This window comes from Strix uralensis, chromosome 14, assembly GCF_047716275.1.
Source record: "Strix uralensis isolate ZFMK-TIS-50842 chromosome 14, bStrUra1, whole genome shotgun sequence".
Lineage (NCBI taxonomy): Eukaryota > Metazoa > Chordata > Aves > Strigiformes > Strigidae > Strix > Strix uralensis.
Window position 1 is genome coordinate 19,309,771 of NC_133985.1, and position 573,292 is coordinate 19,883,062.

The window sequence follows — 573,292 nt, forward strand, 5'->3', positions numbered from 1 at the left end:
CCTGTGGTTAGCGGCATCGATGGCAGAAGTCAGAAAATTTTAGTGAATGCGATTGGGAAGAGAGAAAACACAAAAAAGCCAATTTACCCCCCTGGGCTCAATATTTCTTAATAACACCATAAAGTAACACATTTCCTACACCGTTGGAAAGAGCAACACTTTAACAAGTAGCACAACTTCTTTTGTCTTATGCTTACGATACATCCCACCGAGCTCTCTAGTTTTCCAGAAATGCTCCTCGTGCCTTGTCTGTTAATAGCAATGTATGATGTCAAATTTACCGTGTGAGATCCTGAAATTTAATTACCTGATGAACAGGTAAATGACATGTTGTGGGTTGCTCTATGCAGCTGGGGGACTTGGCAATGATTCCTTATTGTATTTCAAAATTACTTATCTCCTGTACAGTTGGCCCCTTTTTATTCATGTTTAAATTGATAAATCTATGAAGCTGCAGCTAAAGAAAATCCTTTGCAATACAGGAAGAAATCTCACTACCTTGATTTTACTGCCTGAATTTTTTCTATTATTATTGTTCCATCCTACATTTTAATCTTTTGGCATGTGTTGCAGCCCAGATTTCACTCTTGGCAGGGCAAGAACCACATAGCAGTAGCTCCCACCTTTCCTCATCCACCTCAGAAGGGCAAGTACTTTTGCAGTGAGGAAAGGAAAAGGAAATACGGGGGAAGCTCACCCAGTGGGGTTGTACAGCAGAGCGGCTCTGATCCCTGACTGAATTGGGCATTTCCCCACGCTGCTGCCCTGCGTGAGATCAGCGTGTTCAGGTCCTGCCCCGGCTCTGCCGGCACACTATGAAGCTCTCTGGCGTGCAGGGGGACTGTTTCTGGGGAGTATCACTGATGTTGTGATGTCGAGACTTTTACCTGCTGAAAGGCAGTTGCTCTGTTCCCCCATAAATGCTCTCTAAAAGCTGATCACCTGCACTTCCCCTTACAGGTGATGCTCCCTCCTGTTGTTCTCCTGCAGACTCTCTTGCACCCATGTGTTTCTCAGGCCAGGTACCCCAGCCTGGGTTGCTGATGCCAAGCTCAGAAAACCAGCTCCCCTTTTTATTGCTGGGTAGCAGGCATTTTGAAATAACCCAGGATGAGATAAGCCTCTTCTGCCAAAGCCGTACTGTACAATTTGGTACATGAGTCATGTGGAAACAGAATCAAAGATAGGGCAGAAAACAACCTCAGCTATGGAAATTGCAAACATCTGAGAAAAGATGAACCTATTTCATTGTAGGCCCAAATGAATAAATATGGCCAAAGAGGGATTCCCTGCATCCCCATGCTCTGAACTGCAGCGGGGATTTTGCATAGGACCTCCTTTTTCCAAGCAATGATGGTCTGGCCTGAAGATGGGACATGGATGTGATAGCTTCAGAAGGCAAAATTGCTTCTCCCCTGGCTGGTGGCTTGTTCTTTGGCTGTGCTGAGGGTGCTGTGTGATGGCAAAGAGTAATTGCAATTTAAAAAAATAAAATCTTTTGGATACTTCTGTAAAAAGGTAGCCTGTAGGAGGCGCAGGACCACTACAGAAACATTGCCACAAACGACACAGCGGTTCCTGGAGCATCCTGCAGTTGCTCAGTGATTAATGATACTGCTTCATATAATGTTATTCTGCACTGTAAACAACCACAAAATCACTTAACTACTTAGTGACACGAAATATTCTAAGAAATTTGCCAAAGTGATTAATGCTAATGTTCTTGTTCAGCAAATTGAATGAGATTTAATTGGCACAGCTGCTGACACTCAATGCATTTGATTTGCCCCCAATTTACAAACTATATGATCATGAGTCTTCTCCTTCTCTTTCTTTCATTGTGAACCTCTACAGCTTCTGCTAAGCATATTGCTCAGTAAATTACAAGTCTTAAAATGTTAGAGTCTCTTTTTTCAATCAGTAAAACTTCTAAAGTGGCCCTTTAAAAGATGTACAATGCCTGTCCCAAAGATTCTGTGCTTCTTCTCTAAAGCATAAGAGATTTAAGTGTTATTTTTGAATGTCCTTCTCATACTTCTGTACATTATACTCCTCCTACAATGTTATCTCACCCAATGGTGAGTTTGTTCCACTGAACAAATGCTGAAGTATAATTTAAATCATGTGCTTGAAGTCAGAGTTGTGTTGGAACAGAAATGAACCCTAAGACTTTATTTGCTATTTATTAAGGATTTTTAAGCACAAGCCATTTCTCCTGATGAGTCCCAGCTGCCAGACCTGTGCAGGCAACATCAGAAAAACTGCACTTGCTCATAGGACATTTTAAATTGCATTACAGCTGTCTGCTTCTTTCCTGTTCTAACCTGAGAAGGGGCATCTCTTTCTGCCCTGCAGTTTGTTCCACATAGCTCAGCTTTCCTGAATCTACCTAAAGAAATTACTGGGCTCTGCTTTTCTGCTAGAGGAGCAAGGGAAAGTCACACGGATCTGGAACACAAACAGAAAGTTTTGTTTTACTTTATGCTCCACTCACAACCGAATCTCTTCCTGGTGCCCCATTCCACCTCCCTGCAACTTTCCTACCTGGCACATTTTGCCTACTCTATGTATTCTAAACACCACGCAGCTCCCATGCAAACGGCATGAAGCTTCCAGCTTTGCAGGGCTCCTGTACTTGCAAAGTCACCTTGTGGACGTGTTGGGGGAGCTCAGCCAGCCGCCCTTCCAGCTGGAGCTACAGGCACCTGAGCCAAATCAGAGCTCAGGTCTTAATGACTGGGAAACGTTGGATGCAGCCCCTCCTCCTCCTAGGCTGGAACCCTTGCCAAGTTACTCTGGGTTTTGGTTTTGTTTTTTTCCATGACAGAATTTTCTCTTATGGAAACTACAGTATTTATAGAGCTACAGTCTTCAGACAACCCTAATTTAATTGAGAATTGGATAATATCTCATACCAGTGTAAAGAAAGTTTCATGAACTATCCATTTGCATGTTATCAGTTTAGTTTTAAATGCAATAATATATATGAAGTATGTAATCACACGTGCTTTAATGCATTGCTGCAGCATCCCGGGGCACACATCATGTGCCAGAGTGTTGGAGCTTTGTCCCAGTGCCCAGAAATCCCTGAGGCAGCTGCACAGACCTGAAGTGATAACACACCTCAGTTAGTTAGTGGAAAAAATGCTGTAGGTAAGTTGCAGCTAATTTGTGGACTAATGGAAAACAGCCTGGGACACTTAATTTGTGATTACCTGGGAAGGTGAACATGATGAAATCATCCCAGGAGTGTTAGATTTTGTCTAAATTGACCTACCAAGATCAAACCAGGTTTGAAGGTTTAATCGGCTGGAGGGTCTTATGCTAAATGAGTTGCTAAGATTTTAGGACCTATCTCTACCACTCAATGTGATCTTAGGAAACCAATTGCTGGCTGTGACTGCCAGAGCTGCTTTTCCCTTTATCCTCTAGTCTGACTACATCCTGCTAAACCACCTGTCAGCTGACAGGATCCTATGAGATAGGTGGTCTGTGACTCACTTGCTTTGTCTTCTCCTCCATGGTTCTTAAAACCCCCCTTTAGCTCAGGCTTGGCAAAGAACAAAGGCTACAGGCTATGCCTTAGCCTGTATCTGCCCTGGTGCACCATGGTCCAGGCTTAAGCCAATGGATGAAGCAAAAGGAGGTTTGAAAGGTCTGTGGCTTACAAGGGCCTGGGGTGGGAGTGGACTTGTGAACTACCTGTCTTAAAGAAGTGGTACATCTCAAAAATCAATCTGGTTACTAGTTACAGATGTTTTTAATAGCTATGTCTTGAAGGTGGAACATGCTGCTTTTTTGAAAGAATGAGATATAGGAAATAATTTGGCTTATCTAATAAATTAAACTGTTATTTTTATATTCTTAGTTAAATCCAATGTCTATTCATATAGAGATGGACACGTATTCCAAGAGCAAAAGATCTCATCATCACTGTGAAATGAGTCATTCAGCGTGATGTGAAGACTGAGGCTTGGAACATTGGTAATGTACCTGTTAAAATGGCTATAACTGATCCTGGTGGTTATTGGGAACAAGCAGTAACTGCCTTTGCTTAGTCATGGAGCTACCTTAAAAAAAGTGGGAAACCAGGTGGAATCAATTACTTAAATCAGGAACACCTGCTTGATGACTTAGACCTTAATTGTGATAATTGGTTCAAGCTGCAGGTGTTGGCCACTTCACTTGCATGAATCTCTCCACGCTTTCTCTGGCCACTTTGCACAGGGGAAGTTGAATCACTTTTCTGGATTTCCTTCTGCTTTTTCTTTGCAAGAAATGCCTTTCACTCCTCTTCAGTCCCAACCAACTTGTCCCACCAGGTGAAGATAGGGGATTAGTTTCTGTGAAAGCTGCTGCAGTGGAAGCCATGGAAATTGGTGCTGACCGTGAAGGGGATGTATTGGAGCAGGTTCCAGGGGATGTTGTACAGCCTGTGGCCGGAGGAGAGGGCATGTTAAGTGACAACAAAGCTGTGGGAGAAATGGTAAGTACAAAAGGAGTGGAAACTCTTAGCGCTGCATGTTGTACGAGTGGCTTGTTGCTTGGCTAGAGATGAATGCAAGCTCCTCTTGCTGTAAATGAGTCTAGTGTCAGGGGTGGGAGTGGTATTTGTGCAAGGTCACAGTGAAGTCTTAGGTTTTCTTTGTTGTGCCTTCTCTCTACATCCCTAATAACTTATGTTGGAAGAAGAAAAAGTGCAGGGATCTCTCCCTGAAGTGTAGAGGCTGTTTTGCTACGAGGAGATGATGCATTGTGAATACAGCATTGCAGACTTTCTCTTGGCTTAACCTGTCCTTGGAGCTGGATATTTTCCTGAATACTTATTTTACATTTAACTAGTTTCAGTGTTTAACACGTTTGTTTATGGCAAAATATTGTAGCCTCTGGTGTGGAGTGAAGGAGTGTAGGGCTCAGTGCTGTAATCTTGCTGGCGGTGGGATGCACTGAGGCACTGGCTGCAGCCAAGATGCTGCTGCTGAGGGTCTCCAGCTTGTTTGCAGGTGGGTGCCCTGGTTCTGGCTCCCATGGGGCTGTCCCAGCATGGGTGATGTATCGGTGCTATAGCAGCCTGTTTGCTGAGACAGGGTTTCTGACTAGTACGTGGTCCTGAATGATACATCAAGCAATACCATTCTTCTGGTTCATTTCCAGGATGCTATTTATTATTCCTTTTTTTTCCTTTATCTTTTTTCCTGCTTCAGCACTTTCCCTTTGTCCCCTGTGTGCACGTGGTGTCAATGAAAACCAGCCCTGCAGCTGGGGAGCGCACTGTGGCTCCAACCAGGTGTCCAGCACGCTGGTGACAGGGGGGGATTCGGGGGTGATGTCCTTGTTCACCGACCCCTGAGCTTGATGGCTTCATCAAGCAGTGGCTGAGGAGACAAGTGTCAGTCTAAAGGGTGATGCAGAAAAAGGTGGAGGTTGGGAAGCACAGTCAAGAACGAAGATCCTATCTTCACAGGAGGATATGTAGAGGTTATAAGAGATTTATCAGGTTGCCACTTGTGCTGGGAGGAGAGGGAAGATAATTCCCATCTGGGTTGTGAAAAATGTCTCTTACCTGAAGACAAACTTCAATATTTTTTCTTTTTTTAGGCTGAAGGTGGCATTGAGCTTTAAAAGTTAAAAAAGTATATAGGTATATTAAACTTGCGCAGAAAACAAGCCTTAAACCCTCATCCATGGGGGCACCTATATTTGGGTAAGAGAAAAACTGTATCATCTTCTTGGTGCTGTGTGCAAGAGAAGGACACTTCAGTTAGTTCCTAGATCAAAGAAGGCACAAGGCACGAATCTGAGGCTAACAAATGACAAAATATTGTTTCCCCCCTTAAGAAGTTCAGAGTCAAACCAGTACTTTAAAATTTCCAGTCTGGCAGGTTTTTCTGTTGTTATTCACCTACGTGTATCCATAGTTTTCAGTATAAGTGCTGTGAACCAAACTCACACCATTAGTAAGTGTTTGCAGAAAATATGTATTGCAGTGAAGATGCCTGCACCTGTGATGATGTACCCTCCCAGACTGATCTATAGGGAATGCATAGCAAATGGTGGCTGCAAGGCATGCATCTGGTTAGTATGTGTGGGGAGCACTGATAGGAAATCGTCCTGGCACCTAGTAGTCTGCCTTTGTTTTCTTGCTTTCCTGAATTTAATGCTTAGTTCCTTGTAAATTTTGAGTAAAAAGATCATGTGATTGATGTCTAAATACAATAAGGGCCCAGCATCAAGGGTGAGAGAAGGCTTGGTGAAGCGCTAGAGCTAAGGCAGTGTTTTTCATGGAGCCCAGCTGTTCCCACATAATTTTGTTTTGCTTCAAGCATCTTGACTGATTTGAAGATTTTTTTTTTTTCATCCCTTCTCTTTTCTTTCTCTCCTCCCTGCTCCCCAGAGAATGAACATTACTGACTAATGGCTCGTTTGATTTTTAGTAAATAATGTACTTTATGAAATATCAATTTTTACTCCATTCCCAAAGACTGAGAGGCGTAATTGCCCATTCACAGCTCAGCTGCACTCTGGAATGCCATCTATCATTCATTGCCAATTTATTATGATTGCACCTTACATTCATGATGAAGTTTATGTAAATATAGGTAGAAGGTCTTGTGATGCATGAATCTGTGCATGAAGTAGATCCATGTATCTTCAATTACAAAGCAGCCCAGGCATTGTGCAGTAAGATGGGAGAGAGACAGAAATGTTAATTATGGTAATAACTTTGCAGGGGAGAAAAGCAGGGCGTTTTGCCCATAGTCTCGAGGTTTTAAGGAGTGTGCAGTACCATGGAGGCACGGAGTCCCAGTCGTAAGGGATGTTGAAGTCCTCAGAATAAAAGTAGCCTAAAATGAATGCTGGTCGAAGAAAGCTCTTATCAGTGAGGTCTTGACATAATTCCTTTGCTCTTCCCAAGTTTCAGGCTTGTCCTAAGACAACCAAGGAGGGGGCGTGGGGGTAGTGAATTAAAACAAAACAAAAATCCCAAGCAAAAATTGCAAATGTGTTAGTCTGACAATTCTTTTCATTTAGAGGAATGATTGATTCACAAACTCTTTATTTGGAGCTTTAGGTTTTTTGGTTTTTGTTTGGTACTTTACAAAGTGGATCCAAAATCAGCATTTCTTTCCTGAACAATACAAAGAGCTAGACCTGTCAAAGATTAAAAAATGCAGAGGGAGTAGATCACTTTAGTTTTCCCCTTCTCTACAAAATAAAGTGACAGCCTCTGCAAACTTGCCAGGAGTCAGAATGAACACAGGTTCCCACCCCCAGACATCTAGCCCCCCTTCTCTTGTCACTGCTTAGCAGCTGGATCTTGTATTTCTTCATGGCTGGCATGAATTGGGTAGATGAAGCCTGGCAGGGACACCAGCAAGTGGGAGTCCTGGTAGATGAGCAGGGAGCTCCACGCTGCCAGCTGGAGTTTGCTGTATCTCTGCAGCATGTTGTTCCAGGCAGCCCGGAAAGGGCTCAGCAATGGGAATCAAGGTGAATCCTTGCTGGAAAGGACGTGTTGGGAGAAGGCAGTGCTGTGGGATGTGGAGGTCACTGTCTTGCAGATACATATGGAGCTCCTTGGGGTGTCCCGTGCTGGCACAGCCAGTCGGTGCTGCAGGGGGGTGTGCTGCCTTGGTGGCATTCACGTGGGAACTGCACTGAGTGCGTCCTTTTCTCTGCCCTTGTCCTTCGTGCAAATCTTGTAATCATCGCTGCTTTTTGGGGCTTTTGAGCTTTAATGTATGTGCTTTATTATCTTGAGTTCTGAAATTGAGAAATTCTTTTTTTTCTCAATGAAAAAAAAAAGTCACTTGGCTTCCAGTGTCCTCCTGTGCTGGAGCAGTTTTGGTCTCCATCACAGTGGTTTTAACATTGCAACTGTCATCTAAACAATAATTTCTCTTATGCAGGAACCACCTAAGAATAATTCACCGAAATTATCCATCTCTGTTTTCTGGTGTTTAATAATGGTTGATTGGCATGTTTGATAATTGTTAATATGGTAAACAATTATTTCAGAAAAATGGTAAGTCCTAAAAATGTGTGATATAAAATGGAAAATACTATCAGCTTCCTCCTGACTCCAGTTGCAGAAATAAAGGATTCCCTTCTGCCACAGCTGGTGCTTATCTAGGGTAATTTGGGTTTTGCCAGGTGTGTGGTTGGAGATGTTATGCCTCCCCATGAGTTTCTCTACATGCTCTTATTGTAATGCCTGTTTTTGGTTTTTTCCTTATCTAGTTAATTCTGCAGTTTCTTCTGCATGCAGCAATTTGAGTCGACACGGGGTAAATGTCTGTTTTCTCTCACGCTGTCAGGGCGTGATCATGCCCAGCCTGTGGGAGCAATCACTTCAGCAAAACCTCTCTGAAGCAGAGGCAGCGGGTGGAAAGCGTGTCAGCAACCCGATGGGTTTCGGCGTTCGGATGTGCCGTACAGAGTGCTGGACTCTGGGGGTCAGCACAGCCAAATAAATAAGCACAAGCCTGGTTAGCAAGAGCCATTTGCAATGCAGGGTGTCTTTCTGCAAATAGTATTTGGGGAAAAAAAATAATTCTCAAGCAGTGCAACTTCATAGTACAGGCATCTGTGCTATATTTTTGCATATAGATTGGGATCAAAAGTATTTAATACAAATCTTTGCTAGTCTGTTTGCCAGCTTCACCGTATCTGAGTCCCTTGTTTGATAACACACGTTAAAAATAACCTGCAGGCACGAAGCTGGAGTTTTTAAGGGGTATTTTTTAAGTCATGTAGTTTGTCATCTCTCTTAATGTGGAGGTTTCCGAAGGGGCAGTGAGCTGAGCCAGAGCTGATGGGAGGGGGGAGCCTTTAAACTGATCTTAGGGGCAAAACCTGTGCACTGTGGGGCTGTAGACTTAATTAAACTAATACTGAGTAACTATGAAGTCTTATGGGTGTCATTCACCCTGCCTCACAGTTTGATTCTCTGCTAATTGTTACCCTCCCCAAAACCCACCAAAGCTATCCCTCACTGATGGAAAATAAAGGGGAGGTTGAGTCTGTTTCTCCAGCTGGGGCATTCCAAGGATGTCTGGGACACATCTGGCCTTTTGCCTCTTGTATACAGGACTGAATCCTGCCAAAGCTTGTGCTGTTCCTTGGGTGTGGGTGACACGGACCTGGACACCCAGAGGCAGTGGGTGATCCATGACCCAGAGCACTGGAACAGCACATCTTTGCCTGTGCAGCAAAATGTGTGTGAGCCTGTCTGGAAAGGAGCTTAGAAAAAAAGCACCATGAGATAAAAGTGATCAGATCTCACCCCGGCCACATTGCTGTGTGAAAGCTGTGCTGGGGCAAGGGTGCTAAATGAGAAGTTGGGAGTGAGGACTGGACTGCTGCTTTTGGGAGTGATGCAGGTTTAGGTTGGCTTCGATGTTGTGTGGTCTAAGATCTTAGTTCTGTGGTTTGTAGCAACCGAAGCCAAAGTAATAGCTGGTCTCAGCCTCTTCTTGTCCTCAACTCCCTCTACCCAAAAAAGAGATTAAATTTCTGCTGATTTGTCTCTCTGAAAGGCCTCTGAGGTGCAATGTGTGCACAGGGAGGGAAGGAGAACCAGAGGAGCTGGACCAGCATGGGATGCTGCACAGCCTATTTTATGGGTCTTCTTTCACCCCTTTTGCTTTTTGATTCTTCAAATAGTTAAAAATTTGGTCTTCTGCACACCAACTGTGATCTGCTGCTTGTGTATGTGGATGGATGAATAAATGAAGGAATTATTTTGATTACATTCACTTTCTTAAGTCCTAGAGGCATGCTGGGCATGCAATAGGTGCCAGGCAGTCACATGGGACTCCTGCTCATGGGGAAAAAAGTGCAGGCACCGAGAAACCTTGGTCACAGGGACCCACAAGGAACCTGCAGATCTGAACAGATTTTGGGGGGCGATCTCCTCCTGTCATGTATTTTATCTGCATGAAGTTGTACCATGCATATAGCTGGTGCGTATATATAAAAATATATATTAAATTTATGTATATATAAAATATTTTTTGCTTTTCTAGAAAGAACTTTGTCAAAACGCATTGGGAAAGCTGAGAAAAGGGATCATGAAGCACAGTAATTAGTGAAACTGGGATTTTCCCCAGGGCACAATGACTACCTACCTGCTGGGCTATGGTGACTTTCCAAATTCTTGTTTTTGGCTGATTGCTGCCCCACAGAGCTGTATTAGTTCAGTGTTCAGAGCATTAGGTCTTCATTCTCATGGGAATGTCTGGCTACTGTACTGCTACAAGACCTTCTTGCAGTTCTCTTTTACTCCAATAGAAACTGAAGTTTGCCCCACCAGCACTGCAAAAGTCTTGTTAGCTGTAAGACACTATGTGCTTGAAGTGCTTCATTCAAAATTTAAACTGAAGGAAACTGCCTTTTGGAAAAAGTGAGCGATTTGGAGATCCTCTTAGAGGAAGAGTGGGATGGATTCTCTCCAGCTGCTGAGTTCTGGAATTCAGATCTAATGGAAACATGATTTAAAAGTCTCAGTGACATTGCCTAAAATCTGCTCAGCTCTGTAACTAACATTTAGAAATTTCTGAAGGTCAAAGAGTATCATTTTGTTGAGTGTGTACAGGTGGTTGCAGGGCAAATAATTACTCTTGGTTGAAATTAGAGCCCCTTATTTGTTTCAATTTGCCTCCTGCCTTGACAGCTTTTTTTTTTTTTTTTTTGAAACTCAAGAAATAAGGCCCAAAAGGTTATTAACCATCTCACTTTTCTATCATAACAGAGAAGCAGGCATTGCCTGTGCTGTCACTGGCTTGTTGATGAACCAGAAAAGCTTCTATTAGTTTATGGAGATGAGATTTAGACTTACACAAAAGCTTGACACCATGCCATGTTTTTAATTAGTTTTTTTGAAAAGATATGTGAGATGAGACATGCATACACCACTGGTTCTTAATGTGGCTGTTAAGGAGAAGGTCTTTGGTTCTGAAATCCGTATCTTTTTGCAGTTAGCTCATTTTATAATTGCTGTTTAAACAAATTGGGGACAGGTTCCTCTAATTTTGCTTTCACTAAGAAAATATCTGTCGTCTTCAGTTTGCCTGTTGCTTTTAATGACAGAGAATCTGGATTTGATCCCAAGCAAATGTAAAAGCAACAGGTAAAATCAGGATCAGATAATTGATAAATTTTACTGTTACATAGTTTTAGAACTAATTGAGCCCTTTCAATTAAATATTTTTCCTTGACATTTTTAATCTTATGAAGCTACAACTGATTCCCCAAATCTCATGATTTATGGATGGGATTATTAGTGGAACCTGATCTCATTGTGGTTTCTTGAGGGAATGACTAACTTTTTGAAGCCCTTTTTCTTCTGTGAAAGGCAAGCAGCTTTACATATGCAAGTCATTGTGGAAGAAAAGGTAACTTGCTCTGTTGTCTGATCACATTAAAAATCCCCTAAACTGTTCAGGGCATTTCAGTTTCAGATTTTGACAGATTAACAGATGACAATTTGTCTCATAACCTTTGGTAAATCCAGCTTTAATTAACTGGCATTTTAATGGTCCCTAAGTGGTCACCGGCTTCAATTTAATTTAATTTGTTGGGCATGATTCTGCACACATGAAGTCTGTAGCCAAACTGGTGTTCTCATCCCTGCTGTAGCAGTGCCAGTCTGTCATCAGCCACTCACAAGTGTCATTAAGAGCTGGTCCGAAGCCCAGATAAAAGCAGTGTAAAGATAGCAGGAGGCTTCTCAAGCTCTCCATGTGACTGCAAATTTGTGAATAACTGAGAAGTTAGGATTATTATTAATTTATTTAAAATAAAAGAGATATTCCCTGGAGGAGTCACACCTGGTATAGGATGGTGCCTGGAGGGGTGTCGTGCTGAGGACTCATGCACATCAGCACAGCTTACTCCTCCCTAACTCAGTTTAATATCATCACCAACGAGCTGTGAGAAACCTCCAAAGAAACTGAGGAAGTACTGGTTTGTTACCCTGCAAATGTCTGAAGTTGGCTTTCTAAAGGGATACAGAGGAAAAACACCATAGCCCCAGTGCTGAGCCATCTTTGAATTGTTGAATCCTTGCTATGCTGAAGGGATCTGTGTTCTGCAGAAATAAATATTACTTGAATAATATTTCTTCTCTAAAACAGGTATTATAAACTTAAAATAGTAACTATAAATCTCCCTTTCATTAAATATAATTTTGGTTCCACTTTCCATCCTGTATCCGGTCTCCAACCCTGGAAGGTAGGCCAGAGAAACAACTCCACCTGCTCTTCTAATGCAAGTCATATTTGTCCTGTTGAATGAAGTTGTCTGTATCTTAAAAGTACACAAGAGATGTGCAGAGCATAAGCTGTACAAATGTTAGCACTTGAGTTTGAAGGCCTATATTAACTTGGCCTACATATATTTGCATGTGTATTTACTTAATTCCTTCCTTTTACCAAATATATTCAGTATGTCAGGGGAATGTTTCTCTCGTTTACTTGCTGGCAGGTCAGCTGTATCACTTCTCACCTATAAGTGGTGCTGCATCGATCTCTATGTGTTGCCGAAGATGTGGATTTACTAAGATGCTAAAATACTGTGTTTATAACATAAAAATTAATTTGGTGATCTAGAAAAAAATCTCTGTGCTTGAGACCTTAGCAGTCCTGGACACTGTGCCTCTATCTGGAACAGATACAGCTGTTTTAATAAACTGTATCTTCGTTCCTCTTAATGGTCAAAGAGTACAGAAATGTTCTATAATGCCGTGAACTGGTTTGATAGTAAGTTATGTTTGTATAGTACCTTTTTGTTCTGATGGTGCTGTTTGAAAGTTTTTATAAGATGATACAGAAGTAGGTTTAGACTGTTCATTTTTACATAGCTACCCCTTAATTCTTGAAGGGCAAATTTAGCACCTGGAAGGGATTTACCCTTGTTACAGGAGGGTGGGGGAATCTTGTGAAAACCACACTCTGTGAGCAGGTACTACTTGACGTTTTAAAGATCAATGGTGTGACACCCATTTTACTCTAGCATAGCTGTAATGAACAATAATTTAATGAGCTTGCCCTGGGAGGCTTGGAAAGTCTATGCCAACCTTGATGTGGTAACTCTGCTGTGTCTGGATTCATCACCTGTGTCGCTTAGAGACTGTTTCTCTCGAGCTTGTAACCTGGTTGGCTTCCCTGCTGTGTGACTGACCCATCTCTCAGTCCCCTTCCCAAGGGGTTTATTTAAAATAGTAATAATGGAATTGGTGGAATATAGAGGAATTGTGTATAACCTGGCACCTTAAGGCACTGCCAAGAACAACTGTGGAATAAAAAAGACAAGTCTGCTTACAAAGCCCTAGCTAATAGGAGGATTAGCAAACTCAGCTGCTGATAGGCAGGGACTCAGTGACTTACCCCAGGGGCCAAGTGCCCTCTCCGTGGCAGATTCCAGCTTCTCCGGCCATGCAGGCAGGGGAGGATGCTCACCCAGCCATGCCCTGGCAAAGGCCCTTCAAGAGTCCACCTCAAGGCCATTCCCCATGCTCAGTGTGCACTGAAATGACAATAATTAAGTGCTAATATTTTTGAATTTAACTATTGGCTCAATGCATCAAGGATTTAAAGGAAAAATCAACTTCTTGATCCTCATTGTGTAATATTGCTTCCACAAACTCTTCAGCAGAGAATGGGAAACCTTGCCAATATTCTGAATATTGCTAAATGTTGCCTTTAACCATGCAATGTTTTAGCACACAGAGGATGAAATTAATGAATCTGATGATAATGAAGGTATAACTGAATGAGATGAGCGTTATGCCTAGAGGCTAATCATCAGGTAATTTGAGTGAGACTGCAATTATAAGATTAAGATTTGTGTGATAACATTGCTTACCTTTATATAAACCAAAATCCAATACTTAATAAAGCAACAACAAATTAAGTTAGAGGAAAAGAAAATATAAAGAGATATTTCCCCCCCCCACTCCTTATCTGTCACAAAACAGGAGATTTAGTTAGCTGTATTTGTTGTTCAGAAAAGCCTGGCATTTCTGCAACCTGAAACACAGAAGAAAATTTGCCTGAGGCCCTCGGGGAAGGAGGGATCTCACCAAGGCAGACAAATGCATCGTCTTTACTGTTTGTATCATCCCTTGTGCAGGGTACAGCAGGCAGCCGTGGCGATAGCCCGGGTGGGAGCCATGGGCTCTCAGTCAGTAGTTACGTGTGAATTTTAGTAAAGCCAGAAAGGTTTCTAGTGATGGTGACTCAACTCCAGTGCTCTGGAGTGAAGCACTGCAAATGCTGTCCTGCTTTTTCTGCCTGTATCCAGGAGCTTCATTAAAAAGCAGGACTTGGAAATGAAATTTTCTCTCTGTCATTGTCATTCATCTGACACGCTCACTCACATGCATGAGGAGGTTTTTATTCCCGGTGTTACCCAGCTTTTGCTGGTTGATAGGCAAATGGCTCATCTGGCCTGTACTGGGACAGTAAAATGCATCTCATAGCAGGTCAGAGGTAAATCCAGAGGCTTTTTGAAGACTGGAAGAGATCTTTGAGGACAGCAGATCCCACATTCTCAAGCTCTTCCTTGGCAGCTGCCCTGTTAGGCAGAGTTAAAGAAGCAAATTCCCAGCTGTGCCCCAGCTCCTGCTCCCTTCTCTCTGTGCCAGCACTGCTCCCAGCTGTGCTCAGCACCGTTGCCCTCCCCAGCCCCACTACCTGAGGTGTCAGGAATGCCCTCGCTACCTGGAGGGGGTCAGGGCAGCCTGGGGACCCCTGACCGTGGGCCTCAGGGTGAGGGGTGGGTGCCCCCCTACTCGTGGCTGTGCTGCAAGCATCAAAGCCCAGCTTGCTGTGGTGATGCTCCTAACTCATGTACCTGCTGCTACATGGGCTGGAGCTGTAGAGGAGGAGGGCATGGGCAGGAGGGATGCAAGTTACCCCCTGTGGGGGTTGAGGAGAAGTAAGTCTGAGTTAAAAAGGTCCACGGAGGCTTTAGGGTGGATAGTGAGCATGGCCATCTTACTAGGTAGAGGTCTGATATACCTAAAGAACAAGAGTTTTGTGGGTTGGGGCGTGTAACTAATGATTGATGAAGCAATAGATAATTACATACAACAGAGGAAAGAGTTTGAGCAAAGGAGCTGGATCTGTGTGTGCTTCTGGTCATTCTGTCCGTCAGCAGATCATCCAAAATATGCTGGGTGATCTTACATTTCACAGCACCAGTCACCCTGGCAAAGGGGACAGGGAGGGTGGGGTGGGAGGCAGAGGATCCAGCTCCTTTTGCCTGGAGGAAGGATATGCTCACATATCGAAGGGAAGGAGGGAAGACCAGACTTGTATGAAAGAGATGAAGTCAGTACACAGAAACCTAGCTGGAAAGAAGAGTGTGAATAGAACATCTAGGAGTATGTGAAACTCCTCCAGGTGATAAAAAGAGGGAAAGAGAGAGATGCACAGAATGGTGCAAGCAATATACTGGCTTTCTTTGAAAGAAACCAAAAGTAGAGCGAGAGTGGAGATGTCTGAAAGTAACGAGTTTGTGAGAGAAAGACTCAGCAAAAGAGAAGAAATTGATGTGTTTAACAAAAAATGGTGGTTCTGGAAGTAGGTGCCTCGGTGTGGGCTGTCCCTGGAAACACCGTGCAGGTTCGGTACCTCAGCTATGAATAAGGAGGAAATCTGCATGCAGTTTCAATTTCTAAAAGCTCATACTTCAGCTAATTTCACAGTGTTGGAATAATCGTTTTGAGTTTAATAGAAATACAGTTCTGAAGGCTGGGAGTCTGGAGGAGGGACGTAGGTTTGGAGTATAGTCACCGTTCGTGTGACACTGAGTTAGTCAAGGATTATTTTGGCTATTAAAGGAAACTGAAACCATCAGGAGACAGGATTTTTTTTTTTTTTCCACCACAAGATGGCATCAATTATGCAGTGAAGGAAGGAAAGCTTTCAAAAGGACCCCAGACTGGCGACAGGAGTGGATTTAAAATAAAACCAACATTTTAGAATTAAGAGCAGACTGGTACGAAACAAGCATTTGTCACACAAGTGTCTCTTAGAAAATTGTATTATCTAAGAGCTTATTTTGGATGCATAAAATGAAATTACCACTCATCAGATTAGCCAGTGCAGCTGCTGATTGTGGTACTACTGGCATGAACAAAATTTTGCTTGCAAATGCTTTTCTGCTGTTTGTGCATACCAGATCTAAGTGGGTTTATGTTCCCTCGTAGGCCTCCTAAAGCCTATCAGTTGTTCGCTGTAAGCTAAAAACAATATTTACCCTTGTCTAATACTCATCTAATGTGTTCTAAAGGTCTTTATTGCAGTTTGTTTATGGAAGTAATCATTTGGATGCTTGATGCTTCATGTATACATTTTTTTCCAATCCTTTTTCAGGGCTCCCTTTTGACTCTGTGTGGTCTCATAAAGTTTGTTTAAAGTAAAAATCCACCTAAATACTCATGTTGCCTCATAAATCTCTGTGAACAATCACCAGGTGACCTGACATTTATATTAATTCAGATCATTTTGTAGTTAATTTCACAAAATTAGTAGTGATCTATTAGCAATCTCAGAATACCTTAGGAACTCTTGGTCTTCTCCTTTTGTCAGAGTTGTGGGTTTTTTGGTGTTTTTTTTTTTTTTTCTTTTTTGTTAAGAAAGTTTTCTAAAATCCTGGTTTGTACCCTATGTATGTGGTATTTTCGAAGAAGAGGAAGATGCTCTTTACTGTCTTCCAGTATGGCCACACTCCTATTCAAAGAGCTGAAAAGTCTCATTCCTCCTTCTCTTAATGATTTATATCTCCCCTTTTTGCTGATTTGGTTTTAAAAGCAACAGTTATCTAAATGTCATGTTAGAGACTGTAACTCACGGTGTCACAAGATTATGGCAAGGCATTTGGAGATTTATCAAGTGCTAACCATAGGTTCTCCTTTGTCGTGTTTTACAACTTGGAGCTGCCGAAGGCTTATTTCTTTCAACTGTTGTGTGTGTTGCTTCGGTTTTCATAGGACTCTCAGAATTCATGTTTTGTTTTCTTGTTTTTGGAAAAAGTCACAGGCTTTAATATATTGACTGTGTTCTTATGGTAGAATAGAACCATAAGATAGTGAATTGTCTTAGTAGTCCTTCCAGTCTAATCAGCCAACGCGCGTATGGCCCAAATAATGTATAAAGCAACGCTGAGCCTTCATTCAGTTGCACAAAAATGTGCACGCTCTTTTGTTCCTCTTGCAGCTATCAATTTGTTTCTGAAGCATAAAGTGCTTTTGTAAGTGGTTCTGTAACAATGACGGTTGTGCTTGATCTTGCATGTACTTCACACATGGAAACTCCACTGAAGTCAATGGGTATTTGAGCTAGTGGGCTTCCAAGCCTGGTCTGTGATTGCTATTTATGATAATATTCAGTCCCTTAAGAAACAAACCCCAAAGATATTGCTTGACTTGATATATCTTTTCAGCATGGCTGATACTGGAGAGTTAAACAAGATTAGACTGACACAGAGATGAAGAAGGGCTTTTTCAAAACATAGCCACTCTCTGGAACAGTTTGTCCTGGCTTTGGCTGGGATAGAGTTAATTTTCTTCCCAGTAGCTGTTACAGCGCTGTGTGTTGGATTTAGGATGAGAATAATATTGACAACACACTGATGTTTTAGTTGCTGCGAAGCAGTGATCAAGGACTCTTCAACTTCTTACACCACCCCACCAGCGAGGAGGCTGGGGAGCACAAGAAGTTGGGAGGGGACACAGCCAGGACAGCTGACCCAGACTGGCCAAAGGGACATTCCAGACCATACGTCATGCTCAGTATATAAACTGGGGGGAAAGCGGGCCAGGGGCCACTGCTCGGGAACTGGCTGGGCATTGGTGGGTGGGTGGTGAGCAATTGCATTGTGCATCATTTGTTTTGTATATTCTAATTCTTCTATCTTTTCTGTTCTATTCAACTGCCTTTATTTCAACCCACGAATTTTACTCTTTTTCCCCGATTCTCTCCCCCATCCCACTGGGCCAGGGAGGAGAAAGTAAATGGCTGTGTGATGTTTAGCTGCCTGCCGGGTTAAACCACAACACAGTTATACCCTTACTCCTCAATTTTATCTAGATGGTCTCTGTCAAAATTGCCAGATTAGCACTTCAAAATAACTAGGAGGTGGTTGCTTCCACAGAGCAGCCCTGATGGCCTGCTAATGGAGGAGGTAATTACGTTTGCACTGTGAGCAGCACACCAGTGCTGAGGCATTGGGCAGGATTTCATGCTGTTCTCACAATATTTTAACTCTTCACCGCTTCGCACCAAAAGTCGAGGGAACATCAAAGTAGTGACCATTGAAAAACTGCCTCCAGTAACCCTTGCCCTTCTCCCACCAGGATTTGCTTAGCTGTCCCACAACAGACATCACAGAGCAAGGGTATCATCCACATTTCCCTGCAGTGAGCTGTGTACATCACTTATTCCTGGTCATCCTAGGTTGTTCCCAAATAGTATTGGCTTTGCCTCTTAAACTGGCAGGGCAGGACTGTGCCATGATAAGGAAAACCAGGTTTTTCTAACCCAGACTTGCCTCTCTCACCACAATGTGGTTGGGGTGTTATTGTCTGTTTTTTCTTTTTTCTGCAGAATTTGAGGGGGGATTACAGCTGTCGTGGCTTTCTGTTAATCTGCAGTTGTGAATCCCCCATGGTCTCTTCTGGGTATGCTGGCCAGTAGCATTTTCTTGAGAGAAAAAAGTGTTCACTTCTGGTGTCTGTTTCCCTCCTTCCTGCAAGTAGAAATGTTTCTCTTACCTGCTGGGGCATTTAAAAAAAAAAGTAAGTTTTTGTCTTTTGATCTCAGAAATGTTTGACAACTCCTCTTACCAGACTTTTTTTTTTTTTTTTTTTTTTTTAAATGTGCTGGAAATAGTCCTATTATTTTGCCTTCAATACTACTTTTCATAGTGCATTTTAACTTCTTAATCATGTAGGTGTAGCGTATCATTATACAATTTTCCCTCTACATGTCCACTTAATGGCTTTTTACCCTTCTTAATTCAAGGCGCAATCCTTCATCAATTTATTTTGAACATTTCTTTCCTCTACTCTTTTAGAAAAGGAGATAAGAAAATAAAAAGGTAAATGATACAACTTCAGATTTGGTTCTTTTGGCATGAAAGCTCTTGCACCTTTGACAGAAAACCTGCAGGACTCCAGAGCCTAGTGTATGACAGCAATGCCTCCAGCAGCTTTGCACATGTTTTAGACACAGTCTGGGGGAGATTTTACTTTATTTCTGCAGGAGTACTGCCCTGCCTCTTGGATAGCTATCGCACAACCTTGTGTTTCATGGCATGACAGCTCATTTTGGTTTTAGTGTAACTCTTTATTAGTGACTGTAGTGGAGGCAGAATGCAAAAGGCTCGTGCTCCTGACCCTGTGTACGGCTGTACGTGTCCCTCCTGGTTAAGAAGCACCTGATGGAGAATGTCTTTCAAAATGTACCACTTGTTTTCTGACAGTATAGAGCATATATTAACACCTGCCAATCCCCTATGCCATGAAATACATGTTCATATTATCTTCATAAAATTCCTGCATTGGGACTGAGCATGGTGTGAAGTAGGGCAGGTAATTTGGCTCTTCCCTCTTTCAACATTCAGCTTTTATTTTTCTTTAACTCCACTTGTATAACTATACCCTCATACATAATGTATTCCTAAAAATGTATTCAGGTTCGAGCTGGCTGAACATGGTCCCCTGAGTTAGAATCAATGCTACTTACAACCTAATAATCTAATGGGTTAGTCCCCCTGCGTGGAAGATGCTGGGGGTATGGGAGTGAATGCCCCAATGGCTTGGGGAAGTGAATCAGCACTTTCAAAGTAGTGGGAGGACTCCTGGAAGTGTTTCTGGGCTTCAGAGAAGGAAGAGAAGAGCATTGTCAAGCTTGGATGATGCACTTGCAGCACTGCCATGGGCAGAGAAAGGAAAGAGGCATCTGGATGCTGAGGGAGAGAATCCAGGTGCAAGAGTCCAAATGGGGTAGAAGTTCAGGTTTGAAACCAGAGGAACTGCTTGGAGCTACTTCTCTAGAAATGAAAGTAACACTAAATTAGCTGGAATTCTAAGGATTTGAACTCAAATGTAATTAAAGTTCAGTTGGATTTGGATAGAAGTTTCTGGGCTGACACATTACTGCTAAGAGTGCTGTTTGCATTACAATCCTGTATTCAGTGTCCATCATCTGCAGTCATTAGGATACGTGCAGTTCTTAGATATGTGTTAATAATCAAAAAAAGCCATAGTCCTCCTTTAAAGCCTCCACAGCCAGAGGTTTTGCGTTACGCAGCTTTGTACCCTGCTGCTGCTCCTGGGGAAGCAACGTGCCGGGTGTGATGAGGGTAGCACGGATGGTGCTGGCACCATGGTCACCAAGAATGTCACCCAGAGCCTCCTCCAGAAACTGGAGGAAAAGGATGGAGATCCCTCTCTGCTAACCCTTCGCTAACACCCCGTTTTGCTGAAGACAGTGTTGCTCTGTTAGAATTGCTGTGATGTTTTGCTCTGTTACTGGATGGGGAAGCAAAGCTTTTTCATCTAACAAGCGGATGTTTCCTTGCTAATCAGCAAGGGACTCAGTCTCTAAATTCTTGGAACTGACTTTAAAGCAAGAGATAGGCATATGTTTGTGATTATTTTATGCCAGCATTATTTTGTAAAGGAATTGTTGGCAGTAGCTGTTTTTGGGAATTTTCCCTGTATTAATTTAAACTGAGACTCGTCAAATTAAATTCAACTAAAGGATGAGGCACTCTGCGTTCAATAAGCTGTTTCTCCTCCTTCCTCTGCCTCTGCTCCCAGTCCCACACCTAATGTGAGTCTCTGAGGCCCTTGGCCAGCAGCCCTGCTCCAGGCTCGGCAAAGTTTTCTCTATTTGTGAGAACAAGAGCTGTAGTGAGCCCGGAGCAGTCCCCTCAGACTGGCATCGTGCACAGAACAGGCAACAGATGCTGGTATTTTTTTGTAAACCCAAAACCTAATTATGCTTGGAGCAGTCCCACAGGTCTGGGAAAAAAAACCCCAATCTGATTTATGGATTCCAGTCATCACTGCTGGGTTTTAAAGCAGCAGAATATGTTTTTCAGTGATGCTCCCTCTCCTCAACCTCAGGAAAGCAGGCAGGAGCATTACCTGAGCAGGAGTGATGGTGCGTTTGGTGCCTTCCCACTGCAGGGCTGCACAGTGGGGCTCTCCACGTCACCAGTGGGAAGCTGAATTCTCACTGGGGCATGAAACAGGGAACCTGGCGTTTAGCAGACATGCAGGTGTGGATCAAACAGCTTCATTTAGTAAGTGTTTAGGGCTGATAAAGCTGCTTCTGAAGAGCTTTTAAGGGTATCTGTCATATTACGATGTCAAAATCCAGTATAAATCTGCACAGCTTAGTATTTTTGCTGCTTCTTAGCTGGTATGTCTTGGTTTTGTTTATATTGAACAGACACTTTATTCTTATCACAGTATCTGCCCTGCAAGACTGGACAGCTGCAGAGCCTTGACCCTTTCTGATCCGGACCTCCAGAGACTCAGAAAAAGCCAAAAATATAAGAACTGCCTTTCAAGAAAACATAAATTATAAAGTGAATAACATATTTTCCCCATCAGGATACAATTTGTGTACACCAGAAGCAGGAGAAAAACTACATAGAGGAGAGGCAAGACATTTCCCAGTGCCTTGAGAGGTCTCGCTGGCTCTGATGAGCTCTTCCAGTTCAACTTTTGGACAACTTTTGTGTCTCTGCAGATCTCATTTTAGGTGCAAAAGACTACTAACAGATTTTGTTTTGCACATGGAGTGTAAAAGATTTATATTCTGTGTGCTCTGCTTGTGGATGATGGAGAGATGTTACAGCCTGTAGAAAAGCTCATTTGGATTGTACTTGCAAAGCACATTAGCAATAAGTAGAAAGTAAAATAGTCCCTTCTGGGTGGAGATGAGGTAAAGGAGTGTGGAAATAGGGCTCTGTGGGATAGCTGGGAGGTGTTCCTGTGTGCTGGGCAGGTCTGCAGGCCACCAGGATGGTGTGGGCAACTCCTCCAGCACAGGGTGGACCTGGAGGCCTGACAACAGCTTTTGACATGAGGTCTTTTGGCAGAAGCATCACCTCTTCCTTTGGAGGGGTTCGGGCCCTTGAGAGTTAAAGTCTTGCTAGCAGATGTACTTGAGGCAGGGACTTGGATTTCAGAGGGTAATGGCAGTTTGTAGAGGAGTGAGCTCTGAGTAGACTTAATGGACACTCCATGCTGATTGCAAATCTGCTCGTTCGGTGCTTGTTTGCCCAGGAAAGCTGTGTGCATGAGGTTATGTCTTTGGTAGTACTGTGGTTTGGATGAGAGCATGCTTTTGAAGTGAATCCTCTGATTGTTTCTGTTTCTCATGTCTTGGTTTGCATCGCAAAGACATCTCTGAGTGCACAGAGCAGATTCCCTTCAAATGAACCCAACTGGCACGTGTAGCTGGAATATGCTCCAACACTAACATGCATTCAGACAAGAGCTGGGCTGAAGCAAACCCCTGTAACATCTGTAGTGTGGCTGTTGGCCCCCAGCACTAGCTGCCCCATGCTGCGCACCCCATCGTAGAGCGCTGCATTAGGTATAACCTTGGCATGCCTGCAGGAAAGCTAATGCTGAGACAACAGTTGGACAAAGCAGGATCAGTCTTTTTAGTACCCTGGCATGATTTGTTACAGCTGAGTCCTTCCAGCAAATCCTTAAGATTTTCAGCAGCTATAAGCTTTTTATACCAAATCAGATTTTTGCACCCATCTGGTTGACTGGTTATAAGCATACATCTCTCAAGTTGGCTTCTTATGTTTTGTCAGTATTAAAAAGGAAACCCACAATGTGCAGCGGAGTATTCATCTGTATCTGCTTTTGATGACTTATGCCTCTTGCAAATGAACACAAATAACCAAGAAAATCAGTTTGCGTGTGAAATCCCAAAGACAAAAGGCTCAAGCACAACAAAGCAACAGGTTGGCATATTGGAAACATCAAAGCATGCTGACCATGATTGCTGCTCTGAGTCAGGCATTCTGGTACAATAAAGAGCTTATGGGAAATTGATAGTGAGCTGTCTGGTTTTCAGGGGTGCCAGGCATCCACTGGTCTTGTCAGGGTGATGTGCCTGACTCTTGGCATCTGTATTCAAAAGTATTGGTCTGGGCCTTCAGCGTAAGCCTTCACTGAGGGATAAGCAACACTAATTAATTTTCTTCCTTCCCTCTGAATCTAGCTAATTTAAGAATGTTTTATTGATTGTGATTTTTTTGGCAAGTTAAATTTGTGTTTTGTGCACTGTAAACATAAGGAAAACGGTTTGCCATTAAGGGCTGCAGTCAGTGGTGGCGTGTTGCTACTTGCTCAGCATGGGAAAAGAGGAGTGCTCTACTTACTGCTCCCTCTTACTCGGTTGCTGACGTTTTTATTGCTTTGGCGTCTTGTTGTAGGTATTTTGGGTGGATTCAGTGATCACATCTACAAAGGGTCTGAAGCATTTTTGCCATTGAAATTTAGCAGCATAGCTGCAGTACAGCCACAGTAGATTTAGGAGATCTCAACACTGGTCCAAGATACAGCCACAAACATATGACATAGACATACCCCAAAACAGATTTACAGCTAAGTCCCACTGTGTTCCATAAAACTACAAATTTCTCCAGTTTAAGGTGTGGAAAGGATACATCTGCCTTTCTGATTGGTGCAGTGCAAATGGGGAAGAGCCTGGGTTTGGTTTGCTGTGGCTAAGCTTTGGGTCATGGATATTAACCTCTCCTCCAGCATGTGTATGATTTTGGCACATTTGAAGTAGAGAACCTCTGATGCCCCAATACAATTTATTGAAAGAACATTATTTCCACGAGGCGATGAAATCAATTGAATGAATGATTCATGTTTAAACGTGATCTCTGTCCTCCCCACCCCCACTCCACCCACCTCTGTGTAAGAGGGTAATCTGGAGGAATTCAAGCAGAATGTGGTCTGGAAGTGTACGGCTTCTGGCCAGATGCCAGCAGCTGTACTTTAAGACTCATCACCTGTAGGATGTAAACTACCAAAGAGAGAGACTGCCACATACGATGTGAAATCTTTGAAGGGGGAATATGCTTTGCAGTATAGACGACTCTTTCCACGGAGCCTTTCAGACTGCTTGGCAGTTACGAGCTTTTTATAGCAAGTCAAATTTCTTCACCCATCTGCTTGTCTGCTTATGAAAATGTATCCCTCTGGTGCACTTGTTACATTTCATTACCGTTAAATAAAATAAAAAGTCAACATACCTTGCCCATTGGTTTAGTCATCTGTATCTGCTTTTGATGAACTGCATCTCCTATCAAATGAACACAGATGCTCTGGACGTAAATATCACCCCCTGTTACAGCTTCCAGGCCTCTAATAACAAAATCAACTTCATTAATGATGAGTACAAAGGTAACGCACACCAAACAGAACAGCTGCAGTGGGAAGATTTCCAAGTGGAAATATGATGGATATGTGATGCAGATGTTGTCTTTCATGAACAATTAAATTTCCCTTGATTACACCCTCTTGAGAAGGAAAAATAGGAAAGGAAGCAGTATTATTAATAGTCAGATTTATTTCTGATTGCTTAAGTGCCTTTAAGATAAGAATCAGTAAAAAATGTTGGTAAAAACGTTAGAACAGAAATATTACAAATTTGCTTAGGCCTCAGATATTCTGTATATCAAATAAATCTCCTGCCAGAGCAATCATCGGCACTCCCTCTGCAACACTGTTGGGTTGGTTCTCTCCTCACGGGTGAAAGAAGAGCACAACAGCCCTGATGTCCAGGGGCAGACTCAATAGCTTGCTCTAATTTTGTCTCGTTGTCTTTAAGGTCTTAAAAATTAAGAACGCATTTTATCACACTGCGTATAAACAGCCAACCCCCAGTGGGAAAGTTAATTAAAATGGCCAATGCATCATATTACCAATCATCTGAGTAGTGCTCAGTGCTCTCTGATCTCTAATCTATGGCCTCCTGAACATAATTCAGGTTGTACAGATGCAGGCACATACAGACGATGAGATTTGTAAGATGCTCTTAGTTCATCCTGTCTTAAAATACAAATATTATTTGTTGTAAAGACAAAAATGTCTGGGGTCTAGTCCGATACTATGCCAAAGAATAAGGTACAGCTAATGAAACTGTGCCTTAGATTAAATACTAGTCCTTTCCCCTTTTCTTTTCCCTTTCTCTTGCCATGTATCTAACTGTTTTCAAGTTTCCAGGCCCTCTTGCTTGAGGTTAAAAGGGCTCAATTTCATTCTGTTTTTCTTTCTGTACTTTTCCATCATCTTAATGCTTTTTATTTTTCTTTTCTTTCCTTTGCTGGCATTTCCTTAGTTGGGTGGTGGCTAAAGTGGATTGTTAAGAACAGATTTAACAGCTTATATGTAGGCACTACTATCCACGCACACTGGCTTCAAATCCCACTTTAGGTGAGTGTGTTCTGTCTCCCTACACTTCCTCATCATCTTATTTGGGAACAGTGTCCTCTCCATCCCAAGCTGGTTTGCAGCTAATCAGCTGCTGCATTTCTGTGGCTGGTAAAGTGATTCCTATGGGTATTTAATTTGAAAAGCATAGTGGTTTTCCTTCAGTATCACACGCAAGTAGAGGTGATACTGTGTGAATGCAAGATGGTACTGAATATTCCTCATCTTCTAAGGAAAGTGTGATCCAGTCATTTAGGTGCTGTTCATGGGACACTGAGTTTTATTTAGCTGGTTTTATTATAAAGTTCTTACCCAAGGCTGTGGGCAGCAGCTCACACCTTAAAACCAGAGAGTACTGAAAGTCAGTACTACAGTACATAAACTTACCCACCTTCCCCCCACAGACACCCCCTTTTTCCTTTAAATAACCCTCCCATTATAAAGCAGTAATCAAAGCCATGGTCTCTTCATAAGCAGCCGATGCCCCAGTCCTGCTCTGTGATGTATTCTGGTACAGTAACTCTCTTTCTGCAGGGCGTATCTTAGAAAGCTGTGACTGTGCTCTATCTGTTTATTTATAGGATCAAGATTAATGTAGTGTGGATGAAAAACATGTTTATTTATAGGTTTGTGACTAATGTAGTGTGTGCACTCTACATCAGTAAACATTAATGAATATTCCTCTGCATGAGGCAGAATAAGCGACTTGACTGTTGTATTGTTCCCACATGAGAAAGCTGGGCGCTGCAGCAGTGGCGTGAGGTAATTCTGGCTCTGTCACAGGACCTCATGTACCGTACCCATTACGGAGGCCAGAAGCCAGTGTTTCCATAGTGAATAATGATTTGGGGTACTGAAATGTTTATTGAGATTAGCCAGGGGTGACGTTAAGCTTGTGGGATTGCACTGATAGCATAGAATCCATTTCCTCGTGTAGTACCCTTCAGATTTAAGACATTTCTAAGTGCTTCACAAATAATTGAAATCGTGAGTGTTTGTGGACTATGATAGCAATTATCCCAGTCATTATGAAATGAGATGGAAAGCAGTGAAAGATCTGAAAGAAACCCCATAAACAATGATGACATAGCACCACGACCAAGATGTAACCCAGTTACTCTACCCCAACCCAGTCCTTGCTGTATTTTCCCGTATGCAGCAGATGACCAGGGTCCTCAGTGCTGTGTGTGCAGAGCCCAAAGGGACAGCTGAGGCCAAGAATTCACTGCGTTGTTTAGGCACGAAGATCCTACTGGTGGCTGCTCTCCACTGAGCACCTTGAAGTACTGGCCTAAGAGTGAGTGTAACCTCTTTGGCAGAGTAAGGAAATGAAATATGAATTGCAAGAACCAAGTCAGGATCATGGTATTCTTGTTTTTAACTATCTGCTGCTTTTATTGTAACCTACCTGCTTTGCCTTTTATGTGATTACTTTTCCTCTGCTAGTGACTGCAGTGTATCTAAAACTTGATGTGCTAGGATGTGTTTCCATAGGATGACTGGCATGTGCAGAGGCTGCAGGCCAAGAGTAACTGCCCCTCTACCCTGGGAATTGCTTGGGAGAAGTAAAGAGACTAGTCACCTCCTTCTTTGGAGATTTGTAAAATTTTCTCTCCAATCCTTCTTGCAATTCCTCTCTAGGTATATCTTACTCCATATGCAATCCCAAAGCTCTTGTTCTTTGGCACATTCAGGATGACCTATCCATGAAAGACTCTCAAAAAACAACACAAAAATTTGTTCAAAAAAATCAAAACAAGTGCTCAAAGATATGCAAAAAATAATCACAATATAATAGGTAAAGAAAACACATCATGATATATATTCAGGCAATAGACTTTTCCTACAGGTTCTTCTCAGTCTGTTGGAAGAGCAAGTAGAAGTGAGTTACCTCTTTGGATCTGAATCCTGCGTGGAGAGGTTATATTTGTTGGTGCAAGAACCCAAAACAGAGCAAAGTGGCAATGTTTGTCCTTTACAGTCTTTATGATGCACTGAACTTTTCAATCTTTCTTGAGAAGGGTGGCCAGCACCACCAGATTTTGGGGCATTTTTATTTGAGTGCAGACGAGCAGGACATGACTTGCCACAGCTCTGTGTAATGCCACTGTTAGCTGAGCTAGATTGTGCCTGCGGAGCTGGTTGTGCCAAGCTTTATGGCATCTTTGTTTTACACAAAAGTCTTGGCAATGTAGGAAAAATAAAATTATAGAAAATTCAGAGGGCTGATTGGGAATTTGAATAAAACACCGTAGAGCACAGTCACATTCTTCTACGTGCATCAGAGCTGGACAGCCACGATAAGGCACGAAGATTTTATCCGAAACGACTTCCCTCTCTGCTCAGCACCCCCCTGTTATTGCTGTGCAATGCAAATGCCTGGGCAGGATTGGCACCAGAGGGCTTCCAGCCCCCAGGCAAGAACTGCTGTCAGAGCTCTTCTGCGGCTTTCTCTTACCCTGACAACTCCCCTTACAGCTTTCCAGCCACCCTACATGTTTAAATTCCTCAAGTAGTTTTGTGCGCAGTTCCTGCAAATTCATCTAAATGCAGGAGCACCTCTGCACACCTTCCCTGTCTGCTTCGAGCTGTCACGCACAGGCTCTGTGCCAGTACAAAGTGCAGGAATAGCATAAAATATGCTGACAATCCTGCCTCCGAACCACGTCAGCACAGGTGATTAACAAGCTTTCCCGGTCAGGCTTTACTGTGCTTGCTGGTCTGTCTGCACAGATAGAGGGGGGGAAAGAGAGGGCAATACGGACTGATCTTGAAAATACAGGGCAGGGACATGTGCTATATTTGACATACTAAACTGACATATTTGTGCATCAGATATTGGCTGAGGGAACCCATCAGGTCCTTTCTGGCTGAAAGGGAGAAACCTCTTTGGCTGTAGCTTGTAGGTGGCCTTGGGGTATTGTCTGCAAAGGTGTCTGGCTGGCAGATGCAGCCTGGAATGGTGGATGCATCCTTTGCATACTGTTTTGAGGAGGATTTAGGCCATACCTTGCTCTGGCCTGTTCCTGCTTCTTCCTTGCTCCCTCCCAACTTGTCGCATCATTGCTAAACCCGCCCAAGCGTGAAATGGTGAAGGAGCCCGCTCTGCAGCTGGTTCTCCTGGCATAACCTTGCTTGGGAGCTTTGGGGTTGTAAAGGGAACAGATTGTCCTGGGAAATGAGTTCTCATCCCTGGCCACGTTTTGGGAAATAAGACAGAGAGCTTCCTCCAGGCAGCTTTATTAGATAACCTGGCAAGAACAAAAGCTACCAGCCAGGGAGCGTGCTGCTTTGGAGCCCCAAAAGATCTCCTTCCTGGGGTTCTACATAATGTTGCCACATTTCGTTATTCCCTGTTAATATTTTATCAAGCAGAAGAAGAAAGTTTCCCTTTGAAGTTATACAGTAGTAAATCAGCTTCTTATTATAGCATTAAAATAGTGGCAGTTTTGCTTGGGGGAAAGGGAGTCATGCAGTCCAGCTATAAATACTGTATTGGAGCAGTTAATAAGTTTAGGAATAAGCAAGTGCTACAAACCAGAAATTTACTTTCTGTAACCCCTAAAGCTGAACCTGCAACAGCTCTGATCTTGTTAGTTCCTTCGTTTATCCTTTCTGAGCCTAATGCAAACCCTTGAGGGAGCACTTCAGGCCTAGATGGTACCAAGTACTAAGGTACCATAAAAAAGGACATTTTCAGGATGATGTGCTGGGCTAGCTGGGAACAGAGACAGAAAAATACTGGGCTGAAATTGAACTTTTTCTATCAATTAGTGTAATATGGGAAAATGTATATAGATCTTTATTATGTAGTTACAGCTGGCCAGGCTAAAAGCTTGTCTGGGATAAAAATCTCTTTCCTAGTGGACACTAAGGAAAGCACTTTGTCTGGTAAGTATAATAAAAACTGACCATCACACAGTGTTGTAAAGATGAAAAGTGCAGTAAATGTGTCACCACCTGTTATGTGGTTTATATGAGAGATTTGTAGCCATCGATAAAAGCTGCCCACAGGGAGTACACTGGGAATTTGGGAACGGGGATTGTACTTACAAGAGGATTGGACATACAGATCCCGGCGTAATCGTTCCCATGAAGCACTTTTTTGAAATCTCTGTGATCAGTGGCAAGATGGTACAATTTAAATACAGACCTATTTGATCTGCAGGGTTATCTCTATTTCCAGGATCAAAATAAGCCTCAGCAGGACACTTCAGCTGTAATCACAAAGAGGGGGTTGCGAATCCCCTTCTCTGTGGATCGGTGCAAACGCCGTTACCGAGCAAAAGTTTGACTTATTTGCTTGAGTAGGCAGGAAAGAAACTTAGAAGCCTCTAATAAAAACTAGTTGTCCAAGCAGTGTTTTGCAATGAAATCTCTTTTGATGGGTTTTGCTGAAAAGAAAACTTCATGCTGATCAGCTGATGGCAAGTTTAATTTAATCTTGTTTTCCCTCGGGAGGCCTTGTCTGCACCGTTTCATTATTGCTTTGCAATTTATTCATTTGAGAAGGACTTTTTTGTCGCTGCTTTTTTAACTACATGTTTGCATAGCTACTGGCGTAACCTCAAGTGGATCTGTCAGTAATGACTATCTCATAAACTGCTAACACAGACGTGTCCTGCGCAGGCATGGGAAAGTGCTTGGGTGTCTCAGACCTGATGCTGTTCCCTGTCAAAACTTCTGCCCCTTTTCAGCCCAGCTGAGACCCTTGCTCTTTCCTGACTGTGTCCCCAGCATCGTTCTGGGGATAAAAAACCAATATCGTTATGCAGATTTCATGTGTATTGTCAAAAGCCTCTAATGTTTAGAGACAACAGCTTGGCATGTCTTATCCCTTGTTATATCTATCTAAAGTTTTATCCTTAACAAAAATGCAGAGAACAAGGTTATCCTTTAAATTAATAACTTAAGGAGTCAATAATTATTCTAGATGCCATGATTTGCTTTCTGCTTTCAAATTTGGCTTAGCAAACTCTGTACCTTCAGCTCCTCTGCTAGAAAATGGCCAGAAGATCCCCTTTGAAGCGACAGGCTCCTTTATGGCTTTTTATCTGTTAATAGTATTTATAATCTAATGGAGAACAACTTTCCAAATCTGTTTGAAATATTTCCAAGCTGCTTATCATGATGTAGCATTATAATCCAGCACTAATTCACATTAGCCAAGGGTTGGATTTCAATTAATAGTCGTAATACTTAAGTTTATTTAGCTAAACCATTGGCAGTGGTGTGGCTTTCATAAAATCAGCATGCAGTTGCGTAGTTTTCTTCCACATTCCCCTTGTAACTTTGGACAAATTTTTAAAATTATGTACAAAAATGTGAATTTTTAGTGGGGTTTTTTTTGGTTTTTTTTTTTAAAGTTTTTAAGTCCAGGGGACTCTGAAGAAAAATGAGGCACATATTTCCTTGGTACCAAATCTTCCTCTATTGCCTTTTCAAACCCTGACAGAAAGAAATAACATGAAACCCCTGTCCCAGTACTGACTTGAGTATTTATGGCCAGATTTGCCCTGGTGGTAACAAACCCAAGCTAGGGAAAAGTGACAATGTGCAGATCAGAAACTGAATTTCACAATGTGCCATCGGGCTGAGTTCAAAGAGGTTCCTTTACCATTTCATCCTCTAAATTACTTGAACAGGATTCACTCATTCTCCTGGCGTTTCTGTCCATATTGCACAAGTGCCCTGCAGTACAAAACACAAATAAACATCAAAGCAAGGAAAATAATTTGACTTCCTCATCTTTTTGGATGTGTCATTTTTATATATATATATATATATATAATTCCTGAAGTAGCCTGTGGCTTATATTAAAGTGCAAGCATTTGAAATAAAGTGACAGGGGTTTATCTTCCTGGGAAAAAAGGTAACTTTTAAAGTGATGTGATGAGATCCTGAAGTCTGAAAAAAAAATATAATAAGAGATGGGAGGCTTGCCTTCCACAGAACAACCCTGAGCTAAAAATGGAAATTTTCCTGATTTTTACTATTTTTCTTCAGCTCTCTGCTATGGGGCAGGACCTTAACAGTTTCCCCTGGGAGCAGATGGATGAGAGGGAGACCAGAAGCACCTGGAGCTCTTCTGCAGTTCTTGACCTCTTCATATCTCTGTCCTTTCCTTGTCTCACACACTCTAATTTTAGGTGGTATCTCTATGTCCCGCCAGTAGCTGCTGCAGGACCTGAGCAATCTTCATTATTTCAGGGTGTTCATGGTTTGGCGACTGGCAGCAATGGAATAACAGGAAACATTTTATTTGAAGCAGGTATCAGCAAGCAGTATTTTTATGGAAACTGCTTCACATAGACTCATATTCATATGGTGCTTTTAAAAGAAATCATAAAGGAAAAATGGAAAAAAAAATGTGTTCTCCTGTGGGCGTGAGGGTTTGGAGCAGGGGTGAGCACCACAGGGGTTGTTCCAGCCTTCCCTCTTGCTGCGCTCACTACTGATTATCCCTCCTGCTCTTGCTCCTGGCATCACTATACAGAAGGGTCAAGATCCACAGGGGTGGTTATTGTGCATTTACGCGCTGCAGGAGAAGTGGAGACCATTAGGTACTGTGCTGCACACTGGGGTGCCCAAACCAGATATTGGGGAATTGCTGAGAAAAAGGGACTTTTTGGAAATTTTGTCCTGGGTAGAGGAGCAGTGGAGATATATTTTGGACCCCTGTGAAACTGTCAATCAGCTGCTGAGGTTTTTTCTCATCTTCAGGCACATTTGGTTTGTGTTTACATTTCCCTGCCAGCATTTAAGTCCGTGTATTTCACTGCATGTGCTTTGTCTTTTAGGGCTGTGAGTGTGCAAGAAAGCCCAAGTGTCCAGGAAACCTTTGTGCCCGTTTACCTGGTGCCTGCCAAGCTCTCTTGTTCACTGGCAGCGTGCACATCTTGCCTCTCGCTACTCCCTGTGTGTCCCTACAGCCTGTTTTGAAACCTTTTAATGCAGAGGGATGAGCCTGGGACCCACCCCGAGGTACGTTAGCACTTGAGTGGAGATGGGATGTGGCACCCTGTCAGTCCCTTGCCTACCCTGGGATGATCCAGGCTGGCTGCAGCAGGGTGCAAAGCCTCCTGCTCGCCCGCAGAGAGGCGATGGTGTCGGCACGAACGCTGCTGCTTCAGCACCCGCTCAGATCCAGCCTCTTCATGGCTATCGCGTTTGTCTCATGCCATTCAGGGGTGCGTGTCTGCTTGCTTATCACTTTCGATCATCAGCAAAATAACACCTCGAAAGCATGCAGCTCTCCCACAAGGGCACCTTGAGAAGCTGAGCGCCCTTGGGCTCTCAGTGAGCCATCGTGTTCCGCACAATCCCATTTTCACTTGCTTATCTGCTGCAGTGGTTTGGGTTATGTCCTGTTGCAGAACACAGACCTGGCCCCAGGCTTTGCATGTCTGCTGGTTCACACGTATCACCCCCTGCAATACACGGACAGTTCCCGAGTAGCAACAGCGTTGATATTTTCTGGCTAGAGTAGCACAGAGTCATCTAACTCTAGGTGTTTCATTACTCGAATTGCACTGGGGAAATACATTGCTTAATGGCTTTGTGTCACTTGATCCAACGGCCTCCTCCTGGGCCATGTAACATGACCTATAGAAATGGTGTTGAATTTGCAGCCTACAAAAATTTTTCCTTGTCCTGTTGGGACTTGCTCTCTCCCATTGCTCACCAGTTTGCCGGAGGTGGCACGTTGCTGCGCCAGTGAGGAGGACAGAGCCATTCTGTTAATATGAGTTACTGACTCTGTCGTCCTCCTTCCTGTTGACCATCCTACAAGATAGAGTAGAAAATTACGTGGCTGTTTTCCACAAGCAACTACAAGCCATTGAAATGTAACAACTCCAGTAAAGAACAGCTTGTGATACTCTGCTTTTCAGCTTGGCTTATTTGTTTGTTTACTCTCTAATTTTTTTAGCTTCAGCAACTTGCAATGAAATCTTGGTTATTAGCAGGAATCAGCAGGATTTGGTTGCTTGGCTTTCCAGAGCAAACTCGTTTGCTTTTGTATAGGTCATGTGCAAATATATATGAAATCTGAATTTCAAGAACCAAAAGTTCATAACAAATATGGGCAGCATAATGTATGCTGTATTGTCAGTCTAAAATCAGCATATGTTTCCATGCAAACTCAAGCAGAACAGGCCCCACTTTGAGCAGCGGGTTGGGCTCCAGAGGTCACTTCCAGCCTAAGTCATTAGATTATGAGGGACCCCTTCCCATCAGCATTTCTACTCCTTTCCTCTCCAAGGAACAGAAGGATCATCATCTTTCTCCTCCAGCACTCCCATGAACCCCAATGTCCTTTTTTTTTTTTTTTTTTTTCTTCATCTGCTGCCTCATCTTCAAATCCTGGAAGTTTTTTACTGTTTTCTACTGTTTTGCAGGTTGAAGCTTCCCTCTATCCTCCATGAGGACCATTTTGCTTGTTCTTTCCCTATACCACCAGGTGCTCTGGGACTACTCCTCATTCCAAACACCCTTGATTTAATTTACCGTTCTTGCTCTAGAGGTCCTTTGCTCCCTGTAATTAGTAGATGCCTTCAGCTCCTAATGTTTGCAGGGGAAATTGTCAGAAGGATCATGTGTGGCATGTGCTGACTGACGTGTCCCAAATGCTCAGTTTATTCTCGCTGCCCTCGGAGTCCATTACACCAGTAAAAGGCACTAATTATAACTCGAGACCAACTTCTGTTGGCACGAGCAGAGCTGAGAAGGGAGATTCATCTGGAGTGCGTAAGGATGGAGCAGTTCATACTCCCCTTTACCTGGGTGCTGCTAAAGGCTGATGGCTCCTCTGTGATAGTGGTTAGTGCCTAGCTGGGAAAGCTGCTCTTTGCAGAGCAGTGCTGATGGCCATCTTCCCCCTTTCTGCCCTTAGCCCTGTAGCATCCTCCTTTTCTCTCCATAAATATGTCCTCTCATGTACCCTGTGTACACAATGTGTGGGATTACTGGTGCTCGCCAGTACAGGACTATGGGTTCTGCTTCCATCCACAGCCCACTACAGCATGGTCACCTTTCCATACGGTGTAGTTTTCATTTTATACTACCAGGAACACGCCTTTTATGTGAACTTATTTTCCAAATACACTCCAGAAACAATGATCTCTGGGAATCCAGAAAGCGTCATGGGTTTGTTAATCCTCATGCAATGCAGAATGCTGGAGGCAGTTAGGAAAATTGTGAAAACTGCAAAGAATGGTTCAGATAAAATAAAGGAGTTCTCTTGGTAGCATTATATGTTCCTCACAGCTTTGTATGCTATTTATAACAATGTATTTGGCAGTGCAGATTAAATACATTCTCCTTGCAAGATTCATATTTGGAGACAGAAAAACCAGGGTATCTGGTGTCCATGTGCAGCTGCACGTTGAATGCTGAGATTGCATTTGTGTGTGGGTTTCTCCAATTTTTTTAGGGGGGAAAAAACATTTTATGCTCAAGTTGGCTCTACGTATTTCAAAGATCCCATTTCTCTCTGACTTTGCAATTTGACAACAGAGGCTTTCAACTCTCATTGGATTGCTTCTGTAGCGGCTTTGAGACCACGTCTTGTTCTTTCCCCAGCTCAGCTCACCAGCTGGGTACGGCAGCTCCACTCCCGGAGGTGTTTTTAGCTGAGCTGTGGGCGAGCAAAGGCAGTTTGCCTCTGACTGAGGCTAATGCGGCTCTGGGAGCGAGGGAGTCCCTTTGCATCCAGCGTTGCTATGATATTTTCCAAGTACTACAGCCACGCTCCTTCTGCCGCCTCTAATTCTGGCAGACAGGGAGGGGGACGGAGGTATGGGCGGGGGCGTGAGTTGTAAATGAGTGGGACATCCTACAGACTATCACCTTGGGTTCACAGCATGTGTGAGGAGCGATAGGGATGTTCCTTACCCAGCCACACTTTCTTTTTACTTCGGGTTTGATTTAGCCTGAAAATCCGCAAAGAGATTTGCTGTCTTAAAGGGTGGGAGGGCAATGTTGGTCCACACTGCTGTTTTGTGCCAATCTGGGTGGTTTTAATAACCAGAACCCAAAGGCCTGACTCCAGATATCTGGGTTCTGGGGAGTTCACAAAAAGCAAAAATTGGAGATTTCATTCCTGCTTAGGAGCATCTTTGCCATCAAAAGCCAAAGGGACTCATGGTCCTAAGTCATTTGGAGGTATAGAAAAATTCTACCCTGAATCAGATCTAGATTTTTTTAAGGTTGTGACCATGCCATAAATAAATAAAAATGAAAACTTAGGGGAGATCAAAATGGAAAAACGTTGTCCCAGAACCTGCCAAACAGTCTTTTCTCTGTCTTACATCTCTTACATAAAATTCCTACACAATTTCTGCTTTAATAATAATAAATGTTTTTATCCAGAGATTTCTCAAGGCTCTGGTCTAGTTATCAGCTTCAGACTTTAGTGAGGTTCAAATCTGGTGCTGGGCTCCTCATCCTAAACAACCAGTCTGTTGTCAGCCATCACTCAAACCTCTGATTTCTCCCGTGACTTGAAAAATCCCATCCTCCCCCCTCCCCTCTCCCATTTCTTCTAGCACACTCTGCACTTTTCCTCTCATTTTCTGGCTCTCTTGAGCTTTAAGAGTATTCTGGGAAATAATAAGAGTAAAGATAAAGAGTTGATTTAGTGCTTAGCAAATATTGGAAGGAGATTTGTGCATGTGATTAGAATTTATTTGTTCTCTTCTTATGCAGCAGAGGAAGGTTTGATGTAATAGCCAAGAACATGCATGGTAGAAGTTGCCGAAGAAGGCTTTTCAGCGTTGACAGACTATGAATTTAAAGTTAGCAACTGCAAGTCATAGTTAAAGAATCTTTTATGGGGTGGAGAGGGATTTCTTATCAGTGTAGGTACGGCTACAGTCAATAGGCACAAATCCATGGCACGCGGTTGCAAGGAATTTGAAGTGTGCCAGAAACATCCCAAGAAATACAATGGGGAGAAGTGTTTGGAAAACCAAGAAGAGATTATTCAGCAATTTAAAAAGTTTCTCCCTTGTTTTGTTTGACATCAAGCTCTCATTCAAATTCCATTCTGCTTGGGCTGGGGAGCAGTGAGGGACTACAGCCCCATAAGCTGAGTTCTGGCTTGGGCCACTGGTGTCTGAAGCATCTTCTGGACTCAAGTGTGTGTGTGTGTGAGACAGGGAGGCTGGAAAAGCTGAGCTGCTTTGATGTCCAAACTGCAGTATGTGGGTGTTATTAGTATGTTGTGAAGGAAAGACCTCATTAGTCCATGATGAACAAAACGCAAAGGCACAGAAGAAAGGAAGTAAGTCAAGGCTGATGGGAACTGGAAAGAGAATAATAACCCCTGGGTATCTAGAAGAGGAAGGGATCCCTGTTTGAACAGATAGTCTTGTAAGAAAGTGATATAAAAATAAACTTAATTTGCTTCCTAACATGACATTGCAGCAACATAAGGTTGGAATAAATCTTGAAATGGCTTATTGGAGAGAATATAGATTAAAGCTTGTTCAAATTGTTTGTGTATAAAGAATGAAAGAGCATGCAGGAAAATGGAGTTGTATTGAAGAAAAAGTATGTTACAGAAGGAAAACAGACATGTGGTTCCAGTTCAGCAAAGCCTGTAAATGATGCTTTCATCTCTCACTGCTGAACACGAGGGGACTTTGTAATGAGCTAGCGGGAAAGAAGGTGCAGAGTCAGACCTCAGACCAGCTGGAAACTGAGGAATTGGATGGGTCAAAGGGGCTGGGGATGCCCAAGGGACACGGTCATTGCTCATTGGCTTCAGTGGGGACAAAGCAGCTGTGGCTCATGTGCCAGATCCAGCATCTCCTCGGGTTTGCTCCTGGGTGAGCACTTAGTGATTTCCAAAGGGAGATGAGAGCAAGTAACAAGTCACTGTCCTACTAGTTAAAATATTGAAAACCAGCTAAATTGGCTATTAAATGAGAACCTCAAAAACATTTAAAAATGTTTTGTTGATTCTTGGTTTTGATAGCAAAGAGAGCAACAGAATCTGAGCAATAGAATCTGAGAAATTAAAGAAACACATTTGAAGTGAGATATTGTTAGCAAAGTACAACGTTTTTTGTCAAGATTTATGTATGGTAGGGAAAAACCAAAAGAGAGAGAGAGTATAGCAAGCCAGATGAACTGTCAGACCTAAAAAGTGTCATCATTCTCGAGGCAACCGAAAAAAAGTCAATAGAAGACAATTGACTTTAGATAAATTGTCAAAAAAATGTCAGCATTTGAGGTTCAGAGAAAGACCTCTTGACGATGGAAACCTATGGTTTTCCTTGATAAAAGTCTGTTAAGATATTAGTAATGCATTGATAGAAAGTTTACACAGCAGCTTTGAAAATAAATGATGAAAGGAAAATTACAAAGAGCAGCTCTGCCAGAGGTAGGGGAGCTACTGTTCTGTAGCAAAATGACCTCTGATAGGGAGGGGAAAATGGAAAGCAAGTAAATCAAATACGTTTTTCTTGATTTCTACTTTTTTATGATCACAAAATGCTATGATATGGAACGCAATAGAAATTCCATATAAACGTATAATTCCTAAACCAGAGTAACCATTATGAAAGTTGAGGTATACAAATGACTACTCTGGTAACAATAGTGCTTGTGCCTCCCAAGACTCGTTTTGCGATCTTTGCTTATAATGGTGGCTGTTTATTCATGTGAATTGTCTATTTGCTATTTTTCATGTGCTATAAAAAGAGCGAGAAGGAAAACAGAGTTTCACAATATTTTCATTCAATAAGCCTGGGCTGCTGCAATACATTACTGAAATCCAGCAGCAGCATACCAAAATCCTGGGTGGCCCAGGTTTGTGAGGTCGTGAGGCGGGGTACACAGCAAATCAGAGCTCTCTTTAGCCCTTCAGAAATCAGTTTTTGGAAAATGCTCCTCATGGCATTCACTGCTCCTGCCAAGCAGTGCTGAAAGCAAGATGTTGGTGGTGTTAAAATGGTTTGGACGTTTCTGTGGATGCTGTGAATATGTTGGGCTGGGGAGGGAATGGTTGAAACAATTGGTCTGCCTTAAAAAGAAGGTCAAGAATTATGAAAGGAGTATAAATACTCTTATCCCAGTGCCTGAGCTTTAACAGCAGCAGGAAAGCTCCTTACAGACAGGTTCTTCTTATGGCTTCCTCTGAAATAGTAATACTCGCAGGGACCAGATGCTAACCTGAGTGGGCTGCCTGTGTCCAGCAACATGCTGATTCCTGGGATTCATGTCTACTTGGGTTCAAATTCCTTGAAGATAATAAAGTAGGATATGGGGTTTGCTCTGCATCCATTTGAAGGAGATCCGCATGCAGAGTAAAATATGATTGTTGAAGGACTCTATCTTGATATGATTTATTTAACTTATGAAAAATGTAAGAAGATTGAATTATATTGGCACCATATATCATATTGCTGGGTGAAAAATTAAGATATATTAGTGGAATTTAAGTGACTAGTTTCTCACTGAATTTGCATTATGATTAGCCCAGCTGTCTCTGCAGTGTGCTCTGCCATGAGCATGAACAAGAAAGCAGCAGACAGGTTGTCCAAGTGCTTTAGGAACTACGATAAAATGTGCAGAGGTGTGTGGCTAATATGGAGCCATGTCTTGTCTGCATTTTGATTGTATCAAACTTGATGGAGTGGCAGGAAAAAATTAAGAGGGAGGATTTGTAGTACAGAGGAGACCATGTGTGAAACTTGAAGGGTTTTCCTCAGGTTTGAGGAACAAAGGTGAAGCAAGTTGCAGGACAAAAGGAAATTTAAAGTGTGTTATTTGAAATACTGTAATTTGTCAGTAACAGCAGAAGGGGAGAGACAATTTCAGTAACCGGCAAGAGAGGAAGAATTCTTAAACCATCAATAGTCCTGTTCATGCAAAGTTTTTTGCTTATTAATAAAAATCAGAGAAGAAAAACAAAGTAATTAATAAACATTGTATTTACATTTATTTTCTAATTCTAATTTTCAATTATATGTTTTTATTCTTTTTCTAAATGCTTCCATGTCCCTCTCCTACAGGGTAATAATCTTGAATAAAAATAATTTTAATTGCTATTAATTACATTCTAGGATTTTTCAGCTAATATTTTTCTACTCAAATTTTCATGAAACATGTATTTTAATTCACATTTCAAGTCTTCAAAACCAAACCAAATTTGTAATTTAATGGTGCAGTTTATTAGCTTTACGCTCCCTGCTTTTGACCTCACCCCTTGTGCCAAGTTTGACTCGGTGGTTGCAGTTTCAGGTTTCTGTGCATGGTAAAATGGTGTCTAAGCAGTGTAGTTCCGTTAAAGCATGGCTGGATGGTGCTGTGCTTCCCTCTCCCTGGGTTTTTCACCTGGCACTTGCTGCATGCTTGCACTGCACAGCATCAAGGCCAGATTTTAAAGGAGTTCTTGAAAATGTCATGTAAGATGCAACTGCACAAATTACCAATTCAAAGGTTATAGATAGAAAAGAGCTGTCCAAGGAAAAACTACATCATGTTTGAAATCTAGACTGACTAAGTGGCTTAAGAGGGCAAAATTTAATTAAATGCCTGGAGCCAGCCTGAACTGTCGGGAATAAATCTAAATTAAATATGATTACAAAGTGATCTAATAGAATGAGATAAGTTATACATAAATTAGACATAGCTTGCGCGACAGAAACAAATCAACAGAAAGTCCTTGGGTGTATATCAGTCCTAGTACATTTTTATGACACAGATCAAAATAGGATGAGAATTCCTGACTGTACAGCAGAAAGGAGCCTATAAACATGATTGACAAATCTGCCAACAAAAGTTGAGTCTGTGCAGGGCGGAGATGGATCGTGCAGCCGTTTCTGTATAACATGCTCTTAGTTGCTGAGAGGTTATAAATTATTACAAAAAGGCTGAGCTGCTGCTCTGGTTCTTTTAATAGTAGAAATGGTGGTAGATTTAAATGGAGAACACTTGATACAGAAATTAGATGTCATTGCCAAAGCACTCTTAATGGTTTTACCTTACTTTCTGCCAGGGAAACATGGCTTGCGACTGCAAAGATAAGCCGGAGAAATTGTCTATGAAATTGGAATACTCTTCATGATTAAGCCAGATCACAATTAACAGAGTAATCCAAGGATCTGATCACTGATAAAAACATTTTACAGCATGTTTTTGTGTTACGAAAAGAAAACTGTAATTAACTTGTAGCCATTGCTTGAGTAGAGCCAATAAATAAATAAAGATGAGGTTGGCCACTTAGCAAATTGTATCAGCAGAAAGACAAACCAAATCAAAAGACACCTCTTCGATGACAAACATCAATGTTATTACAACTGGCAAGAGCCAGCTCTTCCCCATTAAAACAGCTTCAAAGAGAATTCCAAGACTTCTGAGAGAAATAACCTTAGAAAAAAGGAATGCGTACAAATACAGCAATTCTTGTTGTTCAGCGTATTGCCTTTTGAATACTTGCACATTAATTATTTTTCTTAGCACAGCAGGTTAGGGGGAGAGAGCATGTAAAGAGTAGACCCAAGGGAAAAAGGACCAGTGAAATCAAATGTTTGAAATTTGACTATAGAAATGTTTTCTTTAAAAGGAAAATGTGAACAGAGGAAATGGCAGGAGTGTCAGGAGGCAGGTGAGGCTGCCTGTGGAAGTGTGGTCTCGTAGGACAACGGTGGAAGACTGTCTGATTCTGGATGACAAAATAGCAGAGTTTGGTGGTATCAGTCCACTTGCTTCTGAACAGATGTCAGGATCAAAAAATATGCAGTGTTTTTGCGGAAATCCTCTTGGTAGGTTGGGAGGTTGCCCAGAGGCAGGGTCGCCTGGAGCGCTGTGTGCTTTGAAATGGTCCTTCGATGTCAGGAGCTGAGCGTGTTGCGGGGCTGCAGACGCTCTCCCTGGTGGTACCACATGCTGTGCGATGGAAGAGAGGATCTTGTTCGCTCTTCGCAAAGGGAAACTAAATGTCTTCCTGAGATAAAGTTGACATCTGCTTCAAAGCTAGAAGGAGAAAAAAAAAAAAATCCCTTTTTTTCTGGTCTGGAAGTGTCACATTGCTTGTGGGAATGTGTACCATGGTCCTTGGGACAGTGTAGAGGTGCTTGTCATGTTCTTACCACCCCAGATATCCACATTTTGGTGGTTTTCTTAGCCTGAGCAGCACAGCACAGATATTCAGCAATTCACTGCAATGAACTGGAACAGTGATGGGGAGAAATAGACCCCATGCTGAACTCTAAATCTCAGGGTAACAGAGATTACTCAGAGGAAAGCCAGGGTAAGTAATTGTTTCTTGTTGGCATCTTAATTTCTTGTGAAATCATGGCTCCTGCAGCCTGCATTTCATTAATTGGTTGCACAGCCTATTGCAGAAATTGATGATCAGCAAAATAAGACTGTCAAGTCCCCCCTAAGCTGTCTCTTTCTTTTGGGTAAAAGCATGATGTTGCCTTCTATTTTCTAGTCCGTATCTTGCTGCTTTAGTACGGTGTGAACCGATGCTGGTGTGGAAAAAAGCATGACAGTTCCCTGACTCAGCAGTCATAGGTTTAAGAATGAATAGGGCTTCTGTGGGAAATTTATTAGGCTTAGAAATAGAATTACAATGTTGGTGGATAAAATACAGAGGAACGTAACCTTGCACAGAGAAAATCAAGCAGTCCTCTTCCCACTCCTCCTCCTGCTTTTTGAAGTTGACTCGGTACAATCTTGAACATCTGTTTTCCAGCCATCCTTTTGATTATTATTACTCTTATTTAAGACCTTTCTCTATTTTGCTCTGCCTCTCCTGTGGCCTCAGCAACTGGTTGTTCTTGTGACAATGTTGCAGGAATAACATCCACAGCTGTCTTTAGTGGTAGAGGCGAGTGAGAGATGTACATTTTTAAATGAGGGTGGTAACTGGGTGTCCTCTGCAGGAGTGGAGGGGATCCAGGGGAGCTGGACAGTCAGCAATTGCCATATCATTTCCCTTCCCTGGCTAGTATGGGACTAGCTGATGCTTTGATTTGAGCAGGAAAAATGCCTTTTGGGAAAAGGCTTCACAAATCACACCCCTATAACATTAAATAGGTTGTAGCCTCAGGACCTGAATTTGTCCAGTAAGTGTGATGTAATTTGTTGTATTTTCCTTGCACAGCTCCTCTTATTCTTATTTTAAACACCAGGCTCAGTCCTGAGTAGCTTAGTGCTGCTTCGCTGGGAGGTTACGCTCAAGCCACGTGGCTGAGCACAACAGTGAGATGTTCCACAGGAGATGTGGATGGAGCCACCTCTCTGGACCCGTGGGACATGCAGGGCTGGCCCCAGGCAGTGCTCACCAACACCTATGCTGCATAGGTGCAACTGCTTCTTCAGATATAATCCTGTCCTCTCTCACCTGGAAATTACAGAGCCGAGCTGAGCAAATACTTTCTAATAGCTCATTTCTTTGACAAATGCGGCCCTTTTCTCTGTATGAATGTCCCCAAGTCAGCTGCAATTTGAATTTACGCTGTGGTTGGCCATTTGATGGGTAAAATTTGAAATTGGAGCTGTGGTTTGGTGATTGCTGGCAGAAACACAGCCTCTGCTGCTCAGCTGCACCAGTTCATTTCCTACCATGGGCCTGCTGATTTAGAGCTTGCTTTAGGAGCTGCGTTTTCAGGAATATTTGATTAAATCTCAGTTACATGAACACCTGAGGAGAGGAAGTACGGAACTGGCACAAATGCAGCCAATATGAATTCATTCAACAAACATTTGCCGAGCCACCACAGGGACCTTTTTTATTGTATTGGAATCCGTTTCCTGAGACAGCCTTATTTGTTAAAGATATCCATACATGAAAAAAGCAGTACAAATCCTTTGGGTCAGATTTACAGCTGACTTTGCTGCCCTCACTTCATCTGAGGGTTTGTCCTTCTGTACTAAGGTAGAGGGGAGTTGTTCCTGGTCAAGATGCAGCAAAACACATTCATAGATTAGATGTAAAATGAATTTACTTACAGAGCATTAGTCATTCTCACCATTTCTAGTAACTAATGTCATCAGTGAAGTTAACTGTCCTTAATTCAAACCCAGAAAAATCCAGGATAAGAAATTGTTTCTTGTCAGCATCTTAATTTTGGAGCTCAGCTCAATCTATTTGGTTGCTTGTCTCATGGATCTAATAATGAATTTATTTGATATCCTTACCCTAGTCTGTAATCATTCTGTAGTTTCATTAAAGAGTACAGGATATCAAGATAAATCAGTTCATCATGGGGCAAGCTCTTTCTCCTGCAGAGGAAGCAGCTCTTTGTTCCTTACACTTTGGCATCCTTTAACTGCTGGTTTCACTACATCTTGGGTTGCTGCTGAACTGTCATCCCATGAACTCTCTTGTGTTGGGTGCACATGTTGTCAGAAGAAACTGTAGCTGCTGCCCCCCCTCAAAAAAGAAATATTGCCCTCTGGTAGTGCCCCTGACCCTTCATAAATCAAAGGGGACTGCCGTTGGCCATCTCCAGCAGGCAGGCACGGGGCTCAGGCAGCAGTGGGCACTCTGCCCACGTGGGCTGTGGCTGCTGGTGTCGCCCAGCGCTGGCCAAGACTTGGCAGCAACTCTAGTTTTGGACTTGATTTCCATTTTTATTACTGCTGCACTTAAAAAAAAATGAAAAAGTTAGTTATATCTGTGTTCACATTCGCATCTCCATTGTTAGCCATGACCTAACATGCCATATTTTGCTGTTGCAGCACCCAAGTGAAATTACATTTCTTAATAAGGAAACTCAGCTACACAGAGTTTGGAAGGTGCTCTACAGAAATGTAATAACTGCTTGTTCACCTGTCAAAGTGGAAAGTAAGTTTGGTTGTTGCTTTGAGCACAATTTTTGCTGCTTCTGTGCCATATTAGACTTGGATTTAATATTAAATAAATCAGAATTCATGAAAAAGGCTGCTCCTTTTTATAGCATTAAATGGATTTTGAATACTGCACTGAACTGACAAAAATGGCACTGAAGGCAATGATTGCAGAGACTGCAGACCTTTAGACTGCATTTGAAAAGGATTTACATACATTCTAAAGTTGGCTTTCCAATATTTGTATATTTTCTTACCCCTTCCTACCCCACTCTCCCTCTTCCCCCAAAAATCATGAATATAATTTCAAATATCTTGGGAAAGTTTTGGCATAAATATATGTAAATTATAAATGTATTTAAAGGGATATTGTCAAATATTTTTCTTTAAATAACTTCCAACATCTTTGTTTGCTTCTCTTGCTTGCACGGTTTGCAGAAGTGCAAACATATAATCCTCCTTGACCCATTGAAGCCTTTCTCCATTTATCAAACACTGATTTTTGTGTGTTTCTACTAGAGCTTGAAATTAACAGAAGTGTACTGATAATTAAAATACAAATGATCATAGCAGTAGCCTTTTCATATGTAGATCACTTCATATAAACATCTAGATAGCTATCTGTGGCCATTACGTATCATTTGTATTTACACATAAAAATGGAAGGAAACTTGCTTAATTCAATTAAATGTTTTTGAGTGGTGAAAGAAAAAAATAAAACTACTAAAAAAATGTATTCATCAGTGGGATGAAATCCTTGGGTCATTTTTTCCACTGGAGTTGTTGCCCTGCTGCTGGTGACCCTCTTGGCAGGGCGTTTGGCCTTTTCAGTGAGGTGAGGATAGGCAGCACCTCCCTCCTGCCACCAGTGTTAAGTTGGGATAGTGAAGCAGAAATATGGGGAGTTGGCTGCTTCCAAAGGTGTCGGCTGCCATCGGCTCTGGCATCCCATGGAAAGGCTTCGTAGCAGCAGCGTTGGGGTGATGGAGACCAGGACCCAAGCCAAGAAACCTCTCCTGCTGAGTAGTGCAGGAAACTGAAGGAACCATATACTTTGCGAGAACAGATCCACTATTAGAAATGGAGGCATAAAGTACACCCTTTCCTTCTCTGCAAGCAACTACACTGACTCTGGAAGTGCGGAGATGCTACACTAACATACTGGTGAGAAGTGGTGCTGGTGGGCTGAACAAACGAGGGATGGAAGAGCTGGCAGGATGGCAGCAGTGTGGGGCAGGGCAGAATTTGTCCCATTGCTCCCATCTATGAAGCAGATGAGACATAGGAGCTGTGACCAGATCTGGGGGTTCATTTAGTGAAAACCCATCTCCCCTCTGCCTGGAGAGTCACAAAGTTCCTCCTGGGACGGTCGGACCCTGGTTGGCAGCAGTTCAGTGCTGCATCTCCTGGCCCTGGAGAGGGGCTGGTGATGCTGAACTCTGTTGGTGCTGTCACTTCATGGCATTCCTGCTTCATGCAGAGCAGAAAACCCTTTTACTTTTCCAGCATGAACATTCGTACCTGCCTTGCTGCCTTCCTGCTCTTGGCAGCACAAGAGACTCTGCCCCAGCTACGCAAAAAAACTTCTGCTGGTTTCTAAGGCAACCATCACCGGCACATCCATTTGGACACATTTTAGGAGGCAGAAAGAAATTGAACCCACACCCCAACTCCTCCTGCTTTTCCAAATCTGGGTAGTAGAAAATCATTCAGTGGTATGCATGCACACACACGTATCTGTCACCTGAGCATCTTCGGGAGACCGCTGCACATGTGTGCAACAGTCTGAAGATGCTCAGGGATAGAGGTGAAAGTAAGTATACTGAAAATAGGCATTATCTGATAAAAATCGAACCAAAATGAAGTTTTCAGGTGTGTGGACAGACAGATTGTCACCATCCACTGAGTCACTTGTAGCATGTGTCAGTATGAACAGAGCACCACCTTCTCTGTAAGGAGGAAAAATCCATGATGGACATGGGGGTCCAGAGATTAATTTTGCTGTTTGACTCTGCTTTTTACAGGAAGCTGCAAATCTGGGTGCTCATCACTGGCATTGGCTCAGGGTGTGTTTGGAGACGTGTGCTTGCACATAGCCTGGGTGGGGGTGTGCATGTTGTGTCTGAGTTACACCATCGAGGGTCGTATGAGATTATGAACTTTGTGAGATCATGAATTTTTAAATTATTAGGTTGAAATTTTAAGAGTAATGCTTAAACAACAATGGCTCTCACACTTGGACAGGAGTCAGTTTGACTTCAGGCCAAGGAGGGATGCTTCCTAGCTCAGTTACTTGAAACCTGATGTTAAAGGACTGAATAATTTCTTGGTATATGTGCTCTTATCCAGAGATGCAGCAGGGGCATGAACCACAGCAAGGTGCAGGTGGTATTGCTTTGCAGGATTCCTGCTGGAGAGTTTAGATGCGAGTCAGGTTGGGAGTGATGTTCACTCTGCTTTGGCAGTTGGCTGCAGTGAGAAGCATTTAAGTTTTGTACATAAAAGTTTAAATTACTTGATGACCCCAAAAAATAAAAGAAAAAAATTTTTGTTTAACAAAAACATCTTTATTAAAAATAGGTGAGCTAAAGTGACCTTCTCTCCTGTTATTTTGCTTCATTCTTTTAGGAAGAAAGTACTTGACTGCTTTTTACAGTGGGAGGTGATAATGCATAAAACTTCCTAATGACTCTTTAAAATAACGAATTTTGGGGGGAAAAAAAAAAGGAAAAAAAAAAATCTATTGGGTTGTGAGTTGTCTGTTGCTTTCTTAGGCAAGCAGTGAGTTTCTTGGGTGTCTGTAAACAATAAGCTTTTATCCTTTTTCACGGTCATCCTGTTGTTCGGTGTGCTGTACCCCGATGACAGGCGGAGTGCTGCAGGACAGGAGCCCAGCTGCTCACCCGTGGCCACTTCCCAAAGCCACCGGGCAGCTTCAGTGGAGCGTATGGGCAAGGGGCGAGGGTGTGACAGCCTGTGCTGGGCTGGAGGGAGAACTGCTGACCCTCCCAGGGTCGGCTTCGGTTCGGGGCTGGATCTGCAAAGGGCTGGTTGAGCTGGCTGCATGCTGGGCTCTGTGTGCCGCTGGGGAAGGTCACCGGCGCTGGAGCCCTGGATTGATTGTACTGTTGTACCTTGAATAAAGGTTAAAGGAAAAGTTTTGTACTATATGAAGTGACTATCGATTTCCTGAAGGCAACTGGGAATTGCACTATGGCTACGCTTTCCTTTACTGAGATAATGTCACTTCTTTTCCTTTTTTTTTTTTTTTTTCCTTTTTTTTGGTAAAGGGCCATGATGGTTTTTTTTAAGCCAGCTCCCTTGCAGTCTTTAGTGGTGAGGTGGTTAGCTTTCTGGTTTTGTAAGTGATTGAAACGAGAGTATGATTTTAATGCTCCCTGTTGTACCACCCACCAGTTCTATGTCTATAAGATTTGATTAACTTTAATGATACAATAAAAAAAAAAAAACCCTAAGTGTAGCAATGCAGTGATGATAGAAAGGGAGTAACTCAAAGCAACTCAGAGCACTCCTGTTGTTAATGCACTCCGTATGAGATCTTCTCTTTTAAGTAATTCAGAAAGCAAAGTTGCAAGGTTCATTTGATTCATTTTGGTCCCTCAAAGACCAGTCTCACAGGACTGTGCGTGCAAACCTCTTTGTATGGGGATAATTTTGGCTTCCACTTGCTACACTTGTATACACTGGCATAATAGATATGTATGTCAATAAGCAGGTATCTGGCTGAGAAGATCAAATGACTGTGATTGAGCTCTTACAGAAAATGTTAGCGTAAACAGCATGGCTGTGTGTCTTGAAAAAGACAGGAGAGGCACCAGAAGCGTGGACAACGGTGTAAATTAAGAGCTGTAGAGCCACAGCTTACCCCCTCCACCCTCAAACTTTTGACTAGCAGTGGTGCTTCTGATCCATAACCTCAACTTAGCAGGGTACAAATGCTGACTACTTCTTTTTTAATACATGGTTTATTCAGCAGTCCAAGGCAACTACAAAGTTATTGCACGCTCTCAAATACTTCTTGCAGATAAGGTTTTATCATTACTGAAATTTAACACCTAATACAGCCTTGACTTGAAATTGTCTGGCCCTGTCACAAAACCATCACAGGTGTTCTTTTACTGTGACCATTCAGTAGAGAAGATGATGACTTGTAATTTATTTTTGCAACAGAATTACTCACTTATTGTGAGTGGGGAGTACAATTTTGCAAGGCTGATTTAACTTGTTTTCTTGTTTCAAGGACAGATATAATCCTATATTTACAAAGTAATTATATGGTCCTTCATGTATAATACTTAGTCTGTTTGTGGAAGCTATTCATCATATAATTAAATGAATGATTACCCTTTACAACTTTTTGTAACAGGTAAAGAGTCCTCCAAATTTGTGCAATACTAAATGCAGCTTTACCCAAATTGCAGATTCTGGTTAAAGTGACCAACAGTTTTGCTACATTATAATTATGTATTCTTTCCATTGCTTTTCTTTGAAATTAATGCTGGTGCATGAGTATTTAACTAGACTTTGGGCTTTTTTTTTCATTAACTGGTGTGCTGAGGAGGTTCATATCTGAAACCAAGGATTACAAAATGATAATTTTGCAACCTCCTACGTGCCTACGTCACTTGTGTCTGTCCTGTAATGCTCAAAGCCTTTGCCAAATGTTTAGAGCATTCAAAACAATGATAACGATTTTTCATTCATTTAGTAGAAGAAAGGGAGAAAATGGAGGAGAGAAACTGAAGTGACCTTTTGTGGTAAGCAGAAATGTGCCAATATTGAAACACAATTATCTGAAGTGCCTGTGGGTACCAGCTTCCTGTTGATAACCTGTGGTGCTAATTACCTGCAAGAATTCAGGGCAGATATTTGTGTCTTGAATTAATTGGCTCTTGGGAAAGACAGCACTTGCAGAGGCAATCGAGAGAAAGTAATACAGAATAGCAAGATGGAAAAGATGCTTGTGATGATGGTGAGGCCTTTTGGTTCTGGTTTCTACCATTCCCCTCTACACGTGTGGTTGTGCTGCAGCCTGAGTGACTCAGCCGGTCTGTGAGATACCGTGTTTTATTGCCCTCCTTTAACCTTCCCAGTGATTAGAAATGTGATTTGGTGGCTTTTCCACCTCTTTGTCCCTCTATAGCCTTGCAGACCTGTGGGGCAGAAGCAAGGTGGCCAGTTAATCAAAATACAATATACTGAAAAGGTCAAAATAGTAGAGCAGACTCAATATATTTTTCTAGAATGGGAGGCATTAATATTCTGTGTCTTCATAGACCACAGCGTAATGTCAAGGACTGCAACATCTGAGCAGAAAATAGAAAAAAGGCAATAGATTCCCTCGACAAAGATTTTAATTAGAATGAATAATGATACAAAACTAACTGGTGAGTTTTTTGCATGTCTCGTTTTGGAAGATACATGGAGTTCTGTGAAGTGGCTCGGGGGATACTTAGTTTTTCAAAAACCCGAATGATTTGCACAGTGCATAAAATCAGCAACTTTGCTTTTGGAGAAAAAAGTGCCCAAATGCCCACTGATCCTAGTGGAGGTAGGATAGCATCACTTCTGTGGCATGAGGTGCCCATGGCAAGTCTGTGCCTAAGCCTTCCTTGCTCATCTTCTACAGCCGAGCTAATTTGCACATATCCTGGTGAAGAAGTAAACTGGCATTACATTTTAAAAGATTAGGTGGGATCAGGTTTTTCAAAGAGCTTGGTGCCTACCAGGGTGTTAAAAAGCCAGCAAACTTTTGTGGGGACTTGAATCCTGCTGCCTCTGAGCATCTGGCCACGGAGAGCCCCAGAAGATGCTGCATAATCCAGGGAAATTTTGCAAGCTAATCTTTACTACCATGCCAAAAAAGCAGCTTGATTGCTTCCGCATAGCTGCTGAGCCACTGAAGGCATGCTTTAAGCTTCAGAAATGCTCTACTACCCACAGCTCAGCCTCTATGAAGACAGATAATATCCATACACAGCGACAGCAAAATGAGGACACCTAATTACGTCCCTCCGTCTGCTTAGTTAATGCAACCTGGCTGTGTCCTAAGTGATATTCCCAAGGTCACAAAGCTAGTCAAAGCCAGGACCAGGCTGAGGGTGTGCTGACGCAGGCTTTCTGACCCGTGACTCCTCTAAAAAGGTGTATTTTGGCTCCTGGTCCCCTGGCGAGGCCCCTGTCCCCTCGCCGGGGCGCAGCTGGGCGAGCAGCACTCAGACAGGCAGACTGACCTTTTCTTCTGCCCTGCTGACAGATGTTCCTTGCAGACATGTCAAAATGTGTTCTTTCTACTCCCTCTCTCCTTTTCAGGGTGTCTTTTTATTGATTAGTCCAGGCAGGTAAATCTGAGCCTAAAGTAATTACTTTCTCTTTGTTTCATAAGGTCCCTGGGCCCAATATATTTTAATGACTTTCCTCCCCTTTAATGGATATCAAATGACTCCTCATGACGTCCATCATTTCTCCTCGGTGACACTGGTGGCTGGTTACAGCTGGTTCAGACAATTCTGGGCAAACAGGCCTTTTAAAGATAATTAACATTCAAAAAGGTCAGTTATCCTTGCAGGTCTGCATGCTGATGTTGAGCTGTAAGTAAGGGAGTTTAGCAACCCTTTATTATAAACACTGAATTGAAAACCCTAAGCACAGCCAAATCCATTTGTAATAATCCCACACAGGTATGGCTTTCGCTGCACAGTGTATAAATATTGAGCTTTTAATTTTTTTCTATTTCTTCAACCAGCAAACTGCTCAGCTATTTCCATGCCTGTAAAATGTTTACAAATATCAGTTTCTCCTGCTGCCTCCTGTCTGCCTACCCCAGCACTCACCTCCTCAGTGTAATATTTGCATTTCCTTGTCCCCTGACAGTATCAATGAACATTTAATTAGGGCTTTTGGAGCCCTAACATATGAATCTACTCCCTTGTTCTTCTTGGCCTACCTCTACGCTTCTTTCTTGATGAAGAGCATTTGCTCCAGCCCTGTACATTTATCAGCCTTGGCTTGGCTCCTTCCAGCTGTGATTTATGGGGAACGTGTACCCAAAGGAAATGTCTCTGAAGGTCAGATTGGAAGAGCTGTTGTTGCAACTTGTCAGGATAAGCAATAGTTAATGCAGTACTTTCACAGGCTTCCTTGTGTGTGTGCATGTATATATATATACACACACACACATATATATGTGCATATGAATATATAGGCATGAGAACAAGCATTAGTCCAGCAAGATATGTAAGATGCATGGGTGCTTTCCAGAACCGGAGCTGTTGCGAGGGGAGTTGTGTGTGTTCTTGTGATATAGTTTCTTTACCAGAATATATTTAAGGAATGGCAAGGCCTGAAGATGGTGATTATATGGTAGGGTAGTTTTGCAGATACCGTCTTTCTATTTTGGCGGAAGAAAATGGCTTGGTCTTTTTTATTGCGTTTTTAAATTGAGATTGAGACAGATAAAGATTTAACCCAAATTGCTGAGGTGAAAGAGTCCCAAGGCTGACTGTATGGACAAAGCAGCTTTCCCAGAGAATGACTGCTTACACAATTATGCACCTGACCCAAATAAAAGCGCCCATTAGAAACTGCAAATGGAAGCACTTTCTGAATGCATATCCTCCTACAAAATGAACCTGAATTGGGATTTTTGTTTCTTGAGAAAGCTGTGTCTGAAAACAAATGGTGTTTTTTTCTCTTGCTGCAAGGGTAGTTCATTAACTTTGAGTTTCTGTGCTTTATTATCCCAGCGTTACGTATTTATCTGCCAGGTATTTGTCAAAGCAGGCTTCTCTGTGGACAGAGAAAGCAAAGGGAAAATGTAATTGTCAGCAAGGGTCATGAGTTCTGGCCAGCAGTTAAGTATCACTGTGTCCTCTGTATCTTTAATTTTCTTTCCTTTCAGCCTGTGCTTCACTTTGCACAACACTCGTTAGTTCTCGTGATTCTGCATCCACAAACAGCATGGCATGCAGGCAACTGCGGTGGCTTCAGCAGAGGCGTCTTTGGAACAAGCAAACCTTGAGGAGGTAATGGGTATACAAGGCCTGAGCAATTTGATGAGAGTTCAGTGGCTACTATCAGGATGGTTCATATCTAAGTTTCTGAGTTTAATGGTTAATGTGTGAGCTTACAGATATATAAATAATAAAATGAGAGACAAAAAGGTTTTTGACCAAAACGTGCTATTTATCTCTTCTACTTCTATCACTTCTGAGAAGATGAAGCCCAGGTTCTGGTCCCACCATGGGCCCTGACACCCACAGCCCTGAGGTCGGCCCCCAGCCTGCTGCTCGGCATGGCTTTGGCAACTTTTTCTAGTGGGGTTGTAAAGAAAACGCAGCCTCTGCAGGAGCTACATGCCTTGCCAGATCACAGCGGAGGGCTCAAGGGGTTTCGATTCTTGGTCGTCCAGATGGTCCCAGCAATTGTGTGTCGCAGTGAGGGATGGTCATTTGAGAAACAGATGTGGAATTTGTTTTATTTCACAAGACTGAACAAATCCATGAAAACGTGCATCTCAGCCCATTTATACACGCTGTCTTTATTTAAACTACTGCTAGAGGTAATCATTCAAAGCTGCTCAAATTGCACTGGTGACTTTGGGAAAGTCACTGCCGGCAACAGCCTGGATGCTGTTGGACAATATGTTACAGCAGGAGTAGGTGTCCAGTTTCATTACTGCTGATGGCCATTACTGTCTTCTGGAAACCTCTCTCCCACTGATGGCTAATCAATGAGTTTGGCATTGCTCCGAAAGAAGTTGTAGGTCAGTAGTAAAACTGCAACAATTAGCAAGTTTGCCTTTTGCGCCAAATATTGCAGCATATTTCCCCACCTCCTCCCCAAATAGTCTGGTTATTGAATTGTTACTTTTTTGACACTAACAGATGGTTCCTAGTGGCTGGCATCTGCAAAATTTGGGAACAGATTGATGAAATTGATAATGACCGGTTTCTGCAACAGATGGCCTATAGACAGATTTCTGTGTAAACTGACAATGTTGCATTTAAAGAGAAGTTTCCAATGAACCCACACATTACGGCTATGATTACAACATTATTTAGACCCTGAAGAATGGGTCTAAGCTTACCATAAGCGCTATGTAGTGTCTAAGACAAAGGTTAAGAAAGATTGATTAGATAATTAGCATCGCTTTATTAGCCTTTCACCACATCTGCACAATGTTCTTACATAAACATTCCCTGCCTAAAATTGCAGTGATGATGTTTTAATATTTATTATGCAGATAGGAGAGAACTCAATTTATTTTATAAAATATAGTTGCCTCAGATTTCCAAACCCTGTCTAAGAGAAAATTATACACAGCAAAATCATAAAATAACAAGAGTGAGCCCCATGCCATGGTGGGATGGAAGCACGCTGACTTCAGCTGTGGCTTTTCAAGCCTGCTCTCACTCATGTGAGTGGAACACTCTCTTTGCAGTGCAGACAGGCCTGGAGTATTGCTGTGGTTGAAGAATTGCTCTTGTCTGTTGGTCCTCTGCTCACCAACAAGGTTCTCCACAGCCTTTCAGAACAGCTATGATGTGCCTCACTTTTTTGGGTAGCAAATGTAAGAACATCCTTGTGATGTGGTGGTGCTATCACTTTGACAAAAGATCTTGTATCTTCCATGGCATGAGAGGAGTCCAGGTTTGCAGCACTTTGGCAGCTGCAGGCATCTGAGATGTGGCTCCTAGTGCTTGCTGAGCCCTCTGACATCTCTGTGTGGTGCACTGTCAGGCTGGGGTTGCTCCTGGGTTTGATGGCATCATTGCATGTCCTGTGTCAGAGCAAATTCTCTTCTGCTTTGATCACCCCTGCCTTGGGTGAAGATTGAAAATTTACTTCATCTGTGCCCCTGTAACTGTCTTGTTGGTCTACTACCCATGTTTTTGTTGACCACAGAAAAGGGCTTTGGGCAGTTCCTTGACGAAGATAAGTGCCAAAGTCCCAAAGCAGGGTCACTGAGGCAGAGGGAGGGCTGCTGTGCTGTCGAGCAGTGCTCCACTGCTGCAGCGTTCAGGGTCTTGTCTGGCCACTTAATATGATCGAGTTCATAAAGGCAACATCTGCAGTGCTTGAAGGGAGACATGCAGGAGAATGGTAATGCCCAGCACACCTTTTCTTGTGTTGGATATCTTTTTCACTTCTGACACATTGCTTTATTCTCCCCCAAACTGCCTAGGCTTTTGCTATCCTGCCTGTGCCTTGTTGCCAATCATTACCACAGCTCATCGGCACGTCTCTGCTGGCACGCACCACCTCCTTGAGATATTTTCCAGTGAGAGAGGTGCCTCTGTTGTTTTTCTTCAGAGGCTCAGGCTGAAGCACTTTGTGCTGTGATCGAAGTGCTAACAGGCTATGGTAAAATGCAGGGCACGGGGCCAGTGCATCGGTGACCTTTGAGTTAACAGAGTATCTCTGGAGTAAAGGCTAAAAACTGCCATCGATAAAGAAGTGACTGCAGGTTCATCCATCACAGGCTCTCAAACCATCAGAAACCCCATGGCATAAAGAACGTTAAGTAGGAGTTGTGCAAGGACTTGGCCTCGCTTGGCACTGGTTTTTCCTACCTCGATCAAGGACTCTTGACACCGTGAAACAAATTATTCAAAACTTGCCTGGACACCTTAATTTGTGCTGAAGCTCTCAGAGGTCAACGGTGCTGGAGCTGTGAGGCCGGTCAATGAAGATGTATGCAGTGTGCACTCCTCATAAATTCACCTGCCTAAAAAAGTCCCATCAGGATTGCCTTAGGTAGACGGGGACAGGGATGACTCTCCAGAAGGACCTTATTTGCATCTTTACTGGTAAAGCTGTTGACTGCTACCCTGGTATTATTTTTCTAGCAATGAGAGAAGCAAGATACCATAGAGGCTACTGCCACATGAGGGATTCAGCTTTTTGTTGGTACAACTGGCATCATTGGATGGTTTTGTTTGTTTCCTGCAACTGTAATTTTAAATCCAAGCAGTCTTCCTGTAGGCAAAATTGAAATAGTTTAACTAAAATGAGTGTAAAAACAAATAAAGCTGGAGCAAAATCCCTTAGGGAATAGCAGTTTAACTGAAATCAGTTTCTCTGGTTGAATTGGACAAACAGACCTTAAAACCGAGCTGCATTAATTTAACTAGGTAGTCTTGGAAATACATGTTTTGTTTGTGTCTTACAGTGCAGAAGTGCAGTTAGTCAAAACCCTCTGAGCTATCTGCCCTGCAGAGCCGCACGTCTATACTGCTTCTCCAAAGATAATTTCTTTTTAATTTGTTCCTTCTTATTTTATTTCCTTTTCAATTTTTTTTTTTTTTTTAAAGGCTGCAGAGGTCTAGGTGGCTAGGGATGGTGCTAGGGTCTCACAGGAGTAACAGCTTCAAGACTACCTTTTTTCTGAGTGGCAATTTCTTAGAGATTTTTCTAAAATATTCACAGCTCTGGTTCTGATACAGACGTTGTGATTGATGTGCAATTTTCATCGGGTTTGAGTAAATCTGACGATTTGATATCAACCTGAAATTGCATTGGTAAACACAGAATTGAATTTGGCTGCAACTATTTGCATCTAGTATCAGATTGTGGAAAATAATTGTCCACCAAAGAAAGTGAAATATTAAAATTCTTGAAGCCATTTAATCCTTTTTGTTCTTATTTTCTTTCTCTTATGTGAGGTTCCTTCAGTGTAGAAAAACAAAACCCTGTGCAATACAAATGTATCAAAACGCTAAGGTTAGTTTATTTACATAAATGCCGCTTTCACTGTCTTCCCTAGATTATTTTCAGTGGAAATCACTGTTGCTTGAATGTGCAGTGCTTATAATGATTCAAAAGCTATTATGGCTTCTGCTCTGAGGGATGATCTACTTCTGTAGCAATGCCTAGAGAAATGCTCTGCTTCCTAATTGTTGCTCAAAGGCAGCTAATTTGCTCTTTTTCTGGTGTCAGGAAAAATGAGGCAAGCTTGCTTTATTTTTTACTTATCTGGATTACGTGGGCTAGGCAGAGTGAGGAGATGGGGATGGATGGTCTGAATGAAGGGATCTGCAGGCCCTTCGTAGCTGCACGCTTCTCCCCTGGCATCTCCACACTGCAGTCGGGGGGACATTTGTGTCTCTCCTCCACGGAAAGAAAGGCTGGGGCATTTCTGCCCTTGCTGTTTCAAGACTACTCAGACAGCAGCCTGGGTTTGGACTTGACTTACGTTCAGGTCTGAGTCCATCCTCATGAGCATGAGAAGGTCCCATCCTGGGACTGATTGAGTTTATTCCTGTTATTCTGCTTTCTCATGGATTCTGGCTTTCCACACACTCAGGAAGGTGTTTTCTGTACTCGTCTAGCTTTGGTGATGTTGGCTGGGATGTGTTCTTGGTGCTAAAGATAAATGTCTTCCCAGTCTATTACCTTTTTGATCAGGCTTTAAGGAAGCCTTGTTTTATCACAGCTACTATGCATCTCTGCGTCTCTCTGTTACTGATCAAACACGGCGGTTCTGGTGAGGGATCTGCACATAATCACCATGTAATGAGGAGACGCTTTCTGCCAGCGTGTGACGAGGCAGCTTATTCTCCACTTTGATGAAGGTAAATATTTCCATACAAGGATAAACTGGAAACCAACTAAGATACTAAGAGTATTTTTTTCACTTGTAAAAATGGGAGAAGATATGTGGGATTTTACATCATTTATGAGCCAATGATCTAATGTCATCTTTGCAGTACAGGATTAAACCCTCACTAAGGTGTTTCTTCTTCCCTTATTTTAAGTGCCTAATGCTTCCTTCTGTCCTTGTTAGCTGACAGGCTCCCAGGCTGGGAAACTCATGCCCAGAGGCAATTGGAAATGTGTTGATTTTTAGGAAGAATGAGGGAACTTATGTCAGTAATCACCTCCTGCTGTAGAAATAAAGCAAAAAAAGTCTTGCCTGGAGCATTAGTGATGGTTGTAATGGTTTTGCACACTTGGGCTTTTAAAGGAAAATATACAGAACAAAAAAAAAAAAGCACAGGTAGAACCATTTCAGGAACTTTTCGCAAATAGGATGTTGTCTGAAAACTCTGGCTTATGCACAGTGTTACTGGATACTCCTGGGTTGCCTGGTGACCACATAGCTACAGCTAGCGGCACGCAGTTATTGCACATGGATACATTCAAATGAAGTTTTGCATGGGTGCCCTCTCTCTCACATGCTCGCACTCATGTGTGTGCCCACACAGTCACTAATATGCAAAGGAGGTTTGAACCATGGTAAAACATCAACAAGAAAGTGCATAAACTCTACTGCATAAGAAATTTGGGCTTCAATAAAATCTCGAGGCATGCTGCTGTAATGAATATTGAACTGTAGCCTCAGCTCCTAATAGACACTTTAAAAGGGGGCATATTAAAAGGACAGCCAGTTCCTATTACTTTTAGCAGATTTCAAGGACTGCTTTCTGGCTATTGCAATGAATAACAAAAATAAAATATTCATTCTATTTTCCTATTTGCTTTTTCTAACCTACTGAGTCCCTAGAGCACTGTAGAATTGAAGTGCATCTCTGATTGATAGCAGCAAGAAAGCAACGGAAAGTCATTTTTAAATTGCTCTAAGTCTAAGATTTATAATGTAAAAAAAAAAAAAGTTAAGGAGCATTGTTTCTTGTTAGTGAAGGAATTTATGATTTTAATATGTAAATGGTAAGTAGCAGTGCAGCAAAATCAAGGAGGTCTCTGCAGGAGGCTTGCCTAGATTTGGCTGCAGGCTGAGGTCCCAGGCAGATCTTGTTCAGGCTTGGTAACACCACATTGGAAGACTCACATGACCAAGGGCTTTAGGGACAATCTCTTTTTGGGAAGAGCCAGCATTGTACAGTACATTTCACTGGAACAGCCATTCCAGCAAAAGTTCAAGAGATGTTGAATGGGAGCCAGCTTTTCAGTGTTTATTAGTATCGCACTGATTTCTTTCCGCCTCTGTAATAATGGTCTGGGCAGGTACCAGACATCTCCTGGGATGTTTATTCCTGTAGAAAATGTGTTCACATCCAGAGTCAAAAGGACTTAGATAATAAGAAATTATTCCGGTAATCGTGATTTCTGTTTTTCAGATACTGCTGGCATGTAGCTTCTGAAGGGGCAGGAAAAAAGGCACCTTTTCCTCTCCAGTGGCTGTGACATGCATAATCAATAAATGCTATTGGCTGCACTTCTAGTGCAGGGATTTGCTTTAGATCTGTAAGGGCAATGGTACTTAATTAACAATTGATTATTAAGGGAGTTTAGTGATGAGTAACAGCTATTTTATGTATATGTATAACTTTATGTATACAATGTAATTCACAAGCATTGACATCTTTTTTTAAAGCCCTCACTGGAATGTAACATGTTTTGCTTCAAGCAGCAGTCACAGCTTTCAGGGTTGTGCCAAGGCACCCAGCTGCCCTTACAGCGGTCCCTGGTTTCTGTTTGCCACTGGCTGATGGATGATCTCCTGTGAGGGTTAGAGGGACCCTCTAACTCTTCAGGGACAAGTCCTGGCTACAAGGGATGTAGCAGGGCTCTGCCCTTTTTCCAGTGACCAGTTCCTGTGTGGCACCTGCACACAGGGCTCTGGGAGAGTTAGCAAAGTGGAGCATAAAAACGGCCTTTCAGATTCGAAAAAATGCAAATGCTGAGTTTGGGACTTATAAATAAGTCTTCTCCGACTGCAGCCAAGCAATGGCTGCAGTGTGTTGTTGCTCCACAAAACCTAGTCTCCACCCAGACTCCTGCTATGGTGGCTGAAAGCATGGGCCAGCACCCCGGTGTTCAGCGCCCACCCCTTGTGAAGGTTACGTGGGCTCAGCAGCGTGTTGGCTTTTGTGCCCTTCACCCTCTGCTGCTCCCCATGGCCTATTGCTTCCTCCACAGAGAGCTGCTCTGCTCTGCCCTCCCCTGTCTCGCTCCACTTGCGTCATGGGTTTATTTGGTTTATGTATATATATATATTTTTTACTGTTTTGGCTCCATCATTTTGTCTCTCGGGACTGCATTTAGTACTGTCTTGCTTCTTTCCTTTTATGTTCCCTACGTCCTGAATTGCTCAGTATATCACCGAATATCATCCTGTCACTCTTTACCGTACCCATTTACTGCTGCCGCTGCTTCAGGCTGCGGCTCCACCTAAACAAGCAGGTGGATAAATTACCCGGAGGGCTTGTGTCGCACCTCCCATCATCCATGGGCAGCAAGTCACGTTTTCCCTGGACGTGAAACGATCTTTTTGCACTATGGGCTGTAGGATAATAAAGGAGGTGCTTACAATAGTGTGGGCTTAAGGTGACAGAAAAGGAGTGATTTACCCACTCTATCTACTTTTATTTATAACCTGTGGCTTCTCTCCTGGGGGGAAAGAAAAAAAAAAAAGGGTGTTTTGACTTTCCATTTCTGGGTTATGGAGTGGAGGGTCAAAACTTGGTTTTGACTTGATGATCCCATGACCTGAAATAGCATGACAAGAGGAGCAAAATGACAAATTACCCTTTAAAATATGTGCAGGTGTCACTGAGAGTAAATTGGGCACAGAAATTGATTTCGTGGTATTTGCCTCCTACATCGAGGTAATGGCCTGAGCAACTTATTCAGATTGTCAGTAATTTGGGGCACCTACGTCTCTCCCCAGACTGGCAAAGTACCAAGCGTATTTTGTACACAACAGCCTTCCATCCTCAGTTCTTGGGAGCTAACATGCTGTTGCTGCTCACAACCAGCAGCGTTATTAAAACAGGAGAAAAATGGGTATTTACCATTCACACATACGATTTGCATCACCGTGCCCATTTTAAAAAGAAACTGAAGACTTGTGAAAAAAATCAGTTTTAAAAATTTTTCAGCTGGAACTAGTAATTTTTAAACTGCAATACTCAGGGGTTCAGACCTGGCATCCAGGTGATGGGTTGCACCTCTCCAGGCCTGGGGCAGTTTCAGTATCCTTGCGTGTTCTCAGGAGAGCACCCAGCACCTCTGGCTGTCCTGGGGCAGAATTTGTCCCCTTGTTCCTGCTTGCGACTGAGCTGCAGGCACTACTTAATTCTCGCTGTCACTACTTGCTCTGGTTTTAATGGAAATATTTGGAAAATGGACGTGTTTAATCAACTTGCACTTTTGTACTGATGGAGGAGAAATCAGGTTTTACAGCTCTGAAATATTGTCTCCTAATTTCTTTGCTGTTGGGACTGTCTTTATCAGCAAGTTTTTCCCTATATGGATACTATTTCCCATATTACCATGCTAAATAATGCATAGAAGCCTTCTAAAGGAATTAATAACAAAAAGGAGGCAGATGGTATCAGCAAGCTCTCTGTTACGGGGTGATGGAGTTTCACCTTCCTGAGTGACATCTGTCATGGTGGGACCATCTCCTGCTCAGTAAAACCTCTTGCACTGGTTTTGGTGTGCCTGGAGCAGGAGCAGAGCTCCTGGGCATGGGCTTCTGGTTGTTCCTTGCTTTACTGGAGAGGGATTCTGAATTTCCATGTCCTGCGTGGGCAGAGCCAAGTGGTTTTCCCAGTGATGCTGGTGTTCCCGTGTTGAAAAGTTCACTGTGCTTCTACATCCAAAATAGCTACGTGTGGAGGGTGGGAAATAGCCTGGAGCAGTGTCCCAGCATGGACATGTGTGGTGGGGAGCAGGTTGAGGAGGGAGTGGAGACAAGGAAAACAGCTGCATTACCATGGGGGCTGCTAATCTCCATGAGTCTTAGATAAGCAACTTCTAATACCCTAATTTCCAAAAGTACGTATTTGTCCTCTCTTGATCTCAAAAACTTAAATAATTTAATTAGTTCTGAGATTCTGGGAAACAGAAATCATCATCGTCAATCATACACTTTCTCTGCCTGCCTACCCACTAGGTGATATTAAAGAAAAAACGACATTAGCACTTCTCTGTGTAGTTACCTTCAAGCGCAGAGGATGTTTGAGCTGGGGTGTTATGGCAATAGCAACTTTATTTGTCAGGCTATCTATGAAAGGTAGCATGACTTCCTTTGCAGAATTTGATACCGTGGCAAATGTATCTAGTGAATAGATTTTCTTAAGTAGATAAAATAGGTCATGTATTTTTAAATGGTAAAGGGTGTTTTCATTTGTTAAATAGTGTTTCCTATTTTGAATAATTTAAGAGGATTTTCATCATACAGACTGGATCCTAACACCCCCCCCTCCAATCCCCTTATGAATTTATCTCTGCAACTGTAATAAAATCTTAATTTTTGCCCAGTTCAACACAGCAGGTTTAAACAGCTATTTAGCATGACAAGGATAAATTTGTGTTCACTATTCACAAAATAGGTCAAATGGATTAAAAAAACCCTCCTCTAATGTGACTTAATCATCAGATACTAACTTTGCTGTATTAAATACCCAGACTTCTTGGGGAAAACAGCTTAAGAGTGAAAAGTTTTACAGAAGTGCTGCCTCACCTGTGATACTCAGTGTGATTAGCATTGCCAATTGCAGACACTTACATATTTGTCCTTCCTCTATGACCTACAAAAGCTCTCTTACCTTCCTGAAATAAAATATCTGGGGCACAAACAGATGTGGTGTCGCCTGGGATCAAAACTTGTGGCTCTCACCATAACCTGGAGGTTGCCCTGTTGCAGCCAAGAGTTGTCAGTGCCAGGGACCTGCAGCATTTTCCTGTGGCCACATCTAGGGATGCACTTAGGCAGGTGCTTAATTCAAAGCACACAAAACATCTCATTGACTTGATAGAGAGCTGAAAAACACTTGTGCAATAAAATACATTGCACTGTTGGCTCAAACAGCAAGAGCTCATGCCTGGCTCTGAGAGGCATGAAAATCACAATCAGATGAACTAAGCTGTATCGCAGCAGTTTCATCTGAATATGTATGATATTGTTATTTAAAAAGTAACTTTAGCTGTAGTGTGCTCATTTTTGGAAATGCAAGTGTACTAGGAGCAGCTATTTGACCTTCGCCTGAAATGCAGTGAAATACTGCAACTGTTTGCTGGATGGTTGTTACTTTTTTTTTTTTTTCTTTAAAGACTTGAGTTTTGTGAATGCACAAACCTCAACATCAACAGCACAGCCTCACCATCCCATCCCATAACCACAGCTCTAGGAACCTACAGGTACTTATAGCTATAAGTACTTGTTACCCTGGGAATTTGGGATTGCTCTGATCCCTGCCCAGGGATGTGGGCGGACGGCTCCAGGGTGTGCTATGGGGATGTTTCGCTGCAGTTAGAAACACGGGGTGTGTTGAATAAGAAAGTGTCTCTAAAAAAGAAAGCCCCTTTCTGTCTGCGATAACCTCATTCTGTGTGGAAGGCAGAGCGGCGAAAGGTCTTCGCTCCTCAACGTGAGAGCAGTTTGCAAGACAACTTACAGCAAAACCAAACCAAGCTCATGCTAACAGAAAATGGCATTTCTTCCGGAGCAAAATCCCATGGCAGAGTGCCTGGAGCAGCCATAGCTTTGCTCTATTCTATCCCTCTGCACCCAGGTGTGCTTGAACCTGCTTCAACCTTCTAACCTGCAGCCGTCCCTCCGTTAGCACCCAAACGATGTGTTGGACCAGCAGTGACTGGAAGGGCACAGACCAGTTCAGCTCTCGGTGTTTGCGGGTTGTGCTCAGGACGAGGTGCTGGGAAGTCACAGGGGTGTGCTGAGATAAATGAGTGTGAATTTGGCAATTAAATTTGCAGTTGCCTTCACAGTTGTGGACATGCACAAATGGAACTGATGGAGTTTCCTTTGCCTGCTAAAGGAAGCATGAAACAAATTATTTTATGCCCAAAGTTTGTAGCAGAGCCGTGAGGGACTTCTAATTAGAGAGCTAATGTGCACTTTCCTAGTGATTAGGTAAACATATTTTTTTGTTATTTATAATAGCTTCCATCACACAGATTCAACTAATTACAAAAACGTCCCTTGTAGAAACCATTTACAATTTTAATTCCAATTATTTTTTGATAATTCAGAAACATTTTTCCTACTCTTCATCAGAAAGCAGAAAGTTAATCCATTCATTACCACACTGAATGGCTGATTTGAAATCAACCATGGGTTACAAAGTCAGACTGAAGGTGAAAACCAGGACTGTGTGGTGCAGAAAGTTGGAGGGAGAAATAGCTGTAAAACCCCCCAACAACACATTGCTGACAAAAATGAATCGCTTGCAGAGCTGAAGAAGAAATGCAGCTTGAACACTCCCATGTTGAATGAGCCCTTTTGTAATGGCAGTAGCAGAAAGTCAGGGACAAGTGTTTCCTCAAAACATCCTCTCTGAAATTCTTGCATCTTAAGGAAGCTGTTCGTGGGCATGAATCAGCTCCTGGGAACAGCAGATCCCCATTGACTTGGGTGGGGGCTAAATGAATCTGGATATGAAGAAAAGCTGTGGCTTGCATTTGAAAACACCGGGTAGAAACTTTTGCCCACTGGTCTGTTTTGCTCTCTCCTTACTCAGCCACGTGCTGAGGCTGCTGTTTCCCAGCCTGCTATCAGCCTGGGGTGCCTTGAGCTCCTGCTAACTGCCAGCCTGGGACACGCAGGGCAGGAGATGGCCGTGGCTGTGTCCCTGCCAAAACAGAAATGCTTTTGATTTAGTTGGTTTTGCACCAATCTTAAGGAAAGCAGTCATGGTGGGAGATCCATAAAAGGATCAAAGGTTCAAAGTGCCTTCATAAGCCCTGCAGGATGACACTGAATCTCCTGTGATTCCTTCTGATCTAAAGATACGAGGTCCTCCCTCGTACGCATCTCCTTAACTTATGTGCTTTCAGTGGAGCTGCACTGATTTACAGCCCTGGCCAAGGAGTGAATACATTTCTTTTAACCTAAATAACCTTTTTTAAATGTACCCAATCTAGGAATTAAACATCCCATCTGATCTCCCATTTGTAGTTTTATTGTACAAAGCTGTAAGACGTTTACAGCTTTTTCATCTGAAAAGTGATTATGCTCTTTGTTACACAGTCTTATAAAAGCCTACAAAATTTGCTTCTGACTCCCAATTTTGTATACCAAACTCCAAATTTAGAGGCCTATAAAACTAGTTTATTGAATTCAGTGTGAAAAACTTTGATTTCTGAACATAAATACTCTAAGAAATGTATTCTTACTATCTCTTATCTTCTCCAACTATTTATTTAAATCTGTGTTTTGAAAGACGGTTTCAACCTTCAGAAATGAATTACTGCCTAAAATGGGTTTGACAAGCCATGTATACAGCATCTAGGTCAGAAAATACAAAATGTTTTAGTTTTGGAATACGTCTTGAAAGGCAGCTGCATATCTTTTGACGGTGCAAACTCGGGAAGCCCATCCCAGCCTGGGTTTCCTTGCTGGGCAAAGCTGACAAGTGATGTTTGGGAACCATCTGTCCTGATACCAGGGGACTGAGACACCTTGGAAAAGGCTTTGCAGGGAGCAAGGCAGAAGCAAGGAGAAAGATGAGGGACGTGAAGGGTGTCACACGAACACAGTGGGGGCAGATTTGGCCTTTCATTCTTTTAAAGACATACCCTTTACCCTGGCTGTGCTTTTATCACAACCGCTGTTACCAACACTACCGTTACGTGCTCCAAAAATATCAGCAGAAAGGAAAAACAAGAAGACAACAAAGCATGAGGTCTACGCCACTTCTCTGAGGGCACCAGACTCATCCAGCAGCCTTCACCTTTCCTGGACATAAAAAATGGTTAAATGAACATCTATTGTCTCACCTTCCCCAAACCCTTTCAAGTACCCCCATTCTTCTAGACAGCTTTATTTTTTAAATCAGTCTGGAGATAAGCGCCACATCTCCCTGTTACTGGTACAGCGCTGCCCAATTAGCTGGGGCTTTTGCTGAGACAGAGCCTGATTTGCTTTCAGCAACTAACAGTCAGACACAGTTTCTTTAGACCTTGTTAACATAAATCCTCCCTTGCAGCCTTGCTGGACAGAATAAATTGGATCGCGGGAGCAAAACGCTCTGAGGCCGTAGGGGGGTTCAGTGACAGAAATCATGGAGGAATACAGGTCTAGGGGCTGCAGCAGAGAAACCTCAGCTGAATTTCTGCTGAATATTGGGCCTCAGAACCCAAGGGTAAAAAGATTTCCTCTAGGCCCGAGTCACTGCTGAGCTGGCACTTCTGTATACACTGTGCCGTGTCCCAGCAGACTACTTGCTGCCTTCCCAATGTGTCATGCCTCTGAAAACGAGCCTTTGACCCAGAGCAGTCCTTTCTTCTTTTTTCACCCTGCTCTGGTGGTGGGATGAGACTAAAACTGGGAGGATGATTAGCTCTGTTGCAGCTTGGAGCTGCAGAGCAGTAAATTTCAGTTGAATATTGCTGGGTATTTCCTGGGGGATGTTGGAACCATAAGAGACTTTGTGCTAGAGAGCCAGAGCTCAGACTGTCTCATCCCTAGCAGCTAATGAGCATGGAGAGGAGGCAAAATGATGGATCAACACATTTGAAGTGTTTTCCAGCACACCTTCTGTATTCAGTTGTCTTACAGAGCTGTATAAAGCAATGGATGTGTTAAAAGTATTGTGATGGCTTACAAAGGCATGGGTGGCAGCTGGTCTGCACTTGCCAAGCTCTGGACCTGGGATAGAGACCACTAAGAGAGCAAATACGAGCAAATGTGTTTGTCATCTCCTCAGCTTTTTGGAGAGCCACCATCCGTAGGAAAGGCCAGACTGCCTCAGTAAATGAATAACAGGTAACGAGTCCTAGAGCAAAGCATGTTGGATGACCTTCCTGGGATGGTGGGAGGGTTTGTGCTTTTTGGCACTCATCTCTGAAGAGCTGATCCTCCTGCCTCGCCAGCCTGAGCACGACAGCCTGTAAAGCTCCAAAAGCAAAAGCCAGACAGCTGGGAAAAAAACCCCGCACTGCTTTTAATAAGCAAAGGGACCAACGAGGCTGGAGCTGAGGGAGTGCACTTAACAGCCCCACCTGAACAGGGATCCACTTCGTGACAGCATGTTTTGCTAAAAAGGATCCATTTGCTTCACAACCAAACCCAGCGATGGGCAGGGAGGGAGGGCTCTTTCATCCTTAGCGTTAAAGATGATTACTCTGAAGGGAACAAGGCTCAACGACCCCTTCAGCCCACTGAAGTTGCTTTATCAGCCTCCAAAGTGTCCCAGCAATACTGGCTGGTGGGAGGACTAGCACTGAGCGAGCACATATAATTTCTAAGACTTTCTAACACTCCTCTGGGAGGGAGGGAAACCACACCGAGAGCTGAACCGCTGTGGACTTGATGAGCAGGTCAGCAAATGCTGCCAATGCAACGTGCATATTGTGTATGTGAGAGTGCAAGTCTCCATTGGAAAAAGCTTCACAACTTTTTATTCTCTGCCCTAGAGTCACTGTCATTTTAAAATTCTCTGCAAACATGAAAACAAATCATGCTGTCAAAAAATCATGCATTAGAAACAAATTATGCTCTCTAAATGCATTTTGGCAATATAATTGATAAACTGCGAGTATGCGAAATAATTGAAAAAGTAGGGGGGGGACATGTAGGATAAATGACTAAAATAGGAAAGTAATGAACACATGTAAATAAGAGCCACAAACAATAAATATAAATTACGGTGTGACAAACTGTAAATAATCAGAGCATTTCAGGCCTGAAATGTGATCCCTCTTCAGGGAAAACTTGTGTTAGTAAATCTGCAAAAGCCTTAGAGAAGAAAACAAGAAGAGACGAGGTTATCAGGGCTCTTTGAAATGGCAGGCACGATGGATTAGTCCCTGGATTCATTACTCAAAAACTTCACCGGCAGTGCGGAAGTAAGACACGTTACCAGCCCACTTCCTACATCCACCCCAATGTACAAATGATCCTGGCAGGAGTGATGCCACCGGCCTTTCTCACACCGCTACAGATAGATTAAAAAAAAAACGGGATGGCATTTATCTTTCCTAATTTAGCCATTTAAAAGGGGCTTTTGATGGCTAACTCCTGTCTCTTCATTCATTCCACTTTCCCCCTCCCTCCCCGATGTCTCAGAAATCCTTGTGATATTCAGAAATAAATGGTCACTGCCCCTAGCTTCTGCAGATGCACGTATCAAGTCTTTTTTTTTGTCCACTGTGTAGGATTTTAACCCATCTCTTTGTTTCCAGGTCCTAAATCCATTCCAGATCCTCGGGATTAAATTCTCATCAAGACCAGCCCGTGCCAAGCCCCTTCAGTGCAAGTGGGACTGCAGCCTGAATTAGGGATGAGGCTTAGCCACTGCTGCAGAGGTTAGAAAGCAGCTGGAGATCAGTACTGAGGATAGACCAAGCGGTGCGGGAAGAGATTTGGGATGGATGAGGGCTGACAGATTTACACCCTGGTCTCCTGGGTGATTCTTGACTTCTGAAAATGAAGGTGAGGAATGACACTTAGACCTTCATTTGCTGTTTCAGAATATGGTTGCTTTGCCTTAGGATGCCTTTAACTCATTGCCCAAAGCACAGCAGGAAGGTCCCTGCTCACCTGCCCTCCACGGGTGGACTAAATCCCCGAGTGTTTGGTGAAGTTGCCGTGGGTCTATGTCTAGTTAGATGCAAGTGGGTAGGACTGAGAAAACATTTCATTAGTGGACAGATTTGAAGGAAAATATTTGCTGCTCGCTGACTGAAGCTCATTTGGAAAGCCCTCTCAGAAGGAGTGTTTAAGGCAAAGATTGCACCCCTCCACCTTGCTGGTGGCTTGCAGAGAATATCACGTGGTAGAAATACATCCTGCTCCATGTCTAGGCATAATAAGAAAAGAAATGACATTAAAATGCAAACTATTGTCGGTGGTTATTTCCATGGATAGTCCTCTTCCATTTAATAGCGCAGAATCCATCATGTTATGCCTTATTTCAGCTGTGATTGCTTCCAAGAAAAGATGTAGGTCACATCGTGCCGAACGCAGTGCCTTTGAGAAGAGCTCGCAGTGCAGTTTTGAGGTAGCAGGGGGGAGGGCTGCTTTGCCACTTTATTTTATAGCCGTGCTGGCATTCACACTTGGCCAAAAGTGCTAGAAAATGTCGCTAACTAAAACTGGCTGTGGGGCTGTACCACTCTGCACAATGTAAACGGTGGTTGGTTGGTGTAAAGCAAGAGAGAGGCAGCCCCGGAGTTCACAAACGCAAGAGCTGCTGCCAGGGGTGTAGAAGGAAAAAAGGGAGAGAAGTTTTGAAATTTTGTGGTATAGGTGAAAACAAGGTTCACCTACAAATCATGCATCTCTACAGCAGCCCAGGAGCTCCGTTAAGTTACTGCTGTGCCGTGACTTGCACCACAGAGCCTAGGGAAGATGGAGCAGCCAAAATGTCCCGATTTTAATGTAACCCTACAAACAATAGTTTGGGACATAGCCTTGCTCCAGTTTAACAGAGGATTTCATGATCCTCAATTAGCAAGGTTATTAATTAATCCATTATGTAAACCAGATGAGCAATCAGATATCCTGTCCTACAGTGATACAGCTCATTGTTAAAACTTAATTAACTCACAGGCTTGGGGACAAAATTAAAAAAAAAAAAAAAAAAGAAGAAAAAACCCCAAACCCTACAGAAGAATCGATTAGGAGAGAATGATTTCAACTGAGGGTGGAAACTGGGCTTGAGACCAGACGGGATGACAGCCCTGCTCTGAGAGGATATCAGAGTTATTCTGGGTAGTTTAACAACCAGCCTGATGTTTGTCTCTACCACTACAGCCAGCTAAGCCAAATTGTGCTCTCTTGCTTGCCAAAATAAATCTATGATAATTCCTTCTGGGTAACTGAATAGTGCCCACCTTTCAAAGCTGGCCAACGCGTACGTGACAAGGGAGGAGTTTAGCAGACACATTTATTTGCACCCTGACTTCTCTCACCACAGCAGCAGCTCTTGCAGTAGGAGTGGAAGTGAACTGCAGCATTAGTGTCACTAACACCCACCAAAGCTCATTGTAGGTGTCGGATTCTTACGTGACTTGTACCAAAAGCAACGGGAATATTGATCTTCTGTAATAGCCCCTTGTAACCCGAAGTATTTCAATAGCCTACATTAATCTGTGAAAACCTACATCTTGTTACAGTCTCAATTTTATTTAATTTTACTTTAGGCTAGTAGTTATTTAGGTCAATTCCTTGCCAGTTGTGATAAATTGATACATCATCTGTGATGGAGCAAAGCCGTGTCTATATGCTCCTACTTGTACAGACTCTTACCTGAATATATTTGCATTAACTGGATTTGTGATATTGAACATAGAAAAATCAGTGTCAAAACTTGCAAGTCTCTCAAAAACCTGCAAATAATTTCAGAGGTAATATGTTTTCAAAGCATAAACCAATGTGCTTCTGGACCTTTCCTCTAACAATATGCTCTGAGGGTCGATTTTCCCATGTTTAAGGGCCAGATTGCAAATGTATTGGCTGGGAATGGAAGTAGAGTCATGCTCCAGCAATGATTTTTATTGAGTAACTATAGATGAGAAAAGGCAGTTACTACCTGGCAAAGACCCTGCATTTTAAGTTTTCTTTACAAACTCTCTCTCTGCCCAACCCTTTAACATGGAATTGCAGGAATTTATAGCGATATGTGAAAGAAGTTGATACTCAAAGCCAGTAGCTGCCAGACACCGTATTTCTTTCTAAACCTGTTATCAGCAGAGGGGTTCCTAGCACAGCTACAGCTGGGAGGGTGGCTTCATAGTCATCGAATACACATATTAGAGCTTTTTACATATCTCTGCCTCATTACTGGGCTGATAAAGTGCTGGCAAAACCTGAATTTGCTTCTGGCCTTGCTCTTCCCTTCCTCCTGGAATGCCACTGTGTGGTTTGTGGGTTTTTAATCCTAGTTTTCAGGGATTCATTTCAAGCAGTTACTAGATATTGCACATCGGGGACAGGACCAACCCAGCTTGCAGCAGGAACCTGCCTCTGCAGTTTGTGGGTTGTGATGGGCTGATCCTCAACTGCTCAAGCCAGCGGGAATTTTCCACTGACGAAAAGTTGGCTCTGTCCTGAAAGCAGCGGGTAGGACTGCTCTGTCCATGCTCAGTGGGTCTGTCCCTCACATTCACACCTTACCTCAATCTATTTGTTTCAGCATTTTTTTTTCTTTTTTCGAAGACTGCATAAAACCTGCTCTTCACTTTGCCTCCCCCACCACCTCTGAGAAAGATGGTCTAGTTTCAAAGATGGGAGTGCTCAGAAAGTCAAAAGCTTATTAATAGCTCTCTGCCTCTTTTTAATCTATTCAAAAAGCTGTACAGTGTGCAAAGCTGTTGTGACATGAGTTTTCTTTTTAATATCTCACCCTTTGACTGTCAGTATTTAAGGAAAAATGAAACTAATCATCAGTGAAGGCTGTAATGCTCCTGTTTTATAGCTGGTGTGGATCTCAACAGAAAATTTTGTAAGAGAGAAAATAAAAGTGTGTGTGTGTAAGTGTATGTATGCATCTCACAGTGGAGGTTTCACAGAAAAAAACCAAGAACAGTATAGTCATTAGCAAAATAATATCAGTAAGGTAAGGAAAATATTTATGTACTGGGAAATGGGGGAAAAAAGGCTGTTACTCTGTAAATGGTTAATCTTGTAACTTTATGATGTGTGCCCCTTTCCATGCAGAGGTATCAGCACACCCCCAGTGCAGTACTGCCCGGTCTGGCAGATTTTGCTGAGGCTGCCAAGTACAATGTCTGGGTGTGGACGGATTACCCTGTCCCCCAGGTAAGAGCCATCCCTGCTGATCATTTTCCCTTAAGCCTAAGCTGACCTTTTGCCATTGCTGGAGCAACATTTCAGCCGCAGACACTCTTCAGTATGACTAGGGAAGCTAAGGCTGTATCCCTTGGCAGGGAGTTCATGAAAATTAGTCCAAGATCCTCATCCAGTCAGGAAAATCATGGAGAAGCTAAAAGTAAATCAATGCAGCTTATCAAGATGTGACAGGTGGGGCATAATAATCCACTATGAGTATTTTAATGTATGAAACCAAAGCACCAATTCACAGCATTTAGCCCAGTGCAAGTTGTTACAGACGAGATTAGCAAAGTATGGGTGATTAAACACCAGCTCAACCTTATATGAGGCATGGAAGGAATTCCCAGAAGTGTATATCCCAAAACCAGGAGAGTCTAAAGACAGCAGCGACAGAAGCAGAAAGGTGGTAACAGGAGGGACCTGCCAGTTTTCTGCACAGCAGCTCCTCAGAGATGGCAGCGATGCTGCTAACTGGGGGTTCAGTCCCCATGCACATTGTGACCTGTCCCTCACTCCCCCAGAATACTCTGGCACTTTCTGACCTTGATCAACACTTCTCATGGCAGGTGATCATAACACTATGTGTATATATACACAGAAATACTGTATGTATGTATATACACACGCACATATGATCATCTATCTATACACACATTTGTGTATAGAAAAGAGAGTGTGTGTGTGTACATAGCTATGCATGTGTAATACAAAACAAACTTGCAAGACTCCTGCAATTTTGAATCTAGAAGGGGTATTAACACCGCCCCCCCCCCCCTCAAAACTCAGATTATTAACCCTTCCCCACAACTAAAATCTCATTTGCAATTCACACACTCTTAAGCTTCGGATTTGGTTTGCTTGCCTTCCAGCTCTCAGTGCCACAGTATGACATCTGGCACAGCTGGAGCACTTCAACATGAAAGATCAAACACTTCAAAGAGTCTTGGAGTGGTTTTGGAAAGGGAAAACCCATTTGTTCTCACAGTCAGGTAAGGCAACATACTGGAAGTAATGTGTGGTACCCACAGTAAAAATAAACTAATGAATGCAAGTCAATTTAATGGAAATTTAAGGCAGGTTCTGACCCTCGATGACACAACTCAGTGAACGGTGTATGGACAGGCAAGTTATAAATGTATCACCTGATGTGATGATAATTGCACAAATGTTTGAAAATATGTTTCATGCTTTCATGTGGTACTTTAATAATTGCACATACAGAGGAAAGGTGATGGAATAACATTTTAAACTCCGTAATTAGCACTATAATAATGGTGGCTGTTTAAATTAGTTAATAATATTAAAGAGGAGTTCTGATATAATAACAGAGACACAAAACCAGGTAAGTGAGGGTGGCTTCCCCCAATTGTATTCAATATAATTTTGTCTGTGGTTATAGAATTGTCCTGGATACCTTCAGAACAGACAGAAAAACATCATTTGCAAACTGAGGAGGAAATAAAATGGAAAGCTCCCCCCCTCCCCTAGTTCCTTAAAGATCAATTTTAATGTAATTTGAAAAGTTCTGATTTTTGGTACAGTTAATACTTTCAGTTTGGTTTCATTTCTGCTTTTGAAATACAGCTTTCTGGAGACCTTACATTAACTTCACAGATTACAGCTGACATTGCACAGAGGTACAAGGTATAACCCAAATATAAAAAACCATCCATTTCCATGCATGATTAAATGCTGACTCAAGGTACTGAAGTATTTTTGATCCCCAAAGTTTAATAAAATTGAGGACAGGCAATAAGGAGTCGCAGACAAATTAAAATTTATTGAGACAGACAAAAATGCAACTATTTCAGACTACAGTTAAGCATTTACAGTTAACCAAAGATAGCAAAATGCTCACATTCCACTTAATTCCTTATGGAAAAAGCATTCAGAATTTACTATGCAATTCTACTTACTATGATAGTCTACATCCATCTACAGTAGGGACATCAAACTGAAACACGTAATATTTGGATCTCTCCTTACAGATCTACACGGTTAACAGTAACGGACATCAACAGCATTGAGAAAAGTATAAAAAGACCAAAACCCACCTACTGTAGAAAGGGCTTTTTGATGTATAGTAACTGTACAAAGCAGTCTATGTATTAAAGGAACTTGAATGGCATACAGAAGGGACTGCAATAAAAGCCAACAAATGTAGGAAGCTAAGCTTGAGCGATCTGGTGGTCTGTATCAAGTGGTGACCTTAGATCTATGTCATTTGCTGCTTGAGGGGAAAAATGCTACAAAACTTCTAATATCAAAATATTCCCATGCCAGAAATGTACACTGAGACTAACAGACTAGGCTGGAGAGGCAAAGAGAAGCATTCACTAACAAACAGTGTTGTTTTAAATATAAACTTTACATTTTTAATATAAACTGTAGAATAAATATTAAATAAACACTTCAAATGGTTTAAAATAATAGTACAGAATAGCTTAAAAAAAGGCAAAGAAAAGGAAAAGGATTCTTTGTGTTCACAGCAAAGGCCAGTAATGACCCAAAAAACCCAACTGTGCTGAAATCTGAACTCAAGGAGATTTTGATTTAACCACGGTAGTTAAAAGGACACCTTGAAACATAAAGCAATACCTAACAGTATTTCATCGTCCCTAATATGAAAAGAAAATGAGATTAAAAATTGGGTTGTGTCTCTGAAAGAATGGGACAACTCTGATTCTATTTTCACAATGAGAAAATGTTTGGAAGGTCAATGACTTGATGCAGATGGGAAGTCCTCCTTTGCAAAAAGAAAAAAAAAAAAGAAAAAAAGGAATTAAAAGCTGGAAGCAAATGAAATCCTTTACAAAGCATGAAGCTTGATCTGGAAGAGCACTGGTTCTTGGTAGAATCGCTGGTTTCTTTTAAAGAAATAAAACATTTTCTTAATGCATCTTCCCAAATTGGACACACACACACATCTGCACACACATGTATGTGTATAAATGTATATATACAGACACGCATATATATACATATGTATATATAGGCTGCAGATCCCCCAGCCCCTGGAGGATGCCAGTGGCTCACAAAAGGGCTTTGCTAACTAGCTTTGTAATGCTTGGGAACTTGCTCTCAAAGCAATCCATAGTCTGAGCTGCCCTTCCAAGCATGACAGCCCGTCTGCCCTGTTCCTGACTAGGCTGTGACACCTTGTGATTCGACACCACTCTCCTTAAACCCTCTTGTAGTCAAACCCAACTGAACTAGTCAATAAAACGGCATTTTTCCAACGCTGGCCCTGATTCAGAAGAACATTTGCACAACTGAAGCAGGTGACTGAATGACTGCCTGGCTGGGGTGTCTTCCTGAATCCAAGTCAGTGGGCTTAAGATGTGTGTACGTGTGTGTGTGTGTGTTTTGCTTTTTTTTTTGTTTCTGTGTGAAGGGAAATGTGCTACCAGGGTCATCCAAACAGCCAAGGCATCTGCCCTCTAGCCTGGCTGTGCTAGGCACAGAGTGCCATTCGACTGGGACCCACAGCATGTTTGAGTTCGTGAGTCTAAGAGACAGTAATTGTTTTATAGTCTAAGATAAAGACAGAAAACCTGCCAGTTCTCATTTGGAATAGTTGCATGTGAGAGATTACCTCTAGGAGAGGATCGATGGTATTGAGAAATGGATGGTGGTGGCGTGTCTGCTCACGTAAACTGAAGGATGTCCACGTTCACTTTTAAAGGCTTATTTAACAGCTTTTGTTTAACCATCTTGCATGTTTGCACGTGACACAGAAGGGCTGCAGCCTTGGACCCTGGAGCTGCCTGCAAGGGCTTGGTTAGACAGGCTTTACCCTGGTGAGGTGCTGGGCAGGAGAAGGGATTTATTATGTGGCCTTTGAAGTAAGGCATAGTTTCAGGATAAGCCAGTGCAAAGGGACACAGGACTGCAGAAAAAAAACATTTATGTGTAGAGAATGAGTCCAGTCAGGAGGATAAGCATAACTCTACTGATTGTGGCCCTCAGTTTTATGTCAGAGTGAAAGGGCAACTCTGTGCTTTAGGCAGGTTCTGCACAAGACAGCAGAGCTAGACCCAGAGAGTATGGGTTTAATTAATAAAATACCAGAAGGAAACAAGCCACAATGTTGGCGAAGCAAGCTATTGATGGTGTTCAGTTGCTTCCCACAAAATCATACTATTTAAGGAAACAGAAATGCTGGTTGTATCTGTTCCTCTTGCAAGTCAGCATCATTTTCTATGAAAGGCAAGTAGAAAAAGCATATGTGTGTGCTGTGCAGCTCATGGACAATGATTTTTAAATAAATTTTCAAAAGCTAAAGGGATTTGAGGCAGGGCAGATTGCAGGGTTTTTGCAAATGACTGTGATGGCAGATTTCTGGGAGGATGTGGGGGCGTGAAACAACACACAACAAATTCTTCACGATTTTACACATCCTTCTGCATCAATAACAATTATGCAGGCTTGCTCTTTGTTCTCAGGTCATTGATCTAGATAAATAGGAAATGAAAGAGGAGAAAACAACTGAGCCTCTGCAACACATGGTGTCTGAAAGGAGTTCCTCTTCTGTGTTGCTTTTCTGATCATGTCTGAAAGCAGAGATCCTACACAGAGGGGGAGAGGGGCTGCAGAGCCCTGCCAGGCTCTGCGGTGGGCACTGACTTTGGAGAGGACTGAGGACCACAGCCCTTGGGCCAGTGTCCTGAAAAAATTGACTTCTGCCACCTAGCATGGCATTTTCCTGCTTTCAAGCAAATATGTAACCAGCCATGTTTTGACTCCATGCTGTCTCCACCTCTATAGCCAACACTAACTCAGAGGAAAAAAATACAATCTAATTAGTTTTCTGTGTAATAAGCACATTTTTCATTCTGCAGAATAACTCACAGGCAAATCACAGGCACTGCTAAAATACTTTTAGCTCATCCTAATGCAAGAGTGGGGTTAAGGTACCTCTTACTTTTTCTAAAACCAGCAAAAATAATAAAAGGTCACCACAGTACATTACTGCATGAGAGAACTGCAATGGGAAAGGACAAAGCAAATAATTTAATGTCAATATGCTGTGATACAGTTGAAGAGCTATGAATATATGGGAGATGCTGAGGGAATCACAGATTGTATTTTAATACTATTCTTTTTTACGTGTACGTATTACAAGTGTGCAGCTTGTCACACTGAGCAAAGGGGTTATGCTTTTGAAACATGACCACCTAAAGTTGCGTTTTTAAACAGGCCAAATAAATATTAACTATTTAAATTAAAGAAACGACAGCTTATTAGTTTTGACGGTTAATGTCTTTGACAGCTTTATAACTTTGGAATGAGGGATTGCTAAGAGTGAGAACAGGCAGCTCCATCGTGTGTGAGCAAGAAGCAGAGCCTGCGCGATGTTAGTGCAAATGAGTTCTGACAGAAGCTGAGGAACAGCTATGGAGGTGGTTAGGATGCTACAAATTCACAAAACACTCTTTCCTTGAACACTTTGAAAGGCAGATGGACTCTGTTCCCTGCCTGTAGGGCTTGGTCCGTGATAGCTGCAGGTTCTCAGCATCTCTTAAGATCAAGGCCATGTTCCTCAACCAAATAAACAGTGTCAGTGAGCTGATCTACGCTCTGGTGGAGCTTTGCCTTCAGTGTGGGCTGGACTAAGCCTGTTGGACTCATTCTCAGAGAACATAAAGAAGAGAAAATCCTGCTAATGGGTTTCTTTCTTGATTAAACCCCTGGCACTGGGCAGCCAGAAGTCACTATCCAAAGGACTTACTCTTTACCGAAACGTAACAAATATGGACTAGAAAATGAGGCACCTACTTTTCCTTCTTCATGAAAGAAAAATTGCTGTTTCTGATGTGATCCAGGTAACAATTTATGACACAAATTCTCTAACATGAGAAGGGCTTCTAAGCCTTATTGGTTTGTCGAGCCCCTTCTGTGATTCTTCTTTCACAGGATATATATTTCATTAGCTGTGCAAGTGTGGATTAAGACATGAAATGTTTTTGAAATGAAATTCATTGCCCCTGTGGATAGAACAAAAATCCCCCAAACCAACCGAACAAAAGCTGTATTCCAAACAGTCCTTGCTGGAAAAAAAAGTTGTATTTCAAATTAAATAGACTATACAAAATTAAACTCAGTAGAGAGGGAATATTTGTGCCAGGTACTCTCAGATACAATTGCAGAGATATGATGTGACTTGCCATATTGTGCAAAACGTGAGTCCTCATTATGATGGGCACTACCATATATAACCAATTTCATCATCCTTATCATCATCTTCATCTTCATCATCTTCATTAGCTGCTCTTACATGAATCTTCAGTTTCCCTTCTTTGTCTTTTTTTGCTGCTTCAGGTTCCTCTTCCAAATCATCCAACAATACAACAGATCCACCACTGCCAAAATCCCCTGAGGTTTCTTGCTCTTCTTCTGAAACAGGTGAGCGGGAAAGGTCATTCCCCCACATGACACCAAACCCCTCATTCATCACTACCCTTGTCACTGAAGCCACTATCATTTACAATGTTACTTGTAAAATTTGTTGCTTCAGCTCTTCATGAAACAACCTCTAAATTTCAATTTTCATCCTGAACTGGGATAAATATATATCACTTTACTCTGAAAAATTTACTTGCATAAAAAGCTACGCATTGCCCTCCTCCTAGAGACTCGACTGGAGAGTCTCAGATCACATGCATGCAGGCCAGAAAATCATTACTCATTTGTAAATACATTCATCCCATCACTATTCTGTAAACCAGGCTAAAAATATTCCACAAATTGATTTTGAGTGCATAAACCATGCTCTGCAAACATAGCTATTCTGGGCATCTCAGACCTTCTAAGCCCCTGCTTCTTCTGTTCCTTCTCGAAGAAGAAAGCTGCATCCGCTACTACCCCTGAAGCCCTCTGAAGGAATATGGCTGAAACCTTGCTTGCCTAGGTACAGCAGCTAATTGGTGATTTCACATATCTACAGAATGCTGTCCTGTCAGCAATTTTATTGGGCTTGGTTGTTAATTTATAAAATTTTACACGTTTAAGCTTTCCTTTGTCTGGAAAGACATTACTCATGAAGTCCCAGTAAATGTGCATTCCAGAGTATACAGAACAATATACTTAATAACGATGCATAGGAATCCAATGGCCTTAATTTTAATATAAATTACTACATTTTCCAGGCTGGTAGCAAAAATATCTTAGGTTATTGCCTGTTAACTTCTGCTGCACCCCCCCCGTCCAAAGGACCAATACGTATATAAGGGCCCCATTTGTAGTCTGAATATGAAAATACAGGAGCACTTTGAACACTGGTAGTCATGTTTCCCTGTTGTCACTTTTGTTATCGTACTCCATCGTACAGCAGTGGCAGGGCTTACAACAGTGTTAATTCCTCTGTTGTCTGAGGAAAGCATATCATTACTCACCACAACTAACTGTCCCTTGCTTTCTTGAGCCAGCTATCTCATTCCCGTACTTATCAACACACCAGCACTGCCCTGTGCTGCCATGGCACTGCGTGGCTTTGTAATAACCTTCTTCATTGCACCGTGGGATGAAAGCACCTGAATAAAATATAAGGTACAATCAGTAATGCAAGCCTCTGTAGAAACAAGCAGGTATACTGAGTATTATGAACTTGTCACTTATTTACATGAAGTTCTTTACAACGTTGGCAAGAAAATAAATGTGATTATCTGGTGCCTAAAAGGGAGCAGAAATTGCATATGTTTAACTATTTTCAGCCACCCTGGTCACTGCACAGTGCATAAATGTTTGTGCATAGAGAGCACGTGAAGGGTGATGGCATACGGTACTAGAGAGAGGTTCAGTCTGTCCCTGAATGATTAATATTCCCACAGAGCCCCTTTCAGATTTAACTCCTCGTTTTAAACTTTTCTTCCCAACTGGATTATTACCCTGACTTCATTAATTCTGCATTTCCCTTCCATTTGCACTCCTTCAGTGTTTATCATATAAGTCTTTCCACAACACTGTAATTATCCCTGGAAGGTATCTGCCATCTGCTTGCTATTCATACTAATCTCAAGCACAACTTCTGACTTACTGAGAGTTCCTATGTATAAAAGGAGAAGTAATGCATAAGCGTTACAGAGAAGGACAACAAGAGTTGAAGTCAGTAAGTCTTTGGATTTGAAGCCCAAGATCTGTCTCAAAATAAAACCAATATAGTTCAGCCTTGTAGAGCGTGGTTCATCCTGGCTCCTGCAGGAAGGGAAGCTCTCAGGAGAAACCTGTTTTATTGTTCCCACCATCTCCAGCAGATACAGTAAATGTACTTCAATATGAAAAGCCCTCTTGTCCTTCGAGATGAGTTAGCTTTATTCCCAGGGCAGGTCAGTACAGTCATTTTCCCTTCTTTGCCAATTGCTTCAATTTGAAACATGGCAGAAATCCACCCTTGCCCCTGAATTTCTTGTCTCAAATGATTTTTGAGAAAGTATTTTTCTCCTTTGTCAAAGATATCAGTGATTTACTGGTCACGCAGTAAATTTTTTAACTAGTTCCATGTGTATAGCATCTCTTCAGACAGTTCATGTGTCAAAGGGGCTATTTCCAGTATATTTCTCACAGAAAAAATGAAAGAGAAGGTGATGCCCAAATGTCATGAGATTTCCTATATAAAAGACGTAAAAGTGGAAGTCAGTCAATCTCTCTCTCTCTCTCTCTCTCACACACACATCTATGTATAAAGTGAATCCTTGAATTTCCAAACTCATGGCATTGCAGATCTTGTCTAACGTTTGAGTGCTGCTAATGTAGGTCTGGAAGATGAGAACAGAAACCTTTGAACATCTGCACTCTTTGTATATCGGATCAGTTTTGGAGACCACTTCAACATCCATTAGTGAGAGTATTTTAAATAATTTCAAAGCATGATTTTACGGCAGGTTTGCTTATAGGTACCACCATTATGTTCATATACAAATGTAAGCATACTGATGACTACCCAAAGACTTACTTTCACTATTTATAAAAAAATGGTTCTAATAACCATGTATATGTATTCACTTTTGCAGGCTTTTGTAAGTTAATGCTCACTGTCCAATCCTTTATTTCAATATTAAGGTTTTTTTTCATATTTATGCTCATGTCTTCTCTCTGTTAAGCACGCCAGGCGTTTATCAGACTATAAACAACCTTGGGAAAAGTGCTCGGGTACTGATTTTGAGCTGGTGTAAATCAACATAGCTGTACCTGTGTCACTAGAGCTCCCCTCTTATATCAGATGAGCATCTGGCTCCAGGGAAGAATCAAAGGGGGAATCTCAGTGGCGTTACGGGGTGAGCGGAGAACGGCCTCTGCATTTTAAACTGTCTCATGCTTTCTCTCTTCCTCAGGCAATGCAACCTTTCCCTTCTTTGAAACAGGAATTTTTGCACAGTTTCACTGTGTTTCTTGTAAGGTATTAAAATGTTCCACACTGCCCGTAAAAGCCATAGATTTAAAAATAAATTATGGCCCAGGCTCACTGCCAACATAACTGTGTGTGGAAGGGATTCACACTTTGGGTCACAGCGAAGAGTAGAAGATACTTTTCCTTCTGCATGGGAAATCTGTGCCAATTTGCATGTAACACTGGAGCTTTAAATATTTAGCTATGCATACTAATGTCACAGTATTTTCCAACCATCAGAGGGAAGATTACAGCATGTCCTCTCCAATGTGTCAGATGCAGGTGATAATCTGGTGAGGATAGAGAGTCACTGGGAGCAAGTGTGGTACAGTGTGATGATCTGTCCCGTAAATCCTACACAAATCAGTCCCCATGTTCATTAGAAATAAGCTCTGGCTACAAGCTCTGCTATTCTGGAGCATGGCATCCAGACAGCCCATTTAGTGGGAACATTTCACTCCATAATTTGGTTTGGCATCAGAGAACACCTGCAGGTTTTGGAAGGAGAAATGAGTTCACATTTCCTCTCCAGAGGTTCTTGCACAAGTGTGGAGAGTACCGCTGGTGGACCAGCTTTACCACTGAACTGCCTCAGGCTAGTGAATCCTGCTTCCCCCATCTCTCTTCGTCCCACAGAGTATTTAATTATTCCATGCAAACTTGAGCAGTGGTGTTGTATCTATATCCTCTTTATGGATCCAGACCTATATCTTTTTTTTTTTGGCATTATTTCCTTATCTTTATAATACTCCCCTTCCTCAGAGGACATGGGGAGAATAATTATATGCTAAAGATAGTGAAGCACACAGGTAAAAGCCTACAGAATTAAGTGCTAGCTAGCACACAGCTCCTTGTATTAGCTATTATGTTAGCTGAATTCACAGAGCTGATACAGAAGAAAACAGTGACGGGAGCAGAAATTTATTACCTTAGTGATGTGGGAGAAGCATTATCAGGCTGCACAGTTGTATGCTCTAAAAGTACACTCTCTGCAGTTAATTGTACTCTAGATAAATCTGGTAGGAAAAGATGAATAGTGCTGTTTACTTTTTAATTCCATCCCCTGGGATGCTAGACTCTATTTGAAAGCCTCCAAATTCAACATATCTAATGGCAATGGCTTTGAAGTACTTTGTTGCAACTGTCATGTGTTTTGAAAAATATATAGAGAACAAAATATCAAAAGTCATCATTTTTTATCAATGGATACAAGTTAACAGAAATCTTCTTCATGCGTACTGCCCAGACTGTAAATGCTGTGCTCTATATGTCAGGGACAGAGAAGGAAAGAGAATAATTAAGGGCTAGTTTCTCTGAAAATATTCATCTCTCTTTTCAATCTTTATTGTTGCTACAAGTGTGTTTTTTGTCACGTGTATGTTTTGGTTTCCATTCGCATGATTTTTCAGTCAGTGAAGAGAAAAGACAATGTTTTCTGTTGTATAAATAGCTATGAGATCAGATTAAAATCTCACAGACCAGTGCCATTATGCAGGCAGACTTTCAAGGCAGGTGAAGCAAAGAGTTCCTCTCTATATTATAATTTTCTAGCTTGTGGAACAACCTGTACCTGACACTTCTTGATTTGTTGAGCTTAGCCACTTTCATCCTTCATTTTTTTTAATACAGTTGACTAGAAGTTATTTGTGGTAAGGGACCATTCTTTCTGCTTTTACTTTGTCATTTTACTCCTGCTATTGTGATCAGATCCCAGTGATGTGCTACAACTGCCTGCATGTCGTACTACCTGCAATATAGCCATCATTTTTCCCTGCACACCGGAACAAACCACTTATGTTTCAACCTAGATGACATTTATTGCATATAGCAAATAACAGCAAAGCATAAAATAAATATGGGATAGCCAAAGCTATCAGGAACCGGGCTTCTTATTCTTTTAGGTGGCTTTGAAAATCATGACACCCATGAGACAGAGAACACCGTGACTTCCTCTGCCACAACATGCATTCGAACACAAATGCAAAATATTTACTGAATGGAGCACACATACAACTGAGCAATCAATCCTCCTTTCGCTCCCACAGCTATGAACAGCAGGAGCTGTAACTCTGAAATATCTTAATCTTTATGTGAACTTGCTATGAAAGGATGATGGAAATAAACCATTGTCCCTGTGGCCTTTGGGAATGTTTATTCTTATTTTAAAGCAACGAATCCAGGTTGGGATTGTTCATAAGGTACCTGAACGTTGAGTCCAAATGGCAATGGCATCTGGGAATGGCAGGGTTTGGCTAAGATGAGCTTTGCAGAAGCTCTGTCTGCAAGGTCTGCTAGTGAGCATCTAGAAACTTTGGACTAAAATCTGAGAGCAACCTGAGAAGCAGGCTGCAATCTAAGAAGAAGCATTGCAGCAGAGCTGACAGGCATGCTCTGTGCTGCAGCAGTGACGCTGTAAGAACCTGACCTGGGTTCTTGCTGATGGGCCTGACAGCCTGGGTCTGAGGTAAGCCCGACTCTTCAAGGGTGAAATGCAGTGCTTTCTGTAAACGGAGACTTTAATCTGTACTGGTATGCCTTGTGTGATTTGGCTGTATGTACCTAAATGCACTAGGACAGAAGTTTCAATAAGATACCACCACATATACACTAGGCTACATAACACTGTGTGATTTTAGGGTATGGAATTAATTACCTTACATTTACTCAGTTCAATGACCTGATTTTTAAGCAATTAAATGGGAAAATGCCATATGGGGCACCTAATTTTAGATATTCATCAGAGTAGTGTAAGTTATGAATCAATTCAGGCTCCCAATAGTCAACAGAGAGAGGGGCAGGCATCATCACATCTTACAGCATACAGCATCCTGCAGGGCTGCCTAAAGTGTGATGATATAAATTCCTGTTTTCAGATACATGGAATATACTGAAATATTTTTAAGGGTGATTACACAAAACTGAACCCCAAAGACTGCATGCATTGCACCATAACTGGAAGAAGACATGAACCTGCACTGTGGCACCTTCAGTCACCCTTCAAAAATGGGAGGCTTGACTATCAAACAGCCTCCATACTTATTTTGACCTATGAGGTGATGAAGCTCTGTGCAGACGAGGCTTTGCTTTTCTGGAGAGCTGTAAATTAGTTCTGAACCCGTTGCCATGCTGACACCTGTTCTGTATGTTGCTATCTCATTATTTGTTTAATTTCATAGTGTCAGGCCTACACTCCGTGGTGCATATTCCTGACTCAAAACATTAGTCTCTAATTGAAAAACCATTACTGCATATAAAGTTACAATAATCACAGAAGCTTTAATTAGTTGAGTAAATGAATAACAAGTAATCGAACTTACCCAACAGACTCTTCCCTCTACTTAGCTTTTGAATTCTATTCATTTCATTCTGGCAAGGAAGACCTAAAATATAATGTATGAGAATCAGTTTCCAGATGGTACGGGACAGACTCTGTAATGACTGGCTTCACTACTGACATGAAATGTAGACTACTATACACCTGGGAACGAAAGAAGCCCATATGCTGGTACTGTACTGCAAAACAAATTTATGTCATTAGCTCCGCTAATTAAAGAAAAAAAAAAGCAACACACTGTAGTTGAGAACAGTGTTTGGGGGCCATTTTCATTGTTAAACCATTCTTCCTCTCTTTTCACCAAACTGACATAATGTCAGCTCTCTAATTTATGATTTGCTAATTGACTATTTTCTGCATTAATAAAAGAGTAAGTTCTTGAGCTTTCTATCAGCAATAGAGCTTATTTCTAGACTATGTGCACTGGCACTTACTGCTTCTTTGTTTTCACGATCAAGGTACATTAATGTAGTTCATCTGTGACATCAAACATTGTTACACAATGCCCTTTCACACCAGTGCTGCAGAAAAGAGCTTTTTAAAGCAGCTGACTCCCAATTACCAAACTATCTCTATACGCAGGTCAATCAAACCTGAAACAGAGGGAGACCCAAACAACTTTCTACTGCAAATCGCACAGCTCACCGCTCGGCTTCTGGAAGCAGTAGCACCACTCATTGTTTGAAAGCTTTCCGTCTTTGAAGGAGTCGCAAGAGTTGAAGAGAGGCTTGACGCATGGCTCATACTTATCCAGATAAATGGCACTGATCTCCGAGGGATCCAGCAGCAGGTCATAGTTCATGTCAAGTTTGTTGAACATCCAGCCTAAGGAATCCTTACAGATTGGTAGTATGCTGGTGTCAAATCCTGTAACAAGATAGACAAATATCCCCTAGTGAACCCCAGCACGCTCACTGTGCAGGAATTATTGCTAAACTGAAGCCTTTTTAATGTTTTTTGGCTGGACTCTGAACATTAACCTGACTTGCCCAAAGCAGAACAAAATTCTAAGACTGAACTGATTGTGTAAAGCTGAAAACCCAAGCATGGCTACAGATTAAAGCACACTCACACTCACTCACACTCTTTAGGAGTTGTGGGGTGGGGAGGGCTGAGATCCATAGCTGATTACTGTAATTCAAAGTTATTTCTACTCAAAAAATTATCACTTTTTTTTTTCTGTCCTCAGCCCAAGTGGGTTGGCCTTGTTCCAAGAAACTGAAATGTGATGAGAAAAGGCTGCATCCACTCTATTTTCAAACTAGACTGAGTCTGAATGTGATTTAAATCCTGTTTTCCCAGATCTGTTTCTACTTCCCTGATCAAATCCCTTCCTACTGTGCTCTCACCTTCCACCTCTCATCCTAGCTTTTCACTCTTCGAAGCCCTGCCCCCTGCAGCGGACAACAAAACCCTTTGATCTGGATTGCAAGCTGCCTGGGGGAGGCAGGGGGAGAGAAGGGATGAAGCATCTCTTTTGCTTGCACCACCGAAGAATGGCACTGCTTCACCTGGGAGCTCCAAGGAGCTGCACGTGCTCCTGTATGCCCTACCAGCACCACTCCTTCTTGTGGCCTCCAGGATTGTGCAGCAATAGTGGATTCTGCTCTTCCAGCACTTTGGAAGCCATTGTCGTCATTCATTTTAATAGCCCAGATCCTTAAAAGACTGCAGTAGCAGCAGTGGTTATCACAGAAAGACCAAGTCATGTGTATAGATACCCACAATGTATATGAGATACGTGCTCCAGTGTCCTGCAGTCTCCACAAAAACAGTGGCGTTGCCTTCTTTCACAAACAAGACACGACATTATAAATCCATACTGTCACTATTTTTCACTGCTTGGAATAAATATGGACTGATTTCCAAGTTATCTATGATGTAAAACAGTGTATTTGTCATGCAGAGCTAAGAAATCTGATAAGGGTATTGGTTTCAACAAGGACTCAGAAACACACACACGTTGGCTGGGATTTACAGGCACAGAGGGTACCTGAGCCACGCACCCTGGGCACCTCACGCTCATACTGTTTCAGCCATGTGTGGTGACAGGCTGAAACATTCTGCCACGGGCCACATGGAGAAGCCTGATGGGCTTTTTCCTTTTGCTGCACCTTTCATTGAAAGAGGTCAAGCTTAGCCTTATTTGCTGTACATGTCAAGTCTCATTTCAGGATGCTGCTTTATTAAAGTGCAACCTAAGGTGTTGCTGGAATCATGCTGACAGTTTGTCCAAGCTCTGCAGCCTACCTGCTATTTTAAGTATTAATCCAAAGGAGGGCAGTGCTTTATGCTGAAAGCTGTGCTTTTTGTATGCAACTGCAGCTGAAGGTTGTCAGTGACATGGAGGAACAACCAGAAGGGTTAACTAATAGGAAGGTTTATGTCATTCATAATACATGTTTCTCTAAGAAGGGAAGAAGGTAACACCATTTCCTCAGGGCTAGAGACAGCTCAGGCAGGGAAGAGAGAAATCATGCTGAACATTTCATCACATTTTTCTGCTGTTATCTCCTCAATTATCTAATTGAGTTTGAGCACAGTGAAAAGGAAAAAGGCCATGTGAATAGATGTAGGGAGGAAGCCTGCTTGCCTTGCTGAAGCAATTAAGACTATTGACTTCGATTATTTTATTCATCTGAAGAAGGCAAGATTTGGTCACTGTGCAGTCTCTTGTTGAGTGAAAGGATTAAGAATCCTTGACTTTGTCTTTACAAGGCACTGAGGAGCAGGGCACGCAGTCCTGCCTTGGGTGGGTGTATGCTGTTCCTGAGTCCCCACCACGGGGAAGCTTAAAAGTAGTCAAACAGGCAGGGGTGGATCATTCACTTGCCTGGCGGAGCTGGGATCAGCACATGCTCCAGCTATCCTAGTTTAACAGCTTCCAGTGGAAAAAAAGCCGGGTTCCGTTGGCCGCTCTTTTCCTGCACAGAGCCCCTCTCTGGTGATGATCTTTACGCCCTGTCGTGGCACTTACTGCTGCTAAGGTGAATAACTACAAAGTCTGTTGTACAACCAGTTGAGTCCGGTACCTGTTGATCAGCCCTGTGCGTCTCTGAACTGGCAAGAATCAGTGCAGGGAGGAGGAGATCCTGGCGTGAACTTGCCCCTGACAGTGTCTGTGGATTATTTCTGAGTCCTGTTTTCCTCCCTGCTGGGAAGTCTTTATCTGTGTGTACAACATGCACTGAGGGATACGACAGCAGTGTGCCCTCGGTGCTGATCTGTCTGAGCAGATCACAAGATAGTGACTGATGTGAATATGAGGTTGCTCTGTGACATACCACTGGGGCTTGGGTGTGAGATACAATCATGATAGGTTACTTACAAAGACAACTAATTACATTAGTTGAAGAGTTTTTGATTGTAATTTCTTATAAACAAGGGAGCTTTCTACTGTTGTGAGCAGAGTTCCAGATTAGATTTATTAAGAGGCTGTATTATTAAGCAGTGCTGGATTATTAGACAGTGTGGTCTGGAAGTCTTTAAACATTACAGTGGTAGGAGTGACAGAAAGCGCTCAGCTAGATGGTTATTATCAGTGAAAAGGTTATTCTTTAATTGTCCCTCAATATGTGGTTGAAGGTGAATAGTAGTATCTACCTCCACTTCAAATTGTCTCATGTAAAAGCTACTGCCTGTAAATCACCAGATGCAGCATTGCATCTGCAGTCCAAACCCAGCAATCCTGGATGCTCTCCGCACCCACGACAGGCATGCAAGCAAAGCGTGCCCTGAGTGTGCAACGCGGGCTCTGACTTACTGCGTAACCGGGGCAGCCGATGGAAAATGGTTCTTGGAGCTCACTTACCTTCACTGGGAGGTCACCGCGCTCCCATCAACTCGGTGAGGCCAAGTGATGCTGAATTAATTAACTCCTTTTTGGAGTCTTTTGATATACTTGCTTATAAATATGATGCAATATGCTGAATGAAATAAACCACATACTGTAATTACGTAATGAATTAAGTGCTTGGTTAATAGGCTGGACAACAGACCCAGAATAACAGTAACCTCAGTGAGAACTTCTCTGTGTCTTTCTGTGCATCAGCTCAGTGCTGCAGTGCCCATGGTGGGAAACAAGAGAACGGTGCAGGCTCCGTATCCCTCCTGCTCTTGGCTCCTTGGCAGAGGCTGCCAACGCAGGTGTCAATTAATGTCAGTTGTGGTGGTTGCTCTCATTTGGACACCTGCTCACAAGGACGATGACTGAGACCATCATGTTTCTCATTCTGACTAACAGCTGTTCAGCACCCTAACAACTTTCATTCACTACAGATCTGGAAGGAAATCAAACCGGTGACCTACATGTAAGTCTCATATCCCATTAATACATAAAATGCTTCACCTCCTCTGAATTAAAATGGAATTAAATTAAAAAAAGTCTTTAAGTGAAAATCCTAATTAAAAATAAACATACCTCCTGGCACATAAAATTATTTTCCCCTTTCAAGAGTTGACTTAAATGAGCCAGTTTTATTTTATTAAAGTACACTACAATTAAATTAACAGGGGAATAATTAACCTAATTTCCCCCATCACTTAAAATAAAGGAAGGAGGAGAAGAAGTGTTCCCCAGAAAAAATCCTTTATATTGCATAGATCTCTAGTAAAAGAAAAACAACTCCCACTCCAACCAAAGAGACTATTCTAGATACAATACGGGAATGTTATGAATTATCAACAGGCACAGGAGCAATTTGAATCTGATCTTACTACCTAATTAGTTTTATTATTTCCTTCTGTCAAAGCATGTCCCTGAGTTGCTTATATTATTTATTGAGGAGATTTCAATTGTACAAAGCCTGCAGAAGACGAAGTTTCTGGCCTGTGGTGCTTTGCTAGTATCTGGCAGATAGCTCACTGAATGAAGGTTTGAGATTTCAAACGCAATGAGTTGTCCTCATCCTTTTCCTTTCAAGAGAGTTAAAAAAAGCCAAAAAACAACGCACTTTTTCTTCACCTGGGGGTGAACTTAATACACTCAAAAAGCTTATTTACACTCACAATAACATCTTGAAAATTTAATGTAGCATAGAGAAATCTCTGCTGGAACACCTTCTCCAGACAGCTGATGTGTCCGAGGCATCGTAGTCATCGCATCCCACCATCTGTTCCTTTTACTGCCACAGGGGCATACCCAAATGGATTACTTTGAGGATGTGCATGTCTTTTAAGACTTTACAGGCATAACCAAACCAGTTCAGTTTAATGAAGTAATCAGCTTGGTGAGGAGGGCAACACATGCAGAGCAATAAAAAAAGGGAAATGTGTACATTGGAGTGTATTTCCAGAGCTGTGTGTGTCCTGTTTGCCAGGATTCACACAAATTCTTTTTTTCAGCTTGGGTACGTGAATTTTGCTTTGAATTCTGAACCCTGTTTAAGATGTTCCTCGTTTTTACAAATGTTCGATGTTGAAGTTAGAGGAAGCCAAATACTGCCGCCCTTACTCTGTGTGTATTTTCAGTGCTACCAGAGAGATTTGAAGCTGTAGAATTTGGCACATGCAGATTAATTCATGAATACTGTTGCAAACTCTTAAAAAGAAAAACAAGCCCAAGTTTTGTGGCATTCAAGAATGTTTTAGGCATCTTGACTCATAAAGTTTCTTTTTTTTTTTTAACTGACATATAAGAAAATAAGAAAATGTGCCAAACTAAGTCAACATTCTAAAAATGAACATTGTTGAGATCAAGTGTTTAAGATCATCAAGGCAGCCTTTCATATAGAAGCTGCCAAGAATCAAACTAAACTAAAAAGAGATAACAGCTCCTCTGTGAATCAGAGCAAACACTGCAGAATTACCAGGAATGTTTTTCTCACTGAAATTGCTTCAGGAAAAAAAAAGACCCAGCACCTTTAGGAATGAATTTGGTCTTTGGCCTTTGGTAAGGTCCTCATGAGCAGCTCAGAGGTCATCTGCATGAAAAACATCCTTTTGACATTCTGATAAAATGAGATTTCATGTGTTTCTGGGTCTAAAGGACTTCGGACGAAGTTTTAAGTCTCTGGCATTTTCTGTCATGGGGTCTGAAATGAATTCACATCTCAAAGCCATGATTAGCTGTAAATCCAGTTGTCTTTCTGCACTATGGTTCAGTTTCCTCTGCATGATAATATCCTTTTTTGGAGTACCGTTCAAGAGATAAGTAGCACGTACGGTTTTAAAAGTACTGACTTTGTTGTAAATACTATGGAAAGTAAGAGACATATGAAAAAGATAATTTACACAGAACATGGCTTGTTTCACCACATAGTTTTAAGATACAATTACTCGGCATTAATGAGGTCTGGATATACTTTTGAGCTTGGTGTATATTCTGTTGCTTTAGGAAGAGGCAATCTATTGCTACACAAGCTCAGAAGTAGCACAGAAGAAGAGTGGCTGTGGAGACACAGACCAACAGTAAATATCCATCCTTATGTGCTGGGTCTGCTCCACTGCACCTTTAGCCTCACACTATGGGGAAACTAGGCACTGAGGCCAAAAAAGCTGTAAAAGGGAGCACCTGACTGAACCCTTTAATTCTCTGTGTGTGGACACTGGCTTTAGAGAGCTTGTAACAAAGAATCAGGGCAGTGAAGTGAAGGTGAGTCACACACCTAGATAAAACTTGTGCATCCTACTTTGCAACCCAAGGGCCCGTGTGTTTTGGGACATACTATTTAAAAGGATTAATGAGTCCTTACAGAAAATGAATTCGCATCTGCTCTCTGATGAACATGACCTCTTTTGATGCTGTTATCTGAATCTTTCCCCTCCCTGGTGGGTAAATGACATCAAAATCAGTCATGTTGGCTTAACCCACAGAGACTAAATGTCCTCTAAACTGTTCATTTTCTTCCTTTCTTTTTTAAAAAAAAGCATCAAAGGAAGCAAAGATGGTGTTATTAAATACCTGGGACACAACAGATTCTAGCTTTCCACACCATTTAACTATTCCAGCTCTGTGGCTGCGATGTGGATATTTTAATTTTTTCTTTCTCTTATATAAGGTGAAATTGAAAATAAAATCAAAGTGAGTCTTTTCCAACATTGGCATAATTTTCCCTATGCTTGCATGCCACATTTTTGGCTCATGCCACTGCCACTAGGTCAGAAAATGCTTGGCCATAAACTGGGGGGTAAGCATACGCCACTGCCCATCCCCAAGAAGTGATTTGGATGCAGCCACACTGATTTGGAGGGTCATGGAGTTTAACTGTTGACACGAACTATGTCATGCTAGTTAACCTCAGGACTTGAGAAAAGTCCCTGAGCAGTTTTATTTACGAGTATAGATGTGACCTCCATGCCCTTCAGACACAGTTATTTGCCTGATTAACTTGTAAAGGTCTCTGTCTCTGACTGCCAGTTTTTAGAGCAGTTTGGGTGAGAAAGAGTACAGAGTGACTGCAGCTCCTTTAGAAAACTGTGCAGCTATTTATCTGGAGGATCTGATCTCCTGCGTACCTGCTTACTTGCTGGGACCTAGGCTTGACACGACACTGTAGCACTAACAGTTGTGCTCAGCCGAATGCTCCCTCAGGCTGGGAAGCTGCCTACAACACTCAAAGTTCAATGGAAAAGGTGTTTTCTTACTGCCTTGTGCCGTCTCCGAGCTTGTTGGTTTGATGACCCGATTCGCGTCCTCGTGAAGAGCACCAAACCAGTCTTTTAGTCGCGAAGCGAGATTCCTCAGTTCTTTGTCTGTGCAAGCTAGAAAAAGAACAAAGCACCAGGCTGAGTCAAGAGCACCAGTGAAAAACCCTTCTCGAGACAGTCTATTAGAAAAATATTGTTTATGGTTGTAAGGTCCTTCTCATTAAGAGCTCTGAAATAGAAGAGAAGGTTAGGGAAAAGGATGGAAGTTAAAAAGAAAATGTAAGTCATTATGAATTATAAGTTGTACTCAAGTACTTCCTTGGTAGCTGACATGATTTGTGATGGAAGAAATGACACACAGAGCTACCCGCAGGTTCTCAATTACAGCTATGTGACTATTTAACTTAAATGTTTTCACCTTTTAGGATTTCAGAGAAAAATATCAGCCAAACAGATGGGGAGGAGGGACATACTTGCCTCGACATACTACTCAAACAAGATGCTAGGAATAATATATAACCACATTTGGCTTAGTATAAGCCTATTATCACAGTAATAGGAAATATATATACTTACTTATATACATACAAAAGAAAATTGTTATGTTGCTCTAGTTCTACTGCAAATGAGACTTTGCCACCTCTGAAGGTTGTCAATTCCATTTTGTTAGCTAGGTAAAACATTTTCTTATAAATTTTTACTGAGAAATATCTAATTTTCCAGAAATTTCTTCCAAGAGATTAATGTCCAGCTGAAGCAAATATTGTTAAGGAAGAAAGCTGCATTAGTCACTAGTTTCTGTCAGAAAAAATACTCTTGTTTTTGTATCATGCTTAGTGCATAAAATTCACATGCTCAGACAATATTATTCCTGCTGTGCACTCATTCTACATTTTAAATGACATTTCTTGGAATACAGAGCAAGATTTTTATGCCATAGAGGCAGACATCCTTCACAGGGCAAGCCACAATATGTCTTCTCCAATTCACTGAACATTATAATATTCCTCCTTCCACCTTATTGAAGAACAATTGAGTCCTACGGCTTGTCTTCCCAAGTTAAACTCACTGCTCCAACGACTGCAGTGAACTTGCTGATATCTCATGGCTGTGGTGAGTATTCATTTGTTCTCACAGGGTTTTTCTGGGTCAGAAATAGCTCTGAAGTTAAAAATAGGACATTATAGCTTTTTCTAAGTGGAAAGTTTTTTAGCATTTGGGGATGAGGGGGAGCAAAAGAAAGATTTCCCCATTTTTCTGTAATGCTGAAAGAGTTTGATAGATTTTCCTATTAAGGATAAAAATATGAAGATCACTGGACAGGCTGAGTCCAGGTAAGGAAAAATCAGGTCTTAAAGAAAAAAACCAACAATTAATGTAAAATAAATGGAAAACAATGCAATATTAACTGCAAAGATACTGAAAGTTACTGAAAAAGCTAATAACTTTATTTTCTCACTTAAATGAACATTATGTTTTACTCATTGTAAACTATCTTATCTTTGCAAGTTAAGACAAAAATCACAGAGTGATAGGATTTTGGGCCCATCATGCCATCTTTTCTATAAGGAACATCTCACGCTGCTGTTGTTCCTTGGCTGTTACTCACAAACAAAGTCTTTTATCAGAGAAAAATCACAACAGAAGCAATAGCAGAACAAATTCCATCATCCTGCCTGTAACAAGTTTCCCATCAGGAGATGCTGCCAGAAAGAGTGAGGTGGTAGAAAGAAAACGAATTTTATAGGTAATAAATATTCAGGAACGAACTATCTCTACACAGGCACAAATTATTTCTTATTTTGTGAATTTAGATCCATAAAGATAGAGAGATTTCCATCATGAACTAATTTCAACAGGAGTTGGGCACCTAAATACATCTTGGAGATATTTCTTTTACACGGGAGGGGAGATGCTGTTCCTGCATCCCCTGTTGAACTGTCATCAGCTAATTTTCATCAGACAGAATTTTTGCCAAAATATTATTAGGCAACTACAGCAACATGAGAGACCGTAATAGCCTTCTTTTCAATAACCTGTCTTCACAAATGTTTTCTGAGAAGAAGTGTACCAATAATCGTATCATCTTTCAGAATTAAAAGCAGGCAGTATCTTTTCTTTCCTTCTGCCAAGTAGCCGTCTTGTCCTTTGAAAGTCAGTTTTGCAAAGGAAAAAAAGAGAAATACAGTGCATAACAAGTAAGTGTTGTTTAGCCAATACCTCATACATGACAGGTTATCCATATGTTCAGAGCATTTCACAAGTATATCTTCAGTCAAAACTGCACATATAAACACAGCTTTGACTACTGATTATATCAAATGGGTGAAAAAGAAAGGATTCAGTTGTCCAAGAAATGAGTAATGTAGTTTTATTGTGCAAACCTGATACTTATTAAATATTAACTGTGGCACACAACATCTTTAGGAAGCCAAGGCTGGAACTCTGGACTACAAACAGCCATTCCTGTGCCATCCTGACCCCCTCATCATGTCTTCTGTATAGGTATACCGAGCTTCACAGCCCTTATGTCAACAAGTCACAGGGGGGAAAAAAAAAAAAAAGGAAAATACCCTCTAGGACTGTTGTTCAAATCTGTGTACTTCCAAATACAAAGACAACTCTAGACTCCACAGAAACCTAAGGTAAGTCAGACTCTCTGAGGGATACAGTATTTGCTCTCAAACTCACAACGCCATCCTGCCAGTGCAGAGTGCCAGGCAGCAGTTTGGAGCACGCTCGCCTCCTCTCCTGGCCTCAGCACCATGCAGAATGGCCTTCCCAGTGAAAAAATAATGCCTCTAAAATAAATTTCATAAAGTGGTCATTTGCTTTAAACTGCATTGACTGAGGTAATTTGAATCCATGCTTTTAAATGGCAATAGAAAACAGGACTGAATGCACAGTGTAGGTGGAACATAATTATATTAATTAATAGTAAATCAGACTTGAAATCATTTCTCTGTACAGTCCAGCCAGTCAAACATGTCAGGATCTGCAAAATGTCATTCATAACAAAGTAGTTATATTTTATTTAGCTTGTCTGCATTGCTAACCATGACGAGAACCAGCTTTTACCATGTGCATGTGTAAAAGCTGCCATTACCCAAGTGCTGCAATCCATGACCTACATCCGCTCGGTTATACCCTACGGCTGCTCAGACAGACACAGGACCCCTGTATCCTCCTGTCATTCCCTAACAATATTTCTCTTGATTTTGATGGAGCGAGAACAAGCTTTCAGCCTCCTCCGTGCAGTAGTTTCCTCAAAAACTGCTCCACTCACTCACTCAGAGGGCAGCCTTTAACAGTGGACCCTGGATGATGCTTTCTCTTATTTTCACCAACAAGTCTGCAAAATGTTACAAATCCTGCAGATTTCCTTTGGAATTCAGTCTGAGGCATGACTTGACAGTAAGCCCAGAACTGGAGTTTTCAGCATTCTGGAGAGTTTTTTTGTGAATAACTGAGATATTCCCTAAGTATGTTGCTTAAGGATGATTCAAGGGTGGCTATTATTTTGAGGTTCTCTCTTAGAACTGCAGTCTTTCTTCACAAGGATAACTGCTGTTTCACAAGTAAAACTGGTACCAACCGTGCTGTTAATATGTATTGAATAATACATTTCTTCACGAGACTTCAAAAATATAATGCAAAGTTCAGTTAAATTTCTATTCAAGTATTTCATGCCCTCAATCTTACTTTCTCCTGCACATTAAAATAGAGGAAGTATTATTTTACATTTTTTGTATTAAATTTTATTTTAATGCTACCATGCATGGTTAAAAAGATTCTACCTCTCTACCTAATGAAACTGCATTCTATTTTATTTGAACATTTTCAGAAGTCTCTAATCATTCTGAATTTGTTTGTTTTGGGACCCATTATTTTAGACACTTCAAAGTGGATTGACATTCAGAGGGCATGAGTTCAATACACACAAAGTCAGGCCCAGCCTCCAGCTGGGTATCCAGGAACCAGAGCACTTAATGATTTATTTCTGGTAGTAGAGCCCATTAGTTACATATCAAACAATTAGGAAACATAGCTCTGAGGAGCCCCAGATCCAAGATCCTCATATATAAATTTGCATTAGTATAAGTTATAAAGCAGTTTTAAGAACCCTCTTCATAAAAAATACAGTGCAAATATACCTCTCTACTATTAATAGAAGTTTCAAGTAACATTTCTCAGATGAGAAGAATAGGGCTGTAGGAGGAATAGAAGTGATAATGGGTCTCTTGCTATTTGAAGATCTATAAGGAGAGAATATCTAGGTTGCAAACAATATGGATTTTGACATGACTTGAAGCACTGATTAAAAAATCTGGGATGAAGAGAAACACCAAGGGAGGAACCTCTCCATAGCCCCTCTCTAACAACTGAAATCTGTCCAGTCAACTGTCAACAGCCATTTAAAACTCTAGTGCTGTGGAGAAGACACAAGTGCAAACACATCCAACTATGCATTTTCACTTCTGTGTGTATTTTCTTCAAAACAAGAGAACCTGGCTTCAATTAATTTCCTACACCTTTTAAAAAGGGAAAAAACACAAACTTTATCCTTGTTATTTTACTGATGTCACCAAAAGTTCTGCCTTAGCAGCTCTTGGATACCAGGTCCCCACGTAACGTTAACTGCGGGATCCTCTGCTGCTGATGTGCTTCGATGACATCCCATCATAGCCCATGGCTTCCCTGCCAGCAGCAGGTTGGTATCGCTGCTGTTACCAATGGGGATGGTGAGGCAGGCTGGTTAACATCCAGCTCGCCAACTTGATCACAGTGCGCCGCGCCCTGCGTCTGACGGGGCAGTGGGACCACGAGCAGCAGTAGAATCTGTCACCTCTCTGAGTCACGGCAATGCGAATGCAGGAGCAGGATCTATTCACTGCTGGGTCCAACTGACATCCTCAGATCTGAATCTGCAGATGTTAAGAATCATCCTGCAGAAGTGATTTAATAGCAAGCACTGAAAGTGCAGATTTATTCCCAAAGGTGAAGCAATTGGTCCAGCAGTTATTTATTCCTAACAAACTGCAAGCACGGTTGTTAAATACCTATTTGCACCAAGCAGAAAACATTAATCTGACCTAATGGAAAGCCATTAGCATGCTGTAAAGGCTCAGGTTTTTATAGGCGTGCTTCCATTATGGACTTTTTCAGCTCTACAGATATTAATCTATATAATTTGGTGGTGAAAATTAACAGTATACGTGCTGGTTTTGGCTGGGATAGAGTTAATATTCTTCACAGCAGCTAGTATGGGGCTATGTTTTGGATTTGTGCTGAAAACAGTGTTGATAACACAGGGATGTTGTAGTTACTGCTGAGCAGGGCTGACACAGCATCAAGGTCTTTTCTGCTTCTCACCCCACCAGCGAGGAGGCTGGGGGGCACAAGGAGTTGGGAGGGGACACAGCCAGGACAGCTGACCCCAACTGACCCAAGGGATATCCCAGACCATATGGCGTCATGCTCAGCACATAGAGCTGGGGGAAGAAGGAAGAAGGGGGGGATGTGTGGAGTGACGGCGTTTGTCTTCCCAAGTCACTGTTCTGTGTGATGGAGCCCTGCTTTCCTGGGGATGGCTGAACACCTGCCTGCCCATGGGAAGTGCTGAATTAATTCCTTGTTTTGCTTTGCTTGTGTGTGTGGCTTTTGCTCTACCTATTAAACTGTCTTTATCTCAACCCACGAGTTTTCTCACTTTTACCCTTCTGATTCTCTCCCCATCCCACCAGGGGGGAGTGAGCGAGTGGCTGTGTGGGGCTTGGTTGCTGGCCAGGGTTAAACCATGACAGTGTAATATTTAATTTCACTCTTTCAGGGAAGGACTTTCAAAGTGCTCAGTACCAGAAATCAACATTAAAACTGAACTCACCTGTAGATGCATAAGATTAAATCAGTATTGAATGTTCTCTCACATCCCATTTTTACTCTAGTCTAGCAAAATAATATTGTAAAATCTCCAGCTGGTAATGAAACAAACCTTATAACTCATACTGCATTTAACTCTAAACCAAACTTAGTACTAAGGAAGTACATTGTTGCATTACTGCGTTGAACTGCTTATGTCTCACTGTCATAATGTGCTGGTAAAATGTGACAAGCAAGGAGTCCATATTGTCCAGAAGAAAGTTACAGCGATACATTACACTGTATTTCAAAATAAGTGAGCTCTGCAACCAGATTCACAGAATGTGTGGAACACGTTTTATGTCATTTGACTTCTCTGTCATCTATCTGGTGTGTATCTGTTGCCTTATCATTACTATTGTTGTTATTATAATAATAATTCTTACAAATAGTACTACATTACTACCAATTACATGTGGAGAGACTGGTTCTTTGGGTTCATATTATTGTTATACAATACTAAATAGTCTCCTAGGTAGAGATTGAGGAGCAAATTCTCTGTTCCCTGAATGCCAAAGTGGAGCACGTGAACATTCCCTGAGAGCTGGGCAAGTTTCCACTGTTTCAGTACCGTAGAGGAAAGGAAACTGCAAATGCAGAGAAATTTAAAAAATTAAATAAAGTAGAAGCTTTAAAAAAAATGCATATTTAGCTACCAAAGCTAGCTGGTGTCCTTTCCATGTGAAGTAAACCTGTCATGCAGAACTCAGCTTAGGAACATGACACTAATTTTGAGTCACCTGCTTAAAAAGATGCAAATGTCCTGCCATGGAGCAGAACCAATGTGTTGTGATTGAGGTGACCAGCCACAAAATGTCAATAAGATCTGGAAAGCATTGCAAGAGAGCCCATCTCAATCCACAGTCTGAAATTTCAGAACTTGGAGTTCCCTGAGCAGCAAGAGGGAGTGGGTGCATTAATGGAAACCTGCCCTGCTTGCTGCTTGGCTCACAAGCAGAAAACCAGCTGTATTTGTAAGACATAATAGTGGTAACAAGCAGTTCAGTCATTCGTCCTGTGAGCCTGGAGGACAAGTCCATTTAGTTTTGATTAAAATGTGATACACCACAAACCTACATGACATTGCCCAATAGTGATATTATATTCCTACAGTTAGAAATAGGACAGGCATAGTTTCAACAATTCAGAAGGAAAAAAAAGTCTCATTTTTGTATTTTTGAAGACTAACATGACAAGGTTATATGGTAAAACACATACTTAAAACCACTGTAATAACACTATTTAAAAAGGTCTGATATAAATGTATCATAGCATGGAAGTTGACAGGAGATAATGCTTATCTTTTGTGCTAAGTACTAATTTTTATATTATTCTTTGTATAACAAGAAAACGTAGCAATTTTAATCATGCTTTGTCTGAAAAATGTCACCACATTTTCTCTCTTGTAGGTAAGTCAACAACTTATTTCACCCCACTATAATTGTTTCTATATGTGTGTGGATTATCACAATAGGCTTTAAAACTAAAGTAAAAAAAAAAAAAGTATCAGCTTTCAGGCTTCAGGGAGTGGGTCTGCTCCCAGTCATGCGAAATACAAAGCTTGTTCTAAAAACTGCTGCTGTAGGAGCTGATTTGAAAGTAAACATCAGAGAAATTTAGTACTGTTCTAACCCTCCACTTCAAATGCAACTACACACAGAGGCATATAAACATACACACATATATGTGAGTTGTAGATGACCCCGAGGGTTTTATCTGTGATATTTTGGTGATGTGATTGCGGCCATAATTACCTTCACAAATATTTGACCGTTCTTGTTTGGAAGGGGCAATGCTCTAATTTGATCTTTTCATTGAGGCTACAGGCAACTTCTTATAACAATAAAAAATGAAGTGTTATGCCAATAATTTTATGAGTAGAAAGGAATGGACTACTTACTATTACTATGAGGAAAGGTATTGCATTCCAAACATGCTTTGCTGGTTTGATAATGAAGGTATTTAATTTAAAATCCCTCCTATCATCACCAACATTTTGTGACAAAGTTCTACATGGGTATTTTTGTTGTACTGCATTTTTGGCATTCACTGGCTATTCTTCCACAGGGTTGACACATATGCTGATAGCCACCTCTGATCCTTCTGTCACTTGTTTTGCCTTGTCTTATAAATACAGCAGCACATGCCAAGATCCTGCAGTTCAGACTTTGAGATGATTACAGGAGCAGCTGAGTTATTGGGAAGACGAAATACGCTTTGATCTGAAGCTTCCTTAAAATGGCACATTTAAAACACAAAGCTCAGCCAGAACTGTATAAACGAAGATTGAGAGCTACGAAGCTCACTCTCTAAAGCTGTAGGCAAAGCATACATCTGCTTTCATAGTACTTAACGCTAGTTCCTTTTGTGCTTGCATTAATTGTGAAAACCCTGGAAAGTTCATCTTTGCTAGGTGCTTAAGAAGCCTGGAGGCTTATTTTAAATACATATAAACTGTAATGATGCTGGGGGTCTGTTGGAACTGGGCAAGAAGGCTTGTGGCAGTAACGTCCTTTGTGACATTTTGGCCATGTCAGGTACTAATTAAAATGTTATCTCCTGCACGGTTCTTAGCCTCCCAAAATTCATTTGCCACCTCACCCTAATATTCTCATTCCAATTCTGTCCTATCACCTGAAGGAGGAATAGACAGATATACCCACTGAAACCTAAAACAGACCAAATAAAAACGTCTAACTGAATGGACTTTTCCAGAAGGTTCATGTTGTGCTCTGGATGAAAGAAGTCTTAGTTGAGTCATCATCTTCCTTCTTGCCTCCCCTCCTCCCTTCCTCTCTGTTTCTTACAGAGCCTACTCTGAACAGAAGTCCTTGACCCAGCAGACACAGGTATGCGCCCAGCGTCTTCTGTGTGGAGTCTTGGAGAAGGCTCTCCAGTTCACAGTTAGCTGTGGTCGTGGCTTGTCAAGCATTGGCCAGACTTTGCAAGAGGGCTGAGTTCTTAGAAAAACTGAACATCGGTTTGATTTTAAAGCAGTGTTTAAAGCAGACCCACAGTTCACAGTCCATGGGAGGTTTTCACAGATATCTGACTTTGCTGCTAACAGTTTAGCAGATATTGCACTCTTAAGTATTTGAAATAATAAATAAGCAAAGCTGGAAGAGTAATTTAGAAACAAAACTCACTGGGGCTAAAATGATGGAATTGCAGGATGGTTATTTTTAGGCAGATGCTATAGGCTACCATAGTGTGTACATTTGAGTTTTAGATGGAATTGTTTCCTGCAGGCCTTTCAAAGCCACAGCTGCAAATGTTAAGACAACCTTCTGAACTTTTCCACATCCAGGAGGCTGTTTTGCTCCACTTTCTAGAGCTGAACAGAGAGAAATTTTAGATTCTGATCTTCAGTAAAAATGTGCTGAATTACAATAGTTGGAAGTAACTTGAGCTGTTGATGATAAGGGCAGCTGCTAGCTTCCATAATAAAAATGGCCTTGAGCTTGAAAGAGCAAAACTCTGGTAGTAAAATTAGTAATTTGACAGTATTTGAGAAGAAATGAGCAGATCTATTTACGTTCAATCAGAGTGGGAAAGCAACAGCCAAGAATATAAATGAAAAGATTACATACAGAGAAAAAAGTAAAAACATAAAATGATTTCACAGAATACCTATGTTAAAGCATAAACACTTGCAATGCTTCTCAAAAAATAAGTTGAAAATATGGCCATATATGAAATGAAATGTAAGAGACTTCTAATTTTTACAGTTGCTTGTGCAATCACATATGGATCTAAACTGAATTAGAAAAAAACCCAATAGCAATAGATCATTTTTGTAAAGTGTCACAGTAAACAGGGATATTCATTATTATTTGATACCATTCTTTTAAAATGCATGAGTTTTTGAGTGGTTTATAGGATAAAACTGCTTCTTTTACACAGTTCTGTTCTTCTGACACTACTCCATCTCTGTAAGTTTGTTCAAATCTAAAATTCATGAGCTCTCAGATGGTTATTGCCAGATCTTTTTTGTTTGTTTTAATGAGAAAAGGTATTATTTTTATGGCTAGCAAGATCTAAATACCAGTGGTAGATGCCTATTCTGGAGGTAAAGTTTGGGTTATCCACCCTTATGATAATGATCACTGCTGCTCCCTGAAGAAACTAAGTGCAGAAGAACATTGTAGAGGAATGGAAAAGCAGCACTCTTATTATGCAGCCTGTGTCTACCTATCACAGGGCACTTCCAGAGGGCCAGTGAGCACCACGACTGGTCTGCTTTCCCATGGGAAAACCCCTACCCCACATCCTTCCCAGGGTCCCTGCTGTGATTTAGGATACTGCCTAAGAGCTGCAAGAGGGACCCAGGAATTTATTAGAAAGACTCCTTTTTGCCAGGAACTGGTACTCTATCATACAAAAAAAAGGGGGAAGCAATTGAGTACATTCACTTCATTTTTACTGGAGTCCGCTGTCTTTATTCACTTCCTCAGGGACCCCTGAAAAGTGATAGATAAATCCAATTTGCCCATGCTTGAGCAGGATGGAGAGATACTTGTGAGTCAGCATATACTAGCAGAAACTGTTTTTTTCCCCTCGTTAACTTTTTTGCACATCAGCTGATTTTTATTTTATACTGTGTATATCCCTGCACTTATTTTCTGTGTTCCCTACTGAATGTTATCACACCTGATACCATCAGGGCTTCATTAATGTAAAATGTTGTCATGTGATGAATTATTCCTAAATGAGAAAACACAGACAACCCTAGAAGAGAAAATGAGGAGTTGTTGGACACCATGGAGCTAAGAGCATTTGAAGATGTCCCACAGGAATTCTTCCAGCAAATTGTTGGGAAAACTGATTGAAATTCAATAAGAAAGTGCAAATGAGACAACATAGCTCCCCAGTGGATTGCAAAGATCTCCTGGAAGGAAATCAGAACTATCTCTGCACTACTGCACCTTGCAAAAGCAAGAAATGCATAAATCCTGCCAGGGAATACAGAATAGTAATGCAGCATTCAGAGCAACAGGAAACAATCAAGTGAAGGAGCAATTTTGGTAAGGAAATGCAACGTATTTTGAGAATCGAATTTGAATGGATTTAAGATCTGAACAGGATGTTATCGGAACCAGTGTTACACCAGTGAAGTGTCATTAACTTCACAGGGTGAACGGCAATCGGTACATTAGCAAACACACTTGTTGGGGTTGGTTCATAGACCCTCAAATGCATCACATTAACAGAGGCATTTAGAAATATACTTCTCACTGCAGGTGACTTCGAAGGCAAAGGAGGTGCATCACAAGCAGGGTGAGACAACTCTCCTGTGGTGTGAGCAACCACTGCGGAAACTCCCCAGATAATGGGACCTTCACTGGGTGTGAAATGAGGGAGAACCTCTTCCCTTACAAAAGCAGTACTCAGGAACTTGCTTGGGTTTACAGTGGCAAAGTGCTGGAGCTGCTTAATTTTTAACAAGCTTTGGGTTTTTTTGGCTGAGGTAGTCACCGATGCTTCAGCCGTTACGGCCTCTGTTTCTGGATTGAAGAGCTGGGGTGCTGCTAAAGCACAAAGCAAACTTCTTTGGGATTAAAAAGAGGATAGCTAAGCTGAGCTGAGCGTCAGGGAAGGCTGTAGATAAAGAAAGGCTCAAAAGACTCACTGTCTGTTGTTTACCTACTGTGAAATGTACCTCCTATAGCTACATAACTTCATCTAACAGTATAAAGAAAAGTATGAGATGAACATACTAATGAGCACCTGGCCACTTAGATGCTGTGGGAATCAATAACTTCAAAAAGTATGGAATGGAGTTGCAAAAGTCTCTTACTAACATGTATTTTGAGGAATCGTTTAAAGAAATGTCAATTTTTTTCTGAGCTCTTCATGCGTATTTGTGTATTTTTAAAGTCTTTTAGAGGGAGGATTGAGTTTTGTGTATTCATGGCTATGATTTATTGAAAACGACCTGATTTTTTTAAAAAATATTTGCACTATTAAAATATTTAACATCAAAAAAAAAAAAAAAGTGGCAAGTGAGATCAAAACCATCCTGTGGCATTATGAAAACCATAAGCTGAGCAATTCTGAAAAGGATAAAAATGGCTTGTGTGAAAGGAATTTGTTTTTTTTAAAAAAATGACAGATTTGGAACCGTGGCTGAGAAAGCTTTGAAAGCGGCCAGGCTGACAGGGTGTATTGTAGGGTAGTTGTAAGCCTTTGTAGAAGCAATTATTATCATCTTCCCAAAGCACAGACAAGTCTGTGAGCAAAAAAGCAAAGAAAAGGAGAAAAGGCTGGCTGGGAAGTAGACTTCCTTTCCCAGGCCTAGATGCTTACTTGCTGATGGCTTAAGCCAAAGTGAAAACAATCTGAATCGAATTTAAACTTTATTCATTTTGCAGAAAATTAAATAGCTGGAACTGTACCTGCGGAAAGAACAGGCGAGGAAAGAGCAATGCGCTGCCATGTGAATGTAGATCTAGTGCCGTTCTTTCAGAGCCGTTGCCTGTCAGCCCTCCTAGGTGTTCTTCAGAATAATTATTTAATCAGAGCAGCCATGGATCAATGCTCTCAAAGTGTTTGCAATTAACAAATTTTGTAAAAGGTCCAGCAAGGCACCCTGTAGAACTGAGGATTCGGAGCTCCAGACAAAATTTTACGTTGTGCAAACAACAGCAGCTTTTTAATTGGGAATGCCGAGGCCATGTTTCTGACGGGTTTCTCTTACACTGTACAGAGGTATCTACAGGAATTCATCCTTTAGTTAAACCAGTATTTTGCCTAGATTTTTTCATTTATCAGGCTGTTCAGTTCATCCCCACATTTCAGTACATTCAGACCATACTATTAAAATAAGACTATGGGCCTGATTCTGCTTTTCCAAGGTTCTGAATTTACTTGGGTGCAACTGAAAGTTGAATCTGATTTCCCCAGGTGCAGTACACTGAAAGACTTTTTGAATATATTATTTAGCCTCCCTCCAAAAAGTAGCCTTGATGCATTTTAGATTTCATTATTCCTTTGATGCTCCTTAAAGATGCAAGGATATCTTTTCACACTCTGGACCTTGTAATTTTTTGGGTTTTTTCAATTCACTACAGAGTGGGAACGTACTTTTCCCACTTTGCCACAAGTTCTTGGACATTAAAAGCAGGACATTAAAATATCTGTAGGCTTACAGGCCTTTAGTACAACATTTGCTATCCCTGTCATTTTCAGAAAAAGCAGTCATTCCTTTAAAAGGAACAAAATCCCATTATTTTATTGTAAGCTAATAACTGGCAGGCTGTTTTGCGTGTGTCTCATTGCAAAGGATTAAAAATAATTTCCCACTACGTGTGCTATGGTTGATCATAGCTGGTATCCACAAATCTACACACTTAGTCAGTATAATTCTACTTTTCTAATGGAAAGAGTCAAACACTACACCCACAATTATCCTTCAGGATGACAATCCTCTGCTAGCCAATGTGGTCATAGCATAGCCAATGGCACAACTGGGTGGTTTGATTTTTGTGTGGCTAGTAGGGGATCGCAGTTTGGTTGATAAATTTGGTCCCAAAAGGATTCAGTCACTTTGATAATCAACTCTTGGTCCCAATTTGCTCCCAAAAGGATGATAATCAACTCTTGTTTGAAAAGTAATCTGTGGAATGGTTTAAAGTATTGATGTTAAATTTGGATGAGTAAATCCAAATGACTAAAACTATGTATGAGTAATACTAATTAATGGTAAAACCTATATGTGAGGCTGGATAAAGTTACCTATTAGGCCAATTAAGACTATTCTGAGTAATTTGATTTGAGGAAGCTTTAATGTTTCCCTTGATTCTAGTGATAATCTTTCATCTGGAAAAGAAACACTTGAGCAGGTACAGAGCACTTGTAAGGGGCATTAACTGAACAGTGTTTTGCAGAGTAATCTGTGGGGGCTGGGGCCACTAACTGGAATAAACATTTTAACAGTGATGCCAAACTATCCATTTTGTTTTTAGAAAACTGCCTAAGCAAAACAAAACAATTATGTCCTGTACTAAATAACAAATATTGCTTTCATCTTTCTTCATTTATCATTTCCTTGCGGCTAACAGAGGCAGTGCTGCATGGCTGGTGCTGTCAAGTCCTTGTTTTCAGCATGTATTTACAAATGGCTTGGGCGCAAGGGGATAGTTTTTATCTAGGGAGGTAAAAATCATTTGATTCCTGGTTTCTCGGCAAGAGATGATGACCAATAACAAGATTTGTACAAATACATTTAGGAGTGTTAATATAAACATTTATAGTAATGGAGTTTGAGGGGGTACTTTTTGGCGTTGATTTAGAAAAGCAGTCATACTGAGAGACTAATGTACTAAATTTAAATTTTTCCCCGATAAACAGGTGTGAGAGTAAACTGGTTTGAAGGAGTTTGGGGAGAAGATGTCAGTGTCAGTGATGATGGAGTTTGGCTCATTCTGTGGGGAGGGAGGGAAGAAGTGAAAACCAAGGTAATATGTTGTAGACTTGCTAAGGAGGTTTCGGGGTGTCTCTCCTGTCTCAGGGCTGTAAACTACAGTCCAATCCATTAGACCAAAAATTACCTATGATCATACAGACTTGTATTAGGTATTCCCTTTTAGTGGAAATGCTGATGTGTATTTCAACAACCAAACACAACATAAGCCAACGAAAGATCTGAGAAAAAAATCTGCTGATATACCTCAATGGTTCAAACACAACTATTTAAATATCAACACTAATTGTAAGTGAAAGTATTTGCTTTAAACTTGTCTAAACCCGGTGGAAGAAAGCAGTCATGAATGATCTACTGGTACTTCATGCAGTTTGATAGTTTGATTACTGTTTTATCAGGACTGTTCTGCTAAACACAGTATTTCTTTTATTCCATGGTGAAGGTGGAATGCATAGAAAGGATTACATTATATATATATATGAAGTGGACTAGTCAAGATTTACACTGACATAAATTGGAATAGTGTACATTTCAGCTCACGGCATAGTATTTTCTTGGCTAATTGGTTGTAAAATGGGTTTGGACGTCAACTCAACATCTTCAAACTAAGCTACTGCAGTCAAAACAGTGCTGTGCTCTTGTAACAGGCATTTCTCTACCCTGTTCCCACGTAAGAACAGTATGAAGCCTTCCAGTATCAGAAATGAAAATTTACACTTTTTTCAAGTGTAAAGGTCTCAAATATTTTTACAAACATCAGTTTTTGAAAATGTTTTGTTCATTTGTGATAGCTCTAAGTAACTAAACACAAGAGAAATGCCTTACAATGTTAAGAAAATCTCAGAGAAGTCACTGGGAATTTTTATTCTTTTCTTCTTCCTGAAACCTTCACTGACAGCAACAGCAGATTGGATTTAAGTATCTATGTAACAACAGGTGAAGGACACACATATTCACTCTTTTGCCTAGCAGGCAGAAACACAGAACCACCTCATACAAGTAATAATGCTAGAGGAGCCTTCTTCAGTTGTCGTAAAGGCAGGCAGTAAAGAGAAAAAATCACCATTGGATTCATATCCACCTGTCTGTAAAAAGCACTGCTGAAAGCCCAATTATTTTGACTGATACCAAGAAGAGACAAAAAAAAAAGGACGTATGTAAATTACAATGAAAGAACTCAATGTATTTCTAAAAGTATCTCAGGAATTTACAGTAAATAATGCTTTCAAAGGAAATGGTAATCATTCTGCATTGAAAGCTTCTGATCTTACCATCTTTACTTCAGATCATATTAGTACTGTGCATCATTACAAGAATGTGTTCTTTGAAGCATGTGTACTCTATCTTCCTTCTATTCATCATAAATACCCTCTCTGTGAAAGTACACTTTGCCACTGTGCACACATTTTTCTTTCTAAGATTTAATTCATTTCCTAAAGAAATGTCACACAGAAATCAATCTTGCCAGTACAAGTTCACAAGGCCTGATTCATTTAACAAATGATTTATTGACAACGGTGAGATAGAAAATAAGGGAGTGTTGTTATTAAGAGCAACATTACACATTTCCAACAGTGTATCTAGAGAGGGTATATACAGAGGATGTGAATATTTTTTCATGAACAAGTGATACATTGCGAGAAGAAAGAAAAGAGCTTGCCATGGTTAATGGCTGGCTTCCAGCTTCTATTCCAGCTCCCTCTTTCTACTCACAGCTAACGTTATTGCATAAATCCTGACCTTGGCTGTTGTTGGTTTCATTGAAAAACAATAGCTTGTAGAAAAAGAGATAAGAAAACAAGTGTCCTGTTACAAAAAATGTAATTTTGATTGGTATCCAAACATAATCTGTTCTTCAGAGAAAATGTGAAAGTTCAACCAAAACTGCGTATGTAGCAGCAGACCACTGCTGAGTGTAGTAGTTAATGGTTTGACAGCTAATCTGGGAAGTATTTATCTAAGCAGTGTCACACATGGGGATTAAATACTTCTCTTCCGCCTTCTCTCTCTCCTTCCTGTCCCTTTTACACCTAGTGCCAAAGAAAGCAGGGTTTGCAGCTCTTCAGCCTGAATACACCTTGGATTTCTTCATACGGCGCAGAGAGAGATCCTTTTGTTTTCTACTAAACAAGACATGGAGAAAAAAACCAATACCCTGCACTACACATTTGTCTATATATTCCACAAGCATGGTGGGATCCTAGGGTGTCTCATAAAAATAAAGAAGATTTCCCCCGAGCTGCCTTCTGCTCTCATATCCATCATGACTACAGTGATCGAATGTGACCTTCAGCATGATAAGTACTTTGGTGTCCCCAAGTCTGGTGTTAAATCATCTGAATTTTAGTTCAGTGGCTCCTGGAAAAGAGGCCAAGACCTCACGTCAGATGCTCACACTCCTGACTCAAAAGTACCTGCACACACCCTGGGCAGAGAGTACATCATCCCAGTCAGAGGCACAGAAACAGGTTTGAAATATGGCTTGTCCCTGAGGACTGAGGAGCTGGGGCTGAGCTGGCAGGGAAATGCCCTGTGTGCTCCAGATCCGAAGCCCAGAAGCCTCGCGGGGAGCTCGGCACACAGGGACTCCTGCAAAAGACCATTTTAACTCCTAGAAAGCAGCAATGAAACGTCACCGTGCTGAATTAGAAAGCAAGTGGTTCTGAGTGCAGCCTGTCCCACCAGACTGGTCCCAGACTGGTCCCCTAGAGGCTTTGACCCTTTGCCAAATTTCTAAATCCCAGCACTGCACAGTTGAGAAGTTGGTACCTCTAACTAACCCATCATGCTAAATGCTATACAAACATAGGAAAAAACAATTCATGCATGAAAGAGTTCATGCTTGGTTTTCTTTTGGAAAAGTAAAACAAATCCTCACTCCTTCTCTGTACTCTTGAAGATATTATCTGACAATGAGCAGGAAAATAAGTTATTTCTCCAGATTTCTAAAGTACAAAAAGTGAGCAATAGCTGACAAGCTTCATTAAACACAGATGAAAATATAAACCATTTTGAAAACATATAGTTGAATAGTATATAATATTTCCACAGGACTCCATACAAAAAAAAAAAAAAAAAAAGGAAAATTAAAATCTGTTCCCAGCAAGATAATTTAAACCCAGAGTAATACATTCCCCCCCTAGTAATTAGTTTGCAAATAGGATGATTTAACTGAGACCCTCAAAATCTCTGTAACAGAGAAGCAGGAAAACCTGATGAATTCAATTGTACTATATTGCACTGTCAAAATTATGAAACGAAAATGTTAACTCAACCTACAAGGCCTTTTTACCATGTAACAGAATTTCAGAAATAATTAAAAAAAATCTCAAGCACCCATATTTCATGAAAACAAGTCTATAGATTTTCCTACGTCAGAGGTATGCTGACAGGAAACCCAGGAGATGTGAGCTCAGGCACTGGTGTATTTACAGCCAACAGTCACAAGGTAGCAGCACAAAGCATTAGTCTAAAGAATTTCTTAAAGATACTACAGAGGTGGAGGTGATGTGTCATCAGGACACAGCTGTAAGCGTGGAGGCAACATAACTTACCGCAATTAAGTACTTAGTGGGGAGTAAGTTCAGCACTGGGGTAGCCTGTGCTAACCCTTGTCAGCCAGCGAGCAGAAGCCCAATAAAAAGAACGGATTTTTTTTTTTTTTGGATTTACTGCAGACATGAGAGATGTGTTATATGAGCCAACATCAGGGCACAATAAGACCAGGGAACAAAGAACGTCTGGTAGGGTCATGGAGGGGAACCTTACGTGTGGCAGTGTCTCACAGCTTACAAATTGGTTGCTCAGTTCCTGAGCTGACCTGCTTTCGAACAAGAAATTATTGTTTTCCCCTTTCAGTACCCTCTTGCACTTGTTAAAAGAAGCAAAAGGAAAAAGGATATGTATCAGTTCTCTACACATTACATCGTATATACAGTATGATGGAATATGTACACATGTACAGTAGCTTGGAATTCTTGAAAGTAAGTAAATCCATATTCTAGGAAATAAATGTGAAGGTCAAAAGGTCAAGAAAGCTTGATAATGTCAAACAGGTCAAGAAAGATTAATACTGTCATTCTCGAGCTCCTATGAGGGGAAGAAGCACTCATAGAGACAAAGTGAAATCTGCAATATAGTTGTAGCTGAACATTCACAGATTTTTCAAGAGCCGGATTTTTTGGCTATTGATCTGCCAATCACTTTTTCTGTAAGAAGAAATTCAGTTATCCACATCCCAGTGAGCCTTTTTCACCTAGTTGCTTTTGTGGGAGTTATGTTTGTTGTACATCCGCATCTTTTATGGTATCTCAGAATAAAAAATTCAATAGCTGCTGTGTTGAATTCTAAAGATCATTATTCTACTTGTTTAGAAAATCAAAATGATACCCGCTTTTCTCTCCCCTTGCTCTCACCATCAGTTTACTTTCAAACAGTTTGGTGTATTTTACTCAATTAAAAAAAAGTCTGTCTTTTGTTAACTGATGTTGCCTTGGCAAATCTACAGATGTTCCCAATTATGTCATTGTCCCTGTCACCGGAATAAATTTGTAAAACTCTGTTGAATAAAAGCTCTCTAGTATAGGAATCACTATGACATCTCTCTTTTAAAATGTGAAATCATTTTTCATTACTTACTACAGTTCTACCATAACCCCCCGTGACCTCCCCATTTTCCGGAATCCCGTCTGCTGCCTTTGGTACCATCCCAAAGCACCATCAGGATTTCCTCTCCAGCTCAGCCTCTACTTTCTGCACATCATTAAAGCCAAATTCATTCATTTCAAATGACTCGTGTCTGGCTAATGTTGATGCCAACTACCCTTTCTCTTATTTCTTCAACTCTCAGATACCTTCAATGCAGTTTTCTCAAGAATCTTGTTCTCCCATGTTTTTCTGCCTGTCTTCTACATGTCCCATTTGTGCTCTCTGCAGCAGTCTGGGAGAGGCCCCTCTGTCTCCACCCTTCTTTTGGCCTCCACAAACACAGTTCAGTTTTTAACACATGCATGTGAAAGACTGATGGATTGACTCTTTCCCATCAAACTGAAATTTCTCTCTATGTTCCATACATCTCCTCACAAATGTCAGCTTAAGATCCCCACAGGCAGAACTGATCTCACCGTTCCTCTCTACTGTTCAAACCCCTTCATTGGTGATCTTCTCCCACACTCTTTCTCTTACCTTTAAATGTGGTAGTAGCCTTTCCTGGGACTATCTCAAACTTCAGTTCTGCTTAAATTTTTTGCAAAGTCAGAAAACGACAGTTTAAAACATGACTTTTCCAACACATTCTCACATGTAAGCACCTTTCATCAGCTTCCCTCCTGACTATTCTCACGCCCTTTCCACTGGCCTTACTGAGTCCCACCATCTCCTCTTCATGTCCTTTCAGAAACCTTTTGTGAAGATAATTTTGCAAAGATAACGTAGCCCAGCTCCTCATGATGACTCATCCTCTGCTGTCCGCATTTTTCCACCAGGCTCCCAGTTCCCACTACATCACACATAAGCTGTAAGTCCCTGTTTTAGGACCCTTTACAGTTTCTATTTTACTTCTAATCATATCTCTACTAAGCCACCACTGACTTCTCTCTGTTAATGATGTCAGACTTTATTACCCAGCTGCTAAATTTTGAAACAAGTATCTTCAGCTTTTCTTGTCATACCTGTCAGAAACTCTGTAAACACCTGCAAAGTCATGTTCAGTATACTTCTTAAAACTCAACTTTAACACAATGCCTACACAAACCCAGACAAATGCATAGTAATTAGGCTCTGAGGCACTGACTGTAAGACTGCCTATACTGCTGACCTGTATTGCCACATATTTAATTATCATTGCCAGCATTGTTTCTTCTCTTTCCTTTATGTAGGTTGTAAACTTTTTGCTTAGAAACCACATTTTTATTCTGCTTACATGAAATAGGCATAGCAAATATTTGACTCCCTTACTATCTTAAGCAAGTAACTTGTTAAAAGAGAGCTGTCTTAAAATAGAGAAACATATAATCCCTTCAAGATGTATAAAATATATTGTGCAAAGGATAAGAAAATGAATATAAGAATTTGGCACAGTATCAGGAAAAAAAACCCAACAACTAATTGGGATGAATGATGAGAAGGTAAAGAGAAAATCCAAAATTCACGGCATGATTTACTTCACTGTAAATCTGGAAAAAAACTAGTGGTATCAGTGAAATTATTCCATATTTGTTTAACTGAGAGGCTGTACAGGATGCAATTCAGCCATCTGTGCTTGGCCCATCTGTACTCAGAAAAGTACCGTACTAGTACACTGTACTACTTCTGCTGTCAAACTTTGGAGACGTTACAAGATATGCCAAGGAGTACAGAATGGTAGATGACAGCACATCGATTAAGATCTCTGTCTCAGATTGTCTTCTCTCCAGTCACTTATAGATGCACTTCAAATCAAAATCACTAACTGAATCTTCCTAAGAACTCCTTGAAATTACCTCCTTATTCCTGTATTTCTAGTCTTCTAATAGAAAGACAAACTACTCCCATCAGTTGTTATATATAAAAATGAGAAAATTAATAGTGCTCTAAGTAACAGAACTAACATAGCCTGCTTTGCTTCAGATTTGTTTCCCATGTCCCAACAGCTTAAGCCCATATAGCTCTCCAGCATCTCATGTGCCAAAGCCATCCCCAATCCCCCCCTGAAATACTTCCCTTCCCACAAAACTCTATCTCTAAGGATCAGCTGCGGGGACATCCCTGCTGTCTGCGTGACCAGTAACAGGCCAAGCAGCCCAGGGAACCGCTGAGCCTTTCCCTTGGGTCTTTCTTTTCAGCCCATCTCCCAGTTTTGTCCCCAAACCAGATAGGAATCACAATCTCTTGTACTCTGTTTGAGGTGACTAATATGCTCAACAGGTGTGAAAGGGAGTTTGGCAAACAGGTTGTCTAGCCTTTGTTAAAAACGCCTCTGACATATCTCAGTGCAATAAAGGAGAACAGTTCTCGATACAGGTAATTCCTCTCTGTGGCTTTGTTTATTCTGAAATTGAGAAAAACTGTGTTGAAGACACTAAAGTATAGAAGTTGAAGCTTCTTCCCCCCCTCTATGATTGCTGTGAGGAAACAGCACTTCTGTATTTAACAAGACACAGTGACAGCACGTGCAGAAGCACTTGCAGGTCTTTGCCAATGGACGTGACCTCCTTTCACTAGCTTCCTTGCCTCTTGGATACATCAATAAAGGCAGCTGCAACGAATTCATATCTATATATTCAGAAAACACTGCAGTTAAGTGTGAGTGGTCTGATACAAAGCCTTACTACTGAGAACTATATCTGCACTGCAAAGTAGTAAAACCCACTTAGCCATGAATTAATACATAATGAACAACTGACAATAATTATTTCAATATAGTGCTCCTGACCTGCTTCAACACTTCCTTCCTTTTTCTCTAATCATCTTTTTGAGAAGGTTTTGCACTTGATTTCTTAACCACAGAGGCACTTAGTAGTTTGTATTTTCCATTAATTCTCTATATAATAGTAAGCATCACTTCCCTCTGAGACACAAGTGTAAATGATTGGCTCTTTTTTTTTTAATGATGAGAATGCAAACCTTGTGACTTAGAGCTCAGCAGAGCTCAACACATCTCATGGACCTTTACTCTGATAAGACTTTGCTACAGAATGAGAGAATTCAGTGAAGTGTGGTAGGTGTAATTAAAATTGTGTTATGCTGCTGATCCACGGGCAGATAAATTCTGTAAGCATTAAATTGCATCGGTTTGTTAAAAAAAATTTGTCTGTTCATTTCCTTGTAAAAAACTACATCAATTTAAAGATGGTGAAACTATAAATCTGAAATGAATTACAGTAGTTCACAAGTTTCTCAGAATAAACAGAGGTCTATGTACTCCCCTACCAAGAGACTTAACACTTTATGCAGAGTGCAGTGAACCAGTTTAATAACAATTACAAGCTGAAGGGATCTACATGCACAGATTGCTGACTGGTGGCATATTAATCCACTTTCTTCCATCCAGAGTATAAACTTCTTAATGGAACATACAGAGATTTTCTGGGAACAAAGGTCACAGGTTTAAATCACAATGTTATGTTTGTAATTTTTTAATTTGCCATTCACTGAAACAAATTTGATTAGGTGAAAATAAGCCTGGCATCAAATGTCATGACATGGGCAGATCTTCTGTTTGCTGTGATTTGAAGTAAAATTTCTGGCTATTTTCCTTGTGTATTAATGGCAGTATATCATCATCATTAGAAGTCTAACCACAATATGTTCCACATGGAATATTATAAATCAAGAACCCTGTTTACTTGTCACATGGGCTTGCAAGTTCAAAGAGACTGGCCTTTTTGGAAAAGTTACCCTTCATCACGTTTATCAGTCTGTGAAAATCAGAGTAAAAAGTCATCTGTTACAATCTTGTCTAAGAAAATATTAACACATCCTCTAACACAGACAGCAGCAATTACTCACAGAAATGCAGAGATAATGGGGAGAAACTAATTGAAATGACTTTACACATGCAAGCAAATTCTTGAATGAAAATCAGATGAAAGTCAGATAAAATTGCACCAGGTTTCAAGCTGAAGCTAGGCAGTAAGTTTTTACTGAATGGACATGCCTTCCTCTGAAAAGAGCATTAGCTCATACTGTGGAGTATCCTTCACAGATTTACCTCTGAATGTTTATAATAAAGTGAGTAACATCTATTACGTGATCTCTTCTTCAAGTTATTTATGTAGTTAAGGAATAATATACAATAAAGATTATATAAATAGGATGAAAGATCAGGGCTGAAGATCTGGAGTAGCTCATACGTAGATGAAAAATGGACATTTTCTTGAATCTGTTTATGAAGTCTTGTGCTCATAAGAGGAGAGTCAGGATCAAACAAATGGATGTGGGGAGAGGAAAGAGCCAATCTGCATGTACTCAGGTGGTCTGATGGTTACGAATTGAAGTTTTTGGTGGTACATGACAGATTCTGAGTATGGGAAGAGAGTAATTTTTTCCCAGGAGACTAGGTGGCTCTACAGCTGTGACAGCAGCGTACGAGCCAGGGAGAGAGGACAGAGCAGGATGCTGGTACACAGAGGACGTGTAAGCCAGCTGAGGGGTGATAGAGAGGGAGAAGAAAGAGACTGAGGTGCATTGGAGGACAGAAGCACAGCTTAGGAAGGAGGACATAATAAGAGGGATGAGGAGACACAGACTTTCCTTCTGTTTCCATTTTCTTGCCATGCCACACACTGCCTCAAATCTTCTCATTTTTTCATTGATTTTCCAACTAACATAATCAGCTATATCTTTATGTATAATGTCAACAGTGCTTGAGAGAGTCAACTAAAGTCCTTTATTTCCTCTTTAATTTAGAGTCCCAAAGTTCCAGTAGCCAGCAGTAAGGCAAAAAATGGAAGATGGGACTTCTGATTTGGTAATATCAAACAATTACATTTTTCACTTTCAAAGCTATAACTCTGGCAACTTTTTTTTCCTTTCATGAAAATGAGAACATAAATGGGTACTTAATGCTGAAATCTGAATGCCTACCTTGCCATTTTTCATACTGTGAGTTTTTCACCTAAGTGGCAAATCTTGAAGCAAGCTTCCATTCACTGTTATCCATTCTTCCCATTTATTTTTCTTCTGGCAGATAACTGTCAGTTCCTTAAGTATGTCCTTTACTACTGGGCTTTTAAAAATCTTTTCTGCAAATCTATGTTTTTATTGTACTGTGCCTTCCCAGAATTCTTGTAGAGTGTCAGTAAGAGCTTGTTTACAGATGAAGTTATTTATGGAGAGGTGTCCTGGTTTCAGCTGGGATAGAGTTAATTTTCTTCCCAGTAGCTGTGTTTTGGATTTAGGATGAGAATAATGTTGATAACACACTAATGTTTTTAGTTGTTGCTAAGTAGTGTTTATACTAAGTCAAGGATTTTTCAGGTTCTCATGCCCTACCAGCAAGAAGGCTGAGGAGGCACAAGAAGTTGGGAGGGGACACAGGCAGGACAGCTGACCCAGACTGGCCAAAGGGAAATTCCAGACCATGTGACGACATGCCCAGTATATAAACCAGGAGGAGTTGGGTGGGGGGGTTGATTGCTGCTCAGGGACTGTCTGGGCATTGGTCAGCAGGTGGTGAGCAATTGCGTTGTGCATCACTTGTCTTTCTTGGGTTTTATTTCACTCTCTTTTTGTTATCTCTCTTTTCATTACTATTATTAATATTATTATAATATTTTGCATTTATTTCAATTATTAAACTGTTCTCGTCTCAACCCACAAGTTTTACTTGTTTTGGGTTCTCTGCCCCATCCCACTGGGCGGTGGGGAGAGTTGAGGAGTGAGCGAGCATCTGCACGGTGCTTAGTTGCTGGCTGGGGTTAAACCATGACAAGAGTTAAAAACACATCTGCTTCCTTCAAGAATGATTCCATGTGCAGATAAACCCAAGGGCAGACTATATTCTCAAGGAATTTGCAGAAAGTTAGCAGAATAAGTGGTTAGAAAGTGCTTTGGGGAAAAGCATCTTGATATCTTGTTTAGAATTAGGCTACAGTGATATTAATCTTCTTATCTACGTACCTATGAGACATCCAAAAACACTAGTAAGCCATTTCTGGAAAATATGTTTCAATATACTTCTGAGGAGAATATAAAAGGACAAAATTCAGATCACTAGCAGTTTTAAGAGAACAGGTAGTTGCTTTGAACTACACCCTACTTTACTAACCTGTTTTTCAAAACTGTTGACCGCTAGATATTACACAAACATCATAAGGCTACTCATGGAAGTGTTTCTGTGGTTATTCTGCTGAAGTTAATACCTTCCAGAGACAGAGGAAAACACAGCACTACCTCTGCAATAGCTACCTGACCTGTTCATTTGAAAGTCATTCAATTCTACCGGGTCAATGAGGTCCTTTCAGATAATCCACATTCCTGTGTACGTATTATTCTCATCCCCAGAATAATGTAAGGAGAGTGCCAGCATTCAGTCCCTCCTTCTCCCTGAAGTGAACAGAGTCCAGAATATGCAAAGCAGGTCATAAGTGCATGCAAATAACGCATGCCTGCACACAAACTGCACACATTTACATTTCATTCTAAAGCATGGTCTAAGCTAGACTCAAGGCTTTTATGTTTTCTCCAACTGTAAGACTGTATGGATACCAACATTCAGAGCCCAACAACAGAGGAAAGAAATGGAAATGAACATTCAAGTTGCCCAGGGAGCCCAACATGGAGGGAAACTTGGTTTTGCTTTGCTTGTTTTTCACCTCCAAGTCCAATCAGGAGAAGCTGTGCTGGTGACACTGATCAGGCTCAGAGTGATGAAGCTACTGGTTTGGCTTCCTTAAATTTACACGTTGAAGCTCTTTTGTTCCTTCCTGTAATCGCAGGTGTGCAAAACACAAGGTAAAGACGAGTGCCAGTTCCTGCATGGGGAGTGCTCAGTCTTCAGCCTGAGCATGAACACGCTGTGAATACTGAAAACACAAAGCAGCACAACACTGCAGTGTCGCAAGGGTAGGTTTAGTGGAAAAAGTAGTATTTGAATTTTTCTCATTCTTGCTACAATCATTAACATAAAATCAATTTATGTTGTGACATTTTCAGTTCTCGTTATGATTTCTGTCACAAGAGGGAGGTTTTTAATCCCCCATAAAGTCTTTAAGAGACAGCAGAATAATATGCACTAAATGCATTATACATTTTCTAATATGACCTTTTCATGGTTCTTCAGTTTGACTGCCTGGTCACTCCTGTTCTTTGGCTGCCTTAGTAATCTAGGAGGAACAGGTGGAATGGTAAATAATCAAAATACTGAATCTTTAAAAGGTTAACTTCATATGGCAAGTGACTCTTTTATAGGTTATATAAGTACTGTATATTCATATTTTGCAACCCAGAAAAAAGCTAGGAACAAAAGTAAATGGCAGACTCTGACTGTTCCCATGACAGTCATAAAAATTACTCAGGAAAGGAGTAAGATGGCTGTGTGATAGGTACTAATTTTATTCAGTCAACAGTTCACATCTATTTATGCTGTGTGAAACAATCTACTCTTTATGGAGATGTGGGGAGCTTTAGTCACCCTTCACCCTTAAAAGGTTTGAGAGCCTCAAATACAGAATGGTTTCAAAATGGAAAGTATATTACAACCCAATGCTAATTCCCTTCCTGCTGTTGTGGTGGGGTTTTTTTGGATTTTTTTTTGTATAATACTTAAAAAGTAATCAAAAGTGAACCTAATATTCAGTACTTTGTAAAATAAGTGGCAGATAATCCTCTTCTCCTGTTATTATTTTAAACCACTATTTTAACTGCAAAGGGACTGAAGGTCAAGCAAGAAATGGGGATTGCAAGTGCTGAGAGAAAACAGGGAGAAGCCAATATCAACTGAAGGAGAGCATGGAGCAAATGGGGAGGATATGACCCGTCATCTGAGTGCATCTGCATTAAAACTAGAGAATCTCCTTTTGACTCTTTGGTGCTGCCCTGCCATTACTTTCCCATAGCTAAGCACAAGAATTCTCCCAGGAAAAAGCATGGGGAGACAGGCCGAGGAAGAAGGTCAGTTCCTGGAACGATTTCTGTATCAGTAGCAGAAATTTCTTCCTAAGAAGGGCTGGACAAGATGTATAAAATATCACATGGAGTGATAATGTATTCCCACAATGCATTCATGGGTATACAGAAATAAGGGAATAGCACCATAGATGTCAAATGAATTAATAAAAAATACGTAGGCACCTACATCATAAAGATGTAAAACCTTACTACAGTGGGCCTTCCTTATGGGAAAATTCTTAGAAATGAACAAGAACAAAAAAAACCCAAAAGGGAGAAAACTCCTCTTTAATGGGATTTTAGAAAGAATCCTATTATACAGAGAGAAGTGCAGTCCTGCCTGGAAGGGGTCTTTGAAAACCAATATCCTATTCCCCAGTTTAAAGGCATTCAGGCCCTTACACAGGTATCTGCAGACCATTCAGTGGAGATAGGCTGGCTCCTTTTTTTCATTCATTCCTTTTCCTCCCTCTATCACAAAACTCCTGAGAGCTTAATAATGTATAGTCCAAGCAGAAATATCATGGGTGTGGGGGTTCAGCAGTTCAAACATGATGATTTGTCTCTCCTTTGTGTGGGCTGGAGAGAAGTCACCTAATGAGGCGCTGCTGAGTTTGTCAGAGAGCTTGGCTTCAAAGTTTCTATGAAGCTCTAACGCTATGTCCTAGTTATTCGTACTAAGAAAGGGGCAGAGGCGGGTAGGGTTTGCCAAGTAGCTGAAACTCATAAGCAAACTTTGTGCTCGTGTGTTTAGGAAGACTTTCATAAAGGGGAAAAAACACAACCAAGAAACCACACACTATTCCCTACTAAAATGACAATAATCTCTATTGCTTTGTAGACTACAAAGCAATAAAGAGCTGCTAAGACTAATTAAACTCTGAAGGGAGGCTGACGTGTTTAATCAATCACCAGTGCTGTTTGTTGCCACTACACCATTCATAGAGATTATTATATAGCAATTCGAATTACAAAGCAAGGCATTTGTAATATAAGAAGGGCATTGCTAGTCAATTTTTGGATATCTAGTTCCAGGTATTGAGGACTTGCTCTTTCACAGCATCTGAAAACTGTTAACAAGTTCACTTCACACTGACCATTCAGTTGCGGGTGCTCAGCACTTCTGCAACGAGGCCTCAGAGTTTCAAATCAGGAAACTGGAAAATTAGAAGACGCAGCTAGTGACCCTTCGTGAAAAATCTGGCTTAGCAAGATGGGCATCATTACAGTGGAAATCAGTGCCAGGAACTGCACAAGAATTAGTTTCTCCAGGGCAGCATACATCAACAGCTCTGCCTATGTGACTTTTTTTTTTTTTTTTCTTCTTTATTTTCTTCACCTTTTGCAATTTGCTGCCTCTTGTGCTCTGCAGCTTTGGAGAAATACAACGTACCTGTTGTCTCCTCTACTATGCAACCTGACATATGGCGAAAACAGGAACATTCTGTACTGAATGAGAAAGTGATGCTATGGACTAAATGGTAGACAAACATGTAACTAAAAACTATATCATATTGCGTACAGTAAAGGGGTTGAATTAATCCCATCTGAAAGATGGACTCAGCAACCTCTCTTCCTTTCAGGAGTACTTTGAAAACCAATTATCTGAGAATGATTTCAATTATCAAAGGGTTTAAAACCACATTCAGGAAGCTTCAAAAGATACTTTTCTTGAAAAAAGTGAAAACATGATCGTGCATAATTCCCAGGCTGGTGACATTCAGGTGTGAGATGAGTAGAGAAACATGGTAATAATCCTTTGAATTCATACACACACTCTACATTTGTTAATAGCATGTTTGCTCTTGCCTTCCATCCTAATAGTGGTTAACATGTATCTTTAGGGCAGCCAGGGGAATATACCTCCAAATTATACATAATTCTAACTTTCTAAGAAGGCCATTTATAGAATCCCAAATATATCTAATGGCATCCTGAAGGGTCACACTTCCTATGAATTGGTGTGAACTGAACTACTTTAAACTTGTGTTCTTTCAGAGTTGACTTTATTTCTGTTGAAAGCAGAAGGCCATCAAGCTGTGAATACTCCAGGACAGGTCCTCCACTGACATAAATCAGTACTGACTTTAATGGAGCTATGTGGATTTACAGCAAGGAGAAATCTTGGCTGACTGATTGTCCAGGGAGTGTTAAAGCAACTCTACCCTTTGGAGAACTCCACTGAAAATAGGTATTCCCTACAACTTCTGACTTTTGGCATCTGCCAGATCTATATGTATGGTACAAGTCACTAACACTGAGAGATTCAAAGTCTATCTGAAGTAAAACAATCATGAAAAGAAAAGACAGAAAAAAGTTTTTTATAGTGATTACACTTCCCGTATACCATATATGTTAAGTACTCAAAGCACTTTAGTAAAAAATCATTCATTTACTTTCATAATATGGTCAAGCATGATTTCTAGCACACAAAAGTGAGAATCGTTGCTGCAGATTTTTGGAACTGATTACCACGTACTTCAACAGAGAGCAGCAAATGCTATTTCAGGAGTAATTTGAATCACTGATGTGGTCGATGTGGGAGCTGGTTGTGTCTCCTTGATATGGAAGGATAATCTGTCACAACACTGACAATGCACAGAGCAACTGTCCTTAGATTACTCCAGTGCAGAAGAGGAGAAATGGAGGTTTGTTTTCATGTCCTTTGGCTGGGCGTGGCTCCATTATGGCCAGGTGTCAAGGACATTTGAACCTGCATGAGCAGGTTCACGTTGAGCAGAATGGAATGGAATAATGGGCATCTTCTGAGACCTAGGGAGACAAAAAATCGCTTGGGGGACAGGACACTAAAGAGTAAAAAAATCTGGGATGGTCATACCAGGTTCGTTTAGCCTAAATGCTCTGTGATGATGGCCAATGCCCAGTGACATTTAGGAGAACGTGCAGTCGTACCTCTCCAGAACGTTCTTCCTAATTCCCATGATTTTTTGCTATTTAGAGCAGAGACTGATTAAAAATGTGAACAGGAAGCTAGAATACAGATGCAATGACAAAGTGTCTTTGAAGTATGCCAAAACTGAAAAGCCTTCACAAGCACGTGGAGTTACACACAAGCAAAATCATTGCTAACAGAAAATACCTAATATCATGGGAATTTACTGCACTCCTGGGGAGAAAAGGATTACTACTATTATTATTGTTATTATTATTATTTGGCATACAGTTTCTGTGCTGGAAAATGGGAGTTTTGAGACAATCAAAATAATTTACAAATTGAGATCGACAAGCTGAAGCACTGAAATGCTGAAGTTAAGCACACGCATTTCAAAGTGATGTCTCTGCTTCAAAAACTGTCAGATTTCATTTTTAAAGAGTTTTTTAAAAGGTCTTTTACTTTCCCATGAAGAATTACCCCTTCAAATCCTGACTTTCCAGTCCAGTCAGTAATCTGAAAAATCAATTATTTGCACAGTACTGGTTTTAGGGTAAAAGGCCAGAAGAGAAGGCAAGAACATATGAAAGTCAGTGGGGAATCAAATGGAGAGTGAGAGACAATAAACACGGAATATATCCATAGGACTGACAGAGCCTTACAAAAAGCTGACTGCTATTCCTAATTTATATTTAGAAATGTATGGGGAAAGAGAGAAGAAACTTTGCTGAAAGTGGAGAAGCTGGCAAGCATCACAGCCACGTACAGAACCCAAGTACTCTGACTTGGCAAGAGGGCAGATGGTCTCTGCAAATGATATTAACACCTCTCGGCAGAAGACAGCCATTTAAAAAAAGTGAGGGAGAAGTTGGTCTCCAAAATCTGGAAAGAAATTAAAAGCATGTGCATGACACAACAGTCCCTGAAGCAAGGTAAGTGTCTACACAAAAAAGGCCTGAGCAGAAGTTGGAAAAGAGCCCTCTGGCAGTCCAGCTGAAATGTCTTTCTATGGAGGAGAGTAATTACTGTTTTGGAAGGAAGCCGAGTCCAGCAATTAAAGCAAAAGCTTTAAACCTTTGTTAGAGGTTTCCCGATGTATGTTATATGAATCATAGAAACTGTGTGTGCATTTGTTTACCTGTGCATAAAAACGAATCCCTATAGCAATGTGAGGTTGAATCCATTAACAAAGTGCCTAAAGAACTCGAATAAAGGGTTTCAATGGCACAAAGTGTTAAAATGCCCACAACAGACATGTTGGTTAGTATTTAATGGCAGCAAGAGGAACTGGATTAAGAACATATTCAAACTTATATTATATATGCTTACTTATACTAAGATTATACAGGTTATCAGAGAAGAGTAATGTAAGGGAGCAAGCACCGCACAATAAATGTAATTTGTTAAGGACTTTCTGTAGCTAGGCCACATGGCATCTTTCCAGCCCAATTTCTTTATGCAAAACAAATCATTTTGCATAGATTTGCATGTTACTAACATGGAAGAGACTTATTAACAACAGAAATTACATCTCGCTTAGATTTCATTTATTACCCTGAATTAGCTGGTGAGTGAGCATCCTCACGCCTTATCTCTGTGCAGGCATTTACAGAGCACTTATCATTGTGGCATCAATGCCACTCTTCATCCTTGCTATAATGCCTGGAATATGTATTCCAAACAGTCATCTGTGAAGTAAAGCAAGATAAGTTTAGCTTTGCATCTGGGTACTCTAAAGGCGGAAAAGAAGTCATTTTGCAGAAGCTCGGGGCGTTCTGTTCTGTTAAAAAAAATTCCTGAATGCATCTAATACTGTAACTGCTTTGCCCTACAGCATTAAGACTAGTATTTTCAATTGAATGTGTACACCCAACTCCTTTGTAAATGCCCATCTAAATTTGAAACCAGTCCTTTACAGCCAGTCTAGCAACCTACCCATAAACCTAGCCGGCTGGCAGGATCTCTCCTGGCTACCTTCTTCTCCTCTTACTCATTGTGACCTACAGCTAAGGACATTTTTCACACCGCAGACCCATGGAAAAGACTCTCATAATCTTGTTAAAGGCTGGCATACTTGACTTGCAATACAGAATCCTGCATTTGTCTCCTCGGGGAAATAAACACTTTTCAAGAGTCTTTGGACTTCTAAAATTACTTAAATACAATGGCCACACTAGTAATAAGTGGATCAGTTTTCTACTCCTCACAAAAATGTCTACAGTGAGGGATTTGGATTTTATGTGCCCTTATACAAACTCATCTGCAGCTTTATTTTTTTATTGCTCACATGTTCTCAAGGGAAGCCAATTTCTCTTTCAAGCAGCAGTGACTTTAGTAAGTCAAAGCATCCAATTGCTAGAGGAGGGTTTACTTTACCTCTCATCACTGAAACCCTGCTGTGGAATACGATCTGTTTCCAGAAGAGCAAAGAGGTGAAGGGCAAAAACAAATGGCAATTACTCTGAGACTGTGAAGAGCTTGGAGACTGGTATTCTCTTGCATTTGAATTAGGGTAAGAAAATACACTGGTCGAAATGTGGCCAAGGAAAATGCTCTATCACTGAGGATGCTGAAATCTGTCCTGCTGCCATCTAGAATGTGAAGCTGTAATATATTAGCATACAATATTTGCATTTATGGCTGCTTTTTAAGAAAGACTGCATCAACTTGTTAACTCTCCTTTAGGATAGACACGGTAATATATTCACAGTTTGCACTGATAACTATAATTCCATTATTTCATGACTAAAAACTTTCTTACTACTCTCAATCCCTTGCCATAACAGTGAAATAAGCTTCTGAACTTCCCCCTTGACTATCTACTTGAAAAATAACTGCTTTTCAATATAAATTCATGCAATACTTTTTTTAGGGATTCCACCAGTCCAGTAACACATTTAATGCATATTCATGTATTTGAAGCACCAGAAAAAATAAAACACAGTCTTTTTCACTATCAATGTTGCCAGAGAAGCACTGTCTTTACCGTTAGCAAAAGAGTTGGTCATGTATATACACATTATATACGCAGCAACTCTGCCACAACGAACTGGTGGTCGTTTACCCAGACATACTTTAGGTTTTCCAGTGGGCATGCTGTAATGCTTTCTGAGGTTACTACATAATCAGAGCTGGCTTGAAGACAAACCTTTAGATCATGCGTAGCAAAATCTTGTGCAAACTACAGAGGGAAGTAAAAACACACCAACGCTCAGTCACTTCCAATCACTTTGTAAACTATACATTATACTGTGCAACCTCAAACTCTTCATGGCTTTTTACAAAATTTCCAATTACAGAAATCAGAATTCCAATAATAAGTGGAATATTATCGGGGATTATTTAGAAACTTAAGGTGTAAATTTCTACAAATATAATCACTTCTTGTAATATTTGCTGATAAAAATTATCCCCAATCAACCAACCAAACATAAATGTAGAAACCTCTTTTTGCCATAAAATAAGAAAACAGTTTCTCTTTATAGTATGTTAAATGCAGGAGCTACTCTGTGGCCTTCACTAGTTCATAGAGTGTGACACACAAGCCCAGACTTGCTTAAAGCATAACCTGCTTTAATGTAATTCAGTTTCCCAAGGTCAGGAGGAGGAGTTTATTTCTGAACCCTTGTTCTTAACAGCGGTGTTGTGCAACATGAAATAGCACCACCGCATATCAGCAGGTTCTGAATTTCTTTTGAAATGCAAAGACCTGCCAATGAATCTGCTTCTCAGAAGCTTAATATATTGTTTTCACTTGCATCTTCTTTATTGTCACTCTTTTATACCTGTACCTCAATTGCACACAGCATCTTTCCTTTATTGCAGGCTGCAGTTAATCAGCTGGTTTCATAAAGCACCACATAAATTCTGTTTTATGAATTCTTTGTCACAAGAATGTAGCCAAACGCCTTGTGCCCCAAGACTCAGGAGTAACACATCACCTTTGTACAGCCTTGCAAAACTGTGATGGAAACTCCAGCAGCCCAAGAACAGAAACTCCTCAATCACCTTTACTATGGTAGTGTTGGTAATGAAAAAATAGAATCTAGCAATGTTTAACAGGCAGGTCTTAAAAAAGACAGCGAGAAAAAGAAAGAGAGAGAAAATCAGTCTGGGTACACGAGTGGATAGACGCTTGCAAGGTTGCCTTTGCAGCAGAAGAACCTTGACAGTGTGAAATGCTGCCATGAGCTCTCAACTTCCCAAATCTCTTACAAGTAGCAGATGTCTTTTTCCCCTTCCTCAAATTCCTCATTCATTTTACATGCTAATCTTTTAAATAACATTAAAATAGCCATACCAGGCTAATGTCTTCTCTAAAGTGGCTGTAATGCATCTTTTCAATAGTGCCGTAGAGCTAGCTTTTAGCAGACGGAACTTTTTACTTTGTTTTTGTACCAAGCACAAAGAAGTCGGTGACAAGAGTGGAGGGACAAGAGTCCTTAGCTCTGGACTGAGGCATCTCCTATTTCATCTTGAAATAATCTCTGATGAACATTGGTGATCCAAATTTACAAAAGACTCCAGACAAGATCTGACCACTGCCCTCTAAAGTATTACCAATATTTCTGGAAATGCCTCTCCTGACATACCGGAGGATTATTTAGGTAATTTTCATGCTCATAGTTGCTCACAGTTATTCTGTGATCAGCTAGCACACTAAGGTCATTCTCTCCTTTAGACATTCCTAACCAAAAAGCTCTTAGATTAAAGCAGATGTTCATATTACTAGACCCCAAGTGTATAATTAAGCACTTTGTGCTAATGAACTTCCGATTTCTATTGCTTCAGCTCTCAAGGACATCCAATTGAAAATACAAAAAGGAACTTTTTTTAAGAAATGTGAAATACTGTCCAGTGTTTTTGCAGCCAAGTTGACTTCTTTTCATAAAAATGTAAACTGAACAGATAACACTTCCTCCCACTTGCTTCTTTATTGAAAAATCTATTTTAATTATTCATTGCCTTCTGGGTAACAGCATTCTCAAATGCAGTTACTGTATACACTATATAGCAGTCACCATATGTCTTTCCTCCTCACACAGTCAGAAAAATCAAAACACTTAAAAATCATATTTGCTAATAAAAACAAACCATGCTTTAAAAATTCTGATCTGTTTTTTTGGTTGAGAATTTCTTGTTTGCTTATGGGATTTTACTAAATTGAGGAAAGTGATTCATATAGAAGCTTCATTTAACAATCTTAAATGTACCAGGTGAAGATTGGTATGAAAGATTTTTTATTTAAAATGTCCAGAATGACAGTGTTAATATACAAAATGAAAGAGAAGCATGATGCATACTTCATAACACTGTTTAGTTTTGTGGTTTTGGCAATTTCTCTCAAACTTAATTCTCCGCTGCCCACCAACACAACGCAATTTAGAGATAAGATGTTTCATCTGCGAGACTTCTGCCAATGCTTCTCCAGCTCATCAGGCTCAGAAGGAAGGACTGCAAACGAGCGAAGGCTTTGCAACGTTACACAGGCCAATCTCACTGCACTTTGGAACTGTAGAATCTCACTTTTTCTGGATGGGAGCAGCTAGAAACAAACACGGGGTTTGACGCAAGGAAAACTCAAGGTCTGAAAAGCTTCCCTGGGAGTTCAGTATGTTTCCCGCCCTTAAGCTCTCATCAGGAAAAGTGTTATACTGGTACCTCGGCACTGGGACTTCTGGAGACAAAGTTGTTTCTGGTGTTTTCCTGGGTTTCATTTCAACTGAACATACCTCAAGCAGAAGCTAATTAATCCCTTTGTGAAAACCACAAATCAGAACAAGGCACCTTCTACACATAACTATTTTCTTAACCACACCTGAATATTATGCCATAATGTTAACAAAAGGTGTATTATGCTTGACAAATACCTAGGCAGTCCTTTTTCACAGTGAGGTATTACGGAGATTAACAACCATGTACCATAATTGTTTGGAAAATCACGTTGCAGACAAAGAAATATATATGTTTTTTTCTCATTTTACAGTCCCAAATGAAGCCTAATTTTGGTTGTCTCAACTAAAATGTTCAGAGAACAGTGTTTTTCAAAATATCATATCCCTTCTACTTTTTTTTTTTGCATCTTAGACCCTCCAAGAATATTTGCAACCTCTTCAAGAACTGAAAGCCTAAACCTGAATTTCAATCATGAAGGATCAATGAGGCATTTGTAACATGCAATTCGCTGCCTGAAATGATTGTGACATGATTTTATTTTACCTAGTTTTCATTTTTCCTGCTGACAGGGATTGCCTGATAAGTGAGTACTTGCTGTTATAGACCATATTTACAATTTAGACAATAAGAGAATCTGCCTGTTGTCTGTGCCTGATAACTCCTAGGCCTTGACTATCATTGTAAACAAATTTAGAAATAGGACATGATGATACATACAATTACCTTCAGTCAAGCAAGATGTAACCAACGCCATAATTCATTAAATCCAAGAATATAGTGATATCATTGCATAAAGTATATTCTCATAGAAGAAACTAAACTGTTTTTCCAGAAACATACCCTTCTAAACAATTAAGTCATGAAATTGTGTCTCACTTAGTGGAACGCAATATTAGAAAACTGTAATTAAAACTAAGTTGGAAAACCATCATACAATAAACAGATTACTTGGACATAAGGTTAGCCACTTTCTACGTTACTGTTAATTAGAAATATTATAAAGGCATGTCTGAATGCTTATAGGGGACTAAGGCTTTGTAATTCAGCTCTAAATACAGATCTGACTGCCCAAGCTAGACCCAAAGAGATCTCCAGAGAGGCTGGACACCTGCAGGGAAGGTTGAACTCCAATTTTGAGTGGCCAATCCCAGTCTTCAGAGTTTGAGTCTGTATCTGAAAAAATAACTGAATAGATACATGTATGTTTTAACATTTGGGACATAAAGATCCCATGCTGGTTGCCTAGAAGCTTCTCTAATATTGACATTTATTTTTTGTGTTACAGGATATTTTAGTTAGTGTTTTCTCTGTGATGATGGACTCTTGTCTGACAGAGATGGACTAGAGCCAAATCGTTCAGATTTTAAAAACTCACAAATGCAGATCCTGATTCTCATTCTAGTCCATCTCGAAAGAGAGGTGTCTGCTGTACAAGAAGCAGATAACATTATTTTTTTGATTTACACACAGTCTGTTAAACTGAATTACAAAAAATTGCAATTCTTTAGAGGAAAGTGAATGTACAGATCTCCCTGTTGGGTTGGTGAAAGCTGTAAAATATGTAAGCCTATATATTTGGAATGAAGTGGTGATATCTCAAATACCATCCCCCTCCTTCTACACTAATAAAGAGGGAATTAGAAAAATTCAGAACTAATTGGCACAATGCTGAGAAGTGCACACAAAGTAACAAACTCTGGAACGACCAGTTAGTCTCTAGTCTATATTCATTTATATTTATAGGCTCAGAATAACTTTACCAAAGTCCACTGGCTCAACACTGTTGACGGAACTTTTACAGATTTATACTGCAATAACCAAAGATGGAATTTAGTTCTTGAGATACCAAAGGAAAAAGAAAAAAACAAACAACCAGAAAAACATGTATTTGAAATTTCAGAAGTCTTATTTTCCCCTGTATTTTATTGAACAGGTTTGGTTTTTTTTTCCTCACATTAGGAATTTTTTAGCTTAACACTGCAGTGATTAGCACTATAATTTATCTCACTGTCAGGTTTCTGGAGATTTTACAAACTTTTTCTTCTATTAAATGTTAGGTAAAAATTCCCCAAAATGCAGAAATTAATATCCATGAGAAAAAACTATATGAAACCAGTCTTATTTATTTGTTTTTGTTTATGATGAGAGAGATTTTAGTGCTCTAATTATCATTATCAGCACACAAACACCTGCTGTTCATAGACAGTGTTTCTATTAACACAGTGTGCCACTTCAATGGTTTCCTTTTGGCAATTCAAAATCAAATTACTTCTTGTCTGAAAAATATTGTTACTTGCTAGCACTAAGTGTTTACTATGTCTGTCATTTTCTAACCTTTTCTTTATGGTAAAAAAAAAATCAATAGCCATTTTAACATTTTAGTAAGTGTTTATGAAACTCTGATTACCATTGAGCTGTCTAAGTATGCTCTTATTGTGTTTTGTGGGTTTATACACCCTGTTTGTGTCCTTTTGGGAAGTTATTGGCAGGGTCAGTGACACAGGTTCTGCTGATTCTGCCCTCGGGACCTGCGCCCAGTTCAGATGTGGGTTTGCTGAGTTGGGTGCCTCAAACGGGGTTGTCCACGCTGGCAACATCAGCTCCTCTCTAGCTCACACCAGCTGCGTGACCGCTGAGCGTGGGGCTTGCCAGCTACCCCACAGCGCTGGGCGTGCCCATGCCCCGCGTGGGAACAGACCTTGCCTGCCACAACGCTGGACTCTCCGTGTTGAATTTAATGTGGAAGTAAGCAATCCACACCTACTGCTTACATGGATGGGACTCACCTACAAAAATCAATTTGTTTCTAGTATTTCCATTTTAGGTGGTGATCACTTCCGGGCAAGGGGTAAAACCCATATTTGATCAGCTATAAATGCTTATGAAAACATAAGGACTTGCCTCAGCCACAGAGAGCTGCCAGAGAAGTAGCACCACCTTAAAAGTTTTGTTTCTTAAGACTTCAGAAGGATTTTTAAAAATCCTACTGTTTTTAAAATAATTACACCACGGCACAGTTATTTTCATGCAGTTCCTGTCTCCCGCTGCTGTCTGGGATTAGTATTTATTTAGCGATGATGAAGAGTTACGTCTCATGTCCTGGTTCAACCTTAAAAAAATTATGACAGGAATTCTGGCTCAATGTTATTCCATCGGCATGTTACCTTGTTAAAGAGATGCATTTACTAAAAGTAAAAATACTGCTGACGGTCATGCTGCTACTACAGTCAGCATCGTTTCAGCAAGTACCCAGAAGAAACAAAGCGAACAGTATGCTGCTACTAGTACTATCTTCTCCTCCTTTCTGTCAACTTCTGCCTCTAAAGCAGAACTTGTCTGCTTTATTTTGGAGCCTGCTGTAATTTGATCAAATCCAAGGAAGATCATGCTGAAGAAGTGACAGCTAGTCAATGGATGGTACCGTCCCTACCGTGTTATCTGTTTGGGGTCTGCTGTGATCAATGCTTCTGTGCTGAGTTCCAAAACCTTAGAGCCAGACCAAAATGCAAAACAACTTCTACAGGGGACAATTTCTCCTTTTCAAGTTCATGCCAAAGCAGGCTTCACACATACACCCGAGCGCTTTCTGTGTATAATTGCTGAAAGTACAAAAACTATTTTAATTTATACTCTTTGGTGAAAAAGCATTGAGGTATCGGAGGTTCAAACCTGAATTCACTCTTCAAGCCTAACAAAGCTCTTTGGGCTGGCAATTCTCCTCTACAACACAGCTATGATAGAAAAATGCAGCAGTATGAAAATATGCATTTAATTTATGTTATATAAATACTTTGCACAAGTAATTCAAAACCTCAGTATATACAGAATGAATGGTGGTGAAAAATCCAATAGTATTTGCTCAAACTGAAAAGTGATTTTTGATATGATGTTTGCAATCTCTTTACGTTCTTTCTTTGTGAAGGTTTGAGCTCTTCAACTATACCATTATGACTGTTCATACCTACATCCTAAAATATGATGCTCACATATTGGTGAAAAAGAAATTTAGAATTGTTTTGTCAATTATAAACTTTACAATTCACATTGTGTTGGCTAATTATACAGTCACAGTTTTATTTGGGAACAGGAAAATACCACATGAATTCTATAAATAGCTAAAGACCCTGTATTACAAACATTGATAACCTTAAATGTAGCCAGATTACCTCATTCACCAAAACCAAAGGACCTACTTACTCAAGCAGTAACTGCTGAGTACAGATATTTGCAGTGATAAGACTCAACTCACAGCACAAGTTGTTTTTTTAATTGATAATTATGTCAATTATTTTTTTTGAAATTCAGACAATGAAAAAACCCAAGAAATGCATATTTTCAGCTATCACTACTGGAAATAGTGCAGCTTCTCAAAAAAGAGATTATTGAGAATTATTTGCTAGGACCTATAAAAATGCATAGGTCCAAAATGATAGTTTTGTGTCTACTTTAAATTTAACTATGTGTAGTACCTTTCTCCCATTTATCTTCCTGGCACAACTAATGTCTTTTGTTCACTGATGGCTACAGTCTGCATTCTTTACTTTCTTTTTTTCCAATAGTTTTTGGAATGTAGATGCCAAGCCTTAACTTTCCCTCAAAAAAAGCAATATTGAAAGCTGCATAAACTGCGAGGCAAGACCATTATGTGGGGTCTTCACAGTGAATCCTGATGATTGCAACCCCTATGGAAGCTGGCGATCCTTTCCACCTCAAAGTCAGTATATCAGCTGATTTTGGGACAGACTTAAACAATACTTTGCATACAAGGTTATACTGTGCCTTTTTCTTCTACATTCTTATTGCTTTCATGAAAATATTTAAAAGGAAGCCTTACAAGATTATCTGGCCTCTGCGCTGATCTACGTGATTCAAGATGCCTCCTTGTCTTCTTCAGGGAAGTACCATACTTCTAAGGTGTGATAGCTACTTACTGTAAGGCCTTACAAGGTCTGTCCTGATTTGCTAACAAAACCTAGAAAATTCTGCAAGTGACTTATCTGCAAGGGTTTTGCAGTACCTGAAACTGTTCTGCATGATGACTTGTTAATCGTATACCATGGAGATTCCTTCCACCTCACTTCTGCGCTACAGCAAAGTCATTACAAAAATTTTGGATGTTTTTGAGGTTAAATTACATCGATTAAAGATGTTTCACTGAATTTGAAGGGGAGCAGTAACTACTATTGATCATCTCATTATATGTAACTAGCCTAAAAATCAATGCAAAGAAGATGTATGATTTGATGGGAATGTAAGTGATACAATTTTGGAGTGATATAAATAGCAGTTTCAATGTTTCCAATTCGGCAACATCTATTGCTCAGCTATAAATGCTTCAGGATGATCAGATTTTCAAAATGGACCAGAAAGAGCCTTACATGTACTGAGCGTGTGGAGGAGTTCCTACCCAGGTAGGGAGTTACAAACATCAAGCTTTGCTGAGCAATCCTCTGTAGTTTCTGAACGTGGTTAAGTATTGAACATGCAGTCACACCAACATTTCCTTCAGCAAAGAGTTGGGCCCAGTGGCCTCTCAATCAAACCTCTTTTAAGGGCATCACCATCTTTCTGAGCTCCAGTAAAAGGACTTGCACCTAACGGGTCCTTCCTGAGCTATTCCAAGGCTAGCTCTGCATCTGAGTCTTGATAAGACACACCTCCTTCACAGACATAGCAAAAGATACCAGAGGAAAAACTAGCATTCGTGTATCAATTAACATGTTCTCATTCACATTATTTGCTTTTTTACTCTATTTCTTTTCAGGATGCGAACATTTTATTCATTTGGCTCTCAAATTACACATTCTATTTAACGCAACATTCCTACAAAAACACATCTTCCACGAAATATGTGTATGTAGAATGTGCAGCCATTCCCTCATAAGCTTCTGCTTCTGTCTGGTGCACAAAAGGAAGATGCATGTGAGGTCAAGCAGCAGAACAAAACATCCCCCACCACCATGACTTTTCTCTTTCTTCTGACCCTGGCAAGAACTTGATTTTGCTGCCTCAGTCTTGAAGCTATTTGCTGTGGCTTCTGATAGGAGTGGGTGATGATCATGGCCATACACAAAGAGCAAAGGTATCTGTTCTTGCCTGCTTCTCACTTTCTTTTAATCAAATATTAATTGGGTGCAGCCACTTCACTACTCACAAACAATATCTAGCAGAAATGAAAAAAGTTAATCTTTCATGCTTTCAGGAAAGGAATAATAAAGACTGATCTGCTTGTGTGAACGTTTGCAGGCAAAACAATAGTAATAACAGTAATAATAATTATTATAATTATTATTTACAGATACTACATAACTCAGATTTACTTGGGTGACGTCATTTCATCACGTAAAAAATTAAAACACTGAATTGCAGTATTTATACAGAAAACTTTGGAGCAAAAATATCAGTTTCTGCATACTTTAGAGCTAATAATCCTACTCTTTACTGATGCAGTCTAGAGAAGAATCATGTCAGTGTCTGGAACACACATCACCCTGTTCCATGTCTTTATATCTGCCCTGCACTGAAAGTTACAATTTGGTTTGAACAAACGTAATTTCTCCTCTGTAAAATAGGAAAAAAAACCCTTCCTAGTTTTAATAAGATATACTAAAGCTTTGAAACGCTCAATAATCTTAATTTTTGAATGTTTTTGTTTTACCATTCCCAGAGTTTGAGACTCAAATAGGTAATTTAAAAATCTACCTGGAAATTCAGTGTCAGAAGGAGTCTTTTTTTCAAAGCTAAAGCCACAAAAGGAAAAATTTCCTGGCAAATCAAACCCAGGAACCAATTTCAACTCAACCATGTTCATGACTCATTCTTCATCTTCATAAACTTTAAAATGTACTCTGCAGTCACGAAAACTTGTGAATAGCAATTTGAAACTGAAATATTTGCTGAAAGTGGATTTCAAAGAAAGACTTGGTTCCAAGACTTTAAATTCTTTTGGTTGTCAGTCATTCGGCAAAAGAAACGATACAACTCATTTGGGAAAAAAAGACTGTGATTTCTTTGAATGAACTTCATGCACTGAGTGCTCTTTTTATAAAGGAATGGAACATTAGACCTTCTCATCCATCACACCCAATAGGGCTGGTAGCTAAATGCCACCATTCATATACTAAATTATACCCTAAACAAGGTAGATTCTTGATTGACCTGCCAAGACCTATTCCTGCAACCTAAAAATGTTCTCTTGGTTCCTTTTAGAAATTTAAACAACACTCAGTATAATTGAACATATTTGCTTCTGCCTATTGACCTTACATTTCCCTTACCAAGATAATAGCATTTTCTTAGAAGTTGCCTCGGGCATTTCTGCAAGGTCAAAAAAGACACAATGTACAGACTGGCATAAACTTGCTTTGAATTACTGCATCCATTCATGCTCCAGTGGCTCTGCAACCCTGATGGTAAGAAATGAAGACTAGTACCTTGGGAGCATAGCACTCAACTTCTTAGAAAACACAAAAAGCGGCTATGGTCAGAAAGAGCCCTAACATGCTGTTAAACGTTTACCAGCTTGCCTGAGCTACTACGCCGCTAACACGTTACAAACAGGAGTCACACAGGTATGGGGGAAGCCAACAGAACCACATTATTGCAACTACGAATTCACATTTGCCAAGAGATGCCCAACCACTGCACAATGTTGTCTTTTTGACAGAATGAACTGCGCATTCAAGGGAAAAAGCTCTTCCCCTGCCAGTAGGTTTTGAAGAACTAAAACTGGGTGTTTCTTGTCTGAAGTCCTTTGTTTATGGAGGTGTTTTAGAAGCTTCCGCTAGTGTCCAAGTAAGTTAGGCTTGATGAGAACTCCAGTTAAGATTGCAGAGCTTCTGGAAAGAGGTACCTGAGAACCACCGGCAGGTCTCTGTGTCCTAAATAACTTCTGTCACTTAGGTGCCACTAAGAGTCAGTAGTTACCAGCCCTTTTCTTTTGTTGAAATTATAGCCTTATTCATTTTACAGTATTAGATAAAAGAGCACATACGTTCTGAAAGGGCAGCTAACCTCAGGGCAGATTACGGCTCAACCTTTGTCTCCGGGCAGCTGAGTTGAAAATCAGCAGCTATCATGGAAACATATTGTAAAGCTGGGATACTGCTGTGAATAACGAAGCATATCAACTGTTTTGATAAACTAAAGGAATCTAAACAGGCCTCGAAAAGAGAGAAAAAGCATTGGGGCTACTCTTTGTTTCCAAAATCTTTCATTAGTAATCTCACAGAGTCCTGTTTTCTACCTCTCAGACTCTGACTCAAAATTCCACTTCAAAAAATGAAGAACACGATCCTGCCATCTCTTCAAAGATTTAACTTTATGGTAGAAATAATATATTGTTGTTATTTGCCATTAAAGGTAGTAGTAATTCTGGTGTAGTTGTCTTTTGCTAGCATTTGTTATTTTATTAACATCTCCACAGTACCAGTTAGCACTATAAAAGGAATTGCAATTTTTAACACGATTATTACTCTTGATTTTCATCCTCAAAGCAGAGATGTTTTTGAAGGCGCCCAGGGAGGAGGAAGGAATAAGACTCAGGCACTGCAGTCAATTGTTACCTCCAAGCACATACATTTAGATTACTTTTCTTTGATGCTGCTGCCAATTTTACTCACAAGCATATAAAAAAAGGTCATGACATTTAGAATTACAGTACTCTGCAAATTAAATGTTCCTTTACATTTTTAATTTCTGAAAGTAATTTATTATGGAATAATATTTGAATATGATTGAAAGAATATGTAAAGATTAATGCAAACTGTCTTCAAATTGGAAGTTCACAATCACATACATTTAACCTTGTTGTATAATAGGCATAAAAAAGTTTATGCAGTAGCTCCAAGAGCTGCATTTCCATTTTGCTGGAAGCATTTGCACTGTAATTCTCCTTAGTATTTTTCCACTGACATGTCTGTATGAGGCATGAGGTTTAGCTCTCTATCATTTTCTACTTAAGATTACGCTGTATTTAAATAGATTTCACAAACCTGACAACTAAATACAGAGCAGAACCTGAGTCCCAACTGTCTACACAATTCTTTCATGTAATTTTTTTATATGAGAAATCAAACTACTGATTTTTATACCAATTCACCAATATTAACAATACTATTGTACCACATGAGGAAAATAAAATAATTTTGTGTGAAGACTAGAGAGAACACTAAGGTACTAAGTAACCAAAATGCTGGTCAGAAGCTCCAGAGTGAGAGGTCTGGAGACTCAAGTGCAGCCGTGACCAGGCTTTAGGGCACTGCCACGCTCTGCCACGGAACTGCCTTGTACATCTCACACGTCACCTCAGATACTAGTCAGGGCTTGTTTCTCCAAAGCTAGGTGACACTACTTGTTGAGCAAATAAAGGAATCTTACGAAAGGCCGTGCTATGGCAATTTTTTGTAGTCAGCAACTAGAATTCATTATTCTTTTATAAACCTAAGGAAAACTGGCTGGCTTCCAGGCTGTAAAGGGCAGACACACACAATACCAAATCCCTTTTCAGATGCTGCTAATTCTGCACCAGAGTAAAATTTCATAGAATCATAGAATGGTTTGGGTTGGAAGGGACCTTAAAGATCACCCAGTATATAGAATTTACTCGTGTTTTCTCATGAAAATTCCTGGGAGCTCTTCATTAAAAGACTGACAAACTGAAATACTCAGATTGAGACTCCGTTGTACTCAGTGGGTCAACTGAAGAGCCTGTCTGAAGAAAGGAGACTGAGGAAGTTAAAGGAAGTCTTTAACTGGCACGTTACTGGCACATTCAAAGATCCAGAAGAAAATTTAAAATAAAGCAAGTTAGAAAGCCGCTTTGATTATTTGATTCTCAATACCAAATCATTTTGTGGGCATTTCAGCACCTAACCCCAGAAAGAAACAGTGATAAAGCAAAATATTATACTGCTATTGTTTTTTTGCATATACATATATATGCACACAATCACTCCCATGTCTGTACAAGTATTTTGCTTAAAACACTATTATCAGGCTCATGAGCAGTTTCTTTGCATACGGTTGATGCAGGAGATGACTAGTGTCTTCAGTGTTTTGAATGTTTCCATACACACGTGGCAACAATTTCCCTTATTTCCCAGGTAAACGTGCACTTCCAAGGGGACAGAGCACTCTCTTCATGCCACACTGAAGATGGCAGAATCGAGGCATTTAACATCCTTGTCACCAGGGCAATGGCAGGAGTACTGTTAGCTCAAGTTTGGCCTGTTGAAAAAGCCTTCAGGAAAGTTGCTCTGCAGATCACCCAATCCATTAAATTAATGCTTTGTTGGCTGGAGTTAAAGTTTTGAGTCAAGCAAAACAAAAGCCTGGGTTTCAGAATACATATACCCTGTCAAATTGCATTTATCAAGATAAGGGTTATTAGAATCTTTTTTCTCTCGTGTGAATGAAACTGTAAGCTTAAAATGTCACTGAAGATTTATTAATCTGATACTCTTTCTGATAAGGGCAAAGAAATAGAAAGGGCAAAGAAAAAGAAATATTTCTTGTAGCCTGATAAGGGCTACAAGAAATAGAAAATATGAATAAGGCAATTTATCAGTGGGTATACTGTAACCAAAAGATTCAAGCCACATAAAGCAATACTACAGTTATATATTGATTTCAGAACCTTGCCATCTAAAATACTTCATCTAAGTTTGATAGCTATGCAGAAAAATGTCTGTGATTTGCAAAAAATGGAATAAACCTGAATTTTCAAAATCTACGCTGGAGAATCACTTCTTGTTCTAGAAAGCGGATGGAGACCTAATGTGAAAACTGATGCTGTGCTAGAGGACAGGGTGTGTGGAAGTAGGATCATCAGTGTTTTCAGCTGAAGCGACAGGGCCCGAACCAACCAGAGAAAGTGTTGCTTAAACTTGTTTTTCCTGTTTCTGTGCCTGCTACTGTCAGAATGTGTCCATAGAGGGGAGGAGTAAGAGTGGAGAGAGGTTCTCAAATATTTTGGGTCTGTACCGGGTCTGGCTGAGCCAGAATTGGTTTTCCCCTGTAGCAGCCCTCATGGTGCTGTGTTTTATGTTGGGAGCTGGCAGGGTGTTGATAGCACACTGGTGGTGTGGCTACTGCTGAGTGGTGCTTACACAGCACCAAGGCTCTTTCCAACATTTTCCCCCCACAGTGGGACGGGGTGGGCAAGATCTTGGGAGGGGACACAACCAGGACAGCTGACCCGAACTGACCAAAGGGATATTCCAGACCATATGACGTCTGCTCAGTATAAAGCTGGGAGAAAGGAGGAAGGGGTGGGGTCACCCTTGGTCCTCCGAGGCAACCACTACGCGTATGGGAGCCCTGCTTCCTGAGAAGGCCCGACATCGCCTGTTCATGGGAAGTAGAGAATAAACCTGTTTTCTTTTTTTTTTTGCTTCCGCGCGCAGACCTTTGCTTCGCTTTGCTTATATTAAAACTGCTGTTGTTTTACCCACAAGGGTTGTTTTTTTTTCCTATCTTATTTTCTTTCTCCTCTTTGCCCTGTTGAGAAAAAAAAGGGGAAGAGGGGGGAAGTGATAGAGCGACTTGGTGGGTACCTGGCATTTAGCCAAGGTCAAACCACCACAGGGTCAAAGAAACCATTGTTAAAGCTTCATCTTTTTTATACTCCATGTGGTGCACAAGGCAAATAGATGTATTTCACTGCATAAGTGAGGGTTTGTGAGCGACTAATACAGACCAGAGCCCAGCAGCTGTCGGTGAGTTAACCCTCTTAGCATTCCTAAGAGAGGACAGACAACCCTGTCCTTAAAACCAGACCAACTTTGCCACAAATGCTGTCACCAGCACATCTGCACTCATATCAAGAAACCACAGCCACGAGTAACAGCTCTTTTCCCTTCCAAAGGGCTTTCCCCATAGCAGGGTGGAAACTCTTAGACAGAATCTGGCTGTGGCACTTGCCCTGCTGCTAGACATCTGCTTTTAGTCAGTCTCTTTTGCAAGAACTAATTCCCTCTGGATGAGGTCACTCTGAGACAGCTTGTGTTTACTTCCTTGGAAAATACCTGGGGGAGTGAAGTAGCTCACCAGGCTTTTTGACCTAAATAGAGAACTCACCGGAGAGCTGGCAGGGAAAATGGCCATTTGTGCTGAGACTCCAAGCTTCAGTTTTACATAACATCATTTGCAATGAGTTTGTTGTTGAAACAATTTAATATATAAATACAGATACTTATACCTAATATATATGTGACTTCTAATGATAATGTTAGTAACAATTAAGATTAAAATGATAATTCAGAGCTCATGAAATATATATGTGACTTTAAATGACATTTTGGTTAACACACAGGCTGTTGATTATTTTTTTTAACTTACAAAGTAATGAACCATCAAGTAGTATTTTCTTCTTTTCTATCTTCTTTTATGATGATTCAATATTTTCAGTCAAAACATTTTCAGTCAAAAATTAGAATCATTAGCCAGAACTTAGTTTTCCTATCAAGTGGGTGTTAGTTTTGCAGTAGTTAAGATGTTTGAAAGCACTACATGTTTAGAAAAGGATTAGTTGTACCTTAGCTTTTTCTCAGAAAGCATTACATATAAAATCAAATAGTTAAGAAATGTCTGTCTTACATTTTTCTAAGACCATAGCAGGAACCAATTAATCTGCTATAATTCCATGAAGAACTCAACTCACCAGTCTTCTCCGTCTTGTGTTTTGAACTTTCAGGTCCTGGAAGGCAGGGGCAGGGCCCTTCGCATCGAGCTGTGATGGTTTTGCCAGAAGTACATGCATGAAACTCCAACTTGCACTAGAATCATAAAAAAAAAAAACACAAAACAAGAATACATTTTGAATTAGGATGAGATATAAAAGCAGCAGCTGTGGATTAAATGAGAAATTGCATTTAGCAGTAATGGCATTGGACAGATTGCAAAACTTCAGTCTCTATTGAAAATGCCATTGTTTTTATTATTACAGATAACAACAATAATAGCTACTTCCTATGCAGAGTTTTGCACGACACTTCTAAACGTGCCTCATAAAGTGTTGCTATCATTCCCTGCTTAAATATATGGAATCTGCTCCATAGAAAGTTAAAACAATTTCTTCCAGGTCACCTAAGAGATCAGTGGCAAAGCTGGGAAGAAAATACAACCCTCCAGAATCCCATGTGTTTCCTACCATGTTTCAGTGTGAAATCATGCCACCTATCACCTGTTTCCACTACTGATTTATTAGTCTGGTCTTTTGAGGAGCTGGGAGCTCTCAAGTTCCACTGCAAGCTATGGATTTGGTCTGAATAACGTGCATGAAAACACACCAATCCTCACAATAGTGAGAACTGAAAGAAATCAGCTCATCAGCTGATGAGACTGGTCCTTCAACATGTCAGCTTCTCTGAACAAGGAGGACATTTTAAATGACTCCTACCAATAACTACAAATTGCCTTAACAGTTAACAGCACCATTCCTAAAAGTAGCCATCCATCAAACAATCAACTCCAGAAATACAACAAAATCATAAAAGTGAAGAGTGAAGATTAAACCAAGAGCAGTACAGTATAGTTCCCTATATCTGCCTATTGTTACTTGTTCCTTTCCCTTCCCTAAAACCTCAGCAGATGGGATTTACAGCACCTCTTGACAGTCACCACGTTCAAACCATTTAGGACAGAGGACGTGCAGTATTGGATGAATGAGATAACTCAAGAGAATTAATATTGCAAAAGTCTGCTAGTTAAAAAGCCCTGATTTATAACATAGTGACTATTCATAGCCTTTGCTGTTTGCAGTACATATATTTCAGCGCTGACTTTCCTCTAAGAGCTTTGTGCCTGTGTAGTTGTCCTCTCTGCAGTTACTGCCCCAAGGACATTTTCCCCAGACTGTGCCCACAAGCACAGTTGCTGGAAAGTGAACTAATATACTAATAAAATGGAGTAAAAGAAAACAGCGCATAGAAGCGGGAAGAAAAATGTGCGAGGTGTTCTCTTTGGCTTGATACCTAACGAACTGAATTGAGTTCCATTTTTTGTCTGCTTCAAGCACTGATTTTACCAGATCAGAATCTGAGGGCTTTTAACGCAAGGAGGAGCTTTGCCTGCAGCGCTGAGGCTGGTGCTCCTCCCCGCGGAGACTGCCTCCTGCCAGGGGAAATGGGGAATGCGGGGCTGTAAAATCCCTTTGATATGTCAGAGTTTTATTATAGATTCATTCTTTTCCATTTAAAAGTAGGCCAGCGTGCTTACAGAGTGCGACACAACGCATTTGGAAATATGCGGCTCTTTTTGAAGGCAGAAGGACACCCACAATCAGACCATGGTGTTACCCAGTGAGGGTGCAGTGGGCAACTGGAGCTCATCTAGCAACAGCCACTGACGAAAATCACAGCATCATCTTCTGTTATTTTGGTGCAGTGGAAGGCAAGAGAACAGAACAGGATGTTGTTACAAGATAAATACCTCCTGCTTTGAAAGTACTGCAAATATCTTGGCTTTGCCTCTGTTTGTTTTTGTTAAAAGGGCTCATCTTTGCCCAGGCTTTAATCTAGCAGCAGGAGACCATTACCCTGTGCCTACATCCTCTTCTGCTGACATTATCTCCCGGCCATTCTGAACTTCAATGCACTGTGGTGGTTGCATGCTCTGCGTGATGTTCTACCCTTCTGATCTAGAAAATGCATGGCCACAACAAACGCATGCAAGCTTAGCTTGTACTTTATTCTAATTTCTTGCAAGACTGAAGGGAATGTAAGTACTTATTTTTCATCTGTTTGCTCCATAAATACAGTTGCTTAATCTATGCTGTTTGGACAGAACACAAACACAAAAGAAGGCACATCAGAAGGAAGGAGAACCGGAGAAAGGGGAGCACTCTCTGAGCACACAGTCCTGGAGGCTACGACTCTTTCTGTGGCGTGTTCTGACAGTCAATATGTTATTGAGAACACAGACATAAATCATCTTCCTGCAGCTGGAGCTGATCATTTAATCCCTTACAGAACATCAATTAGTTACATATTTTATTATGCATAATAAACATCAATTCTGTATCTAAGCATTAGCAATTATACTTCAAATACCACCTTTAAGATGGTAAGGCCTATTTCAAGCCCATTATTATATGAAGTTAAGAAAGAACAAGCTTTACACTTGGAAACAGCATGGCAAGTTTTTCCTCAGCTTTCCTTAAGATTGATAAAAATTACAACCAAAAAGCTCAAAGTAAATAAAAAAAAAAAGAAACTACTTGAAAAGGGCTGTCTCTGTGGTCTGAATGCACAGGGCAAGGAAACCTAAACTTCAAGATCACAATGGTGCAGTCACATGTGAATAAATTTACACCTCTGCCACTGAATCTACAGTCTAGAAGGAGCCTGTTGGTTTTCCCCAGACCATGGACACTGCATTTCTCTTTTTGTGGAGAAAAATCAAATACCCTCTTTCCTTTTGCCATCCTCACCTCCTTCTCACATGAAAATAAAAAGATACACAAGACAGATCCAATCTATCAGTCTTTAGCACCTAAAGGACATTGCAATTTTTGCAGACAGAAGCCAGGAAGCTCCTTGCAGTGATTCTACGCAGGACTCACTGGGAGCAGCCCCACAGTTTGGGGCTTGTCCCTTTGATTTTGGGGAACCCATCACACTGGTGGTATGACTGGATATGCCCTGACTCTGCTGAGCATTTTTCCTAGCAGTACTCCCTGGGTCCTGCCAAGCTTCATGTTTCTTTGCTACCTCTCTGGTGTTTGAACTGCATTTATTTACTACGAACCCCAAGGCCCACATAAACATCTCTAAACTATTTTACTGCAAATGGAAAAGCAGCTCTGTTATTTGTTGCTAAATGTATATGGAGATCAATAAAATATATGAGGGGAGAAACGGTTGAACATATTCATGGAAAATTCATAAATTAATTTATTCAACTAAGATGTGGGAAATTATTGCAGAGTGTGTTTTGGCTAAAGTGTTCCCTTGAGAATCCACTACTCGTATAATGATTCCCTCTTTATTGTCAGTGAATCTACAGCAATGTGTTTTGCATAAGCATTCACATTTGAGGGAGAAAGAAAATAGCTACATAAAATTTATTCCCAGCTATTTTATTCTTGTCTGTCAGTCTCCAGCCTGTAGTCCCTGCTAGAGTAGAAGCTAGATATTTCTTTAATGATGTAATAAAACAGCGTATCTCTGTCTTTATACTGGCTTTCAACTTCTGGCAGCCAGGTTTTGATCTAACCTGCACGTAGGTAATGTTGTTGAATAAGTTACTATGACCTTTTACACAAGGGTGTATATTTGACTAATGAATGTCTACGTGGACAGCTTAGTACAGCCTCCAGACCACATTAATGCCTTGAAGAGCTTTGCATCCTGATGCAAAGAACTCACGTATTTGCTTAAATAGGAGTGGGGTGGCAGAGGGGACAGCAGCGCTCAGGCACACAGGCGGCTGCTGGCCATGGGGTGCATCCGTACGGGGGGGCTGGATGAGCTGCCTCCCGGCTGGCATCGGTGATGGGCACCTCCCGGCTCTGCTGCAGAGCCGAAACCGCCTCCGGCAGCCAGTCCGCTCCAGGTGAGACAGCAGCTTGGGCAGCTACTCCTTCCACCAGCAGACGCCCAGCCAGTCCCTGCTGAGCTCAGCTAACGCTCCCCTGCCAGCGCAGGAGAGCGGAGGGGAACGCTGCAACAATAAATGTGCCCAACAGCAGAGACGGACAGCGCACACCGACGACATTCGATGCATTAACTACACGTGCTGGGATGAAGACTGGCAGCTCACTCCATAATGACATCGTGCATTTCTTCATTGTGATTCTGACTACAATCTATAGGGTGAATACTGTCAGATCCTAGCCCTGACAGCACCCTTCGCTGGGAACGCAGATGTAATTGAGAATCTGCTGCAGGTGCCCCAGATGGCCTGGCACAGAGCATGTGCCTAACGTTGCTCCTGCTCGTAGGGCCACAGAGAGGACAGAGCGTTTTGCACAGGCTGAGTATCCTGGTGATCTCACAGCCTCGATAACAAACGCCATGGAAGGGGATGAGAAGAGAGCACACTTTATCCAGGGTTCAGCAGAGGGGAGACTCTCCAAGACCCTGATTTGGTATAAAATCATAAAATGCATAGAATTCATAATACAAAATCTATAATTTCAAATTTCTTGTAGTTATGCTAATAAAAAAAGAAAATGTTAGCTTCCAAGCTTCCATTGCTTCTGTCATTAATTGAAAACGTGAAGGAAAAAGGAGAGCAGCTTATTTTTGATGGTGGGAGTATGTACAAATTAGCAGACAATATACATGATGAAGATAAACTACCATGAAGTCTCTTTCTCAAAAGACTGAAAATTGGAATAGGAGGTTAAATTTTATAGTACACTAATTAGAATGTATGTTAAATACCTGAAATATTACATCTTACTAATAGCAGTGTCTCTAAAACTCTATTGTTGAACAGTGCTTTTGCCTGGAAGATGTTGCATCTTCTTTAGCACCCTGCAGCTTTTTACATTTCCACCAAGAATTATTTCAGTGCAGTGTTTGTTTTATGGTGCATCTTTTGTTCACTCACAATATGTCTCTTCTAAACTTCAGGTACAAATAACAAAAGCTTATTATTTTCTACCTTATCTTTTACTCAGTACCTACCACCAGCAGAAGCTAAAACTTCCTGAAATTACAGCATATATATTTTTAAGTCCAGAGTTTCTTTATATCACTAGCTTTTTGCACCTATCTGTCTTAGCAGATAATTAGAATCCATTGGAATTCAGATACCCATTTGAGAGGGGTTGTTTGTTTACATCCTTTAGAGCAGTGCCTGCCATTGCTTCCTTAGCTAGGACTCTTATCAGTATTTTTTTTATAAGCCTCTGTTTCCAGTTTTCATCAGATGGAAGAAAAATTACTATATTTGGAATACACTCAGCCCAAAAGACTTTTTTTCTAAACTTGGAACAATAAAAAAAGGTTCAGTATCTTTTACTCAAATTCCAAAAGAAATGTCATATGGTGCACTCCCATTGCATCCTGCTGAACATGTACGTTTAAAAGTTTTAATGGGAATTCTGCAAATTTTTTAGGCTCTGTAAAACCTGAAATCCTGAAAACCACTGCCCAGTTGGGCAGCTGGGAGACAGCAAAGTCAACCATGTGAATTCACGTTTGTAAAAAGTCAGACACTAATGCGAAGTCCTGACACGAATCTCAAGTTTTGGGCTATGTGACAGGGTTGTGCGGTCCCTTAGCACTCCTCCTCCTTGCCGTGCAGTTCTGCCACCTCTTTGCTGCTCTGCAAACCAGAGCCTTGCCCAGGCCCCACGAGGAGGAAAGGGGCTGCACTGGGACTGGGCAACAGAGCTCCAAGCCTCAGAGTGGGCACTGAAAATATGGACCATGCTCTGACCCCAGGACTGACCACCTGGGTAGGCTTTATGTTGATGAAAGTGGTTATTCTATGGCCAGACTAGCATTTTTGCTAGATAGTATAGTCATCTCATTTCTCTGGGCACGCACTTGCTGTTCTTTCTGCTTGACGGGTAAGCTCCCTACAGCAGGGCTTCCTGCCCTGCATATGCTCTGCTCTGGGATGGGACTGGCTCATGTTATTGCAATAAAAATAAAGGGGAGGCTGGGGAAAAAAATCATTTGTTTTCTATTAGAATAGCTACCAGGCGAACATACGGCACTTTATCTTTGCAATAAAAGCTGTAGAAAGATATCTTAAAAACCTGGTGTTCTAATTAGGCGCTCTGTTCTCCTTATGAGAATACATAGATGCTGCTGATATTAACGGGAGTTATGCCTGCATACCAGTGGTGGAACCACTAATTAACACAAACAATCTATTGTGTAAATACGTGTTGAGCCACTTTAAAAATGTGTGCTAGTTGTAGCTTTGAAGCAGATGTTATAGCTGACTGGCTCAGAAATTGCCCTTTCTGCAAGAAATGACATGAAGGACCTCACTGTATCTCAGGTAAACAACAAATACTTGAGGAAGTCTCTCATTGCACACTTAGCTGACAGGCTAGTGGTTCATCATCTGCTAGAAAAAGAGAAAAGTTTCCAGGTGTGGGGTCAAGAAGAAAGAGACCCGGGTTCCAAGGCACTAATATTAAATAGGCTGAACAGATTTACACAGCTGAATGCAGTAACACCAAAAGGTCTCATGCAGCAAAGCTCTGAGGACCACAAATTGCTCTACACTCCACAGCTCTGCCCTCTGCAATCCTGCAGCTCTAATGAGGGAGAGCTGCAAGACTTTGCCCTCAGGGTAAAATTAACCACTGAGCAGAGGGAAAGCATGAGACCCAGGCAATCTCTCAATATCACTCTTTAAGTCAGGAGGTCACATCATTAATATTGCCAACTGCAAGTGCTCCAAGCACATGGCTCAGGTCCCTAAAATTAAGCTTGTCAATTTTAAGATTTTAAAAATGTAACAACACTTTTTTTTTTTTAAATTTTTCAGCTGCCTTTTTTTTTTTGTTAGGTCCCAGCCATATGCAATCAGTAAGTTACAAGTTTTTGACTCTTACAGGGTAAGTTTAACCAAGTGACTAGCAACTCCAGAGCAACTGTAAAGACAGAAGATTCATCTTCCAGGAAGAGACAATCAGTTCCTGGCCTGGCCTTCAGAAAAGAGTGAGCTGAGTTCCAAGAGGGAGCTATCATACAATTCAGGATGGCATAAATTACATATTTTGTGGCTCCACACTATAATCAGAACAGTGCACACCTCTCTAAAATAGGTTTCAACTTCTCAGCAGGAGGAGAGCAGAAGGGACTCCTTGTTTTCATCAGTTAAAGTGAAAAGAGTTGCTTTAGAAAACAGAGTCTGACTATTCAGCTCCTAAGAAGAGTTCATGTGTCTTTCTTGCCTTCAAATTAGTGCATGAGAGATCCTTAAAAGAGAGCTTGTGACCATGGGGTGCAGGCCAGGAGAAGAAGGGGGAGAAAAGGAGCGTGGCAGAGCTGCGGGGGCAGGTGTGGCAACGGTGAATTCTCGGGACAGCAGCCCATGGCGTGGCAACCCAGGGTAATGGCACAGCTAAGGCCAAGACTCCGGAGCAAAGTACACGACCACACTGCAGTCAGAACAGGGTTTCCTAAGTGTTCTGCCATTAATTTGTTTCTAAAGGACCACTTGGTTGATCTTTCATATCTGTAATTGGACTCCAAGTAGGCAAAAGTTTTGCATTAAACGTTATCCTGCCGGTTAAAACTACCCAAAGAAGAAAGAAATAGAGACTTAAAAAAAAAGATCCATTTCCCCTAACTAACCGATAGCAGAAGAGTTAGTAGGGCAACTGCTTGTAGCCATGTTGAACCCTGTCAGTGTTTGAATGGCAGGGCTGCAATCCAGGAAAATTATCGTGTACTCGTGCTACTGCAAACTGCCCTCACAGACAGAGCAAAATCAGCTAATTTAGGTACTTCTGGACAGATCACTGAAGGACAAAACTCTGGTTTAATACAAACAAATTGCCCTGAGAAATAGCTGGCAGTCAGCCAAATGTGAAGCAGGAATTTTTAAAAAATGCAGTTAATTGCATCAGCTAGATGATATGGCATATAAGGTCACAGCACTGGATACAGGAAGCAGAGGACATTCAAGGGACCATTTAATAATGCAGTGTAACAACGAAAACAAATGGTTGCCATTTTGTGAACAAAAAAAGAAATAGTTCTAGGCACCAAAATCTAACATGTCATATAGAAATTTAATTTGTTTTTACAAGTAATTTAGATGCCAGTTCTGGAAATACCTAGACCAAGGTGTGTAGGGGGACAGAACGGGACATATCTCAGTTGATTCATCATCTTGTAAGAAATTCAGGTGCTTATTGGAGCAGCAGGGGCCAAGCAAGGCCGGAACCTGGCACAGAAGAGTCAATTCATAAGTGGAAACATTTGTGCAATGCTGATATCGACTTCTCCTTCACCGGCTGAAGAGACTGAGACAAGTTAAAAGGCAATCGAAGACAAAGCACTTCTGTTACTACGAATGGTCGAGTCAAAGCCACCCATCCCCGCTCCTCCCTGAGATTTAACACAAAGTACCAGCCTGTGTTAAACCTGCAAACCACCCTGCTCTCCTCTGATCCTACCTCCTGTTAGTTATCATGCAATGGTTACTGCAAGGTAGGCACACACTTGTCCTCTCCCCAGCAGGATCACATTCTCAGACTGAAATCTGAGCTTTAAGACTGTGGTTTGATTTTGGTGACTCTACAGCTCATTTTCGAGCACCAATGCCATGCCCACCCCCTGGGCTGCATGAGCTGGTTCCTTGTACACGAACAGAGGAGCTGAGGTGCCGGGGAGATGATGCAGCTCTGCGCCCCAGCCGCCTCCTGCACGCAGGGACTCGCTGCCGCAGGTTGGCACTAATTTGGGGATCTCCGCAGGATGCTTCATTGCGTGGCATAATCATGCACTATGCCTGGTAATTACTGCTATGAACTGTCTTTGGAGATGCTAATTCTCTAGTCAGGGATATTCACAGGAGCAGAATCCAAATGCAAATGTACGCAGCAATGCTGGCTTAAAGAAATTAAAAATGTATCATATAGTCCATATTCTATATTCACATACAAAAGCATTTCCTGTTGCTAAATCTCTACTCCTTTTTCTTCCTGTGGGATTTGCATGATAGTCCACTAATGATGACCATTTTCTAGCTGCACATGAGAGTTTTTGCTTTTCAGTACACTAGTCTGCCACATTCTACAATGTGGTCTTTAAAAAATCACTTTCCTTCTGCATTTGTTTTCTTTCATTTATCTCTATATATTATATTGCTTTTGTCTCTGTGAAATCATTCCCTATTCTAACTCTTCATAATTATGAGCTGAGAGTTCATTGCTAATAGCGTTATTCAAAGTGGAAAGAAGCTACTTGATTTTTTTTTTAATAGACCAAAGTCATTTTACTTTAAAAGTAAAGAAAATCACAGGAAAACAATTGGAGATTTGGAACCATCAACGCTGCTTGAAATGTACTTGCCATGTAACAGAGATGCACTCTCGTTCTGTAGCCATTTACTGACCACATGAGAATGATGATTTGTCATTTTTACTTGCTTCAAATTACTAAAGGCTATTTAATTTCTCTCAAGGAGACGACACATCAGATAACGTGAACATAATCAAGAGGTAACGATCTGTGGCTCTAATGCACATACAGATAATCCAGTTACCAGCTAAACAACTGCCTGCATGTGGCAGAGGGAATGCAATGCAAGACATTCAGATCCCCAAGCACAGCGTTTCTGCCCAGGCAGTGACATTTTAAACTGTGCAATTTAACTATGCCATGCAACTGTTATCAGTCTCCTTGGTCATTCTCATGTCCATATCTGGGCAAAAAGCAGCATCTGGTGACCACCATAAAGAATCACAGAATCATCTAGGTTGGAAAAGACCTTGAAGATCATCCAGTCCAACCATTGACAGTTCTCAACTCCACCAGATCCCTCAGCGCTGGGTCAACCCGACTCTTCAACACCTCCAGGGATGGGGACTCCACCCCTGCCCTGGGCAGCCCATTCCAGTGTCTAGCAACCCCTTCTGGAAAGAAATGCTTCCTAATATCGAGTCTAAACCTTCCCTGGTGCAACTTGAGTCCATTACCTGAAGTTTACCTAAAGGCTAGGCATGATCCCTTCAGGCTTTTATGCAATTGGTATGACGGCAATACCTTAACCTCAGAAATCTCTCAACCGTCAGCAACTGCAAAGTCATATGTCTTCTGTAGGAGAACTACAGCACATAAGGAGCCTAAAGCAAAGAGTTGGCTATTGGCATTATGTGAGGGTCCTGTATTTGCAGTTACTTTAAGGTGTCTGATGCATCTGACAGCATGTTATTAGGGATGAGATTCTGACTGCTATGGCTGTACAGGCTGTGCACAGTTCAGAAGTACAGTTTAACCCTTTCCCTGATGTATTTTTACAAATGAAAGTTGAAGAAAAGTTGATACTATACCTGCTTCACCTCTTGAAACACTGGTGAATTAGTCCGTTGAATTTGTTCTCTCCTGCCTATGTCTTCTCTAGCAACCTTGCCACAAGTAACGAGTAACACTTAAACTAGCACGTCATGCTCAAAGTTTTGTGCTTCCCAGGGCCTGTGTTATCAAATTATTCGGGAGAAGGAGGAAGTATCTGGAAACATCTCATAGCCCACATGGACAAGGGTCTGGGGAGCTTCCAGGAGAGACTGAGAGAAGAGAACAAGGGTCCAGCTAGGTGCTGTACTCTGGGCTTCTGAGCTCATATATCCTTAGCTATCGATGACTTCTTAAAACTCACTGCATTTTTGTTTCTAGAATGAGTAAAAAAATGGTGGGGGGAAAAAAAGATACAGATACACTGAAGGCCCACCCTGGCTTGTTTGACAACTTGGTGGTGCAGTGAGTAGCTAAAGATGCCAAACTCAGTAGTTTACCTGTGCTATCAGTCATATGCTGAACATATGACCAAGTCCTGAAGTGCCTCTGTAAAAGTGGAAATGTGAGCTTTTACCACATGCGTGCTTGGTTTTCATAAGTTGTGTCATCTTATTCTAAGCAAACTTTGTCTTTCCATGCCAGAGGTGAAGGTCAGTGAGTTTTTCTGTTCCTTGATAATAAATGTCAGGAGGCCAATCCTCTTCTCCAGAACAGTAATCCCATTCCTTTCCCATCAAATCTATCAGATTAACTCGTTTACAATAGGTTTGCCCAGGTTTCACTGACCATGATGTGACCCTAGCAGCGCTCATTCCTTGTTACTGATGTATGAAATGCACAGTATCAAGTGAACTTTCAGATCTCGGAGAGAGTTTTTGCCTGTTGTTTACAGACAGAGCAAATCTGCAGTGTAAGTACTAATATAAAATAAACAGCATTCTGCAGTACCACTGCTCTAGTTGCTCTCGGAATAGCAATAAGATTTAAGTGCTAAGAATGCCAACCTATTTTTTAATTGACTTCTCGGAATTTTTATTTTGCAAAGAACAAATCACAACAAAAGCCAAACAGAAAGCCCCAATGCTAAGAGGCACTGAAACAAAACATTTGGCAGTGAACTAGCAAAGAAGCTTCAGGAATGTATTTTGGAGCATAGCAACCAATGAAGAGTAAGCTGGCTTAAGCTTTGAAGTTAAAGCTTTCAGCAATGCTTCTGATTTCTAAAGACGACAATAGAAACAACAAAAAATTAAAAAAAAGAAAACCACCAAACCTCAGGCCCAGTTCAATGCTCAGTGAATGGACTCACTGTGAAAGACACGCATATAAAGACAGCAGAATTAGTCTGTTTGCTCAGAAATCAAGTAACCACATCTAATCCTTTTGCAGTATTATCCAGTTTCGGCCTTTAATAAATCTGCTTCAAATTAAAGGTGTACCCAAGCCAAGAAACACCTCCTTTGATGTTTTAAATGGCTCAAATAAGCTGTTTGCTCGTAAAAGCTCAAAATATGAATTCTGAAACTGAAAAAAAAAAATAGTAATTTTTCCTGTGTAAGAGGTTGGCACCTCTCAGGAAGGTCAGAGCACTTAGGAACACAACTTTTAAGCACCTCAAGCATTAGTGCATCTTCTGCCTGTGCATAAACAGACAAGATCCTGGAGTACAAGTCTCTTACATGCCAGTTACCCAAAACCAGTTAATCCCCTTGGTTTATAACCCTTATACTGCATCTTCTGGATCCTGGAACAAGGAATTTTACATTTTAACTGAATGCAGGCATGGAGCTTGGAACAAGGTAACTAAATTAGTGCAAAATGACAATTTTATTTAAGCTTGTGTAATTACCTATGAGTTGGCATAATACACTAAGATTTTCTTGCTTCCTCTTCCTGTCAAGAACACAACTTTCAATGCTTGTACTCTGGCAGATGATTCATCATGTAAATTACAGAGTTTTCTCCTATTTTGACTTTGGCTACAGAAAGGAGGATTTTAAAAATAATGTTGGCTTTACATATAAAGTGTACAACTGGCAAGCTGAACTAAATCAGGTTGTCCTTAGTGCAAAGGTAACTGTAGGCAGAGGAGTGTATGGAATTGATAGGTTTTTAAGTTCCGACCATCACATGCCAATTTGTTTGATTTGGCAGTCACAACTGTGATTCTTTTCAAGTTAGAAAAGGAGCCTTGTGATTACCATCATCAAGATTGGTAGCTTTCCCAAAAGGAACAAATACTGTATTTGCAATCCTTACTTATTGCTGACTTCTCTTCAAAGGGTGTTTTCTTGCTCAATGCAAAAGCACTCATTGCATACTGCAAATCATCAACCAGCCACAGACAGCTCAAGAACAGAGAGCTACTCAAACTCAGTTGCTTTTTTGCTTTGATCATCTCCTTCAATGGAAATTGTTGCAGCTTTAGAGGGAGGCCTGGGAACCTCCTGGAATTTTCCACAAGCCATATAAATATGCAGATGTCTGCAGGTGTCATGGTTAAGTGCAAGGAAGCCACATGCCTCAGTGTCCTGTTGCCCCTTCTCAGTCCTCTGAGGAACTGGACTGCCTCAACAAGGGTAATGATGGGAGAAAGCCATGTAGCCATAAAACACAGCACCCACTCTCATCAGGATGTGACCATGACATTTGCCTTCATTTCCACATTTCCCTCCGCCTTTCTCAGCCGTGTGACCTTGATCCCACAGAGTCTGAACCAGGCAGATGCACAAATCCTTTTCCCTTCAAAGTACACAGGGCAGAAGAACGCTGTGTCAAACACATTTTTGGCAAAATAATTCAGCCCGGTGGGCACCCGCCTTCTAGGTCCCACTGTAGTATGAACTGACAGACAGTAGTGTATATTACTGGAGGGGGGAATTGCTTAAAACATTTTTAATTACATTCACTGTACAACAAATAAACACTGCCATTTAAGACAAGCTGAATTACAACTTATTCTCGTTCCTTGCAGTTTTTACCTGGAGCAGTACATATTATTTCCCTCCCTGCCACCTTCTGAATTCTTGTTAACCTTTCTGTCAAGACTGCATTAAACATGTCTTGTTAATACACCATGTTCTTTGAGAAATCTGACATGGAGATGACAAATGCTTATCTAAAAAAACCCTCTCTGGTTTAATGAAGTGCATAACAAGAAATACAAAATTCTAGTTTACAACACAGGTTTGATTTCAGCTTTGCTACTTCAGTGAGTTCAACAGCAAGACTATCTGAATAGCTTCAACATCTGTCCTTAAGGGAGCAGAAGAAAAGGTCATGGACATTGAAAAAAATCTAAAGGCTTCAGGAACCTCCTCTAAAGTCGAAGCATTTTTACTATTCTAATCTGATATTCTACACCATGCACACCTCCTAAATAAAAAAACCCTTTACAATTAATATACACTGCTCTTACTCTCACACTTACTACAGGTCAAGGCACTACATTTCTCAAGAAAGTTTATAACCTTGTGGGCATTTCTAGTGACAAGTTGTTGCAATCTTGGTGCAACACAGGGTAAGGCATGAGCACCTATGTTCAAGTAGGTTTTGTGAGAGAAATACTGTATGTTCTAAAAACACCAGGCAGCTCTCAGAGCATTTGTTAATCCTCAGAGAAGATCCCCAAGCAGTTTAATTGACTGGTATTGACGTACAACATCTACGCTATTAAATATTTTTTGAAAAATATTCAGTAAGACAATTATGCAATGAAATTACCATTTATACAGCTCCTTTCATCTACAAAGGAGTCGAAGTGCTGCGTATTTATAAGGGTATAAACACATACTACTGCCCAAGTGCAGCCAATTCTGCAGCAGGAAATATCAAATGCTCTGCACCAGCAAACAATCTAACGGGTTGGTAGGAAGGGAGAGATGATAATTAAATCCAGAGAGATGACAACACCCAATTAACCAGATTAGAGTACTAAACATACATTCTAACACAGGGGCTTTCAGACTTTTATTTACCTGCTCGTAGAAGTTCAGTCCACTAGAACATGACTTTAAGCCTCCTGAAAATAGCTTTGCTTTTCTTACATACCTATCTTGATTAAGCAAAGTAGTTCATGGACCCTATACCAAGTCAAATAATTCATGGACCCCACGTCAGATGCCCACAGACCACCTGTCAGAATCCACTGCTTACCCAAAAACATAAATCAACCAACACAGCAAACCTTCTACAGAAACTCATTGGTTCAGATTACAAAACTGACTCTTGGTAAATCTCATGATTGTACCTGGAGATGCAGTTTTCTTTCACCAACTTGCTTGGCATTGAGAGGCACTAGATCTGATAACAAAAATAGAACTGTTGTCTCTTAGCAAAAGGAATGGCTGGAAACAAATGATTTCAAGTTGGAAAAGCCCATGAGCAACAAATTCTGTAAGAAACTCCAACCCTTAGAGCTTAATGCTACAGGTTTTTCAGAGAAGTAAAATAATTTTTCCACTTATTTTTGCTAACAGTTGCACATAACGAGTCATAGAAACTAGTCAAAACTTCTCAGTTTTTCTCCAGTTAGCAGGCCAAATTAAAATCCAACAAGTTTACATTAAGAAAACCGTAAAACTGCAACAGGTGTCATAATCTGGACACTAGCAAAATTACTAATTCTTGGGATTAATATATTCCCACTCTCCAGCTGGTCACTGTGCAGATGTTAGTGGCATATATCTTATTGTTCTCTAATATAAATTCATCAAGAATGAATGAAATTTATTAGTAAAACTTAGATGTTATCTCCCAAAGAACTCTAAGGCTTCAGAAGTTCAATGTCCTGCAATGAGATGTACAATGACCTCATAAATATTAGTAGACCATTTGAACTGGAAAATGCCATCTATTCCAGCTTCTGCATAATATTATAGGACTGAGCAAAACAGAATACAAGAACATTGCTGCTGAAGTTTAACCCCATAGAAGCCTAAATAAAACTGCAGTTTGAACTCATTTTTGCGCGCTACAAAAGTCTATGAAAAACGTTTGGAGAATGCATTTACACTTTTGAAGGGGATTCAGCCCATTAGGCTAAGATTTTTTCCTAAAATATAAATAGCTCAAGAATCAAAAGATTTACCTAAATAATAAATCAGTATTTTTCACATAGTATCAAATAGCCAGTTATATACCATTGATATTTGGACTGTTTTACATCAGCAAGGGATGTATTCTTATTTTTTTTTTTTTGCAACTCCCTTTGAAAAAGCTACTTCATAGAATATCACAGCAAAGCTCTCATGTCTAATACTGTACATTTTGTTGACCAGTTAATTATCCATTTACTGGTACGTGCACCTATTCCCCATTTACGTGGAAGTTACGTTCGTCCCAAATGGCTGAGGCTCAATGCCGGTCGTGGCAGTTCACGCTGCTGCGATGCTCCAGACAAAACCTCCCTTTTCCCCCCCTCACAGGTCTGAGGCATTCCTGCATGTCCTCAGAAGAACTCAGAAATTAATTACCCTTCTAAATGGCAATACATCACTCTTCCTGCAGACTATAATAATAACATTGTAAATTACTGCTGAACCTTCACCAAATTAGACATCAAAGATGACTGCTTTTTTGGAACCAGTTTCTGGAATACTTCACTGTTAAGCCTTGAAACCGTTTCTTGCAGTTGAAAAAGAGCTGCACGTGGTTTCTGTCCAGAGGATATCAGTGAGTACTGGCCTCCATCCCTTGGGAAAGGCATTAGTCCCCTCTCATTCTGACCACAGCCTGACCACCCAGATGGATAAAACCTCACTGTCTTTAAGCGTTCTCCTGGTCTCTCGGTTGTCTCATCTCAGCAGGGAGGATTCCCCTCCTGAAGATGCGAGGAGGGGAGGTGATCTGGATCATTTAGTTTGAAAATGAGATGAGAACGGGTGAACTGTGCTGTTGGAGAGATGCTGAGGGACAACAGCAGTGGGCAGAAGTCAGCTGTAGCCCTGTGCACGGGATCACCACGGAAATCTATCCCCCAAGCAGGGCATAGGCTGATGGCTGGAAACAGAGGGAAAATGACTGATTTGTACAACTCCCTGGGTAGAAAAACATTTAATTTAAGAAAGATTAGATTGTCACAATTGCCTCTGACAAGAGTGCCTGTCTAGTGAGGCCCTGAGCCTATATTTTGGGCTAGCACTGTACTCTAGCCAAGACCTTAAAAATATTCACAATACAGGCTGTCACCAGTGCTACATTTCCTTGTCACTCTCTAAGTGTGACTGATTTGCCAAGATCAAGACTAAATTCATGATCAGCAGCAAGGGCACCTAACATGAATTATACAACTGGCTTTCCTTCCTAGCCTCCTGGATACACTAAGGAAAATGCTTTCCCTGCATACGTTGTTGCTTTTTATATCCACACCATATTCTCTGTGTAACGATGCATGACTGCTTGGCTCATCCCACTGCCTCCTCCCCGCTCCCAAAACAAGGAATGCTCAGTGACAAGGAAGCATTTGGCTATTAAATATCAAAGTCTGTATTAGAAAATGTATTGGTGTCATGGCAGAGTGTCTCGTGCCCTGGGATAAAATGGGGAAAAAAAAAAAGGGGGGGGGGGAGAAGTGGTGATGATTTTCTGAAGTGAATTTAGCACCGAGGAAAGTGCCCGTGTGCTTAGTGCAGCTCCTGAGAGGCAGGGGCAGCGCCTGTGCAGAGAGCTCTGTGGAGACAGAAGAGCTCTCCACTGAAGATAAGGGGGGAAAGAAAGCACAAAACCAAGGGGATCAGCTGATTAGAGGAAAGAAGGAACAGGAAAGGACCTTGCCTTTCTCTTCACCTTCCCAAAATCATGGATGCAGGGATGAAACTAAAGTCACTAAACAGACAAACAGTGAATCCAGGAAGAGCCTGTGAAGTCAAAGGATTGGCTTTTTAAATTTCTAACAGTGGCATCCTGGAGCTGACCAGAAGCAGGGAAACGACTGTTGGTACAGAGGAAACACAAGGCTTGGAGAATATCAGATTTTGGGAGGTGGCAAATGATTCTCCTCCCAAACCCAGGATACAGCCCAAAGCCAAAGCTGTAAAATGAGGGAGCCAGAGGTGAACAACGAACAGAAAAATCCAGACAGTGCTCTCAGCTCTCATAGTAGTGAAAGATGATGTCTTGAGCATATTAACAAAGCAATAGATCCCACAGAGTAATCTGACACCCTTAAAGCACAGTGTATGCTTAGTCTTGAGAGTTTTTGCCCAAGGAAAGAAGATACTGGAGTTTCTGTGTCAGCTCACATCTCAGATTCTCTTCTAAAGGCATCTTTAAGTGGGTCATTCAATTTACTGGTAAACTGAAAGATTTGATACTAAAGTTGCACAGTGTCCTCTCTGAAGAAGAATTAGATGATAAAGTTTTAGGCACTGCTGGACTGGGTTTCACTCACCATGTCAGTGTAGAGATAATCAGTGATAATGAAGAAAGCTTTTTTCTAAGCCATTTCTACAGAAGTTTATAAGCCTCACTGCAGACAGTTATTTGGGAATCACCAGGCTTATTCAAAGCTTTCACATTCTGTGCTGTGTGGGGTCTCATTCTCCCACTGACAACACTGAAACTTTATGATAGTACATCAAAAGAAAAACATTAATTAAAAAGGCTTCTGATTAATGAAAATGGAAATAATGACAAAACCTAGATTTTTAAATCAATTTTTAGATTAGATATAAGAAAAAAAGCAACTCTCCAGTAACTGTCTACTTATGGAAAAGAAATGCTGTAAGTCAAACTAATAGAAGACCAGAACGAATGAGAATATTTAAGGCTGAAATACCAGGAAGCTATAGCTGACTATCATTCAAATATTCTATTGCATCAACCCACGGGGTTGTTCCACAGGCAAATAAGTGAATAATTCTTCTCATTTGATTTTTCCAACCAATACAATTGCTGTTCTTTAGTCACAGATTAGCCTGGGTGTTGCTCAAAATGACCTACTACTATGCAGTTATGGTTTAGGTCTGAAAACTACTCTAATAAAAATACATGGAATCAACAGAAGGAGCTGCAATTGAGATAAGAATAATGCCAAATTTATCACCGCACTAGAGGTGCGATTCACTTTCCCCTGTAAACCTACAAGAGTTTTTCATCCCTTCATTCCTGAATTACAGCTATCACATAATCTAAAACCATGTATTATTCATACTTTATTGCAATAATCTGAGAAAGCTGACTAAAAAAAACTAACAAACTTCTAATCAGGCATTGGGCTATATTTCAACATCAGAGAGCAAATCTGTGGCAAACAACCCTGGGATCACAGCATTACCCTTGTAGGGGTGTATTAGGCACTTCTGAGGCCTCCATTTTCAGCCCTAACCAATAGCCTTTGTGCCCCCAAAATCCTGACTACCTTTCCTGCTAATTGCACAGAAGTAATCAAACAACAGCAAGGAACATCTCCTGTTATTATATTTTTTTTTGATGCTGTGAGTCTTTAGCACAGATGGAAGATGTTTGCTGCAGATTGAATTCACATATCTCTTCTGCTTAATCCTAACCTGTAGTCATCAATTTATATATTATTCATTTTATTAAACTAATATTTATCTAATATTTCACTGCATTTGACAGCAAAAGTTATCTCTGTGTACGACCATATGAGCTCATAACATTCTTGCTTCATAAATGCATTCTGAATTAATCTTTACATGAACTATTTCCTATTTCTATTTCCCAAGGAACAGATTCTTTTTCTTTTTATAGACTCTATATGGTCCTAAGAAATAGATAAGTGAACACTGTAACAGTTAACTACCCTCAACCTGAAGCCTGTATCTTCTGGCATCAGTAGGAACACTCAGAGCTGCAAGACTGGATTCAGTATCTGCCAGAAGTAAAACTACTCCTGAAAAGAAAGTAGACAAACATCTTCGAAGACTGAAGTGTCCCCATCTAACCCCTGTGTTAAGCACCAGCATCTGCAGGATAGCTTTATCAAAAGCACTGATATCCTATCAAAGCCAAACAAAATTTGTTTATGAAAACCCAAAAGGCAGATTGTGCCTTCCCTTGTGGGAGGGTGCAGAGTCTCACCCCACCTCTGGTGCCCAGATGAAATGGCAATCCCAGTGTCTGGCGAGAATACCTGGTTCAAATTGGGTGAATTAGTAATACTGGCATCTTAGAGCAGGTAAAACTCACTTCCCATTGAAAGTACTCTGCCTGCAGATACTGGTTTTGACATACCCCTTGCCACCCCACATAGCGAGTTGTGCACTTTATAGGAGCACAAACCTCCACCCTGTTTTCTGTTTAGCCCATATTCGTGTCAGGGCTGACCACATTCTTTGCCTCCCAGTGCCTTCTCCTGGGCAAGTCACCTTACGGGAGGCAAAAGGTGTGTCAGAGAGCCTGCAGGTGATGTAACTCACAGTCTGGAAATGAAGGATCAGGCATATTAGATAAGTGTTCAAACTAAATACAAGGAGATTTAGAACATGCTTTTAGATTTAAGGAAAAGTATAGTCTTTAAATTACTGCTCTGGAATTTACTGGCTTAAAATGAAAGACCTTATGGCATTCCATCAAAGAGTTCTATAACTCAGAAGGGTTTTCTTTGCTCAGTGTTGCCTGTGCAAGATATATATAAGTAATAAACCACACTTCTGGTACTAACCCTCCTATACAGGCTCCATGATGACAGATTTTAGTTTTGAAAACACAGAGAGGTGTCTGTACAGGCTAGCATTCCTCTTCCATTTTCCTTATACAGGCTTTTGCTGTTATTTTCTACTGTTTGTTTGTTTGAACTGAAAGGCTTTTGATACCAACTTCAGCAGAATTTGGTCATGACATGTATCCTGCAGTCCCAGGTTTGGCACCCAGCACAAACCAGACCACATTCCAGCCTAGTGCAGCACATCTAGGCTTTCATTTCAGTCTCCCTGCAATTTAAAGACTACATATGATCTGTACATGTCTTCAATCTTTAAGCTCCACAATGTATCTCAGAGCATTTAGCCCTCCCTGGGTGGCAGGTGCCTCTGTGACATACCTCTCTTGAGAATGTTAAACACGGAGACTTTAAAATTGGAATTTCTAGCAAGTAGCTTTCATTTGTGTGAAAGGCAAGATATTCCTGAAATAACTTGAAAATCTGAAGTTAAGAGGGAAAAAGTCCATTAACAAGTTGAAGCCTTGATCTACAGGAGGCTTTTAGCACTTTATCTAATCTAATTTGTATTTAATAAGACAGGTTTTTTCAAACAGTGCATCCACAATCCCCAGTAGGAACCCCTGTGAATGCGATTAATTATTTTGTAATTTCTGCCGAGTTCAGTTTTATATCTTTAGATATTCTGCTTAAAATTTATATAGTCCTGGTGTTGCTTTTGCCTCGTAATGATGTCATTTCCACAGATAATTAATCCCATTGATTAATTCTATTTGCTACTCTTAGAGAGGCAGCTAAGAGAAGTAATAACTATTTATGCCATTTTTTATTTGTGATCTTCCATTTACAACTCTGTTATAGTTAGGTCAAAATAAAAAAGTTGCTCACAAAAACAAGAACGGGCTGTTGATTGACCTGGGTCAAGAAGTTGTTATTTATGCACTGAATCTTAACCAAAGGGTGGAAATAAAGTGTACTTTAAGTCATATCCAAATATGGCTAAAGGCTTGATGATGCCATGGATCTGACAGCCAAAATAAGCGATTATACACTCATTTTAGGTTTAAAATATCTGGGGACACAGTTTTCAAATTTCCCTTTAATATCCTAGTTATTTCACCAGAGGTTCATCTCACTCCCATGTGCTATTACTGGCTAAAAATATGTAAAGATCACTCTATCCTCAGATTTACCCTCACCTTTTATCACAACTACACTCTGAATGACACTAAAAGACAAAATAATGTCACACAGTTGTGACAACAGATGTTATGAGTCTCTTCCTAGCCACTGGAGGAGCATGTAAAAGCCACGTGGTGGTCTGTGCTGATCCTCCTCTTTGCCTAGTAAGTACTGATGGAAGTAATGGAGCAAAAATAATGGAAATAGGAATTATGGGAGCCAGTCTTTCACATCCACAAAGGAATCAACTATACCATCACCTATAGTATTGACTTTTTTTTTTTCTTTTTTAAAATTTGATAAGCAGTACTGTGCATTTCTGGATATGCGCCCTTGCCAATGCCTCCATTCCAGAACAGTTCTCTTTTTCATTGTCTCTCTGAAAACACCATCAGTTCTACTTTTACCTTAAGTCAATATTAAAACAAAAGTATTACAGTAATTTCTGTTTGGCAGGGTCAATAGTATGGTCCGTGCAGAGATAAATCCTACAGGTTGAGGTAGTGCCATTTTGTTGATAACTTGAGTTTTAAATTTAGGGGTAGGACTAATTCCAGCCTCAAGACGTATTAGAAAGACAAAGGGGGAAGATTAAAAGCATCTAAATGACTACAATTTAGCTTTGGTAATAATCTCATCCTGTGAAACAATAATAGAAACATTCTCTGCCTTTTGTCTTTTGTTCACCTGCACCCAACATTTATATTAAATTGTCTTTCTTGCAAGCTGCGATTTTAAAGGAGAATCTTTTATTTGTTATTTATTCTGTCTTGTGAGCAATAGTGAAGCCAGGAAAAGTTGTGAACAAACAAAATACCTGATGTTATAATAACGCTTTGAACTAACCAACTTAGCTCAGATCACAGAGTTGAAAAATAACCACACAGAAATCTAAAAGCCAACTAAGTTTCCACTGCATTGCAGTGACGTGGGCTCCAACTGTAAGACAAAGTGTCCACAGATATCTTTTATTTGTCACGGGCCCTGTGTGCCAACTGTCCGAGTGCGAGCAAGCTCAGGTGCAGAGGCACTCCCCGCTCGTCCCCGGACACAGGCATTGCTAAGGGCACAGCGCTGCCACCTGTAAGCAGAATCACAGAATCATCTAGGTTGGAAAAGACCTTGAAGATCATCCAGTCCAATCATTAGCCTAACATTGACAGTTCTCAACTATACCATATCCCCAAGCGCTATGTCAACCCGACTCTTAAATACCTCCAGGGATGGGGACTCCACCACCTCCCTGGGCAGCCCATTCCAATGACTGACTACCCGTTCTGTAAAGAAATACCTTCTAATATCTAGTCTAAACCTTCCCTGGTGCAACTTGAGGCCATTCCATCTTGTCCTATCACTCGTTACTTGGTTAAAGAGACTCATCCCCAGTTTGACAGACTTGGCCTTCATCTGAGCAAATACTGTAGTACTTTATGCAAGTCTCAAGTTCACCCAGCAGTCTGCTTCAGAGCAAAACATCAGGTATCTGCATCTGCTCAAGTTTAAGGTGCTACATGTTCCCCCCAAGCTCTCAGGGAGCTGTACCACGAAGGGATGGCATCCTGCACTCCAACAGGGCACTGCTCTGAAGAGGTCATTTTTTTTGGAGCTGCAGTTGGAAATCCAACTATGGACTTCCAAGTCTTCAAATCTGTTCTACTTCAAGCATAATGGAAGAAGAGAGCTGCTTCAGAGGATTTACAGCCATAACAAGTTTTTACAGAAATTATGCTGTGTCATCCTAAACCAGGGAGGTGTGAGAAAGCTGTGGAAAAGATGCACTTTATCACATGTGAGAAAAGGACATAGTTACTGATGAACTAAAAAAAGCCAGATTCCATCTCTCCAGTTAGCTGGACCAATCTAACATTTCAGTTAGTCCCTAACTGGAACTGGAAACAGCCCAAATATAATACAGAAAATAAAAAAACAGATTCACCTAAAGCCAGAAGAGTGCATGGTGGCAGACAAAATGCATTACATGATGTGATTACATGTCTGTAAGAAAAGAAATTCTATGTCTCAACAGAAAATTTTAAGACTACAGGCCAATTTTCAAGAACCATGTGGTGTACAGCTGCAGACTAGGACAAAAATATTCCCCTGCTGATTGAGCCCCATCAGCAGTTTCAGTTTGCCACCCCAGAGCTCACGCCGGGGTGGATTGAATCTGCAGAAGACACATAATCAAACGGGGAGGATTTACGTGAGGCTGCCATGTATTGCCCCAGGACACGAGATCTATTTGCAGAGGTCCTGCAGCGTGAACTCTGCAAGGCTGGGCAAAACCCCAGATTAGAACTGCATCCTACAAGGTTTTCCTGTCTCTTCTGTCCTACATGGGAATTGGAAGAGACAGCTTGAATAACAGTGCCATCTCCCCTCTGAAAGCCTCTGCTTTTCTATTAATAGTTTATTGCATTTTTGAAGTCACTCTCACCATGAAATACAATATAGCACTATGTCTACACCACTGACTGAAGCAGCATGTGGAAGCCATCACTATCCCCAATGAACTGCTGAAGGTTCTAAAGGCTCTTTACCCTGTCCGTGCTACCTGAGAAAACTTTCCTTTAAAAGACATTTTGGTGCACTCTCCCCCTCACATCACTCATTGGGGGGGGGGGGGGGGGGGGGGGGGGGGGAAGAGTCTTTTTTGACCTGACAATGCAGGTTACTACAAGTCTTTCGAGATGTCTGCTCTATCAATCTGCAGAAATTCATACTGAGATCTCACAACCAGCATTACGGAAATCTAAACTAGGAAACTTCCCTTTCTCTTTTATTTCCCTACCTTTCCATCAAGATCTCCTGCAACAAAAAGTGAGTACAGCTGGCTAGACCTAAAATGACCCACTTCACATTCTTTTCTCAATTTGAACAGGTAACAACAATGGAAGATAAAAACTTGCATTAACAAGAAAATATCCTCTGCTGTCACACAGTGGAACAAAATATACACCATTTTCTTCTAGGAAAAAGAAGTATATATGCAGCAGAAGCTACTTTTACTAGGATTATATTACCACAAACTAGAAAAATGTGTTTTTGACTGTAATCCTTTCTTTCTACATATTTATTTCTGTATGTCACACAATAAAACAGTAAAAGTATACACCATTGGTGAATGGTTTGAAGCATATGGAAACAAATATTAAAGGTATAACTCTACGGATTTTTAACTCTCTTCTCTGCTTTCCTGTATTTACGATGAAAATATCACAGGTGAGGGGAACACAACCAGTTGAGCTCTCCATCTCAGTTCTGTGTAGTATTACCTCTGGGAAAAAAAACCCTCGGTGAATGCAAGAACTCCATTGTATCATCTAATTGCCAGTGACTGAACATAGGCCCAGTATGTGTCAGCTCTGCAAACAGTGAAACCAACTCCACTTTTTCTATGAATTTGCCTCCTACATCTTCCCATCCCCACTATAATATTCTGAGCATTCTTATTCCTCCTTCTGACAGACTCTATCACAAGACCATCAGTTCCAAACCACCTTCTACACCCTTTGCAGCTGATCACTACGATGCTCTCAGTTCCTCTCCACAACCCAAACTCCCTCCGGCCATTTCCTTTGGTTGAGATGGAGTAAAGGCCTTAGTGCAGAGTACCTGGAGGTACAGGGAGAGGGAAGTGGAGAAGAGGATATGAATGGCCCTTGAAGGGAAAAGACAAAGTCATCTAGAAGTGGCCCAATCCTTATAATACCATCAAAAGGTAATCTGGATGACTCCATGTTTTGAAGATTTGGAGGACTCTGTCCCACCTCCACCACTCCACCTTCCCCCCCCCCCCCCCCCCCCCTTTTTTTTTTTAAAACAAACAAACACTCCCTGTCTCCTCAGGAAGAACTACTAACCTGCAAGTTAGCACTGAGCAGGTTCTCAGCTGATTTGCAGCCCAGGGTACGGATATTTTGAGGGCCCAGACAGGTTCCTCTCTGAATTTTGCCTTAGTTTCAGTGAAAGTTCAGAGTAGTGATTTTGATGAAAACACTGTGAGCTCCGACTGACATTTTTCTATAAAATGCTTTCACTGGAAAATACTCGTATCATTCTACCTGCAACAACTATCACAGTATCTCCTCAATATTATGTGTATAATATCAATGTGATTTCTAACACCAACTAAACATCTTTAATATGATGCAATTGCTTTGTGCATGACTATTTAAAACCTGATTTAGTTGTGCATCTATACTGCACAGATTTTTTTCAAATATGATAAATGTGTTCACTTGTGCACTTCATGCCATACTGACAACTCACTGAGTAATGTCAACCCCAAGATGCGTTTTCTAGTCCAATTATACTATAGGGGCACATTCGAGCATGATGCATAATATAAAGAAGATACACACATAAATCCCATTATTGTTAATGGAAACTATGTGCATTGCACCTCCCACACACTGTTTAAAAACTATGCCCCACAGAATCATTTTAAATAGCTCACATTCTACACAGTACAAACCCGTTATCTAAAAACTATTCCTTTGCCTGCTCTATTATAAAGGGACAAGAGACAGTTTACAAAGAACAAGCCTTACGGCTCCAGTCCCTTTGAGTTTCTAGCCTTTTCTTCTGAATACTAAAAATGTAAAGCAGTCTGTATCATTCAAATAACCTAATTTTCCAATCCACCTTCATTAACATTGCTGGCTGAAGCCAATTACAAATGCCTTAAGGCTTATAGCCTCATAAGCATAGTGTGACAGGTCAAATTTTATTGTTTGCTCCATCCATCATTACTGACACAGTAATTCAAAGTATATAAGGCACAGTCTACTCACTGCTTCTTCTTTCTCCCTGTGCACCTGCTGTAATTTTAATGCAGAAGCTTATTAATAAAGTACATTGTCTTCTGTCATTCCACACTGGCTTCTTCCACACATGTGAAAGGAAAAAGCCCCAAGTTATGCTCTTCTTCTAGCAGAATCTAATGTTCTCTCCTTTGGGGTAACGTGCCCAAGCAAGTCATTGCTGGTGATTCATTTCACCAACAAATACTTTTCATAAGTCTAATGTAATGTGGTAATGAAAATTAAAAAAAAAAAAAAGAGAAAAAAAAGAATTCAGCCACAGAACAACCAGCACCAGGGAAAAAACCCCAACTTTTGGAGTAATCTAGAGAACTAACCAAGATGTTCATTTACTGTGTAAAACATGGCTGATAGGACTACAATTTCCATTCTGAAGATGGGCACATAACTTTATTTTTCAGGACGCTAATGAGATGCAGTCTCATGAGATGTGAATTCTGTAAGACTTCAGCATGTATTTAAAAACAGTCCCTAGAAAAAGGTTGTTTTTCTGAGTTTTTGGAATAATGAGCAGCCAACAGTGGGACTGTTACATATTCAGACTTCTAATTACTGGCAGTAGTTACCTGGGTGCCTAAATAAAAACACTGTAGAAGCTTGTAAACGGGAAGGAAAAAATCAGTGACATTCTAAACATTATTTCATCCCTCAAAGAGAAGCATATGTGGGCAAATCACAAAGGCATAGTGAGCAAAAGTTTCCTGCAATGAATTGCCCTTCTTCAGCATTGGAGTTTGCTATGTAAAGAAAGTCAGCCCTCCCCACTTTAAAAAAACAAAACCAAAACCCCCACAAAACACCAAAACCAGAATGAAATAAGAAACTAGATTAAAATTATTTTAGCATGCTACAAATTGCTGTAACAAAACCCCAAAATATTCGCTGTTGTTTGTCAATACCTCGGCAAAGAGTATTTTACACACATACGACTCGCCCACACACACCATCCTCCACTCCCCCTATATAGGGTTTTTTTGGGTAATCTGGTAACAACTAACATGTAAACATGAAAAGCTGCATTATCATACGGCAGGTCCGATTACTAAGAGTTCTAGAGACTCTTAGTGGGTAAACATCAAATGAATATATCCAATTTAAGGAAGATACATTTAAGTGAATCCTATCAATTGAATTCTAGTCCATTTAAATTAATGCAATTAATAAAAAGCTTAAAAGCCCCAAAATAGTGTACTACTTTTGAGTTATTCAGTTTATTATCCTGTGGGAGTACTGGTGAAACTCAAGACAACAACCACAAAATCCTGCACTTCTGCAGCACCAAAAAGATGAGCTCTTTCTTTACAGAGCTGTATGATTATTATCAGAACCATTTAGGAAAACTGGCTTGTAAAGAATGTGAGTTGGATGCGAGAGAAGCAACCTTATGCTGCCTGAAACTACTTCTCTTCTTGTCACTCAGCGATGGTGCACATTTGTTGGAAATCTGAAGGTTATTTTATTTTGCACAGGTTCTTATACTGCATTTCCCAGCATGGTATTTATATAGCACTGCTGCAGCTACATATTGAGTGGTTTTTTTAGGGAGTTTAGTATAGAAAAAAACACTGCTCTAAAGTTACCAAAACATGAAGAATGAATTACCACTTGCAGCAACATGCCTAATAGAGACATTTTACTGCAATTTCCCCCAGGTTCTGTGGGCTTAACTTGATAATTAAAACATTCAACCCTGACAAGCCTTAACTGTGGTAAAATAACAGATTCAGAAATTAAAGAAGAAAATATGGATTTAGAAACTGACAAAATATGTTAATCGCAAAGAACCCAGTCTGTGCAAAGACAAATTGTTTTGGACTGAGCAATGTTAGAATATGAAGAAACAAACTAAAAATATCCTTTCCCTGCTAGGCAAGGTTATGGAAAGGAGATAAACACTGCCATACCCCAATTAGACCAACTTGCTTAACCCATAGTTGTTAAAACTTGGAGATACAACTTCGGATAGATTTTGCTTTCTGTCAGGGCCTTTTGCTCACCGGCCCCAGTACAAATCAAAGTGGTAAGAATTTTTAACTAATCTCTCTTAAAAGAAGTTATACAAAGGAAGAACAAAACCAAGCTGTGATCCATCTAACTCTGTTCCCAAAACACCCCCAATATTTGTTTCTCCTGCCTTTATGCAGGATATGAGATCACCAGCCTCCAGGAGAACCAAAGCAACCCCCTTCCCTTTCCAGCACTGACCTGTGGATTTAACAGACTTTTCAGTAGCCAGTTTCCCACAAAACCAATCACTTTCCTCTGTATGAGAGAATTCTTCATGGGATTAAAGAGATTTATTGTCTTTTTTTTTTTTTTCCAATCTGTGTTTGCAGAACTGGAGAAGGAGTCTTCATTAACGCAAAGACTAAAGGGATAGCAACAGAAGGAGTCTTCGTTAATGCAAAGACTAAAGGGATAGCAACAAGCAGTCTCTGAAAGAACATCATGTCTTGGGCCACAGCAATTTCTCATTAATTCCTGGGATCTCAAACCTGGCAATACAAAAAAGCAGCCCTTACCCTGTACAAATTGTCCAGAGCTCTTTGTTTTTTCCTCTATCTGTTGATTCACTGCAGAAGCCTCTGTTTGGGCTGTTCTCACAATTTGTACTACACCAGGTGAAAAATCTTGCAAATATGTATATATTCATGGGGTTTAGCTGGGAAGCTGTCCCAGAAGTAGCCACAATGCACAGATCAATGGTTATGCAGGCCTGGTTTTTCCCAGTTAGGATATAAAATTGGTAGAGGATTGCTCAGAATTTTGAATTTACTATCTGACACCATTGAGAAGCAAAAGCTTCTCCACTTCAACATAAAACTAAATGGGATTTGAAAGGAAGCTCAGGAATTTACTGAACTGCATGGTTATTTGAGCAGAGTTCAAAAGTTGTACTTCTCAGCTCCCTCAGAGCTTAATAAAGGTTACCCTAACCAGGGCACAGCACAGATCTGTCCTGGATTGTTTATTTGTGGCCAAAACACCCCTACGAGGCAGCACTGGAGAGAACGTAGGAGACAGAAAGCCATTTTTTGAGTACATTGACCAAAAGATAAATGTTGGGTTTTGAGCATATTCAAAAATACCCCTTAGACAGAACTATCTTAAGACATTGGCATGGATTACAAGGTACGTAAGAATTGAGGTCTACCTTATTCCTGATTCTCTGCTCATTCCTTGAGACCATGCAGAGAAAAAAAAAAAAACAACACAACAGGATGTCTTTGGGATAAACAGCACTTCATCAAAATAACCGCTCACCTCATGCTTCAAGTCAAACTGCGGAGCTGTGGTAGGCACAGTACAGAGCTCTGTATTTTGCCTTCTGAGAGACAAAGCTTATTATTTATGACTTGATTATGCAATAACAGCCTCACATAGCTTTTGGATTATAGGACTCCAGTCTCACTGGCCCAGACTATGGGCTGAGGAAACATCTACCTTGTTGGGAATACAGTAGCGAGATGTGCCCAAGTCAAACGAGGGATCTACAAAGGTTCTTGGCATTAGGCAAATTCTAGTTCTCCCACAGACCTCTGGAGTTTCCCTGTTGCTGTTTGTGAAAATAGAGTCAGTAATGCTGAAAGCCTCACACCAGATGTATTACTACAGATAGTAAACCCCCTGCAACAAAATGAATCAAATAATGAAATAGGAATGAATGTTGAAAACCTACTACTGGCATAAAGAAGTAGTAATGATGCTGTAAAACATTCTTCCTGTAGAAAACTTCATCAGAACAGTCCCATCCCATGAAGCCTGTTGATTTCCACGAAAAGATATTGTAATACTCCATTAAAAATCTCAACCAGCTCGATCAGAAAACTCCAGGAAACTTAGGAATGGTGCTGTCACGTCTTATACAGACACATTTAACACAAACAAACATTGTCATCATATCCCCGCAACCCCTAAATCATGCAGGCTTCTTTCATCATGACTTCAAAGTAACTCTTCCAGTATTTTATTAAGGGAGAGAGTCCAGATCTTTCCAAACTATGAATGAGGAAAACACAAACTGGCCAGAATCACAACACGGGTCAGTGGAAGAACTGGGTAATCTACCAGACCTACCATATCCAGGTTTCAAGCCATGATAGACTACCCCAGGCCTAGACTCTGAACTCAGAGTCCATCAGTTAAAAATAAGAAAATTAAGAAAGAGAGGAGGGGGAGAGGAAAGAATAATTTATGTTTGTACCTCTCACCAGCAATCTTTAAACTTTGTACAGGGAGCAAATGCATAAGGATGACTGAATTTTCTTCTCCGTGGATTTAACCATACCCTACCTTGTCTTACTCTTCCTGTCTTTCCTTCCACCTCCCACCTCTTATTTCCTTAATTTTTCCTTACAAAACCAAACCAATGCTGAAAGTTAACACAGAATTTAATCCAATTCTTCATCTAACTGAGGACAAGACAGGTCTTAACGCTTGCTAAGCCTCTGCTGTGTATCTTGTTTTCCATCAGGAAAGGCTGAGTCATCCCTTGGACAAACCACAGACAGGGAAAGCTGTGCAAAACCACAGCTGGATCACAGCACCCCACACCTAGAGGACAGGGAATCCAGCCGACAGTTGGATTATGAAAAAACAAACCATGTTGCACTAAATACTCAACACTTGGACACTTTAACAAATACTTGTTAATTGTGCTTCTGAATACAGACTCCTCCTAATTAAACGTAGCAGTCCTCACATTGCACAGATTTAACTAATCGTGTCTTGTTATTTTGGTCATTATTTTTTCTCCCATTTCAAGACTGTTGGAAAATTATTTCTCTTGCACATCCCTTAGTATCAAATTTGTTACCTAATGTTATGACAACAGGAGGTGATTTTTCCATTTTCAAACAAAAAAAGAGACATGATCATGGACTTAATTAGTTTGCAATGACTTAATTAAAATTTGCAGAACAACAATGCACCTAATTAGAAACATAATAATTATACCAATGTACCTTTCCATCTTTGAAGGGACCATTAGTCATTGAGGTGGTATGTTTTGTAATTTAAGAACATCCTTGTTTTCATTTTTTGATTAGTTAAGTGCAGTCATTGTCATGTTCAGGTAATTGCTTTATTAACTAGCTTAATTAAACTTCCTGTAAAACTGACAGCTACAGAGTTATTCTTCTTAATGTGTTGCTGACAAAAACATTAACTAATTATATAAGCACTCTTTACAGGGCTTACTTACCTCTTAAGCTTAATTCATTAGTACTTTAAAGAGCTTTGAAAACTGTGACTGCAACATACTATGGAAGTACTTTGTATTGTCAGAGTATTAAATAGAGCCATTATGCCAAGGAAACAGTAATTTCTCTTTACAAAGTTTTGTATTATGGGACAGAGAGTACACATTTTAAAATATTTGCATTTCAAGCATTAACTAGAGACTCTCTAAAATTTCTGACAAACCTAAAGCCCATAGAGTCCAAAGTTAACAGGAAAGGGTGATAGAGAGTTTCTAAAGTTTCCAGAAATTATGCAAGTCCAAAAAAATGCTAGGAATAATTGCTGGAAGCAGGGTATGAGGACTGAGTACATACAGGCCACAGCTGTGTTCAAATTCTGTAATGCACAAGCATTGATGTGACTAAAGATTCCTATCGCTCAGAATTAGTTTGTCATCTGGAAAAAAAAAACAAGAACAAAAAAAAACTACCGCACGCCACAGCCAAACATCTTCACCCCCTTCAACTTTAGCACTTCTGTGAAGCAGATGAAATAACCCAGATCAACAAGTTTTGAAGACACTTCAAAAAAAAGAACCAGCAAGGTTTAATGCCTAACAGGTGGTGAGATTTTTCAAGCAGTACAACTCCCACATATGAAGCTAAATCAACTTAAGATCCATCAGAGTACTCAGCACCTTGTGTCTCCTATTGTGATAGTGTGACACTTAAATCCCTTTTAGCACAAGATCTGGCCATGGACTTCTCGTACTTTTTAACATTTTCCCATTTTCCTTTCCAGTGGAAACTAACACCTTTGCATATTTTCCAATGGAATGTGAAAAAGATAAAAAGATTCCTTTGACTAGCCCTCAATAAGTTACTTGAGAGGCTGAAGGCTTCCATGTATTTCATGGAACTGAGAGAACAAGTTAAAAATCCTGAGCCCCTATCTAAACCAGTAAGCTTACATGTGGTGGTTCATATTTTATATTTTTTTTCCTATGACCCTTGTATTATTGAGTGCTTTGGGTTGGATCACTTTCCCCAATTTTATCAAGGAATTCTTGCCTCTAGGCATGTCTTTCTTCATGAAGAAAATTTCACTAACTGAAAAATAAAGTTGCTTTTGAGGAAAAGCCATTCAGTTAGAAAACCTTAAGAAAGTCTGCTGCACTGACTTACTGAGGATGCTTGGACCTGCTGTTAACCCAACATGTTAACACGAGCAAGGATCCATGATTCTGTTTCACTGTTTTTTACTCACAGTATCAGTTACTGAGCACCTCTAGAGACATCCAGGAATAACACCACACTGCAGTAAGAGTCCTCAGGAATATGCCACATAGCCCATGTTTCTGCTGGGCCAATAACATTTCCTCTACTGCTCTGCAAATGGCTGCTTTCAGAGAATCCTAATCCCTTATAATTGAGGTGGATGGGCACAGTCAGTTCCCAGAATCACCAGCACTATAATTAACATAAGCAAAATGATTTCTTTCAAAATGTAGTCTCCACAGAAAGCATTAGAACAAAGAGTGTAACAGTCTGAGGATTATCAAGCAGTGCAAGCCAGCAAGATGATAATGCTTTTGTTATTTTGCCATATAGCTTTTAGGAGTGGAAGTTTTTATTATCCAGTCAGGAATGACTAAGGCGTCATTTAAAAGAACAACAACTAAAAATGCATTTTATGTTACTTTCCTAAAATTGAATCCTTAAAGATTTCTTGAAGTTTTCATAAAAAGAGAACAAATCAAAGTCCTCCACATTCCTCAAGCTCTGTTGAACATCCTTCCAGATCAAGTTCTGCAGTCTTAATTTTACTTTAAAGTCTGAAACTAAACTTTGAAGGGGTAGAAACTAAAAATGCCAAACAGTGATGTAAGGAATACTTAGGACCTGTTTAAAGAGAAATTTCAAATGAAGTCAAAGTTGAAATGGAAGAGGAATATGCTCCTTTCTTAAAGAGAATTACTTTTGATGTAGTATGCTAGCTCCATTATCAGCTTGCCTTATCTAAAGATATGGATGTCTCTACTTTTGCATAAGAATCCAAGAATCACATTAGTTCAGCCCTCTGATCCCTCAGCCTAGTATCCTGCCAAGTTGCAGACCCTTAGAAGTAAGAAAACTACAAAGGAGTAAAAGAAAGAGCAGATTAGAAACAGAACAAATCATCCCAGCTTCTGGTCATCACTGGATTAGGGATTTGGCACGCTGGAGGTTTACCAGCCCGCAGTGGATCCATTCCCCATGGATTTATACAAATCTCATTTATATCTTTGGCCTGCACAATACTGTGCTGCAGTGAATTTCACAATTTTATTTTGAGCTGAAAAAAACAACAATATTTCTGTGTTTTGAAACCTGATTTATAATTTCATTAGGTCTTGTATTATGAAGTACAACATTCCTCTTCCAATATTAGTCATGACTTCATGTATAATCATGCTGAAGCGTTCTAGCTAATTTTGTGCTTCCTTGAAGGTTCCACACCTCTGGCAGCCATTACTGCCCTTCTCTGAGCATTGTGTAGTTCTACCATGTCAACTTGGAGATGAAGTGATGATAAATGAAGGCAATGAGGAGTCCAGGCATTTACAGAGAAACATAATAATGGTTTGTGCTTGTTCTCAATTCCTTTTTTTAACACATTATTTGCATTTTTGCCTGGCGGTGATCATTACAATGTCTTCCGAGAAACAGCCAGAATTATTCTGAGATTAAGTGGCTAAATGAGAGCCTGTGATGTGTATATCTGGTTATTTTCTTTTAATGTGAATTACTGTGCATTTATTGACACCCAAGTTTGATCCGCATTTTATCAATCAGTCATACTTTTGTTGTATCCTTTCCTTTTCATTCATTTTTACCTCGGCTAACAGTTTAGAGTATGGAAAGAGCAATCCCAGTACAAACATTACTGACAGCGTTGAATGGTAACCCCCGTCATTAGTGAAAGTCTTTGATGCTGTTCTGCCAGGCCATGAAATCTAAGCACAAACCTTCTCTTCTGCCTAATCCCCTGCTGCGCTGTCAGGAAAAAGCAAAAATAAAACTGGGCCAAGAGGGATCAAACTGCTGGTGTGTATGTGTATACTGCCTGTCTGCCTGTGGGAGTAGATGGCCAATATACAACCTCAGAAGACTTCTTTCCCCTGAAATGGTTACTCTCCATCTTTGGTTGACAAGCTTAGCAAGAATCCTTTAATTTGTCCAGCGTATCATTACACATCCACCAAGCAGCAGATGCAGAACCAGATACGAAAACATAACATATGCAGAGTAGAGTGGTATTTGCCCACACTCAAATGTCCACCTTTTCGCATTTTCACAGTCAATACTAGAACATGCCAGCACTGCAGTGCCAAAAATAACACTTCCCAACAGCACTGCATGTGAAAGAAAATTGCCAAAGAAAAGCTGTGATTTTAGTGACCTAAGGGCGAGAAAGAAGGATCACATTATCTGGTGAAAACTAATGGTGAATTTGAGGGAAGCAGTTGTATTCTGTTCATAAAAGCACCAGAAATCCATGATCATTACTGACCATAACAAAAAGTTACTTGTTAGGAGATTAAAACATACCATTTAGTTTTAATGCTCTGCCTAAAGTATTTTCAGTTCACTTACCAAAATTTGTTCTTTTTTTTAAAAAAGAAAGAAAAAAATTAAAAACAACATCAATGTAGCAGAGCTTTTAGAAGAAATTGTAGAGAGACAATGATGTTCTAGAGGTTACTGTAATAACATACAGATTTACAACGTACTGTATACAGCAAAGAACAATAGTACTGCTATAAACATATCCTTGATGCTGCGTAAAGGTTAAGCAAATGTGTATCCTCTCACTAGGACTGGATATTACAGAAAGATTACCAATCAGCATGACACTGGAGGAGCCTTCAATCAAAAAAAAAAAAAACCACCTAGAAAAAGCAACTACTACTATGCAATGTGACAAGCAATCGCTCCTGTGGAACAGGACTCAAAAAGCACTGAAAGCCTACCTTCCCCAGGCAGTGGTAAAGAACACGGACAAAATTTGTGGAAAAGTTGCTGCACTTGAGAGACCAACAATATACTGTAATTTTCAATTGCTAGGACAGGAACAATTGATAGTTAAATGCACAATAAATGAAGATAAGACTAAGTTGCTTCAGAATAAATGTTTTAAAAGCCCTTTAAAAAAAATAATACCACTCAAAGAGAGGCAACTTCTAGGAGGTATGTCTGATAGTCAGGCACGTCAGCAACAGGAACTGTTTGATGCCTTCATTATAGCTATCAGGCTTATATCAGTGTCACAATAGTTTGGTGACTTTATAACATTGGCAGAATTTCTGATGAAAACCATTTGGATCTTATGGTAAGAAATATAGGTCAAAAAAAGACTCAGAGCTAACAGATGCAGGTAAGAAGCACAGAAATTAGTTCAATAGGATGACAGAATATGCAATGAAAGCTGTTTACTACAGAGTATCTTTTCAGACAGAAAAAGTTGTTTTCAAAATGAGCCCAGTTCTAATCCTAAATACCAATACTAAATTACCACATTACATACTCCTAGCAAGTATTAAAGAGTAGCTTGCTTAACAGGCAATTGGAGCCCTTTTTCTGCAGACTATCTGTGCAAAGATGAGAGAGTTTCTGCTGATTTTCTCCTTTGGCCATGCAAATCCTTCAGCCAGAATAGAAGAGAGACTTACATGAATTAGCCATGGCAGCATTTTAAGATTTGTGTTCATTAATGGATGAAAAATTCAAGTTGCCCAGCTGAGAAGATAATGTAGCTGCAGTATCATCATCACTGTTACATCACAGCAGAGAACTTTTTCCCCCAATCACTTTATTTTCCTGGATTTTTGGGGGGCTATTTTTGGATTTTAAAAGGTAGTTTTACTGGATGTCAAACCTTACCTTGCATGCAGGAAGAGAAGAAAACCTTAGGGATATTCCCTAAACACAACTTCCAGCGCCTGACGTGCTGTTTATGGAACATGTATCTGAGACACGGAAGGCTTTATTTGATAATGGGAGATCTGGACTGTTGAATGGCTGTGAAGCCAGTTTCTTTTATCAAGTCAAGCCCTAAGGTGATCACATTTTCAATATAACAATGAGCCAATTTAACCCCACTGCGTTATTGCGCTATGGGATTTTTTTTTTTTTTTTAAAGGTATCATATATGTTGCATCTCACAGACAAACCTATTAAAACTGTGGTTTAAATGAATTGTAATATGTCACCCACACAGCCTGGAAACAAAATAATTAATTAATTTTAAAAAGTCTTTCACAGAACAATGACACTGCCAAGTTATTTTACCATCTGGAGACCAAATCTTAAAAACAAGAACTATCTCAAAATCCTCTTGTCTGAACAAGCCAATCTGATCAAATGAATTTCTTCTGTTGCATCATCAATATTGAAAGTGTTCTACTTCATTAGCAAGAACGAGCTATTTAGAGAAACATGAATCATGAGAGTCATAAGATTCTGATTTGTCATTCTGACTTGCTGTTTGTCAAATATGTAAAAATCTACATTTATCATCATTTCTTACACAAAATACACAATATTCCAAAACTAAAGTAGACTGTAATTTAACACTGCCTATTAATGAAAGCTATTTCATCTTCATGCTACAGCCTGGATGACCACTGGTGACAGGATTTCAGGTGACAAGCAGAACTTACCTTGGTAGTATATGTATGTCCATCAGATCCACAGACAGCGTTGGCATGCGTCACTGGGCAAGGCTTGCACTTGGCAATGTTAGCTGGTCCAGCCCAGTGCTTCTGAGCCAAGTTTCCTTTCTTTTGTCGAAGGCTGTAAAATAAGAGATGTATTAAATTTAAATAAGTTGTACTAAGTTGTATTAAGTTGTAGTAAGGTGTAGCAGCCAAAATAATTCACACGTCACAGTGTTCTTTCTTTCTGCAGGGCAAGGGCTGTTTGTTTTCTTTAAATGTTTTTTTCTTCTTACATTAATACATACTCATACAATAACGCTTATACTCTCATTCAAGCTCTCACTTCATGATAAGCAAATCAGCAACTAGACAGTCATCAACCCTCTCTCCCACAAACAGTTCTATCCACCTTAGCACAGCCTGGCAGTTTCTTATCTCTCTTCCAAGGCCGGTTCCTCCTCCAAGCCTTGCTGCTTCTCTGGGCCTGTGCAGAGCAGAGCTGGTGCTTCTCCAAGCCAGCACAGGACTGACCAGCACTTCTCCAAGTCTGTGCAAAAACAGAGCTCACCAAGCAGAGCTGACCAGCTGATGTCTATTTGGCTCTTAAGTATTGAATCTCCCACAGCTGTGCAGGGCTGACAGGCCAATGCCAACTTGCCTCTTAATCATTTACCAGTAACACGTTGAATCTCCCACAGCTGTGCAGAGCTGACACCCCCACAAAGAGACACCAGGTTTTTTTGAATGTGCTTGTATAAAGCAGAAGAACGAAAGCTTCTCTGAATAAGGCAAAGCTGGATTTTCAACACAGTATTAATTTAAAGCAAGTAAATTAAATCTAGCTCCTAACAATGCTTCTATAATGTGGCACATCATATCAGGTGATCTAAAAAGTCATACATTGGTAGGCAGTCCTAGATTTATAATACTTGGCAGCTTCATTTTGATTTATAACTACAAATGACTTCACTTAAGAATAGAGCATTTTGTTGAACTACACAGCATTTCTGGTGAAGCAGGCAAATAACATGACATCAGGCTGTATTTAGAGACATTTTCACCAGGCCTTCTCTGAGTTGCCAAGTTTCTGTTAAGGTAGCGACAAGTTTAAAACAAAATCCTTTGAAAAACATTATATTATGTTTATAACAATGCATACAATCACCAAACAACTTTGCCGTTGTACATGCAGTAGCCCTCTCCACATGCCAGCTACTGAACAGCTGTTCTTCTCCGATCAATCACAGTCCCCCTAGGAATGCTATAAAGTGACAGAGAGCATCTCCAAATCTACAAATGCGTTTGTACCATGGGAGTGACTGCAGTTGTCCTCAAGTCATGGACTACTCAATTATTGCATTAAAAATGTCTATGAAAAAGACATCTGCTCCAAAAACTTATTGCAAAACATGTGCAATTGATTCTGATTAATAGCTCATTTTCCTGTCATAATGACCTACTTGACTGATACGACATTAAGTAATTATCACCAGCCTACTGTTATAAGCTGATTAAAAGTTTGCTTTAGAAACCACAAGTCAATGTTACAATGCAGATTCATTTTGGTCATGTGTACTTGTCTTTCACTTGAAAGCACTTACAAGGGAAGGCAAGGCATCGCATCAGCTTTGCTGGAGACTGTTAAGAAAAATAACTGCCATCTGTTCTCCTACCACAGTAAAAAAAGATATAACAGTTCAGCTAGAAATACATTTCAATGCGCCGCTGAATGACTTCATCACGGTTTTAGAAAAATATATACAGATATTTTTTAAAGCAATTTCACTACAGCTTGCAATTTGCTACACAATACTGACTCTGATGTAATGACACATTCAGCTGCTAAAATAATAAAAATTTATTCTTTCATTTCAGTTCTAGTTTTCTTCAAGTCTAACCTTTGTCACAGTGATGACTAGTACTACTGAGAAGCTTGTGTCCACAGAAGGAATCCAATCATATCATAACTATGAAAATAGAAGCCTAGTATTTAAGACTAAATTTTCTTATTTTGAAGAATGCATAGAGCAGCTTTCCCTCTTTCAGAAGGTTTCTGCCTTGCAGAGTTACCATTATACCAGATGCTAAATGTTGCAGATGGGCGGTTGCTTGGCTCGGAACCCCCAAATACAACTCTGCAGACGTGCTCTCTTATGCTGGGGCCGTAGAAACCATTTATTTAAGTTTTCCAGAGTAACTGACTTTTCTGCAGCCCCCTCGCCTCCAACAATGCTTTGTTACTAAAATGTAATGATTACCTTGTTTTCTTGAACTGTTTCAATTACAGGCATTTCTTTTGGCATTTCAGCTTGACAAGAAAATTTCCTTGTTCACTTTACTTGCAGCCCTGCACTTCTAGAAACGCACAAACTCAGGGTCAAAAATATCTTTGTAGTACTGTAGATACCAATGAGCAGAGACGGGAGACAGATGTGAAAGGTGTTGTGCTTCTCCTTTGGAGACCGCAGAAGGATGGATCATGGCACAAAGCAGACTTTTTACGTTTTCACAGACTGATTTCCACAATCTCAAAAGACAGACCCTTGTCTATATGTAAAATTGTTAAGAAGAAAGTTTTAGGATTAGTTATAGAAAAACAGCTAAGCAATGCTAAACTTGAAGTGCATAATTTAGTGTCATCGTCATCAAAGCCATTAGCCACAAAGCATGCAGGATGGAGATGAGTGACTGAACTAATGAGCACTTCATCAAAATCAAATGTAGATTGAAGTTTTTAGCTAGACTGATGCCTAACAAATCACAGGATCTTGAGGATCTGAGTGGCAAGTATAAAATACATTGTACAGCACTTGTGGACCAAACAACATTCAGACATTTTACATTATAACCTTAGAAGAACAGCCCACTCTGGACATGGCTACTCGTCCCTCTCTCAATAGCCTTACACCCTCCCTGCTCTTAATTTCTTTAATCCTGCCTTGGTTGCTTCAAGATTCATATTGCAAGATTCTTCTGGAGCTGATGATGTTTTCCACTCTCCCATCCTCACTTAAAAAAAAAAAAGAAAAAAAGAAGTAACTGATTTTGTCCATTTCAAGTTGTTTCAGCAGCTCATCAAGCCTGGTGGCCCCTTCCATCACTTTACTGAGAGTAAAAAGAACATGCACAGCCTTAGGCCTAAACTCTGTTCTCACTGCAGCTGCCTTGAAGCCAACCACAAGCCGTGTGTGTGAAAGCAGAGCCTCCCCCTCAGCCTGGGACTGGAACGGATTCACCTGAGCTTGATCTGCAGCAGTTCACTTACAGATACTGAAGGAAACATTATTCTCCCTCCCCCCGCCCGCCCCCCCTTCTTCTTCAGGATTGTCTTTTGATAATAAAAGGAAATTTATTCTCTCAGAGAGAGTGATATTTAATAACAAGAGTTCACAGTGGAGTACACCTCAGAGCATTTTATTCTTTTAAAAAGAAGAAGTTAGCAATTTTAGCTGCACTTCATATAACGTGCGTAACAAGGCAGGGGATTGCTGCAAGAAACCTGCTGCGATCCTAATTTCTGTGTGTGTGATGTAATTGGCAGCACCATACAGCAGCCATTTTGGTTGCAAGAAACAACCTGGGTTTCAAAAATTAATATATTCTTTTCAAGCTACAATTTTGTCAGAAACAATAGCGCAAAATGACACTGTATTTGAAGCACGTCAAAAATAATTTTTGTCAGCTTGGCCAAGTGAGCAATAGCTGAAAGTTTTTACTGGATACCCAGATTTCACACCCCCGCCAAAAATACAGATAAGCACCTATTTCCTAGGGAGAACATCTATTTTCCAAAAGTAAACATGTATTTTTCTGGAGTGATATTTTGAGAGGCTGGGTAAGACTTTTGGAAGCTTTTCAATCCTATAACCCCTAACAACACATCAAACATCCAAACAAACAAATTAAAACCTAGACAAGAATATTGGCTGCCACAAGCAGCCAGCCAGCAAATCCCTTCTCAATGGAAGTGCACATTCACATACTCTGGGAACATGTTTTGCTATGCTAATCATCTTGTTTTAGAATAAACATGTCAGGAGCAAGCCAGGCCAAAGCAAATTAGGCTTTTTTTTTTTTTCTGACAACTTAACCAACTTGCTTTAAGACTCAGAGTTGAAAGTATCTACTACAAATCATTAGAAAGTAACTGTGCAGAAAGAACAAACCAGAAACTCCCCACTGGGGTAAAAGTCTGCCACATTTGTAAGGACAAGCGGGCTGAGTATTTGCAATATTCCAGAAGCAAATAGACATGAATGACTTGTTCAAGTATTAAGACTGAGAGGCAAACTCTGTCTGCTTTTGCTTTTCAGACTGGTGAACCGATGCACTGCAAGGCATAAGATTTAAGGAGTAGTTAAGTTTTACAGAATTCAGCCTTTTAACATTTTAATGCATAAAGGAGTTTTAGTGCTTTAAAACATCCACACTTCACTGCAGGGAGAATGTACACTGACTCAACTTTGTTACTCATTACACAGACATACTACTTACCACATCCTGTGAAGATACAGGGAGAGTACATCTGTTCTGCTTGCAGAGGAACAGGGAGAATGCAGCAGGGTTGCCAGATGCCAGGACCACACAGGGTAGCCCTGGCCAGCCACGCTGCACAGCCTGCCCAAAGCCACAAACACCTGCACTTCCACACAGCTCGTCCAAGCACAAAGCTTTGGCTATGGAAAAGGGAGCTCAGAAGCTCTAGGAAAGCTGGCTCCACCCAAAATTTTAAGGCTTCCAGGTGTGCCTCAAGCTTAGCCTTTCCTGGCTCTTGGCACCGAGACAACCTGCTTAGGGGGTTTGAACGCTGCCTTTCATTCAGCAAAAGTTTATCAAACTCAATGCCTCAAAGAAAACATCTTACTTTGAGCCATATTTTTTCCAGAAATCCACAGCCTTAATTCCTGACCAACTCTGAGTGGACGATAGGGGCTGTGGTGTTTAGGGATCTCTGCATCTTTGTTTATAACAATTCTCTCCAGCAGGGCACAGAAGAGCATATATGGAAATAACTTCTGGCAAAGCCAGAGGCCAAAACAAAGTCACTCGCACAAAAATGATGTCTTGTCTATTTACATTTACAATTTATTTACATTTCATTTTAAATTTTATACAGGTCCTAGAACTATGAATAATTTCATTTTTATTTGCCCTGAAATACTCTTGGAAAACTGAAATTTTAAAATATTTTAAAGTAGCATTTTTCAAAGGGAATAATTTATCTTTTAGGGTGAAACCTGGAGAGCATCAACAAAGAGCATCACAACCACAACGTAGGAAGTGAGAGTCGATATGAAATGGATAGCTTAGTTTCACCCAATACTTACTTCCAAACCATTGCACAAAGTTCATTTTCTTACCATTTACTGAACTCATTGATATATTTTAGTTAATGTATTTATGAAGAAGACAATGATCTCTTAGTCTCTGCTCTGCAGCTGATTTCTCTTGTTGATGGAGCCTCTACGTGAAGCTGTGGTGACTATAGTACGATATGATTAGGTGGTCTATAAAGACGTGAAATTGAAAATGGGACCTTGTAAATTTGATTCAGAATGTGCAAATTGAGTGTATCAAGTGTTCAATTTTGAGACAACAACTTATCAGAAAACATGGACATATTATATTTTAATAAGATTTATAATATTGCTACATAAAATAATGACTATAAATGACTCAGAAAAACAATTGAGAAATTATAATTTAAACCAGAAAATTTTTGTTTCAATTAATATTTGTCTTATCACTGCCAGCTAGAAACAACCAAAATATCAACAGATTTTATAAGCAAGACCAATTCTGTGCTTTTATGTAGTTATATTTGATGATCCAAGTGCAAATTCAATTGAAGCTGTAAATTAACTTTAGTATTAGTAAAGATGTAAAATGAGCTACAATTCAGACTTTTCATCCAGAAGAAAATTTACAACATTAAGAGTATATTACTCCTCTTCAAGACTAGTTATTCCCAAATACACATACAGGAAATTAGCAGATTAAGCATTGATGGGTTTAGTACAATTATAAATCAGGCTCCTTTGAATTCAAGTTGGCAGGTTATTATTTTGAAAGTCCTGCCCAAGTTTTGGGAAGAAGGAGATGGTAAGTAGAAGTTACTCCTTAGGACTTTAGAAGCTATTTAGTAATTTTATCGGATGAGAAAAAGACAATTTTTTACCCAAAGGAGTTTTTGTTAGATGCCACTTTATCTCAGGCTACAAGTGACCTTGAGGTCCCGAGTTTGGGGCTTTGCAGGTACCTTGACATGTAAAGTGCTACAGGGACAAAACCTCTTGTTCCTATTCCCTCTGCTCTAAAGCCAGAAGTCCGAAAGGCCTCAGAGCTTTGGTCCTAGTTGGGCTGATTGCATGGAATACCACCTCTTCCCCGTGACCTCTTCCAGAGACTTCTTCCATGCAGCAGAAGCCATGTCACCATCCTCAGGGTTTGCAGGTTGGAGGTGGGCACCCACAGGTGGGCCCAGCTACTGCAAGGATTCTCCAGATGAACTTGTCTTCAGGTGACTGAGAGTTGTGTGCATCAGTTTTCAATTACAGCTCACATGGAGACATTCCTCAAGATTAGGATTAACCTCATCCATCTTTCTTTCTTTCCAGACCTTATATCAAACCAAAATGCCATGTCACATACAAGTACTTATCAATTAAGCCCTATTGAAATAAAATTGAAAAGTTCAGTGCACCGAAGCAGGTACCAAGTGTTTGTGCTTCCTGAGAAGCTGGAAGGAGTTCTGACAGAGCAAACTGAAATGGTTTCCTGAAGCTGGAACAATTCACTGTGGAAAGAGTTTAAAATGTACTGCCTGTACCTTCTCTGTGCCTTGTGCACAGTTTGTTCTTGTCTCCCTGAAGAAAGCTTATCACACTAAAGATAAACCCAGCAGTGCCTGGCTGTTTCTATCTTGCCTTTGCATAAGCTGTTTCTCTTGTTCTTGAGGAAAAGAACGACAGACCTGAAATTTGCCAGTATAAATGGCAAATGCTTTCTTCTCTCTTTGTATCCTTTTTGTATTCTGCTCATTAGAGCTGAGAGTTTGGCCTCATTTCTATAAGCTTTCATATTTTTCACAAGAGCTGTATATACCTTGAGCCGCTACCAGTCAAGCTATGTGAAGAAAACAGTCTACACATACTATCTTGGGAAAAAAAAAAGCTACTAATCCCTTGAATTAGACACAGACTCCTTATTTAATACAAACACTGTAAAATGAGAACAGACGTATGATTAGAGTAATTTTTCTACCTGGAATTTACACTTTCACATACAAAGAATAATAACATGCAGAGCTGCCTTGTATTTAGGCATCATCCCACTGGACTTACATACTACCACTTTCTTTGATTTCATTATTCAAAGAAATAATTTAAACTATCTGATTGTACTAAGGCTGTTGATTACTTTCTCTTGCTGCCTTCATATCTTCTCCCTAACAGATCTGGCTTAAAAGAGCCATAAGAAATAAAAGGCCTCTACTCGCTGTGCTTTGGTAGATGTGCAAAGATTCTTAATGGGGCAGGGTGGTGGTGACTGGGGACCTTTCTAGCAGAATGAGGCTTGTTCAAGACTTTCTACCACAGTAAATGGATACTCTACTTGCTTCCTGTTCTTTCAAACAATGACATCGATGAGATTATATTGGGAATTAAATCTGTCCATTGCTGGAGAGCACCAGTAGCCACAGGACTGTTCTCAGGAAGCAGGCTGTACTCAGAAGATATTAGAGTTTAAGATGAAAAATTTAGGGAAGAGTGAAAAGGAAAAGCTTGACTGTTGAGGTGAAAATGTATCAGGTGTCATTCCAATGAAATGAAAAATAGGTATTTCCAAGGGAAGAGGAAGAGTCAAGGAAGAGTCAAGCCTCTGTTTCTCACCAACAGTGAGAAGGCAGTATAAATATAAGCATGGAGGAAACAATGTACCAGGAGGAACCTGTCAGCTAGATATAGGGAAGATATATTTTGGGTTTTGGTATAGCAATATATTTTGCAAGAAAAAAATCCTGGCACATCTTTCAGGGAAAATGCCCTCAAGATTCTTGCACGGATCCTATCAGGTACAGCTAGCAACCAACTCTCAAAAGAGCATAAAGGGTCTTGGGGCCCAGGGTAGTCAAAATTACTGGTTCTGCAAGATGAAGGAATCTTCATCTTTTTTATTTTCTTGTGTGTTTTAAAGGAGCAGAGGATTTGAAAAAGCTGACATAGATTCTGATGACCTAGAGGGCCAGAAAAACTGTAGTCTGTTAGACTGACTGATTCCATACGACTGCTGCAGGTAATTTCTGAGATCCAACACCACTGGGTCAGAGAACCCCCGAACGCATCTACTTGAGCAGGGCTGTGCAAACAACAGCATGGTCTGTGTCTAAACAGCTCTAATATGGCGTTTAAATATGGATACTGTTAAACTGCCAAGACAACTCGTTCTGCACAGTATCAACATCTCTCAGTACACGTATCCTTCTGAGATGTTAGTACCTGGCCTTACTTATTCCTGGACTAAAAATGGTAAGATTATTTATTGAGGTCATTAGAGAAGCACATGAATTTCTGCCTTTGGGCACTTTAATACATAAAAATGGCGTTTGAAAGGTCCCCTTACATTCTTAGCTAACAGATTATTACGCTTACAGGCAATTTATTTTTGAATCTAAATTCTCAATGATTTGCAACTTTTAGACCTAATACATACGCTCCACAGCTGCATCGATATGAAAACTGGCAAGGTACAGAAAGGAAAAGAACCAAAACAAAAAATCCACATAGACATACAATCCTAGTGTTTTTTAAAAGTCATTATGCTCTCCTGAATAAATAACACAGCTTCTAAACTCTGCCTGTTCTCATGAATTTTCATAAGAGAATTATTTTCCTTTTCATCGTTATTTTTAAACTAACATAAAAAGGAATCTCAGACACCAAACTATGTAAAAATAAAATGAAGTGCCTTGAATTTCAAAGAAGGAGGGGAGATATCAGGAAGTTCATAATTAAAGCTGAAATCTTCTCTACCACTCCTCAGTTTGTAGTAATCTTCAGCAGCCACTTCTGAACCCCGGATTTTGCATACTGCGTGAGATGCTGTAACTTGGCACAGAGTGCTTGAAGGTGAACTGTGCAGCAAATTTAATACTTTTGTTGGCATTGGCTTTCTTTCTTTCCTTCTATGACAGCCTACGTGTTTTTTCCCTGTTACCAGAAAACAATACTTTTTAAAAGGATGAAGGTACCTTTTCTCTGCCCAGGATCTGATTATTTTGATATTAAAATATTGTATTGATCAGGTCTGCCTCCTCCTGCTGGCAGAGTTAGCCAAGATCTCTGAGGAAGCTGAATTGCTGATGGCATGTGAGATTAATCTGAGCCGCCAGCTTTCTTTGGGAAGGAGAGCTGATCCTCACTCACTGTACCCTGGTTCCATGCAATTAGACAGCTTCAAAATTGTTTTCACCAAATCTGGCAAAGCAGTTATTTGCCACCATTTCCCTGCTACAGCTCATATTTCTACTTACAATGTTGAACCCTGTGTGGCTGAGTAGCTGTGCAAACAGAAAGGTGCACGTTACTTCCTAAGGCTAAAAATCATGGCAGATTTCTTGTCAGCATTTAATAACACCCAAAAGTTCCAACATGACTGATGAATCTCCCAGAAGCTGCGGATAGACAAGCTTTCAAAGGGTCATCATTCTCGGCCAAATGCAGGGGTCTGTCAAGTTTAACACCATCAAAACCCCAATGTTTCACGTCTCTGCTGACATTCAGCTGCTTGGCAGAATGAAACTGTTGGGACAAACTAGTGGGCTGAAATAGGTGGCAGACCCTTCTGGATGTGGGATCTTTATCAGCTCCTTCAGTATGGTTTATAACTCAGACTTATTTATTTCGGCAATGGCAATAGTTCAGTTGCGTGCAACACATTCGTTATTCTACATTCCAAAAAGCCCTACTGCCCCAGAAGCGTGAGTTTGTTTTTTTACTGAAGCAAAAAGGTTCAAAAATCTTATTGTCACTTTGCAACTGCAAGGGAAAAATCAGCGACCGCCCCCAAACCAAGCATCCGTAGACGGCTCAGCTGCGTTCTGCTTCATTATGTTGATTTTGCTTTTCCTAAGGCGAATAACATGCAATCCTCACAAAAATTGACATATTGCTAGTAGGGATGAGAAAGTAAATGCATTTTAAAAAATATAGTAATAATTCTTGCCCTTAAGCCACTAAACCAAATGTTTCTTTTTAAAAATGACTGCACAGTACTTCTGTTGTGTGAATACTTGCTACCATGGCACAAACAATCAGTTACAAGCTGTGCTAGCAAAATATTTGCCCCTTCTGACACATTTTATTATGAGAGAGGCTTATTAAATTCTCAAGAAGGCTACAGCAGATTAAGCTGTTGAGGATTTTTACAATTAGCATCCATTACCTATGAATTCATATATGATTTCTGAATAGAACTGGCTTGTCAAACAACAGACAATTAAAAAATGAATCCCAAAGCCACATCCAAAGTGTAGTCAAAATTCACTATTTGAGGTTGGTTTGAAAAAATAATCAGAATGCAGTTTCCTATGTCAGAATAAAATGAATGTTAGTGAAAAGCCTGCTAACCAAACCAGTTATAAATATTATAAAGAGCTGGGTAATTTTAAAATCCCATCCTTTTTAGCATCTAAATAGGCTAATGCTCCTGTTGCTTATTCAGCACTGCTGATTTACAGAGCTCAGTACTATGAATGTCTAAACATTCTGCTGAATTTCTCAACATATTCAGTGCTGTCTGTCTGGTTATGTGATGCTAGAGATGGAGCTCATAATATCTATACCATTCCCAGCTTCTCAAATGAGGCCATCAAGAACATTACCCATCTTATATCAGGCTATGTCTTAATGAAAGGTGACTAGAGCTTCAGGAAGGTCCCAAACTGATAGACAGAATTTACATAATCACATTAATTTATGATAATAACCGAATGCACATGATCCAGTTTAGAGACAGCACGTGGTGAAACACACCTTTAGGTAAAATTTGAAGATGAATGCAATCGACATACTTGCAGAAACTGCAAGATATACATTTCATGAGCTCCTTCCACTGAGTTATTAAAATTTCACTTTGCTGTGACCTTGAATCATGAAGCCTAGCAGCCATGCATTACAAACCATCCATTCTTCCCATATTCTTCAAATATGAAGCTCCATATGCTCCCCTACCAATGGAGGCTCAAGGTGCCATTAAAATGCAATGTAGCTATGCATTTACACTTTTGAAAGTTTCAGCATTTTATAGCAGTTTCCTCAAAAGCATATTTTACGGTGTGAAAAAGTGAGACTCAACCAGTGACATATTTAGATATACAGCATAGCATTACCCGGGACTTTTATTGGTTTTGGAACAAAATAGATTTAAGTTAATAAACAGGAATCAGTTTAGTGCAGATATACGCCGCTTTACTTTCACCACTCCTTCCCACCTGAATTTCACTCCAGCATACATTGCCCTTTGATTCTCTTGCTGCGATCAACTACACATCTGTGCCCTCACGACTCTGATTTTGTCCCCATTTGTCCTTTGTGACTTAGCTTATGAGAGACTAATGGACTGAACAAAGGTCAACATTTCTTCATCTCTTATCAGCTCATTTGGACTAATCCTGAATTAACCATCTCATTCATAAGAGATGGCCACTCTTTTGACTATGTTTTTCTTGTGTACTGAGCTCTATTCCTGTGAGCTCCCAGACGGTTTTTTCAACAGTCTTTCAATCCTCTTCTCTCCACTGTCCTTCTACTCACTACTGATTCCTTGTACCCTATTCTTATTCTTTCTTTCCACTATTTCTCTGCTGCTCTGGTGGAAATCTAGGGACTGCACTAATTTTTTTCACTGCAAATTAATCCTATTCTTTTTTCCCCAATGTTGTTGCATTTCTTCATAAAACACTTTTCTTCTCTCAAAACCTACTGGCTGTGGTCTACCTTCTGCCTGACTGGCATCTCTCACTCGTATCCTCCAGTCCTATTTTCTCAAGATCTGGTCAGCTTGTTTAAGGAGAATTTTACAAAATTGTGAAAAAATTGCAGTGTCCTTTCCTACTCACTGTTGTATTTAACCATTTTGATTCCAATCTTTCAGCCTGACCACTCTGCTCTGACCTCCTCCCCGGTAATCTCTCTTTCCTCTCACTTCTCCCCTCCTACCTCCAAAATTTTATTCTGCTTCATTCAACCTCAAAAATGAGGTCCCTTGGAAAAGCCGTTATTTCTTCACTTACTCTTAACTATTCTTTCCATCTCTACTAGGAAGTATCATATTAGGTATTATATTCTCTCTACATGGTCTTTCAATGTCATTTTGGTTCTTTACCTGTAATAGTCTAGTCTTCTTACCTTTCTAAACTTGAATCCTTCAAAGTCTGAGAAACTTTACAGGTGTTCTCTCCAGTTTATCCTTCTATCTCTTTGTACTATTATTGTGATTTTTCCTAAAATCCTTTCAGATCACCTGAACAATCATTCTCACATCTTGCCTCTTTACGATCTGTTCTCCTCTTATTTTCAGTCTGCATACTGTTCAGGATACAAAATGTACTTTCACCTTTAGACCTGTCAGAGTTACGGGTCATTATTAAATAATACTTTTGGCAAGGGAAGGAGGTATTTGCAAAGGTAAAATACAGAATGAGTTTGTTTTTTCCCAGAGCTGGATAGTCATTTACATGCTCTGAGATACCTTCTGCATGAGCCCATTTCCTTACATATAAAGAAAGCCAAAGGCAGTTACTCTGAGGGTTGCATTATAGCAGCTGTAAGGCTGTTTTATATATTGACAGTTGTATTTTGGGTTCACCCTTTAATGATTTTCATTTCTTTCCTACCTTTTAGAATCTAGCAGAGTGCTCTATGAACAGGTGAACTGGAATAATCAGACCACTGAATATCAAGAACGCTGAAACTTGTTTTCTGACCAACAGTCAACAGACAATTTATCTCATCTTGATCGTGATCCTAAGGTGTCAGTGACCGAGCTCTTCTCTACTCAGCTGTGAAGAGGACAGGGTTTCCATTTCAGCACTGAACACATTGCTGGTGTGCTGTCAAGGGCTGGGTGAAACTCATTATGAAATGAATAGCTCTCATTGTGTTTCATCAAAATCTGGAATATGAGTTTCTGAAGGACTATCAACCTCAGTTATACAAGCAGCTGGTTCAAAATGAAGCAAAAATTTCTGAACTAACAAAGGAATTAATTAAAAAAAACCTCAGACTTCTGAGCTCTTCCCTTGCTAAACTAAAATATTGTTGCAAATGAAAAATTTATATACAGATAAAACAGAGAGGCTCAAGAAATTAACTATGGATGAGGTGCTAAGCAGGAATGACCGCAGTGTAATTCAATTTGGCAGTCTTGGGCTTCAGGTAAACTGAATTAGCTAAGAGTAGAAAAATCTGTCAAAGGACTTGAAAGAGATTTAAAGCCAGATGACTGACCAGAATAATGGCACACAGCATTACAACGTACAGCAATGAAGAATGGACAGACTAATTTATACAACGAAACTACAAAATGTCCTTTCTGTTCAACACAGACTATCAATTTAAATGCCAATAAGGTACAAAGAAAGAATTTCTAAAGAAGAGGAAAGAAAAAGCAGAGGACATAAAAATGTCCTGTATTTCTCTCTGTTGTGTCGTCTTCTGAGCCAGGCAAGAGACTGGATGCTAGACTAGAGGAGCAGGTTTGATTCTCTGTTAGTGTTTTCAACTCTTTTCAACTAACCCTGTTCTCCTGACTTCTTAACTCATTAAACAAATGAACAAAAAAACTTACATTGTGCTTTACCACTAAGGTTAATTAGTCTTCCACAGTTGATGATCACTGATTGTAACAACCAACTAATTAGAATGGTTTGTTTTGTTTCATAAAAGAAGATGGGTTGCGTGGTGATCAAAGCTACAGGCTAGCTAAGTCAGCAAAGCAAAATTCCCAACTGTCATTCTCCATACATATTAAATAACATTTTTCTAGATATTACCATAACAAAGCTGTGACAGAGTTACAATAACAAAACTAGCATAAGCAGACTGTGTTGGTTCTGACTAAACTTTATATAGTATGAGTGTGGATGATACAAAGACAATTCTTTTTACCAGCTGAAAAATACAAGAAATACAGTATAGCATGAGCCATAACAAAGGGCACATTAACAGGATATTGGTGTGGACCAGGTAGTTTGTGAGACACAAGGCATGCAGCCACACAAGAATCTCAGCAATAGCCTTCTAACAGAGTATGGATAGCTTGGTATGCTACTGCCAAGGAATCACTTGCTTGAAAGAGCTGTTTCCCCACAATTCTTAGCAAATTCCATCAAACTTCAGCAATTAAAAGGATATGGTGTTATAAATACCTCTCTTTCAGCTATTTTGAACCTCATTTTCTAGAATCATCATTTGCAACTTACTAATTTATTTCCTGTGCGTCAGGATAAGTAGTTGGTGCATCAGTGGCCCTTGTCTTGAAACTGAGAATATGGAAAGTTTAGAAACATACTTAACATTTCTTTCTCAAAGAAGCAAATGCCACAAGTTGAAACCAAAATCATCCATGGGAAAATGGATTTCCATATCTGTAAAAATGCTGAAGGAGAAAAGAGCTGATCTTGTCAAAATGTTTTACTTACCCAAATTCAGAGTTATAGGCTAGTTTATATTCAAAACCTTTTTGTGTTGAAACAAAACTTACACCAGAAGTTGTTAAACAAGAAACATCAAAATCAAACTGAAATATTTCACAATTAGATGAACAAATGCTTGGAGTAATTTGACTGAACCTTATTGTGGATCTGAACATGATTTTTTTCAAGATTTTGTCTTGTTGTTAAGATGGAAAAATGCTAGAACTCCAAATTTGTGAAGAGACAAGAAAACAGTTTCTTACCAAGTCCAACAAAGAATGCTAATAAACTCATTTAATGAGAGTGATTTGATCATATTTATTCTCTGTATTTTATGAAGCCTCCTCAGTTTAATACAGTTGGAAAGCTCAAAATTATTGCCAGTGAAAGGAGAAAGAAAAAGTAGAAACAGAAACTGTCAAAATTGCAACATAATCTGAAGTCTTAAGGCTGTGTTCTCCTTTAGTGACAGCTTAAATGTTGCTTCAGAACAAAACTTCAGTTTTGTATCTTTAAGGTAAATTGTAAACAACATCTTGAGTGTGAACAATGTTGTTTATAAAAAATTTGCAAAGATTTCTTTGCAAAAAATGAAATAACTTAGATAGTTCAAATATCTTTTCCAAAACAGTTACAAAACTATTCCTTTCTAGTAGAGTGTGCTACATGAAAAACTTAAAGATGATTGATTCAGTCTAGGTCAAAATGGGGACTGCAGTAGAAAGCTCCCCTAATCCCAGTCATAACTGTTGGGACGGTCCTTCCTTAACGCCCTTAAAAAATTGTCTGCACAGTAAGAAGTGTAAATTATCACAGATTCAGCACAGTGCTGAAAGAAAGATGAGAAAAATCTAAAGATGAGGATATAGTTTAGGCCAGAAGACAAATAAAAATACATAAAAATAAACAGAAGATAAAATGTATCAGTGAAAATAACTGGGATTCCAATGAACTGCACAGTATGCTTTAGCCCTCAGGTATATTTTCCTTTTTTTGAAAAGTAACATAATTTTGAAATTTTACAGGGTTGTAAAAGAGCCTCAAGGTACAAAAATTGTTCTTTATTTTAAAACTGTTATGTTGTCTAGGAACATATTTATTCAGATGTGTGAGATAACATAAACCCTCATTAAGGGACAAAATAATTTCTATTCAAAGTGCAGATCTAGGCAGGAGAAAAGTACAGACTATCAGAGAATATTTATTTCATGACAAGTTTTGCTGCTAGAGTTAAAATGTAATATAAGCAAAATTCTGCAGTAGTTAGAGTGATCACATCACTAAGTGTTCATAAAATTTGCGAGATTTTTTTTTCCTGAATCCTGCAGGTCTAGTAGCAAGTCCTCAGAACACTCTGAAGCATTTGCTTTTCCTGGAAAAGTATGAAGAGGGATAATGATAGAAATTGCCTGTTCTTCAGTATGCAAAGAGAATTCTAAGAAAAAAAGCTAGTTGAGGGCCACTGGAAAAGTTTACTTTGCAATATCCACTTATTAAAGATACTGTCTCAGAAAATGGACATTCATCAGAAACCAGTGAAGACCCAAGCAAAGGATTTAATCTTTCTGAAATCACCATCCAATATGTTTCATCTCTACCACTGTAGAAATAAAATATGAAAGCAGCAATGCTAGATCACTTCTAAATAATGAAAAGAGGAGAGAAAACGTCTCTGGACACTCTTCCAGGAGCAAACCCATAATCTGTTGCTTGAGATAATAATGTAAGAAAATAATGTCCTATTTTCTCTAGGTACAAATGAAAATTGAATACTCAAGTCATTTTGGGGCAACTATATACTGTAGACTCTCTTCACAACCTTAACATAAAATAAATTGGTCATACCATCAAGACAGGAGGTGGTGATTACACCAGTCTGATTTTACTGACCTCTCGCTGCAAGGTCATGGGAGTGGATTTTATTTACCCTTCTGTTAACAGCAGCAGTACAGACTCAGTAAAGATTGAGTCCCAATTGAGTGCCATAACCATCAGGCTACTGGGTGAATTTTGCCTAATTAATGAAATATTCATTGAGTCAGACACGGGCAGATATCAATTTGACAACCCAGTGACTAGGGCATTCACCTATGCTGATGAGACCAAATCCCTTCTCCAATTAGCACCAAGAGAAAGGAATAAAAACTACAGACTCTCAGGGGAAGTCATAAAGAAAAGCCAATAACCACTCATCAGAAGATCCAGAAGACTATTCTACCTGAGTGACAAGGCTTGAACCTCTCTTTTTTACATTCTACATTCAAGGTCTCCTCACCATCCTACTCACATTTCTGAGGTGAGAGACTTTCTTGTCAAGAACTATTCTTTACATTGTAGAAAATGTTTTGCTGGAAAACCATTTTGTCAGAAGACTCCAGAACATGTCTACTCAATACTTAAAGCTGAAAACTTGTTTTCATTTTAAACTCATTTCTGTTTTCACTTTCTCAAAATGTTCCAGTGTTAAAAAAATCTCAGCAGGGAGCTGAGTGCAAACTGAGACTGCAAAGACTATAGAGATAATTCTACAAAGTCAAGAGCTAATCCAAGAACATTAAAAAAACCCCACTTTTAAGTACTGTATCTAACTGCAATATTTGATTTCATAGAGGTGGCAGTTTTACACTGGCTGCAATACAAGTTTTCTTTTTTTTTCTTTTTTTCATATACTAATTAGACTAGAAAATAACTGTGGAATCTGCTAGAAATTTTGACTTTTTAAATTGCAATCACTGAACATTCTGTATTTACTCGCAATGAGTATTTTAGGATCTAATTGTTAAAGTAGAGAACATAAATCCAATAACTCTTGATAATTTTCTTTTAACTAATTTGAAAACTTGTTAATCTTCCTGTCTCCACTATTACACAAAGATTTAATAACACAGATCTGTAGAAATGTTTCCTGGTAGTTCCGCTTCATTAATGTAACAGAATCTATCATAATATATTTACTATTTATTTATTTATTTTAGATAGCTCTACACTGTAGCCAGTTGAGTGGCTTAGAATGAATATACAGTCCTTGATAAAAGATATACCACTGAATTTACAGATGAGAAAGGTGAATATGGATCCTCCAAACATAAAATGACCCTGTAGTCTTCCAACTCTACAGGCATGTATGTCTGAGATGGGCTTTAATGAATCAGTATTTTTTCTGTCGAGGAAACTGACTGCTGGAGTTCAGCATCGTCTCATGGAGTGCCTGTTCACAGCCTCCAGACCATCAGATCCACCAGGCCAAATCCTGAGAGCTGTGGGATTCTGAAACAGTAACTCTTTTCAGTGTTAAGGAGCCATGAAGGGGCTTGATATGAGATAAAATTTGATCTTTTGACTACTGGCACTGAGAATTTAACACTGACTTTCACAGAAGATTCAAGGGAGAAAGAATAAGGGGAAGAGTTCAAACCACAGAAGAACATTTCCTTCTTTTCCTTATTAGTTTTTGAAGTTCAAACGTCTTATCACCTCTTCCAATTATTAGAGATCACACAGGAGTTTTGCACTGGTGATACAGACTGTAATTATAACGCACATTGACATGGTGTTTCCTTCCTTGACTACCTTAAAAATTGGCTGCATAATAAGAAGTGTAAAGCATTACACAGAAATATCAAGATTTTTTCTGCCCCTCTTTTTAAGTTACAGAAGATTCTCAATAGAATGAAATTATCATAAATTATAAGACTTGTTTAAATCTAGAGCTAGAAGCACAATGTCCTTCAAAAGTGTGCTAAGGTACTACTCTTTTTGCCTGAAAAGTTAATGGCACGGCATTGCCTTTCTATAGTTAATTAGTAAGTGAAACAGTGATACCTGAACAGACATATTTAAAGAAGCAAAATATTTCGGGTTGATTTTGCATTGGTACTCCCAAAGTAGAGAGCTTTAAACAGACTGTACTTTGGTGGCCCATGTCCATAAATAATGTCATTCGTGGTTCATGGGTTGAATTAATCTCATATAAAATGACTAACTTGAATAATCTCTAGGTTGAGCTCTGGATGAGTTCTGGCAGAGCACTAAGCAGGCAATCAAGCTTATTAATGAAAAGAGAATGATAAAAATTGAAATATTGAAGAAGCAGGAAGTAACAGATTAAGAGTTACTTTTGATAACATAATTTGCACCAAATAGAAAACGATTGATGCAAGAGGCTCCTTTTTATTGTTTTCATAGGCTATTTCTTTCAAAAGAGTGCTATTAGTTGGAACTGCATGGCTGTGAAAGGGATAAAACACCTAAGACTACCTTTTCGAACTTCTTATATAAGCTGTCATTCATGCCTTCGTTGTTAATCTAGTTTGGAACTGGCAAATTTATGTGGAAAAGGTCTTCACAGTGTAAGGTTTTTGCAACCTTTAACTCAAAAATGAAAGCCAAGAAACTTTCTGATGAATTCCTCAGGGTGGTCTTGGATATGGCCTCATAATTCTTCCTAGTGAAGTTTTGTGCCTGAAATGATGAAGGATGTTGAACGAGAGATGAAAATCAGCAGAACTCTGCAGAAAGACACTTCCACCTTTAGAGAAGCCAAAGTTTCCCACCCAACAGAGTCATACACACAGGGTAGAAAGCTGTGAACTACGCAAGGCAAGAGGTGCAAAAGAAGAGTCTGGCCCAGCTCATTAGAATTTCACTCTATTGCTGTCAATGCCTTTCACTGCTAGTAAGAGGCTTTAGAAGCAATAACTGGAAAATCTGAGAAGTGAAATGGTAAAATACAGAACTGTTTTACAAACAATAAAGATCAGACTTTGGTAGGTTTAAAAGGTATATATTTTGAGTCTGCATCATATTGAAGACACATGATGGTACAAAGCAGCAAACTGACCAGCATCAAATGAAATGCAATATTTTTAAGGCCTAATTTGCAAATTTCATACAAAATATATTGTTTGTAATATTCACTGCAATTGGAATGTATAATGCCCTTTATCAAAAGGCAGATTTTAAAATGCTGCACATTTAATACTTTTTCCAATATAATGGGATGTTGGAAATTGAAGAAAAGCTTTAATAAAATTCCTTCACTGTAAACATCAGTCCCAATCTTACAAAAGCATGCCTTTTATTAGCACTAAAAAGACTTTTCCACTGAACACATTCATGTCCCGGGGCTTCTACAGCAAAAACCAGCAATAAATTTAGAATCTTCAGTAAAGTGATTATTGTATAAATACAGAATAATTTTCAGAGCATTGGAGGTCATTTGTAAACATTAAATAATAATTTCTGACTGACTGGATTAGTCAACAGATTTAAGATTGGGATAAACAGCAAAAATACAGACATGCGTTAAACACTATTACAAATTTGCTTCCAGAAATTCTATGGTTAAGATTTTTAGCAAGCAGAAAATACAAAGAGCTTGAAGTGGGACATATGCCCTTAATCTATCGGGCTGTGGTAAACCCAGAAAGATTGCAGATTCCAAGTCATGTGAGGATTAACATAGTCATGAAGTCAGCCAACATCTCCAGGCAAAAACACATGCATGTGACCTACAAGGTCAACAGTCAGATGTGTACTGCTGACAGGTGTATGGAGAGCCTCCAGAACTGTCCTCTTGGGTCTCACATCTTAATATACCTACCTGTTTGTATTTTAATAATAGTGATAATGATGATGTGTTAAGGCTGTTTGAAAAAGCACTGAAAATCCAAGAATTACCAAGCTACTCCATATGCAAAAACCTAATGTCTTCTTAAAGGACAAGGATACAAAGGCAGCACATCCCATCCAACTTTATTCATTTGTTCATTATTCATTTGTTGGCAAATCTCTTGACATTTGCCAAGCAGATGACATTTATACCAATTACTGTTTTCATTTCTTGCTCACTTTAGAGTGAGAAAGAGGAGCTTTCCAAACAACAAAAAAGCCAACATTCCTTATGCTATGAACAGCTCACAATCCAACTCAGAAATAGACAAATGCCACGGAGGAGGTGATTGAACTTTTAACTCAGCCTTCTTCCAGCTATCTCAAGGGAAACAGGAGCTTTTGGATGCTAACTTAGCTTTGGATGCTAGCTCTTGAGAGTTGATAAGAGCTATATGAAGAGGTTTATATACAACCAATTCTGCAGACAACAAAAGAACCCACTGAGAAAGTAAAACTGTTGAAGAACAAACATTGTTTTGCCCTTATTTTATCTTTCATATATTTAAGTTTTCCTGCTGGCTTGTGTTCCCCATGAATCTACTGCACAAACTTCTTATATTCACACATTAACTTTCAGACATGCATTTTCCACCATTTTACATTTAAGTTTCAAATTAGTCAGATCTCAGAGCTCTAAACACTGAATTTCATATATAGTCTATATGTAATGCTCAACTAGGTATGGCTTGTATTTATTTCAAACTCCCTCCTCCACCTCCTTTTGTTATCATGTTAATAAAAAATGTTTTTTTCAGAGAAAAGTAATTTTGGCTATTGTATATTTCTAGTGAGGATGAAACAAATGCCGAATGCTATGTACAAATCCTTGAAACAGCAAATTGCACATCTGTCTACCCAAATTTGGACTGTGTATCAATCCAGAGATACGCAGAACATTAAAGCCAGAACTGTTCTCCAGAAAGCTTAGTTGAAAGCCCACCTGGAATACAGACATCCGAACTGCAGATATTCTACTGGGGCTCATGGAAGGACAACCACGGGTTTAAAGCAGGCATAAATAGAACTGACACTTAAAAGAGGGGATTAATTTAGAGAAATAAAGATTAAAATCTTAATAAGCAATGACTCAGAGGGAATATAATACCTAAAGATGTATAAAGAGTTTAAATAGCAAGAAGACAAAGCGATAATTTTGAGTTTAATTTCTTGACTGATCTCAGCAGCCAATCCCAATAAGCTCTGCTGCAAAGGAAAACTGAGACAGTCAAGAGGAATGTCTTTATATTACAGAGCTATAAGAAAAGTGTAAGAGCATTTGCTAAGTCTAGTAAAACCACAGAAGGTCATTATTTCCAAATAAATACGGAGGAACCATTTAGGAAAACTCTAGCAGTTTTAGCTGGATTTGAATAAGTTTAGGCCAGGTATTATCAGGTTTCTAACCAGAAGGTTTGAGATGCTAAGGATTCTTCCAAACGGTGTAGAGGGGGCAATAAACCTTATTATCTTTAAGATAGAACTTGGTAGGCTAATGACAAAGTTTATATGATACTGTTGCAGAGGGATTGGATTTAATGATCCAAGAAGTCACTTCTGGTCCATCTTTATATACTGCTAAAAGCGTACAACTAGAATTATTAAGAGCAGGAATACTAGAAAGCAGCATTCAACCCATCCAATAATATTACCTTTAAGTGCACAAACTATTTATAAATGTTAATTAAAGTGCAGAAGATAATAGGTTATTTTCTTGTTCTATTCAATATAATAACTTTCTGATGATACCAAAGGTATCCAGAAGTATTGAAGTGATTTTCAGTGAGTGCTCTGATACCGGTCTGAAAGGAGTTATGCAGCAGGAGAATGTCTCAATAACCATTGTATTGACTTTTGTGCTTGCAGCATCCTCACAGTAAAGTAGAGCACAGTAAGATAGGAGCTGCAGAGTAAAAGACAATGACCTTAGCAGTAAGATGTTCACCTCAGCAGCCAGGTGCTTGGTGACTGTGAATAAAATACAGTAAATCCCCTGCTGATAGCAAGAACAAGTTCATATATTGCTATTGCCAAAGCAGGTAGAGATGAGGACTACACACTCTAAAATCCATTACAAGAGAGCTGTGCACTACCATATATTTCAAAAATTACTCATGTCCAATAGGAGACAGTCACCTTGCTCTACTCTGATGAGCTCTAAAGCTGATGAACCATGACTAGCAATGAGTTACCAGTTCTGGGGAGCGAAGCACAGAGTGGCTAATTGGCCTCGGGATGCAGAAAGATTCACATCTAGGCTACTGGTGACAATCTTGGGCAGTTTCTATCAGAGGTATCTGTGCTCTGTCTGTCCATACTTAGCATGACTACATTTTTCTGTGGAAGTTGGAAAATGCATGGAAATGCCAAAACGCATGGTGCAAAGCTTGGCACGTTTTGCTTTGAGTCAGAAACCACATTTGAATTCAGCTTTAAAGATGACTACAGTACTTAAAGTCAAGGAAAGTGGAACTTCCCTTCTACATGCTTACTAATGTTCAGGGGTCTTTTACCTCTGAGTTTCGTAATACACTGAAAACAGTGTAACTAGAGCTCAGGAAAGCCAGAAAACAGCCTAAAAAGTACATGAAGTCTTGTCCGTTGAGGGGAGATAACATAGCCAGCTTCCTCCAGAAAACAATAATAAACTGGAGGATTTTTGTACAGAAACTCCTAGCAGCAAGAAGGTCACTCTCATGACTCAGAACAGAACTAACTCTTATAATCTTGACTGATGAAAGCTAGTCCCCCCACAGACTCTCCCTATGGTCTCTTTAGTTAAAAGCAATTTACCGTAGGCAGAGTTTTAACCGAGAAATGGACTACTTGGAGAATGAGACCTAGAGTTTACAGATTATCCTGTTCAGTAGAGTAATATCTGCTTTTAAAACAAGTGAGTACTGTTCCAATATTTAAGAATCCTTGTACTGAATCCCAGGCTGTTAAAGATTGAGACTTTCTTGGAGGAAAAGCTATTGACCTTTGGGAGTTCATGCTTAGATTGTAATTTTCATAATCAAAATTTTAAAAATAACTGTAATGGGGAATAAAGGATAGTGCCAGACCCTTATGCTGTTCTCTGTTAATATTCAGTGGTCCCCTTGAGCACTTGTAGATTGATGGCACATTATACCATGTGCTCTCGGTGTTATTAAAAGGCAACTGAGCCCACATAAGAAAAAACAAACATTCCTGATTTCCACGTGTCTATCACTTGTCTGCTGCAAAATCCACAGCTTTTTCATTGTAGCAGAGTCATGCCTTTGTTGTCAGGCAGTCCAGACATGAAATACTTTTAGAAGCTTTCAAGTTTGCTCTAAGGACTTGCACACATCACTTGCACACCACTTGCACATCACATTATGTGCTGTACTTGCCTGTGACCTCAAATGCCCCTCTCTCTTTGATTTTCCTGGATTCTCATTTATTTTTCTGGATAAACAGCATGAGCTACAGTTAAACTGTGCAATGTACCGTGAGTGATTAGATATTAGAATGAATAATAGTCTTTACAGAATAATGCACTATGGTTTACAAATTACAAAAAAATGCCATTTACTCCATCCTGTTCATGTCTAGAACGTTCATTCATAGAGGATTAAAACAATTCTCCAAGATTCTGTCAGAGGTACCCTTGGGAATAATAAGCCTAAATTTTGGCAATTTCCCCAGTACAAGGTATTTGTTTGAAAAAAACCTAATGCAATCTGTTGTTTTTGTGAGTGTGTGCTCAATCAAATATTTCAACGCACTTTCTTCTGAAGCAAAAATCTATGCCAGTAGATTAGAGAAACTGATGCTCAGCATTAGAGGTGAATAACATGTTTTGCATGAAAACTTTTTTTTAAGGGAAAATCAGATTTAGTGATTCCAAAACAGTCTGCAGAGAGATGTAAATATTGTATTGTTACTTGGAAAAAAATGCAACAAATTTGAAATAGCTTTTTTTTTTTTTTTTTTTTTTTTAAATAATGGTCAAACGATTTTCTTTTTGCTCTGAACTGGGCAGTTTTCTTCCCTTAATTCTGAAAATGTTAATCAACAAAAGAATTCATTTGGTGCCTACAAACAAATCTAGAGTAAAAATTAACTTGTAACTGTGAATTCATCCCAGAACTTACAAAAAACTCTGGGGATGTGAAAAATAATTTTGATATTTATGTTTTCTGCACCCAGTGCATACATTAACAATTTAATCTTCATAACGATTTTATTACAGAGCTGTATTATCCTAAATTTCTGAGTGGAGTCCCACATCTCACCATTAAAGTTATGGAGGCCTGTTACTCCAGGAAGGCTTCAGTGCCCCAGAACACATTTTTTGGCATGCTGTTTACCCGAGATGGATGAACAAACTGTGTTCCACTGCAACACCACTGAAAATAATGGCATTTTTCCTCAGCTAAGATTAAATAATTGAAAAAACAGTATTTTTACAGCAGATTTTCAAATTTTCTGCATAATTTTGCCTGCCTTGCATCTGCCAGCTTACAAAAAAGCATCAAGACTTCAATGAGATGGGGGAGAATTCACCCTGTTATGGAGTCACATCCCTTCCCTCTTCATTGTAGCACAAACTGAAAGAAAAGTAGGGACTTGCAGAGAAGTTAGAAGTATTGACACTTTTCTTTGGAAACATTCTGAAGTAATAAAAGCTTACTAGAAAAACTAGTTGGATAATCTCCATGGAGAAAAACAAAAAAATGAATAAACTACACAGTGGTCTTGCACTATTATTGCCTGGGTTCTCCCATCTTGCTGCTTGTGACAGCCCTTTCAAGAAAATACATACAAGTAAACCACATACAATTAACACTGATAAATAGACCAACAGGAAGCTGAATAATGTTATTTTGTAAAGTTTCCTTTAGGTTATCCTTTTTTCCTGATTTGTACTTAATACACAAATGAACAACAATTATTTTCTGAATCAGCACGAAAATGAACAAAACAATAGGAAAAAGGATATAAACACAACAAGGCTAATTGGGGAACAAACTGATGGTATCGGTAGATACGAAGATAATTAATCATCTCCTGGGTCTGGTTCTGTTACAACACCTCATATAGATTGCTCAAGTATTCAGGCTTTGATAAACATTACCACATAAATCACGCAGAATTAAACATCACGAGCTTAGAAACAAGCCCTCCCTCGCGTTGGTCAGGCCACTGAGAATGTGGGAGTCGGGTTTTCAGCACAGGAAGATATTACCCCCAAAGGAGTCCTTGGTGTTGTGCCAACCCTCATTAGCATTTGGTGGCAAAGCAAGCAAGAGAAACCTCAGACAGGTACGAGTCAGAGAGGAGAGCAGAACACAAGGGTTAGGGTTTATAGGCCCTATATTCAGTGCATTTTAAAAGGTAACTGTTGATCTAATACATAGACATTGAGGATTAGCGCTGTTTAAAATCCTTGCTTATGTGCACAACTTTCCAGTAAATCCCTAAAAGTGCATTTGCTGTGGTCAAAGATTTTTCTGTAATGCTCTCAAGCAGTTCTTGAAAGTAGGTGGGTCACTGACATTCTTGTAATTATTAAAATCTTCATTTGTGAATTCCCTTTTGGTTACAATTTAAAGCACACAAATAGCACACAGAGTAGCAGTGGTATGAAAATTCCCAGTTTCACATATGGAGATGTTTTACTGGACTTGTTTTCAACAGGGTCCTTCCTAACCAGAAATGGTGTATCAACTGAGAGGGAGATTTGTCTGTTTGTTGTGGGTAACTGTAGTTGCCAACACTGCTGCACCGGTCAGACCAAGCTCTCGATGCTTAATTTAGAGGAACAGATGTTTTATCTGGGAACTTGTCCAGATCTTTAAAAAAAATTCATGAGGAACTCAGTAGTGGCCTCTTTTGTCAGCAGAAGTAGCCTCAAAAGTACTGAAGAAATACTGAGTAAATAGCTGGGTTTCTAAGTCACAGCCGAGAAGCAGAGACGTTGCATGATTAGCTTTGTGACTGACATACACTGCAGTGATGAACTAATTGGCGATCGCCAGTTAAATGGACTGAACAAAGCTGTAAACCCTGCACATGTTAATATGCCCATTATTTTTTCATCAATCCTCTTTTCTCATTCTGTTCTTTTCAAAAAAGCCCAAGAGTGACATCTTTCCTTCCCATCAGCTGCCCTAGCAACATCAGCAGAGAGATATGGCATGAAGTTTTACGGGACTGCAAATGTATGAGAAATCTTTGAGAGACATTAACTACTGCATTTCATGCAAAACTGAACTAATAAAGACTCCTTCTCATAGATCATGTCCAAATTGAAAGGGGTTTTAATCCACACACAAGATTTCATAAGGCTCTATTGTTAGTCCAAGGACTATTAAGCATGTAAGAAGGTACCTTCAGATTTATCTTTCACATGCTCTTCAGTCACTGTTCAGTCTTGCCTTTTCTCTTAACGCCCTGTCCAATTTGTACTGGAAATGCCTTAGAGGATGTGCTGACAAAACACTATTATCTGTCTGAAACATCTCTCAGACATCTCCCTTATCTTCAAGACCCAGGGCTGCTCACCAGGTGACTGTGGAGAGGAGGAGGAAGAGGGAAGGAGGAGGCTGCACGGGAGGGGTCAGGTTGCCCTCAGGCTCCTTTGGCACTGCTGAGGTAACCCACAACCCCCAACTGCCGGCACCACGAGCTGCTCTCCCACAGACCCACCCCTGCACCCTGCCAGCTGGGTCAGGGGGTCCCACAAACAGCAGGTCCACCATGGGCAGGATCAAAGCCTCAGCACTGAGAAATGGGACAGCTGTGCTGCCAGATGTGGGAGTCTTACTCTAAAGGCATGAGACTGAAAGCCTTACAGGGTGAGTTAGCCATCACGGAGCCAGAGCCTCAATAAATGTAAATAACAAGTTTCCATTGAACTCAATTTTATACACTCTTTTTGTATTCCTGGTTTAAAAAGTGTGCATTCCAGCACAAAGGAAATGAAACAGCAATGGTGTTGCGCTGTCACTGATGATTTCAAAGTCAGCTACACTGGAAAAATACCATTTCCCTGTGCTGCAACTCTTCATCAGGCCAGTTAATCAGGTGATGCAAATCGACGCAGCTCTGTCTGGAAGCCTCAGCAGTAACGCGAGATGTTACTTTCCTGATGACTTTTTGCTGAGCCTACATGCTTTGTAAAGCCATTACAGCAAGATGATAATGACCCATAAAACAGAAAATCCTTCCGAGCACACCCAAAAGCACTGTGGATGTTCAAAGCAATCGTAACGGCACTGTGTTATTTGATGGTTTGTGAACCCACACTAATATATTCAAGCTTCCACTGGTTTTAAATAGGTGGAACTCTACCTCTTGTAATGCATTTACTCCTGATTAACACAGCCTTAAATATGACTGGAGTCAGACGTACCGTAGTATTCAGGTCAGGCATAGAAAAAAGAACAGAATGTTGTGGCACTAAAGATGAAAATCTTTAGTTGTGTCACTCCACTGATTCAAATCAGCAGAGAATTTTGCCTAGTTACTTTCCTCATTGACATGTCTACTCTCTGAGGCAAGGGTAGCCAGGTATTTTGAGAATAAAAACACTTTGGGGACATACGTGCCACTATCACACATCAGCAGTAGTTCTTTCAGCATTACAAAACTTGCTAGAAATTGTTTGGAGAATTTTCAAAGTAAGTTTTCAATACTTTTCTATTCATCTCCATAGTCACAGTGCTACTCAAAGGTTAGCTGAAATAGCTGCAGGCAGTGGAGGAATCATAGAGAGATCACATGAAACACAGCCTGATTTCTTGAAAAAAAAAAAAAAAAAAAGGATATTCAGCTCCTCCTCTATACCATTACTCTATACCACTTTGACCACTTTTGGGACATTAAATACTGGAAATAGCTCAGAAAGCATTTGGCTCAACATCTACGTCTATATATCATAAGGACTACTATATAATGCAAGTACTTTAAATCCATCCTAACTAGAAAATGTAAGCTACGTAATGCCAAAAATGTCATTAGAATGTGAGCGCTGCACATAGCCATACTCCTAACATCCTTCCAGGGTTCATTCCATATTGAAAACCAAAGATTAAACATACTGCCTCATGCACATTACACCATTAACTTTGTATTATAAATCAAAGACTTTTTTTTTTTTACTGGATTAGCTTCCTCAGCCAGGCAGCAGTGAGATAAGATGAGATGTAGCACTAGTGCATGGGAATCAGATCATCCTGAATTTAGCTTGGCTTAAACAGTTGTGGAACGGCAATCTCAGCTGACAATGACATTTAGTGACCTGAGCTGTTACAGGCAAATTTTTGCTTCCCTAATAAATAGGGAAAGAAACTGGAGACCAGTCCCCAGCTTTATCACTCAAACGCAGCGAAAGCAAGACAACATTTTTTTTTTTTTCAAGTACAGACCAACCATTTGGAGTTGCCCATTACAGCAGTACATCTGTCGGCAAGTGGAGGGGCTTATTTCTTCAGTTTTATTCTGGGTCTTGGCTCAGAGAGACTCTGGAGATTGCTAAAACCAGTTTCCTTACTGGTTCTACTTGTTCTGCTTCCAAAACAGGGCAATGTTAGCTTATTTATAGCATATTTCAACCTATGCTCAGTAGTTGCTTCTTTGTTCTCAGTGATGTTCTGTGGTCTAATCCGAACATCTTGGCCAAAGCTTTTAACATATTAGCTATTTCATTTGCTCTCAATTTAAGTCATTCAACAATCAGATCTGGAGCTTTCTGTAATTATGTGACTCCCCAGGGAGTTGCTCTACAAAGTTCCACCAACTTTTTTCAGTTCTTTACCAAATTTAAGCAGAGGCTTGGTATATTTAAAAAAAAAAAAATCTTTATTAATCTGTTTTTAAATGCTTCTAATTGAGTTACTGGAACTGTAGATGTCTTTGACACCATGTTTTCATATTCTAGGTTTTCAGATTTTAAAACATGCATAGTTACTGCTCTCTGGGAGGAGAAAACCACTCCCAGGAATGGGAGAGCATTCTGCACTCCACACTACATGGTGCACCATGTTCCAGTTCATCTTCTTGGAATAGCCTCAGTTATAAATAATAAGACTTCTGTTTGGTTTTAGAAAAAAATGCAAATTAAATTTTAAAGGAATGTCTTAAAATTATGGATTTTAATGTTCGTTTTGGCGTTTTCTCATTTTACTTCTTCTCATCATACTGGATGTCTATGAAGACACAAAACGCACAAACAACATAAAGTTTCCTTACCTGTGTACCAGCTGCTTGCGGCTTACACAAATAGCAGTTTCATAGTCATGAGTCACACACACTTTATGTGGGCTGCACTTCACCTTCAAACACGGATCTTTGGATGGATCAAGGGCTACAAAAAAATAGACATATTAAAAAAGAAAGTGAGAAATGCATAGAAAGTTATCTCTTGTTTGACAGATGACAACTGGTTAGAATGAACACACCCACATTTGAGTGAATCAATTGCCATTGTATAGTGTGTGCTGTTGTTTCCAGACTGCATGTTAAATAGAGATGTTTTAAGCAGAAAGATAGATGGAGAGCTTAAAGACTGATTATTGAACAGTGATCTGAGTCTAACTTAGCATTCACATAGACATGATATTTTTTGATTAAATTCTGGTATAATATTCTATATCATGCTGTTCATTTCACAGAAAAGTTATGGTGGAATAAAATACACTCACAAGTAAAAAAATGACTATTATTTTAGAAGCTATCTAATAACTGACGTATTGCAGGGTGTTAATAAATTTAATTTCACAGATACTGTATAACAACGATATTATTTTGTAGAAGTAATTTTTAATTTTTACAGATAAGCATCTCCTGTACTTAAAATGTTTGAGCCATAATAACAATAAAATAATCCTGGGCTTTTATACAACAATTTACATCACCAGCAGTGCTGTTGGAAGTAGGATTAGAGATCACGATCAGTTGTTATCTCAGAGCAAATATGCCCAAACTGTTGTTCCTGCTGATGCTCCCCAGGGAAAGTTCTTCCTCTAAAGTCAGTCCTTACACTCTAATCTGACACTACCCCGTGTTCCCCCTGCTCTGGGCTGAGGCTGTGGTTCCCTGAGGAGTGATCACTGCTGCTTTGTCCTTTTCTCCAGCAGTCTAACAGGAGCCTAACAGGATCTGGGGACAGACAGGGACACAGAGCCCAGAAATGTATCTTCAGTACTGACTAATACAGTGGTCAATCTTTCTCTCAACAAGTCTTAAATTGCCGGAGAAGAGGACATGGCGGCAGTAAAGGGAGCTTCTCTCCCTCTTATGTGATGGATGATTTGAGGTACTGCAGCTAGTCAGGAGTGGAAAATGCGCAGAAGCTACATGCAATCCTTCACTGGGAAGTGCAGGGTACTGGGATTTACCTTCTTTACAGTTTTGATTAGGAAAGATCCCATGAACCTTCCTCCTGAACATACCCATTTACCAATCCTCTCATTAAAATCTGCCTCTCTGTAACTGTGTACTGCAAGGCAGCACAACAGTGGACTCGAAGGAGTGAATAATGCTGTACCCTAATGACAATGCAAATGGACTTAAAGGCCTGCAGACAGAAAGTAAGCCCCCGAACTGGCATGTAGCCAGCACACAAGGATTAACACAGATGTGCACACGCACATACACACACGTCCTGCTCATCTGAAAAGGGTACTCGGAGGCTGCAACAGCACAGCGGCGATACACTGCCAATATTCTAACAGGAGGCTTCTGAAAAGGTCCTCATTTAGCTTGCGATGAACCGTTTTCCCCAGATGCAACAAACACCCTCCCAAAGGAGCAATGAGAGTCTGAAGAGCCCCTTTAATTTTTTCTCTATCCACAAAAATGTCTCCCAACACTAAATGAAGAAACTAGCACATGGCGTATTACAACAGGTTCTACTAGGACTGCACATACCTCTCCCGTCTTCTCACATAAATTAAGATATTAAGCATGTATCAGAGGCCTGATGTGGTAAAACCAGGATGTGGTTGAGGATCATCCTGTTTAGCACCCAAAGTGAGCGAGAGGGGCTGTTATCAGTGGAGGCAGGAGCTGCCCCGTAGAGAGGCAAGAAGATGCTGGCGCATCAGACATTGGAGCAGGCGCCGGAGCAGCCTCCTGGTCCCTACAGAAACTCAACAGAGGCAGAGAGTATTTTCTGTCCTGGCAGCGTGCAAGCCTGTCTGCTCCTGCCAAGGTTCTATAGACTGCTTCCTTAAATGAGTAGTGATTTGGTAATCTTTGAAATAAAAAAAGAGGAGCAATACAGTGCTATGCTGGATACCACTCCAATTAGGGCACTGATCCCACCTGGGAAAATCTCTTATAAATACTTTTCTGCAATCAAGTCCCATTTGAAATGCTATCTATCTAAATTCATCCTCTTACAAAAGGATGCTTCTAAAGATCAGCAATAAGATGTATCTGCCAGGATGAATTACAAATATTCAAAAAATGGTTATGTGAATACTTCAGAAGAAGGGAAGTCACAGCCATACAGAGAAATTTCACCTTTGTTTAAGAAGTGATTTTTAGATAAGCTTTTTTTGGACATTATTTTGCCATGGATTTGACTTTCTGTTCCTCTTCAATGTGTCCTCAAATCCCATTTTACCTCCCCCCTCCCTCCCCACATAATGGGCCACTCTTGGAAATGGACAACTCTTAGTTTAATTTTTGAAACTGTATAAAGCTCTTATTGCACATTATCATAACTGAGTCTCCCACTTTTACTGAACGATCAGAGAAACTTTTAAAGGATACTATTTGAAGTACAAGAAGTTTCAGTTTGCTATGTACCAAATTTCTTTATATGACAGCAAATGTACTTCCAACAAGCAGAGGATTCTTCTATTTTCGTGCAGTGCTGAAGCGCTGCAGCTGTTCTGTGTTGGTTTAAACAGTCATAGCTACAAGCTCTTACTGCATTAACACCCATTACACATTTGTGATGGGCAACTGAGCTTCACTAGTGCATATGTATTTAGTGGAATGCCTTTGGTGCAAAACACTGGGAAATTGTAAAAAAAACCCAGAAGTGTTAAAAGCTTTTTCTTTTAAAGCCATTAAAACTGATAGAAAAGGTGAAGTGAGAAAGGAAGGAGAAAGAACATCTGTTTCCTGCACCACAAACAACAAGGCATCAACATCAATGAGTTGCCATCAGGAAAATATGTGGGCAGAGTTTGAGGGGCCGGGGTCTGTCCCACTGCAACCAAAGGCTGAAAAGGCTCTTCAGGGCTGTTTTGCTGTGGCCTTTTGGTATCTTTTCTAAATGACTAACAGGCACATGAGAAGTAGCCCATGCCCTGCTCTTTACACTCCCAGAACACAGCGGGTGAGATATATGTTCTTAATCCTCTTACTTTGCTCTCACTGGAGACTGAGGCAGATATTTGACAAGGATTGAAATGGCAAGCCACAATTTCTTTACTTGTCTGTCCACCTAGATATTCTTAAACTGCGAATCACGAGTGAGATACCCTCCTTCTGCAAGGCCTTTAACAAGTAAGCACCACTTGGAGCGTGAAGGGTCACCAGATCACAGGTTCAGTGGGCTGATGTAATTCAAAGGTCATATCCACAAAAAAAATTAATGACCAGAACTTTCGCTTGCTTGCAGCTGGCCTTGCTCTTTTACTGGGGCACATGCACGTTGTCTGCTTTTGCTGGTGACACATCCTTGATGCAAAATGCTGCATCGACAGAAACCATTGTGCAAATTGGCGAGGAGCCCAGGGCTAAGAGCTGCCAACATTGCTAGGGTGTTGCAGAGCACTCTCTGGCCTTGTGCTCATAGTTTTCTGTCAGCCAGAGCCTGCTTAAGTGGGGATGTGGGTTTAGCCTTGAAAGTCACTACTAGTTTGGCATGAGTAAGACAAGCAAGATTTAGACCCACATGGTCTATATGACATCATACACAGTTTCAATACTTAGCATTTTTTTCATAGTAAAATTTACTCTAATTGAAGAATTATATCTACTTCAGGAACTCCTTAGATCTTCTAAGGCAATAAAAAAGCATGCAGTTCTGAAGTATATACGTTCTGAAACAGCATCACAGAATACATTATTGTTAAAAGAAACACAACTTTCAAATTTTTTGCGATTAAAAAATTGTCTATCAAGAAAGAAAAATATTGTTGAATGGTTATCAGTTTGAAGCAAAGGAATGGGAAAAGATGCGGTTTTTCTGTATTTCCTTTTAAATCAGGCCTCAACTTTTCTCTATCTGTGTCTTGCTTCTAAAATCTGAAAATGATGCTGGCAATAATAATAAAGCTTTTCACCACCTGTGTGTTGCATGAATTATTTCATTCACAGTGGAAAAGCTCATGAAGATCCTTAAATGGAACACACTATAGAAGCATCATTTATTATTCATTACAAACAGCCCTTACATACAGTTCAAAACAGTAGAAGGAAGTTTATTAAACACAAGCAAAACAAGACAGCAAAAAACCCCACGATGTGGATTATTATTTCTTGAGATTTTTTTCCACTTATGCAGAATTCATGATTCATATGAACAGAAAGGGTCAAAATAGGGATTTATATGTCTGCAAAGTTCCTCAACAGGTTAAATAAGTTTGGAAGGTTGTCCTACTGCTAAGCAACGCAAGCCCTAAGGACAGCTCATAATAAGAAACAATTTCTGAAATATGCTAATCAAAGATCATGCTTTGTTAATCAGATTTCTACATGACTAGGAGCAGATGCTCATCATCTGCAGAAGGAAAGACCCTTGGGAATAAGATGAAACATAACAACCATATTTGTCATCACAGTTCTTTTTGTCCTAAAGCAATAAGTATGAAATCTTTGAAAATGAAAAGCCAAAAGTACACATAAATAAAGTGGGAAGAGGCATGAGAAAAAAAAAAAAAAAAAAAAGAAGTTTTTTATTATAAATATGCTATTTTATCAGCTTGAAAGGAAAACTACAGCCATCTCTTTTTTATGTCAAAGAGTCTGCACACAGTTACTCAGGCCTGCCTGCAGAGTAATAACAAAAATACCTCAAGCCTGGCTTTAATATGTCAACGTTTTCCCACTTTTTTCTTTAGACTGAAACTGAAGGTGAAATCGATACGGTTAGTTAATCTGACCTGACAGTAGCTGAGGACTGGCCCAAAATTTTTGGAGGAGATAAGTGTCCAGTCAGTATTGGAATGAAAGATTTCACACAAACATATATTCTTTGATGAAAACCCACTTGAGTCACCTTGCCTATCTTTTTGTGAGTCCAGGCTTCATAGTTTCCTGTCTTGAGCTTTTCCCATGCTGTTCAAATCCCTGTACACTTGGTCTCCAAGGGAAGTATCCACCCCAGGAGACAGCTGGCTGAAATACAGGGCAATACGCTACTGCACATCTCAAAGTATAATCATATTCAGAAGATTTTTATCCTGGGAAAATTCAGAATTTCTGGCTTTTTACCTTGGCTCAAAAGTCTTATTACTCTTCCTCACTTAACACCTAGATGTTTCTGCTGCTGACATTTGTTTTCTGGCCAGCTGTCCTGCTGCTCTGAGCTGTGAAGTCTCTTCCTGTCTGACAGAGCACAGGTGAAGTGCTTAGACGGGCTAAAGTTTCTGCTTCACTGGCCACAACATTTTTGTAGGAAAACTGTAGTGTGTAGGTCAGCTGATTGCACTGCAAAGGGGAAAGGCTTTCATATGCAGGCAGTGACCTAAAACCTGTGCTAGGCCCATTTACCTGTGCTAGGCTCATTTATACAAAACAGAGGTGCAGAATCAGAATTCCTGTCATTAGGAGACAAAACACTTGCATCTCTTTTTTTGGTCAAGCTTTTATTATGCATAGCAACCTAAGTTCCCTCTTAAAACTATAAATCTTCTGTGGTGATCTCATAGAGATACCAGAATAATTAGTAAACAATAAACACCAGGGTTTGCGCCAGACCATTAACAACCTCCTAATGGCATCCTAACATCTCTTTCCAATACCAACAGGATTACAAACACCACTTGCATCCCCAAACCCTCTCCCTCCCAGCTCCACAACGCAGATCAGAGACCGTTCGTTTATGAACTGTACACACTTTCCTCTCTCCTCCCTGTACCATTCACCAGAGGCTGTGAGTTTCCAATATAAATCAGTGTTGGACAAAGACCTAACAACAGTGTTTGAGATACTTTTCTATTATGTTTCGTGGTTTTATATATTACCACTATAAAATAAGACTTATGACTTGCAGGAAACTCCTTAGTTCAGACAATGGCAGTACAGGGAGAAGTTGCCCTGTAAGACTGCAGCTCTATATGCTGCAGCTGTGGGTCGTTGTGTTAATCACAACAGAGTAAATTTATTTTTCACACATTTGACTTTAAAAGGGTGATAACAAATAAATACTTCCAATGTCTTGCAGCAATGGATGTGTAATCCTGCAGAAACTGTACAACTAGTTCACAGCAAGATTTATGAGCTTGATTCTGCTTTTATGACCATTTGTTTGGGGGAAGAGAGTAATTTCTAACTCATAGCTGTTTAGTGGAGCTGAAACAAACTACACAATCAAAAAGAAATGGCATTATGTAAATATTGTTTTTTTTGTTTTCAAAATTGCCTGACAATAAGTACTATGATCATTCAATGACAAAAATATTTCTGCATAATGAAATGTCAAGAGCAGTTGCTTTTATGCAATCCCCTTGGAACTGTTCTGACTATATGAGAAAAGAACATCTGTTGAGAAAGGTATGATGAACTGGAAAATGGGACCTGCTGTCTTCGATGCAGAGATCCTAGTGCATATTTTAAGACAGAAGAGATTGATAATAAATGAAAGCCTCTCAATTAAATGATGCATTACATTATAGGTGTGCATTTCGATATTATTATGTATTACTTGATTCCAGCAATACTCCACAAGCAAGCAGGAGAAGCAAAGCCCAGCTCCTGGCTGTACAAGCCCGCAGCGAGGGCGTGGGAATGCGGAAGGTGTGAACGCGAGCTGGCCGGGGCAGGCAGGGGCAGACGGGTACTGCTCACCCGGCTTCTGCCCCACTCAGCACGAAGCTCACATGGCAGCTCATGGCAAACTTCAGCTCGAAGCGGCAACGTTTCAAATCAGCATCTTGTCTCCACTTACAGCATGGTAACAGCCAAAGAGAAAGCGTGATCAAAGCAGCCAAGTAGTGACTCGGAGGAATTTTACGATATACTTTCATGAAAACCGTTGCATAGTAAACATGTAGGGAGCCATGCAGCTTAAACATGTATTAATAAAAATCTCTACAAACTTTGCCATGGATTTTTTTCTAGGAAAAGGGCATGTTTTCAACACATGATGGCTAACACACGATGGTTTAAACCAGTTTTGGTTTTATCATTTCAGTTGTTTGAAGTAAACCACAGACTTCCCCTCCCCAGAATCAGAGCTCCTACTCAGCTTTAAAGCAGATGATGAATTTATGCTTTTTTTTTTTTCTTAAGGTGAACATGGCCATACATAGTAACTTACAGAGCACTCAGATGAACATTCCTTTGCTTCTCAGGGAAAACATGATAGTTTTCAATGCTCCAGTGGTAAACTCCAACCAACCCATGTGCTGAGGTTAGTCTGTCAGTGGAATTTAATCCAAGTGCAATGGGACTACCCCATCACCTTTGTATGAACAAGACACCCAAGTAAGCCTGTGACGGATTTCTAGCCATTCAGAAGGTTTCTGCCTGTAGCCTTTCCCCAGATTTTGTTTTTACGGGTTGCTAAGTGGCCACATTGAGCGGCTAAGGCTATGCTGTTTACTGGACCTGAGTGTAACATTTCTTCTCAGAGCTGGTATTGTTAATAATTCTGGTTTTATAAAATGTTAGTTAATAACAGATTACATACACCCCCCCCTCCATCATTTGCCAATAATTACCAATGTTTTTTATTCTGCTTCTGCAAATCTTGGCATAAATCATTCTGCTTCATTAGGGAGAAAATTGGTGTTAGCCCTCCCCCAAGTCTAGGGGAGAACATGTCTTCGATTAACAAGCTCAGATATTTAAGTCTCTCTTTCTCTCTTGCATGTTCCCTCTCTGCATAATTACTCAGAGCAATTTGCATACAGAAATCAATTCAGCTGAAAATTAATTACCGTAGGCCTGAACGTTTCAAACATGTATGTGAATTATTTTCAGTAAATGGAATTTCTCAAGGCAGTTAAACAGTAACATCTCAAACTGTCAGCATTTATTCCATCACTGTAGTATCTTTGCATAGTTTTGTTTTGGAGCACTCTTAACATCTGAGTGGCCGAAGATGTTGGTATAGTGCACAGAAACATCTATTTTAATTTTTACAGGCACTTTCAAAAATAATTTCTTATAACTGACATATAATTGCTTTTGACGTTGCTGAGGGCCATCCAAGGCAAAAGATGCTTCAAAGGACTCTACAGAGCAAAGGATAAGACCCAAGTATTTAAATGACTTTCCTTACAAATATACAGAAATCTGATGCAGTGAAAATAAGTGAAGGGGAAAAAAAAAAGAGAGATAGGACTGTAAGTTAGGAAATGTGCTTCAATTAGTGGATGTGATAATCAGCCCCAACCATCAACGAGGGTATTTGTCTAGCAACTAGTAAAGAGACGTGTACAAGACTGAGGTTGATTCGCTAAACAGTCGTAAAAAAGAAGCTCCTGGTTTGATTTCTGACAATGAATCATTATGATTTATATCTCAATATACTGCAAATGTATCTCACATACTTCCCTATACTGGGGCAGGTTTTAAATATTACATATACTTAGGTATGCTTAGCTAATACATGTATATTTTTAACACTTATTTTGAAACTGAAAAAACAAACATCCACAGCAAAAGAGAAGCTGTCAAATACAGCTTGGTGCTTGCTTTGTTTTCCAGCTAGCACCAGGTGCACTTTTCACAAACAACTCCCCTGCCTGCAAGGCAAAGATTCAACCAAGATGCAAGTACAGAGCACTTGCATCGGTTCAATAAAGTATGATCTGGCACCAGTGCCATAACACTTCTCGGAGCGCTTCCACTATGTGATAATTTATGCTTGTATGTGTCATACCCGAGGGTGTATTTCTGCATATCCCAGTAAGCTGAAGGCAAAACAGACTTAAAAACCCACAGACAGAAGGACATTGGTCAGATGTTCCATTCAATTATTAATTCCAGGAAGTAGTGAGGGTACAAAATAGCTCCGTTCTCTGGGATTCATGGGGCTTTGGCATATGTTTAATGACAGCAGCTCTACAGTTTCTGTTTTAGAGTCCCCAAAACCCCTGGGATGGTCTAGCTTCAAGATTCCTGGATGGAAGTGGAGAACTTCAAAAGATTGCTCTAATGGTGGAACATGAGAAAATGAAGACACCTCTGCTTCTGCTTTGCTGAGAGGACACAGTTCTGCGGTATCTGACTTAACAGGAGCAGAGCTAAAAACATGACTGTTTGCTTTGGTCAGGCTCAGCTCTCTGCTTGCTTTACAAAGGTACCCCATGAGAGCGCAGACAAGCGCCTCTAACCCCAGGCATCCTGATACTCCAAATGATCTCCACCCTACCCGAGCAGGCACGGCTCGTTCTGCAGGAGAGCTGGTACTGACCCCCAGCCCCAGCCCCTGGTGCCCCAAAGTCCAGCTGTACCTCTCTGGGGACAGAATATGCTCCCCTAGACTTTCAAGCTCAATTTTATAGCAAATTAACGCGAGGAAAAGAGAGAGAAAGCACTTGGATCTCCACACTAGTAAAATGGCTAGCTGATAACATCTTGTGAAATTATTGCAAGTCGTATTTCAGTTTTGTAAGAAGATGAGGCTGCAGTTTCTGTATCTGTGACTGAACTTGTGTCCTGCAATACCGGCTGATTCCTTTAAATCTCCAGATCCTAGAACCAGAACAGAACTTCATTTTTCTTTCCAAAAGTCAGCAAGATTCTATTCTCTTTGCTGCTAGGGAAATACTGAAAATATAAACTACAAAGATTTTAAAAAATCAAAGCCATACAAATGACTTCAAATCATTATTAAAAAAAAGTCTATTTAAGATAACTTTGAGATTTCTGAATGCTTGGACTTGGCCATCCTATGGTACTTCTAAAATGCCGCACAGTATTTTTCCAGTGAACTGACCTAGACTGCTTTCTATTACACTGGACTGAATTATTTATTTAGTGGGATTTCATTTAATACAAATTATTTTACTCCAAGGCCAATGAAAACAAAACAGGTTATACCTTCTTCAGAAAACAGTATTTTAAATTATTCATGTGTAATTAAAGAGACACCTTTCTCATTTCAGATGAATACAAACATATATTTTGATTTGCTTGGAGATAAGTTGCATCGTATGGCATGAAACACTTCTGCAATACTTCTGAAGCTGCTGTAATTTATACTTTAACTGAAGAAAGAATATAATGGGGAAAAAATTACCACAATTTAATTCAGATAGCTAGTTTGTGAGATACTGAACCCTTTTCCAACTTTGATTAAAAACTATAATGAAGGGTGAACTATGAGTAGAAAATAAAATTTAAAACTATAATGAACTGAGAACTATGAGCAGAAAAAAATAAAATTGAAACAATACAGAACTCTGTATTTTTCATACAGAAAAATCTCTTACCAATCAAATTTTATTATTCTTCATTAGATATTCTATGTCATTAAATCTCATTTGAAAATATGAATAACAAACATATCTTTGAATGCTTATTTTTTAGAGGTAATGCAGAAGCAAAAGTGCATCACTGTTATTAATGATTCCATCAGCAAATAGCAAAAATAAGGACCAAACGACTGTTTTTACGAATCAGTATTTCAGTATGCATAATTAGAATTCTTTTCTAACACAGCATTGTAGAGAGCTAAGCAAGCAATAAAAATTCTGGATATGAATTCTCTGGAAGGCTGACGAGTTTGCTCTATTTGTCGACAGACTGAATGTCAATGTTGTTACAGTTACAGCAATTCCCAGCCAGGCCCCCTGTGTATCTCCACACACTCATATTTAAATGTTAAACTAGGTAAGACATTCAGCCCTGGAAATGAGAAAGCCTTTACTTTTTCCATTAAGTTCCTTTGCTTATTTGCTAGGATAAATGAAACAGAATTTGTCTCCAAATATTATCAACTATTTTGTATAAAATATAGGAGCTCATTTTATGCTTAATTAATAAGGTACAATACAGATAGCATTCGCTGAAACTATGCCATGGAAAAATTACCAACTTTACTCTTGTTTTTAGCATTCTTAGCAGCTTAGCTCATGGGCAGTGGCTGCAGGAAGGAAAGGAGACTCTTTAACGTTGTATTCTTGTTCTATCTTTGCCTTTTTTGTGACTTGGGATAAATGAGTTAGTCACTCTATGCCTCCCTCTCTTTTTCAGCTTTTAAAAATGGGGATAGTAATATTTACTGTCTAGAAATCACCCTGGGACTCTTGGAAGGCATCACGGAACACAAGCAAAGGGCCCCTATGAATGACTTGTAATGCAGTCATTTCAAAACAGCTAAATTCTGCAGAACGAAGAGCCGTTTCATGTTCATTTATGTCAGTCTGATTGTCTCCATGGAAACATGGGCAAAACACTTAATTTTCTACATCAACAGAGGAAGATTTGTTTCCATATTACATTAGTTTTAGTGTGCACTGAGCAAAACAAACACAAAAATAAAAGACTTTTCAAAGACTGATTTCGTTATGAAAAGATAGCAGTTCCAGTCCTGTCACATGGCAGCAGTTCCTGTCAACCTGATACCACGGTGGAAAACCTTGCAAAATGGGCAGCATTCTGCAGAACACCTCTGGATTAGGGATGAAATAGAAAAATCACAGATTTGTAAATTTACAGGTAAAGAATTCACTGTCAGAAGAAACCACTAGAATTACAAAGTTATAGGAATTTTAGCCATGAGACATGACCAGAAAAACCCCTACAGAATGAGCACAGCTGCTACTACACATGGCTTGTACATAATCTAGAAATCTGTACGACACAAAACACATCAAAAGTGTAGACTGGCTGGGGGCTGACTAGCTTAATAGATTGTTGCCTAATGTAATTTTCATTGCCTTTGAGAGGAATTACCTAAGCAGGAGAAGATGAAGCTCCTCTATGGATAATCAATTAGTCATATAATTGATATCTGGAAGAGGCTTAAATGGGAAAAAAAATGAAAGGACAAACACCTGTCCTGCCTGGTTCTAAAGCATAGTGAATATAAATACAGCAAAGAGAACTCCTTCTTCTAGCATGAGTTTAAAAGAAATAAGTGCTGTGAAAATCAGTGAATATCCAGTACCATTCCTCACTCCACAGTGCAAGAGACAATCTCTAATGTGAAACAAATAAAGATGAAAATTCAGAAACCACAAAATCATTTTGTAAAAATTAACTCCGCTCTGCTGGAATTGACCAGCAATTGTTGCAATTGTGCCAAAGGCAGAAATTTTGAGACTGGGAGTTTCTAAACAGTAGAAGATTGGTGACTTTTCTGCAGAGAATTAAATGAAAGGGTAAGATAACCTCAGAAGTGCAGAAAGCAGATTGTCAAATGGGCTGGAAGACAGGAAGTGTTCACAAGGAAGAGCATCAGCATTGCAATTTAGAAACGTCTACTGGTATGACACCAGTGAAAATATGAAGTTATAGGCTTGTACGGCCCTGCAGAACAATACATACAGAAGGAAAACACCCAACATTGGGTTCTTTCCACAGGGTTTTTTCTTGCTACACTCTAGCTGCTGCAGAAGTGTGGAAACTGATGATCAACTTTTAATTCGCACAGCCTACAGTTCCTCTCTTGCTTTTGAGACCTCAAAATTAATTTTTAAAAACAAAAGCTGACCTCTACAGAGCTACTGCTAAATCAGCACACTTTGCAGTTGTCTTTTATTCTCGTCTCATTAATGCATTCCAGGGCATCTCGATATGTCTTTTGATAAGTGATTGATAATTTTTAAACACACAAAACCAATGTTTAGAAGGCTTTAAATGGATTCACAGTTTAATTAAAATGCTCTGTTTCTCAAAAAATTGTACATTAATGAAGATCTCATCTGAGAGAGGAGAAATGCTATTTCTCTTGCCAATACTTAGCTAAAATATTTCTGAAAGAAGATCCTTTATGAAGAATTAAAGTTTGAGCAGTTCCTTGTGGATACTTGAGTAACTGTCTAGAATAACTAAAATGTTTTGTCCTTTTCCCACAGAGAAAGAGCCAAAGCTGCCTCGGGCAATACAACAGCAAATTCTGTAACTTTGCACTCAGCATGGCAGCTAAAATCCACCTCTACAACAGCAGAACAACTGTTCATAAGAGAATTGCTTGATTTCTGAAACACCTAGGCAAGAAATGTCTTGAAAAAGAGCAAGCTTCCTGAGTTATGAAGTAACACTGAATTATTCAGGGTTCCTGATGTACATGTTACTTTTTATTAGAACAAAGAAAAAACATAGAGTTCTAATAAAAAGGAACCATCAGTAATGCTAAATAATTCAAAGTAACAATGGAATTGGAAACTAGGTTTTACTCTTTTTCAAGGAATACATATTATATTTCCAGAATCAACTTGTCTGATCTATCTCTAGACGTATCCGGAGTCATTGTCCAAATCTGAAACAAGAGTAAATGTGAAGAGCAAGAAACAGTGTTACAGTGGTTTGGAGACAGGAGATAGGAAAGAGGGAGAACACTACTACTATAATTCTAAATTAATTGACTTCATCCAGTTTTGATCTGAAAAGGTGTAAATGTTACCTGTAACTGCTATCCCCTTCTAGACTTTACCATTCCCAGTGAATATGGAAAACCCAGGAGGATAAGCAGTGGATCTCAAGATTGGAGGGAATACCAAATAAAGTCAGATGCTTTTCCAATTTCAGGAAAGATCCTTGTTGAAAAATGACAGTTAGAAGATAGAACCAGTATAACTGTGACCTTAGTATTAAGCAGAAAAAAAATTTCCATTTATATAAATGTGCTGTGATGTTAAGGGAACAGAAATTGTATTTCAGCATGATTTATCCATCCCACTGCCTCTTCTGCTGAATATATTTCTATTTGCTTTTAATCAGTAAATTGACATTTAAGTAAGGGTGCATCACTACAAAGAGGTCTTGTCTACCGCAAGAAGAGGGCAGAGCAAGCTGTTCAGTAAGAAGGACTGACATCGAGGTAGTATCTCTGCCCCTTCCTGATTCTTCCTCCCTCCCCTGCAGGGTTTGCAATACCCCCCTCTGTTACTTGAACTGGACACTGAACTGGAAAATGAGTTTAGCCTGGTTTTATCATAGTCAAACATTAAAATCTGTTCAGAGAAAATGTGTTCATCTGACATGATGACTGAATTTGCATTTATGATTTGGACAAGATCATTTTTCCAGCTGATTTCACAGTACTTTCCAGGACAGAGTCACTGCTAGAAAACCTAACTCAAAAATTTTCATCCACTCTAAGGCATGTCAGAGCAAACACTGCAGACAATCTGAATATACTGGGTGTGCAGGAGAGAAAAAACTAACCAAGAGCTTCATGTTCTGTGCTCTGACCCTTTTTCAACACTTTATTAAAGCAACTTTCTTTACTGAGATATAGAGGTGGGGGTCAGCTGTAAACCTACAATCCTACAAACCAGTAAGCTTAAGCAACAGTGAAGTTACAGTCCAATGGATTCTGTCACAAGCCTTGGAAAGAGACACTGTCACATCAGCTTCTACTGCTGCCACAGAAGTCTTAGCATTCAGTACCGTTAAGTTCATCAACAACAGAGTAAAATGCAATTCTGCCTGTAACGCTTGAGAGCCATTACGTTATACATCACAATTTGGAAGCAGGGAGTCAGCATTTCAGTTCAGGGTATTTAATTCAGCTACACACATAACCATCCCTTGCTCTCCCAATACACAATACATATGCACACAAAAAAAGTGAAGACATTAAAAAAACATAATTAAAAGAAATATCAGTATCTTAATGCATTATTCCATGTGCATGTCTGGTATAAATGAGCTATGCGGATGTATCACAAGAACTTAGATTAAACTACAGCAACAGCCTTTATACTAATGTGCAAGACCTAATGAGGGAATTCCTTTCTCTCTTTCTCACACAGTATCAATTTCATGCCCTATAGGTTTTTAAATGGCCCACAAATCTTCGTGATTTGTTTTTTTCTCTAAAGGAAGAGTACCATATCAGGTCTTCTAATGCAAGCTGAACAGTCAATAACAGTCAAGATATTTGTTAGGCATAACAGGCTCTTTAAACATGGGAAAATCTATATGGGACATGGCCATTAGCATGTGTGCAGCCTTTACTACTGGCTCGCAGTATTTGCTGTAGGTGGGTGGTGGTACACTGCCATTAATATATAGGGTTTTTTTAAGGGCTTGGCAAAGGCTTCAGAACAGTTGGTGTCAAAGTGCCAATGTCATTGTTTCAGAAGAAATCCTTTTTTCCTCCTTTCAGCGGATAGTCTCAGTAGTTCCTCCTTGAAGTTTTCTATCAAGCTAATTAATTTAGCAGTCTCTCAGGCTGCAGGATGATTTGAAACTCAGCATGTTCTGCTACTGGTAATTTGTTAGTGTGTCTAAATTTCATATCACTTAACTACATTTTCAGGTGGATTTCCGGATCATTTGGTTTTATAATGAAACAGGACAAAGTCAAAAGGCCACGGCTAGAAGGGCTTTACTGACCCTTCTTATTAACTTGGAGCCTGAGAAAGCAAACAAATGAAGAGGAAGCTCAGCAGGCTCATGACTACAAATACGAAGACTGATGTGTATGTTTACTGGCAGTGGACTGTCATGTTTTTGTAGTAAAATAAAATGATCATATAGTCTCTCTTTTCTGTGAGTAACCTTAAGTAAGTTTTTCATCGTGCTTAAATTCCCAGAGTGTTACACCTGGAGTGCTGATCCTGTAAAATGCTGTTTATCCACAACTTCCACTGATGCCATTAACTGGCAGCCTTCAAAATTGCCATAGAAACGTCAACATCCATGAAGAGTCATTACCTGTATGAGAAGTACTAAGTGCCTGTACCAGAGAATGCACAAATTTTAAAATGTCCATATTTTTACAGATATTTATCTTTTATTGATAAAACACTGGGTATTATCACAGACCAGTGGAAGCTTTGGTTTCTTTGGGATCAGGATTTCATTTTCTACTTTGCTTTATTAAATGATTCATAAGACGGAACCAATAGGAAGGTAGGGAGACTTAAGGCTTATCTAAACAGCAGCTTTGGTCACTTGGAGGATTCAAATACTTCAAATGACACATTTGAGAAGAAAATGCATGAACTGAAAAGAAACAAATGGAAATACAACAGGAGATACAAACATTCTGATAGCTTGGCAATACATCTTACTGCTCATATGATGTTCTAGAAGAGAAAATGTAAGCCAAACGTTAGGGACAGTTTGGGTCAATGACCCTATCTCTGCATGCTGTTATGGATCCAATATCTTTGTCGCTCATGCTTGATAGAGCTATCAGAAATAGGAGACCGGAACAGCCAGAATCTTTCATTCTTACCCATTATGGCAGTTCTCATGTAATGAATAATTCATATCTACATTATTTGCTTGAACTGCTGAATGCTGGGACTCACAACCAGATAATTAGCTAATAAAGAATAGTGGATTTGTTGCATGCTTCACTTACCAGTTTCTCCAAATTAATGTAAAGACGACAACGTGCATTGATACAGAACACATACACAAGCACTGTAGGAAGAAGAAATCTTAAAAGCATCACATAACTACTAACATCTAGATAATGCATCTAGCTTCAAAATGATGTTAAAGTTTGCCCAACACTATTGTTGCACATGTGGATTTGCCATGGAACACGTGCCATTATACTGCCTGAAATGATCCCACATCTTTCTGCAGCTGAAATCAGAGATGGATTAAAACACAACTGATCACACTGTATTTCAGAATGGAAGCTTTTGGCCCTCGCCAAGATCAACTGGAAGCTGCTTTATTAGATTAGATTACACATTTAATTAGAGTTACATTATCTGTCAACATTTAAAAGCTTCTAGACTCCTTTTACTATTTCTTTGAGATTAAGTGTGCCTATTATCACTGTCCTAGGTCATACCTTAAGAATATGCAAACACACAGCACAGGCTCAGATTTAGTTGGAACAGACAGAAAGTCTATTGCTGCCCATTAATGACATCTCAAGCTGTGTCCACGCTCCCCTGCCTAGTTGCTTGCTCTCCAGCACCATGAATTTTCCAAATCCAGCATAAAAAAAATTTGTAATATTTCTCATTTTATCAGAAAGGCAAGAGTACGGTCAGCATTTTGGTGACATTTGAAAGAAGTATTCAAGACATAATTTGTACATCACAGAAAGGGAGGGTATAGGGCATGAGGCCATCTGTCTTCCGGCTGAAACCAATACCCGCTTTAATGGAGTTACACTGGGGATCTGGCTTAAGCAGGCTGCCAAGAGAAGGAAACAAATGTGGAACAGTTAATGAAGCAGAATGTGCGTAAGCATCAACCAGTGTGATAGCCTGTGATGACTCTGAAATAAAGATATGTGCTCTTCTTGTAGGAATTACAGACTCCGGAGGCAAATCTTTCGCAGAGAACACCTACTTGAACAGCCCCCAGGGAATACTTAATATTATGTGAAGAACAGAAGGCCCCATGTATCGGTAACTGTGCATGTTTCAGTGAGAAGAAAAAAAAAAAAAAACACACTAAAAAATATGAAACAACTAACACCCTCGGAAATGCATGAGAGAGAGGAAGAAGTGCTAAAACACAGAATTACCAGAGATTCTTCTCAAGACTGTGTCTTCTATGGGCCCACTGACCGCATTGGTATCTCTAGCACAGACATTACTCAAAAGCTTGCAAATGCAACTGAAGTATTACAGAAATGCTGTATTTCAGCATGCCAGTATGTTTTGGTATTTTAATCACAGGTTGTCAACTTGCTGACATAAAATAATCCTAATTTTCCCCACTAAAGTTCTACCCAGCTCTCATTTGCTAATTCAGCTTGCAGCCAGTGTTTAATTTATCTCTAGGCTACATCCTCATCTTTAAGGAAAGACTTGCTCATCTCACTTGAAGTGACTGGATTCAATATCCAATTAACTTTCTGAAAATTTAGTTGTTCCATAAGTTTGCCAGTTGGAGTGAGTATGTGTTAAATTCACTTACCAACAGGGTCTTCTTTTATTATAACTTGACATCTTATCAGCACTGCCTTGAAATATTGACCTGGGAAACTACACTGATGTTTATTTGGGGGGGCAATGTGTGTGTGTGGGGGTGAAGCTTCATTAATTAGCCACCTACCAAATTACTCTGCCAAGAGGGAACAAATATAACTGATACTACAGTTCCTAGATGAGTCTGCAAACAGCACAAAGGCAAGAACTAGCATCTACGGCGCAATATGATGTTAACTCTTAGACTGTAGGATAACTATTAAATTCTGGTATAACTAAATACCTCAATCCAGTGAAATCTATAATCTGCAATACCTCTTACTAGTCACTCAGAAATCAAATGCCTCATCTGTCCACTACCCAGATGAGAAGAAGTGTAAGTTGTCCTTGCTGCTCCCTGACAACTGAATGAATCCTTCTGCAGTGTACGACAGACACTACAAGCAGCACACTATCCTTTATGCTGTTTCAGCTGCAGGCTGGTAAATTTAGCTACAAACAGTATCTTAAAATGGATTAATCAGGTATCTGAAGATCATGTGAACATATCCAGAGATTTCTAGTCTGCTCAAGTGATAGGATCTTGAATCTACAGATGAATCAGAATTTTATTTTGGTACCATACATATAGAACAGCACTGACAATGCCTTTCTTCTTAGCCTTGAATTTATTATTCTGAAAATTGATCAAATGTTTCAAAACCCATTGGTCAAGTGAATGCACCACTGAAAATCCATGTGATCCAGATCAACAGGTTGCCTAGAAAATCAGGAGGAAAAAGCAGGAATAAACTGCATTTACTGATGGGATAGCCATGACAGTATGTGTAGAAAAGACACTGATAAAATAGAAGGGAGTGATGGTGATGTCAAGCAGAACTCCAATCAGAGGATGTGGCCACACCAGCTCTTGGGAAAGGAGCATGGGCTTGGTGAGGCATTACAAAACCGGATTTTCAAAGCAGGCATCAAACACAGAAGGCGTGATATCATGTCACAGATTTTAGCTGTGGCAGGTAAAGCCATATTGCTATTTTGAGAGCCCTTGAATTCATTATGTTCCTACCTGTAGTCTAGTCAATGAATACACATTTTATCATCCTGATGTACAGCATAAAGAATGACTTCCCTCATTAATACAAATTGAACTTTCAGTTCCAAGCAACTCAGATTATAAAAGGTTGTAAGAATGTGTGGCTGGCCCTGCCCAGTTACTCAGCATATGGCCCTAATTAACATTCTTGTGGTCAGTTTTCTAATTTTATATGTTTCAGAATTTTTCATTTCAAATGCAACACAGTGTTTAGAATGTCTAGAATATTCACTAGCTAAAAAACTGGAAAAATATATTGATCAGATGCTCTTATTTTAAGTATTAGCTGTAAGCGATATGCTATTGCTGTAACATCCCGATCAAACACACAGATTACACCAACTACTATATATTTCTGTGTATAATTGAAGCTTATTTTTTTTTTAAAGAAGAGCAAGCTTGGATTCTATGGCATTGCACTTGCATGTGATAGTGATACACGAGGAACTTTCACCTCAGCAGCTTCCCTCGCCTGTAGTCTCCTGTTTTTATTCCTCCGTGACGCAGGAGTTCTATACATGAAAATATGGTACTAAGCAGCAACTGCAAGATGCCAGAATTTGTCATTCAAGGTTCTAAACTATTACAGTGATGATAAACTTCATTAGAACGTAATAAATACCAAGGACAGTATTTTAAGGGATGATGAACGTATGCTGAATTTACCGCAAAACTGGGGATCAGTTTATGTCCAATCAAACTCATATTCAAGGTGGGTGGCTGAACACCTGCTTCAAGAGATCCGTCGGATGGAAAGGCATTACACACAGCTTTTCTGTGCAGGGGCTGCTAATGGTGATGGGAACTGCCATTTCAATAACACACTTCCAAACTAAAGCATTTTTTCTAATAGCTGAGGCAATTTGAAGTGTTTGCTGTTTATTTCATGTAAGGGAGAGCAATCCCTTAATACATTCTGTTCCACGTTTCCTTACAGCCTATATAATTCAAAGGGACAAAATAGAAAAGTGTAAGATCCTCCATTTGAGAGACTAAAACAAGAAATGAAAACATTTATATCACTTAAATCTGACTCACTCACACTTCCATTTAGTTTAAAAAAATCTAAAATTCTCCAGTGTTTGACAACTACCAGTTGGGAAATTATGTTGATGTAGAAATGTCAAGACATAAACATACCAGGTGGGAAACCATCTCATTTAACACTAGATTCCCACAGGCATCTAAAACCTAACTACTCCTCTGACTTGTTTTTTGACAGCTCTCTGAATATGAGATGAATTGCACCCCAGAGTATCTATTTGCCTGTACCAATGAGAAACAGAATCCAGACAATCAGATCCATAGTAACAGCCACCTAAATGTAGATAGATGAATCCCTGCTGCTGTCATGATGCACCCTACTGATATTGCAATAATCCATAGGGGAAAAAATGAGACAACTTTGGCTGGCTCCTATATTACTGAGGTAATGCTATTAAAAATATTTAATTACTAACATAAAAAAATTCCACTAGAGCGAGTCTCACAATTTACTTGTGAAGAATCCACAAATTCTGCTGTTCAGCCATTTCATTTGGGCAACTTTTAAAGTGGTTTCCTTAGGTGGGGAAAAAGAGAGGGCTATGTTATCTTCAATTACTCATCAGAAAAGTTCCAAATGCACTTATGCTTTGAATTTAGTCAGCAAATACATCAACAGGTACCACAATTACTTATTAAAGAAGCAGTATGCTCAGCCCTGTACCTGACACCTAAGGACCTGTCTCTGCATATACCTTCTGAGAACGGAGGTGTAAAAGCCTGGTAAGCAGTATGATGGATCCCTGTTCAGACTATGCAAGTTACAGTAACTTTCTTAACCTGAGCTTTTACACTTCAGTTATCTATCAGAGCTGGTAGCTTGTTCTGACAGATACAGCCTAACATTATTAGCACCTTAGGAAGATTTTAAATTTCTTTAGTAATCCTTCAAGAACCTTATAAAATTGCAGTAGCTGCACTTTAGCCTGTAGGAAAATGAAAGCAAGAAGTTTATCAGTCTTAGGCAAGGAAATATGGAGAGTAAAAGGCAAGGCTAGACAGAGAATTCTAGTATCTCTGGCTGCCAGTTCTGTGCCAGTTCATTGAAATCTGCTTCTCTGTCATCATAAATTAGCCAAATTGTATGCTGCACTCTATATTTGTAAAAGTTGGAAGCTTCTGGATGCAGCTGCACATAAGACCTCAGTCACTAGGACAGTGGCCTCTACTGGCTATTTGAAGGACTGGCATTGACAGGATTAAAGAGAGGATTATTTTATTTGTGCTGTAGACAAGAAAAATCCCTGTATATTCACAGAAATGTGAACAGAGCCCTGAATATGACATAGTAAATCTTAAAGGAGATGCAGGCTACACTCCTCATCTCAGAGCTCCTTGCTGATCTATTGCAGAGATGGAGTGTGAAGCAATTTCAGAGCATACTACGTCTTGCACTGCCAGTCAAGCGATGAATAGTATGGTGCCTGCCAGACTGCACTGGGGCTTGGGAGAAAAAAAAGTAGGACATGAAAATTTCCTGCAACAGCAAAGTTTGATGGATTTGGGGAGAATTTCTCACCCATATGCAGAACTCAAAAAAGGAGAGATATCACTTACATCCACACTATTATTCTCTACAAGAAACAAATGAAAGAAGCAGTATCAACAGGTGAAAGAATCAGAATTAACAGGCAAACTAGAATTCACATGGCATTAATAAATCATAGTGGCTTTTGAATACAATTACGTTAACGGACATCAGCTACAGGAAGCAACAGAAGTGAACTGTGTTGCTGAAGCCATAAAAAGACAATTTCTACTCTCAGAAGTACTGTGATTGCACACATGTACTTCATATGTGGGGTGATCAATAAATTTTGCAAGTAGAAGTTGCAAACTTGGGAAAAAATCTTTTCCAGATCTCAATCTAAAATCAAAATTCCTAACTTCCCTCTCCCTCCGTCGTGAAATGCTGGGTTTTTTAGGTAACAATCCCTTCAAATTGTGCTAGACAGAGAAATATGCCTTCTGACAACTACTCTTGAAGACAGAATTGGTTCAGAAGATTTTAAGACTGCCAGAAGCATCCTCATATCCCCTTGCATAGTGGCAGGCTTTATCTGTAAGAATTCCTCAATACGAAAGTTTATTATTTGTTGGTTATTTCAATTTTAGATAGGAAAAAAATATAATAAAAAGGATTCCATAATGCTGTGAATGCTGACAGTATAAATATTAATTTTTTCACCTGTTGTCTTTTTATTTATGCACTTGTTTTACATACAAAGAGTTTTTAATGGCATGAACAGTCCCCTTTGGGAAAACAAATGGTCTAAGTAAAATGCAAAATGATTTTTAGTTTGTTAAACTAATAGCAACAAAAATGTGATTACTGCTGAAGGACATTTGTGTCCCTCCTAATCCTTTTGATAGTTATGCAAATGCTCAAAAGAGCTGTGTTTTTCCCTCTGTGGAGGAAATCTTTCATACCACAGTGTAGAAGCAGTCTATATTCCCACTGAGTAGGTTAAAGAGCTTGTCAAGTACAGTGTTAAAGCAGGGGCATCTCAAGGAACAGAGCATACACAAAAGGCAGATGGAAGCAATTCAAAGGCCACTTGAAAATTCCCAAAGCAGCAAGGGGCACATATATATTTATTTCCCTAAGCACATGCTAGAACTGTACCAGGGCTACCTCATGTGCTCACGGCCAATATCAATTAGCACGAAGAACACCAGGATTTTGCTATGGCAAGATGTGTGGCCACCCCAAGTGACAGGGATTTTGGGAGATGCTCAGTACTTCTGGATCTTGCATTGCCTCAACTCCTTTGCCAACCTTCCTACAGATTTATGGAGAAGGAAGCACTATGGCTTGCCATAAAGTAGTTTCACACTCCCTGTGTAAAGTTCTCTGCTGCTTTATTTGGTTTATCAGGCACTGTTCTGCCTCTTTCCCTGGACTGCTGTATAGTTCCATTACATCTCCACAGTAATCTGTAACAATTGAGTCTGAAGTGAGGCTATTAAGAAAAGACAAAAGTATCTTGCTTCAGAACTCTTTATAAATGAAAAACATATTTCTAATTTCATATTGGTATTTCATTTATCTTCGGCTTATGACGGGCTCTTATTCTCTAATCGTACAAATGGATAATGTATTTCCACTTCCATTAAGCCTTTAATGTTAAATTTTTCTTCAGTATGAGGGTAACGGAATTTCTTATTATTTTCTCATACGTTCCACTGAGGATATTTGGTCTTCATTTGTAAACAAATAGAACAAAAAGTGAGGAGATAATAATAGTTTGTACAGAGAAAAAGTCTGCCTAACTATGGAGTTGTCTCTCTAAGTATTCTGGATTCTATCAAAGTAAACCTCAAAAGGTTGTAACTGAAAGCCCTACACCCCTGACAGGCTTTATACTGATAAAAGGGCACGATAATTAATCACTTGCCTTATTAGAAAGATATGATTTTTCACTCTGATTAAAAATGACTACAAGAGCTGATAACCTGTTAACTCCTCAGGAAGGCAGCTTTGTGAATGTAAGAGACAATAACTGCAAGTTATGTCAGCAACAGAATACAGATGAACTGCAAGGGAAATAGTAAGGGCAGCGTTAGCATCAGGGAAGAGATTATTCAAATACAATGTACTCAAAAACCACCTGCTGAATTAAACACACTAATAGCACATATGATTAGCTGGAAAGAAAATCTCAACAGAAACCTAAGATCGAACGCTTTCCTAATTTTATCTTTCCAATGTCATCACATTTTTTATTCCTTAAACCATGGACCCACAGCACTTCTGAACTATTATCTGCTTAATTATCGTATCTTTGGTTTCAAAATACAGCATAGTTTCCTCATCATCACCTTCTACCTTATCTCTATGAACCAGGTTATGCACAGGACCCAAGCAGAATGCAAGAAATCTGAGAATGACTAGCTGCCTTAAAACTCTGTATAAAGCAAAAACATCTTCAGCAACATTTAAAAAAAACTTCAAAAAAACCCAAAAGGAGAGCATTTTGCTACCTCGAATGAAAACAGAATTTTGCTGTGACATGTTGATACTTGTTCTGGTGGGTCATGACTGGTATAGAAATCCTGGGTTGTTAAACACTGAATAATTACTTTTAAGTGATTCTTCCCTACTCTTGATAAAACAATAGATAAGAGGAAAGAAGCTGAAGAGACAAGGGGGAAGAGTTCGTTTGGGGGACACAGAGGCAGCACATATATTTAAATTCATGATGAAGCTCAATACCATCCCCAGCACAATCATGAAGTCTGCCAGAAGTCTGAAAACAGGCTCAAATCAGTACTGCAGTGAAGCTCAGCATCTTAACATGGATAATACTACCTTTAAATAAAAAACTCTTTTGAATCTTTCAGACTAAGGAGAAAAACAACCAATTTAACCATTGCTTATTTTGGAATCAATCTGATTTTTATGACCTGAGATTTTAAAAAATCCAGGCACTCTGATTCAGCAATGATACTGCTAACTGTCTGACAGACCACACAGGGAGAAAAATCAACTTCTGGGTCTGCGAATGCATCTTCTCAGTGTCCTCCTCTCATACCTGGGGAAGAAATGCAAAAGGAATATGCTTCAGATATTAATGACAGCAAACTACTTCAAGTTCACGCTTTCTGCTGACTGTGACTCATTAGCCTTGTCTGCCCACCCATACTTTATGTCCTCATAATTTCTTACTAATTATCATCTACATCAAAGCTTTTGGGTGGCAGTAATACTGTAAAATCATCTAATGAAGTACCAGTACCATACTTCAAATTGCATTTTATGTAACAGCAGGTTCTCGGATAAAATATAGCAGAAAAAATGCCCAAGTGTTAAACCACTGGAGCTTGCTGTGGTGCTCAGGACCCTGGCCATAATGGCTCTGAAATATGTAAGCACCCAACTGTTGGCATCTCCTATGAGGGAATGCGAAGCATGCAAGTGTGAAGGGTGGTGGACAGTACCTACCACAAGTTACAGTGTTAAGCCTTGATTCAGTATGTGAACAGGCAACACAACTGAAAAGCTGTCTCAGATCCTCTTTTTGATTCTGTACCCTAAAGCTTTTTTGTCTTTGTCAAGACAGTGTCATAACAAATGTGAAGAAATCATGAAAGCGATGGTTCATCAAAGCTGCTCATTCTCTGTAGCCTTTAATATCAGGCTCAGTAACCTCAAACAGATCTGAAACAGGTGGGCATGTTGCCACCTCTGCTGCTTTTGAAGCTATTCCACTGTCAGCAGTGCACCACCTGCCCAAACACGGGATCCCTGCGGCCTGACAGCATGGCCAGCTCTGAAGAGCCAGTCAGGCACAGGAAAAGACAGAGATGACATTAAAGCAGCATCTTTCTTGCCACTGAAAAAAAAAAAAGAGGCCCCATTTTCTGTTTCATCTCTTGAGGAAGGTGGCAAACAAACACTGCAGAGAGCTTTCTCAGCGTGACAGGGCACCATCAACGCAACAGATTTTTGTGTTACCCTGTATATGGGCTTTCATAAGAAAGAGTTAGGATTAAGGCTGGCATCAAGATTTAGTGATCTCAAGGCAAAAACACACGCAATTCTTATTGGTACAGCAAGTGGAATTTTCTCCTCGAATATTCAAAGCTTTCCAGAAGAAATATCAGACCACTTACGTTTCCACGTGTGCGAGATGCTTTTCTTCAAACATGACATTTGTGCATATAAACAAACACAAGCTCCAGTATCAGGAAAAGTAATTCTTTGCACACTTTCTCAGAATTCAGAACTTTGGCTGCTGTACGGAAATCAGCAAGCAAAAGTGCAAAACGAGGACTTTTTTTCATGCTGAACCATCCTGAACAGAACTGCAGAATCACTGCCACAGGAAAGTGATGAAGCTAATAATTTAACAAGGTCCCCAAAGGATCGGACATTTCTGCAGACAGCAAAAACACCTAGAGCTATCATAATTAATCACACAAAGGATTTTAAAGCTTAACTATTTCAAGGCTTAAACCTGTATCTGCAGAAGATCAGGAGAAGACCTAATGGGAAGATCTATGCAGCTGTGATGGACGACTGCAACGGTAGCTGCGCACAGCTTGCTTTCTCTATGCCTGGTGTCTACTGGCAGCCCAAACCACTTACTGGCATATTAAGAACCCATGTGTCCTTTGGCTACAGAAGGTCCTGCTTCCTCTGTAGCATTCTGGCTGGCCCTGCTGTCTGCAGCTGTAGGGAATGTCTCTGTTTCTGAAGGTGGCTTTGAGGTGGCCTTCAAAGGACAATGTTGTGTATGTAGCAAATTCCTGCCCATTTGCTTACTGAACAATTTTAACACTTTTTTTTCTGATGCATCTGCCTCGAGTCACTGTGAGAAAGGGGACAGTGGACTAGTTCGTGGCATTTAGAAAAGAAATTCCTATTTTCTTGTGTTTTTTTTTTTTTCCAGACAGATATGTGATAGACCTCGGCTGACTTGAAAACCAAGTAAGCTGTGTCAAGCAGCTGACTTATTCAAAGGGTGAAACTGAACCTTGCAGATACAGTAAACCCATAAAACCCCCACAAGTAACAGGTGTCACTGGGTCTATAATTATTTATAAGAACAACAGGAGACCTCAGTAAGAGGTCAACAGTCCAGCATCAAACATAGATGAAATGGGAAAAGAACACCTCTCTCTTCCAATATCCAGCTAAGGCCAGCAACTACCACCTCCCATCTGGGCCTAAAACTGAATTATTACTACAGAAGTGCCAGTGCACCAGGATCTCTTTATGTTTCTATGTCACAACTGTGAGTCATTCCATTCCCGTAAGCCGGTCATCCAACAAGTAAAAACCCAAGACATGTGCACTGGTTATCTGCAGCCATATGTGTGCTGCAGCCGATCCATCTGTAGCCTGTTCTGCATGCTGTTACTTTCGAGAAACTGGACTGGAAGTGGGGCCCATTAGATATCCACAGTTAATTAATACCATTCTCTTTGCCTTTTATCTTCTCTGCCTTTCATCTGTGGATGTTATGCTACAACAGATGATGATGTACCTTTAGACACAAGTAGTGCTACAGTGGCTTAAATATAATCCCCAAATAGTTTTAAAACATACTGGCATGTGCGGGGTTTTCACCTATTCAGTGAAATTAATATTAGTAGACAGAGTATTTATACAAAATAGCTTCTTTTGATGTGCAGACTGGCAGATCAAGGAAACATAATCACTGAACTAAATCTCTCTGAAAAGCACTGCAGCATACATATGCTCATTAGAGTACAATATTGCTACTTATCTAGCCTCTGAGTAATATTTAGAAAAGCAATAAATACAGTTAATGTAAACAGCTCAATGACTTGAATGCCTGGGCAATGCATTCAATGTATTTTAAACATGAGTAAGATATTCCTTAACTTTAATTTATCTAAACATAACTGAAACTTGACAACCTGAGCAACTAGGTTGATCAGATCATGGTTGAAATCAGTTTACTGCATTACTTGTTTGCCCTTTGTGGTTTACGAGATATAGCCAATATTTCTCAAGGGGGGAAAAAAAAAAAAAAAGAGTAATGGAATCTCAGTGTGAAAACCTAGTCATGCCAAAAATCAGTCACACAGTTATAAGAAAGATGCTTTAGTTAGCGTAGTATTTGAGATAAACTAGAGCTCAGTAACATGAATTAGCATGGAGTTTGCTAATCAATAAATCATGCCAAAAAACAAACCTCAAGATAAATAACCCCCTCTCCTTAGGCTGCACGATCTTTAATATAGGATACTGCTATAATACATTTTTTGTTGGTTTACATTGCTGCTTCTGGGTTATCTTGTTGGTGACATGAGAAAAAACTATTTCGCTCCCAATAATTTGTCCATCTTATTCCCAAACCCTTAAAGAATATACATTTTTTTAAAAAAATCAAGATAGTTAAAAATGGCAAAGAAAAAATGATTGTAACCTCTGCTAGAAAGGGAGTGGACAAATACAGGCAGCACTATTCTAACCCTTTTCTTGCAAAACATTTGCTAAACAATGCCACCATCTACTCAATAGAAAATGAAAAAAAAAAAAAGTTGGGATCTTTAAAGAGAATCCCCCAACACTGCAAAACTCACATGCAAATACAGAGCCTGTGCAGGCTCTTGGCAACGGAATGAGTTCTCACAGCTACAAATAATGTATGATAATATAAACCTATTATGGTTGGGTAGCTGCCTGGTTCACTCTTCGAAGTCTTATCACGTCGTTGACCGCAAGCTCTCTCCCCTTTCAACTCCCACTCTGCTTTAGAGAGATGAAGGAGAGAGCTCAAAAGTTTTTGCAACTGATATGTCTAGCTGGAAGATCATTTCTCCAATCTTTACTGAAACAGAAGAGCAAACAGGATGTGTTTCACACATTTCTGAGACACTGGGAAGAATAAGAAATGAGTTGAGAAGAATTAGAAATGAGTTGATGCTTCAGCCTCCAGTTGGATATACACGTAAGACAAGACTGTTGTCTAACCAGAATCTTAAAATGCCAGTTGCTGTCTCCCACAACCTGCTTACATGCTTGTGCACAACTTATACCAGAGGCTCCGGATGAGGGTTTTGTTTTTGTAAAACTGCAGTACACCTGAAAGGCTGGTACCTGATGTAAATTTCAGTATAAAGGAGAAAAAGAACCTACTATTAAATCTTGAAATTAAGTAATGGTTTCATGGCCCTAAACTATTTCATGTCTGTCATCGCCACTTGACCTCTTGCTTCCCTATACTGTAGGTGCACAGCGATGACTCTTCTTCCACCACACATGGCAAGTACCATCAATTTATTGGACGCATGATTAACTCTCTTCCCAAACTGGATTCTTGGTAAGAGAGGTAATGACAGTAATTCTGCAGTTTGAAAGCATTATAAGGGCTCAAAGCTGCCAACAACCATGTAGATACGAAACAGGGTTAAATGTCTTGACACACAGCTAGCACAGCTTCACCAAATACTAGTGAGAAATTCAGCAATAACTGGGGCCCAAGATGACATTTCTTTGTTCACTTATAAAACTTAATAAGTTTAAAGATTACAAGCACTGAGAAATTTCAAATGAAAATAACTGTAAATACATATTTCCATATACTAACACATGCACATGTACAGCACGATAACTTCCTTTGGTGACTTAAACCATCTTTTGCTCCCCACGCCTTTCTGAGGTAGAAAGAATTACATACTTGTTCCACTCCAAAAGCATTTGGAATGTTCTTGCTCCATATTGCTGGAGAATGGTCTCTCGTGTGATACGACAAAGCAGCTCTAAAAGAATCTAATGTTTGACAGTATCATACTACCCAAGTACCTACAGCAAAGGACGCAGGCTTGGCCCTACTGAAAGATGATGAAATGATGGTCTCAATTAATTTAATTGATTGAATCTCCCTTTTTAATTCATGAAATTGAAGTAGGTGGATTAATGCCATTGCAGGAACAAGAGGAAAAGATACCTACAACAAAGGAATGCTACAGTAATTGGCACTTGCAAAAACAGAGGCAGTGCTTGAAACCTATTCTGTCACGCCAGCAGACACCTGGGTTTGATCACACTAGTGAATATAAAAAGCCTCAACTATATGCTTTGACTGAGAGTATCAACAAAAGAGCTCTAAGGGCTTTTGTGAAGGGAGAAGAGAAGGGCTAAACAAGTCTCAACTCTTACCAGCGTCTGTGGGAGTTAAGGGCACTTTGCATCCCTGAAGAGATACACAGTACTTTGCAGAATCGAAGCCTATAAAAATATATTAATTATTACCATAGAATCATAGAACGGTTTGTGTGGGAAGGGACCTTAAAGATCACCCAGTCCCACCCCCCGTGCCATGGGCAGGGACACCTTTCACTAGCCCAGGTTGCCCAAAGCCCCGTCCAACCTGGCCTTGAACCCTTCCAGGGAAGGGGCAGCCACAGCTTCTCTGGGCAACCTGTGCCAGTGTCTCACCACCCTCACAGGGAAGACTTTTTTCCTTACATCTAATCTAAATCTACACTCTTTCAATTTAAAGCCGTTATCCCTTGTTCTATCACTACATGCCCTTGTAAAAAGTCCCTCTCCAATTATAACTTACAATATTGGCTTAGCTGCTACTACCGCAGTTATAGCCCTTCAACCTTTGCACACTCCTGCAAATGACAATGTCTAAAAGCCTGGAAATGACACATATATCCTTGACTCCTTGCAGAGGGGGCTCAAGGACCTGTCCCAACATACCATCCCCAAGCTCTTCTGTCTCCGTATTTACTATAGCACTGTGTTGTATTATTGGCATGACTGTCATATCAAACTCACTTATCTACAATGTATTTCACAAATAACCAAAGGTTGTGGCTCGTGTTTGTTGTTATTTTTAAAAACTCACTGAATTTCATTAAATGTCTTAGTAGAGGCTATTTCTGAGTGTAGCTGTGAAAGCAGATGTCTGGAGAGTGGTGTATTACAAACCTTGAGTGAAATGACAAATCAATCTTTTTTACAGAGATTTCTGGGGATATAGAAAACATGACTCTGTGCTAGCAAAGCAATGATGGCTGCCCAATCAGGACAGAAGAAGGATGCAGCAAATCACTCATATTATACCCAGGGAGAGCCACCCCTGGCCTTGTCCTCCACTCATGCAGAGAACACTATGGCAGGCGAGCAGGTGTAGCTCTTCTGCAAGGGCAGGAGACTGTCGGGAAGGTCTGCCTGGAACAGTACTGCCTGCAAGGGATTCACATCAGCTTCCTAAAGGGGCACCTTTCCCTGCACGTGCAAAATCCAGCTCTAAGCACAGTGGGAGCCATTACATTAACAGAACACGTGTAGAGGAAGATTTTAAAGCTGTTTTCCAACCCTTATTGCTGTCGATGTTGAAACACAGCAATAACGTACCATTACCTAGGAAATTATATGGTGTTCAACGCCATACAAGTACTATTCAGATGAAAAGGAGAAAGGGAGAGAATGTGGGAGGCACAGAGAAAGAAAAAGGAACCAAGAGAGGTAGAATAAGATAAAAGACTTAAGGAAAGGTTTTACTAAGAGAAGTTATCATAACTAGCAATGCAGACCAGGATGCAATTGGGTTTTGGCTTATGGAATCCTGTCCCCTCACAAATGTTTACACAAAGCCACGGGACCTGAATAATTTGCCTCCAGACATTACCCACATATATAACATCTATTTGCAGTATATTCTGAATTAACATAACATTCTTTAAAGCAGGCCTATCTTTTTCCAATTCAAATACAGACTTCAGTCTTGCCAAGAGGTTCTGTACACACTTGATATATGTAAACTGTCCCAACTGGAATGATGATCAATTATACTGGTATTTAAATCAGAGCAGAGGGGGGTTTTTTTGAAGCTATAGTCTAAAATATGCCCAGTCCTGCATTTTTTATTCATGCACAGCTTCCACTGAACTCAAAATATCATGGTAAGGCCCACTGCAAACTCTACACTTACACCAGGGCTGCATATGGTCTGGAGAGTACACTCATGAAAATAACGCAACTTGGCCCCAAAAGGATCTTGCCAACACAGTTGTTTAAGCAGCAAATGCAATTTCTGCTCATATTCAGCAGAAAATGAAAGAAAATACGAATGGTAACTAGGAAACAAAGACACTTGAATGAGAGGAGGTACAATAAGTAAAATCACAATGTCTTTCACCGAGCTCCCTAACTTAGGCATATTCTCTGGATTTGTTTATTGACAATGCACATCGTATAGAATAGTAATATAACTCAAGTGGTATTAACAGGATAAAATTGCAATGGAGAGCAGCTTAAAAATCCTTTACAAACTGGAAGAATAATCAATACAAAAATAACACCTCTTCAATTTCTTTTCTATGGGTGGTGTTCTGTTTTGTTTGGTTTTTCCCTTCTTCAAAACACCAATAATCTGTTGTGGAAAAGCTGTTAAGGAAAGGAAGGGGGATCTTGTATTTGAGACACAGGACTGTGTCCCCTGAAACCTGGGTTCTATCCTGAGGAAGCTTCAGACCTATAGATAGGGTAACTGCATAGGTAATATTACCATTCTTGCCTACTTCTAAAATATTTCATGAAGAAGTGTAATAGACTTTGGAGGATTCATGTATTACAGTGACAGACACTGTAAAATCATATTTTAATAAGCTGAAAGAGTTAATAGCCAAAATTTGAGTTCTGGCAGGTTCGTCTCTGTTAGGAGGACAGTCAGATATGCCTTTGGTGAAAGCCTTATTTTTTTTTTTTAAAAAAATCTTATTTTCTTGTAAAACAAAATTAATTAAACAACAGACAATAGATTCCTTGCCTAAAATTGTTACAGTCTTTCCTCAGCCAGCACTCTGTTGTAAAAGCTCTCGGCTACTTCTATAGGCCATAGTATCAGTGTTTCTTGGCCACTGATCACCTTCTGCTGTACTTCATGTTGTACGTAAAACATCCCAGATGTTTTTGACCCCGCACGTACATTCTTCTATCAAAACCAACAACCCAAGCCTCAGCATTGGAGCCCACGCAGTCATACAGGGAAGTTCCTGAGCAGGCTTGCACATAGGCTGCATTTCAGGCAATCTTTCCAATCTTAATCCCAAAGAAGTACATTTCTCATATTAGGCACAATGAGAGGCAGATGCTAAATCTATCAATTTCCACTCATTTTTTCATTATACCTGATTATTTCATGATGGCATCTAGCTGTTCCAGTCATGAATTGAAACTCAATTTCTCTGATAGCTACAAGAAATCTACACCAAGAAGGCTTTGCAATTAAAACTAATTAAAAAGTATCAGTGGGGAGTTTAATTTATCTGAAATAGGAACATTCTGCAGAAACAAGATTTCAACAAAACTCAAATGTGCTTCAGTGTATAATAGAATTAATTTCTTTACAAATGATTACAAAAATAATTATTTCATTATTGTTCTATTTTACACTATTCTATAATATACTGTTTACATCATAATAAAAACACATGAAGGGCTATCAAAACAATTTTTTCTAAATACATATATTCTATGGGAGTTTTGACTTTTTTTTCCCTATTGATTCACGCTGGGTTTTTTTAGAAATACCACTAATTTCCACAGCACTGGGTTGTATCTCCTGCGAAATTCAGCTTACACTTCAAGTTATGATTGCATAGGAGAATCACAGAAGTCTGTAGAAGACAGTAATTGATTTGTGTTTGATAGAACAAATTAATTCTGTTCTACAGGAATAAGGAAACCATTACGTAACTCTTGAGAAGGCTGCTGCCTTACAAATGATCACACATTTTCCTCTCCACCAGCATCCTAATTCACAGAATCACAGAATTGTCTAGGTTGGAAAAGAGCCTGAAGATCCTCCAGTCCAACCATCAACCCAACACTAACAGTTCCCAACTCCACCATATCCCCCAGCGCTACGCCGACCCCACTCTCAAACCCCTCCAGGGATGGGGACTCCACCACCTCCCTGGGCAGCCCATTCCAACACCCAACAACCCGCTCTGTAAAGAAATGCCTCCCTGAAGATAACTTCATTTTATCACTAACACACTGAAAGTCCACAACTGAAATCTGCCTCTCAGATGTATGCTTCACTTTCAGTTGATTTTATTGTTATTTTTTTCACACTAGGTAATTGTTAGATGAATTATGATCTGGATGAACTGGTATCTCTGAAAACACCAACACCAATGTGCTGTCAAAACCGGGCCACAGGCTGTGCTAAAATCCTGTATGAATTCATCTCCGCTCATCCTCTAGTGATGGTATTCTGCTTTGCAAATGCCTTGTGAAGCAAAAGCATTGCCTTGCAAAAAAGAATGGTATGTTCTGTACCCAACAGAATAGCATGGAATACATTTAAAACAGAAAATTGATTTGTACGAGCTGCTTGAGAAGTTATATTGTTATCCAGTCATGCCTGGACAACACTGAATGGGTGGATAAATATGTAAACTGAAACTATACAGGGTCATCACCAAATGCACATATTTTTAAAATATATATTCACTTGCCTGAGCACCTCAGCATCAGTTGAATACGCCTCTGGGAACAGGCACAAATATTTCTTTTTTTCTTCTCACGACCACAGAACAATATCACCAAATTCAAACACACAGGGCACAAGCCCTCGGGGATTCTGCTGCATCACATTGATCTCACGGGGCTCTCCCTTATTACAGGCAGTTTCCCAGCTCCCGCAACACCTGCCCTCCTCCCTCTGGGCTCTGCTCAATGGGCCAAACTTGTTTAGTTTTCTATCTCTGGAGAGAGCGAGCGAACTCTGATACTGCTCACACTTGGCACTGCAACTCATACTCTAAATCAAATCTCCTCTTTCCAGTAGATGCTAAGATGACTTAAAATACCGTAAGAGGATAAACAGGAGGCAGCAGAATGCCAGTCCTGATGAAGGAATTATCCATAATTCAAGGATTTCAGGAAGCTGAATACCAGAAAGTCTCTAACTTTTTCTGTTCTGAGCTTCCTTGCTTTGTAGCTCTTGACTAAGTGGCTGCATTCAAAGATAAATATCCGATCTGCACAACTTTATGAATTTGTAACTGAAACAAATGCCACAAGTCAGAGTTACCTGGCAGAGCGCAGTGGGAGAAAAAAGGTTCAATTCATTCCATGTGACTTTTGGAATAAGCATTTATCATCTAAACATTATTTTTTGAAATACTGAATTTGAAATTGTTAAGATAAGTGAAGTTGACACTTTTTAATGTTTGTTCACCTAATTCTACCAAAATTTGCTGAGAACATTTTTTCTTAAAGCAACAAAAATCCTAGAGTTGATTTCTTTCTTCAGGACTACTTTCAAGTTCATTAATTTTAGTAGTCATTCAGGACTTTCAGACACTGTAACTACCTAGTCAAGAAGTTAGAGAAGAAAAACTCTGACTCCAGGTTAAAGTTTGACACAATCAACGAAACATTTCCATGGAATTTATTTAATCTTTCTTTCGTCTGTATGCTTTCATTATGCAGGGCACTTCCATAGCAAATTCAAATTCTACTTATCAAAGATTTCCCTTTTTATTTTTTGTTGTTCCAAATGTCCTGTTGCACGCTCCTCTTACCCTCATGTGTCAAAGTTAAACTCCCTACTGAATTTTAGAGATGTCTTTCTCCCTGTGGCTACTCTAACTATTTACTTCTTTCTGTAGTGCAGTTGACATTCCCTCTAGCAGGAAAAAGAAGACAAAAATGTTTTACCAGGTTCTGTTTCTCTTCTTATAAATTTCAGAAAAACATTTTAGGAAAACATAGAAGGAACTAACTGGCTGTGAGATCCTACATTGCAGTCATTGCCTACTATACAATAAAGTAAGTAATCTACAGAAATTATCTTTCTCTTGTATGTATTACATGAACTTGCTGTTTTTTCAACCTAAAAATAAAAACCAGTTCAGAAAAGAACTGAATCTACTATAAAGTAAAGCAAATAACAGAGGAGCTGTTCTGCCTCCTTCACCAGTTCGGGGTGGGTCCTCTGATTTTCTCATGAGGTTGCAGAAAACCTTCAGTACTTTATGGGTTTGTGGACAGAGACTCTACTGCAACTCATCAAAGTTCTGCTCAAAGCGTGAGAAAAAATTTTGAAGAATGATGACAAATAGCATTTACTCATCAAACATTAAAGTGGGCATAGCTATGTGACTCAAGTTGGAAACTTAGAAATATTTTTTACAAAGAATGCCAAGATGTACACGACTATGTGGTGGTATTATCTTCATAAACCTTACTGAAAAGAACTTGTTCGCCCTTAACTAATTCAGTAAACCAAGAGTTTTTTAATCAAAGCTGCTACTGTAATGAGTCATGAGGACCATAATAGAGTTCTTTTTCAAAAGCAGCTAATTAATCCACTAATCCTGTGGGTAGCTATCACTAACTTAATTCTTTCAGAATAAATTAAAACATACAATATAACCAGAGATTTTGTTCCTCCCCAAATGATACTGTGCTTCCACGTTTCAGTTTTCATTGGTTGTTTTTGCTTAATATTTAACTATTGCTTTTATATATATGCATTACATTTATTATTATTATTATTACATAATAAGGTTGGTACATAGTCAGAAAAATGCTTCAAATAAGCAAACGGAACACTTAATTTTAAAACTGTTGAAACAAAGTATTCTGAATTTGTTAAGTTTCTCCTATATATAAGATGGCTAAACCCAGCAACTTCAAAACACGACTCTCAATTTGTTTCTGTCACTTTTTCAATGAAAAAATCTATTCCCTCCTTGACAAATCTTGCTGTCAAATGAGACTCTTGTCAACTTGGCTTCTTTAGCAAATCTCAAAATCTTTGGAATCTCACTGGGCTTGTATCTATTATAATTGCTAACCTGGGATTGCTTTTTTCCCCTCCTCTGGAGTTTTCTTGCATTGCAGTCAGGATTTAAATCATCTTGTAACTCTTTTGTCAACTTGTCACTTAGGTGTACAAAGGGCACTTCTGCTTGGTAAGTGTTACTGGCGTTCAAAATTTAATGAACAAGACAACAAAATAGGAACTAATAGAATTCTAACAATTTCATGGAAGCTGATAATGATAATGAATATTTGCCACTAAAAATTGAAACAGCACTAACATTCTCATAAACGCACCCAAAAGATGTTTGCTGTGAAGTCAGACATACTTATCTGCGTTATATAACATTAATGAGGTTCCCTGCTGTTTCTGAATTAACTTCAAGTGCTCTTGCTGTAATATTTGTTTATAAAAAAATGTAATGTTATAGTATTTCAATTTCCTTTTATGGGGATTTTAATATTTCCCTTGTTAATACACTTAGCTTTATTGAAAAAAAGTCCCAGACAGCTGTATCAGGATCTTATCCAAAAACCTGCTGCCAATTTCAGATTTTATCATTTGAAATTAATCTGTGTTAAAATTTGAAGATGATAGCTGTATAATGTTATATATTGTTATCCCCCCAAACGCCAGTGATTGATTGTGCTAGTATAAAGCCACAGCTAGATTAGATAACTGAAAGGAGGAGCAGACAGTTTAATTCATGGAGATAGTTAGAATCTGTATGACGGAAGCAAAAGTAAGGGCTTACCGTGACATAGTAACAGAGCTTACACTTAGGGAGTAGTTTATGTTTTTGATGTGCAGTAGAACACAATAAAACCCTTCTAACTCTGCTATATGGAAGATATAATTAATCCCATTTTATAGATGAAGAAAGTGCACCACAACGAAGTGCCTTGGTAAGTACCAGACAGCTCTTTCATCCAACACTAGACAAATAATCCTCAAGGTCAACTTTATCAAAAGGCTGCCACAATTAGGCTTCTTAGGGCTTAGACTGCACTGCAACATGTTCCCTGACATCAGGGGATTTCAGAAGAGTTAGCTGCTTTTGTTGTGAGTGCAAATATCTTGGGTGAGAGAGGAGCAGGGAAGATGAGAAGGAGGAAAGGGAAACGAATGGGCAATATCCGCACTCCAGCACTTGCCGTGCAGCTCACCTCCCTGCCGCCTCCTGCGCATCGGGGCTGAATGTGGTTAGACCCAAGTATCTGAATGCTTCAGGTGTTTGTAGCCCAAAAAAGCAGAGCTGGGTAGATAGTCTTCCCTTAATCTACATTTTCAGGAAGAGTTCTGAGACCCCCAAGCTGTTGGTAAACTACACAAATCACCTAGAAGGCATAAACTATGACAGAAATTTCTGCATTCCACATATTCCATATCCTTTGATTTTAAAGAAAAACACAAGTACCTCCAACAACACCATATCGGATAACATTCAAGACCTCTTCCTAAATTTGAGTTCCTTTTTAGGTACAGCTCTACTAAAAAAAGAGATTGTAAAAACCTCACAGATTAAAATGATTGTATTGGAACATGTTGGAGACAAGAAAGGAAAAAAATGAAAAATAATAAATCACATGCTGTTTCTTATCACAGACGGACTGGCTGGTCATCAACAGCCACCTCCTACTTAAGGGCCAAGGAACAGAACTGGAGATTTCATTTATAAATGCATGTATGAATGAATATTCATTAACTGTGAACCACTCGAACTTGCTGGACAAGTGATTTCATGAAAAAAATTCATTTACTGATCTGAGGATGTTGATTTAGGAATCACATACGTACTGAGTACCTAGATGTTTCTTAATCAACGAATCAAAGCACTTGACTGTTGATTGCTTTCTGCAGCACGGTGAAGTCAGCTCTCCCAGACCTGGCTGGTGTTATTCCAAGAACTTATTATAGTTAGTTTTTATAGCCAACTTATTCTTAACAACTGCATTATCCCTAATGTGAATTCAATCCATTCTGCTTATTACCTAAGTTTGAAGAGTGGCTGACTGTTGCTATCAGATTTCTTTCCAGTTGTTTTAGCAATGTTTGATAAACTTTACGCACGTCTATGTACATTTAAAAGTCACCAGACAGATTACTATTTGGACTCCAGCTAGAACATTTTGCTGAAAGCCTTGATGGATCACCAGGTGAAATAAAAGCTTTGGGACCTGATAATGCAATCCATTTTCAGGAAAAACTGCTACTGATGTCAGGCTAAGCTTTCCGTTTAAGAAGTAATTGAGACCAAGAGAAAAAACAGGCCTTATTCTGTGTCATACTCTTGCAAAAAGAGGGGTTTTCTTAACTCTAGGATTTTTCTTGGTTGCTTTCCCAAATATTGCTTTGAGTTATACAGTTTTCCTATTATAGCAGACATACTTTTTAAACAGTGTTTGAAAAGTAAATGACAAAAATGGTTTTTTTCATTTTAACACATAAAGATATTGGAAAACATTTCAATTAACATTAATGTTTTTGTTAAAGTTTTTATGGCAACGGTGAGATTCAATGGAAACCTCCAATATTTCAACACACACATGAAAAAAAGAACGCATTTCATATGGTTTTGAGGAATCATTTTTATTGCTACATTCTTCCTAAATTATTTATTCAAAGTGACAGGTTGGGGGAAAAACAATAGAGAGATATATCTGAAGATGCCTAAAGATATGGACCAATGATAGGTTTAAAATTCAAATAAAGTTATTTAAATATTCTGCAGATAATGTTGAAAGTGAGGGGTGAAACGGGAGGCTGTTACCTGTTGCTTTTCGATTCTGTTCTCCTAGGAGCATTGCTGTCAGATTCTAGAAAGGAATTACAGGCTACTGTCACTTGGCAGCAAATGAGCTTTCCTGTGGAACTTGCTTTAATTGTTTTGGCTAAATTTAAGATCCATAAAGATGATGAACTGGTCTCACAGTGCTGGAAGCAGAGGTTATTTATGGATCCAGACAACTGAACTTACAAATTAAAAGCAAAGAAACTTAAATGTTTCTTGACATTACTATCACTCAACCTCCCCAACTTGGAGGGCAATATGGTATCTGTATCTATTTAAACACAAGTCCAGAGGCTTCCAAAAGTCATAAGCAAAGAATGCAATTTTTCTAATGGGAATATTAATCCACTGAAAACAGCATGTTCATATTCTTTGGTGTATGGCTTATGTTTTCAAAGGGGGTACACGTGAAAAAAATAACATTAATTATTGCACCAGAAGGTTTATACTTGCTCAAGTCAACCGCCAAAATCTTCTGTTACGTGTACCAAAATCTTGGGAGAACACTGTTCCCCTATTGGGAATCTAGACAATCATTTTAACATAAATGCTACCTTTCAAAGTTTCAGAATTAAAACAAACCAAAAAAGAATATATTCTAAAAGCAGTGAATTTGCCTATTACATCTTTCTATGCAGAACTAGTGTATCACGCAATCACTTTGGTACAGCAAGAAATGTACTAAATAGAGAAATTTTGAGTTCACAGGAAAACAGCCTGAAGGAAAAAGGAAAAATATTAATTCCTTCAATAAAATTCTGACAATCTGAGAGAACTTTCTTTTAAGCAAGACCTTTACACTGTGAGGATCTAGTCACATACTCCTATCTGTGGCTAAACCTGCAGAGCTGGCAGCATAATTTGCTGCTACCCTGGGATTGTGGTTTTACTATTATATGAAATTTCAAGGACAGCTTTTTTATTTTTCCTTTACTTTTACTGTAAGAGCCAGAACTCCTTCTTGTTCTCAGTTATTCCAGTGTAAATTGAAAGCAAAGCCTTGAAACTCTGTAGCATTACTGTGGATTTACAGTTTTATAACTGAGAGCAGAAAAGTGCCCCTAAATATTCTAGGTTATTGTGGAACAGTTTTATAGGAGAGAAAGATATTACTTTAAGAATAAAATAGGGAAATTAATCAAAAAGGATTAAAGTCAGAAAAATCTGACACTTCCAATCACTTAAACAGCACAAGAATGAAATCAACTTGTCTTACCATAGCTATATTACACTAATCCATTTTATTTTTTTTTCCAGGAGGAAGAAGTGTAAAGTAATTGCAGAATTAGCTAGATCCTAAGAGCATATTGCTGTATAAGAAAAATAATCCACGGAGAATTTTTCCAAAGCTTTTTAGAACAAACCTTTCTGCTAGACAAAAATTGCTTTTTTTGCAACACGCTGATGTCTGCTTTCTGTATGGGACATGCGTTTACTGAAATGTAAGGATATTCTGGCAAGCATGTGCTTGTTCCTCAGTCCTCCTCCAAAGATGGTCAACAAAGACCAGAGGAGGAGCACAGCCTGAGTTGAATACAGTGGGTTAAGTAGCTGTCGTCATTGTTGCTAGTGGGAGAAGGTAGTGAAAAGTCATTAAGACTCCCAACTTTTCCTCTCTTCTGCTCCCAGCAAACCTACAGCGGTTAACCAAACACTGAACAAAGCAGTGCCACAAAAGAACGAAAGGCCAAACGTTGAGATTAAAGCAAACTTCCCAAATTTTTCAAACACATTTTTATCACGCCAGCAAAACCCAAGAATGCAGTCTGTCAGAAACTAGTTATGTATTTCACAATGATTTATATAACATTCACACCAACCAGCCATTGAACCACTGACCTCAGTATTTATGGGTTTTAGGTCTGCAAGGGAAAAAAAAAAAGCTGAAAGAACCTAGTTTTTAAAAAGAGAGCACGAACACAAATGTTCAGTATTTCAAAATCTCTTTGTATGTGTTGCCAGGTCAATGGATTTTATCACCGACAGACATGGCCCCAAAAATTGTTCTACTGACATCTTAACCCTAGGAAAGCAAGACAGAAAAATCATTATTATCAGAGTGTATTAAAAAAGAAAACGTGCTTCAGCAATACTAATTTTTTTTTAAAAAAATCTACATTTATTGTACGTTTCATTTTTTTAGGCTGACGCTACCAAAAAACCTCAAAGGTTTTGGGGAAAATAATCTAAGCAGTGTAAGCCGAGATAGACTACTTTGAAATGTAAGAAAATGTCTTCTCTTTTGGATTTACTCAAACTGATAGAGGCATTCTAAATTTACTTAATAGAAGTAGCAAATGAAGAACATTACCACAGGCAGGGGATATAGAACTATTTTCATAACAATTTCTTCAGCCAAGTATCGAGAGACTCTTTATTCCTACCTGGTGAAAAAGATTACAAAATACTGGATCTGACCGAACCTGACTAAATGTGTATTGCTTTATATAAAATACCTTTAAAGAACTTAATGTTGAAGTCAGTTAAAGGAGATGCAAAAATAAATATTCTGAGAGATCAGCATAATCATGGAAGTGACAAAATACAAACAGAACTTGAATTTCCATTGTGAGCTTGTCTTTGCTACTAGAGAACAGCAAAACTCTAATACTACCAATTTTCAACAGTCTTTGATTTTTCAGACCAATAAGAAAGTTCAGCTTGGGGAGGAAAGCAAATTTAACTCTTTTAGCAGCAGGCTTACTATCTGTGGTTCCCTTTTCTAGGCTCCTTTAAAGTAGCCCATAAAGTCCTGAGGGGGTTTGTGGACTACCTAGCTGAAAGCCACTGTATTAGAGGTACATCCTGCAGTAGATCAGGATAGAAAACAACATTCTAAAAGGAATAAAAATACAGAAACACTAATTGCAGAATGTGAGCCTAAATGTTACACCCTTGATTTAGTGCTTACATATTACAATTTCTGATTTCTCGTTACTGAAATGTTTGACTTTCATCTGTTCCTCCCTGTAATTTGCCTGCAAAATTTCCATGGGAAAATTGATTTGATACATATTTTTCATTTTAGAACTTGCATCTGTAGTATCATCAGACTAAACGTATTATTACCTATAGCGACACAATTCTCATGTTTCATTTTCCCCCCTTCATAATATATTCAGGGAAAAACTAGTTTATACGGATATGCCGTAGGGCAAGGAGAAAGGTTTCATTTACCTTTTTCCCTAGAGTGAGACAAGATACAAACTAGTTAACCACAAATATTTTACACATAATTTTTTACTATTAGACCTGCTAATGCCAGTAACAAATAAGTCCAAATAAGGATCTACCAGAGCTGTTAAAATCCTGTGAAGCTAGGTATTTTGCTGACAAGAAGACACAGAATTCTACCCTCTTTCTATTCTATGCCCAACAAACACTTGCCTGCAGTTAGTACTCTCCATATTCCTATGTATTACCTGCTGCATAAGGATATTAACACGTTATGTAATATGCTACTGGGAAGCTATCACAAAACACCTTCTGTCATTTTATCTAAAAAGCAATATTAAGCATGAATATCATAACTGGGTTACTTATTCAGCATTTTATTGTACTCCCTTAAAATCTTACTGCCATAAACCAGCTAAAAACGTAATGATTATGATAAAGGTCCTTATATGATTAAGTTTGTCGCTCTTATTTCAGACTAAAGGCTTTTTCTGCTAGCCTTGTGTATAACCTGCAGGCAATTTAATGCAATAATCTGGGAAAATCTTCCTTCTGACGATAAGAGAATGTGTTATAGCTGGCACTTCGGTGGTGGTATTTGGAGAGTCTGGTATCTTTGCCATGGATTCCTTTTGTGACTTACTAATCAAATCTCACTAGAGCGCCTGCTCCAGTAGGTTATTCTGTTTTCTGTTTGTAGTCACTGAATGTATTAGTGGTTTTATGAAAAATGTACCCACTGGTTGACAGGTTATATGAAAAAGGATTTATTTGCTCATGTAGCTTGTAGCTTGCTTCCAAGTAGCTGATTTGTCTAGTGAAAATATTTTGATCTTGACAGGATTTCTGGGTTGTAGTTCGTGGGAGACGCTGACCTTGCTGACTGTACGAGCTTCCAGCTTTTGTGTGCTGCTTCTCCCTTCTGCCCGTTGCCTCCTCGACTACTGCTGCTTGCAGAGATGCTGAAGGCAGAGATATCCCGTGTATCTTGACAAGAAGTACTATCACTGCATAGCAACTGAGGCCAGCTATGAAATTCTTACGCATTCACTAATCGTATGCCAAGAGATTTCTTTGTTCCTTATAGCTTTTCCTAATCAGCTCTTAACAATTAAATTCTCATTCGGCCTCCTGATGTGCCCAGCCACTATGTACTTAAACTGTCTGTAAGAAAATTTGGAATCCAATGTCTTTCCACATCTACAGAGTAGTGTGTCAGCAGTTCTACACAGATCCTTGCATCCTATTAGTATTTTTTGCTTGCGGCATTGATGTTTGTCCACCTGCTAGACTGATCCCAAATGACATTCTCCAGCATCTGTATCTGTTGGCTGATGGCCAGGATGTGGTAAACTAAATTGCAAACATGCGTTTTCCCTTCAATTTTCCCAACTGTAACTTTGATTTCTTTTGCTGTTATTACAGAAAGAGTCCCTACGCTGGTTATTTTCCATTATCATGTTATTTTCTGCACTACCCACAGGTATTCTATTGTCTTTCATCTATTAATTGTACGTTTCTATTTTTACACGTTTTGTTTCAATTCTTCTATCTGCTTTCATGAATTCCCTAACTTAATGAATTATCTCTGTTTGCTCCTGTGTTCAGCATGAGCCTGATCACTAGAGTTTTTTAAATGTCTAGAGATCTTGATAGACTTAGGATAGATTCTCTGCTTATTTGATCTTTTTTGTTCTTACTACTAATTATCAGGAATTAACTCATCTTCTAAGATTTGATAAGTCCATGAGTCAACCATTTGGTACAGCTTAGCTAAACAGTCCATTAGTGTTTATCCAGGTCCTTGATTGCACAGGTTGAGTATCTTTCTTGTGACCTTTCTGTGATTTGCAAATATTTCTGGAGTGCTCCTAGAGCTTTGTGGGGGTCCCTTTGTTTGCTGTTAACTAATTGCTGGTGGTCTGTGTAATAGTACTGCTGCTCATGTTTTGTTTGCCTTTTCATACAGCACCCACTGTGATCTGAAGAATATTCAACAGTAAACACATTCCGTTTCATGTCCATCTGCTCAAAGACTGGAGTTCGGTATTTTTCCATTAATAATGTTTCATCTTTCTGCTTTGTTTGCTTATATGTACCTGTAGGAGTAGCCTCACTTTCAACATTATGTTCTCTCCTCAGCATGAGAAGAAGGATCAAAACCATGCAATGTTTAGGCTTTGTCTTTTCTTCCCGTAGTGAATTTTTCTTCTCAAATTTAGCAGGCATGTTATCATCCTTCTTATTGATTACTATCTAACATAATTCTCCCTGTTGAAAGAAGTAAATTGCTGCTAGAAGAAACCCTTTTCCAACGTCCAGCAAGTTTCCTGTGGCCCACAGAACCCAGATATTATGCCGTGTTTTTAACCACCATCTCCTGGTTCTTTATCTGCTAATTAACTATTTGCTTCCTGCAGCTCTCCTGTAACACTTTGAAGGAACGTTTCTCTGAATGTGGGGTTTGCATATACTGACAGAACATATACCATAGCCAAAGTCCACACACTTCATCTGTCACTGTCATGAAAGCAGCCGATAACAAATGATCTGACAAAGCAACGTTAATCTAACCTCTTTTTATTTTGCTTGTCATTAATTTGTTAGACCAAAACCGTACAGTTATAGAAAAGAATTAGTTCACTTCCAAAGTAAAATCAGGAAAGTAGCAGCTAACAGGATCCTGCAAAAATCTAGGCAACTACTAATATATATTTATACCTTGATCTCTAAAAATGTTGTAGCCTAAGATGAGACTGACTGTCAGATTTCACTGGATTTGCTGATTGCTCGTCTGTCCATATATAACAAAGGAAAATCTTGACTTCAGGACATAAAGGCTGTCAGGCGAGTCGATTGCATTAACTGGAGATCAATGCTAGAAATATGGAAATTATTACAGAGGCATATGGAACCTTCCAGAGAGAATCAGAGTAACCCATTCCCAGTCCCAAACTCAGAAATATTCTAAATGGGGTAAAATATTATTTGCATTGGATTTGGATTGGATTTCGTACAATTTGTAACAAACACTACCACGTGTTATTGATTAAGTGCATGAATATAAGCTAAGCAGATCATCAGAAGTGCAGACAGTGTTTCAGATTTTACCAAAATAAACATTCAGCGTTGTACCAGTGGCAGAACAATCCAGTTAAAAGAAATCGCAGCTAACCCTTAAGTTAAAATTTTGGTTGATTTACATTAACAATCTTTAGGAAGATTTTCTTCTTCCCCTTTGCTCCTCCTCGGCCCTGAGGCTCTGGGCTGTCCGCCTGCACGCGGGGCTGTGCAGGGTTCTCCAGTTCACACCCACAGGCACTGCCAGGGCCTCGACTGCTTGCGGGGGATTTCACTCTGCTCAAGATTTGACCTGCAAGACCCCACCCATAATCCTACCTCCATGCTCAACTACATCTGAGGGCTGGTTGTTACAGTCTGGCTGCAAATGCTTCATGCAAATTGTCCACAATCTTTTGCCTTTCCCCCTTTAAATTCTGTGCAATTTTCTTCAAACGGATTCAATTAATTGAAAATTGAATTTTGCAGTGACAATCACTTAGCCCTGACAAAATAACAGAGTCAGACCTGGCTAATCATCATAATTATTTTAATAACTCTGGACTATGGGAACATTTTCAGAAGTATGATTGCTCATTTCCAAAATTCATCTTGAGGACCCTGGTAGTCAGGAGGCAGAATTTTAAAGCTATATATATGTTAAGATACATATGCAGTATGTACAAGAATCACCATAATAATCTATTTAAACTCATATTTAAAAGAGTTGCTTCCCAGAGCAATTCCAGAGCTGATATCACTAGAGATGATATCTTCTAGCTATGATACTTCCTAGAGATGACATCACTAAATCTGTCTTTAGGAGCCTAACTACCATTGGTTTCAAAATTATCAAGTGCCAAATCACATTTGAAAACTGAACACAGTATCCCAGGTCACTCCTTTAACAAAGTTGTATAGGCAAATCTTTCAGCTTGGGTCATGCATTGGTTGGAATGTAACTCACACAACCCGGTCTCTATTCCTGGGGCAGTCATTAGACATAAACTCAAAGAGTTGAGTCTGTTTGAGGCAAAGCTTTCTACTGCTTTACATTCCCAGATCCTTAAAAATTTAAGATAAGCAACAAACATGCCTACAGGAAAAACTTTCACCATCTAAACAATTCAAGCTGCTTACATAAAATATGAGGTATTTTTAGGAACAAGACTAGTAATGTTCAAACTGGAAGATCATTCATTCCAAATGATGTGCACAGTGGTAGGTATTAAAGATTTTTTGCAATACAAATCTACAAAGCGTGTTTCATGAATATTAACAAGAAGCTGTAAGCGCAGATTCAGCGATGTATGATGTTGGAATGGAAGATGTCTTCAAAATCTCACTGATAGTTGCAAGGGGGTACTGGGGCTGATACCACTGGTCCAGATGGTTACACAGGTGTACAATTAGTTAGAAAGCTACATTTTAAAATATGTTTCCTTTGCAATGGCAGACTCTTGATGGTAAAGATAGCATTACTTGAGTAGAGTAGCTATATGATCCTCATCACTTGATCTCTCAAAAAACGCTGCCTTTAGCCAAAGAATAACAATAAACAAATTTTGTATATTATGAAAACCGGGTATGAACTACTGAGTCTTTCTCAAAAAACATGCAAAGTTATTTGCACTTATGAAGAGTCAGAGTAAAGTACGTATAAAAACACTGTTGCTAACAAAGCCAAATCTCCTGTATTTATTTTGCACAGATACAGAGAACAGCTGTTTCCCAGGAAGTGGAAATAAGGCCCATTGTGTGTTGGTTTATCTCCACCACAATGATAAAAAGAGCTATCCAGAAACAGTAAAATCTCCATCATCCTAAGTCTAGCTTGATTTAGGAGAGCAAAAAGTAGCTTCTATAGAATATTGCATCTCTTCTTATTGATATTCCTGTTGATTTCAGTGAGTGGTTATCATTCAAGACTACAGATCACAGCATCTGTCAAAATCAAGCACTCGAGTAACAGTTTCCCCCACGAAGAGGTTTGTGCTCTCAGGGCTCCACTGATGAGGCACAGAGTGAAACCATGCCCTTTACAGCTTAGCTAATATGATTGTATATGTATACGTTGAATCCTTTTATTACATATCAAAGACATTTACTACTTTGCATAAGACTTGAAAGAATAGTCTGAGGATTTGCCAGCAACAGCTTTTAAAGAGAGTTTTACAAGAAAAACAGAAGCAATTACAGGTTTTCAGAACTATTCAGTATATAAGCCCAAAAAATGTTGAAGGCAGGGTACTTCTGCACTACCTAAGAAAGCTGACGGGCTGAAATACCAACTTCCACGGAAAATTTTATTTAAGAAATAATAGTAGAAAATTTTTGTTGCTTTCCATACAATCCAAAATTAATATAAAGTATCCTTTATTTGGGTGAACTTTCAGGAAAACATTCTGACCTCTCCTGAAAATAAGCAAGGTCATATATGCACATAAACTTGGCTAATGAGCAAGGTAGAGGAAAATCTGAACAGCATTAGCAACAGCTTATCTTTCCCCTGTCCGAACAGCTGACCTTGGGATTCTCTAAGCACTGCTGGGCAAACTTTTGCTCCTAGGGAAAGAGTACACAGCTGGTTCTAGTTCCAGCAGGTACCCCTATATAACTTTCATCTTGAGGAGCTCAAGCTCTACAGTGGTAACCTCTATGACAGATCTAGTATTTGGTCATTCTCAAATACTTCTCTGATTTAATGGAGTTAAAATGGACAAGTATGCTGAGGAATATGAAAACCAAGTCCCTACCCCAGGTAATGGCAATTTATGGAGTGGTCCTAAACCATGCTATGATGTCTGTTTACACTGTAGACTACTGACTGATAGTGAAGGTCACAACTGTTAAAATAATTTCTCTTCTACTCATCCAAGTGTCCCCAGTCCATTTTAAATTCACTAACTGCAACTGAAGAAAACAGAATAAATACATTTCAGGTTTGCAAAATACTTCATCTTTTCCTGGTGTGACATTTTGTACCTCTGTCCATTCATGATTTTACAACTCACTAACAACTAATTTAATGTTGCTCAAGCTTCCACAACTTCTTCCCAGTGCCAAAAAACAACCACTAGAATACTGTTCTGTTACATGAAACAGTTTTGGACTGATAGCAGACAAAATGCAGATGCCAGAAAACTCATATAACCCTTTTTTCCAAAGTTATTATCATAGCTTCACAATTTTGCTGCCTCCCTGCTGAAATATTCGATGAGCACTTTTTAATCCTTCATGCACCTGAACAAACAGTTCCAGCACACAGAAGATTAATAAAATGCTGAACAGATTCAGATGGCTTATATCTTACTTCCATTCTGATAACTTGCTTACGTTGTCATCTTAGGTCATTCCTTATCTATTTACAAACAACTTGAAGTTATCCATAAAGCTTCTTTTCCCTCTCAACATTGATTGTATTTATGTTTTCATTAATTTAATCAGATCTGAGGAGACCCAAATGATCAGGAGCTTGATTAACTTTGTCACTTAAGCAATGGTTTTATGGTAGGTTTGGAGCCGACGTCCCATCATGCAAAATGTATTATGAGCATTACAGCTTTCATTCAATACAAGGCTGCTGCCAGAGCTCAAGTACAAATAAAACTTTTTAAAATCAAGGGCCCCATTATATCACTCATTTCACTGGCTGCTCTCCAGGCCAACAGCCATTATTTATGAATAATAAAAAATTCTTTTCACTATATCGTACAGTTTTAATGAAGAGAGTTGTTAATGTCTATGGAATAAGCAACAAAGAAAGCAAAGCTCTTTCATTTCAGGGGAAAGGTTTGGACTTTTGAAGAATTGTAAAATAATGATGTGGCTGTCTTGCAGCAAATTTCAGTAGAACATCAGCAGCTCTTTTCCATGAGAAACCGAAGAAAAAATTCCAGACTAAAGCAGTGGCAACAGATCATTTTTCTGCTACGTGAATGTAATGCATCTGCTATTGCCACAGTAAATTGGGAACTGTTTTCTTTTCAGCCCTCAACGCTATGCTTATCAGGTCTTTAAATGACAAATTAATATTTCCCCATTCTGCAAATCAGGAAAACATTTTTGACATATTCTGAAGTAACTTCGAATGAAGAGTGAACTTCTATATTCAAGGCAACTATAGAGCTACTGCTAACCCTGCTACTGATGCCATTCATTTAAATGGACTGCAATTGAATTTGAAGAGATCATCACATCTACTACCAACCACCAATTTTTATCCTATCTGAAGACTCCTGAAATGAAGCTGCAAGCAAGTTTCTTCTTAGCACAGTTTTCCTAGCTTAGTGGAAAGCTACATGTGAACCTCACATAGACTACACAACAACCACTGTTCCGACACCACAGCCTACAGAAACACTACCAAAGAAGGTTGCTATCAGCTCTATCAGCCCAGCCATGGGACAGGTTACACACTGCAAAGGGAACAGATGAAGTGGGAAGAGAAGAAACTCGGGACAATTCTACTGAATTCCTTAATAAGCAACTTCCAAGACCCTCATTTTCAACAGTACTAAGCACCCGATGTTCATATCTATTCATTTGAAGTCCTGAATGTACGTCACTTCTAGAATTTCCAACAACCTGAAGAACCAATTCACACTGAAAAAGCATATTTTTGCTTGTTTTTTCCATCTTATCCCTTTCTAGGAAGTTCAGGGACATGGCATCTTCTACAAAATGTTTACAAGCGAAGAATCATGGAAGTCAGTGGTTTGAGGTATTTAGGCACAATTCAAAATGCAAAATGCATTTGTGCAAAATGCACAAGAGAAACAAATGTCCTGAATGTTTTACACTGATTCCAATGATGAATTTTGAGTAAATTCAGCACAAGATACAAAGGCAAATCAAAAAACCAGATTTTACAGGCTTAGTAGATACACCCAAACCCAACATATTATCACACCTTCCTGGTTTTTATTTCTGAAGGCTTATCCAACAAATTTTTCTCCCATTTTGCCCTGAGTTGTAAATACACAGTAAAGTAAATACACAATAAAGTATCTGAATTTGAAAATTGGGCCCCAGGTTAGAGGAAATGCAAATGCTGTTTCCCTGAGTTCCTTCTATTTATTTAATTTTACCTGAAATTTTAAGAGCAATGAAAAAATTCAAGCTTCAAATTTTCTCACCTTCTGACTGCCCTTTTTATACAGCAGGAAAATGATCTGACACTAAAGAATTAAAAGCTTATCTTCCTACAGCTCATTTCTGAAGCTTCGGTTGCTAGAGCACACCAGGAAATACCCTCAGAGATGTGATTTTTTTCTTGCATAGACCTATTTAGACTTATGTATTTACATATTTATCACTTAGCGATCTGTGTCTTGACACTGTATCTAATACATGCAACTAAACTAGGCTGCCTGACCACAACTGTATCACTAGAAAAAATCCCTAATTCCCAAGTTTCTATTATGAAAGATAAAAATAAAAAATCACAGCTATACTTATAAGACTTTCTCACGTAGAAAGTAAGCCATACTTTCTTTCAGCAAAGCAGTACCACTTGGGCTATGTATGAATTATATGACATTTGAGGTAACAGAAACTTCTAAAAGCGATATTTGGGGTGATTAAAAGATATTTGAGTTCACAAATAATGTTTTCTGTAATTCAAATCCATATCTTACCACAGGAGTGATTTATTTCAAGGAAAATTCGCAGTATTTCCAGATTACAGAAAAAGTGCTGTTCACTGAAATTAAAAGAATAACTTTTAACTACAGAAAGGACAGAAAGAACACAACTTAGAAGAATGTGGGGAATCTGCATGGGAAATTAGAACTACATGACTAAAACCTACTTCTCCTAATGCCATATCCATGATAAATGAGTCAAATATCTTGTACAAGTACCTTGTAATACCTTTGTACACATCACTCACTACATAGCCCCAAATGTTACAATGCCTATGAAGCCCCTCAGTTTGAGCTGGAAAAAGTATTAAGTAGTTATTCCTAAAAAATCCTGCATAAAAATATGTCTATCTCAATACTGCACCTATTTAATCGATGTTGCCATACTATCACTACTTCTAGTGAAATCCTTCTGTCTTCCTCTCCAGCTTCTTTTCCATTCCTTGCTGTTTGTTGAATCCAATTTTGGGCTCATGCGCAAGATTGAGCAGACACCAGAGTTTTCTACTTTTACTTATCGCACTCAGTAGAAGTTTGTGTGAGTAACTTCTGTTGGGCTTTCAAGTGGAAATACGACCAGACAGAAGTTGTAGATTCAATTGTAAGTTAGGGAAAAAATGAATCAAGATATGCTGGATAAAGTCCAAGTGAGCTGACGGAATGCACAGCTAGGGTTGGGAAAGAGAACAAGGTTACATAAATCAGGAATTAGAAAGGATTAAACTGCTGCAGATCCAAAGTCTGAGTTACATGCTGAGTTTTGGCAACCTGACTTAGAATGAACTAAGTGAAGACACAAGTGAGCTGCAGCAAACCAAAAGATGGCTTTTTGCTTTTATCATGCCCAGAACAAAACAATGGTGGATTAAGAAAGCAATAATGAGGATTTGGAAAGAAAACACTGAGACACACAAACATCAGTGATGAAGGTAGAAGCATTTAGCAGGCTTAAAAATATTGGTGCACTGAGACCAAGGAAAGCAAAACCTGGCTTTGCTGTCTCTAATTTGATTCTGTATCTTAAATAAAATTAAAGAGAAGGATGTCTCTTTAATAACCCAGGGAATTCTCCTGTGAGGGATCTGAGATTCTAGACAGTTACTTGTGCATATCATCAAACTGAACCATTTCACAAAAGCAATTAGCAATCTCTTTACTATATTCTCTGTTGGGGAAACTCACAGGACTGAGGTGGTCACAGTACTGCTTCATCTGGGGTCCTGAACCCAGTAATGAAGAATTCTACAAAGTGCCATATAAAGCTGATGGTGAACTGATACAACAGATAACTGAGTTTTATTAATGTCATATGTATCTAGCCTCTGGGGTACCCAAATCAAAGAGCTGCAAGCAAAAAATATTCTGGATTTAATAATCGCCCATTTCAAGTGCTGCATCTCTAATGATCTGATTGCAAAGAATTAGTGCACTTTTGTCCATTTATTTCTCAGTTGCTTATAAAAAAATAAGTTGCAAGTTACTATACTACAGTGCAGTACAAGGATATGGAAAACCTGTTGAGTTTAAGTATCATTAGGACACTTCTCAACCAAAGTAAGTTTTTTTCTGCATAGGATGCAGTTGCAGCAAATCATGCTTTGGTGGTAAGTAGTGGTATAAAAAGTTAACACAGCTCCTTCATTCTGTAGTTAAAGATGCTTTCTTGGTATTTTTGAGAGGAAAGGAAAAGAATTCCAGAGACCGAGGACAGTTATTTTGTTGGTCTATATGAAGGACTAGATAGGCTTTTTAAGTAAATTAAGAATGTTAAACTCACTAAAACCCATGTCATGAAATCATTGATCTATTCAAGCGAAAAACCCCCTCATTCTGATTTCAATGTTGTGGATTTCAGCTAAAGAGCTGTAGGCCTGCAGAACTTGAGAGAGGTTGGAATAAGGTAAAATTGAATGATTACCAGAGTTTCTTAACATTTGGTAATGTCAACAGTTTGGCAACAGATACGTACTTAGCACAAACATTTTGACTCAAAAATGGCGAACCTAAATAAAACCTTGTAAAATATCATCTTAGAAGCAACAGAAAAAACTTAATTCAGCCTTATTTCATGTCAGTTATAATTAATGACTGAAAAGTCATCAACTTGTGTAATACCCTCTGAGTAAAGAAAGCTGAGCAGATCATTTCTTGCTCGCTCACCGTTTTAAGGCTGACTCTACTGTCTCTCCATGCATGAAACTCCTGTTGCAGTCAGCAGGAGCTCTGCATGGAAAGGAAGAGAGATACTGATGCATAAGGCATTCCTGAATCTCACTAATGAGAAAACTTACAGCTTTAATGTTAAGCAACTGAGGGAAGACGTGTTAATTTTTTTAGAACTTGAATGTGTCACAATATGACTTTTATGATCACACACGCATAGGATCTGAACCCAAGACCAACGAAATCAATGGGAATCTCTTTTATTTCCATGCTTTTCTGATTAGACTCACAGCAGTTCATTTAATATAATATATGAAACCATTTACAAGGTTAATTTACATCCATTTTTTTCCAAAATGTACATGCTGTGCAGTATATAATGCTATAAAACAGAATGTGTTCATAATAGCCAGGCCAATTTATAACAGATTCTCAGAATCTTTTTGCAGAGGTAATATCAATTCCAGTGATACTCTTCATACCTAAAATGCTGGATATTTCAGCTACAAGTAATGCTTCTAAAATTGGAATGAACTTTTAAAGTGCATCTACTGTAACATTTATCTTCTGCTATCAATATAGGATGCTGTGAACTGTTTTGCTAGATAGGGCTAATAACAGTCAGCTGAACTAGAAGTGACTTTGCAGCATGTAGGTGATAGAATGTCCCTTCCTGCGTGCATTTTATCTGATTTCAGCTCAGTCAGTCACTTTTGATGGGTAAGAAACACAGGTTATTCTGCAAAGCTTCTCAAAATAAAATATTTAGTATTGTCCACGGGCTGAGGAGTGATGACAAAAAAATGCAAGCTAGAATTAAAATTGTGCTCAAAAAGACAGAAAACTAGCAATGCTGAGGATTTCTCAAGACAACCCTATCAGTTGCTGCACACATTTCTGTTCAATTATACCGCCTTTACTTCAGAGTTAATAAAATTCTACTACATAATCCTTCTTTATGGAGATTGATGGACACGTTTCATGCTAATTCCTTCTTGAGTTAGTAAGCCTTTATTTGCCATGTCAAGGCAAAAATGATGGCAGGCAGCCTAGCAGAAATGCCAGCGCATACTTTAAAATGTCATTAAGTTGCAGACCAAATTAAACTATTGACCAAATTAAACTGTTTACCATACATACCATCTACGCCTTGCTACCATTAAAGGCTAAAGTGACACCACATGGATATCAAAGTGCATTTTCCATAACTGACACTCAGACGTCACAGCAGAGACCACATGATAACGTGCCTGTGTGAGGAGCATCAACGTGTTCTCCCCACGCACTGAACTAGCGAAAACTGGGAAATGCAAAGAAAAGCATCAAATATTACTGTAAATATGATTCACTTCAGGGTATTTGCATTTGATTTGATTTACCGTACTATCCTGATTTGGAAATCTGCTGACATGGAGAAGCTCTAAAGCTGGAAGGATTGGCCACAAATATTCTGGTCCCTGCTGGTACAGAAACTGCAGGATGCAGTGGTGTGGCTGCCTACCACAGCAACACCATAGGCTGGCACTGACTCCAACCATCACGTACCATTTGCCCATCGCTCCAGCCACAGCAGGTTCTCCCACAGGCAGCACAGACACGGAGGCAGTGCACAAAGGACACACTCTCACATTACTTTTATGTACTGAGATACGTGACTTGCATTCCTTGTTCTACGCCTGTTGCAGCTATCAGCCTCAGACAGTTGATTTTCCTTATATTAAATATCTCTCTTTGTGTTACGAAGTTTTCAACAACTCAGTTTCTGATTAGGAAAATAAACCTGACAAAGCCACCTTGACTTCTTGTTGTCACTTTGCCAGCACTTAGGAACTAGTACTTTGCTCCTAATGACCTTGATTTAGGTTCAGGCAGTATCAGCAGGAAAGATGCTCAGTTCCCAACAGTGAGAACCAGGCTCCTGGGTTTTGACCAGTTTGATAATCACCTTGCCAAACAGAACAAACATTACCCTGGATCAGCATCCTGTTCCCATAGATGCGTGAAGCTGGTACATCTGCTCCGTTCCTATGGGCTGCTGGGCAGGCTCAGAGCCTCTGGAGGCTCAGTCCTCAGAGAATGTAGATAATACCAGGATAACTCAGAGTAACTGCTAAAGAGACAACATCCCTCTGCACCCCCTAAACACCAACAAGTAAACCACCCAGCCAGCATAAAATATGCTAAAATGAACACAGGGATCTGAGGAGTTTTATTTCTTTTTTTTTTTTATGTTAGTTTGTATTCACACGAGGGACTTTTTGCTAATTGGCATGATTCAGTTAAATGAGGAGGTATTTTGAGATTAAAAAACATAGATCAGCTGTTTGGATAATGGAATGGGGAGCTGGCTTATAAAGCACAGAAATGAGGAAAGGAGCTGTCATGCTCTGGAGGTTACAGTGAAAAATGATCTTGGGGAATGGGAGGAATGAATAAGGCAACAGTCAGTATACACGAATACAAAGCAGCATTATTACAAAGCAGAAATCAAAGGAATAAACACAAAATGGGAATTGACTAGGTAGAAATAATACAGAACAGGATCCCAGAGTGTCAATGGTCGGCAAACTGAATAGGAATCAAAACTGTCAAGCTGCTGCAAAAAAGTAAACTCTTTTTACTGGAGTGTATTAGCAGGAAAGTCTTAACTAAAACATGGGAAATAATTATTCTGCTTTATTAAGCATTGTTGATGCCCTCAGTTGGAGTATGGTTCTGTCTGGGTAAAAGTATAAACAAGATATACAGGATAAGAGGATAAGATGAGGATAAGAGTTCAGAGGGGAACAGTAAAATTGATAAAATTTTGAATATGACTTGTAAGGAAATGAAAAAGGGAAATAGATTGAACTAGTTGAGAAAGGAAAGACTCGACAAGGGAGCCATGATATGTCTTGAAATGAGCAAATGCTTGTCATAAAGCAAGCAGTTATCCTTGAAGATTGTTCTCCATATCTATGAGGACAGAACAAGGAACAACAGACAAATTACAGCACAGGGACTTTGGTGAAGTATTGGGGGAATCTTTATGAGGAATCAGACTACCTTCTTCAGAAGTTTATGATTAGCCTGGGCAAACAATTGTTAGATCTATATGACCTCTTTGAGACCTCTTTTGGGGTTAGGTCCAGCAGAAGGATGGGAAGAGAAGATGAAAGCACTCCCTGCTGCCTTCGGGGCCCTGGAGGATCACAGGTTCTGCTGCTGAACTGCTCCCTTTGGGGAAGCAGTGGGAAAGACTATCCCCCAACTCACTGGGAAAGAATATGAAAAGCAGAGCGCCAAGGTAAAGGCTTTGTTTCTGGTGAACTGGTTTCATGTGGTAGAAGTTTTTGTAATTGGAAAGAAAGAATGAATTTCCGGGAGCCTGGATTCTTAAGAGACAACTGGGTTACAAATTTTCAATGTAAAAGCACAATGATGACTGTGTTGATTATCCCTGAGGAGTAAGATTCTATCCAGCTTGAGTATGAACATGACACATCCTCATTCTCATTTTCCTGCTAATTTTAACTCTAAATGTGAGACGTAGAGGCTCTGGGGAATGCCTGAGGGATATTTATGTGTATTTACGTGCAATCAGGGTATGACAGTCATATTAGAAATAATTTATCTGTGACTGACTCTAGCTGCAAAAACTACTCAATCCTCTCTAGCAATATTTTACTTCTCTAAATATCTGGTTTTGTTGAAATTGGCTATAATCCCATTTCAGGGGTACATTAAAGTAAAAACACTAACACATCCTAATATGACAAATTAATGAGAATACGGCCAATGTCACTATATCCATCTACAGAAAACGGCACACTGTCAAATCTAGTGACAACTCAATAAAGATACACATTCTTCATTCTAGACAATGTTTGGAGTCACAATTATGGTGTAGAAGAAGAAAGAAAAATTTGAGAGAAACTGTAAATGCTATATTTTGCAACTGAAGCAACATATTAAAATAACATATTCTTCTAGCCACTTTTCTATTTCTCTATGAGTAAATAAGGCAGATTGGAAAAATGATCATTCCCATCAGGAGGTTCTGAAAAGACATAAAATAGATTAAACTGCTCTTGTCTTTGTGTTTGAATACAGAAGCAACAAAAAGTAATTTCAGTTCAGAGAAGCTGAAGGTAAACAACAGTAATCTTCAGTTTCATTTTCATTCTGGCAGGTCTCCTCGCTGATGGTTTGCCCTTAATTGCTTTTCTAGTTACCTAGTTGAGCATAACTGTGTGAGATCATATTTTTAAAAATTCACTTTGTTTTCTTAACTCCTGCAGGACCAACCTTATTTTTTGGCCCTGGAGTGTGCAGTTCTGACTTCTAGAAGTAGAAGGTCAACCTTATAGCTCTTTTTTTTTTAAACTTAGTATTCTTAGTGTTACTATTGTCTGTCTCGATATAGACATGTCAAGTTTGACGGCAAGCCTTTCAGTCATGACTCCCAGTTGCCCTACAGGCATGGAACCATCTTGCTACTCCATAGTCTTATCTTTCCCTTTTTCTCTAATGACTTTAAATGCTAGAGAAAACACCAACTGTTATGCCCACAACATGGGCCTAATCTGATCTGTCGGATCACATAACCTGCTCCTACAAAAAGACACTGGCCAAACATTAACGGGAGCAATCAGCCCTGCTGATGTGGAACGTGTCGGCACTTCAGCATGAGTGAGAGGGATCCAAACCGAAGCAGTGAGAAAACAGGTAATAATAGTTGGGATGGAGAGAGCAAAAAATAGTAGAATGAAAGAAAAGGCATAAAAGGCAGAGAGAACAGCAAAGCTCACTGAAGACGGAAGATAAGGCATCAGAAGATGCAACAGAAATTCTGAAAAAATGAAGCCAAACCCCAGACTCAATTCAAAGAATTAATGTGCATAAGAAAGTCTTATTCTGAGTTCAACAGGGGCTTTTTGTCTCTGAAATAGTTTGCATAAACTAACTCCTCTTCACCATAAGGTTCAATAGTAGCTGGATTTCATGAATTTCCAGTGATATGAAAACTGTACAGAAGAAAACCAAAATAGTATCACACAACTGCTAAATTCAGGATAAAAACTGGAAGTGAAGGAGGAGGAATGTTACAAACAGATGGAGGATGAATATTAATATAGACAAAACTAATTTGTAAGAGGAAGAAGCTGTAAAGAGACCATTGTACTCACCACTTTATAACCTGGCTTTCCTAAGGAAAAGGCTTTTAGAAAGTGGAAATTAATACCACGTTTTGTGGGGGGAGCAATAGGAAGAGACTACAGAAAACTCCAGCAGCGTAAGGCTGGTATGCAGCAGATCTTCCCACACCTTTTTCTTGCACCTGGAGGCAGAGTGGCACCTGCCAAGGACACACAGGCAGTATCTGAAGGTACTTCCAGTATCATTCATTCAACATCAAGGACAGAATATTTTCCATCCACTCCACTGCTATTAATAATTGATTCTGTTCTGTTCCACAGTCCTCCCGCTATAACTATCATTTATCAGAAGAATTTTGCTCTGTTCCCTTCCAGTATTCTCCCCAATTCCTTCATTTTACCTCCTTTTTGCCAACAACTTTTTCTAAGTTTTTTTTTTTCCTCTTTAAATCTCTCTTCCTCACCAATTCCTCCCCATGGATCACTCCCATCTCCCTCCTCCTATTACCCTCCCCAAAATCCGATCAATCCATGCTCCTTATTTACTCCTCTCCTGCTGTTCCTTTTGCACCCTTACCAGCCTGCAAAACTCATCTGCCTGGCACTGTTCCTCCTTGGGAGCTCTGGAGTGGAACCTGGGATCTGAAAATACCCTATAGTGGCTACATGTCTAGTGAAAACAGTAGGTTTATTTGACACAAGATTCCTCCAGGAAGCTTTATTGCATCCTTTTACCCCAAACAACAGTATCTCCCCCTTTCTCCCCTAAAAAACTCCATAATCAGTCTAGTTATTTTTGAACTAAATAGACTCAAAAACAAAGCAAGCATCTGGGTTGAAATTCTTCCTTCACTAAAATAAATTACAGAATTCCTGTTGACTACAAGGGGGCTGATGTTTCATCCTTAGAACATACTGGGCCTGTGAACTTTAAATCCTACAGGATTACACAGAACAAACAGTGCGAAAAAGATTTCATCACTCTCTTATCAATTTACAGAAATTAGTAGCTGAAGGGTATACAGAAATGTAACAGTTTTTCATTTGAATGAAACATTGGATAGAATTTGCATGATCAGACTTGAAAGTTTTATAAAAGTTCACTTGGCCATAAGGGACAGTCCGATGCCATGGAGCTGAAAGAGCTGAGGGACCATCAGCAGTAATTAATAATGAAGCCACCAAATGGATGTGCGGCAAACAGGAGGTTTTCATCCTCAGTGAAATCTTGTGGGTACTGATCAGTGAAGTGCAGGATGGGTACGTGGCTTGAGGAACAAGTAAGGCTGTTAAATGGCAACTGGCTTATCAGTGACTGTTTCACAACCACCTGGAGAGGTTCCTGCCCCTGTTCTGCCTACTGGTCAGTCTGTTCCTTTCTTTCTGTTAGTCCATAAATATCTCAATATTGAACACTGATTATTAAACACTGAATCTTGAATCCTGATTTGATACTTGGGACAGTCAAGCTGGCAGAACCTTGGAAGGATGATGGACTATATGGGAAGAGGAGTGATGGGAACAATTTTTCCAACTGTTTGTTTTTTCCCCTGAGTGGTTCTGTCAAAATGAAGAGAGCAGCCCTAGTAAAGAATTATAGAGCACACAATTCATGGAGGTCACACACACACATTTAAACTAAACAGGGGAGTAGGGGAAAAAGAAAATGTTATTATCCCAATTACATGCACAAGGAACTAAAACTCAGTTTATATGATCTCATCCTAGGTTCACAAGAAGCTGACATTAGAGCTGAAAAACAAAACTTTATCTCACGATTTCCAATCTAACTTTTCATGGAGTTAGGGAACAGATCATTCACAGATGTGGAGGCCAGAATTAACTATTAGAACATCTAGTATCATAGTCTTTGTATTGTTTATGAGAAAGTCCAGGAATGGGGATATAAATAATCTTCTATAACTTTCTATGGCCATTTTCTGTTATAGCAAAGGTTTGCAATTTAGTTGCATTCTCTAAAAATGTAAGTGTAATTTCCAATTTGAATTAATCTGTGTTTACTTCTGACAGTTGCTCAGGAAGACATAATCTTCCTCTGTGAGATTAAAGATGCTTTAGCAGAGTTTCCTTAGCACAAAGGAATTTATTCTACACAAGCCACCACATTCCAATTTGCTTTTTTACAAACTAAACCTATTTTACTAAAAGGTGGCTGTGATGGTAGTTTTCCTAACAGATGTGCTACAAATCTGGCAGAAAGATGATGATCATAAGGGACAGATTCTTACTGTATGGACATTTCACAGATGAAGCATATTTACTTCTCTCTAATAGGCAGGATCCTTAGTTATAGACCAGTTTCACTAACTTTCCAGTATGTCTAGAATGAGACAAAAAGGTCTGTGCATGCAAGAGAAGAAAAGAACAGAGGAACAGAGAAGCAAACCAACTAGAAACAAAATTCAGACTTTATATCATGGTCCTAGCTTGTTCCTAACACGTTTAAGGTGATTTCCATGTATGGGAAACATCATTTGCTACACAAGCAAACTGACTACAACCAACAAGAATTATTAATGTTAAAGAAGTAATAATAAAAAATAAACTAAACAGGAGTTTGCAATGTATTAGGGATTTGTGTTATGTATTGGCGACCCTGTTCCACAAAGCTAACAGGTTTGGGGTACCTGAAGGCAGAGATGAACTGGATCCAGTGCTCTGTCACTTTTTTACCAGCACCCTTTCCAGTCAACTTCTCCTCACAGGTTGCTGTTCCTGGAGTGAAGACATTCTCAGGCAGCCTCTGGCTGTATCCCGAGTAGAGCAATGTATAGAACAATATATGCACCCATTTGCTTGCCCCTTGCACATGGAAGCTCTCCCTCAAGACGACCATTGACCAAACCTGACTGGTTTTCCCATCAAGCATTGTGCATTTATTCCTTTATTCCAGGAAAATGGAAACTGTGCTCACTTTATGACATCTAGTTTACAGACAGCTTTCGGTGCCAAGAATGTCTAATTGGTGTGCGATTGTACCTTTGTGCAAACCACTAAGAGGAAATTCTATGGAAGAGAGGGGATGTACAGAAAAGTGGGGCATTCCCAGCACAGCCTGTCTTCTTCTGAACTGTACTACCTCCGCCAGTCAGCAGCTGAATTGGACTCTTCAGGCAAGAGTGGCTTGGCACAGAAATTTCCATCACAGTATTGCTGCTCAGAGTCAGGTTTAAATAACAGAGTTATTCTTTGACATATCAATAATTCACTTGTTTGTAACGCACAAAAAGTCAGCCCTCCACATAGCAAAGAATTTTTGCCTTCCTTTTTTTATTTAATTTGATCCAGGAGACCATACTATCTCAAAGTGCACAAATCAAAGCACATAAGCTAAATCATCACTAGCATCTAGTGATTCAGGGAGAGCTGTGCACACTAAACACACATAAATCATACAGGAGTGATATCATGCAGGCAAAAGGAATGATTTTGGGCATGCACAATATTTTAAAGTTCAAAACATAATTTAAAGATGCTAAAACCCTTCTTAGTAATTCTCATGCTTTTTTACCCTATCTATATATACTGTTAAATACTAAAGGAATTCTTCTCTAATAAAATGCCATAATTTAATGCACTGATGATAATGCTGATTCAATTTTCTGCTTGCATAAATGCCTTCTAAATCTATATTATTAAAAAAAATTCTCTGGCCCTAGGTGTAAAAATCTGTACTTCTAATGATCTATGTAGTCAGAATTAATGGCCCGATAATAACTGTCATTTGATAAACTGATCAATCATACCTTATCTGCACTACCATAGCATAATATAGGCATCTACCAGTAAAAACATTTAAAAAAAAAGATCTGTTGGTTCTGAGCATGGATTAAAGGATTATTTGACCAGATTAAAGCAATGAGGATGAAATTATTTCAAACAATGTGGAAATACCGTTTGTTTCAAACTGAAAACTGGAGATTCTGGTGAAGAGCACAAGGAATACAAACACTGTGTTATGTTATTTATGGAAGAAACAATCCTAGGAAAATTCCAAAGCGCAGGAAAAAAATGCCCAAGTTTTCTTTCATTTTACATGCAAAAAAGGTTTATACTGAAGAAAGATCAAACTTACTTTGTTCAAATGCATGTACTGGGCCAAGCATCTGAATGCAAATATCCAAAAGCAGTCAAATAAAACATGAACAGTCATATTCAACAGCAAGAATGTACCACTGGCCTGATCATTCTATTAGACTGGTATGTGTTATATGTCTGAGTAATTACCAGTTCAGTTTAGGAAAACCTTCCCCAATTTCATGCCTGGAGCTTTACAGCAAGGTGCACACATGAAATCATATCTCAGTTCTCTGCACATTCAAAGCACACAAAACAAGGTGGAACTATTGAAGAGGAAGGACAAATGAACAGCACCTGCCCATGCTTGCAGTCAGAAGAGTTACGTTTGGCATCACAGACCTTTGGAGAGATGCTTAAAGAATCTCAGGTACACAGCAAACTCTTGATTCTGGCAATTCTGCCAACCCCACAATGCCAGCAGTCAACAAGTCCAAGGGCATGGAACAGAATACAACCCTCTTCAGACCCATAACACGTTGAGTAATACATGGGGTGAAAAAGGTCGGGAAGAGGAAAGTTGCAGATGTAGTTTATCTGCCCTGATAATATCCTAAATTTGTTACAGTCCCAGTTGCATGTGCCAGTTTTACCACTGGACTGCGTAATTAAGATCTTAACACACATACGCTCCAACGTCCAGATGCACTAGCAGTGAGGAACTGGGAGCCATAAAGCATCTGGCATGATCCCTGGAAAACATATCAGCAACTCTTCGTGAGAGAAACTGTGTTACCACTTTTATATCTTGGGAGGATGTGACAAGAATCTCTTTCAAACTATCTAGCTTAACTGGAAAGAACAGAATCTAAAAGTGCTGTTTCAAATCCTCCTGCATATCATTCCGGCTTCTCTGATTCTGCCTGTTTGCTGTTTTTGCACCAAATACATTCACCTCCGTGCCCACATGTGTATAGATCGTTCCACACGTACACAGAGACTCACGGGCATGTACACAGCTGTACCATCATACACAGATGACTTTCTAGTTCTTAAACACTTGGTTTCTTGGCATCTGCTGCCATGAGTTTGAAATGCCTCATTTTGATCAGTGTGAGAGAGGCTAATAAGGCTAGGAAATGATCTGTGAGGAAGAACTAGCACATCTGTGGTTATGGGAAATGTAACAACAAGCCTTCATATAAAGAATAGGTCACTAAATTTAAGGTGGCATCCAATTGTTTGTCATGTCAGTGGCACACAACACAAAAGTTTTCAATTCAAAGGTCTGAACTGCAAAAAGGAAAGTTCAAGTTACAAATTTCTAATCGTTAGGAGTACCAGAGGAGAGTACCAGAATAAATTGTGGGGGAGAGCGTGGAGCGTCCTGCACTGAAGGTCTTCAAGAACACAGTGAATAAGTGTCAGGAATGATGCAGATACGGTTAATGCTGCCTTGAGGGAAGGGGTGGATTAGCTAACTCCTTGAGAGTCTCTTGAGATAACGTCACCCTGTGTCATTTCTAAAGCTTTGCAAGTTTAGTGGATTGAGGAAGTGATGAACTAATTATTTATGTGAAAAGATTCTGATAGGATGATATATCTACTAAACTAAGATTTTGCTGGATTTATAGTTTGTTCCCTGCCATTTTCATCTCTAGCAGATGAGGTGTGAAATTGCTTCAGTGGAAGGACGCAGCACATAACAGCATCAGACAGCACTTAGAAGAACAGAACTAAGACTGTCAAACTTTGGGATCATGCTGAGCTCATCACTACCTCTGGATCTGCAGATTATTTATGGCATCTTTGCTAGGAAACTGGAAGTCAGAGATCTGGTCACATGCTCATCTTTTAATGGCTGGACTACTGATATTTTTCCAGTCTCTGCTATGAAGTCATCCCCTAGAAAACCACACTGAAAAGCAGAACTACAAAATGGGACACAGGCATAATCCTTCTGCTTCATGTGCTTTATTCACTTTAAAACTTCTTTCAAATCCATGACCTTATAGTTCATAAACATTTGAAGAATGAGGCCAGATACCTCAGACACCATCGTATTAACCCCAGCTTAGTCCAATTCTGCTGAAATAAATATGCCCACACACATACGAGAGACAACAAGGCAACCAGGGTACTGGTCACTCCTCAGAAGTACACCTCCAGCAGAACTGATGAAGAGATCTGAGGCACTGCTGTGACTACTGCGTTAAGCGAGGGCCAGAGATGAGAAGGTGGCTTCCTAATCCCTCAAACATTTTCAATATTTCTACCAACATTATCAGCACTGCTTTTGTACCTTTGTACTTTTATCTGGCAGAGGAGAAATGGGCTAAATCTGCAAGCCAAGGTAAGCAATCCACCTAAGTTTAAAAAGGAGAAGCTCATTCGGCTCAAATTTGCTCAACTATTCTCATAATATATGATGTCTACACGGATAGGAAAATGCACGTGATACAAATGCCCAGTAGTCAGGTTCATATCAGAAAGATTGAAAAAGAGCAATACCCAATGAGCATGCATTTTCCACCCAAGTAATGCAAGTCTAAGCTAAATTTAAATCACTGTAAATTCACCAAGGAGCCTGCACATAACTGAGGGCAGAATTTGACACTGATGTAATTCTGCCTTTGTGTTCTACCTCTTAGTAATCCGTTTTAAATCTATTTGTCATACACGTCTTCCAGCTTTATAAGCTTAAAGGAATTTTTAGTACTTCCTCCGCTCTCCCCAAAGAAAAAAGGGATGCAAAGGAATTAATGAATTAAGATTTAATGCCCAACTTTAATTGCCAAGACAGGGCAATTATATTATAATTCATTAAAATAAAATCCATTCACCACACACATCCACACCCTAGGCTCTTTATGTTTCAGACATGACACGTAAATTCACACTACTCAATGGAAAATAAATGCTACTACTAATTTTTATTAAAATACTAGTTAAATTCACATCTACCATAATTGAAATACAAGACAAAACATTGTTATTAGTTCCCTACTAGAGATGATACAAAGATTTTAATGAACTTTTTTATTTAGTCAGCATACTGAAAATTAATTTCTCAAACTAAGAGTTCTTATCATTGAGGAAATTGCCTATGTATAAGAACAGCCTCTTATAATTATTCAGTGCCTTCAAAAAAACACACTTGTGAATATTTCAGACTTTAATTTTCAATAATTTACTTTTGAAACATCTTATTGTGCCAATGTGCTGGACAAACACATGGAGGGAGACACCAAAATAGAATTTAACGTAGACATCCCAAAAATTAATAGAAATGTTCTCGTAAGAAAAACCTTTGCTCCAGACATACCTTTAAATCTTCTCTTCTTGGCGTCCCCACCACACAGAAAGCAGTATTTCCATCTTGTACTACCTTGCTCCAGCAACCTCCTGAAACCCCATCCCTTCTTTCACTGAATACTAACTAGAAGTGAGATAAAAACTTCATATCTTAATGTCTGGAGAGTCTGGATTCAGTATTTTAATTCAAAACAATAATTTTTAATTTAAGAGCTGCATAGAGATCACAGAATGCCAGTTCTTTCAGAAAAGCAAGCAAAAGACTCTTTCCTCTTTGCTAGATTGACAAAGCAGACAGCATATTAATGGACAGGTAAAAGTCAGCTATGTCAAAGGACTGTCACACAGAAAATCCATTATTAAGCTATCTGATTCTTTTTCAAAGTGTTGAACAACACCTACTGCATACTTCATTTTCACTTCTCTCAGCTCTCTCCTTCTTCCTCATCTCTTCCCAACTCAAAGGAAAACAGTAAAAGTGACACTATCATAAACTTTCAGCTCCTGCAGCCTTCACCCCAACACACTTTTTCCCCCACTGACTATCTGGTGCTTTACCATATTCATAGCTGGGTAATCTTCAAACACTCTGGCCTTCACAAAGATGATACAAATGCTTAGAGGAGTGTGTTCCAGGAGAATCCCGCTGGTATGGGACAGCTGTCATGGTTATTTAATGTCACACATTTCCTTTCAGTTCTCTTCTTCATTTGAAAGCCTGGCAGAATTTGTTGTTCTTTAATGTTTCAGAAAACACAGATGAAGGAATTTTGAAATATCTTGTGTTGGTGTATAAACTAACATGAGTTCTGTCTAATTAGCATAGCTGTTGGTGTAAGCCTGTGAACTTTACCTTTGTTTAGCAGAAGTAGACAATGTATGACCCATCTCTTGTACCAACCAACAGAACGGACCTTGAACAGGTTTTGTTCACAGGGAAACCATGCAAACAATCTGCTGATCATCAAGTGTAAACATAATCACAAATGTCCTGAACGAGCACACTGTGGGCACCAACAATAGCAACAGCACATCCAAAACCAGACCTGTCACTATGGAGGTATTGTCTGTCCCATCCTATAACTAAGGGTGACTCAGAGGGAAGCGACTCTGGAGGGAAGCCAGAACAACTGGGGAATGCAGGAAACTGAAAAGAATCGAGGACCCTGCATCAAGACTACGTACAGCATAGTCGGTACCACTACGCTAATCCACTCAACACTTCCGGACTGCAGCATCCCTCCCGCAAAAACGGCAGGTCACATAATGAACTACAACAATAACCTGCATAACTTCTCTCCTGGACTGCGCCATCTCTTCCACAAAACACAGTAGTTTCAAGCACAAAATTCACTCAATTTGAGCTTCAAAACACAGACAGGATCCTCAAATTTAACAACCATGGTGCTTTTGACCTGTTTTCTGGAGAAGTTGAGATCACAGTGTCTAGAAGATGTCCTCACGTGCATCTTGCTTTCCTGGACAGGATCTGTGCGATGTCTGATTCCATCTAACTTTAGCCTTCTGAAAGTTAATTAGTCTTAGCTAGACCTCAAGGTGGCTTCCTCATCTGAAACATGTTATTTCAGTGTCTGCTACAAAGACAAAAAGGACAGCTACTTCAGGCTAGGCATCTGGCTTTCAGGTAACTGTGAAGATGAGATGAAGTTGAGCAACTATGTTCTGTTTAAATGTGCAGCCTGTGAAAAGGAATTTACTTGTTGTATTGTTATATGTTGTTTCTATATAGAAATGCACTCTCGAATGCATTCCTCCTTTTGGGCACAAGCTCTCTGCTTCCAACAGATGGGTGGCCTCTCTCTCCTCTTTCATCTCAAACTTTTATTTTTCTTCCATTTCACAAAATGGAGTACCTGAGTGATACAAACAGGCCTACTTCCAAATCGTATCAGCAGCTCCATCTGTCAAAAAGTTCATCGTCAACACAATTTCAAAAGCGGAGCTATCTGCACTAGGTGTCTGCAATAGTTCTATACATCAAGCATGCTACACACAAATGCACCACATGACACCAACCGGGAATACAACTTCCTATACAAAGTCAAGGGAGAGCAAAGTAATAGAAACTGAAAGAAGATAAAATGTTTTGTAGGTAGTGGAACACCAACTGATAGCAATTGCTCTTTCAAACCACAGTATACTTAATTTATTTATAGGCATTGGAAAAATGTTATTGGCACAGTCCTGTGCAGGAAAATACACTAGAAGCACCACATTATGAAAAAGCAGCTCAGAAGGAGAAACATAAAGAAAATGAAAAACGTTTATCTAAATATCAAGTCACGTTTCTTGCAACAGAATAATGATGAAGCTGGGAATAAAGTTAGGCAATTAGGAGTGAGAACAACTAAGCACAGCCTATACCCAGCAAGTAGCAATGGCATATTTAGGAGTTCTACTGAGGAACTATCTAAAGATGAAAAGTAGTAACTCATGATCTTTATGCTCTAAACTATCAAGACGAATATATTTATGTTTCTGATACTAGAATGTATCATCCAGGTTAAGGTCCTGCCGGTATTTTTCAAACAGACTTGTTGCTTTTCATGGCTTTCCTTGAACACAGCTTTTCATGGTTTTACTTCGATACTTCTAATGGTTTGACCTGTGTAAAAGCTGTCAGCCCAAGTGGACATTCAGATAGATAGGATATTTTCTTACCAAGCTAGAAAAAAAAAAAAAAAATTAGCTGAAACTGATGCAAAATGTGCAATTTGAAGGGTTAGAAGCAGCAATCTTCTCCTTGATGCATAGCGCATGCAAAAGGACCAGACAGTCTCAGTATTGCTGGAGATAAGCACTTTTTTTAACCTTGCATTTTTATGTCAGCAACCTGAGAATCTCCCAAGATTTAGGAAAACTCTCGCTTAATTAAGCAAAGATTTTTAAACACTCAAGGTTACTGAAGTAACTTGAGCTTATTTAAGTAAGCAACTATGGAACAGTTAACAAAGACAACCTGGAGGGTGAATAAGAGCATTTGGCTTTGGGTTGTATAAATGGCTATCTGCTGGATATTTGCTGTGGCTATTCACCCCAGTGAAGGGCTGCTGGGAAGTTTAAATTTAAAAAGAGCACTGCCTCTTGAAAAACTAGATAAAAATACAATGTCTTTTTCTAAGGGCATACTGCAGAGTATCATCATGTGACTCTTGTAGCATTCTGTCCCGGTTTTGGCTTGGATAGAGTTAATTTTCTTCCTAGTAGCTGGTAGGGTGCTGCGTTTTGGATTTAGAGTGAAAATAATGTTGATAACACGCTGATGGTTTAGTTGTTGCTAAGTAGCACTTATCCTAAGTCAAGGACTTTTCCATTCCCCATGCTCTGCCAGCGAGGGGGTGCACGAGAAGCTGGGAGGGAGCATGGCCAGGAGAGCTGACCCGAGCTGGCCAAAGGGCTATTCCACACCATGGGATGTGAGGCTCAGTGTATAAACTGGGGGGAGTTGGCCAGGGGGGCCGATCGCTGCTCAGGCATCAGTCAGCATGTGGTGAGCAACTGCACTGGACATCACTCCTCTTGGGTTTTATTTCTCTCTCTTTTTCTAATTATATTGCTTTTCATTACTATTATTATTTTTTTTCTTAATGTTATTATTATATTTTATTTTAGTTATTGTTCTTATCTCAACCCACAAGCTTTACTTTTATTTTTCTGATTTTCCTCCCTGTCCCACTGGGAGCGGGGAGGAGTGAGTGAGCGGCTGCGTGGTGCCCAGTTGCTGGCTGGGGTTAAACCATGACACAATTGTATGTCAGGCAAACTGTAGAAAAACCAGGAGGGAGGGAGAGAAACAAATGCATTGGCACCTACAGAAGAATGGATATTTTGCAGTTCTGCCATTAATGTTCAGGATGCAAGGTGGTGATGACTGATAAAATAAAAGATGGAAACGTTGCTTACAGAATTAATACACAATTATTGCATCACGCTGTCCTTTGAGATAGATAAATATAATCTGGATTTTGAGGATAAACAGGTCCTATGGGTTAGAGTGAATATACTGTAACTGTATAGTGCTAGAGTTTAGAACACAATTAACAAATAACAGTTACTTAATTCTTACTACTTATTTTTACTACCTATTTACCGATTGTTTAGGTGGCTTTATGGTCTACTGAGAGGGAAGCAGACACATTTTTTCCGAGATGTTTGTATTTAACATTATGAAAAGCAAGGGTTCTTCCCTTTCTCAGTTTTGCAGACTTCTGCAGCCTGCATCAGCAACCTTCCATTGGTTGGTTTTAAATACGAAAGGTCGTTACAAAGGTCCCCACCGAACAGAGAAACGGGCTTAGATGCTGGAGCCTTCACAGCAAAGATACATTTGCTCTTAGAGACTACGACATGCATTTTCTGATTTTTTGTTAAACTCCCAGCAATTAAAAGAAAGGAGAAACTCCATGAACGCATTGAGGTATCACATTAAAATAATTACAATAATGCTTACTCACATTGCATTAAAGATTGCTGTAATGTGCAATGATCCCTAGGATTGCTTATCTGTACATCCATTTCTCAGAGTTCTGTTTATCTGTTGTTAAGGATAAGATTAGTGAGGGACTAAGTGATTCAACTGCTCAGCTTATAAATTAAAGCTATCTCAGGAACACAACCTACTTATATTAACAGATTTGATTCTACTGTCTTGCCTTGCAGTTAAAGTGAACATGACAGCTCCAGATTTTGGGGCAGCACTTCATCTGTACACATGGCTCTCGTACGGCTAAAGAACCACTGCAAGGATGCACATACGTAAGACAACAATGCTGCTTACTAATCTCCCCTAAATAAAACAGATCAAATCCACAAACAGAGGTTTTGAGAAGGAAAATTCTCAAGTTTAAAATAACTTTCCAAATCACCAAGGACTGAAAATCTAGAATGAAAGCAATCAGATTAGAGCAGAAATAATACTATTTTGTGCAAATATGTTTAATCTGAAGCAATAAGAACAGGGAGAAATATAGCTGTAATTCAGTTAGTGGTCTGATGACCTGGGCACTTGGGTTTATAGCAGAAGGAGATTTAATTGCTAAATACACATTCACTGTCATGTTTTATCTAATGAATTCAAAGAGAACTGATGTTCATCCAAATGTTTAACCTTAGGGTTAGATCATGACCTTTATTCCTGCCTAGACAAAAAACCCCGCTAATATCCAAGTACCAAAACACCCATAGGAAGTTCTCCTGACTCTGTATTAGAAAGTAGGTGAGATACGGAGAAGCAGTCAGAGAAAACAGGCTGCCTTTTGCCAGTCCCTGTTTACATCCAGGGAGGTTTGCAAGCCTGTGACAACCATGGTTAGTATCTATCTGGAAGTTTATGCACATTACTCCCATCAAATGAGAACCTGTATTTTTTCAGGTGGTGCCAAAATGTCTGTCAAGGATACCGATTCATTTATTTTCCCTTCTTTGCTTTGACTGGAAATCTATTTTAAGAAATACCTTCTTCAGCACTTCTTCTGTGCTTTCAATGAAATTAGCTAGTTTCCATTAATCAAAATACAATCACAGAATCACAGTGCTAGAATGGCAGTTCTGGGAAGGATGCTGATTCCATTCCCCTTCTCCATAGCTAGACCAGCTATCAATGTGTCATTATCTGCAAGACATTTATCTAACACATTTCAGAACACCTTCAGAGACGGAGACTCTACATCCTCTTTAAAACATCTCTCCCAATGCTTAAGTACTGCTGTCATCACAAAGGCTAAAATTAATCTCCTTTGCTGCAATGTAAACATATTGCTCCCTGTTGTATCCACAACGGACGCAGAACAATTCCTCCGCTTTGCAGTTAATTTTATGTATTTGAAAATAGGATTTGTGGGTTGTTTTGTTTGTTTGTTTTCTCTCCACAGAGGAGGTGCTCCTCTCTTTCAGTCTTTCTTCACAGAGTATATTTTCTGCAGCTCAGATCATATCTGTTACTTTTCTCTGGGTTCTTTTCCAGTTGGTTCATATTATTCTAGAAGCCTGGTACTCAAATCTGGACAACATATTCCAGCCAAGGTCTTACTGGCGCTGACTAGAGGCGAAGGATTACTCATAGTTACATGTGCCAGTGCAACATTTGCCTTTTTTGCAACAGAATGACATTGTTGACTCATGTTCTATTTGTAATCCACTGTAATCCCCTACCCTTTTTCTCTGAATTTATTACTATCCAATTGTTTTTCATCCTGTTTTGTGCGGATGATTATCCTTACCTAACAACTTTGCATCTGCCCAGACTGAACTTTATCCTTTGTTTTCAGACCATTTCTCAAATTTCTTAAGAGTCTGTGAATTTTATTGCTGTGTTACATTTAATAAGCATACTAATTTCAACATCTACAATTTAATGGAAATGGTGGATAATACTGGACCAAAATAGATCACAGAGGAACCCTACTCAATTTATCCTTCCAGTCTGAAGTTGAACCATTGACAGCTACTACCAGAATGTAGTTTTCCAATTGATTTTGTACCCAGCTCATAATTATTTCTTTAGACAATATTTCTTTAACTTGCTTATAAGACAGTAATGTAAGCCAATGTCAAAAGCCTTATTAAAGTCAAGATATGTGATACTGCAACCTTATCCCTGAGTCCCAAGGCCTGTCAATGTCACAGAAGAAAATTAGTTTAGTTTGACATCCATACCAGCTTTATTCATCCCCTTATCTTCTCGATGCTAACAAATATTTGCTTTAGTATTTATTCTAGTATATTTTTTTCAGGATTTCAGGTTCAACTCACAGGATATAATTTCCTATTTTCTTCCTTTTCCTAACTTTCAAAAGTATGCACGCTGCTTGTGCTTTCCCAGTCTTCTACGATTTCATAAATTTTGAAAGATAACTTCTAGTATCTTTAAAATTATTTCAGCCAATTCACTTAACCCTTATATCAGTTTCAGCCAATTTGCAAATTTAGAATTTACTCAAGCCCATTCTTTCCCTGATCCAGAATTGTACGCTTCAGATGAAGATACTAACCACGATAGCCACCTGGTCACAGCTGATCTTTTAAGTGAAAGCCAAACAAAGACAGGTAACAATGCTTTGGTCTCAGCAATGCCTTTATATAAGCATCTCTCTCCACTGAGCAGTGAGCCATCGTTTTTCTTGATTCTTCTTTTCCTTGTAATACACTTGTAAAACATTGTTATTCTTAAATCCTTGCCCAAACACCTTATTTTACACTTGGCTTTCTGTGTTTGGGGCTACTGTTTGCGCTCCCTTAAGAGTTCAACCTAGTTGCACTTCCTTTATGTAACTTCTTGCCACTGCAGTCACTAAGAGCCTTATCATTAACCAAGCTCTTGGCTTTTGGGTAATTCACATTTGTGCCTTCTATACTGAGGAAATGCCAATTATCCTCATGTTTCTTCCTCTAATTTCTGCCTTGCCAATACTCACTTTACTGAAACCTAATTTTGAAATAATTTGTCTTTACTTTGATGTTCTTCTCATCCTAAAAATTCTGCATTATACCTTTTTATGGCCATTGTCACTCTGTCTTCTACTTTCATTCTCCACAGGAGTTCCTGTTTTTCAGTTGGAATCAAATGACAGTTAGTAATCACCTATTAACTCACAAACATATAAACGTGTTTAAATAGTGTGCAAATTACTCTTCTGACTGGCTAGTGATTTAAAAATCACTTTGACATGCAATATAAATCTAATGCTACACCATCCAATATTTAAGTCAAATAATATTTCAAAGCTGAAGATTTTACCCCCGATTGGTTTGGCCTCGTTAAATCAGAAGACAAACTGAAGCAGCTAGTTTCAACAATACACTGGGGTGTCTCTTACTGCAAATAAGGAAGGATGCTTTGCAGGTATGTATTTTCCAAACACGCTTCACTTTTAAAAGTTTAAGTAAGTTTCCAAAAATGAACTCCTATATACGGAACTGAAGCAAAGGGAAGGAGACCCCTGCTCACTAAGTGATGTCAATGAGAGCAGGGTTGGGCCCTGTGATATTCCCCAAAATGTATTTACTTCAATGGGAGCTGGATGAGCACGGGGAGGCATGAATTTCCCTTTAAAAATCATGTCTGCTTCACAGTCAGTGAAGTAAGAGGTATTAAAAGAAAGCCAGCACCATTATTGACAAAACTAACAAGTGTTCCCCAAGTACTAATAAAATACTAGACAAGCAACCTATCGATCATTGTCTTAGTTCAAAGCACATCAGCCATAATACAATCACAGACAGGGACCCCATCTCTGTCACTTCTGATGCCATATTTAATGACAAAATTGGTTCCTTACAAGCTTGGAAGAAATTTAATATGCTTCTAGCACATGAAGAGAACCGCATGCACCTGTTTGGAGAATATGAGCAACCATATGTGCTTGAAATGCATTTGATGGAAGATAGTACACTTCATGTGCTACATCTTAGCTATTGTTTTCCGTTGATTCAGTTAGCATGTTTTAAAATTGTACTGATTTACTGAAGATTTACAAACATAATTCATGTGCAGTTGTCCTATGAATAAGCCTCTAAAACTAATTCAACCACAGTCAAAAAATAAATTGCAAAATAAGTTATTCAATTGAAATCTGCCATCTGAGGCACAGCAATAGAAAACATTTATTATAAAACTAACATATATTTGTGGCTAGAGATGTGTACAGTACTAAACAACTGTCTGAAAGGAATTTATTCAGGCTTTTCTGAAAGAACATCTTAACTGGGCTAACAGAAAATTACATGTTCAAAAATAATTGCAGGTTCTATGATTTTCATCCTGCATCACAGGCTTCCCATTATCATCCTTTTTGTTTCCGAAGGCTTATGAATTTTAGGCAAACTTTATTCTGCACAGCTGCAGGAGGCCATTTCTGGAGTCTGGATTTGCCAATTAGACATGGGAAAGACATAGGTACAATTCAACATGGAAGGAGAGGAAATATGAATACCAATATATCCATCTCTAGATATAAAGCTCTAATTTTGACAAATTCACTTCCATGGGGCTGCTGGACTGTGAAAGTCATAGGCTATGCTATGCTGGAGGCCGCAATCCACTCACAAGCAGTGTTTCCTCTTCAAAAGTGAGGGTATTTTGCCAGTTCAGACTTTCATTAGTGCTCAAGGGGAATTCTTTGAAATGATACGAGTTCATGACTGTAATTAATAATGATAGTCGAGTCTACATGAGCATGTCTGACATGAGACTCAGTCATTGATAGGTCCAATTCAGACAGATGAAGACTTTCACACAGTATGCTGGAAGAGGGATTTGAGAATTTTTTTATTTCCCATGCTCCCCAGGCAGATAATGAAAGCCCTAAGAAATAATATCCCTGTCCGGACTTCTCAGTTACTAGGGAAGAGGATTGGGAATAAAGACAGTGAAAATAAAGACAAAGGCTGAAAGACAAGGGGGAAAGTTCAGACTATTTCTGATCAGTAGCTTCTTTTCCTGAGAAGCCCAGCAGCTTGGGGATTGCTATCACCAGCGATGGGTAAAATTTTACCATGTTTCTAGCCAGTCTCTTTGCCTCAGTGCAGGAGGCAAGGTCAAGGTAGGAGACTCAGGTCTGCTCAGCCCACTGCAATCAACTGACTGTGTCACAATCAAAATGGAAAGGGTGAGATTTGTACCTACTCGAACAGGCAATTCTACAGTTCAGTGGATGGTTTTAGGCACAGAAGTGGGAAAAAGCTCAGTGCTACAACAGAATCAAGTCTTTTCCCCCTCTGTGTCCTTGTTGTTAATAATAACGGCAGCTCAATGGTCTAAACATTTTTTGGATTCAACGCTTTTGTATCTGCAATACAAAGTGCATCCCATTACTTACACGGTTCCTATGTTCTGGGTAACGATGCTTTAAAAAGAGCCATATGGAAAGCAAATTGAACACCATTCCAAACTGTTTCCAGCACCTTTAAGCCTAACAAAACGTACTGTTATTTGTGCATCTTATAAAAAAAAAATAATATCATCTATTTGTCTGTACAAGAATTTACTACAGCTATTGAGAGGTGGCTTTTAGCAGAATTTTTCAATAACTTAAACTTCTTTTTTAACAGTTTTCACTTATAATAATACATAAAGTCTTAATGAGTCCATTTTCTAACAAGCCTGAATAGGTGCAGAATGTCAGACACATTTAATTACCATAACAAAATCTCTGACTTGAGAACGTTAAACTAAACTTTCTCCCCGATTCCCTCTTTTCTTTCTCCAATGTAGATGGAGAACACTAGGAAAGTATGTCAAGTTAGCTGTCAAGCTCCTTCAGAACTCTCAAACGACCTTGTCAGAAAAAAAAAACCACAACCCTTTGATTCATATTTTAAAATCCTGACTAACCTGCCCCTTCCACTCTTCTGCTTTCTGCCTTCTGCAACTCTGACAGAATTGAGTTCAATATTAATGATTAGCAATCATTTTCAGGCTATACGCTCTCTTGCCTTCTCCAGTCCAAATGCCTCGTTAGCTTGGTTCAGTTAGTAAGATGCTCACCTTTCTATTGGTTTCTCCTGGGTTCAAGATGAATAAAAAGCTGGGCTGGTAGCTAGGCTAAAAATAAATTCTGATCACTCAAGTACCCTCCAAGACGCAGCTGAACCATTCAAGTTGACTTCCCTTGAAAAGGCACGTTATGCAAAGATACTTCGTGTGACTCTAGGGGTTGTTTCAGTGGAAGTCATGTATGCTATTTTACAAAACAAGGCATTTCTTTTCTTGAGATGTACATGCAGATATTTCTCTCTGGATTGCAAGCAGAAAGCAGACAGCTTGATTACACTGCTATTGTTTTTAAATGCATAATTAAATAATTCAATCTGCTGAATAAAGCTAGCTTTTTTCTAGAAAAGTATACAGTTGGTTGGACCCAGCAGACTCTTCTTTAAAAGATGCAAATGAAGTACAAGCCTAGAAGCAGAACTCTGCTCATTTTCAAAACCTCTGACTACTGCTGGTTTTTAAATCTGTAAAGCATACTGAATCCTCCAGCTGCCTTGCGAGATCACTTCTGGCAGGTGCTAGCCACCTCAGTTACTTCTAAACCCTGCCCTTCCAGCTCCTTCATCGTGATTCTACAGTCTGGCTTCCAAATAAAGACTTCACAATTAGAATATTGAAACATGATTTTAGATTTAGAATTGAGAAATAGATTTTAAACATTAAAAACTTGTAAATCTGTCCCAAAGAGTGGGTATTCACACAAGTTAGCCTTAGTTTAGTGATGCTAGACTCAGATTCCCCATATAACCCAGAGAGAAGGGCAGTTGTCTGCTTTCACTCACCCACTGGAGAAGTTTTTTCTCTGCAATCACTGTAGGAAGAACTTTGGCACTGTGAGGTTAAAATCTGCCTTTGGGACATCTCTGAAAATAACAATTGTGTGGTGAGAACACAGAGCTGCTACTGAGTTCACAGGAGCAAGCTAGGGGTCCTCACCACAGGATCTGCACAGGCTCTCTGGATAGAAGAACCCTAAAGAATATAAAATAAAAGTTTTTCTATCTCCAAAATCATACAAGAGTATAAGGGGCATTTAATCACCCTAAAGCCAAAAGGAACAACGTGGAAAAAAATGTCAGGGCAGGGAAGGTGGAGAAGTAAAGACTAAAGACAGATTAAACAATTTTCTTGTATCTTGTACCACAGAAAACATCTAGAACAAATTCTTCTCACTATTCTTTTTTCTCTGTGTGGAAAACAATAGAAATTAAACCTGTGGTGGAAAACACCTGGAAAAGAGAAAGCAAACACTCCTTCCTTCATCTCAGCACTTCCTATTTAAACGGTACTCTCTCTATATACATGTATATATAGTATATACACATTTACACACATATATATGTCTATATGTAAATGCGAACTAAGGATTAGTCTTGCCAGCATTTGATTCATAAGGACCAAAGCAGCAACAGGATGTGATTTCTCTTCATTTTTTGGGTGACAACAACATGGGTGTCAGTGGCTAAAGACTCATGTGCTTCACATATACGTAACTAAACCAAGCAACAGTTTTCAAAGGTAATTTTTTTGTGTAAGATATCTCTTTAGAAAGGTATGAGTGGCTATTTTAACATTCTAGTCAGGGTGAATTTTACCACGGGCAAGAGTAGTGACCTCTTTGTCAAAAAGAATGACCTACTGGCCAAATAAAATCCATTTGTAAGATTTAAATGAGACAAAAGCAGTGCACAGATCTCTGCGCAAGGCAGAGTATCACGCTCAGACTGCGTTGCCTAGTCTGCATTCTACTTTCTGACGAAAGACTATCCATAGTCTTGGAGAAATTTTACACTAAGAGAAATGATCCTTTTCTTTGTAAAGAGACAGGAATCTTTAACAGATGTACAAGTCTTTGTATTGCTTCAAGGTATCCATGTGTGATTTTAGATTCTCTAAAACGATTTGTGTTTTTGCCCAGAGTCAGACATCTCAGTAACACAATGAACAAGACTGTTTTAAAGCATGTCAGTTCAAAATCTTTTTGCAATATTTTGCCAGGATTTACTTTTTTGTTTTTCCTCTTGGGAAGACAAGAGGGTCACAAGGCCTCTGAAAGTGGTAGGAGCATAAGTTCCATTTGAAGTCAATAGGATTTGTAATCCTAAATCCCTCAAATGCCTTTGAAAATCTCTGTGGATATATGCCTTGACAAAAACATCATATTTCCTTTTCCTTTGACACTGAAGTTCCATTTCCATAAAGACAGAGAATCTACACTCTTCAGCTCTAACATGTGTAAGCCCCCAATGATACTCTTGCGAGCTACCTACAGACAATACAAGGAACATGTTTGGCAGTGAAATATAGAAATAGATATAAAGTGAAATTTTCAAAAGCACCTTCAGAGACTTCCAATGGGTATCATCTTCTTAAACACTTTAGTAATTTTGAAGATTCGAACTCTCATCGGCAAATCTGCTCCCTTTTATGACTCCTGCTTGTAAAATAAATGACCGCCAAAGCTCAAATTGAAAGTGAATAAAGAAAGCATTGTGGTTTTGTCTCGTCCACTGGCCTGTCATTTATTTAGTTACCCCTTTATTCATTTGTTCATGCCTTTCCTTCTCCTTCTTAACTGACACACTCTCTTCTCATTTGTGGCATGATTCACAACTATAATTTCATACTACTTGATTTCCAGAGGCATGTTTTGCTGTAACAGGACTTGCCTTTTTTTTTTTTAAGCAGTTATTAAAAAATTGGCAACTAACTAAACTATTGGGCACCTCCTGCAATTATGCAACACTGATATTATCTAATATTTCTTCACCATTATCCACTGGTTAAATCTCAGTGACACCAGACACGAGTCATGCTTGGAGAAGGCCATTGACATTACAATTTGTTGTTTCCTTCTGTATACCTCACTGTGACTGTTTCACGATGAGCTTTTTTTTTTTTTTTAAAAGAAAAAAAAGCTACCTGCCTGCTCAATAATTTGCCTAAGCAATTTGCTTGCAGTAATACAATTTCTGAATGTACAATCACAGCAATTACATATCCAGATAGACACTTCACATTCTGAAGGGCAAAGGAAGTCTCACACTGTACTTGAATGCCACTTAACTTTCACCACAGGATCCAAAAGAAAGGAGGACTGTGCAATGGATCTACATGACTGAAATTCATTTGTACTGTATTTACCATGTACAGGATCATTCCTTTCTGAATGACAGAATGCCATTTTGAAAAAAATTCTAGGACACTGGTGTTCTGCAATTTCAGAGGCATGATGTTGAATAATGAACTAAACCTAGTCAAAGAAATTCAGGATCCTAAAAATGCCTTAAACAATGGAAAAAGTCTACCATCTACCTGTGATTTCACAGCTGTAATATCCTTGCCTCGTATGTGTTCTCAAGCAGGAGTTATACGAGCTTCACTGAACATTACAAACAGGAAAAATGAACAACTGTCAAAAGGCAAACAGAGAAGCTAACCGACCTGTGCTTTATATTGTGTGGTGTTATCCTCCACAAATCAAACAGCTGATAACTGGTTCTACCAAATGAAAAGAAGCTGTGCAAAATGTAATTTTTGACATTTGTCCTGAAAAAAAATACATTCTAGAAAGCTTTAAGAAATAATGAAGTATAAGACCCAAGTGGTTTCACAGCATACTTTTTGAGGGTGCTTTGGTATGGACTGTTACAGAATCTTAGTGTCAGTGACAAATATAACAAATAGCCAAGTTAAAGTACAATATTCTGATTTTAAGGACAAAATTATGGCATGCTATCAGTTTGCACAACTTTTGTATCTGTCTTTCAGAGGATGGACTGCTGAGATTTCTTTGCATACAGTGTTTTTTACTGACGAGACCTTAAGTATCAAATACAACCCATCACACCTAGCAACATCAGGGCTACTAGTGTTTCCAGCGATGTTCATCCATGCTATTTAGAGTGAATGTCTCTTACCATCCCATCTGTAAACTCTGTTGCTAGCTATGAACACCAAGCACAGAATGCCTGATAGGGAGTTGTTATCCGAGATCTCTTTTAAATTGTCAATTTGAAGTTCTTTTTCCTGGCATGGCTGTTGTTTCCAGCACTATCCTAGACACAACAATTAGAATATTTTTTATTGTTTTTTCTTATCCTTTGGTGGCTGGCCTGGAAATTGTTGAAGTACTGCCATAACTGAACAACTCACCAAGACAAAGCTCAAAATACCATTTACAGACTCTGTATCTGAATCAGTGGCATATATACAACACACATTTCTTTTGAAAACCAGGCCTGAAATTCATACATTACAACTGGCTTCAAAGAACTGGCCCCTTAAGTGTTAGCAAATGCAGTAATTACATTTATGGCATTCATTTAGCCAAGTTTTAATAAAAACCAAAACATACGTGAAGATACCTGTTTTAAATTGCATGTTAGACCAAGATTCATGGTTACAGAGAATCTTTCTAAGCATATATATAACCATTGAATATAAACTGGAATGGATGAGGATTAAAAAAACATGGCTGAAAAATACAGAGATGAGTCAAACACTTATACATAAACCACCTCAAACTGTGACTAAATTGGGAATGACATGGAAGTATGAATATAGCTCTTCACTAATGCATGGGACAGACAGAGGAAGAAAGGCATAAAGTATATGGGGTTATCACAAAATAGCAGAAGACAACCACAAAATGTGTACTGACTTTACCTTGATCAAAAGGCTTGTTTGGATTCCAGTTTCTGAAATAATCATCCTAAATGGGGAGGGAAAAAAAAAAAGGAAACTCAGGAAAAAGATAATCAGTGTTTTCAGTACAATTTTACATAACTAAACTACAAATGAATCAACTCATCTTTTGATCCTAACATTTTTAGTGCAAATCAGATAAGACTATCAACAGGTTGTGTCCTAAAGAGTAGTAAATGCATGCTAGAAATTAAAGACAAAAAAATTCCTTGGATTCAGCACTTTGAGTTTTTCTTCTGAATTGTTTTCCAAAGTATGCCCGTTATTAAATATATTCTGATCACTCTCTATTATTTCATATCAGTCTCCAACTTTTGACAACAGAGATAAGAGCATATTGTTCAGATAATGTAACATGATCCACATCATCCTGTTGTGGCAAAAGGTCAGCAAAGTAAATCCAAAAATACTTATATTCATTTGGACAGACGTAAACCACACCATTGTGAATGTACAGCAATACAGCAATAATATCATAAGCATTATACTTAAAGTACAGTAACATGCAGGAGAACTTGCATTGGACACTTTTGTCACTATTCCCACAATTAAATTTTCAAAATCTTCTTAAATCTGATGTAAAGATATTATTCTGCTGTGAGTCTTGTGGTTCTCTTCTACATAATTCTGATTGGACTTTAAAAGGAGAAGGCAGGAAGTGTCAGAGGGCTTGGCCAAATGATTATTCTGTTGCAAACGTGTCTCTCTGCAGAAAGAATGGAAAACTGCTCTGGGTGTTGGATCGATTTGTACTCTATGTACTCAGCAAATGTTTACCTGAAGGCAAAAGTTTCCCCCACTTCAGAGTGCCATCAACCCTAGTCCGGAAGAACTGGGATTCAAGCCCAACTGTTATATTTAGTTTCAGCATATTCTGTATATCTCACTTGTGTCCTCCTTGGGAGGACGTGATAACAAGAAGCATGGAAGATGTGATAACACTGTGATATTTTTCTGCATATTAATCTTTATTTACTTTTTAATATATCCAGTATTCTATATTCATTTCTTGAGGGCTGCCACTGAAGAGATGTCTTTATCAAGCTGTCCAGAATGACACCTAGATTTCCTTTTCCTCCCAGGAGGGTAACTGAAAACCCATCAGTGTGAATAAGACACTTAAATTATTTCTTCCATTGGGCTTTGTTTACCATTTATCTCCAGTACACTGAATTTCACATGCTCTCAAGCTATCCGGTCACCCTAACCTGGAATATTTTGGAGACCTGGAAGCCAGCACGTCTTACTTTCTGGGTTCAGAACAGCCCAGGGGACTGTTACAGGAGGAGTGGGGACTCTCCGTGTCCTCACTGAGCACTGGGAGATGTCCCTCGGGGCAGTGTCTTCCTTTCTGAACACTATGGCCAGCATGAGGAGCAGGAAGGACTAACGCTTACAGCACAGAGAGCTGCAGCCTGCTCGTCCCTGCCTGCTCCCGGGACAGGCAAGGATGGGCAAATGCTGCCTGTAATGAAGGGGGCTGGATGGAACTGTGCATGACTATCAGGAGGAAATGTATTTTCTTTCTCCAAGTATATTCATGCTTGGTGTCTATACTGACTTCATGGACAGTGACGATGTTCCACAATAATAACAAAGATTATTATTCATAATTTATTTCAGATAAATCAAAAATATCTACCCTTTTTCTTCAAAAACAGGGTTTGGAACCAGAAATAGAATCACAGACTTGCCTTTGAATTCCACAGCTTTGATAACACAAAAAATCCCTCATGGTTATACAATGCTTTGTAATTGATTACGATGTACTGCTAAATTCACCAAGCATTAATCACTTTTCAGAATGTGTTGGGTTTTAAGCTTCTAGAGCAGAGTAATTTTTTTTCCAGCAACAAAATATTCTTTTCTTGCCAGCTTACATTTTTTCCTAGGTGTTGCTTTGCTGCTGGGTTTTCAGCATCAGAAACTGTTAAATAATTCAAATCCCAAGAAAGATTTCTTATGCTGTTGGCATATGGAATCAGTTTTGAAATAAGGATTGGAAAGGGGGTGTATCTCAATTTCAGTGTCAAAGGAATATTTTACAAAAAAAAATGCACCTTCCTCACAAAAAAAAAAACCAACTATAAAACACCCATCTCCTCTGTAAACCTATTCTTTGTCCTTTCTGCCTTTATGCAGACCTCTTTAGTATTCCTTTTCGAAAATTGAAACTATAGTTTCAGGCATATTCTAAATAAATACAGTATGGTAACATAGGAAAATACACAAGAAAAAAATATGGAAAAAAACCTAAAAAGTAGACTAGAGAAAACCTTTGAGATTTTCAATATATAAAACTCATTATTATTTATAGGAGTAAATAATGACTATACATACATTAGAGCAATACAGTCAATAGCAGTTCAAAATAACTTATACCAGTTGGACAACAGAAAATATAGCACTAGAGTTTCAATTCAACATTGATACCAACAAGAACTGTAACCGAATGGTTATGGCACTATAAAGGTGAAATTCACCCTGTAGATATGGCTGAGCAGAAAATCTATGTCTCATTTAAATACCACCTAAAGCTCCGACTTGAAAAATAGACAGGGCTTTGTGTTAGTATTCTGCAAGGTGCTGAAATTTATACATTAACCTGAAATTACTTTTGTTAGGAGGAGGAACTCTTAACATCTCCCAGTGGATGCAGAAAAACAGCATGCTGACACAGCAATACACAGTGCCTAAACATGACACTGATTTCCAGGTGTATATCATCCCATATATATATAAAATATACAATCAGCTTGATTGAAGAGATTTAACATCCCTTCAATAAAAGAGCTTCCTGACAAAAATGACTGCACAGAAATCTAGGCGTCTCGGAGCTTTCTACTAGGACAGATACTAATGTGCTTAAAATACCTCATGCCCGCTGTAACATATGAAACTATTATGTCATTTTAACATTAACATGTTAATAAATATTAACACTTTAATAATTAACATGTATCCATACATTTAATTTATAACAATATTAACAGTTGATTGTAGAAGTTTGAAGTATAATATGAATTATGATAATGATAATTTGCAAATACTTTTATTCACTCTATGGATATTTACAAGTTAAAAGTGAAAAACCTACCTCAACTTCCTGAATACGTAAGCATTACAAATGAGAAAAGAAAAAAGAATGAAATAAAACAATATAAAAATATGTTAACATTCATCAATTTTCTCCTTGGCGACCTTTTAAATGTGAAATCACTTATTCCAGATAACCTTCACCTCCACATGAAATAATTTTCTCTCTTTTCTGACCCTTCCACCAAATGCCATTCTATTAGCACATCTCTCTCATAGAGCACCAAAACAAGGCACTTTCATTTCCTTTTGGCTGACAAAACCACCAGAAATTGTTTTTTCATACGCTCGTCTGTTACATACCTGATATAAGAATTTTTTTTTTTTTCCTAGCTGACTTTAAAGACTATTTATTTGATGGACTTTGAAGGTAATGCAAAACCAGGCATGGATCCACTTCAGTACAAGAGGTGACAGCAACTGGGAAATACTTTTGCTGAACAAATATTTAAAAATATCTTTCTCCTTGCACAGAACTCACACTATGAAGCTTTTGCCTATGGTTCAGTGGCTGCATATGACTAAGTCAATCTTTTAATTAACTGAAGGGACTCTGCACACCTAAAATCATGCATGAAAAGAGAAGAATTGATACCGCAAACCAAGACTGGATCTGACTCCCTTAGCTAAACCCAGAGTTATACAAATGTGACTTGGCCTCTTCACACAGCCAGGAATAACCGTGAACCCCAAACCCTAGAAGTCGCCTGTCCCTCTCACAGAGCACAGACACACTGAGGGGAATGGGATGGAGCTTCACCCCAAGTTCTGTGACTCCAGGTCCCTGATGGACTCAAGAGTCTCACATCACAGGTAAATACTCAGCTTCCACTTCCAGGAAAAGAAATCTGACTCCTGTCAAACTGGCCCCAACCCAGATCTTGAGGAAATGTTGAATCCTGGCAAGATTCCTTTTTTCTGCCACCTTATAAAGTCTGCTGCCTGCCTAGGATAGACATCCACCTGGGAGAGCAAAGCAGATAACCCGAGACAGTCACTCACCCAGAGAACAGCTCACTTTTGACATCCCCTGACCTAATTCAATTGCAAGACTTGGGACAGGAGCTGTCTTTTCAGTTCTGTATCTGTTCATCACCTAGCATCATGGAATCCTACTTCAAGATTTTACCCTCAGGAAATTTAACTAAGAAATAAGTTATGATCATAACAAATGAAAAAATTTTAGAAAAGCAAATATAAATTGCTAGACTTGAGCTTCAGCTCTTTATTGCATTTTTATTGTTTTTATTTGAGCAATCAAGAGATGAGATGAAACACATTTTGAGGTGATTTAAATCCATTTTACATCATGCATAAGTTACTCTTTCTTAACAAAAGCAAAATATTGTTTTATCGTTCAATACAAATTGTCAAATCAAGCCAACTTTGATATGCCATCAACAAAGTCAATCAAGAGTATAATCGTATGTTAAACTGAGTATACAAAGGGCATATTAAAAAGTTCCTAGTTCAAAAGCTCCCAAAAGTTTTCTTACTTTCTTACAGGCAGAACTATCAAAAACCTCATTCATCAGAACCCAAAGATTCATCAGAATTCATGGACTGGGTTCTGATTTGCAAAAATCAAACCTTGAATGAGACCTGGGTGTGAGACAATTTCCTGTTAAGTCACATCAGAAAAGTTAACAAATACAAGTTGACCCTAAGATCAGTACATTAATATGTGACTGCTCTTCTCTCCTGTTACCCTCCGTATCACTACAATAACAGTAACTAATGGTAAAACCAGATTTATCCTCTCTTCCCCCCCAACTAAGAAAGTAAAAAACAGCTGCTTGTTCTCCTGAAGTTTAAGTATTTAAGTTATTCCCACCAAACCTACTCTATTGACACTTTTTGGTTTAGTTATTACCTAAAGACTTAATATTTTGAAGGAGTTAATGAAGCATGGTTAATTTAACACACAGGCACTGTCTATACTTAGTTTATTTACTTGTCAAAAAGAAGCTCTTACAAGATACTCTTGTTTATAAATAGAGTCAAACATTAGCTAAATGGGTGCATAAATATTTATATTTTGTACCACTAACTGAGCTTATAAGTTATTTGTATGAATCAAGCAGAAATAAGATGCTGACTGAAAAAACTCCACAGAAAATCCCCCTTATTTTGTACCTTTCAGAACAAGCTCAGTTCAGTGTCCTCCTCCAAGGCCTAGGAAGATCCCACTGACCTGGACGAGCCCGCAGGGCACTCATCACTGATCCTTCCTGAGGAAACTCTTGTACAAAGGGCATAACCCCAAGGACTGTCAGATAACCTTTTGGAGGTAATCTTCATTCCCAGCTCATCCTAGCCAACAAGGGCTTAAATTTCTAAGTATCTCCAGGAAGGACGTTTATTAACACCTGTCTGCAGCCTGCTTAGTATTTTCCTCTTCTGTTCTCAATCTATGATTAAACCTTTTACCCTGATAAAGACCAGCTGGGAAAAGTGGTAATTCCCAGCTCATTGCTTTTTTAGAATTAGCTCCAGAAAGATGCAGCTGCATTTTCTGCCTCTCTACCTTGCACTACAGAAGATCATTCCATGATCCAACATGAGCAGTGTTAAAGCACCAGCTGCTGCTTGCTAAAGTCAATCTAGCCTGTATCATAAATATCCCCCCAAGGCCTATTGTCTGTTTTAAGCAAATAGTTTGTGTCAGCAAATTACACATCATTTATTTATTTATTTAAGAGGAAGAGAAGATATTTCACCCACCGACTACTTCAGTGAATAAAGATTTCCCAATGGTAGCTAGTGCCCAGAGCCTGCATAAGTGTCAAGAGCTGACTCCAAACTCTTAAGCACATGAAGACATCTCTAACCACCTCTGAGCTCGTGCTCTCTCTCCTGGGAATCAGAGAATATGCATCCAAACAGGATGCTTTTGCTTAGGGAATTAGCAGTGTGTGTGCTGTGGATATTTCATTTTGAAGTTGGTAGGGGAAATCTTTGAAAAGTTTACTGATACATTCCTGGCCCTTCTGGGAACTTTAAGGGTTTAATTAAAGAGCTAGCAACATTAAGTGGTGAAATTGAAAGAAACCACTCCAGACTGAAGCAGTACCACATGGAGTGAAAGGTGTGGGCACATCACGACCTGCCTACAATACTGTAGCTAAGCCACTAATAAAAATATAATTAAATGCTTTAGCCTAGAATGAAATGGTATAAACGATTCACACTGGACTCATATAATGCTAAATACAATAATACCTGTTTATTAATAACAGTATAAAATACACAAATACGTATCCCAAATAAATCCCAGCTATGTCTGGCATAGAAAAGATCCTTGACCATGTATTGCAATCTCAGATGTCCCATAACACTCAAATTCTCAGCACATGTACTTTTTGTTCAGCTACCACTAACGTGCAAAAACAAAAGTCTTCTGCTTAATATGGCCCCGAATGTTACTTTTTTCTTAGTTTCATAAATTAAAAGGGGTTTTTTTGGTTGGTTGAGGTTTTCTGTGCTATATCAAGAAACAAGATTTGTCACTCCTGTTTTACTGGAAGACTTTTCCAGAAGTTTCCTTAGGCAATACTAAGAAAGTGGTAGGCAAAACTCTCAGCACAGGCTTTCTTTACCTACAGTCACAATGATTCTTTGGGGTGGCAAAAATTTCAGAAATAAAATTTTAAAATTTGAAAAAAAATTGGTAAGTTACCACTGAGCCCATGTCTGCCAGAATAAGAATTCTCATTCTTTAGAGCTCAATCATATAGCCTTTTACACAGAAATCTTCCAGCTGCTCTATTGTTTTTTTTGTGGGTTTGGGGTTTTTTTGTGGGTAAAAAGACAAATATAGCAAGAATTAAAAACATTTCTTAAAAAACCCCAAACCACTCTTTGTTTATCCATAAGAATGAAGCCAGAGAGTATGTCTACAATGTTGAGGGCAAACAGATGCTCATTTACTCTGCTTGTGCTTCAAGCAGGATGAATGAGGGCCAGCTGTGAGCCAGAAGCTATCGAGCTGCTTTAGTACAGCACTGTGCCAGCATACACAGCTGATGTATTTGGGTGGCTGGAACAATCACACAACTGTCTATGCTAGCTTGTGCTGAAATACCCAAAACTGAAACAAAAAGCTTTGGTTTGATTATTCTTTGCTGTCCCTTTTAGTAGACTAACTTTAGAAATACATTATCACTTCTGCCTGAACTCTTCCTCTCATTAGCATGTGCTAAGAAGCCTGTTCTCCCTGCCTAGAGTTAAATAATTCTTTCTAACTTTACTTTCATCAAGTTTTTCACACTTTAGTATGTCCCACCAGCTACCTCAGGTTATGCTGCAAGCATTAAAGCTCTCACAAGCCCAGAAAGGTAAAAGCTCAGGAGTCTTCCAAGGCATGGGTTCACTGATTCTTGTTGCATTGGATGTGCCGTACTGTCACCAATGTTACAACTCCAAGACCAGATTGAAAAACCAGAACACTACTTGGTTGCTTACGTTGTAAATTAACAACACACAATCACTAGCTACAGTGCCTCAGCCACACAGAACTGTCTTAGAGGCTCTACAGAGGCACATTCAATGCATTTTTTTCTCCAGTCATGAGTTCCCCTTCCATGACCTTTGCTGAGAGCCTCCACTGGGGCTATCAGAGAGGCAGCAAAGGGAGGGAGGAGTTGGGGTGGAGGGAAGAGGGGCAGTGCCATACTTCTAGCAAGGGCTGAGGATCAGACGTGGTGTCGTGAGGATTTACCATCTCGGCTGAAACAATTTGCTCAGACAAGCAGATCCTGGGGCAATCTGCAGGGAAGCTCAATAGTTACTGACCCCTAAACAGATTTGTAAGGCCCTATTCTCTCCAGCTTGGTCCAAGACACTTGAGAGTTTCTGATTTCTTTGGTTACTCTCCGATTACACCCCAATGCCTACAGCATGTTTATGTAAATCTTTACTTAACCAGAACTCCTCATCCATCTCCCACAACAAACACAGCTGATTCAGCTTCTGAACATCAGTCAGGGATCCCAGTGATAGACAGTAAATTAAATTTATAATCACTTATTCAAAAACAGGACTTTTGAGGAGGGAAGGTATAGGTGGCAAAATAGAAGAGAAGTAAAAAGAAGACGACAGCACCAGAATTCTGGGGCCAGGAGGACTGAAGCTCCACAAGGTGCAAGAGATCCAGACTGCAGCAGCTGTTTGTGGGCTCCTCACCAAGGAGCTCCCACCCAAGGAGCCCAGCCCAAGCAGGGTGGCACAGCGTAGCAAAGCTGAGTGCCCTCATGGGAGGCCAGAGAACAAAAGCACTTCAGTAAAGTTAGCTTGAGAGGTCCCTCTGACAAAACGATACTTGGCACTTGTACTATCTGTTGTGGAATTTATATAACCCAGTTGGAAAACAAAAGTCTGTCACAGAACCTACTCAAGTCAATGGACTTACACTGTGTCTTTAGAGGACTGGGAAAATACCATCAAGACCAATGGGATTTTTACATCTCAGCTAGAAAAAACACAAGCCCTCTCTCTTCCCTATGAGCTTTGTGCTGGTCCTCAGTTTGACCCGCGAAGAACTACCTGAATTGTGCAGCAGCAGCTTCAGCACAGAGCACAGATAGAAGCAGCCCTGGGAATCGTTAGCTCCCACTTTCACAGACTGAGTAGCACCTCCTCGAACAGGAAGCAAGAAGCAAAGCCAGAGATTAGACAAATACAATCCCCCTCCTTTCAGGTGGAATTCCTTAAAGCAGCATTATTTCTGATCTCTGAACTAACACTACACATGAATTAGCAACTCGGTAGCCAGGCTAAGTCACTGAATCTAGTGATCCTTCCAAGGTTCCAACTACCGCACAAAATTAACATGAATGCCTGCTGCGTGAATTGAAGATTCACAAATTGAGAACCTGGCCTAGTGTTTTCTCACATGATCATTTGCTTGTTTTCCACTTACCAAAACCACTGTGCCTTTACCTAGGATTATTATTGTGAATATTGGTGAAGAACAGCACCCTGCAGGTTCTCTCTATATAGACGGAGAACAGCACTGTTAATAAATCATATTCTCAACAGGTGTAATATTTAAAACATACCTTGAAAAGAGAGCTACTAAACTCTTCCCACATCTTAATTTTCATTGAAAGATTCAAATTACATACTTAGAAAGCAATTGTTTTTAGGCAGCTTGAAAGCCAAACACATTAAGCTTGAAGGTTATAAAGCCATTGGCAATGTTACTTCACTTTCAGCATTCTTGTTGCTTTGAGAGTACATTTGCAGTAGCTGTTTGTGACAGATTCACTGGCCCTTTTTAGCTGAACATTTGGGGTCTGTATCTGGAGAACATCCACATGAAAGAACCCTAATGCTACCACTGCTTTCACACACGAGAGCTGCTTTACAGTGAATAACAGTTTACATAATGATTAAATACACAGCTATTTATTGTTTTATTTTACAAGAAGTCTTCAGAAAACTGTTCTGAGTCATGTGATTATTTTTTTAAATAAATTATAAGAATAATCTCATTATGAGATAAAGCGATAATTCTCCTAATATCAAAGTTATAAAAGCTATGAATACAATCATACTGATATTCCACTTAGATATACAAATCCTCATGGTTAAAACACACAAGGGAACAAACAGCAGTTGAATAAAATTAACTTGTCTAACTTTGATATTTACTGACACAATTTTCTGAGACCTATAGAGACAGTTAAACTAGTTACTATGTCCTAAGTCTTTAAAATTACTTCTTTAAATGCATAACTAATAACTGGAGACTATGAATTATGTTAAATTATGAACAATGAACTGTCCCTGGGAGCACACAGGCATTTGTATTTCATTTGTAGCTTTGAGAAAAATCTAGCTCCAAGTATTGCTGAGAAAAACCCTTCCAAAAGGTGAAATCAAACTAGCCATGCTGCTGTTGAAAAGGACAACTTGGCAGCCCTTTAGCCAGTTTTAGACAGTATTTGAAATTTCATAGAACTGCGTCAGGAAAAAGCAGTCATATTTAACTTGTCTATGAAATAACCAGTTGCTGACTGTGTGAGAGAGTTGTACACATTTTCAGATCAGAAACCCCATGAGCCATTACAAATGTGTGGTTTCCATTCCAGTTTGTAATATCATTTCGTTAATTGTCTCTGGCATTTTATCCATTCTAAAAAAATGGACACAACATCAAAAATCATTATGCAAAACTGACAGCAATCTTAATGGAAACAAACGAGCTAAACACTTGCAGCAGTTGCTGCAAACAGAAATGCTGTCCTCCCTCGAGAAAGTGCTCCTCACTTTATCACCAACAATTTGAACATATAGTAGGTTATTTTGAATGCCTTGATTGGTTTATAAAAGTTATCATGTGCTGAGGTTTTCTGTGATAGTTGGGGCTGGTTGATTCAAGTAAAAGCCCTCATGACTCTTGTTTTGTTACTGACAGACTTGTGTTATCTCTATCCATTTCCTGAAAAGTCATAGGAGGTGCATGAACGTAACATTTTACTGATGGAACCTCATTAATCTATTGAGCTGAAGAAATAAAACAGACTATTCTGAATATTAAGAAACTAATTTCTTGTGTCAGCTGTAAAGTAAAAATAACAAAAAGTTACCTTTCATAAATGATTGCTACTTGCCATCTAGTTGAAGCAATAGTATTTTGGAGATAAAAAGTTTTTTCTGGAATGGTATTTAAAAAGATTTAGCTCAAATGATCAATAAAAAAAAGAAAAAAAAAAAGATAAAAAGGCCAAAGAAACAAAATATTCTGGTTCAGGCAAAGGATAGCTAAACTGCAGTAATGGCTCCAGTGGGATTTAAATGCCAAGGCTGTTAGCGTCCACAGTACAAAGATTTCCATATGCATTGATCCTACTTTATTTTAGCAGAAGACAGCACCTGACTGCCCAATTTGTGCATAATTTGTTCTCAAGAAGTCCACAGAACCCTGTCCAAAGGCGGCAACTTCAGATCCATGCTGAACATTTTAAGCCACACAAGTCAAACTAGAGTTCCACTTGCATCTGCAATGAAAAAGATGATCTAACAGCTTAATTTGCACACCTCCATTTGCTAGCAAGAGCCCTAGCTAGCAAAGGCAACATCAGTATTACTGGATAAAGATTTTACTCCATTGTCAAACCATCTTCCCCTCAAGCAGGGAGCTAGTTAGACCCCTCACACCCTATACACTAGGCTCAGACCTGCTCACCCCAAAAGTCCTGTTGCAGATGCTACATCGTGATATCAGTTACAAGTCGATATACTAACGAACATCATTACGTCAGCTATACTCAGACTGTGTTTCCATTTTGCTTCTGAATCATGACAAACGAGTGAGCAGAAAGATTTAAACACAATACACTGGTGTTACATGACTTCAGAAACTTTGAACATTTTATTTATGCTTTCATTGGTTCTCGATCATTTAAAATTCTTAATTGTGTACACAGGGAATTTCAGACAGTACACACTCCAGAAACAATATTCAGTATGAGCATTGCCAATTACTGACACATGTTCAGAGTTGCTCAGAAAAGGATAAATTAAAAATATGAAATATATATTGCACGAAGCTTCCATAGCTGTGGTTATGACGATAAAGCAACATTCAAACTAAGTTCTTCTGACCAAACTGAGAAAACTAAGTGACCTTTCATTTTTTACAGTAGCATGCTTCTTGGATCAAGGGCAGACATCTGAAAGAGTCTCCTGTAGGGAGATATAATGCACTCTTGAACTTGCCAGAACACGCGCCTCTGTGCGTCAGCAATAAAAGGTCAGTATGTAGTGTGGCACGGCATGGAATGAACAATGACATGAGAAAGTAAGATGTAGCAAAACTTTATTTTACAGTCTTAGGAACCTTCTGACCAAGCGGCCATGGCTCAAGAGAATATATAGCTTCCAGATCTCAAAAAGGCATTTTTGAACTGTTCTGCTGTAAACAGAAGTATGTTCCTGATCTCTAGACATTACGGTTGCTGACTGTTAAAGGGATTAAATCATGAAATGGATCTAAAGCAAGGGAAAACGGCTCTTTCACAAAGAATAGAACCTGAAAAAACCCAGCATTGAGAAATATCTGAAGAGTACTGAGGGTCATAAAGACTTCTTTAGGCACAAGAGATCCTTTGAATTTTGATCACTTGTAATTTTACACCTGAGGTCTAGTAAAAACTGGCTATTTAATTCTAACAACTGAGAAAATAGTTCAAACATGCAGTGTAACTGATCTCCAAACCTTACAGATGTAAAATCAGAGGAAATATGTATCTTAAAGAGCAGCTGCATTTACAGAATACAGAATTATTAAGTGTGATGATGATCTCAAGAAACATGCTAATTTGAATCCTCCCTCCAGCCCAGACACACATACAGACATTTACTATGAATTTCACCCATCTATTAAGATTACAGTGAGTAAGCCTCAACATTAATCTCTTATTCTCAAAATACTCTTCTGTTCTCTATTCAACACCATACACATTTTTTACTAACCCTTTTCTTGGTTCCATGGACTGTAGTACAGACGTTTGAGGCAGGTTCTTTACAACTAATCTGCCCAGTTGTGGGAAAAAAAACCCACCAACATCTTTGTTTCTTTCTGTCTTTAGTGACGTAATTAATGAATATATATGCCTTAAGTGCTCTTCATATACAATTTTTCATGCTGCTAAGTCAAAGCCTCAACTTTATTTGGTAGTGTCACAAGCTGTGGAAAGCTCTAAGAGTTTCCACCAAAATAAGATGTTTTACTTGCAAATTAATAATGCAAATTTCTTTAATAAACACCAGTATTCACCCAAGCTAAGAGCTGAGATCTAGAGTCACATTTCTATTTGCTTCAATATATACAAGAAAGGCCTTAGAGAGAAGGTTCATCCTAACAGATTTCAGCAAAAGGAATGAGACAGGAATCTACCCTCTAAGAAAAATGTCCTGAAATAGTTCAATCTCACCTTTATTAAATATTTGTTGTTGGAGACAGACACAGATTTAGCATTATCTTCACATCACCCAAACATCATCTCTTCCCTGATTTTTAGCTCCCTTCTGCTTCCATTGAAGGCAAAATCCCCTGCTGTCATGTCCTAGGGAAGGTGATTTCCTGAATTGCTGAAGTGGTTGGGAAACCAGGAGGTGGCTTTTTCTCTTGGTTGTATAAACCAGAATGAGAGTGGGATTTGGGTAGTGTTGAGGAACTCAGAGAAAACATTCTGAGATATCCCAAAAAGTAAGAGCACCTTAAAAATATATCCACAAAAAGATGACTTGAAACAGTGCAAACACTACAAGATTTAAAATACTAAACTACCTGGCAATATAGCATCATTACAATCATGCATAGAATTAAGACATGGTTTTAGTAAGGCAGATAAAACAATAATGTCTATTTGTAGGTCCTCTAAAACAGCTTAAATACCTAAGAAAGCACAATTTGGAAATTATACTTCAAACCCAGTAACATTACAAAATCCACAAGATAAGCTTCATCTCCACAAACACTATGAAATTGCTAATCCATATATGTTTGAGATTTCCGAGGAACTAAATAACAGCAGCTCCTACTCATTCCTTAGGAGATCCAGTGGATATTGAACAGCCAATTAAAACAGCATTTCCTGCACTGAAGCTACTTTTCAGTAGTTGTACATTAAGGTCATCCCCATTGTTCACCCCATTATTTATGGAACAATTTGAAATGTGTTAGATTTGTTATAAGCTAATCATGAAATGTGACTTATAATCAAGTGTTAACAGAGAAAGACAAAACAGGAACTTTTACAATTACTAAGAAACAAACAACTGGGGACTTGCCTGTTTCTAACTGAATTAAAGAAAGTCAGGAACGTGAATGCTCAGCTGCTGTAACATTCATTTAGATTATTACCCAGTTTAGCATTGTCGTTTCTGAAATTGTATTTTGGCAGATTCCAGGAATGCTGTCAAGCCATTTGTCAGCTCAGTCAAACATAATATGAGCTGGTAGAATATTTCAGCAGAGGTGAACTCATTTTCAAAAAGTATTTTGAGAAGTGTTTGCAAAGGAAACTGCAACCTGAAATCAAGAGACAAAAATCCAGCCAAATGAAAAATATCTCAGAGAATTTTAATATTAGATTGAGGACTGGAAAAATATGTTCTATATGAGAATCTCCTATATTTCCCAGTTTGTCTAGTCCTCAGAAAATTATGGTTAACCACACAGAGACACTGAGGCTACCACAGCTTTACAGTGAATGCTTAAAAGGAAACTGAGCCCTTAGCACCCGTCTGGAGGCTGCATGCAGATGTTTTCATGTTAGAACCCTGCAATCAGTTAATAAAATGCAAATGATGGTTTAATGTATTGTTTCTTAACCGTGGGTTGAGAACATCTGACAGCTGAAAAGCACTGTTATGCGCCAGGGGAAGGACTGGACCCCTCACCGATTGCAATTTGCACAAGGAGGTTTGCAGAGGTATGTTATGGAAGGAAAGAACATATACAATAAGCCTCCTACAGCACAGATTGACATCTACCTCAACAAGCAGCATGGTGACTGAGGAGTGGATTTGCAGAATGGAATAATTCATGCTGAGGAGGCAAAATCTGCTCTGCACATGAAGTCCACCCTTTGCTTCAGACTAGCTCCAGCCTGAACCCCTGAACTGATCTCTTGGTTATGAGGTACACATATCTCCAAGCATGTCTGTTTTCTCCTTTCATCAATAAGGAATTCATTTCACATGCTCCACAACGCGAACACCAGCACACTACCTGGATACAACTGGGAGACTTTCTTCCAAGGCATACTTTGATGAAAAGTAAAATGCTAATGAAGAAATGCCCTGTGCTCACCATACACGACTTCTAAGACCTTTGAGGACCAAAACAGATCCTGATTAGATAGTGGATGATTAATGTGAGTTGAACTGTTGTGGGCTGAGCAGTATTACTAACTGAAGAGCAAGTGATGGAAAAGTCTGACACAATGTGAGATGAATCCAGAAAGTGACGTATAACGCAAGAGGGCAAGCAGGGACCTTAAGAACCAGCTGCCAACAGACCAAGCTCAGGATATTTTAAACATGCTGCTTCTTATAGCAGACCCTCCTCTGAGATTACATCCACAGTTCACCTCTGAGAAAGATTGGTAGATCCTGAAATTTGCTGGAAGGCATCATTATACATCTGTAACTATTCTTTCAAAAATCAAGTGTCATTAATCATGACAAGAGCTGGGAAGAGCTTGAAGAGAATGGCCACAATGAATCTCACATCTGCTCAGAAGGATGAACAAACATACACTGCACACTATCATCCCTGCATGACCCAGTACTGCTTCATTTGGCTGTGTTACACTCCATATAATCCCCTCTTCCCTGTATCTACAAATAGGCTACAAAACTGGAGCCTTTTGTTTTTTGAAAAACCCACACAAAGTCAATATACTTAGACAACTCAAATAACCATATTCAATATTCTGCGTGATTCTTTGTCACTATAAGGTGTAATCCTGTAGTGGGCTTTCCTGGTTACCATACCTATGCAAGTACATCTTCAACTGCAGCCTTCTGCCTTCATTCAAAAGTGCCTTCACTTACTGCTTTACAGCTTATTCTATCTAATTCTGCATAGTTAATCTAAAATTCCTACGTCAAAAAAATCATCAAAATCTCAAAGTAAGGTGGGGAGGCAAAAAGTCATTAATCATAAATCTTCATAAGTCTGGATTTTAAGAACTTCAGCATCGTCTGAGTGCCTCTTCAATTTTACAGCTTTCCTCCTGAAGGTTTGTATTAACATTAAAGAGAACTACACAATTACCTGTATATCTTTCATTTCTTTCTGCAAGGTTCAGTGGTTCTACATTTTACAAACACTCTAAAGATTTCTCTGTGATTGCTGACGACTCCAGCAGCAGAATAAGTGTTTACTGAAGATTGTTAGCAGCTGGTTTTGTTTTGTGCCTTTTGCTCCAACTTTAGTATGCAACTCCCTAAAAGATTTCTCATTACCTATGTTTCTTCACCTTGGCTCAGATTTTCTTCTTGGTTTTGCATTCAATCAGGCTGAAAAAACCTTTGCTCTCACTGATTTGTTAAATTCCTCGCAACTTCATACTGGTTTTCAGCCACCCACATTAAACTTTTTTAGTAAAAGACAGTTTACAGTTACTCTCTTCTGTCTCTTTCCCTTTTGCATCCAAGTATCTATAAGCTGATCTTGGATATGCACCCAATTTTTTTATTTCCTCTTATTATGACCTTTTGGGCTTTCTGCAGTTGGCATCTCCAATGTGTTCTCACTATCTTTCACACTGGCATTTCTTCAACATGTTTTAGAAAAACAATTCCTATTCTGCTTTCTATTTCACTTCTGGCTGTCACCTAGATACCATGATTTTTCACTGTCTATCCTTACACATTTGATGGGTTCTCACTCGAGTTTCTGTCTCCTATATGTCCTTGATATCTTTAATTACCTATTTCTCTTTGTTTACTCTGCACTCACCGGGACAGATTATGTTCTCAGATATATCACTATAAATCAGGAGTACGTGAACTGAAATTAGCAGATTTGTGCAGATGTAAAAGCGGTAGAAATGAGAGCAGAATATGGACTAAAGAATTAACACCTAATTTATTGCTATATAAATAACAGAAAATCATGGCTGAGAATTTACAATGCTCCCTCCCAAGCTTAAGCATAACAGGTTCCTTTCTGAACATACTGGTCATCTGCAGCAACAGCACCAGCAAAAACACTGTTTCATGATTTGCTGATGCTGTAGAGAAAAAACAAAGAATGTTACGTGTATATTATGTATCTGTCAATAAAAGAAAAGTTTGAAGGAATTTCCTGAAAATTTTACGTATTATTTAGGGGGTACTCAACAGAATCTTGCCTTTCTTTACCACCCTGTCACTTCCAGATTCTTCACATATTTTTTGACATTCTGGCAAAAACTGATTATTTCTACCCATAGTACTCATCAGCTAGACCACAGATTGCCTCCTACTTTGTATTTCAAAACCAGAAAATGTTAGCTTTTAGAGAAATCCAAACCAGCCTGTAGTTTGTTTGAAAATTTAATCACTCAGTAGTTCTGTGAAAACTGAGCCAAGGAATTTATCTTTAGTAAGTTGGACAGTTGCTACAATGCAGTCCTATGAACATACCTCCACAACTTGCTGCCAGTAAGCTCAGCACATAGTAACACTCTATGGCAATTCCAGTATTCCCATACTGGATATATCAGAATCTAGTTTCAGTTCATTCTAGCCAGGCAATAACATTATATTTTTTCATTCAATGGATTAAAATTTCCAGTTCACTAGGAGAAATCCTCCAAGTGCTTCTAATCCATGATTACTTCCCAAGTGTTATTTAAACTGTCAGGTCTCTCTTTTATGCTGCAGGTTACAAAACACCTTTGCTCCATTGCTACTTATTTTGGTTTCTTTTGCCATTAGTTTCTTCATGAAGACTCTGGGTGGTCAACCTGTGATTCACCAGCCTGAAGAAGCAGCCCACTGAACGCAGACACATTTCTTCTCTTTGCAGCAAGACAAACTGTGTAAGGAGAGGCACGCAGAGCACAGACTGTGCAGCTGGGTCAATTCTGTAAGATGCCTTGGGCAGCAGTGGATGGCAAAGGAGTTCTGACAGGAGGCCGAGCATCACTTCGTCAGCAAACAGCATGAGGCTGGGAATATGGGGTGGGGCAGGGCCAGATGGGTAGAGGTTTGGGTGTAAAATGCTACAGCTAAAACCTGTGTGGGAGAGCAAAAAGATGTTGGGGGTTGGGGAGTATGTCAGGGATGCCTTAATGCTGCAGGCAGAGAACAGTTAAGCTGTAGAGATACTCACAGACCTGTTCCCAGGTCAGGTCTCCTAGAGAGGTTGGACTGGACTCCGCTGGCCCCAAGGGCAAGTGAAGTGGGAGGACTGATGAAAGCAATGGAGGAGAAAGGTCTCTGATCCCTTATCCAAAATTTTTGGCTACGCAGTTTTATGGGCTGTTCCCACATCTGTGATCTTATTTTTCTATAGATGGCACAGTAAACATTGAAGGTAACTTTGACAAAGTTAAAATTGATAATTTTCCCCAAAAGGCAGCAGCTGGCCTTTGTTTGTTCTCTAACTCATCTACATGACCTGTGCTCTGCTCCTTCTCTGCCTGATTGGCTCTTCTGTTCTCCACACATGGCTGACAAGACCATTCTCCTCTTTCCTAGCTGAGTAGTTTTCTTACTTCAGAGAGTCACTTTCCCCAGCTCTCTCAATCATTTGAAAATGTCTCCTCCTTTCCTAGTGCTTGCACTTGGGAAACAGTTGTTCAGGAGCAGCTAATCCCCCCCAAAAGTGACCTATTCAATTTTTAGCAGCGAGGATTATCAAACCAAAATGCTGATAAATCATAACACCACAAAATACCCTTTGGATCCCTGAGAGGACCCTTTTTTCCTCAATACATCTCTTGTAACACCAAAACTTGCTTGGATCTTTGGAGTACAGAGGTCTGAGCCACCTCTGAGCACTGAGCTACTACAGGTATCTCTCCAGCTCAGAAGACTGATAGCTAAAATACAGTTTTTATTAACACCATATATATGACCTGGCTGTCAAAGAGTATGCTTAGCTTTTCTGGAATGCATAGCAACAAAAAGCCTGAGATGGAAGAGGGAAAGAACAGGGCTGGGCATACATGCAACACAAATACGCTTCCAAAATAAGAATCACTGCCTGCCTTATACATCAACGTTATTCCTTACAGTTCATCTGTCAAAATAAGGTAATTTCAGAAGGAATCCGGGGGATGGTCTGAGGACCTCTCATCTCCTTGGTCAAATTCATATAAATCCGCAAAATAACCATTCTACTTAAAACAATTTTCTTCCTTTTGGAGTGTGACGACCTATACTTTTGCATGCTAAGCAAGTTCTTAGCACTGTTTATTTACTACAACATTCTCTTTAGCAATTGGAGCAATGTACCCACCACAGTAGAGTGGCATGATGATTGATTCTGCACTCGAAAGTGATTTGGAGATAAAAAAACCATATTGTTTTATATTCAGTTGGTGTGATGTAAGGAAAGTCTGATTACGTTAGCTACAGTCTGCAAAGTTTTTAATGGGTACTTAATTTTTGCCATAAGCAACTTTTGTACTTAAAATACACAAGAACAACCAAAAAGTAGGAAAGTACATTTAGTTTCACGATTAAACCTCCAAGGGTTTTACTATGCGTGTTTGCTGGGGGTGGTTACTCACGTAATACGCCTCTGACTGCTCAAGTTCCAAACAGCCTTCTTGCTCGAGCGCATTCCCAAGCCTACACCTACACAGAGTCCAGCCCATCGCAGCCCTCCTCCAGGATGGGCCCGATGAGCTGTTCCCCCGCTGCTGCAGTGAAACGCTGTGGAGTGCCTGATGGATACATACAGGGTGTGAACGAAGACAGCTTCTGCAGCCATCCATAAACTCAACTCATTTAAACTGCTAGCTGTCTCCTACCCGAGAGGAGCACCAGAAAAAGGGAAAGAAAAAGGCTCTTTTTATTCTAAAAGGATATTCGTTTGGCTTTATCATCTGGTATGGCAAAGTGAATGACTGGATCCTAACACAACCCTGAGCATCACATCTGATAACTAAGGCATATATTTCTCAACAAACAAAATTAATGTGACAGCATCAGGTTCCCTTTCCTCTGGAGCATACACTCTTGATCAACAAACATCAGAGATAATTTTCTGATGATGACTAACCTATCACAAGCATGAAAAGAGAATTTGCTTAAAATAAATAAACCAGGTCAGAACAGTGACTATATTGCACTGCAGTATTCAAAAAGAAGCTAAATGTTCCTGCAGAACAGACTTGCTGAAATTCTGACAGCCAGATGAGAAGAGTTGACCAAACCTTGAAAGCATGTGAGTTGAGGCCGTTTCTACGAACTGAAAGTCTGACTCTGAGGTGCCTGAATTCACCATGAAGTGGTGCAAAAACACTTCTCAGTGACCCATCTTTTCCTTTAAGTAAAAAGGGGAAAGGAATAAAAAAAAAATCCACACCCAAACCTTCCTCTCCCAAATGTTATACCCAGCTTTTCCTTTTGTCTTCTTTTTTCTTTTAATTACGTATCAAATACAGAGCTATTTTCTCAATAAATTTACTATTTTCTCACAGAGATACATGTGCTCTAACAAAACAGGGCCTCATTGAAGTCTGGTGCTACTTTCTTTTACTACAACTTTTAAGAAATGCCAGCGAACAGATCGCAGCATTGCTTCCCTCTCTTACACATACACACAGACAATCAAGATATAAATTATATACTCTGATATACAGGTTAGTCACAGACTAAGGCAGCACTAATTAAAAAAAAACGGAAGCAGAAAGGTGAAATATGTCACAAATCTAGAAACAGTTAAACAGGATGGAACGTTGTGGGGAAATACAGACACGTGTAGCATTGTGGAGTTCTGCGGAAGACTCTGAAGACAGTTGCACTGGATCACCTTATTTTATTATTAATAGTAGACAGAAAAATTATTAACCTTTTAGGTTACAGAAGATTGTGAAATTTCTGCAACGTCAAAAGCAATGAATGAAGAAATAACTTTTATTCTGAAAGGAAAAAAAAGAGAGAGTAGCACTATCTTTAGAAGCAAGTCAGATATCATAAACTCTTTCCAAATAAAGTTAGAGATAGACTTTGGCCACTGTGATGATTGGAAGTAATATTCAAATAACAAGTAATGAAAAAATTAGGGCAATTTCAATCAGATTTGGGCTATCCTACATTAAAATAATGGGGGCAATTTGATATAAACCAACTCAGAAGCAGACACACCTTGAACCATAAGGAAAATGTCTTCAAAACCAGAATATGATCCTGGGAAACAAAAAAGATAGAGCAGCTGTGTGAGCCACAAAAAAAAGCCATAGGGTTGAAGCCAAAACATTGACTGCTCATTCAATGGGAAGAAGTAATTATCATACTAGAAACAGAGACTCATACAAAATCTTGGGTATTCTGGCTTTAACATCACAATATAAATAAACAAACAAATTCACAATGATATCAGAAAAGATGTTGAAGAATTCAGCTCCTGTGAAAAGGCAGTGCAGGAAATCAGACTAAAATTATTACAACAGACCACTGCGACTGTGAAGTCCATGAATCTATGCGTACTGAAAAAGCTGGCACATTTCCCATGCACAAAAGGGAAAAATTGACCTTTTGAAGTTATTTTCAAAATTACTCTCTGCCTCATTATGCAGGAACACTACAGTCTGTGACTTTATTTTAAAGTTTACCTTATTGTTACGACACTTATGTCTTGCATATTTTAAAAAAGGTAGCAGTTGCCCTGCTAGTAAAAACCTGACTGAAAGATGACTACCTGTAACATTAGATTTCAGTATTTTCAGTGTTGAACTCAGAATCTGTATACCTACTGTAGGCTAAACTTTTACAAAGATATTCAGTTCCAATTGAAGGATTTCACATAACCAAGAAGCAACCGGATATCTACTAGTTAATTCCTACTGTTTAAGCATTATTGCTAGGCTGACTATGTCTAGTTTTGATGAACAGTGACATTCTGGTGTCTTTTCACTAGTAGAAGGAATTAATTACTTTCCCTGCAAATTTGAAAAAGCTGGCAAAATCTTAATCTGTCAGGATCTCAAAGAACCCAAAGGACCCCCAGGCTAAAAATGCAGACTCAACCTTTCCCACATGTAAATTTGGCTGCTTGGTATAATCATATATACCTAAAGAATATGACAGGAATATTAACCAAAACAAATCCTCAAATCTCACCCATTATGAGGAAATAGCTAAGCTTTGATGACATACCATATATTATCTTCATTTATATATAGTGTAGGTGCAGATTTTCAGCTATATATTAACAAAACACCAATAGACTAGCAGATTACATCTCCCAAAGATCTACCTCTGATATATTTTGCATTTGTCTTAACTTTGTTATTTGAAGCACGATGTTTAATTGTTTGAACAAAACTAAAATAGAGCATATAAAAAAATCTGGGGTTGGAGGGGTGGGTTTTTTGGTTTTTTTTTTTAAAAAAAAAGATAAGAAAGGGCATCTTTTGATAAAATGAAAAATTCAATTGATTTTCATCCCAAATACTAACAACCTCTGAAAATGAAATTCCTTCCCATCACCCTCTAACATGTATTGGTCAAGGAAAATGTCTTTCTTTTAGAGAAAGTATTTGAGAGAAACTAACAATCCTCCTTCACAATCTTGCCACTGAGCTCTGGCACTTGCCCTGAATTCAGTATCAGCCGATTCAACTGGCACAAAACTGTGACATATATAGTGTATTTTGGAAGGGACGGCACAATCAATATTGATGTTGGCAGCCTCTCTTGAGCACAGACATGAACACACAGCACAGAAGCTCTAGAGATTCACTGCTTTGCTGTAGCCCGGCTGCTGACTGGGCTTGAATGTGTGAGAAAGTGAGTTGTTTGCAAATAGTTTTTCCAAATGGGTTCTCCATTCTCTTCGCAATCATTTTCAAGCTGAGTCTACTTCAGTTTTCGTACTTGAGTTCTGTTACACTTCACACACAGCTTTATTTTACTTCCAGACTTTTGCTCATCCCTGATTCAAGCTGGGTGTGGGGAGTGGGATCAATATGAATAAAGAGAAAATCATGCTCGAGGCAGTGACTGACATATACTTTAAACCATTTCAACAGACCTGCACAACTAATGACTGCCTAGATAGCCTAATGTATCTTGGCTTGAGAAACAAATCTTGGGTATTTTGAGAAAAGATCAGTTATTGGTTCTTCCAATATTTCCAAAACCACATTTCAGTTGTGGCTATCTGTCAAGTGAATTGAAGTCCTGTCTGCATACAACACAGCTGCTGCCTCAGGAAAACCCACCCAGCTGTTCTTATCAGAATAACCTACCTTATAGGTTTTGTGAGCGCAGAGAGCACGTCCCCAGAATAAGTTGTTCATTCCCATGCAACCCTACAGTACATTAACTTCCCCTATAGACAATCACTTTGTAGAAGAAAAAACCACCACCACACAAACTGAAGTCTCAGTTTACTGTGGAAGGACTGCCACACAGGTGCAAGAACACTTCCAGTTCTCCCAGCACAGGATATGTCCCAGGTATGTCCTGAAGTGAAGCACATTAATTTAGAACTGAAAAGCTAGTTCTGCTTCAAAATCCAGGCTAAGTGACTTCTTACAGAAAATGCTGCCACAACACACCCAAGACAGCAGGAGAGAGAGATCCTGAGCTGAAGTGTGGAAAAACCAGAAAACAGTCTCTTTGTCCCAATTACCACCCATTTAATTCTCATCATTTTCTCTCAATCAATAACATTGTGTTCTATAGACCCAATAAAACAGATACTGAGAAAGCTTCTTCAGTTGCACTCATGCTGCCTAGTTAGCACTACAGGACAGTAACGACATCGCCAAAAGTAGAATTTGGTCCATTTTTCTTAGATAATAGTTGTTTTTAGATCAAATACAAATATCAGAGTTTAAGCCTTTCTGTTACATAATTTAATAGTCATTCTCTTCTTCCTTTACACAGAATAAAGATAAATGCTTTTTTGGCTTCTTATTTTGTATCCTTCAGACAGAAAAAGCACGGATGAACAGTTTAAACACTAGAGCTGTTGTGTCCTGGTGAGAGCGAGTGGATCATTTTCTTTGCTTCTTCTGACCTGCTATAGAAATCTATAGCACATTAATCATTTCTGAGCTCAATCCCAGTGTGAGGTGGGAGCAGAAGTAATTTACTGTGTCTGCATTAGATTTTTCTTTCATCAGAATTTTATACAGCTCAGTGGAAGAAACTAATACCTATAAATTTAATAGGAATGTATTTCTGGTGAGGCTATGTTACTCTTACCCAAATGTAGAAATGAATAATTAAGTCTCTCTTAAATAAGCATCAATCATATAATAAATCCTAAATTCATTCATGCCATAAATTGAACTAATTAAATTAGAGATGTTTCTTCCTTAATACACAAGATATGTAAGCACTGAGACAGCACAGTGATGCTCACAGTACAAATGCCTACGCAGATTAGACAAAACAAACAGATTCGTGGATAGCATCAGTGGTGAAATGGTTAACCACGTGCTGTAACTTTTAGAATAAATCCTCCATCTTCTTTATTCATGATTCACTGTACTTAGAGCTGTACGTTGAACAGCCATGCCTCTGTATTACAGCGAGAGCGTTTACTTCCTGCAGAGTTGGTGGTACCTTCTAAAATACAAGGAACAGGTTTGAAGACACCACACCACAGGATTGCACTGGGGAGGGAATGGCCATACATGCATCCTTACTGGCAAGGGTGGGCGGTATTGTCACAGCTGCTTGAACCTGGTGTATGCTGAAAAAAAAAAAAAATCAGCCCCACCCAATTTGTCATTATTTTTTTCTATATCATCTCCTCACTGTCCCAGCGCAAGCACTCGCGCTGCTAGCTATGTGGTAAGCTAGATCAGAAACTGCACCCATGAACATTTTGGGTGGGATCTCTCTCTCTGCCTCCTGTTTATCTTTCTCTCCCCACTGGATCTCTGTTTGGAATGCTGAGAATAGCTGAAGCCCTGATGGTACTGAGCAGAGCAGTACCTCACTAATCCGGGTCCTTTTCAGGGCACAGAGGTGTTTCTGTAATTTGCTACAGGGGGAGACTCAATAGGTGACCTCAGAGCCCTCTGAAAAACCACTGAGGAGGGGAAGAGCAGCAGCGAGAGGAATTCAGCTCCCTCTCCACCTAACAGGATTCAAATCATACCACCTTGCTTCTCAGAAAAATGTATCCACTTGACTTGTATTTGAAAGGAAGAGGAGGAGGAGGAGGTCTCCAGCACTCTTGAATTTAGGTACAGAAGATTCATGAACTCAAAATGGGCATTCATATTCTCTATCATTATGGGTAATGAGGCATAGGTAAAAGTCTTTCCTGTGCTTAAAACTATGTCTTGACTTATAATGAATAATAATTCACTATCACATAGAAAAATATATAACATAGCACACAGCATAACATTTCTGTGTACCTAAAGAGCCAAACTCATCAGTACAATCCGCCTGTTCAAGTCTCACAAAGCATCTGTAAACAACAGTCACTGGCCTATTAACACAAGCAAAGAGCAGCTTTGCTTTTACCGGGAACTGGCCAAAATAAGCAAAAGACACCAAGGAAACCAATCTGTATTTCTCTGTAATTCTCCTTAACGCATCATGAATTCACACACTGCCTAGAACATACATATGTATTATTACCCTTCCCTCCACATTTGATTCTACTCATGCCTTGGGGCTGCAGAGAACATGCTGAAGTGACCATCCAGACTCTGTAAAGTGTTACTAAATGGGGACTTTTAGTCCTCATGTGGCTGCATTTTGTGGGTCGGAAACTCTGATAGTACTTGCACATGTCAGTTGTGGGACAGAGAGATAAGAAATAAAGACAAGAACTTTTGTAAGCAATACGTTTAAATGCCTAAGTCTCGTTTGAAGTAATTTCTGGCTCTGTTATCTTCTTTTTCACAGAAATTTCAAGTCTGTTTGCTTCAAATTATGCAAAAGCAAAAAAACCCACAAAAATCAATAAACCTTCCAGTTAAAGCACCATGCTCAAGAATTTCAGGTGGAAGGGAGGTCCATGGCAGCCAACTTTTGTCACCCCACAGATCACACAAAGATTTGTAAGACACCATGGTGAGGTATACATTAGCTTGTACCTCTCTAAGAACAGTGGAAATGGTGTGCTTGAAACCAGTGGCACTCTATTACCCATGCAACAAGTCTGGCTAAAAATGTAGCAGGGTCTGAAGACTCATCAGAACAACAGCAGTAGATGGACCAACAAATATATTAGAGGAAAGACCTTGAAAGGGAGGTGTGAGTCTCAGTCTGCTAAACAAAACTAACCCCAAAAGTAAGTACTTTATGGGTTCAAAATGAGAATATCCCAAAGATGGCTACATTTCAGCTGAGACCTTCTGAAGGCCTTACGAAGGAAAGACTTAAGTTCTGCTTTTGCAAACAAAGGTTAGAACCATGAGAAGTAAAGGGAGAACTGGATCTTTGCCCTTACCCATACAGCATCTTTGGTTTTGATGCACACCCTGAATGAGTGTTGCAGAGTTTGTGATATCTACAGGGTTACTGGAGTTGAGCTCACTCGTCCTTCTTGCAATGTACGCTGGATTTCAAGCAAATCCTCCAGTATATATTGTTTTGATTTTCCAATTCAGGAATTCCCAGAAACCTTCTCATCTTAACTCACCAACGTGTAGCAGAAAGTTTTCACTCAGCTTGGCTATTGATAGATGCCTAGTGGCATATATTGGAATATCCTTATATTCACAACAGAAGGGGACAGAATACCATTCTTTTACCTCAACTGGTTAAGGCTATGTGGTATACATAACATTTACAGGGATGTGGCATTCCTTGAATTCCTGCCACAATTTTTCATTTTGCCTGGTGTTTACACATGATTTGTTCAGTGCTTGTTGTGAGACAGCATGTAATGATGCTGTAAAGGGTCAAATCTTCATTAGACTGTTCCAAAATTATTAAAAATTCCAACCAGGAACACTGGAAAGGGATATCACAAGTGCCTATTTTTACCTTCTCTTCCCCCAAACCATACGGACCATTTTAATGCCGAGTTTCAAACTTAGCAATGTTCCTGTTCAAAAAAAATGCTTAGAGTATTTCCAAAGGAGAACTCTGCATATTTTACCTTCTCCTACAAATCAAAACCAGATATCTTGGGGGGGGGGGGGGGGGGGGGGGGGGGAAGTTGGGCAGAGACCAAACATAAAAATAGTGCAGTATGATTTAACTGTGTTAGCTATGAAGGTAGAGGGGTGGGCTGAATTTGAAACAGATTACAGCTTCAACTCCAGGCTCTCTCTTTGATATACATAATCCATTTATTTCTCATAATTCAGGCTTTCCATAAACAGGCAGGACAACTATTTATGTACTTATATAAATGTTGTCTCAATCACAGATACCTTTTCAAACCAGGAGGCACCAGTGAGTTTTAGCATTAGGACACTAATATTCCATCACTGACACTGGCGCAAATTCAGAAAAGGAACAGCATTCAACTTCCAAAACTCTATGGAAATAACTGGGCCTTCTCATGGTATCCATGCTTATTGCACATACCTTGGAGTGTAACAGACTCACATGACTTAATCACCAACTCTAAACACTTTTTTTTTTCCCTGCTGTTTCCCTACTTGCTTTGGCAATTTTCTGTTATTTAAAATGCTGAAGTGAAACAAATGCATGCATGAGCAAAACCCCACAATGCCACTTTCAGACATCAATACACACTGGCAAATACACAACTGTAATAATGGCCACATTATGTATTCCTAATGTTTCTTATTAATCAAATCTTGTTTGTATTAGAAGAAGGAAATAACTGTATCCAAATTAACTTGCCAATATGATAGCCATTAATAATAACATAGAGTGAAGACTCATGGAATGCAATTATGTTGCTAAACTAATAGTGGTACAAAAATAAAACATGATATAGTTGATACAAAGAGTGAAACAATATGCATTCTCAGCTGCATATATAAAGGTATTTTTGCAGGTGCTTATTCCTCTAATTAGAACTGAAGATATCTACAGCCAATTCAACAGCTCAGACAGAGGGTCAGATGCTCCACAGTGTCACAGTGACACAACTGAGAGGTAAGTATTGTAGTTTATGTAGTTATGGCAGGAAACTCAAAGCCTAACTATATTTGGTCTGGATATGTAGAAAGTACACAGAGAACTCCATCTCTAAAGCCTAGGGTTCTGGACAAGAGTATTTGTTAATGACATGTGAAATGGATCTCTCTAAATGAGTGCAGGATAGCTATAGATTTAATTCTCTCCATCAGGCAGATAGCATCAGAAGGCAATCTGCAGAGAGTGGCTGCTTCTGGAGATTATTCTGCAGGATCCTTAAAAGCGAGCTGATGTGTGGGTAAGGAATGTTCTTGAGTGGTGGAGGGATTTGACTGCCATAAACCGACAAAGGAGGAATGAAAATTTGTAGGTAAATTCATTATTTGAGGGGAAATACTAGGAGGAACTTAAAAACCCTCAATTTTTGTCTGTCCTCAGAGAGAGACAGTTTGTTGCACCTCTTCAGTCACGCTTAACATCCTGTAACCTGACCTCCAGAGACCACTTTCTGTCACTACTGGGAGTGCAGATCTCCCATTCTCCAACACTTCAACACAGAAGATATGGAGACAATTTTCACAGTGAATCCAGTCCTTCCTAAGGTAACAACAGGATACACAGCAGCAGATAAACCAGCCATTTACTTTACGTAATTGGATTAAGAATAGAAATAGACACCATCGGATATAAAAGAAATAATAATTTTTCATAGCTACACTAAATTTTTAGTCTAGTTTCCTAAGGATACATGGTTTATACATTCTTTCTGTGTTAGGGTTTGTGTAAAAGTCTGTAAATCCTCTTTGCAACCAAGTTCTGAATACACTGACTGATTTTAAATCAGTGTGATAGAAGGTTGGGGGGTCTTAAAGATAACTACATCCCAACATGAGAGATGGATGAGAAGAGAGCTTCTCTAACTGCCCCTAACAGAATACTAAGGGAGAGGCTGTGGTATGAACACATCTATTATTCATGCGCCTGAGGCTCCATGAAAGCTGGAAAAGCTTTCACATGGCACAAATCTGTAGGAAACGAAGCCTCGTTAGTTTGCTGCTCAAAGAATATTTGCTCATTCCAACCTAATTATCAGTGGAGACACTGCAGACTTATCTATATTTTCCCATTCCACATGTGTGATTGTGAGATTTTGGCATTTGGCCTACAGCTGACAGGGATGCAAGCAACATGAACAAGCCTGATACAACTGTAGGACTACTGTCCGCTCTGACCAATTAGTCCACTCGTTATGATTAAAACAAAATATTAAGAAGTGGCAAGCTTCTAGCAAGCTTAATGATCTTAAAAAATACTTACAATTTTACAAAGCATTTTAGGACTTAAGTTGAACTACTCACATGGCCCTCAATGGGGGTAATGCAGCATTATGAAAACACTTTAGAAATGCAAGATAATTTACTCTGTAGATCTCTAAAGAAAACATGATTATCCCAGCTGGGAAAAAGACAACGTCAGTCTCCTGTGCTACTCTGACACATGGTAACCAACATCTGACACCCACATGAAGTATATCAGAGGTCAATACTCAAAATGCTTAGGAAGTGAAGAATCTTGACCAACTGAAGCTAAGATTCACGGGAGGCGTAGCTATCACTTGATAGGCCTGTTATTGTTTGTCTATTTTTCATTCGTACTGCCATAGTGGAAAACTCTGATGGCATGGAAATACCGTATCAGTTCTAGACACTACGCGTTGAGCTGCTGCAGGTAGCCGACAGCATCAATGATAAGCAGTGTCAAAGCAGGTCTGAAAAAATCACTGGAATCAAAGATGTGATTTAAAAATTGTCCTACTTTGGGTATATGAGCTGAATTCTTGTTATGAAATTGCCACGAAGCCATGCTGTTTAGGAATTCTTAAAGGTAGAAGAACCTATAAACATGTTTAGGTTTGTCAGGATTTTTTTAAACAATATAAAATTTTAAAAGGAGACAACATTTCAAAGCAGCCACTAAGGGATGAATTTTGCCACCTTTCCACATCCCAGAACTACTCAAAAAGCAAAACGTGATTAACCCTGAGTAACATCAACAGTAAGGCAAAGAAGAAAACTAGCAGAGCAAAATTCCAGTTTAAAAAAATTTTTAAATACTACATTACAGTATTTATGCCAATAGCTAAGACTTAAGCTTTTCTGGTTGGTTGGCTCAGTAGCTGAAGCAACGATGTGAGCAGTACTCAGTTAGGGTCAGCACACAATAGCAGATTTATTCCCATTTGTGGTTAAAAGCATTCTCTGACAGGTTGCAGACCCCTGCTTTGCCTTAGAATTAAAAGTTTATTTGCCTGTTGAAACTTTTCCAATTTGCATAAGATACTTAAATATTGATTCATCCAAAAGGCCAGACAAATAATTTTTCTATTGCCAGCTGGATAGAAAAGTTGGAAGACAGCCCAAACAGACCCTAACACAGGCTTTCATTAATATTTACACATTTTTGTAGGAAGTCTAACTATTAACCAAGGAGAACACACAGCATAAAATACATCTCAAGGTATCTCCTCACTCTCTAGGGATATGAAGATTAAGCCTCTATAACTAGGAGAAAGATTTTAGCAGGGCACACCATATCTTTGCTTAGGTTTCAGCAAAACAGCATTCTCTGTTTTGAAAGACTAGCTCAGAAAGTATTTTATTCCTCCTAAAATAGTCAAGATTTTACTGGACAAAATGAAAATACATACTTGTCAAATAAAGCATCTGCCCAAAACACTGCACAGAAACCTGCAGCTCTACGATTATCAGAGCTGAGAAATGTCAGTTTGCTATTCATCTGTGTACCTTACAGAGAATGGGAGTAAAAATGGGATATGTGAGTCCAGACTACGCCTGGAGATATGCACGCGCCTCCATTAAATCTCTACTTCAGCGTATACGTTAAGCATGCAAATCACCTGTACGTCCACTGGGGATACATCTGTTAACTGGGAATTGTTCTCAGATGTGGCACAGACCACTTAACTAACCTTGATGCCAGGGAAGACTACTAATCCTAGGCCCAAGTCTTTGCCTACTTGTGACAGACACCTGTCAGGGACTCCAGAAGAACAGTACTTAGTACACAGTACCAAACAATAGTCAAACAATCTATATTTAAGTAAGGGCTATTTCCATCTTCAAAATTGATTTCCTTCACACATATCTGCATGGATGACATCTAATGAAAATTAATAGGGTCACCCAGAATTTTAATAAAAAAAATATTAAGAACTGCTGCAAATTATTGCTATCCTGGTTAATGTATTTTAATATATTAAATAATGTATTTAATACATTAAAAATACATTTAATACATAACTAATGTATTAATGTATGTGCTAAAGTTAATATTTTATTGTGTTAGACCACCAGCATTTATAAAATAATCTTCATCTCACAGCATATGAGCAGACCCTACACTATTATAACTCAAGAGTACAATGCATAATGGAAATGACTGGGCGACTCTTCCCTAGCTTTCAAGCTAGTAGTTGAAACGTTAAATCAAAGGGTCAAACACTGCTGAATTCCACAAGAAAATCTTTTTTCAGTAATGACGATACTCCTCCCAAGAGCCTGTAACAGAGGACTGCTCATAAAGTTTCAGTTATGAGGTGAGGTTTATTTCTCCTGGCTATTACATCATTATTTTCTATTTATGAGTAGCATCTAGTTTGTTTGTTCTCAAGAGAGCCCATCTATCTTGCTCAGCTCCTGCTGTTCTGAGATGAAAATGTGAGACTAGAGCAGAAAAGTTTTCCTCACATTTTTAGTCAAATAAATAAGTAACTGCTTAAAAAAATCAGTTTTGATATTATAGTTGAAACACTTAGATACTCATGTTTACACAGGCCTCATCTCTAGTAACAGCAGGACAGCTGAGATCGTTTCAAGTTGCACACCTCATTATTTTATTGTGGAGGATCTTCTGGTCAAAAAACTCAGTGCATACCCTTGAATCCTAGATATAAATGAAAAAGTTAATACCAATCTTGGCTGCAATACGTGAAATGAGGGCTTACTGTAAATTGCCCTTGCTACTGTGCATTTATACAAAATAAACAAAAAACTGCACTGGGCTAAGTAAGGATGGTTACCACTACGCTAGAGTATCCCAATGTTCTTGTTTGGTCAGGAACACAGGCCTCTATCCTGGTGGCTTGAAGATCTTCAGAATTATATTTGCTTCAGGATGTGTAATTTTAACTAGTACACTCCTAAATCATGATCCCAAAGCAGGAACTGTGGGGACAGGGGCTCCACACATGAGGTCATGGAACAATCTGACACAACCGGCGCCTTTCCCGTCCTGTATTCTGTGCAGGGTGTGGGGGCAGGAGTACTCCTGTGCTAACGGGGGCACATCAGGGCACACTCACTACATTTTCTTGGTCTTCTTTCTTAAAAATATGGTTATGTTCTTCTACAGAGAGTTGAGATTTATGGCCTTTCCTGTCCACTATTTTTGTTTCGATCAGTTTTGAATTATACAGCAAGAAAGCTCCAAGAGAAGAACAACTTATAACAAAAGTGTCAGACAGTAAGTGCAGTCATGGGTTTGAGCCCCTTCTTTAGGGAAGCACAGAAAGGAAAGCTTCATCGTCTTCCTGGATGTCTCTAGAATTCAAACACTGATATAGAGCACCTTACCTTACCCAGCTCTGCTGCTAGACTCCCTTTTGAAGAGCTTTAAAATTAAATGTCAATTTATTTAAAATAATGTCCTTTAATCCTGTGAAATGGGATTAAACAGTATAACAGACTTTCCCCATCAGGAATTACACCTGGAGACCTCAGGCCCTCTCTGGTGCTCTGATTGCAGCAGGATTTGCCTCAAGTCCTTCCTGAGTGCTTGCCTTTTGGCTGTCTCATGGTAGCTGTAGACTGAGGCTCTCTACAGAGTGCATTTATTTCCTACTTTGGATCTCCTCTGGGACCAAATTTGAAGATCAGCTCCAACATGGCACCATTTCTAGAGCCCAGCCTTTTACATTCCTATGTTCAAGGGTCTGGCCCTCTATCTCGAATGCCACAAGACCAAACCCTAATGCATTTTATTCAAAGGATAAAAAAAAAAAAGATGTTTCTAAGAGGAAAAATGCAAAATGAGAAGTCTCACCACCTTGAACTACTTTCTGAAAGTAACTTCTATTATGTGTTTGGTATATCCCCTGGGCGTATAGTCATCCTGCAGAGGATATGATTATTAAAGACCTCCCTCAGAATTTCACCCTGTATTTTTCCTTCTCTAAGAGTTTACTGTGAAAAACTATTTTGCTGCCCAAAGACCAGTCCTTCTGGCTTAAAGTCCACTTTTATTGATAAACCCCTTTTCTCACAGAAAATAAAACTCAGTCCTATACATTACCTTGTTTAAATGAACTGAGATTTCACCTGAATGATTTATCACCCTTGAACAGAAGGCAACACCAATTTTATCAACATAGTTTGGGTGCCAAGAGTTCAATTAGAATAGTTTGTAAGCAGGCTGTCTTACTGAAACTAGGTGACCCAAGGTCAGTATTGATTGTGTATTTATTGATGTAGATCCTTCCTTGATAGTTTAGAGAAACACAAAAATAAACATATAAAACTACACACACAAAAGAGAAACCCATAATAGTGCTGCAAAACAAGCAACTATTTATTGTATCTCATCCTGTCTCATGAAAGATCTTACTATTAGGGGGTTAGAACTAACCACCACCACCCCCCCCCCCCATAGTGTCTGATGATCAGATTTTACGTTTATCCCAGATTAGGTTTAGGGAACGTACTTCCTTTGTTATCTTAAAGCTTCAAAAGTATTAGACGTTACAAATGTTAGTCAGTGGGTTCCAATACTGGAAGGACTGCTTTAACATTGCACTGCTTTAATATTAACAGCGCTGCAAAATTCATCTTAAGAAAGTTCATTCAATAGTTTTCTTGATTCTGTCTGATGTGTTTCTTACACATAAGGGATAAAAATATGCTTACAGCTCTTGTGATTTTCAAGATAGGTGATCTATTCAGAAGTCTCAGCAGGACAATGCCCTGTGCTTCTAAAGCAATTCTAAATTTAAGGAAAAACTGAAAATCTCATTCACAAAAAGTCCTATCAAAAGGAAATATTTTTTATTTTATGTTCTAAGAAATCATATTATAAAAGGAAATATTTTTACCCAGAAATACTCCTGAAATACAGGGAACAGAGATATGGAACAAAGCTATGGATTTATTTTAAGACATCAATTTTAAAATTTTGGTTTTATCTTTGACTTAAAAGGAGGTCAAGATTTCAGCGTGAATAATTATGCAAGAAACGTTTCAATATACTATGACTCTACAATTTATAACCCATGGAAAACAGAATGGCCTCAAAATATTTTTTCTTGAAATCCAAAACAGTTCTCTGAAAACAGATGCTGTTCTCAGTATGTTTTCTGATCACTCTTTCTTCTCAGCACTTTTTCTCTGAGTCAGGTCAGCTACTTTCAATGACAAAAATTAAAGCTCAGGAGTCTGCCTGAATCACCATCACTTGGAGAGAACACATAAAAATGTTTTCCTTCTTCTGCATATTGGATAAACTGCAGTAAATATATAACAGGTTATCAATGCACCCGAGAAACATGCAAGCATTCCAACTCAAAAAAATCCTCAGTGTGCCAACTGAAAGAATAATAATAAATGGAGACCTATTCCACTGCAAGAGTAGCAGTAGGGAGATGTGTAATAACCAGTTATGGATATAGCAAGATACTTTATTCATTTATAAGAAAGAAGCTATTCCAGTAATTGTTAGATACATCCTACTCCAGTTTGTCTGCATATAGTCAAAGCACAACACATTCCAAACTAAAGCGATTAGACTTAAGTGAAACCACATTCATAACCCTTAACCCCAGAGTTTGAGTTTTTCTGGTGGAATTTTTTTTTTTTTTTTATGTATAACATCTTTAGCTTTAAATGATTTGGGTGGACAATTAATTGTCTATCGCTCTCATAATGTGAGGATGCATCAACACATAATATCGATGCTCTGTGAAGGACAATAGAGCAGATAATGTTTAAATCTTTCTTAAAAGCAAATAACTCTGACTTGGCTAATTGCTAAGACCAGTGATTTCAATATAATTGAATGGAAATAAAGCAGTTAAGCATTTAAGACTTCAATAAACTTCCTGGAAATCAATGTTTCTTTTAAACTAGCCTCCTAGCCAGGCCTGAGATTTCACAGCTTTAAAGAAAAAAAAAAAAAAAAAAATCACAACACTGCATATTTTTCCTCTTCACATAGGAACCCTATAAAATGCATGTCTGGTGAAAAAATGTTTAAAAAAAGATCATCACTGGATAACTCTCTACACAAAGTTTAAAAAAAACCCCACCAAACCAAAAATCAGTATTTTGCTGGGGAACAGAATGGATGGTATGATTACTGCTTGCATGAATATGTGTGGCTGTCAAAGAATGACTGATTGTCTAGATGTCCCATGGTAAAGATCAATAGTTTCTTTAAAAGGAGACAGATTCATGGAAGCTATTGAATCCAAACAGTTTATTGGTTTGTGCTCATCCTTTTGTTTAACGGCAGCTTTCAGAGTCACCTAGGCAATTATTCTTTAAGTTGACTTTCAAGTAACTTACTTGCTCATCACATGGCTTTTTACAGAAAGCATTCAAAAGCATTCCCAAAGTGTTTAAAATATGTGTGATGTTACATCCTCCAGCATCAGAAGATGGCACTTAATAGGAGTTATGCTATAAGGAAACATTACAATTTACTTTTAGCCCCTGGAGCAATCCTTTCTCTCTGAACTTAACTACTTGTTGGAAATGTGTTAGATTTGTGTTCGTAACTTTTGAATGTCAAAAGAGTTTGTGGGCTCAAATGTCAAATGTTTGTAGGCTCATCTCACAACACCTGACCTACCCAAACCCCTCTGAGTTTACTAGTGGTCTGGAAATCCCTATTCTTCTATTATTATTTGATCATAATCCAAATAGTCATCAAGTGCAGTAGGTAGCTTTCATTGCTCCATAGTTAGTGTAGTATTGAAATAGAGATTTGCTTATTTCATAGGTGTGTCATAGTTGTAATTTCTAGCTTCTGGCTGATTCACTTATTCCCTTTACACCATCCTTAGTATCTGCCCATCCTCCCTCCCCCCTCCAGTTTTGTAGGGAAAAATTTATTTTTGAATAAAACATTAAATTATGAGAAACTTCCAGGAAAAAAACCCAACGACTTTCATCCAAAAAAAATCTAACAAAACTACCTGGTGACTCAGGTTACTGAAAGCCAGCTTGCTTTCTTCCCTCGATGTCTGATGTTGTAACAGGATGACAGGCCATACCTGTGTCAGCTGTTTTTGCTGTAGCAGACTGGACTGAATTCTGGTCTCCGTTACTCTGGTGTCACAGCAGAGAGCAGAGTGCAGCCTCCTGTGCCTATCATATGCACACACACACGCAAGGGAAGCTGTCAGCTCTTATTTGAGGGTTCCTTGCGGCAACACCAGGATGGGACTCAACTGATGATGCCAGAGCACTCCTCAGGCTTAGATACAGCACGCTGAGCTCTCCCCTGCAAAGTTAGGCTTTTTTGCGTATCAGTTGCCAAAACCTGTAAAGCCTTGAAGTGACTTCTTGACAAGCTTACTTCACATACACAATCATGATTAAAACAAAGCTAGGATTAAATACAGCGTCAGAGGTTTGTCAAGGATTTTTAGCTGTGAGGATTCAGCATTCATGACTTGAAACCATGGTGACTGCATGATGGACAAGTTTGTATTCTCTTGGTGGGAGAGAAATGGGTAGAGCCAAGACACACAGTACCTTTAGTTTATGTTTATTCATTAGTTGTGGAAACAGTAGCAAGAAAAGCAGAGAATATCGTGCAACTCAAAAAAGCTTGAGAAAAAGCAGCAGCAATTCTCAGACAGACTTTCTCCTTATCTGCTTAGGAACCATGCATACATCCTCTTGGCACCATGTCGCATTCTTTGCATCAATCATTGCTCTGAAACTGTCGCTTTCTCCACCCAGCCATTTGCTTCACACGCCACTAAGAGCTGCCTCTAAGGTGAGGCCATACCACTAGGTCACAGAAGTGAAATGCCCATTTTTCTGATCGCTGTTTTACAAGACAAGAAGCAAAATACCATTATGGAGGCTGCAGCGAGCAGACAAGCTATATGCACTGCTCTGGGGAAGGAAGACACGTAACAGATCAAATTTGATACCAGATATTTAAACACTACTTGCAACTTTTTCTCATTGTCGGCAGAGAAATAGAGAGTATACACACCACATAGCAGTTAAGAAGCTACTATCAAAGTCCCAGCTTGCAGCAAAAATCTGCTCTTATGCTACATATCCCAACGGGCTCCCTTCCCAACATCTCTTTTCACAGAAGTATTCCAGTGCTGCTCTCTTCCACGTTCAATCTCCCATCATCTAGTTATGTTTTCTCAACCGTACTTAACTTTAACTGTAGGTGTCCTAAGTTCTCTAGAACAAGCTTAGCTCTGTAGATGCTAGATAAAACATCTTGTCTATTTGCACTTCTTTAGAAGATTTAGAATCTGATTCTATACTAAATCCCAAGTAAAGCCATCAAATTTAATGGTATGCAATATTACAGAGGTATAATAGAGATCAGAATGCCTGCTTATGTCATCATGATATCAGCTATTTTCTCATGCCAAATAAACACCACAGATTAGGCTAAATTCCTTGCTTGAGCTATGTTTACTTAGTCACTTTAATTTGACATGAATCTCTGTTGCTGCAGAAATAGAAAACAGGGGACTTATATCTGTATCACACTGAAAACTCATCTCTTTTTTCAGTCAGCCTGGTTCTCAAACAGAGCAGTTCTTCGATCTGACTTCCTACACTGCCACACAAAAGCTGGAGCAGCACAGGGCTGGAATGAATCCTTTCAGCACTCAGGAGAGATTTTTTTTTTTAGAATAAAACAATCAGGTAACCATGGCCGCAGTTCCACTGGTGTGAATTACCAATCTGCTAATGCCCAAATGGAAATACCATTTCCATCATGGGCACACTCTAACAATCGGAAGCAAATGAGTTAGCACTTCTGAAGGTAGGTATCACTAGATGAATATATCTAGATGAATAATGGATAACTAGACTACTTGTGGATTCCTACTGTATACCCAAAAAGCAATGTAGGATTCATCTATCGGGCTTCTATTGCAGAGCTGGCCACAGGTGGGTCTAGGGCACACTATCTGCATAAAAAATAAAGAGACATACCCTATTTTGCCACAGCTTGTGTCTATAAACCCGGCACATTATTAGCACTAGTAGCAAAAGTCAAATAAATTACTATTCATGCAAATATTTAGCATAGAAATAGCAATTTCCTTGTGTGAATTTCAAAAGGTTTTATTGATATAAAAGCATATGGGTTTATATATATTAAGGCTCATAGTAACCATAATACACAAAATAAAGGACATGCCATTTCTGGAGGTTAGATTTAAAAATGAGAACTTGATTTCAGTATTATTCACCCTCTATTATTAATATTCCACTCTGCAAGAAAGCCATGCCAATTTTCATGGTTTTTTCTTTTGTCATAATTTTTTTCAAAATGCTGTGAGAAATTTAATGAAAATGTTAGTATACTAATTTGTTCACTTTTTATTGCATTTTTTTTTTTTTTGCTTCATCAGTATGAATAAGCAGCCAGTCCTTGGAGAAATAAGTGCTTTAGCTTCTTCAAAGTGAGTCAGACTAGCTTGGTAGTCTATCACTATATTACTTTAAATGGCATATTGGCACCACTGTCAGGTGCCCTTCCTGTGTCTGGAACAAATATCTCTCCCATCAGATAAAAGCAGTCCACTTCAACATAGGGGAAATATATAATGTTTATTAAAATGGTGTCAACTGTGCTTGATCAACTGCCAGTGAACAGCTTTATCATCTGAGTGACAAATACTGCTAACAGCTGCAAGGGAAAACTATTTAGATATTCCCTAAGGAATGCATCTTCTATCAGTCTGTCCACTCTTGTTATAAAAACTGTTCCAGACATTTATATATAGGACCTGGCTTTTTCCAAAGAAAAAGTCAAAGAAAAGGGTAGGCAAGTAATGAGAAGGAAGACATAATGGGTTCTGGAATCAATCTATTATCTACTTCTTCAACATTTTTTCGGTAAAGTATTTCGGAAGAAATACACTACATAGATGTTTCTATATAATGTCTTTTTGTTCCTTTTTATGGCCTCAGAGTGCTATGTTGTCTGTTCTGTCCCCTCAATTTCTTGCTCCTGATTTCCTTCCCAGTTGCCTCCTCTCCCCCAAAGGGCAAGTGTGGGTGGGAGAAATGAAAGCTATCTTTTCTCCTCACCTATTTATTCTGGAGTAGGATTTTGTGTTAATTATACACTTAGTGAATTTCTATCATGAGAAGAACCGAGAACAGTGCACAGGATCAAATATGGTTGTTGAGGATATATCAAAGGAGCACGCTTCTTGAACATACAACTTAGTGCCTCTCAATTAGGCACATTCATTACTAGAATAAGAATCAGCCCCAACTATGAGTGAGACACAGAATTTGGTTCTACTATGGAAACTGAATATAAGAAGAAAACAGTCAAATTAAAAACCAGTTATGTTAACTCCTATTCCACACCCTTTAACATTTAAAGAAGAAATCATGAAAGCAGCAGTCGTTTCTAGAGAGGAGCAAAAGCTGTTGCAAGAGGAAGAAGAAATCTCTCCCAAGGCACAGAAATAACTGGGGAGATGCTTCATGCATACCTAAACATCCCTGCACCTTGCTCTTTATCCAGACATCTAGGTAAGGGACTGGGATAGCCCTGCATCCTTCTGTCTGGTCTTAAGTTAAAAAAAACTAAAAATCTCTCATAACTGCAGGTAGGAGGAGACAATCCCAACAGATTTTTTTCAGAAAGACTGTAGGGGAGAGTGGCTTTCAGTAAGCATGAGACTTAAAAATCTTCCCCCCAGTAATTAAGATGGATGAATTCTAAAATAGATAAAGAGCTAAGTAATCTGGTATCATAATATCAGTTCCAGCTCCTTTCATTTTAGTGATGGGTAACAGCTGAAATCAGTGCAGGCAATCAATAATCATTTCATGTCTGTGTAACATCCTGTAACAGCAAAAAGTCTTCCTACTTCGTATTTAATTGGAGCAGATATGCTGACTGATTATTTTGTTTCCAGATATTTGTTTTTAAACTCCTAAAACACTTGGATATACAGAACTATTGCATCAGAAATCTGTTTTCATTAGGCCAGATTTTTAAAATTAATTTTAGGTGCTCAGAGATGCATACACTTAATTTAGTACAATTCAAAAAGAGAATCACTGCAATTCATGAACTTGAGTTAATAAATGGGAAGGGAGCTGGAAAGAGACAGAGAAAGCTTCTGGGATAATTTTGAAATATAAGGTGAGTTCTGAAATCCTGATAGGTGTTTGTCCATGTATTTCGGCCCTTAAGTGTCAGATCTAGACCTTTGCTAAAAATAAGCAGTGACTGTTCTCTAGACAATGTGCAAATCAGGACACATCTAGCATCATTTGTCTTAAAAAAACCTACCATTTCCAGATGCCTCTTTCTCACCAACTGCTAGGCATAGAAAATGCTAGCAGAAGACAGGCATGTCAAGAACACAGCAAAACTCAGCTGACTGTAGCTGCAGCAGTACAATGTATTCCAACTCTACTGGAGGGCAAACAAAGCAGTTACAGCTACACAGATAAGGAAACTGAGGTACAAAGTTGGGAATGTATTTCAGAAGGTCACCCAGGGGGCCAACTACCCAGCTGAGAAAACAATCCACATATCCTAGTCTGGTCCCCCCATTAGGCTGTCGACCCAGAATATGCATCTTGCATGAAAGCATTTTCCTACACTCTCTTCCTTCTATAATTTTGTTTAACAACCTGCAAAAGTTACAGCGTATGTAATTCTCTCTAATATTTACAGCCTGTGGTTAAAACAATTGCAACCTATTAAAGTGTGTTATAACCTCACAAAAAATAACCTTGTACAAAAATCCTCCACAGCTCAGTATCCCTAAATCTTAACAAGGAAAGGTAATTGTTAGTGGTAGTTTTCCATCTCTTCAAAGCATAAAAGAGCCAAACATCAGACAACTATATTTCAGAATGTAGACACACCAAGATAGAGTGAGACTCCTGTACACCACTGGAGCATGAATAAGACGAGGGTCAGGGACCCCAGACACAGTTACGTAGTTGAAACACAGAGAACAGGAGCCAGCTGCAGAACCCGTAGTACATAATCAGCCTAGCAAGCATCCAATTACCGTAGGCAGTAGTATTACTACACAGCACAAACTCAGTATGAAACACTCAACATTATGAACACTTTGTGTTCAAAACCCTGAGAATAAAACTAAGATGTGAAGGACCTTAAAAAGCTAAGGAATCCATCTTCTTGCAAATTAAGATATGTAAGAACTGCAGAAATAAGGCAGAAAGTGTGACAGTAACCTCCACTTTTTTTTTTTTTTTCATTTTTGTTGAAATGAACAGTGCTATTTGTACCAGTCCTCTCCCACACCACAGCAGCATAGAGAAAGCAAGACAGTTATTTAAAGAGGTGTGTTGCAAGACAGGTAAGTCTTTACAAGTTAAAACCACACTACCCCTGAACACTAACGAAGAGCCAGCGCAGAGATGCTGAGAACTGTTCTGACATGTTGAGTGGACAATCCACCAGTGAAGAAGTGGGCAGATCCATTCAAAGTCTGCAGCACTTCAAAGGACACCACTGGACCGTGTGTACTATGAGAGTTTAGGAATGGCCAGAACATCCAATCTTCAGGAAAAAAGAACACCTGCAGTTTGCTGGGAGTACAGTATATGCACAAGAAAGGGTAAGACCTATCTGTTGGGAGAAAAAAGAATCTTGTCTTCACAAAGTCATGTGGTTAACATCTCAGCAGTATCTGCTTTTTTACTCCTTTAGAAACTTGTCATCATTAGTTTCCAGTCATAAGGATTTGATTGTGATTACTTTGAAAATCCTGAAGGACAATGCACTGTGTGGTTCAGTGCACACAATTCAAGGAAGGACCATTTAATATGCCCTTAGATTTGAAAATGTTTAAGCAGCAGAACTTAATTCACTACAGAAGATGGGTAAACCAGAAACCATGTTAGTCAGAGCAGCCCCATTTACACTGTAATTATGGAGATATATCTAACCTTGAAATTCTAAATCTGTTATTCTGCATTTCTTCTACTTCACTTGCTTCCCACTGACACCAATGTGTCTTACCTAACAATCTGACTGTATTTTTTAGATTGTTTTTTCCACATGTATTGGTTGGGTATCACAGATGGCTCTCCATTTGTTATTTTCTGTATGGTTTTTACCTTCTCAGTCCCTGCTCATTATGTTCACAGCTTTAGTTGCATATGCAGTTTCTCCTGCTCAGTGTTGTCTTTACACTTCATTAATATGCTCTTTACCTATTTGTTGGTCTTTTACTAAAGTAATCTGGGTTTAGTCCCATTCTCTGAAGCTCTCCACATCACCTTCTTCATCCCACCCTCAAGAAACCTGTGTCTTGCTCACCCTAATAGATTTTTCCAATGAGACATGGCAAAATCCTGAATAAAATACCTGAATGAACTTTATCTGTCTGCCAAATGTTGACTTGCTAATGTATTTACTGTGTAGTATCTAGGGTCCTACTACAAGAGAAGAAACAATTTTACTGCTAGTTTAGTGCTCTGTTCTCTGTCCTAGTTATAAGTCGAATATACATAAGTCTAGTCTCAGAGATTTGATTACACTAGGAAAGAAACTTTGCTTTGCTATTTTATAACCTCCCTTCTTGCAGGAAGGTCAATGTATAAAGATGAGCCTCCCACTGTGCTCTTAGCTTAATTACAGAGAGTGAGGAATAACTTGATGAACGACCCTCTCAAGAGATCACTCATCCCCTGGCCTCCATGAGCTTCATAAAGGATCTGGAAAAACAAAACATAAGAGGAGGGACTTGAGACTTTTGTAAAAAGCAAAACCGGTTCAGAACTGCTAAACCTTGTGACAGCACTTGAGAACTTTTGAAGCTGTTTTTAATCTTAAAGGTCCAAAGCTGACCCTATTTTATCATCACTTTATGATTTTCTTCCTTTTACATTTCTAGTTAATAACTAGATTGTTTTTATCTCCCCTAGCAGCCCACATTAAATAGTGCTTTGACAAAAAACAAAAAAAAAACACCCTGAAAAACAATATTTGTAGAAAAGATTTCTACAGTCACATTGATAGAAAAAGACTGTATTTTGAAACTGATCAGAAGTCATCAATTCATCTCTGATAGCCACTATCACTTGAGAAGCTCAAAAGCAATGGGGACCAAGATTATGAAGCTGTTTCTACTGCACAGGGCAGCAGTGCTGGGTTCAGTTCCTTACAAGAAATACATTTGGAACTTTAGGCTCAACTTGACAAACGTTTCTTTATACAGCAACGCTTGCTTAGGTGCCCCTATGCCTCTGGCCCTATCTGTTCTTTCCCCCAAACCAAATACTGTCTGTGTGGCAAATACAACCATCTTGAATGGACCATCACAATTTAGTGGGCTGTAGAGGCAGGTTTAGGTATGCAAAAAAAGCGTGGATCTGCCTAGAGCAGCGGGCGCTGAAGAGATACGTGTGAAACCGAAGGACTTCAGGTAGACATCCTATATCCAAACTGATACCTTAATTACTGACCTGCTCTCGTCTGTCTGTCTCAATACCGTTTGGATATGAAATCCCACCCTGTTCTGATAACAGCTCTGTGGAAACAGATACCTTCCCACAAAAAGATTTTGGTTTGAATGAACTTGTGGTTTTCAAGAGGAAAATGTACAAAAAACTACTTAGATAAAGGTTAGAAAGGCAGTTACTCATAAAAGGAATTAACTCCCGATTTTTTCCCCTAATTTTCTGAAGCCCTTAGCTTGTTCCATTATTAGAAAAAAACAACATAATTTGTCATTTAATCACTTGGATTCATTCTTCCATAAAAGCCTTTCCTATTTATAAATGCAGCAAATTTTGATGGCAAAAAAATTACAGTAGAGATTTGAGCTGTTAGGAAAATCAGAAACAATTCTGTGTGTTGACCCAAATGAAAAAATAATCCTTTTTTTATCCAACAGTTAAAATCCATTATAAAATATGTTTCATTTAATACACCTGTACATGCCATACAGATAAAAGAAATTAAATATGCAACCTAATGGGGGAAACTTTCACAAAACTGTCTTTCCCTTGTACAATGTGTTCTTTAGATTAGAATGACTTTTTTTCCCTAACAGTCTTTCAACACACATTCACTTTTTCCCCCCTACAGCATATTTTTATGTTGCAGCTAAATTTATCTGCAAGTGATGAAAAGGGTTTCCTTCCATTCGCTTTCTATATACACCCACCAATCAGAACGTGCTACGCTTTTGCAGATCTTTTTCAAGAAACTTTGCTAGGGTAGATTAAGCACTTGAAACAGATTTTTTTTCTGTATCTCCTGCCTCAAATCTAGCTACCTTGAACTCCAATTTAAGAGGCACTCAGTGATACCACAGAAAGAAAGAAATGACCACAAAGCCCACAGTACAGGAAAATACAGGACTGCTTTTGCAGGTATTGTTTCTGGAACTAAAGTCTGAAAAAATTCTCTCACAAGCCAGTTGGTCTCAAAGGAAGGTTACTGAAACTTAACTCACTAGGGAGTTTTCAGTATAAGTTATATATGAGAAATACTTCTTGGGGAAATTGTGTTTAAAAATGAGCACTTTTATTATTAGGGAGCATATAACTCTACAGGAAAATGGCACACCAGGTCCATTTCAGAAAGATGCACTTTCCACACTCTTTCTCAGTCACATCAGGACTTGAGTTGCAAAGGAGTATATACATGAGGCCACATACCCTGTAACTCTTCAAAAATGTTGGGGGAGTAGGAGAAAAGTGAGAAGAATTAAACAGACCAAATTAAGTGCATGTAGGTGGACTACATTAACACTTTTTGACATATCAATGGCTTCTATTTTTTGGTGGTTGTGGGAAATTTTTTTTATTATTCTATAAAAGCACTGAATAACATGACTGTCTTCTAGGTCTAAAAGTTTAAAACAGCTGGAACAGGATTTGAAAAGCGAGTAGGGTTTTCATGGGGGCTGGGGGGAACAATTTTGTGGAAAATGATGAGCCTCATTCTTTCCTCATATAGATTTCAATCTGAGGACACATTCCCACAGGAACAGATTTTCCCAAGAGCAATATCACACCCAAACTTGTATTGAAATGTTTATGTAAAAAAACCCCAACAAACACCTGCCTACTCTTTAGTAAATGTAAATCGTATGTAACTGTAAGCAGTAACCCACCACACAGGATAGCTCAAGGTGCATCCAATGTTCACAATCCCATGTTGCTGTCTACAATTGTTTATAATGTTTGTTACTTTGAAAATGCAGGTTCCCTTCCCTACCCCCAAGAAAAAAAAAAAAAAGATAAAGAAAATAGCATCTGCCATTTTGTCATTGATTCTCTTTAAGAAACTCTGCACTTTGTTAATCTCTGTCAAGCATTTGGAAGCAGACATTCATACATCCCAACAATTGAATCCAACTCCACAGGCCGTGCCAATTCTTCTCCAACGCAAGGGTGACATGCTACACTGCTCATAGGTCATCTAATCAGCAGTGAAATAAAGAACTGCCAGACCTAATAAAATTTAAGCTATCCACCTGAATGAAGTGTGCTGCACATACCACCGGGAATTCGTGTACTAAACATGCACAGCAACATTTAGAAGCCTGACTTGAAACTCAGTCCAACTTAAAGGTTTCCATTTTAATGAACTTGTTTCTGCTTACACAGAAGCATTTTGCTTTGCCATCATATCATGGCATGGGAAAATACAGTAGACTAAGCAAACACAGATTTGTAGTCATGCAACTTAATGTAAGAATAGAGACGATATATATACAGAGCTATATTTTGCCATTAGATATACACGTACAACTTCCAGTGTGGTTTTTGTTGGTTTGGTTTTTTTAAAAGTCAACAGCTATTTTGAACTCAAAGGGCAGAAATTTGGTCAGAATCATAATTGGATAAATGTAAACAACTGAAAATTAACTCAGATCTCATTCTTTACAGAGCATGCAGGGCAGAGACTCTTCTGCTAATAGAGGGCAAAAGAGGCCTTTAGCAAGAGAACCCAGCACCTGAAGAACTGCTGACACCCTCTCAAATGTATGTTGATTATGAAGAGCCCAAGAGCCATCTGAGTGGCACTGAGAAACCTGCTGGCAGCTACAGCCTGAAGTGAGGAGAGCAACAGGCCTAAAAGTGAAGGCAAACGAATTTCCAATCTGCATTTTTCTCTGCAGCCGTCCTGCCTCAGCACAGCCAAAGGTCAATCCCTTCAGCAGGTAACGATTAAAAGCAGAAGCTTTTGTCTTTTCAATAGCCTTAGTGAATGATTTTGATGGAGAGCAATCTGTGATGCAAGGAGAGGATTTAACTGCAGCTGTGCTAGCAGCTACAGATTCTCTCTTTAACCTGATTCTTTTTTATTTATTAGTTCTTCTTTATCTGTTTATTGGCCCAGGGAGTACAAGGTTGGAATTGAATGAGAAACCCAAGGGAGTTTCAGTCAATGCAATTTTCCTCTCTTTAGAGGCCAAATACAAAGCCAATTGCTCTCCAGAGTTCCTTAAGATCTCAGCCACCTATGAAACCACATTCATCATCTTCATCCCTACATTCTTCTCACCTAACACAACAGTCCTTCAAGTCCTACAGCCTCTGCTTTTTTCCCCAAAACTTAATGAGAGTCAAGAAACTTCAGTACTGTCTTTTCTAAAATGCAGCAAAACATACAGAAACAACTTTTATGTATATAAATTTCACATTTAATGTGCCTATGAAAAGGACATGCAGAATACAATTAACAGGCAATTAAGCAGTTGCAAGCGGAAGGAAATTTAAGTGAACCAGAAACCATATTAACTTGTTCATGGACACTGAATTCTTCAATGGGCCTTTGGAATTGTTCCAGGAGTGAAAGCTGGGCAATGTAACAGGATCATGGAAACAGTCAGTAAATGAACAGCAGTGAAGGAAATTCATACTGACTTTGGAAATGGATAAAAATGGATACTGTGCCCTCTCAAGTAACCCATAACACATGCAGTCTGCAGGTAAGATAAGAAACAGTCCCCAAAAGATTAATGCAGAGAGAAGTATCTATTCTTTATATTCATATAAATAGGACAAGAAACAATCACCTCAAATTCCAGCAGAAAGATTCTGACTAGACAATAGAAAATCTTAAATTTAAGTCAAGAACAAAGCACATGTGCAAGCTGTAGAGCAACATACAGTAGGAATATTCAGTGTGGGAACAGGCTTGATAAAATATTTGTCAGGAAAAGCACAGGTACTGGAGCAAAAGGATGGGCCAAACAACTTTTGAGGTCTTGCCAGCCCTATTCTACTATGACTTAAAACCAGTCACCATAGATGGCCATCTAAGCCTGAAGTACCTGTATAAGAATAAAGCAAAGCATGTAACTGCAGGTTCATCTTCTGGAAGATATCCTCACATTTAAAATGTTTCAAGCAAAACCTCAAAAGGGATCTCACCGATACACAAGAAAAAATAACACATAGAACTCTCATTAGTGCAACGGACGGGTGCTTACACAATTTCAACTGGTACAAACGAGACAGGAACAAAGCAGAAAAGCTTTGCAGGATTCCTAACAACAGATAGTGCTGGTTACTTACACATCTCATTTTTTAATTTTATTATTTTTTTAAGGCTGCTATAAAGTTTACTGGGTTCCCATGAATCCCCTTAGCAATTCTTATTTCAGGTATGCAGATCTACTACATCTGAGTCATAAATCAGTAGAGCAGTTGGGTTTTTGTTAGAACCAGTGTTTCTTTTCCAGCACATGAAATTTCCACACTCCTCTCATAGGTATTCTGATTCCAGTTGTCCATCTTTCTGGTCTCACCTGAGACTTAGCCAATCTGAGCCCCTGAAATAAAGGATTCCACACGTGCTCTTACCTTCACTGACACTGCAAGGAGCAGAGAATAAGGGACAAGCACACTGCCTGTCATCACCTTGCTGCTGGAGAGATCTCTTCGTAACATGCTTTATATTAAAGCACCACCTACACTTTAGTTACACAAATACCATCCGTCCTAGTCCGTGTCATCAGCTCAAGTTCGAATTCCCATTAAAGACTCAGCTGATTAGGCTCAAACTCACTCTAGGGTAATCAGTGGACATACTCTAGACAAGCTTTAGGACAACTAAACATACCATGTTTTAGCTGCTCTAAACAAGCATGAACCCCTTAACATCACTTTGATATTTAAGCCAGATTGCAGACAGTATCATTGGCTGTTCTTGTAAGTGACAGCTTTTTGCTGGCCAGGATTTCTTCCACCACATTTTGACTTCACACACAATTCTGGATGTAGCTTTACATCATTTGCAGATTTGTCATGAAGTCTCCAAGCTTGCCCCTGCACTGATATACTGTGATTTTCTGGAACATATGTACTAATGCAAACAACACAGGATTTGGTTCTGTGGCATCTGTAACTGCCTTTTCTTCAGCAACTGAGTATTCCCTCCACACTCTCCTCAAATGCCTGGTTAATCAGAACACTTACTCAAAATATGAGATTTTAAGTTTATTAATGTAAAAATGTCTCTAGAGCTCAATTTATATCACATTATAATTTACTGCATTTTAAGCATGTGCAACAACTATTATTCATGCAATCAGAAATGTTTTCCTGATTGCATTTATGCAGTTTTCAAACATGTATTATAACTGACCTTATTAAATATGCTGAAGCACCACTTACACAAAATCATACAAAAGCACAGTTCCTCGACTGAACCTTCAAGTAGCTCTTACAAGCATGAATCAGTGCTAATTGCTTCACATTTATCATCTCTGAAATCACAGTATGGGCAAGAGTTCTCAAGCAAACAGCTGTGTAGGTCACAGCTTGGCAACAACTTGCTAGGCAAGTGATTTGCTCCCCACCCATCCTCAGCCTTTTTTTCTTTTTTTTTTTTTTTTAAATCCATCTTCAGCCAAATAATCTGAGGTTGCAGAGAGCACGTTCTCTCTCATCACTTGTATGTCTACTCTGAATTTATAAATACTCCATCAAAATACAGTAAAATAAAATCATCACTTTAGGATCTAGAATCTTGAAGTTCAGGTTCTAAACAGTGCCATGTAGTTCATATGTAGAAATTCTGAGACCGTGTGTATTCTTGGTAATTCATTATATGCCAAATAGTCCGATGTTGTATCTTCATGTGCGTTTATTCCAAAACAAAACTATTCATTTAAAGTTTGTTAAATAAAAATCATGAGGAGTTAAAGTCAACAAATTCTTTATAAACTTATGCCCTTTTTCTTCAGCCCGCAGAAATAAATTAGAACTCGATTGCCCACAACTTTCATCCTTGTACAGTCAATGACCCTTTCAAAAGAGTTGCCTCAAACATCCTTCGAATTCAATTGGAGAGTGTTTTAAAACTGTCTTTACAAAAGAGTAAAGTGGTTCCATGTAATTGTGTCTCCCAACCTCTAGCTATTAAGGCCACCCCCGTGATGACTCGCAGCAGAAACATTCTGAATTACGTTTCCAGAGTGACATGAGTTTATATCAGGAAAGGATCTGTTCAACAGCTGTGGGTTTTGTGTGTTGGCATTTTTTTCAAATATATCAGCATTCATATAGCACTTGAATATTACTTATGAAGTGAATGCTTGAGAACTACATCTGGGGACATTTACTGGAGCACGTAATCAACAGTTGGCCTTTGGGAATCAAGACGTGCAGAAACACTATGGTGGTAACAGCTGGAAAGCAGAAATAAATAATAGCCATCGTAGAAATAACCTTTCAGAACACAGAGGACAGTACAGACATGTTATTTTTGTCTGGAGCCTGTACCAAGTCTGAGGAACCCAATACATGTATGTCAGTGTGATGTACAAGGACCTTGCTTCGAGAGAGATGGAGCACCTGCCACTCCCTTTCTCATTAAATGGCACACAGAAGCCTAAACACTTCTACTAATCATAACCCCACAGCACAACTATCCTCTCCACTTCCCCTACCAAGACAGACAATCATGAAGACAACCTATTAATTTTGGGCAAAGGTGAAGGACTTCTGCAAGAACAGTGCTTGGACAATATAGAGATGGTATGTCTAAGGCACTGCCCTTCCTTTTGACAAGTGGCTATGGGAAAAAAAAAAGCTATACCCCAAATGATCATCATGACAGGCTGACTACAGTCACAGATGGAAATGTGGAAATCCTCCATGGAAATCCTTCTGGGTTTTACAGTCCACAATGAATAGTGAGATAGAAAAACTCTGAGCACGTTTATGCAATGTATTTCAACTAATTGTGCCCCCTGTACCAATCACACACACTTGAGCTGGACTGGGCACCAAAACCATTACAGATGCATGAAGACAGTCCTGGAGGCAGGGTGAAGTAGCCTCTGCTGAACTCTGTCATACTGAGCCAGCCTGCTGCCTGCTTCTGAGCAGCTCAGTCTCTCTTTATGCTGCACTGCTGTCTGCAACTTCCACCTATTTCGGGGTTGAAACTGTAGGGTGGTGATTAGCATATTAAGTCTGGGATACTTAACCCAGCTATTATTCCCTATAAAAATCCATCCCAGCCTCAGCTGTTCCTAAATGAGGTATCATTTACCTTCATCTGACAAAAGCTCCCTTTCCTTTGCTGCCAACCCAGCAGAGCTGGCACATATCACAGCTGCCATCAGCATCACTGCACACTCGTGTTAAGATGTTAATGTCTTCCTTGCTTCCATAGAGGTTTATTAATCTCCTTAAAGACACCAGCTTTCTTCCCAGAAAATTGCACAATTCACGAGCAAGGCCAGAAAGGCTTCTGAAATTGTTTCAGGCTAAAGTTGCTTTCCGAGTAGAATAAGGCCCCTGTATATATTTATGAGTCCTCCAACTCATTTGTGGCAGTGAAGAAAAAAGCAACTTAGCCCTCTTCTCTGCTGTCAAAAAGGACAGAATGAGAAAAGATGACCATGATTGTGGTGTGAGTCCAAGAGAAGATGACTATCTTAATAAAGGTACTTTTAAATAAAAAGCTATAATCCCAAGTGAAGTATAATGGTGGTGAGGGGGAAGCTGAATAGGGCTCAGAAAGCTAATTTTACTTTTGCTTCCTCTTTTCCTTCAGTTTTTCCTGATTTATAAAATGAGAATAATCAAGTAAAAGGCACTCTGGAATGGACTCGTGAGCAGTAATATTTTAGAACTAGGGATTACTATTCTGCTTTAAGATTGGAGGCAAAACATGAGTTAAAATGAAGAAACATTAAGTTGATTGACAGAGTTTATTAATATTCTCACACTTCTTTGACATAATGTGATATGTAGCCCTTCTTGCAAACTGGAAGAATGATGCACGGTCTGATTTATCTTCATAAATCATTTTATTTTTAGTTATAACAGCAAACTACCTAAGAGTAATAAAACCAGGCCTGAATGGTACTGAATTCTCACTTCTAAAGACAATTTGATAATCAGATGCAAGTCTTAAATTTTTTCCCAGAGTTGTTTAAATGGCAATGAACATCGCTTAACTAATGCTAACAAGGCTATAAAAGGAATGGGAAAGCAAAAAGTGAGGAATAAGAACAGCAAATTCAAGGCAAGAGTGAGTTGAAGAGGAATGAACCGAATGGCAAGATGATGTTAAAAAAAAAATGAGAGAGAAGAATTCTACTCTGAAATGTTGGCTCTGCTCAATGGCACTTACTCAGTGAAGAATATGCCAGGTTAATATGCTGCAGTAATAAAGACCAGGGTTCATAACATGCATCTTTTTTGGCATTTCGCTGAAATGGTAAAGTCACCAGTGCATTAAGAGAGGCTTCAAATGAGTGATACCATCTTTCTCCATCATATATAAACCCATTATATTCTTTTCAGCAATAATGAAATTCCTCTTATAATGATTTTTCCTCACTCTTGAGAACATAATTTCTGTCTATGAAATGTTTCCCTGAAGAAACAAAGCCAAAGAAGAGTTTTGACTTAGTTACTTTTGTCAGTGCATTTACCTTGGTAATATTGTCCTAGGAAAGCTCATTTTAGATTAAGTTGATAGCCATAAACAATTGTCAAACGTGTTCAGTCCTCCGGAAATATGGACACAGTGCAGTAAGTTGCTTCAAAGTTTGGGGATCCTTTTTTCCCCCCTCAAATTCAAACTGCAGTCAGTAATATGCTAGAAGTGATGAACAGTTAGACTGGTTGAAAATTTTCTATTAAAAAAAACACACTTTGATTGAAATTAACATTTTTGATAATGTGCCATTTCTTAAAGATGACATCTGCTGTCCTTAAAAAATGTGCATGTTTTGTTTTGCCAGAACATTTGGAAGAAATCTTTCTATTAACAGTTAGAGAGGACTTCATTAAGAAAAAGGTTTAGTCTGTCCACAAAGAAAATGAAGAATATATTCCACTTGGTTCTAAAACTCAATGAAAAAAAGATTTAACGGTTAGAAAGATGAGAAGGGGGAAATCCTACTGAGACTTTACTGAAATCAGAGGTCCTTATCGTACAAGGAAAACATTTCCAAGTATATCACTTACCACAGCTCAAAAAAGAGATTCCATAGCTATAGTGTAACAAGGAATTTTTTCAGAAATCTCTAAGAAATATTCTAAGAAATCCTCTGACATATTTTGTTCCAATTCTTAAGTAAGACTAAAGGCAGAAAAATGATTCATTGACAAATAGTTTTAAGTGCAATGACATCATAAAGATTAGGTGTGCTTAGACTAAGTTCTTTTGAGCAGAAGCTCGCTATCACTCCATATTTATGAAGTTTCTTACACACTATGTACTTATTGCCCATTAGCCCTGACCCTTCCTGTAACACGCACACACAGATATGCATAGGAGGTTAAAGAATTCCACATGTTTTTAAAGAGTGTTTTTGTATAAATTATAATTGTTCACTGCCTAAAAGGCTTTTATAGAAGATTTGTTTTCAGAGGCTTTTGCTCTATAAGCTTTCTTCTGTATTGTGTTGGGTACTACCCTGGATTCTGCACAGCAGAAAGATTTGCTTATCCTTTTGTCTGAGTTACTTGATGATTTTGCATATAGTCGCGAAAAGTGGCAAAATGCCTTAAATTCTAAAAATACATTTAAAATTAGGGGGAAAAGACTGATTTAGATATATGGCATCATCTCACAAGCATATTGGAAGGAACTGAAAATAGACACAAAAGAGCTGCCCATTTACTTTGATTTTATCAAAATAGAAGTTGGCTTGCTGATGATGACAGGCTAAAATTTAGCTCAGGACGAGGCATATACACAAATGCTTTTGATGGAGGAGATGAACTAATAATGAATGAAGCCAACTATAATAATCACAGCCCAATTTGAAATGCAGCCTGATGAGCCTGGCACAAGAAGATCATGTTGCCTTCTCCCAAGTATCAGAGCTAAGAAATTTTAAAAGGGGAAAGTCCTACTTCTTCCTTCTGCATTGATGCCTTTAAGTTCGGTAATTGCCTGGAGAAAATGTTTCACACATACAGTCATGAAATATGTTGGTTTATATAGTTGCCAGAAATTTAATAGATCTAATTTTCTGCTCTATTAAGTAGTGCCATGATTGTTCAAAAATCAAGGTATTTCATGAGTCTGCATTTTCCAAATTTGCATGAAATCATACAGTTAGAGCTCTTGAGAGAGAAGGGATGCTCTGGAAGGTAAGTTTTAGTTGTGGAAAGTCTACAGGCCCTGACATGTCAATAACCTTTATAATTTTATTTATAAATTGCAGATAATATAATTTATATAGCACAATTATAGCAACATACCAATATGCTGGTTGCATATTAATAGTTCACAATATGTCTATAACAAAACCATTTTAACAATTTTAATTAAAAACTGTGGCGTACTGGAAGGCACGGACTCTCCCACATCAAACCTCCACCATTTCCACAGGAGTTGAGTCCAAAAGCTTTACAGATTTCAAGGTTTTCAGTGCAGAACTGAGCAGAGTAAGGTTGTTAATTGACCTGTAATCCTAACCAAAAATCAAATGAGAAGAGAAAGAGGTGGGAAAAAACTCCAAGAATTTAATTGTTCCTTCAATGCAATTTATGCCACTGACTATGGTTTTCAATCTATCGACAGTCTTGATGGTCTTCCCCAAAACACACCTTGTTGTTCCCACATGTTTCTCACCAGCAGCCAGCTCCATCACCAGCTCCCTCAGCCTCCCCAGGTCCCACACTGCCCTGGCACCGCTAGTCCCCAGCAGAGTGAGACAAGGCTGGCAACGAAATCCGTCCAGGGAAGAGTGCCAGGGCAGAGGGGACGCGCCAGCCGAGCCACCGCTGCCTGCCACACAGCATGCTGGAAACCCCAAATGACTTACGTGCTTCCTAATGGAGCTTCCAAATCCCCTTAGACAATCACCCCCTGCACTTTCAGAGATGCTCAGTTACTAAACAAGCTACTTAAATTATTTTTTGTGAAATGGATAACTGAGAAAATGTTTAATAGGTCTAGCATGAAAGGCCTACACATTTGTGCTGCACCTTTAGCTTTTTTCCCATCACTACATAACAATATTAATCTATGAACACTCACACACAAATAAAACTTGCAAGCACCCCATGCAACTTTTCCTTACTAGAAGCTGGTATCACAAAAAGAATGTTTATGTACAAAAAAATCTCATAATATCTAAAACAAAATATCTAACAATACTTAAGTTAGAGACACAGATACTCTACAGAAATATATTAAAGAATTTTTTTAAGGAACATAAAAAGACATGTTTCATTTTCTCTAACCTGAATACATGAAGACCTGAAGGCACACAACTGAAGCTAGACTTAACTACTGCAACATGTCTGTAATTTAAGTTATATTCAGAGATCTAAATAAAAAATTCTTTAGGTAACTGTACAGAAGGGGGAGAAAGAAAAACAAGAACTCCACCAGTGCTTTAATAGGTGTTGAAAATAAATAAATAAGAGGAGGGCTCAGGACCTTGACCTCACAGCTTTACAACTTGTAACACAGAATCATATTTTGAGTCCCTATGTAGCAAAAAAACCCCAAACAAACAGGAACTATGTCAAAAAAAAAAAAAAAAAAAACCACCCACCAACACCCCTCCTTCCCCCCCCAAAACAAACAAACCAAAAAATAACAAAAAATGCTGCAACCCAACATGTCAAGGAAGAAACTTCTTAACACACAATGTTAGTCCAGAAGCATGTCTCTGAGCTCTGTTAAATTCAAGAGCTCTGGTTTTGCAGAACTCAGCAGGAAGCTAATATCAGCCTTTCATCACAACAAAGACGCACTGTGCATTTGAAATGGTTTTCATTATCCTGAATATATGTTAATCTCCTTAAACATAAAATAGATCAAACAAACACAGATTCATCCTTACCTCAAAGACAGAGAATTCCCAGACTATAAGGGAAAGTGTTTCTGAGGCTTTAACGTACAAGAAGAGAGACTTAATGTTCAAAAGATGCTGCTAAAATGGCAATGTCTTTTTATGCTTACTTTTCATGAAGCTGTTTGCAGGGCAAAAAGCTTTCTTTGCAAGGGTTTCTAACAGCTGTAGGATGTCTCAGAATTTTTCAACCCTGTAATAACACAAGGGAAGGAAATTATGTTGTGCCTTTTTTTTCCCAGCTCCTCATTTTCCTCATTCTATTAATCATCTCTTATGAACGACACTACTGCAAAAACCCCATTTCGAAAGCCAAAGGAAGCCAAATAATTTTGGCAGACAGACATATCAGTCATTTGTGCTTGACACATTTCAAATGGCATGGTTCCTTTCAAGTTTTGCTCCCTCAGAGGATTCAGCAAATGAGCTATTAACAGTACTTTAATAAGCAGAAATAATAATGTTACTACAGAGGACAATTCCTTTTTGTAAAATGAGCTAAAACAAATACTATCACTTTACCACTTACTGTTGTGTATCATTTTAGTTTGTTCTTTCATAAATGTATAAATCTTTGATATTGATACCAGGTTTCAAGCCACGTTAAATCACTTTTAACACCCATTAAGTACTACTGCTAAAAAAGCACATTATCCATCATATGGCAGAGTCACTTGTGCCTCCAAATCTCCCACACAAATCCAGGAAGACTTTGCAGCGATCAAGGCCTTGAGCCTATGCACATGGTGAATTTACTTGTGTTTATGCAAAAAGGAAGAAGATTTCACTGCTGCCCCAAGAGGATGAGGCAGTGCCCAACTTCTCCAGGGAAAGCCTGCAGGAGGTGATGGTTCAGAGAAACAAAGTCTGTTTCCCAAGCAGAAAAAGCTAAAATGCCACACTGTCTTCATTAGGAAAAAATTCCTACTGGTGACTCAGGGAGATCCTTGAAACTCAAATGAAATCACAGATTAAGGGTACATCTCTACAGAATGTAGGTAGCAAATTCAGGTAGGAAAGCTTCTTGACTTCACTGAGAGCTGAAAGACATGGAACCTGCTTTCCTTTGTTGATCAATTTGCATATGTGCACACAAAGGACAAATCAATTTTACTGGTTGTGTGGCAGTTTTCTGAGTGAAATGGCATATAGCAAAAAAAAAAAAAATCTTCAACTACTGTAGGAAAGAGGAAAATTTTAAAAGCCCTTAGGAGTAGTAGAGTAGAAACACTAACACTGGATACAGTAACTTCTGATGACCAGAGGCTGTAGCCTGCTCTGTATTTCTGCAGCATCCTCAGATTTACTCTTCTGCCCTGTTATGGGAATACCCTACATCCTGTGGAGCTTGCAGCAATATGCTTATACTCAACTAGCAGTTTTCTAAATTGCCCACTGAACAATACACAGCAAGGTTGTTTTATATTTTACATGTAGCACAGGCTGCAATTACATCAACATTTCAAGTTTAATTACAAGCAAGATAAATACACTTTTAGAAATACTGCATAGAAGTTACATGACATATTCTACTGGAAAAACATGCAAATTATTTCAGCTTTCTTGCTGGGCTCTAACAAGAGTCTACTTTTTAAAAGCTACTCTATATATACATATACACACCCCTCATGTATTTTTACAAGGACTTCTTAATCATTCAGCTGCACCTTCTATTCTCAATTCCATCAGAGGAAGATTTAAGAGGGACTGTAATGATGATCTGTAGGCATGAGACTGGGCTGGTAAGTCACTTCTCAAGAGCTGCCACTGAATTCTGGAAATTAGTTGAGAAAGATCTCTAAATTGCCTCTACCCCGTAGAAATACACACGGTGAGACTGAATAACTTGTCTGTTTTACTACATCAGCTAAATTCTGCGCTCAACATATTCACTGCAGAAAAACCCAAAACAGATTTGACTTGTAAATGGCCACAGACCACTTACAAACAAAGAAAAAATACAGTTAATTATATTACTCTATAATTCTATGTTAATATTCTTCATCTGTTATCAGTGATGTTTATTTGTATATAAATGATCTCACATTGTTTTTACAGGAACCATTCTGACAAACTGCTTTGGTACAGATCCATTCATCTTGTCAGGTTATCAAGAATGTTATGCACTGAATTTGCTATATACCTCTTGTGTTTTCCTAATGTTATTTTTGTAAGTTACTTGAAAATACACTTTGCCCCACACAGCTTTAACATCAGACAAACCAGTCCTGTTTCATTCCATTTTAACCAAACTACAAATTCACAAAAATTTTCATCCAAGCTTTATGCTCTTAGTAAGATAACATTCCAGTTGTTTCAGGCAGAATTTCTGTTCAGACAAGATTATTTTTTAAAAAGCACAACCCAAAAACCCTCTTGCACTTATTGTGATATAATAAGCATACAATAAAGGCCAAATAAAAATAAAGTTGTTAGCTCCTCTTATATACTACCAGCCAAATGCAAGCCAGAAGCAGTGAATGCAGAAAAAGATTAAACCGGAGCAGGCAGTGAGTGTTTTAAGCATACCATTTAACAGGCTGGTTGTACATGAATGAATTGCCATACCAACTGGTTATCCCTCTACCAAAATCCAGCCACTAGAAAACATGAAGGCTCCATTCTAAGGGTTATTAGAGAAGACCTTTTTGTGGTGCTGATCTGAAACTGCAGAAGATCAGAGTCCACACAGTCGGCACATTTATGGAATACAGTGGAAAATTTGTATCCTTGGCATTTAATTCCCTCCCTCATTCTGACATGCTGTAAAACTTAGCAGAACAAAACCCATAACAGACATAAGCACTATGTTCATCAACTGGATTACGATGCAGGCTGGACACACACTAAGCAAACATTGTGTTCTTGGAGCAACCACTACAGTCTCCACAAAATTCTCATCACTGGAAGAAGTGGAAAAGTTAGATAAAAGGCTATAACAAGACACACACACACAGAAGAAAAAAGAAAGAAGAAAAACATATTTCCACAGAACAAATGAAATAGTGTTCTGTCAGTATGTTTTTTTAATATATGTATAGATTTTTTTTAATATAAAACAATGCCTCCTACCCCAGTTTTGTCTTCACTGAAACTGATTTCTTTTTCCCCCTCTACAATGTTTTCTATTCAGAAACAACTAAAAAAATTCACCCTTGCTGCTTAAACTGACCCTGAGAAGTATTCAGCTTCCTTAATTGCTAAATTTAACACGATTTACAATGATTCTTCTTTTCTAGATTAAATTTATTGAAATCTAGTGCAACAGCAGCAAACGATCCATGGAGAAGTCATTATGGGCAATGTAAGGACAATAAACTGCTCATGAAGAAAGTGGACTCAGTTGCTGGTACAGTCTACTCTTCTGAACAATACCTGAATAAATCTATAGGCTATCTAGCGTCTACACCCCCAGTTGTGAACTGGGATTAATGATTCCATAACCCAAAAAGATCTTGCAACAATGAAATCCAATATTTACAGTCGTTCAGATGACACAAAGAAAAAAAACGCAAGAAAGAAGTCTTCTGAAATCTTCAAACCAGAGCTATCAACTGCCAGAGAACAGATATTTCCCTTCTCATTTTCATTACATCCAAATCTGGTGCCTAACCTATTCATTCTGTTCAGCTCCCCAGTAAATCTAGGATTTCTACCTCGAAAGAGTTAGACTCCAGCTGTAATATCCTCAGAACTGTAAGGTTTCAAAAGCTTGCTCCAAAACTGTTCTTTTGAAGACATCATTCTTGTCTGCTCTACCTTGGTGCTGCATAAATATTACCATGGCCAGTGGTAGTGCTGCTATGAGCTGACTAAGCACAGAGCACAATACTCTCAACATATCTGACCTGTTATAAAGCCTCTTTTTGATCTCCACATTGCTTTTAAGTAAACTATTGAAACTATTGATTCGCTTTCCCACAATCCAATTTTATTTAAACTGAGAATTTAAGAAAGCCAGATAACTCTTTCTATTGACCATGCAAAGGTTTGCATCTGTTATGCTGGAAAAAAGGCTGGGTCTTGGTGAGCAACCCTCATTCACTCTTAATAATTCACTTGTCATTATACATAGCACTTTTCAAAAATTTTAGATTTATATAATTGCAGCAGACAAGAAAATAGGAAACTGCATGCAGCTTTTAGAGACATTCAAAGGCTCTTCAAGATGTTAAAAAGTTGCACAGAAGCATTTTTTACAAGTAGTTCCTGTTTTTTTCATCCATTACATTCAGCAGTAAATAACCAACCGTCAGCTTTTGTAAGACTGTTCACACGGGTAGGGATGCTACTTCTATGATTTGAAGAGTCTATTGAGGCACATCTCTTGAATGTAGAGAGGAGAAAATAATCCAAAGGAACACTTCAGTGCGTTATGATGAAGGAAAAAAATAATCCAAAATGCAGAATAAATGTTTTGATTAAATTAGTGTTTTCTAATATACTTTTAAAATAATTCTTTAAAAATACATCTATTTCTATCAAAAAAAATCAAAATTCTGAGACCAAGTTTCACACATATATCTTCTGTTTGATTTACGGTAACTATCACATATAGTAGGTTCCAAGTGTTGGGACACATATAGAACAGTCATTGCAACTAAAGACAACTTGGAGAGTAGAGCAGGAAACTTCAAACTGTGAACCAGATGGATCCCTAAGAAGGGAAACCTCCCCCTCAAATTTTCCTCCAAGTTTTTCTGTCCATTTAGAATGAGGTTTCCCTGTCAAAATAACAGAGTTTGGAAACATGTATTGTGAGATCAATACAAAACTCCTAGAGCTTCAACAAAACGTCCTTTGTCTTCAGGGAATTCCTTTCCCACCTGGTATAGCAGTCTCAGTCTGTTAACGGTCTTATTGAAACATTCCTTTCAGATTATGTGACTCACAACTCTGCCTCAAAGGTTGTGGGTTTACCATTGGGTGATTTTAATTTTTTACCTGTTATATGACATTACTTCACACCTAGATCCCTCTACATTTGATACTAGAAAAGGAGAAAATATAACGAACTTCTTCAAAGTAGTCTTGCCCCAAACTTGCTTGCTTATCATTACAAGGACCATCCACTAAGACTTTGGCAAAAGGCCTGCAAATTCTTAACTGCTTTGCTGCCAGATACTATATGCAGTATAACAGATACAGAAATCCCACCATCTCATGAAAAACATTGTATGTATCGGCAGACAGTACTTTCAGCATTACTAACTGCAGACATTCAAAGAGTAAGAGAGAAGCTACTGCAAAAAAGAAAGAACAGTGATTCGAAAGGAATCACTGTAAAAAATTAGGGCATTAAGAAAAATAAATTCATGAGCCTAGCAGCTTCTGACTTGTGGGTTCCTAACTTTTTCTATACAGTCTTGAAAACCTTAAAAGATGAGATTCAGATATAACCAAATGACTCTAGGAATAGGACATTAAAAAGAAATTACCTTCTGCAAGTGTCTAGTGCTCTTACATACCATATTGTGTCTTCAGGCACACTCAAAACTGGCTCTGTGCAACTAATTTAACTCTAAAAGCACAGAAAATACTTTTAGATAGTTACACTACCTCTGAGCCATAGCATAAACCTCAAAGGCAAACCAGCTGACCTGTACACACCCACTGGTTTGGCTTGATTTAACTTTGGAATCTCTGAAATGTCCCCGGGTGTGTGATGGAACACGTTCAATTGTGCATTTTCATTTCAGCACACTTCTCCATGCTAATTCTTTTTGGGCTTTCTCTAGTAGAACAACTTTGGAATGGCTGTTTCTGATTGATTATTCAATTTAATTTACATTAGAACACTATCAAATTCTTTTTGCGTTTAATATTTATTTTATGAATACAAACACAAAACCAGACATTCAGATAAACTGATTTTGGAATGCACTAGAACAAGGATTTTCAATTAAAATATTCTAAGCTGTTACCACTAAAACATGTTGTTCTTTTCAGAGGGAATTTGAAAGAGTAAAATAATTTGTTAAAGAGCATGTAATGTCCTAATAAGAAGTAAACTACTTTTTAAATGTCATTCTGCACATTAAAAAATCAAATCTCTGAAATTCGCAGCAGCAGCTGCATACACTGGATCACGGAACTCTACTTATTAGACAAATGGGGGACTCAATCTGTCAAAACTTACTTTCAAGTTCATTATGTCAGAAAATTGCTCTTCCTGAAGCATTTAAAGAAAACTTCTGACACACTGATAAAAATACGAAAAAAAATTTTTGCTTTGAAATTCTTACTCTCCAGATGGTGTAGAAATATGGAACATAACCATAAAACTACAAGTTTACAAAGCACGTGAACAGAAAGATTATAACATTAATGAATTCTACTCTTTACCACCCTTTTTTTTTTTTTTAAGAATAAAGTATATTTTTCCAACCCAGCTTCTCATCTCTGATCCATTCTTTTAATTCTTCAAAAATCCATAAAAATGCCAAAGATTTTTATGTCCCCAAATGGCATTACCATATAAATGAGGAAAAGCCAGCATGTGTAGTCTGATTTTAGGGCTACTTTGCTTTTAGAATGAAATGAAGCATTATTTGAACAAAGTTGCTACCTAATGTGCCCAGTAAGTAGCTTGATCATGGACAACACCTTCAATTAACAATGGTTTAAATATCAAAATTGCAAAGGATGAGCACCAACAGTAAAAAAAGGTGTAGCCCAGATGTTTCATATTCAGATCCCAACTGACCTATCTTCACCCTCTAGGGTAAGGCTGTGTCTTGCCCTCCAGATCTGTATTCTCCTTAGAGCAGTGCTGTCCCTTTGACCTGCCACCTCAAGTCTGTACTTCGATATGCATGGAGTCTTACTTAAGAACTTAATACTGCCTCTGGCTTCTCCTCATGTGCAGCATTTTTGCTCAGTATTTCTGGGCACACACAGGTTACTTGCTTCTTGCTCCAGTCTAGACACGGAAGTAGTGAATCCAGCATCTCTGAGCTGCAGATAAGGTTATCAGATGGCAATATTCATTTTAGCTGATTAATATTTTAACCCCATACCTGATATAATGCCATTCCCTCTGTGCTGTAGAGTGGAAAATTAAGTACATTTTTACATGCCAAGTTCCTGCATAGATTTCCTACCAGGAAACCCAAGGGCATGACAGAGAAGAGATTACTCTACTCCTACCCTCTTCCCAATATACTTATTTCTGTGGCCAGCTTGTTAAGGATATCTTACTACTGGAAAGGGAAGGCCACATTCTCTCACATTTCCCACTGGAGATCTACATTTCTTTGTCCTCTTTTGCAAAGTAACTAGATTATTTATCTTTCAAACAGAAGATCACTACTGATATTAAATATCAAGATTTATTAGAATCATAACCTGGCACCAGTCTCTTCCATGCTGCCAACTGCCTCTCGAGTACACCAGCTGTACTCATTTATATTCTATAGTATCTACAAATCTTTTCAGCCACTGGTTAGTGATACTTATGTCAGAAGATCCCATGAAGCTTCATGTTTATCTATCCACAAGTATTTCTTAAAACAAAAAAAAAAACAACAAAACAAGACAGATTGACACAACCATATCTTTTTCAGGACATACAGAACAGAATTCCCACTGGGTGCAGCATGTTAAATGCTCATTCAATGCCCACACTTATTCAGGCAGTATTTAGATGTTATGGAAACTTCAGAACACATGAGTGCTAGAATCCAAATGCCCAAGAAAGGAAGAGAGGGGAAAAGACCAATCAGTTATAACAAAAGAATCTGTGAAACAATTCAGAAAGTCTGTGAAGAACACTTAGCAGAAAAAGCAAGAATAAAAGCGCACACAACTTGAATGAACCTAAGTCATGATACCATCTCTAGCCAGAGCAAATGGGGACACAATTTAATACCTCTGGAATATCCATGAGTTTAGGCCTTTTCATGTGTACCGTACTGGAGTCTTACGCTGGGTGGTTCTTTCCCCAAACCAAACTGAATAGCTCCTGATCTGACACTTTATGCAGGAGCTGGACATTTAGATGTCTTTCATGTCTTGGACCACCCTTAATCATCTTACAGTTTCATTAGCACAGTTAACTACGTTGCTGAAACAGTCAACAAATCAAATAGAAAAACCTTCAACCCTCTTAGTAACTTCTAGCTGTAGAAGGACTAGAGAGACAATTCTTCAATAGAGATTCTTATAAATTAAAGCAGACATCAGCTCTGTCCCATGGCAAAAGATATGAAGATACGTGACTTTCAAAGCTTCAAATTTATTTTTTTTTTTTTAACTAGGGTTTTTTTCAGCATACAGTAAAGAGATTTAGGTAGTTTCTAACAAGACACAGAGAGGTTCTTTGGTGAGTAAGAAAATGGATGACTGCCAGTTTTCATGAGTATTTTTAACAATCCATTTGGACAATTTTCCTTTAATCTGAAGATTAACAGCAAAAGGAATCTCACTAAGACAAAAGAGGAGTAAAGAGACTCAGCTTCACCCAGGAGCTCAGATCTATCTTTCCAGATTTGGGTTTGCACAGTGTCACATAAGGAAATCTTCTAACACCAATGATGAGTCTAATAGCTGTCCCTTAAGGGTTATTTGGTTGTCCCATATAGAAGAGATATTGCCAATGAATCAAGGATGCTACCATGATGCTGGTCAATGAGACTATCTCTTGCATACAGCTAGCTAGAAATATTTCTTTAAGTACCCATAAGAAAGTGTCTCTTTAGGAACAGAAACTGGTGTGTAGAATAATGTTCTCTTTAAAATAAAATCTTTATCTTAGATATGTTATAACATGGAAAGGACTGTGGCAGTCACAGACTATACTGAGAAAAACCATTAAGTCTCAATTTGCTGCTATACGTGAATGGAGCTGCTGGAAGCTCTTGCAGATTGCAGGTTCAAGATATGAAGAAACAGACACCTTGAGATACTTTCAGGCAATGCAAAGTCTCCTACGTCCACCCACCCAAATCTCTCAACTGTTACATACAGGGCACCAGCAATGCACAGCCATGGTTTTCTCCCCATCTCCAACGTGCAAACCAAAACACAAGATTATTAAGTCACCTCCACTGTGGATCAGCCAGCAAGCAACTAGCAAGAATCAGTTCACTTGTCCCTTCCTCACCAGATCAAAAAAAGACCTTAACAAGCATTTCTATGGACAAAACTGGACTTCATAGGAATGACCATGAATGGATCCCCCTCCATAGCTTTGTCAGAGCTGAACACTCAGGCGTACAATTCATCAACATGCCCTTCTACTCTAAATCCTTAATGTGGTAACAACTGACTTGAGGCTACTACAGATATATTTGGGCTTCTTCACATAAATGAAACCAGGAAAAGTGTGGTAAAATTAATCTGATTGTTATCAAAACGAACCTGAGGCAAATCAACACTTGATACTTCACCAGATTCTATCGAAAGAAAGAAAGAACGAGAGAGAAGGTCCCTTCTGATAATAATCTTTCAGTACACTGTGCAGCATCTGCTTAAGATTGCCAGTGAGTAGACTTTACCATGAGAAAAACATCGATTTATTAAATTTCTGGAAACTTAAAAGAACCACCACTTCCAGTTTCAACTTCCAAGTGCTTGCCAGACTTAAAATTACAAATTATGGATTATTCATAAAACATCAAATAGAAAAGTTTTGCCATTTCTCCCAGGTCATAAGGTTAAAACATCTCATTTCTGAAGGTACAGATCAGGAGCAATTCTCATCAAGTCAGCAGAGTTGTAGGGTGGTAGGGGAAATGATAATCATCTCCCCTCACATCCAAAGTGTCATAGAAACCACCTGCTTTGTTACAGGACAGTCACTTCTCAAATGAATACAAGACAATCAGACAATTAAGGTGTAGAAACTATCCATGGTTACAGTAAGGTTTTAATTAGGCTTGTGCACCTTGAAAATATCTATTCAACTCTAGAGAAAAAAACAATACAAAAACTCAACTGCAAATTTGAAATGTTACTTTTAGGAACAACCACTTTCACAAGTATGAGATTAACTTTATACTATTCTTTGGAGTTCAGCATTGTCACCTGTCACCATAAGTTTTACTGTGATTACCATAAAATGATCCTCGATCCACTGAATGGAAATGAAGTGCTATGAGTGATACAGCAGGAATTCGGAGGGTTACTGAATTGCTTTTAAAACAGCCTATTAGTATCATTGCTACAACGAAATACCAAAGAACTTTCCACAAAATGAGAAGTACAAAAAAAATCTAGGACACCTCTAAATCCTGTAATGTATTGATCTTTATCACTCTACAAATGTATTTTTCTGTATCATATTAAAGAAAAATACTGAAACTACTGACAAATACCTAGGTATTATAATTGTTTTCTGTTGAACAAGAAAAAGAGCAGCTTGTAAGAATTTCTTCTCAATAGACCACATTTCATCTTGATATCAATCTATTTTAGAACATTACTATTTTAATATTGCAATGGTCAGAATTTTTGGCCATCTATAGACTACAACCTAAAATATATTATATTGCCGTATTTAAAGAATTGCTCATGTAGTCCATTACAGAAAGTTACAACTCTGCAACCCAAAGACGTTGACTTGGTAAGATTTCATGCTGTTTTAGTAAGAAAACTCTTGTTCCATTCAGGACTATATGTCGCTCGAGCTTAAAGTATAGAAAGATCATGTATCAGAAGGTATCTGAACACTGACATGAAGAGTAGGATTCACCTAAGTTAGTTGTCTAGTTCCTTTAGTCAGTAGGCAGAAGCAGGCACCATTCCTCTCTTTCTAGCACAGCTATACAAATTAGGTCAGATGAACCACATCTGAGAATTAATTGTCTGCTTCACTCCAGTGGCTGCAAAACACGTCTAAGCAGTTGGCTGAGATACAACTATAACGTAGCTAGCTCAAGTTAGATGAGATGAATCACATTTAAAGTGTATCTTTTGCTCTGTTAAAGCCTGAAAGATCACCAGCCTGGCAGAATTCTATAATGAAAAATCAAGACTGAAATATCACTGCACTGCTTACCTAGCAGTATGGACACTGATGCCAGTTTACTTGGAGAGGGATTTTCACTACCCCTTCATACAAGTTGCTCCCTGAAAGTAAGATCTGTCCTCCCCTTCAAAAAAATGAAAATAGTTTATAGGTGACTTTGCCCTGCTGAGCCAACATATGGTACTTCAGTTTAATCACGGCAGGTGTTCCTCGTGGAACCCTGATTATTTCAGCTAACTATGGAATGATAAACAGGGAACAGAAGAATAATGAGAAGCAAGTATGGAAAGGAAAGGTCAGGGAAAAGTCCTAGCACTTCTAGCACCTATGGAAAAACTGAATTCTCCAGTTAGAGTCATTCATGGCATGAGGAAAACATTTTGAACAGTCCATCCTTATGGATGGGGCCACAGCACGGTGATCTTCGCAAGCCTCACAAATGCTGGTATATTATCTGTACAGTCCCTACAGCAATGGCAAGTAACGTTGTTCCCACTTCAAAGGTGTCTGGACAGTAAACTGGGGTATACAGTAATTCAGTGACTCCAGTCATACAGAAAATCTGAAGGGATATGAAATGAAGGCCAGTTTTCTAAATCCCAGACTTGCACTTTCTTGATGGAATCGCACTCCCTCTGTGATATGGTCACAGCCAGAGTGCCACAACTGAAATGCCAGCATATTTGTCTTCTTCATGAAATGCTCCCTGTTATAGCTCCAAAAAGACCAAGACAGTGGCATAAAGACTTGTATCTATGCAGATGTGATGGATGGATTTAACACAGTACAAGTGACACTTAAAAACCACAGTTGCTACTCTCGCCCTTAGATGAAAACCATGCCACTCTCACCTGCTCTGATATTCTTCAGTCCAGTCATGGGTAAGGATGGTAGATTTTAGCTACAGCCTGATTTCAATTTTGTGTACAGGCTGATTAATCAGGCTGTATGTGGGAGAAATTGATCTCACTTAGATGGAAAACTCAGTAACACAGTAGCAGCTGTGTTGTACATAAAACAGCATGACTAGGCATGCATCTGTGGGTACATAAGAGCCAAATAACACCCTTTAGCTTGCACTATATAAATCAAACCAAGTCACCAGATGATATGACTAATATTATAATGAGGTATTTATATTTATTTGTTATTAAAAATGCTATAATAAGGTATTCTGAACTAAAAGCAGAGCACTGCAATATGAAATATAGAACAGACAATTGAAAATCCAGAATTCAAATGAATTCAAGTTTTTCCTCATTTAAATTAAAACCTTCATCGTTAATTTTTAAGGTATTTTCCCTCATCAGACATATTGCAACAGGGATACAGAAATAGTGTAGAGAGACTACCAGTTGAGTTAGCGTGCAGATTCAAGCCCTGCGCTGACTCAAATCTGAACGCAGACGAGGTTGCACATCTCCTTAGATGTGAGAGAAGCAGCATCACAGTAATGTGGCAACTTATTCCTCTGCCCTTTTCTGGTCTCTCTGTCCTGCCTACCTGAAATTTTTATAGCTGTTTCATTTTCCTGGTTTGCAATAACATTTAGCAATTCTCACACTCATAATTCTGGGATTTGAGAAAGACATCCTCAACTAGGACATTTATTTAACTGCAACCATGCATAACAGAACACATGCTCCTTTGAGGAGCCTGTGACCAGGGTTTAAAGTGACTGGTACCTTCTTAAACAGTTGCATTTACCACTAAATAGAACAAAACATTATAGAACATTATTTCGGAATAATACAACTCAAGCTCATCTAATCTTATGCTTCTCTGATACCCAGCAAAGCTATAGGAACAGGTTTAATTTATAGTCTTTTAGGAAATCCAGTGCTCCTATGACTATGACTTTTCTCAGAAAGCAAATTCTTGCTATGCCTGTCATGGTTCACACCATTACCTCTGCCCAACGAACCGTGCTGTAAAGCACTCGTTTTGCCTTCCTCTCCTTCAATCCCCAACAGCCACGTGTGAGCTCTCTTCCAGGAGAATGCCATCGTTTGGCAGCTAAACTCAGTAAAGCCACAGGACTTTTGATCAGGGTACTAGAGCGTAGCCACCCACCTGCCTGCCGTGACAGGCTGACAAAGCCACCTCAGGATCCCCACACAGGAAACATTTGACATGCGCGTGTTACCAGAGCCAACCACTGACAGACAATGCCATTTCATCAACACTTGAAAAGTTCCAAATTTGTTCCCTTATTTCCCAGTGGAATAACATTCCTAAGTATTTGAAAACTTCTGTAATAGTTGAAGTTTACCATGATGTCTGTTTTCCAGATGGAAAAATAAACAAGACTGAAACATCTTCAGTGGTCCTCTCTTACTAGTTGCTCTAAGAAAGCTCCAGAGCTTGAAAAACATCCACACTTGGAAACGTGGGGGTTTTTTGTGGTTCAAAAGAAATTCTGATTTTGACAAAATACTCTGAATAGTTCTATTCATGACAGAGAGGAATCTGAAAATGATGGTGGGGGAGAAGGCGGCCTAGTGTGTGTTTACCATCTACAAATGTTTCTGTGCTCACGCAAGTTTTTAACTGCTAAATAAATAATTTAAATTAAGCCGATTTACAAAAATTAAAGAAAAGAGACTTGAAATACATAGGGAAAAGCATGCTACAGGTGTTGAAGAGAGAATGGAGCTGCTTCCTGCTTGAAAGTGGCTAGGTAGCTGAATGTGGAGCACATACCCAAAAATATAATGGATACTGACAATAAAGCAATTATTTAGGGCTTTTTAAATCTGCATTGAGAATTCATTAGTTATTCTATATAAACGACTGTGGCAGGTTTTCCTTCTTCACTTCTCTGTGGCCCAATTCTCATTTACACTACTTGCACTTAATGTCGCTCAGCATTGCCAAAGCAGCCAAAAGGGGCCTGAAAGTAAGTGACAATTAGGCACTATGGCTATGCAATTTTTATTTCCTCGTTTTACTTCAGTTGTCTCCAAGTCTACGTTCTGCAAACCTTATTGTCTACGCAGGTCTTCAACTTTCTATCCCCTTATTACCGTGCTCTTAATATCTTGTTTTCACAGACAGTCAGAATGACTTTATGATTTAGAATAAGCCACCTATCAGCTGTTCGGTGCTTTTCAGATTACACAGAGCACAACTGTTTTCTCTGATACTTTCGGCACTCTTCTACACGTATCCTTTGTTTAACTTCCTTTCTGATAACATGTCGTTTAAAATTATAAACTCTGGCATGTCAGAGCAAGTTTTCCAAGGATTTCAAATGTCAGCTGTCCTTGAAATCAAACCTTTTTCTAGCAGTTATGAGCAACAAGTGGAAAAGGAGGGCAATAGGAAAATACTGTGAATTCCAGACTCATTTGCATGTAGATATTTTGACATTGCCTTCTGATCCTATAATGTTTGCTTTGTTAAACATGCCTACCATGAAAGAAGCCAATTCTTAAACACTACTGCTGAATCTGCCCTCAGAACAGGATAGCAAGAACTGGTCCAATATCCAGTTAGAAATATTAGAATCTATTAAAATATAGAAATTTATACATGAAGTGAAAGACCAATAAGCAGGATACGCTTATTTCCCCCTCTCTGGTTTAGCTATTAATACCAAAAGAATTAAAAACTAAAAACAACTGACTGAATGGCATTTGATGAGACCTCCTCCAAAACAGCTTTCTTTTATTTGTATTTTTACGCACTATTTTTTGGGATCAGCTCTGAATATATGGACTAGGGGTATTATTTTTAAAAGCAACTTATAATCCATGTGAATATTTCCCCCAAAGGAGTAACTAGAAATAAAACCTCAAGGCTTAGGGGTTAAACAGAATCTTTTCTTTCTTGCTTCATTTGCTGAACCAGCTTGAAATGGTTACATAAAGATGATGCACCATAAATCTGAAAGAACTGCACTACTATCATATAAAGAAAGGAAAAAAAAAAAATACACCCTAATACTTAAAAGCCGTATTTTACATAAGCATCAAGCTTAGAAAATGCCAGCCACATCCACTGAAAAAGAACACTGTGTCTCAACTCCCACAGAGCACAGCTCAGCAGGAGTCACACGCATCACAACCATTCGTGCAACCACTCAGTAAGGACAACAAATTCCAGCTATAAGAGACCATCAGTAGTTTATGAAGCCTCTGCCTCTTTTCTCTTCCCTCCCCCATCCCACCAGAAACGGGAAGAAATACTGCTCGTGGGTCCCCTAGGTCTCTTGTGTTTTCCAGAGCCACCTTCTGTAACAGAAAACATAAGTTTTCGTTGGTCACAACTATCAATACTTAAAACACTGAAGTAGTCAATGCCACCTGATTTCAATTTGGGACTTACAAAACACAGTGAGAGGAGAAAAAACAAACCATCCTGAATCCTCTTGGTTCAACATATCTGTAGGAGGACATGAATCACAGATTCACCGTATCATTCGGGTAGGAAGGGACCACAGGAGGCCTCCCGGCCAACCTCCCAGTCAAAGCACAAATACACAACTGTCTTGAAATGTGTGTTACTGAATGCCCAATATATACAGAAATAGACACATTTTTACGTGAGTCTGATGTGCAACAAATTTTTGGGACTGCCCTCATAGCGCATTACTTTCAAGAATATGCCCTGAAGCCATTTGTTCTAAAACTGGTTCCGGACATCTGGGCTCAACCACCTCGGTACCTGTTGCTTACAGGAGTCAGGAACTGCCACATACTTCTTCGAGAAATGTTTGCCCCAGTTCCAATGAACAGGATCTCTTCGGTCTTTCTAGCTGCAAAGGTATTATTTCTGAACTACATATGAACTAAACGTGTTCTGAAATACCTAGTAAAATGGCACTGACTAGTCAGAAGACACGGCTATGTTTATACAGTGATTTGGGGAATTTCTGTATCACAAACTTGTTTTCTACAGAATTGACTTTACCCATTTCAGTAAAGGCAATAACAGATTTTTCTAATATTGAAGGCAGGATAACCAGGACAACTCCTCTATCAACTGGCCCATCATGCTTTTTCATGAACAATATTGTAAACCTATGTTTTACTTCACCTAAGAGAGTAACATTTCTTTCTAATGCTTTCATTGATCTTCATTTTTGTTATTTGCCTGAATGCTGCTAAAACCAGGATATAAGCAAACCAGCCCTAATGCTCAGAACTTGCCAAAAGTCTTAATATACTACATTACATCAACCACACTGATCAATATTTTCCTTTTAGCCACTGCTGGAAACACATGTAGTTACCTTTCAGAAACTTCTGTAACAACTCATTAGGATTAAGAGATATAAGCTTGACTATTATGGATGTTCTTTTCATGCCAGTGAGCATCAGCTTTTTCTATGCTTTCAAATTATCACTTGAGTGATGCTGCCAGGTGACATACATATGAATTTCTGTATGCTAACAGAGAATCCATATTAATCATGAAAGATCTATGTGATTCCAGAAAAGTCACAAATATGCAACAATAACAAAACACATTACAATTTCAGGAAAAGGGTCTCTGGATTTTCTGAGCCACTAAAAAAATATCTGGTTTATTTAATTCTGCAGATGCAGGATTATTAAGAGTTATAACAGGAGATTTTTGGCTAATAGCCAAACTGATTCATCGTAACAGTATTTGAGCATTATGCTTTGTGATTCTATTAATTTAATTATTTCTGTGAAGTTACACTGGCTTTAAAACAATGATAGGGAATTAGGCTGAGTATTTGAATTCTTTCTGCAGACTGGCTTGATAGAACTGTATGGGATAGAAAAAGAGAAGGCTAAAATTTGAGTTATTTCTATGAAGAACAAAATAGAATACTAAAAAAATAATAATCTGTAAATCATTAAGTAAATGGAACAAGAGGAAAGAAGGAAAATTACACTTCTTAAGAACTACCCCAAAATGTAATAATTTATGTCCAACAAAAGCTACTAATCAACAGATATGCAAACTCACTCACTGTGTTCCCAAGGATCCAGTCTTTGTCAGCTCCATAAATAACAATAAATCACATGCAACATATTTAAAATAAAGAATTAAATGACCCCTGGAAAGACAAATAATCACTAGTTTAGAAATGTTTTGGAAACTGGTAACTTGTATAAATGGAAAATTATGAATCATACATGATTCCACTCAATTCCCAATGGTAATAATACATTAATGCTTCATTCATTAATCACTGGAAAAGACAGTAGTGTTACAAAAGAAATGTGTTGGGACTGCTGCATTAATGTTCACCGTGGTGTGAGATTAATGTGTAGCCTACACAGTAAGCACCCAGCCAGTGATATTGCCATTTATAAAACTGAACCTTCTTTCTATCTTAACCTTTTTATTCAACAGCCTGCCCTGGAAATCAAAGCTACAGAGCACGTTGTTTTTTCTGATCCCACAGCATCTTTGGTTTGCTCACAAGTCACGGAACTACAGAGTCACAATGCTAGCTTTGCTATGTTCTAAGCAGTATCTTGCCAAGGTACCAGTGTAATATTAGCTTTGATCAGTCAAACACTCACAGTCTCCCCCAACAGACACTGGAACTGCTTCCTGAGTGTTTTAGTGGCAATTCGCAAGAGCTGGTGAGCATCAGTGTTTCTGTATCTACAGTGTTTCTTAACTTGTTCTGACTCCTTAATACCTATTCCACATGCTCCCCATGCTGCTTAATTTTCCATTACAGCAAGGAATCTGTAATAAACACTCGATAAATATAACATTTCCCACAGGCATCACTGCAAATCTTCCATTGCTTGACAGAATTACCACATAAACAGTAAGATGCAAGTGCAGTGACTTTCAATAACTGAAAGAAAAACCATTAATTGCAGTTGCATGCATATGCATAAAGAACATATACAATTAAAGTAAAATTTGGCTGTCCCCAAATTTGCTTGCAGTTGGGTCAGCAAAGCCTCTAGTAGCAGCAGGCTGAAAGAACTAGACTTAGGCAGGGCAGCTAGGGCAGCATCACACTGCAGAGACCTGGGGTCTATTCTTGGCTCTGCCCTTCACCCAGCAAAGCGTCAGAAACAAAAGTTCTATCATCTCTCTGCTTCAGATTCCTGAAGTGGAAACATGCTTTGTGACTGCAGAGAAAGCATGAGGTGTAAGAGTAATGTTTTCCCGTTACTCCAACCTCATTAAGGGTGTTGAGTACATTTTCACTTCTGTGGACATGTTAAGACACGTTCACATTGCAACAACAGTGAGAAAGCTTTATGGTCCTACCCAAGATTGGGATCAAATTTTACACTGACTCTTCTGGTTACGGGCAGGGGGCAACTCCTGAAGCTAGGTGACAGTGTAAATGAAAATCTGGTCCCAGTTTTTAAACTTCATGTAGCGGCTTCATTGAAAAGATCAGTCTTGAATTAAAACAATCATTAGTCTCAAACGTCAGTGTTTGACCAATTAAATTACAACATCAACTGATATCTTCTACAGACTTCATGTTTTAATCTTGTTATTTTCAATGATATGAATTTAAACATCATAAACCAGGAAGTTATAGAAATCTGGAGATCAAATTGTCAGCCAAGGGATTTCAAAAAGATAAGTAGGTTTTATGTGGAAGGGGTTTGTTTGCCTTTTAGCTTTAGAACATTTATAGCACATCCTACTTACATTTTCACTATTTCCCAAAATTTTGAAGGTAGAAACAAAAATGAAATCTAGATGAGCCGATCTGCCTTCAATAGCTCGTTTATAACCAAGACCAAATATCTTCAGATATTTGCTAAAACATACAAGACTGATTTTAAGCTAAGTCTCTTTCTCACGTTCAGGTGCCAAAGGCCAGTTCAGGTCTGCTTCGTTAGTATCCAAATTGTAACTCAACATGCTGTGTAACAGGACTCTCCATTCAACACACCGCCCGGAGTCCTCCAAGGAACCATGTCTGTAGGATGGGAGCATCTTCCTTTCTGCTTCGCGTAACAATAATTAACCTTATCATCACACAGAACTTTGAAAAGGTAATCAACAGCCTACTAATGAACAGCACTCAGCTGGTGTCTGAAGCGCCCTTGCTCTGTGATGCCCGCGGCGCGGGGTCCCCAGAGGCAGTAGTACCCATGCCGCGGGGCTGTTGGCCTTGGCCCCAGGCAGGCACAAGCAGCCAGGTGAGTGCGTTAGTGCCATGACAGAAGCAAGCTGCTAAAGTCAACCTCTCAGAGCAGGGTTAACCCACACCTCGTGGCTTTGAGTTGATCAGAAACACAGCCAGAGGGACGTCGTATCTGCCCAGAATATTAGCATGTAAACTTTCCATTTGCCAGGCACTAGGGCTTAGGTGTCTTCGGCACCAACCATCATACGGGGAAACCCCCAGAAGAACACATTTGAATCTCTACTCAAAGGACTTTATACACAACTACCAAAAAACCTTGAAAACTATAGAAACAACCCTTGAACCAGGGACTGAAATGCAGGCATCACCCTTCCTGGTATTGCCTATGTTGCTGTTTGGATTTTATTTTCTTTTTTTATTATTAAACAGATATTGTCATCTAGTGACACGCATTTAGAAACTGAGTCATGTCACAAGCATGTAATGCTTGGGGATGAATCCAACTCAGCTTACATCTGGGTCAAAATAGCTCTGTTGCTCCACTTGCTCCTCTCTCAGGCCACGGTTATTTCAGCTGCTTTGATAAAGGAGTAATAGGAGGTTTTAGGGAAAACATACAAAATTTAACTGAAAAGAAAAAAGAAGATACATCAGAAAAAAAGATGTAAGAAAAGTGAACCTAGAGCGAAAAGTAATTCAAACTGAACCCAATTATATAAAATTATTTTCAAAGTTCTAATAGCTATAAATGAGGAAACAATTCATGACAGAAATTCCAATTACAAAAAGGAATTATCTGCTCTGCAGCAACTAGTTTTGTGACATTTATAATACACAAGAAATCATGAAGCTTAATTATTTGAATTTACCAGTGCTACAGATGCTGCACTGAAATCTAATTAAATAGATCCAGTAAGAATTACAGATGGTAGACTACAAATAGGGAATTTGCTGATCCATGCATTGTTTTAAAAGGAATTCATAATGACCTCTAAATAAAACGGGAATCAACCTTTATTTTAATGTTTTACATTGTGAAAATACATTGCAAATCAAGAAACTATTTTCACCTTGATTTAATGTCCTTAAATCTACCAAGATGAAAAATGAGATGTTTTTCTTCGTCTCAGAATATCTGTAGGAACATTATCACTTCTGTGTTGCACTCTTTACAAACTTAACTACAAAGGCATGTCTCTTGCACTGAGATTTTTCCCAGAAATAAAAAAGGGAAGGTTCTCTATAATAGACTACCCTCTTCCCCCCAATATGGTCTTAATTTTCTCAAATGATCCAGTACAAGTGGAACCACAGGTTTTAGAGAAGTCCACAGATTCCTGTGACTTCCTCTGCCTTTTGAACTCCCAAATACATATTTTTTTCACTATCTACAATTGTAATGAATTAACAGAAATTCACAGCGACTTTGCAGAATTACCACACTGCAATGAATCCGATTTTTACACAAAAGTGAAAAGCTATGGTTGCTGCATTCCTGGTAGATTTCCAAAATTGTCATGGTTACTCTGAAAAGCATGGAAGAGGCGCAAAACCAAACTTACTATATTTCCCAGAATCACTTCCTAAAGAATTCACAGTCCATCAGAATTTTCTGAGGAGTTCTTATACGTGGGGATGGATTGAAGTACAAACACTACTCTGTATTAACTCTTCAAAATAGAGCTGCTATAATCTTCCAAATACTTGCACTGTTTGCTCTCTCGTAGGTGCCATTTCCGTCTTTCATTAAACACATCCAGTGTTAGTGAATGTCACTTACTAAGAATAAATATAGTTCCATGTGATGTTCTGTCACTTCCTCAGCCCCGATCACAGTGCAAAACAGAAGGCTCAAAAAAAAAAAAAGCAAACCAAAAGCAAAACCAAAACAACCTCAAAAAACCCCAAACCCAAAACAACAAAAAACCCAAACAAAATAAAACATAAAACAAAACAATAACAACAAAACCAAAAACAAGAAAGAAAGGAAAAAAAGGTTGGTGGGCATAGCTTGCTGATTTTAGCCCTTTAAATAACAGGGGTCATTGCCTGAACAGTTCCAGAGACTGTCAAAGCACTCAGAGTTGAACGCAAACTGAATAATCATTCCCTCCCTCCTAAATGCATGTTTAAAATGCTGCCACTTACCCAAGACCCTTTCAAAACGAAAGCAACTTTTGTGGGTCCTTTTAGTTTCATTTATTGAGCCCTTGGGCTCAGAGCTGTGTCTTGCCAATTTGTGTCTGATTAAAACAAAATTATTACAGCTTTACTGCTCCCCTCTTGGAGTTCCATAAACTTGCAAAACTCTTGTTGCAGTAGCAATCACAGTTATATTTCTCTTCAGCTACAGGTTGTTGCAAATTATTTAGAACACTGCTTATTATTATGCTATGAATTTGCACTTCTGATGAATTTGTTTTTCTGCCATAATACGTGAGGCCACAGTCTTTTGGTAGCAGTTTGGTTCTCTCTAGTGATTTCTAGACAGTATTTTTATTTAGAGTAACTAATTACATTTATTTTATGTTTATATTAACTGATTAACATCTTCATTTGGTGCCTCTAATATGAACACACTATAGGCCCTGAGTATGGCAAGATTTTTATCTAGATGGAAGTTTGTTGCTCAGGACCAAATCTCTTGGATAAATTCTCTTGCCATCCCAGATGTTTCAGCCAGAGACCTATTCAAAAGCAGGGACACAATTAGACTCTCCTTACATACCACACATACCCAGATTGATGCAATACTCTGCTGGACTGAAACAGGCCATTATAGGACACAGAAACCATGTCCTTGCTGACCTTGCACAGAATAGACTCAGAATCAAGGGCCTATAAAAGGACATTTTCAAGCCTTTATCCTGTAACTTGCACTAAGCAATACTTGGATCTTGCTTCTGCTCTGTTTATTGCTGTTCCTTTCATTATATTCATTAAAAGCTGGCTCTAATTAAGTGGCTAGTATATCTTTCTAGCTGCATAGCAATAAAGGCAAAATATGATCTTAGATCAATTATTTGTGACATGCTACTCCGTACTGCAGGACTAGAAAATATGTAGCATATTAACCAGCATTATGTTAAGATTCACGATCATTATAAAACGTTAGGCAGATGAGTCTGAATGCTTTGACACCAAGTTATCTCTAGTGTTTATGGTTGAATCAAAGTTAAAATTCATTAGGCTATGGACAGTAAGAGTTGAATTTTACAGCATATGTTCCATTCCTGTTGCAGGATACTCAGTGACTACCAAAAAGATGGATATGAAAGTGCATCTCTTCTGAGCTCTAGAAAGCCTTGACAATGACACCATCAGCGACCAAATGTAGCAACATCCGTGTATCATGCGACAATCACATCAGGCCTCAAAGAAAAAACAAAATGATAAAAAAAAATCCCTCCCAAGAAAAAGGTTTTCACTAAGAATCTCTGTAAAAGAAAGAATGCTGCTATTTCCTCTGAAGGTCACAAGTACTCTGTATGTCAGACTAAAAGCGACAAACTTTCCAATGAACTCTCACTGAAAACAGTCTGCTAGACAGCCCATCTCCTTTTTTCCTGAGAAGCTTTTCATGCCAAGTCCAGCAGCATTTAGTCTCTCAGGTAACCAGTCCGGCAGTAAGTCACTGAAGTATGAGTCAGACAGCAACTTCCACTCTGGCTTCCTAGTCACATACACCAAAATCCTACCTCCAGCGGCAGCGATAACTGCAACAGGGGAACTTGCTGGGAGAGTTATTGTACCCTGGAAATACCCAGCAGACACTGATGACTTTTGACAAGCATGTCCTATAGGAAAGAAAACCAGTTCCTTCTGTCTTCGGCCATAGGTAATTTCTTCTTGCAAACCTTTGTGGCTCAGGCTATAAAATGTGAGCTGAATCTTGGCTCTAGAGAAGAATTTCATACTGGCAAGAATCTGATTTTATTTTGCAATAACAAGGCATTTCCCTTCCATTACCTGTTTCTAGAGCCGGCACTTTGTCCAGACTCCTGCCAGGATTCACTTCACTCATCTCCAGGATTCACAAACATATCAGCTGCCCTGAAGACAGGCTCTCTGCTGTTGATACAGCGAAGCATGTAATGACAGAACAATTCTTGAACATCTTTACATTGCCTAGCAGGGTTGATACCACCAGAAACAGAATTCCGCTTTTATACAGCTAAGCTAAATTCAGCAAGAGATTTGCCAGGGTGATGATGATCTTTGAACAAAGTAACAAAAGAACTTTCAGTAACTTACAAAAGAAGCAGAGGGAACTATGCAAAACTTAAGCTCTTTTTGTAAACTGTGAATTACAACTCTGGCATCTAAACTAATCTACCCCTCCCATTCGGGCAAACTTGCATCACCAGGTCAGGCGATGTTACTTTCTCCTACTGTTTTCACCTGGAGAGGGCAATGTTCAGTGATGACCAAGGATGTTCATAATTTCTCAACTAAATATAATTAAATATAATTTCTCAATTAGAGAGCAAGAGACAACAAGCATTCATGCATATATAGGAAAAGGCTAACAAAAGATTTAATAAAGACTTAAACGCGTCTACTCAGTTTTTATGAGGTCTGCTCTTTAATTTCACCAAGGCTTGCTGATTTTAGCATTCATTCTGCAGAAGACAGTGGTTCAGCTCCAATTCTTCTGGACTCTCAACAAACGGCCACTATTTCCTCCCTGCCTGCAATTGCTCTTCAAGAGACTGGAAAAAATATGGGATCTTTCTGAAAAATAGAGGGATTCTTCCCAAGGTCTGGAAAAAAAGCAGTCTGGATCGGAGACCAACCTTTGCATCATCCTGTTCTAGAACTTCCTGCTTTACCTGCCAATTCACATCAAAGGCATTTTCATCTGAAGTGAATTTCCCCATGTTTCCAGACAGTGTGAGAGAACACGCTCACCAACCCGCTCCGACTGCTGGTGTAGTTGCAGAATTCAGGACTGATCTAGTTATTGGTTCATGAGGCTCTTTCGGAGTGCAGTACGTAAACCGGCTGTCACAGCAGACAGACCTTTTTGTTGCATCACACCACAGAAACACTGGAAAGTCAGCCCAAGCAAATAACATGCTACAAGTAAAATAAGAACTGTAGATGGCAATAGCTGTGATTTTCTTGCTAACTTCTATGTATTTGGAGATCTTTCACATCACTTAAGGGCACCACATGTAAACAGAAAGCTAGTTTAAAAAAAACTCTTTGCAATAAACTACCTGATTTTTACCTTCTACTCAAAGCATACACAGTTAGTTATGTTTGATAGAAAAGTGATTGTTGGCACAAAATTAATTGTATTTGACAAAAAGTTATTTTCATTATCATCCAGGATAATACATCAACAAATACCACAGAATAGTCTTCATGGCAAAAGAAAATCCATAGGAGGAGCCTTTCAAATGCAGGAAATGCTTCCTGGTAACTGACAGCATGGCACTGTATAATGGGAAGTGTCACTCTTGCCCTCTTATCTGATGTTTAACGGTTATTTATTTACACTAAGAAACCACACAGCACAGTGACCAAGGACAAGCGTATAAAAAAATCAACACTAACCTTAAATCAAAGGGTAATTATATGGAAGGGAAGGAAAAAAGGAAAAAAAAAAAAAAGTGAGGTGTTTCAAAATACCATAGTATCATTCATTAATGTCAGTGCGTAAGACTTAACTGGAAAATAAAAATCCCTTTTCATAAGTCACTAAGTAGTAATACTACTTTGAAATAGGAATCCAAACTAGAGCAAGTATAATACCTATGGAGGTAGATCCAGTTAAGAACAATAAATGAAAAGCCACTTCTGTCCATTCTCTTAACATGATCCTTCTCCTTCCCTATGGCTGCCAGTCTCTCAATAAAATCCACATGTTGCTGCTTTGGAGACATCTACCAGATTGTGTTACACAGCCCAAAACTTGGAGTCTACTGAATCAACAGTGGGTAGTGACACACTGCTTTGGGACAGAATAAAACTATTTACTTTTATCATCCTCCCTTGTTGCTGATGTCCAGTAAAGTATGAGTGAATTAATGCTTTCTGATCATAAACATCTCATGGCCATGTTATTTTGCCCAAATGTTGAAATCAAATGTGGCACCATTGGTCAAATGTAGCTATTTCAGTCACACTGGCAAGCTCCTATCACTGCCAACATCTTGTTAGTGGGTAAGAGCACATACAGAGCATAAGAAAACCTGAGAGAGGGATTTTGTTTTAAGACCTCACACATGAACCAAATACATCACAGGATTTTCCAGAAGATACAAGAAGAATGAAAACATGGGGGGTTTGTTCAGCTTTTTATTTTTTAGGATTTTGTTATTTTTCAGTCATACCTCCAACAAGATAAAAACATAACACTGTATTTGCACATTTCTCACAACAAATGTTCATGAAAATTATTACTTACATGAATCAATGCCATTACAAAGTTATTCTTGAGGAATATACCCTACACACCTGAATGTATATAGTTTTATTTTTAAGAAGAGTAGCAGGATATGCTTCTACTGTATATACCCAAGTATAACACAACTTAAGGAAACCTGAATGCAAAGTTTCAAATTTGCCATACCAACCTCTTCCAAGGAAAACTTGGGAGCTCACTATGAAGAATACCAATAGATCAATCAAACTCCAGCTTTAATATTCTCTTCCAGCTGGTATGCAAACCAAAGCAGTACAAAGTACTATATTTGGGGCACTTTAGATGGGTTGTCAGATGAAATGCTAACAGTAAAAATTGCCATATCAAGTGCAATATCACAGGGAATAAAATCAATAAAGAAGACTGCCTGTATCTGAAATTACTCTGAACTACAGTACCAGAAAGGACACACAGATTGAGTGAGAAATACCAGAACTCCCTTAGATTAGAGCTGCAAATTTAAACAGATTAAAACTGCTAAATCATTAGCCTCCCCCCCCCCCCCCCCCCCCCATCTCCTTATACAGTTAACACACATTATAAACAAAGCAAGACCTCAAGGTAGTTTGCAGTTTGAGGTTTTTTTTTTTTTCCTCCTTGTATTTAGAAGCTGTTACCATTTCCATGAATTTTTAGTTCATACTGTAAGAGTATTGGACGTAACATGTGAGAGTATATGTTTTGGGACTCTTCTATTAAGGTGCAGAAAAGAGTCCAAGAACTAAGTAGTACCCAGGATGCCTTCCTGCATGTATAGAAGGCTCATACAACTGCCTTGCCATAGTGCTACAGGCATTCATGCTGATACTGTTATAAAACACAGTAAATAAAATTAAAAGAAAAAAATCTGCTACCTGCACCTAATGCAAGTTAGAAATAAGACTCTGAAAAATGGTTATAAAGTTCTGGTAAGAGTGGGCACTAGTGTCCCCAGTACTATGCTGCCCCTAGGAGAAAATGTGAAATAGGTAGTTACATCCTGTTTCTTACAGTTTTTATCTTAACATCTGCTAGTGGACACAGGCCAGATACTAGGTTAGGTAGACAGTTGGACTTAGCCAGTATGATTGCTGTTATAAGCATAAGACAGATGACTGGGAAATAAAAAAATTTAAACAAAAAAAATCAATAAGAAAATTATGCCAGTGGTGGGAAGAAAAATCTTCATTTTAACAAACTAGATACAGCATTGTCAACATCAATGGCATGGACAGAAACACTTATATAGAAATATAGAGTCCTTTTTATGAAGGTTAATGTCATCTTCAAAGACAGCAGATGCTATTTCCTGCAAGTGATTAATTCCTGCATTTTTACTTATTCACTGGAGAAAGACAAGAAAACAAGCTCGATGCTAGTCATTTCAGTCACACCAGCTCTTCTACTGAGGCACTGTGACAAGCACAGCAGTAACAGAGCTAGTAGTCTGGAAACATATATACGCTTCTTCCATCTTTTGTGCATCATCTGTATTCTAACAGAGTGTTCATATGCAGGGTATAACATTAGATACTGCCCAACACTCTGAGTTGAAAACTAACAGTGAATATTGGGGTTAAAAAAAAAAAAAAAAAACCACAACACAAAACAGCTCTTCTGTTGGTGTAAATCAGCATAGCTTCAATGACTTCTTGGAGGCTGACTACAGTTTAATCACCAAAAAAACAATTTAGATTCCAGCTGGTGTTTCATTCTAACTCCCTAGTAAAAGTGAATGTTCTGGACTGCTATGTGTTGAAAGTGTCCCAGAAAGGCACTTTTAACTAAACCATGTGAAAATTAACTATAATACAGAGCAATGTCTTGAATAATTTCAGCTGGTATGGGAGGTAATGGAGGAGATTAAAGAACAGAGAAGAAAACAGGAAATTAAGAGAGAAGAAAGGTATTGGAATCAGAATACAGGGCAAAGGGACACAGAAAGACACACACAAACAGTTGAAAGAAAGGATGAAGTAAGGTCAGTGAACAAACATATTTAAAGAAGAAATAATTACATACAGACAGACAATGGTAAACCAGAATGAACCACGTTATGCAGTTGAAGAAAATAATTGAAAGACATAAGGCTGAGATTGTGAAAGCAAGTAAGTGAAGCTACAATACGAGAGAGAAATCCAAGTTCATTATTATGTGAAGAGCCTGATTTATTATTATCAAATGAATTCTGTTGCCTTCTTGGCCAAGCTCCATATTCAGAAAACCAAATAAAAGAAAAAATAAGAAATTAGATGCAAAAAAGAATGGTAAAAGTCAAAATGAACGACATCGTTCTTGGGATAGCAGTGCTGCAAAATTAATATCTAAACATGCCAGAAGCAGATGAAATTTTACACGCCTAAGCTGCCCTTACTCAGAACCGCTGTCCTGCTCTGTGAGGCATGGGAATGAACACTCAGGATTAGGACTGTGCATTATTGATTCTTGCAGTCACCAGAGATCTTTCTGCAATAACAGCACATCTAATAGGGAAAAAGTAGCAGTGGTTGAATATACCCTGGGTGTGATTTAATGACTAATGCTCATTTTGTTATACTTGTCCAAGACTGAAAAAACAAATGTTGACATAGAACTAAATTGCTCGTCTTCTCTGAAAGGTATTGGTAACCCTTCATCCCCCCCCTCTCTTCATTCACTTAAACCGAAATACGTGCTCCTACAATCCTGCCTGTGAGGGTCCCCTTCCTCGGTTCTGGCTGGTATGGAACACTTCTGAGGAACGGCGGAGCCCTACAGTGATGACTGCCATTAACAGAGGACAAACAGCAACTGGATGAAAAAGTAATCTGAGTTTATCTGATACATTATAATTGAAGGGAAGGGGAGTATTGATCTCCGTATCTATTTAGAGCCATGACATTAAAAACAATAAAAAATAAATAAAGCAGCTTATTCTATCAACTGACAGCTTCAAACTGACCTTTTGCAAAAAATCTAATTTTAAACCTTTTGTTTCAGAAGGAAAAGAAAAAAATACAATCAGCAGCATCTGGAACTGAGAAACATCTGTCTCTTGATAATGAGTTGACCATGGCAGGAAATAAACAAAAAAATCAGCAACATCTGGAACTGAGAAACATCTGTCTCTTGATAATGAGTTGGCCATGGCAGGCAACTAAGAATTACCAGTAGCAGCTCAATGGGAAGGCAGCAGTCACAGCAGCAAGGCACGTGTTAAATATGAATTCTGCTACTGAACAATTTCTAAAGGCCACTTGCAATAGTTTTTTCTGTGTTCTGACTTGAAATAATATTTTTGTGGCCAAATTTCTGATTTTTTCCTAAGTTTACTGACATATAGCACAATACAGACATGTTCAAGAAAAACAGGCTTCTTTTGATAGGATTATTTTCTTGTCTTCAGAAGGGAAGAAGCTTTAAATTAATGTATGAGGTCTAACATTTTCATGGGGAATACATGATCCCACTAAAGGTAAATTTAACTGACTTCAGTAGGGCCATGATTTCATCCTTAAACATGAGGCACTTGAAAATTACACATAACTAACATCTGTAAGTGGGTAAATACTGGAAAACATTGGGAGAGGTTCAAGTTCAGGAATAAACATTTAATTTGATTTTGATCAGCAGCAGAGGGAAGAGAGCTGCACATCAGATATAGAAGTGTTCAACCATGGAACAAGAGCCAAGACAACCATTAAGGTTGGTTTAGTTTTGTTTAAAGTGAAAGCTTCAGAGCACCAATATGTCACCAGACTTCTTGAAAGTAATGGCAAATCTCCTGCAGTGACTAGTATTTCAGCCCTGCCAGCACTCAGAATTTAACAACACTGAAATGGGGAAAGCAAATACCGGCACCTTGTCATTCTGAAATGGACCTATAATCAAAATCATTGAGGTGGGTTCGTAGAGAAGTATCAACCCCACTAAAACAGAAGGCAAGTTCAACTTCAGAAGAAGTTAAGCTTCAAAATACACCCAATCTCACAAAATAAAATACATTTTGTACATGATCCCACAAAGTAAAATACAAAATGGCACATTCCGTATCTCCTACAACACTTAGTCATTTATTTGGAATTGTCAGTAGTTTATACTGCTTATTTTCAGGTCTGCCTGCAGCCTTACAGCCTCACACTGTGATTTTGTCAGATATCAAACCTTGCAGGGTCAGGTTGGGTTAACTCTTGTGTGTAAGACCAGCTGCTACATTTTACCCTGCAGATAGCTGCATTTCAAACGTAGGTAAAGCATTTCACGATTTTATGAAATCTGAGGAATAAGTCAGTTACTAGAAGATTTTCCTAAATACTGTTTGTAAGATTCAACCACATCTATTCTTTTGGTAATGTATTTATGACTTTGGCATCAACATATGGTCACCACAATAATCACAAAATTCCTGATTGTTTACAACAAAAGTCTTCTTATAAGGACTGAATGATTAACTTACTTCTGTAAAATAAACAGCTTTTCAGTGAAACCTAACAGATTTTGAAACTTGCAACCATGCAACTACATTTTGGGGCTCAAACTTCAACCTCTAGCTAATGAAATGCATCACTAAACAGAAATCCTGCAAACAGCTATGGAAGACCCTAATTTGCAACATGCAAGCTAGCCCACTGAGTTCTTGATCATTACTCTTCCAAAGCTGAACACATACCTAAATGTTTGCAGATTTGGAAATTCTAAGCGTTCTATCTACATATTTAACAAAATTAATTGTTACAGTTACCAAAATTCATCATGGATTTTCTTTAATTTATTTTAAACTCCTTTGAAAGGAAGGCATTCTCACTCCCTTCACAAAAGCTGGCACTTTTGTTGCCTTTTTGTTTGTTTTTTTATTTTCCTATTTACTCACATCAGAAACAGCACTGTGTGCAGAAGCAAATATGGAGAAGTAGAGACAGATCTGAAGAGACTGTTGCAAATAAGCTGGTTATAAACCTTCAGCTGATGTTACAGATTGCTATGCCTTATTGTATGATACACAAGACAAGAATCACCAGAAAAATTATCAGAAGGCAACTGAATAGAAAGATTACTTGTACTCAGTCGGCTGATAAAACTAGTAGAGAAGAAAGAGAAATGTTATATATTTATTTTACTTTGAAGTATGAGGAGCTCAATTGCTTGACCAGTTTACTGGGATCTACAAAAAGTCTCCTGGTTGCACTGGGTCTAAACGCAAGTGTAAAAATAACCACATGTTAAAATTATTGAACAATCAGAATGGAAATACGACAGACTTTTATCCCTGTGGTTACACGCCTGAAGTGGAAGGATACCAACAACTTCAGCAGATTTTCTTTCAGAAAAATGGAGTGGGACTTAAAGAGGCAGTGATATGCTCTCACACTTAATTTTCTCAAGCTCTCAGCGAAACTGTTTTGACAGGTAAGTGACCAGATAAGTAGAAACTATGGTTTTCCATGAAGAAGATAAGATAACCTGGGGGGGTTATTAAGAATTTCTGAAATATGCTGAAACAGTATCTTCAATCTGAACATGATAAAGCTTTATCAGGGTGAGCACTTCACAACTTCATTATAAACAGCAATTTGTTTGAAGCTTCAGGCGTGGTATTGAAAACATAACATACCCATGCTGTCCTCTTAGTACTTCTGGCTACAGAAATTAGTTAACATAATATTGGCTTAATCAAAAGAATGCATTTTAGTTCCATGGTATTTTACATAATAATGGTATAGCTACCGTTTTCCTGAAATAGAGTATGACATTTACAAATTAAATTAATTTTGGTAGCACCTATAAAATGCTGAATACTCAGTATAAAGCATTAACCTTGGGTTTCAAACGGGTCTTTTATATAATGCAACTTGCTTTATACAATACCTTTATTTCCCACGTTAAATGAGCATAGCTGCTTTATGTTAGTGTCTATCCTTTGTGCAGTGTTCCAAGAGGCTCTGTTCAATTTATTTTCAGGTCAGACAAAATTACACTTGTTAATGATCTCCTGTCTAACAGAAAAAGTAGTATCTTTAGCTCAGCTTTAAACTGGCTGGAAAGATTGTACTGATCTGGTAGCTATGCACCACTTTCTCAGGAATCCAAACCCTTACTAATCTGGTATCTACATACGACTTACTCAAGAATACAAGTTCTTATGGACAAATGCTATGGTAAAACATTTATTTAGCACCACATATTCACAGATATACCCAATCCTAACATACCAGAAGATTTCTTCTATAAAAAGCATACAATGCAAGGAGCTAATAATTGCAGAATAGGGAAGGGAAAAAAAAATCCAAACAACCAACAACAAAAAACCCCCAAACAAACAAAACCCACCAAAAAGCAACCACAGAAATGAGTTTAGGGTTAGTGACTGTACATACAGGGAAGGACAGAAGGAAGGACGGAAGTTCAGACAACTAACCAGAAGTGGCACCAGAGTGGGAGAGCAGACATGATGCTGCAGTGGCCCACTCTGAACCCGCCAGACTACACAGCTCACTTTCCAGGGAGCAGGAGACACCTGATGTCACCCATAGGAACTGTAAGGAGTAGCCAGTGTCATATCCAGTCATTGCATTTGTTTCTTGCAGAGTTGTCTCCAGGTGATTAGAAAGAAAGGACTATGAACCCATTCCAAAACAAAAAAATAATTCAAAAACATACCCACAAACTTTGGAGAGTGACACATCTCAGAAAAGAATCTTGTCCTGTTGATTAGGGATAAATGAGGAAAAAAACATGATAGTGCAGCCTAGAAGCCACTGCGGACAGGCAGTGCTGTGCTTGGGGCTAGCCTCAAAGCTTCTTAAGTGGCATAAATTCCATCTTCTAGATTATAAATAAATGCTCCTTTTAGGGTTACAGAAGCAGAAATATCACTATTCCCTTCTTTTAATATTTTGAGACCAACTACAATAATTTTAAGAATTACTACACTTAAAAGAAAGCATGGCACTTTGCTTTAATGCAGCTACTAGAAAAAACTTCAAGTGCTCAAGAACTGGACAGATAACCCTTTCAGTTCATATTACAAGACTTATTAGATTCCTTAAGTCAGAAAACTATTAAAAATATTACTTGTTTCAGAGATATAATGGTAATAGGCATTTAAGTCAGTGACGTTAAGCTTTATGGTAGACATAGCAATAAAGACTAGCTAAATCTTCATCCCCTTTTTTCTCTTGAACTGGAAGTAGGGATTTTCTTTTATGTTACAACCTAGACAGTTTTTCAAAACTCCCTTTGGTTTTTTTTGTGAAGCTGTGATTAAGAGCTTAAACAAATGCTCATAATTATAAGTTTGACAGAGTATTAGAGAAATTAGGACTCTAAAGTAGTCTCTGAACTTCTGTCTTTTGCCAAGGTTGTGTCATCTTGAAGCACTGGCTTACTCTTCAAGTGCTGCTACCCTGTGGTGCGTAGTGCAGGAATATACAGTAGTTTTCAGTGAGCCAGGTTTAAAAACCAGACTGACCACATCATCATCAGTTTGGATAAAATAGCTCCATGCTGTTGTGACTTACTGGCTAGCAGTATCTGGTAGTAAACTCATGGGACTTGGCTAAAAGGAAAAAGGAAAGAAAGAGGATGGACAACAGAGATGACAGAGCGAAGAAAGAGTAAGGAAAAAAAGAGTGAGAAGTGCAAAGTAAAGAAGGTGCTGCAGACTCAACTACAAGAGATACATAAATATAAAACAACAGAGAATAAGAAAAGAGATGGAGAAGGACAGGGAAAAAAACCATAAAACTGAGGGTCAAGTGTTAGATGTCAGGGTGAGAGTGTGGTCCATATTTACAGTCCAGATGCAAGAGTGAATTACTTCAGGCAGCACACAGTGGCAGAGGAGAAGATATTTGCACAGGCCCAGGCATTTTGAGGGAAGGACCACATGGATGTCTGCACAGGGCCTCACAGAACTTGTGCACAAGTGCAAAAAAAAAGATTTTCAGGATGACAGATGCTCTGAGGTGGAAGATTTCTGTAAAGCTTTTTCAGTAGCAGAGTTTATAGCCATTACCACAACACATGGCTTCACTGTAATTTTCCATGTGAAAGGAGGCAAAAAGAAAAAAAACCACCTCTCCCCTTCACTGGACAAGTGAGTCAAGTATAAAAATACTCCCAAGCAAATGACAGCTTTTTAGTTCATCTTTACATCTAACAATGACAGCTGTTTGCATGACTCAGATGGATGATTCAACTGGTGGTGTCCTCTCAGCTCACTCTAGAAAGGAGGGAAGGAGAAAAGCAGTTTATTTTTAAGTATGCCTTGCTAACAACATTTTGATGAGAAATCCTTTAAAATGTTTTCTTTCCTTGAGAGCTAAGGTCTTACTTAAAAGTCAGCTTCAGACATAAATAAGTGTAGACAGCTTCCAGGGAATCTGGAGACAAAGCAGGAAGCCTTAAAGAACAGAAAGAACATACTTTGAAAACACTATGTGACACTGTAGGTGCTCAGTCAAGTCTTAAGCAAAGGCCAAGAGTCAAGTCCCTGTTTGAAGAGGGCTGCATAGACCCATAGTTTTGATCATTCTGAAACAGCATTATCTAGTGGCTTATTAATTATTGGAGAATCTAGACTCCCAGCAGACTCTCTGTTCTTCCTCCCCAGTAGCCATTACAGCTTTAAAGGATGCTCAAATTAGTCAAGAGACTACCTGGACAGGTGGATAATTCAAGGAGACACTTTCTCACATCAAGAGCTTTCAGAGATATTTTGTCTGTTCTCTTGTCATTCAAAATGGATCCAGCGTTAGATGCTGTAATCCAAGATGCTTTAGTTCTACTAAAATCTCCTTATCTAGGGCATGAGCCAAAATATTTTATGAACTAAATCTCTTTCAGGGAGCATATCACCTATCCCTATATATTGTGGATGAATATTCCAAATACAGGATTTTAAATGTCAGTACAGAGTTTCGAAAGGGAGAGAGCATTGCCTGAAAGATGATCTATACTAGTAACAACCCTTTCAGAAATATTGACCTAACTTTGTGTGGAGCAGGAAGATAATCTTGTTTTTCAGAGACACTTAGCTTGAGTATAAAATAGTCACCAAATGGGCGAAAGTCAGAGAACTGGTCACCAGAAGGAAGAACAAAGGGCAGTTACTGTTTTTTACTTTCTCTAGACCACACTTCAAAATGGAGGTAGGAAACATCTATTTTCCATTCTCAAAGACTCTTTTCAGCTCTAGTATCACATTAAAATTCATATCTCCAGAAATCACGAAAGTTTGGCCTCTGTTATCACAGTCTATTATTTCCATACAAGAGTTCAACATGTTATAAGGGATTCCCTCACAGCCTAGCTTGCTGCAAAGTACAGCGAAGGAACAGATGGAATACTCGTTATTTCTGAGAGGAAACTAAAACAATATCATAGAATCATAGAATATGTCTACTTTAGTTGATAGCAAGGACAATGGTAACAAAAGCAGCTTGTTTTGCTCCTGAATACATCTTTGATGACAAAGCAGCTCTTAGAGAACAAGGTACATTCATTCTACAGATGACATCTTTATAAAATGTGCATGCAGATTCCTGAAACATTTTTGATGAAAAATACTACAGATTTTTCAGTAAGAATAAACAGTAAAACTTACCCAAGGAGGCTTATATTTAGGCTTAAAACTCTGCATCTTAGACAATGGTTTGAAATAATCGCCTCTAAGTGTGAAACAATCTGCCAGAGCCAGTTTTAATCTGGGTTGGTTGTTTTCATCTCAGATTTTTTTACCCTCAGAATCACCATAATAGAGACAGAGGACTGGAGCACCTCTCTTATGAAGACAGGCTGAGAGAGTTGGGGCTGTTCAGCCTGGAGAAGAGGAGACTCCAGGGAGACCTTAGAGCAGCCTTCCCGTACTTAAAGGGGCTACAGGAAAGGTGGGGAGGGACTCTGTATCAGGGGGTGTAGGGATAGGACGAGGGGTAATAGTTTTAAACTGAAAGAGGGGAGATTGAGATTAGATGTAAGGAAGAAATTCTTCCCTGTGAGGGTGGTGAGACACTGGCACAGGTTGCCCAGAGAAGCTGTGGCTGCCCCGTCCCTGGAAGGGTTCAAGGCCAGGTTGGACGGGGCTTTGGGCAACCTGGGCTAGTGGAAGGTGTCCCTGCCCGTGGCAGGGGGGCTGGAACTAGATGATCTTTAAGGTCCCTTCCAACCAAAACCATTCTATGACATTAGTGCTTCATACTGTCAGAACTTCTGAAATACTTGAAAATGCCAGTAGATTCTTTTCACTCAGGCCTCAAGCACATTAGGATTCCTCTCCCAGAGCAGTCATCCTACTCAGAGACAAGTGGAAATCCCAGTGTTCTCCTGGGATAAAATTTTCAGAAGTGCCAAATGATTTAGTGGCTTAGTCCACTTTATGTGCAGTCATATCCAGGCCAAGTATCAACGCTCTCTAAGGCACCAATCTAGGAACCTTGCCAATTGTACAGGGATAAAAGCAGCATCAGTTGGATATTCCTTTTAATACTGACTGGTAGTTTGCCATTGCATTTGTTAAGTGAGGCTGGCCATGACTTTTAGTCTGGCATTTTCTTATTGTTTTTATTGTCCAAATTACAGCAATAGCTCCCACTGCTTCACTTTTGTGAATTTACTATGATTTTTTGAAGCATGATCTAAGGTCTATCTCTGGAAAACAGCCGCCTTTTTCTTATATTCAGTAGAGTAGAAACAAGACTTTAGAGATTAAAAATCCACATATTTTGCTTTGCTTTTCAGAAAGTGAAAGTAGAAAATAAAAATAAAACCGTTTATGTAACAAGTGATGAGGCTGAAATGAAGGAGGAGCTATTCCTGTAGCGCTCTAGCTTTTCCTATTTACATATTGTGTGCATGTGAAGGCAAAAGATAATAGAAGCACCCTTAACTAAGCACAGAATTGAAATCAGTGTCAGATTTACAAGGAGTGATGAACTGGAAGACATGGATGAAAGGCTAGGTAGTGACGTGTTCTATAGAGGAATAGAAAGGAAGTCGCTATCCATCTCCTACCTCTGTGGTCTCGGTGTACAGGCCCAGTAAAAAGGATTTGTAGCACTTAGAAATGGTAAGCAGGCAAAGGCCTAGCACTGCTGCTGACATATGTAAAGGAGGTGGGAGGAGAAAGAGTTGTATGATCACAGCAGGGTGCAAATGTTACATGGTTTGAGTTAACACTGCATTTGCCTTGCTAGAAAGCTCAGGAAGGTAGTAATTCCTCCAAATCAGGAATTCACTCTATAAACAGTGTTTTGGAACAAAAGTGAGTAACAACTTGCATTCTCCCTTCCCCCAGAAAGAAATACCCCCTAGGCAGCAAATGAAAATTTGCTTTACAAAATTCCTTTTTATTTTCCCTCCTGTCATTCCTCCAAATTGTTAACACTAAGCTGTTTACTCCCTGTTGTTGGATTTCATGTGGTTTTCTATAGCACCATACCATATTTTTCATGTTTTACTGCTGAGTAGAGTAACTTAATGATCCTTTCAAAAAGAAAAAGTCAGGTCTCCAACTCCCTGTACCTTTTTGTGGTATGTCCCCCATGCTTTCTCAAAGTATCTGCAGCCAGTCAATAAACAGTCCTAAGTACTACTCTGCCAGTAGCACTGGGAGTGGGTTAGGTGGTCTTCATTTCCTCCCCAGTTTTTTGCACAGTCACATTACTGCAAGTTATAGTCTAACGTGAAAGGAACAATTCTGCAGCTCTGCAGGAGTGGTAAGCCATATCATTACAGGGAACGCTATGTAATTCTTCAGCCTTTCAAGGCAGTTGCAAGCAGCACAGCTGCAGTAACTTCAGATCCTAGGTGATAAGTCATTTTGTCTTGATATTCCATAGTTTCAGCAATTAAGAAATCTTCTGAAGCCATGAACATGCAACTAAGAGCCACTGTTCAGGAATCATGATGAGAAAAGGTATCTTAAAAATTCACTGACTTAGCTTCAAGGGCAAGGGAGAGAGTAGAACTCTTCTGGGCAAAGTTACTATGACCCATGAACCTGTTGGCTCAAGTTGTTGTAATAAGGTAAATAATTTCTGAACACTCTTGGTAAAGGAAGTGTTTCTGGCTAAAGTTTGAAACAGCTCAGACTTAATTCTGTTATGGGGCAACTGAAATTATATCACTTTTATAACTCTTGTAGCTGAATATTAAGATGACCAGAATGCTGTTACACAAGAACGTGATGGTCATGACTGTTCTGATAATCTCTAAATTGAAAATGCTTCATTCAATACTAAATTGAAAATACTTCAACTTAGAAAATGCTATCCCTGAACTGGTTTTATGAGGTCCATGAGAGGAAAGGGAAAGCACACACGGCCCAGGAGAAGTCAAACTCTGTGCAAGTGCTGTTGTTTCAATAAACTTAGCTGAAGTTTTTTTCTAGTCTGAGCAAACACTCTTAATGACAGCAGCATACTGACAAGGCACAGAGATTGTCAACAAAAAAAGACCCCATACTGACACAGATGTTTTCATTTAGTCCTACTACTGATCACATCAACTGGTGATAAATATTAATTATTTATATTATAAAATTTGTATTGGTAGCAGCCTTTGCAAAGATGACAGTCCCCAGTGAGCTGACTTCTGCATGACCAGACACATACAAGCGTTTCCACCCCAAGAAGTTTACAATCTAAATACATTCAAGAATTTAAAAAACTGTCAATTGAACTGAATAAGCACAAACAATTCATTCAGTCTTGTCAATGAAGAAACTGGTGCAGTTGGAAACTTTCATTTTCACACTGGAAAAATTTTGAGTCAGTTTTACATGAAAATTGGAGATTAGAAAGATGCCTAGGCAAACACAAAACTACATGTTTTTTCTATGAATTACTTATTGTGAGGAGATACAGGGAGTTTATGATGGAAAAAGAAAACACAGTTCACAACATATTTAAATTTATAGTTCAGCATATGGAGAAAAATAGGAGCTATCAAAGATCATTTCATTAGCTATTAGAGATACTGCCCAAAATATTCCATATGTAGAGGGAATGGCACCACTGTTTTCACAGTGGTATTTTTTGTCCATAGAGTTTGCAGGGAGAAAGAGTGATATGAAATAATTTCACAGACTAAGAGAATACCCAATTCACTGTGACTTGAAGGTAAATACACGTCATCTCACAGAGATAAACATCTCAACATGGGTTCATTTATCTTTTTAAAAAAGGAAAAAAGAAAAAAGAAAATGTGATCTTGACTAGATTGGATGGTTGCAATAATCCATCCAGCTCTTTTGGGATAGAGAATACCATATTTTTACTTTATTGATGAAAAATATATTTAGAGTATTTTTCTCTTTAGCAACCTTCTGTTCTCCTCCTTACTCCTGTCTCTCCTTAAAATCAAGTATTTTTAAGTTTTGAATTTGGAGAATGGAAACGCAACTAATCAATCAGCCTTTACATCTGAGATCTCATCATTCTGAACGTTACCTCATACGAATCTCGGTGATTGTGCCTGCAGGGCTACCACTGTTTTCTAAAAAGATTACATGGACCAAAAGAAACCACTTTGTTTTGCCCTCTGGCTTTCTATGTGAAACAAGTGTCATGGTGAAATGCCGACAAAATCCTCTCATGTTTTCTAGCTTTGAAAAATTGCAGCACAATGCTAATGTTAGAAGCACACAAGCAAAATATATATAGGGGTTTTTTTGATTTTTTTTTTTTAAATAAGCTACAGTACAATACTTACCAAAATATGAGCAGAGAACAGGATTATTCCTTTCTGTGCAGAAACAAGGACAGAGGAAGGAGAAATCTTACAGACATTTTGTTCTATTTACCCTATATATGAACGTATATATAACAGGTTTCAGCTATGCAGGACAATGAAGGTTAAAATTCATCCTTGTGCAGCATGAGACACTAGCATCCAAGAGACGTTTTGAAAGTTTAGATGTTTTCCATACTTTATATATGTACTACACACTGAATTATACCAACTGTTACAAATTCTTTTCCTATTTTACTCCTGCACAACTGTATTAGAGCACCATCCAAGGGAACAGAGCAAACTGCTTCCCAAATAAGCTTTCAGCAGCACATGATCACTCAATGGATGCTCTGTTTTAAACCAAGCTTTTGCCATCTGTTCCGCTGCTAATTATGAATGCTACAGATACCCACAACTACATTGCAAGGAAAAAAGTGATTAAAGCACATGTATTCTTTCTACAACGCATCTTTGTTGTTTACCTCGAAAAGCAATACCACCCGCCACACAACACACACGTCACACAGTAGGAAGACCACGTAAGGGCAGATGTTTAATAGCTTCTCCTCTGGCAATAAGCCAGCGGTGATTCTTGGAGTCCAAAACGTGTACAGTCAGGTCAGGGTCATGCAGGATACTGATCAGCAGCTAACTCAGTTTTATACTAAGTCCCTTCCTGCTCTCCTCTCCCTCTGACCCTAACACCATCAGCCTACCATTTTGGAATCCTCTCTAATGAAGCAGAAGATGTTTTTCCTTATCTACCTCTTTCCCATTATGTCTGTGGTTAGAAATTCATTACCTCGATGCACGCAGAGGCACATCTCGTGTTCTCCATTTCCTCTTTCTGCCAAGCATTTCCCATGAGAAGAGATCTCTGGGCTTTCGCAAAGATCGTTCCAGCAGTGATTTCTCACTTAACAGAGCATGTCTCCATCTCAGCCATGACTCCTCTGGCTGGATTCACTAAATTTACCAGCATTCGTTTACTTATGACAGAGATTGTATGTTTTGGGTTTTTTTGTGGTTTGGTTTTTGTTTGGCTTTGGTTTGTTTGGGTTTTTTTCATTTGCTTGCACCTGTCATTTCCCTTTTGAAGGAATGACTGAGGAAAACACATTTATTCCATCATTTTAGTTTCAGTAACTCCTAATTTCAGGAAGCTTCAGCTTTAAAGTCAGCCATGCCCTAAGGCTTCAGCTTAGTATCTTATTTTATATCTACATATCTCCTTATTGAGTTCAAATTTTATAGACAATCTTGCATCACCCTGGATGGAACACATCAACTGCACCATCCCTGATATATCAGTAACGGTTTTGCAATGATGGAGGTAGGTTTCAAAATTGCTTCCTGTTTGCAGCTTCTTTCATTGTTAATGAGAACGACAGCCATACTGAGCACATGCCACATCTATCTCTTTGTACACTGCCCTGTTGTCATAAAATATTGCTCATTCTTGATTACATAGGGCCATATTCTGCTGTTAAGCCATGGATGGAGTATCTCAACAGAAATTAATGCTAAGGCTCTGCTGTTACTTGGAAAAATACTGATAGCAGAATATGGCCTATAAGAATTTGTTTGAATTTTTTTTTCCTCTACATACAGAGATGGGACTATTTGTGATGGCAGATGTTGCTTTAGAAGTGAAGTTTTCAATATATTTTTTAATGGTTCTAAAATTGTTTATGTTATCTCTTTACAAATGCTTAAAAATTGTCCATTTATACCCATTAAAGTTTCTTGAACTTGTGTTCAGTCTTCTTTTCTCTTTTACAAGGCATTGCACCTGGATAGAAAATGCTTAGTCACAATCTCTAACAGCACTATCTCTGGGTGAAAAAGATTACTTTTCATCTTGGGTTATAAGAAGTTCATTACAAGCCACAAAATCTTCACTCTGCCAATCATTTCAACATTAAGATAAAACACATATGACACAAAGCACCTCTTCATAAGAGGAGCCAAAGGCTTTATAGAAAGAAAAGGAGACTAGATGCAAAAACAGATATTTGTGTCACATAAGGATCATTGTTTCATTCCATCTTGCCTCATATTCCAATGAAAATAAACCATTAAGCATCTTGTTATATGCTCTGTTATATAAGCATGAAGAGACTAATAAATCTGTGGCCACTGATCAGTATTACTATATACTTCCTCGTGAGCAAATATATCTGGTTTACCAGTTCCCTTCATGCTGCAGAACTGCAGTTATACGCATAACTGACAGTTGTGCAGTATTTTTCCCGTTTATTCTAATTAAATGTGACATGATTTCTTTCTGGATGCTGCTGTCCTGAGTGAACTATAATGTGGAGATTCATGGCTGTGTTTAAGGAATACAACAGCCAATTCTGTATTTAAATCACTAATTATCCTGTGCCTATAGATATCCTTTCTGAATGCAGCACCCCAGTGTTCTTTTATGTGAAACAATTTCTTTTTTAGCCATTTGAAACAAGTTTTAAAGAGATCAGTAGATTTTAAAAATCCTAAGAGTCATCAGTTTCACCAGATGTAGTTTAACATTAAAATAAAACGAGATACAGGAAATCTGCTTTGCCTAATATCTCTGCTTTAACAGGAAATACCTAGTCCCCCTTCACTATGATACCAAACTAGCTGTTCCTACATAGCATTAAATAAACACATAGTGACTAGCTAGCATCAAAAATTGGTTACCCTGGCTTCACTTAGAAGAACAAGAACAAAATTTATTCCTTATATGCCTTGAGTGAAGCTTATGTTATCAAACAAGAAATTAAGTTGACCCAATAAACACTGCTGTCAGATACTGGCACATATATCCAGGGGAAGGAAGGATACAGTCCTGTTAAGCTTTGTCTTTCTGTATTCTAACCCAGTACATAGCTCAGTAGAAGAGCACTGTCCTGGGACTTACACGACATAAATTTTGTTGTTAGATCTGGCATTAGCTTGATGGATAACTCTAAACTAGCTTTATCCTCTGCTTCCACATCTGTCTAACCTAGCTCTACATCCCCATGTGCCTACCCACATCAGGAGAGTGCTCTGAGCTGTAGCAAAGACCACCACAAAAGCTGAGCCATTCCTACCCGAGCCAGAGGGGTCTTCCCTGGCCTGGCCCACGCCCTGGCCAGTTCCGTGGCTGGCACTAAGTGTACCACCACGGGCAAACGCGCTCAGCACCGCGCCCAGACGAGCAAGGACAAGGGTGTACGGTATAGGAGGTACTGGCGCGTACACAAAGGCTGGAAGACTAACAAGAGTTGTCCTAGAAATGACTGTTCAAAGTACAACAGGCTCTTGTTACCAAACAAGAAATGACAGGCATTTCTGAATGCTCTAAAAGTGATTTTTTTATTAATATTTACCAATTGCAATCAAATTATACCAAGACCCTCAACATCCCTAGTACACGCAGAAACACTACTCTAAAAAACAATGTTTTCCACTCGCTCCCTTGAACAAGCAACTCGGCCTCATTTCTTCTTAATCCTGCACTAGTAATTTTCAGCCTCCCTCCCATTCCATTCTCTAAAATTTAAGCATCCCCCCCACCCAGTCCCAGTGATTGCAGCTGCCTCCACCTCTCTACCTCAATCTTCTATTCAGGTTCAAGCTGTCTAACTGCCTCAGCTTGAAAAGAAAGGCAGAGGTGACAACATACAAGCACTGAAGACAACGCTGAAAAACTTCTGAATAGCCAGTGGAACTCGGGGAAGGAAAGGGCAAAGACAGATCTCCAAGCTAAAAAGCACATAAAAACTATTCACAGAATATGCTGTGAAATTTCAAAAGAAATTGTATACACAGCTGAATTTCCTGATTAACAGTTTCAAAATAACCTGCATAGACAGACAGGTATCACTACGTCTGTCAATCCCAGTGTTTGTCTGTAAACCATGATAGATTGAAACCTTTTTTGAAAACCATTCTGATTATAGTTACTCTAACAGTAATTTTTAATAAAGTATTTTTCTATCTGCCCAGGAGACAGCAATCAGTGGATTTATGACACTAAGTTCATTAAAAGGACAGCTAAGATCACAGAATTAATTGATGCCCCCTTGTACCTATTTAATGAGAATGATTTTCTGTTATCCTAGATTACAAACCAAGCTGTAGAAGTGACAGATAAAAGACCAATCTACTCCCAGCCAAAACCTCTATTCAGTAGCTTAGCAATTTATCTGTAAACTGAATTTGGAATCATATCTTAGCCTTGAAACTCATTAGACATTAGATGTTCAGTCCAAGTGCGTAATTCAATTTTAGCTGTCGACCTGCAGCAGCGAATCCAGCAATGATAAATGCTGAAGTTATCTACCCAATGACAGACTACTTACCAAGTTAAGACTTGGTAACTTCTCAGCAATAAGGCCCTGTGTAAAGCTGAAACAGTTAAGTGCTGAAAGTACAGAAATTCACACTGGAGGCAGCAGTATTTGCTGTGTTTCAACTTCACTTTCTTGTTTTGCTTGGAATCTATAAAATGTGTATTCTGTAGACTGTAGATGTTTGATTTTCAGATAGGTTGATTCTTCCAGGGACTTTGAGGGAGCTGCTTCTATTTATGCTGCCCAGACACCTGATCTTTCAGCCTTTTCCAATTACACAATGTCCTCCAAAAGTCAAAAAGAACTGTTCAATCTAACTGGTTCTTTCATGCACAGTTGTTCTTTGTCTAAGAGAACAAGAAGATGAGGAATATGAGAATCAAACTCAGGCCTCACTGAAGTTTTTGAGAATTTGGTCATCAGCTTGAACATAACCAAGACCTCAGAACATAACTATAGCTCTTTTGGATGAATCTCATTTTTGGTTACACAAGGAAAGAAATAATCACAGCCCTTGAATAAACAGATGTTATCAAAAAGAGTTTTCATGCCCTAGATGTAATATTTTACATCCATTTCCCCCATGAAGTCCTGCCTCTTGTAAAATCAGCTCAGCTGCCCACCCCAAATTGTCTTGTATTTTATCCTCAAAAAATGCACACATTGTTAAAAATTCACTAACTGAAATTACGTATTTCTAGCCTCCTGGTTAAAACCATAAATATAGAGCAAACAGTAAAGTATCAGAGACAAAAAAAAAAGGCAATAATCTCCCTGATGTTCAAAACATAGTATCATAACCAAGCTTTAACTTTTGGCACTTGAGAATAATGAGACTGATTTTCTCAACCCTAATCCTGGACAATTTACCTGACATAAAACTAGTATTATTTACCCATGGACACTTGAGCCTAATAACAGCTGTTACACTAACAGACATCAGAACTCAGCTTCCTAGGACTATTTTCAATCCACCCATTTTATATCGTCATGGTTTGAAGTGATGTATGGCTCATTTGTGTGGGGTTTTTTACCCTCTTTTTTTCCTTTTACAAGAGTGAGTTGTGACAAACATATAAACAAAATCTATCCCACAACTGTGTATCAGATTTTGATTTGGTTTTTTTGTCCCCCCTGCCCCAAGGTGCTAACAATGCAATACATCAAAACCGGTTCTTCCACTTTTTTATCCATTTTTAACCTCATGCTCATCAAGAAACAAAAGATTTATCTTTTGTCCTTACAAAGGCGCAGCATGCTCTTCACATCATTGTATTTCCTATAGGTCCTGCTGCAACTCTTAACACATGCAGTCTACATCCAAAAACGGAACAGAAGACTCATCTCCCAGGAATCTGACAAAATTACAGTTTAAATTTGTAATAAAGCAAGCCCCTATGGAAAAGAAATCCTATAAAATGGGGGGGAAGCAGTAGAATACAAGAACGGTTACTCTAAAAACTTCTGAAACATATTAGTGAAAACTTCAGATCTACAGAATGCTGTAGCAGGGATATGATTTGTGACTGCAGCCTTCAGAACATTTCTCTAAGTGTGAAAACTATTCCAGTTATAATAGATAGTATACATATAATACAGAAACTAACACTCTAGTTTTCTACTGACCTATTTAGCTTTGGAGTCTTAGGTAATTTCTAGGGAAGCTGGATAAGTGTCAGTTAATTACAAAAAGCTGGCTCTCTGTACCTCCCAAGTTAATTATTCTGACATAAATGCCATTATTTTTCCCTTGTCCACTGCAGAAGGAAAGTGTTAAGTGTGAGAAGGGCATTTTGAGTAAGCGTATCTCTCTTGTTTGTAAGAAGCTGATTGTGAATTACATTTGCACAGATTCAGTCTCATGGTTTGCTATTCTTTTAAACTTCATGGCAAGTACATCTCAGCTGTAATTTTCAATCGCGTTTATATTCCAGCTCTGTCCCTCTGTTGAGTAAGAATTGCCCTAAGAGACAACCTATGCTCAGAGTGTCTGGGTAGACTTAATAAATCACATCTCAACTCTGTTGTACTTCACTCCAGATCTACTGGAATCCATACACACAATCTTCACCTTCAATTAAATCTCAAGGTGAGCTTGGAATGATAATCTCCTGGGAAGCAAGCCTGAGGTGCCTGTGTCCCATCACGTAACCAGCCACTTCACTGACTGGGTACATCCATTACCTAGCTAGCAGGTATTCTTCAAGTGTATTGTAACCTTTCCCATGACTATCTCCACTACATAATTAGCAGGGCCTGAATGGTTTCTCCAGGAATACATGTATTGAATGTATTGATTACTGAATCACAGAAAAACCTGTGCTTACATTTGAGGTGAAGAAACTAGAAAATGTGGTGTTCTTGTAATAAATTGTTAGCAGAAAAATACTTCATTCTGCCTGTAGACCTAAATACAACACAGACAAAGAAAATGCAATCCCAGACTAAGTATCTTCCCCTTCGTGTATCAGGCAGCATCTTGAAATTAGCTGAGTCCTTGATAGCGAGACCACACTGAAGACATGTATCTGCCAGGGAAGCGACAGCAGAAAGAACCAGTTGACACAAATGAACTGTTAGCTCAAAAATCCCAAAGGATCAGGGGATACTTGAGTATTGCCGATCAGGTTCCACTGTGGCAACTGAGGCACAGACTCTCCATTAAAGTGCAGAAGGAGAGTCCTTTATTATTACAATGGTTCATATATATGCTCTCACTACCTTAGCTCTTACTTCAGCAACTAGACAGTCATCAACCCTCTCTCCCAAAAACAGTTCCATACTTTCTCCGAGCTGACTTATCTTTCTTCCAGGGCCTTGCTGCTTCTCCAGGCCGGCGCAGAGCAGAGCTGGCACTTCTCCAAGCCAGCGCAGGACAGAGCTCCTGCCTGGCTCGCCAAGCAGAATTCTCTGAGCAGAGCTCTCCACCTTCACGAAGCTCCCCCAAACAGCGCTCCCCCAAACAGCGCTCCCCCAAACAGCGCTCCCCCAAACAGCGCTCCCCGGCTGAGCTGACCAGCTGATGTCGATTTGGCTCTTAAGTATTGAATCTCCCACAGCTGTGCAGGGCTGACAGGCCAAGCCAACTTGCCTCTTAATCATTTACCAGTAACACATGATTTGACTCTTAACATATTGAATCTCCCACAGCTGTGCAGAGCTGACACTCCCACAGTTCCACCACACCAGCAGCTGTATGGACAGGGAGCAAGACAGCTATCTGCAAGGGGCTTTAAACTCAATGAACAGACACATGTGATATAAAACTCCAGGGCCTCTAGAATCCCCAAATCCAGGTTTTTTTACAGTTTACTACATCATAATCTTTTTTGTTAACACCCAAACTAGATATTGAAACTAAAGTGCTCATTAAGGTAACTTTAAAACACAACTGTGGGTAGAGTAATAACCTTATCCCTGAATTCAGGAATAAGGTTATTTTTGTCACCAATTATCTAAGTTTTTCTTTATCTCAGCTTTACACAAGTCAGCTTTTGCTGTCCCTCTCTCAATAAACATTCTGAAGCAAATCTACTCTTACACAATCAGCTTTGTGTGAGTAAAGTAATATAGTATACTATTTTAAAACAAACTTTTCCCCTATGATGCTGGAAGGCCTTTGGCTTACCAACTCCACAAAAACTTGTCTTTCTTGAATTTCAGTGATCAGAAGTGCTCATATTTTTAATTAAGTATTCTCTCTTATACATTTTACAATTTTATTTCTTCAACAGAACCAGAAATCTTTCATTTTCTGCATTCCTACAATATATTTGCTCTCCTCAGAGTAGCATTACTTTCGTTACTTAGAGTAACTCTGCAAATCAATGAAAGTACACAGGTTTTCCCTCTCATCTATTTCAAGCTGAGCTGCCAGGGCTGAGAATAAATTCGTCTTAGCTCTCAATTCCATGACCTTCTACTTTGTACTTTTAAATTTCATTTCATTTATATTACTTGAGTTCTCAAGGTCTTCCAATTCTGCCTGCTTGGTATTCCAACCCTTCTCCGTATTGGTCATGTTTTCCAACTCCCTGCTATCAAGTTTCACTACCACACTTCTAATTTTCGACTAAACAAATCAGAGAAAGGTAAGTGCAACAAGGGAAAAAGCAGTGAAGAAGTGTGAAAATCCAGTCCAAAGTCCAACAATCCATCAGTGGCAAAGCTGGAACAATACAGGTCCCCCAGTTCCTAGCCCTGTATTTGCTTGATCACCCAACACTGCACTTCTGATCAGGTGTGAGGAGGCACTCATAGGCTCAGAAAGGTGATGTACATGAAGAATTGACCAAATTGTCTCTTCAGTGGATTGTATCAGGGGATGGTAGTCCATGACCAACCTGGGAAATCTAGTATCTAATCTAATCTACTTATAGATAACTATTAATGCTGCTGATAGTTATATGTAACTGTTTATCCACAGCCAGTCAGAAATGTATACACACAGGTGGTGACATTTCATGCTTTGCATCTTAGGCATGGCATGCATAGTCTCAAAGCATCTCCAGGCATATAATGCAAGGGGGTTTTAACATGATAGCCTGAACTGAAACTCTGTAAGCAATAAAATTTAAAGAAACAGCTTAGTTAATGCTCAGAACGTGGTCTGGCAGGCTGCCATGCATAAACATGCACTGAAACCAGAGTTCATGCCAAGATTTTCAGCTTTCAACTTCACAGAAATTCCTTGTATGGTTTATACTAGATCCTCCAAGTTCATTTAGCTTTTTTCCTTCCTTTTTGCAGTTTAATCCATAGCTAGTTGAACTTATTACCTTTTTATATTTAAGCATTAATAATATAATAGACATAACTCCAAGTAAAAGTAATAGAATTAGTCTGTTCATATAATTTTGATTAAAGACAGGCCTAACACTAAGAGGACACTTATTCTATGCCTTCCGTGCCAAGCCTCTGTGAACGCAATGAGATGCTGCAGCGTGACCTATTACAATAACGTGTACGGCTATTCCCATAATAAATACCTTCTAGGATTCATAAGAATTCACTTCACATTCAGGTGTCAAATTTGCACTGAAACTCCTCTTAAGCCAAAGGATATCTCTCAACAGATTTGATCGAAAGATCGAGGCCTTAACATTTGTGTTCATAATATCAAAAGGTCTAATTTGATTCTCATATTCCTGATGTCTGCTTTTCCAAGCCTCAAATCTGTACAAAGGAAATAGATGCAGGCCTGTCCTACAGACTCCACCTTGCTTACTTTTTTTTCTTTTTCTAGTAATAAATATATTGATTTATATTTTATTTTTTAGATACTTACTAAACTAGACCTAGTCAATTACTTAAGTATGGTTCAAGCTACATTCAATATATGGATTAGTTGAATAACAAATTCCATATTACCACAGATCCTGAGCTCTGTCCTTTCTTTTTTACAGCTTCCAACACACAATTGTGAGGAAGAGAAATACTATTATCCCCAGCTGTAAAATGGGACTTAAGGCAGGGCTAAGATTTGGTGATTTATCACACAGAAAGCCCATGGCAGACAAGGCAAAAGGGGCGGAAGACAGACAGGAATATCAAGTTCAGATTGTACTGAAAGCTTATTAATACATCCGATATTACACCATTATTGATACTGGACAGCTGGACAATATACAAGATTTTCAACAGCATGTGCCTCACAACAGATAAGTCCCATTGAGCTTATTATTCATTTACAGGCTCTGCTTGTTTTTTAAAATGGAGCACTTGAATATTCTACAAATTGTGTTCAAGCTGTGAAAAGATTGTATTGTAAAGTATTGTTTTAATGTGATTCCTTGAGGCCTTCTGAAAATGTTGACAGGTCAACATTTCAGACTATTAAATTCAGTCGGACTTAAAAACTTAGCCCCGTTATGTGGATGTTAACGCAGACTTCAAATGAGGTGTACTTCTGCGCTCTCTTTTCACAGAAGAGTAATGGCTGCTGGGCCATTAAGTGCAACTACCATGCTGTCTTTGCCCAAAAGAAATATGGGTCGTACTAAAAAAAACGATCAATAGCTGTCTTCTCAAATCAGGCCATATTGGACAATAGCTCAATAAGGCTGACCAACCAATTGATTTTGAAAAGAATAACCTGAAAAAGTTGAGAGAAGCCCAATTTAAAATTTTATATTCAATTATATATCATCTGTAAAAAAAACCACCCAGTTCTACAACATTACAACAGATTTATACGCACATATGTGTGCGCAGATGTTTGTGCTCATGCAGGGACAGATTTTAAAGTGGCCACACCCAAACCAATCAAATCTTAGCTCCATACGTAGTGTTTCTCCTACTGTACATAAGGACTCAGTTATGTAAATATTTGTGCAGTTTTATTTATATAACATGACATAAAACTCCGAAAGCTACTAAAGGTAATGATGATAATTACTGCAACCTTGCTTCTGCTGATTTACAGGGTACAAACTAGGCCTTCTGCTCTGTAGTAGCTGTAGTGTCAGACCCAAGAAGGTTTTAACTGAATCGCCACTTCTATACTCCAGCCTCCTGGGCAAAGCCCACATCGAGAACCTCGTCTAGTCATCATCTATGCGTGTGTGTGTGTATATATATATAGTTACAGTTTGGGAGGAAAGGGAAGATAGTTTCCCTACAATTCAACAATTATGAATGAAATGCTAATCTACCCCATACACAGCAGTTAATCCTGTTATGCTGCCTCTCACCAGTGTTTTAACAAATGTTTTAACAATCTAACCTCGACAACACAGGCGTGAAGCAAGGATCAGATTTCTTCTAATGACATCTCTGCATGCAAGAAGCGTGCTGTCTCTACTATACCTACTACACTGGCAGCAACACTACCTATGCATGTCTTCACCTGTGGACACAGCACCTCTCCAGGAGATTATGATGCAGTAAATCACTTTGGTTGAAGAAAAGTTATTAAGAGCTTAATTTCATATGCAAGCTTTTTATATTTTCTTTTTGGAAAAAGCTTGGTAGGAAGTGATTAATAGTGTCTGTTAATTTGCCCCATAAAAGGTTTCATGGATAATCATATGCATTCATAACATGCTAGTTTTGAAGTCATTAAATAGAACCCTTAAGACAGCTAAGTAGAAAGATACCTAAGCTCTGCAAGAACTTTATACTATTTGCTTTTGCCTGGCAGAGGACTGGTTAAGAGGTTTTTTCCCCATAATATGATTCTTCCTATAGAAAAGAGTTTTGAAGCTTTCCAGTTTTTGTTAGCATTTTCAGAAAGTCTAAAAAAGCATTTTCATGTGTGAAACCTTAACACATGAAAGAGGTAATCTTCATGAACATCTTCCACAGCAAGAGGAATAATTTCTCTGACAATTGCACTTGTGAGATTGGGGCAAGGGGACAAGAACAGAAGTTGCAAGGACTCCAGGCTTAAAAAAAAAAAAAAAAAAGCGCATAAAATTAAATAAAAACTTTAAGCTCAAGAAGTGTGATTAATGCGAGACCTCAATTCGGAAGGAGACTGTTAAAAAATGTCCCTTGCTATAAATCTGTCCCTCGTTAAAAGTGTTTTCGGATTAATTTCTCAGTCCTTCATTCAATTTACCATTTTCAAATGCTGCCGAATTTTCACATCAAGTGAAATGCTTAACCTGCGTTCCCCAGGAAACTAAACCAGATATTAACAAAGATTCCCTTGGAGCCTGGTAAAAATCTATGAATCTGTATTAACTGTAGAATCTCCTTAATAAATAGTAGCTACTGTACAAGCATGGGCTTTTCCAGACACCTATTACACAAGAACTTCAACAGTCCCAGTGGGTGGATGTCATCACAGTGACTGCACACAAATATACGTTCTGACATATCTGTTGATACCTTTGTTAAGGCCGTACTTTGTTATATTGAGATTCAGAGCAGCATGATTTCTCAGAGATGACCACAACTACAGGAAAACGTAGAGAGAATAAGCTAGGGAGACAGGTCACGTTTAACTGTAATACTCTGACTTTCTCTTTGCAAAGTAAGATACAGTGGTAAGACTGCAGAGACAAACGCAAAGCATGCAAGTTTAACTTAATATATTACAAAACACCAGAGCTTCCTAAACAAACAAACAAAATGTTACAGAATAGCACTAGCAGAGCTGCTAGCCAGCTCTGCTCTTCCCTTTCCAGCCACAGCACACAAATCCCACGCAATAGAGAACACTTAACCTCAACGTGCTCATGATCAACGTTAACAGTGATGTTTCCCTTATCCAGCCTTGGGCAGACTGAAGCAGCATTTTCTGTGTGTGCTCCAAGAAAGCTTTTTCAGCGTTATAAGCAGAAGCAAAAGAAGCTCTGTAAATATTACATTCACCACAAACGTTGCATTTCCCTTTCTCCAGTCATTGACTTAATACACGCAATTGTATCCAAACTAGGGGAATTCAAGAATTAATTTTAAGCTTAAGTGATTTGTATGTCATAACGCATCTTGAAGCTACCCCTGTTTTCCAGACTGAAAAAAACCTGAGTCAAAGCATATATACCAGCGCCAAAGATCTCCATGAGCAGAATTGACAATAAAATATTTTCCACCAAATCTGCAGGCAAAAAAAAGCTTCACTGTTTACCACCTTGTGGCCTGAACTGGTAAATATTCCCTTCTTACACACACACCGTCTCATCATTTTACAGTTAACTAGCCTCTTAAGCAGCAGGCACAGAAACTTCGCTCAAAGTTCCTCCCCAAAGGAAAATTGAAGACCATACGCTTTCAGCGAGACCAACACGGAGCCCAAACTGCCCCGATTGATGGGGTAAATCGAGAATGCCAGGACTGACTGTCCAGCTTCCAGACAGCTCTGAACATCCTTCACACGCACAGCAACCGGTTGCCCAAGCTGCATCTCTCTTCTCCCCACAGCTTCTAAAAGCCAGCAGCCTCCCATTGAAAGGATGCTACGGTGAAATGGAACAAACAAGAAGGATGCGGTAAAGGAGGAAGTACTTACATCCCTGAATTTGTTCCAGTACTTGTCTTTATCGTACTGCGAAACGGTGCTCAGCCATTTGTCGTTGTCCAGGAAATTGCCATGATTGCTATTACTCGTGATGATTTCAGGATGCCGGCTCTCCACTTGCAGGAAGCACCAGGCAGCGATTACCAGCACCCCCGACATCTGCAAGGAGAGGAGAGGAGCGGAGAGGAGCGGAGAGGAGCGGAGCGGCGGCGCGGCCGCGGGGGCGGCTTCCTCGGGCAGGGAAGTTTGAGGGACCCCAAGTTCGGGCTTGTCTCCCCTCACGCCCCTCACCAACTTCTGGCTGCGGAGCTGCCCGGTCCGCTGGGACCCACCCTGCCCGCCCAGCCTGGAGGGGCGGGGAATAACAACAGTAATAATAATAATAATAATAAAAATAAAAGCAGGTCACCTGGGGGCGGGCAGACACCAGCCAGGGGGGAACACAGCGCCACGAAACCCCGATAAAACCTCCCGCGGGAGCAGCCAGCGCCGGCTCCGCGAAGTTTGGCTGCCAGGGCGGGGAGGCAGCCCCTACCTCCGGGCAGTGCCGCCGGCCGGGGCTCCGGGCACCGTGCGCGCCGCCGCCTCCTCCTCTTCTTTTTCCTTCTCCTCCTCTCTTCTTCTTCTTCCTCCTCCTCCTCCTCCTCCCGTCCTTTGTCCGCTGCCGGGGCGGCGGGTCCGGGAGAGCCGCCGAACCCCCCGCGTAGGCGCCGTCCGCGGCTCCGGCTGCGCGTGGCTGTGCGGGTGCGCGTGGCTGTGCGCGCGGTGCCGGGGGCGCGCGGGTGGCCGCGAGCCGCGGTCTGGCGCCATCTACCGCCGCGCGGCTTCCGCGCTGCCGGCGCCCGCCTGAGGGGGAGTCGCGCGCCCAGCGGCCGCCCGCAACGGCCTCTCGGGGAGGCGCGGAGCGTCCCTCAGCCCCGGGCGGCGGCGGGCAGGGGAGGGAGTTGTCACAGCCTCGCGCCGGAGGAATCCGGGGGGTACTTGTCACAGTATCATCTCGGTTGGAAAAACCCTTGTAGATCCCCCAGTCCAACCATGAACCTCACACTGACCGTTCCCAACTCCACCAGATCCCTCAGCGCTGGGTCAACCCGACTCTTCAACCCCTCCAGGGATGGGGACTCCCCCCCTGCCCTGGGCAGCCCATTCCAACGCCCAACAACCCCTTCTGCAAAGAAATCCTTCCTAAGAGCCAGTCTGACCCTGCCCTGGCGCAGCTTGAGGCCATTCCCTCTTGTCCTGGTGCTTGTTCCTTGGTTCAAGAGACTCATCCCCAGTTCTCTGCACCCTCCTTTCAGGGAGAGGGTGATGAGGTCTCCTCTCAGCCTCCTCTTCTCCAGATGAAACCCCCCCAGTTCCCTTCACCGCTCCCCATCAGACCTGTGCTCCAGACCCTGCACCAGCTCCGTTGCCCTTCTCTGGACACGCTCGAGTCATTCAATGGCCTTTTTGGAGTGAGGGGCCCAAAACTGAACCCACTCATCAAGGGGCGGCCTCACCAGTGCCGAGCACAGGGGTCAGATCCCTTCCCTGTCCCTGCTGGCCACGCTAGTGCTGATACAAGCCCGCAGAGAAGAGGGGCCCCGGCCGCGGGGTTGTTGCAGATCTGTGCCTTGGCCCCGAAAAGCCCCAGTGGTGCGGCAGGGCCGGGCTGCTGGGGAGAATGTCTGTGGGGAAAGCTGGGGGTGGCCTCTGCAGAGAGATCGGCAGCGAATTCCTCACTGCTGCTGCACTCTGAAGAGTTACAGAGCCATAAAACTGGCCTCAAAACCACAAAAAACCCAACAAACGCCAGCTTTTATAAACCCCACGTAGGATAGGACTGTCTTGAGTCAATGGGTTTACAGTTTACAAAAGTGATGACATTTCGAAGACACAAAAGTCATCCCAGGTTTCTTAATTTCTTTGGACAAGGACCTCCCCTCCCTTGGTCAACACATTCCACACCATGAAGACGTTTCTGCTCCCACAATCAGATGATGAAGTAGGGGACTGCCCAGGCCATCAGAAGGGCGTAGGGGAAAGCCATCTTCTGTTTTTAAAAATGGGAAGGAGACAGATGAGGGGAGCTACATACTGGTCTAGAAGCAAGACTGAAAGGAGACCATCTCCAGCAAGAAAGGAGAAACATGTCCACTGTCAACTCAGGAGGTGGGAAGGAGGGCTGGGCAATGTCCTACACTGGGATTTGGGTGATGTTTCTGTATCCATCCCCAAAGACCATGAGAAGGCACTCTTCCTCCTCTTACTTCTAGCATTTCAAGGGATAGGAAAAAGGGAAATTTCACATCCACAATTTTTAAAATATGGAGAGGAGGCTCTCATTGAGGGTCTCGTTCTCTGCACCTGGATGGAAGAGACAACTCATCCCCTGCTAATTAATATGATGCCCCAAAATGAGGACGTACTTTGGCTGATCATTTTGAACAGAGCTGTGAGTACCATTCCATATGACATTCTAAAAATATGGTTCATTAAACTATCTTGTAAATACTGCCTTTTCTCTCCAAGAAAACTATCAACAGGGTTAATTCCACTTTTTCCAAACAGACACATTAGGCGTTTCTTTAGTAACACAGAAAAGGGTCACATTTATTTATTTTTTACTGCTATATCTGAGCACTGAACTCAGTATACAGTTCTATTCCTAAATCTGATTTTAAATACAGTTCCTAAATAGCACGTAACCACAATAAAAGCCTCTGGGACTGAAAAAAAACAATGAGGTTTTATTAATTTTAACAGCATAGAACAAGCACATTTGCATGTAAGTACCCCATATTGCATTCTCCCCTTGGTGCACATAGAATCTGATGAAAACTACGTGCTGCAGAAGGGCAAAATATATCCCAATAAAAGCCAAAAATGGAAGAAATCCAAACCAAAGCCCTGCAGATTTGGATGTAAATCCATATCCAAACGCCTTGTTCCATCTTGGCTCCTATACTGGACTATACCATTCTTCTGATGGTGGTCCAAGGTAAGTGTTCCTCTCAAGCATCTCCATTGTGCACAGACTTTCCTATAAAGCTGTTAGTTTCAGTAACAGACAAGGTTTGTAAAACTTCCACCTGGCAGGGTGAACACAAGCTTTCACCTTTCCTACTTAGATTAACAGAGTACTGTGCAGTTTGTTCTGTATGGGCCTTTTCTGTAAGGCTTTTAACAACAGAGAATTTGTCTTCTCTGCACAGACATTAAAGATCTTGCACCATCTTAAATCTCATGGTTAAGAGATTTCCCCAGTGAGCTTACAGAAATCTGTTGTCATTCAGCTATATACAGTTCCATTTGACTCATGTTTCACCCCAGACATTGCTGCATTTCAGCACTGTCCTACACAAACCACGTTAGCTGTTACATAGTTGAGGATTTTTGTGCGCAAGGAACTACATCAGTGCTTCCAGCTTTGCATAGATGCACTAGTTACTACTTTCTTGATCCCACTGGAGGTCAAACCAATTTAGTCCTCACTTGACCATTTCTTCAAGTCATGAACTGCCAGGCCAGGCTGGTAAGGAGCAGCAGAACATTGTTTCCACCAAAAGTTGTAGGAGTTCTACCCGTTATATATTTACAGCAGCACCCTGTAAAACACACTTGTTAGCAGAGCACGCCAGGCTCAGCCCGTAGTGACTTCGGCACGGTTGACTTCACTTAGCATGAAGCAGGCTGATATGCTTGCCAGTCAAAGAGCTGAATGACAAATTACAGGAACATTGTATATAAAGCGACTAATTACATTTTTACTTGTAGCTTTTGTGTCAGAAATGTGTCTTCATTTATTTAATTACTTCATAATCCCATATTCAAAACATGGCTAATCTTTCTTGATCCAGTAAAACATGGGCTTCCTGTTTAATCCTGATAGCAATCTCCATCACTCAGCAGCTGCAGCATTTCACCTCCACACTGTTTATCATCCATGACTAGAATTGAAACACCCTTGCCGGCTGGTTTTTATCTCTGGGCAGTGCTATAATTGCCTCTAATTCTGATCCAAGAATATAATATTAGAGAACTCTCTATAGTGGGTGAGTCAACTATTTGGTATTTCGGATGTAAAAAGCTCCTTTGTTCCAAGTTAGAAGAACTATTGAAGAGTTAAAAATATTAATTTTTTTTCCGTGCTTGCAGCTGTAAAAAGTGCCACAGTATTGATTTTGGATATTATTTGATAATTCACTTCAACTGTATAAATCAATTGATCAGAAGTTGTAACTGTGCCCATGCCCTGCCAGCTCCTCCATGCTGTAGCCTGTCCGGGTTCATTCTGGAAGCAGAACCTTCTGGTGCAGAAAGCACTTCACATGCACAGGCATCAAGGGCCAGATCTCAGCTCCAGCTAATTTCCCCACGCAGGGGAGCGTTACAGTCATCTTAACAGGACACCGCGGGGCTTTCAGTTAATAAAGCCTTCAGCACCAGTCTTGCAGGCAACATAACTGAAGTACGTTAACTTCCCCCTAGACCAGAGTGAGGGTGCCCGGAGAACCAAGCCAGCCACTCCTGTTCTCCCTAAAGCTCCACTGAACCTGTCCCACATCATATCCAGTGGCCAGCAGCTGTGTACCCAGTAGGGTAAAGGCTGTGGCAACAGCACGTAAGTGTTGTCACGTAAAGGATTTTACTTCCCCCAGTCATATTTGGCAGCAAGACACATTTTCACCTTCTTGATTGCTTCCATAGTTCTTGAGGCAGTGGCTGCAGCCTTTGTAGTAGAGCCTTGAAAATCTGTGGACTTTTATGGATGTTTTTTCCCTACCTCTTGTGAGGCACAATTCCACTGACTTCATTTTTTTAAACATTCACTCAGGAAAGAAAATCTTTACAGTTACAAATGTTTAAAGTGCATTTCTGTACTTTACTGCGTACCAGAGTCCTTCACTACTGGATTAGGAAAATTAAGTTCTTGTAATTTAACTGGATTTTAAAAAAATCACTAAAAAGGTACATGCAGTGGCACAGACCTTTATTTAACGTCCCTTTGTATCTTCCAAATACTGCTGTATCCTTTTAATAGACAGGGGTTTTATTTCCTCCTGTGATTCTCAGAACTGCAGATTCAGCTTTGTTAGCTCTGCTGGGCAATTGTGCAGAAAAAAACTAGTTTAACCTGTGCAATAAGTGATTGTTGGCTTATACAAAGTTCCTGAGACATTTGTCCATTTTACAACAGACTGTAATTCATTTGCTTTAAAAATACTAAAAATGCATCTTCTGATTTGACCTCTTTATTCACCTGTGCTCCTGGCCTCTTCTCTATATAAGACAGCCATATTTCATTGCAACAGTGCCTGGAATTTTGCAAGGATCTGCTAAATGCTTGCAACCAGAAGTGAAAATATGTCACACGGCAGGAAAATTATGGATTTCTTGCAGACAAAGTGGCACCAGCTACTTTGGAGGTGGTGCAGTTGGTGCAATCCCCTCTGTCCTCATCCTTCTGAAGCACTTCACCGCAGTGTCAGTGATTCCAGTGTAACAGAAAGCATCCATTGACCTGGAAAGATCCTACAACATGTTCTGCAATCTATTTGCTAATGTGTATTAGTTGTAATATCCCAGAATAAAGTGAATTGAAATACTGGCAAGTCCTGGACAAAGTAAGAGCTGAACAGTTTATGGTAGAGAGGTATAAGAAAGAAAACAGCTCAAGCAAAAAAACAGTAAAAACAATGACTAAATAAAGTGACTTATCACCTACAAAAGTTGGAGTTGGATTTCAGGACCGAGTTTTTCCCACCTTGCAAAGCTACCTTGCCCAGAGGTGTCTAGAAGATAAAAGAGAAAACTACATTTAAAATTGAAAAGACTTGTGTTCACATAAAGCGTATAATCAAATACAAGGTTACATTTAAACTGAAAGATGAGATTGAGGCAGCTATTCACGATGTTAAACTTTTGCCTTCTGAGGCTAATCCTCAATTTCCTCTGTCAAAAGGAATAAGAAACAAGCCCTTCTGAATGATGCCTCAGAGCAGAAGTCTATCCTAGCCACTGTGGATTGGTTTCTGAAGGATGACACTGACTCCAGAAAGAGCCTACAAAACCAGAGGCACACTAGGTAAAAGCCAAGCCTTGTGATTACTGTCCTCAGGACCTGCAGACTAACATAAAAAAATAACTTTACTCACATGAATCAGTCTATTCGGATCATATCAGAACATTCATCAATTTAAAGACTAAGTGTTTAATGGGAAGATAAACCCTGCATATTTGACAAATGGTTTCACTTTCTTATCTTTTTAGCGGGTATGGTGATCATGACAAAAGTAATTTTATGGTATTTCACAAAGTATCTTGTAAAATGGCAACCTTATTTTATAGTGGCTTTTATTACTACTGGAACTTTTACTAGGAATTGCATCACAAAGATCGGTTAACATAAATATTGCAGTGAAGAGCTCTCACCGTTTAATGCCAGAGTTAACTCTGCCAATGCAGCCTTCATTTCCAGCTGGAAAAGGTCATTAGAATTAAATTTGTCCTCAGACTTCATACTTAGCTGGGATGAAACATTGGTATGTAGTTTTGTAGCTCTGTTCAGACTGGAAAATATCATCCCAAGATTTGCCACTGTCAAGCAGTCTTAGAGAGCTGCCTTAAACCCTCTCTGTAATATATGATCAGAAACAGAGATTTGGAGTTTAACATGGAATATCAAATGGGTTTGTTCAATATTTACCACAGTAAGATCCTGTTTTGAACATCCGTGAGACACCACAGCACCAAACAATAATAAATAACAGCATTTACATAGTCAGATTTCAGAAATTACATTTGCATGGAAGATGGAGCATCATTAATGGCTGAACTGCAGAAATTCAATTTGCATTCACATAAATGTTAAAGAAGTTTCAAGTGTGCTTGTTCTTTCCCCGTGTTGTTATTTTCTTCTTTTTAAACTTTCTCAATTATCCCCATTTTTGCTACTTTTTTTCTTTTCTCTCTAACACGATCTTATGCAGTCTTCACATTTTGAGCTCTTTATGGTTCTTTCTTCCCTTTCTCCTCTCATTTACTGCACTCTTCCCATCCCCCTTTTCTTTTGCTCATATAAACACATACTAAGATCCTTATAAAAGCAGAAGCTTTCCTGGAGATTACGGAGCCAGTCTGGAAGAAGTGCTGCCTGATGGACGAAGAGTCCCAAAACATCTTGCAGCCTCAGAGGCCAGGCTTGGCAGCAGCCCAGTTACATATGGTTAACATCAGATTTGAATTTGCTGAGTAGCGTGAAAACAACAAGAACTGGGGATTTATTGTACCGAACAATCTTCTGGCTCTCACTAAACCCTCTTTTCATTAAAGAAAATAAAACAAAAGTATTGATGTCTATAGATGAGGACAATAAAGATGAGCCACAAAGGAGCCGTAATGGTTTGAATACTCATAAACCCTTCTCAGTCTTTGTGGCTTCAGTGTTTTCCTATGGGGGATAATGTTAAGAATGTGCTAGAATGCAGTACGCTCAGATAATGTAGAGAAACAATTTTCTTTCTCCCTACTGCTACATTTTAGGCATGAAGCTTAAGCTCTCTAGGGAAGCTGATGATTCTCATTGCCAATAACTTGAACCCTTATGGAAAACCAAATGCTGTTTCACAGTCGCTGAATCCCTTGAAGTCAGCGGGCTTAAGACGAAAAGTTTGGGTAGGGAGGGAAGAGAGTCATTAGGGGTGGCAATAGCTGAAAGAGAGGTAAAAGGTGCAAGATAGGGTCAGCATCAGGGTCTGCTAGCACCCAGGGTCGCTGTAGGGAATTTGAGGACTGTGGACCATATGCCCCGGGTGTGGCATGAGGGTTCTGAACACCGAGTTCTCAGCCAGCTTCAGGCCTTGGGATGCTGAAGGTGACTGACAAAAATCTGACCATTGGCTCTGAACTGCTACAAGCCTATATCGCTGTATCTACCCCAGCAGAGTCATTGCTCAGGCGTGGCAGGGGCAGACCTTGATCCAGCTAAACAGTCTCACTGCTATCAACAGCCCGTTCAGTCACATGTACTTTAAGCAGGTCCTTGCACCAGCGAACAGTACTGTGCGAAGAACCATGCGGTGGTCAGAAAATGGACAAAAATTTAAAAAGAATTCTGAACAGCTTCATCTGCTTCAAGCAATTACTAATTTGTCTATAATAACAGGATTATAAAAACAAAGAAAAATAACCCCCAAACCCTGATAATACTATTAGGAAAATGCCTTACCCACAGCGACAGTCTCTAGAAATGTGGACAATGCAAAACCTGGTGTCAGCGAGCGTGGAGACTGGCAGACAGACAGTAGCCTTATTTCTCACAGTAAGTGATTCTGAAGTGCTTGATGTGTTTTCAGTTAACTCTGGCCAAATTTGAAACTGTATTAAAGGAATCTAACTAGTACTTCACTCTGCATAGAAATGAAAGATGAGTGTTAAGTTTTTAAATGCAGAGTACAAAAAGAATAGAAGAATTTGTCCACGTTCTAATGCAGCCCAAGGTCTTGCAATTCCCGGGTGTGTGGGAGGAAATGAACCCACCAAGGGAGGAGGAGACCAACTCACAAGTGGGAACAAAGCTCTGGCACAGAAACTGCAAAAGACCCAGAATTCACCCCAGACAAAGCAATCAGAATCTGCCAAGCAAAATTCACGCTACAGTGAAATTTATGGAAGGTGGGCAGTGCTTTGATTCCATAGGGAGTAGAAATAATCTGCTAATATTTCAAGAAAGTATGCCTGGGGCCAGGAATATATACAGAACTAAATGTCAAAGTCCACACAAAAAGTAGTACATGGGGTGGCACACTGTGCCATATATTTGAGCCAAAATTTTACTGATGCCTGGGAAGAAATGCACTAATGGCAAAGGTTTACATAATTTCACATGCCCTAGAAGAACATGTGCTGCATCAAAAACCATGACAGTGTCATTAGCAGCTCAGAAACATCCTTCACAGGAGCAGCGCGTAGCACTGCAGTGGAAGATGGACTATCTGCCTGAGAGGAACTGAGATGTATTAATTTTAGGTTGGATTGTGGGGCACAAGCCAATGGAATGCCAAAAATAGTATTCTTGGGAGGAAAAAAAAAAAAGAAAAGAAAAATAAAACAAAACCAAATAGAATAAGCTAAGGGACTGTGACTCAGGGTATTTTAGTGTGGAGCTCACACATTCTCTTAAGAGGGTTAATCAAATCTACAGGGACATGAATTTGAGAAAAGCTACAGATTACGTTTGCTTCCAGGGAAAATAAGCCTATTGTTTGATTCCTGCTCTTGATGATCCCAAGGCACTGGAAAAGCAGGAAATCCAAAATAAATAAGGACGATATGTGAGTGTCTTCCAGGGGATAGAGGAGGTATTGCAGAACACAGAAAAAACCTAGGAAAGTTCCTCTCACTTTAAGGCAGAAATTTTAAAAAAAAAAAAAAAAGGACAAGAAGAAAAGCAGCAAGATGCAGTGCTCATTGCTTTATCCCAAGGGAAGTATTCCCTTGAGATGGGGAAAAAGTAGAACCTTGTCCTCATGATTAGATTCCGAGGAACTAACCGCAGAAACTGGAAGTGTTTTTCACCAAGGGACAGAAGTCCTTGAAACAATACACCTTTCTTCTCTGTGCATCATCAGGCTCTGAAAAGGGTCCCTAAGGAGGGAAACGGTATACAAGCAGACAAGATGCCTTGTGAGAGACTTTGCAGATTGATTAGACGGCTTCTTCCTGGCCCTATGCTTTTGATTCCTCATTCTCGTACAGCCAACATCCCTTCCAGGGAAGATATGTCTTTTTCTATCCTTTCTGAGGGGTTTTTTGGTAGAAAAAGTAACAATTTTTTTGATGACACAAAAGATATTAGGATTTTCATCAAGGGCAAAAACACTGTGTCAATATAAAATCTCCAGACAGCTTTGGAAGTAACAAGAACTACTGAAGTAAGAGACCCTACAAATAAAATTAAGTAGATTCCATGCAGTATAAATAATAAATGAGACAATCTAATAGAGCCAGGAACATCATCCTTTGACACCATAAATATATTCCTCCAACACACAAAAAGAAGGTATGAGGATTTCTTGAATTAATTCACTGCAAAAGGGTATTTGTGTTTAATATAACATCTGAAACCTGAAAGTTATGATGGAGATGGAATTTGACTTTCCAGATATCATAGTTTGATCTGGACAGGTCTGATTTCAGATAAGTGAGCTATATTACACATGTAGGTGCAAGTTAACCCAGTTGAAAACCAGATGGTCTGTCTCACATGATGCAGGCTCCCCACGCCAACATCTGTGGGGTTGGCAAAATAGGAACAGTGCTACTCGGTCTGAGCCTGGTTTGATCTTGCAAATCAATCTTGAGTTGCCAATCATGTCAAACTGTAACCAGTTTTGAAGTCTGGGACACTATGATAGAGTAAACAGAGATATTTTTTTCACAGAGACGAGTTCTCTTACTCTAGAGACCATCATGTCTGCAAAACCCTAATAGTAATAGAATTTTTCACCTCAGTCAGAGGTTTAACATTTTTCTTAAGTACTTTGGGATCCTAAAGTCAGCTCAAACTGACTGTAGACAACTTACTGCTGTTGCCAGAGTATCTGGCAAATAACCTGTTGAGAAGATTATTTTTCCTCATCTACAAGCACAGGATTCTTGGTTGCGTGCACACACTCTGGAGCATTTGACAGAAATGCAACCGAGCAAAGTGCAGAGCTTGATTATATACATGTTTTTCTAAATTCAATTCACAAAAACAGCCCGTCTGACCTCAGATGAAGTAAAAACTGCAAGTTCCAAAGCTACAGTTGAGATCCCCCTGAAGAAAGAAATTAATACTATTAGCACAAGTCAGGTCTGCATGTTCCTGGACCATATACTTTTTTTAATGAGATTATTAAATTGTTAAAGGGTCAAAGATAGTGATCCCCCAAGGCTTCATAGAAAAATGTGTGAACATATACACAAAGGTGACTTTAGACATTGAAAAGTCTAAGAAAATGTCTGAAGTCTGGCCTCAACTGAAGCATGAGCTATTAAATATTGTCACCTAGGCCAGCAATAGAGACCACACTGAGTGAAAGAGCACATTAGGAGACAATCACCATCACACTGATGCCACATAAAAAGAATTGCCTGTCCTCTGCTGTCCTCTCCAATGGAAGGATTTAACAACAATGACTAGAAACAACTATATAATAGTTACATTATTCTCTGTCCCCCTCAGCAGCTTTCTTGCAAGATGCTACAATTAAAGAGGCAATCCTATGTCTCAATTTATTTTTCTAGATATGTAAATACTGACAAGCTCTATAGACTGCTTAGTATGTGTGATTTCAAGCCATTAATTTGAAATATGGCTTCAGACTCCTGACTAATATTTCTCATCATTCATAGTCCAAAGGGTTGCTGGGAGAAAGTGTCAAAAGAACAAAGAACCTGCCCAGACAGACTGGAGTTGTTTCCAGACTTCACACTGAAATTAAAAAAGAGTTTTAGCACAACATGGGTCATCACTTGCTGACACTTTATTCAACAGACAACTGAAGACCTGTTGCCTGGATGTTCAAAAATTAAAGCTGCACTCATCAGAGACATGGAGCTAAAAAATCGCAAGGTGTAAAACCAGCCGTGTAGCTGGGTCTCAGATTTAACCCAGAGCTCTCACTTGAGATTCCTCTGTCTCTAAACCCTGGAAAGAAGGACATAAGAGCACAAAACCCTGACTGTTTCTGGCTTACTGTGATAACTCTGTTTTCCTGTATTAGGGGTGAATGCAAACTGTTACGTTCCCTGCAAAATACAGAGCGTGTAATTAAGACCAGATGTTTACATACTGGTTTATGCCTAATAAATACGTAGTGACAGGAAAACATACGAAGTACAATTCAGCAGGAGCAAAATGTTATTTAAGGTCATATGGGAAAGCACTGAGTAATGGATTTCTCTCAACTGGATAGAAAAAATACAACTCCCTCTCTCTTTAAAAAAATACAAGGCACTCTCTTAAAGGGTGGGATATTTGCAACAGAGATACACTGCCATCACAGCATTGGACCATGTGGTTTTACAGAAAAACCATAACTTTCAGCCTTTATAAAAAAAGAGAAGGAATAAAATGGGAAAACATATAAGGAATGAGCAAAATTTCTGGTGAGATAAAGATGTTGAGACTCATATACCTTTCAAAAATCAAGTTCAATCTTATTGTGGGCCTAAATGTCTCCCCACTGAACATTTAAAGTTTATGCTCATGGTTTTAATTTCAATATTCATTTTTGTTAAATAAAGATTACATATTTTAGTTTTCTCACAGAAGCTGTATAAGAATTTCAGAGAAATTGGTGGCAACATGATGAAAAAGGGTTTTGGAAATTTATGCTGAGTTAAACAGTAAGGTTGTTATGGCAGTTTTGCATTCATTGGCCTGAATGTGTCTGGTTTTACTTATACCTCTTCATAGAAGAATTAATTAATTTATTTGCATGATTATTGAAAAACACCGAGAATTTTATTTTAATACAGAATGTCTAGATGGGCAACTAGACCAAGGCCAAACGTTGGCCTTGGAAAGGTTGACCTGTCTGGAAAAGTTATTCTTAGTGAATCACAGACAGGCAAAAATATAAAGTATTTGTCAAAGTGGGGATGACTCCAGTAGCAGTGCCAGGTGGGAAGGAAGCGTCTTTGCAGGGCAGCACCTTAGGGTACACTGCAGCCCGTGACTGGGTATTCTTCCTGCTCTGTTTGTGGTGGAACCTATAAACAGGTTATGTCTGTAGTAGAGTTATAAGACTTGCCAGATAGAAATGAATGATTGAAGAAAGACCAGTAAATATGTTAGTCAGGCATTTGAGACACTGCCTGGTGAGAAACAAGTAGAAAGTAAGCAAGAATGAGTGTTAAGATCGTCTTATTTAACACTTTCACCAGTTACCTGGCAAAAGCAGTGTACAGCCCAGTACTGAAATTTGTATAGCATGCGAAACAGGGAGGGATCAGGACAATGAAAGACACAGAAGTCACAACATAAAGTTTTACACTGATGAAGACAAACAGGAAAAAAAAATCCTCCGGAAAAGAACATGGAGTATTTTGGTTAAATTTACAAAAGTCCCTTGGGAAAATGGTACATAGCTTACATTCTCTACTCCTTTCAACAACCCATACACTTCTAAATGCAAAGTACAGATTCTTGGAAGAGCCTTTGATTAAAGTTCCTCACATCAGTCATAGGTGTTACAACATGGATACTAGATTCTTTGATGGAGACAAACAGAGCATAAGCAAAAGTAATGCATAGGAGATGTCAGCAAATTAACACCTTGTCTGGATCCTGTCGGGAGTTTTGAATTAAAATTATATTTCAGATTTCGTTTAGAAGACAGTCTTATAAGACGAAGCGTGAGATAGTTGAAATGAATCAATTCATGTTCTCTAGGGCCCAATTTTTAGAGTTTTAAGTCATCTAATAATTCCATGGAAGTGAAGAAATGCTTGATGGTGGTAGCATACATAATTATCCCAACACTTAGACCTTCAGGCATCACAGGAAAACCACTTCCTGCGTTCTTTCTTGCACTGGTGTAGCAGGGCCTGGGGAAGGAAAGAGGCAGGAAGGACTCTGGTTTAATAAATATAGGAGGAATATAAATAAGTATTGTCTAGCTCTAAGATCTAACAGACTGTGCAGTGAACTCCCAGAGGAGACATTGCTTGAGACTCTTAAGAACGGGATGATTAAGGCATTGGTGAATGTACTCAAGGGAGCTATCCTGCAGTGGCAGAGAAATGGGCTCGAAGACAAAACGGGTAATTTCTAGCAACTTCAAGGCATGGAATTCCATCCCCAGCAGCCATTCAGAAAACTCCAGAGAGGCGAGGTTATTTCCTATGTACATAAAATTCATGTATGGGAATCAGAAACTCCTGTATTCAGCATATAAATGCACACAGTTGTGTGATCTTAATGCAGAATATAAATAAACAGTGACAGAGATGCTTAAGATATACACACAGTAGCTGACAAGGTATTGCCCTCAATGTATCTGAATGCAAAATGAGACATGGTTGCTCTATATTACATTCCTTTCAGTTTTTAAGTTTTTCTACATTCTTCAAAGGTTGAACAATTTTTGTAATTTATTTACTCTTAGCATTAAACAGTACCAAGGGTGAATTTACATCTGATCCTTAATCCAAATGGACTTTCTTAGCAATTAAAATCTGTATTTAAAATAAAAAGTTTTAATATTGTGACATTCAAAAGGCAACCAAAGGTTTTCACTGATTATAAGTAGAAAGAGGAAATAATGTATTATTCAAGCTCCAGAGCTTGCTTAATGCAAGATCAATTTTGTTAAGTGTTGCTTAGCAATGGATTATGAGTGCAGATCCTGAATATTAATGCAGGATGGGTATGGCAGCAATTCCTGTGAAAGTACACTTTAAAAAGGAAAGGATTTTCCTGGTGAACCACAGACAAATAAATACCTGCAGAGTTCCATGAACGAAGAGAGCTCACATCTTCTTCACTTCTTGCATCATTTATTGGTTACCAAGCCACATAGCAGGAACTTCTAGATCATCTTTGTTGTTTTCCAGATATGTACCCAAAATACTGAGAGCCTGCTCCCAAACCCTGAGGCAGGCAGCAGAACTTTACAATAGCACAGTATTAAGTCAAAACAACAGGATCAAGTTTTGGTTATAGTCTTCCAGAGGATGTGTAATATTGTGATATTTTGTAGCTACAATCCAATACATTGAGTTGTTTATATTAATTTTATATCTAAGACTTTTATCTTCTCATAGACAGTGGTGGTGTAGTTCTCCCTTATAATCAGAACAAAGACCTTACTGCTTGGCACTTAGCTGGTTTTGTTGTTGCTATAAAAATACCCATCACCTTATGCAGAAAAATCCTGTATCTCATTTTATCCTGTATTTTGTTTATATTTGCTCTGTAGAAAAGATGACAAGTGGGACAGGATATGCTCTGAGAATGATGGACTACTGGAGAGAAACAGAGGTACAGGAGCCACGGAGCCATGGAAGATTTGCACCTGAAATGGAAGTTCCAAGGTGGGTTTGCTTTGATTGAGATTCCTCGCACAAACTGGGTCTGCCTCATGCATCTGAAAACAGGCTGCTCTGACAACACTTTAACAAAGCACTAACAATGCTGCTTTGTTCTAAATATAGACCCCTCTATATTTAAAGTTGCAGTACAGTTTGTAATGTAGATTGCAACTTTTAACTACAGCTTTGGCAAACCCTAAAGATGGCAGAATGTCATTTTGACCTTTTACATGAGATACATTCTCTGTTGTTTTTATAGTACTTGATTACTTGAATTTCTTAATTTTTTTGAGATGAAATTGAAACAACATAAAGAATTTTGTATTATACCATCATTAAAAACTCCTTCAGGTTTATTCCAAATCCTGAATTTATTAACTAACTTTTTCTGACACTTCACAGACTTGATCATATAGGATGAAGTGCACTAAAATCATTAGGGAAGCTATCAAATTTCCTAGCATCTGTCTACAGGACTCTTTTGGGACTTTGATGTTATTTTTCTAAGTCTACCTTTGGTAAATATATACATTTATAAGAAAGTACTTATTTGACTCTCATTGATTTTTTCCCATTTGTGTGAGCAAGTTCTGCCTAATAAAATAATAGCTTTGCAAGTATATTTCTTCCTAATCGTCTACTTTCCATGCAGCTTGGGAAATCCTACTCACATGTTTTTCTCCCCGTAGACTCAGCTTTATTTACTACATCTCATTCTCTTTAAATGCGGTTTTAAATGAAGTGCAGGTTTGGTTTTGTGTATCTCTTTGGGGAACTGAGGAGAAACATATATGTGTATGTAGATATGCAATTGTTGATCCTCAGACCACTTTCAACTAACAATTAGACTGTAAACTTTTCAGGACAAGGGCAGCCTCAGTCTACATCTGTTAGTGCAATGGGATCCAGTAGCTGACTGCTATCTTCAGCCATAACATTAAAAATAATTACTAGTGTTTATATTATAACATCAACCAGAGATTTCAGAGTTCATACATAAAATATGAGACAGTCCTTGCCAGAGCCCTAATAGGAAAAGTTAGTTCAGCAAAGAGCTTAAACATAGATATGACCTTATGAGTAAACTTCGAGGCAACTTTCATTTTTTTCTGGTTTATTTTTTGCTTTTTTTCCCTCCCTTTTTTTCTTTAAAACTCTTGCTCCCCAACTTGACAGGGTGTTTAAGAACCCAAAAGAGAAGCAGAGCAGTAAAAGAAACTCAGGAGACATAATCATCTTTGTAGCAATTTTGTTCCTTAGCAGGAGGGAGAATTACTTGCCTTTTTATTTTGGAAACGTTTTACTAAGGTTGAATATCACAGAAGCATGATACACTATCTTAACCCAACCATTAGTGACTTCTTTCTTACAAGTTCTGCTGCACAGCTAAAATGTTAAGTAATTCACACTCAGAAATTCAATAGAGACCTTCAGAGACAGCTTTAGAGAAACCTTATTCCTCAAGATCAGGATGGTCTGACTACTCAGGTCTCAGATAAGCAGCAGAAAACCTGCTGGCCTGGTTTTTGTGCACTTTTCTTGATTGGTAAAGCCTAGGTAGCATTTATTTTCTCTTGCACTCTCATAAGCTTACATATGGGGCTTTTTTTTGTTGTTTTCAGAAAGCTGATTTCATTCACTGTTACTTTAGACATTTGTCTTACACCGGAGTTCTTGCTTAGGTTACGTTTTCCTTATGTCTCATGCCATAGGAAGAAAGTGGAATGCTGTGTCAGTCTGTAATATGAGGGTAAAAATTTTGTTAAGGAACTGACTACAGTGTTCAGAGTATGTTCAGGACCTCCTACTGAATGAGTTAGACATATTCAGCTGCAGAGGCAGGCACCTGAATAATTGTTTTCTGAAAGGTTCTTCTGGCTCAGGAAGCACAGTCTGCATAACCACTGCTCCCTGCAATAACCAACAGGTTTCATGATTTTGAGTTCTCTCTACCACATGTAAGGAACAAGAGTTTTCACAGCTCAAAGTATCCTGTGACTTTCTTCGCCATAGCATCACTGCATTCATTACGCACTCACAGCACACAGCTGGATGTTCAGCCAGCACCTTCCGTATCCATCCAGCTACACGTGCACTCCCCACACGTACACCAACGCGCTGAACGACAAAGCTTTTCTGTGAAATGAACAGCTACCTAAAACACAGTTCCTATCCTCAAAATTCAGCTGTGCTGTACAGTTCAGCATTCACCATCTCCTGTCTTCAGCCCCAACAATAATTGCTTTGATGTGGCCATGTATGATGAATTAAATAAACCTGGGTCAAAGCAAATGCCAAATATCATTATGGACAAGACTATGCCTTTACAAAAAAAGCCAGTCAGGCCTAACTCTAGAATTCATATTTACAGTGTGCAATCTTATTCATGAAAACAGCCTCCCTGGTCACTGTCTATACTCTTCTTAGTGAATATTTATCACAAAATATGAAAATGAAAAGCAGTTTTTAAAATGATGTGATTATTCGTCTAGATAAAATTTTCCTTAAAATGTATCTAAGTAGCTGAGATACGGTGAAGAAAAAAAATCAATCTCTGAAACCAGGAAATGCTGCTATGACCTTTAGTTATTTGTGTCAAATTAAGCCTGTGTCACACTGACTTTGCGCCTAATCAGACTAGATTGCAGAAGCTAGCCCATTATTCAGTCTATAGTCTATAACAATTATGTTTAGAATTTGAACCCAATGTATGGGACACATATATTTCATGGCATGCACTGACTGGAGAGAACAGGAACACACTTCATTGTAGAGAGATGCCAATCTAAGTACTCCCTCATCCCACTTCGTGTTTTAATCACTTCTCAGTCATCGCTGTAACCCAGCATGTATAAACAACCTTAGGAACTGGCTTAAGGCATTGACAATTCAACTCTTCTTTACTTGCATGGGAGACAAACGAAATTCTCTTTCCTTTTATGCACTCTTTCTATGAACAGTGTTTGAAGAAAAAAGTTTTATTAACATTTGTATATTTATTTTTTTTTATCAGGACTGTAAGTTGTTTGTAATTGCCATCTCTAACCCTAAAAACAATCTTCTATTTTATCTGATGAGTTTAGATGTTACCTGTGTGGCTGTATCAAATGCCCTTCCTCTAGCACGTAAGGGTCATACTTCACTATTTTTTTGGTGCATTTTTCCCTTTTTTGTCTTCTCAGATGGAGAATCACACACATTTTTGTTAGTCAATTGTTTCTAACTTTTCTGTAGTTTGTATGCTTTTGAGTGTTAGTTTCTATGTGTATACATCAGATTTAGCAACTGAAACAGGTGTATTTTGCACAGAAATTGAGGAAGCTTTTGACTCTTTTCTGGAGAAGGCAGTTCCAGTCTCAGAATGGCTAATGAGAAAAAGTTTCTAATTAGCACATAAATCACATAAAATATACTGGCACACTTGTCTTGTGTCAGAGCAGGGATTCAGAACCAACCTTTTATTCAATCATGTCCAAATCCACAGTGGTTCTTTAACATTAAGGAAGAAGTATTAAGTAATTCTTCATCAGGTCATCATGTCTTCATCAAGGCTTGAAGAGAAGGGACCAAGCTAAATCCCAGCGACACTGGTTAATGGAAAAGCTTTTACTAAATCAGCTCCACTGCAGTGTGAATACAGATTTGGCAGCTTACAACTGTATCTTGAACTAGTGAAGGCTAATTCAGGAAGAAACTCTCCTGTACCACAAGAATGTTTCTTCTGTTAAAGGATAAGCTTTAGGAAAGTCTCATTATCCCTGTGCAATGTTGCTGCCGAAGGAAAACGTGCAAGCAACAAGGCTGGATGCTTTTAGTGAGGAAAAAAAAAGTGCCTCCTTTCTTGAAATGCACAAGCCATCTATTATACTGTTATTCCAGGCTGGATCATCAGCTAGTATAAGAAGACACCATACATAATTAAAATCAATAGCGGTATGTTGATTTACATCTGTTAAGGATCTAGTTCTCTACTTCAAGCTTCCAAACCCCAGGTGGAAGTAGGAGGTAATGTAGATAAGAAACACCAACTTCACTAAGAGCTGACATAACAAATTTCTGAGGAAAGATATGCAGAGCTTTCTTAAAGGATGACTCACAGCATATCGAGGTACAGGATGACAGGAAGGCTCTATTGCTTATAAGAATTTCTTTCCTTAGGAAGGGAGTGAATCAAGAGGGAAAAAAAGGATGAAACTTAGTGATAGGCAAAATTCAGAAGGGTAAAATTAAAAGGAATAAGAGTAAATATTTTCAGTGGCTATAGTAATTGAACATGGAATAGTTTTGCTAAGGATAATGATAAAGATATGCAGCTGTGATACCATGAAACTAGATGCAGATGAGTCTCTGAAAATATTCTGTGTACACTCAACTTTAATGGGATTTTTCTGCCTTCCTTTTATCATATGGGAGTTTTATGTGATACAGTATTTTACCTAGATTGTATTATCCTAACCAGTAAGAGTAGATGGTAATCTGTTGAAAGGGCATTTGTCTGTGTTTTTGGATTGTTTTGCAGGCTAACCCTGTGGTTAAGCTATGTGGCCCCAGAGAGGACACAAATATTGCCTAATGGCCATTAATCTCTCTTTGTGTAGCTGCTTCATCGCCATTGTTAAACAAAGATGAATTCTTAGAAGGTGAGCAGGGCACATTGTATTGTACAAAATAAAAGAGTGTAAGCCCGCTAACAGGATTCTTTCAGCAGACATACAAATTGCTGAACTGCATTTGTTAGAAAGCTTGAGCAAAAAAACCAATAGTCTGAGTTTTACTTGGTGGTGCAGGTGTTGAGGAAAGGGAAGGAAAAGTCCAAACATTTGTTTGTGTGCCTCCAACAGCGCCCTGCCTTTCAGAGCCAGAAAAGAAAGAGAGAAAGTGTGAAATCTCACCTCAGGTCTGTGGTTCCCTGCTGCTACTTCTCCTCAGAATGAAATCTGGATTAGAGTGATAAAGAATAGGATATAAAGTCCCGGAAGCATTAGAATTGAACAACTGAAATAGCAAAACTGAACAGCCTGTGGCAACTGCATTTTCATGATTTCATGATGGCAAGCATGGAGTTAAACAGAAAAGACCAATTATAAGGAGAGATGGGCAAAAGTCAGAAGGAAAAAATTTAAAGCCATAAATTGAGATTGTGCCAGAAGTGGCGACATAAAAGCAAGATGAGCACCTGGCTATATAAATGCAGTAGTTACTTGAAACAGAATGCCTGAGAGTGTTTTATTAAAATTGGGCTTTTATTATAAAAGCAGGGGCTTATTTAAGAAGTATTCCTCCTAAAGACTTAAAGTGTCCTCTGTCCATGCAGCCTGCATTCCAAGGTTATCAGAAGAACTGTTGCTATGGGCTGAACTCAATTTAGCACATGCTTTTTGTGTGGTGAGTGGATGTGAAAAGGATTCAGCAACACAAATCTGTCTGTGTTCTGAATGTGAAATGAACTTTTGTTAAAGATCTTGCAAACCTCAACTACAGCTGCACAATACTGATACAGCCAGGCAAGGAGGATGACCTATTTGCGTCTGTCTGAACTTTGTATTCGTCTTTTGATCACAAGCAATAAAACCTGCAGCAATACACCAAACGGGAAGATGTAAGGAAGTGAGACCCTCTATATTTAATTATCTTTATGTGCCATTTAACTTAAGATTGTAACTTAAGATTTTTCTCTTATAAAATCTTTTAACACTGGAAAATACTGTACGCTCAGGAGATTTTTAATCATTATTATGATCAAGGAAATTTCGAACATTGCAGGCAGAAGGTTAGAAAGGCCATGCCTTGTAATGCAAATTTCATTGTTAGGATCCACAGAAATAGATGTCATTTCTCTAAAGAGGGAAAAAAAAATCAGATCCCATCATTATCTGGATACATGGCACAACACAGGATCATCAGACAGTTTGCAAAGAGGCCTACCATCTGCCTGCCCCAAGTATTTGTGCCCTACAGTATTTTTGCACATCTCTGACAGGACATAAAACTGTTCTATTGGCTTATGTGCAGATTTCTCAAGAACCAGAAGTCTAGAGAGGATGTTTACTGCAATGCTACAATATGGCCACTGTAATCTAACAGCATCTAATGATATTCTTGCTCCAGTTCAAATCTCTCCCCCATAGAGAAGTTCTGAGACCCATCATAAGTGGCACCATTTCAACTGAGACATCACTACAGGAAAGACAGAACAGGATCTTTTATATGGGCCCGATGCACAAGATACACCTTGACAAACACTCTGGGGTTTAAAAGATGCTCTTATCTTTATACAGTCTGTCATTAGCAAAGCAAAGACCAGCTTTAATATTGTCTAGAAATTCCTTTTTTTTTAAAAAAAAAAAAGTAAAATTTGAGTTGTTTAACTATTTTTGTCAGTCACTCAGATTTAATATTTATGCTTCCAGGCATTTTCATCACTGTTTGCCCCTCTTCCCCCATACAAGGACTCCCAGAACATATATCACATTTTTGCCAGAAAGCACAAGGGAAAGATGGACACAGTTCACCTAATAAGGCAACAAAAGACTGTCTGAGGCTTTTAGCTCATCTCACAGTTCTGGTTATTATTTACTTAGTTCAGTAGGGTCTGGAGCTTATTGACATTACAGTCTCTTGTTCACCTCAGGCACACATTCTAATCAACTCTCGTTATGGTCAAATAAGTGGCTGGAGGCAGTTCCCCCCAAAATTCACTGGGTTTAGATCAGTTTTTATGTAATCAGAGCTCCTGCATCAGCACTCACAGGAAGATTGCTTCGGCAGCTAAGTTGTTATGGAGCTGGTATATTGCTTCCCAATCAAGTGTCACAAGTTCAGAATTACCTCAGTGGGCAAGAGCGTCCAGGTAGGAAACCAAGAGTACAGCACAGCTTGCTGAGCTCACTTCTTCAACCCCAGTGCCGCCCTTGAACCTGAATCTCGCACTGGGGCTATCAGGTAATTTTCTCCAGCCTTTACCTTGACCAAATGCCCCTGTCCAATTACACACAACATTTATGAGATGTCCCATATGGAACGAGCCCTGGAGAGTACAACATAACACACTATCTAGAGCCAACGAGGATCAACACTAGAGTATACAAGCTAAGAACTGTATATGCTGCATAAACTATGGCAAGAACCGGCTCTTTTCCTTTCTCCCCAGAGCAGTGGAGAGATTCTTTCCCCAGTGGGCTTTCTAGCTTGATCTTTTAATAGCTTTCCTGTGCCAAGTCCTATAAAACACAGTCCAGACTCACTGCAGAGTGTGAGGCAAATTGTGTATATAAGTCACCCATCAGCTCGTAAGTCTTTTTCTCAACTATGTAGAGAATATCATGTAATTACAAGGTAGTCACATTCATGATCATTAAAACAGAGTTCTACAGAACAGCCATATTATGTTGTGATAATCTGTTCCATTTTTGAGCATGCACCCATCCCAGAGTTAACTTGCCTGAAGATATTTTCTGTAAGGCAGGTACATCTCAATATTTAGATCCATAAAAAGATTCTTGAATTTCTTACTTGTGTGCTTTTATGTATGAAATTGTACTGAGTTTCTCTCTCATATACATATAACAAAGAGAGTGAGCACATTCAATGGAATTTTAAGTACTGCATTCACTAAAATTAACTTATGGAAATCAAAACTACACAGCACTGGGGAAAAAAAATTCAAATTCTGAGAATTTCAAATCAAAAGAAGATCCCTGTATTAGGATTCTGCTGGAAGAATTCAGTTGTGGGAACAGAACAAAGAAGCTCCTGCCTGAGAAAACAAGCGGCACAAAAGAACAGGAGTATTTCGTAAGATAATTCTGTCACCCAGGAGCAGACTGTTACAGAAATCAGAATGGTTTTCTGCATATATTAAGGCAAAGACTAGACGCCAACACACAAATGTCCACATTAAGTAGAAACGAAAGAGCATGAGATAATGAAGTGAAGGTGGGCAAGTTGAATCCTAAGAAGCAGGCAGGAGACAGCAATCAATTACAACAAAAGTAAGTGCAACAGCAGAGTGAAAGGAGTGGAGGAGACTGGCTTGGACACTCCCAACAAGAAGGAGAACATAAAAGAGAAGAAATAAACCTTTCAAGTGCCATGCAGTGATTCAAAGCATCATTTGCTTTTCACATAACTCGGTGCACAAGTAAGCAAGATGGTGTAAATGAAAAGGTGGTGTGGTTAGTAGGAATGGGCATCAGGGAAAAAGTTGGCAGTTTTTACATTAGCTTTGTATTTATTTTCAGTAGTATCCATACCTGTGACCTGAGCCTCTGATTTGGCTTTTGTAGCTCTCCTGACTCACCTTGCCCGAGTCAAAAAATTGAGAGAGAGCTAGGCATGCCAGCTGTGGACTTCGGACTTCCCATCCAACAAAGATTGGTGTCACACTGTGGAACTGCCCTTCCTTTTCTCTTTGAGCTCATGGTCAACCCAGGAAGCTTAAATCACCCATCATTTAAGCAGCCCTTTCTGACTTAAGGTTACTGGGAGTCACCCACACAGTCTTGAGTGAGATGTAGTGGGAAGGGACAGCTTGCAGGACTCATTCATGCTACACAGACACCCAGCCTACAAATTACCCAAAACTTTGGCCCACTCTGACTCTAGAAGCCACAAATTGAAATGATATGATATGATACGATATGATAACCAATGGGTGGAAGGGGATAAAGGTGGAGGATAAATGAAGACACAAACCTGAGCTAAAATGTAGAGGGAAAGTGTGTCCTTTAATCTCTCAGCTTTGTTTTGCCTGTGTGTAGCATGGAAATAATCATGTCAATGACAGGCAAACTGCTGGGAGGGTGCACATTCTGTTCCACGGCAGCTTTCAAGATTAGTCAGTTTTATTTCACAGTAAGCAGGAATGGGACCAAAGCCCTGTGAAAGCTATCATGAAAAAAACAGTGTCAAAGCATTCAGTTGCTAATCAAAACCTGAACATTTCATCTGGACAGTACATAAATTCAGTCTTCCAGTAGGGTTTGTCTTTCCTGTAGGAGATTAAGTATTAAATTCCTGGCCTCTTTTTTCACAGTATGGCTATTTTTTTTTTTTTTTTCTCTTCTCCTGTCAGAAAAGGAACCCAAATCTTTTTCTTGGCATCCTAGGGTGATCTACCAAGTTCTTAGTTTTGCCTTCCCATAGCACAGCTCTCTCTCCATTCTGTACTATTCAGGGTTTCTGTCATGTTTAGGTGGTGGTGTTTGTAGAGAGTCTCTTAACAGAACATGGGTTGCCACACTGGGACAGGTTACACAGCCATGTGTGCACAGCCATGAGAGTCAGTGAATTTACTTATCCATTCTATACATGCCTCTGCAGTGTGGCGCAGCAGGCAGTATATTCCTATCCACAGATAGCCAAGGTGCTTTGAAATAGGAGCCACAGCCACAGGGTCATGGTGTGAATTGATCTGTTACCTGCTGGAAAACTTGAAGTCTTTCTTGTCTCCAGTTTGGACCAAAGAAAGGAATTACAAAGTCTCAGTAGTGCAAGCAGCCCAGCTGTTTCCTTAGAAACGTGCAAATCTTAATTAGGAAAATAAAAAGTTCAAACAATGCACCCACAGTTATAGCTCAGGCTATCTGGCAAGTTATAAATATTCTTGGAGAGTCGTCAGCATCTTTCAAAAGCATAAGAAGTTTTGCTTTGTTAGGATTGCTGTTGCACACATATTGCAAGGCATCAAAAAGGAAGTGGCCTGGCATGGTTTCTTGGAGCTGAATTATTTACATGAAAGGCTTGTGAAATTAGATCCTTACTCCATAATCAAAAGACTCTTTACAATGGTATGAAACAAAATGTTTTCACAGAGTGTACAAGTCATTCCTGTATTTTATCTTTATACCCCATCTCCTTTAATCTCATAGCATGACGTGGACATCAGTCGAATCTACAAGCCTTTTAGCTCTGCAGAGACACTGCATGGAAAAAAAATTATGTATCCGTGATGACGTGCATATTAGAAGAAGAAAGAGATATACTAATGCAGAACTCTTCGCTGCCTTTGGCCATTTTCTTTGTTTCACAACTATTTTGGCTCCATTTCTCAACAGTGGTGTAAGATGGTACAGAAATACAACTTGAACCATTGTTAGCTGAGCTAGCAAGGTTAGTTCATTATCTAGTATTCCTTAGCATACTTCTCAAAAGCATAGCAGAGGCTAGATGTGCAGCTGAAGGCTGCTGGTCATCATTGGAACAGCATCATTTTGATCATCATTTGGCATCAGTCCAGATCTCTTATAGAAATGTGGCAAAAGGTAAAAAATATCAACATTTGGTTTCCAACTACCTAACATGATCAGGAATCAGAGAAACATTCTGATAAGCAAGCTTACGGTCCTTAGTTTGTTCCTAAGATGTGACCCAAATTTGTAGGACTTTGGATCATCTTGGTTTATATTTTACAATATTTTCCACCTCCTCACACACCTTTGTAAGCTTTCATCTTATTTTGCAATATTCATAGGACTGCATAGCTCACAGGCAAACTGAATGTGAGCAGATTCAAACCATAAACTAGAAGGAGGAATTTGACCATCAAAACACTTGACCTTCTGAAATGAAATCTCTTCAGCCAGACTATTGGAAGCCCAGAACATACCAGCTTTCAAGGTACAGCTTACAGTGGCTTTACACAGAGCCTGCACGCGGACATAGAGATTTAGTCTTCAGGAAGGAACATTTCTGAGTTCTCAGGTGATACAGTCTGTATTTTAGAGAATCTAACACTATTGCACAGCGTCTGAAAGTTTATTGTATGGCTAATCAGAACTAGAGCAGAATTATTTTCTTTTTTAACACAGTTTAATAATACATTGAGGTTTTTTTGAATCTTGGAAGCTGTCAGAGAAACCCTTTGCACTTGGTCAAACAAAACATTTTAGGCAGAATATCTAAGATGATTACTCAGAAGTTTTGCTTTTCAGTGTTTAGTCACAAAATCTAATAATTTAGTATAGAACATTTACTTGAGAATTAAACAGATACATTTGTCGTGACAAACAGTATATGAAGGCTTTTGCTAAACTGGGACATCCCTATGTTGGAGTGTTGTGCTTTGGGAGTTTTGAAAGCATTTTCTGAACTTCCTGAATAGCATGAAAGTCTGCTTTGTTCATCTTCTGCAGATTCATCACAGCTGCATATCTAGTTTGTGCATTTGTCGTCTTATATATGACAACTTCAAACATTTTTTTAACGTCTAATGAATCATATAGTGAGTGATAGCTCTGGTGAATTACCAAGAAGTCATGCCTCTGAATATATAAAGGAACAGGATGGAATGTCTTCTGTCTTATATGTTTCCAAGGGCAATGGCTCATTAGCTGTTTTCAGGTTTTGTCTGCAGGTATTTGCATTTTAAGAAAGTGAGGAGTCTTTTCAATGGGCCACCATCAGTCATCGTGTCAGCTGTAGCAAGCAATGTTTTCATGCATTGTTTCATGGTGATAACTAAAGGGAACATTTGGGATTGCATTTATTTAAAATTGTATTATTTCTGAGAGAATGATGACAACTGGCTTGGACGCAGCCTGCCTAACTTTATGGTGTTCAGAATATTATAAATTTCATTCGCATTACAATAATGGCAAGTGCTTAGTAGAATAGAATGAGGGTGTTATATTCTCTGTCAGCAAAGGTGAAGGCACTAAGAAAATAATTTCCCTGGTCCAAAAGACAGTTAGGGGTGTTCAGCAGCCTAAGACAGTAAAAAAGCCTTCCCTCAAAGGTAGCATTTCGATGCTGAGATATTTCTGCTCACTCTTTTTACAGTGGATGAAATGGGCCTTTTCTAGGTAGCTGAACCATTGATTGGTTACTAACAGGGGAAAGTAATTTTCACATCCTAGCCCTTTCACAGGTATAAGAAGTGGTTTCTTAACATTTATATTCATCTTACATTTAATTTTATTCTGCCAGAAACAGAAGCTCAACACAGTTTGAAATTTTAACATTTATTCAACCTGTTTTGAAAAACTGTTATCATCAGTTTAATGGGTTTTACTAGAGAAGGTCTCTTAAACAGCCAAAGAGAGACTATTAAGCCTGAGCATAAAGACTGTTTTTCATTCCCCCGATAGTAAGATTCACTTCAACCTCATGTTTGTGACTCCCTGATACAGCATTTCATAAGTTGGTTTATCTTCTAGGAATAAAAGCTACTTAATTGTTACTAAGCTGCCCTTCAAGGAGAATAAAAGAATTCATTGGGATTGAGCTAAAATATAAAGACATTTAGTCCAATTTAGTCTTAAAAGTCTTAAGACTCCAATAGTGACTAATAAATCCCCAGTTAGAGGCAATTATTAACAGTGAGTTTTGTCCTACGTTCTCCATACAGATGAAAACTTTTCCTTCATTACTTAGATATGGATAATTAGCTCTTACTCTGCTCAAAAATCTTCATGAAATTTTGCTTGCCATTCTCAGAAAACTCTAGAGTTCCCGCAGAAGACCCCAAAGCAGCGACTAAGCAACAGAAGCAATAGTTCCTTCAACACATAATCTCTAGTGTCAGTGGGAGAATCACAGTTAACTTAAGTATGAAGAGAAAAACATCCCATCTTCTTCTTCAGTAACCCAACTTGCTGAAAGCCAAGAGTTAAACAACTGAGGATTTATTCTTGCTAAATTTCAACTTCTTTCAACGTTTTCAGTAGAACTACCTGTTCCTTGGCATAAGGGCAATCTCTGCCATGTCTCATCTGAGCCCCAGACAGTGTCTCTGCATTTACAACATAAGATGGGTTTATGGTGGGCTTTGTGGACTTATGATAGGCTTCTTGCAGTCAACAGTCAGCTGGTATCAAGCAGCTGGAGCTCCCCAGTTGCCTACTTGAGGAGTTGTCACTTGCACCAATTTGAATTTTTTGCATTCCTCGCTGCATATGATGTGATAATAGTAGTGGAAACAGAGGGCTATAGATCTGATTTTCTATAACTTCTTTTTCATACTCTTTGTAAATCTGAATTCTGCAAGCAGAGTAATTCTGAATGCTACAGCATGGACAGCACATTTTAAACACCTCAAAAGCTTGCACCTGTGACGCCTTTGGCTGAGTCAAGCACATTCTTGACAGAAATGTCAGCTCTACTTTCTCTTCCCTATTGCACTAAAAATATAATAGCTTCACCAGTGAATACATATCCAGAGATTAAACTCAAATTCTCATGTTTACTTGAGACATCTCATTGAATTAATCATCTCACTTTGTTAGTTAACTTTGCTTAGTACCATTAAATAACTATGTGGTTTCTGTTCATCCATGGAATCAGGACTATTTGTTACTTGACTACAAAGAATCATGCAATGACTCCCCAGAGATGTTTTATGAGAGAGACCATGGAAGAGCTTAATCTCAGCAAGGTGATTTATATTGGACTATTTACCATTGTTAATTTTGGGGTCAATAAAGCAAACCAAAGAATCATGAGTTTAGACTCAGAAAACAGATTAGGAAAACAAAGAACTAAATTTGCTCTTGGACTTGAAGCATTTGTTCCCTTCATATAGGCAAAAAGTTTGAGCCTAGTTTAGTGAGATTCAAATATTGCTAGTGAACTCTTTTGTTCTCAGCAACATCTACAAACACTAAGTTGTGAAATACTGTTCTTCCTTCCTTGTCCAGGGCCTTCTTACAAAACCAGAAAAACAAGTCATAATTAGTCAATTATCAGCCTTTTTACACAGAACCCATTATCATCTTTAGGAATAGTTTCTCCTCTAGAAGTGATTTTGTAAATAGTAATGCATGTTACTTGATAAGAGAGGCTCTGTCTCAGCAAATTTCTTCCAAGCAACAGCAACCCAAGAAAGGACTGTAGGTATCAATTAGCCAGGAAAGACAAGTGAAAAATACATATATGACAAATGTTACTTATAGCATGTTTTAATACACCATAGCTACATAATCTGAAAGCCTCTAAATTTCATGTGGAAAATTCGGATTTCAAAATACAGCCAGAAGTCTATCAAGTAGGAATCAACCCAGTATGATTGTTTTCCTTTAAGTACACAGTCTCAGACAAAGTAAATGCTCAACAACACGTGCTTTGAACCAGCTTTCCAGAGAATATCTTTGGGTACAAGCTCAGGAAGATGCTGAGCTTTACGTCTTCAGCAGGTCTGAAACTGGAATACCAGGAGAAGTCAGGTTTCATAATGCAAATGTCTGCAAGTTGTTGAGCATTTCAGTCCCTTCAAAAATGTGAAAACAACCCCTGCTGTTTATTGTAAGACTCTTAGCATTCTTAAATGAAGCATTGATCACAGCATCAACAGCCCTTCTGATACTTTGCCTTTCAACAAAATTCTGGGTGGAAGACCGGACATAAGCTGCAGCTCAGACCAAATCAGAAAGCAAGCTCCAGTTTGCTTGGGTCTGACTTTACCAGTCCTGAAAGAGCAGAATCCTGCTTAGGTCTGGAATTTGATGGCATCTTCCTCTTCAATAAGAAACCATGGGATTTGGATCTGAAGGTTTTGTTTTGTAACTTTCTGTCTTATCAAGGTAGCCCTTATTATTGTTGGGTTTGTGCTTCTTTGTTGAAGATCAAGGTTTTTAGATTTTGTTCTTTTCACATGGCTGGAAAGACTCTAGCTAATTATTTTTGAAATAAGTTTTTCTGCTTCACCTCTTTTAAATGGACTTTTTATCAAAAAAGAGGAATGTAAAAATAAAGAGAGCAAATAGTGGGGATCCAATCTGGCTCCTATTTGCCAGCAATCTGTCTGGTTTGTATAAGAGGCAGAGGAGACAATAATACTCAGATTTCTACCCCTTCCTCCCCCACAAATGTAGCTGAAAACCACTGTAAAGAAAAGGAAAAAAAAAAAAAAAAAAAGAATGATTGGTGGGAAATCCATTAATCTATTTTAAGAAAGGAAGAGATTGGGTAACATTGAATAGTCAATAAAACAAAAGTTGTATTGAAACGATTCCCTTGAGGTTCTATTGAGAAGTTTGCTCCAGATAATCCTCCACAAAGACTCATTTCACTCTGTAAATACAGGAACGTTTCATCTCTTCCCGTATCGGTGGGATGCATCTATAGCTGTCATGGCTGTGACTGCGATATAACTTACTCGGACCCGCACTGGGTTAATGCCAGCTAGCTCAGGTGCTGGTAGCAATCCAGCTGAGAGAATAGGGCTAGACACTCGATTCTTTACTGATATTACAGCTGATACAGACTCCCATGATACCCCAGCAAGCTCACTTCTGGTGTTACAGCTACAGTTAAAGCTAATTTGACTGTACTGCAGCACAGACTTCACAGGTTTGGTAGATCTATGTGGGAGAAGGGACACATCCAGGAATCAATCCTGCTTAGGGCATCTGCTCTGGTATGTGGGCACACCACGTTGGTGTGGCTTGCAGAGCTGTGTTATCTGTTAGTCTTCCTTGTGCCGGTTATTGCAGCTTTGATCCAGTCCTTACTGAAAAAATTAGAAGGCTTGTTGCTGATTGTAATGGGGAAAAAGTAAAGATGAGTTTTACAGGGTTCAATATTTTAATGAAATGTTTTCCTTGATAACCTGTGTACCCTGTCCACAGCACAGGGGCGTTAGTAGAGTTGTCTGTGTTGCCCTCAGGTGGGATCATTGATGAAGCTGAAGTTGATGGGACATCAAAGCCATCTGGACAGCTCTTCACAGGGAAGAGGTATCACCCCTCTCCAAAGATGAATAGATGTGGGAAAGTCGAGGCTTAATGACATATTAATTAATGTCCTTCTAACAATAGCAATCTGCTGGGAAAAGAGCCAGGCAAAGCAAACAGAGGATGTCTGAATACTTTTGTACCATCCAAAACAGGAGCTATTAAAGCTTTGTGTTCAACACAACTGTACATTTCAGACAGTCTATGCTGAGGTAACAACAACAAGGTCATTTCAACAAACTAGAAGAGTCATTAATATCTTAGCACCATGGTATTTACCTAGCAAGTCAGGGGGCAAGCTTAAAGTAGGGATTATTTGGAACTAGTTGAGCTGCAATAGTGTCTTTTTTATTACCTCCATGACAGGACATCCTGTTCTGCACAGACGGCTTTGTCAGTCCCACTCTAACAGAGCTTTTCTTCCAGCTCTGCAGCAACCCATCTGCCAGGGTTATTATTCTTTTGTCACAAAGGAAATAACGTTTCTTTCCCAGGCACAGCAATGGATAACTATTTTTTAAAGCTAGCTCCTCATTTTTAATTACAGTATATTTCCTAACCTAACACCCTAGGAAAGGCTGCAAGAGTAATGAAAGATAATGCAGCAACTTTATATGCAGTGAGTGTAAATACACATTATTCATTCAGTCTTAAGAAACAAACAAAAGTCCAAAACAGTACCTTGAAAAGCAAACAATGGCTCTTTCTAATAAATATATATCTTCTTCAGCAAGGAATATTACGTTTATTAGAAAATCATAGTTCTCAGGTGAAAAAGAACATCCCAGCAATTCTTTTCATTCCACGTTTTGCCTATATTTTAGCCTCATAAGAAAATATTTGAATAATTTAATGGGATTTTTTTCACATTATGTACTTAGTTTTCAAAAAGACCATAAACCACTGTAATCGTAAAGTCAAAATAATATCATACACCCCCATCTGGAACATCAGATTACAGTATTTGAAAGCTTTGACTAAAACTATTTGCTACCTGCTGTAATCTGCAGAAAATACCACAAAAAATGGTCCAGTTACAGAAATGTCATCACACAGACCTCATTCCAGGGATGGGCCTACTGCAGTTTAGAAACGCACATCTCTGCTTCCAACTAAAAAAGCTATCCCATTGGGAAGCTAGAGGAAGAGAAAATAGGAACAGCTATTTGTTTGAACAAGCCTGAACCGGCAAGCTATATAAAGTATTATGTGCTCTGCCACTGTGCAGTCCGCAGTGGAAACCACATCAGGTCCCTTCCCACTCTGGTTGTTTACCCATACACAACCTGCCCCTCAAGGATGCCTTAGAGGGACAAAGCCACCTTCTGCCAAGGGACAGTATTAGTCTGTGGCAGCACCCTTGTGACAAAACAAACTTTTACTCATTCACAAATACTTATCTTGCACATTTAAGGGCTTCTGATTAGAGTCATGGTCATGCATTAAAGTTTGTAGAGCTGGATAGTCCCAAATTTGGTCCCCTCTAGTCCTTGCTCCCTTTACTTCCAGGCCTTAGTTTCCCTTTCTACCAGTGATAGAACATAGTGACTCATCCTAATGGGATGCAAAAGGCCTCCTTCATTGCTTTCCAGCACCCACACCTTCAAATTCCCTCAACAAATAACTGTATGTCCTTACTACCTACCAGCTTTCCCACCTCTTCCTGGGCAGCTATTTTAGACACTGTTTCTAATTGCATCCTTGAGCATCAGTGAAAGGTGTAATTAGATGTCTGTCCCTGAGCTGTAGCTGTGCAGGCTGTGTGTAGTCTAGTATATATCCTGGCAGGAATGGTCTCCCCTGACATTCTCTGTTGTTAGTCAAATTATAACTCCTTGCTCTCTCCTGATTACTAGAGAGATTATGTAATGCAAAGAGAATCTGATCCAAACATCTACGTTGATTAACTCCCTAAAGCCAGAGTGAGGAGAAAAAAACCAAATCTCATAGTACACTGGGAAGAAGGAGAAGCTCATGTTATATAAAATACATTTCTTTAAGCTTAGTACACAAACAAGCAACTACAACATACAACTACACTTCTGGTTGTTTGAATTTGCTGTAAAGAACTTTTAAGTCATAGAAACAAATTCATAAACCTTCTAACTTCAAAAACCTCAGCTGAAACATGTCCTCTGGGCAGGATGAGAGAATCACCATGACCTAGTATTTTCTGCAGAAAGTAATTCTGCCTGGTGTTATATGCTGTTCAAGCACTGTCCTCATTAGACAACTGGAAATATAGGTTCAGAACCCAGCTATACACCAACCACCTGAGAGGGCAGATTTTTCAGTTCAGTGAAAAATGACTAGTGACCTGAAAAGTTACTTTCCCGTGATTGTCCTCTGCAACCACAGCCTCAAAGCAGAGAGCCATAGGTACTCCAGTGCTGGGAAAGGGAGGTATAAAATACATTTCACTTGCAAATAAAAACAATCTTTAGTGGGACAGTCATCTTTAGCAGGCAATTTATAAACTAACTTTATGTAACAGTTAAAACATTGATCTCAAATATTTTCCAATGTCTTCAGTGTTTCTGGATCAACCAGGGTAGATCTTGATGGCAGAAAAATAGTGGCCATCCTTGCTGAAATCTGTATTTCTACTTCATCCCTCATACCGTGATGGTCAAGCATGGCACAGCCAATTCACCCTCAGTTGTCTTAGTTCTTGTGATCTGTCTTCCTAGAAACAGCTAAATGCACTTAAATCTCACTGTTTGTGTGAGGAAGTACTGAGTACTACATACAGTAGGGTTTTTTGTAGGATGACGACAAAGCTATTGGAGCCTCCTGAAACACCGTGACATGTACTGTATTTGAAACCTGTATGTCTTCATATACAGTTCTTGAATATTATATTGCAATTCAAAATTATATTTGAAACAGAGCTTAATCAGGCTATATTTGTATATCTGTATGTTCTCCCTTATGAACTCCTCTGCAATCCCTGGTTTATTACATTGGCTGAGCTCCTTATTTTTTAATATGCTTGAGGAGGAGAGGACTTACTTCCCCACTTTAAAGGCAAACTAAGACTGAGATAGCAAGACACTAGGAATCAGATTATTAAAGTGTTTACATTTGCAAAGAGAGGAGCCTAGTAGGGATTTTCACGAGTACTTAAGAAACTTCTTAAATTCTCAGTGGACTTAAATCCATTTCTCTGGGGACATCTCTGCAGGGACTGATCTGAGCTCTTTCTTCCCTCAGGCCAGTAAGATGTGAGGCTGCTGGAGGTGAGAAGGCAGGCAGCTACTCTAAGCACAGCACTCTGCCCCCACTGTGAGCCAGGATATATCTCCACAGGCTCAGCCTCAAGTCTAGCTCTGCCAGACAGCTTGTTCTGGCAGCTTGGAGCATGGTGCGTATTTGGGTCTGTCTGAACCCTTTGGGTAGATGCTCCCTAAATCCTTGTCACTGAGCCATCCTCTTATACCAGACTCAGCAAGTGAACCTGTCACTGCTGAAAACCCAGAGAGAAATATCTGTAGACTGCAACATGTGGAGAATAACTTGACCCTTTGGTCTTTTACCTCTAACTAGTCGCAAGACCTTAATGTACCGTAGTGTTTTAATGTAAGGTTTTCAGTGATCTATTAAAAAAATGGAAATGCATTTTGTAAAATTGAAATTTGCTTCAGATGCAGTTCATGGGTACAGTGACTCCTGACTTAGATGAAGACCTCTCCCGCTAACCAAGTCATTGATACAGCACAGCTGACTACAGGAAACAACTACAGCCTAATTTGTCTTTATTTAACTCTAAGTAATTTAGAGCAAGACCTATCTTTGTTTTTTAAATCTGCACAGTTTATGCTGCTGAAGCTTTCCTGTGGTCGATGTGATATATTCTCTGACATTATGATACAACCTATTGAACTTGCTTGCTCAGCCCTTTCTTCTTTTGTCACATTGGGAATATCTACAGGCAAACAGACCAAGAAGGCGCTCTCTGAAGAACAGGGTTACCCTTCAATTGGCTGGTGGCACAGAAGGTTCCAAATGCAGAGAACTCTTCTCCTCGGGGAGTTTATCAGATGAGAGAAAGGTTATGCATGGTAAATTCAACCAACAGAAAAAGAGCCTTACACACACACACAAAAAGACAGTCTTTGACAATGTGTAGCTCCATTTAAAAACAAATTTTAAAAAGCTTTTAGAGATATTGAGTACTCTGTGTGTGGAGATAAAGGTATTAACTTTCTGGACCATTTTTTGACAAAGGAGGATTTTTGGTTTTGTCTTTGCAGAGACTCTATCCCTCAGAGACTCCCATGCAAAAACCGAGCATGACAAGGAGTGGATTTTTTTTTCTCGTGCTGATGAAGTCTGCAGGGATTCAAAATACAGAATCAAATGAAAAGTGCTGAGAGCTTCCTGTGAGATGGCCAAACAGAGAACAGTGATGCTTCTCAGTACTTTGTTACTTCCCAGGAGTTTTCTTCTCTCTACAGTTCACCACACTCTTTTACTAAAAGCCCATGCTATTAAGGTGAGGGATTATACACAGGCACGTACACAGATCCCTCTGCTTTGAGTGGGGAGTCTGAGGAATCTCCTTGAATTTGCAAGAACTGCACAAACTCAAATTAATATCTGCAACTGGTGCTATGCCAGTCTTGGATTCCTTACATCCTAAAGAATAATGTGGTCTTTCAGCTGTCACAGTTCCCCAGTTTTCAAGAAAAGGAAACAGATTTAATGCCATCATTAACCACCCTTGGCACAGCTGGAACTTTGATGCCTCATCAAAGCCTTTGATGCCATCTGCCACTGATGGATGTGAAGCTACATAAACCTTTCTGTATTTACTATTTACCTACATACTGACCCAAGATGCAAAGCTGTATTTTAGCATTTAATTTATCTGGAGCTGTTAAAGTACAACCTTCTTCTTGACACTCATCTCTCCTCCCTCTTTCCTTGCTCATACAAACAGTTACGACACTTTATTTATTTGTTGTTACTTACAGATGGAATCCAACTCACATTTCAGTTTTAAACAGAACAGTATGTGAAGTTATTTTGTCTCAGCATGCAACAGCTTCTGTAGCCATCTATTCAGCACTGATTTTTTTTCAATTCCTTACTGTTACTGAAAAGGAGAGACCATATCCAAACAATCAGGTTGGTCCCTTTTCAAGGAATTTTGTGTTTTCACATCTTGAAAATAGATTGCTGTTGATGCTGGGCATCCACAGTCACATATGTGCCTATGAAAGGGATGTCACAGAGAGAGATGAGTCAATAAGACTCACTGTTGACCTGCAGCTGATTTCTATGAGATCAAGGCTCTTCTAAAACTTCTGGCTAATGACTTCAGAGTTCTATAAAGGCCACCTGGAAAACAAAGCAGAATAAAAGCCCAGCAGACTTCTCAGTGGGAAGAGAGCTTTGGGCGTGTGAGAAACCTTTACTGGAAATTATCAGTGTGAGCAGCCACTGGTTGCTAAGGCTGCAGTTTGGCTTTGGGCTGATTTAATGTCTATCTGCTGCTGAACAGGGTGACTTCAAGCTAAATGACTCACCTGCAGCCTCACAAGAAGTGGTGGTGTATGGGAGATGCAGAGGAGGTGGAAGAGGACTTCCCATTTGCAACTAGCTGTTTAGGGAGACTCAGGTGTTAATCTAAGCCACACTTTTAGTCTCTGAGAGTGAGAGCACAAGGACAACACAGAAATGTCTTTTGAAAGAAATGGAAAGCTTGCACAGTCTCTTGGAAAAGCACAGTGCAGTTTTCAAATTGTCAGTTCTTGCAACATTTCTTAGGCTTCAAAATATTTCATACTTTCCTTTAAAGTTCTCTAATCCCCCTGAGAAACTTAGCTGTCATTATTTTTAAATGCAAATTTCTATATTCTACACTGCTTAGATTTCCTGAACCCCATACCAGTAACTTCTAATAGCTCAGAAAACTGAAAGGCAACCCAAATGAATCTAATTTAAAAGGTTTTTAAAATCCCCAAATATCTTGCAGTTCTGAGGCACTTGATTCTCAAATTATTTTAGAAATTATTCTTTGTATGGCTTAAACCGTAACAAGGACACGGAGAGAGAGATTCAGAATAAGAGAAGCAGATGTTGGACCAAAAGAAGTCAAGGAGCATCCTCATGTCAGACAGTCTGGATGAAACGGGGGCAGTGAACTGAAATGACCTTTCTATTATACAAGAGACCAATGTGAACCTCATTAGCAGATTTCGTAATTCTGGTGCCCTTTCTAATCATCCATGTGGCTTCCTCCAGAGTACAGAGTATGGAATAATATTCCGATAGCACTCAAGGCCTTACCGGATAAAAATCTCTTCTCTTGAACCCTGTTACTCAGTATTAATCTTCAGTGGAAAACAAGTGATTAGAAGAACTTAATAATAACTCTGTCATTACAAATTAAAGGGCAGTGGTAGAGAGATAACCCACATATTTATTTTCTTCTCACATCAGTTCCCAATTGTTGCAAGTATATTAACACTAATGGAGCTACTCCTGGTATGCTCTAGTGCAGCTAAGCAAGAACTAGCCCTTTATCTTTCTTAGACCTATAGTACCATCTTTTGGGATCTTGGCCATAGAACGTCTGTGTGGAAAGTCTTTGGTCATTATAACATCATGAGATTAAACCTGAGACAGCCTAGTGATGCCTCCAGCTGACTGCTCTTCAGAAGTTGTTTTACTGAAGACAGCTGAAGAGCCACATTGTCAAAAATGAACAATAAAAAAACTTTAAAAAAAAAAACTAGTGGGAGAGGTGACGGATGTATTTTCATTTTAAGTGTTACAGTGACTTTCTATGAGATCTGAACTTTATTTGAGACAAATGGATTTGAAATTGTTCACCTTTCAAGGAAGATCTGGCTGCAGGACAGCTATCCACAGAGGGAATCTATCTCAGCAGAACTTGTTTTGAAAAAGGATTTGGGGATGTAGGGCTAGGAATCCCAAGGCTTGCTTAGACATTTGAAATAAATAATCAGTTTTCTTACTAGCATGCTGAATCAGAAGGATGATACATGTCTGACTTATATAAGAAGGCAGATTGGCATTACTGTAGATGTAAATAGGAACTGGTCATTATAAGCAGTCAGGAACAGAACTTCTGAGTGAAATATTCTATTTCTTTTCCTGTCACACAAAATTATAAGAGGTGATGTTTCCATGGTTAGAATTAGATTCTTTAGAAACAGTCATGATATAAATCCTAGCGGGTGGAGGGCTTGTGTTGGCAGAGCATCCTACAACTTTTGAAGTCCCTTTTTGACTTGAACTAAACTATCATGCGTCATTCCTAAAGAACTCCGAGATGCTCGCTTACAGGACAGGCCGTGCATAACTGCAGAGGACCAATGTATACAAACTGACTAATTTTTGGCATCCATGACTTCTGCTGAAGAAGGAATTAGTTTTCAGACTAGGAGAGTATAATTTGGTAAGACATTGTAAGTCTGTACAATAACAGCAGCAACCTTTAAATCACTAAATATTTGCAGAACTTCTAGCAAATATACTCTTCTGGCTACAGTGATTACCTGCCTACTGAAATGTTTGCATACTTGCCTGTTTTTAGTATCACCCTTTGTCTGCTCAGTGTAATACAATGTTAAATCATTTTTTAGTGTAATCTTGTAAAGGACAATTGCTGTTTGAGCTACAGCGGCTAAAACCGAGCTTAATTACAGAGAGGAAAAAAATGGAAGGGCAGCCCAGGACTGAACAAGAAATAACTCCATGGGAATGTTTGCCATTATAGTGACTGTCACATTGGTAACTAAGAAGGGCTCCAAGGTTGGCTCAAGGTGGGACTCTCAACACTTCCCAAAGAGGAAGCATGTGAGGTGGGTCCTGCCTGTGGCTGGATTGTGCTTCGTGCATCATCGACTTGTCAGCACGATCACACAAGTGAAATGGCAGACGTAGGTGGAGGGCAAGAGTATCTGCATGCGTGGCTTCTCTGGAAGGTTCCTTTCCAGAGATCTCCACGTGTTGATTTGTGTGTTTATTTGTGTTTATTTTCCTGAATCCAGCTGTAAGTTAATGCTTGTTCTCCTCCATACAGCCTACAGCAGGTAGCAGTACACCTAGCATCCTTCAGCAACTTACAGAGCTGTTGCAAAAAGGAAGGGAAGTTCTGTGGAGCTTTCTTCAATGTATTTTCTGTTATATCAACTGTATGTACAGTTTGAAGTGTGGGTTAAATGGCAGATTCACACTTCTCAAACCCTATTTACTTGACAGGTGTGGTCTCAAAAATTTTGGATTTTTGCTTCTTGGCTACAGCTCTGATTATGCCTTTTGGGTTTGAGATTAGTGGACAGTAACATTCTGGTGACAAAATGATAGATTTTGACATTCTTGGAGCACAGTTTACTGTGCAAATTACTGCACTATAACATACTATGCCAGATGAAATAAATAGACCATACTTCCCATTTTTTCAAACCCTGTACAGTCATTAACACTTAGGCAAAGTGGATAATAAATGCCATTTTATTTTGTCATCCAAATCACTTCATAAAGTTGAAATGCAGAGATTTCTGCCTCCAGTACTGGTGCATTAAGGTTTTCCATGCACATTTATTCTGCTAAAACATTTTTGCATGCTTCTTACACGTGCAAGATCCTTTCACTCTTCAGTCTACCTCTCTCATTACCACTGCTGACATGCATTTTTCTTTAGCTTGTCAAATGCTATTTCTGAACACAGGGTTCTTTATCTGTTATACCATACACATGGAGAATTAGAGATTAATAATGATACACCAGTTGGAGTTTTTTCATTCGTGATTCAGCATAGATTTTGACTCATGACCACATACACGCCCTAAAACATTATGTACTTATAAAATGCTTGGGGGCTAACATTAATGTAAAGGGCTGGAGCCACGGAACAAACGTAGACTGAACTCCCATCAAGCGATCTCATTGCATTTTAGAAGTAACACAATTTTACCTTCATTTAAAAATATGTCTTCATCTAAAACCTGCACATAGAGGATTTCAGTGTTATTACCCTTAGAGAAACTGTCCCTGATGCTGCTTTTCTGTCTGTGATTTATAGCAGCCTATGTTACCCATGTCTTATTCAGGAGACAGATATGCCAGAACACTATCAAACAAGTTCTGAAGCAGTGATGAAATACACCTGATGATGATGCATAACCTACATCAAAATAAAACAACTTAGTAACAAAATAGCCCCAAACTCTGAATCTTTTAAAGAAATTAAATATATGGCTTGGTGGAAAGGCAGCAAAAGGACATGCTTATCAGTGAGAACAGATAGGGTACAGTAAACAGAAATTAGATACTTAATTGTTGTCATTTTGCCTTATAAGTTACTTTCAAGTCAAGTGCTTTCCAAAATAGAAAATTAGCTGAAGTACCACAGCAGGACTCAAACAGCAGAGCTATCATAAACTGCTCACTCTCTTTTCCCTTTTGTTTCCCTTGTATCACAGTGTAGTGTCTTGCTGCACAGGGAAACCTCTTGTCACGTAAGGGAGTCTTGGGGGAGCAACACAACCTTTGTGCTGTGTCTTCAAACATGCATGCTGAGCGGCATGCAGGTTGTTCTCAGAGTTTGGCAATGATGCTGGCAATGCACTCAGTCCCCTCACGTTACCCCTGTTTGGAGAATACTTCAAACCCAAGTTTGTTCTGAGCATTAAATTGGCCTTGAGATGAAACAGCTGTCTGAGTTTCCTTGGAGGGAGGCCAGCTGACTATTGAAGGAAGGCATTGGATATCCTAAGCAACGTTCCTGATCTTGTCCTTTCATCTAGTGTCCCATGACACAAAATGATCTCTTTCTGGAAGCGATCTTGCAGTTTTGTATTAGAGATTCTGGTTAAACAGCTTCTCCTCTTTCCCCTAGCTCAATAGTCCAGTTTTTGAAGCAGTTTAAAAAGCCACTCAGTAACATCAACCTCAAGTAAAAGCTTTAGCCTAGGACTGTGCAAATATCACATTCTCAGAGTACCTAAATGACCTAAACACTACCATAATAATAAAAAATGGGCAAAAAGCCCGAGGTAATTAAGAAGGAAGTGTATTGCAGTAGCTCTGTGCTGTCAGCATCAGCTGGCGAAGCGAGGTGTGCGTTCCCATGGCACGCGATGCCAGATGACAGCACCACCTCCCACCCACTCAACTCTCGCCACATCTGGGTCATTTAGTCTGGATTTCCTTTGGTAATAAACCCCACAAGTACAAAACAAAGTCACAAAGTAAAACATTTCCTTTTTGTTGGAGCAAAATGTACAAATGCATGAGTCTTTGCTCAGAAATTTTGACCTTTTCTGCTTTTCTTCAGATTCAGAGTAAAATCCCATTTCAAATGATTGCAGTCTCTAATGAGACAGAACTGCTGTCCTCTTCACGGCTCTTTGCGGCTGATTCAACAAGACATTATGTGCAATGGCAACATTTTTGAAAAAGGCAGGTTGAAACGCTATGATACTTGTCTCACTGTGTTGGAATCATTCATGATTAAAAAACATTCTTTCAACAAGCTCAGTAGTTTAGTGTTTATTAAAATCTAGAGATCAATTTTTTTTTAATATGTAATGCCTCTGGGTATCATATACCATCACAAAATAGAATTCCTATAAGCTGTGTGCTTGATACTCAAATGAAAATTTTAACCTTTCAGGAGAAAAAAACCACCCTAGTTTCCCCCACCCCTGGCTTCCCTCAAGAATCCACTTAATCATATTTTGAAATTTAATAGGTTTTAGGAGAGATAACAGTATTCTAGTTTGCAACAATGGAAAGGAATGGATTATTCTAACCTTTAACAAGAGGGAATGTGAAAGGTGATTAATTTGTAAGGCTTTTTGAGGTTGGAGATGAAATCCTAGCTCCCTTGAAGTCTATAGTTTCAGCTCTGTTCAGATGTCACAACAAGGATTGCACTCCAGCTCCTGTTTCTCTCCCTACAATAAGCAGCCTGAAGTTACAGTATCACCAAATAATCTGTCCCCACGCACAGAAAAGAAATTAATAGTCCTATGATACATCTTGAAGAGGAGGTAAGATCTTAACACAGAAACAGGGTAAGGTTCTCCTCCTGGGTTTTGCAACAGATCAGAGTAGATTATCCCCATGGTTCTTCTGGTTTTAGATGTAACCCATGAACAGAGGAATCTACTCATATAAGAGTCCCTGGAGGGTTAGAGTACAAGCGCTATTGAACTCCCGTAAGAGTGGAACAAGTAATATGCAAATAGCCACTTTGAAAACCTTGTTCCCATACGTGTTTTTGTTCCCACCAAAGGGCACATTGCAGTAGAGGCTTTGATCAAGCAGACTTTAGTGAGAACTTTGATTATCCTTTTCCCTGGTAAATCATTGTGTTCCTGGCAGTAACCTGAAATTGCCTGCATCCACTTGGCTGTAAAGTTTCCATCACTTCAGCGTACGCATTACGGAACGTCTATCATGTGAGCTGGGAAGAAAGATAGGAGGGAAAGGACAGGGGACAATCTGGTGTGGAGCAGAGGGATGCTTTGGCCATGTGTTTCTTCTTTCTGGGCTTGGGTCTCAGAGACAGAGGAAGGAGCTGAGTTACAGAAAACTCAAGTCACTCTTAAACCATGAATTTTCAGAAATTGAATTTGAGATGCCATTTTTAGCACTGTGAGCCATTTTCTGGTGTGTTGTTGACTACAGTTGACAACAGAGTTATTTTCTATATTGTGAAGTGTCTTGTTTCTTCTTTATGTAGCACAATTATGCAATAAGATTCTGATATTTTTCCTATTCAAGTCACTAGAAATTTATGGCTTAAAAAGCAACAAGAGTGAGCCCTTGGTTATAGATATACAAAACTATCACCTATTGTACCTACTGAGATAGCTCCTGGAATAAATGTATTTCTCTTTCTCTGTTTCAGATGTATCTTTAACATTTGCACCTCATTTTAATCCTCCATATTATGTCTGGGTTGAAACTCTGCTGCATCTATTTTGAATGAGATTCTTTACAACCCAGAATAGTCAGACTTTTTAAGAGTTGAGAAGACAGGAAAAAGATAGAGAAAAATGATTTACATACTTTGAAAACTTTTTTTTTTTTTTAAATTCTAATGCAAAAGGAAGCTAGTGCACCAGAAAACACTTTGATGCATATGGGAGAAATGCAAGTGATGGACAGTATTAAGTCAGCATAGATATATCTTCTCACTGAAACTCACACATGACACTGTAATCAGTCTGTACACATTTTACTAGTAACCAAGGCATCATAGCAACCTGTATATCAGTTATAACCAATATAAGCAAGCCTGCAGTCATTGCTATTGGAGAACCATTTTTGTGTTGTTTTTTGGACTTCTTTTCTCTTTAAAGCTGATACATTTAAGAGTTTAGGATTATCATATGCCACATTCTGTTTTTTTAAAAATAAATATTTTAAAATTTAACTTTTTCTTGATATAAAAAAGTTCAAATCTTAAACACCCCAGCTGAAGGGTACAGCTGCAACTCTTTTTTTCAGTCCAGCAGCTTGCTAGTTTCTAGACCTAATCCCCTATAGAATATAAAATGTCACAGCAGATTGAAATGGCTTCCGGTCTTTCTTTTTCCTCTGCAAACAGTAACAGTGATCAAAGAGCCACAGGATAGGAGGATGCAAATATACCAAATACCCATCCTGCCTGATACCCCACCTTTCTCTAGGTTTTTGCTTGGGTTGACTTAGCTCAAGGTCTCCTCTGGGAAGCATCAGACTTCAGGACTGGGAAATCTGGCTTCTGTAGCTTCACCATAGGAATGGCCTAACACGTTGCCCATGAAGTGCTCTCTCTTATAGTTTTAATATAGATTTGCAAAATGACTCTGCATCGGTGGGGGGTAAGGTATGAGCAGGAGAGCCCAGGACACAATCCACGGAGGCATTATGCATTATTGCTACAGACTGAGGAAGGCACTGTTGGCTCATTAATTCTTAGCTGTGTTGTTAATCTTAGATGCTAACTTGTCCTGTGATCCCACTAGGTTTCCATTTAACACTGCCCTCTTTAATATTACTTTTTCCAGCTTGTTTTCCCTGGAACGCTGCTGCTCTCTAGCTTTCACAAGTTGCTTGTATCCTCCACCTTTCTTTCACAAGTGCTTTCTTCACACACTTCACTGATTTCCTGTCTAAATTAAACTGGAAACATACTGTCCGTGTCCAAACTAAAGATGTTGCATTTCTTTTGCATACTTTTAAAATGCAGTGACAGAAATTACCCACCTCTGAATGGAAGATGATCAAAACCAGCCTATCTCTCAGGAGCAAAGATATAGATGAGGCACAAATATTTACAGCACAAGGGGAATATGCAGCTCTTGTGGACGCAGTGGTCTGCATTGAGAAGTTAAAGCTGAAAAGTGTATATACAGGCAAAAGTCATGGCTCAAGTCACATATTCACTGTTTTTCCTGCTCACTGGAATGATATCAACTATCACCTGTGCTGAAGCCAGCTCCTTGCACACCTCAGTGACTCATTCGCCCACCTAGCTGTAGGAAATCTGATTGAAAGTTGTTTCACGAGTATCTGCGAGGCTTCGAACTTCAGGTGTCTTCAAAAGCGTGTCCTCCTCTGGCTACACAGACACTGTGCAACTCCTGTTAGTAGCATGATCAATTTATTCTGTACAGCTTCTAGTGCTACTGCACACCAGATCTGAAACTGGGCTTCCCTCCGTGGCTTTGGCATTTCAGAGGATGTAAAGGTCCTTTACCAATCAAAGATTCACACAGCACCATAAGTGGGCCAGAGCAGGGTTGATGAGAATGTTGTGAGCAGTGACTTGTTTTTAAGTTTATCTACCCTCCTCTTATGCAGACGGAAAAGAAAGAGTAAAGAAACAGAAACAGTGTAAGAGAATTTAGGCAGCCTATGAAGATGCTGCCATATAGAAGAGAGGTACCTGCTCCGACATGTCTGGATGCCTTGGGAACGAGTTGAAACTGCTTGTGGGAAGCACGAGGAGCTGCAGGGGAAGGGCACCCCGATGAGACCCCAAAGAGCCCAGGGACTGCAGGAACCATGGGGTGGTCTGCACACAGACGTTACTTGGACTGTTGAGGATGTTTGTGTCATTCACACCAAGGGCTGACAGGGCGAAGGAAACACTAGCACTAGGAAAGTCAGTGATTTCAGAACAAAGGAGGTTTATAGGAGAAATATGGCATGGCTAAACACTCTTCATAATCTCCAGAACAGGGGTTGGGCTTTTTATCTCAAGATAAAAGTTACAGCCTCTAGTAAATCACCCTCTTAATGTAACATTTGTGTAAGAAAGGTCTGAGGTTTGGCCAGCTCATAGAATGAACATTTCAGAATTGAGTACAGGGCTCTGGTTATGACACTCACTGCCCTATCAGGAGGGATGCACTTCTTTCCCCACTGCAAACCTAAGGAAACGCTCCCCTTTGCAACTGTGTGTGCTCAAAGTTATGGTGATGACTTGGAAATCACTGGGATCTAAAGGCATTGGATCAATGAACTGACTTTCATTTCACAGATCTAAAGACAACTTCAGAAGCCTGAACTTTGGAGAGAGGGGTTGTCCTTTATGCAACCAGATTTGTCAGCAAGAGAGAGCTCTTTGATCTGGATCACTTTGCAAAGGCTTCTCCTGACCTTTCCTCCCACACACAAGCATCTCTTGGGACACGAATCCAGCAGAGGCTTTGAATTCAGTTCATATTCTTGGACCTTTCTTGTGAGTTCATTCTCCATTTGAATGATTAATCTGAAAGCAAAATTCAGCTTTGCTTACAACCTTCCGGGGAGAAGACAAGTTCTGTTTTGTATTTGGTATCTGACTGTTGATTCCTTTAGACCCAGAGAAATTTGTAATTTAGGAGTATCAAGTGTAGAAACTGCATTGTGCAGCTCTCAACTTAGCAGTGTTTGACCTGCCCGAGCTGGGGCACCTGTGGATAGGACCCCTTGATAAAGGACAAGAGAGATCCTGGGTGAGCTCTCTCCTTGGTAAACAGACGACCATCGACATCTGTCCCTGGCTGAGTTTTGTAGCACAAAACGTGTTATGAGAAGTCATGCGAAACAGGGACCCAGTGCTTACACAGATGGGAAACCCTGCTTTATTCATTTGAAATAGCCAGAGCATTAGCTAGATTCCTACTTGCTCAGCACTATTTGTGAACAGAAGGATTCAGAGTTCAGGGGACAAGATTTCTTTATCATTGGCTAGAACTGAAGAAAGAACCACAAAAGTTATCTTAATCATTACAGTGACGTGTAAATGCTACTGAGCAAAGGCTCCCAGTTCTCCCACTAGTTACTTGGCCAAATGCAACGAGGGTTCTTCTTGCAGGTGTCAGACTCCGGCAAAGACACGGGTGAAAAAGCTGTTTGCAACTTGAAGTCTTAAGGCAGCCAACAGTGCCCTCTTCTGGGTTCTTGCTGAATTTCTCCCAGTTAAACGCATTTAAAACCCGGTGGCTATAAACTGCGTGGTTTGCCATTATCACTCTTCGTATGCTTAAAAAGAATGATGTGTGCAACACTAAGCAGCAGTTGGGGGAAAAAAAACATCCTAAAATCGTTTTCAAGTTGTTACTTTCAACATTAGGTACTGAGTATCAGGCAGACTACCTGGATCTTTAGACCATGGCCCAGCATGTTTATACTTACTTGTAGCATAGATTAAGACAGAGAAAAATTCTTACTGAAAATATGTTACACAGTGAACTCGTTAGATGCTGCTTTGGATGCTAAAATACTCAGGACTTGGGTCCGAGTTCAATATCATAAATCAGAAATTCTCTGGACTTCATTAAAAGTCTGAAAACGCCACTCTGCCCCCTCTTTGTGCCCAGCAACATCACTGACACAAGACACCTGTGTGCAACAACTTCAGCTCTTCCTTCAGCCCCACTATAACCCCTCTCAGAGAAGCTCCTGCTCCACCACCACCACCTAGGAAAGTATCTCAGGAGTCACAAAGCCCTTCTTGAATTGACATCCCTTGGAATACTGTTTAAATGTCCTATCTGATCTTTGTCACTTGAGTCTCTGCTGCCCCTATCGCTCTTTACAGGGGGAAGTCCCGAGAGAGTTTCTCTAGGTCTTTGTGAGCAGCTCTGAAAAATTCATTTGAGGTTCACCTTCAGGGTTAAACTCTGGCTATGTTAAATAACTCAGGCTTGTAAATCAGACCTCAGTTCTTAATGTTTTCAAAGCTTAGTTAATCACAAAAGCAATAGATAGCCTTTTCACAAATTGTCAAGCAACTGTCTCAGTCCTACAGGTGTATTCAACATAACTGAAAGACCAGCAAAATAACTTGCAGACAGAGACAGAACAGCTGCTAACAGCAAATAATAATCGTAAACAAACAGATAATGTACAGCTATGAAAAATAAAATAAAGTTTGATAGGCACAACTGAAATTTAGGGAGAAATAATCACATATTCTGACACCTGTTTTCATATACAAAACCCTTGTAGCAACAGTAGCAGTGCTTTGCCCATGACAACAGACAACAGCGTGAGAATCAATCTGAGGAAGGGCAGAAGGCTAATAAGAGGAAAGGAAAGAAAGGCGAGAAAACATCTGAGCAGGTAAGATTGCCTGAGTAAAAAGAATTAGGGAGGTTGGTTGTTTTTCTTCAGGTTTTGGAGATCAAGCTGAAATGGAAACTCAGGATTTCTGCCTTGTGCGAAGAGAAAAAAAAAATCAACACAGAAGAACTGCAGCATCAAGGATTACTGATTGATCTGCAATAAAGCATTTTAGCGATGGAAGCTTAGCTGTTCTAAAAGACATGGAAACATTGCGAAACACAGCTGGAGTATTTAATCTATGAAGAATCAGAATAAAGGTATTTTTATTTTAAAGCCTCTGATGCTGTAGCTCAAACAGGCTGGATACAATAGCACTGGTACAGCTGGCTGTAGCAGCTCCAGGGCTCACAGACACGAAGTCACTCTCTTCGTGCTGGGGAGTGCTGGAGCAGGTGTAATAAACACCTCCTGGTAAATACCTCCTGGACACTTGCTGCCCTGCACTGAAGCAGTATCTCTTGGGTTACGTCTTTTCTTCAGCATTATGCAGATCTCTCTGAATGTCCTGCTTCGGATGGGAGAGTTGGGAGAGTTAATTGCCTTTTTTTTTTTTTTTTTTTTTGCAAGGCTGTCTGTGCAGAACTGGGAGCTGGGGAGGTAACTGCTTAGTCTCCTGCAGAGGCTGACAAGCAATTAGCTGAAGGTTCATGTGTTGGCAGAGGCAGTGATCTGTGCTGGTAATCTGTTCAGATTCTTGTTTTCTGAAGTTTTGTGAAAAAGCACAAATTACTGTTCTCACAGAACAGTTGTTCGTTGTTAAAAACGAATAAAGCATATCTTTGGCAAAACCTAAGATCCGTTTGAATGCTCACGATAAAAACAAGTGATACAGCTAGACCGAATTACAGATTATAAAGATTCCTTGCAGTTGACTTTGCTTTAGAAGGACAAATCCAATCTCCTCTCCCAAAGGAGAAGAGATCAGGCAGTCCTGGGGATGCTTACAACTCCCCTTTGTCTCAGACAATGCTTAGAATCTAAAACAGCTTAAGGAAGAAAACTAAGTTCCGTAATAAGGAAGTTTTATAACCGTATGCGGTTCTGGAATTTTCAGTACTGTGCAAATCCTTTTCAGCTTCATCTCTTGGTTAGAAATCTATCCAACTGCAAATGCATCCAAGCTACTCCTAGCACTGACTAGATAGAAGGAAAAAACCAGTTTATTTTAGGCCTGACTAAAAGTATTTCCTCCACTGTCACTAGCACTTTAGCATGACACAGCACATCTATTTTTCCTACTTTTTAAAATTCAAATGTATTAGAAAGAATCACACTACACATAAGCACTGTTTCTCCCCATATGAATTCCCACCCCATAAATAAAAGTTAGGTAACAAGGCGTTTTAAAAAAATTTGTATATATAATGTTTTCATATGTTTCGTTTTGAACTCTTGTGAAGAACTAAAGATTAAAACATCCATCAAAGTCAGAAGCGTCTATGGTGGCCAACATATTCAGTCTCCTGATCATCACTGGAGAGCAGCTTGTGGGATGAAACGTTGGTGATAGACGTGACATATAACTTTACATCTAGCAACTATAAAAGTTAAAACATGCTGATGCTTCTGCACTAAGCAACTTTCACACTGCAAGTAGGAGGGGGGGATTATTTTTATCTCCAGGTATTATAGAGACATTAAACGCTGATGTTAGAGGGGACAGCACATGATTAGCTAAAAGCCAGACATGGGTGTTCTTGTAATGATAGCTATCGTACTATGTGTCACTTGCAAATGGAAGTGTGGCTAAAAATATACAGCAATGGGATAAAAATATACTGTGCAAAAATTACAGAGCTAATGGAAACATCAAAAAAAATATGGTAAGACACTACCACATTTCTACAGCAGCACAGAATTACCTTAATCAGACAATAAAGAATCATTCCCCTTAATAGCGTTCTCTGAGATGGCTTTAATACTCTGCAAAAGGGACTCTCTACCGGGTATAGTAGGTCTGCAGAGCATCGTTACACTCTTAGGAACCAGCTGGTTTTAACCTGACTACATCCTACAGGTTTCTCTGTGACCTGTGGCAACAAGGATAACCCAGACAGCGCTTGGCACTACCAGATCAAGACTCACACAAATACTGTTTGCACTCACACACTGATGCTGTGAGCACACAGAGCTACTGAGGCAGACACACCTCGATAGAGTGGTTTTACAAATACATTAGTGACTGTAGAAGCCTGGCCAGGTAGAAATGTCCATACACCTACATATATCAGCCAGTAAGTATCTAATTTATTGGGGATTTTTTTTTCTTTCCAAAGAATTTAAAAATCACTTGTTGGAGAAACCCAGAGGTGCTAGGTTTTGCTCATTTTTTCTCAACTACTAAGGACATACTCTTTGCCAGGATAGTGTGTATCTGTCCCCTAGGATTTAGCAAGGGAGAGCTGCCTCCAGGCAAATCTCTCTCAATTCAGGCTCGTCGGTGGTGGGCAGAGCAGCAGAGGGCACCAGCATCCTGCGCAGACAACAAAGATCAGCAGCAGAAATCCCTCCTGATGTGGTTTTCAATAGGCAGAGGGAAAAATATTGCAAAGGGAATAGTAATATAAAAAAATGCAAACTCCAGTTTATCTGACATGAAAACCTCTCGATTTACACATGCCTAACCCACAGCCTGTAGCCAGGGCACTAGGGATGCATGTTGTATCAGTAGAAGATAGAAGATTCACGAGTTCTTAAAAAATAATGGGGTGTTTAAGTGGTGCTGCCCACTGATCTCCCGTCTGTGCTTCAGTGTTTTGAGCAGGACAATAATTTCCCAATTCTGAGAGGCCTTCATAGCAAACACATATAGAAATGAACAGTTACAGCAGGAGCTGGTACAGCAATGTATATTTAATCATCAAACTAGTCTTTAGCACCTGAAGCATGAAAGCACAGGGAATTTGTCACTGCTTGCTTCTATTCGTTATTTGACATAACAAACGCTGCAAAATGCTGTGATTCTCTTCCAAGGTGATGTTTCATTCATCACTCAACCCCCCAGTTTTGCCATATCCTAAACTTCCTGCACTCAAAAAATCATTCACTGGGTCTGACTATTTCCTGCAGCAGAGATGAATTTTAAAAAAATATCACAACCATGCTGCTGTTGGGTACTTTGCGCTTCCTTGTCCTTTGCTTGGGCCCATCCGCTTTCTGCCTCTGGTTTACAACTCTTGGTGGAATGACTGTCCCCTTGCTGTGCGCTCATGGAGCACCTGGGGAGGTTCTCAAGGTGCCCTGGCAAGTACCAGAGAAAGCAAAATGGCTCTCTTGTACCGAATCAAGTAACAGGCAGGAGAAAACTGGACAAGTCTTGGGAGAGCTAAGTCATGTGTGCAGCTATTAACAGTGTCACGGTGGTAGTGATCTTATTAACTAGTGGCCTTTTGGAGCAGAGCATTCCCTGGAGAGGCAAAGCAGTCAGTCTCTGCCCTTTGCTCCTCTAGCCAGGCCCCGCTGTGCCCAGGCAGGACGGTGCTGGTGCTGGCCAGCAGCAGCAGTCGCTGTGGGATCCTCTCCAGGGCTCACAGCCACCTCTCCCAAGCCCTTCCTCCAGGGGCCAGTGACAGTCCCAGCCATTAATTCGGCAGCATGGCAGATTTTGGAGCAGGATACTGTGATGGTATTTCTGCTGCTTTCCAAATATCCAATTCACTCAGCAAGATTTACAGTCTAAAATACAGTAATTGTCTCAGGTTGATCACCTCTAAGCCATGTGTCTTTTGCATCCTCTTTCTATAGGCAAGAACTCCCTACACCCTCCTTTTCTGCCAGTGAGACCAAGAATATTTTCCTCAAGGAGGAGACAATGCAGAGGTGCTGGTCACATTACAGTTAGAATGATTGTGTTATCTTATGGAAAAAAATAGAGGTGTATTAATTATACAGATCTGAAAATACACATAGGCAAATAGGTCACTGATTTCAGTTATTTGAATAGGAATCAAATTGATGAATTCTCATTAATTTAAAGAAATATTTTAGTTGCATTTCAATCAACAACTTGTTGCAGCTTACACAGAAACTGCTGAAACTAGACAATGCTGCCACCTGGAAGAAAGGGCAGAGACAGTGACCTTTACCTAATTATTTAAATTACTTTGAAGTGTGTGAAAGTAAATGGTAAGAAATTCCATTACAATCAAAAGTGTTCTGCTTACCCCCATTCAATATTCAGCTTCAGCACCAAGCACAATTAATATTCTTCTTCTGTATTAGAGCATTTTTAATTATGCATTAAATTATTCCTTGGGGTTCACTGAAAACTCATAGCATGTACAGTGGTTTTCTTCAGTGCTCGTTTACACAAAGCAGCACCACGTTGGTTACCCAGGCAGTGTCTGACCAGCACCCTTTACATCTTTACAAATGAAAATCTTGTACTTAATGGTCAACAGTCACACTGTGATCTTAATTGCAGTGGTCAGTGCATATCAGTCTGGAGCCTCTTCATTTAATGAAATCAAGATGGCTCTTAAAAAGTGCTGGGTATGTGTTTAGAAAATTAATTCCTTATCGACAACAACCTCTGCAAGTGCTGCAGTTAAAAGTCCCGTGAATACATATAAAGCATATGATGATTTTAATTTTCCACAATTATGCTTAAGACTAAAGTTTAAGCTGGCTATGAACCCTGAATAAGTGGGTTCCTGGCAGAATATCCCTGAATCATTTTTGCTGTATCTCAGCATTTTTGACACACACTAATACTTCTAAGCAAGTGAATCTTTCAATTTTTGGCCATGATTGTCATTCCTGTCTCAGGCCTGGAAGTGGCAGTAACAAAATGGTGTGAAATACTTTAGCTAATTGTTTCCTCTTGCCAGTGAATATGGAACTGGTGGTCCTACAACTGTTATTAAAGGAGATCATTGAGCCAAGACAACATGTGTTTGCTTGGGGTTTTTCCTCCCTTGTCCTTTTTTCAGGAGACCTGACTATAGTGGGGTTTGGTTTTTTTTGGGTTTTTTTTTTTTTTTGCCTCTTCCAGATTACGCTAACAAAATGTCCTCTGGCATTTTTTGTGCAGGGCCCTCTACTCAGGAAATAAAGCCTTTGTGGTTTCGGATGCAGAGCAGATAAATAGTACTCAGACTCTTGAATTCTGCTGTATGAAGCCAAAAGTGATTTGGGACTTTTTTATTCAGCTCAGAGACTGCACTGTTACAGCAGCACGATGCAATCAGCAGGGAGCCCAGGGCTAGAAGACTTCTAGGTTAAACTGCAACAGTTTGGAGACAGCGATTTCTGCAGCACAGCTGAACTCTGGAGCTCCCTTTGGTGCAGGTCCCCGAGAAGGGGACAGGGATCTGCTGGAAAGGTTTATCACCTGCCAGCACTCCCCATGGCTTCTGGGGACAGAGCTGCTCGAGAGGGGGGGAGCTGTGTGATAAGAGAACTTCCTATTTACTGCAGCAGCAATAATGCCTCTAGAGATGGGGGCTGGCACCCTGCAAGTCTCCAAGTACTGCCCTGTGTGTGGGGGGGGGTCTCGGGATCTAACATGTGTGTGCCAGCCTGGGAGCCTACAGTTCTGCTTTATTTCTGCAATATTTTAGCTGGAAGCATTACATAGAAATATTGCCATCTTTGCAGATGCACTAGAGTTGGCAATAAGGGAAAGTTATAACTGCACCTTTCCTTGGATTTCTTGAAAGGCAGACAGCAAAGCTATTTATATCCCAGCTCTAAGCCTGCCTATACACATTTCAGAATCTTTCAAATTTCATTCCAGCTTTGAGCTACCCTTTAATTTCTTTTCGTTCTTTCATCCTCATGGGATTTCTCAGACTTACTGGATTGTCGTGGATATTTGCTTTTGCTCAGTTGTAATTATTGCCTTTCCTATATTTTTTAGTACAGGTATCTCTCTACTGTATGTCAGCCACTCTAAAAAGGAGCAAGTAAAATGTTTATAAGCCACACTGTGGGGATGTGACATTAAGGTGAATTTTAGTTTTAACGGCAGTGCCAGAACAGAATATTAACCTTATAACCCAATATTAACTGTACCACCTTGCACTGAAGATCTGGGAAAGATGAACAAATCTTCCAAAGGAATAGTCTCTATTAAAGTGAAAACATATGGAAACTTGCATAAAAGAGATTAAGGTTTTAAATGTATAATCTTCAACCAACCTTTTCTTGGGTTTCTGAAAGTCAGACACAAGCTTCTGGACAGACATTACCATACTTGTTATAATATCATTACAGTATGACTATTAAATCAGAAACCTTTCCATTTTTACTTTTTTTTTAATTTACATTTTTATTTCTTGATGAGCTTTTGCTTCTTCTCCAGGATTCCTGAGGCTCATGTGATCTTTGAATACCAAAATCTTTTGAGAAACATCATGTGACGTTTCACTTCTCTTGGTGAGTTTTGAGGACAAGGCTGGCTGCATGTTGTGAAATAGGAAGGTTAAAACTATGCAGGTTTGGAGGGAACAGGGTATTTAAGGGAGAGGAGAACCAAGGAAAATGTGAAAAATTGAATCACTTTTCTTATTCTCCTCTAAGGAGAATGAGACCTAGAGACTACAATTAATCTTTAAGTCTATCCTGATTTCTCTGCCTATCATTTATTGAAAAGAGAACCTTGTCTTCTATTAATAAAAGTGAGGGTTTAATATTCTTAGAGAACTAATCTGTAATTTCTGTCATTGTGATGCTTGGACCAATTTTTGTTGTTGCTGGCATTGATTAGCCAGGAGTATGTATGAGCATTTATTAAAAAAAAAACCCACAAAACAACAAAAACCAACAAAACAAAATACCACCAAACACCTGTCTTATCACAAAATTAAATCATGCCCACAGTTCACTTTGTCTTGTAGCCTTTATGCTTTGCTTTCTTCTCCCTCAGATGAATCATGTGTGACAAAGATGTTGCTATCCCAGAGATAACAAGTTTCTACAAGTTTTGTGAAAATGGACAGCCAAGAAGAGAAGAGACTTGTTAACGCCTCCACCAGGGAGAGAGCGCAGCAGGAACAACGCGCCTTGGGGATCAGAAAGCCCAAATGAGAGACTTTCAACCACACAAATGCTGAGACAAACAGCAATCACTGTTGGAGTTTATATTAGAGAACTCACTCCTCAGGCATGGGTGGTTTTCTTTTTTTGCTGGATAGTGTCTGATGTCTAAAGAGGGGATGAAATCATGCTGAAGCTCTAGTTAAACTCTGCTAAGAAGAAAATACTTGCTCTGCCTGGGTCAGCCTGGCAGAGTGCTGGAGCCTTCCCTGCACAGCAATCAATAGCTCACTTGATGGGAATTTCCTTAACACTGACTTTCCTCACACTCCCATTGCCCAGGGCTGTCTTGTTGGCACAACTATAACATCCATCATCATTAGAGAAAGGGAGCGTCCACTTCTGAACTTGAGAAAAGAAATTACAGGTTTTCAAAATGCAGCAATCTGTCCAGGGCTCCCCTCTGCCCTTCACTGCTGCTGAGGAAGACTGCTCGAAACTCTGCCCATCTGCACAACCAAGAGCCCAGCTTGTCACCAAAACAGGATAAAAGAACTTATGGACACCAATTTGATGTAGATGAGCAGACACTCCTTTATTAACAGCCGGGTGCTCAGGGAAATCGTCTCACCAACAACGCACACCCAACTTGTGTAACATGCTGATTATATTGGCTACAGTCATACATATTAATCAAGTTCTCAGACATAAACATGCTAATTCCTGTAACTCATTTTCATATCCCCACCTCTTTCCGGTCATGCACACTTGAGTCCTGAAATGAGCTGGGGGGCTGCTTTTACAACCACCACAGACTACTGACTCAAAAGAAAGACCCCCCCAACGTCCTTGACTCAAGGACTTTGGCTCACATTGCAATTTTAACATGCTTCGAGGCCCTTTCACAATACAACTTTTAAAACACTTAGTCTACGGGGCAATAAATCATCCTCACCAAACAGTCTAACAATGGTACCTCGTCTAGCAGTGTAACTAGTATGGTTACGTTAAACTAAATACAACATCTCTATGACTACTTGAAACATTACACCACTATCTTTTATAAAAACCGATATTTCTGTGAGATTCCATTTAATTGCTTAGTCCTAATCATTTTTCATCAAAATCACCAAAAATCATCCACTCAAATTAATAACAAATCAGTAACAATAAGTAACAAACTGACACATTTTCTGAATGTACTTGAGGAAGAAATGCCTCAAACATTCATCGACACAGAAAACCTCAAGGACAAGCTGTGGCCTTTGGATTAGTCTAAGGAACATCGCACCTAAGGAAGCAGGAGTGTATCGAAGGATGCACCCCCCACTCCCTTGCAGTTGCATCGACAAAGTCCTTAGATAAACCTCAAAAGGGGGGAAACTGGACTGAGTGAAACCAAATGTTTCCCCTCACGCACAAGTACCGCTAATCACTGGCTTTATTGTTTAAGCCCGATACTTTGTGGCTCTGTTGTGCAAGCCAGACACCGTGATTGCCTTGCTAATGTCTTCGCCCCTTCGCCATTGAAGTGGTAACAAGAACTGATTGAGGTGAGCATTTCTGGGATGACTGATAAAAAGCACGAAGTCAGCAAAAACCTGTGGGAACAGAGGAAAAACTAAAGGTGGGCAGGGTGAGTAGGACCACCGACTCAATTAGACATTTCTCTCTCGATGCATATGCAGAACTCATGTTCCACCTTTTTCCTCATCTCTCATGGAAATGAATTTGTGGAACACCTGCCCCTCCTAGTCCAGTATGCTAATTAGCTGATAAAATGAACTTAAAAGGCAACAGAAACTTTGCTGTGTAGTGCACCCACCACCCAAGATTACCGGACCCGAGACAACGCTGGACCCAGGGGTGGTGGTCCGGATTTCTTTGACTCTCCTTCTCTCATTTCTTTTTCCTTCCTTTCTTTTCTTTCTTATAGATTTTTTTAAGAGACCACGTTGCTTATTATTCTTTTCCAAGTTTAAATTTTTTTCTACCACAAGTAAAACATTTTAACCAGTCATTTGGTGTCGTTTCACCTTAATTTAACCTGAGGGGATCACAGGACCGTTGTGACTCTCTGGGCTTCCAGTCTGGGTCATGACACCTGGACAGTGTTGCGCTGCAGTTAAAAACGTTCCTCTTTATGAGGTGTTTCACTGCTTGAAGTCATACCTCAGGTTTAAATTCTACAGGCAGTGTAAGAGATCTGTGTCTGCAGAAACAAAGGACTAGTTCTGGGGGAGCTCAGTCTCTAACTGGTTTGCAGAGGGATAGGATGGCCTATGAGTGCTGCTCTCATCCTGGTGATTCTCCTTTGGGAAGAGTGCTGTGGAGCTGGGCATTTCTGCACTTCACTACCTGAACATGACTTAGAAGGGCTGCTCCTTCCTTGATGGAAGCAGGGAACAGAACATTTCTGCTTCTCTGGACACCCTGAGTTATTCCTCAAACTCATATCTGGCAGGGAACACTGTCTGGGGTAAGATGTCAGAAACAGAGAATCAGAGACCAAAGAGTGAAATAATTTGATACTCTTGCCCTAGGGAGCAAGTACGCTTGACTTACTCATTTCTACCTTATATCAATCTTAGTGCAAAAAAGAGCTTCTGAACCAGTCTTGGCTTTTATTAGGCTTGACAGCATTAAACAGTCAAGTTTCATAGCTGATTTCAGATTCCAAGGGATGTTTTAATTCCTGAGAAACAAAAGCACATCACCCATCATGAGGAGCAGGGGACACGTCAAATAGCTCAATTTTCCTCAGTAGCAGAAAGTCATAATGATATCCAGGACTTTCCTCCTGTGGCAGGCTCAGAGATACCTGAAGACAAGCTTACTGCTCTTGGTTCATTAGATACTCTTATACTCTGATGCTTTGAATAGCATCTACTTTTTCTGACAGGATACCGTGTACTCATTACCCAAAACAGAGAAACAGCTGTACATTGCTCACGTGAGGGTAAGCAAGCAGAGATCAAGGAATAAAAGATGGGAAACCTTGCCAATGCTTGTAACACATCCCTGCTCTTTCATCACATTTCTAGTCTGGAGAACTGCCAGAGTATAGAAAGGAAATCTGGTGACGTGCAAAGAGTGAGGAGAAAGAGGAAATTAACACAATGCTAATTGTATTGGATTGCCACAAGAAGAATTACTGTCTGCCTCAGACACGCTGGCAGAATATGCACCAAGAGAAACAGCAAATTTGACCTCACATTTCACCCTCACTCCAGAATATGGATGACTCTGTCCAGCAGAATGAGTTAGCTGGTTTCCCTTTAAAAAGCCAAGTTCCTCATGAAACCATAGAAAATAAGGGGTGGAAGTGCCCTCAGAAACATCTTGTCCAGTCCCGCACAGCAAAGCAGGTTCAGCTCTCCTGCACCACTCCTGGGAGAGGCTCAAGAAAACCTCAGTGATGGAGGGGGGGCTGCAGCCCCCCAGGTAGGGAATCTCAGCACTTAGCTTTGCTCAGCCATGAAATACTTTCCATAACCAGAATTGAACTTGCTGTAGCTCCAATTCCTTATTTCCATACCTGGGAATTTCATGCCTCAGCAGAAGTTCCTAGAAGCTGGAATTGACTTGCAGCTATAACTACTTAAAACCAGACATCTGCCAAAGCTCCACGCTGAGCTGGGGTTCAGATTAATTCCTACATCTCCACTCGCTGCCCCCCCTTGTTCAAATGACTGACAACAGCGACCTATAAGTACACACTGAAGCGTGTGACATTTTGATGGAATATAAAGCCTACTGGTCAAGTAGTACAAATTAAATTAATTTCATTCACAGATTTTAATTTACTTCCTACAGAGTGATTTTTTGCATCCCGGCAAGTTAATGCCAAAGTCAATAATGACTGTCATCATCATTTCAACCTTTCGGTTCAGTTTCCTGAATCACATCTGTAAATCAAATTGGTTATTACCGTAAAATGCACGTGCTGGTTATTTGATTAACTCCCTATAAAGGCACTATCATTCCCTGTCACAAAGATAATTGCAACTAGAACTTGTGAAACCAAAGCTTGACTTTATGAGCCCCCATGCTAGAGGCTGCCATGCTTTCTGCTGCCTTCCCACCCTTTGCTGTGCTCAGCTCCAGCATGGGTGTTGTGCCTCACCACCTTGGGTCAGCAGGTCATTACAGCACTCTTGACCAAGCACTTACGGGTACCTGGGGACATCATCCCCCATGGTCAGCACTATTTAGGGCTACCCATAAATTTATGAGGCCCCAGATGCAAAGCTGCACCCACGTGCTGTTCACCCCAGACCTAGTTGGGCTCCAGCATAAGCTCAAGACAAGGGGGACTCTTGTTGACATAAATAATGATCTAGAAAAAATGGAAGGTTTTCAAAGGAATTATTGTTTTCAGAAGATAAGTAAAGCTAACAAAAACGTTGCTGGTGATTTCCCTGCAAGTGATATGTACAGCTGTCGGTCAGTGAAATAAAACCCAATTTTATTCCTTTTTGAAGTGTTCAACATGTCTTTTCCTGGTTGAGACATTCTGGCTAAAGAAACACAGTAAGAAGGAATCCTTCAATTTGAATTGTCCTAACTTCAGTCTTCTGACATCTCTAGGTCTTGTGGCAAATATAAATTATATTCAAGGTCCGTACACTTTGTCCTCTGGTACAAAGACGCATTTGCTGGCATGGAAACTTCTTCTCTCTTTCTCTGCATTCTTTACCAAGCAGCACACCACCGCTGTGTATCAATTCACAAAATGTTTCAGCACTTAAAATTGATTTCTGTTCAAGTTGCCTTAAAACCCAAGAAAGTACATTGCCAGGTTGTAATGGATACATTTCAGATTCCCAGCTCTGGCTGCCAGTTGGTTTGCAACCTTCGGAGTAGTTTAAATAGGACAGCAGCAGAGGAAGTTATCTTCTGCACCAAAACAGGAAGATTTGCATGAAAAAGTGTGTATTAGAGGTTAATCGGGGCATCACTGTAGGGATTTAATTTGTGGGTTAGCAATAATATCTGTTGCTCTGTAAAATGTAACCTGCATTTTCTTACGGTAAACCTTTCTATCATACATTAAGGTAAATAAACAATGTAACAGTCCGGTTTTTCCTATGTCATAGAAAGTAGAAAAAGCTGCCAGGAAAAAATTGAGCACATTTGTGTTACAGGGTAAGACCCCCGGCCCCTGCCTTTTGCCATCAGAATGGTTAATATTATATTCTTGAATTGCAAATAATAAGTTCATTAGTTTAGGGGTGTTGTATCTTTTCTGCTTTCCTGTATAATACAAAGTACACAGTGCACTTAAGAGCTCTACAATTGGGATTAAAAACATGACAAATATCCTTTCCCTTTTTTTTTTTTTTTAAAATTTTATAAGGAATGCCTACAAATTACAACCTTTACAATGCTGCTTCTTTTAAGATGCATTCACCTTGGTGAACCTTAAAGCTACATCTATGAAGATGACAAACAGCATCACAGGTTTTTACTTTTCTTTTTGGCAAGTACAATGTTCCGCTTTAGGGAGATTCTTAAATAACTTCATTGCATTGCTCATTTTCAGAGCTTGATGCATAAAAGCACAAATCACAAAACTCAGCTGCATTTAGCTAAAACATTTTCTAAGGCTCTTGAACTTTTCAAGTAATCCAGGCCTGATTTACAGTTTCCTATAAAAGTCAAGCAGCATTTCAAGGTTTCATGTGCATGTGTCACTGGTGAAATGATTCCATTTTGGCTGCAGTTTGCTTCTCTCTTTGTTGCCTTTGAACCTTGATTATAAAAATACCCATTTGTGTTAACCAGACCTCCGTGAGGAGAATCAAATGAAACATTGACCCATTCATTTTCAGATATCTCTTAATGTTCCTTAACTTACCCCACGTGTCATGATGCCTTTCTTCTGTGACCTCTGGAAGTAAGACAGACACAAGACACCCACCCTGTTAGTGCAAACCCTGAGCTCTTCCCTCCCGTTCCCCAGTGACCAGATTTCCTCAGCATTTGTGCAAACCACGTTAACACTGCTGACTCCTCCACTGGAACTACTTCCAGATTACTGATATTGTTTCCGATTCTGATCTTTGCAACATTTAGTTGTAGATTTATGGGCTAATGTTTAAAGGAACAAAACCTAACCTTTTGCCAAACTACTGATGACAGTGTCATACCTCAAAATACTGAGATTAATAATTCATTGGTACCTCCCCATTTGTTTCTCCCAAATGCATCCTAGACTTTATATCCTCTCACAACATACTCAGCATCCTTCAAAACTGATTAGTGGAGGCTCTCATTTCCCTTTGCTTTGGTCCCAAGTAGATGGTATAATAGATGTCCAATTACCAAAATATTAACCTGCTGTAACATGATGCAAATCTCAGTCAAGCTCATGGTCTTGTAAAGAATTGAAATGGTGGGGAAAAAAATCTTCCCAAAATATTTCTCCCCATGAACTTCCACCAATGTTGATACAGTTTTGTGATTTATTTTTTTTTTAAATCAAAACTATTTTTTACAGCGAAACATCTCTAACAAACTCCAGTTGTAAGCTGTTCTGCATTATAAACTATGTCCTCTGCATCTGAATTCTGATATAAAATAGCTCCAGGTGCAGTATTAAATTGAAAAAAAATAAATCGTATGAATAAAGCTCTTCGTTCTAATGTTTTTTTCCCAGCTTTGATACCTTCTAATACAGCTTTCTGTCGGAAAGCTATGTCGTGAAAGAAATTTAAATGTGTAATATACAGAAATCTCAACCTGCTTTATCACACAGTTTCTTCTTCTTAATATAGAAGAAAATTATGTCTGTGTGACATATGCAAGGGGTTAAGGAACATAAATCAACCAAAGTGGCGCTTGTGATAGGAAGTAAATAGTGCAGGCTGCAGGCTACTCCCAATAACTTTAAGTAATAATTAATTACTTGTATTAGAAAATTGCTTTTTAAAATTGATAACTGGATATTGACTAAATGAAGTGCATGTTAAGCATGCAATTATTTTGCTTAGCTAATTCCATTAAGTGGAAATAGCTATGTACATATGCCCTTTTAAAGCGACACATTCAGACTTCACTTGCCAAAATCATTGCTTTAAACAATTTATCCTTAGCTTTAAACACTCCCAGTACCCTATTCAAAGCAGTAACTTAGGATCCCAGTGTAAGAACTGGGAGTATTTCTTCTGGTGCCACTCCAACAGGAAGAGCTGTGTGGAGGAGATGCACTGGCTGCCTGCTCTGCTCACCAACACCTCACCTAAGCTCAGGTGCTGGAAGAGTCTTCTGATCAATTCCTATTGCTCAAGACCATCTGATGTCCTCACTGAAGCATGTTTATCTCATAAAACAGTATATTTTACCAACTGGTGTTTGACCAAGTAACTTGAGTTTTCACTAAAGCACAGATTTCAGAGGGACTCCTAATTTTGATAACAAGACCCTGATTAAAAAAAGAAGGTATTACTATTCTCAGCATTCCAGTAGCTAATCATGCACACTGATAAAAACATCCATCGCATTTCTGAATTGGGTTTGTTTGGTTTCAGATTCCAGTCAGCGACTCTCCTCATCCCTTTCTCCTAGATTAAAGAGTACCAGTGGAGAAGTAACTTTCACTGGTAATCATATCCTCTCTCATCTTGTATTAAATGCAAAGAGCCTTTGTAGAGGCTTTTGTCCAACATCAAACCGATCTTGCAGCTCTTTCCTGTAACTACTTTGGGTTTTGAACATCCTGTTTACAACATGGATAACAGTACAGTTTTGCAATGTGCAACAGTCAAAGTCTGCCTTTATTAATATAGTTTTCACACTATAAGTCTTAATTTTCACTGATATCTAAATGTTTTGTCTTAAATACGTTTATGATTTTCCAGAGTGCCTTAGAAATCGATACTTGTGAAGCCTTGAAGTGTGTACAAATATTAAGGCTTGTCTTAATTTTTCCCTCTTGATTACAGAGTAGGTCTGATGGTTGGACTCGATGATTCTAAGGGTCTTTTCCAACCTGAATGATTCTGTGATTTTATGATCATAAACATACATTTCTATGTTATCATTATTACCACCAATTTCCTTTCCTGTGGATGGTTCATCTTTGCTCATCATAACAAGGAAGTCTAAAATTTTCCTGCTGCTGTTTCTTTACCACCTTAGAAAATGTTTGGCTTTTGCGTTTAGAATAGCGATGACATTAATCATATTTTACTAGAGAATGCAGATGATTCCCACTATATTGCACAGGAACTGAAATCCCTCCCAGTGAGTGTGTGTTTCCACACTGGAAATACAGAGCCCAGAATATTTTTCCCTGGCTGTTACGCAGGGACTGCTTGCAGTATGGTTGGAAATGCAGAGCGACCAGTAACATCCAATTGTTTTAATGAAGTATAAATTGAGAAGAAACAATAATAGACCCTTTAGAAAATTTACAATGAAAATTAACATTTGGAAGCTTCTCACAGAGCCTATCAGCAGTGTGGATGAGTTAATTAGTGAAGACTCTGGCTGAGAGACACAGATGTCCCGTCCCCCAGTAGTTTTACTCCTCAGTGCAGGTTGGGTACCTGCTGTACTAAACTCACACTAGTTATAAGCTTTCAGTTGGCATTCTCATAACCACTGTGTACAAAGCTGACACCCTTTCAGTACCAAAAGCAGGGACAGAAGAGGAGTGAACACAGGCAAGTGATTGCTGGAGTCAGTCTTGTTCTGCACTGGATTTTCCTGACAGCTCCAGGAATGCAAACCCAGAGCAGGGAGCAACCAGCCCTGCTTCGTTATCTGCAAGTGCAACAGGCCAAATTCTGCGGAAGGTCAGAGACACCTTAAAATTATCCTCCAGAGTGTAATTAAAATTATTCTCTGGTCTTGATCCCAATATATCTAATGGTCAGACCCCAAAGTTCAAAACAAACTGATCAAATTGTGAAGATACATTCTTAATAAGTACATTAGTATGTGCACATAATAGCTAGAGGGTAAATTCAATCCAAGAGAGGAAGAAATTGCAAATGATGTTTTGGAAAGATCTTTTAAATCTTTCCGTCTTTGCAAAAAGACCTTCCAGAGAGGCAGAAAATTGATTTTTGACACTAACTGGAAGCTGTCCTGGCATGTTACAGGAATTGTACAAATAGTTGCTGTGTAAATATTCAACATATGCTTAAGAACAACAAGCAAGGCTGCCAAATGTGTTAACAAACCTTGAGTGCAATAGTACACTGTGTGGCGAGATTAATGACCTGGGACACAATAATATCTTCCTGAGGAAGAACTGAAGTATGAATGTAAAAGAATTGTAGCATTTGCATAAATCCTGCTCAGGCTCTAAATCATCCTGGGTCAAGTTTGCAAACACCTACAGAGGCAGATCCTCTATTTATTCCTCCTCCTTTCATCTCGGCAAGGTCAGACCTCAGTGAGCCCTTCATTTAAGGTTTGCTGAACCATTCTGGAAATGACTGTAAAATATACAAACAAGCTCAACGTAAAATGCCTATCCAGAAGAAATTATAACTACTGTTTAAAACTTGATTCTTGTCTCCATAATATAGTCCTTAGATTTGTGTTTTTCTGGCTGAGAATGTTAAAACCACAAGCATATACACTGAATTTAGCTGTAAATGTTTTTAGGAAAGTTATTGTAGCATTTATGCTAGGAGATGGCAACTCGGAAACCATCTGTTAATGGCTAGAGGTAACTGTAGAGCCAAATGTTTATGGCTCGCACTAAGTCTAATAATAATACTACTAAGGCAAAGCAACTAGCTTTAGCAACAAAACTCAAAAAATGGAATGATGTAGCCAAAACCAAAGCAAGAGATGGGACTCTGGGCATTTTCTGTCCTAGCAGGTTACTTTGTGAAAAGCACCATGTAATCACAGAATCATTCAGGTTGGAAAAGACCCTTGGGATCATCGAGTCCAATGTAAGATTCTAACGATGCATAGGAACCTCATGCATCACAAATTATTCAGGGCATGCAGTAATTTAGTTCGCTTATAAGACATGGATTATTAATTCCTCTATAATACCACTTACAATGATCACAATTTAATACTCCCAAGCAATACCAACCAATATCAGGCAGATCCCATTGTAGACACAGCCTGGCCATACCAGCTGCCCAGGTAGAATACTGTTACCAGTAGAACACTAATTATTAACAAAAAAAAAAAAACCCTAAAACAAATAACAAAGTTACAAAACCATGAGAGACAGTGGTGCATATAACTAGATATAGCATATTTCTATGTCTTTGCTGAGAAGAGAACCAGAAAGAATATAAATCCTTTCCCCAAATTACCCGAAGGTCAGGATGAATGAAAGAGGTTTGTTATGGGCTTTTATTCTGGAGTTATTTCTGTTCACCATCTTCAGCTGAAGTCACTCCGCATCTCTTAACTCCTTGGCCTTTCAACTTTTTGTGGAGAGGCTTGGGCCTATAAATAGTTACAGCCAAGTTAATATTGTGCTTTTTGCAGAAGGATCCCTTTGAAGGGCTGGTCCTGAAAACTGCCTTGTTCTAAGCAGTATGTCATCGAAGCCACACAATTAGGGACAGGTGAAGTTAGAGCACTGATTCCTCCCCAGACACCTCTATTTAGAGGAGAAACGAATTTTACCTCTCTCTAGCTAGCTCAACACTGAATAGTGAGTCAGTCAGTTGAAGATACATCCAGTTAGGAGATAACTGGTACAGCTGGGAGCATTGTACCCAATATTTTTATTGGGGCAGGTTCAAGCAGGCAGCAGATACCCCTTGTGTGTCAAGCCCTGGCTGTGCTGGACCAGCTGCTGCCCAGAGCAGCTCTGCATTTCCAGCCTGGCACCCTTGGGCACCCCCAGCCAGCCCCACATCTCCCTCTGGGCTCTACTGCACAGGAGGTGCCCAGAGCAGCCTGAGCACATACATTTGCAGGGAGGGAAAGGTGGATTTAACAGGTATGCCACACTTTAAATGCATCAGAGGAGGACTCCTAGGCTTCTCCAACTGCCCATCCTCATTATCTGCAGTGCTTATGACAGAGGCAAAGGCAGTCACTAAAACGGTCAGGGTCCAGCTCTAATTATGCAGCATCCATGCTGTAGGAACTACAAGGAATAATTTCCCCTTTATTTTCTGGCATATTTTCATTCTGTTCCTGTCAGACTGTTTCTTTGGATTGAGATCTCTGTTTTCATTCCATCACAGCTAGTGAAAATGGATATGGAATAAAACCACTAATCCAAATATTTCCCCAAATATCAAGAAAATTCAAATCTGGATTGAAACTTGCTACCTCAGGCCCTTTATTAAATGCAAATTATTCTTGTTAAAAGTAGTATACTGAAGACTGATCCCCAGACATACTACTGACTTGATCAAGCCTCCTGCTGAACAAAGCTATAAATATTACTATAAATATTCATGAAGTTCATGTAAATAACATCTCCCACAGTGCTGCTGCTGCTGCTACACAGGTAGAGTGTGTAAGAAAATTAATAAATAAATAAATTTCTTAGGGAGGTGGTCCACTTCTCTATTACAGGGAAAGAAGAGAGCCATGAAGAAATACAAGGAGCACCTAGGAGCGAGGGAGAGGCTGAGTCACCAGCAAGGCCAAAATGCTGGTGTCGTTAAAGCAACTTGGTCTGGTACAGCATATGTGGCTTACTTTTCAGAAGCACAAGATTGCCACCCTGCCCATAGCAGAAGCCTGGTTTGGATGCTGCTTCACATGACTAATTTAACACCAGAAACCCCGTTGCAAGCAGTGAATGATTTATTTCGCAGTGGTACCTGTGCCGTTGGACAGATCAGAAGGATCTGTGCCCATGAGGGATGGTGCTGTCTCAGCAGAGGAAGGCTGTAGCTGAGCCAGCCGGGGCGGGCAGACTGCAGCATCGAGGGAGCTGGTGTTCAGTCCACGCAGTGCAGTGCTGCCGTGGGGAGAGGAGGAGGTGGCTCTTTGCTACTCCCTCAGCTCTGCCTAGAAATAGGTGAGGCACCCTTGTCTCTTTGCTTCTCTACCAAAACCATGCCCACATACACCCCTTGAAAATAATTTTTAGCACAAACAGATACAAAGTTGGGTAGAAGATTAAGAGTGCCTTGCCCTTTCCAATCCAGCCAGTCCCTTGTGTTGCCCCATGATGATGCCAAGGTCAGAGAGGGCAACAAATTTCCACCCCAAGCTGTGTTACCTCAGCTGCTCCATGACAGGATGGTGTTAGCGGGCAGCTGGCAGAGTCCCAGGGTTACCTCATGAAATCATAATGGGACTGCAGATCAAGTAAGCCATGTAACTTAGTGACAAGAAACTTAATGCAGAGTGAAGGGTGCCTAGAGGTTTTCCAGAACACTGAATTCAACACAATTAAGACTCTAAAAGGGAAGATACAGGCCAGACGGCTCTTACTCCATCTCCCATTCTTCAAGCAGACAACTGCTGCTGGGAAGTTTTTCATATCATCTTTCTGATCTGCTCCATAACGAAGGAGCAACCTCCCACATGCCTCTGACCCAGATACTGCTCAAGAGGTCACCAAAGTCACACTGCACCTGCCAGCAAGAGTTTTGCCACATGACTGAGGCAGTTCCTTGGTTATTAATGCTGTGATTTTTATCTTTTGTTTGTAATTGTACTTTGTCCCATTTTATAGGGCTCAGGATGAGAGAATAAGGTCTCTCCAGGAAAGGAAAAAGAGGGAATTTGAAGAGAAAGCCTCATTAATAGCTCATACTGATAAAACTGCTCTGAACCGCTCTCCCCAAGGGAGAGTAACAGCCACAAAAACTTCACTCTTCCTTGTTTTATTTTTCTATTGGAAATGTTTGAAACTAAAAAGAAATCTCAGCAGTAGGGAGAAGAATGTCTGGGGTGATTTTTTTGGTTTTTAAATAATGAGAAGTTTTGCTTTTTTTGTTTAGAAATAAATAAAGATGATTAAAAGTTGCCTTTCTTATTTACATCCCAGTTTTGCTCTGCAGGGCAGCAAGTCCTTAAATCCAGAGCTCTTATGATCCTCCCTGCACGTGACAAGTTTCCTAGTGATCAACAGGGAGAATATATATCCATGAGTGACTTGCAACCACTGAGCTATAACTCATTAGTGAGCTGCACTTTTTTTTCATTTCCAAATTACCTTCTAAATATTCAGGAGCATGATGTAGAATAGGACTTACCTACATGCCTCCTATTCACATCGCTGAGGTGTCTTATTTTGGGAGTTTGGAAATGTGTATATAAGCAGGAAAGAAATGAATAATTAGCATGATGATTGCCAAGAAATCAGAAGCTAGGCTCATGAATGATAGCCGAGATACACCGTGAGCTGAAGTGCCAGCACAAGGCAAGAGAACAAGTAGCAACAATCACAGTTCATTTGAATGGGCTCAGAGTGGATTCAGTTTTCCATAGCCTGAGGGCCAGGGTACCCCTGTGGGAAGATGGACTGAGAAAACAGTCTGCCTGACTAGAAAATCTTTGGATCCTGTTTTTCTCACACAAAGAGAGGGACCCAGAACTGCGTTGTTACTCCTTGCGTGGTGGGGATGCAGCTTGCAAGAGGAGTGCTCTGAACTGGGACACTTGGCATGAGCTCTTCATCGTTGTGGGAACGTCACCTGCAGACAACTCTGCAGCTTCCTCTGTGTGTATGGAAGCTTCCTCCTCCCTTGTCTCTTTGGCTGTGGGAATCCTCAGCAAGGAGACAAACCTCTCTACCTACAGCTCTTGTGCAGTGGAGTCGCACAGGATGAGAGGAGTTTGCGTTTTGTATGATTTTTCTTCCACATTTTTTAATTTGTGGAGATGCTGAACAGGGGAATGGTTTCAGCTACCCCCTATGCCATGGTATGGTGTCATAATACAGACTCCGTTACTGCTGTCTATTAGCAGAGTTTGAATTAATCTATTTCCTGGAATTTGGAGAGAGCAAACGTAGGTGGCAGACAGAACTGATTTTTGAAACATCCTTTTCTTCCTCTTAATCAGAGCTGCAAATGTGGCTGTGCTTGATTATCTACAACTCAGACACCTTCATGTCTGAACAACTGGAGCAGCAGTCTGGTGAATGTGATTTCCCCCCCTTCTGCTCAGCTCTATCTCCCCACAACCCTGTCAGATGAACCTTTCTTCACACTTTTGCAATAGCACGAAGGTACTTAGCTGGATGCTCGAGACCTCTTGCCAAAAACTGCCAAACCCGTTTTCCGTCTCCCTAGATGGATTATTTGAGTGAAAAGTAGGCATTTCTTTCAGGGAGAAAGACTCTGTGTTGTGTGCAAAGTTGATATGCCAGAGTGAATCTTACTACTAAATCATAACTAGCTGAAGTACAGGTATTTAAAGTGGCTTTAATTCAGAAAGCAAATCAAGAAAAAAAAAAATCTAGAAAGAGCACTAAAAAAACTATTGTAGGAGAATTACGTGAAAGCACTGATCACATTCATCCCAAGTTATAACAATTATGGACAGGAATAAAAAGAAATCAGACTTTTCAAGATATGCTGGTATAACCCTGAAAGAAAAGCATCAGGACAGAAACACAGCAGTGACAGAAAACTGCAGTGGTGTTAGTTCTGTATAGCTCTGCAGTTAGTAATCTAGTCTACTATTACATATATAAAATGGACTATGTAAAAGCTAAAAATATTGGCTATAGTCATAATGTGCCTATAACAAATGACAATCAAATAACTGCATGAAACGGAGTGTGAATAATTGCAGATTTAGATGGCAATACCTGACTATGCTAAACACATGTATTGTTTTAATGGCATGACATAGGCACCCTACCCACTCTTATGTCCTCAGCTACAGATTTGCAACATAAACTGGAAAATAATTTTGGGTTAGCTTCTCTTCTGACAATACTTCCCTAACTTTCTTCACATATTGAAGAATACGCCCCATTGGTAAGTGTTACTGGAATAGAATGGAGTACTTTTTAGCATAAAGCCACCAGTAACTGAATGACTTGCTGGATGCTTTCTTGGTTTTAGGGTTGGGTTCTTTTTTGTAACAAATATCTATTTTGAAAAAATAATTATTCCATGTCTGTCTTTCATTGAAAATATCTAAACAGTTAGCAGTGGTCTTGGCATTCTAATAAGCATGTGACATTTCACAGCTTAACACTTATTTTTGTAAGAGAAGATAGTGAATTCAATCCATTTATTTTTTTTTTACTGACCCATGAAGAGCCTCACTAAAAATGCAGTTTTGTCTTAAATTCATGGAATTGTGAAAGATGGGGCGAGAAAGGATTTTAAAAGGATGCCTCTTCTATTCCTCTGTCCCAAGACACTCAAGTCTACTATGTCATTCCTTGAAAATCTTTGCTTTAACATTCAGGTTAAGTGAGAAAAAGAACAGTGAAAAATTATCCAGGGAAAAATTAGAGACGAGACCACAGCAGTGAACAGACAGGCTGTCAAAGAAAGAATGGGAGACATGCAGGCAAGTAAATAATCCAGTAGTAAGTCAGCCCTTAGTCCATTGCCTCTACAAGCCTGAGGTATAGAAACCATGCAGTCGTTCCCCCCCCCGCCATGGCTGATGCTTTTCTTGCCACCATAAATCCCAAGTCTACCAAAACTAGGTTGCTTTTGCCAAGATGTTTGCAGTATGGCCAACATGCCAGGCAGGAGAGTGCCCGTCGCCGGTACTATGTTAACAAGGGAGATCACGTTTTGGAGGCATAACAACTTTTCTTTAAAATCTTAAGTTGCATAAAATCATAGAATGGTTTGGGTTGGAAAGGACCTTCAAAGATCATCTAAGTCCCACCACGGACAGGGACATCTTCCATTAGATCAGGTTGCTCAAAGCCCCGTCCAACCTGACTTTGAGCAGTTTCAGTGATGGGGCATCCACAGTTTCTCTAGGCAATGTGTTTCATCTCAAAGTTCAGTCTGAGCTATTAACAAAGTTGTTTGCAGGGAGAAACCTCAAATGGCAGAAAGATAGCGAAAAATGCAGCCGTGAACAAAACCCAGGTAGAAGTTGAATTGACAGGGTTGTATTGCTTTGTTAGTGTTTAGCCAGCTGGGGGTACCTGCCAGCTCATCTGGCCCTCAGTGCTGAAGCTAAATCTCAGCGCAGCTCAGCACTTAATACTCAATTAGCTTTAAACATCTAACATTTCAAATGCAGTCACAAAAAAATCACATCTAGTTCCCGAACAAATCAATCAAATGTACTATTCCTTTTAAATTTTCTATGTACAAAGAAATTTTAGCTATTAGCCCAGAGGGAATAATCCCAGTAAATCCATCAATCTGAATGTAAGAAGGAGGGATAAAACACCTTATATGAAAGGCACATCAGCAATATCACTCCTGAGTTGGAGCTTTCTCACCAATGTCAGTCCAAGATACTACTACACGCAGCACTCAGAGCCAGCATCCTTTTCAAGAATTACTCATTAAAAAATTCAAAGAGCACAAAATACCTTAGGTGTAATGATGCCACCTTTGCACAGGGGAGAAATAGGGAGTCCTTCCCTTCGGAATAGCTAAGTAGAAGCTAAGGTGTAAAGAAGAAACTCATCAATTAATTACATTTTACTCAAGAAGAGCAGTTACTCAAGGTGCATATGAGCCTTCCAGAGCAGGCTAACATGGGATGGCAAGTGATCAAACTGGCCTGTGGTCTGCTAGATTGCCTCTCCCTTTGCTGAAGAGTATGGGTAAGGCTTAAAACCGAATCACTGTTAGTTTTTCTTGTTTATTATTGGATTTGTTGGCTTGATTTTTGGATGGGTTTTTTTGTGGTGTCAAGATAGCATTGCACTTGTCTTTCCATAGCCAGGCAGAGAGGAATTGCTCTCCCAGGCTCTACTGCACTTCTCTTTAAAAGGCAATTCCTTCCAACTTCTTTAAGTATTGGGCTCGTTTCTTTCCTCTGCTTTCTGATGCAGGAAAATTTGTATTGAACAACATGTTCTTCCACCCAGGCAGATTCTCCTGGCTGTCCCACTCTTTTGGCACTGGTTATTTTAGGCCAGCAGAAGACTAGAAGGACTCATTAGACAGATACCCAGTGGTGCTCTTTGCTGTGTGCCCTGGTCCTCACGTGCACACCCTGCGTGCGTGGGAGCCGGGACCCCTCGTGTGCTGGCAGGGAGGTTGTGGCAACACACTTCAGTGAGTCCTGGGTCTGAAGGACATATAGGATTTACATCAGGGTGCACTTATCTCAAGGCTGGTAGTCACCTAAGGAACCAGCCAGCAAAGCACAGATACCTCTCAGCACAGAGACTGAGGGACTGTCTGTCCCATTGCTCAGTATCGGTTATATACAGAGTCCCACAGAAATCAGTAAGTACTCTGCAGCGTACCAACATAGAACACACACTCTAGGGTGGGCCTTTAGGTGTCTTGTTTTTAATCTCATTCCACCAAGAAAAGCCAATCCCATTCATTCTTACCACCAGCAAGAGACTACAGATTTGCAGTCTGTGATGCTTTGTATGTTCAGTGCTAAAAATCTCCTGCTAAGAAGAGAAAATATGTAATAGGATTTGAGTGGTTTAATCTGTTTCAGAGAAGCTCTTATCTTTTATGACTATGGACATTGTCAGCAGGAGAAAGGCAAGCTAGGAGGAGGTTCATATGTCAGTGTATAATATTCTATAAGCTCATGCAAGGAAGAGGAAGGATACACTGAAATGAAATAACAGGAGATACTTCCTCTTTCTCCATCACACCCCGAAAGAGGTGCAAATGCAAAATTATCTGGTTCATAACACCCACCTCTTAAGGGCACTGTAGGCATTGCTGGTTACAGCTCTCCCTGTGAAAGAGCAGCTACTGAAGTCTCCAAGTACAGCACTGACTTAGCAGAACTTCAAAGGTGTCCCTCACTAAATTGAAGACTTGCATCATTCCCCCAACAGAGCCCCTGCTCTCCTGCAACTGTGAGCATATTATTTCAGGGGAGTAACAGGGTCGCTTAGATATGAAAGGGAAGAACAAAGCTAAAGGAGCATTGCTGAGCATTTTGTGAAAAGCTCTGAACAGAACAGCTCATGTAATGTTTATGCAGCCAACACCAATTATTTTATAACTGATTTCTGACCAAAGTAGATGTCAAACATACACAATAAGGTGTCTGCAAACTTTATGATATCTTCTTTTCCCTCATTTACCCTGTTCTCTGCATCTTAGCATGGAAAGAGTAAGAAAGGTAAGCTTTTCTGTCCCAGCCACTTTCTTATTTTGTAAGGTTGGCAGTGGCAACACAGGTCAGAAACACACAGCAATTCCCTTGGCCAAAAACGTTTACACCAGTGCTGATAAAGTTATTGTTGGTATGAGAAGTCGAGCTCTCCAATCTGTACGTTAATGCTTCTTCTACCAGTTTAGAGGACTTTTCAGCTTTTACAAGAGACTGATGGAGTTCAGCATATCTCATTCACAACCTTGTCTTTAGGACTGGGGCTAAAATGATGTTACAACACAATTAATCCTATTTAAATTAATTATTAGAGCCACTCGATAATGATATTGTTGTTCTTCCAGCAACTAACAAGATCTTCTAGTTTGACATGGGCCAGGTTATACTGTCTTTATTCATTATTTAGTGACATATATATCAGCAAATGGGACTTTTACCAAGGAAAGTATACACCAGTGTAGGTGTATCAGTCTACTTGAGCATTTTATTAGAAATATATGAAGTAGTTCATGGCAGGGTTTATAGTCCCAACTTGGTGCTTGAACTTTACGTCCCATTTTCCCCCTGTATGTATAGAAGTGTTTTCTTTTGTTAGTCATTTTGAGATATGAATGAAAATAAAAGTATATTATACAGTAAATGTGGTTTCTGAATATAGGACATCTGCAATGGTACTTCCTTGCTCTTCTCCATGGGACATCTTCTATTGTGTAAAATCCACATTTTTTTCTTTTTTTTTTTTAATTCAGTCTTTAGTTCTAAAGTACATTGCTTCAGTGACTGATTTGTTGTTAACACTAAATTTTGTATGCTGCTGAGATAAAATTGTCAGTGTTAATACTGCACAGAAAAGAAGCTGCCACAGCTTTTGGATGTTTAATAGTTTACATACTTTATAATAGTTTTTATAATAGTTTTGGATGTACTAATAGTTTGCACACTTTAGTTCAAAGGACCAACTCCACACTATATTTGGCTGAAGGATGTTGTATCACTTTTCCTTATCCTCTTCTACTTCCTTTCCCCCATACAAATCACTAGGAGTAATCGCTCATTAGCATCATGTTAGTTAAAATTAAAGCTCGATCACCTGGATGTGCCCCTTTCTACAGAAACATGCAGAGCTCAGCCTCTTACAAGACCAGAAAGATCATTAATTTTAACACTGCAGAGAGAAGTGGCACATCTATTAATCTGCAATTTTGGAATAGCTATTTTTGAAACTTTGTACTGGTTTCCATACATAAAATGATATACAGGACTGAAGGACAGTCATTCTGGAGCAAAATTCTTCTTTGGTGACAGGTGGATTGGGAGTTTGGACTGCCAGTAATCCAATAGCATTTGGGATTTAAAGGCATTTTATTCCTTTCAGAGTGAAAGCTTATTACAGACAGACCTAAAAACACCAAAAACTAATTCTGCCGGTGAAAATCTTTTGCCGTGAAAGGTCATCCCATTACAGCACCCAGGAATTGGGGCTGGCCGCTGAAGTAAGGATATATGGGAGCAATTCTTCCTTGTGCATAGCAAGAGAGGTGCATTACTACTCCAGAATGGATTCTGTAACCTCACAGCTCTGCAGGTCTTATCACCTATTTTAGATGCATTAAAGGGTCCTGCTCCTTTCCTGACCCACTGCTGTTCTCTTATTTTCCTGCCTAAAAAGCTGCAAGCTCCAGGACAGAATCCAACCCAGAATTCAGCTATTCTGTTTCAAGCTACCCCCAGATCCTTGGGGTTCAAGTATGAGATCTACTACCTGGCTACATAACAAAGATTTTTCTGATACCAGTGATCACCAGGCAACACTTCTTTCTTTCCTACCATTGCATTGGCAACCCTGGCTCTGCACTTGAGGTGGAAATGCAGCCCTTTAACCTTTGCCTACCTTGGAGGAAACTACTGGGGAACACGGAAATTCTGAGCTCGACCCACCCAGCATTATGGTTACCAGATTAGCATCTCTCCAGCCATGGAATGTCTTGACCTTTGCTGATTCCCCTGAAGGCCAAATTAAAAGAAAAGCAAGCGAAAAGGATTTCTGTGCAACACCCAAAAGTTTGTGGAGGCACAGAGGACAAGTGGAACAAAGCCACATTAGTCTCCTGTCCCAAAGGGTTTAATTTCCTGCGCTATAACCAGTTCCTAACCTTCCCCAGTGCACATCTTCCTGGCATTGAGATACATATTTCTGTGTACATGGACTGCAGTCAGCAGGAAACATCACGTCACAGGTAACTCGCTCTCCTTTCATACTGTTTATTTAGTGTTTACAGAGGTTCATGCTCCACTTCCGTACATCATGTCAAGCAGAAAGGGGAGGCTTTTCCCTCCTCACTCCTTTCTCCTTTGAAGATGTTAGTGCCTCTTAGGCTTGTTCACACAGATGTCATTGCAATGCCAAGTATAATGCCTGCCTGCATCCCAACTATACATTTCAACATGATCACCTTTCTCACCAAGTTGACATTGCACCTGAGCAGGTGTTGGGTGACAAACACATAAACAGTTCCCCACCATACAACTAGATCTGTGGAAGCAGCACCAGGGGAAGCAGAGGGGTGAGTAGGTGCTAATGCCAGTTTAAACAGCACAGACAGCGGCTTCGAAACCACAATGCTGACATGAAGCCTCCTTGCATATCAAACCTTCTACTTCTTGTAGACAAGGAATTATCAAATGTACTTTGCATGCATATATAGATGTAATTAATGCATGCAACTCACTGCAGACCTTTGATTAAGATCAAGCACAACAGCAACCAATTAATTTGGATCAGAATGAGTGAACTCACATTCCAATCTTGTTTTGAAGGGATACCTTGACACCAGTTTAATGCGCCATTAATTAATTTCTTGTAGTCTTTACAGAGCAAAACTCCCAATGGTGTTTCTAGGAGCTAAGCTGATTGCTAGAGCAACCTCTTTCTCCTAAATGACCTGCAAAGTCCATTACTATACAGGGGAAAGTACACAGTACAAAAATCACAAGTCCAGTTGATTAACTTTTCAATTTATGCTAAATAAATTTCTTATCCATGATGTGTAAGAGAGGGCACCACTAAATTTCAAACTTGAATTCACCCATCTGAGATAAGGAAATCATCTCGTTTGACACCAATTAGTATGTGAAAAGACCACAGTGCTGAGAATCAGACTGCTGGAGAGTTTTACAGACATCTCAGCTTACCGCACGTTTGTGTGCGTTTATCTTCAAATTCAGGCCCAAGCCATTCTCTACAGATGACTTATCCTGCTTTGATCTGCAGCTCACTGCTCTGGGGAGAATCTGCAAAGCCAGGTGGTTGGTTGGGGCACAGCAGCGATGCCAAGTCAAACTGTGCAGTCTTTTGTCAGCAAGAACTCACAAGAGCGTCAGAGCAGTGAGTGGCCATAATAAGTTCACAAGACCGTGGCAAAGACATAAGAAGAAGTGCTGTTATCCTCCCAGTGCTGTTATCATCATTTCCTTTTATGCTTTATGAGAAAACTAAAGCTTTGGCTCCTGTATTAGACTTGAGAACACACAATGCCACAGTAAGAAAAATTATTGCCCCAAAGATCTCCTACTTTAAAATAAGGAAAGAGGGAGAAAGACACAAGTTCTCCAGAAAAGGACATTGGGACCATAGGTAACAGCAAGAAGTGGTTTCAGCACATATACTGCTATAGATTTTATATATATATACACACACAGCTTAAGCACAGGAATTATATGAATTATGATTCCTTCACATTTACCCATTAAAACGAAACATGGAAGTGAGATTGCTTTCAGGATGGCCTGGGTTGCTCCTTCTGTGGCCAGACACAATACAGCGGGAGAAAATACAAAAGTTCCTGGTAGAAGGAGAAAAAGAAAGTAGGCACATGAAAATAAGTCCTTGTAGTAGACTATAAGCCTTCTGACAGGCAATTTCCCAAACCAGACAATCACAGTCTGTATTGAAACCCTGTTCTGAGCTCCAAGGGGTCAGAGATGTTCAACACCAAGCTTTGAGTTTTGCTTTAGTTTATCATTTCCAGGTGGAAAATACCAGTAACTCGGCCAAATGAAAACTCTTGGTGTTCTTCCCTCCGGTGGGAACTATGGTAATAAACAAGCATTTTACTAATTATTTTGGTATTTCTCTGCAATAGGTTTCTGCAGATTGGCTGTTTCTTCAGAGGAAAGCATCACTTGCCCAGGTTATCACAAGACACAAATTTTGCTCTGCTGTTCTAATACGCCTAGGCACAGTCTGAATCACTGAGAATGTATTTTTACCACTGAAAAATCTTTAGCAACTGTCAAAGCTTGTTTCAGTAAAATGTACTCGCAAGGAACTCAAACATTCAGCCTGGGAAACAAGCCTGAACTAATACAATATGTGTTGTGTTTGTAAGGGTAAGAGGAATGCAAACTGCAACAGTTTACTTAACAGTTTAGAAAATTAGGTTCTGTTTTATTCCATGGAGTAGCTGTGCAGAAGTGGATGTATTTTAACTAGTGGAATAACCCAGTCTGAGGACACGGCTCAGTTTCACAGTAGGAGCAGAGTTACGATCACCGACCTGCCTTTGCCTCAAACACATTATTACCTGCACTAAAAAAAGACAGCACAAGTGAGACCCCGACCTTCGATAGCTGCCAGGCACACAGCACACCTCACCTTGCACCTCCTGAACAGGGATGCCACATTCTTTAAAGCTTCAATTCCACCCTATGCAGGCCCAGGGAATAATTCACTTTTTTTTTTTTCTTTCAAGTGAAGGAACCAACCTGCACAGAGCTGTTAGTGCTGCCTGGGGGACCACCACACAATGAGAAGGGGAAAAAGAAAAAAAAAAAAAAAGAAAATCATGTTGTGTCCTGTCAGAGAGAAGCAAGCAGTGACTTATGGGCACAGATTTGCTATTTGAAAGTGAAGTCATCATCAATAGTTAAATGACCATGAGAGTTCTGATGTATTCAGTAAATTTTAAACAGTATTCTTCCACTCCAACTTCTTAACCTGTCCTTTGCTTAACGAGCTAGAACGCCACTGCAAATGCTTTGTTCTGCTACAGCGGTTTATTTGTGTGATTTGTTATCCCTGTAAGTGATTGCTTGGTTAACATGTTACAATTGATGGCGTAAAGCTACAGGAAGATTCTGAAGTCCTGCTAGACTATCGTTCTAGTGAGAAACGTTTACAAAACTGGAACTCATGCATGTAATTGGTATCATTATCTCTTTACTAGGTAGATGCAAAATTTAATAATGTCTCTATAATAGCTCTCACAGATCTTGCTTATCACCACAGATAATTAAACATAAATATTCTATTATATTAAGGGAAAAATTCCAGCAAGATATTCTGACAAAAAAGTTTGTCTCTAACTGATGAAATCTATTGTGTCCTTAGATTATTCTTATTATTCAGTTCATTGTATTATTTTTTTTTTTAAATATGCATTTTTACTGCTTTTCGTTGGTTCCCTGATAAATCATCATGGTTATATTGAATGATTTTGTACAGGAAGAATAGAACAACTAATCCACTGAAGCATTATCTTAAAAATGAATGCTTCACTTCGCATTACAAACTTCACTCCCCTCTTCCTCCAAATTTAGCTAAGATCTCAAAGGAACCAGCCAGAACAGATAAGAATTTGATAGCCCTGACTGCTGGCAGGTGGGAGCAGGAGGTGACAGCCACTGCTGCAGTACAGGTAGGGAGGACAAGCACAGCCAGAGCATTTTTATGTCCTCAGGACATATGGACATTTGTCACGTACATCTCTGGGCTGAAGGTTCTGTGTTAGCTGCCTGCAAGACAGGGAGAAGCTGAACGCTCTCCAGGATGGGAAAAACCAAAAATAATTCTTGAAGTCATCTGAGGTAACCCCTCCTGAGCCTCTCCAAGCACTAAGTGCCTTTTCTTCAGGAAGATGTATTGTAGGGTTAGAAACCATAAGGGAAGACCTCCTGCTTCTCATTCTCCTACAATTATGAATATTAACTCTGAAATTACTTTTACTATGATGATGTGATGGGAGAGGAGGGACTGTATTATAAAAATACAAAGTAGACTATGTCTATTACAGTCAATTAATAATGTATACAGTGCTTGCAACATTCATATAACTATAGATTTATAATTCTGCTTCAAAATGGGGAACAAGGATAACATTAATTTTTATTACTGAATAAAGAGAAAGAAATTACTCGGAGGGTTTTTCTCCAATATTCTTTTGGCTTGCTGAAATTTGAATTGCACAAGAAGGGCAAATTTTAACTCAAAATGCTTCTTGGGAATGAGGTATTTCAAAGTCCTGGATTTTTTTTTCTAAGCAGCAAACAAAGATTACACATCCTTTCTGAGTTTTCCTCAGAGTTGTGTTGCCTGTTATTTGTAATGACTGGAAACTGCTGTGAACAACCCCTGGGGCAGCAGCAGCACATATTTCCCTGGAACAGGCAGTGGTTGAAATAGGGTTATTTCCCCCCAAAGAAGTATACATGCACTTTTCATGAGTGGGAACAGGAGCTGAGTTGTTGTAAGTCACTTTTTTTTTTCCCCCTCCCCCTAGGAGTTTGTCCTGGTACTTCTGAATTCCCTTTTGACTGCTCAATCTATATTTATTTTTATGAAGGATACAAATGAAAGGCTAAAGCCTTAGAAGTTACCCAGCTTTTCTCTGGCTAACGACAGCCATTTGGGGAGGTGGCCACACAGGTATGTATTGCAGTCTACTGGAAATTTGCACTAGAGAAGATGGGACTAAGCTGGGACAGAATAAAATCAAGGAAAAATAACTCATGTTCTGCCAGTCCTTCTTCCCCCACCTTCCCCTTCATCCATCTCCCTTCCTTCCCACACCATCTCCTGCTTCATTAATCACCGTTTCGCAAAGGAGATTCTCCCGCTCAGCGTGTCCAGAGCAAGCAGGATGAGAAATCTCTGCGACAGGCAGAAGTAGCAGGTCACCTCCCTGCCTTCCAGCCCATCTGCTTCTGACAGCCCTGGCTACGCTGAGGCATCGCTGCTGCCAGTGTAAGGTGAAAACACAACACCAGGAGGGACAATTTCAGGCCACTGAGCTAAGTTTTAATCATATATCTCTCGTTAATGTCAGAAGAAATTACATGGCTAAATCCCTGCGAGCTGTTTTGCATATCTGAAAGTTAATTTTGCGGTTATTGCTGGGGCAGAGAAATCGGACTGCCCACTGGCACACGGAGTGTCTAACAGAGACTGGCAGGACAGAAGAAGATTAGTGGCTAAAAATCACTTCCCACTCTGTCATCCCCTGGCCCCTGAAGAATAATGATGCTTTTGGCATGCGATACGTTCCTGTCACCCCCAGTACGTAGGGGCCCGCACACTGCACGTACTCCAGCCCTGCTCCCCTCCAGGGAAGGACACGGATGCAGGATCGTTGCAAGGATTTCCGTACACGAGTGCTTCATTGCCTCTGAAACACTCGGACAGCTTGTTACCAGGCCAAGTTACTGCCTTTAACAGCAGCCTCTGACTTACTGAGCTAATTGCCAGTGGCAGAAGCATTACCATCTCTCTCAGTATTCACAGGAGGGGCTCACTACAGCATCCCCGTTCCCTCCATCACCCAAAATAGCTGCACTGACTGGGTGAATTTCTAAGACACCTTTTGTCTGGGGCACCGGACACCCCTCCATTTCTGGAAGAACAGGGAATGGAAGTGCTCCCGCTTGCCCTGTCAGGTACAGCCTGCATGTACTTGTGGAGGTGGAATAGGAGGTGCCAGGCTGTCTTACAATTAACAATATTTTTCCTTTAGCTCCCAGATAACAGTTCTAGGCTTGATTTTGTGGTTTGGGTTGTTTTTTTGTTTTTTTTTTTCACTAAACTTTAGGAACCTGTGCCCTTCCACTTCTGAAACTGTCTGTGGTCACTGCTGGGAGAGGCTCCAACACCCAGGAAACTTTGACAAAGGAGACAGTGAGCAGACAGATGACTCGGAACTGCATAGAGATGGCTTTCACAGGCTTTGTATTTCAAAATGGCCAAATGTCACTGGATCCAAATAAAGGCAGGCTTGCCTAGCAAAATATAATATACTACTAAAACTAATGAAGTCGCATATAGTTCTGGGAAGCGCTGAGCATCTCGGCCTCTCACTTTACCTTCTGCATGCTTCATTCAACAGTTGCAGATTTAAAGTCACCACAGCTGGGGAAGTGCTTAACAAGAAACCAGGTCACTCGGAGCCTCCCTGGAGGGTATTTTTGACCATTCAAGAGAAAAAGTTCCATGGGATAATACCACATTTCATCTCTATAATAAGCATTACCTTCATACAAAGGTTTCTTTTAGCAATTGTGAGGCCAGCTGAGACTATGCCAGTCAGACCACATCTGACAAAACTAGACACTGAGTATTTGGAAAACAAGATTATTGTAGAAAGAATTCATAGTGTCAGTCAGCTGTTTTTGTATTAGCTCAGGTTAGACTGGGAAAAAGGAAAGTATAAAATTGGCAGGCATTAAAGGAGAGAGAAATCTAGATTTAAGATACATAACAAACAACTGGAACATCTTTGGTCAGTATGTTTTCAAAAATTCTGAACCATTTACTAATAAATTAGAAGCCTCTGTGACATGAAAGTGAAGTGAATCATCTCTTCCATTTATCATAAAATTTACTGCAGTTCTGAGAATCCCTACAGTTTCATCACCCTCAGCATTTCAGCACCAAGCACAATGATACTGGAGTCACTGCTTGAAATTCAGGTCTTGACACATTTTTATTTCTGACCACTATAAATCTGTGCTAGATCTTTCTGATATAACACTGAACTTTTATACTAGATACTACAATTTTCTTTACCTAGAAAGAAGTGATGGCTGTCCTTGGAAATATTACCACCATAGTGTGGCGTATATTGGCGTAAAACTAGATAACAAGGACACATTATCATTTTAAGGAACTATGTTCATAAATCCAACCTGTAATGGGCTTCATCTATATAAAAGCTACACTTAGCTGTCCCTCTGTATTTCAAAAGCAGCTTACAAACAGAGACCTCTTTGCTCTAGTCTTACCTAAAATTACATCAGACTCTCCTAGAAGGGAGCCAAATCCTTTCCACTTAAAAAAAAAACACCCAAAGAAAAAAAAAATATTCAAAAAGCATTTAAATATGAAAATACATTGCCTTAAGGAAATTCAGACACAAGATGGTGGTGTTCAGAGGAGGAGAAAAAAAGCTTAGAAGATCCAAGTAGCTGACATCAATGGGCAGGAAAATGAAATAAAAATCTTCGAAATGCCTTCAATGAATTAGCTTTCATTTACAAGCAATATAATTAACAGAATACTAGTATAAACTGCAGAAACAGTGTGACATTTACTACATGGCTACCTCTAGGAAGCAACTACTTCTGGTCTCTAGAAGTCTAAGGAAGATATTAGAGACCTGAAATTGTTAATTATCCTCTGCAAGCAGGCAAGGAAGCCTAATGCTTCCAGGCTTCAGCTTCCACACATTTCTCATGCTTATGGAAAGCATTGCTTTACTTTGAAAGGTGTATATTGCAGAAGAAAGTGGTTTAATACTGATGTCATGTTTCTGTTAAAGTCCCAGTTCTGCAATGGCTTAAGAATGAGCATAATTTTATGGAATGTTGGTGGGCAACACATGCACTGTTATGTATCATTACTATGAAAGTATTTGTAGGATCAAATCACATGATAAAAGTTAAACAAGCTGAGTGTTTGCTTTCCTGCTCACAAAAACAATGGACAAATCCACTAAAAGCAGGAACTTTCTCACTCATTCCTTCATGTCAATGCTAGCGATGATGTAAGTGGTTTTGCACATATGACAGAAGTGAATTTGGCTCTAGATATGAATTTTTAAATCTTCCTCGGGAAAATCGGTGGTGGAGAAAACTGGAGCAGAGCTTTTCACACATTTTTAAATTGAGACAAAGGTGGTGAAGTTAACAATATTTGCTTTACTGTTCTTTGTGCTGATTAGACCAAACACAGAACAAGGACAAATCCATCGCAGATAATGTTTTTCAACTCACTGCTGAAACCACTCAACTAATTATTCTCTTCGGGTCAATATCAAGTTATGTTAATAAGCATCTGAGTTCATCCAGAACGGATAGCTGAATCTGTTTGTTTGATCTGGCATTTTTATCTTGTAAACTTGGCTCTTACTCGTAGACTCTAAGAGCATCTCAGTAATTTATTTTTTTCTTGAGTTTATAGAAGCATTGCACCCATGGCAGTTGAAAACTACCATTGTTCTTGTTTTAATAGTGATGGAGTTTCCTTTAGAAAAAGATATCTGGTGATGAAGAGAGCATCTGAGCAGTATTAATAGTTTTTTTCTAGCTGAAGTAAGGATCATCCACAAGTCTTTGTCTTCCTCTTTACAAAGAGATGATCTAAAAGGAGATTTTTATTTTTCTTCTTTTACAGGTATAAATGCCTTCAAGAAAATGAAAACCAAGATGCCAAAAACAAGGCCTCTTTATGAGTTATAAGAAAACAGAAGTTGTTGATTATCTGTCATAATAAATAAATCTGAATTAAAACATAAGATTTTGGCATTTGAGATACCACATTCAGGAATGAGCCCTCTTATTTCTTCTGGTGCCAGTTTTTACCTCAGAAAGCAGCCAGCATTGCATCTGATAAACACACCTCAGATGTTTTCTGGTAAGGCAGTGTGCAGTCAAGCTTGGCTTAGTGTTAATGTAAATTTGCCACATGAACTGTCATTTCAATGTGGAACTAATCCAATGAGCTGGAAGTTATAAAAAAATCCTTTCATAGGAGGGATTATTTTCTGTTCTTATTCATAGAGACTGGGCCACACAGGGGGAACTGGACAGTATTCAGTTACACCAATTAGCCCCCAGTTACTACCACTTTGGTTTTCTGGTGTTCCCTAGCAAATAAGTAGAGCAGAACCATAAAGTATGGAGGTTTGGCAAGCACTAGAATAGCTTTCAGTGCTAGAAGTAGAGTGAAGAGCATGGCAATTAAGTGTTTTAAATACTTTCCATACCAAACTTGTTCCCTGAAGTCATAAGATTTCTCCTGTGTGTCCACTGTGGTGGAGCTGGGTGCATAATTCTAGACCTCAGGAACTAGGAAAAGATGAATGAAAGCACTACATAACGTGAAAGTACCCAGGGAAGCAGAAGGTTATAGGTATGTGTAGATGTGCAGTGAGAAAGCAACCACAAGTTGTCTGCTCTGATTTTTACTTAAAAATCTCCACTGTAAGCAAGAATGAATATTTTGGGGATAAGCGGATCTTACCTGATAACTCTTTTCTGCTGTTTAAGGCCTATTAGAATTTTGGTATAGAATACTGCTTTTTAAAGTTAAGGATAACAAAATCACTTGTCTTTATTAAATGGGCTGAGCCTTCCCAGGAGAGGTACATGCCTTAAATTCCCCAGTCATTCCCACCAAGGAGGATGCCTGGAATATATTGCACAGCTGATAGAATACCAGGATAGCTGCAAAGCTCAGCGCTTTCTGGGATGCTTTCAGCATGAGCAAAGATCTTTTTAATGAGAGAAGTCAGGTGCCAAAATCAGGTGGTTACTGGTTATAAAACTGTTAGCCTAGAAAAGTGTCCAGCCTGTGTGTAGTTTGGTGTTAAACGACCCACTTGGAGTACATCATTCATCATTGTACAGAAACAGTCTTTGTTACTTGAAACAAAGCTTAGACTTTTAGTATTCATCAAGGATGAAGCCATCCTATAAAAGTAAAGGCATTTTAATTAGAGGCACTTGATTATGTGGCTTTTGTTTTCCAAGCATGTCACACAACGTGCTGGAAAACCCCGTATCTGGGGGCGTTTTTCTATTAACATAAAATAACCTCTTAATAAGGGGGGAGATGGATCTATCTCCTCTCATATATTAACATCTCGCTACATTGGACTGAAAAGACTTATAGGACAGAGACCTTCTGCCAATACCATGAATTATTTAGCTGCTGGGGTGTAACACATTTATTAGATTGTAATTGGTTTGCTTTGCCAAAAGGCAGCTGTTTGTCATTACCACCTCTGCATTAGCACAAAGTTTACAGCACTGGAGTGCTTTAAAGAAAAACTACATCTGTTTTGAACTGCTTCTCTTCTCCTTCGATCTAGTGGTTCTTGAAGCAATAAGAACTGGGGAGTCCCATCAACTGTTAGTATCTAGAGACATAATAAATACTGCATTGAATTCTGTTAAAGAGTGCTAAATATTCAATGTGACAACAGAATTACTATGCAGCATCCAGATAGATTTACACTTCCAATAAGAAAATCAAAGTTAACAATGGTCAATCAGGTAATTTTCTGTTGAGAATTCACTGCTGGTCCAAAGTAAATGGATTCGGCTACAAAGAAGGTTACTAATGAGCTCTGAGCACTTAATGAGGATCACAAGAGCAAGAAGTTCATGCTACGTGAGGCTGAAAATAACTGATACTCAGGAAGTCCACTGGATAAAGGAGTCCTTCTCCTTAGGCATCAGCCTAGGCAGCTTACAGAGCAAGTAGGAAAATGACCATTTTGCCTTCATTTTTATGGTGGGGTATATACAATCATGTACTGAATACGTGCAGGACCTCTGAGGATTAGAAGATAGATACAAAAGCTGTGCAGAACACTTAATTTTATTTTTCTACTGCATTACTTTAAATTGTAAAGTGACTAGACTATTCAGACAATTACAGCATGTTGCATTCGTTCTCTTTTCACATTTAATATACTGAAATATATGCACAATTGTGCTGAGCAGAGTAACTGAAAATTAAATGGACAGAATTACTCACAACAGCAATATTTTAAATTCAAATAAGTTTCATAACATATGGCATGTATGACTTAGTCTAAAAAAACATGTTGCAGTTGCTTAGATGAAGCAGGTGCTTTATTTCTGTGCTGCTGGGTCTGCACCTGTATCATCTGAGGCACAACTCAAGCCTGCTGCTACATCAGGGACAGGCCTGGCCAAACAGATTTCACATCAAAATGCTTCATCAATAGCCTTACCCCCTTGATAGACTCTCCAATGCATCTTAGATGCTGAAAATTTTTAAACTGCCCCTTTTACAGGAAAGCTGACATCTCCAAAGCAAATTGTTCTCTGGATTTCTAGAACAGTAGCAGACAAGTTCTTTATACCTGCATCGATTTAGGCATTAAGTCAAGAAGGAAGGCTGGTATGACTCAAGTAGTGTTGTGAGTGACATCGTCAGACCAAATTTCCTTTTTTCTTGCAGGGTACAATACCTCTCAGGCATTTCTGAGTGCAAGAACTACTGTTATCAGACAGCTCAAGTGTCATCTCCAAATACTGAGCAGACAAAGTACTACCACAGTCTAATGTTAGATGTCTAATATATGTGCTGAAGTTTGGAGCAACATGTTCTTTGATACTGCAGAGTTTCTGGAGGGGGTTCAGAAGATTGACCCGTTCCAGGTCCTGATGCAGGGACCCAGCCCAGTTAACACAAACATCTTGCTCACAGATACTGTTAAGGGAAAGGTGCTGGGACATCCCAGTCATCTTCAGTGACTATGGAACTGATTTCTTAGATTTGAGATGAGATAGAAGTTTCACCCACAGAGTGACCCAGAATATGGAATTGTTCTTATTATGGGCTATAACCTCCCCAAACAAGAAATTCAAAGAAAAAAAAAAATCTTAGACAACTCCCCATTTCATGCCTTTTCCTGCAATACCAGAAACAGGAATATCTATACAAGAAGCAGGAGCTGACATCAACTAACGTGTTTTGTAAGTAATGATTTAATCTTTCGATGTTTGTATCCTTCAATATATGCCTCCTATAAATTTGCTTATTCTAGAGATTATTCAAACAGGATTCTTGTAATTAAGATGTTATGCACATGAGTATATGCACACCTATATATTTTAAAGAAGGTACTAGTAAAAGGAATACCAACTTCCACATCTATAGCCAAAGATTGCTTAAAAATATATTGAAGGAGACAGTAGAGCTGCCTATTATATTGTGAAAGGCTGTGGTGTATTGAGTTATCAATTTATTTGCTGTATTACCCTGTGTTTGGGTACGCTGCTGTCTGATAACTAATTTCACTCTGCATACACAGTAACACAACCAGGATTGCTGGGGGAAGAGCCATGATTTTAGATTCCTGGGTATCATGAGCACATGGGAATTAAACTAAAGAGTGTTAATTACGTTCCCCTTTAATGACAGGTAGCATTCCTCTGTTATTTGTTGCTCTCTTTTTCCAATGCTGTTTGATCTATTTGTGGGAAACTCTTTAACAGCAATGTTCCTTGGCTAGGAAACAATGAGATGTAGAGTAGAAAACTGATGCTCTTCATTACAGTAATTTTCAACCTGTCTGACAGCGATAGGAATTCAATTACAGTCCTCCAGTGGCAATAAGCTCCGTGCACTAGATCTTAATTGTTCAACCATTAGTTTGCAATTTGCATTTGTACTGTAGTGACAGCTGACTATTTCCATCAGTAATAGACATTTATATGCATGAAAAAACAAATATATCAGTACATCTAGCTCAGCAAGGAAACTTTCTATAATGATAAAACCAGTTTATTTACTTAAATTATTGCAATAATTTGCAGCTTGGGAGTTTGACATATAGATTTTCTGTGCTATTGCAAACCAGAAGCACAGCTGTGCATTCCCAAGAGGTAGTCATATTTAGTATCCAAGTCACTCCCATTTTGATTCCTTCCTCCCTTAAAGAAATCAAGTGGAATTTAATAGAAAAAGGCTTTTCAGTATAAATAGGTAATTGAACACTACGCTTTTGAAGCCTGCATGTTATAAATTTGCACATGTAAACACAGAGAAGTGTATTTGTGAGGGTGCAAGCAAACCCTTTATCTTTTGTACGTGTGTGAGGAGAGCCCACGTATGCAAGTCAGTCACGGGTCTGCGTAAAATTTCTCCTAGCACAAAGACTTTCTTAAGCAACTGAGGTCAGTCTCTTTGTTTTCTGCACACACTTGAAGATTCACAAGTCTGGTTTTGCAAGTGTGCTATTCCCCTACAGCACGAGAAAGTCCATGCATTCCTTCAGAAAAAAGTAAACACGAAACAGAGGTGAAGGCAGGTAGAGAGCAGCATTGCTGCAGCCTGGTCAGAGGGAACAAGCACGGGGCACATCAGCGGTACAGACAAGGGTCCCTTTCTGCTGGTGCATCTACTTGCAGGCCCCTTCTGGCACATGCAGCACATCTTCCTGCTGGGGTGATCACCCCAGCTCTCAAAGTAACATCACCTATGCTTACAAAAAGCATTCTTAAAAAAAAGCCACCGCACAAAGTTTTGCCTACACAGCAACATTAGTAAGGGGTAAGCAATTCCCTCCAAGAAGCTCATAGCAATGGGTCAGTTGGCCATTTTTGGAGCATCCAAGAGTGCCTGTCAAATCCCAGTAGTTGCAGCACCAGTGATATGCCACCTACTTGGCATCCACCCATGACTGACCACAGCCAGGGCGAGGTGGGTCTTGGCTGATGGCTGAGCCTAGTGATGGCTGCAGTCAGAAACTCCTCCTGTCTCAAGAGAAAAGTTTGACAAGACCTTGGCAATAATGTACTAACTCAATAGCTCGTGGCCTTCACCTCCTCAGGTATTTGTTAACACCAATTTATAATCATTGCCAAAAAAAAAGTGAGGTGAGAAAAGCACGACTGTGTTATTAGGGCATGCAAAGCAGACATCAGCCCAGCACAAGTACAAGCTGGCAGAATCAAAAAACTCCATGACTGCAATAAGGGAAATTCAAGACAGAGAAAGCAAAAGGTCAGGACTGAAATTCAGTAACTAAACAACACAGGGGAATTAAGCAAAATACCTGCTCATACATCACCTTGATTTGACAACTTGCATCAATCTTCACCACATTTCTTTTATTTTAAAAACATGTCATTAAGAGCTGGGGAAAACAATGACAACTTGATGCTGTGTCCTGCAGGCAGCTGCCTCGCCCTGATGAATTACTGCTGCCTCTCACTTCACAAATCACTTCAAGGCATGGCGAACAAGAGGACCACTTTTGTGAGAGGAAATGTCAGAGATTTCTGTCCAGAGCTAAAAATCCTTTTCTTTCTATGGAAATAACATAGCCTGAGACTAGCAATCTTGGGATGTTATCCAGCACAAGCCTCTCAGCCTAAAGATGCAATCTGCTTTGCCAGTCTCTAAGAAATAATTCTGGTGGTGTCCATATTTATGCGTGCAGGATTGAGCCTGCTCGTGACAGCCCTTTGGAAGAAAGTTTCCACCTCATTATAGTTTTGTCTGTTGTGGACGCTGTTTACGTTCTTGGTATTTGTGTTAGATATGTTCTCTGGCATCCTAAATATAATAGCAATTTGTTACTGACAGTTTTTGCTTTATGGAAAACATTGTGCCTGCAATAGTAGGAAAAAAAGCACCAGAAAAATTTTAGACTACCATTTATTTTTTTTTTTACTTTTCACTCTTAGAATACATAAAAACCCCATTATTTTGATTCAGGGCAGTCTAAACCAACCTAGTTTAGCTGTCTAAACTGAACCACACCAACTGAGCCTTGATCAGTACAAATAGGAGTTGCAGCTGCGCTTCAGAAGTGTTAGAGTTTAGATATTTCATGTGCCTTTTTCCTTCAAAGGCCAGACAACCCACAGCACTAGGCCAGCACTGATTTCTAAGGCTCAAACCCTGGTTTGCTTTATGGGATTATCCCTATCTTAACTTAAATTTTATTTTTAATTAGGCTACAAGTATTCCATTAAATCAGCAAACTGGAGGAGTGAACTGAGGTAGTAGCTGTATTTTCAGGGAAACTTTTTCTTACAGAAAAGAGGAGGTTCAGCTCATAAACGTTGAGTAGACCAGAGTCCGGATTCTGTTGCTGTAGAGAAGTCAATCACTAGTGCACTGTCCAGAAGGAGGAAAAAACCAACACTGCCAGTGTTTACCTGAGTGCAGGATAAATAAACATCCAGGTAACTCTTTTAGGTTGCAGACTATACTGGTGAAATATTCTTGACAGTACTAATTATATTATCACCCTCCCCATAGTTCTTGCCTTACAAAAGCAGCACAGATGTGAATCTTTATGACTGGAACAAGCAGTCTTTCAGACGAGCAGTAAGATACTGTATAAACGTTATATGAGAGTACTGAAAGAGAATTCAAAATGCTAAAGGTGCTGTTTTGATCTACATAATCACTTTGAAAAGGGTAAATCTCTATCAACCCAAGGTATGCAACGTGTCAGATGTTATTGTCAGCTCTCAGCTGCCTGCTCTGAGCCTGATAATAGCAATGAGTTGTAATGAGTGTGCTGGCAGAAATATTACAAGCAATAAGCTCTGAAAATCAATGGAGCATGTACTCTTCAAACCAGTCTGGTGAAGTAACATCAAGTGTTATTTCAGGTGTTGTTACAGCTTTGTATGCAACATTTATTCAGACTGATTTGGTAAGACAAGCCTTTTAAGCACTTTTCCCAACCCCAAAATATACAATCAGTGTTATTATTGAACATAAACACAAAGCCTGTTTGAATTTGCTTTGTGTTCCTTAAAAAGAAAAAAATCATAACTCTTATCTCCGTCCTGTTATTAAAAAAAAAACCCCACCAAATAAAAATGTCTGAACTCAGGGTTACCTTTTAAGACTGGAAAACCTGTATCTGTATTTTTCTCCTTTGCATAAACATAACTCTGCCTGACTATGCGTCAAACATTTATCCCAGTGAGCTTTGACTGCAGAAGACACTATCATGATTCATCATGTATGTATGTTTACTAAATTTTATAAATAGTGGAAAATAGGCCATAAATGGTGCTTTATGTTTTAAATCACTGTTTTGTGTAGCCAGAAATGTCTCTAGAGTAGTAGTGCTAGAAATTCAGATGATGAAAATCAAATAGGAGTGTGCTTTCCCTTTATATACTGAACTTACATTGATGGGACAGTAAATCTCTCAAGTGATATGTGTACAACAAAGAATTAGATGATCCAAGCTGCAGGAAAAGGGCCAGATTTCAGTCTTTATCCTGAGCTGAGCTCTGCTCTGCAGAACAGCACTCAAAAGCACATGATCTGCCTTTCCCAGACTAGCAGGGACAAGAAAAGATCAGCTAGACTTTGTCTTATTTAAATGAACTATAATTCAACAGTAAAATATTTTTTAAACACGCATTTTGCTTCAGCTGCTGCACTGCAATGCCAAAGCTAGGCACTGTTTGCCACAGCAGCTGAGGTTTTGCTCCAGGCATGGCCCTTGCCCAGCATGGAGGCAGCAGAAGGATTGACAGGCAGCTGCCTGCTTCTTCCAGGCAGCTCGCCAATCCATCAGGGCTATGCTAATGCAGGAGCAGACAGCACCAGCATGCGAGAAGATGCTCATGTTACATTTTATTTCACCTCCCCTCCTCCTTATAAATATACATATGGACAAATCCCCAGACCTTCAGTGTGAACTTGGGGAGTTCAGAGGGGGAGGTCAGAATTTTTCAACATCCAGGCAGTTTCATTTTTCCTTTGCTTTTACCCTCCCTGTCCCCTACATGTGGATCGCAGAGCTTTCTGCTGTCCACCCCTCTTGTCAGGGTGTTGCTGAGATGCCGCTGAGACATCCAGCAAGAGCAGCAGCTGATGGACCCACAACAATGTAGGCACTCAGCATGTGCCATGGCAGAATCCTTCCGTGGCCACCAGCCCAACACGTGCCTGAAGACTGAACTGTCACAGCACGATAGAGGTGGTTAAGTGCCACCAAACAAGAACAGGCTAAGGCTCATTAAACATTTAAGTATGATCATGTCCTACCCTTCACAGCTAACTCAAATGACTTCAGTGAAAGAGCTAAATCCAAAAGCTCAACAGGAGTTTCCTCCAAATGATTTGAATAAATCCTCATGGTTTGGCTGCAGGCATTTTACTGAGGTCCTCTGCTTGTCCGCTCTTTGGTTGGGCAGGGAAACAGGTGTTTTCATCAGATTCCTCCACTTGAGAAACACAGTGAGGTTTGTCTCCGTGGAGAAAGGGAATTCCTTCCCCTGACTGGATCATCTACAAGCCAAGAGGATCTGAGTGAAAACCTCCAGGTTGGCTTTTGGGCCTGGAAACCACATTTGTGCTCCTTGCCTGCCTGCCTTAGAGCACCTTTCACATGAGGAGTGCGTGGAGAAGAAAGACTCCCCATGACAGGCACTGGTATTTAAGCACCTGGTGTGAGGTGGGGAGAGCTTCACTGATAGTGTTAGGAACATGTCTGCTAGAAGATAGGAGATATCCCACACTACAAGTTCTACCCATCCTTTGCAGCAAGGAGACAATATAGTCCAGGTGTTTGACTCAGGATTGCACACAGAGCATGTGTCATGGTCCTTTATATATTGGACCAGTTAAACTTGTTATTGCAAGCACAATATTCATGACTCTCCCAGGTTAGATGCTAACCTTTAACAAAGTCAAGAATTCCCAAACTGAATTATTAAAATACTTAATTTGGGATTAACTATTGAGATCAGTTTTAAAAGCCTGTAAAATCTAGACTTGTATTAATATTCCAGAGAAAGCTGATGTAATTGCAATACAATTTGCAGCAATTTACTTTTAAAGATTAATAATACAACAAAAGCCACCCTCTTTTTCCTAGCTCTCTGAGCTTTTCTGTCAGTGTGTACATTTACATCACTGCACAACATCCAGAAATTCCTGTCTGACTGGACAAGATATTAAAACAAGTAGACAGCCTAGGTAAGCTTAGGATCCCTAGAGAAAAAAAGAGGAAGCTTGAATTGCCTTTGACTGTAGCTTACTTCCATGACAACATTAACTAAGACCTCAGAACTACAGAGTCTCATATTCCTTTGTATCTTTTTCCAACAGCAAACTTTGGAATAGTGCAAGACATGCATTTGAATGCACAAATTCTCACGCACGGATACAGAAAATAAACGCCCATTACATGCCTAGTCTTCAGTAACTGGTTAGCAAAGATACAGGAGATGTGGCAGAGGAGGATAAAAATCAACAAATGCTTAATGGCTGCAAGACTCATGAGGAAACATGGGGAAACCTGCATAATGCCAAGATTGTCTCTCTCACGATAGGTTAAAATTGATGACTGCTGTTTGGTTATGAAGACAAAGGGCTAACAGAGATGCTCCTCTGTTACAGATATATTCCCTTATATCCACTGCAGCCTCCAGCAGTTTTAATTAGTACTCTTTTGCAGCTTATCAGTTTCTAACATCACAGATTATTTCTGCATGCAATGTTTCTTTGTTATTCAAGTTAAGTCACTTGTGTCTTGAAAAAAAATATGGAAAGTACAAATGGAGACTAATAAATACAACAAAAAGGAGGAGACTTTAATGAACTACTAGATATTACTGGTAAATAGTCTACCAAACCCATAACCAGCAAGGAAGTAGCTTTAGGTAGTATAATTCAAATTTTGCCAGCAGCAAATAGAAAACTACCCCTCTTCTCTTACGTAATTTTCTTACAGAAAAAGAGGAAATACGGTATTTCTGTAAACACAGGTGCAATCAAAGATCTCATCAGCACCAAGGACTGTAGCAACTTTGTATTCCTTCATGGCTGGATTCCCATTAAATTATTAGGCTAATTTAAATATCTCAATCCTTATCTTGCAGGTGGCTCTAGGGCCTGGCTCTAGAGTACAAAAAAAAAAAAACACAACCCAAACCTAAAGCTCCAAGAGAGACCTGCTTCTCAGTCACAGCACAGTTTCAACCATAAAAGCAAATCTCTCTGAAAAGCAGAGCTTTCTCTGGAATGCTCCACAGGCCACAGAATAAGTCCCACAGGAGCAAGAAGCCTCTGGACATCTTCCCCACTATCCCAGGCACAGCACTGCAATGAAGAGCATGTAGAGGAAGGGTAGGAGAGGAGAGGGAGCCAGAGATGCAGTGGGGAAACAACTGGCTGCTGAGAGAAAGGAAATCCAGTCTAACTTGGTGAGTGTTGCCAAGTTCAGAATAGAAAGAGGACCAACAAGGAAAGTCTTCCATGAATAATCATTTCTCTTATCTCAGACTTACTGCAACTAATATATATTTTGCTGCCTACGAGCTCCTCCTCTTGTATACTCAACAATCCCTTTCTATTCCCAGCACATATCACAAAGGATCATGTCAGCAGTCAGGGAGGAATTAGTCTCATTCCCAAGAGCTTTGGTGGTAGTTCACCTCATTAGCAGAAGATGGACAAACTGGAGGCAGTTCAGAGAGCAACAAAGATTGAGGCAGATGGAGGGGGACTGACTTATTAGAGAAGATTAAAAGAGCTAAATCTGTGTAGCCTGGTTCAGTGACACTGTCAAGGGAGCACAGACACTAGCTATAAAGATTTTTAGGGCATAAAAATGAAAAATGTGCTTTAGATTGTAAGAAGAATGTGTGGAACTAAACCAAGTGAAAGGAAAAAATAAAATACACTCAATAAATTGCTCTATCAGTTCAGAATTAGTTTGTACAAAACAAGGTTTGCGTCTGCTGCAGATATATTTACCCATTACAGCACACTGATGAATTGGCCTTCAGCAAAGCTAGAATGAAGAATAATTTTAACACGGTATAAAAGGCATGTTTCTATGTTACTTGTTAAAACAATAGCTGAACATGGAAATATAGATCTCTTTTCCAGGTAAAGAGAACAGTAGAACATCTATGTTGTTGGGCATCCTACCTAGAGGAATTTCTGGTTTCCTGACAGACCCAACAATTTGCCTCTCACCTGAGGTTTGGCTTAGTGCCTTCCTGTCTGCTTCTCTTTTTTTATTTCAGTGGTTTCAACTGACCATAAAAGAAAAAAACATCATAACTGGCTCCATTCCAAGCATTTCTTGTACAATTTACAAATGTTTGGATCAAAGCCCTTTTAAACAAAAGGAGAAGCTTGTGTCACTTAGTGAGTTTGAATGAGACTATAAGGACATTTCTTACAAGCTAATCTAACAATCTGGAGGTGAATGCCAGAGTCATTTACCTCTTGATTTTTTTCCTGGAGGTCAGGGCAACTCCACTTTTAACATTTAAGTCTCGCACAAATGGAAATGGTCTAGAAGTGACTGCAAGAATCCAGCCTTTGGAAAATATCTCAAAATCGTGACAAGTCTGCATAATCAAGTATTCATTTTTAGTATGTCTGTTATATTTAAGAACACTACCATACTATCACTTTATTGGTCTTTTCCACAGAAAGGTTGCCTGCTTTGCTTTTCCATTTATAAATTGAGACCATTTATGGAGCTTTTAGCGGACTTCTAGCATTAAAAAGCCACAGCATATATCATATATCATAAAATGTGTGATCAAAGAAAACTAGCTCCTACTAAAGTTTCTTTTCTTCTAATCTTCCTTCCTCAGGCAAAAACCTGGATGAATAGATAAGTTAGTCCCATGAGATGCATAAAATTTTGATAACAAAGCTTATGCTACTTACACTGATACTCATTCAGATTTTCTAAAACCCATTTATACAATGTGATTAAAGGAACACAAGACTTTCTCCCAACATTCAAATATATTTAGCTCACAAAATAAAGACAGGATCATATCCTGTATGTTTTTTTAAAATGTGGGAAAAATATCGATACTAACTCCTGTAGTATTTCACATGGGAAAAGATGTAGAGGTAGAAAAGTTTTGTTTCAGACTGTGTACAAAGATAAGCCAGTAAAATATAGCAAGGCAGTCCAGGATAGTAATTTTGATATATTTGAATATGTAGCTAAAAATCAATGAAAAAGTATTCACAAAGAACATCTGATGTACTTGAATAACACATCTACCAACGTGGACTTGTTGCAGTTTCCCAATAATAGGAAGATGAGCATTTTAGATATCTCTTCGCATTCTTCTGATCTTAGGAGACGTAAAAACTAGTCCAGAAACTGTTATGACTTTTTTTTTCTTTTTGAGAAATAGCTAGAAGATTTAATGCTCTTTCAAAGATGGAGGCACAAGGGACAGAATCATTGGACTTAAAATACCTGCCAGCAGTTTTAATGAATAAATAAATATGTGCCTTTTTGCTGTTACCATACCAACCTGAGACAAGGGTGGTATCCTTTTATTCTATATACAGACATGCAGAAAACCCCCATCTACTGAAAATAATTAAATTAGCTTTCTACTAACTAGGTGAAAATACCTACAAATTGTCTCACCAGTTATAAAGTTTTGCTTGAGGAGAAAAGCCATGAAGTTTTTTTTTGTTTGTTTTTAAAGGAAATTGTTTAAAGAAGCAACATGGAGAAGGCTAAGAAGCTTTCTGGTCAGCCTTTGTCTTCTGACACTGGAGCACTGGAGAGGCCAGGAATGCGCCTCATGTCCTGCACAGTGGCTCTCCTCTGGCTCATACCCAGCCTCCAGACTGCAACCACCACCCAAACCAAAACAAACAGTTAAGCTAGAAAGTAAAATAACTCCTGTATGTGACAGAACACCCAATTCCACCTTTGGCATAGCAACAGTTCAAAGAGCCCACCCCAGTAACTTCAGTCTTCTCAGGGCTGGTAGACTTACAGCAGCCCATTTAAACTACCAGGAGGTGTATTCAGGGGACACATTTCTTTACAATTAAAGAAAAAACCATATGCATATATATAAAAAGGTATTTGAATACATATATACACGTGCATGTACATTAACTACATTACCTAAGCAGCTCGTTGAACCTGCCTGTCTGTGTCTTTGCATACTACAAGCTCCACAAGTCCACTGTGACCCACTGGGAGAGAATAGATTTCTGTCAATGTTTTCAATAGCTTTCTGGCTCAGCAGGGTTTATTCTTTGACGTCTCATCTATATTATTTCAATATGGATGCTGCACATCACCAGGCAGGTAGAGATGTCTTTTGCTAGTGTGAAAGATTTGGCCTTAACACAGGTACCACAGATCTGTGCTTTTTACAGTGGCAGACGGGACTCTTGACACAAGCTGCAGAAAAGCCAGCTCTAGTCAAGTATTGTAAACCCTGATTAGGTGATAAAGCAAAATAGTTCTTATGAGGAAGAAAAGGAAGAGAAGTGCAGCCCCTGGGAATGCACCCCAAGGGCTGCTAGTCAACTGCCAGATACTATCAGCTTCAGTTGAACCTGAACCCAGTAGTTTCTTCACCCTGGGGGTGTCTTGGGAAAAGAAAAAAACAAATTGCTTCTTCCAGGCTCGATTATCTGGTTGCAAGGAGAGCTGCTACTGTAAGAGGATTTGCACTAATTACATAAAGTATCATATAAAACAGTGTTCAGAAAAAAACAGATTTGAAAGCCAGAAGGTTAACGTGCACACTGATTCTGAACCTCTCACTATCCTGAATTCTCATGTAGAAAAATGCAGTCAGGATGCCTAGTAAAGAACACAAACCACAATTACTTTATGGAAATTACTACTTGGCAATGAAATGCTTAAGTTCCCTTCCACACTTGTTCAAATGAGTAGTGAAGCAAATAGCAAGATCAATAATCATGAAACTCAGTCTTGTTTTTGTAATTAAGAAAACTGAGACAGAATCCATCCATAATTTGTTTCTAGCAATCACAGGGGTGATTGCAGTCTGCCTGCTTTATTGGGCCAACCAGCTCATTCCTATGCAGCAGGTGTAAAGGGACATTTGCTACATATATTCACTTTAAACTGCTGTAGTAGGTACTCTGCAAACACCTTATATTCATATACACAGTTTACAGACCCATGGATTTTTCAGCTCCCTGAACACCCATTAACTACTGAAATTGGAAACATGCTTGATTTAAGCAAAGAGTATGATTTAGCAGAAATTCCACTTTGCCAGATTCACATAAGTGCATCCCACAGTGGAAACACCCCTTGCTCTAGTGCAGAGTTTGGCCATACGCAATTTTATAGTTCTGTGTAACAGACACATCTATGAGAAAAAACTGCATCCCTGAGGGAACGTGCAGGGTCAAGAAGAGATGTGATAAAAGCCTGATCCTTTTACAGCAAGCTGAGAAAAGACATTTTAGCCACTGCATCAAAGGGAAAAAAATGTGTTCCCTTTTCCAGCAGGCACTCAGGATGCAAGTACACAGAGACAGACTTGACTGCACCAAATCCACAGGTCTCCCCCTGAGTCCTAGGAGCAAAACAAGCAGAATTAGCTTAAACAAGCCATGCAAAGGAGTCTCGGATTTTTTTGAAATGCATCCAAATACTGGAATTGCAGTGAGAAATAAAAATCTCCAATTTTCAGCAACATAAATCTTACTGAATTACTATAAAATGTTAAAATAATACAGCTTCAGATTTGCTTAGCTTGTGCTCCTACACACCTTGAAAAATATTAAAAATTACCTGTTTTGATATAATCAAATTAAAACATGCAATAAAAATCAGAAAACTCCCGTGGAACCTCCTGTTTTCAGCAAGATTGTACTTTTGAAAATAAAAAGATTTTCATCAGAAATTTTGAATCTCTTTGACAAGCATCACCTATACTGTGTATGTATGTCCTTGGATGACCATCCTGCTTTGCTCACACAAGAGTATTTTCCCTCCCTTCCCAGTCTATGGAGAAGGAGAAGCAGGACCAATTAATGAAATATTGATCCTACTGAAAACAACAAGAGTTTTGCCATCTGACCCTGCTGCAGTCACTTTTTTTTTTCCTTGCTTCAAAATTTACTAGGATTATTTTCTTAATGGGTCCTTCCCACAGGCAAGATTTGCAGAACACTTATGTTGTTGGAAGGATCCACTCCCTTAATAACATTAAGGAAAAACAAGGTAACTCGCAGACATGTACGTCATTCCACTGAGGCACAGATGAGCACCTGTGTAGTTTGGGGAGGCCCTGGGGAAGTTTCTCCACTCTTTTCCCTTTCTTTACTTTGTTTCCAAGTCATACATGAGTAATTAGATAGTGCCCACGGGAATAAAATCTCCCTGGAGGATGTTTGTTAACAATTGGGAAAGGGGGAGGAATATGAGTACAAAAGGCACTCAGCTGCTTTCCCCATATGGCTGTTATTGCAGGTTTATTGCTTAAAATATAAACAAAAGGTACAGTAGATGGCACGTTGTATTATGACAAAAAAAAACCTGCATTGCATCTTCGGTTCTGCATTGACTCGCGTTACTCTGAGGCCCCATAATCTCAGCCTAAAGGGATCTACTGCCAGACCATGTCTGCACGAGGAATTCTTGAGCTCAGACAATGTAAAACCCAGGGAAGCACACAAATCAGAGTCAGGGTCCTTGAGGAACAGCCATAAAGAAGTATTTTTAGGACAGAGTCCAAAATGTACTGCCATTTTAATCTTGTTTTGAAATGTGAACGATGGAATACAATTTGAAACAAGCTAGAAAGACATCATGCAACTATGAAACTAACCACAAAGGCAGAGGAGCAGGACTAAAGGCAGACCAGTTGGCCAGTCCTATGTTTGCAGCTAAATTCCACCAGATGGCTCAGTGAAGAGAATCCCTGCCCAAGAATACTGATTTCAAACTTGCAGGGCATAACGTTTATTCTATATGAAGATAAGAAATGAAAGGCATGTGAAAAAACATAACTCCACTTCCCCAAAGTCCAAACATGCCTCCTTGCCATGGTCACTCTGCTGAGAGCATTTAAAAATATGTAGCTTTGCAAATCTGTCCTTGATGCCACAAACTCTTACTTTGAAGCTATTTACATGGAACCTCCCTCCTTGATAAAGAGCCCATTTCAGGAAGTATATGGAGAGAAAAAATACCTGGAGAACATGTTTCCTGGCAGAATTTATCCTGACTAAACAACATAGGCAAGCGATTCTGTGCAATTTACCCTTGTAGTTTAATAAGAATTGGGGATTAAACGACTGGCAAGGAAACTTCTATGATTTAGGTGTGGGAACTTCCCCTTAATATCAGGAAAACTTCATGGGAAGAGCAGCATGTCCCACAGGCAAGCAATGAAAAGCACTTTGCTTACAGATACTCAAGAATACTATTTTATAGTGGCTATCAACAGTTTTGGAGAGCATGGTTGTTATTGGCTCTGAAATTCAAAAAGCCAACATCATGAAAGGAAAACAGAACCTGTGTTATCACAAAGAAAAACACAGGACAGACAAAATAAAGGATAGATGCACAGAAGGGATTAGTTTGTTGATAGCTTTTGAATAACAAGTAACCTGCACCACTTGGCTGCAAGGAATAAAACAGAACATAAATACTAAGTGAGAAAAATACTGCAAGATGGCATTTAAGAGTTATGGTACAGCCTGCATGGACTTGCATCCATTGGGCTTGATGGACACTTAAGAAGTCAAATTCTTCATTGAAAGGACAGCTGTAGGGAGACCTGTATTGCTTGTGTGAGGAGACTGCTTAGGGGGTCCTAAAAATGATACTGAATGTAGAATCAGAAAAATATGCAAAAGAAAGGAGAAAAATCATTGTACCCGTGTAGTCTTTATAATGCCAGCCTGTCCAACTGGTAAATAGGTGGCAGCTGCGGCTCTTAAGGCTGTTTTGCATAAAACAAGAAAACAAGGCATAGAAATACCCTGCACCAGTAGTGGAAAAAGAGGCACTCCTCAACCAGCACATCCTATAACCATCCCTACTTGTTTTTCTTATCCTGGCTACAAAAGATTTACAATGTGTTTCTAGAAAATACGTATCAACGATTGCCTTAAAACCTTATACTTAACTGCAAGAGACCTGTTAACATCACAAAAGCAAGTTTTGCTCATATTTTCTCTTTTCTAGCCACAGACAAGCCCCTGCACTTATAATGAATGAGTGTTTTTGTTCAAAGTGTGCTTTATTGATTAGCCACTTTATTCAAGAGCATCATCAGAAACTCATCTAATTAATAATTTCAGCTTTATAAGTTATCTTAACACTCTCCCCTAGACACTAGTTCTTCCTCGGGCATATCTGTCATTTCTGTCAAGAGTACTTCCAATTAATTGGCAAGAGAACCTAGGAAGAACTGACTTTGTGGAAAAGTGACATTGGCATGGATTTATGAATTGCAGGAGAGATATATAAAACAATGAACAGCAAAACAGAGGTAAATTCATGCTCCTTGCACCCAGCTGTGTCAGCATGGACACAGTCTACAAGAAATTAAATGCAACACTGAAAGAAAACATTGAAAAGAAATAGCACATTACATGTTAAAATCAGACTGAAGAACTCATCATGACAGTGCAGGCAGAAGTTTAGAAAGATTACAAACATTAGGGAGAATCAAATAAGTGGATAAAAAGTACCAGGGTTTATCTATTCTGGGAACAGACACAGTATATTTTGTTTCATCTGTTTTACACAGTTGCATTGAGCAGAATGAACAGCTTATTAAACACTGCATTATAAAACACACATAGGGCCACAGAGATTTGTTCAAATACCACTCCCAACTGAACCACGCACCCTGAACGTGCAGCCAGGCCAATACTATTACACTCAGTAGTATTTACTGTAGTCCTTTAAACTAAAGTCAGGTTTAAGACCTGACCACAAGCTGAAGTTCAATGCTTATCTCAGCACCCAGCTCCTATGGACATAAGGCAGAGCCCCATAAGGCTTAAAGACTGGGTAGAGCCCCTGAGCATGCTGGCATGCACAGCATCACCCCAAGAGCCAGGGATGGAGCTGGAATCAGACTCCTGATCTTCTCCTTTGCAGCTAACAGTCCCAATAAATCCCACAATGGTAGAGACCCAGCAAATCCCAGAAAAGCAACAGTAGAAAGGCTAGGAGTGCAGTGGCAATAGCCTTTAACAGCAGCTTGCATTGCACATTTATTTTCAGTCTGTCTCAGGCTCTTACAGCTAATTCATGTTTGAAAATGCCACTCAGACTCATGGTAATAGATTAAAAATGCCAGAACAGAGATCAGCCCTGCTCCCACTGCCTCAGCTCAGCTCCATCACTCCGCTTGAAAAGGGGCAGAGAGCAACTCAGCGCAGCTTGACAGATAAGGCAGCATCCTGCTTTTGATACTAATTTTCGTCTTAAGACATGAATGCAAGTTACCACTACTTCATGAATATTTACTATAAAGAAATTCGCTAAGTTCAGTAACTATTTGGCAGGTCTCAGTCAGACATTATGGTTGTTACACTTCACATTAAAACATCCAGATACTTAAATACAAATAAAAACATTTGCAAGAGCCATTGAAAACTGGCTTGGGACTATATTCACTGATTCCTATTGAAACATTTGCAGACTGACTAAACATCACAAGCTATGAGAGATAAAACAAGCTTTTTGAGTCTTTAGAGTGAGATCTGTTCAGATTTCTAGATTTATGTTTAACCATAAAAAGTATTATTTTAATGAAAATAGATCTTTACACTTAAAAGTATGCCTTTCAGTGGTAAGCTTTGAGAAAAGAAAACATTAAGACTTTTTAATAACAGCAACACTGGAAAAAAATGCATGCTTCATATGTTTGTGTTCTTACTCCTAACTATGAATAACGTACTACTGCCTATTGGAATAGCTGGAAAGGAGGAAGCAACCAGTTTATCTGCAAAGCTATTGCTGCACATGCACACATGATTTATTGCAAGAGCTGTAATAAAACCCATAAAAGCAAAAGTGAGGAACAAAAAGCAAAAAAAGAATGGTAGATATTGACTACTCAGGGGAACTTTTAAGTCAGAAAATGCTCTTCTATACGCATCTGTCTATTTTGAATAGAAAGATCTACTAAATTTTTCAGTTTTCAAGATCACAGTGAGGGGGTCAAGACTTTTTTTTTTTAGCATACAGATGATTTATATTTGCATAAAATGGACCTAGGATGTCACAGCTATGAGGCCTAAGTTATGGCAGTGTAGGAAGGTGGCCCTCTAAAACACTTGATGGATGAAAACAGGCAAGACAGTTGACAGCTGGATAACAATCTCTTTCTTGTGCAGCATCATTGTATCATCACCAGCTGCTTTGTGAAGTAGCTTTTAGAACTGGCTATGCATTGCAAATGTAATGCTTCTCAGGCTGTTAACCCTCTGATTTACTTATTCGTCTGAGCATCATCAGTGAATGCTGGAACATATTGCTTTGAGAATTTTATAAATTAATCTACGATTATGAATAATTCTCCCACTGAATCCAGAAAGTTAGTAAAAAAAGAGAGCAAAAAATGTCTTTTGTAATGCTCATTTTACAGGAGCCTTTTAACATGGGCAAATATAGGAATGTCATTTTCTTTAATTGTATCCCTATTTTATGCTGGCTCCAGCAGCTCTCATACGCTCCCTGTACCTGAATAAAGCAATGTGGGAACACAGGACTGAGAGACACCTCCTGGGCCCTGGAATCCAGGCCTCAGCAGACAACATGTGTTATTACTTCTATAAATTAAGCTTACATTAAAATTCCTCTTGGGGAACCTTATTCCAGAACCTCATTCCTCAAAACCTTTTTCTTCTTTCAGAAGCCCAGTTACGTTTAACTGATCAACAAGATGTGTGGCTGCAGCAGCTCCATAGAGTCTCCTGCGATCACCCAGAGGAGCAAGGCAGCATCTCCTCCCCTACACCAGCCCTTATCTTCAAGTCAAATGTAATTTTGTATTTGAGCCATCAAACCCTTGCTTGTTTAGCATCAGCTTCCAACTGCTTAAGCACAGGAGTAGCATGTGTACAGATGCCTTTAATGTCATTTTCCTTCCCTAATACAACTCCTTGCTTCTTTAAAGTTAAGTTTTTACTAAAGACAACACATCAAAAGCCTGAAATTAAGTCAGCTTCCAGTTTCTTCATTCACTCCCTTGAGAAACCCATTCATACACACCAAATCTAACAAGCAAGCACCTGACAAACCTCCTTTTTTATCACTAATCAACATTCCTTGTTACCATTAAACATGCTCCCACCTTGGAAATACAGAAGGAATTGTTAGCAGTTTTCAGCTGCTGAATACTCCAGACACCAGGTAAAAGAGTAAAGCATTGACCAAGCAAAAGAATAAAGCATCTTTTTCTTTGAGTGAAAAATACTGTTGTGCTCCTGTTAGCACTTACAATAATTCAGGAACATTTAAGGTCTACAGCATACAATACATTAACACCCATGAGAACTTGCAGAGCTAGGAAAATTTTGCATCTAGTTTGAGAATTTGTCAACTTAACACTATCACATTATTTACTGTCCTCTCCCAACATTTTAAATCAAGTCTGGTAAGGCTTTTGTTTAAAAGCAACACTCACTCAGTCATAGCTTCCTAATGGGAGAGGACCCCAGGCCAGCACTTTGAAAGAAGCATGCTTTCCTCTACAGCAAGCTCCCTGCAAAGATCAAAATTCCTTCAGACTAAACTGAGACTTTATTAGAATACAAACCAGGATAATTCACTTTTTAAATAGAGGAAAGTCAAAAGTGTCTAGAACATGAGAAAAATAGCTTCCAACCAACTCCAGCCTACTCACCTAGTCTACTCAAGCAGCAGGTTAGTATCTCCAGGCTTGGTGACATGCTGAGCATCCAAGTAAACACTAGGTCCAGCCCCATCCTGCATCACCCCAAAAGAGACTCTTCAACAGAGCCTACTGATACTGCTTTTGAAGCAACATCACACAGCTACCAACACCCAGAAAAAAATACCCACAAGCCATCCCCAGGACACCTGCCCTGCCAGAATTAATCACAGGTGCTTTCTCCACAGCTAAAGAACACTTATGGGGTTTTTTTTGTGTTGTGTTTTTTTTTTTTTTTCCTTTAAAACCTCTGATTCAGAATATCAAAAAGAATATTTCAACACCTTGCTTCCTGCAATATATATCTGTTTTTTTTTTCTTTCGTGTGGATGAGCTGGGGTTTTGTAGATTGTTTCTTGCTAGATGAGGTTAATGGAAATCCTTAAAAGCATAATGTGCTCAAAGAAGTGTTGAAAAATATCTTGGGAACAGTTATTGAAACAACATCTTGGCAGTACCTATGCTGTATGTAAAGTATATAGCTGTGCTTCTTAGCCTGCTCATGCTGAGGCTTCAAAAGACTTGTCAAGCAGAAGGATAGGGCAATGTAGGTTTTTTTTAAAAAATAAATGTGCTCTTTCAAGGGAAAAAGAAACCCCCAAAACACTGAGCATCGACTAGTTTGCTCCTCCCGTTCCTCAGTACTGAAGCTGCAATGTGGTTAAGGAACACGAGACCATGCATGGTACAGCTTTGAGAGCTTATTTAGAAACCCACTAATGTGCAGAAGCGCTGGTACTTTGAGGAAAACTTTACAAAAAAAGTTAAAGCATTTAATTTTATAATAAAAATCGCACAACTGAACTTTGAAAACTCCATGGCACAACATTCAATATAGCAGTGTGCTACAATACTGCAAATGGCTACTCGAAAACTTAAATGTTAGATGTTATTCCTACAGTTCCTTAAGGCTGATAAAAATCTAATGGCAAGCCCCTGTAATTTTACATTTATTAGAGAGAAGAGGACCCTGGGGCAGGAAAAGCTATTTAGAAGCCAGCATGTGAGTCAAAGGCATTTTCTAAGCTGCAGCAGCCTGTTTAGTAGCAGCAGCTAGCAGGTAATCAAGTCTTGATGTGCTTTAAGTAACCACTGTAGCAGCTTGGATGGAGATGTTTCACGTGGCTATAGAAAAGAAAATAATAGCTGAAAATTAGACTGGAAAGTGACATTCTGCTTTATGGCCTAATTCAAGAAAACATTTAAAGATATATTTAACTCCCGATACTTAATCTTTTAATTAAGCATGTGCTTAAGTATTCTGTTGTTTAATTTGGGCCACCTGAATCTATCCCTCATAATTAAATAGCACCTCTAAAAAAAGGGGGTGTGATGTGAAGGATTTTGTTCTAGTTTGGTGGCTGTTTTTTTCTGGGGTGGGGGGAAGTTTGATGGAGAGACTAGGAGGAGGCTGATTAGCTACAATAAAAGCATATAAATGAATAATTGAATTGGGCTTTCTGTACCTCATGGGAAATCATCAGAAAGGTTTTCCCACTGAGTTTACTGCATGTTTAGAGACTATAATACTGCCTTCCCTTTCCTTACCTATTGAAGCAAGCCAGGATATTCAGTTCTGGGCTTTTTCACAGTGTGTTCTTCAGTATTGCTAATGCAGTAAAGCTCAACAGCACATGGAGCACACAGAGCCCGAGTCCACCCTGTCTCCAGCTGACTGGCAGGTGTAGGAAACGTGTAGGGTCGGTATTTTCCTGAGGTACAATTAGAGCCAGCAGGCTGGAAGCAGATGGTTATGCCATGGTAAAATTACTAGAATAAGATGTAAACAATTTCCATCCAAGCTATGTTTTGCTTCTGTGAGCAGAAGCAAAAGGAAAAACTGGAATACAGCCCAAATCAGGCTTGTTTATGGAGTCTTCAAGGATTTTGTCCATTACGATTGCACCCAGGTTATCATCCTGTGCAGATTTTAGGAGGGAGGGAAATGTGGTGTATACCCAGAGGTAATAAAACCAGTCCTGTTTCTGGGCAGTGATCCTGGGTAGTAATCCTTGCTCCTGAATTAGAAACTATTAAAGCTGAGAGTGCTGTTAGCTTTACTTTTTTCATTGCCTTTATGATGAACTCAGCCAGATTTATGATTTTAGTAACAAAACTGCCAAATTATTACCAAGAAAGGTAGAAGATGGAGAAATGAGATTATATTTTATTCTTTTGGCCCAAATTTACCATGGCAATACATTTGTCTAACTTGTAATAGAGTATAAAGCAAATTACACTAACATATAAACTTAGTACTGTTCCCTGACTGATCAAACAGGAGCAACAACAAAAAGGAAAATTAAATACCCCAGCATACAGGAATGTCATCTATCACAAACATAACTGTTTGCATTGTGAAAAGCTTTCAACTTGGTCAACTTCTGAGTGCTGCTGCTTTAATTGCCTTAATTGGGCTCTTTCCTCTGGTGTATACTGGTGTCTTTCCTAGCTGCCAAGGAAAGCAAAGCTTGTCATCTTCCCATGAACAAATGTTTATCTTGTGCTGCCCCAGAGCACATCAGTTTTGTCTAGTTTTCACTTTCCTTTTTTTTTTTTTTCCTGATGATTAGTCTCCATGTGCTTGATTATTTTAAGATTTCAATTTCTACATGAGGTATGGTGGATGGTAGCATGCCAGTATTTTAGATCTTAGAAATACAAATATGGAAGAAAATCCACTGCATTTGAAGCAAAATGTCCAAAATGCCCTTCAGACAAACACCTCCTTTTAAAAATGTTTTCTTTTAGTAAAGACTGGTCTTGAATATTAGGGGAAACTAGCAAGTAGTTGTTACAATTAAGAAATTTTTAAATTAAATATTAAATATCTGTGTTTTATTTGTAATCAGTTGCAGTTTTAGCTATAGAAAAATATGTAAAGATACATTAATCTCTTCAAAGCCTTTGCTATAATAAAATGGTCACTTAACTCTTTGGAAAAAAATTCTATAAAAACAGTAATAGAACTGACTGCCCAGACCTGATCTATGGCCTAATCCTGTTCAACTTCACTTGCCTGGTGGCTGAAAAGGTAAAGAGCAGAGCTGAGACTGACTGTGGGTGTAACACCAGCCACCTTTTTCTCTGAAAGCTGAACTAAATAGCAAGTATTTTTTAAAAGACCAATTCCTACTGAAATGGTATGGAATTCAGCAGTCAGGTGCAGGCCTGCATTTCCCAGAGAATTAAAACTTCATAGTTTTTTGCACACTCATTCTAATGGATCCCACTGAAACGCAAAGGGCCCTGCCTGGACAGTGCAGCTCTGGCAGTTTGAAAGGATAGTGGTGTGTCTGTAAGTCAGAGATGTCTACCTTCCTCCTTTCTGTGCTGTTTATAAAGGTATAAAATCAAAAAGTAATGTAATGTTTTACTTGCCGAGGATCGTGATTTAATATTCCCTATTTATTTATATATTTAATATATTATATTTTATATATAATATATTATATATCTATATATTTATTTATATATTTAATATTTAATCTTTTCACAATGGGATGGATAGATAAATGGATAAATAAATGGTCTTTTCTACTCTGCCCTATTATATTTTGCTGAAGTCTGCCAGAGGCTTCCAATCCCTAGAAACTTTTTTCTGGGACATCTCCAAATCTATAAGCATGTGGAGACACTAATTAATGTAAAAGCTTTACTTGCAAAAGCAGAGATACTAAAAATCTGTACCAATATTCTTGGTTTTTTAGATCCTTCAACATTATTCTGTTTTTAGAGCTTCTATTTTATTAGGCACTGAGATATTTGGTTCCATTTCAAGCAGCAGAAGCAAAGCTAAAAGGCATTTTTCAATAAAATAACTTTTGCTAAGTAAGGTTTATTTCTTAGTTGTACTGAATAAAAATTCTGCAATAATCTCTAGACCTTATGCATGTAACCATGCTTAGGTATTTCAAAATTGTCATGTTAAAAACTTCAGCTCTAATTATTATGAAGCATAAATATTCATAAAGGCTCAGACAAACAAGAATAAAGGCTCAGGCAAACAAAGGAGGTCATCTCTCCATGACATTAATGAACCTGTAGGGCTGGAAAGATCTCAGTCAGTTGAAAATTAATGCCTGACTTCATTCTTTTTTACCTAAAATTAGTCAAGTGCTTTCCCCCTCTCCATATTTTGCTACCTTCTTCTATTATATAACATGTTTTTTTCCTGGATAAAAATCTTCCTCCTCTAGTCTGCACAAATGCAGAGGAAGGCTTGTGTGCTGCATGGGGAGCCGTTGATCCTCACGAGACAGACTATATTGCTGCGTGGTATATGGAGAGGTGTTGGGAGTTTCAAATGTTTCTGTCTCCTTGGGAGCACAGAGCCTGAAGAAAAGTTAAAAAAGCAGTGGCTTCAAGAAGTGAGGGGGATGTCTCACTGTTGTAGCAAGCCCTGAAAGATCTGTGCAGGTCTTGAGCCCGCTGGTCCCCTTCTCACCTCTATCCCCCCCACCTCAGTCACCTGCTGCACCTTGTGTTGATCCCTGCTCTTACCCCGATCCGTTGCTGGTGACAGTTGCTGGCAAACCTGAGTCACCAAAGGATCCCATGACTGAGACCAAATTCCAGCATTCAGTTACAGACAGAACTGGACAGCCAGGGACTTTCACCCATCCTTCACATATACAGCAAATTTCCCAGCAACCCAGGCCCTTGACTTGGTATCACCTCTTGCAGGAAAGATATGTTTTAAGTAGTCATTTCTTTTTCTACCATCTCAAAAGCAAACCTACTTTCCCAGAAATAGAACATTCTCCTCCATAGGCCCTTTTTTTTTTTTTCTTTTTTGTGTGACTTTGAGACCAATCTTTACAGTTTTCCTCAGTTTCATCAACACTGCTTAATCAGCTGCTCTGGATTTGAAACGGTCAGCTGTTACCCAACACTGTGCTTTTTCTCATTTTTCAGAAGCTGTTGGAACATTATTTTTACATAAATATTTATTTTGTTTAGTGGTGGCTTAAAAAAAGAAAAGGATGCTTGCAGAATATTTCTACTATTTTTTCCTTTCTGTTTTTGTCTGGTGATTACCCCACCAAGCCTTTCACAAAGCAGAGCCCTGGGCATCAGTCCCTGTGATGAATCACCCTGTCTTACAATGCTCAAAAGTCCTTCTATACCATTAAATCAGGCTGATGATCCAGATTTTCTGATATATGCTTCTGTGCTTCAGCTAAAAATAGGTGAAGTCAATAAAGTTATCCTAGTCCTACAGCGTAAATGAAGGTGATGTGTGTTGGAGTTGAAACCAAGGTGCTTGACAATGTGCTCTTCCAGCATCTGGGATATAACAAGTTTTCCTCTGTTGTGCTCATTCTACAGAGGGAAATAAAAGTGTAAAGAAGGCACCTGAGGAACTAGAAATTACAGTAATACCAAATAGCCATGTTGTCTATTACAGACAAGAGAACACTTGGAGGGGATGGAGATGAAATTGCTCACACTTGTGGCCCTGCAATACAAATCTGGGATGTTTCTAATTTTATCTTACAACCTGTGTGAGTGTGCATGATACCAGACTGCCTCGACTGGCTGCTTGCAGTGTGGCAGAGCTTGGAGTCACTTTGGTGTCTGGGTTTATTCTTCTTGTGCCTCAAATGGCAGAAGGATAGTAAACAGTCTTGTTCAGTGATCCTGTCAGTGAGACAAATGGAATTACTGCTGAGAAAAAACCCAAACTTCTATATGAAGGAAAAAATAAAATAAGTATTTGTACATAGAACAGAGACTCTTGAAGTTCACATAAAAATAGTCATTGAGCAGCAGTAGACCAGGCAGAGTAAGTCTTCCAATAAAATAACCTATATAGCAGTTTAAAAGAGGAATATGTATTTTGCTCTAAGTAATTTAGTTCTTCTTCTACCTACTGTTCCCATATTTTCAAAGTGTGTGTTTACTTGAACACCTTGTGTATGTTTGTGTATAAGAAGTTATTAGAGCTCTGGACTGTTCTGCTTGTAGATTTGTAGGAACCCTGTGAAGAGTGCTCGTGAAATCTTTAGTACTGAACTGGAATGATATACAAGATAAAATATTAATATCGTTCTAACTTAAGTTTCTCAGGTTTCCTAGATGATAACTTAAAGTGACAGGTTTACACCTGTGGATGTACTTGGAGCTCTAGTGAGCATACAGGCACTTTTATGCTCCTGGAAAGGTCACAAGCTATTTGCAAGGAGACAGAAAGGTTTTCTCGTGGGGCCTGGTGAGGAGGGGGGAGAGATGCTTGTCTGCAGCACTCGGAGGAGAGAGAGCAATTAGTGATACAACACCGAGTGGCCTGAAAAGCCCATCAGTCTGCAGCAGAAGCTGCTCCTCAAAGGCAGAAGCCTGCTGGGGTACCTGGTGCCTTTTACTACTTCTTGGGCTCTGCAAGGCCATGTTACACAAAAATATTGGCTTTATTCCTTTCTGTTTGCATTAAATTAAATAAATTTAGACCTAACAAATAGCTGGGACTTATTCTGTATTCACTCTAAAATTTATCTCTGGGCTGGTCAGTCTTACTGTTTCTTTTATGATACACCTTTAAATGTTGTCATGCAAAACACATCGCTGCTGGAACTGCTGAGAGGATTGTTTTTAAGAATTAAGAAAGACGGGCAGGTGAAGGAATTAGCTATTAAAAGACAAGTCCTGAAGAGGAATGTACTAATTAAAAATCTGAGGAATTACTTCAGCTGAAGTGGTTTTCTTTCCAGAGAAACAAGTATTCTCTTGAGAAAACTGATGATGAGCTGTTAAAAAGAAATACAGCTCATCTTGTTTTGTGATGTTTTTATTCCTAATATGGTCCCCTTCCAAGCAATTTTCAGAAGCTTTTACATTTTATGGAACAAAGATATAATTTTGAAATGGGCAGATGTATAAGGAATGGTAAAAAGACTAAAATGGAGTTACTTTATGATTTTGATATAGACATGAAATAGAAAAAATTAAATACCCCACGTTTCTGAGAAGGCTGTGTTCTTCAAAAGGGCATTCCATCCTGTTAATCCACATACTCCTCTCTCACAGACAGGAATTTGTGCTCACAGTATGTGACTAAAATATATGACACCAAATCGATAGTGCTTCCAGCTTTTCGCTATTTAAACAACTGAATTCTATCAAGCTCCACTTTACACGCATGGGAAAATGAATGGCAAAAAAAGTCCAGAGGAGAAAAAGAGTGGTCCAAAGCAGACAGAAACATCAGGAGTAGGTTCCCTTCATACCCACCGTGCAAGCACTCAAGGTGGCAGCGACCTGCTGGAGCTGTACCCACTCCTGCTGCCCTCGATGTTTGGCTGAATATGCTCAGAAATGTGGTTTCTACATGCTCCCTTTTCACACCATGGGGTTGAAGATCCTCCAAGGCTGCCTTTTGGGAACAGCATGTATTTAAGCTGCAAACCAGAAAAAAACCCAGAAAGACAGAAAGGAAAAATAAGAGCTGAGTCTGCTCTGCTTGTGGGCAGTGTCTGTGGTGGTTACGGAGAGCTGGCGTGCAGGACTGTCCAGGGATGATCCGCATCGGGATCTGTGCCTGTGGGAGGGCCCTGAGCTCAGGGGTGGACATAGCACATACACATACTGGGGAATGACTACAAGACTACTAATGCTATGGGTCTTTGTATCCCTCACCAGTTCCCACTATGGTCCCCCAGTAAATACTATGGGGTGACATGGGTCTTCCTTTGGCTGTCCTAAAGTGGACAACTTTCTGTATGGTTTGCTACATCTAACAAAGAGAACTTGACCCCTGAATGCCTATAACAGAGCATCTTTCAAAAATCATATTAATGATGTTCTGAATTTCAGGAGAAAATGTCCTTATTCAGGGCAGAAAACGTCTCACAGGAAGATGGTGCTGAATGTGAGCAATTTCTTCTAGAAGAACATCCTGCGCTGTACAAAAAGCCAAACAGCAGCAAAGGAGAAGGAGTGAAAATATTCTTTTTCTCTCATCACATTTCACCTGCCTGTAAGGGGCAGTTGCTGCATATGGCCTCTTTGATCATCTACCTTGGTAGATGCAAACTGGTACGGTCAAAAAAAATCTGATGCAGAACGACTTGATGCTGAGAAATTAATCAAGGCTTTGTCTTACCTGCAGCTGCTGAATCTTGGTGAGTTTTAACAGACTTTTTTGGGTTTTTTGTACAACACAACTGTAGATGAAATAATGTGCTTTCTCCTTTCACACTGATTATAGGTAATAGCAAGAAAATGTAGCTTCTGACATACTTTTGTGGGAGCCTGAGACCAGTTGATTGACAGGGCTAGTCACTGGAAACAGAAATTATATACTGCAAATGAGGTTTTTGCCTGGCTTTACATATCACTAAGGCAGTTATTCACTGAATTTTTAAAAAAATAGTCATATTGTATGGGTATTGAGACAAAGAAGAAATTGAAAATAAAAGTCCTTGAGAAGCATAAGCAGAAAGACAAATAACCTTGAAAATAGATTGGTAAAATCCATTACACTATTCTCCAACTGAGATCTGTATATCTTCCTTAGAGTAATAATTGATATACAAGCCCAGAAAACAACCACAAAAAGTAGCTACAATAACAATACTTCTCTATTGTACCTTAAATGAGAAAGTGTGGGTTTTTCAGAAAAACACAATAAAACAGGATTGCAATTATATTCATTTTTTATGACTAAGTGGAGTAACAGGAAAAAATAACTGTTATTTTCCTAACAAGAGATAAGGATAGAGAAGGGACTAAAAAAATCAAGCTTAGTTAGTGGATGAGCATGTGATTGGGAATAGGAACTGAAGGTCTCATACTGGTTCTGAGTTTCTGTTTGACACAGTGGGGATTCACAGGGGATTCTGCTGTTTCACAGAAAAGTTATTATTTTCAGGAGAAAAACCAGAAGATTGTTAAAAACAAGGTATTACATAACACTATTTCAGATTAATATATAATGTCTTTAGAGGGTGAAAATATTACTTGGTAAGAAAGGCCAGTGATGAGCAACATGCTTTGGTTGGCCATGGATGTGCACATACACAGGAACTTTCTGGTTTTCAAAGAAAAAGATACAAAGGTTATTTCTGCCACTTCTGAAACGTACAAGCGGAGAAATAAATACTAGAAGGAAAAATAAACATAACTTTTATTTATTTTTATGTATCTATCTCTTTGCTTGTTTGTTTTGCTGAAGGACCACCATACAACCCATATAGGCAAGAGATTGCCTGGTGTGTGGATGGATAGGTATGTTTTGTCTCTTTTCTTGCTCCCTGTGTTAAAACAACTCTCAAAGAGTGCTTTCAACCTTAACATAGGCATGGTAAAATTGTAGGTGTTTTTTTACCTTTCTAAGGCTTTTCCTTTGGTTTGCTGAGAATTTTAGAAGATGTTAGTAAATGGCTAAAACATGTCCGTGACAAGCATTTGTCACTAGAGGTGAACTACTGTGTACTCTGGGTCTTAAACCTAAAAAAAAAGTGTCAACTGATGCAAACGTGTCTGTCTTAGAGGTTATTTTGAATCTTGCAAACTTCTTCATTTTATTTGTCAGGAATGGCTAAATTAATAGAAAAGGTTACTGCTGGTAAGTTGTAAACATACACTCTCCAGCTATAGATGTTGGAGTTTCTGTACGGTCTGTCTGAGGCTTAGGGTAATTTAACCTGGGACTTTTTGGAAGTCATCGTTAGATGCTGATACCAATAGCAGGGAAATCCCAGTGGGTGCTCACTTTGACAGATCTTTAATCAGAACTGTGATTTAGTGTTTGAATGGCAGTGACTGAATGAGATTCAGACTATGGATCTATTGATACAGATACGCTGTGTGTCCACCAATTCAGCTCAGGATAAAAGTTGCCCCTTTAAATATATTCTACTATTTTGCCAACGAGGTACTACTCTGATCATCTCTGTTCTTTGCCTGTATTAGAGAATTAATCAGAGGCCTTTCGTGCTCATGAATTAAGTTTATATGACTCTCTTGCTCACTTGTCATTGCCTTTCATTCATGTTCTTCCTCCTTTTGTACTGTTCTGCTTGGCCACCTACTTCCCATGCTCTCTGGAGTGTCTGGGCACAGTTTTCCCTTTATCTCCCTCCTTTTCTTTCCCCCAAGGTCCTTATTCATTGTGTGGTGCTGAATGTACTTCATTAATAAATATTCCACACAACGTCCTCCTTTCTAGCCTCTTCCCACAATATAAAATTACTATTAATCAGTCTGTCTGTGATACTCATTATTCATAAACAGATGCATGCCACAGCACTGAAAACAGACTATCTATCTTACTTAAGACCATCCTAGTTCTTAAATAAAGAGAGATTACAGTACAAGACACTCTGGGCTTTGACAAACAAGGGAAAGAGAGGAAAATTGGATCATCATATGAACTAAGAATTTTCCATTCAGAAGCCTCATTGCAATGTTGGCTGTCAAGAACATGAAATGGTCAGAGAATAGGAGAAAAAGTATACTATTTCATTCTTTTGAAACAATCTCATGTTCCAATATTCAGGAACATTCGGTTTTGTTTGGTCTTTACTTTCCAAGCCTTCAGCTGTCCTGAAGCACAGCTAAGATAAAAACTGTCACATTACTGTGCAGAATGTGATATAGTGAAAGTGGAAAGCAGAGGCAAACCAGGTGCAAATATTGTACCCATAGAAAATTAAAAGGAAATGAAGACTCCTTGTAGGTTTTGTACCAGCTGCTTATTTTCTTGGTCTTGCATTTGTTTTCTCAATTTCACTTTACTACATCTCTGCTCATGTAAATAAATATGTAACATATATAGACAAACTTTATATGCCTCATTGTATAAAGGTTATGCTCCGGAACTGTTAATACTGGAGTTCTGTAGAAGTAACTGGAAAAGAGTTATTCACTCAGAAATGGACTTTTGCAATCAGAAAGGGGTAATTTCTTATGGGTAACTTCAAGGTAAAGGCTTTCAGTATCAATTTTTGGTATATGAATTTGGTTAATTTCTTTTTAACAAAGGAGCTAACCCTGAGTTTACCACTGTTTCTCATCAGGAATCTAGCAAAAGCTTTTGGGGCAAGCTCTTGTATTTTGAGGTTTCAACTAGACGTGTATTTGAACCATAAAACCTGTTCTTGGTAAATCATCTCAAAGTGCAAATCTGATTCACCTGCCTCTGGAAGGTGTGCGGTGATTGGCAGCCTTGGTGAACCAAGCCTTGATGAGCTTTGATCTTCCAAGTTCTCCAGCTGGTGGAGGTGGGGGGTTGTGTCTATCTCTTGTTCTTTGCAGTTGGTTTCTCTTCAGAGCCACCAAGTGAGGAGCTGCTGTGTTGCTCCTTCACACCAAGATAATTCATACAGCTGCAGAAAGAGATTGTGCTTTTGCAGGTAATGATCTGACCTGTAAATCTTTGCTTTTGTGAGTTATAGAATGGCTTGGCCTGTGTCTGAAGGATGATAAGAGTATTGAGTGTGGAAGGTCAATATGCAGGATTTCAAGAGCAGTGTTGTTTGGTCTCAAGTTGTTTATTGCTAAATGTGAATGAAGACTGAGTTTCAGTAACTGAATTAACTTGTCTGTTTCAAATGTATTTATTTTACTTAGAAGAGGTCAAATATGTAAGGATTCTTATTTTGCTAAAGTGATGGATGAAATGAGGAAAATCTTACAGTAAAGTGAAGTAGTCTGAAGTTCTAACCTTTGCATATGTGTTGATACTAATTAAACAATGAGCAAAGTTGTGTTTAACACACTGAGTTGCATGATCTCTTTTATTGGGGGGAAAAAAGTGCTTGCTAATGATAGCACTGAACGATCAATGCTGAAAATCAAAAAAACCTTATGGCTGAATTAATCTACTTTATTACCTGTCTGTCTTTGATTAGTTATTGTAAAACAGTTCATTAGAAGTCCTGCTTGACTGAAGTAATAGCACATAAAGGTAAGATACTGCTAGAAGACTCCAAAGGACTTAATATTATACAATTTTCAGTCTTTGATTATTACCTGTGACTTCACATGAAGCGTCATACTTTATATATTTTAAAAACTGACTTTTGCAGTGTCCTTACCACTCATACTGTAAACAATCAGTCTTGTTTTTCATTTATTAGTTATGAACTCCATGTGTCATTGTTCTGCTAGACAGCCTGATGGTTAGATTAATGTGTGATGGTTATTGTTTAATTATTATGCCTCACAAATTCTTAACATCTTTAAATAAAGAAATATACATTGCCAACTTTGGAGCAATTTGCTCTGATAAACTCCATGAGTTTTCAGAAATTGTATCTGCAGTGAGTAATTCCTTGTAAAAGGATCAGGTACCTTCACCTCCATTTCCCTGATCAATTTTGATTTTCTCCACCTAAATCCGCACTACTGTTGCTATATTGCCCTCTTGCAGAAAAACTTCATCAGTGATTACAATAAAATCTCAGTGCCTGATGTAACCTTCACCTTTTTTGTGGCAACATGATTTTTTTAAAAGCATGAAAAAATGAAAGCTAACTTTTTTCCCTGAAAACATGGTATTTGGCTTTGTTATACTTGGCTCAATTTTTCTTTGTGTTAAAAAATGTACAGCACAATTATGCTGGTTGTCTTGATGGGTAAAGTTATGGATTCTTTACTCTTCATGGCATGTTCTCCGCATTTTCCGTTGAAATAAGCTATTGCAACATCTCTCTGTGACTTCTAATAATCTCTCCTCTCCAAAAGACAGTTGCTAGAATATATTTTCCAGATATTGATCTATATTCCTAGACTTATTTCTGCTACAGAGTTGCCTATATCCATGAGATTAAAGTTTTCTCTTTTCCATGTAAAAATAACTGTTATAGTTCCTTATGGATCTAAAAACCAAAAGAAAAATTTACATTTTCTATAGTAAATCTAATCAATATTACTAGTCTCATTGTTTGATAATAGCTTATTTCTAAGGGCATGGCTCTAGAGCAAGTCATGGAACTTCTGTTCCTGGCAATTACACACTTGTTTCTTACCCCTCTTCAGCGAGATTTCAAATTCAAAAAGTTGTACTAGAAACACTTTTGATCTGCAGGGACAAGAAAAGGGAGACTCAATTAGATGGATCTCAGAGAGGATTTTCTGGGGCTTTTTTTTCATCAAGGAAATGATGGTAACCAGACTCTGTGGTTTGACATAGCATTAACTATATATTTCACTAAAATTAAGAAACATAGTTAGTTTATCCAGTTTAGAACTTAATAGCAGGAGGAAAAAAAGAAAAAGTAAATAGGGATGTTCCTCTGTATGAAATGGAGGAATTAGCTAGATTTCATGCTGGAAATACACTTTTCTTAGTTATTTTCACACATGGATTCCTAAACATTGAACACACTATATGTATATATTTTATATTTGAAGAAAAGCAAGTAAGCTCAGGCAAAATGTCGAATTGTTCCCTTGAAACATCTTCCAAGCTGTCTTTGGTTCTGCACTGATCTTAATACTTCTCAAGGAGTGTATTGCCAGGGAATTGAGAACCGCAGCCGTCCCTGTGAGCTGGCAGAGCTCTCTCTCCTCCTGCAATTCCAGAGCTAACCTGCTTAGTGCAGAGAGCCCAAAACGAGTTGCGAACTTGATTGCAATGTCAAAGTACTCGGAGCCCCATGGAGCTCCTGTAGAAGAGATTGTTGCAGCAGAGGACTGTTTTGACAAAGGAGTCCTGCTGTGTGAAATTTGCAGCTGTACCTTGTGATGAGTAACCACATATTAGATTCAGCAAAATTCATTTCGCTGCTCAGATCATGAGACATTAGCTGGGAATATTGCTCTAAAGCCAAATTGTTCTTCCTAACTACAAGTGTGCTCTTAAAATCAATATATTTATATGAAAGGATTGGCCTGTTTTATGCGCTTTGAAGTCCGTTCAGGGAAGAGGGCTACGTTTCTGAACTCGGAGTAAAAAAATCAGATGCACAACGAAGTGGCACATACAGCAGAAGCCAGGGGCATTATATGCAGCAGAAAGAAAAACAACCTGAGCTGAAGTCTCTTTGGGATCTGTAGTGTACAACTAATAAAACTAAAGATCTGGTAATATGCTGTGTCTGGATTATAAAAAATAAAACAGTTGATATGCTGAATTTGCTGCTCTGACCCTGAATAATGCAATCAATTGGGAGTTTGATCTTCTAGCTGAATCTACAATTGGCAGTCAATTTTAAAAATGTATTTTCTTAGTTTCTTTTGAAATAAAAAATGGAAGCAATCTTGACATTGATCAAAGAAGAAATACAAACATGCATATGTATTTTCTTGCATGGTGATTGATTGAGATTTGGAGCCAGGAAATAGTTTGTTATATCTGCACTGAGGAGTTGGAATCACACTTAGCATTCATCTTCTCTTTGATTTACAGAAAATGATGAACTCAGTACTTCATGGAGAGAAGGGTAAATGAATGCGTTCAGTTTTTTATTTGTTTGGCTATTGTTCCCCTGTTTATTGAGGCACTAGCTATACCAAGCAGCTCTGCTTCCACCAAGAACATGCAGAAAAAATCTGTATTTGAAATTGTATGCTTTCTGTTCAGAAAGAAGACATCTTCCCTGAGGAAAGGAAGCAGTCTTGGGGGTCAGAAAAGTAGGGCACATATATTGAGACATCAGGTGTTTTAGGGATTTGAGGAGGACCTGCAGGCTACATGTTCCTGCCAGCTCTCTGCATGCCCCTCTGCGTTAGGGTGAGCATAAAGTTGTTGGTAGCTACACTCCAGCACTGGCCCTCTGACCTTTCTGCTGGACCTTGGTTATCAGAAAGTGCTGCTGAAAAAAGGGTTGTAGATGTCTAACCATGACATGAAGTGAACAGAGTGTCCGTGACAGGTATGTGTGTTGGTCCCTGATGTCTCATGGCTCTTGCTCGGCTGAGCCACGAAGCAGGGGAAGTGCTAAATGGGGTGTTCAGGCTCTCCAGACAGGCTCGCTGTTCACACCATGCAGTGGAGCTAAATCAGAAGCTCTGATCTTTCACAGACAAATTCTGCTGTTCAAGAATAAGAGCTGAGCAACGCCTTGAAATTTTCCTTTTTACGAAAAGAGCAGCTGCAGTGAATCCGTTGGGTCCGAGCCCAGGAGCTGCTGCGGGGTGAGCAGTCGTGGCAGCACACGCGAGGTCCGTCAGGTGGAAGGGGTGTTCCTACGCTCTCCTCAAATGCATTACTGCTATTTGGGGATATTTCTAGCAGCATTGCCACTGGATTGCAACAAGTCTTTAAGATGATTAAATGCCTGAGGAAGTAGGAGGGAAAGCTTGGTCAGGAGGCACAAGTAAAGCGTGTGTGAGTGCAGCAGGAGAGGGTATGAAATGAGCATCTTTCCATATTTACCCCTGGCCAACAAAGAGACAGCTGGGGCTCTAAATTGCTTAGAGCAAAACGTGTACGTGGCTTCACAGTAACCAAAGTTAGGGTGAACCTAAAGTTTTTATAAACTCAACTCTCAGGTCAGCTTACGGGCTTCTCCAACATCATTCCAACTCCAGGAAAATTCATTACTTACCTGACTGCTCAAGCTTCAAGCTATCACCATAACAAATTTTTCTTAACTTGACACCTCAGCTACAAGTGTTCAGAAGGAATGCACTAATATTTTTTTTTTTATGGTTTCAATTTGGCACTCAAGGAAAACTTGATAACAAGCTAATATTCAACTTGCTGAAGGAAAGGCTCTGTCACAGGAATGAAAATGTGAATTACAGATGCAAAGCCTGGTGGTAGCTTTTCAGCTTCACTCTCGCTAGTATATGGGTGGAAAATCCTATGCCACTGCAAATTATATTGGCATCTTTTCAGGAACTTAGAGCCCACGCTTACCTTGGATAAAATGAGAAGAACAGCAATTGCTCTTGTCTCACATGTAGAAACAGATCCTGTTCAGGGTAGAGATCCCAGCACACAGTCCTCCACCTTCAACCACAACCAAAATTAATTTCACCCAAATGAATGCTTTTGTGTGGCAGGAGAGCTGGATTTTAGTAAAGTTTGAAAACTTGAATTGGAAAACAATGGCTTGATCTTATATTTCCAGATATCTCTCTTTTTTTTTTTTTTTTTAATATTTCTGCTCTGTCTGCCTTTAAATGCTTCTAATAAACCACAGAAAATATTTGCCCACCCCTGCCTTCCTCAAATCACATCTTGTTTCAGGCAAACTTCTGTAGGGTTTAGGATTAGCTTGGCTATGAGATATGCACCAGTTTGGATGCTTTTCTGAAGTCATCAAAACATCCTGGATCAGCCAAAATTTGCTTGAGAACTCTTGAAAGCAGGCTGTCTCATGAGCTTTCTAATGTTTCTGGCTTCCAGTCAGACTGGAAATGCTATGGAAACAACACTTGTGGCAGTCCTGCTCCCAGCTGTTACCAGAACTCATCATTTGGGAGGTAAGGAAAAACTGCAAATTAATTGAAAATAAACTGTTCAAAGCTCAGCAAAGGTTCAAGTATGCTTTTAGGTAAATTCCAGTAGTTCTACATTTAGTCAGACCAGATTTGCCTGTGTCTTTTTCATTTGGGAAGTGGTGCCCACACAGAGTTATTCTACTTCAGATCTGGATTTTCAAAAGTGTTCAGTGCTGGCCTAAATCTGTTTTCTTTAAAGCTGGTGGGTAGAGTTTGGATTTCAGTGGGAGTTGAATATTTTGAAAATCATGCTCTGGCTACATTTTTGATCAAAGACGCTTCCACCTAGTGTTCCTAAAGCAATGTGCATTGATGATAATCAAGTTTCACTGCGCTGCCTGCAAGATGGGCACATTAGTCGTGTATGCTCTTCAGAAATCAAGAAGTTACGACTACTTAAACCTGTTAAGGATTTTGCCTCCTATTGGCATCAAAGAGAGAGGAAATCAAGGCATTGAGAATTCGTCAAAGCTCTTGAGACTCTGCAAGTTGAACTGAAATTCTCTTTCTCAGAACTTGAGAAATCAGGACACAAATAAATCTGGATTGTGGAAGTTTAAAATTATCTGGGTTTTCAAGGAAAAGCAAAACGATGAACAATCTATTTGATAAGTATTGTGAGATTCTTTAAATTAATATGAAAGTTGCTCATTTCTCCACTAGTGCTTTCTTGTTCCCACACATCTTGCACTGCTCTTGGTAGCATGGAACTAGCATAAACTTTAAGCAGATCACTGTATTTTGCACCTAGTTGAGAAATTTTTAATCTTTTCTGGCATGAGAAAGGTGGGATTTAAACAGGAACACTGTCTTTTCAAAAAAACCCAACAGAGAATGCTTCAGATGTGGGGCAGCACTTAATTAAAAGGAGGGCAGTGCTCAGTGTAGGATCTCCCGGGTACCTTGACACCGGTAGAGGTAGCACGAGGTCACGCATCTCCCCTGACTTCAGTAGGATTGCTCTGGTTTGCAACAGCTGCAGACCTATTAGATCAAAGATGCCTTTTTCTTCCACGGAGAATGAAAATATCATGCTTTCAGGCACTGTGACCTACCAGAAAGTGCTTTCTAACTGGAGGATATTTTTGTGGGGTTACTGGGAAGCTGGCACTCATGTAAAGCAAATGCTTTGTGGTACGAGTGATTCCAGTGGTCTCTGGGAAAGAGTTGGATGATGTAAATGAGAACCCTGAGTGGGTTTGATAGGAGCTGCACACACAGTTACTGCAGCTCTGCTGACCCGGGAGAACTTGTCTGACTGACCCTCCAAGCAGGAATCCCGGGTTAGACCCTGCGGTGGTATCACTGTGCAGCTCCATCCCAATTGCTTTGCTGAGGTCTTTAGGTGTAATTCTCCCTTTATACACATTTGGTATAACATTTACTATTCCAGCATGAAAATCCAACACACTGCTGGTTCAGGGTGTCATGTTAAAACAAACAGTTTGTAGCAATGACAGAAAAGCTTTTACAGCTGATTGAGGTTTAAATGATTTAAATAGCTCAAATGTAACATAAATACGTGTTGAAAGGAAACCCAAGGAGTTGAGGCAAGAAATGTTACATAATATTAAGCACTATCTGACTTACCTAAAGCATTTAAATTTTCTGAATAATAGATCAAACTGGGGCTGAACACCCTTTGCCTCACTCTTCCACCATTTCTTACTGAAGATAAATTTGTGTAATATTTGCTTGCTTGTAGGATGTGCGGCTTTGCTTCATTCAGAATTCAGGGTACCTTAATGGAGACCTTTGCTGTGCACTGGATTTACATATTTTGTCTTGTTGCTTATGTTGCCTGTTTTCAGGACATACAAGACCTGATGTTCAGCCAGGGTAAACTATACGAATGAAAATTGCATTCCAAATGTAATTATGATTATATAATTTTAACAGTGCATTTGTTTTTCTCTTCTTTGGGGTCATCTTTTCCAGAAAGGTTATATTTACCTTCAAAATGCTAATTCATTTTCTCAATTGAATAAAAAGTTTTGGAAACATTTATATGTAAATTTCAATGGGAAAGGTCATGACAGTTTGTCAAAATATATAGCTCTCCATTCAGCTTGCATTTATTCTTCTTTCATTTTTCTTTTTAACCAAATAACTATCATGTGGAGGGAGAAAGAAATGAAGCATTCATGGTATGATATTACAGATCATTAATTTATGATGTGATGTTATCTTACATTTTGGAAGTGGGTCTGTTCTTCTCTTAGAGCAGTATATTTCAGTCTTCAAAAAGAAAATGTGCTGTACCAGGCAAAATTCTGCTTGGCAATGTTGCAGGCATAATCTGTCTTGCACACTTGTGCCCATATGCTGTTGGAGAGCTAACAAATTCTTCGAATAAAACAGTTGTCGATAATTCAGGAATTGCAGTAAACATAGAAATTAATTTTAATTGAAGCAATTCTGAGGTGTCCAAGCTGTATAATGATGCACTTTGTATGTTAGAAAGATTGGGATGACTTTTTGCCATCCTAAATATGAGAACTGCTAAAAACATTTATGCTTTTTTTTAGCAACAATTTAAGCTGATACTGCTGAATCACATAATGATCTTGTAATCTCATTCCAATCCACCTCAACTCCTGAGCATGTGTGTAGTGCTAGGGCATAAGTGAGACTGACTTTCTGGGACTGTTTATCTGCTGAGCCTTGAGGCTATGACATGCTAAATTATAGCCAGAGTTCTTAGCATCTTGAGGGACCAAGTCCTTCATCCCAGGGATATCTACAGCACAGAACTTCAAGCATGCTGCAACTGTGATTTGTGTTTAAGACCTTTGGCATTCTCAAAATGTCTAGTTTTGAAGCTTTTTCAATACTTTCAGGCTCTCTGCTGCAGTTTTGCAGGAAGGTGATTAGTTATAGCAACTGGAAAGGGCATGGAGATTTATTCAGGCATAGATTCAGGAAGTGCAAATGTCAAAAAAGAAGTTGAAGAAAGTAAATGTAAGAACAATCCAAAAGAGAGCAGCCATGGTACTATGTATTCTGCAAACACCATCCTATGTGGTGATACCTCCTGGAATTTGATATGGATCAATAAGATGCTTTCTCTATAGCTCTGTTGCAAATAAAACCCGTAAAGCAGAACTTTAGGGGAATGTCTTGGCCCAATGTGTGTGATGGCTGATGACTGAGATGGAATCTAATGTAAGTTCTTAAAGTTATATATTTGGGATATTTACATAAAAGTGAATGGACAGAATCAAGAAGCGATTATTATTTGAAAGCTCCCATGTTTCAGGTTGCTATCAATGGAAGCATGAGATTGTTTAACCTTGCTAAACACTTTTGAGAAAAATGTTACTTTCTGAGATGTGTAAGAGTGACTATAAGAGCAAACTCTTTGCTATAAAGTCTTAACCACAACTTTCATATCATTGATCCTCACAAGGCATAGGTCATGTTGTCTTCAAAAAAATGTGTACGGTACATGACAAAAAAAGTCATGTTGTTTAGTCTGTAATTTTTTCATTTAAATAAAAAAATTTTTTTTCTTTAAAACATATTTCATTATTTTACAGACAGATTGACTGGGCAATTGTTAGCAAACTCAGTGTGTGCTGTGTGGGTGGGTGTGTTTCTGAAAAGAGACGTCTTGTTTTAAACACTAAATTCCAAAGCAATTTTCACAGGAGGAAGGTAAATATACCATAAAGAGACCAACTCATTGCCCCAGTGAACAGCCTCAGCTGAATTAACCATTGTGGATATATGAAAGCAGAACTAGTAAGGGACATGTTTCTTATGGACAATGCAGAGCAGCATCATGTTGTGTGTTTAGGGGATAAGGAAGACAAACTTGGTGGTCACAGCCTGTGAACTCTGTTTTAGTGGTTTGTTCTTCACTGTGAGCTATCAATGTCCTTCTCTACCTCCTTCCTCTGATCTAGACCAAAAGCTCCACCTCTGAGAAGGCTGCACATGATCCAACTCTCACTTCAATGTCAGGTTTCCTATCTCAAACCCCAGCTGTTGGGAATCTGGACACTGTCTTGAACTCTGATAAGTAAAGGTCTTCAGTGTACCTCCAAGAACTGGTCTTCCTACCTCTAATTCCCTTGTTTGACTTCTGCAATTTCACAGTTCTGTTCCCCCCATCTCCTTCTGGTTTGGCTTTGAATAATCAAGTCTTTCACTATTTACAGCTATTAAACACTGCTGCTATTCTCTTTGTAAACTCATACTTGCTCCCTCTTCCATCTCATATTAAATGTAAAATAAGGGTTTCTTTAAAATTATTTCAAAGTCCTTCTAATTTATCTCCACTTATGTTTATTCCCAAGCTCCACATAGCTCTGTACTGGGAACAGTACAGGGCAAGAACAGGTTGTCTTTTTTGCTCTGTGCTCTTGCAAAACCTTGTGCCCTTGCAACCCTCAACCTTAAACACTGCTCCCAGGCACTGCAGTGAGGAGGGTTGAGGTTTTGAGAGCTGCTGTTGGTTTTAAGCCACCATAAATAAAGCTGTTTTGGTCTTCATGTAAAAGTTGTATTTGAGAGGAAACAAATCTTTACCATTCCCCTTTAGCACTGAATACGAACTGTCAACGGTAAAAAATGTATTGCAAGTCCCTTTAACCATCATATCAAAGGAAATGAACTTTGAAATGTTTACTGTCTTTCCAATCCATATGTAAGAACTAAGGGAGACGCTGCAGTTTTTCTTCCATATCTACCTTTTAAAATTTGGCCTAGTTTGTGGAGCTGGCTATCAGCATCCTGAGTTAAATTGAAGTTTTTGACAGAAGATAATTTATAAATGGCAGACGCAGCTTTAGAAACTGCAGTGTGCTATCATTCAGCCTGCCTAATGTTGAGGAGAGGAGCCTGTTCTGAAATCAGAGATGACAGGGGCGGACAAATGAGCCCACCATTCAAATGCAGAGCACTCAGTGATGCATTATCAGCCCCACTGAGATGGACACAAGTTCAGATTAATGGTACAGGATGTATATAAGGTTCATCTGTAGCAGATGTGCTATAATTTGTTAGAATTTTAACCGTGGTCATAGTATAGTTATCTGTATAGTGTTTATGGCTTTATCACATTAAAACTTCAGTAATCCCAGATGCACTTGAACATTGGTAAAAACTGTAAAGCGTGTACTTGCAGAACAAGTGGGAAGGAGCAGGTCAGAGAAACTCCTTTAATGGGATATATTGGTAATAATCTTCATTTGCAATGTGAACTCACATTTTTCCAATAAAAAATTGATCCTTAAGAAAAAGAATCCAGCTAGTTGTGCCTCTTGCTTATTAGTCCCACCACTATTCATAGCTGTATAGCATGACAGTTTGGATAGCAAGTCAGGAGGTAGATATTTTCCAACATCAGTTTTACATGAGAGTTTAAGGAATGTCCCTTGCTTATATTTACCATGTTCTGCTACGTGGATGCTGAAATCTCTGGCTCCCTCAGCTAGTCATTCATTATTCTGGCATTTTCTCTTCATGCAATTTATTCCACCTTCCACCATTTGGGCTTACAAGCTTACTTCTTCAGCATTTGCAGCTATGAAGACAGGTAAGAGCTTGGGGTCTTTTACTTGTTTGTCTTCCAAGGTGCCTGAGGCAGGAAGAATTTTTAATCATTTTCTCAGTCTTCGTCAGACTGGACCGAAGGAATTTTAGTCTGTGTGTGAGACCCTGGCATCTAAAGTATCACCCAGGCAAGAACTGGAAGCACACTGGTAGAATCAGACTTGCCTAAACAAAACCATGGACCACTATCTCTTACACAGATGCAGTGATGAGAGCTTTTAGCCTAAAATTAGAAGTTTGTTTTCTACTGTGGTGTTATTGCATGTATGATTTGATAGTTGTATGGCTGTGCTTAAATGGATACAATATTTAGCACTGCAGCAACTGAATAGAAAAAAGACTGACTTTGAAGAATGAGGTACGGACATAGGGTTCAAATAAGTACTCTGGAGCAACTGGGAGCATCTGCAACCTGTGAAAGCCATAGTCACAGAAAGAAACTCCTGAAAAGAAAATGTTTGTTTGTACTATTAGTCATGCTTCATCACGTTTCATTAAATAGATCTATAGTGAAAATCAGAGGATAAACTCTTAGTGCTTATTTCAATGCAGTATTTATACAATAAGCACAGCTGAAGCAACTGGAGCATGAAAATATATAGGATTTTTAACTTACAGGGTGCTTCACTCTAACATGAGATTTTCTTGTCAACTAAAAGATATTTCCATATTTCACTGCTAGTATTAAGCAGTTCTGACAATCAATCCCACAGGACAATATTGGAATGCTTGATATGGAATTTCAATATTTCAAAGTTATGCTGGGTAAGGAAGAAGATTGTTTCTGAGCACATGATTATTGTTCTTGTAATGGCCACTTCCAGGCTATTTACAGCTCTGAAATCCATTTTGTTGTTTAAGAGGTGCGAGGATGTAATTCCTTAAGAATGTGCGTACGGCTGTGGGGACCACTGAAAATCAAATTCTTGAACTTTTGCATGGGATTTAACACTGAAACTCCAGATTTATGCTGTATTGAAGCATATCTTCATGTAGATTAAAAGTGCAGAATAATAATTGCTTTATTTCTGCTTCTACTTGCACAGCAAATGGATACCTCATTGATGAGAAGTGAATGGAGAATGTCCTCTGCCTAGCATCATTTTTGTGTTCCTCAGATTTCCAAGAACCTTCTCTGAGTTATTAAGACTTCAGACTTTATGGCTGGGAGAACATCAGGGAGAGTCCTGAAATTCCTTTTAAAGTTTAGTAGAAAATAACATTTCAGGCTGAAAAACAGAAAATAATTTCAAATACGCTGATAGATGCAGTTTGGGATTATTTTTTTCATGAACAAAGTGTCCTTGATGTCTTTACATAGCTGCTGACAAAGTGCAAGTTAAGCTCAAGTGACAAGAAGTGTCTTTTAATCTTTTCAACATTGTTCTTGTGGCAGTAATGCTTGAGTTAGGGAGAAGCAGATCACACAGGTCCCTCTGCAGTCTCAGTGTAGGGAGAGTCTCAAAAACTCATCTTTCATCTTGTGTTCAAGATGGCAGTAAAAGATCAAATTACCAGCTTCCAATTCATGTGACAAAGTTTATATCTTAAAAAGAATTTAATTTTCATGAAAGATTTCATTAGGTGTTGCATTGTCCTCCTGTTGTGCTCATGATCTGGTGTTGAGCAGTGATTGTAAATAAAGTTCTTGTCTTTGTGTCATCACATTGTATCAGATATGTTATTGAATCCGTGGTGGGGTTTTGTGGAGTTGCAATATAATGGGAAAGATATGTGTGTCCAGCAAATATTAGAAAAATAGAGGAAGGTGGGAAAGGAGGAGACGAGGGAGCAAATAGCAGCAAAATCACATGCGTGTTTGACACAGAGCTACAAATAATCAGTCTGATCATGTTTTTGTTCCTCTGGGTTTGCAAAGAACTTGATATCTCTCTCCTGGATGGTGGGTGTGTTTTTCTGGAAGAAATTGCTGCACAGGGTTGGTAACTGTACCTGGATTTATCTCTGCAAATAATTTCAATGCTGTGTGTCCTAACAGAGTTTTGAATGGGTCATGCCATTAAATCCAGTTGGAGACACCACTGCTTAAAATCCACTGCTCCTAAGAGCAGCAGAAGAAGCATTAGGAAACTAACAGTGTAACTATTCTGTTGTAAGATTAGAAGTGAAGAGCAAGAGTCGAGGCCAGAAGGACGCTCAGAATGGCTAATGCAATATATAACTTGTCCACTTTGCTGTCTTGATAATTTGTTTGAAGATGTTTCCTGATCCTGCCGTCTAGATTTAGCATGCAATTCACCTTTCAGACAAAAAGGAATTTTCCACTGCTGCCAGAGCAGGGGGAGAGCAGATGGCTGAGTGCTGGGAAAGGCGGCAGCACCTCAGTGCAGAGGGGAGAGGGTAGTGAGACACTGTCCCCAGGGTCAGGATCCCTTCTGGGAGGGGAGGCTGAGGCATACTTGATTTCTGGTTCACTAATGCTTAACAAATAGTTTGAATTGCCTTGGAAGGACATCAGTAATGCCATTAAGATTAAGATAAGTATAGCTGCTTAGTGCTAATCTTGTAAAATCTCTGATCCTGGAAAAGAAACAAAAAAAAAATCAGCGGAAATGGGATGGAATTTTAGTTGGGGCTCAGTACACAATCTCAGAAATGAAGTGCACTTCTGAAAATGCCTTCTGGTCTTCTGTGTGGGTGGAAAGATCTTCATTAAGTTTTCTTCCAAATAATGCATAAAATGAGCTACGTGAGGATACCTAATTTTACTCCATCACCGGCGTTCCCTTGACTATCCCAAGTCCTGCGATATAATGTGGCAATGGCAGTGGATAATATTTTAGGAAGTGCTTTAGAGCTGACGAGTTAGTCAGGGATTTATTAGCAGACAGATTTTGTACCCCCTTGGCATCAGTTTGTGTCCCTGCAGTAAGTGACAGGATTTCTTGGCTGTGCTGTGCCCTTCTGCTTCTCATCCATCCCCATTTTAAACTCCCTCCCCTCCAGGGCTAAACAGATGTGTCAGTTCAGATGCCAAATGAAAAAAGTGGGTCCAAGAGGAAAGTAAAAATGGAAAAACTATTTGGTTTTGATAGACAAAAATAACTTCTTGAGGTTCTTTGTTGCTGTTTTGTTTGCATTTAGCTAAAATGCTTCTTCCTTCTTCCCCAAAAATTTAATTTGGAGACAAAATGCATAATCTGTTTTGGTTTTACTTTGGTGTTATTGAAGTCTTTTGACTTTTATTGGTTCAAATCTTAAAACATTTTCAGTTTGAGGATTGTGAAATGCAGCCTTTTCAACCCACTGGAGACCAAAAAACTCTTCCTTTCAGAAAAAAAGATATGATGTCTTTCAATGCTTCTTTTGGTATCCATCTCCCTCATTCTAAAATGAAGTTATTCTCAGTTGCCCTGAAAAAGCAGCTCCTCTTATTCTACCATTCTGAGCCTTCCAACACTGAGATCTGTAATGCAGATTGAGGCCTCTACACAATGCTAAAATAACTTTAAAACACAAATAAACCCTTTTAAGTTTTAACTTTTCCTCACTGTCTAGATTTTGCTACTGAACAACTAGGGAAAAAAACCTGGATAGGCCAAAGTTTTCTGTGTAGAGACTACAAATGCACTAGGTAAAGGGGAAATTTGAATACTACAATTGCACGTGATGAGTTTTGACCTGTAAATGCAGCTCTGAATACGCATTATGATTCAGAAGATATCACCAAATGCCTATTGCAGCAGTACCTCTGCAAAGCTTTTTCATGCTGTCTCCAGGTAGCTGCTAGAGAGCCCTTACTCTGACCCTCTGTCTAGCTGTGACTCTGCGTGAAGAATAATTGGATCTTATTTAGTCTTTGGCAGATGAATATGTACAAGAGACTTAAAAGGAAAATACAGCTTTTTCCTGTGAGATTATTTTCCTTCAGAGTAGCAACCTCTTTTGAAGAGATTATCTTCAGAGAGAATCTCCGCATCTCCTGAGCCGTTATCTTATTGCTCAGAATACAAACAGCAAACTGGACTCCTGCTGCTGGACTTTGACTTAGTCCAATAACATCCTGTAATGAACTATTATTTGAAATGCTGTAAGTCTATTAAAGTATTAAAATACACTATGAGTGTCCAGCCATGGTTTCCAAAACAGGAAGACTGTTTTCCAGGAACCGTTTTGCTTTTCCTCACCTGACAAGAGCAGGATGCTGGGTTGTGGGTGTCAGTGCAAGAGGTGTTCTGGCTCTCTGGGGAGGAGAAGCTTTTGGGGAATAATGCTGCTTTGTATGAACCATACGTAGTTCCTGCAGGCTGATTTCTGGTGGGTGAGAGCTTACGTGGGAGAGCACTTGGTATCTTGAAGCTCAAAACTCAATAAATCCAAACCAAAATGAAAAACCTTTGAGAAAACACAACTTGGAGGAAAACAATCTTTCTTATTCCACTAATTGTTGGAAGGAAAACTAAAATGCAGGGGTAAAACCTATTTTTCTTAGGTTTCAGTAAGTAATAAGCATGTGACCACAATATTTCTTGGTTATTTTCTTCACCTTGCGTGGAATAAGCAATGGTGGCAGACCTTTCCCTCAGGTTTTAACATGGGAAGGTGTTTGCAATGAGACTGCTTCCTTGAGGATCTTGCAGTAGAAAGAGCTTAACTTAATAAAATGAAATCAAACAGTACTGTCCTGGTTTCAGCTGGGATAGAGCTAATTTTCCTACTCAGTAGCTGTGCTGTGTTTTGGATTCAGTATGGGATTTTCTATGAGAAGAATGTTGATAATGCACTGATGTTTTTAGCTGTTGTGAAGAAATCAAGGACTTTGCTTACATGCATTTTCAATGTCTGAGGTGCTTGCTTTTGCTCCACAGTGGAATGGTGAAATCCTGTGATACTGAAATTACTTTTTACATTGAAATATGTACCTTCACCACCATGATCAGCAGGATCCTCCTTAGTAGGTATGAGAGCTCTCACTGCTTCTGTATATTGACTTCATTAGTTGGTAGCTGTTTCCAAAAGCCACTACTGAAAATGTTTCACTGGGTATGAACTTAGACTTTCTGGGTATAAGTTTAGCGCACAAGAGTCTGGTAATCCCTTCTCCTTTTTCGTGATGAAACTGCAGCATTTTCTTCCCTCCGACCCCTTTATTTTTTTAATTCAGCAACTATGTGGTAGAGCTGCAAGATCTGGCCTTTAGGGCTCTGCTGAAAGCTCTAGCTATGTAGTTCAGTCATACTGCTTTATAGTGTATAATGAACTGTACTTTTGAGGGAATGAACACATTTCAAACATAATAATTCAGAGAAAAATGTTGGTTTATATTTCTTTTATTATAAATGAAACTGTTCTCCTTGTATTTGCAATTTCAGTCTTAACACAGGAATAATAATTTCAACAAGAGCAACTGGAAATATTGCTTTACTCCATACTAAGGGAAATAAAAAGTTATAAACATGAAATTAAAGCTGTCTTGGCCAATCTCTCAGTTGGAATATATTCTAGAGCTGAAAGAAAATGAGTGAATTACAACATATATTAATTACAATTTCCTCACAGGCTTTATCCACATGATTAAAAATAAAACAATCTTCTCAAGAAATGTGTTTTTCCAATAAACAACAAGTATTCATGTTGTGAAAGGGGCAATTGGCCACTGAAGTAAGATATTACTATATGTACTAGAAATTACAGTTTGTTTTCTTATTAAACTTACGCTTGTTTGTGTTAAATAGTTGTTTAGCAGCATTTGAAGTATCTGTTTGTAGTATTCTACCTGATGTACCTAATTCAACTGAGCTTTGTTCTAAAAACTGCAATTATGTAGAGATATATTAGAAAAACTGTGCCATCTCCGTCAGCTTTCACATACCCTCTCTGAGATTAAACCACATCCCTGCCTGAAACTCTTGTTTGCCTACGCATAAAGGATTAAACTTACTTTACAAAGTCAGATGTACCATGGTCAGCTTAATTTTGCAACTGAATTTTCTCAAATGCATTTTTTATGCTCATTACCCCATGAAAATTAGTGGGAGTTAATATATAATAAGCTGAACAGATGAATAATCTAGTGTTTGAAATGCTCTGCAACAGTTAGCTTGGACCCGCACTAAGAGCGAAAGAGCTGATATTTTCCGTTGTTGCAGTGCCCAGGGAGGCAGAGATGAAGTATCAGGATTTGCTATTTGGATGCCATAAGACAGAGATAAAAGCCAGGTCTTTGTAGAAAATACTTTGGGGGATAACATACTAGTTTAATAATATTAGTCATGGAACACTTATGTGTATATTTGGTTTTTTGAAAGGCTTTCTCTAATCTTTGAAAATAAATATAAACATAAGTTACCCATATAGGACAGCAGAGCATTCAGCTGCATCAAAGGATAAATCAATAAGATGATCTGCGTGATCATGGAAGTTGGGGATCAGCGGTTTATATTTTCAGCAGGAGTCCATGGGGAGGTACAGAAACCATCTGCATCCTAACCATTTTTTACAACTCTACACATCAGTTATTTACTCCGAGCTCTTTGATCCTGTGTGGTATTATCATTGATCAGAAACCTCAGCTCAGGAAGTATTGGATGTCTCACTTTCTTCAAAATCAGTCTGGAAACCTTCCCAGGGATGCATCTGCTCCTTTAGTTTGTTAAGGTAATGAAGAATTTGTGAAGAAAATTAAAGCTGGAATAAACTTTAAGCTTCCTACATCTTGATGCTGTTGTGGTAGAAAATGTGTGTAAAACAAGTGGGGAAAAAAGCCCCAACAGTTGTTTTATTTTTAACCCTAACCTGTTACTGATAAAGGGGACCAGTCCGTGCTGCAGAAACAATCCCTTATTTTGATGATTTGTATGTGACAGAAGTGTTCTTCCATGGGTGCTATTTGGAAAATTAGCAGTTACATTAAATGGGAAAGTACTCGCCTCATCTGGAGTGACTCACCCCAGGCTGGGGAGGGACTTAGCAATTGGATTGTGGCCAGAGATTTATATGCCTTGGGGTCTTGTTGCTTTGCTCTGACAAGGTTTTTTCTTACTAAGCACATATGAGAGCACTTTTGCTGAAATTCTGTCTATTCCTACTGAGGACATGTATTGTTTCCCTCTCCTTACCCTTTAATTTCTCTGTCTCAAAGTCCTCAACTTATTTCTTGTTTCCATTCCCTGGAAGTGGCTTGCTGCTTCTGCTCACCTGTAAAGCACCAGCCTGCAGAAACTATTTTCTCTCGTTTCTTTTCAGCCTAACTTATCAGGTGCCACTTTGAACAAATGGCAATGTACTTGTTTTGAGTATATACTCCAGATAGTGCTTTTTTTTTTTTTTTTTTTTGGTGGCTAGCGGCATGAAACCAGGATTATTGCAAATAAATCCTGGAGCCTGGCTGCTTATTACTTGCCCCTGACTGCACCCAGTACAGAGTAGATGAAATTCTTGCTGTTTTTTTCTGTAACATCAGCTACAAGACATTAAAAAAAGATCTTAGCAAGAGTTAAAATTCTTTAAAACATTTAAAAGAGCAAAAGAGGTTGTTTGTATATGTTCTTTCTTCTTGTTTTCCTTCCATCCAAGGAAGAGGACCCTTAAAATCAGTTTACACTCAAAATGATCTTGATGCTGAGTTTTAAGTATATAGTCAGATCTGGAGTAACTGTCCTGGGGAAGAGATTTTTTGTAAATGCAGCTGCTGCTGTTGAATTTAATGAAATCTTGAAGAAAAATTAGCGTAAGCATACCCTCTTTTTTTTTTTTTTTTTCTGCAAACCAGATTTTCTCATAGCATTATGCAGCTATTTGAAATAGGAAAATTTAATCCCTTTTTCATTATGTAGACTCTGTGTGTGGTGGAAGGGAATTGCGTTGCAAGTCAGGTAAGTGGCATGACTAGCTACAAACCTATGATCAAGCTCTAGAATATTAAAGCAGTTCTACACATTTTCCACCTCAGTGACCCAAGAGTCAGTTCAGGTTGAACCTGGTTAGTGCTGTTTGACAGAAGAGATCCATTAAAGCTTAGCTTCCTGAGAAAATCTTCGAGCTAGTTAGGTGAATCAGGAAAAAAATATTTCTCTGTAACAGATTTTGGGAGTGGACTAAATATTTTTTAATAGCCAGCTATAGCTGGGGCACTTTTACTGCCCTTATGCCAGAGTCTAATTATGTATTTTCAGGAATTTCAACTCATTAAATGGTATTTTCATGTATCAAGTGCTGTAACCATGAGTATTCTCCATAACCTTGCCCTCCCTTCCCATGAAAATGTCATGCAATATGATTTTTTTTTCTTTTTGCGAGTGTGAGCAGAGAAGAGGTGGGAACTCAGCATTGCAGTGCTATTTACTTACCCTCATAAACTGTATTTTCACCTGACATGTTTTCATGTGAATTTTAGTCTGCTTTATCTTTTTTCAGTTTTATTTTGTGATTTATCTTAAAACGAGACTTTTTCTGCTCTTCATCCTGGGCAAGTGCTTTCTCTGGGAGCAGCTCTTGTTTGCAGCTGCACCCACAGTATAGCTGCAAATGAAAAGCAGACCAAACGTGTTCACTTTCTTGTTTCTGTGACAAAGACTGAGGATGCACAGAAATGCTTTTATTCAAATTGCCACGTTCAGAGCACATTTTTTTTTATTTTCTTGACTTGAAGTGCTACTTCCATTTTCACTTTTCCGCTTGAGTGAGACGACGACTGGTGTGAAGGTGAGCAATGGTGGAACAGGGGTTGACATCTTGGAAAAATAGCTGTTTCTTTGCCCGTGTTACTGAGGAGAAAACTTTCAAACACAATATTACTGTAGGAATACAGAGAAATGAACACCAGAAAATATTTATATTGGTTACTTAAATCCTGGGTCTTGCTGATGATTTGGTACTGTTATGCTAGTGAATCAGTGCCTATTTAACAGGCATTTTTTCACCAAAATTTACTTATGTTTAAGCCTGGTTGTTGGGAGCAGGGGGTAGGTTTCACAGAAGGGAAATCAGAAAAGAGTAAAGGCTGGCTCTAAACAGAACTTCCTTGCTGTAGAGCTCAGTTGGAGTCAGAGGGCTGCAAATAAATTATTGACAACATAGTTTCTTGAACAAGAGAGCACATATGAAAAATCTGTGGGGAGAAAAATCACACAGATACAAATTTTTTTACTTATGACAGCTATAAATCTAAAATCTCCCTGCAAAGCTCCATAGTCTTATTCTGGTTTTATGCCAGGATAGGGGACATCATGTTCTGGCACTGAAACATGGAATACAGAGGCAAATGATTTTTTTAGGGAACCACATAGCTTACCGATGGACAGGGAGAACATGTTCTCACTTGGTTTACAGACAATTGGCCTGGCTTTACTAGTCAGGCTTCTCTGGTGTTTGGTTCATCTTTCCTTTGGTGCAATCCTAGTTTTCATCTGTTATTATTCTGGTCTTTTCTCTAGCTATTACAGGGTTGTTGTCAGTTCCTGATTTAAGTCCAACGTCCTGTGAATGTACAGAAGCTCTTCAGACTCCATCTCTTCCCCTTTAAAGGTTTAACATTCATTTTATGGCTTGTTACATAAGGAATAAACATTGGAAGATCCCTAAAAATAACATCAATCTTACTCACTGTCTTCCACTTCAGGAACTTCACTTTTCAAGACAACCTTTCCACATTCTTCCTTCTCTTTCCTGCTATATCTCTTAACTATTTAAATCCAGCTGTCCACTTTCCACTGGTTCATAAACTTCTCTTTTTCTTTAACAAGTAAATACCATCATCATCTCAGAGTGGATAAAACAGAAGGTTAATGAATCACTGCCACAGAAATTAAAGTCATAAGGAAGAGCTGGCTTGGATACTAACTTGTTTTCCAAAGCCTATGGGAATACTGAAGAATAGAGGAGAAATACACTCTTCTGATTCAGCCCAAGCATTCAAAGCCTGCCTTGTATCAGCCTGCTAAAAGCAAGTTTTAGCTTGTGTACATGCCTCATGTCCCATGTGGACAGGGGGCTCTCTCTGGTGTGTGCAGTGTGTCAGCTCTGCTGCCTGCATCTGCCACCCTGCCTGGGTGAGGTCCAGGTGCGGATTGCCTGGATTTAAGGGCTTTTGGCTCCCTCTGTTAGCTGTACCTCTTGCTACTTGGTGAGGGAAGGCCTTTGCCTCTGGAGACCCTCTCCCCCTCCATTGCTGCTGCAGCTACGTCCCCTTCCTAAGGAAGTGCCAAGCCAAATAGAAAAATAAGCAGAAGGCTGCAAACTCCTCCTAATCACTGGCTCTGGGAGCAGTGTCTAGGCAATATACCAAACTTTCACTCATGCTGCCTGGGTAATCCATGGGTGGATTATGATCTGCTTCATGACTTCTGGAAAAACCATGCCATGTAGCATGCCCAGTCTCTTCTCATTTCAATCTAAAATGTGTCATGAGGTGGTAAGAAAAACATCTTTTTATTCTTTAGTTTCATAGACCACCAACCTTCTTACATCTTTAGTCTCAGCACCTCTACCCTGAAAGATTATTTACCCCTACACTGTTATTATTTTAAAAATAATCTATGCATACACCGAATTAGAAAAATATTGCACAAAGAAAGTAGGATAGCCTTAATTAAACAATTAAATGTTTGTCTAGTCAGTGTGATTAACTTTTGTCCCTGTAACCCCCTGAAACGATAGCACTAACAAATATTGCAAGGCATTTTAAAATTAAATGAAGTGTTCCTTTGATTACATTAAAGATAATGCATTTTAGAACTATTCCTTCAGGAGCTGTTTCTCACCAGTGACAGCACTGATCAATTTGCCTTGTCTTTCCCTGCAGAAGTAATCTTTGAGTCTCCTTGAGTCATCATTTGATCAAAGTGCATTTGCAGTTGGGTGTTTTGAGAAGTCTGAGTCGTCATATTAATGTGAAGGTCCTAAGGGAAAGAAAAATGAGAGAGAATGTGCTTATGCATAGGATAATAAATTGATCTGAGTATGTGGATAATTACATAGAGGTAATAAAAAGCAAAAGGTTTGGGGAAAAAAGTCCTGTTCTTAAAAGGCTTGATAAAGGGCTGTTTGAGTTGTTATTTTTCCAAGAAAGCCAAATCATGACTACTAATTAGTGCTACCTGCAGGTGTTTGCAGGGGAAAAAACAACTCCTGGATAACAAGGGAAGGACAGAGAAGTCCAGGGCTCTTATTTCTTTCACAATTTATAGTTTCTTTGTAAAATTTCCTCAGAAGGAGGAAACCAGAAGAGTATTGTCAGTGCTGGTCTGATGAGCTATGAAAACATGGTTGGTTCATACTGCTATACAGATACGTGATCCATCAGGGGAAGCTCTGCAGTCCTTTGGCAGGACATGACCAGAGAAGCAATAGCACTGCTGTCCTCATCTTTAGGGAGTTCATTTGTGGATGGTAATACTTTATTTAGCAAAATCTTGGCTATGTAGAAATACGGCTTTTGCTTCCAGCCCGAGCAAGTGGGAGTGAGTTTGCATTTACATTGCTGTAGCTGAAGTGGGGCCCAGTACCTTCTCAAAACCCATACTGGGGAGAGCATTCGGTGCACAATGAGTATGTTCTTAGGGGGGAAATTATGGCTGTAGGGAAAAGCCATCTTCTGGACAAAAGATATATGGCATTAAAAAAAAAGATGATGACATTATATATATTTTAGTAATACATGTAAAACAGTTTCTACTTAGAGAGATTTTTGGCATTTCTAAAACAAATCACAGAGAGCATATTTCAAAGTTATTTATAAAACTTGAAATCTTGATATTCTGTCTCTGGCTTGTCTTTTCTTCTTTTCTTTTACTGAAGATGCCAGAGGCACATGGTTATTTTTAAGGTGTTTTGAGGTGAAAAAAAATCTTAATCTTGGGGCCAGAATTGTGGGAACACTCTATATAAAGAATTTCTTTTATCTCATGCTTAGAGGCCATCTCCAGTCTTCCAGGAGATGAGTAGGCATTACTTTTTCTGAGTATTTCTCTGGTCATTTGGCACTAAAAAGAGGATTAATAGAAAGGATGAGGGCAACAGAGTCACTGTTCTCAAGCCAGTAAAGCCAGGGAGAAAAGGAGGGTGTAGGGGTATCCAGGGCAATTGTAGACTTGATATAGCAGGTTGTGGCATCAGTCACCATGGAGAAGCTCAGACTAAGCTCAAGAGCTTTCCTTGCTGTTGACCAATTACTGATGAGTATCGGGATATAAACCTCTCCAAACAGCCTGTCAAATATGTGTCAACGCTGTTGTTACACACAGGCAAGAAACTGAAGCATTTCATAGAAAAGCACAAAGAAAAAATTGCTGAAGAGTAAACGGAAAGCCTGCATGATGGTGTCTTTTAATTCAAAGTACAGTCTAAGAATACTGATGCTAACCAGAAAGCAGGATGGGATTTCCCACAGCTGCAAATCTTAATCAAAGTCTAAGGAAAAAAAAAAAAACACAAAAAAATTAAAAGCCAAACAATTTAATTAGCTCCCCTCTCTCTTTCCTTCACATTCTTCTTGGACTATGTCATCACTAGGAAAGGAAGATACGGATTTAGGAGGTGGTTTGGAAACAGTTCGATAACAGAAACATTTTCTACCGCACATCAGCATTTGAGAGACCTTTGGAGGTTATGAAAGCACAGTACTGGCGCGAGGACGTGCAAGACTTACTTTTTCCTCTGTTGCGTTAGGTCTCTAAGGTGACTAGCTTAAAAACCTGCTGTTGTAGGTTGAGGTGAAGTGGCCTCAGACCTGCTGTTTTTAACTGATGTTGAGTAGCTCTTTGTGCCTACTCTTAGTCACTATCCCAGGCTGAAAGAAGATAACAGGGCTGGAACCTGTACAGTGTCTTGTAATACCTGATGTTTCATTTTTCTGTGATTGTTTCTTAATTTTCCACTTGCCCTCTCCTATTCCCCATTCTTTTTGATTTATTACTTGTGAGTCAACAAACTATTACATATTTTTAGATTAGGCAGAATCTAATAATTTGTGTAGATGATATGAAGTCAAGAGTATGTTAAGGATTATATTGGTTCCATTCACCATAATTAAAACTGCTAAAATCCTCTTAGACCTGGTTTGAGAATTTTAGCTTCGAGGCTACCACTTGCCTTTATGATGGAACTTGGATGAAGAAAATGTTTCTCCTCCCTTTCCCACTTTCTTAAGTGGATTTGTAGCTTCAAAAGTTGTTAGAAATTAGTGGTTCCATATGGCTTGTCAGCTTCTTGTAATTCAAATGTGCAGTTTCTGAAAATTACTTTCTTCGTGTTTAGAAGGAAAAGCAGAACAATTTCATTTATAAGTAGAGTTTAGTTTGTAAAGAGTCACTTAAAAAAAAAAAAAAAACAAACCAAAACCAGAGGGTATTTCATTTGGGCTGGAGTTCAATGCATGTGAAGAGCAGCCAGGAGTAGTTTATTGATTTTATATGAAAATATTCATTGACAAGCCAAGCCATGCCATTATTTTATTCAATCAGTTGAGTTTTTACATGACTGACACCACAAGAACTTGAGATGATACTAGAAATGAGAAACCAAGCATTTTCCTTACTTTTAACCCTTTCAGCTCTTACTGCTTTGGAAGCTGTCTACCTTGGCAGACTCTGTGCATAAAGAATCAGAGGACTTGAGTTTAAAATAACAGTGAGGATGGGAAAAGAGTTTTCTGACTAGTAGAAGAATGGCTTCTACAGGTTCTGCTACTCCAGACGGTAACAGCAAAGCTTATTCTCCTGCTTTTACCCAACTAATTGTATGATACACTGCATAATCCCCAAGGCTTTTCTACCTGGTGAAATGGTCATTGCTCTTCTATACTGAAGTCAATTGCCATAAACTAATTTAGTAAACTTTTGTGTTTTCACTTTATTAACTTTGAACTTCAACTACAGCTCTGACTAAAGCATTGTGAAATTACTGCTGCTAAGCAATGGCAAGTTTGCACTGAAGTTCAGGTTGGAAATCTCACCCTCTGTTTGAACATAGAACACTTTTTTTATTCTGACAGGATGCTGTGCTGAGTCCTAACAATATTTCAAAGATTGTTCTAGACACTTAAAAAAGCCTCTTTGAGTTAAGAATTTCTGTTGACTTAAATTTAACCTCAAGAGGAATATCGGTGATTTGGGGGAAAAAAGATAAAATGCTGTGCTATGCAATCTGTCACTCCACTTCAGTGAAGCCTACTGAAGCTGCAGACTTGTTATTGAAAGAACTTTAAATGTTTTCTGCTGGGTATCATCTTATTTCACTTATATCCTATGATAGACAGGGGGTAACCTCTGAAAATATGCCAAGAATACTGTTTCTCCAGTATTCTGTCAATTCCTAGCAAATGCCATCTTACACAGTTTTATAAAGATATACTTTCCTTTTCTTTTAAAAGAAACGCTCTTTAAAAGTGCTTGAAACATTTCCAGAGATTGTATAATTTACCAAATTAATGAATTTCAAAAAGTGATTACTAAGAATTGGTCAGAAACCTTAATACTTGCTTTGTTCTTGAATGTTAGATGCTGAGTTTTTGATATGTTGCCATGAAAACTTAGAAATATTTTTTCTAATATAATTTCCTTGAAATAAAACTTTTATTTATCAAGTTCGTTTCTTTGTTTAGTAAGATGCATCTTCAGCAGAGGCACAGTCAACAGTCTTTACTGTTTTTCTTTTTTCTGTGAATTTTATTATCCATAAATAAAATTGATAGTGACCTTGAGGTATGAAAATTTTGTATTAAATTATTATTAGTATCATTTATTAACATAATTTTTGTGTAACTATGTTGGTTTTGATGACAATATTAAGAAAAAAGACAACTTTTGCACAAAGCCAACCAACCAAAAATTTAAATTCCAAAAACTATCCAGAAAAGCTTTAGACCCCCGTTGGTTTCCCCTTAAGTTTTCCCTTTCTGGACTTCCTCAGAAATTAGGTTATTTGAGCAATAATTCAGCTCGGGAATCTTTTCCTTTCTAGTAAGTAAACAAAGGTGTCTTTTCCCAGTTAAAAAAAAAAAAAAGCTAGGATTAAAAACCTGTAAGTCAAAGAGCAATTTCCTGAAAAATGGGATGTCTGAAAATGCATGCTGCAGTGGTTTCGAATATTGTGGTCATGCAGAGCAAGAGTTTAGTTGCTGCAGATCGGCATTTTCTTACTTAGACACTTGCCTTTTCTTAAATTCAATTACATATATGCAAGATGTTCATTGTAACAGCAAGTGTATATATAGTATATGTGTGTATAAATGGATATGTGTGCGTGTATGTATATATATAGACACACTGGCTTTTTCAAAGGAGACTAATATATCCATGTTGTTTATGTAATCCAGTGTTAGCTGCAAGGACAGGAATTTGCTGTCTCCTACCAAACTACATTCCCCATTATCCTCAGTCCCCTGCCATGGGACCACAGCCCTACAGTGCAAAGCAGGCCATGCCTCCCCTGTCAAGTGAACCAATACAGGAATCAAAATGTCCTAACAGCCCTTTTCGGAAGGAAAACAACTAGTCATCCCAGTTACTGACATTAAATAATACAATGAAATGTTAGCATCGTTATGCTGGGAAAAAAAAAAAAAAAAAAAAAACAAACTAAAAACATCTTAGGAAAAAGTAAGGCGGGGTGGTCTGATATGAGCTGTAAGATTACTTCCAAGCACAAAGGACTTCCCAGCAATAAAGCATATTGAAAGAACATGAGAATAGAATTTAAGATGCAAAATAAAGGTCTTTAACAACTCTTTATAGCTTCATTTTGCATTTACAGACATTTTTGGGGATGAGAATTTTAGTATTAAGAGTGTAGCCTGACAGATACCAAGGATTTGAAATCTAAAGCTTGAAGTTCTCATAAATCTTCCCATTAAGCTCTTTGACAAGTTCCAGAAATTCAGGCAATTGGATCTGCAGTTATTTATGTGCTACCTGACAGTAGCTCATAAAAGTGTCCTACTTCCTCAGGGATGTATAAAAATGTAAATTGTTTTGAGACTTCTCTAATTTACACATCAGATTTACTGATGTATATTTTGCTTTTTCACATTTTTGCTAAATGAGCATTATGGCCTGGAGGGAAGGAAAAAACCCTGTAAGATCCTACACTGCTTCATATATCCAGATATGCTTTCTGGGTGCAATTCTACCTAATTATTAATACTCTCTAACATTGTTCAATACAACACCCAAGAGCACCAAGACTAGGAAAAATTGCATATTGTGAACATGAGAGCAATTCGTGTGTTAACTTAAGTTTCCTCATGCTATGAGATATTTAAACAAATAACAAGCTTCAAGCATTTGAGTAATCCTGCAGTATTGGTAAATACTTAAGAAAAGCTTTTCATTGATGGAGAAAAACCTGAGTTTTTTTAAAATTAAGTATGCATTTTTCTTTACGTATACGTTGTGGCTCATTAATTCCTCTCCTCACTTGCAGACTGTAACATGGATGACATTTTGATTATCGGATGCTGCCTTGTGACAAGAAATTGCAAATTCTCCCCCAAATGCGTTACTCAGTGGTGCAGAAAGGCTGAGAGAGCTGAGACTGAAGAGGAATTGTAGAAATTACTCACCTTGAACATTTCAGTGCAGCATTGGAATGCTCATGATGAAGGGATATATTGAATATTCCTGTGGGAAAAAAGTTTAGAATGGGCTTATTCTTCATAACTTACTTCATCTCACATATTTCTTTTGCTTATTCTGCACAGGGCATGATTTCACCATTGCTACCTGGATATAAGGAACACAGAGATTTTTTTTTCCCCAGACTAATTAATTGAATTTTAATTTTTATACTGAAATTTTCTGAGTTACTCATGGGGTTTTCCTGATGGGACTTAGTCATGTAGTTCCTGTTAAATTACAAAGTAAGTCCCCAAAGTCATTGGATGAATTTCAGAATCACAGACTTGATGCTCTAACATCAATAATGACTTCACTCAATTGCATACATCAGTTCCCCATACAGAGTGTATTTTTCTTACCTGGAAAAGGCAAATCGGGTTTACTTTCCTCTATGGGCTGAACTCTAGGAGGTGGATTTGCCTCAAGATATGACACGGCACGTTGGAAAATTTGAACGTTGAAAGCAGTAAACAGAAGAAACTGGACAGGCTGCTGGGTTTTGGTCTTAGGCATGCATTCCTGATTCCTAAAGCAATACCGGTGCAGAAATCAAGGAGCAATTGTATGCTGTTAAAGTGACAACATGTTTACAAAGTCTGTTTATAGGATTTTATTCCCCCCCTGCTTTCTAGACACGGAAGTTTCAGGTGGTCAGTTATGCATTCACACTGTGTTCAGTAATCCTCTGCAAGCAGAATTCATTATGGGAAGACTTGGCCAATATGAGTAGCAACCAAAAACTTGTTTCAGTAGCTGAATCCAGTCACTCCAGTAGGTTCCCCTTACTGCTACGTGAGAAGGTTAATGCAGTTTACAGAAACTCCAAATGCTTTATTAGACCCTTGTTTTGGGGAGAGGTGGGATTTTGTTTATAGACAGCCATTGTTATAACAGACTAGTACGTGCTTCCAACATTGTAGCATATTTTTCTTGGATAAACTAGAGTGGTTTTTCCTCAGGAAAAAGTAGACAGCAGAGCTTTCAATGACTAAAAATGTACATACTCCATTGAAGTACATTCCTATATAATTTTTTTCTTTTTTTAAACTGTGGGTAAAGTCAGACAAAAGCACAATTAATATAAGTAAAGCTCTATTTATCTCCTTGTTGAGGTGGAGGTATTTTCAGTGCTCACAATCTGTTTCAATGACAGTTGCAAAATTCAGATCAACGTTCAGGTTGTATTCATATATTCATGCAGATCAAGACAGTTTGGAGTAAATGCTATTTCCAGGCTGTTTGTTACTTCTGTTACAGAGTTTAACACCAGCTAAGTGATACCCCTTACTAGCTTTTCTTACATGAATAGTCCCCATTGGTCTCACTGGATTGGTTACAAGTGGCATGGGACAAAACCCCCAGTATTTCTGGCATTGCACACCCGGCCCCATCTCTGCAAAGGTCAACAGGACTTTGACACATCTCTGACACATACACAGGCAAAACTCAAACCAGGTTAATTTGTATTGTATTTGTCTTTTTTTATTGATGTTGATACAACTAAAGCTGAATTAAAATTTGAAGAGGGATTTCCATGAATGGAATGTGCTTAATTGGTTCACAAGGAGGGGAAGAGAAGTGCAACTAGAAAACCTATAAAAGAAAATGAGAAAAAACCACCAAAAATATGGTATAACGATGTCAAATGAGCACTGACTATATTAAACACCAAAATACTAAAACCCCCACTTTGTTCATGCAAAAAGTAGAGCTGAATGGGGAAAAATAATAAAAAAGGTAAAACAGAAAGCATTTTTATTTTTACATGGTTTTGCTACACACTGTGAGAACTCACTCTCAGTCTATCTATATTTACTGATTTCATTCAAAGAGCAAAATCTCGCAGATTATGGACAATATTATTGCATTAATACAGTCTTTTTGGGTTGGGTGTCTTAATTTATTATGATACAAAGCAATTCATTCTGCTTTATTAATGAAAGTAATTTATACAAGCAGTGCCTAAACCTGCTCTCAGAAATTGGAGAGAATATTCTCTTCGGCTTCAATGCAGGAGGAAAAAAGCCTTTGCAATGTTGTGCATCTGAAGAGCATAGATATTTCTGGAAAACCTTTTATTTCTCTATACAATGGGGTAAATTAAGAACACAAAGGATATGTTCAAGTTTAAATGAAAAACCAGTAGAGAAATATCAAATCAGTTGTCTAACTAGTGGATGGTATTTCTTTTAAACAATCAGTAAGCAGAATAAATGGAATAAGAGCTGAATAAATAAAGTCTGTACAGAAAAGAACAGTATAACAGCATCATACAATATTGAAGATATGCTTTGCAAAGCAGCTCTGTGGGGAAATAAACGTACACAGAAGTAAGCCAATGAAAGGCTGACTGAATACAAAGTACTGATTATTTTATGCTATTATGGACTAAGGAAAGATTGTCCCAAACCCCACTCCCTGTCCCTTTACATACATGTATTGCATCTTGAGTGCATTAAAACCAGAGGTGTCAGCTCTCCTGGACTGGAATGGGACAAGCCTCATTTGGGGAAAACCTCTGTCACAGTGTTTCATACCAGGAAATGTGACCATCTTGTGATTTGTCAGTGGCTCACATCTTTAAGTTAAAATCCTAACAAACACACCAAATTCAGGGGAGGGAAACACGAGATGTACAAGCCTGGACTAAGAGCCCAGGATGTGTGCGTTGCACTGAGCACAGGCTAGTCTCTTCTGAACCTACCTGCTGTTGCAACAACCGATGGGAAAACTGATGGTTCTTCTATCTTTGTTCCTTTGTTGCAGTTTGGTAAATCTATTAGTCTTGGATGTTTTCAGTGTTGGCATAAATTCCAGAGGAAGTACTTGTTTTAATGCCAGACCGTTCCCTACAGCTGTCCATTGTGGTTGGTGTATCTGGGCTGTGAAATGGCTTCAACATCTCAGGAGATACATTTCAGACTTTAAGGGCTTGACTAGAATGAAACTGGAGGGAATGAGCACTGAGGTGGCAAACTTAACCAAACCACTAAAGAAGGTGTTTCCTTTGATCAACTCTACTTACCCAATAACAGACCAAACCAGTTTCACTACATTATTTGCTTGTTGCCTGAGTTTAGATGCGGGGAAAAAAGTTGCTTTCCAGCATTGTGGAATTACAATAACTTGATATATTCCCTCACCAGAATGTCATATATTCTCTCATCCTGCAATTAATCTTGTAAAAGAGCAAACAATGACATAGAATTAATCAACCACTGTGACAAAAAGATTGTGATGGAAAGATGAACCCAGCTAAAATTAATTTTTTGAGCGACAGCTTGAAGCTTAAACAAGTGGAAAACATGGTGCAAATTGTACCTAGCTTCAAGAAAGGGATTTTAATGAGAAATGCAACTGCAGAGTAATGCTAATCGGTTATAAAAACACGATCCACCTTGGACCACTGAGTGAATATCCTCCCCATTCCTACATTTTCCCTTCTTTCGTACAACACACTGGAGGGAAGCAAAGATTGTACCGCATTGACCACCCAGAGCAAGCCGCAGGGGTGAAGTGATGGGGCATTTGAGGGAGCAGTTGAGTGGATTTGTGCTCATGTGCAAACGACTGAGGCAATGTCCTTTGGCAAAGGCTGTATGATTACCAAAAATAGAAAGAGACTGAACTTTCCTTGTGTGTTCTGCTCCTTACTAGACATAAGATAAACAGAAAGTGTCCTGTGAGCTACCTTTACGTCTGCTGCACACTGACAGCTGTCAGGTAAGGAGAGAAACATTGGGATCCTCATGCAGGCATCATTCTGCAGCCGCAGACAGGACAGACATCAGGGAAATCACATGAATGTCAGCTGGTGTTCAGACCCTTGAGCCTTAGTTTTTAGCTATAATACAGCAGACCTTATATTTCAGGATGTTCAGCTTTACATGTTTTGTTTCTCTGGGGTTTTTTTGTTGTGAGGGTTTTTTTTAAAGCTGAGAAATCTTCTGTGCTCCTTATTTCCTTAAACCTTCAGAGAAAATCAGGCAACCTTTCCCAAAAAATGCACGATTTCCTGTATTGCCAGGGTTGATGGAAGTCAAGGAGGAGCCTGATTACTCCTCCCACACCTTACTGGATGAAGGGAAATTAACCCTCCCTTGTTGCAGCTGAATTCTGTTTGAATAACAAAAGGGGTGGGTAGATCCCAGCTGTTTCTCATGTTCTGCTCAACTATTGTTTAGCTGTCCTTGCCTCTGCTAGTACTTTCTGAGTAACTGAAATACTGTTGATTTCATAGTAATGAAACCGTATCCTTCCTTTTTTTTTCTTTTTTTGCATTTTGAAAATATTACTGTGGGGTTTTTTTCCTTCCAAAGTTTAAGAGCTTGACTGACATGTTCAAGGATGCAGTTTTGTTCAAGGTAACTTCCTAACTTTTCCTTCTTTGAGGTTAAAAAGGCCGGTTCACTTAAAGTTCCTTTGTTGCTTCAGTTTTTTACAAGTGCAAAGCTAGTAAATATGTAGTTGTAGTGATGATAATAATAACACAATTCTCTTGCTTTTCAAACCTTTTTCAGGATTTGCAAAATCTCATTTTTAAACAACAAAACCAAGCCCACCAACTTCCTAGCAGCAAGCTGTCGTCTTTATCTAAGTTTTGTGTATGTTAGATTTATTCCTTGAAAGAATACTTGAAAAAAGTACAATGAAACAGAATAGTTTTAAAACTCTGTAGGAATAATGAAGTACTCTACTGTGATAAAATAAGATTGATTGGCTCAGAAAAGGCTTGCTGTATGTCCCACTGTCTCAGATGGAAGGGGTATCTTCAGCTGGTTAATGATTAGGCATTTTTCTGTGATTCCACAGAATAGAAAAAAATGTACTAAAAATGGACCTTTATATGGAGGTGAAGATAAATGCCTGAGATGAGCATGAGATACGTATTAGCAGTGAATATACTGCATCTTAGTCTCCTGTTTTTCCTTCCTGTTCCAAGTCCTAAGGACTCTAAAAACAGAGATAATTTAGTAGATAACAAAACAAAATGTGACATATGGAGTGAGAGGGCTGGCTCCCATGCAACACCATACTGAAGCTAGTGAGATTTTACTGACTTCAAAAGAGGTCCCTCTTGGGTACTGTTAGCAGAACAGGGTTTGTAATCAGCTCTGTGCATCTGCAGCTTACTCCCTTCACTTCTTGACATATTCTTGCTTCCACCACATCTTTGAGGCCTTTTTGAGTGATGTTTCATACATATAATTAAGTGACAAAATCTATCCCTTACCCACGTAAGGTGAGATGAGCCATTACAAAATAATTTCTAAACAAATGTGTCATCATTGTGCTATATTCAGCTTCTGATTCTTAAATCCAGAAATTTGGGAGAAAATGAGATACAGCTAATCAATGTCCTCCTCCCTTCCCTCCCAAATGTTAGTTTCCCTATTTTAATAAATGTCACTGTAATCATATGGAAAAAATGTTTGTCAAAACAACACATATACTATGGCTGTGCAGCATGCAATGATATATAATTTCCTTTCTCTATCTGAGAGTTGTTATTGTTTCCCTTCAAGTCTCCTTTATTCCAGGCTAGTTGATTCCAATTACTTCAAATGTTCACTGAAAGTCATGTTTGCTACACCTACAGTCATTCAGCCTTTCCATTTTAATTTTAAAGAATTGTGAGAGATGAAACAGTAAGTTGCAATCAACTGACTTGTACTCTAACTCCTAGTTAAAGCTGGGTAAAATGGAATGGTTACTTGTGTCTGCCAAGGAATATTCCAGTTTGCTCACCTGAATATGTGGTTATTCTTTTTCTACACTGGTGTATGTATGAGCCAGATTCCTACCTTCTCTGTCACAGAAATGTCACAAGATGGGTATCTTTTACTGTTCTCTGTTCCTGCAGTTTGTGTACCGAAACTCTGAGAAGAGCATGATCTCAACCTAACATACCTCAGTTTGCTTATGTTTTGCAAGAATTAAAATCCTTTTTTCTCATTTTCACTCTTATTTTGGTTTTATGTATATTTTGTTAACATTCTTATTTTATTTGTACTGCTTAGACTATGACAGCATAAGAAAAGCATTTTATTAAAACACAGCAACCCTCTTATTTTAATTGAGTGTAATTGCAGAAAAATGCACTCAATTGGATGCAGCTCTCTATAAACAAGGCTACCTCTTACAGCCTCTATCTGGCCTTAAATAACCTGGTCTGTGAGCTGCAGTAGATCATCTTTCTCCCCCATGTCTCTCCCAGGTGGAACATCTGCAGCTAAGCCCACCACACTGTGCACCAAGGTTGAACAGTAACAAAGCTGGGAGAAAACTGAACTTTTCAGGCTCTATAATACACTGTGAATCATATGTCAGGAGAGGCACACAAAGGAGTAAGGCCAGTGAGACCAAAATGGAGAGAGAGTTATGAAGTTAAAACCATAGTGAGGATGGGTTGTAAAGCTTTCAGTTAAAAAAAACCCAAACAAACAAAAAACCAAAACAAAAACAAACTGCAGAAATAATTTATATAACTTCTGGAATGGAGAACACACTTTAGGGTGACTAAAATTTGAGTTTAATTTCTATATTCAAGCTTCTCTCTGATTTGTAAAATCACTTTACAGCACAAAAGAGCAACAGATGTGATTATAATTTTTCTGTGACTGTAGGTTCCACCTGCTGTATTGATTTATCCATCTCTTCCTTCTACTGGGTTTTGCTCCCATGATTTTATCTTTTTTAAGTAAAAAGATGTCATCAATTAAAAATTCTTATCTTTGCTGATTATTTCTGCAAACACCTCTCACAATTCTATTTCAGGTTTACTTTGAAGCTGTAGTTTTTCAGACCTTTCTAGAACTCATCAATAGCCAGATGGAAGTATGTATGTGGTGTCTGGGCTCACAGCTCAGGACAGCCATTGTAAACCTGTCGTGTTCTTCTGAAAACTTTGAGTGTTACCCACTGTCTCAGGAATGACTACCATCTTTTAGACAATTCTCACAGTGCCGGCTCTGCTAGCACCCTTGGCAGCAAACAGCTGTAGGAAAGGATGATCAGAACGAGATGACCAACTGACTTTGGAGAAAAATGTTAAATCAAAGTTGACTGTCCATAATCCACAAAACCTCAGGACAACCTGCAGCTGTAGATGCCCTGTCACTCCAGCAGTGTTGGTATTTTGGAATGAAGGAGAGAGAAAGGACTGGAAGACCCCAGAGGAGCCTGAGAAACATCTGCTGCTCCTGTCCCTTGTGGCACTGGCATATGGACCCTCATGAGTACTGGACTTTCTGGTCTGCTTTTCAACACATATTTGAGACCTCTGGGGGTCTCCTTGCTCCAATATGCTGCAGACACCCAGCTGTACATGTCTTATGTAACAGATGTGCTCTCCAGATGTCCCTGGGACTCAAATAGAAGTATATGTGGAATGCCAGCCAGCTACACTCAGCTCCGGAGGAAGAGGATGTCGATAAAAAGAAGGCAATGCTCCAGGACCTTGCCCTGGTGTTGGCTTCAACTCATTGTTCTCCTGCTGTCATTGAAGCAGACTGGAAGGTTCTGTGCTGACAAAGGAGAGGCTTTTCCCCACAGTGTCCATAAGAGCCTAAGCATGTCCTGTACACTGGTCACCACTAAGCTATGCTAGTGCAAGTGTTGTAGGCCTCGAATCTAACAGCTAGTTATAGGTTGACAGGACAGTGGTTGAGTACAACATAATTCTTCAGTCTTTTCTGGTTTCCCCCCAGAATTAATTTTTGAGGTAAATTTTCTGGAGGTTAATTGCGTATGGAACTGAAAGAAAAATCCAAGGTAGTTTTACTTCCTAAAATGAAGAAATTCCGTGACAAGCCTTCTTTTGAAATCTCTTGTGAAGCCAGGCAAACATGCGTTTATTAGTAAAAAGCAAACACAGCTTGTGTGTAGTCAGTGAAGGGTCAGCAAACTAGTTAAGCATCTCCCCAGGCAGAATCCTGTAGGCCCTTTACTTTGTGGGTAACTGTGTGTATGCAGCTGCTGCACTGCACCCAAAGTCTTCCTGAAGTGACTTTTACAGAGTCCCTTGTCCAGCCCATTAGTATTAATGCCTCCTGGCCAAGTCTCTTCGGTGTATTTTTTCACCTATTTTCTGTCTCTTTTGCTCAGTACTTCTCCACCCACCCTAGTCTGGTAGGGTATGGTGATGTCTTTTGCGCATAGGATATAAATGTTTTGAGGATGAGAGCGGCTGAGTAGAGGAACCAGAATGATAATTAATGGCATTCCTAGTTGTTGTCTTTCAAATGCCTTACCTCTTTATAATTAAGAGTTTTATCTGGCTGCCCTTTTCCACATCTGTATTATTGCTGAGATTGATATGACTACTAATACGAGTAAGGATTAAAAAATCATCCTTAATATGTTTTAGGAGTGCATTTTAGTGTTACTGGAGGTCTGTACTGTGTAGCTGTAGAATTGTGCTGTGTCGCTGGCTGAATATTTAAAGTGTTTGGTGGGGTTTGGAGATTTTGGGTAACACTTATAGCCTCTTCATTGGACAATACATTCATAGTTGGTGAATGATGCTGTAGAATAATTTAAAAAAACAACTGGCATATGTTCTTCCTCTCAAGGCAAGGAACTTAATCATGCATCATTTTTCTACATCTGTCTTGAGATCGTAGGTGCTGGTGCTTTTGAGTTGTTTGATATTTTGCTCTGTGTAGACTTCAGTAATTAGCTGAGTATGAAAGTATCCTTTGGCAAAAAGAATATGAAGCTAGTACATCACTTACATTTCAACAACATCTTATTTTGAGAACTTAACTGGTTTTTATGTGTCTTCTGGCCTTCGTATTAGGGGTGAGGAGCAGAAAATTTCTCATGTGCCTAGAAATTTTTCTTGGTCTTAGACCAACAAATTCCTATATACACATCCTGAATGAAGATGGCAGTGTTCAAGAAATAATAAATGGTAATCTCAAGCAAATCTTTATTTTTATTGTCCTTTTTTGTGTTCCTCTAACTTGTCCTTTTTTCATAAGAACAAGTAAACTTGATTGTATTAGCAGTAATAGAAAAAATATAAGAGAAGAAAAAACCACCATGTAATCCACACAGCTTGCACTCCCAGAATTCAGAACGTCAGCATTACAAGTGAACTGAGGATAGATGAAGCAAGGAGCTGGGTGATTTTTTTTTTTTTTTTTCTTTTTAGGATGTAATTTCATGTGAGATGACCTACATTCCTGCTGTGTCTAAATGCACCAATAGTTAAAACAAAAATACAAATGAAGAAAATATGGTTCTAGCCCAGAAATCATTTCGTGGAGTCACTTTGACTTCTGTTTGCTGCTTTATTTTTCATTGTTGCAAGTCCCCATGAGCCAATCTGGCCACTCCTTCTGCTGGACCATTTTTCATGTCAGTCATCTGCTAACAGTAGTGGACTTCCATTTTAAACAGTGGGTCTTTTGTTATCAGAAATCAACTTTATCTTCAAAACAGTTATCTTTTAAATTACCATCATGGAAAGGATGGAGGGGAGAAGGTTTATTTTCCAATTTTTTCTCCAAGAGCTTGCCTTTTATGCACAAAGCCTCTGGAAGGAGAAGCATCGTTAACGCAGCATCAAAGAATCCAAAGAAAGAATAACCTTTTCTCAAAGCAGGGGTGGCTATTTAATGAACAATTCGCTTAATTTTTAGCCACCTTCTCCTTTCAGATGAAAGGCAATAGAAATACATGTCAAAGAAACCAATCATGGCAAAATCTCTGTCCAATAGCAGAGTCTAATAGAAAGAGATGATAGTACAAAGGACTGAAAAAAGCAGCTCTTTCTTTTTCTCCCTTTTGTTGCGAGCACAAAGACAAGTGCATGGCAATCAGATGATTTTAATGAACAATCCAGTTGTTTGGCCTGGATGGTATAATTCCAGATGCAATCTATAGAAGCTGTTTGAATATGAACTGGTTCCTTTCTAAATTCTCACTCATCTGGCAGGAGCACACTGCTAGCTGTCAAGGCAGCCCTATTGCGGTGGATCTGTCTTCTCTAGAGGGTGCAGGCAAACATGTGTGAGAGAGCAGTTGCAAGAAAAAATGGTTTTGAATGCTTTTTCATCCACACGCTTTGTAGGGGTTCAGTTTTATAACAGTGTGCAGGTTTTGAGTGAGAAGTTCCATCTGCACTGAATATAACATCTGTGGTGATTATAAAAATCCCTAAGCTTTGGAGCTAAAAATTCTACTGTGTGCAATCAAAATCATACACGAATATGAAGGCATAATGTGATCTTTTTTGTTACACTTATTAGCTTGTTTGGGGAATGTCTGTGTGGCAGGCGTGATGTAGAAGTGGGAGACAGAAGACCACTGGTAGGAGTAATTGAGCATGATGTTACAAAGAGATTAAACTGATAAGTACACAGAAAATCTTCAATATTCAGTGAAACTATCTGGTAGAAAGATGGTTGGAGATGTCATGTGAAAGGCTGTTTTTATCAAACACATTAAAAGATCTCTTAAAATTGCAGGCAAGTTTTGAGCAAGTCAGGATTTGTGGACAGCATTTGATGTTAATCATTGTCCTCTTTCCCCTCACTTCTCGTTACCACAATCCTTTTGCTGATACAATTGAAAAATCAGGCCTCAAGATTGTATTTTTCCCAAGAGTAACTGCCTTTCTCTTCTTTCCATCTCTTCAAAATCCAAACAAGCATATGTAAAACCTGAACATTATATTTATGTAATCTATTCAATATTTTCTCAAAGGCAAAGTATGAAAAATAACTCTCTGTATGTAGAGAAGTTGAGAGGACTTCAGCATGTGAAGAACATCTATATTGTTGACAGTAATTATAATGTTCCTTTTTCCTCCCTGATGGTTCTATTACTTGTATTATTACTTCTTTTCTTATGAAATGAATTATGTCCCTGGAGCCTGTGAAGAGATTCAGATCTACTAACTTGACCTGGGAAGGTGAAGCAAAAATCTTGTTCATCACTTAAACCAGCTCATAGTGAAGTATGGAAATAATAACTAGTTGGAAAATCAAAGTGATTTCCACGGCTAGTATATTGTGTGTACGTATGACTGCAACCATTAAGGGCTTATCTTGGACTCTAATGAGAAATTTGTGGTTGTATTCCTGAATACAAAAGATTAAATATAGGCAATAGAGGTTGCCTGGATGATTGTGCTTAGTTCTATCTACTGAAAATGCCCTATTTTCAGCACTCAGTTTCAGTAATTTAGTACTGAAGGAGCCTTTCTCTGCTGGACCTTCACATGAAGAGCACTCTAAACTTTTTAAGGTGTTGGGCTTCTCACTCTCACAGCTGACTGTATTGGATTTGGAAAAAACTGGTATCTTTGTGTGTTTGTACTCTCTGTGACTACAATGTGCTGGCTTAGTTCTACAGCCTGTACCTGCTGGTGACAAGAACATCCTATGAGGTTGCAGAGATGGGAAATCCTAGGAGGTTCTAGGAAGGGACTCCTAGGATGTTGTTGTTAAAGGAAGTTCAGTGTTTTATTATTATTATTCTTTTGGGAATACATATTTGCCTGTCTCTTTTCAATCAGGGTTCTTGTTTGACTGTTTTCTTCACTCTGAATCTTAAACATAGCATAGTCCAACAAATGTGGATTTTAGTTCTTTGCCTTTAAACATACACCCTCAGATTTCCAGCTGGTAAACTCTAGGGATTGATGAGTGACATTTTATTGATAGTAATCAGAAGTAATTAAAAAATAAGAGCAAAGAATAAAAACATAACAAAACCTAGATTTAAAATACATATTTTATCCGTTTTATCTAGCCTTCTTATCACAATGACAATGCTTTGTCTGATTTGAAATGGTAATTGTGTACTATAGGTAAAGGATCAAAGGAAACTGTACGTGCATGAAAGCATAGCTTTGCAGATGATGCATGACCTGCATTTCCCAGCTGTGTGTAGTGCTGGGCTGACAAAGCAGCTCACGAGTTCGAGACGGGAACTCCTTGTGTAAGAGCAATCCTTGTCCCTCAGCTCTAAACTAGACTATGTTCTCCCACCCTCCATCTCTTCTGTGTTCAACCTAAGCAAATGCATTTTGTTTTTCGATTATAGAATCCAGCCATATTTAATATTAATTTTTTTTAAATTTATCTTACATTTTTCTTATCCTGTTTCTGTAGTCTCAATTAAGAAAACCCTGCATTAAAGCTTTTTGGTTCCTTTCCTAATGAGAGCAACAAAAGTCTATTTACTTGGCCTACTGTGAACTTGCCTGCTTTTAGGAAGGGGAAGAACGCCTAAAATTCACAGCCATACTGGTCTGTTGAACAGAAAAAGACAACATCTGCTGACAAATGTTATAGTCTAAGCATATGAGTGCTGGATATGATGGATGTTGACAGATAGATTAGAGCAAACAAGGTAATAGGAAGATATTTGTCAGCATGATAGCGGTTGATCTTCGCATGCCAATAGGCAGACTCCTATCAAGACTTCTTAAAAGCCTCATGAGGGGAAGAAAGGGGGGAGCTTGAGGATAAACAATCTAGCAAATTTTGGGGGAGTTAGGTAAGGAAGAAGGATAGTTAGCAAGATAGTGATATGTCTTTTAAAATTTGACACACAGGTGACGGAGGGAGCGCTTGTGGATATTTTAGAGCTGTGTTAACTGCTCAGTGTTGGATGGGTCAGCTGGCCTGTGAAGGACCATGAAAAGGTAAACAATCAGCTCATGCTATCAGAGCTTGAAGTGAGGAAGACAGTATAACGTGAAAATATAGATGTCACAGCCACCAATTCATGCAAGGAAAACAATCTGTGCAGCAGAATTTGGAATAAACAAAGAAAAAAATTTCTGTAATTAAGACATGAAAATTTGAAAAAAACCTTTTAGCTTCAGGAAAGCTAGTAAAAGCTTTATGTTTTGGAAAACCTTTATTTTTGGAGATAAGATGCATAAAAATCTTTGACCTAGAAGGAGAATTGAAGTTATTACCTGGGAAGTAGGGCTGGATGACTATTGTCCACAGAGATAGAAAAAATAGAAGATTTGGGAAGATCATGGAAACTTCTGTTTTAAGCTATACTGGGGTTGAAACAGTGGATAAATAACATCAGGGGAAGAATTCATAAAGGACACATGGAGGTTTTATGAAAACAGCAATTAACTAGTTTAATTTTCCCATTCTTGGGTATTGGATCAACTTTTTTGCCTACCAGCGTGCTAGTTCGAATGCACAGTGTGCTGCCTTGCTTCATGATCAGGAAAATATATTTTTAGTCACTGTTTTAGGAACATAACCTAAAAGCTATTTTAAATTTCTGTTATTTTTAATTTGCAGAAGCTGACTTCAGTTTGTGTACATAAAACGCAAATGTGGATAACTCCTATTTTCTTGTTCTTTCATTCTCCCATTCTTCTCTCTTTTTCAATTCCATTGTCCTCTCTCTCCCTACTTTTACTTATGCAGAAGATTTTGCAAAACTATTCAAACTATCTAGGACATATAACGCTATCGCCTACAAGCCATTCCAATGATGTCTCTCTCTTTTAATGTAAAATAATGTGTGTGTGTTTGTCCCAAAGAAACCCCACCAGGCTGTGCAGAAAGGATCTCATGGTGTGAGAGAAGTGATGAGAAATGAATAGTAATCTTTTCACAGCTTTTTTTTTTTCTTTCACAATGAACTCTGCCTCCAGCTTAGAAAGAGTTTTTGTGTCTACCTGAGCACACAGTGAGGTCTACAAGGGCAGATCTGTATAGTGAAGCGCTTCTTGCTGAAGACTCATGCCATGCATTTCAGAAAGTTCATTAGCTGAAAGCTTTGGTGTCCTTGAGAAGGACCAGCTCAGTCAGCTATGGAAAACTCTGCTAATGTGAAGATTATGTGTAAAGTTTGACTTTATTTCTATCTTTGCTAGGGTTGGATTGTGACTTGGAGAGTGTCTCTTTGTCCTGTTAGCCAAGCACCAAAAATACTTGAAGTAATATGTTGTACTAATACAATAATTATTCCTTAAAGAGAGAGAGATGTGTGTGATATCTTCAACATTCAGAAACACATTTAAGGGTGGAGGCTACATACTGCTGTGGCATTCTTACAATTGTCATATAGAGATGTTCTTCTAACATAAATGTTTATAAAATAATTTGGATGAGTCAGTCTTACGTTTATCTCACAGGGACTTGGGACTTTTATTTTTTGGATCTGGACACTGTCATTCAGCAATATAATTTTATAGTGAGGGTTTCTATTTCTATTTTAAGCCAGTTTTAATTTCCTTCTTGGCTATATTTAAAGGGAATCTATTACTACAGTCCATTTCCCCGGAGTAACTTGATGGATATAGCTTTTGTAACATTGCATAAATTAGAAATATTTTCTCTTTATTACTTAGTGTAGCTGTTCCATTTATTAACTTAGGTTGGAGAGAAAAAAAACTTTGGATCTGATTCTTTCACTTGCAAGTAATTTACTGTGAGTTGTTTTGCTTTATTGGATTCAGAGTTAGCTTCCAATATGGCAAGGGAAAGAATTAACGATTTAAGGAGAAACATGTATTTTGGCATTGCATAAATATATTTATGTTTTTGCTTGGCTCTTAATTTCAGCTTCAGCTCTTGCTGTTGTATGACAACTAGAACAGTCTTGACAGAATTTCTTCTGTATTAGAGGTCTTGGAAGGGGTAAAGGAATGATGGTGTATTTCTAAATCGTAAAGGTTCCCTAAAAAGGGTAATCAGGCTAGTCTTAACTAATAAAAATACAAGCAGTACCCATGTCCAGATCTCTGAGGTCATTTGAGACGCCTTGAGAGAATTTAAGACATCCCTTGTGCCTTTGGTAGCTGATTCCCAGCACTATAGCTGGGACATAGCCCTGTGCTCTACATTGTCAGCTAACTTTGCACAGGGGCCAAGTCCTTCTGAAAATAAGAGCAATAATACTGATATTGTTTATCTTAGAATAAGATCTTAAAATATCTGGATGTCTAAGCGGTCTTGTTTCTCTCTCCCTGCCTGGAGTCCCAGCAGTGGGCTGGCAGAGGTAGACAGCAGCAGCTCTCGTCTTTCATCCTTCTACCAGGATTTCCATCAGACCTTGGCTCTTCCACTTACAACTGCTCCTCCTGAGCACTTTGCAGGACGTTTTACTGAGCCAAATACTGAGGACAGATACTTGAAACAGGATCCTCTGGATTACCAAGGTCTGGAGTCACAAGTCCCTAATTTTCCACAGGCTTAGCCAAGTGCATTGCTTTGGCCAAAGTCCTTGGGCTCCTGCTCCCAAACAGGTTCCCCTCTTGCCACGTTACGAGGACATGGGCAGGTGTGTGGTGCCAGCTCTACAAGGCACCATCACTGCCCCTGTCTCAAAGAGGAACAGGGCTCCAGGCTCCTCTGCTCTCTAGTGCTGCAGCTTCCTTGGACAGACGATAGTGTTTATGGGAGACACAAACCCTGCTGCCACCTGCTTTTTCAACTTTCTTGCAGTGATGGACCTTGAACTGAAGTCAAGAGGGGTCTGTTGCTGACTTGACTAGAGCTTGGACTTACTCTCTTCTGATGGTGTTAATGGATAGCTGACTGGACCACACATGCTAGCAAGTTTGTCTTTTTCTCTTTGGAAAAACTGGTGCAAAGAGTGGTTAACTTCCAATTTGGGAGCAGTGAGTTGCAAAGTCAAGCAACATGTTTAGTAAATTACTTAAGACAGTGCCATATTCTGTGCAAGCCCTATAATCCAGCCTGGTATTGGACAGGGACCTCTGAACAAGGTCACTGTCTCCTTTCATATACAGGTTGAATAGTAATTAAGCCAGAAATTTAAAAAAAAGGCAAAACAAAGTCTTCTCTCAGGGTTCAGTGATTGGGAGTGGAGCCCCAGAAGGGTGTTTCTGTTGCTGGCTGTGTCAGTGTGTCTCTGGGATGCTGGGAGGAGTGAGGAAACGTCTGTGCCTGGGGAGGCTGAAGTGAGATTGCAGGAACAGCTTCATTAAACTCTTTTGTGTGTCTGTCTTTAAATATAGTTTTTCTGTATGCAATTTCCTATATTGGTTTATAATAAGGAACAGTTTTCATGTCTGCCTCACTACAAACTCCTCCATCTATCAGTGAGTCATCTGGCAGTGCAGCACAAAGAAACGGCCTGGATTAAAAATGCTTTCGTATATGGAGCTAACAGAGACTTGTCAATGTGTGAAACTTTACCATCACACGAGGGTTTTTTTTCTCTTTTCTTTGGCTGCCACTGGCTTACATTATCATTCCTAATCTTTTAAGACTCAGAAAAAAAACTAAAGAAGAAAATTAAAGCTTTTTTTCTTAGTGTAAGAGGAATGAAGAAAAGTTCACTGTTTTTTCAATTACTGTCGCATAACCTGTTCCTACGTGACTGCTGGGTTTTCCTGCTCTCTGTGAACGACACGAACTGCACTCATAGTTAGTTTGATTCATTTCCATAGCCTCATTTGTGGCTGTTATCTGTCTCACAAGGAAAAGCCATCAATTCTGACACTGTTTACTTTTATTGGACTATAATAGTAGAAATGGATGCATTATGTGTGGATTTGTTTACGCAGAAAATTAATCTTTTTTACACTTTCAATAAATATGAATGGTTGCCCAATACTACTCATTTTATTGTTGCCTCTCTCAGGCTCAGTCAGGCTTCCTTTGAAATTAGTTGAATTTTGCTATTTATCTCAAGGTGACAGGTAAGCATGAAAGCCCCTTGATTTTTTTTTTAAGGACAACTACGTGAGTATCAGGCATGTATCTAGCACAGAAACCACAATCCTACAGATAATTTCTTACACAAATAAAATCCTATTGTGTATAGCTGATTGCCATGAAAATCAAACCCCTGCTGCAAGAACATTTCACAGTTCATTTTTCAACTTAAAATAATACACTTGGGGTGTATGAACTTTTGCTCCTTAAGTATTATTAAATTGTCTCTTTAAAACTTCTTTCCACTGATGGCCACGTTAAGACACACATAAATAATAACAAATGATCAGTAAATAATATTATTAAAGTAGAAAGTACCTGATCGCTCTGCAAACAAACCTTTTAAACTTCCTACTAAGTGACAGTAATTATAGAGCATGTCTTGCAGAATCTCACCCATTACATACAGGGTACTAAAAAGTGCCCTGTTGTATCAGATGTGGACATTTCTATTTGCAAGGGGATGGCTGCCTCTCAGATCTATTCTAATGAAAGCCTGACCAGAAGATCTAAGTTGCAAAGTGGTTAGTGCGTTTAAAAGGAAAAATTAATGTGCTTAGAGGCCATAAACGTTTGTTCTTTTTATTCTGTAGTTCCTCTGTAAAGGATAGCCAAGGTTACACAATGACTTTCTAGAAACTTTGTTTTAGCACAGGGAATACTGCTGGTTTTTGATTGTAACTTATTTCAGTTATTGTTACAGCGTGAGGATCCTGCAGTCCCACTGCATGGCAGTGTACCTCTGGCAAGCATTAAATGCCACTCTTACAGACTCTAAACCTACAGGCTGCTTTTCTTGGTGTATTTATTTCCATAACTAGACCGACACATGCCAGACACTGTGGTTGGGGCATTATCCTGCTGTCACCGAACAGAGAAATGAATATTCCTCATGCTTTGCAGAAAACGTGTGGGAGGCAAGAATAGCATAAATGACACATCAGGTCTATTAAAGCAGAGGCTGACGTTGGTGGCAAACTGTAGTTAAATCCTGTCAGGGAGAAGCTTTGTAAATTACTATGTCAGACATTGGTCCCTCTTGCTATGCTGAGAAGTCCTGTGGATCATTAATTTTGGGCTAAGATTCAGCAGGAATCAGGCTGCTTGATTTCTAATATCCTTAGAGAGCCCCCCCAGTAATCAGGAAAGCGCCGTAATGAATGTGTAGGCTTGTGACATGAAGGTGTCATCTTCTCTCCGCTATCCAACTGGAGCCTAGAGGATCTCAGCTCACAGAGGACGGGTCAACGGGGAAGCTGTGAGAAAACCTCTTCCTAAACCCTAAACTTCTTATGGAGATGCACCAATTTTGTGATGACTTCCCTGGGAAAGTTTCTCAAAGCAAGGACATGCGGCTAAAAATTGCCTGCAATAGTCCACTTAAAGTGTGAGAGATTCAGACACTTGGGGTTGTATTTGTGACCTGATGGACTGCTGGCCCTCATCCCTTTCCTCAGCAGCCCACCCAAATGCCAGTGCACTCTGGCATGGGTCTAACAGGAGATTCACCTCCCCTTTCACGCTCCTCAGAAGCTCACCAGGACTGTGTTTGGAGCTGCTGTATGTATGGAGCAAGGAGCCAGGGACAATGGGAAATTACCCCATCATTTGTGCAAAAGCCAGGGAGATTCCTGGCCTCCTATCTGTCATGTTATTCACTAAAAATTTCCCTTCTGCAAGAAAAGTTTTAATAAGGTAACTTTTTAAGTCTGTGAGAGATATTAAATAACACTAGAAAAAATATAGTATTCAAGCCTTCCTAAAGCATTAGATATGTTACCTGATGTTAACTCAGTAAAACATCGCTGTACAAAAAAACTCCAAAAGCAACAAAACCCCCTTAGTTTAGAAATTGTTAAGGTTTGGGGTTTTTTTTTTTTTAAATAGCATAAAACTGCAGTGGAGTGTTCTTTTGAATGTTCCCATTGCCCTGGTGGTGCTCAACATGATGGGGAAATTGTTTGAAAGGAAATGAAATGCTAATTATACCTAAAAATGGCAGCGTCTGTTCCATCTGCATAACCTAACTTGTATGGCTGTCAATAAAATGTCAAACCTCCAAATAGGCAAGTCTAGTATTTATGAAAATAAACTTGCCTTAAAATTGTAAATAGAGCAAAATCCTTTAAGTTCTGAACAGTAATTTTGTCTTGGAGCAGCGGATCCATTTGCTGGGAACCAGGAGAGCAGTGGGGCAGGCAGTGCTTAAATAAGATTGGGAAGGAAAAAACTTTCTTAGTCACTAAGGAGCATGTGTTGCACTGAAAATGGTTACAAACTTGTTTAACTTCATCTTACATAATGGGTATTGTCAATTATAGGTAATCCTTGGTAATTAATTATTGATCTCATTTGCTTCTTATGTATGGCAGCAGGAAAAAAACTGTCCCCATGAAGCTGTTCCTGCTCAGTTTATCATTTTAAAAGGCACAGTCCACTTGACTAGCACTCCTTTTGCGTTGGTGGGTTTGATGCAACTCCCTGTGGGTCAGCTGTACCTCTTCAGCTGTAAATGTAGGTCACCTGGCTGCCATGGACTATGTTCCTTATCCGTAAAAGCACAAATCCCCACATGCAACTTCACAGCGTGCTGCATTTGTCTGTCTTGTAAGAAAGCTCATTTTGCTGGAGCAGAGAGCGGTCCAGCTGCTCCTGTGGTATTAGCAGTCCTTTTTATATCTGTCCTGGACCACCCGTGTTACCAACCCTGCTGTGACACAGCTACTGCTAATGTTCTGCGGGGTGTGACACAGCCATGACATCACCAGGGCTGGTGCCCGTCATTAGTCATCACTGTGACATGGCTGTTATCTTCCACCATTCAAAAGAGGAGAAACAATTAAATAACAACAAAAAAGCCCAAACAATAACTTCTAAAAAATAAAAAAGCCAAAACATACAAAAAGAAGAAAATCTCATCAACTGGTAATGCTGGGGAGTGAAATTAAGTGACTATGGCAGCAGTTTAAAGAACAGCAGCTCAGCAAAGGTTAAAAGAGAATTAAAAGCAGCAGGTCCTACCCATTGCCCAGTTTTAAAGATGCATGTGCAACTCGCTGTTGAGATTTGCGGGTTTGAAGACTGAATTCTGGAAGGAAAATGCTTGCTGAGTTGACTGAAGGTAATATTTTACACCTTTGGAATTAAAGACACATTCAGTGCCAAACCTTCATCCACAAGTGGTTGGTAATGCATGAGGAAATGCTTTTTTGCTGGGCGGGTAACTGAGCATGGGCACAGGTTGCCCAGAGAGGTTGTGGAGTCTCCATCCTCGGAGATATTGAAGCGTCGTCTGGGACATGGTCCTGGGCAACTGGCTCGTGGTGGCCCTGCTTGAGTAGGGGGTTGGACCACGTGACCTCCAGAGGTCCCTGCCAACCTCAACCAGTCTTTTATTCTGTGAATTCAAACTGTGTGACTTAAAATGAACATAGCAATCCTTGTAAAAATTTATTTCATTAATTGCATTGTTGTGACTAGTCTCTCTTGGTTTTGTGTCTTGCCTCATTTTTTTGTTGAGCCAAGAAATTCCTTTGCTTTTCATCTAGGCTGGTGCTGAACTATTTATGTAAGGTTTCTGCCCCGAGCTGCCTCAGGGTTTTCAAACCTGAAGCCAGCTTATTTCTGTCCTCACTGTAACTCTGCCTGACTCGCACATTTCTGACTGCCTCCAGAGCAGACCATGGGATAGCACCTCCTAGAAAAAATCCTCTTGTCGCTGTAATCACAGTTTAAGAGAAATCAGAATTTCATATTCTTTCCAATCTCTGCATGTTTTAAAAGGGATATTTTAAAAGGGACCTTTTGTTTTGCTGTTGTTTTTTTTCCTTTTAGTTTCAAGCACCATTAAGAAGCCTCCTGCAGTTTTGCCTCATCTCCCTGTGTAGATACTGCTGTTGGTTTATAGGAATCATTGTGACCTTCTATGATTGACGTACTTTTGAACTGATTAGGAAACTGCTGGCTATATTTTTTCCTTTAAAACACTTTGTTTTTTCCCTTAAGAAATCCATTGATTTGCATGCAACACTCTAAATCCCTCTTTTAATAGGCATGCTGCTTTTTCTTGTATTAGATAACTACTTCACCTTCTTCAAACTACCCATGTTTCAATAAGAAAAAGCAAAATTCATTTGGAGCGTTTGCTTGCTCCTGTATACAGACTCCTTGCGTAGCTTCTCCCGACTGCTTTCCTCTGTTCCAATCATTTTACATGGACAGACATTCACCAGCAGCACTTGAGTTCAAAACAAAATAAGCTCTAGGAGGGAACAGTTTTCTTTTTCTTAGGCAACACATAATTATCCACTCCTCATTTCATGTGAAATTTGTTTTCCCATTAGGCTTACAAGGGGCTGCAGCTGTATCTTTCCCTTCAATCTCCCCAAAATACTCCAGTGTTGGATTTTCTTTCTGGTCATTTAAGCAAAACAATTTAAAGCAAAAAATCACCAAGCTGCCATATCTGGAAACTGCATCCCTATATTTATCTACCTACACAGGGATGGTTAGTCTACCAGCGTAGACTCTCTTTTTTTACTTACTACAGTTGAAGAGCTGGTTCTATACCCAACACAGCAGGTACTGAAGTACATTGATTTTGGCCTCAGGAAGTAACAAGGTTGTAGTAGTGATGTTTTGGATTCCTCTTGCTACATAACAAGATGAAGTATGCAGACAAGCTGCTAGGGAGGGTGTGTGTTTACTCAGGATTTCTGCTTAAAGACAGGAACTGGCTTTGCAAGTACCTTTACACTAACAGACTCAAATTTGATGCAACAAGGATTTTGCCAGTGCTGCAAAAACATTTCCCTTCGAATCCTGTTTATTTTTGATTTTGACATACTGAAACAATCTTATAATCTCTGCATTTTTATAAGGAAAGATTACTCTTTTGTTATTTCTTTCTGCAACCTAAACAGAATGATTTGAAAGACTTACTTTGAACACAGAATCATCTAGGTTGGAAAAGATCTTGAAGATCATCTAGTCCAACCATTAACCTAACATTGACAGTTCTCAACTACACCAGATCCCTCAGCGCTATGTCAACCCAACTCTTAAATACCTCCAGGGATGGGGACTCCACCACCTCCCTGGGCAGCCTATTCCAATGCCTGACTACCTGTTCTGTAAAGAAATGCTTCCTAATATCTAGTCTAAACCTTCCCTGGAGCAACTTGAGGCCATTCCCTCTTGTCCTATCACTCGTTACTTGGTTGAAGAGACTCATCCCCAGTTCTCTGCACCCTCCTTTCAGGTAGTTGTAGAGGGTGATGAGGTCTCCCCTCAGCCTCCTCTTCTCCAGACTAAACCCCCCCAGTTCCCTCAGCTGCTCCTCGTACGACATGTGCTCCAGACCCTTCACCAGCTCCGTTGCCCTTCTCTGGACATGCTCGAGTAATTCAATGTCCTTTCTGGAGTGAGGGGCCCAAAACTGAACCCAGCCATCGAGGTGCAGCCTCATCAGTGCCGAGTACAGGGGCAAGATCACTTCCCTGTCCCTGCTGGCCACTCTATTTCTGATACAGGCCAGGATGACATTGGCCTTCTTGGCCACCTGGACACACTGCTGGCTCAGAACAAAAGCGTGAAATCTTCCTTGTTTAATTCAGTATTCAAAGTGAGTAGGGGTGAAAGATTCTCACCCTTCTCATAGTTAAAGCAGCAGGCTGGAGAAGCAGTTAGCATGTTCATGGTTTAGGTAAAAATATTCCCTCTTCCTGAAAGTGAACATTTTGAAAAGGTGGTGTATTTCTTTAACGTGAGCCTCAGCAGTACCCTCAGCGCTACCTTCTAAAGCTTTCCACAGAAGCCTGTTAGCAGAGGGAGCATTAGACTCTAACGATGGTTAGCTTATTTCAAAATAAGCATGAAAAAAGACATTTTAAAAAACTGCACTGATCAGGAATGTCAATTAAAATACATAAATCTGTCACCAGTTATCAACTCAGCACCTTTATTTATGAAAAAAAGATGGACAGGAAAGTTTCAGGAGGAAAAAGCATCGTTCACACTGTCTTGGGGTGCCATGGATCATCAGCCTCAAGGGAAGCCCTGTAAACTCAGCAGTCTTTCTATCTACTGGGTTTAGGTTTGTTTTAGACCTTTGGTCATATCTTGGTGTCACTGAGTCAGAGATACTGCTAAACAGTAGTAGGTACTGCAATAGATGGACAAACCCACACATTATCCCTTGAGTATTCTCTTAAAATTCTGAACTGGTGAAGCAAATCATGTTAGATATCCATTAGAACTTTGAAAAAGAAAGATTTCTCTCCTCTCCCATTATCACCTTGATAAATCTCTTTAAGATGCATCTTCTTGCCCTTCCAAGTTTCTCAGAAGAACAGTATAAGACAAATGGCTTTCATGAATCATCTCTTATTGACAGGACCGTCTATCTGTGTTTTGGGGAGATAAGGTCTTTTTATCTGGCTTTTAAAATGGTGTGGACTGAATGCATACAGCAAAAATTTACAGAATATTCTTTTTCTACTGCTTTAAGATGCATATATACAAACAAATAAAACTAATCATAGAAAAACAATATACTTAATGCTATAGTTTGAGAGTCTTGACCACAGACTTTGTCTTAATACCATAAAACCTCTCCTAAAAACTGGGACGAGCCCCAGTTGCCTCATCCAAATTACACCACTGACAAAATCAGCCTTTTTACAGTGATGTTGCTGACATGGTTGACATTGTTTTCCAAATGATGATTCAGTCCAGGTCTGTGAGGATGACACCAAGAGCAAGACAGACAGGTCCATTTTGTTTCCTCCAGAAAACACTGGCTCCTGTTTGCACACTGGCTGTGTTAGGGTGTGCTAAAGTGAAAGTTGTGTTATACCATCAGGTTAATCTCTGCCACCCACATAATGCTCAGCTGTTTTGTGTTTATGAGATGATACAAAAAAATTAATCTGGCTTCATTTGAAACTTTACTGATTCTCAGGGACTTTGTTGCAAAACTTCTACTGATTCCAGAGAAAGCACAAACAAGCCTTGTAAAGATCAGGAAAATCTGACCTGCCTGTTTGCTGAAATGATTATTGGAAAGAGGATTTCCATTTAATAATCTTTATTCCAGTCACCACCATGAAACAATAACAATAGATAAAACATCAGCAACCCTGTGTTATTCATTAAGCAAAGCAAACCCACAGTCTATTGCTAACCTCAAGTGCTGAATCCACAGTAATTAGATTTTGGTAATTTTTTCAGTAAATACTTTTGCACAGTAGAGATCTATCCAGGCAGTTGCTTTACAAAATACTGACTTGATACTGGTGAGGATAAAAGGAGAGTTAGAATAACAAGGTTTCCTGCTCACACACTTAGTTGGGTCTCACTTTTCTAGAAGTGAGACAGCAATTTTTCTGGCTCAGCTTGAAAGAGGAACTTAAAAGTGATGGGTGATTGACTGTTGGCTTTAACAAGAAGGACTGAAAGCAGTTTGAGGTTTAAAGTTCAGTATCAGGACACAAAAAGAGTTAGGGTGAGGTCATGATTATTATATTTCATGGTAAGGCTTCTGAACTGATTTAAAAGTTTTGGAACAAAAGCCAAGGCAAAAAGGAGCTGTCAGGCTTGATTTGGGGTGAGAAGACAATGGATAGGATGGGTAGATCGAATTATCTTGTTTGTTTTTTGAAAGAAATTTGGAAATGATCTAAGCCTTCTAAATATTGGGTTCTGAAGTTATGGAAGATGAGAGGCATGTCTACCTCTGGTGAATAAATTTGTTTCTGATATTAAACAATTGTTAACTCTCCAAATCCAGGAACATTTTGCTGGATGGCTGCATGCAGGACAATCATCTTGTGGCAAGTGTTCAGGCTGAGAATCATCTATTAGGGGTTTAGATAATTTATAAGTAGTAGCTTGAGTCCCTAAAAGTGAGATTTGTCCTTTCAGACTCAAATGTCTATAACTATATCTGAAATAATTGTCTACATTAATTTCTTGTCAGGAGGATTATAGGTATGTTGAGAACAGATTTGAGTCATCTAAACAAAACACATCTCTCCTGTTGGCAGCAAAGAGAGACTGTATGTCCAGCTAAGATTGTCATTACATCCTCTGCTCTGCAAAACCCCAAAGTTAGGTAAGATGAATCCCACCTCTAGAAGGCATGGAAAGGAGGCAGAGACTTGTTCTGGCAGCAAGCTTCTCATGCAGAAAGAAGCGGTGGAAAGGCAAAGGTCAAGCTGAGCTGTGAGTGATCAATGGAAGCTCCTCTCACAGGGTAGAAAAGACAGAAGCAAGGATAACCTGCCGCAGGTGAATGATTGCTGGGTAATTCCTGGAGGATCTCAATTAATGGAGTTGCAGCTTAATTAAGCCTCATCATTCATAGCTTGTCTGGCTTGCTTGTCTTGAACAGTAAATAGAGGAGGGAGGCAAAGAGTAGAAACTCTAACAGGTAAGTGGCCATTTCACATTAATGAGCATGAACTGTGCAGTAAGGCGGTCAGCAGTGGGGTCAGGCTGGGGAGGAAAGGGGGATTCTTACCATGGCTGTTGTCCCCAAGGAATAGGAATGGGCTGGTCCAGGAGAGCATTTGTTTGTAAGTACAAAGGAAAGAGCCAAAACCTGTTTAAAATGTGGTCTGAAGGTTTTTGTAAAGAATGCACAGCATAAGGATGCTCCCAGACTAGCATACTGAGTCAGGTTTGGGTAGAGCACTGTGAGTATGGAGTACGTGCGTTACTATAAATTTCACTCTTTGGGCTCATTGCTGTAATTTGGGGAGAAATTAAAACCTGCGGTCTAATGAGAAGGCTTATATATAGTCAAAACACAGTAGGTTAGAGGAGCATGAACCAAACTGGCTAAAAGCAATGACAAATTTTAAGAACTGTCATTTCAAAAGTTTGCACCGGAAAACCAATGCATACATTGGCAGACTGTCATCTATCTGACCTATGTCTGAGTAAAAGGAATCTTCTTTCACATTTTCTGCTCTTACCACATATGCATCAGTCTGCTAACCTACTTGTGTAGTTCTGGCACTGTTTGAAGAATAAATAGTATATCTGATCTCTGAGTCCAAGCTGAACAGCATAAGAAAGGAAAATGAGTAGGGACACAGAGAACTTGCTTTTCACCACTGTTTCAATGGTCACATTTTTTTTCCCCAAATAAATGTCTAGTTAAAAAAGAAGAAAATGTTCTCCTATCTATGTCCTTTAGACGATACCATCCCTTTCCAAAGGGCAGGGAAGGCTACATGTAGCAGAGAGATTGAGTAACCACAAATGTGTTCTGGAAGGAATTACTGTTCTGGGCTCAGTGCGTAATATTTTATATTGTCTTATACTTGGCATGAAATACACTTTAGTAATGATGTTGGAAAAAAATATTTTAATGGGATAGTTGATCCTTTTTTTGCCAAAATATTGGCGTATTTTTTACTTATCAACAATGGAGACAAAGTTACTCAAAGTTCAGTCACCTCATGCAGGATTCTTAAATGTCACACTTGATTATTACATAGATTAAAAATCAGAGTATAAGCATGAAGTATTTATCATACCAGTTAGGTTCACAAAAGATAAAACATGAAATCCAGAACGTGAAAGGCCAGGGAGATTTCCAAGTCTTTCAGCATTGTTTGAAAGGTATGTAATGCTTTTAGAATTTTCTTGTGATAATATAACATGAATGGTCTGTCTCTATTGTTCATAAATCTGATTTTCTTGTATCTTTCCTTGCAAAATAAGAGCATGCCAAGTATAACTTTAAGTGAATTACAACTGTACTTGACATGGTGGAATGAAAGACCTATTTTCCTTGACTCTCAAAGGTGACAGCGTTGATATTTTCTTTTTACCATGAAACAAAGCATGCAGTTTCAAGGATGCTCAAATGCTGCTGTCTTTAAAATAAAGTGCATTTCAAATGCTCTGAGGGGGTCATTCAAAAAGCTCATTTTCCAGAATAGTAAACAGCAAGAAATATGTCCTCTAGGCACATGAAGAAAACAGAGTACATCAGGGGTAGTTTAATGCAATGGAATAGAAACTTATTTGAAGTCAATTGGCATGCACACTGATTTACTGCAGCGCATGCCCTGGCCTAGCAATATTACTTGGATTACATTGGTCCCCTGTTGAACTGATGGTGAAGGAATTTGCACAGTATTTAACCCCTTGATCCCCGGGTTGCTAAATAGATGCTAAGAAGCTGTTTTGTCTTTGATTTGCTTGGGTACCAAGCAAGAACCCCAGTGATAATACCAACATGTAGCTGATCGTGAATTTTTAGAATTGTAAAACTTGACACCAAATATTCCTGAGTGGAGGTGTGCAACATAGTTTCTGAACTGTTATGGTAGAGTTAAATAACTCCCTGTGCTGAATCTGACGCTTCCCATCTCTGACAGTATCCTGTGGCATATTGGGATATGTTCTTCAAGTCCATTCTGCACATTGCCTGTGCTGAATCCATGATGAAACCACGAATGATGAGAGAGAGATAGAGATGGTAATATCCATACTGCAGGGCATGGCGTTGCTGGGTGCAGTCCTGGTTTGCAATGGATAGGGGAATGATGCTCTGATTAAGGTTGCAACTTCATAATCCAAATACTGAAACTCATTGTGAGCTTAAAACTCCTATCTCTGAGCTAACTTCATTTAGCCAGGACTGCGTTGGGAGTGATAAGAGAGCTTATAAAATTTAAGTATTAGCGTACAGTACAAAAGATGAGGTAAAGGATGAAGAACTCTGTTCCTTGCTTGAGTTTCTCTTATCCAAGACTGAGGAAACAAAGGCAGTAGCCAAACTAGAAACAGGTCCTTAAGAAAGGCAACTGACTGTTAGCCTTCAAACAGAGAGCCGATGTGAATTTATAATCTAGTATTTTACTCACAGCAAATAATAGAATTTAACATTGGAAGCCAGGTATCATGTATCTAATACTGATAACTATTTAAATTAGCCTCCAGATTAATGTTTATGTGATACCTTTGTTTGGGTGTTTTTCAGACAGATATGAGGTTATCTCACTGGACAAATGAACTTGTCCTTGGAAGGAAAATAAACTTTGCTGAATTGGGAAATACACCCAGAAAGATATCTATCAATGTAAAGTGTCTCTCAGGCTGATTTTTTGATCACTGAAAGTAGGGGCTTCGTTAGGCACATCTGACGTTCACAGTCTAGCTGTCACAACATGAATATTCTTTATTAAAGTATTTCAGCAGGCCTAGCAATTGTCTATTTTCTGCAAACAGTTTCTGACCATTGACAAAAGAAGATGCCTGAATGTTTACCCTTTAAAGTATAACTGTTGCATGAAATAAATCCTCAGCCTTTGAATCATCCCAAATACATTTCAACATATCTGATTCTTTCCTCACACTGCCACATTTTACTGAAGTATTTCAGATGCTTTGAATTTGGTTTTCAACAAAACACTGAGATTCTCAGCCTCCCTCTCACCACCACCTTGATACACTCATGAATGAGGGTTTTCAGAAGAAAACACTGTTCCGTGTGTAATAACACAGATTAATCTGAATTTTCTCAAGTTTTGGAAAATATTTGATTCACTCAATTTGTCCTGGGATCTGTTACACATTCTGCCCTCACTACCACATATAGACTACAAATTCCTTTTTAGCACTAATGTGTGGGCAAGCTGGTAGTGTGGGGGACAAAGCAAACTGCCCTCTTTGTAGTGAAGATACCTGCAGGACTTGGAGCCCTCCCCCAAATTTCCCTTTTGTATTAACCAAGAGCAGGAAATTTCCCAGCTTTGCTGGGGTTCAACCACAGGCAGCTTTCACATTAGCATGTAAGTTTACTACTGTTATGTTCATTTTATGCAAGTATCAAATTGGGGGACACTTTAAAATACTGTTGAGAGCTGGGGTTTTTTGAGATTCTAGTACATCAGTTACGTTTCATAGCACAATGATAGCTTCTTTTAGAAAAATCTGTGTTAATGTTAAGTCACACACACAAAAACGATTTTTTTTTGTTTGTTTTAAGCTACAAAAGCTGAGAAGGAGGCCAGTGAGAAACTCTGTTATAACTTCTGGGGGAAGCTGATGAAGGTACTGCAGGCTGGTGATGTTCTTGTCTCCTGTTCTCACAGCATTCATGTGTGAACTTGACAAAGCCAATGTGGAAGGACTCTGGCAGAGTTTCATCAGAAGGGCTGTGTTCTTTCACATTTTCTTTCTTCATTGTTTCTTCTGTGCTGAAAATGCAGAATAAGACCAGGAATCCAGAAGGCTAGGCTGTATGCTGAACATAATACAATGTTATATGCAATAGCCTTTCTTTTGTGGATTTTATTTTAAGGAAAGAAAAATTATTAGAGATGAAAGCGTTTGGGATGGAAGATCAAAGACAGAAGGAACGAATTAAATAAATACAGTGCCTGGAGCCTGTTGACTTCATTCAACATGCTGTGGACAAGGAATTTATTAGTGGTTTTGTGAAGTGAGCTGGCATCTTTGCTAATTTTTTCTTTTGTTCAATCAATGAGTAGATATATTATGTCAAACACTTCAGAAAATGCATGGGATTACTCCAGGCTAAATTTGGTGCACTTAAATCTTTCTGTCATCAGCTTTCAGTGGTGGATCTGCCTACCCGAGATTGGAATCTTTTTACCTCCTCCTGTTGATTCTAGAGGCTCTTGAGGGAGACTTTAGTCTTCTGTATGAAATTGTTAGTTATTGCAGGAGGTGTTTCTTTCACATAGAGAGAGTGATCTTCCACCATCATTGTCACTGTCTTAAAGCCAAAAAAGGCCATTGTACAGCCTTGCTCTCAAATACTGCTCATCACACTGTGATGTTTCCAAGAGTAACTGCTCTTGACTGGTTACTGACAGTCCTGGAAAAGTTTTTAACAACTTTCTTGTTTCTGAAATATCTTAAATGGCTATTTCTGATTTTTTTTTTTTTTTTTAGATTAAAAGTTTTTTAAGTACTGTCAGAAAGTTCACCTTCAGCTAACTTGCTTTAGTTGATAACTCTGAGAGGACTGGCATCACATCAGCATCCATAAGCAGATGTGTTTTAGACAGGCTTGGTCTGGTGATAACACTGTTTACAATAATGCTCCAGAGAGGAAGAAAGGCCAAAACCAAGTCAGATTCAGAACAATTTTTCAGATGTTGTCTTTCAGGCTCAGGACATAGCAGGATGCTTTAGGACAGACAGGCTGCTAACTACAAAAGTTCACAGCATTTGTGCTAAAACGTACCACCTTAGCTGTCACCGATAGAGTCTGAACCCTCTGTGTTTGTAAGTACTGAAGTGAAAAATTAATGGAAACCCTGATTTCAAAGGCTGTCTTTCATTTTGCAGCTTGGGGTATTACCTAAGGCTCTTCTGAATTTTAGTAAGATTGAATGAAGTAGATCATCTGTCTTACATTGTGTACAGTTTCCGGTGCACAAAGGTTTAGGTGGAAAAATCTTTTTCTAGACCAACACAATTAATCTTGGTTCTGTATCTTGGCTTCTTCAAATGCCTGAAGAAATTGAAAACCTATCCCAAAGTGTTGTCTAATTTCCCCTGTGAAAGAGAGAAATTGTGAAGTGTAGCTGTCTCTGGGCTCTCAGGACCTTGTCTCTGTGCAAGACGCTCATCAAACCCACATTGGCCGTGAGGAGGACTTGTGTCCTCTTGCTCTTTGCCTTTGATGATTGTCCCCATGGGAGTTTAGAGCTACTTACGCTACAGCACTAAGCTACTCTAAATTATCCCTGATGAAAAGTGGGTGAGGAGAAAAACGGCTTCAATATCATGCCTGTTTAACCTCTGATCATTTCGGATACCTACAGTATAAGCAATTGCATAACTGAGGGTTTGGACTGTCACTGGTAGAGTTTGTGTTCACCCCCTAAGAGGCATCAAAAGTACAGAGTTTTGAAAGGACTAGGAACAGTGGGTATTTCTGGGGGCTGAAAAGTCAAAGAACATTTTTGTGCTCAAAATTTGAACCAGAACTGAAAACTTAGTGTTGACATAACATTTTCCATGGAGTGGCCATTTCTTTAAAAAGTGTTCAAGCATTTGTTTTAAAAACATATGATAGCATTGATATTTTGCATTTTTCCACTTTAAAATGATGTCATCTTTACAGATTACGCTCTAGAATCATATAATGAAAGTAGGTATAAAGTATCTCACTATGATAGAAGCAACAATGTCTCCTTTAACCTATACTTAATAGCATGTAAAAAATCAATTGTGAATTTGTAATTCTCTATTTTTGTTTTGCAAGAAAAAATTTCTGAAAAGAGAATTTCCCATTATGTTCTGATTCTTACATGGAATATCTAGTTTTATTTTATGTCTTTTTCCTCCCCTCAAATGTTCACTATCTAGAGATTTTTTTACTCCAGACAACAAAAAGCATAGTACTTTTCAGGGCTTTTATTTCAGCTGTTCATTGTGTGCATTGATTCTCATGAAAATGAAATAGCAGTAAGTCTTATGTGGTTTTTCTGCATGTACAATGTTTTAGGGAAGAGCCTTATCAATGATCTTCTCCATAGGAATACTTGTAAAATAAAAATATGGGAAAATCACATGATTACCGTGAATTCTCTCTATAGTAATTACACAATTGTATGCAGTTTTGTACCTTGTGAAGGTCTTTTCCCATAGGTAGTTACTTCATTTCACAGAGTAGAGGAAGATTTGGCATTAACAGATGCAAAAGTTCTTGCCTATGCAATTAGAATAAAATCCTTTTTCCTTGAAATGATGCCAATTTACAACACTGTGAACAGAGGAACAAAAAAATGAACAGAATGCTATAAAAAAAACCCTGAGAACATCTGAGAGGGAAATAAACTAATGAAACACATAATTAACTGTACCTGGACACAAAATAAATACTCATTTTTTATATTGGAGACAGATATTATCCTATTGCCCCTCAGTTTGTATATCTTCCTTCCTCAGGAATAACACCAGATTTGTTCTGTTATATGATACTTCTGGAGGGAGTAATGTTTAGTTGAGATATAAGTAATTCAGGACACATCAGTAGAAATGGACATCTTTGTGAGAGCAAGACATATGCTCTGACTTTTAAATGCAATTAGAGTGGGATCTAGAAAGAGAAGGTATCATGGGGAAAAATGGCCATGGGGTTTGTAACCAAATGTATTTGGGAAGCATGCAGGAAGTGTTGCATAAAATCTGATTAGAAAAGACAGCAGAGGGAAGGGATTCAGAAGAGAAATGGGAAAAGCTCAAGGCTAAATTAATATATGCCTAAGTGTAAGAGCGGCCATCTGGCAACTCATCCCTAACCTGTACTCTCAGGAGAAAGGAAGCAGTGGTTTAGATGCAGAAAAGATGAGCAAATACAAGCAAACATCTACAAAAATAATAAAGAAAATTAGAAAGGCTCTAGAAAGCTTTGGTAAAGTTTGGGAAGAAGCAATGAAACTGGAGGAGAACAGAAAGGCTGTTGTAAAGGGTAAGGGTGTTTGCAAGCATGTGGCCTTTCACAGACTTCTGTTCAGAAATCTTTAACAAAAGTGCAGGACCATCTCTCCAGCTGCTATTGTATGAAAAGAAAATAAGGAAAAGGTGTACAGTGTTGTCTCCAGACCCTGATGTGATCCTGAACTGCAGAACCACCAGGAATTCAGAGTGTAAAGAACCGGTACCAAAACAGAGGACATAATGTCTGAGGTTTGCAGAGGTTCAGCATTGTACTGTTTGGTGGGAAACAGGAGCAAAACCTCAAATACGTGCACATGCATTTCTATAAGCAGCAAAGAATATACAGCTGGTAACGTCTCACACAGAGAATGAAGGACAGTCACTGCTGTTAAAATGAACATCAGAAAATATAAGTACAATGCTTTCTGCAGCCATTCCTACCAAGATATGTATAGAAATATCACTGTCTATGATATGACCTTGACAAAACCTAGTCATAACTTTTAGAAGGAAATGAGTCTGTAATATAAAGAAGGGCACAGATTATATTTATTAAAAGAAAGGAATAGAATTTCTATCTTTCCAGTTTAAATTTCCCTACCTTTTAACTTGTAAATAATTTTTTTTCCCGTATTTATAACTTTATAATGGGAATGAAGTTCTATAAGAAATTAAACACATTTATTTGTATTCCAGAGTTTCTTCTGATTCAAATGTTAACTGTCAGATTTATTAACAGAATACTTCTTTTTTTTTGACATGTAAGGATCATTTATTTTTAATGGGAAAAAATTGCACCAGAGCTGATTATCATATAAATTGTTCTTGAAATAAAATGGGTTAAAAGGAGTAGGCACTTGTCAAACCAATCCCATTGCTGGTAGTTTCTTTAATTAACCCATCACTTTGGTTCCCCTGCTGCTTCTCTTACCTGAGGGATATCACTTACTTATGTTAAAATTTATCTTTGTTGGGGGTAGATAGCTGCTAGTCTTAGTAAAGTTATCCTGAAGTAGTTAGGTCAGTAAAGAAAGTAGTTAAAACAGCAAAAAGTGTCACTGAAGTGAATAAAAGCATCTTAAAGATAATGGTTCACAGCTAGACAGAAAGTGAGTAATCAAAATGTATTCTGCTTCTTATCTTTTCTAATATGAGGACACTTTGGCATTTATTTCATTTTTTTCATATGGAGGGATGTTAGCTGAGACTGTACAGCCAGCGGGGTTACTATTCATAGGTACCCTTGTAAGCTGCCAGTCGTCACAACCAATAGCTCCAGAGAACGGAAAATTCATGAGATAGTAAAAGTAATATAAAGATGTAAAGCAATATTTTGCCTTTCGTCTCTGGTCAAAGCTGGTTCAGGTGGGTACCATTCCAGAAATAATTAGAAATACATGCTATATGTGTTGCATTATCTTCTTGAATTTTCAAAGATAGGCCTATGTGTGAATATCTAGCTATAAATAGTAGGATGTTGGTATGGCTGGTTCTATGTGGGCTTGGTAGGAAACGATATATGCTTTTGGTTGCCCACATCTTTCAGAAGTTATAAGCTCTGGCTGGTTTCAGTCCTTCCTCCTTCCCCATCTTTCTGGCGTTGGCTTTGCCAAAAGCACAGCAGAACTCTGCTGCTTTTCTTCTGACCCTTGGGTTGTCATTTCAGGTCTGGGCAACAGGAGCGGGGAGCAGTGTAAAAAGGGAAAAAAGATGGAACCCTACCAAGCCCGCATGTACTGTTAATGCTTTTGCTTTATTGTTTATACTTTAGCTGAGATGGTGAGTTTGAAAAGTTGGTGCTTAACACGTGTATGTGTTTGAAGGAAGGATCAAGTCGAGGTTATCAGTGACTAAACGAAACTATAACCTCTGGACAAGATGGTTTTGTAATGAAAAAAATGTTTATCAATAGAAGCAAAAACTTTTCTGACAAATCATTGCTGAACTTCCACTTGTGTTCTGGTTTGTTCTGGTTGTGACAGCAGTTAATTGGTTTGAACAGTGGAAATGATTAAGAGACAGCAGAAGGACTCTGCTGAGTAACTGGAGAATTAACTACTCTGAAAATGAATCAGAAGTTTAATACCATGATTTCTGAGTCTTTTTGTTCCACTTCATTTAAGCTTTTCACCCAAAAAATATTTCTTCAGTCTTTTTTGGTGTTATATGGCCAACTGTCTGAAACATCAGACCTGTGCAAACGAAAGTAGAACTTTACATTCATACAGCTTTCTCATGCATTTCTCATTCTGCAATATGTCTGGAAATACAATAATATTTGAGGATAAAGAATACTGAGCTCAATAAGAACTCAAAAGCTTTCAAAACTACAAACCTTGAGAGGAATTGAAAGTCTCCATATTTCATTCATTTAGTGTCATGACATAACTCTACAATTCCATGACTTCTAAAATTGCCTAATTGTTTCCACATTTTTGTTCCTGCAGAGAAATATGTGCTTTCTTGGTTTTGGTAGGATGCAACATTTCCTATGTGTTTTGTTTAGTTTTAAAGATATGGGTGAGATGAAGGAAATATATATATTTTTATATTTATTACAAACATATACTTGATTCTTTCATGCAAGATTTGTTCTTGCCTCCAGTGAGGTAAGGATATTTCTGGTACAGCGTACAACAATGCAAATAGTTGGTGATGTGCAGGAAAAAAAAACCAACCAAGTTTTCTGTAATTCTTTAGTCGATAAGACTTTAGTCAGAAGGGTTTTGTGTAATATTAGAAATAGATTCCTCAGCACACTCTTTTCATGTGAAACTGTTGCAATAGCAAAATGCAAAGCTAATCAAGATGAAAGGCAACTTGCAGAAGTTCAGAACCTTGTAATAAATGCCTTTTAAGAGATCCAGATGTAAGATTCCTTGGTTCTGTAGCTGTGGGTTTCCATTAATTCTGAGATGTGCCTTACCAGAAACCTACAACTGTAGTTTGAATATTTTTAATGTGCACTGATAATAACAGACTATAGACTTTCTCAGTCCCTTTTTTCCCTCCCACTTTTTTGCTTCACATGTGTTAATCTGACATAATTAATTGCAGTTGGGAGTGCTGTCAGTATTTTATCAGCTGCAGATTTATGGAGTGGGTAAGCTGTTGATTATTAAGATTATTAAAAAGGTCCTCCTGATAACTCTGAGTGTTAGACATTGCTGGGCCTTGAGAATCTTTTTTAGAAAAAAAGATGTCCATGAAAATATAAGTGGTGAATTTTTTCCAGAGGAGTTAGAACTAAGAAGGATCAGGAGACATAACTGCAACAGTACAGACACATGGAGCAGTAATGCAGTACATTGATTCCCTATCTGATTTTGTTTTCAGGATATATATGGGAGAAAGATTACCTGCATTTAGTCAAAACAATCAGATGTTCAACCCTAAAATGAATATTTTTTCAGATAACCTGAGAATACTGTCTATGAATAAAATAAATGAAAAAAATACTGGTCTTCTCTAATCTTCAATTCCTACCTACCCAATTAAAAAATAATAAATAAATCGAGCTTTTGCAAGTGTTCCCAAGCCTTAGAAAGGAAATGTAAATAAATATTTTTAGTGCAAGAACCTGTAAACATATTTGATTCTTAATTAGTTTGTTATGATGACAGGTAAGTATTGAATAGCAGAAAAGAAAACCCTGAAGGGGGAAGGGCCAGACAAATACCAAGATACTTGGAGAGCTATTTTTTTGGTTAGAGAAGAAGTTGTCCAAAAGCAAAAGAGAGGGGTTGCTCTTAACCCGAAGCAGAGCTTTGTGTCTGTACAGCAATACATCATTTCAAGTTTATTCCAACAGCATAAGTGAGTATATAGCTGTGGAGTCTCTTTTCTTTTTTTTTCTTTTTGTTTCATAGGATGTCTTTCCCCACAGAACACTGTTCTCCCCTGAGCCTGGTAACATCCACATCCTTCTCATATGTTTACCCATCTGGACCCTCCTGATTTTCTTATTGAACTCCAAGAAGCCATAGATGAAGGCAAGAACAAAACAGTCAGAGGGCAGGAGATATCAGCACAGGAAGGGAGTGAATC

General features: G+C 39.4%; 1 protein-coding gene across 1 annotated transcript; it reads right to left on the reverse strand.

Moving 5' to 3' along the window:
• Positions 1 to 72,811: 72,811 nt before the first annotated feature.
• On the reverse strand, positions 72,812 to 395,401 carry SPOCK1 (SPARC (osteonectin), cwcv and kazal like domains proteoglycan 1). The gene is made up of 11 exons (XM_074883470.1): positions 395,196 to 395,401; positions 394,652 to 394,819; positions 286,768 to 286,813; positions 205,892 to 206,006; positions 176,308 to 176,440; positions 139,517 to 139,631; positions 91,355 to 91,471; positions 84,416 to 84,637; positions 83,754 to 83,816; positions 78,446 to 78,583; positions 72,812 to 77,447 (listed from the first exon to the last, which is right to left on the reverse strand). Exons 2-11 carry the CDS (start codon positions 394,817 to 394,819, stop codon positions 77,257 to 77,259), a joined length of 1,308 nt encoding a protein of 435 aa, XP_074739571.1. The 5' UTR covers positions 395,196 to 395,401; the 3' UTR covers positions 72,812 to 77,256.
• Positions 395,402 to 573,292: the final 177,891 nt, after the last annotated feature.

Coding starts and splice junctions, on each gene's coding strand:
- SPOCK1 (XM_074883470.1), bottom strand. CDS start 394,819: ATGTCGGGGGTGCTGGTAATCGCTGCCTGGTGCTTCCTGCAAGTGGAG. Junction 91,472..139,516: donor ACACAAGACGGAGAAGACTG/GTGAGTTGAGTT, acceptor TTCTTTTTCTAG/CTTGCACAGACAAAGAACTG. Junction 78,584..83,753: donor TAGAGGGAAGAGTCTGTTGG/GTAAGTTCGATT, acceptor TATTTTATTCAG/GTGCTTTCATCCCACGGTGC.